The sequence below is a fragment of the Oncorhynchus masou genome, chromosome 22 (assembly GCF_036934945.1).
Source record: "Oncorhynchus masou masou isolate Uvic2021 chromosome 22, UVic_Omas_1.1, whole genome shotgun sequence".
Lineage (NCBI taxonomy): Eukaryota > Metazoa > Chordata > Actinopteri > Salmoniformes > Salmonidae > Oncorhynchus > Oncorhynchus masou.
In genome coordinates, this window is record NC_088233.1 from 32216492 (window position 1) to 32793207 (window position 576716).

At 42.2% G+C, this 576716-nt stretch overlaps 3 protein-coding genes across 4 annotated transcripts; 2 read left to right on the forward strand and 1 right to left on the reverse strand.

Moving 5' to 3' along the window:
• Positions 1-6219: 6219 nt before the first annotated feature.
• On the forward strand, positions 6220-8050 carry c2cd4a (C2 calcium dependent domain containing 4A). Its single transcript, XM_064929947.1, has 2 exons — positions 6220-6381; positions 6573-8050. The coding sequence occupies exon 2, from the start codon at positions 6597-6599 to the stop codon at positions 7947-7949; it is 1353 nt and encodes a 450-aa protein (XP_064786019.1). The 5' UTR covers positions 6220-6381; positions 6573-6596; the 3' UTR covers positions 7950-8050.
• A 156668-nt stretch (positions 8051-164718) lies between these two features.
• Positions 164719-457613, forward strand: roraa (RAR-related orphan receptor A, paralog a). 2 transcript variants are annotated; one of them, XM_064929949.1, is made up of 12 exons: positions 164719-164996; positions 276864-276884; positions 350048-350077; positions 443947-444032; positions 445456-445597; positions 446638-447033; positions 447638-447759; positions 447924-448056; positions 449311-449418; positions 450419-450529; positions 450800-450912; positions 451297-457613. In XM_064929949.1, the coding sequence occupies exons 1-12, from the start codon at positions 164843-164845 to the stop codon at positions 451459-451461; spliced, it is 1581 nt and encodes a 526-aa protein (XP_064786021.1). In that variant the 5' UTR covers positions 164719-164842; the 3' UTR covers positions 451462-457613. The 2 variants fall into 2 exon arrangements, with proteins under 2 accessions (XP_064786021.1, XP_064786022.1); XM_064929950.1 differs by lacking the exons at positions 164719-164996; positions 276864-276884; positions 350048-350077 and adding an exon at positions 380810-380922.
• Positions 457614-549209: 91596 nt separating this feature from the next.
• Positions 549210-553443, reverse strand: LOC135508704 (gonadotropin-releasing hormone II receptor-like). Its single transcript, XM_064928936.1, has 3 exons — positions 552842-553443; positions 549910-550114; positions 549210-549730 (listed from the first exon to the last, which is right to left on the reverse strand). Exons 1-3 carry the CDS (start codon positions 553391-553393, stop codon positions 549210-549212), a joined length of 1278 nt encoding a protein of 425 aa, XP_064785008.1. The 5' UTR covers positions 553394-553443.
• Between the last annotated feature and the right edge of the window lie 23273 nt (positions 553444-576716).

Consider the following 576716-nt stretch of genomic DNA (forward strand, 5'->3'; position numbering starts at 1 on the left):
GGAGAGAACTACCATCTAAAGCGAACAAGGCCCTGGGCTCCCTAACTGTCTGAGAGGAATGTCATGTTCCCGAGCCCAGGTCTCGTCCATAAAACAGCCCTCCGCCCCAGAGTCTATCAAGGCACTGCAGGAAGCAGATGAACCGGGCCAGCGGAGATGGACCGGAAAGGTAGTGCGTGATCCAGAAGGAGAGGCCTGAGTAGTTGCGCTCACCAGTAGCCCTCCTCTTACTGATGAGCTCTGGCCTCTTACTGGACATGAGGTGACAAAATGACCAGCGGAGCCGCAGTAGAGACAGAGGCGATTGGTGATTCTCCGTTCCCTCTCCTTGGCCGAGATGCGAATACCCCCCAGCTGCACAGGCTCAGCATCCGAGCCGGCGGGGGAGGGTGGCAGTGATGCGGCAGGTGGCAGTGATGTGGAGAGGGGAGCAACGGAGAACGTGAGCTCCTTTCCACGAGCTCGGCGACGAAGATCAAACCGTCGCTCTATGCGAATAGCGAGAGCTATTAAGGAGTCCAGACTGGAAGGAACCTCCCGGGAGAGGATCTCATCCTTAACCTCGACGTGGAGACCCTCCAGAAAACGAGCGAGCAAAGCCGGCTCGTTCCAGTCACTAGAGGCAGCGAGAGTGCGAAACTCAATAGAATAATCCGTTATGGATCTATTCCCCTGACATAGGGAAGACAGGGCCCTGGAAGCCTCCTCGCCAAAAACAGAACGGTCAAAAACCCGTATCATCTCCTCCTTAAAGTCCTGATACTGGTTAATACACTCAGCCCTCGCCTCCCAGACTGCCGTGCCCCACTCACGCGCCCGTCCGGTAAGGAGAGAAAATGACGTAGGCGATGCGGGCTGCGCTCCTGGAGTAAGTGTTGGGCTGGAGAGAGAACACCACATCACACTGAGTGAGGAATGAGCGGCACTCAGTGGGCTCCCCAGAGTAACACGGCGGGTTGTTGATCCTGGGCTCCGGAGACTCGGAAACCCTGGAAGTGGGCGGTGGATCGAGGTGGAGTTGGTGAACCCGTCTTGTGAGGTCGGAGACTTGGACGGCCAGGGTCTCAACGGCATGTTGAGCAGCAGACAATTCCTCCTCGTGTCTGCCTAGCATCGCTCCCTGGATCTCGACGGCGGAGTGAAAAGGGTCCGGAGCCGCTGGGTCCATTCGTGGTCTGATTCTTCTGTTATGAACTTGAGTGAAGACCCAAACGCGGTTTTAACAGAAAACAGAGTTCTTTAATAAAAAACAGGAATGGCATAAATCCTCTTCCAACGTAGTCAATGGAACAAAAGAACGTAGTATAATGCAGGTTGCACCTGCCATGCATGCAGACTCCGACAGGACAGGACAAGGTGGAAGCAAACGAGACGACAGCTTGCTTCTGGCATCAAAAAACACAAACAAGAATCAGACACTGAAAGTAGCAGGAACAGAGAAAGAAATAGAGACCTAATCACAGGGGGAAGAGAGAACAGGTGGGGAAAGAGAGAATGAGCTAGTTAGGGCAGATGTAGAACAGCTGAGGAATGAGAGACAGAGAAGGTAACCTAAAAAGACCAGCAGAGAGAGAGAATGAAGAGAAAGGACAGGAACAGACATAACAAGACATGACATGAGGTTGCTGGATGGGCTATTTACAGGGGGCTATGTACAGGTGCAATGATCTGTAAGCTGCTCTGATAGCTGATACTTAAAGATAGTGAGGGAGATATGGGTCTCCAGCTTCAGTGATTTTTGCAATTTGTTCCAGTCATTGGCAGCAGAGAACTGGAAGGAAAGGCGGCCAAAGGAGGAATTGGCTTTGGGGGTAACCATTGAAATATACCTGCTGGAGCGTGTGCTACGGGTGGGTGCTGCTATGGTGACCAGTGAGCTGAGATAAGGCGGGACTTTACCTAGCAAGGACTTATAGATGACCTGGAGCCAGTGGGTTTGGCGACGAATATGAAGCAAGGGCCAGCCAACGAGAGCAAACAGGTCGTAGTGGTGGGTAGTATATGGGGCTTTGGTGACAAAATGGATGGCACTGTGATAGACAGCATCCAATTTGCTGAGTAGAGTGTGGGAGGCTACTTTGTCAATGTTACGAGGGTATATTTGGCAGCATGAGTGAAGGATGCTTTGTCGTGAAACAGGACGCCGATTCTAGATTCAATTTTGGATTGGAGATGCTTAATATGAGTCTGGAAGGAGAGTTTCCAGTCTAACCAGACACCTAGATATTTGTAGTTGTCCACATATTCTAAGTGAGAACCGTTCAGAGTAGTGATGCTAGGCGGGTTGGCAGGTGCGACCAGCGATCGGTTGAAGAGCATGTATTTAGTTTTACTTGCATTTGAGAGCAGTAGGAGGCCACGGAAGGAGAGTTGTATGGCATTGAAGCTTGTCTGGAGGTTAGTTAACACAGTGTCCAAAGAAGGGCCAGAAGTATACATAATGGTGTCATCTGCGTAGAGGTGGATCAGAGAAAAAATCTGGTAAACAATATATTCCTGTGGATATTTTGTCTCAAGGACAAACCGCACAGACAACCGGTAGAATAAGTTCAAATTAAATGTTATTCAACATTCTGGCTTATAAGGAACATTTACAAGATTTTGCAGTCATTAGTTTCAGGGTGTATATACCAATTAATTGTTCACAGTGATGGGGGCACACATTTTCATGAAGAGAGAACTTTAGAAAATATGCACATTTTCTCTAAAACTAAATATACAAATAAATAATAATAATAAATAAACAAATAATAATAAACAAATCACTTCAAAAAGAATCCGTACTTCCAAAATAATTCCAGCATCCGAACAGTGCACTGTGCACCTTCCAACGTTCCTCACTGGAGAGAGTATCCGAGTGAGCGAAACAACGCCCCCCACGCTTACTATATGTAGCCCGTGTATCTGATGCTCTCTGGCCAAAAAGAGTCATATGCCATACTCTTTTTTTGCTAGACAGCATCAGATACACGGGCTACACATACTGTACAGCTCCTCTGCCACTGCCACGACGACAATGACCAAAGAAATGCTTACTTTATCCCCATAGAGCAGTGGTATTCAAAGTCTTTCAGCGTGGGCCCCATTTTTTTCACCAGAATTTCTGGGAACCCCATTTTTTACCTAAGAATTTCTCGCGACCCCACCCCAACCCAAATCTAATGACACAGCCTTCAAATCTGTACATTTAGATTTTTAAATCAACAACTAACCTTTCATTACATTTTAATCTCTTATCAAAATTTTTAAAAAACAAAGACATCTAGTCAATAAAATTAAAATTTTCTCATTATCTTTCTCAAAACGTGTATTGTCCCAAACAATAGTACTCTTAATTTTGGCGATCCCACTGCAATTCCCTCACGATTCCAGCAGGGTTCTCGACCCCAACTTTGAATACCACTGCCCTAGAGTTTAAGAGCCCGGGGCTAGGTTTCTACTAAACTAACATATGGAATTGTTTTAGGATGGTCATACCAAGGATCATTTAGCTATTCGATTTGGAATTTTAGGTAATTTAATTTTTTTTATGTAGCCTTACTGCTATATTAGCCTATTGAAATGCATTGAATAACAGATTCATGGAAAAACAAAGTCAAAAATGTAATCAAAAGGAAGTAGATTTTGAATTGTCTGTCCTATATCTGAGAGATATATAAGACAGCTCAGGAGAATAAATATGTAATTTTTTACAGTGGAATTACCCATATACCTTTACGTGAAAGTGCCTATTTACTTCCATAACATCTTTGGCCCAGTATTTGGTTACATTCAGTCCAGTCCTGTGACACTTGTGGGAGAGACTCATCTTTCCAAACCGTATACACGCAACGGGCGTCTTCGTGAGAAGATCGATTTTTTTGAGATGTCTCCTGGTTTGACAAACACTGTTGTAGCTTAGACACCTTCCACAGTAGATGCGGAAGGCCGACAGAAATCTCTAGCTTAAACAGACGGATGTTGATGGGGATTTTTTATTATTATTTATTTATTATGCCTCATGCGGAGCATGGGGGGGCCTCAAGTGGTTAAACTATTATTATTTTTTATTCTATTATTTTTATTATGTTCAGCTCACGAGGCCCCTTGATGATGTGAGCCCTGAGGTAATTGCCTTTTCTGCCTAATGGTAAGTCCATCAGTGACCACATGACTTCAGATCTACAGTCCTTATGTTAGGTTTACTAGTGTATTGGAAGTTTGGAATTACAACCGGCTTGGAGTCCATTTGAAACTGGCTAATAGAAGGCATAACAGCCAGGTTCTCAATTTGGTCAGTCAAATCCAAGGCAAATGTATGATTTCTACATACCTATATGCTGCCCTCTGTTGACTGCAGTGAATTAACACATGCACCACCTGGTGACTGACAGCCTGCTACACACTCTGGGATGATATCAATTGCATCCTCCTCATGTCCTCTCTCCTCTACTCGCCTCCATCTCAAAACCAATTGGAGGAGAGAGGATGCAAGGATTTGATGCAAGGATTGTGCAATTGAGATCTTTTTTTTTATCTACCCAGTGAAGGGGGAATACATCATCCTACTGAAATGTGACCTCCTGTTTGAAGTGGATGGCATATGTTTTGAGTTGAACCTTAAACACATGTACCTCATTACATGGCAGCACTGGATGATTATTGATGCCACGTCCAGCTCATTAGGGCAAGGGTCACATACATTTGGTTAAGCTAATAAGACAACTGGTCACGCACTTCAGTTTCTGTGTCAAAAACCCTCCTTAACCTCAGTTCAGCGGAAGAAAATCAAATAGGACGAGACTTTGAAAATTGAAGGCTTATAAACTCAGAAGCAAATCTGAACAGATCATATGGGATGTTGACTTCATTTGATCAACTCTCTCTTTTTTTTCACCACTATCTGAAATCTGTGTCAAATGTGCTGGTGACATAACCATTAGTTTGATCCATTAAAAACAACATTTCTGAGAACTTCCACTCTTTCAATGTGTTCTCTTAAGATAACATTATGTATGATATCACCATCTGTCCAATTGTGTGGTTGCACAGGGTTACTAAGATGTTCAACTTGAACTTTGGCCATTATTGAGCGTTTTTCTAAATGAAACCCAAAGGAATGTCAAACAGAACATCCAAGTGGTACTGTAGCTCTATACTGTACATCAACCTACACCATGTCAATTTACCATATGACCCATGAACTGAACACCATGACTTTTACTATGAGGTGTGACATGATTGTTGTTTGGATTGAGTTGTTGAAAGAAATGATATTGATGTGACAATGAACTCCAGATATTTCCTGATTCATCCGTGATCTATGGGTAAAGTATTAGAGGTATCCATGCCTCTGTTCCACTGGCACTCCTCTTTTTTCACTGTCCAAAATAGAATCGTTTTTTAAAATAGAAAAGCTGATCCTTCTCCCACCACAAGAGGGTATCGTTGGCATGGATTAAGACAGGTTGTTTTGTGTGGAGTGTAGACCTATTATACTTGTGTTTTCATTTCAAGGTGTCTAAAATAATGTGAGAACGTGCTCCGTTTTGTCTTCAAAGCAGCATTGTGTTTTAAAGTTGCTCGACTAGTCTGGTTGTACTCCTCTTGTCAATATCAGTCATTATACATAGGCAACAGTAGAGTGGGTACCAGCATAGAACATACGTATAGACAGCTATTAAGTATTCAAGTGATGTGAATTTATACTACTATTCAAGTGCATTGCATTCAAAATCCCTAAAAGACAATGGAAAATATTGCGATTTCAGTGTGTCTTTGCAACATCCTTACACTTAAGCTATTTTTAACAGTTGGTCACAGTTCATTGGTTGATTTAGAGAGGCTTGATCCACATTCTATTCATCAGAAGCCAATGTTGTCGCAGCATTTCAAGTACTGCAAACCTAGGGTCACCAACAGGCCTCAGCCATAATCTTATCATTTCACTGTATTTGAGTAAACAACCCAAGGTTACGTCCCCCTCTCATCTGCATAAATGGAAAATCAAACAAACCAATGAACATGTTTTCCTTTGGTCAGATACATATGTTCATTTTCAAAGTAGTTCAGTTGGCTTATCTGGCTGACCTTTCCCCCTGCAGTGGGCACGGAGCGTTGTGTTGTGGCTTGGGTGTCTCCATGGGAACGGGTGGCCAAGGGGAGGTTCCTGTCAGAGCACTGAAGGGTGTGTGGAAGTCGTCCTGGTCTCCTCCCCACCACCAGGTCATATTTAAACAGCCTGGCAGCTCTTTCAGTCAGTCGCTTACAGAGGAGCTGGTCTTAACAAGAGAGATTCTGAGCCTGCTACATAGAGACTTTTACTACTACCATCGTTATCTATCTCACAAGCCGGTCTGTAAGGACACCGTGTTGGATTTACTGACATCTCATTTACACCAGGTAAGCATCACATCATAATCATGACTTGAAAATAATTTACCTTTTCTCAATGTTTTCAATACAAAGTGGAATTATTTTTTAATTTGTGAAGAAAAACTAGTATTTAACTAGTTTTTGAAAACAGGCTTTTGATTGGCTGTGATTTGTTTCCATTTGTGTTGTCTAATGAGGATTTCCTTTTGCTGTTCCAGTTACCAAGCCCTAACAGAGAACTCATGTGGGTGGTGGAGAAGATCCGTGTGTCCGTGGAGAGAACCAACCTGCCTCTCCCCTCAACGGAATACAGCTTCAGGATCGGAGATATGTTTGGAGAGAAAGCTGAGAAACACAAGAGACTTTCCCTGTGTCCTAATATTATCACCCCAGACACTATCCCAGAGTTTTGCATCCCTCCTAAGATCCCATCCTTCCAGGAGCCGAAAGGTACAGAGCAGAGCCGCCAGGCCCCCATCATCAGAGTGTCTCTGTGTGAATCTGAGAGGGGGAGCCCTAAGCGGGAGGCCCCAACACGAAAGCTTATCAGCCCACACATCATCCAAGTAGAGAATGTGGACGAGAGCCCTTATGACTGTAGTGATGAGGAGACCACCAACGCAGACCCTCAAAGCCAGGCAGCACTCTCCTTGCCCCACATGGCCAAAGCCCAGACTTGCTATGGTTTCTGTACCCTGCTGGAGAGCCCCCACACCAGGAGGAAGGAGTCCCTGTTCCACAATGACCCTGGCTCCTGTGGCATACCGCTGCTGCTCCCCAGGAGCAGGTCCAACACTTGCCCCAGAGTCTCCCCCTCTACCTCCCCATCCTCCTCCCCTTCCTCCTTCAGTCTTCACACCCTGACCTCCAGACTCTCGCCCAGAGGTTACACACTCAACAGACAGGGCACACTGGACAGTGACACAACCTCCTCAGCTGAGTCCTCCCCTTTCAGCTCCCCAATGCTGAGCAGGTCCCCACCGAAGTCTTCCCTCTTCAAAACACTGAGTCATGAAAGGCTTCTTTCCAGAAACATCAGGAAGACTGTGGTGTCCAGAAACAACTCCCTGTCAACAGACGAGGGCAGCTCCACAGACAATAGTCCCAATTTCATGAGGAGGGCATCAGATGGGCTGGTAGAAGGCCTTCCACCAAGCTTCGGTCTGGCTCCTCCTACCATCTTCCCCATAGACTTGGTTCTGCACAGGGAAAGGGTGATGAGGGAGAGCATGGTTCCTATAGGGAAGGACGGCACCCTGCGCCTCTCTGCAGAGTACTGTCCTGATAACCAGAGGCTGCGGGTGCGGCTCATCAGTGCTGAGGGACTATACACTCACTCGGTGGACCCCAAGAGTATCAACTGCAGTGTCAGCCTTTCCCTGGTGCCTGGAAAGGTCCAGAAGCAGCGTAGCACAGTCATCAGGAAGAGTCGTAACCCTATCTTCAATGAGGACTTCTTCTTTGATGCCATCTCAGAGGAGGACCTCGGCCAACGCTCCCTGAGATTTAAAATTGTTAATAAAATGTCCACTATGAAAAGAGACTACATTCTGGGCGACGTTGAACTTCCGCTCACAAGCATTATCACTTTATAACTTAAATCATTTGTCTTATTTATTTAAATTGTATTTATTATCGCTTTTATACTGTGAGCAGAGATTTTATACTGTATCTAATAAATCCTTTATTAAAAAAATCTGTTTCCTTATCTTTTCTATCTAAAGGGGCAGCCATGGAGTACATCTGTTGCAAGCATTAATGTTTTAATATGGTGACAGAAGACTGAAAGGTCTTCCTTATACGAGATATCACATTGTACACAACCAACATGTTGTAGGCCTATATGTTTTTTGCATACTTCATTCAGAAAAATTACATCTCTGGATGACTATCTATTTTTGTCTAGACTTAGGCCACCCTCCCAATGTACCTCTTTCTCAGCAGGGGAAGTTGTAAAACATGCCCGTCTCATGTGCCGATGTGAGAGTCTTGCCTTCTCTTATTTCCTTTATGCCTCTCATTTCCTAATGACCTTTGCAGGAATCAGTATATCAGTGGTGACCAGAAACTGGCTGAATTTCAGACGGTGCTAATGACCAGTTCTCAATGACCTTCTAAAAACCCAATTCATCAGAAAGCTATGAGTTAATCATTTACATTTTAGACATTTAGCAGACACTTTTATTCAGAGCGACTTACAGTTTGTGTATTCATCTTAAGATATCTAGGTGGGACAACCACATATCACAGTCAAATACATTTTTCCTCAGTAAAGTAGATTTCAGCAAAGTCAGAGCTAGTAAGAAAAAAAAGTAAAGTGAGAGTGTTAGTTTGTGAAAGGAGTTTGAAAATGAAAAACTGAAAATACCACCCATCTTTTAGTTGAGATGCTGCCCCCTTTTTTGGTACAAATTGTATATTCTGGGATAACACAACTTGGTAGATACAGTATGTAAATGTACAGGGCACAAAGACTTTGATCTCAAGTTGCACTGTACTAAAGCTCATGCCATTACCATGTGCCCCTTAATTAGTACCACTACAACAGGCCTCTACCATCTGGGTATTCATACAGTGGGAACATCTGGAATGACGCTTAGTGTTTACTACCCCATGCTCTCTTTCTGCTTCCCAAGGTCATTTCACTCATTATCATGGGTTCGATCCTCTCTGGGGCCACCCATATGGAAATGTAAACCCATTTTACTGAAACCCTTTGGTTAAAAGTGTCTGGTAAATGGCATATATTATACCTCAGCATAGGGACAGTAGCTGGTATCCAGCTCTCAATCTCGCAGGCCAGATTGCTTGTACTGTATACTGTGATTTTCCTGGATAAAGTATACAACATACTGTCGTCTTTCTACATAAAATAAACATACTGTTATTTTCCTGCATACCATAACAGTATACAACGTACTGTGATTTTATTGCATACAGTAGCAGTATACAACATACTGGACTTTCCTGCATACAGTAACAGTATACAACATACTGTGGTTTTCTTGCATGCAGTATACAACATACTATGGTTTTCCTACTTACAGTAACAGTATAAAACATACTGTGATTTTTCTGCATACAGTATAAGTCGATGTGTACCCTCCTGAAGAGTGCTCGGAATCACTGAATAAAGTAAACCTCAGGGAGGGAGGCTGTTTTCAGCAGTTAAGTCCCAGTCTTAAAACCATCCTCCGTCACTAGATATAACTTCTGGGCTTTTCTCAGAGCCTGGGAACTCTGTGATAATATGTGATAATATGCGATTAGCAATAGGTGATAGAATAATTGTAGAATAATTAAGCAAAATTTACATCTAAAAATGACATTTAAGCAACCGAAAATATTATAGTGATGCCCTGCTCCAGGTGTATAACAGGACTAAAGGCAGATTCACAAATGTTTTCATTGACAAAGGATGAATAATCAACCTAATGTGAAGGCTTCAATAGTGCTTTCAGTGCCCACAGAAAAAAATAATGAATCACCATAATTTACATTGCAGATTGAAGCTTGCCACAAAGACCTGCAATCCCTGTCCTTGTAATTGTTCAGATAGCACTGCGTGATTGTGTCCTTGTAGCCTTTTAGTACATGGGCTTTTTCATAAGGACGCCTCAATTTCTGACGCATACACTCACCCAATCCCACATCCAACCTACATTTTAACAATACTCGTGGGGGCTGGCTTTGTCTCTAGACCCTGTGTAGGGACAGATAATGATGGATAGCTTTGTATCGACTGTTGACTCAGCTGGCCATCCAATGATAGGTTTATATTTTTTAAACTCTTGAAAGTTGTAATAGTAGAATGCTCAAGGTGCAATTTCAAAAGTAGGTAGTGCATCATCACTTAAGTCATTGAGAGCAATTTATAACTTGTCAGAAACATCCGGATCAACTTGTCATTTTTTTGTCACTCAAATATCACATGAATGCACATTAGACATGGCAAAATGTATAGAATTACAAGAAAACGTGCTTTAAAACTGCAATATTTTCTTTGCACCGAATGACAAAATGTATAGAATTGCAAGAAAACTTGCTTTAGAACTGCAATATTTTCTTTGCACCCCATTGCAAAATGTGTAGAATTGCAGGAAATAAGCTTCAAATCTGCAAAATTCTCTCCACCAACAAGAGGGGTGTGAACAGTTTGTGTCATAATATTGCGATATGCAACTGTATCGAATTTTTTCCACCCATCACTACTGAATGATTGGTCTGGGTTTGGGAGTACCAAAGCTGCTTAGCAACCCCTCTGTTGTAATTACACTGTCTATAATCCATTGTCACAAAAAACATTGTGTATCTCGATCAATAGACACAGCAAACAAACCTAGATTCTACCATGACACTAACAGATTAGTAGATGGACAGAACAATGTGAGTATAAGAATACACATCAATATGTTTGAAAGAATAAAGGGTAATGGTTTACTGTTTGCTTTAGGTCAGAGCTGATTAGATGTTCCAAAAATATCACTGCATATGCCATTAAGAAAAGGTAGATTTTCTAAAGCTGGCATATGTGATTGTTGTTTATGGATATTCCACGTCAATGTATTCCTTTTTAACCTGAACACAGATGAGGGTGAGGAAGTGGGACTCAATACCACCATGTGATAATGTCTCCACGGGATATTCCTACATCTATATTTAGTTATAGGACATCATGTTTGACCTGCTTCACTCAAATGGGACAGACTCAGGTATCACGAGGTACAGTGTATTCGGAAAGTATTCAGACCCATTTACTTTTTCCATTTTTGTTTTGTTTACAGCCTTATTCTAAAATGGATATATACATTTTTTCTCTCATCCATCTAAACACAATATCCAATAGTGACTAAGCAAAACAGGTTTTAAGAAATGATAGCAAATGTACAAAAAAAACGAATGGAAATATCACATTTGCCCCGAAGCCACTCCTGTGTGGTCTTGGCTGTGTGCTTAGGGTCGTTGTTCTCTTGGAAGGTGAACCGTCACCGCAGTCTGAGGTCCTGAGCGCGTTGTAGCAGTTTTTCATCAAGGATCTCTCTGTACTTTTCTCCGTTAATCTTTCCCTCGATCCTGACTAGTCCCTGCCGCTGAAAAACATCCCCACAGCATGATGCTGCCACCACCATAATTCACCATAGGGATGGTGCCAGGTTTCCTCCAGACGTGACGCTTGGCATTCAGTCCAAAGAGTTCAATCTTGGTTTCATCAGACCAGAGAATCTTGATTCTAATTGTCTGAGAGTCCTTTAGGTGTGTTTTGGCAAATTCCAAGCGGCTTGTAATGTGCCTTTTCCTGAGGAGTGGCTTCCATCTGGCCACTCTACGATAAAGGCCTAATTGGTGGAGTGCTGTAGAGATGGTTGTCCTTCTGGAAGATTCTCCCATCTCCACAGAGGAACTCTAGCACTCCGTCAGAGTGACCAACGTGTTCTTGGTCACCTCCCTGACCAAGGCCCATCTCCCCCATTGCTCAGTTTGGCCGGGCGGCCAGCACTAGGAAGAGTCTTGGTGGTTTCAAACCTCTTCCATTTAAGAATGATGGAGGCCACTGTGTTCTTGGGGAACTTCAATGCTGCAGACATGTTTTGCTACCCTTCCCCAGATCTGTGCCTCGACACAATCCTGTCTTGGAGCTCTACAGACAATTCCTTTGACCTCATGGCTTGGTTTTTGCACTAACATGCACTGTCAACTGTATATAGACAGGTTTGTGCCGGTCTACTGTTTTATTGAATACATTTTTGAACAAGGCTGTAATGTAACAAAATGTGGAAAAGTAAATGGGTCTGAATATTTTCCTGAAGGCACTGTAGACAGGCGTGTGCCTTTTCAAATCATGTCCAATCAATTGAATTTACCACAGGTAGACTCCAATCAAATTGTAGAAACATCTCAAGGGTGATCAATGGAAACAGGATGGACCTGAGCTCAGTTTCGAGTCTCAAAGCAAAGGATCTGAATACTTATGTAAATAAGATATTTATGTTTTTATTTTTTCATAATTTTGCAAAAATGTCTAAAAATCTGTCTTTTCTTTGTCATTATGGTGTATTGTGTGTAGATTGATGAGGGAAAACAATTATTTAATCTTTATTTAATCTTAGAATAAGGCTGTAACGTAATAAGATGTGGAAAATGTCGGGGGGTCTGAATACTTTCCGAATGCACTCTACATAATTCATATGTAACTATCCTCAGAAGTAGGCCTACTTTTTACAAACACTGTTATTGTATGTACTGTAGTAAGTTAAGTAGTAAGGATATTCTTATCTTTTCATCAAGAACTTGGTGTTCTTTCACTGGACCTTTACAGTACATTTCCTGGGCAAGTGTAGGACCAACTCTATTTATGGTTACTTATTTTTAGTGATATGGAAGATTGTTTTCATGCCAGAAATCACACGCTAGTTCCTTCCTATTCCTTATCTCACATGTCTATTTTAGAGCCTCACCTCTTGTTGTAAGACTTTGAAGACAAAGAGCCATACTGTGTTACTTTCTTATCGTAAATGCTGTTTGATCAGACTTTGTTAATCTTGCCAAAATATATTCCACTTAAATGATAATGCCAGAGAAGTCAGTGTTTGGAGGATATATTAGCACGGGTGTTGTTAGAGATGAGATCTGAGATGTCCTTCAAACAACAGATTTGAGGGCATTATCACTTTTATACAGCGGGTTACCAACATATTAAAATAATAATTGACATATTTGCATTAAAAACATTATCTTGATTAATTTATTCATACTTATTAATCCTTCCACAAGATAATAGTCCCAACACAAATCTAGGGATGCTACCCAAGCCGGCTGGTCATTCATTCTATCAGTTAGTTTGCCAGAGACGCGACACAGTCGTTCAGTCTTTTTGTTCTGTATCAGTCGTTTCTTCTAAATGTTTCATTGCCATATTTATTTGGACACATCCATAAAAGGAGCTAATGAGGCATGATTTTGTCTGACATAGAAAATTTGCTCACTCGTCCGGACACTGTTCTTTAGAGGATCTAGTCAGCTAACACAATCACTTCAAACTGAGGTTGGAAAGACCGCAAACTAGCTGCATTTCATTTCATTTGACCTTTTTTCAATTTACATTTCTTTGTATATATCCATAAAAAATTATGTAGGCTGATTCATGATTTTGACTGGTTGAGAAACGTTACCTGCCTGCATGTCTCGTCCCGACTCCCAACATGTTCCTTACTATGGGACAGTTGGAGATAGAATTTGAATATTGGAACAATGTTGAAAATGTCGGATAGTCAATGTTTATATAAATCTCCGCTGTTGAAAACTAAATGTTAGTCTCAAAGTAATGTGAGATAATATCTAGATGCTTTTTATAGTGGAGATCAATTTTATAAAATGCCTGGCTGGGCTGATGAGACAGTGTATTGCGCATTCAGATGGAACAGAGTAAATAGGCATTTTAACGTCACAGATCTAGCCAGTGGTACTTTCTGAATAGACACCAATCAACCAATCAGCATTCAGGATTACACCCACCCGTTGTATAATAAATAATATTTCCTTGGAAATATACTGTACTTTGGAATTGGACATTGCAAGCAGACTGCAGTGACGTAATGTGTTTTGGTTCCAAGTTTTATTTTCAAAGAATTTGTAATCTCACTAGGGAAGGGTAACATTAGGCTTTATTGGAATTCTGATAAATTACATTAGATTAATACATTCAAAGTGCTACATCAGATGACCTTGCCTTCACAATCACCAGACCTCAACCCAATTGAGATGGTTTGGGATGAGTCGGACCGCAGAGTGAAGTAAAAGCAGCCAAGTGCTCAGTATACGTGTATGTGGGAACTCCTTCAATACTGTTGAAAAAGCATTCCAGCTGATTTGATTTTGATTGGTTTAACACTTTTTTGGTTACTTCCTGATTCAATATGTGTTATTTCATAGTTTTGATGTTTTCATGTAGAAAATAGTAAATATACAGAAACATCTGTGAATGAGTAGGTGTGTCCAAACTTTTGACTGGTACTGTACATCCAAGTCAAATAAAAATGGTGGTTTAAATTTAGCGGTGAGATGAGAGATGATAATAATGACATCATTTTATTAACATGTATTTATTTTTGTTATTTATTAACATAGGATTGCCATGGGAATACATGTAGAAGTTTATTTTTCACCAGAAATGATTGCTTATGGGTACCTTCATGCATTTCTTAATTAAAAAAGCTATATATCCATTGTGTAGCTGGAATGTAACGTTCGTACCCTTTATTTGATATGTGGTTGTCTCACCTAGTTATCTTAAGATGAATGCATTCACTGTAAATTGCTTTGAGCATCTGCTAAATGACAAAAATATAAAATGCAAATGTTTTATATACAGATCTCATATCACTGCATTGAATCATTTTGTAAAAATGTCACAAATGTATCATATTTATTACATTTAACTGTATAAAACATAGCAGTACAGTTTATTTATCTGAGAGTGAGAAGGATTAGATTATTTTTACCTTTGTCACGCCCTGGTCAAAGTATTTTGTGTTTGTCTTCATTTATTTGGTCAGGCCAGGGTGTGGCATGGGTTTTTTGTATGTGGTGTGTTTGTATTGGGATTGTAGCTTAGTGGGGTGTTCTAGTTAATCTAGTCTATGGCTGTCTGAAGTGGTTCTCAATCAGAGGCAGGTGTTTATCGTTGTCTCTGATTGGGAACCATATTTAGGCAGCCATATTCTTTGAGTGTTTCGTGGGTGATTGTCCTTAGTGTCCTGATGTCTTTGTTCTGTGTTTATTTACACCAGTATAGGCTGTTTCGGTTTTCGTTACGTTTATTGTTTTGTAGTGTTTGTAATTGATTCGTGTTTTACGTTTGTTTATTAAACATGGATCGCAATCTACACGCCGCATTTTGGTCCGACTCTCCTTCCCACCTAGAAAGCCGTAACAACCTTGAGTACAGTGATAATGGTACATCCAATGTCAGTTTTTCTACATTTAACAAAATGTGACCCACAACAATCGTTTTGATTATCTCTGTGACTCCCTAACCTTCCCTGTCACAGGGTGCTGAAGCTGCTGCTCCATCTACATTTATATGTTTTGGCTGAATTTATTTTTCATATTGATGGAATATGGTCCACTCTTGGTCTAGGAGGTACTAAACTGACTTTCACAGCATCATGTAACGACAACTTAATCTCTCTTGCTGGACTTTGTTCTCCCATGCCCATGAGTAGTACAGTGGTAACAGAAGCAGATTTAACCCAAAACTGATCCAAATTCAAATCTATTAAATCGTGAATAAAAACAAAATCACTATTTTTAGCTAGTGACAAAAAAAGGATTAGAGGTGATCATTTAATCGCACTGATATAACTGTTATCACGAGTTAGAGGTAGGCCCTCTGTTTATGATACAATGAGGCTAAATCAAGGTTGCCAACGTCCATCCATGGGCCCAGACTCAGGCTAAGTCATTGGAAGTAATTACTGGGGTATAAATATTAGAGGAGCGTCAGGGTCCTGCGTCACGTCATGTGAGCTGAAACACGATCAGTCATGCAGAGTGGCCATCGGAGCCTGTACCACGTCACCTCACACTAATGCCTGCCTGAGGACCTACAGCGTGCCAGCCCGCAGTGATGCTAATTTGGGGGGGCACTCCAATAATTAATTTGCATCTGGAGAGACAGGAGATAGCATGCGTGTTCTGAATGAGGATTTAGCTAACCAAAATGTGTATGGTATGAGCTGTGTCGAGTTAGTGTTGAGGGGATTGACGATTCATTCTTTTAGGTTTATGACATGATTACATAGACAGAGTAGATGCACTAAATTTAACTCTTGTTTATTGATTGTTCCAGTGTCACAGAACTGATGGAAGCCTTACAAAACATGAAACATTTTATTTTTTATTTTATAGTAAAAAATGATTCTTCAGGAGACCTCAAATGATCCAATTCCTATGATGAACCTTGGACTATAGCAAACCTCAGGTTTTATGTGGCATTCAGCTATACAGATACAGTATGTCAGTCATACAGTTGAAGTCGGAGGTTTACATACACTTAGGTTGGAGTCATTATAACTTGTTTTCAACCACTCCACAAATTTCTTGTTAACAAAACTACAGTTTTGGCAAGTCGGTTAGGACATCTACTTTGTGCATGACACAAGGAATTTTTCCAACAATTGTTTACAGACAGATTATTTCATATATAATTAAATGTATCACAATTGCAGTGGGTCAGAAGTTTACATACACTAAGTTGACTGTGCTTTTAACGGCTTGGAAAATTTCAGAAAATTATGTCATGGCTTTATAAGCTTCTGATAGGCGAATTGACATCATTTGAGCCAATTGGAGGTGTACCTATTTATGTATTTCAAGGCCTACCTTCAAACTCAGTGCCTCTTTGCTTGACATCATGGGAAAATCTAAAGAAATCAGCCAAGACCTCAGAAAAAACATTGTAGACTTCCAGAAGTCTGGTTCATCCTTGGGAGCAATTTCCAAATGCCTGAAGGTACCACATTCATCTGTACAAACAACAGTACGCAAGTATAAACACCATGGGACCATGCAGCCGTCATACCTCTCAGGAAGGAGACGCGTTCTGTCTCCTAGAGATGAACATACTTTGGTGCAAAAAGTGCAAATCAATCCCAGAACAACAGCAAAGGACCGTTTGAGGATACTGGAGGAAACAGGTACAAAAGTATCTATTTACACAGTAAAACAAGTCCTATAATCGACATAACCTGAAAGACCGCTCAGCAAGAAAGAAGCCACTGCTCCAAAACCGCCATAAAAAAGCAAGACTATGGTTTGCAACTGCACATGGGGACAAAGATCTTACTTTTTGGAAAAATTTCCTCTGGTCTGATGAAACAAAGAGAACTGTTTGGCCATAATGACCATCGTTATGTTTGGAGGAAAATGGGCAAGCTTGCAAGCCGAAGAACACCACACCAACCATGAAGAATGGGGGTGGGACTGGTGCACTTCACAAAATAGATGGCACCATGAGGATGGACAATTATGTGGATATATTGAAGCAACATCACATCAGTCAGGAAGTTAATACTTGCTGGCAAATGGGTCTTCCAAATGGACAATGACCCCAAGCATACTTCCAAAGTTGTGGCAAAATGGCTTAAGGAAAACAAAGTCAATGCATTGAAGTGGCCATCACAAAGCCCTGACCTCAATCACCTAGAAAATTTGTGGGCAGAACTGAAAAACATGTGCAAGCAAGGAGGCCTACAAAACTGACTCAGTTACACCAGCTCTGTCAGGAGGAATGGGCCAAAATTCACCCAATTTATTGTGGGAAGCTTGTGGAAGGCTACCCAAAAACGTTTGACCCAAGAAAAACAATTTAAAGGCAATGCTACCAAATACTAATTGAGTGTATGTAAACTTCTGAACCACTGGGAATGTGATTAAAGAAATAACAGCTGAATTAAATAATTCTCTCTACTATTATTCTGACATTTCACATTCTTAAAATAAAGTGGTGATCCTAACTGACCTAAGACAGGGAATTTTTACTAGGATTAAATTATAGGAATTGTGAAAAACTGAGTTTAAATGTATTTGGCTAAAGTGTATGTAAACTTCCGACTTCAACTGTATGTAGTTCCATTCACTACGATACATATGGGGGAGAATGAAATGCCATATACACAATAAGTAAAAGCGGTCTCATTCAGCTAAGGCAGTGCAGACAATCTCATTATTCTTCACCTACTAGTGACAGATACTGTATACAGTCAGATATATTTTAGAAAAGGAAGAAATACCCTTTGATACAATACAACGTGGTGACCTCTGACCTAGCTCGTTATGTGGTCAGCAGAAGGAAACAGTAGGGTCAAGGAAGCTGCTTGAAGCATGTTGGACTGGCATGTACTGGCTGTGTCTGGAAGCTTCTGCACCTGCCCTGCTGCATTATATAGGGGCAATTCCACCATAACACAGTGATGCTGAGACTTAGGTTTTTCACTTTAAAATGTATGTCACACAAAAACCAATGATTGCAAAGTTAATCAAACCATTTAACACTATTCACAAGGACTACTTTTAACAATGTCCACTGAACATTTGACAAAAACACTTTTATCTGAAGAACAGTGCAGATGCAAAGTTTGGTAACAGACTAATGGCACAAATACTGTCGCACAAACCGTCATTCTGTTCCAAAACTTTGCATCTGCACTGTTCTTCAAGCAAATGTGTTTTTGTAACAATTTCTGTGGACATTGTTAAATCTTAGTCTCAGCATCACTCTGTTACCATGAAATCTCAATCAGGCCCCATATGGAACTGACATAACAACCACAGACAAAGCTAGCTTGGACTTCTCAGATGGATCTAACTTATATAAACAGGAACACCCTACTTTGCCACACAGCTCTTTCCAAATACATTGGCTGTTCACAGTATACATGCTAATAGGAAGTCATTCATAATATGCAAATTTGTCCACAAACAGTATTTACAGTCAACCTAATAGGACCTGATTCCTTCAGTATGTTTGAGGGTTCATTCTACTTATGCTATAGAGCAAGGTGTCTGCTGCCTTCCTGCTAGGTTGATTGTATTTCATGGGCTTACGCAATATTATCTTAATATCCATTAAGTAGAGAGCAAACAGTGACTCGCTGTGTGACAACAGAGCTCTGACGTGTAAGTGGATCATGTGAGCTGGTTGGGTGATCTGGTGTTCTCTGGTGGAGGGAACTGTGGTGGTGATCACTTTTCCTAAATCGGTAGATTTGGTTTACAGCAACTTATCTACTTTTTTCCTCCATTTCTCATGACTTCATTCTCATGCCTATAAGTGAAACAATATTCATGTATTTTCATGCATAATATATTCAAATGCATATTACAATTTCAGGCGTAATTTATTTTCAATTGCTAAATTCACAAACAATGACCAGCAGCTAAAAGATCAAGGATAATGTAAGAAATGGCAATAAAGTAATTAATTTTGGACTGGGGGACAAGCACATTGTCTTTCTGTGTTTTTCCCTCTTGCAAAGGCTCCTCTTGCTCCCATGGCAACGAAGCCTAGCTCCAAGGGGAAACCATGGAGATCCTGCCTTTCATGTGCAATATCCTTTTATTTAGACACGTACACAGATAATGCCTGTTCCTGCCTGCTTTTAATCTGGTGCACCAAAACTCCCCATCATACTGTATCTCCCCAACCTAAGAGGGCATGAGGTTCCTTCTCCAAATATGAATCAGAATTGTATCAAATTAGTTTAGAGATAGTTGTCGTCTCTTGATTGAAATGTTAACATGTTGGAGAATGACTGCTCTCATTCATTCTTTTTTAAATCTATGATTCCACTTTAAAAACACACACACACATTCCTCCCAGCAAGGCTATGGACCACTGTGGGATTCATTCACATTTTTGTGACATAGCATTGTTAATGTTCAACTGACTGACTAATTCATAAATAAAGTACACTTTTTTGGGGTTCAAACTGAAGTACAGCCGTATCAATTAGTAATATGTTCTGCCTACAGGTAATCTATTGGTGAGGCAGCAGCTTTTGATCCAGTCCCCTGAGAGGCAGAAGCAGCAGAATAAGTGAGACACATCTAGGTCTCTGTCTGTGTCATCTTAACTGTCCCACTTACTGGAATCCACTTCTCGACCTCCAAACCACAGAGGACTATTCTGTGAGACGCTGTGTTAGTTCAGGAAAAATGTTACAAGTTTTTGTCCTTGACATGAACTTGTCTTTTTACAATTATCCAAGTTTCTTACCAGAGATTATGTTTTTGAAGGTTGTTATCAAAACATTGTCTTAACAGTTGTATAAGATCTGATACCTAGCTTAAAAGTATCCCATTCATAAGAATTGGATGATGTGATTTAATGTGCACTGCCCAACTTTCATTTACAGACTGTTCTTTTCCTTATACATATGTCAGGTTGGATGGGGATCATTACTGCACAGCTATATTCAGGTCACTCCAAAGATTTTGGATCGGGTTCAAGTCCAGGCTCTGGCTGGGCCACTCACATGGCCCATTCCTGCGTTGTTTTGGCTGTGTGCTTAGGGTCAGTGTCCTGTTGGAAGGTGAACCTTTGCCCCAGTCTGAGGTCCTATGCGCGTCCTATGCGCATCAAGGATCTCTCTGTACTTTGCTCTGTTAGTCTTGCCCTCGATCCTGACTCGTCCCCCAGTCCCTGCTGCTGAAAAACATCCCCACAGCATGATGCTGCCACCACCATGCTTCACTGTAGGCATGGTACCAGGTTTCCTCCAGACATGGCACTTAGCATTCACTTGGTGACACTTGGCAAAACTGGGTTACATCAGTCTAGAGAATCTTGTTTCTCATGGTTTGAGAGTCCTTTAGGTGCCTTTTGGCAAACTCCAAGCTGGCTGTCATGTGCCTTGTACTGAGGAGTGGCTTCCATTTGGCCACTCTACCATAATGGCCTGATTGGTGGAGTGCTGCAGAGATGGTTATCCTTCTGGAAGGTTCTCCCATCTACACAAAGGAACTCTGGAGCTCTGTCAGAGTAACCTTCGGGTTCTTGGTTACCGAGTCTGAATATTTCCGAATGCACTGTAGGTAAAAATGAATTGCAGTGTCATGTTTTACAATTGTTCTACTGCCCTTAGCTTTGAAGGCTTTGCTTGAACTCTTATGGATGTGTTATCCATAAAGCCCTCCCTGCATAGAGAGAATCCTGTCTTTACACTCCTCCTTACTCTTCGATAATTCATGGCATGGATAATTCATACTTACTGTATGTCATTTAGTCATGTAAGGTTGTTAGGTATGCCTTAAAATTACTTGCAAGCAGTTGGATAACACTACTCACAAAGCCTTGGTACTTTTCTCAATAGCTTGGAAATCAAGTGTTTCATGCCAGCTGTTCTACCTGTTGGGCCAATACTAAAAAAAAATATTCCATTGGTTCTATTTTGATGATGAAAACCCAGCACAGATAGCTGGGCTTTGGATTGTGCATCAGTCTTTCATCACTCAGGCAGTATGGTTTATATTTGCATGCTGGCTGGAGAGCAGAGATTCAGATCAGAGCTCAGCGCTGCCAGCCATCACTGCTGTAGTGAGTTCAAACTGTGTTTAGTGCAATGATCCATGCAACGATTTTATGGCTATGTTTATTTCGTATGTGGTCATGAGAGTGCAGCTTGTTCTTTTTCATAACTCACTGAGAACTTACATGTTTACAGAAATCCTAACCTGTCAAACATGTCAAAAATAGGCAAAACCTATCCTTTTGTCACTACCAGAGTTTGTTTCAAACACATGAGCGAAGCCTTATTATTTTTCTGTTGGGCTGTGTGCACCCACGCAGTCTTGTATTACAGAGAGGGCTCCTCTGAGTGGTTACGCCATGCTAATGAGACTCAGAGGTAACGTTAGTCAAAACATAGGCCAGCGGTGGATGAATACTAAGGCCAAGGAGAGAGTGCATTCCCCATCCATTTACTAAGGACTTTTTTAATTACTATATTCTTTGGTCAAACAGCTGTGGGATCCATGACATAGTGTACTTGCAATACAATAACATCACAATTCTGGTCTTAGGGTCAGTCAGCTATGTTATTGTTCAATAATACACTTCATTTGCTCTACTTTTCATACACAGAACATGACAGGTTTTTACACAGCATTGTATTTTATATATATATATTTTAGGGGTTAGATCAGCTTTAATATTGCAGATAGATTGTGGCTTCTACATCAATGTAATTGTCTGTATTATTTCCAATCCCTAATATATTTTTTGATATATATATACATACACACAGTGGCGAGGGCAGGTGTTTACAGCATGTTGTTTTTGGAATGAATCAGTTTGCAAACAATGTAAAGTTAAAAAATCCGCATATAAACAAAACATTTTTTGCTTTCATGAGTAAGAAACCTGAGAAATGCAGGTGTTTCAGCCTAAAAATTTAAGCCCCTTGGGTGCTGCCATAGAGTTACATTAGATTTGCCCGTCCAAGAAGGCTCAAGGTCATTGGCCACAGATAAAATAACGTCAAATCATGTTATATCTACAGTAGCTTTGATTGGACTGACATCAACATCATACTTTCGAAATGTTAGCAAGCAGTCATCATCATGAATCAAGTGGACAATCTATTGGCAAATCCTTTTCAATCCTTGTGATACGAAGAGAAATTATGAAGAGGAATTATAAAGAAAACGTATCGGTGTTCATCGGCCATTGGACATGAACATTACACAACAGTTGGAAATCGCAAATTCAACAATGAGTGGTTTAGAAGGAATCAGTGGCTGACTGCACGCTTTGCAAAGCAATCACTAGCCTGCTATTCAGTGGAGAGAGTGTGTGGTCAAAGTCTGTGTTTAAGGGTCTCTTTTCCAAGCTTAAAAGGATAAACATTAAACATCATGGGCCAGAAAAGGTTGAATACATTGGCCATGCTGTCAATCCAGCATGACTTCTGCCACTTTCACAACTAGAAAATCTCTAACTTTTAGTGAGTTCAAGACAACTGGGAACTCTGAAATAATGAGCTCCGACTGGGAAAATACGTTTTGAACGGTTATCCAACTTGGAATTCCAAGCCCGGAACTCCGGCCTCTTTCAAGAGCTCTGACCTGAAGAACACTGATTTCATGATTCAACCTTGTTTTTTTCTGAGTTCCCAGTTGTCTTGAAAGCACTATAAATCCGGAGAATGCCAGACTTTGATGACAAAGTTTGCCCACAAGGACCGCACCACCACCTTACTGTTCAGGTGAGCACAGCTCAACAAGGTGAGTCCAAGCATGTATTGTATGCTGCTGCATAAATTAGGTAATATGCCAAGGACATATGTATACTGTAGCTAAGAAAGTAATACTAAGCGTACTGTATGTTGTGCCTCACCCTAATAATTTGGTCCCTTTCCCCCCTCTCACTTAGCGTACTGTTCTGACTTGGTGGTGCACATGTAGCCTATAGCCTGTTTTAGAAAATCATTATGTCAGAGCCTTCATAGTTTGCTTATATGCCCCCTTTATTTATCCTACGGTTCTCACTAGGTGTACAGGGAGAATACTGTAAGAATGGCACATGTTCTGAATTCTGTCGCTGTATATTTCAAAAGTGCTAAACAAATAGTTATATTGACTCCGTCCGTTCTAGCTCGCTCATTAATGTCTTAATCGAAATTACGGATTACCTCTTATCCGCTCGTCGTCCCCATATGCCATAATTTGTACACCTCAATTGAAGTAGAAACCACATTTGTTTATGCAAGCCAGCCATGTCAGTTACGCTTTTTTAAAGGCAGTAAATAAGGCTGAATGAACGGTTTGCTGCCAGACAAGGCTCCGCTGATAGCCAGGTGTAGCAGTGGTAAGGATTCACTCCATGGAGCTGAAAAGATAGCTTTATGGAGGTCCTAACAATTTGTGGGCACCGTTTGTCACCATTATAGTGCAATTAATGTATAGTTTAGTGTTGTGTTGTGTAGTGGCTTTGCCTGCATGCATCTCCCCAAAAAATATTTTTTGCCCCACCAAAATGTACATACTAAAATCGCCACAGAGACACACATTGTCTTCTGTTGGGTTTCTGTGTTTGATATCATGTTGATGCCAGATTCAAAGGCCAAAAAGTTGAGCTCTTATGGAGGTGCATTTGTTTTTTCATTGTCTGTGAGGGTGCATATGGACATACATGTGAGTGGTCACTGGTGTGTGTCTTTTTATACCTGACAGTATGCATGTGCCTGTATTAGTGTGAAAGTGCGATTCCTTCACCCAATACTGAATAAATGTGTTTGTGTATTGGATTTCAGGGTCAGGGCTTCTATTTAAAAGCATGGTACGGAAGGTGCTTTACAAAGCCTTTGCTGTACGGGGGTGTTTGTACACGTCGCTTTTGATTTAATCAGAGCTGACATTCTGTCTATCTTGAGGGTGGAAAACCATGGAGCTGGTCACATGGAAGCAGGAATCTCACAGCATTGGGAAGCTGCTGGCATCTCAACAGGCATTTCTGACTTAATTACAGCATGCCTGTGTGGCAGTTTGTCTGTAATTGCCACACATGCTGTCTAAACCTAAGCTAATTAGGGAAAAACATGCTCCCTGGCAGTGGAAACACACCCACAGAGTGCTTTGTCACTACCAAGCCACAGCTCAATGGAATGAGGTCCACACTGCCATTATAGTGTAAAGCAGCGATGTATTTGGGTGATAACCCTTGATCCCTAGCTCTTCCTCTTTCCTCATTGCAATTACATTGTGCCTGTATAAGGAAACTATCACATAGCCTCAGCATTTCAGGTTTGGTTGATGTAGTCAATGAACTTGACGTGACAAGCCATGCCCCACAACTAAAGTACATTACAGCTGAATCATTACAGTTACAGCAGTTGTTTTACTGACTCAGTTTGGCTATCAAAAGAAATTGGGTCAAATGGTTCTGTTGGCAAAAAATAATGATACACAGGTACATTAGTGAGATACAAAAGATATGACAGATCATCAAACAACTCATTGTTTGTTGTATAGATTGGCCCATATACTGTACGTTGACACTACTGTGCCACTGATTGTATGACATCATGTCATTAGGTTCACAGCTTATGAATTAGTGCCCTTGTTGAGGTATGCTGACAGTGCATGCATGAAGCCATTGCCTCACTGCTTATCGCAGTGCATCATTCTGAGGAGCATCCCGGTGGCCGGTACAAAGTCACTGTTACTACCTGGACCTCATGGCTGATCTCCCAACCCGACATATCTTCCTGCTGTTCACTCACTGCAACAAGACTGCTGCAGTTTCCATGCAGTTTATTACGGATACGTGTGTGGTTCAAAGTATGGCTTCAGGCATGCAGGTTCTTTTGTCTGCTGGTCGGAAATGACCTGTAGAGACCTTGGAGTGATCTGTTGCACCATTAGTGTGAGAATGAATACGAGCATGGTAATTGAAATGTTATTTTAGGCTAATGGAATTAGGAAGAGATACAATCTTACATTTAAGTGGCTTCAAAAACCATTTGAGTTTTGATGCCAATGCTTTTGGTTTTGGTGACCATATTAGCATAATGTGTACACTTTGTTTAAACATTGATTTGCATTAAGCTATTCTGTTTTCCAAATCAATGGTATTTCTACAAGTTTATTTTTACTGAATGCATCATTCATGTATGGTCCATGTGTGGTCAGCAAGTTGCCTGCAGTAGCAGCAGCTTGGTGTATGCTGCCCTCTCCTGGTTAGTATTCCATATTTCTATGGACAGAAATATTTAGCAAGATATCCTATAGTCCAGAGATCACAGACTAGATTCAGCTGTGGGCAGGTTTTTTTTCTTGAGCAGAAGGTCAGGGGTTCGGAACATAATTACAAATGATTAATTTGTGATTTCAAATTGATCCCAAGAAGCCGAAACAGATATAATATTTGACTAAAACAATAATTTCAAACCTTGCTTACGTTTGTATATGATCACATATATCTCTCTATTATGCGTGGGAATACTTATATTTTCCAAATTAAAATCACTTGGTGCTAGTCTTTTATGTCTAACAATCAAAGAAAAAATACAGGAAAAAAAATATATACCATACAATAAACATTTTGCTCCGAAGCCATATAAAATAACCCTTCGGCCAAATTCGGCCCGCAGGCCACCATTTGGGGAACCCTGCTATTGTCCATGAGCCAGGGGGGTTGGTCAGGCTCACCTGGGCAGACGATGTTTCATAGTGATTTTCTTGAAGGTCTGTGTCCCTAGAGTTGGAAGATATGTGATAGCAGTACAACAATGACAGCTTTCTGTGTTATCACTCTTTTTTCATCACACCTTCCCATTCATTTTTCCCATAGGGATTTTACCCTATGACAAAAATGTTAGGAAACAACAAGTTATTGCTAACACATACAGTGTATTCGTAAAGTATTCATACCCCTTCACTTTTTACACATTTTGTTATGATACAGTCTTATTCTAAAATGGATTAAATAAATAAAAAATGTCATAAATCTATACACAATACCCCATAATGACAAAGTGAAAACAGTTTTTTTTAAACTTTTGTAAATATATTACAAATAAAAAACATAAATATGTAATTTGTGTAAGTATTCAGACCCTTTGGTATGAGGCTCAAAATTGAGCTCAGATGCATCCTGTTTCCATTGATCCTTGAGATGTTTCTACAAGATGATTGGACTCCAGCTGTGGTAAATTCAATTGATTGGAGATGATTTGGAAAGGAACACACCTGTCTATTTATTTTATTTTATTTCACCTTTATTTAACCAGGAAGGCAAGTTGAGAACAAGTTCTCATTTACAATTGCGACCTGGCCAAGATAAAGCAAAGCAGTTTGACACATACAACAACACAGAGAAACACATGGAGTAAAACAAACATACAGTCAATAATACAATAGAAAATAAGTCCATATACAATGTGAGCAATTGAGGTGGGATAAGGGAGGTAAAAGGTTAAAAAAAAGGCTGTGGTGGCGAAGTAAATACAATATAGCAAGTAATACACTGGAATGGTAGATTTGCAGTAGAAAAATGTACAAATTAGAAATAGAAATAATGGGGTGCAAAATAAATAAATACAGTAGGGGAAGTGGTAGTTGTTTGGGCTAACCAGCGAGCTGAGATAAGGGGGGACTTAACCTAGCAGGGTTTTGTAGATGACCTGGAGCCAGTGGGTTTGGCGACAAGTAAGAAGTGATGGCCAACCAACGAGAGAGTACAGGTCACAATGGCGGGTAGTATATGGGGCTTTGGTGACAGACGGATGGCAGTGTGATAGACTGCATCCAATTTATTGAGTAGCGTATTGGAGGCTATTTTGTAAATGACATCGCCGAAGTAGAGGATCGGTAGGATGGTCAGTTTTACGAGGGTATGTTTGGCAGCATGAGTGAAGGATGCCTTGTTTTTGCAAAATAGGAAGCCAATTCTAGATTTAACTTTGGATTGGAAATGTTTGATGCGAATCTGGAAGGAGAGTTTACAGTCTAACCAGACACCTAGGTATTTGTAGTTGTCCACATAGTCTAAGTCAGAACCGTCCAGAGTAGTGATGTTGGACGGGCGGGCAGGTGCAGGCAGCGATCGGTTGAAAAGCATCAAATCAAATTTTTATTTGTCACATACACATGGTTAGCAGATGTTAATGCGAAATATAGCGAGTATAGCGAAACTAAGCATGCATTTAGTTTTACTTTTATTTAAGAGCAGTTGGAGGCCACGGAAGGAGAGTTGTATGGCATTGAAGCTAGTCTGGAGGGTTGTTAACACAGTTTCCAAAGAAGGGCCAGAAGTATACAGAATGGTGTCGTCTGCGTAGAGGTGGATCAGAGACTCACCAGCAGCAAGAGCGACATCATTGATGTATACAGAGAAGAGATCCGGCCCAAGAATCGAACCCTGTAGAGACTGCCAGAGGCCCGGACAACAGGCCCTCCTATATAAGGTCCCACATTTGACAGTGTGTCACGGAATTCTATAGGTGAAAGAGAGTCAGACCAAAATGCGGCATGTCTATTGCGATCCATGTTTAATGAAAATGAAGTAAACATGAATCAAATACAAAAAACAATAAACGATACACGAAAACTGAAACAGCCTAATACTGGTGCAAACTAACACACGACAGAAATAAGGACAGGAACAGGAACAATCACCCACAAAACCCAACACCAAACAGGCTACCTAAATATGGTTCCCAATCAGAGACAATGACTAACACCTGCCTCTGATTGAGAACCATATCAGGCCAAACACAGAAACAGACAAACTAGACACACAACATAGAATGCCCACTCAGATCACACCCTGACCAAACAAAACATATAAACATACAAAGCAAACTATGGTCAGGGTGTGACAGTACCCCCCCCCCAAGGTGCGGACTCTGGCCGCAAAACCTGAACCTTTTGGGGAGGGTCTGGGTGGGCATCTGTCCGCGGTGGCGGCTCTGGTGCTGGACGTGGCCCCCACTTCACCATAGTCTTAGTCCACCACCTTGTCCACTTCCTTGGCCTCCTAACTACGGCGACCCTAGTACATAACCCCACTGGACTGAGGGGCAGCTAGGGACAGAGGGGCAGCTCGGGGCGGAGGGGCAGCTCGGGACAGAGGGGCTCTTCAGACTCCGGCAGCGCCGGACAGGCGGGAGACTCCGGCAGAAGCGCCGGACAGGTGGAAGACTCCGGCAGCAGCGCCGGACAGGCGGGAGACTCCGGCAGCACAGGAGAGGAGGAAGGCTCTGGCAGATCCTGGCTGACTGGTGGATTTGGAAAAGTCTGGCTGACTGGCGGATCTGGAAGAGTCTGGCGGATCTGGAAGATTCTGGCTGACTGGCGGTTCTGGCTGCTCCATGCTGACTGGCGGCTCTGGCTGCTCCATGCTGACTGGCGGCTCTGGCTGCTCCATGCTGACTGGCGGCTCTGGCTGCTCCATGCTGACTGGCGGCTCTGGCTGCTCCATGCTGACTGGCGGCTCTGGCTGCTCCATGCTGACTGGCGGCTCTGGCTGCTCCATGCTGACTGGCGGCTCTGGCTGCTCCATGCTTACTGACGGCTCTTGCTGCTCCATGCTGACTGACGGCTCTGGCTGCTCCATGCAGACTGGCAGCTCTGGTGGCTTCTTGCAGACTGGCAGCTCCTTGCAGACTGGCAGCTCTGGCGGCTTTTTGCAGACTGGCAGCTCTGGCTGCTCCATGCAGACTGGCAGCTCTGGCAGCTCCTTGCAGACTGGCAGCTCCTTGCAGACTGGCAGCTCCTTGCAGACTGACAGCTCCTTGCAGACTGACAGCTCCGTCTGCTCCATGCAGACTGGCAGCTCTGGCTGCTCCATGCAGACTGGCAGCTCTGGCTGCTCCATGCAGACTGGCAGCTCTGGCTGCTCCATGCAGACTGGCAGCTCTGGCTGCTCCATGCAGACAGGCAGCTCTGGCCAGGTGGGAGACTCCTGCAGCACTGAGGAAGGCTCTGGCAGCGATAAACAGGCGGGAGACTCCGGCAGCGCAGGAAAGGAGGAAGGCTCTGGCAGCGCTGGAGAGGCGAGGCGCACTGTAGGCCTGATGCGTGGTGCTGGCACTGGTGGTACTGGGCCGAGGACACGCACAGGAAGCCTGGTGCGGGGAGCTGCCACCGGAGGGCTGGTGCGTGGCGGTGGTACTGGGTAGACCGGACCGTGCAGGCGCACTGGAGCTCTTGAGCACCGAGCCTGCCCAACCTTACCTGGTTGAATACTCCCGGTCGCTCTGCCAGTGCGGCGAGGTGGAATAGCCCGCACTGGGCTATGCAGGCGAACCGGGGACACCGTGCGCAAGGCTGGTGCCATGTAAGTCGGCCCAAGGAGACGCACTGGAGACCAGATGCGTAGAGCCGGCTTCATGGCATTTGGCTCGATGCTCACTCTAGCCCGGCCGATACGCGGAGCTGGAATGTACCGCACCGGGCTATGCACCCGCACTGGGGACACCGTGCGCACCACAGCATAACACGGTGCCTGCCCGGTCTCTTTAGCCCCCCGGTAACCACAGGAAGTTGACGCAGGTATCCTACCTGGCTTCGCCATACTTCCTGTGGGCTCCCCCCCAATAAATTTTTGGGGCTGACTCTTGGGCTTCCATCCGCATCGCCGTGCTGCCTCCTCATACCAGCGCCTCTCCGCTTTCATCGCCTCCAGTTCTTCTTTGTGGCGGCGATATTCTCCAGGCTGTACCCAGGGTCCTTTTCCGTCGAGGATTTCCTCCCAAGTCCAGAAATCCTTATTACGCTGCTCCTGCTGCTGCCCGTTTCCACTCCGCTTGGTCCTGTTGTGGTGGGTGATTCTGTCATGGTTTTCTATAGGTGAAAGAGAGTCAGACCAAAATGCGGCGTGGCTATTGCAATCCATGTTTAATGAAATGAAATAAACATGAATCAAATACAAAAAACAATAAACAATACACGAAAACCGAAACAGCCTAATACTGGTGCAAACTAACACACGACAGAAATAAGGACAGGAACAATCACCCACAAAACCCAACACCAAACAGGCTACCTAAATATGGTTCCCAATCAGAGACAATGACTAACACCTGCCTCTGATTGAGAACCATATCAGGCCAAACACAGAAACAGACAAACTAGACACACAACATAGAATGCCCACTCAGATCACACCCTGACCAAACAAAACATATAAACATACAAAGCAAACTATGGTCAGGGTGTGACACAGTGCATTTCAGAGCAAAAGCCAAGCCATGAGGTCGAAGGAATTGTCCGTAGAGCTCAGAGACAGGATTGTGTCGATGCACAGATCTGGGGAAGGATACCAAAAACTTTCTGCAGCATTGAAGGTCTCCAAGAAAACAGTGGCCTATATCATTCTTAAATGGAAGAAGTTTGGAAACACCATGCCTCTTCCTAGAGCTGGCAGATGGACAACTAGCTCTGCAGCACTCCACCAATCCGGTCATTATGGTAGAGTGGCCAGATGGAAGCCATTCCTCAGTAAAAAGCACGTGATAGCCCACTTGGAGTTTGCCAAAAGGCACCTAAAGGACTCTCAGACCATGAGAAACAAGATGCCAAGATGCCTGAATGCCAAGTGTCACGTCTGGAGGAAACCTGGCACCATCCCTATGGTAAAGTATGGTGGTGGTAGCATCGTTCTGTGGGGATGTTTTTCAGTGGCAAGAACTGGGAGACGAGTCAGGATCGAGGAAAAGACGAACGGAGTGAAGTACAGAGAGATCCTTGATGAAAACCTGCTCCAGAGAGCTCAGGACCTCAGACTGGGGCGAGGGTTCACCTTCCAACAGGACAACAACCCTAAGCACACAGCCGAGACAACGCAGGAGTGGCTTCGCGACATGGCTTTGAATGTCCTTGAGTGGCACAGCCAGAGCCCAAACTTGAACCCAATCTTGCATCTCTGGAGAGACCTGAAAATAGCTGTGCAGCGACTCTCCCCATCCAACCTGACAACCTGACAGAGCTTGAGAGGATCTGCAGAGAAGAATGTGAGAAACTCACCAAATACCGGTGTATTCGCTGCCAAAAGTTCTTCAACAAAGTACTGAGTAAAGGGTCTGAATAGTTATGTAATTGTGTTATTTTTAATACATTTACAAAAATGTCTAAAACCCTGTTATTGCTTTGTCATTATGGGGTTTTGTGTGTAGGCTGATGAGAAGAAAAAAACTATTCAACCCGTTTTAGAAAAAGGCTGTAATGTAACAAAATGTGAAATAAGTCAATGGGTCTGAATACTTTCCAAATGCACTGTACCCTGTAGTCATATGTTATTTGAAAGCTTATATTCACAGCTATTAGACTAATTTTCAGATTGTTCAGGTCAACATAATTTTGACCTTCGACCTATATCAGAATTACCTGTTGAAGTTGCTTTAAAAAGGAAACCCTGTCAAGTGGTTCTGAAAGGTCCTCAAATGACCTTGAAAATTATATATTTTTGTTGTTGTTGGAAAGGACGAGGACCCCTATGGAACAATCCTTGGATAGCTTTTCAGAATTCACAGATAAATTGGTCCACATGGAAACCTGAAGGCATACAAACTGTAAATTACGTGGTAATTGGAAATACAATTATTTCAATGACAATAAAACACAATGTTAGACTGACCAATGTAGACATTTTTAAATACAGTGGGGCAAAAAAGTATTTAGTCAAAATCAAATCAAATGTATTTGTCACATACACATGGTTAGCAGATGTTAATGCGAGTGTAGAGAAATGCTTGTGCTTCTAGTTCCGACAATGCAGTAATAACCAACGAGTAATCTAACTAACAATTCCAAAACTACTACCTTATACACACAAGTGTAAAGGGATAAAGAATATGTACATAAAGATATATGAATGAGTGATGGTACAGAGCGGCATAGGCCAGATGCAGTAGATGGTATCGAGTACAGTATATACATATGAGATGAGTAATGTAGGGTATGTAAACAAAGTGGCATAGTTTAAAGTGGCTAGTGATACATGTATTACATGAAGATGCATTAGATGATATAGAGTACACTATATATGTATACATATGAGATGAATAATGTAGGGTATGTAAACATTATATTAAGTAGCATTGTTTAAAGTGGCTAGTGATATATTTTACATCAATTCCCATCAATTCCCATTACTAAAGTGGCTGGAGTTGAGTCAGTGTGTTGGCAGCAGCCACTCAATGTTAGTGGTGGCTGTTTAACAGTCTGATGGCCTTGAGATAGAAGCTGTTTTTCAGTCTCTCGGTCTCAGCTTTGATGCACCTGTATGGACCTCGCCTTCTGGATGATAGCGGGGTGAACAGGCAGTGGCTCGGGTGGTTGTTGTCCTTGATGATCTTTATGGCCTTCCTGTGACATCGGGTGGTGTGTTTTGCAAGTTCTCCCACTTAAATGAGAGAGGCCTGTAATTTTCATCATAAGGTACACTTCAACTATGACAGACAAAATGAGGAAAAAAATCAATTTTTATGAATTTCTTTGCAAATTATGGTGGGAAATACTTAAAGTTACAAGAGAGTATACATTTGTCAACAGTTGAGTTGAATACTTTATGAAATTCCAGTCTGATGCACTGGCATTGGTGAATTCAACTTCAATTGCGCTGCTTTCGTATGTCCTGTTTACAGTATACCGTTGGAGAGAATGTGTAGGCCTACAGACATGCCACTGTCCTAGCAAGGCTACTAAGATTTTGCACTAAGATTTTGCAGTCTGACCTTGGTTTAAGCTTGACAATGAATAACCAGAAAACTAAACCTGCAACAAAACACCATGCAAAGGAGAAACATGTCGACCTATTACAGCTACAAATGAGCAGTAGCCTAGGTTGGCAACTCAACCACAAGGCATTTTGAGTGCACCATACAGCAATGCTGCATTCAACCGCACTGGTGACCCACGCAGTGCAAAACAAAGAAAAACAAGTTTTAAGTTTAAATGTTACAACAACCTATAGCTAAGTTTTTGTCATTTCTAGTTGTTCTATACATTTTGATTAGGGTCGCAGCATATTATGCACATCAGCAACCATAGCAGCAAAAGCATCCTATGTACATAAGTGGACACTATAAAGGGCCACATTTTTTCAAATAAAACAATGGCAGTTTGGGTCGCAGTTGCACTTTTTTTGTAAAAGCAAATAGGCTATGTCAGGCCCGCGAACTCGTTGTGTTTTTTTCAATATGGCCCGTGCGCTGATTGAATTTAACAACCCTGGCCTAGCAAATCTAATTATGCAGCTATTTAATGTTACTTAGCAAGCTAAAAACATTGAGCCTAATGTTAGCTAGGTACTGGGAGGATATTTTTTTCCTTTTTCTTTATTTAACGAGGCAAGTCAGTTAAGAACAAATTCTTATTTTCAATGACTGCCTAGGAACAGTGGGTTAACTGCCTTGTTCAGGGGCAGAATGACAGATTTGTACCTTGTCAGCTCGGGGATTCGAAATTGCAACCTTTCGGTTACTAGCCCAACGCTCAATGCATTTCATTGGAGGAATGGGTGAGTGATGTCTTTTTCCCCTTATATCGTTTTTCGGGGGCTATAACTAGAGATGCAGGTGTCATTTGAATTTTCTGCCTCTAATCCTATTACGGGCTGAGTCACTGGCTTACCCGGTGCTCTTCCATGCCGTCCCTAGGAGGGGTGCGTCACTTGAGTGGGTTGAGTCACTGACGTGTTCTTCCTGTCCTGGTTGGCGCCTCCCTCGGGTTCGTGCCGTGGGGGAGATCTTTGTGGGTTATACTCTGCCTTGTCTCAGAGTAGTAAGTTGGTGGCTTGAAGATATCTCTCTAGTGGTGTGGGAGCTGTGCTTTGGCAAAGTGGGTGGGGTTATATCCTGCCTGGTTGGCCCTGTCCGGGGGTATCGTCGGACAAGGCCACAGTGTCTCCCGACCCCTCCTGTCTCAGCCTCCAGTATTTATGCTGCAATAGGTTATGTGTCGGTGGTCTAGGATCAGTCTGTTATATGTGAATTTAAGTATGCTCCCTCTAACTCTCTCTTTCTCTCTGAGGACCTGAGCCCTAGGACCATGCTTCAGGACTACCTGGCCTGATGACTCCTTGCTGCCCCCAGTCCACCCCAGTCCACCTGATGCTGCTCCAGTTTCAACTGTTCTGCCTGTGGCTATGGAACCCTGACTTGTTCACCGGACGTGCTACCTTGTTCCGGACCTGCTGTTTTCGACTCTCTCTCTCTACCATACCTGCTGTCTCTAATGATCGGCTATGAAAGCCAACTGACATTTACTCCTGAGGTGCTGACTTGTTGCACCCTCTACAACCACTGTGATTATTATTATTTGACCCTGCTGGTCATCCACGAAAGTTTGAACATCTTGGCCATGTACTGTTATAATCTCCACCATGCACAGCCAGAAGAGAACTGGCCACCACTCAGAGCCTGGTTCCTCACTAGGTTTCTTCCTAGGTTCCTGTCTTTCTAGGGAGTTTTTCCTACTAACCGTGCTTCTACATCTGCATTCCTTGCAGTTTGGGGTTTTAGGCTGGGTTTCTGTAAGGCACTTTATGACATCGGCTGATGTACGAAGGGCTTTAAAAATAAATTTGATTGATTGATTTGGTTAGCTACCAGGAAATGTGAATCGCTTTGCTAGCTAGGTATGCTGAACTTGATCAACTTTTATCCACAGTTAGCATATCTCTTAGTTGTCTGTCAAATGTATTTGGCATTGACCAAATGGGCGGGCAGGCAGGGAAATTCCCATTCTGTTGTCAAAATGTGGGTCAGGACAATTATGCATTGCCAGGCAAGCAGCAGAAGGACGAGCAGGCTACTATTCCCCATCAGTTATCAGTGCAATTTTGACGGCCAACTAGCTGAAAAAGTTTGAGAGGATATATCTAGTGTGTTCCCTCGTTATATTTTAGTTCATCTTGCTCTGGCTAGCATTAGTAGTTTATCTTATTGTTGTTGATGTGCATAGGAAACTGAGGGAGAAAGAGACTTTTTCATGTTTTTTTTAATCAATAGGACTGGGAAGTTCCCAGATTTAAGAGGACTCCCGTGGTATTTACATTTTTCCGAAATCCATTCAGGTGCATTTTTTGGCAAATGCGTTCTAATATTCTAAAGTCGCACTGTTGCTACTGCCTGTAAACACACAGTCCAGTTCAAAGTGAATGATGACAGGCCCATGAGGCAAATGGCTTATTTGCATATAGGCCTACTGTCGCTCTGATTGGCTATGGCACACTGCCTAGACTGGTCCTGGACAAGACAGATGTTTTTTTAGGTTTTATTTACTGTGGTGTCTATTAACTGGCCTAAAGCACAGCTGCTTTCCCATTCTATATTGTTAGATTATTTTAACAAATGCCTTACTATACATCATTCCTTAATATTCTAAGAATTTATGAAAATGTGAAAATTACCATATCTAAGTGCTTGCTTGTCAGAAAATGTAAAAACAGATGTTATATTCTTCCTGGGGTGTATATGAACATGTTTTATATTTCATGTTGCTAAAATGCTATAAGTTCCACTTTAAGTGTAAAACAAAAAAAAACAATGATTCAATAATTCATGCTTTCTGCGAGTGCTATAAAGTCAAAAAGTTATGGGCAAAGTTTGAAAGCTGGCTGACAAAAAGTTTTAAAATGTCAGTTGACTTTTAATCTGTCTATCTGCATATTTCAAGACATGTGTCACGTTCTGACCATCGTTCGTGTGTGTTTTCCTTGTTTTAGTGTTGGTCAGGAGGTGAGCTGGGTGGGCATTCTATTTTGTGTGTCTGGTTTGTCTATTTCTATGTTTGGCCTGATATGGTTCTCAATCAGAGGCAGTTGTTAGTCATTGTCTCTGATTGGGAACCATATTTAGGTAGCCTGTTTTGTGTTGGGTTTTGTGGGTGATTGTTCCTGTCTTTGTGGCACCAGATAGGACTGGTTTGGTTTTTCATGGTTTGTAAATTGTTGCACTTTCATCTTTATTAAAGATGCACAAAACTAACCACGCTGCATTTTGGTCCGCCTCTCTTTCCCCAGAAGAAAACCATTACAGCATGGCATATGGGGGAGCGGTGAGATACCAAATTGATTGGACAATATTCTTTACGTCACTTATATTGAAGAAGCTATTACTTAAATACTGGAAGTCAAATCATACTCCAACGTTAAGAGAATGGAAGAATGTTTTTATTTTAAAAAATGATTATAAAAAAAAGGATAGGAGTCAGTTGAGATTCAATATTTAAATGACATTAAATCAAATTTTATTGGTCGCATACAGATATTTAGCAGATGTTATTGCAGGTGTAACGAAGTGCTTGTGTACCTAGCTCCAGCAATACACACAGATCTATAAGTAAAAGAATGGAATTAAGACATATATAAATATTAGGACGATTAATGTTGGTGTCCGGTATGTATGTATGTATGTATGTATGTATGTATGTATGTATGTATGTATGTATGTATGTATATATTGCTCAAAAAATAAAGGGAACACTAAAATAACACATCCTAGATCTGAATGAATGAAATATTCTTATTAAATACTTTTTTCATTAAATAGTTGAATGTGCTGACAACAAAATCACACATTATCAAATGTATCAACCCATGGAGGTCTGGATTTGGAGTCACACTCAAAATTAAAGTGGAAAACCACACTACAGGCTGATCCAACTTTAATGTAATGTCCTTAAAACAAGTCAAAATGAGGCTCAGTAGTGTGTGTGGCCTCGTGCCTTTATGACCTCCCTAAAACGCCTGGGCATGCTCCTGATGAGGTGGCGGATGGTCTCCTGAGGGATCTCCTCCCAGACCTGGACTAAAGCATCCGCCAACTTCTGGACAGTCTGTGGTGCAACGTGGTGTTGGTGGATGGAGCGAGACATGATGTCCCAGATGTGCTCAATTGGATTCAGGTCTGGGGAACGGGCGGGCCAGTCCATAGCATCAATGCCTTCCTCTTGCAGGAACTGCTGACACACTCCAGCCACATGAGGTCGAGCATTGTCTTACATTAGGAGGAACCCGGGGCCAACCGCACCAGCATATGGTCTCACAAGGGGTCTGAGGATCTCATCTCGGTACCTAATGGCAGTCAGGCTGCCTCTGGCGAGCACATGGAGGACTGTGCGTCCCCCCCAAAGAAATTCCACCCCACACCATGACTGACCCACCGCCAAACTGGTCATGCTAGAGGATGTTGCAGGCAGCAGAACGTTCTCCACAGCGTCTTCAGACTCTGTCACGTCTGTCACGTGCTCAGTGTGAACCTGCTTTCATCTGTGAAGAGCACAGGGTGCCAGTGGTGAATTTGCCAATCTTGGTGTTCTCTGGCAAATGCCAACCGTCCTGCACAGTGTTGGGCTGTTAGCACAACCCCCACCTGTGGACGTCGGGCCCTCATACCACCCTCATGGAATCTGTGTCTGACCATTTGAGCAGACACATGTACATTTGTGGCCTGCTGGAGGTCATTTTGCAGGCCCTTGGCAGTGCTCCTCCTGCTCCTCCTTTCACAAATGCGGAGGTAGCGGTCCTGCTGCTGGGTTGTTGCCCTCCTATGGCCTCCTCCAGATCTCCTGATGTACTGGCCTGTCTCCTGGTAGCGCCTCCATGCTCTGGACACTACGCTGACAGACACAGAAAACCTTCTTGCCACAGCTCGCATTGATGTTCCATCTTGGATGAGCTGCACTACCTGAGCCACTTGTGGGTTGTAGACTCCGTCTCATGCTACCACTAGAGTGAAAGCACCGCCAACATTCAAAAGTGACCTAAACATCAGCCAGGAAGCATAGGAACTGAGAAGTGGTCTGTGGTCACCACCTGCAGAACCACTCCTTTATTGGGGGTGTCTTGCTAATTGCCTATAATTTCCATCTGTTGTCTATTCCATTTGCACAACAGCATGTGAAATTTATTGTCAATCAGTGTTGCTTCCTAAGTGGACAGTTTGATTTCACAGAAGTGTGATTGACTTGGAGTTACTTTGTGTTGTTTAAGTGTTCCCTTTATTTTTTTGAGAGTGTATATAAATTTAGATAAGCCCCCAAAACAAAAAGCACTAACTTTTACAGATGAAAAATTGAGAGCATCTTGTTGGGCTGTATAACCGCCTGGTATGGCAACTGCATCATCGTAACCGCAGGGATCTCCAACTTAGTGCTTTTTGTTTTGGGATCTTATCTAAACTTATGAAGGGGAAGCTCCAGATAGCCCAGAATAAGTTGATCAGGGTAGTATTCAAGGTGAATCCATGTACTCACATAGGCAGGAGCTGCTTTCAGGAACTTAACTGGCTGCCTGTTGAGGCTATGGTGTCCCAGATTAGACTAGGTTTGGTTTACAGGAGTATTTATGGTCCTGTGCCCAGATATCTAAGTGTTGACTTTCCTCATGTTAGGGATGCACACAATCCCAGCACCAGATCAGGTGTTGCTGATGTGTACTTGTACAGGTTTAGGAGGAATGCTGAGAAAGGTACGTTCTTGTATACTGGAGCCTCAGAATGGATTGAGTTGCCTCTGCCCATAAAACTAAATCCTCTCTGGGCAGCTTTAAAATAGATGTTAGATGTTCTTCTTCTCTGTTTTAGTTTTATTATTTCACTGCCATACTGTGTTCGATCTTGTCTAGCCATCTTGTCTCAAGAGAACCACAATGGAAATAAGTCACAGACTTTATTGTCTGTTATCCTCGATTTTATTAATGTGCATGTATGGCTTTTTCAAGTTGTATGTGTGCTTGTTTTTTAAAATGGTCAAATTAATAAACTAAACTAAAGAGGGTGGTGCGGTCTGCGCAACACATCACTGGGGGCAAACTACCTGCCCTCCAGGACACATACAGCACCCGATGTCACAGGAAGGCCAAAAATATAATCAAGGACAACAACCACCCAAGCCACTGCCTGTTCACCCCACTATCATCCAGAAGGTAAGGTCAGTACAGGTGCATAAAAGCAGGGACCGTGCAACAGCTTCTATCTCAAGGCAATCAGACTGTTAAATAGCCATCACTAGCACATTAGAGGCTGCTGCCCTAAATGCATAGACTTGAAATAACTGGCCACTTTAATAATGGAACACTAGTCACTTTTTATTATATATATATATTTATTTAATTTGGCAAGTCAGTTTAAGAACAAATTCTAATTTTCAATGATGGCCTAGGAACAGTGGGACAACTGCCTTGCCCAGGGGCAGAACGACAGATTTTTACCTTGCCAGCTCGGGAATTCGATCTTGCAACCTTTCGGTTACTAGTCCAACTCTCTAACCACTAGGCGGTAGCGACCCACTTTAATAATGTTTACACATTTTGCATTACTCATCTCATATGTACTGTATTCTATCCTTTCCCACTGTATCTTAGTCTATGCTGCGCTGACACTGCTCGCCCAAATATCTAGATATTCTTAATTCCATTCCTTTACTTTAGATTTGTGTATACTATGTGTATTGTTGTGAAATTGTTAGATATTACTTGTTAGACATTGCTGCACTGTTGGAGCAAGAAACACAAGAATTTGGCTACACCCACAATAACATCTGCTAAACACATGTATGTGACAAATACAATTTGATTCCATTATTAAAGTAATTAAAGTGCATTATTCAGAAAGTATTCAGACCCCTGTTTTTGTTTTGACATTAAGGGGTATTGTGTGTAGATTGTAACAAAATGCTGTAACAAAATGTGGAAAAAGTCAATGGGTCTGAATACTTTCTGAATGCAGAGTTGGGCAGCAGTCTAATGTGGGTGGAGGCCGGCTAATTGTTTCCACGGAATTCTACACACGTCTTCCAGCATTTTAAGATAATGGTACAACATTAGTGGTGGTGCTCATATGGTAGATGTGGATGATGAACAGGGATATTAATTAAAAGCATAATCAATTATATATAATTTAAAGGTAATGTCATGACCTGACCTAAGTTGTTTTCTGAAGGCAGATTAAAGAGATAAAAATGATAATACAGATTCAATAGGTCAAGGACTTGTTTATCTAATTACCTCACAAATGAACAGCTTTCCAGAGATATATGATGAACATTAAGATTTATATTTTAATAATTTTCTTCATCAATATAGCAGTGTTATCTGGAAGGGCATTGAACAAGAACTGTCAACTTCAATATGCTAACTTTAGCATTTAAAATTGACAATTGTTCAGAAATATAATATTGAAAACGTATTTGAGGGTGATTTCGTCATTTGACTTCAGGAAAGGGCTACAAACACACATATATAAAAAAATCCTTCCACTGTAGCCTACCTTGAGACTCTAGCCTTTTTAAGATGAGAAAAAATTAAGGGGTTTAACATTTGAACAAATCTGTAGACTGCAGTTACAGGACTAGCCCACTGGGCACACACTGCTGGAATCAACATTGTTTCCAAATCATTTCAACGAAATTACATTGAATCAACGTGGAATAGATTTTGAATTGACTACTCTATGAAATAATAAAAAATAAAAAAAAGTTGTCATTACATATTTGACAACAAAAAGAGAAGAAACAGAATAGTCATGAAAAGAATAATCATGAAAAAAGTGTATTCTCATCAAGCACATTAATTGACCGTTCCACATTTCTTCCAACATGGACATTTTTGGGCACCTATGTCTGAAATGCTGTCACCATGAACATGTTTTAAATGAACTTGTCTCTGCCGTGTATACTGTATATTTGATACAGAGGGGTGCAACATCCAATCTGTTAATTATTAAATCATATATAAATGGATATATCTATTTTGATACACACTAGCTCAAATCATAACTAATAGTTGAAAATGACAAATTACCCAATAGATCATGATAATATTAAAGTGAAAAAATGTGAAAAAACATACGTTTTGCACCCCTATTTTGAAAGTGGGGATGCAGCTGCTCCATTTGCTCCATCACTCAGACACACACACACACACACACACACACACACACACACACACACACACACACACACACACACACACACACACACACACACACACACACACATATATGTGAATACACTGTGTGAGACCTTCTCTCCCTATGCTATTTTAGGAGACACAATTGCCTTACGGCAAATATCACATGAATATGGATATTGTGCTCTGCTGTTCAGACTACTTGCAGAAATGGTGTGTGTCTGCCTGCCTGCGTGCCTGTGCGGGTCTTTGCGTGTATGTGTGAGTGTCTTAACCAGAGCTATTGGGATTTTTTGAAACCACTATAATGATGTAAAGACATATGTCATATATACAGTTGAAGTCGGAGGTTTACATACACTTAGGTTGGAGTCATTAAAACTGGTTTTTCAACCATTCCACAAATTTATTGTTAACAAAACTAGTTTTGGCAAGTCGGTTAGGACATCTACTTCGTGCATGACAAAAGGAATTTTTCCAGCAATTGTTTACAGACAGATTATTTCACTTATAATTAATTGTATCATTATTCCAGTGGGTCAGTAGTTTACATACACTAAGTTGACAGTGCCTTAAAAGAGCTTAGAAAATGTCATGGCTTTAGAAGCTTCTGATAGGTTATTTGACATCATTTGAGTCAATTGGAGCTGGACCTGTGAATATATTTCAAGGCCTACCTTCAAACTCAGTGCCTCTTTGCTTAACATGGGAAAAGCCAAGACCTCAGAAAAAAATGTAAACCTCCACAAGTTGTGTTCATCCTTGGGAGCTATTTCCAAACGCCTGAAGGTACCACGTTCATCTTTACAAACAATAGTACGCAAGCATACTGTAAATACCATGGGACCACGCAGCCGTCACATCGCTCAGGAAGGAGACGCTTTCTGTCTCCTAGAGATGAACGTACTTTGCTGCGAAAAGTGCAAATCAATCCCAGAACAACAGTAAAGGACCTTGTGAAGATGCTAGAGGAAACAGGTACAAAAGTATCTATATCCACAGTAAAACAAATCCTATGTCTACATAACATGAAAGGACATTCAGCAAGGAAGAAGGCACTGCTCAAAAACCACCATAAAAAAAGCCAGACTACGGTTTGCAACTGCACATGGGGACAAAGATCATACTTTTTGGAGAATTGTCCTCTGGCCTGATTAAACAAAAATAGAACTGTTTGGCTCTAATGACAATCGTTATGTTTGGAGGAAAAACGGGGAGGCTTGCAAGCCAAAGAATTACCATCCCAACCGTGAAGCACGGGGGTGGCAGCATCATGTTGTGGGGGTGCTTTGCTGCAGGAGGGACTGGTGCACTTCACAAAATAGATGTATCATGAGGATGGAAAATTATGTGGATATATTGACGCAACATCTGAAGACAACAGTCAGGAAGTTAAAGCTTGGTCGCAAATGGGTCTTCCAAATGGACTATGACCCCAAGCATGCTTGCAAACTAGTGGCAAAATAGCTTAAGATAACAAAGTCAATGTATTGGAGTAGCCATCACAAAGCCCTGACCTCAATCCCATAGAAAATGTGTGGGCAGAACTGAAGAAGCCTGTGCGAGCAAGGAGGCCTACAAACCTGATTCAGTTACACCAGCTCTGTCTGGAGGAATGGGCCAAAAATCATCCAACTTATTGTGGGAAGCTTGTGGAAGGCTACCCGAAATGTTTGACCCAAGTTAAACAATTTAAAGAAAATGCTACCAAATACTAATTGAGTGTATGTAAACTTCTGACCCACTGGGAATCAAATCAAATCAAATTTATTTATATAGCCCTTCGTACATCAGCTGATATCTCAAAGTGCTGTACAGAAACCCAGCCTAAAACCCCAAACAGCAAGCAATGCAGGTGTAGAAGCACGGTGGTTAGGAAAAACTCCCTAGAAAGGCCAAAACCTATGAAGAAACCTAGAGAGGAACCAGGCTATGTGGGGTGGCCAGTCCTCTTCTGGCTGTGCCGGGTGGAGATTATAACAGAACATGGCCAAGATGTTCAAATGTTCATAAATGACCAGCATGGTCGAATAATAATAAGGCAGAACAGTTGAAACTGGAGCAGCAGCACGGCCAGGTGGACTGGGGACAGCAAGGAGTCATCATGTCAGATAGTCCTGGGGCATGGTCCTAGGGCTCAGGTCCTCCGAGAGAGAGAAGGAGAGAATTAGAGAACGCACACTTAGATTCACACAGGACACCGAATTGGACAGGAGAAGTACTCCAGATATAACAAACTGACCCCAGCCCCGACACATAAACTACTGCAGCATAAATACTGGAGGCTGAGACAGGAGGGTCAGGAGACACTGTGGCCCCATCCGAGGACACCCCCGGACAGGGCCAAACAGGAAGGATATAACCCCACCCACTTTGCCAAAGCACAGCCCCCACACCACTAGAGGGATATCTTCAACCACCAACTTACCATCCTGAGACAAATCTGAGTATAGCCCGCAAAGATCTCCGCCATGGCACAACCCAAGTGGGGGCGCCAACCCAGACAGGATGACCACATCAGTGAATCAACCCACTCAGGTGACGCACCCCTTCCAGGGACGGCATGAGAGAGCCCCAGTAAGCCAGTGACTCAGCCCCTGTAATAGGGTTAGAGGCAGAGAATCCCAGTGGAAAGAGGGGAACCGGCCAGGCAGAGACAGCAAGGGTGGAATGTGCAAGGGTGGAATGTGATGGAAGAAATAAAAACTGAATTAAATCATTCTCTCTAATATTATTCTGACATGTCAAATTCTTAAAATAAAGTGGTGATCCTAACTGACCTAACAGGCTGACCACACCACTCGCTTCACGTGCGCGAGCATTGCAAAATACATTTAGAAATCTGTTATTCAATTATTGCACCCACACGAGCATCTGCGTTGCCTAGGGCTAAAATAGAGTCAGTTCTATTTCTGACACAGATCGCGCTGCAAGTCCTGCCTCCTCCATCTCCTCATTGTTTTGTAGAAGCAGGTACCCACGTGCCATCTCCTCATTGGTTATACCCACTTGGGTGACTGAAAAACAAACGAGGTCAGTGGCGGTAAAGCACCTAATTTATGAAAGTTGCCAATCGCAATATAAAGTCAAGAGAAGAAAAAGCCTGGAAGGAAGAGAGATGACTAGAAACAATTCGGTTGACCGTTTTATGTGTGGATTAATTTGCGGAGTAGAGGACCTTGTGCATTTCAGGTAAAATAACAACTCAATGTTTATATCCCAGGACAAATTAGCTAGCAACAGTAAGCTAGGTAAATAGGACAAATTAGCTAGCAAGTGCAAGCTAACTAGCTAAATTGCCATAAATGTTTAATGCTTTTCGACCTGTTCCTGTCACGGCTGTTGACGGATGAGGACCAAGGTGCAGCGTGGTGATCGTACATTTTACTTTATTTAAGAATGACGCCAACAAAAAAAACAATAAACCATACAAAACAAACCGTGAAGCTACAGGCTATGTGCCATAAACAAAAGTCAACTTCCCACAAACAAAGGTGGGAAAAAGGGTACCTAAGTATGGTTCCCAATCAGAGACAACGATAGACAGCTGTCCCTGATTGAGAATCATACCCGGCCAAAACATAGAAATAGAAAATCATAGAAACACAAAACATAGAATTCCCACCCCAACTCACGCCCTGACCAAAACAAAATAGAGACATAAAAAGGATCTGTAAGGTCAGGGCGTGACAGTTCCCAAATTAATATAATTGGTTCAGAGTTTGTTTTGATATTTTAACATGCGTGTCGTGATCGCGTTTGGTGTGGGGGGACCAAACAAATGTATGCACAATTGCGTAAGATGGAGCACGCACGCATGCGATTTGGGTTCCGTTTTAGAGAGGGAATTTTTACTCTGATTAAATGTCAGGAATTTTGAAAAACTGAGTTGAATGTATTTGGCTAAAGTGTATGTAAACGTCTGACTTTAACTGTATATATATATCTATATATATATATATATACAGTGCCTTGCGAAAGTATTCACCCCCCTTGAACTTTGCGACCTTTTGCCACATTTCAGGCTTCAAACATAAAGATATAAAACTGTATTTTTTTGTGAAGAATCAACAACAAGTGGGACACAATCATGAAGTGGAACGACATTTATTGGATATTTCAAACTTTTTTAACAAATCAAAAACTGAAAAATTGGGCGTGCAAAATTATTCAGCCCCCTTAAGTTAATACTTTGTAGCGCCACCTTTTGCTGCGATTACAGCTGTAAGTCGCTTGGGGTATGTCTCTATCAGTTTTGCACATCGAGAGACTGACATTTTTTCCCATTCCTCCTTGCAAAAGAGCTCGAGCTCAGTGAGGTTGGATGGAGAGCATTTGTGAACAGCAGTTTTCAGTTCTTTCCACAGATTCTCGATTGGATTCAGGTCTGGACTTTGACTTGGCCATTCTAACACCTGGATATGTTTATTTTTGAACCATTCCATTGTAGATTTTGCTTTATGTTTTGGATCATTGTCTTGTTGGAAGACAAATCTCCGTCCCAGTCTCAGGTCTTTTGCAGACTCCATCAGGTTTTCTTCCAGAATGGTCCTGTATTTGGCTCCATCCATCTTCCCATCAATTTTAACCATCTTCCCTGTCCCTGCTGAAGAAAAGCAGGCCCAAACCATGATGCTGCCACCACCATGTTTGACAGTGGGTATGGTGTGTTCAGGGTGATGAGCTGTGTTGCTTTTACGCCAAACAACGTTTTGCATTGTTGCCAAAAAGTTCAATTTTGGTTTCATCTGACCAGAACACCTTCTCTCACATGTTTGGTGTGTCTCCCAGGTGGCTTGTGGCAAACTTTAAACAACACTTTTTATGGATATCTTTAAGAAATTGCTTTCTTCTTTCCACTCTTCCATAAAGGCCAGATTTGTGCAATATACGACTGATTGTTGTCCTATGGACAGTCTCCCACCTCAGCTGTAGATCTCTGCAGTTCATCCAGAGTGATCATGGGCCTCTTGGCTGCATCTCTGATCAGTCTTCTCCTTGTATGAGCTGAAAGTTTAGAGGGACGGCCAGGTCTTGGTAGATTTGCAGTGGTCTGATACTCCTTCCATTTCAATATTATCGCTTGCACAGTGCTCCTTGGGATGTTTAAAGCTTGGGAAATCCTTTTGTATCCAAATCCGGCTTTAAACTTCTTCACAACAGTATCAACAACAGTTTTATATATTTATGTTTGAAGCCTGAAATGTGGCAAAAGGTTGCAAAGTTCAAGTGGGCCGAATACTTTCGCAAGGCACTGTATATACAGTACCAGTCAAATTTTTATTTCATAGTTTTGATGTCTTCACTATTATTCTACAATGTAGAACATAGTACAAATAACAGATTTTTTTTTTTGAAAAAGCAGGTGTGTCCAAACTTTTGACTGGTCCTGTATATTATTTCCGTACCGTATGAAATGTGAATTTGAGGCATTTTCACTGATTATACATATGGTACTGTAGAGGCTTGAATTTTGTGATTCTTATGCTAGAAAATGCCTGAATATTATTCAGTCAGCAGAGACACAGCTGCATGTTAGCTCTCACATTTTTCAACATGCTTTTAAAAAAAATAAAAGGATAGATTTGTGGTTAGATGAACTTGGATTTTTCAGCAAGGACATATGCAGGATGATACCTTCCACAGCAAAGCCTTCGCACCAGATCAAAACTCAATCAATTTTGACCAAAATTAGCTGGAAAGATTACTGCTACAAGGGTTTCCTTTTTCCAAGCTTTAAGGAGGGTGCTCTAGCAAGCAAACAGCAGAGACCTTATGACACCATCCAACCTGGAGCTGAGCTGCCAGGCTTGCAAGGACAGACCAGAGACATCTTCAATTAGCACTGAGGTGTGAAGTAAAAGGTGTCGAGGCCTTTGGGCCCAACAAGTGGCAGGAGTCTTTGAAGTCCCCTCCTGCTGTTCAAAGACTGGCATTGTCTACAAGAAATCTGCCTCCAGAAATAAAAGCTTCTCCCAAGTTGGTGTGACACCTACTCCCGTTGCCTGCTGCAGTGCTGCTTGGATTCCACCTGGCGATCTGTTCACCGTCTGCTTTGGCCTGTCTCACCCTGTCTGGTACAGGTACTCCCACCACACTCACCCCTCTCTCCCGAGCTTTCGCTCACCTCCAGCACACACGCACTGCTAGGGCGTGTGACTCTGAACTTACAACGGCTAGCCCCAAGTCGTTATATATTTGATTTTTTTCTTGTGCATTTTGCTATTTGCCTCATGACTGCTGCATGCTTTGTTGATTACAACCTTTCTTCATCCAACGTGGGACAGACTATGTTTGTTCCCACACTCGGGACTGTGACTCCCTATTGGTTACACAGACTTTTGGCCTTGCATTCTATTCTAACCACCTCTCGCTGGCTTTGTATTCATGTTACCTGATGAAATTTCTGTACAATATGATCTTGTTACCATCTGATACCATCTGATACCATCTGTTACCATCTGATTCAGATGTCATAGATCAGCACTGCAGAGCTCTCCCTGTCCTATGCGGTGCCTTGATTGTATTACTGTTGATGATATCTGGAAATGTGCATGTACACCCTGGCCCATCTACTGTTGCTAGCTTCAATTCTGACTTGTGCTCTCATATCTGCTTCATTGACTTCTGCTCTCGTAAAAACCGGGGTTTTCTGCACGTTAACACTAGAAGCTTGTTACCTAAAATGGATCAATTGGAAGTCTGGGTTCACAGCTCCAATCCAGATGTGTTGGTCATCAGATGTGGTTAAGGAAGAGGGTTTTGAATACTGACGTTAACCTTTCCAGTTGTAACCTTTTTCGGCAAGACAGATCTTGGGGAAGTGGCAATCTTTACCAAGGTTCACCTTCAGTGCTTGGTTGTCTCCACCAAATATGTCCTCAAACAATTAGATTTGCTGTTTTTTAGCATTAAACTTTCAAATAGCTCTTTGTTGACTGTTGCTGGGTGCGATTGTCCACTCTCCCGATGTCAGCAACTACAGACCAGTATCCCTCTCCACAAGGTATGCATCAGCACCGGCCTGTACCCTACCTGCCAAAACTAAAAGGATTGGAAAGGAGCCTTAGCTCTCATCCAACACTCTCTCACCCTCCTGGGCCCCTTGGTCGTATAGCACCTAGAAGTCTGAACCTCACACTCTTGTCTTGCTAGGTGACCTAAACTGGGACATGCATTCTCCACCTGACCAAGTCCTAAAGCAATGGGACTCCCTAAATGTTTCTCTGATTATTACCAATCCCACAAGGTATGACTCCAAACACCCAGAAAAGGCTGCTCTCCTCGATGTTATCCTCACAAATAATCCTGATAGGTATCAGTCTGGTGTTTTCTGTAATGACCCTAGTGCAGTGGTTCTTATTCCTGGTTCTCCATTTCAGGGGACCACCCTGTCTTCATCAACTCATCCCTGACCGCTGGCTAAAATTTCTTCAAAGAGCAAGAGTTTTTGCCCTAGCATCCCTCCATGTCAACAACTTCAGACTGATTTAAATCGTTGGCTCATCCAAAGTCATTTTGATCACCCCTAAAGCTAACTCTCTCCTCTTTCTCATTGATATTTGGAATTGGTCCAAAACAATAGGTGTGCACCCCTTTGTCTCTGGCCCTCCCTATTCTCGCTCTAGGACCAGGATTGAGAACCAGTGCCTTAGTGATCAATGTTTTACAGCCTGTGTTCGTAATGACTGCTCAGTAAAACGACCTTCTCTCCTCTGCTCTCATTAACGATCGCAAGCCTTCCTTCATGAACTGATCCTCTGTAAAATCTCCCGGCGCGGCCATCCTGGTTTGTCATAGATGCTTGCTAAAAACTTTAACGAGCAAGCCTTCCTTCATGAACTGGCCTCTGTAAAATGGTATAGAATCAGCTTGATCCACTCTGTCGAAGATGCTTGGACCTTCTTTTTTAATATTTTCAGTGTTATTGTTAACAAACACGCCCCTATAAAGAAAATGAGAATTACAAACAGCTTTCAGCCCCTGGTTCGACCGAGTTACTTCACCTCAAGAATTGCATTTGGCAAAAGGCTTGGCACACGCATACTCAGGCTGACTGGCTCTCATTCAGGCAAATGAGAAATAAGTGCACTCAGGCAATCAGGGAGGCCAAAGTTAGTTACTTTAAGGAGCAGTTCTATCTCATTGTGTCTAAACACCAAGAAGTTTTGGAAAACGGTTAAATACCTGGAGAATAAACCCTCCTCCTCACAGCTGCCCATGTCCCTTAATGTTGACGATGTGGTTGTTACTGACAAGAAGCACATTGCTGAACTCTTTAATTACCACTACATTAAGTCAGGATTCCTATTTGACTCAGCCATACCTCTTTGCCCATCCAACATTTCCTCATCTCCCACCCCTTCTAATGTGACTATCCCTAAAGTCAGAAAATCTGTTGTCTCAGCCACTGCCTGTCACCAAGGGAGTACCCCAAGGCTCGATACTAGGCCCCACGCTCTTCTCAATTTACATCAACATCATAGCTCAGGCAGTAGGAAGCTCTCTTATCCATTTATATGCAGATGATACAGACTTATACTCAGCTGGCACCTGCCCGAATTTTGTGTTAAATTCTCTCCAACAAAGCTTTCTTAGTGTCCAACAAGCTTTCTCTACCCTTAGCCTTGTTCTGAACACCTACAAAATAAAGGTTCTGTGGTTTGGTAAGAAGAATGCCCCTCTCCCCACAGATGTGAGTACTACCTTTGAGGGTTTAGCGCTTGAGGTAGTCACCTCATACACGTTCTTGGGAGTATGGCTAGACGGTACAGTGTCCTTTTATCAAAGCTCTTCTTTCACCCACCCCAGCTGGCATACTAACCCTGATTCAGATGACAATCCTACCCATGCTAGATTGCGGACACGTAATTTATAGATCGACAGGTAAGGGTGCTCTCGAATGGATAGATGTTCTTTACCATTTGGCCATCAGATTTGCCACCAATGCTCCTTATAGGACACCACTGCACTCTATACACATCTGTAAACTGGTCATCTCTGTTTACCCGTCGCAAGACCAACTGGTTGATGTTTATTTATAAAACCCTCTTAGGCCTCACTCCCCCCTATCTGAGACATCTACTGCAGCCCTCATTCTCAACAAACAACCCCTGTTCTGCCAGTCACATTCTGTTAAATATCCCCAAAGCACACACATCCCTGGGTCGCTCCTCTTTTCAGTTCGCTGCAGCTAGCGACTGGAACGAGCTGCAACAAACACTCAAACTGGACAGTTTTATCTCAATCTCTTCATTCAGGACACTCTTACTGACAGTTGTGGCTGCTTTGTGTGATGTATTGTTGTCTCTACCTTCTTGCCCTTTGTGCTGTTGTCTGTGCCCAATAATGTTTGCACCATGTTTTTTGCTGCTACCATGTTGTGTTGCTACCATGTTGTTGTTATGTTGTGTTGCTACCATGCTGTATTGTCATATGTTGCTGCCTTGCTATGTTGTTGTCTTTGGTCTCTCTTTATGTAGTGTTGTCTTTCTTGTCGTGATGTGTGTTTTGTCCGATATTTATGTTTTTTTTTCTTTTTCCCAGCCCTTGTCCCTGCAGGAAGCCTTTTGCGTTTTGGTAGACCTTCACTGTAAATATGAATTTGTTCTTAACTGACTTGCCTAGTTAAATAAATGTTAAATCAATCAATCAAAAAAATATAGTATGTACTAGAGGCACTGCAGCATCAATTTGAGTGTCAATGAATTAGTAATTACCACCATTACAACAATAGAGGAGTGCATTTTTAAAGAAGGAATAATATTTTAGGTAAAGCCACGCTTCCTGAGGACATCTTAAATTGCCAATGAATTAGGTTTTTGCATCTAAGTCTCTTATCTTCCACTCTGAAGGATATTGTTTGTCGTCTTAAGGGCTTGCATTTAAATAGATCACAACCATTTAGCTGGTATAATTGATTAATGACGCAAATAGGCATTTATTATAGATGATATGATATGAATATGTATTTGTTTAAAAAATATCCGTATTTGTTTTTACTAATTGCTATAATTCTATCATATTTGCATCTGCAAATACATTGTTATTCTAGATTTCAACGCATAAATGTGTTGACAGAGAGATTTGATTGTCTACCATTTGCAATTTTCACAGTTTGTTTTGAAGTAGGCTATCCCACATTCAGGCAGTTAGGCAGTTATGCACTTACAATAATTGGTCATTAACATATTATGGTTTTGTAGAATGTATATGTTAGAGTTATGTAGGCCTATGTGCTGTACAGATACGTCACATTTAATTATACATACATTACATGACCAAAAGTATGTGGACACCTGCTCGTCAAACATCTCATTCCAAAATCATTGGCATTAATATGAAGTCCTACGTTGAACCAACATAGACTGGCTAGCTTCCTGTTCTTAGCATACTTTGCAAGTCAATATTATTCAAGGATGTCTATGTACAGAATATGGCTTTAAATAGGCCAATTTTGGCTTGGAGTGCATGCATCTTGGAAGACAGGTTTATTTAGGTGAAACTCAATTTTTCAAGTCTCCTTGAGCATCAGTGTATATCCTTGAGAAAGAGGCCAGAGGCAAAGGTACTTTCTAAACAAAGCTCTAAGCTCTTTCTATACTAGTCTGGTGAATACAGCCTACAGTGGAGTAGATGCAGGATGCCCTCCGTAAATTCCAGGTCCTCCAGGTTCAGCTGTGTCCACTAGGGGGTGTACTGGTACCCTGTTGGATATCGGATTCCTCTTGTCATACTGGCCTGAGGATTGCCAGGCAGTTACTGAGGGTAGTAAATGGTTGTCATGGATGGAATTGGGGATAAGAGTTGAACTATCCTCCCCTCGGGTATTTTCTATTTAATTTTGTAACCTCTAAAAGAGTGTGATGTTCTGATAGTTTCTCTAAGTACCTGTACTAGAAAATGCTTGTATTTGACTCTTCCTTGCAAAACAGATTTCCATTGGAAAATCTAAGTGACTCAGTGTTGTGTACATGCCACACAAATAGGCACCTCCCAGTCCTACGGCAAATCACTGGATTTTAGAGAGCCTGGCATTTCACTAACCAATGTACCTAAAGTGGCTTTGTGTTTTAAATTATTACCTCTCTCATCCCTTCAACACAAGGTTGTAGACTGGGCTCTGACGGCCGGCCGGTTGTTGTACTGTAGCCTCTCTTTGTGTCTTTGGAGCGGTCTTGTTCTTCTCCACTAGATGATGTGAGTTGGAGGGCTAAAGCTGATACAAATTGACGTGTCTCCCCATCACAGGAGCAGAGCTGCGGCTGAGCCTCGCTCGCTTCCCCCGCACTGGGCTGTTTTTGTTCGCCAGAGCTCATGCGGATAATTTGCGTGGATGTAGTAGAGGGCTGTCACAAGGATTTGGCTCAAGGGGTGTGGGAATATAACAGAAGCGTCTTCCATGCTCAAACCCAGCCTTAATGATTAGCATTAAATATGAATGTCTTCTTTTTGTAAGCAATGCATTAAGCTTACTACTCGGCCCTCTCTCATCTGCCTTCCACTCTCGTTCATTCTTTCATTCTCCTCTCTCTCTCCCTCTCTCTCTCTCTCTTTCTCTGTATCACTGTTTTCTGTCTCATTTGGAAATTGGTTGAATAATCCAGATGACAAGGAACCTTTAGGTTATGGCTTTTTTGTTTAGAAATATTCTTAATTCTCTGAGCTGGAAGAGCGTAAACACAGTCTATGCTACTGAGCTCAGGTTTCTTTACAAATGTAGCAGAAACAGCTACAGAGACAATAATTTCAATGTTATTATTCCAAGTTCTCAAACAGAGTCAAACGGTTTCCTTCAAGGATGACCTCTTCACCACCTGGCTGGTCTGAGGCCAGTCCAAGCTCAGGTGAACAAGTTATGTGTTTGATCATTAATACCAGAGTTGGAGATGAAGTGATTTCATTGTGAAGTATAGGTACAAACCCCACCGCCCCCCAAAATAGACCTCCCCGGGCGTTGGAGCTAAGGACAAAGTGACATTGTGAATGCTAACATCTGTGCAGAACCTTGCAGTACCAAATGCTCCAGTCCAAGTCTGAGCAGACTCTGCCGTCATCCTCCAAGGAGCAGCCATTTTGGATGGCTCTCCCGGCACAGATGTTGCATATTAAAAAGTAGGACTGTTTTGGAGAGAGAGCTGCAGCAGAGAGAGAGGGACTGTATCTCTGAGGGGTTCACCTGCGCTGTCATCCGAAAAGCCAATCCAAGAGAGGGGCTTGACTAACCGACCAAAAAGAAAGTGACATTCATGATAAAGTCATCCCACTTCCTCTTTGACCCTGAGAAGGTGTGGATATGGACAAATGACTTCACACTTGAAAGGCTCTTGTTTACCACATACTTTTCCATCACAATTTCAATGTTATTAGAGCCCAATTATTTTAATGTTATTATTATTTCTAGGTTCATTCCTTGACCTATTCTATGGTCACATCTGCTTATGTATCTTCTTATAGGATTCATAGAATAGAGCATAATGAATTACATTATATGCATAATTTGATAATAGAATGCTTTGCAGTGCTTTGACCCCAGCTGACCCTGTGTCCATCTACACGATTAGCAAAGACAGTACAGTATGAAGATAGGCTAAAACTTCTTCTCCAATAGAAATCCCTGATCACACTTGTAGGCAATGTCATGGTGACGCTGGCTAGCTAAGCTTATGCATAGGAACACGTCATCGGGTCTAACTGGCGTCTTGCGCCGAACTGCGGCCGTCAAATCAAAGGCACTTCTTCGATAGAAAATTGTTTTTGATGAAAATTAAAATGTGGCAGTTTGTCACTTTCACAAGGTTGGAGTAATACCATGTTCAGCTACTTAAGACATTGGCTCAAGTCTAGGTTGTGCCTTTAGATAATGAGAAAATGAACAACTAACGAAGAATTTTTCACTTCTCTCATTGACTTCTCAAACCCCAAACCCTGGCCTGTTTGACCTGACGGAAGTCTTGCGATGTTGAGCCTCTGGGTTTAGAAACTCTGTGTGATTATTATTGTCTCCACAGCTGAGCACCCTGAACTATGAAACATGCCATGTGTCCACAAGATGGAGATATTGACCAAACTTAAGCTGTCTGTCTATACCTGGCTGCACATGAAACACAAATAAGTGACAAGTTGAAATAACTGTTTGAAATAACATAAAAATAGATGTTTTCTGTATTTGAATGGCTCTGCATTTGTGAATTCATGTGTGTGTGTGTGTGTGTGTGTGTGTGTGTGTGTGTGTGTGTGTGTGTGTGTGTGTGTGTGTGTGTGTGTGTGTGTGTGTGTGTGTGTGTGTGTGTGTGTTGTGTGTGTTTGCATGTGTATGTGTGCATAAGAGAGCAGCTGTGTACATGTTATATTTTTGACTATGTGTATGTGTAGGCCCTATGTTTTTGTTTGTTTGTATACCTCTCTCTATCACTCCGGGGTGTAGAGAAGGATGTGTTCCTGTTAGCAGAGTGCCTGGGAGTGGTCCCTGAGATGATTGGATAGTGTCTCATAGACTATGTGTTGGTAGAGTTCAAAGGGGGTCGGCTGTGCTGTGTTGGGCTGTGCCCCACTACCCGCGGAGCAGGCGAGGGTTCAGGTGGGTGCCGACCTCCTGCTCCAGCGGGCTGTAAGTAAAGAGACTTGGGACCGTTGCTCTTATCCAGGGCCATGGCTGCTGCTCTGGTGTAGGGATGCCTTGGCCCTGACCATGAAAGCCTCTTCTTCCCCCATCTACCTTTAGAGCCAATGGGGGTTTCAGCCACAGTTACAGTAGAAACATAATAATCAAATCACACAAACATTTCTTCAGTAAAAGTGTTGTAAAATTCAGCCTTAAAGACATAACATTCAATAGTAGGTGTTACAAATGTAGGTCCTTAATTTGATCACCCTGTTCCAGGAGAACTTTCCTGTAGTGCAGGACATTTCAAATGTGTGTATTTGAGGTTTAAAAATGCTTCTGAAGTTTGTAATTTCCATTTATGAAAAATGTGTCCACCTCTACAAAAATGTCCATGAATTATAATCCACATAATAATTCACATTTCCTGTTGCTGCAGGAATGATTTCCTGCTGTAGCAAATTGGCTCAAATTAAGATATTACATCTATAGAAATAATTGTTGTGTAACATTCGGAATACTATGGTTGCAGACATCCAGATAAAATTCTGTATATTAGGCCACTGTATTAACCTGTAAACATGTTTTTGTTTGCAGTAGAGCAGAGAAGGATTTATACTGTGATGATGCTGATTTTGGTTCTGTAGTAAACTAGGGAAATACATGAAAGGCAGTTACATGAAAAGGCGAAATACTCCTACATTATATTAACATTGAAAGATGTGCTGAACAACAATATGTTTGCTCTATTCAGGACTGCACTGAGAGCAGTTCTCCCAAGTACAAGTACAATAAATAATGAGCGTAACGAGGATAAAGAAACATCAAATTCATCTCTTGCTGCTCAGCTCCAAAACATCATTATAGAAACAACCAAGTCCATCCGAGGACATATCAATAGAATGCACTCTTTCCTCTTGTTTCTTTACGTGGATGCTGTCTTATTTCCCCTCTATCTCTGTCATAGGGCGTTTCAGAACATGAATCAGTCAAGGGCACCAGGTTCCTCTAGACCAGGGGTGTCAAATTCATTTTGCCCCGCGGGCCACACTCTGTCTTCCAACGAGGTCCAGAGGGCCACACTTAAAATTGGTTATAGTTCCTCGCCGTCAAAATTAGCAAAAATCCCTCCATCGTTTTGGGAATTTTCCATGCTCCCTGACTGTCTAGCTTTCATTTAGGTGATTATTAAGCTGGACACAGTCAAGAAACTGTATGCTGTAGGTCTATTATCATTACTTCATAGTTTTGATTTGGTTTTAGGCATTTTAAAGTATATTGAGTTTTTAAAAATGTTGATATTTAATTGTACATTTTTAAATGAAACCACCTGTGGGCTGGATTGGACCCGAGCCATATGTTTGACACCACTGCTCTAGACTAACAGCTGTCCTGACAGCTCACATGAGCAGATCTCATGTCCATGGGGAGATTATTAGGAGTATGGCGCCTTACAACCACCAGCCATAGATCTATTAGTGTGCGCAGTCACCCTCAATAGTGTATGGTGGCCACATTGTATTACTGCGGACAGTGGCACCTGGTCCTCTATTGGCATTGTTTGGCTACCTTTTGTGCCCATGCAGTGTGCCACATTGCCCTCAAGCATTGGCCATCTGACCAGGGACAGAGCTTTAAACGCCATGCTAATAATAGGAGAACATGGCGAGGTAGGGGCTTTTAGCAATTATATCCCACTGTGTGACATGATGGGTGAAAGAGGCCAGTGATAGGGGAATGGAGAGCACACGGTAGTGAGGAGAAAATCACATCTCTGGGGTTCAGATCATCAGGTGAGGTGTTACTCCATAACCCAAGCAACTGCTGTTCTGATGCTAGTGGAGGAATGGCAGAATCATTAGCAGTGAGGGGAACCTTCAGAGGTTGAGGTACCAAGGACAGTCCAAGTGCCGGAACTGAGGCAACAGCACTACCTGAACAGGGCACAGGGTTAGGCAATCCAGGCATGAAAACGTCCTCAGCTGTTTCCGCTGTCTGATTCCAAGGTCTTGGTGTCTCCCTGGGTTACAGAGACCTGCCCTTGAACTCAGCTCCTGGGGAATCAGCTCAATCTCTCTTGAAAAGTAGAGAAAATATACTATTATCCAACAGAGTGAATCTCCTGTGAAATACATTCTGAGATGATAACACTGACAGGAGAATGAGGTTTAAGCAGGATTTCAGACCAACGTTTGTTTCCACAGTGACATTCATATTTGCATGTTTATTGTGTGTGTTTCTGTGTGTGCTCCAAAAACAGTATGTGCCCCTCACTGTGGACAAAGGCATGGTGCAATTTACATTATGCACACATATACAGAGTAGAGCAGCAACAAATAAAAACCAGCACCTAAAAATAAAACAACTTGATAATTAATTAGAGTGGGAATCTGCAGCAACAAACAGATGTGTCCTATTTAGGCTAATATCAACTTTAGCTAAAAAGTGGAGGGAACTTGTGATTGATGGTGTCTGCCACAGATAACAGCTCCAACATGCATTAATACTCCTCTCCAGTCATTGCACAGCACTGAGATGCACAATGCCTGATCTTTTATCCCTTTTTTAAAATCCCATCGATTGAATGGAGTGATCAGAGGCGTTGCCCTTTCTAGAAGAGCTTAATCTCTCGCTGACACATGGAAGGCTTGCTGGACTTTGATGATGCAGCCGGCATATCCTTTTGGGCTTTCAAACAACTCTGTGTGCGCCTGCCTGCCGTACCTCAGTCAGCTGTCTGGAGAACAATCATTCAGTACAAAGCATTGTCAAGGCTTCAACAAGCACAATCCTTACCCCGCCCGGCTGCCTGACGTTAATTCACCACCCTCTGTCTCCCAGCCCGGCTGCTTGGAATGTACTGTGGAATAGAAGAGCAAAATCACAGATGCAATTAATGACGCTTTCAGAGGCCATGGTTCAAGCAATGTGCTGAAATCCTCCGATGTGACCAGTGTTCTGGTTGCAAGCTATAAACTGTAGCATAGTCAGACTAGAACAACCGTAACCTCTGAAGATGAACTTTCAAGCAGTAGCGACCCGTCATTCAGGTCATGTGGAGAAAACCCCCACCTGTTTTGATCCCCACCTGTTTAGAAGATATATTTATTTTTTTATTAATTAAATAACCTGTTTTGCACGTTTTTTTGGCATTAATACGTGTCACATATCAGCTTGCAAACAATGTACAAATATAAAATAAAACATTGAGTTAATAAAGCCACATACTGTACAAACATGGTCTCTTTTTTGCTTTCTTGAATAAGGCAGCTCGAAAATGCAGGTGTTTCAGCCTAGCTCAGTGCTTTCTGTCGTGGTAGTGCAGCCAGCGGAAAATACGAAGCATAAGGGTTGGTATAGTCTCTAGTTACGGTGTGATTGGCTCAGTGTTCTGTCACTCATGGGGACACTAAGTCACCGTGAAAGTCTACAGGTAGAGCTCGAAAATTCAAGCCCCTTGGGTGCTACCATAGAGTTACATTAAAAGTGCCAATCCAAGAAGGCTCAAGGTCATTGGCGACAAATACAATTACGTCAAATCATGTTACGTCTACCGTAGCTTTGATTTGACTGATCATGTCAACATCATACTTTCAAAATCTTAGCTAGCAAGCTAGCAGTCATCATCATGAATCAAGTCGACAATCCACTGTCAAATCCTTTTCAAGCCTTGTCATATGAAGAGAAATTCTGAAAAGAAATTAAAGATAAAAGCCTCAGACATTGGACATAAACATTACACAACAAGCTGGAAATCGCAAATTCAATAATTAGTGGTTTGGAAGGAATCAGTGGCTAACTGCAAGTATTGCAAAGCAATCACTAGCCTGCTATTCAGTGGAGTGGGTGTGAGGTCCAAGTCTGTGTTTAAAACCTCTACGGGATCGGTGTCCCCCTCGCGGGAAGGTTGAGCTAACGTGTGCTAATGTGATTAGCATGATGTTGTTAGCAACAAGAACATTTCCCAGGACATAGACATGTCTTATATGGGCAGAAAGCTTAACTTATTGTTAATCTAACTGCACTGTCCAATTTACATTCAGTAATTTTGTCATCATGAGGGTCCCAGAGATAAAATGTTTGATAAAATACATTTTTATATTCAAATTTTGGAACTGGGTTCTACAGTTTGAACTCGTGTTAAGTCCTCCCCCATCCAGATGTGTGAAGGTTAGTGTCTTTTCTGTAGGGAAACTAATTATCCTTAATTTATGACATTCCTGGGGGTGTGTAAACTTACATTTTTTATTACCATATCATTGTCATATGTTCTCTATAGTCATGTTCTTGAAAATGTATCAACTGACCAATTCAGTACATTTGGGAAGACTTTACAACATTTTGAACAGTAGTGCAATGGTTCATTGGATCAGTATAAAATGTTGCACATCAAATCTAATTTATTTATATAGCCCTTCGTACATCAGCTGATATCTCAAAGTGCTGTACAGAAACCCAGCCTAAAACCCCAAACCGCAAGCAATGCAGGTGTAGAAGCACGGTGGCTAGGAAAAACTCCCTAGAAAGGCCAAAACCTATGAAGAAACCTAGAGAGGAACCAGGCTATGTGGGGTGGCCAGTCCTCTTCTGGCTGTGCCAGGTGGAGATTATAACAGAACATGGCCAAGATGTTCAAATGTTCATAAATGACCAGCATGGTGAAATAATATCACAGGCAGAACAGTTGAAACTGGAGCAGCAGCACGACCAGGTGGACTGGGGACAGAATGGAGTCATCATGCCAGGAGAAGTACTCCAGATATAACAAACTGACCCTAGCCCCCACATAAACTACTGCAGCATAAATCCTCAGCCATACCTCCTTGCACATACACCACTGCCATATAGTGGCCAAAATCTAAATTGTACCTAGACTCCTAAGTGATATAGTGGCCATTCTACTGCATTTCAAAGAGGATGGAACAAAAAAATCAATTGAAAACGCATGTTTTTTTATTTGTATTATCTTTTACCAGATCTAAGGTGTTATATTCTCTTACACTATGACATCCAAGTGGCAATATTTACCAAGGTCTACCTTCAGTGCTTGGTTGTCTCCACCAAGTCTGTCCCCAAATGATTTGATTTGCTGGTAAGCATTAAACTGTCAAATAGCTCTTTGTTGACTGTTGCTGAGTGCTAATGTCCTCCATCAGCACCGGCCTGTACCCTACCTGCCCGAAGCTCTCTTCTGGCACTTCACACTAAGTCTGAACTTGTCCTGTTAGGTGACCAAATCTGGGACATGTTTAAACCACCTGACCAAGTCCTAAAGTAATTGGACCCCCTAAATCTTTCTCAGATTATTACCAATTCCACAAGGTATGACTCCAAACACCCAGAAAATGCCACTCTCCTCGATGTTATCCTCACAAATAATCCTGATAGGTATCAGTCTGGTGTTTTCTGTAATGACCCTAGTGATCACTGTTTTACAGACTGTGTTCGTAATGGCTGCTCAGTGAAATGACCTGTCCTGATTTGTCATAGATGCTTACTAAAAAACGTTAATGAGCAAGCCTTCCTTCATGAACTGGCTCTGTAAAATGGTATAGAATCAGCTTGATCCCCTCTGTCGAAGACGCTTGGACCATCTTTTTTAATATTTTCAGTGTTATTGTTAACAAACACTCCCCCATAAAGAAAATGAGTTACTCCACCTCAAGAATTGCAAGAATTGCATTTGGAGAAAGGCTCGGCACACGCATACTCAGGCAGACTGGCTATCGTTGAGGCAAATGAGAATAAGAAATAAGTGCACTCCTTAAAGTAACTAACTTTGGCCTCCCAGATAGCCTGATCTGGGAGGCCAAAGTTAGTTACTTTAAGGGGCAGTTCTCTCTCATTGGGTCGAACACCAAGAAGTTCTGGAAAACGGTTAAATACCAAGAGAATAAACCCTCCTCCTCACAGCTGCCCATGTCCCTTTAATGTTGACGATGTGGTTGGTACTGACAAGAAGCACATGGCTGAGCTATTTAATTACCACTACATTAAGTCAAGATTCCTATTTGACTCAGCCATACCTCCTTGCTCGTCCAACATATCCTGATCTCCCACACCTTCTAATGCGACTTTCTCTGATTATTCTCCCTCTTTTCCCCCTGCCCCGCTACAACGTTTCTCCCTGCAGGCAGTCACTAAGTCCGAGGTACTAAAGGAGCATCTTAAACTTGACCACAAAAAACATCTGGGTCAGATGGTTTAGACCCTTTCTTCTTTAAGGTTTCTGCCCCTATCAACGCCAAGCCTATCTCCATTTTTAACCTCTCCTTTCTGGGGAGGTTCCCATTACTTGGAAGGCAGCTACGGTTTGTCCTTTATTTAAAGTGGAAGAGCAAGCTGATCCTAACTGTTATAGGCCTATTGATATTTTGCCCTGTTAATCAAAAGTGTTGGAAATAATCAACTGACTGACTTTCTTGATGGCTATAGTATTCTCCCCAGGATGCAATCAGGTTTCCGCTCAGGTTATGGATGTGTCACTGCAACCTTAAAGGTCCTCAATGGCCAAAGCTTTTGATATGGTAGACCATTCCATTCTTGTGGGCCGGCTAAGGAGTATTGGTGTCTCTGAGGAATGTTTGGCCTGGTTTGCTAACTACCTCTCTCAAAGAGTGCAGTGTATAAAGTCAGAAAATCTGCTTCTCAGCCACTGCCTGTCACCAATGGAGTACTCCAGGGCTCGATCCCAGGCCCCATGCTCTTCTCAATTTACATCAACAACATAGCTCAGGCAGTAGGAAGCTCTCTCATCCATTTATATGCAGGTGATACAGTCTTATACTCAGCTGGCCCCTTCCCAGATTTTGTGTTAAATGCTCTCCAACAAAGCTTTCTTAGTTTCCAACAAGTTTCTTTACCCGTAACCTTGTTCTGAACACCTCCAAAACAAAGGTAATGTGGTTTGGTAAGAATAATGCCCCTCTCCCCACAGGTGTTTTTACTACCTCTGAGGGCTTAGAGCTTGAGGTAGTTGCCTCCTACAAGTACTTGGGACTATAGCTAGATGGTGCACTGTCCATCTCTCAGCACATATCAAATCACTCCTCTTTCACCCCAGCTGCTAAACTAACCCTGATTCAGATGACCATTTTACCCATGCTAGATTACTGAGACGTAATTTATAGATCGGCAGGCAAGGGTGCTCTCGTTCGCCTAGATGTTCTTTACCATTCAGCCATCAATTTGCCACCAATGGTCCTTATAGGACACATCACTGCACTCTATACTCCTCTGTAAACTGGTCATCTCTGTATACCCATCACAAGACCCACTGGTTGATGGTTATTTATAAAACCCTCTTAGGCCTCACTCCCCCCCTATCTGAGATATCTACTGCAGCCCTCATTCCACACATCCTACAACACCCGTTCTTCCAGTTACATTCTGTTAAATGTCCCCAAAGCACACACATCCCTGGGTTGCTCCACTTTTCAGTTTGCTGCAGCTAGCGACTGGAATGAGCTGCAACAAACACTCAAACTGGACAGTTTTATCTCAATCTCTTCATTCGGGACACTCTTACTGACAGTTGTGGTTGCTTTGTGTGATGTATTGTCATCTCTACCTTCTTGCCCTTTGTGCTGTTGTCTGTGCCCAATAATGTTTGTACTGTGTTTTGTGCTGCTACCATGTTGTGTTGCTACCATGTTGTTGTTATGTTGTGTTGCTACCATGCTGTGTTGTCGTGTGTTGCTGCCTTGCTATGTTGTTGTCTTAGGTCTCCATTTATGTAGTGTCCACGCATGAAGAATTTTGCCTTTTGGTAGACCGACATTGTAAATAAGAATTTGTTCTTACTGACTTGCCCAGTTAAATAAAAAATAAATACAAATAAAATAAAAAATGAATTTCACATTTCTACAAACTTTAAAGTGCTTCCTTTCAAATGGTATCAAGACTATGCATATCCTTGCTTCAGGTCCTGAGCTACAGGCAGTTAGATTTGGGTATGTCATTTTAGGCAAAAATTGAAAAAAAGTGTCCGATCCTTAAGAGATAACGTTGTAACATCATTGTCATAGCAGCTTTACGCCAATATTTCCGTGGTCGTTTAATTATTACTGTAATTCATTCGCACCTACAATATCTATGTTTTGATTTCTGTTTTAAATAGATGGAAGCACAGATAATAAAATCTCAAGGGGGCTTCCCGAGTGGCACAGCGGTCTAAGGCACTGCATCACAGTGCTTGAGGTGTCACAACAGACCTGGGATCGATCCCAGGCTGTGTCACAGCCGGCCGTGACCGGGAGACCCATGAGGCGGCACACAATTGCCCCAGCCTTTTTGGGGTTAGGGAAGGATTTGGCCGGCCGGGATTTTCTTGCCCCATCGCGCTCTAGCGTCTCCTTGTGGCGGGCCGGGCGCCTGCAAGCTGACCTCGGTTGCCAGTTGGACGTTGTTTCCTCCGACACATTGGTGCAGCTGGCTTCCGGATTAAGCGAGCAGTGTGTCAAGAAGCAGTGGGCTTGGCAGGTTCATGTTTCGGAGGACGCATGGCACTCGACCCTCCCCTCTCCCGAGTCCGTAGGGGAGTTGCAGCGAGGAGACAAGACTGTAACTTCCAATCGCAATTGAGGAAGAAAAAAAGGGGTCAAGAAATGTTATAAAAAATACTATTGCAATGATACAGTATGTTCTTTCAACAAATAAATCCCAGGTTTGAATATATCTCTCCATTAAAGGGAATGGTTTGACTTGAAGAACACCCACACGGCAAAGGATGTCAGTGTAGAGAAATGAGCCTATGTAGTCACACCAGGGGAAGGAATGTCATCTGTGTATCAAATGTGATCATCGTTAGGGCCTTGTGGTTTTCTGGTAACATCCTCTGACAGCCACACAGAGACCATCCCTCCATCTGGGTCCGCCTTACCTGGGAAATGACCATTCCCATCAGACTCGGTTTGTCATCCACTGCACATGTCAACATAAGGATTCCTTATGTGCTCTGATGGGCTATGGGTACACACACACACACACACACACACACACACACACACACACACACACACACACACACACACACACACACACACACACACAGGATAATAATAATCACAGCTGAGGAGTGCACAGATTGTAGGTGTGCATTCATGTCTGAAGTAATATCCATAGGGGTGGACTTAATGTATAAAGTCAACAGAAGCTGTGACGGCCTTGTGTTAAGATAAATAGAAGCGATAACAGCAATGCTGATGATGTGGTAAATACAGTGTGTTTTACAAACAGTACAGCACTACAATGGCATTTTATTTATTTAACCTTTATTTAACCAGGCAAGTCAATTAACAAATTCTTGTTTACAATTACAGCTTGGCAAGAGGCAAAAGGCCTCCTGTGGGGAGGGGGGCTTGGATATAAAACAATCACACAAAAACAATATAAGACAAAACTGACAACGCAGACAGAAAACACTGGCAACAGCACAAATACAACATTAAACAAACACTGGATGTGTGTGTGTGTGTGTGTGTGTGTGTGTGCACGCATGCGTGTGTGTGTGTGTATGTGCAGGTGTGTGTGTGCAGGCGTGTGTGTGCAGGCGTGTGTGTGTGTTTGTGTGTGTGTGTGTATGTGCAGGCGTGTGTGTGTGTTTGTGTGTGTGTATGTGTGCAGGCATGTGTGTGGTGTGTGTGAAGTAAAACAACACACACATTCCTTACATAAGGAAAAGCAAACTAGGGACATCGAGTGACAACGAGAAACAAATACGTCTCAACAACCTGTTCATCTATTTGTCCTTTGAACTCCTCCAGTGGACACCAGGTCCTGGGGTTTTACTTTGGCTTGGAGGGAATTCAAAGACCATGGGGCTGAGGAATGAAAGGACACTTTTCAATGTTTTGTTCAAATTTTCGGGACTGTCAGGATGAAACAAGATTGAGATCAGAGCTTGTATGAGTTTTCATTTCGAGCAAGAAGAGAGGATAGAGAAAATGTCTGTTTTCCTAAACTGGCCTTATAAATAAGAATGTACCCGTGTTTGAGCCTGCGTGTTGCTAGTGATGTCCACCCAACAGCACTGTAGAGATCACAGTGGTGAGTTAGACGCTTCTAATTGGTGACAAAATGAACGCTGCATGATACACAGAGTCAAGAGCCTTCAGTGTAGAGCTTGAGGCTTGCACATAAAGACAAGACAAAGGAGATGATTGTGGACTACAGGAAAAAGAGGACCGAGCACGCCCCCATTCTCCTCGACGGGGCTGTAGTGAAGCAGGTTGAGAGATTCAAGTTTCTTGGTGTCCACATCACCAACAAACTAACATGGTCCAAGCACACCAAGACAGTTGTGAAGAGGGCACAACAAAACCTATTCCCCCTCAGGAGACTGTAAAGATTTGGCAGGGTTCCTCAGATCCTCAAAATGTTCTACAGCTGCACCATTGAGAGATTCCTGGTTGCATCACTGCCTGGTATGACAACTGCTCGGCTACTACAGAGGGTAGTGCATACGCACTAGTACATCACTGGGGCAAGCTTCATGCCATCCAGGACCTCTACACCAGGCGATGTCAGAGGAAGGCCCTAAAAATTGTCAAAGACTCCAGCCACCCTAGTCAAAGACTGTTCTCTCTGCTACCGTATGGCAAGCGGTACCGGAGCGCCAAGTCTAGGTCCAAGAGGCTTCTAAACAGCTTCTACTCTCAAGCCATAAGACTACTGAACATCTAATCAAATGGCTACCACCCACTCCCCTCTTTTACACCGCTGCTACTCTCTGTTGTTATCATCTATGCATAGTCGCTTTAATAACTCTACCTACATGTACATATTACCTTAACTAACTGGTGCACCCACACATTAACTCTGTTCCTGTACCCCCATGTACATAGTCTCGTTATTCTTATTTTATTGCTGCTCTTTAATCACTTGTTACTTTTATTTCTTATTCTTACTCTTATTTTTTTTAAACAGCGTTGTTGTTTAGTAGGCTCGTAAGTAAGCATTTCACTGTAAGGTCTACACCTGTTGTATTTGGTGCATATGACTACTACAATTTGATTAGACTTTAAATGGTATCACCATAGTTCAACACAGAGAGACAAGTACAACTAAGCAACTATTTTCTGGCGGCAAAGGAAAAACAAGCTTTGTGCCTGTAATAAAACCCAATACGCAGCTTGAGTTTCCTTACAAGGTTCTCTACAGGTTCTCAAGGTGATGCGTAACTTCTTATCCACCCAAACTCCCAGATATTTGTACATTTTGACATGCTCTATAGAATGTCCTTCCAAGGTAGAAATTGCATGGTTTTCAGAGTGTTTATTATTCAAAAATACCATGCATTTAGCTTTAGAGGAATTCAGAAAAGCTGTTTGAGGTTTTTTAATAGCCAAAGTCACACTGCTGGCACTTGAATAGAGAACAGTGTCATCTAGTGATAGGAAATTCTTTTTGAACAGCTCTTTTTGGTGAACTTCGTGAAACTACCACTTTTTGAGAATCGCTTTATGAGTTTTTCTGCAGATAAGTTCCAAAAAAAGATTTTTTCAGGGCATAAAATAAATACTTCTTTTTTTTGCAGGCTATTTAATAATTTGGCCAGGTACAGTTTTTTAGGGGAGGTGACCAAGAACCCGATGACAGAGCTCCAGAGTTTTTCTGTGGAGATGTGAAAAACTCCAGAAGGACAATCATCTCTGCAGCACTCCACCAATCAGGCCTTTAGGGTAGAGTGACCAGACAGAAGCCACTCCTCTGTAAAAAGCACATGACAGCACACTTGGAGTTTGCCAAAAGACACCTAAAGTACTCATGAAAAATAAGATTCTCTGGTCTGATGAAACCAAGATTGAACTCTTTGCCCTGAATGTCAAGCATCACGTCTGGAGGAAACCTGACACCATCCCTACAGTGAAGCATGGTGGTGGCAGCATCATGAGTGGGGATGTTTTCAGAGTCAGGGACTGGGCGACTAGTCAGTATCGAGAAGATTTGTGGCTGTAATCGCTGCCGAAGGTGCTTCAACAAAGTACTTAATTAAGCGTCTGAATACTTATATGATAGTGATGATATATATATATATAGAGATATAGATATAGATATGATATATGATAGTTCAGATTTTTCTATTTGATAAATTTGCACAAATTTTTTAATAAATCAGTTTTTGCTTTGTCATTATGGGTATTGACTGTAGATTGATGAACATTTAATTTTAGAATAAGGCTGTAACGTAACAAAATGTAGAAAAAGTCAAGGGGTCTGAATACTTTCAAAATGCACGGTATATCACGGTGTCAAGGCATATGAACTAAAAAATTATAAACCAAACAACACAATTATCACAACACAGGTTGTAATATGGCTTCCCTGGTGATTCTACCCACGCATTGCTACTGACTATGTTCGATTGGCTACTGTGTGCCCAGATAACTTGCTCACAACTTGTTTGTTACTGTTAACAACATGTTACAACATAAACTTTGCAGAACTTAAACAAAGAACAAGAACCTTTCTGTATTGTAATTCTATTTGCAGAATACTGTACCTTATTGAACATTTTTACGCTGTTTCTATTATCTGTTTATTATCTATGCATAGTCAGTAACCTCTACCTACATGTACATATTACCTCAATTACCTCGACTAACCTATGCCCATGCATATTGACTCTGTACCGGTACCCCCTGTATATAGCCTCGCTACTGTTATTTTATTGTTGCTCTTTATTTAATATTTTTTTACTTTTTTCCCCCCTGTTTATTTTAATGAATACTTTCTTAACACTTATTTTTCTTAAAACTGCATTGTTGGTTAAGGGCTCGTAAGTAAGCATTTCACTGTAAGGTCTACACCAGTTGTATTCGGTGCATGTGACAAATACAATTTGATTTGACATGACTAGTTGCTGGTAACAAATTGGCACTGTAAACTTAACTGAACACAGTTCAGCGACAATGAATGTCTGCCCTCCTCTTTGTCATTGGTACAATTAGAAATATTAGTAGTATTATTTGGGGCAAAGTGATATTCCTCCTTGGCTTCTCTTAGTTATGGAGACAAGCAGTTCTGGACATCATCCAGAACGGCCTGTGAAAAAGTAGCACAAACTATGAAGAAAGGTTAACATGGGTGGAAACTCAACACAGATTATAAATGTACAACTAATGATAAGTGGACAAGTCACAATTAAATTGCTGTTTTTTTTATTGTTCACGATAACTGTATACTCCGGTTTAGTGCATGCTGTCACAACCGACCATTAATTCACTCAATTTACCCAAGTATGGTCTTATTGTATTTAATTTAGGTGTCATATACCACAGGTAGGGATGACAATTTACACCCTGCTACCCTTCAGGGCCAAGAATGAGGAACATTGAACTTGTCACATCTAGTCAAGGTGGGTGGAATCAGGCGCAGAGAGCAGATAGCGATATAAAGTTTATTCTCCGGTGAACAAAATAAACAACGGTCAACCCAAATACACAAAGGGTGACAATTATCCAACATAGGATAAAGACTAACCGGAGAAATAGGAAACACAAAACACCGACAGACAAAATGAATGACAACATAAACAATCCCGCACAAAACAAGGGCGGGACAACCTACATTAAATACAGACACTAATTAACTAAACACACAGGTGAAACCAATTAGACAAATCCAACAGATACACGAAAAAGGGATCGGTAGTGGCTAATAGGACGGTGACGACGACCGCAGAGCACCGCCTGAACGGGCAGGAGAGCCAACTTCGGCGGAAGTCGTGACAGAACTAGTGCACACTTTGAGAGGTAGGGTGAATAATCAGGACATAACCAACCCTCTACCCCTAAGCCTAAGTATGCTTTCATACAACCCCCTCATTGGCTTAAAAGGAATGCACTGGTGGTGTAAGGAATATGGCGGAACTCTCCCCAATCATGGTTGCAGCAATCCATTGCCTTAGTAAATGTAATAATAATGTAATGTAACCAAAAATAGAGAAGATCACAGTCAAAGAAGGAAGCATTTCATTAAAATCACGTTATCATGGAAAATGTTTCAGAGAATTCTTTACAATTAATTTGATCTTAACTTTCAAAATGATTTCCTTGCAATATTATTTATTTTTCTATCAATACGTTTGGTTTAATGCTTTGCTTTCAATATTTTTTATTTTTGTTAGCAATAATAACAATTTTGCTCTCTTATTGAAAAGGTTTGCTTTGTTTTAAAGGCACAAAAGTAACTCCCCCAATTTGTCTCCCAATGTTGTTGACATAGATAATAAACAACAGGGGACCTCAAATTTATCCTTGAGGTACACCTAAGCACAACTCTATGATCTGACTTACAACTATCTGTCTTAACAGTGGGATAGATTTGACAGGTAGTTCACAAACCACTTCACAGCATGACCAGTAATCTAATAAAAAATCAAATAAAATGTTATTTGTCACATGGGCCAAATACAACAGCTGTAGAACTTACTGGGAAATGCTTACTTACAAGCCCTTAAATCAACAATGCAGTTTTAAGAAAAATAAGTGGTAAGAAAGTATTTATTAAAATAAACTGATAAAAAACAAACTAATAATTTAAGAGCAGCAGTAAAATAACAGTAGTGAGGCTACAGAATATACAGGGGGTAGCGGTACAGAGTCAATGTGCGGGGACACAGGTTTGTCGAGGTAATTTAGGTAATATGTACATGTAGGTAGAGTTAAAGTGACTATGCAAAGATAATAAACAGAGAGTAGCAGCAGCGTAAAAGAGGAGAGGGGGGGAAATGCAAATAGTCTGGGTAGCCATTTGATTAGCTGTTCAGGAGGCTTATGGCTTGGGGGTAGAAACTGTTTAGAAGCCTTTTGGACCTAGACTTGGCGCTCCGGTAACGCCGGTAACACTTGTCATGCGGTAGCAGAGTGAACAGTCTATCACTATCACAACGTCAACAAAACAAAGGAGACGATTGTGGACTTCAGGAAACCGCAGAGGGAGCACCCACTTATCCACATCGACGGGACAGTAGTGGAGAGGGTAGTAAGTTATAAGTTCCTCGGCGTACACATCACGGACAAACTGAATTGGTCCACCCACACAGACAGCATTGTGAAGAAGGCACAGCAGCGCCTCTTCAACCTCAGGAGGCTGAAGAAATTTGGCTTGTCACCAAAAGCACTCACAAACTTCTACAGATGCACAATCGAGAGCATTCTGTCGGGCTGTATCACCGCCTGGTACGGCAACTGCTCCGCCCACAACCGTAAGGCTCTCTAAAGGGTAGTGAGGTCTGCACACCGCATCACCGGGGGCAAACTACCTGCCCTCCAGGACACCTACACCACCCAATGTCACAGGAAGGCCATAAAGATCATCAAGGACAACAACCATCCGAGCCACTGCCTGTTCACCCCGCTATCATCCAGAAGGCGAGGTCAGTACAGGTGCATCAAAGCATGGACCGAGAGACTGAAAAGCAGCTTCTATCTCAAGGCCATCAGACTGTTAAACAGCCATCAATAAACATTGAGTGGCTGCTGCCAACACACTGACTCAACTCCAACCACTTTAATAATGGGAATTGATGGAAATTGGATGTAAAAAATGTATCGCTAGTCACTTTAAACAATGCCACTTAATATAATGTTTACATACCCTACATTACTCATCTCATATGTATATGTATATACTGTACTCTATATCATCTACTGCATCTTTATGTAATACATGTATCACTAGCCACTTTAAACTATGCCACTTTGTTTACATACCCTACATTACCCATCTCATATCTATATACTGTACTCTGTACCATCACTCATTCATATATCTTTATGTACATATCCTTTATCCCTTTACACTTGTGTGTAGAAGGTAGTAGTTGTAGAATTGTTAGGTTAGATTACTCGTTGGTTATTACGGCATTGTCGGAACTAAAAGCACAAGCATTTCGCTACACTTGCATTAACATCTGCTAACCATGTGTATGTGACAAATAAAATTTGATTTGATTTGATTGTATTTGATTTGATTTGATCACTAGGGTGGTTGGAGTCTTTGTCTATTTTTAGGGCCTTCCTCTGACACAGCCTGGTATAGAGTTCCTGGCTAGCAGGAAGCTTGGCCTCAGTGATGTACTGGGCCGTACTCATTACCCACTACTACGCACTACTTTTTGAGGATCTGAGGACCAATGCCAAATCTTTTCAGTCTCCTGAGGGGGAATAGGCTTTGGCCTCTTCACGACTGTCTTGGTGTGTTTGGACCATGATAGTTTGTTAATCCACTACAGCCCCGTCAATGAGAATGGGGGCATGCTCGGTCCTCCTTTTCCTGTAGTCCACAATCATCTCATTTGTCTTGATCACATTGAGGAAGAGGTTGTTATCCTGGCACCACACGAACAGGTCTCTGACCTCCTCCCTATAAGCTGTCTCATCGTTGTTGGTGATCAGTCCTACCACTGTAGTGTCATCTGCAAACTTAATAATGGTGTTGGAGTCGTGCCTGGCCGTGCAGTCATGAGTGAACAGTGAGTACAGGAGGGGACTAAGCACGCTGAGGGGCCCTTGTGTTGAGGATCAACGTGGCAGATGAGTTTTATTTTTTAATTTTTTAATGAAATTTTACCTCCTTTTCTCCCCAATTTCATGGTATCCAATTGTTAGTCATTACTATCTTGTCTCATCGCTACAACTCCCATACGGGCTCGGGAGAGACGAAGATCGAAAGCCATGCATCCTCCGAAACACAACCCAACCAAGCCTCACTGCTTCTTAACACAGCGTTCCTCCAACCCGGAAGCCAGCCGCAACAATGTGTCGGAGAAAACACCGTGCACCTGGCTACCTTGGTTAGTGCGCACTGCGCCCGGCCCGCTACAGGAGTCACTGGTGCGCAATGAGACAAGGATATCCCTACCGGCCAAACCCTCCCTAACCCGGACGACACTAGGCCAATTGTGCGTTGCCCCACGGATGATGGATGATGCGGATGATGCGTCGCCCCACGGCAGATGGCAGATGAGTTGTTACCTACTCTTACCACCTGGGGGCGGCCCCACAGGAAGTCCAGGATCCAGTTGCAGAGGGAGGTGTTTAGTTCCAGGTTCCTTAGCTTAGTGATGAGCATTGTGGGCACTATGGTGTTGAACACTGTGCTGGAGTCAATGAATAGCATTCTCACATAGGTGTTCCTTTTGTCTAGGTGAGAAAGGGCAGTGTGGAGTGCAATGGAGACTGCATCATCTCTGGATCTGTTGGTGTGGTATGCAAATTCGAGTCGGTCTAGGGTTTCTGGGATAATGGTGTTGATGTGAGCCATGACCAGCCTTTCAAAAAACTTCATGGCTACAGACGTGAGTGCTACGGGTTGGTAGTCATTTAGGCAGGTTACCTTAGTGTTCTTGGGCATAGGGACTATGTTGGTCTGCTTGAAACATGTTGGTATTACAGACTCAGTCAGGGACAGGTTGAAAATGTCAGTGAAGACACTTGCCAGTTGGTCAGCACATTCTCGGAGTACACATCCTGGTAATCCGTCTGGCCCTGCGGCCTTGTGAATGTTGACCTGTTTAAAGGTCTTACATCGGATGCAGAGAGAGTGATCCCACAGTTGTCCGGAACAGCTGATGCTCTCATGCATGCTTCAGTGTTGCTTGCCTCGAAGCAAGCATAGAAGTCATTTAGCTTGTCTGGTAGGCTTGTATCACTGGGCAGCTTGCGGCTGTGCTTCCCTTTGTAGTCAGTAATTGTTTGCAAGCCCTGCCCCATCCGACGAGCATCGAAGTCGGTGTAGTACGATTCAATCTTAATCCTGTATTGATGCTTTGCCTGTTTGATGGTTCGTTGGAGGGCATAGCGGGATTTCTTATAATCTTTTAGAGTCCCGCTCCTTGAAAGCGGCAGCTCTACCCTATAGCTCATTGCGGATGTTGCCTGTAATCCATGGCTTCTGGTTGGGGTATGTACATACAGTCACTGTGGGGACGATGTCATCAATGCACTTATTTATGAAGCCAGTGATTGATGTGGTGTACTCCTCAATGTCATCAGAAGAATCCCGGAACATATTCCAGCAAAACAGTCCTGTAGCTTAGCATCTGTGTAATCTGACCACTTCTTTATTGACCGAGTCACTGGTGCTTCCTGCTTTAGTTTTTGCTTTTTAGCAGGAATTGTACGTGTTTCTGTGTGTGGAGTAAAGGTGGTCTAGAGACTTTTTCCTCTGGTTGCACATTTAACATACTGGTAGAAATTATGTAAAACAGATTTAAGTTTCCCTGCATTAAAGTCCCTGGCCTCAAGGAGCCCCGCCGCTGGATGAGCGGTTTCCTGTTTGCTTATGGCTGTATACAGCTCATTGAGTGCGGTCTTCATGTCAGCATCGGTTTGTGGTGGTAAATAGACAGCTACCTTAAAAATAGATGAAAACTCTCTTGGTAAATAGTGTGGTCTACAGCTTATCATGACATACTCTAACTCAGGCAAGCAAAACATAGAGTCTTCCTTACTATTAGACTTTGTGCACCAGCTGTTGTTTATAAAATGTACACAGACCACCACCCATTGTCTTTCCGGAGGCGGCTGTTCTATCTTGCCGATGCAGCGTAAACTCTGCCAGCTGTTTACAGTTTTTAATGTCCCGTTGGTAGGATATTCGTGATCGTAGCTCATCTATTGTATTATCCAATGACTGTACGTTGGCTAATAGAACTGATGGTAGAAGCAGATTACCCACTCACTGTCGGATCCTTACAAGGCACACCAACCTACATCCCCGGTATCTCTGTCTCTTTCTCATGTGAATCACAGGGATTTGGGCCTTGTCGGATGTCTGAAGTAAATCCTTCACTTTCATCTCGTTAAAGAAAAAATCTTTGTCCAGTACGATGTGAGTAATCGCTTTCTTGATATCTAGAAGCTCTTTTTGGTCATAAGAGACATTGGCAGTAACATTGTGTACAAAATAAGTTACAAATAACGCAAACAAACACACACAATAACACAATTGGTTAGGAGACCGTAAAACGGCAATGCTCACCTCCGGCTCCATTATCTATGGTATCAAATACACTACAATCTCTGCACCAAGATGGTATTGTCCACAGTGTCAAACACCTTGACAAGTCTATGAATACCGATACACAATGCAGCTTCTTATTCAGGAAATAGTGGATATCATGCAAAACCTTCAAAGTTGCTTTGACAGTGCTGTGGCTAGACCTGAAACCTGATTGCATACCACCCAAAGTATTGCTTTCCTGGAGGTAGGCCTTAAGCTTCTTATTGACTAGGGATTCAATACCTTTGCCAGAACAAACAATACAGATATGGGCCGATAGTTATTCAGTAGAGTGGGATCACCTCCTTTCAAAAGAGGTAGGACAAATGTTGATTTCCACAACTGTAGGATTTCATTACATTCTAGGGCAAGGTTAAAGATGCATGTTAAAAGGGGAGCAATGATGTCTTTAAATAATTTTGATAGGTAGATAATCAGGGTAAGGGGATTTCTTTGACATCAATTGCTTTCAGGTCTCTACGCACCTTTGAGACAGAGAAGGGCGAGAAGGAGAAGCTGGAGGACAAGTGCTCGGGAGTTTCAGGTCATTTTACAGGGGGCTCATGTTGACCTTTAACCCGATCATGGGTCGGCAGGTAGCCTAGTGGTTAGAGCGTTGGACTTGTAACCGAATGCAAGATCGAATCCCAGAGCTGACAAGGTACAAATCTGTCGTTCTGCCCCTGAACAAGGCAGTTAACCCACTGTTCCTAGGCCGTAATTGAAAATAAGAATTTGTTCTTAACTGACTTGCCAAATTAAATAAAGAATAAATAAAAAATAAAATAATCTGCCTGTGTCAAGAAAATGATGATTAACAGAGTTCAAACTAGAGGTTCTCTCAGTCCTTAACTGTAAATCAACCATTTGCATATTTTTTGCAATCTAAACCTTTCACTACTTGACAAAATTTGGAAGGATTATTAAGATTATCAACAGTAGATTTGTGGTAGTAGTCACAGCCACAGCCTGATTGATAAAGCATTTAAAAGCCTTCTAATCATCAGCTGAATCAGATCTTCTTCGTTTAGCCCACAAAGCATTCAATTTCCTTATGATTTCAGCTAGTTCATCTGTGATCCAAGGGTTGTCTCGGCCCTTAATTATGTATTGTTTGAAAGGGGCATGCTTGTTGCATACATCCTGAAATGCTTTATGGAAGTAAGGAAAGGCTAATTCAGCATCAGCAATGAATTCAACTCTATTCCAGGCAATGTTAAAGAGCCACTGAACACCCCAATCTAGAAAAACTAGATTTCAGTCTTGGAGGTGTGTTTCCTGACCAGTTCTGCATTTGGTTAGTTTGCCCCCATGAGGCACAGTAGATGTGGAAGCCTATTTCACTTCCTAAAAATAACCAGAATGAATCTAAGAATCTAAGATGAATCTAAGACAACAAAAAAATTGAATTAATTTTGACGTTTTTGCCGAGGATGTTTCAGTTGTGCAAATATATTTCTAACTAAGGTGTTTGGTGCAGTATTTCTCAAGTAAAAAAAAACATGTTGTCTTATGTAAACAAAGTCAGAGCTGCTGGGCAGGTCTGTCTCACTGTCTATGTTATTGGATAGAGAGCAATCACCACAGCTGTTCACCCCATGATAGTGGGCAAATGGACATTGTCAAATCAAAACCTAACATTAATTTACCCGTGATGCATGTTCCAATCTCCGTTTTAGACGAGACTGACTTTATGACTAAAATTCTCCTATTTACGCTTTGTAGTCAATTTTGACACTAGAATAACTTTTTCTGACTCAAATCATGCTACATAGGCCGTTCTCAAAGGGATTTGTTGCTTATCAAAGGCAGTCGCTCATTAAAAACATCATGTAAAAAACCCAGGGTATCAAACTGCTTCCAGTTTCCTTTCATGATGATTCACGGATGTAATTTTAGAATTTTACCATCCCTTACACAGGCAAGAGCACAGTGATCACAGGGTAGGCCTGGGTAGTCAGGAGCAGACCGAAACATGTGGGCCAAGCAGTGCAGCACGCCACAGGAGTAGCCTAGGTATCACACACGATTGAGAGAGGCTTGTGTCAGGAGGCTGAGTAGGAGAGGAGGCTTTCAATCAGACAGGTGCATGGTTGAGGAGCGAGTGATATCTGTTTGCTTTCTCTGATAGATGTTAGATGTGTTGGTTAGATGTTAGATACTGACAGCACTGTTGAGAGGCAAAGGGTTGTTAAGGTGGGAAAGTCTAATGATTTCTCCTGACATGAACTACATGCTATAAGGTAAGAGCACTAACAAAGTTATGTGAGATGTCAGAGTAGGGTCTTTAAACACATCTACAAAGTTAGAAACAACAAGACCTTTCAAAAGGCTTTTACACCAGAAAACACTCAACGTAGTGTCAAACACTGGTGAGGATGGCTCATGGTAATGACTGAAACGGAATGAATGGAATGGTATCCGTGTTGAATAGAATTCTATTTAGCCTATTCCAACCGTTATTAATGGCTGTCCTCCTCTCACCAGCCTCCTGTGGTGTCAAAGGATGGCAGTCCAACCTATCTCCAAAGAAAGGAGGTTTTACATATCTGCAATCTTTTCCCTCATTTTGAATGAGTGGATGTGATTTATATTCCTCATTTTCTTTTCGGTTGCAACAAACATAATGAATAAAACAAATTATTTGACAAAGTAGCTATTTATCTAACTGAGGAAAATTGTTGTTGTGGAGATGTTGTGTAGCTCTGCAAGTAGACATAATTCTGAGAATTCTAGCCAGCTTTTGTCATATTCCTTATCAAGAGGTACTTTCTGACAGGACTCCTTTGAATTATTACTCATGTGCCCAGTAAAAAATGTAATGTTTTACTTACAAATCAGCTATTAGGGCCTCCTGAGTGGCGCAGTGGTCTAAGGCTGTGCCACTAGAGATTCTGGGTTCGGGTCTAGGGTCTATTGCAGCCGGTCACGACCCAGAGACCCATGGGGCAGCGACAATTGGCCCAGCGCTGTCTGGGTGGGGGGGGGTTGGCCAGCAGGGATGTCCTTGTCCCATCGTGCACTGGTGATTCCTGTGGCGGGCCGGTGCAGTGCATGCTGACACAGTTGCCAGGTGCGCAGTATTTCCTCTGACACAATAGTGCCGCTGGCTTCCGGGTTAAGTGGGCATTGTGTCAAGAAGCAGTGTGGCTTGGTTGGGTTGTGTTTCGGAGGACTCACGGATCTCAACCTTCGCCTCTCCCGAGTCTGTACGGGAGTTGCAGCGATGAGACAAGACTGTAACTACCAATTGGATGCCATGAAAACTGGGTAAAGAATACAAAAAAAATAACATCAGCTATTAACAATAAAAAGAAATACAGTATATTCCCTGCCTCTTCAAGCTTCCTTACCCCCTTAAAATGTCAAGAAATTGCCAGCACAGAACTAATGTTTATCTTTCTGTTTGCATTCTGCAATGCTGATCATATTCAAACAGAGCTTTGAACAATGTGCACTTTTCCTGTCACAGAACTTTCATGTATTGTGTTGGATCAGGAAAAACTAAGCTTCTTGCCTGTGATTGTGTGGTGTCTATCTGGTGCAAAGTTTTACAAAACAAGCCTGCACCCCTTGGCTGAGGAGACAGATACTCTGCTGACTTGCACACTTTTCCAGAGAATTGTACATTTGTAAGGCTGAATCGATACAATTAAAATTTGCCTTTGCTTTTAGAAGTTCCCCTTTCATTTCAAAGTCGGAACCTCAGCAAAGTTGTTGTTTTCTTATTCTCCACCATTTGCATCAATACTATCATCACTGACAGCCTGCCTGCGAACTTAAAGAGCCACTGTGCATAAAACAAATAATTTCAAGATGTCAGCAATAAGGTGTCGTGGTGGTGATGTTAATCTGTTTACGGGTTATTCATGATACATTATAGGTTTCTTTGTGTTAAGTGCTTTGATAGCATGTCAGAGAGCAATGATTTGTGTGTGGTGGGTGTGGGTGTGGGTTTGCATGTGCGTGTGCGCACGCACATGTGTAGACACACTATGCAACATTGTTTTTTTACAGATTCCCATTAGCTTTTGCCCGAAGCACCAGCTATTCTTCCTCGGCTCCACACAAAACCAAAAACATATCATATAACAAAACACTGATATTCTGATAAACAAGAATAGTCACAAATCAAATCAAATCAAATTTATTTATATAGCCCTTTGTACATCAGCTGATATCTCAAAGTGCTGTACAGAAACCCAGCCTAAAACCCCAAACAGCAAGCAATGCAGGTGTAGAAGCACACAAATGTAAAATACAGCGATATACAAACAATACAACTAAAGGATAATGTGTGTGTGGATTGTGTGTGTTAGAGTGTGACAGAGTGTATCTGTGTGTGCATGTGTCTGTGTGTGTGTGTGTTATTTCACAGTCCCTATTGTGCCATGATATGTTTTCTACATTTTTTGAAGGTATATTGCTGTTTGCTTGAGTAATTGGAGATGGAAGGTAATTCCATCCAATCAAGGCTCTGTATAATACTGTGCAATGCCATGAATTGGTTCTGGACTTGGAAGCTGTCAAGAGACCACTGGTGCCATGTGTTGTGTGGTGTGTATGGGTGTCTGAGCTGTATGTTATTTCATTATGCAGACAATATGGAATTTTCATCACAGTAATATTCTCATAAAAACTAGAAGATAACCATGACCCTCAACTAGGAAAGACTGGCATGCATGTTGTTGATGTTAGTTCTGTATGTGCAGTAAAGGGCAATGCTCTGTTTTGAGCAAGCTGCCACTTTTGTAAGTCTTTCTTTGCTTCACTTGACCCTATTACCAGACAGCGATCAAGATCAAGACAACTAGTACCGTTGATTTTTGTGTAAAAAAACGCAGAACATCTTTTAATAACAGACATACCCCCCCATCTTCACAACAACTTTGTCAATTTGAATTGACCATGATAATTGACCATCCAATGTTAATCCTAGGAGTTCAGCTTCCTCAACTTGCTCAATGGTCACACCCTTTATGCACAACTCCAGTTGAGGTTTAGGTCTTAGAGAACGTTTTGAACCAAATACAATGCTTTTCTTTTTAGATGTATTCAAGACCAGTTTATTAATAATCACCCATTCTGATATTGACTGTAACGCCTTATTTTTAATTTCAGTGTGCTCACTGGCTTTGTGTGCTGACATGTAGAGTGTGGAATCATCCGTATAGATAGTCGTTCTAGCTTTGTGTAAGACCAGTTTCAAATCATTTGTGAAAATAGAGAAGAGTAACGGCCCAGGGCAACTGCCCTGATTGACACCGCACTGTACATATCTGATGTTAGAGAAGCTTCCATTGAAGAACACTCTCTAGGTTCTATTGGATAAATATCTCCCCAACCATCTGTTGGCAGGTGATGTAAAGCCAGAGCAAGTGAGTTTTTCAATAACAGTTTATGATCAATAACATCAAAGGCTGCACTGGAATCTAACAAAACAGCTCCAACTATCATCTTATTATTCATTAATTTTAAACCATTATCAGTCATCTAAGTCAGTGCAGTACAGTGATAAAAGTAAGCAGTTAACTTGTTCTCTGAAAAAAAGCATTGTATTTGGACAAACAGAATTCTCCCAATAATTTTATTAAGAACAGACAGAAAACTAATTGGGCAGCTGTTAGAGCCAGTAATAGATGCTTGACTATTTTTAGGCAGTAAAATTACTTTAGCCTCCTTCCACGCCTGTGGACACACACATTCCTTTAGGCTTTGGTTAAAGATATATAAAATAGTGGTAGCAATACAGTCTGCTACCATTCTCAATAGCTTCCCATCAAGGTTGTTTATACCTGGTGGCTTATCACTATTGATGGATATCAATAGTTTTTCCACCTCTCCCATACTAACTAGACCAAATTTAAAAGAGAAATCCTTCCTTTCCATTATTAGATATTTTATACAAATATGAGCATTCACTGTTTATTGATGTCATTTCACTTCTGAGTTTTTACACTTTTTACACTGTTGAAAAAGTCATTGAAATAATCAGCAAAATCAAAAGGCTATCAACTTCAATGAACAATGGAGGTGAATTGGATTTTCTGTCCATGATATAATTTAAGGTAAGGTACTCCAAATTATTTCTCCATTGTGTTTTTGTAATTTATCTTGGTTTGGTAATTTATTATTATTTTTGTTCAGTTTAGTCACAAAGTTTCAGCTGAGCAGCCTGACTTGTTTGCCACCTTTTTTGCATAATTTCTAATTCCTTTAGGCCCAAACTTTGGCACTTTGGCTTTCTTTGTTACTGCCATAATGTTATGGTCACTACAGCCAATGGGAACTGAGCAAAGTTCTGCTGCATTAGAGGAGTTATGATCAATACAAGTGAATGTCATAGATCCAACACTATTGGTATGCAGTTGGTTGTGTGATGGGTCATATTACAGGCATTAGTTACAGTTATAAACCTTCCTTCCTTCCTTCCTGTTCTTTCTGTAGATGTTATATCCTATTATTGCTACTGATGTATCATCAAAGGAATGATCTAAGTGAGTTCCAGAGATGGCCAGTATATGAATGTTATCCGATGTTAACAAGTTATTGATTTCACAAGCCTTATTTATAATGCTACATATATTAATATGGCCGATTCTTACCCTTCCAAATCAACTGAGGAAAATATGTGTGGAACATGTGGAACTCATCTGAAGTATGTCTTTATGGCAGCACAAACAGGCAGCACATTTTTGTTGCATTATAGTGTGTGGAAATTGACTGATTCTCTATGCTGTGGGTGTGATGTATTAATGGCGTATGTTCCTTGAACTATATGTCCAATTTTACCCTGACACCCATCAGCAGTGGCATTCTCTAGTTGTTAGAATGATCACGAGATAGTCTCTTCGCAGCATGGGGTTTCTAAAAAGAGGATCTCTCGAGCCATTCTGTAGAGTTGTAGTTGTAATGAACAGGCAAACCAGGCTGTCAATATGGTCTGTTAAGTGAGTTCAAAGGGAAAAAAGAAAGTTGGAGTCGGAGTTCAGTGAGTGTGTGATGGCTCTGGCCGGTGCTATTCATCTTCAAGAGCCCCAGCCTTCCTTCATGTTTGATAGGCCCTTTGTTTTCATCGCGTATTATTCTAATGAGGCTTTTCACACTCCTTACCCTCCTCATCGCTCAATTATCACACAATATTGATTTGTTCCTGAAGACACCATTAAGAATATGCAGGCAGGAAATCATCATATGCAGACTGATATGATAAATGTGTATGAATCCTGTGTTACATTAACATGTCATATTGTAGTGCTATTCAGCATGAAATATATTTTTTAATTGAGCTATTTTGGCTGCTGAAGAGATGGGCTCCCAAACATGTTTTGGTCATTTTGTTCAGAGCTGATGGACACTGTGTACATATCTAATCGATCTGTTTCTTTGAATGAATCTTAATTCAGTAACTTATCACCTCTACTTACAGATAACAGTAGTTGTAATGATACACACACCCACTTGAAATCACTCATTGTTCTCCAAAAGGCTCCATAACATTGTTTTATTAGTTCAGATAGGCCTACTTCTTTACATGGACATGGACTGCAGTGTATTATTTCATTATATGGCAGAGAGTCAGTGATTCTACATATTGTAGCAGTGGCACAGTGAGCGGAGAGGGAGATAGAGGGAGTGCGCATGCAGCTAAAGAACAGGAGCATGTGGCAGTGTCAGCAGCCTAGCGCGGCGCCGGCCAGGCTTCCTGGGGTTGGGGCTGTGCTGTGCTCCATACGGAGGGCCTGTGTCGGGAGCCCTGGGGCCATACAGTCCCAGGTCAGCAGATGGGCCTGTGATTATTATTTCCAGGCCTGTCTTACCTGACCACTTCTTCCCCCCGTGAACAGCTGTTTCACTCGCTTCACTGAGACGCTACATGAACAGCCATTTTTCTTCTGCTCTTTACTTTGTACCTAGTATAAATCTTTACTGTGACCCTGCTCCAGGCTCCATCCACCTGTGTCTTACCTTGGGCAAAAGCCCCCTTTGAGGATTCTTTTTCTTTTTTTCTCAGATAGACAATGAACTGAATTGTGTTTTCTCAGACACAGGACAACAGTACTGTAAGGTTTCTGTAATATTGAATTTATTTCTATGCCTCTTTTGTTCAATATAATTTTTGTGTGATTATAAAGATATCCAAACACTGCACAGTTGAAGGTCTAGCCAAGTGGAGTAGCATTTTAAGGAGTGCACGAGCTTCTCATCTTTGCTGTCAATGCTGTATTGCGCTTGGATGTAAATATCTTTTTCTCCCTGAAATTGTATTTTTGCAAATGAAAATATAACAAAGAGGATTAATAATAACGATATATTATATTGCATATTTAAAAGGAATTCCTAATTAGTTATTCAAATGAGAAATGCCTCAAATTGATGGCACTGCAAATGTAAAATTTAACAGCATGAAATGAACTGTACACATTGACTCAACTTTTAGAAAATCAAAAGACAGCATAATACTGGTAAAGCTTTTACAATACAATACTGTGCATAATATGAAGTACAAGTGAAAGATACCCTTTTAAAAGTAAATAAACACCTTGTGATAAACTTTTAGAACAAGACAGAAAAAAACATGAAGACTGATAAAGAATATGTATCTATGAAACCTTGTCAGGTCTAGGCGTCACATAATGCATGCTGTATCATTTTTGGGATGAATACCCTCTTTAGTAGACCAATTCATCAAACTGCAGGGAATAATGTTCTACATCTTTAGGAGCACCTGGTGTCCGCACTATTTATGTATTCTAAACACTAAGAGTACAAACCCTGTACTCCAGCCTAGATTGTATCCTGAAACACAAATTACTGTTCATTATTCCTGGAGCTTTTTTCCTAGATTATGAATTTTCAGGATGATATTTTCTGTCCATATGTAAAGGAGAACAGCTTAAGAGAAATAATTTGTATTTGAAAATGAGCAAAGCTGCAAGATCATATACCATGGCGTGAGAGAAATTAGAATTGAGTTGAATTTCCATTGTAACCAACTAAGCAGAGAATTTGCTTTATTGGATGTGTGAGATAGTATATGATACCAACAGCCTTTGGTCTGAGAAAACAACAACACATCAAAAGTAACATCTACTCCACAATCCAAGTGAGACCTATTTGGTAGAAAGCAAAATACTTTTGACTGAGTAGTTGAGAGGAAAAACAAAAACCAACTGGAGGGAATCATTTAACCAGGAACAAAAAGAGAATGGCTGCAGTACCTTCGGGCGTCCTAAGTCATTCAACATACACTGAGTGTACGAAACTTTAAGGACACCTGCTCTTTCCGTGACATAGGCTGACCATGTGAATCCAGGTGAAAGCTATGATCCCTTTTTGATGTCACTTGTTAAATCTACTTCAATCAGTGTAGATGAAGGGGAGGATACATGTTAAAGAAGGATTTTTAATCCTTGAGACTTCTGAGATATGGATTGTGTATGTGTCATTCAGAGGGTGAATGGGAAAGGCAAAATAATTCAGTGCCTTTGCAACACAATATTAGGAAGGTGTCCTTATTGTTCTGTACACTAAATGTAGATTCAAGCACTATTAATGAAAATTACATGACTGGGAGAGAGGATTTCTTTGAAATGCACAACATGCAATAATGACTGATATTATTGCATTGAAGCACAGAGGAAAATGGAATGCTGGTGCTAGACGTGGTTGGTGCCAGACAAGGCTAACGAGGCAGTGAACATTTTGACAAAAATACATTCAGTGTTTATCATTGGACATTCGACAAATAATCCTGATAGGCTCCTAATGAACGTTATTGTTTGCTGATTAATTCTCACTATTAGGTTTCTACTACTTGCCGTTGTTGATTAGAATTTCCCCTTTCGAGCGAGTACATTTACATCCTCAGCCCCTCACTTAAACCCTGCAGTGTGCTCTCAAGCAAATGAGTGGATATGAATTATGGACATTTATGATGGGAAACTTAGTGCATTAGCGTTTCATTTAGCTTAGACTTATCCTGAAGCTCTGCTCCAACCTGCGAGGGACAATGCTGGACATATAACTCTCAGCAGAAGGAATGCCCAAAGGGACGCCTCTCTCAATCAGGGCATGGGCTGGCCAATTTATCTGGCAGTGGCCTGGGTCTGTCTGATACAAGCTTTCACACAGGTGGATTTATCACCCCCTGCCCGGGCCTGCAGCTCCGGCCCTACCAACTCTATACACAGCTCAATTTGTTATACTTGCTCAGAAACCACAACCACCTCTGTTCAGTCTCCTCAACCTCTGGAGCCTGGCTGGTTGTACTTATTTGTGTCAACGCTCCAATTTGAAGGTAATTGCAAACTACAAAGAAAGAGATATGATATTGATGGTATTTATTTATTCTCTTTTATTTTCCCTTACGCTGAAATAATGCTTTAAGCAGATATAAAATACCTGACAGGTATTCGCCACCCTGTGTCTTCTGTGAAACGGATGGCACTGCAATTGCTACTCCATCTTCCTCCTTCAAGGAACTCCGAACCAGAAACACCTTTATTCGCCAAGCACATTTGCATCTATAGGAATTTGCCTCGATGAAAGGGTGCTGCCACAATAAACAGAATATACAGACCGGTCAAAAAAAACTACAGACTACACAATAATCATCAGCCTAAAAACTACAGGCTACACCATAATTATTCCTTAAGATTCTATTGACACTCGTGCCTCAATCTAAGTAAGGTAATGAACAAATCCCCATCAAAATACAGCAGTTTAACCTAGAGATATCTAGCATGAGCTGTGTCTCAATCAAACACTATGTCGGTCTGCCACATCTGCAGTGGAAGGCGGCTGAGCTACAGTGAGGTCTGTTCCAATAGTCTGTCTTCTCATGAAAACATCTGTAGCGTCCAAACGGTTTGGCCTGCAAACTAATATGACTCTATGGAAAGATGAGACTCTCATGAACATGATGGTGCTCTCCGATTTGCTCTATGACCCCCCCACAAGTATCATGGGACTTGTCTGAAGGTAACCCGGTACTGCTAAAAAAAATATGGGAAGTATGGAGGTAGTTTTGTGCCAACAAAAGAATACAGTGCATTCGGGAAAGTATTCAGACCCCTTGACTTTTTCCACATTTTATTATATTACAGCCTTATTCTTAAATGGATTAAGGCATACTAATCCACAGCAATGTACACACAATACACCATAATGACAAAGTAAAACTGGGTTTTAGAAATGCATTAAAAATACAAAACTGAAATTTCACATTTACATAAGTATTCAGAAACTTTACTCAGTACTCAGTACTGTTGAAGCACCTTTGGCAGCAATTACAGCCTTGAGTCTGCTTGGGTATGATGCTACAAGCTTGGCACACCTTTATTTGAGGAGCTTTCCCCATTCTTCTCTGAAAATCCTCTCAAGCTCTGTCAGGTTGGATGGGGAGCATCACTGAACAGCTATTTTCAGGTCTCTCCAGAGAAATCACATTTTATTTGTCAGATGTGCCGAATACAACAGATAAAAGCTTACTTACAGGCCAATAACCAACAATGCTTTAAGAAGTTTTGAGAAAAAAATGTATTAGTAAAAATGTAAAATGAAAGTAGCAAATAATTCAACAGTAGCAGTAAAATAACAATATTGAGGCTATATACCAAGATTGAACTCTTTGGCCTGAATACGTTCAATCTGGTTCACGTCCAGGCTTTGGCTGGGCCACTCAAGGACATTCAGAGACTTGTCCCGAAGACACTCCTGCATTGTCTTGGCTGTGTACTTAGGGTCGTTGTCTTGTTGGAAGATTAACCTTCTGGAGCAGGTTTTCATCAATTATCCTTCTGTACTTTGCTCCGTTCATCTTTCCCTGGATCCTGACTAGTCTCCCAGTCCCTTCCACAGAAAAATCCCCACAGCATGATGCTGTCACCACCATGTTTCACCGTAGGGATGGTTCCAGGTTTCCTCCAGATGTGATGCTTGGCATTCAGGCCAAAGAGTTCAATCGTGGTTTCATCAGACCAGAGAATCTTGTTTCTCATGGTCTGAGAAGCTTTAGGTGCCTTGTGGCAAACTCCTGTCATGTGCCTTTTACTGAGGAGTGGCTTCCGTCTGACCAATCTACCATAAAGGTCTGATTGGTGGAGTGCTGCAGAGATGGTTGTCATTCTGGAAGGTTCTTCCATCTCCACAGAGGAACTCTAGAGCTCTGTCAGAGTGACCATTTGGTTCTTGCTCCCCTCCCTGACAAAGTCCTAAAGCTCCCCTGATTGCTCAGTTTGGCCAGGTGGCCAGCTCCAGGAAGAGTCTTGGTGTTTCCAAAGTTATTGATTTAAGAATGATGGAGGCCACTGTGTTATTGGGGAACTTCCATGCTGCAGACACAATCCTGTCTCGGAGCTCTACGGTCAATTTCTTCGACCTCATGGCTTGGTTTTTGCTCTGCCATGTACTGTCAACTGTGGGACCTTATACTCTATATACATGCGTGTTCCTTTCCAGATCATGTCCAATCAATTGAATTTACAACAGGTGGACTCCAATCAAGTTGTAGAAACATCTCAAGGATGATCAATGGAAACAGGATGCACCTGTTCTCAATTTATTTTCTCAATGCAGGATGCACCTGCATCTCAATTTAGCAAAGGGTCTAAATACTTATGTAAATAAGGTATTTCTGATCCGAGGCTTGTATCTGCTGGGAATCTGACCTGCTTCTTGAGGTCTGTCAGCATTTCCCAGTCGCCTGCTGTGGCAAGGATCCCTTTGCTCCAATTCCCTTTTTCTATGCTGTCTCCTGACCTGGGGAAGTGGATGAAACAGGGGCCCTGAGTGAGTTTTTTCGTCTTTCTCCTTGCCTGCTCCAGTCCCGCAGTCAATTGAGTCAGTATTTGGTCATGACGCTACCTGGATTTTCCATTTGTTAGACCTAGGAGGAGAACATGTGCTCCAGGTTGGCTGGTCTTCCGCATTGGCTCTCTGCCAACCCCAAGTTGTGAAGATTTGTTGGTGTGGGCAAAACATTGTACACAGAGCAAATCAGAAAATAATCCACTTCCCTTCCATGTTCCAGATGTCTTGCCAGGTGAGTGCCCTCTTTCGCACACTCTGTCATCATATCCAGTTGCCCTGTTTTTTTCATGGCTACTGCTCTGACATGCCTGCTTTCTTCCTCAGCCTTTCGGACCTCCCTCTGCACCATGCCACCGCACTTTCTTCCAGCTTGACCTTGTTGTGCCTCCCAGACCCAGCCTGCCTTGGTTGACTGACTCAACAATGCCAGTGTGTTGCAGCCATTCCTCCACTCTGCTGGCTTACCCCTTGATCTCTGCCTGGCAAACTCGGTCATCCTTGCTGTTCCACAGCGTCATAGCCTGACTTGCTTTTGTTGCCTTATACTCCTCTACCACATACTGTGTGTAATTGGCAGCTGCAGCTTGCTGCATGTGCTGTACAGGCTGATGGATCAAAAGCTTATTGGGATCACCAGCCAAGTTGTTAGTTTTCATCTCAAGCGCCTCTACTGATAAAAGAGGTACTTCAAAGACAAGCAGTGGCCAGAGGAGTCTGGGAAGTACCCTGTGTTGGTAGCCCCATGCCTTAAACTTGCTGGTAGGCATCTCTTCTCCAGAGTTGTCCTCCACATGTTGGCTTGTAAAAGCATCTCCTTCACACTGTCTTTGTCATTGAGCTTGGCCCTGTACCACATCGCCAGGCTCTTCACATGCTTCTCTCTGAAGGTTGTGATGGTCTCCTCTTCGATCTTGAATCGTTAGCGTCCCTTTTTCAGAACTAGGCTTCTTGACTTTACAGGCTTTAACTCTTTTCTGGTCCATTTGGTAAACTCTTCCATATCTTCCAAAATCCATCTGCCTTACGGAACTGACTTAGCTGTGACTATCACATTGTCCATGAATGCTCTGACTGGAGCCTGCTGGATGCCGCTGCCAGTACTGAACTGCGTCTGAGCTTTTCTGTTGATTTCACAAGAAGATTCATCTATGCAGAACACAGAATTACTGAGATAGTGCACCAGGTCACGATATTTTCGATATATGGTGGTAAAGTCTTCACTTGTGAAGAGCATCCTGATGTTGTCAAAGTAGCAATAGAGGAGCTTCTGGAATCTTGCAGGAACATGGTATGTCTTGAGTGTGGGTTTACTACTTTTGTTAGGTCTATCCACAAGACTGCCAGGTCTCCATGATTCTGGTTTGCGTCCTCAATGATCTTTGAGATAATGCTTGTGTGTTCAAGGCCGCCAGACACTTCTTGAACTCCACCCTTTTGTACGGATGTGTCAATGTAGTTGTTGTCCAACATGAATGTTGTCAACCTCTTCACCAGGATTCCAAAGAAGATTACCCTGATGGTTCGGAATTTCTTCATGTTTGTGTAGTTTCTTCTTTGGAATGAAACTCCCCTCAGCATCTAGCCAGCTTTCTGCTAGATAGTTTTTCCTCCATGACACTTTCAGCAGCCTCCAGAGTCTCCTCCTGAGCCTCTTGCAGTATTTGTACACCTTGCATGGAATACCATTAAGCCCTGGTGCTGATCTTCCCCTGGCTTTCTTAAGAAAGTCATTCAACTCTCACCAGCTTGGTTCCATCACCTCAAAGGGGATGGTGGGTTCATTTGTTTTGATGAGTTTTGCAATCTCCTCCAGCTCCTCTTCACGCCTGGGGTGGCACGAAGGTGCCCTTCCACCTCTTCATCCATTGCTTTGAGCTCTCCCGCACTTTAGTCTCCTTTTTAAAGCCTGTCCTCTCCTTCATCTCCCTCCTGCTATCCCTTCAATGGAATTCAGCTTGGCACAAGGTCTTAATGCGATCTCTCGGATTTTCACAGATGTCCTTCAATGCTGGTTTCTCTTCTTCCCTTGCTTGGTGAAAATCCTTGTTCAGCCTCCGCAGGGTTGTCCTCTCATTCAGACATTGGTTTTCTCTTGACTTTGTTTTTTTCTTTCTTTCCATAGTGGTCAGCCCCTATGCTACAGATGATAGTTGACTTGGCTCGGATTTTCTTCCCTACACCTCCTGCGAGGGTTGCTTCCAGCGCTTGATCCACGTTTCGGTCAGACATCTCCCATTCATTCTTTACTGATGCACCAGCCCATTTCACAGGTTCCTTCCTGGTCTCTCCTGTGTTGATGTTCTGCACAGATAGTCTTGTCTGTTGAGTGCCATCCCTCTCCTGTTGGTCCTCTGTCTTCCATTGTGCATCAGTGATGTTGCAGTCAACACCCCTTTTCAAATCAAATCAAATCAAATTTTATTTGTCACATACACATGGTTAGCAGATGTTAATGCGAGTGTAGCGAAATGCTTGTGCTTCTAGTTCCGACAATGCAGTAATAACCAACAAGTAATCTAACTAACAATTCCTAAACTACTGTCTTATACACAGTGTAAGGGGATAAAGAATATGTACATACGGATATATGAATGAGTGATGGTACAGAGCAGCATAGGCAAGATACAGTATATGGTATCGAGTACAGTATATACATATGAGATGAGTATGTAAACAAAGTGGCATAGTTAAAGTGGCTAGTGATACATGTATTACATAAGGATGCAGTCGATGATATAGAGTACAGTATATACGTATGCATATGAGATTAATAATGTAGGGTAAGTAACATTATATAAGGTAGCATTGTTTAAAGTGGCTAGTGATATATTTACATCATTTCCCATCAATTCCCATTATTAAAGTGGCTGGAGTTGAGTCAGTGTCAGTGTGTTGGCAGCAGCCACTCAATGTTAGTGGTGGCTGTTTAACAGTCTGATGGCCTTGAGATAGAAGCTGTTTTTCAGTCTCTTGGTCCCAGCTATGATGCACCTGTACTGACCTCGCCTTCTGGATGATAGCCGGGTGAACAGGCAGTGGCTCGGGTGGTTGATGTCCTTGATGATCTTTATGGCCTTCCTGTAACATCGGGTGGTGTAGGTGTCTGGAGAGCCTTACGGTTGAGGGCGGAGCAGTTGCCGTACCAGGCGGTGATACAGCCCGCCAGGATGCTCTCGATTGTGCATCTGTAGAAGTTTGTGAGTGCTTTTGGTGACAAGCCGAATTTCTTCAGCCTCCTGAGGTTGAAGAGGCGCTGCTGCGCCTTCTTCACGATGCTGTCTGTGAGTGGACCAATTCAGTTTGTCTGTGATGTGTATGCCGAGGAACTTAAAACTTGCTACTCTCTCCACTACTGTTCCATCGATGTGGATAGGGGGGTGTTCCCTCTGCTGTTTCCTGAAGTCCACAATCATCTCCTTAGTTTTGTTGACGTTGAGTGTGAGGTTATTTTCCTGACACCACACTCCGAGGGCCCTCACCTCCTCCCTGTAGGCCGTCTCGTCGTTGTTGGTAATCAAGCCTACCACTGTTGTGTCGTCCGCAAACTTGATGATTGAGTTGGAGGCGTGCGTGGCCACGCAGTCGTGGGTGAACAGGGAGTACAGGAGAGGGCTCAGAACGCACCCTTGTGGGGCCCCAGTGTTGAGGATCAGCGGGGAGGAGATGGTGTTACCTACCCTCACCACCTGGGGGCGGCCCGTCAGGAAGTCCAGTACCCAGTTGCACAGGGCGGGGTCGAGACACAGGGTCTCGAGCTTGATGACGAGCTTGGAGGGTACTATGGTGTTGAATGCCGAGCTGTAGTCGATGAACAGCATTCTCACATAGGTATTCCTCTTGTCCAGATGGGTTAGGGCAGTGTGCAGTGTGGTTGAGATTGCATCGTCTGTGGACCTATTTGGGCGGTAAGCAAATTGGAGTGGGTCTAGGGTGTCAGGTAGGGTGGAGGTGATATGGTCCTTGACTAGTCTCTCAAAGCACTTCATGATGACGGAAGTGAGTGCTACGGGGCGGTAGTCGTTTAGCTCAGTTACCTTAGCTTTCTTGGGAACAGGAACAATGGTGGCCCTCTTGAAGCATGTGGGAACAGCAGACTGGTATAGGGATTGATTGAATATGTCCGTAAACACACCAGCCAGCTGGTCTGCGCATGCTCTGAGGGCGCGGCTGGGGATGCCGTCTGGGCCTGCAGCCTTGTGAGGGTTAACACGTTTAAATGTTTTACTCACCTCGGCTGCAGTGAAGGAGAGACCGCATTTTTCCGTTGCAGGCAGTGTCAGTGACAGTGTCAGTGACACTGTATTGTCCTCAAAGCGGGCAAAAAAGTTATTTAGTCTGCCTGGGAGCAAGACATCCTGGTCCGTGACTGGGCTGGATTTCTTCCTGTAGTCCGTGATTGACTGTAGACCCTGCCACATGCCTCTTGTGTCTGAGCCGTTGAATTGGGATTCTACTTGAAAGCAGTGGTTCGCGCTTTCAGTTTCACGCGAATGCTGCCATCAATCCAAGGTTTCTGGTTAGGGAATGTTTTAATAGTTGCTATGGGAACGACATCTTCAAAGCACGTTCTAATGAACTCACACACCGAATCAGCGTATTCGTCAATGTTGTTATTTGACGCAATACGAAACATGTCCCAGTCCACGTGATGGAAGCAGTCTTGGAGTGTGGAGGCAGCTTGGTCGGACCAGCGTTGGACAGACCTCAGCGTGGGAGCTTTTTTTTTTAGCTTTTGTCTGTAGGCAGGTATCAGCAAAATGGAGTCGTGGTCAGCTTTTCCGAAAGGGGGCGGGGTAGGGCCTTATATGCGTCGCGGAAGTTAGAGTAATAGTGATCCAAGGTTTTTCCGCCCCTGGTTGCGCAATCGATATGCTGATAAAATTTAGGGAGTCTTGTTTTCAGATTAGCCTTGTTAAAATCCCCAACAAAGATGAATGCAGCCTCCGGATAAATGGTTTCCAGTTTGCAAAGAGTTAAATAAAGTTCGTTCAGAGCCATCGATGTGTCTGCTTGGGGGGATATATACGGCTGTGATTATAATCGAAGAGAATTCTCTTGGTAGATAATGCGGTCTACATTTGATTGTGAGGAATTCTAAATCAGGTGAACAGAAGGATTTGAGTTCCTGTATGTTTCTTTCATCGCACCATGCCTTGTTAGCCATAAGGCATACACCCCCACCCCTCTTCTTACCAGAAAGGTGTTTGTTTCTGTCGGCGCGATGTGTGGAGAAACCCGCTGGCTGCACCACATCCGAGAGCGTCTCTCCAGTGAGCCATGTTTCCGTGAAGCACAGAACGTTACAGTCTCTGATGTCCCTCTGGAATGCTACCCTTGCTCGGATTTCATCAACCTTGTTGTCAAGAGACTGGACATTGGCAAGAAGAATGCTAGGAAGTGGGGCACGATGTGCCCGTCTCCGTAGTCTGACCAGAAGACCGCCACGTTTCCCTCTTTTTCGGAGTCGTTTTTTTGGGTCGCTGCATGCGATCCATTTCGTTGTCTTGTTTGTAAGGCAGAACACAGGATCCGCGTCGCGAAAAACATATTCTTGGTCGTACTGATGGTGAGTTGACGCTGATCTTATATACAGTAGTTCTTCTCGGCTGTATGTAATGAAACCTAAGATGACCTGGGGTACTAATGTAAGAAATAACACGTAAAAAAAACAAAAAACTGCATAGTTTCCTAGGAACGCGAAGCGAGGCGGCCATCTCTGTCGGCGCCGGAAGTTTGAAGGTAGGCCTTGAAATACATCCACAGGTACACCTCCAATTGACTTAAATATGTCAATTAGCCAATCAGAAGCTTTTAAAGCTTTTAAAGCCATGACATCAGTCTCATCATTCTCTGGAATTTACCAAGCTGTATAAAAGCGCTGTCAACTTAGTGTATGTAAACTTCTGACCCACTGGAATTGTGATACAGTGAATAAGTGAAATAATTTGTCTGTTAACAATTATTCGGAAAATTCCCTGTGTCATGCACAAAGTAGATGTCCTAACCGACTTGCCAAAACTATAGTTGATTAACAAGACATTTGTGGAGTGGTTGAAAAACAAGTTTTAATGACTCCAACCAAAGTGTATGTAAACTTCCGACTTCACCTGTATATGTACTGTACATATCTACCTCAATTACCTCGTACCCATGCACATCAACTCTGTACTGGTATCCCGTGTATATAGCCAGTCTTTATTTATTCCTTGTGTTAACATCTTTCTATTATTTTTTATATTTTTCTCTCTGCATTGTTGGAAAAGGGCCCGTAAGTAAGCAATTCATTGTTAGTCTACACCTGTTTTTATGTAGCATGTGACAAATAACATTTGATTTGATAAATCGCCTAGCTGTTCTGTTGTCTGTTGTCGTCATTGTCACGCCCTGACCTTAGAGAGCCTTTTTATGTCTCTATTTGGTTTGGTAAGGGTGTGATTTGGTGTGGGCATTCTGTCTTGTTTTCTATGATTTTGTGTTTCTATGTTTTGGCCTGGTATGGTTCTCAATCAGGGACAGCTGTCTATCGTTGTCTCTGATTGCGAACCATACATAGGTAGCCCTTTTCCCTCCTTTCTGTGTGGGAAGTTAACTTTGTTTATGGCACTTAGCCCTGTTGAGCTTCATGGTTGTTTTCTTGGAGACATTTATCTTAAATAAAGTAAAATGTACACTCACCACGCTGCACCTTGGTCATCTACTTCAGACACCCGTGACAGTCATGGGTGGTCATAAGAGTGGTCTGTCCTGTAGGTCAATCATCATTAGGACGGACATGACTGAGCCATGCCAGTGGGGCATAGTATAATCTATTTTTCATTTGAAGTCGCCTGTAAGTGTAAACACAGTGAAAACAACCCTTTGTTCCATGCAAAATGGCTTCTTGGTGTGGTTTTCATCCCCAGGGTTATTTCTGATATGTTCCATGATTACCTTAGACCAGACAATCAGTTGATAAAAAGAGACCATTTTTAGCTGCTTATTACAGAGAGAAATGTGCCTTACATCAGACAGTCAGTGGTTCAGCCTTGTGACCCTGTGCTTCTAGTGGTGGCTTTGAGGCGCAGTGCTCCTGAAGGGCCACTCTAACCAGGCCCAGGCTCTAAGAGAAAGGCAGCAGGAGAGGGCACAACTGTAAGTGAAGAAAGGCAGCTGTCAGCAAGCATTAGCTCATAAAACCCAGGGGCCATTGTAGTGCTTATGTAACTGGGAGAGCTCAAAAGAAAGAATGTATTTGTCACAGGTGTCTGGGCAGTTGGTGAATGCTAGGCTATGTATTAGAGATGTGGGGTAGATGGGCCTCAGCCCATGACACACTCTGCAGTGACACCCCTGTGGATTTGCCAATGGAACGTTCCATCAACACTGTGCTTTAAGGCCACTCTTAAAAGTGATGCATAAAAGAAAACAACTGTCTCAGCAAATGTCACTTTAAATCATGTCAACATACAATGCATTCGGAAAGTAAACAGACCCCTTCACTTTTTCCACACTTTGTTATATTATAGCCTTACTCTAAAATTGATTAAAAAAATATTTGATCTCATCAATCTGCACACAATACCCCATAATGACAAAGCAAAATCAGGTTTTATATTTTTTTGCAAATGTATAAAAAAACAAAAAACAGAAATACCTTATTTACATAAGTATTCAGACCCTTTGCTATGTAACTCGAAATTGAGATCAGGTGTATCCTGTTTCCATTGATCATCTTTGAGGTGTTTCTACAACTTGATTGGAGTCCACCTGTGGTAAGTTCAATTGATTTGACATGATTTGTAAAGGCACACACCTGGGGCTGCAGGTAGCCTAATGGTTAGAATGCTGGGCCAGTAACCAAGTTGCTGGATCGAATCTACGAGCTGACAAGGTAAAAATATATTGTTCTGCCCCTGAGAAACGCAGATAACCCACTATTCCCCGGGTGCCGAAGACATGGATGTTGATTAAGGCAGCCCCCCTAACCTCTCTGATTCAGAGGGGTTGGGTTATATGCGAACGACACATTTCAGTTGATGGCATTCAGTTGTACAACTGTCTGTTTCTCTGTCTCTAATTCTCTGTCAATGCCCAACTTGTTGTTGTCATTGACTTGAATGGTAGATGTCACACCCCTCTCTGACCTCTATATAAGGTCCCACAGTTGTCAGAGCAAAAATCAATTCATGAGGTCAAATGAATTGTTCTTCGAGCTCTGAGACAGGATTGTGTTGAGGGACTGGGGAAGGGTACCAAAAACTTTCTGCAGCATTGAAGGTCCCCAAGAAAACAGTGGCCTCCATCATTCTTAAATCGAAGAAGTTTGGAACCTCCAAGAGCTGACCGCCTGGCCAAAATGAGCAATCAGGGGAGAAGGGCCTTGGTCAGGGAGGTGACCAAGAACCCAATGGTCACTCTGACAGAGCTCTAAAGTTCCTCTGTGGAGATGGGAGAACCTTACAGAAGGTAACATCTCTGCAGCACTCCACCAATCAGGCGTTTATGGTAGAGGGACCAGACGGAAGCCACTCCTCAGTAAAAGGCAAATGACAGCCCGCTTGGAGTTTGGCAAAAGGCACCACAGACCATGAGAAGGTCTCAGACCATGAGAAACAAGATTCTCTGGTCTGATGAAACCAAGATTGAACTCTTTGGCCTGAATGCCAAGTGTTACGTCTGGAGGAAATCTGGCACCATCCCTATATTGAAGCATGGTGGTGGCAGCATCATGCTGTGGGGATGCTTTTCAGCGGCAGGGTCTGGGAGACTAGTCAGGATCAAGGGAAAGATTAACAGAGCAAAGTACAGAAAGATCCTTGATGAAAACCTGCTCCAGAGCGCTCAGGACCTCAGACTGGGGCGACGTTTCACCTTCCAACAGGACAACGACCCTGAGCACACAGCTAAGACAACACACGAGTGGCTTCAGGACAAGTCTCTGAATGTCCTTGAGTGGCCCAGCGAAAGCCCGAACTTGAACCTGATCAAACATCTCTGCAGAGACTTGAAAATAGCTGTGCAGTGTCGCTCCCCATCCAACTTGACAGAGTTTGAGAGGATCTGCAGAGATAAATGGGACAGAAACTCCCCAAATACAGGTGTGTCAAGCTTGTAGCGTCATACCCAAGAAGACTCAAGGCTGTAATCGCTGCCAATGGTGCTTCAACAAAGTACTGAGTAAAGGGTCTGAATACTTATGTAATTGTGATATCAGTTTTGTATTTTTTTATACGTTTTTCTTTTTCATTATGTGCTATTGTGTGTAGATAAAAAAATAGAATAAGGCTGTAACATGATAAAATGTGGAAAAGTCAAAGGGGTCTGAATACTTTCCGAATGCGCTGTATGCCCCTGTAAATACTGTCCACGGCAAGGTGGACTACCTTTTTGACCCATGGGCCATTACGCCATGTACACTACTTCTTTGGTGGAATCAGGTCATTAATTTATTTGTTTTTAATCAATCACTGCATGGGGTTTGTATTCAAGTCATGTCGAAAAGAAGTTAGCTGGAAAAATAGTAATGACTTTAATATCAACAGAAATGGTTTACAGACATATTAAAAATAACCTGTGTGGCTAGAGTAAAAGGTCCAATGTCAAAGGTCAAATTCCATTGGTGTAGCATTACATCGGGCAGTAAATACAACTCATAGCTCTTTATGATTAACTATAATTTTCTTGTACGAATAGTAAAAGCAGTGAATTTATGCCCTTGAGCTTACCTTATTCTTGGATATTAAAAGGCATTAAAAGGCATTCAAGGCCATAAACGTACCGTAAGTTATCTGGCAACTTTTTAAGTTGTGTTGAGCACTGCTACAGAGTGCTATAAATGCATACTCAGCCCAATTGTGATAACAAATATCAGCTTTCAGAAACACTGTAGCAGCCAACTGGTCAACTCACGGGAGGCAAGCCCTTCGGCTAGTAGCAAGCTGGTCCCAGCCCACTGGCAGAGGCTATGGTGTGCCCGCCTCCAGCCTGAGCCGCGCCTCCTCTCACAGTCCGTCACACCAGCCTGCGGCGCATGCCTGGAAAACGCCGCTGCGCCTTGCCAAGGAAGATTTATACCTGGTGCTTGACCTAGTTGAGTTTGCTTTGCATCTATATTAGTGGAGAAGAGGGCTTGGTTGAGGGGAAGAGAAAGGTCACAAAGAGCTCAGGTCCTCTACTGAGGCATCAGGATGATGGAGCTGGCTAATTTAGTGAGCAACAGTTGTCCCTTTGGCTGCCACAGATGGTGAGCTGAAGCTCAAGGCAGTGTGTAAACCACCAAGCCCTGAGAGCAAATACTGTATAACCCAACAAAGGCATGGTCATAAACCACACAGGTAACTCAATTTACAGCCCCTTTGTTGAGTATAGAAAATGTATTCACTGTGTTGAAGGAAAATACACTCTTACCTCAATAGTGTCTTTCAAAAGGACTTACAGCACTGAGAAACCAGCAACTACAAAAAAAACCCAGCACAGCAAGTTTAAGAAAGGCTATTCCTTATATTTCTTTGAAATTCCAAATGTTATAGATATTTCTGTCTTTTAAATCAGTGTGAATGACCTTTACAGAAACAGGAAGCCAATTTTTTAGCAGTTATTGTACAGTAAGCATCTCTTTGCTGTAATCTTATTTGTGGAATAATGACATACATATTTAAGGCCGAGTTGTATCATGACAAAGTAATACATCAGTAGTATTTGGAATATACTATTTTTCTTGACCAACACTAATATATTGAATTTATGCCACAAACAGTTCTCATACTATTGTATTCAACACAAGAGCATTGTTTTCATTCAATTTGGCAACGTTGAATCACTATAAGCCACCTGGCATGACCAAAAATAATTTGATGTCTATGGAATAAAAACCTGAGAAATACAGTATGTTGGCGCACAGAAGTAATTTACATGATAGAATAACCTTCCTTGGGTGAGCAAAAAAAAAGTAAAGATAATGTATTCAGTGTATTTGTGGTCGTGCTCTTCAGTTCTTTATTGCCAAGAGAATAGCATTAAATCACCTCACAGGGGGAACGAGTCTCAGGAAAGGAGAGAAGGAAGGAGCCTCTGGATAGAATTAATTCCCCGGGGAATAAACACCTCAGAATAAAGCCTAAATAACAAATTAAGTGGTTGTTGCCATCTTACCTTTGTAGAACATACCCACAGATACGGCCCTGTGAATGTGTTCAAATAATTTTAATCAGCTCCGGCAACAGCAAGAAAAGATAAGAGGTAAGCTATCCAGTCCTCAGACAGTCTGTGTTAAAGATATGGCACAGCTCATTTCCAAAGTAATCCCCTGTTTCCTTTGCTTTGAGTTAGACTGGAGCACAGGGGGCAGAAAATAATGATGGTAAAAGTTGTTCCTGTCTTTGGAAGGTCATGCCACCTTCCGCCGCATGATCTGGCACCTTGGCAAATGACTGGACACATAGGTACAGAAGTCATAGAGTGATCTTTCTGACCAATATTGAAACATGCTCTTCTTGCACTAGAACAAGGAAGGCAACCACTGGAACAAAGACATGGGCAAGTTCTTCTTCATTGAATGAGCCCACTGAGCCTTCTTTGAAGGAGTTCTTCTTAGAGCAGGAAGGTGGATAGGGCAGATTTTAATCAATACAGGAAAACAAGGAACTCTGGGGACGTGAGTAGCCTACAACTCAGGATGAAGATTAAACACCTCTGTCTAAAACATGCTCTCCTCGTGTCAGGAAGCCTGGTCTACTTCAAATCCATCTATCTCATGGTATCAAACTGTGTTTTTCTAACAAAGCAGTGTTGTCTGACATGTATTCTTCCCTGCAGCTGTTAGTGAGCTACTATTTCTTAAATCATATCAGAGAAAGCTCAGCTTGACCCCTAAACGGTTGTATATCAGGTTATTCTGATTCAGGAGCAGAAAGGGAAGTCACTTGGCCTCAATCGCTAGCCTGGCTTCATTTGAGCTTGAACAATAGTCGACTAACTCCCAAGGGTTGATTCTTAATAACAAGCGATCTTCACTTTCGTCCCATGTGTCATGCTAAACTTTCAAAGAGACGTGAACAATCTCTACATCCTCAGAACTCACTGTTCTTCACCTAAAGCAAGAGCTACTGTACATAAATAACATCTTATCTTTGAACATCAAATGATAACCTTGTACAGACCTGGAAACCTCATTCTCTTGTTTAAGTCCTCTGTCTCACACAAGTGTGATGTATGAAACCAATGTCTACAAAATAACCTTTAATGTCCTCATGGATTTATAACTAACAACTTAGGCCTAGGGCTCCCGAGTGACGCAGCGGTCTAAGGCACTGCATCTCAGTGCTAGAGGTGTCACTACAGACACCCTGGTTTGATTCCAGGCTGTGCCACAACCGGTGGTGATCGGGAGGGCGGCGTGCGATTGGCGCAACGTCATCCGGGTTAGGGTTTGGCTGAAGTAGGCCGTCATTGTTCTTAACTGACTTGCTTAGTTACATTTAAAAAATGTGCAGTAGCCTATGCATTTTAATGGTTGCATTAGGGATTTTCTGAGGTTAGAATTTAGTCACATTTTTTCAACTACCTTAGTGTGTGAATCTTGGGCTACCTATATGCTCTCCAGACAGAGCACACACTGAAGATCCCCTATTGTAAAAAAAAATAAAAAAATAAAGGCTTCTGTGGAAACCCAACTTTTTCGTTTGTGTTAATTAGCCCACTCACAGCCAGGGATCAGAGTGGCTACACTGGGGTTTCATCTGGAATAATGCCTTTGATTAAATGAGCCCAGCACTCATGAGTAGGTCCATGTGATGAAACCCGACTGAGACAGGGGGACCCCCCAGCACTTGGAGAGAGAATCCCCCCCTCCCCATTATCTGCCTCCTCTCCTCAGACGAGAGAGGGGAGAAGAGGGAAGAATAACAACAGAGCTGCCCTGGAGTGCCCATACTGCTCCGTCATTTTACATGCATTTTTTCACCATGCTGCTCCACCATTCCGTCTCATTTACCAGATGAAAGACAGTTACAGCAACATTTTAACCAATATCCATGGCAACTGAACACAAAAGGGTGTCTTTTTCAAGAGTTCAAGTGTGTTTTATATGATATAAGAACACGCTGGATGGAGCATGAAATGGCATAGAATGAGAGGAGCAAAGGCTGCCGTGGTCACGTCTGGCTGGGAAGACTTGGGGCTATGTCTTCTCAGAACCCAGGTCACAGTCAGAGGCTCTGGCTGAATAATTGATCAATGAGTGAGCAGTGAAAACTGAAACACAGCTTAGCACTATGTTTCCCCTCTCCCCCTGTAATGTGTATGGAATACCATAGATCCATCAGCCACATGCAAAGCTGCATTGAGCTAAAAGGCCTCCAAGTTCAGTTAAATTATTCAGCATTCCTCCAAGATGATGAATTATTGAGATAAAAGTAAGTTCCTATATACGGCCATGTAGTCTGCTGTAGATATCACCCACTCTGTGGACACGTAAGGGAGCTAGCTGTATTTGTGTGAAGAAGCAGTGAGACCGAAACTTTCAAGTCATGAACATCCATAACCATGGTTGATAAAGGTAGCAGTGACAAACCATATTTGATGAGCTGAATTAATGACAGGTCAAATCAAAAGAAATACTTGTTATGTCAGCTATTAAATTGAATATTCTGCTTGAGGCTGTATTCAGTGTTTCCTCTATATTCATATATTCTAAATTGTTGCTGCCTTTTAAAAATATACATATATTTCTGTGGAGACTTGCTTTTAAAGGGACAGTGCAAGATTTTGGAAATTCATTTTTTTAGTTAATCTTTCTAGATTTCTTTTAATTTGAAATGTATATGGTTACATCTTCCCATTATAAATTAAATTATATTGTAGCTTAATGATTTAAATAATTTTTACCATGATTTATATTTAGTATTTTATTAGGTTCTCAATTAGCTGTTGCCAAGGCAGCAGTGACTCTTCCTAGGGTCCAAACAGAATAAACCATTACATAATACACAACATTGTGCATCATACAAATGTACTTTGCGCCATTATTACATTATAATTGTACGTACAAATATGCATTTATCCATTATTACATTACAATTTTACATACAAATATGCATTTATCCATTATTACATTACAATTTTACAATACTACATTACATTACTTAGAATAATGTGTGGTGTGTGTAGTGTGTGTGTGTGTGTGTGTGTGTGTGTGTGTGTGTGTGTGTGTGTGTGTGTGTGTGTGTGTGTGTGTGTGTGTGTGTGTGTGTGTGTGTGTGTGTGTGTGTGTGTGTGTGTGATAGAGTACATGTGTGTGTGTCTATTCACAGTCCGTGTTGTGCATGTGAGGTGATTTTATCAGGTTTCTTTATCCGATTCTATTGCTAGCTTGAGATACCGGAGGTGGGAGAGAGTTCCATATAGTCATGGATATATATAGTACTGTGCATATCTTAGCCTCTGTTCTGGACTTGGGGACTGTGAAGAGACCACTGGTAGAATGTCTTCTGGGATATGTATGGTTGACTGAGCTGTGTGTTAACTGATTGAACAGACAGTTTGGTACTTTCAACACGTCAATACAGTACCTCTCACAAAGTAGTGAGGCAGTCAATCTCTCCTCTACTTTGAGCCAGGAGAGATTCACGTGCATGTTGTTGATGTTAGCCCTTCGTGCACTTTTAAGGGCCATACGTGCTCCTCTGTTCTGGGCCAACTGGAATTTGCCTATTACCTTTTTTTTGCAGCACTTGACCATATAACTGGGCAGTAGTAGAGGTGGGATGTCAAGAAATCAGAATAGTGCTTTGTCACGGACAGACCTCTCTCCATCTTAGCAACTGTTAAATCCATATGTTTTGACCATGTCAGTTTTCAATCTAGGGTTACACCAAGCAGTTTAGTCTGCAGTTTAGTCTGCTACACTTGATTTTATTTAGTAAATATTTTATTAACTATTTCTTGAACTGCATTGTTGGTAAAGGGCTTGTAAGTAAGCATTTCACGGTAAGGTCTACGGCCTGTTGTATTTGGCACATGTGGCAAATTTGATTTGATTTGATTTATATAGCTTCAAAACATGGTTAAAGCTATAATTGGTATCATGGATGGTCAGTCCTTGCATCCATAGCTCTGTCTATGAATTTGAATTACATTTCTCCAGTCCCATCCCTCAGCTTTTAACCAAACTAGGGGTGGGGTGCCCGCTTTGTTATTGTTTCTATTGATTAAACAGCATGATCATTACACAGGTGTAACTTGTGCTGGAGACAATAAAAGGCCACTCTAAAATGGATCGATCTGTACGACAGCGTGTTCCAGTTCCCGCCAATATCCAGCAACTTTGCATAGCCATTGAAGAGGAGTGGGACAACATTCCACAGGCCACAATCAACAACCTGATCAACTCTAGACCTTACTGTGAAATGCTTACTTACAGGTTGCGAGTTCAAACCCCCGAGCTGACAAGGTCAAATCTGTCGTTCTGCCCCTGAACAGGCAGTTAACTCACTGTTCCTAGGCCGTCATTGAAAATAAGAATTTGTTCTTAACTGACTTGCCTGGTTAAATAAAGGTAAAAAAAAAATTATAAATAAAAAACTCTATACGAAGGAGATGTGTCCCACTGCATAAGGCAAATGGCGTTCAAACCAGATGCTGACTGGTTTTCTGATCCATGCTTCTCAACAGATGCATATCTGTATTCCCAGTCATGAAATCCATAGAATCGGGCCTAATTAATTTATTTAAATTGATTGATTTCCTTATATGAACTGTAACTCAGTAAAATCTTTGAAATTGTTGCATGTTGCATTTATATATTTTTCCAGTGTAGCTAGATATCTCTAAATCCCCAAAACATGTCACTACACCTTTACACATCACCAGGAGGACAAGCCAATTTGCTACCCCTCAGTAGTTTCTACAATGCATACAAATAGATGATTTTCAGTGTAAAGGACTTCTACATGTTTTCTTAAAAAATTACAGTTTAATAAAATTGAAAATGTATTATTTGTCATGTTTTGCCATTTTAAAGTGTTTTTACATGGTGCCAAAGTCAAGGGACAGCATTTACCACCTGAATCAAAGAATGACCCATATTTATATTTGTGGCATATTTGTAAGCAGTGGCACAAATGAGAGCTAGAAGCACACAGCCACCACTTGCTCCTCATCATCTCCCTACAGTGCAGTGGCATGCAGCAGTTATATTTCAGATGGTGTCAACATAATTTTATTTTCATGCATTTTGGAGTAGAATGTATTTTTAGAAAGTCACCAGAAGTAGCCTTCTCGCAGTCATTCTACAAAAAAATCACCTATGGGCATGAACCCAGACCCCTGCAGCAAAGGACAACCACACCCCTCCCCCCACTACCTTTGCCACCACTGTTGAAAAAACTCATAGGGGAAACACTGGTATCTTAACCTCAAGTTTCTATACTGTATGTTCAAATCAGTGAAATCCACAGAAGTACAATGCCTTCAGAAAGTATTCATACTCCTTGACTTATTCCACATGTTGTTGTGTTACAGCCTGGATTCTTAATGGATAAAAATAAACTTCTCACACATCTACACACAATATCTGATCATGACAAAGTGAAAACATGTTTTTAGAAATGTTCGCAAATAAAAATAAATAAAATACAGAAATATCTCATTGACATAAGTATGCACACCCCTGAGTCAATACATGTTAGAATCACCTCTGGCAGCGATTACAGCTGTGAGTCTTTCTGGGTAAGTCTCTAAGAGCTTTGCACACCTGGATTGTACAATACTTGCCAATTATTATTTAAAAAAATGTTCAAGCTCTGTCAAATTGGTTGTTGATCATTTCTAGACAGCTACTTTCAGTTCTTGCCATAGATTTTCAAGCCGATTTAAGTCAAAACTGTAACTAGGCCACTCAGGAACATTCAATGTTGTTTTGGTAAGGAACTCCAGTGTTTATTTGGCCTTGTATTTTAGGTTATGTTCCGTCTGAAAGGTGAAATTGTCTCCCATTGTCTGTTGGAAACGAGACTGAACCAGGTCTTCCTCTAGGATTTTGCCTGTGCTTAGCTTTATTCCATTTATTTATATCCTAAAAAACTCCCTAGTCATTGCCGATGACAAGCATACACATAACATGATGCAGCCACCCTCCATGCTTAAAAATATAAAGAGTCGTACTCAGTAATTGTCACGCCCTGGTCTATATTTATTATGTTTATCTTCATTTATTGGGTCAGGCCAGGGTGTGACATGGGTTTATTTGTGGTGTGTTTCGTCTTGGGGTTGTGTGGGGTGTATAGCATAGTCTATGGCTGCCTGAGGCGGTTCTCAATCAGAGTCAGGTGATTATCGTTGTCTCTGATTGGGAACCATATTTAGGTAGCCATATTTTTTGAGTGTTTTCGTGGGTGATTGTTCCTGTCTCTGTGTCTTCACCAGATAGAACTGTTTAGGTTTTCACGTTTCCGTTTTGTTGTTTTTGTATTGTTCGTGTTTTTTCGTTCTTCAATAAATATGTCTCAAAAGTACCACGCTGCATTTTGGTCCGCTCCTCCTTCAACAGAAGAAAGCCGTTACAGAATCACCCACCACAACAGGACCAAGCGACGTGGTAACAAGCAGGTGCAGCGAAAGGAGGAATGGACATGGGAGGAAGAATTGTTCGGAGAAGGACCCTGGGATCAGCCTGGAGAATATCGCCGCCCCAATGAAGAATTGGAGGCGGTGAGAGCTGAGAGGCGCTGGTATGAGGAGGCAGCGCGGCAACGCGGATGGAAGCCCGAGAGTCAGCCCCAAAATTTAATGGGGGGGGGGGGGGCTCATGGGAGAGTGTGGCAGAGTCAGGAGTCAGACCTGAGCCCACTCTCCCTGTTTATCGTGAGGAGCCAAGGAGGAGACAAGAACCAGAACCAGTGTTGGAGGTGAGCGAAGCAGAGACTGTGAAGGAGTTAATGGGGAAATTGAAGGAGAGAGAAATGAGGGAGTTGCTGTGTTGGTGCTTTTTGCATGGAATTCGCCCGACGGAACGTGTCAGGGATTTGATGACACCTGGGTCAGCGCTCCATACTCGTCCTGAGGTGCGTGTTAGTCGGCTGGTGAAGTTGGTGCCAGCCTCACGCACCAGGCCTCCTGTGCACATCCCTAGCCTTGCACATCCTGTGCCAACACTGCTCTCAAGATCTCCAGTACGCCTTCACGGTCTAGCCCATCCTGTGCCACCTCCACACACCAGCCCTCCGGTGGCAGCTCCCCGCACCAGGCTTCCTGTGCATGTCCTTGGCCCAGTACCACCAGTGCCAGCACCACGCATCAGGCCTACAGCGCGCCTCGCCTCTCCAGCGCTACCGGAGCCTTTCTGCTCTCCTACGCTGTCGGTCTCTCGCCTGTTTAGCGCAGCCAGAGCCTTCCTCCTCTCCTGCGCTGCCGGAGTCTCCCGACTGTTTAGCACAGCCAGAGCCTTCCTCCTCTACAGCGCTGCTAGAGTCTCCCGCCTGTTTGGCGCAGCCAGAGCTGTCAGTCTACATGGACCAGCCAGAGCTGTCAGTCTTCATGGAACAGCCAGAGCTGTCGGTCTGCATGGAGCAGCCGGAGCTGCCAGTCTGCATGGAGCTGCCAGTCTGCATGGAGCAGCCAGAGCTGTCAGTCTGCATGGAGCAGCCAGAGCTGTCAGTCTATATGGAGCAGCCAGAGCTGTCAGTCTACATGGAGCAGCCAGAGCTGTCAGTCTACATGAGGCAGCCAGAGCTGTCAGTCTACATGGAGCAGCCAGAGCTGTCAGTCTGCATGGAGCAGCCGGAGGCGCCAGTCTGCATGGAGCTGCCAGTCTGCAAGGAGCTGCCAGTCTACAGGGAGCTGTCAGTCTGCAAGGAGCTGTCAGTCTGCAAGGAGCTGTCAGTCTGCAAGGAGCTGCCAGTCTGCATGGAGCTGCCAGTCTGCATGGAGAAGCCAGAGCTGTCAGTCTGCAAGAAGCCGCCAGAGCTGTCAGTCTACATGGAGCAGCCAGAGCCGACAGTCAGCATGGAGCAGCCAGATCCGTCAGTCAGCCAGACTCTTCCAGATCTGCCAGTCAGCCAGACTCTTCCAGATCCGCCAGTCAGCCAGACTCTTCCAGATCCGCCAGTCAGCCAGACTCTTCCAGATCCGCCAGTCAGCCAGACTCTTCCAGATCCGCCAGTCAGCCAGACTCTTCCAGATCTGCCAGTCAGCCAGACTCTTCCAGATCTGCCAGTCAACCAGATTCTTCCAGATCTGCCAGTCAACCAGACTCTTCCAGATCTGCCATTCAGCCAGGATCTGCCAGAACCGTCAACCAGCCAGGATCTGCCGGATCCTAATACCTGGCTGAGCTTCCTCTCAGTGCTGGGCTTCCTCTCAGTGCTGGGCTTCCTCTCAGTGCTGGGCTTCCTCTCAGTATCGAGCTTCCTCTCAGTGCTGAGCTTCCCCTCAGTCCCGAGCTTCCCCTCAGTCCCGAGCTGCCCCTCAGTTCCGAGCTGCCCCTCAGTCCAGTGGGGTTCTGGGTGAGGACTACTAGGCCATGGTCGGCGGTGAAGGTGGACTATCCTAGGACGCGAGGAGGGGGGACAAAGACATTTATAGAGTGGGTTCCACGTCCCACGCCGGAGCCGCCACCATGGACAGACGCCCACCCGGACCCTCCCTATTGTTTTGATGTGCGTCCGGGAGTCCGCACCTTAGGGGGGTTCTGTCACGCCCTGGACTATATTTATTAGGTTTATCTTAATTTATCTTCATTTATTGGGTCAGGCCAGGGTGTGACATGGGTTTATTTGTGGTGTGTTTCGTCTTGGGGTTGTGTGGGGTGTATAGCATAGTCACTCTGTAACTGTTTTAATAATGCCATCATTTCCCTCACGTTGAAATCCCTGAGCAGTTTCTTTCCTCTTCGGCAAATGAGTTAGGAAAGACGCCTGTATCTTTGTAGTGCCTGGGTGTATTAATACAACAAGTGTAATTAATAACTTCACCATGCTCAAATGGATAATCAATGTCTGCTTTTTCTTTTTCTTTTCATCTACCAATAGGTGCCCTTCTTTGAGGGGCATTGGGAAACTTGTGGTTGAATCTGTGTTTGAAAATCATTGTAAGGGTGTGCGTAACTGGTGGCAGCGAAGTCAGACGCAGGGGAGCAGAACTGGGTAATAACCGGGGCAGTTTAATCTATATATATATATATAACCACCAGCATCCAGAATAACAAAGAATGGGTACAAAACCCGTCGCGCACCAGACAACAATGTGCACAAGCACTTATAACAAACAATACCACACAAAGACATGGGGGGAAGAGAGGGTTAACTTCTTGGATATAGGGGGCGCTATTTAAATTTTTGGATGAAAAACTTTCCTGTTTTAAACAAGATGTTTTGTCACGTAAAGATGCTCAACTATGCATATAATTGACAGCTTTGGAAAGAAAACACTCTGACGTTTCCAAAACTGCAAAGATATTGTCTGTGAGTGCCACAGAACTGATGTTACAGGCAAAACCCAGATAACATTCCAATCAGGAAGTGCCGCATTTTTTGAAACCGCCTCATGCCAATGACTCCTTATATGGCTGTAAATGGGCCACAAATGAGCTTAGGCTTTCTGTCGCTTCCCCAAGGTGTCGACAGCATTGTGACGTATTTGTAGGCATATCATTGGAAGATTGACCATAAGAGAATACATCTACCAGGTGGTCGCTTGGTGTCCTCCGTTGCAATCATCTCCAGCTGCAGTATTTTTCCGTTTGCTTCTGATGAGAAACCAACTGTCACGACTCATATATTATCGAATAGATATGTGAAAAACACCTTGAGGATTGATTCTAAACAACGTTTGCCATGTTTCTGTCGATATTATGGAGCTAATTTGGAAAAAGGTTCGGCGTTGAAGTGACTGCATTTTCCGGTCTTTTTCTTAGCCAAATGTGATGAACAAAACGGAGCTATTTCGCCAACACAAATAATCTTTTTGGAAAAAATTAACATTTGCTATCTAACTGAGAGTCTCGTCATTGAAATCATCCAAAGTTCTTCGAAGGTAAATGACTTTATTTGAATGCTTTTCTTGCTTTTGTGAAAATGTTGCCTGCTGAATGCGAGGCTTAATAATGCTATGCTAGGCTATCAATACTCTTACACAAATGCTTGTGTAGCTTTGGTTGAAAAGCATATTTTGAACATCTGAGATGACAGTGTTGTTAACAAAAGGCTAAGCTTGTGTTTCAATATATTTATTTCATTTCATTTGCAATTTTCAGGAATAGAAAAAGTTGCGTTATGCTAATGCATTATAGTTGAAGTATTTTCCTGTCGATTTCTCAGCCAAGCAGGATGAACAAACGTGATGTTTTTCGCCTACAAAAATTTTATTTTTGGAAAAAAGGAACATTTGCTATCTTACTCGGTGTCTCCTGAGTGAAAGCATCTGAAGTTCTTCAAAGGTAATTGATTTAATTTGGTTGCTTTTTTTATTTTTGTGAAAATATTGCCGGCTGCCAGCACAGCCTAGCATAGCGTTATGCCATGCTAAACTTTCACAAATGCTTGTCTAGCGTTGGTTGTAACGCATATTTAGAAAATCTGAGATGACAGTGTTGTTAACAAAAGGCTAAGCTTGTGTTTGAATATATTTATTTAATTTCATTTGCAATTTTCATGAATAGGAAATGTTGCGTTATGGTAATGCACTTGAGGCTATGATTACGCTCCCGGATACGGGATTGCTCGTCGCTAGAGGTTAAATACACAACACATAATGAGGGAATGGTGTGTGGGAAAACAAGACTAAACAAATTGAAATTGAAATATGGATCGGCGATGGCTAGAAGACCGGTGACGTCGACCGCCGAACACCGCCTGAACAAGGAGAGAAAACGACTACGGCAGAAGTCATGACAGTACCACCACCTTGACGAGCGACTCCAGCAGTGCGCCGACACCGGCCTCGGGGACGACCCAGAGGGTGAGGTGCAGGGCGATCCAGGACGGAGACGGTGGAACTCCCGCAGCATTGAAGGGTCCAACACGTCCTCCACCGGAACCCAACATCTCTCCTCCGGACCGTACCCCTCCCAGTCCACGAGGTACTGAAGGCCCCTCGCCCGATGCCTCGAATCCAGTATGGAACGAACGGAGTAAGCGGGGGCCCCCTCGATGTCCAGAGGGGGCGGAGGAACCTCTCGCACTTCAGACTCCTGGAGCAGGCCAGTCACCACCGGCCTGAGGAGAGACACATGGAACGAGGGTTTTTTATTTAATTTTATTTAAACTTTATTTAACCAGGAATGGCTCATTGAGATTTAAAATCTCTTTTTCAAGAGCGTCCTGGCCAAGATAGGCAGCACCAAGTCATTACAAAAATTACATACAAACAACATGAAAAACTACAAGTAATCTAGTAAAAACCATAGAATTCACAAGAGTATAACAAAATCAAAAACAGAAAATTAAAAACATTGACAAGTCAGGGAATCAGTCTCAAGATCATTCATCAGTGATTTAAAAATACCAATCGGGACAAGTTCTTCCAGTTTAAAAGTATTTTGTAAGGTGTTCCAAGATGATGGCGCAGAGTACATAAAAGCCCTTTTACCAAATTCAGTTCAGACATTTGGAACAGTTAGCAGGTTAAAGTCCAGCGAATGAAGAGAGTACCCACCACATTTCTGAACAATAAAAATGCCCACATAAATAGGTATTAATCCCAACATGGCTTTGTAAATAAGAGTATACCAGTGCCTGAGCGGCTAGAGAAGTGGCTAGAGAAGGCCAGCCAATCCTGGTATACAAAGTGCAGTGGTGCATAAGGGTTTTGCAGTTTAAAATAAATCTCAAAGTGCCATGGTAAAGGGTGTCAATTGATCTCAAACACTGAGCGGAAGCATTCATATATAAAATATCCCCATAGTCTAGTAAAGGCTTAAATGTAGCTGATACTAGCCTCCTTCTGGCTTCAAAGGAAAAACAGGCCTTATTCCTAAAATAAAATCCCAATTTCAGCTTCAGCTTTTGTTGAATATGCAATTTAAAAGAGAGGCCGTCATCAATTAAAATTCCAAGATATTTATATGAGGTTACAACCTCAATCTCCTGACTGGTAGTAATAGGTGAAAGGTTCAGTGGTCTATTTCTTGCTTTAGAAAACACAATTAGTTTAGTTTTGTCAGTATTGAGGCTAAGCTTCAATTGACACAAGGTATGTTGAACAGTATGAAAAGCAGTTTGCAAGCTCTGGAAAGCTTTTGTAAGAGACGAGGCACAACAGTAAATAACAGTATCATCAGCATAAAAATGGAGTTGTGCATTTTGGACATTTTTTGTCTAAATTATTTATATAAATAGTGAATAAGAGAGGACCGAGTACAAAGCCTTGGAACACACCATTAAAGACAGACAATTTAACAGACATAAGCCCATCAAATTGAGTGCACTGAGTTCTATCAGTCAGATAGTTAGCAAACCATGCAACTGCATGCTCTGAAAGACCTACACTCGACAATCTCTGCCTTAGTATTGCATGATCAACTGTATCAAATGCCTTAGAGAGATCAATAAAAAGTGAGACACAGTGTTGTTTTTTGTCAAGGGCTTCAGTGATATCATTTAAAACCTTCATGGCTGCTGTAATTTTGCTATGCTTCTTCCTGAATCCCGATTGGTACATTGATAAAATAGAGTTAGTAAATAAAAACTATTTTAGCTGTTCACTCACAAGGGTTTCAAGTATTTTCACCAGGGATGACAGCTTTGAGATTGACCTATAATTATTTAAAAGAGTTGGATCTCCCCCTTTTAAAAGTGGTAGGACAAATGCTGATTTCCAGATTTTCAGAATTTCATTACATTCCAGGGTTAGATTGAACAGATATGTAAGTGGTTCAGCTATGAAATCAGCTGCCAGATTTAAAAAGCAGGGATCCAAAAGATCAGGACCTGCAGAAATTCTCTGATCTAAGGATTTCGGGGCTTTATGTACCACCTGCACTGAGAATGGCAAAAAGCTAAAAGTTTGACCAGCTCTCACTGGTTCATCCACACAGAGTTGTACAGAGACAGAGGACATTAAATCAAACAGCCTACCAGATGATACAAAGTGCTCATTGAAACAATTCAGCATTTCAGTTTTGTCATATACAGCAACAGAGTCCTTCAAAACACATGACGGTAATTCATTAACATTACTGTTACCAGACATATACTTAACAGCCTTCCAAAACCTTTGAGGGTCATTCAGGTTATCAGTGGTAACAGACATACAATATTCAGACTTGGCCTTCCTGAGAAGAAAAGAACACTTGTTTCGTAACTGCATAACAATAAGCCAATCAGCATCAGAACATGATTTCCTTGCTTTAGCCCAGGCTAGATGATGGTCGTGAATAATACAAGACAGCTCAGACGAAAACCATGGATTATCTGCACCTGACAGGACTGTTTCGGTTTCGTTTTGCACTTTGTTATTTTTGTTTCAGTGTTCAGTTAAATAACGTCATGAACACTTACCGCGCTGCGCTTTGGTCCGATTCTTCCTCATCAGACGACGATGACAGTTACACCCTGAACCTGCGGAATTGGGCATGTTTGTTTACTATTTGGAGAAAAAAGATGAAAACAATTTCCGGGCAGTTTCCACATCAGGGATAAGCTCAATCTTGCTCCAGTCAAAATAAAACAAATCATGAAAGAAAGCCTGCTCAATAAAACACTTCAAATGTATCTTATGAATAGAACATGCGTTTGTCTTAGGAACCTTAGTATTTCTAACAGCACATTGGTCACTTAAATCATTACAAAAAAAACACCAACTGCAGAATATTTATGTGGAACATTTGTCAATAGCAAATCAATCAGGGTAGATGAATACGGTAATCGGGGGGAAGCTGTAAACTGTAACTAACCTCGTTCAGTCTCCTCAGGACTTTTTAAATGGCCCCACAAACCGCGGACCCAGCTTCTGGCAGAGCAGGTGTAGGGGCGAGTGGAGGGTCGCGAGCCAGGCCCGGTCTCCCGGTGTGAACACCGGTGCCTCACTGCAAGGTACGCTGAAGGTGAACATGAGCGCACCGGAACCAGTCGTCCACCGCAGGAGCCTCGGTCTGACTCTGATGCCAAAGAGCTAGAACCGGCTGATACCTCAGTACGCAGTGGAAGGGGGAGAGGTTAGTGGAGGAGTGGCGGAGCGAGTTCTGGGCCATCTCTGCCCAGGGCACAAACACGGCCCACTTCCCCGGCCGGTCTTGGCAATAAGACCTTAGAAACTTACCCACATCCCGGTTAACTCTCTCCACCTGCCCATTACTCTCGGGGTGAAAACCCGAGGTAAGGCTGATCGAGACCCCCAGACGTTCCATGAACACCCTTCAGACCCTCGAAGTGAACTGGGGACCCCGATCAGACACTATGACTTCAGGCACCCCGTAGGGCTGGAAGACATGTGTAAACAAGGCCTCTGCAGTCTGTAGGGACGTAGGGACGTAGGGAGACCGGACTTAGAAAAATGGTCCACAACGACCAGGATCATGGTGTTACCCTGTGAGGTGAGGTAGTTCGGTAAGGAAATCCACCGACAGGTGCGACCACGGCCGTTGTGGAATGGGTAAGGGGTTTAACTTACCTCTGGGCAGGTGCCTAGGAAACTTACACTGGGCGCACACCGAGCAGGAGGAAACATAAACCCTCACGTCCTTAGCCAAAGTGGGCCACCAGTACTTCCCACTCAGACAGCGCACCGTCCGACCGATGACTGGGTGACCAGAGGAGGGTGATGTATGGGCTCAATAGATCAGCCGGCCACGGACAGCTGACAGAACGTACAGGGATTGGGCTCTGCATGTAGCGCCTCCTCAATGTCTGCGTCCAGCTCCCACACCACCGGTGCCACCAGGCAGGAGGCCGGGAGTATGGGGGTGAGATCCATGGGCCGCTCCTCTGTGTCATACAGCCGGGACAGTGCGTCTGCCTTCACGTTCTGGGAACCTGGTCTGTAAGTTAGGGTGAAAACAAAACGAGTGAAAAACATGGCCCACCTTGCCTGGCGAGGGTTCCTCGCCAGGCCAGATATGCTCCAGATTGCGGTGGTCAGTCCAGATGAGAAAATGGTGTTTAGCCCCCTCAAGCCAATGTCTCCACGCCCTCAAAGCCTTGACGACAGCCAACAGCTCCCGGTCCCCCATGTCATAGTTAGAAACCCTAGAAACCGCTGCACCTCCTTTACCGTGGTGGGAGTCGGCCAATTACGCATGACTGAGATCCGGTCACTCTCCATCTCAGCTCTTGAGGTGGAAATGTGGTACCCTAGGAAGGAGACGGAATGTTGAAATAACAGGCATTTCTCGGCCTTGGCATACAGGTCATGCTCCAACAGTTGACAAAGCACCTTGCGCACCAGGGACACATGCTCGGCGCGTGTAGCGGAGTATATCAGAATGTCATCAACATATACCACTATGCCCTGCTCGTGCAGGTCCCTGAAAATCTTGTCTACAAAGGCTTCGAAGACTGATGGAGCATTCATCAACCCATATGGCATGACGAGGTACTCATAATGCCCTGAGGTCGTACTGAACGCCGTCTTACAATCTTCTCCCTCCCGGATACGCACCAGGTTGTAAGCACTCCTGAGATCAAGTTTGGTGACGAAGCATGCCCCGTGCATTGACTCAATCGAGGTGGCGATAAGAGGTATAGCGGATAACTGTACCTCACAGTTATCTGACCAAATGTCATGTTCCCCTGAGGCAGAGATTCGGAGACAAATGTTTCCATAGCCACCGTCTCCGCCTGTGACAGGGGATACACGTGACTCCTGAGAAGTGCGGCGTCTACCAGGAGATTTGTCGCACAATCCCCCCGTCGATGGGGTGGTAATTGAGTTGCCTTCCTTTTGGAGAAGGCGAGAAATCAAATCGGCTTATTCGGGGGGATGCGCACTGTGGAGACCTGGTCTGGACTTTCCACGGTAGTAGCACCTACGGAAAACACCTCCCCTAGCACTCTCGTGACCAACCCGTGAGTGCACTTCATTGCCATGTAACAGTGGGGTCATGACAAGCTAACCAGGGTAGGCCTATCACCACGGGAAACGCAGGAGAGTCAATGAGAAAGAGATTCTCTCCATGTGACCCCCCTGCATCACCATGCCCAGAGGAGCGGTGGACTCCCTAATCAACCCTGACCCTAATGGTTGACTATCTAAGGCGTGAACTGGGAAGGGCATCGCCACAGGAATGATGGGGATCCCTAAACAATGGGCAAATGATCTGTCAATGAAATTCCCAGCCGCGGGGAAAACTCAGGAAAAGTAATTAACAAAAACATGTGTGCAACAGAGGGCTCTGGGTGAGAATGATACCTTCTCACCTGGGGTGCCGCCAGAGTGCCCTGCCTGCTGCCTCGACCTCCAGAGGAACCAACCCGGCACCGACCGGCAGTGTGACCTCTGAGGCCACAGATGGTGCACAAGACGGAACCTCCTCCGGATTCCCTGAGCGCAGCACCTCCCAGCTCCATGGGCATTGGAGCCATGGTGCTGGGGGATGGAACCGACAGACCCCGATCTGGACGTCCACGGGTAGCAAGCAGGTTATCCAGCCGAATGGACAGGTCCACCAGCTGGTCGAAGGTGAGTGTGGTGTCCCTACAGGCCAACTCTCGATGGACGTCCTTGCACAAACTGCAGCGATAGTGGTCAATCAGGGCCCTTTCGTTCCATCCTGCTCCGGCAGCCAGTCCAAAGTGATGGAAAAGACGTTCACCCACCGCTCTACCCTCGGGCGGGTGGTCAAAGACCACCCTCGGGTGGGTGAACTCCTCAAAGTGGTCCAGCACCGCATCTCCTTCCACCCACATGGCATTGGCCCACTCCAGGGCTCTCCCAGAGAGGCATGAGATGAGGGTGGACACCCTTTCACGGCCGAAGGAGCTGGGTGGACGGTTGCCAGGTGTAACTCCAACTGCAGCAGAAAACCCTGGCAGTGGGCATCCATCCCATCGTATTCCCCGGGGAGGGCGAGGCGAATCCCACTGGAACTGGGTGCAATGGGAGCGAGTAGTGGAGACCCCTGTTGCGCTGGGGGAGGTGATGGAGGAGCTCTCTGTCTCTCCCAGCGGTCCATAGCTTGGACGACGCGGTCCATGGCGACGCCGAGATGGTGGGGCATCGCTGTGTGTTCCTGGACTCGCTCCTCGACCCCCATACCAGGGGCACCTGCTCCTGCTGACTCCATATTCGGGTGTGGTATTCTGTAAGGGGGTGCGTAACTGGTGGCAGCGAAGTCAGACGCAGGAGAGCAGAACTGGGTAATAACCAGAGCAGTTTAATCTATATCTATGTATATACAGTGCCTTGCGAAAGTATTCGGCCCCTTTGAACTTTGCGACCCTTTGCCACATTTCAGGCTTCAAACATAAAGATATAAAACTGTATTTTTTTGTGAAGAATCAACAACAAGTGGGACACAATCATGAAGTGGAACGACATTTATTGGATTATTCAAATAAAAACAAATAAAAAACTGAAAAATTGGGCGTGCAAAATTATTCAGCCCCTTTACTTTCAGTGCAGCAAACTCTCTCCAGAAGTTCAGTGAGGATCTCTGAATGATCCAATGTTGACCTAAATGACTAATGATGATCAATACAATCCACCTGTGTGTAATCAAGTCTCCGTATAAATGCACCTGCACTGTGATAGTCTCAGAGGTCCGTTAAAAGCGCAGAGAGCATCATGAAGAACAAGGAACACACCAGGCAGGTCCGAGATATGGTTGTGGAGAAGTTTAAAGCCAGATTTGGATGCAAAAAGATTTCCCAAGCTTTAAACATCCCAAGGAGCACTGTGCAAGCGATAATATTGAAATGGAAGGAGTATCAGACCACTGCAAATCTACCAAGACCTGGCTGTCCCTCTAAACTTTCAGCTCATACAAGGAGAAGACTGATCAGAGATGCAGCCAAGTGGCCCATGATCACTCTGGATGAACTGCAGAGATCTACAGCTGAGTTGGGAGACTCTGTCCATAGGACAACAATCAGTCGTATATTGCACAAATCTGGCCTTTATGGAAGAGTGGCAAGAAGAAAGCCATTTCTTAAAGATATCCATAAAAAGTGTTGTTTAAAGTTTGCCACAAGCCACCTGGGAGACACACCAAACATGTGGAAGAAGGTGCTCTGGTCAGATGAAACCAAAATTGAACTTTTTGGCAACAATGCAAAACGTTATGTTTGGCGTAAAAGCAACACAGCTCATCACCCTGAACACACCATACCCACTGTCAAACATGGTGGTGGCAGCATCATGGTTTGGGCATGCTTTTCTTCAGCAGGGACAGGGAAGATGGTTAAAATTGATGGGAAGATGGATGGAGCCAAATACAGGACCATTCTGGAAGAAAACCTGATGCAGTCTGCAAAAGACCTGAGACTGGGATGGAGAATTGTCTTCCAACAAAACAATGATCCAAAACATAAAGCAAAATCAACAATGGAATGGTTCAAAAATAAACATACCCAGGTGTTAGAATGGCCAAGTCAAAGTCCAGACCTGAATCCAATCGAGATTCTGTGGGAAGAACTGAAAACTGCTGTTCACAAATGCTCTCCATCCAACCTCACTGAGCTAGAGCTGTTTTGCAAGGAGGAATGGGAAAAAATGTCAGTCTCTCAATGTGCAAAACTGATAGAGACATACCCCAAGCGACTTACAGCTGTAATCGCAGCAAAAGGTGATGCTACAAAGTATTAACTTAAGGGGGCTGAATAATTTTGCACGCCCAATTTTTCAGTTTTTGATTTGTTAAAAAAGTTTGAAATATCCAATAAATGTCGTTCCACTTCATGATTGTGTCCCACTTGTTGTTGATTCTTCACAAGAAAATACAGTTTTATATCTTTATGTTTGAAGCCTGAAATGTGGCAAAAGGTCGCAAAGTTCAAGGGGGCCGAATACTTTCGCAAGGCACTGTATATAACCACCGGCATCCAGAATAATAAAGAATGAGTACAAAACCCACACCAGACAACAATGTGCACAAGCACTTACAACAAACAATACCACACAAAGACATGGGGGAACAGAGGGTTTAAATACACAACATGTAATGATGGAATGAAAAGCAGGTGTGTGGGAAAACAAGACAAAACAAATGGAAAATGAAATATGGATCGGCGATGGCTAGAAAACCGGTGACATCGACCGCCGGACGCTGCCCGAACAAGGAGAGGAACCGACTTCGGCAGAAGTCGTGACAATCATTGCTCGACTGAGACCTTACAAATAATTGTATATGTGGGGTACAGAGTTGAGGTAGTCAGTCAAAAATCATGTTAAACAGTATTCTTGCACACATGGAGTGAGTCCATACAACTTATTATTTGACTTGATAAGCCAAGATTTACTCCTGAACTTATTTAGGCTTGCCATAAAATAAGGTTTGAATACTTATTGACTCAAGACATTTCATCTTTTCATTTTTAGTTAATTACAAAAAGAAAATCTAAAAACATAATTCCACTTTGACATTATGGGGTATTGTGTACAGGCCAGTGACACAAAAGCTCAATTTAATCAATTTTAAGTTCAGTCTGCAACACAACAAAATAAAAAATAGAAAAGTAAAGGGGTCTGAATATTTTCTGAAGGCACTGCTGTCACCATAACTTGCTTATATTCTTGTGTCATAAGAGTGAGTTTTCTCCCTGGGATTGAGATTGAAAGTGTTGAAGTTATAACTGCCATCTGTTGACATGCACATCCAGCCAGCTCAAGTCCAATCACCCTCTATGATGGTGTGAATTGTACCCAGGCTTCTGAAGAGCAGTTTGGGTTCACTTTTCTTGGCTTGAATGGGAGAGGAAACAGATGATACAATTAATTATCAATAGCAGCCTCAGTAAATCAAAGGCACTTTGGCAGCCCATGACAAAACCCAAATGAAATTGCCTGAGTGTCTTAGCCATCTCCTCATCTTCTATTCTCAACAACTGCTCTCTGCCGCCTGCCTACACTCCATCCACAAGGTGTTTGAATAGACTGTTCAAATATTTTCACTGTTGATTTCATCCTCTCTCTTTTAGTGTGAAGGAAACCTCTCTCTGGAAGAGAGCAAATCTTCCTGACTGACTGCATTAGACTCTCCTCCCCATCACCTCAGCTATAATGAGAGCTGGCTCGGTCCGAGACAGGGAGGCCAGGGTAATAGTACCTCATTATCTCTCTGCCCATGCCGATGCTGGCCTCTGTATTCATCTTTATTTCTTATGGTAGGGTAAACATTTACCCAACAGAGAGGGGCTAGGCCTTTAGGCACTGGGGAGCTATGGTAATGGAAAGAGGGCCCACTGGAGCTAGGTCCCCCTCCCTCTTTAACAGAATAACTCAGTCACGCTCACTTTGGTGGGAATCTTTTATTGGAATTTACAACTGTCTTGGGACTACTCCTCTGCAGAGGTTGAACCTTGACTGTGGCCTCACAAAGCAAAGGACATTAGGAAAGGTTTTTACAAGCTTAAGAAGGCTAGACAGGCCCCGTGGACAAGCACTCAATATTAAAAACTGTCCCCCATTCAAAAAAAATCTGTTTTGTTAAACAAATTGTGACTATCCATCACAACCTGACCAGGTGGTCATTATAGTGAATGATGTAAGGGTATTCGTATTGTGAAATCTGTTAGTTACCCAGCAGAGGCAAATACACTTCACATATGATCTGACATACAAATGACATACAGCAAATTATGCTGTACATGGTTCATTGCAAGTTATGTGTATGATAACTACATATAACTTGATTATTGCCACTGACTGTGTATGGCATGAACAAGTGAACATGTCACAGATAGGTTATGTTAGTATCAGCTCCCTGCTGTGTGTTGGAGAGGCCAGGCATGTGATAGGCATGGAGTTGAGTGTATAGAGCCCTTCCCCCTACAGTGTGGGGTGAGAGGAGTGAACTCTCTGGGGTAACACAGGCTCATTAGGCAGCCAGCTCTTTCACATAACCCAGCTGGATCTAAGTGCCAAATGACTGGGCAGCCATTTCAATCTCCCAAACTCTGTTTCTTTCCATCTCTATCTTCCCATCTCCATCTCTCCATATCCACCTCCATCTCTCTATCACTCGGTGCCTTTTTTCGTAAATACTCTTACACTGCGATGCAGAAGCTGTAATGCAAATCTCCAAAGAAAAATGCAGACTGTTCCCCTCTCTTCATAGAATTCCTGCCTTATGAAGATAATCATATTGCGAAAAGAAGTACTTGTTCTCGCATTATTCTTACATTTTTATACTAAAGGAATCAGCTATATTGTTATATCTCCTACATTATATATTAATAGCAATTTTGTGGAACTTCAAAGATGAGATAAAGGTAGTGGTAATGAGTGCAGACATCATGCAGTATACCCCTGTCTACCTTGACTGAAATCGCAGGATTAATCCATACTGCCTCTCCACTGTTTTAGAATGTTTCTCATAATTCTGTAATTGTTAGGTATTTTACTTTCACATGAATTTAATTCAACCTCCCACGGAGCAGCCCACCATTTTCCGAGCCTGTAATATCAAGTGTTTGATAATGATTGTTCAAAAGGCCTTTTCAAGGACCAACTGGTCACATACTTGTCCGTGGCCTGATAAGTCAATTTGCCTCCCCACAAGCTCTGCTAATTATGAACTCAATGAGGGGCCCTCTCTGTGCCTGCTGCCTGAAAGCTCATGTTGTATTATTGATATTGCAAGAGTAGGATTTTTGTGTTTAAATTCATTCTTGAAAAAATACATTGTTGGCTATGATACACTATTTTAGTTGTATTTGACCATAAGAAGTGTGCACTTTGTGTATTTAATTATGTATTGTAAGAACTGTGTTACCAAAAACTGTGTTACCCCAAAGGAGAATTGTGATACTATCACAGCTCATTGCTGTTGTTATGAAAGTAATTGGTGCCTCACTACTCATAATCATCAGTAAAACCTAACTAAATAGATGACCAAACAATGGGAATACAGGCAAAACAGAGGGCTTTTTTTGCATGACACAAAGGGAATAGCATGCCAAGCGTTTCTACTAAAACTTCACTAGGAATTCGGTGCTCTGTATTTACTGAGTATAAAGGCAATGCAAAGCAGCCTGTGCAAATGAACTGCCATTGACATTCCCAGGCTGAGGACAGCCTGCCTTCAAATTAAGGCTGCTAAGCGAGATAGTCAAACTGGAATTCAGATTATACTTAGAAGCCATATGCCCAGCAGCAAATAACTAAAAACGGGCCTCGTGCAATGGGAAAGGAGACCATTACAGGGGAAACATATTGAAGTCCTGTTGATCGATTTTCCGAAGATAAACTTAGCGAGTGCTGCCTGGCTGGCCAGGGTCGCACCAACAAATATGTATTATTGGGTGGTTGATTAAAAGACGAGTCAGGAGAATGGAATGGAATCTTTACTTACTGGGAACAGTTTTGGTTGGCCTCTCAAACACCTTTATTTAACCAGGTAAGCCAGTTGAGAACAAGTTCTCATTTACAACTGCGACCTGGCCAAGATAAAGCAAAGCAGTGTGACACAAACAACAACACATTGGATAAACGAACGTACAGTCAATAACACTATTGGAAAGTCTATATACAGTGTGGGGAAATGTAGTACGATTAGGGTGGTAAAGGCAATAAATAGGCCATAGTGGCGAAATAATTACAATTTAGCAATAAACACTGGAGTGATAGATGTGCAGAAGATGAATGTGCAAGTAGAGACTCTGGGGTGCAAATGAGCAAAAAATAAATAACAACATGGGGATGAGGTAGTTGGGTGGGCTATTTAGAGAAAGGCTGTGTACAGGTGCAGTGGTCGGTAAGCTGCTCTGACAGCTGATGCTTAAAGTTAGTGAAGTCACTTAGCTAACCATTTCATAAAACAATACATTTTCATCCCCAGTAATTTAATATTTTATATTACTTGTAATGTATACTGAGTATACCAAACGTTAGGAACACCTTCCTAATATTGTCCTCAGAACAGCCTCAATTAGTCGGGGCACAGACTCTACAGTACGAGGTGTCGAAAGCATTCCACAGGGATGCTGGCCCATGTTGACTACCATAACCTGTTCAAAGGCACTTAAATCTTTAAATCATTAACACTCTGAACGTCACACATACACAATCCATATCTCAATTGTCTCAAGGTTTAAAAATGATTCTTTAACCTGTTTCCTCCCCTTCAGCTACACTGATTGAAGTGGATTTAACAAGTGAACTCTATAAAGGATCACAGCTTTCACCTGGATTCATCTGGTTAGTCTATGTCATGGAAAGAGCAGGTGTCCTTAATGTTTTGTTTACCTTCCGTGTATATCTAGTTAACTGTTGTTGGTGGTTTGCTGCATAAATGTGACAACTCTATGTGTTCTGAAACAGCTGAACTTCCGACCCTGTATGGATGAGTATCCAGTGTTGGGCTTTATGGTTTTGGGTTCAGGCATAATGCAGGATGGATAGAGAAAACACACAGAACCAGAACCACCATATTAGTACCTGTGAAGAGACATTTGAAGACCAAGACATCTAATGTTCCATCATATGCAGTGCTTGTCTGTCGATTTCTCATTTGATGCTGTTTGACTCCTGACATTTCATCAGGGTCTCATCTCCAGACTAGGGATGAGCCATCATCAGGCCACATCAGGCATGGAGAAACAATCATAGTGGGGCCTTTCTTTAGTCATGGTGTGTTTCCCCAGTGACAATAGTGACACTGGCTGTGTGTGCATGGGGGCAGGGTGTTTATCCCCCTCCCCAGGACCTGGCTCTGACTCTGGGCTGGAGCTGCCCTGGAGTGTGGAGATAGAGACAGACAAGGAGAAAGGGAGCCAGAGAGTAAGCCACAGCAGGGTCTTCTGTATCAGAGATACGTGGTTGTCACCAAGACATGGCTCAGAGTTAGGTTCCACACAGACCGCTCATTTGGAGTATGACCCATCATTGCCTTGTCGATGTGATGTATTATTCTCATGGCTAGTGCTTATCATAATACAGGCCTGTTCAATCCTGTTTCTAGACACAGAGCTTGAAGGGATGGGAAGTCACATGGGTTGTATATTCATGGTGGTGATGTAGGGGGAGGAGAGTGATTTGTGGCACACTGATACTGACTGCCATTTCCAAGCTACCATATGTATTTACCCTTATGTGCCCCTCAAACACCTTAATCATCTGTTTTCAATCAAATTATGAAATTATAGTATTTTACTATCATCATAATGTCAAACATTTTAAAGAGATGTTACCCAATGTCCACATGATAATTTTGCATGTTCATCAATATTGGATTTGCATCGTCTAATGCGGTCTGGTAAAGGTTTGTTTACTTTTTCACTATCCGTGCCAATGGTCACGTTCTGACCTTTATTTCCTTTGTTTTTGTCTTTATTTAGTATTGTCAGGGTGTGAGTTGGGGTGGGCAGTCTATGTTTGTGTTTCTATGATTTTTCTATTTCTGTGTTTGGCCTGATATGGTTCTCAATCAGAGACAGCTGTTTATCGTTGTCCCTGATTGAGAATCATATTTAGGTAGCCTGAGTTTTACTGTTGGTTTGTGGATGTTTGTTTCCGTGTGAGTGTTTGTTGGTACTGTTTCGGTTTGGTTATTTCACATATTCGTTTATTGTTTTTGTATTTCATAGTGTTCAGTGCTTTTCTTATTAAAATCGTCATGAACACTTACCACACCGCATCTTGGTCCGATCCTTACTCCTCTTCCGACGAAGAGGAGGAAATCTGCCATTACAGGTAAGGTGCTTACCGACGTTGGATGATTATTCAAAACATGTTTCAGCTCGTCAAACAATTATTCCATTATTTTTAATGAAGTTCTGTTGTATCCCTGTAAATGAAGACAGGCAAAGAGATTAAGTTTCTTGGAGACAAAACAACACAATTCTCTAGCAGAGTGAGAGAGAGAGTTCCGAACAGAGTTCCACTTTTAAGAAGCCACCCATTACTTGTGGAGTGACTGCTCTGTGTAGTTACCTGAGCTCCAGGTTTATTTTTACCCTCCCTATGTCCCTCATTCTTTAGCGGCTTCAGGAGATGGCGTTAGTTTGGCTTCATCTCTGACAAAAGATAAATGAGCTCTGGGTCTGTGGTGATCTACTATGGCTGCCAGGGGGTTCCAAAATAGCAAACTATTTTTTCATATGGGGCGAAGTGATATGGAGTGTGATGCAGTAGGCACTAACATTTACCATCTCGTAGTATGCAGGAATACATTTCATTATTTTTTTTATTACTTCAAAACTTAAAGCTGTCTGTGTGCATGGGGTAAGACAGTACGTTCCATATACTTACAAAAGCCTGACAGCAACCTCAACTCAAGAAATATCAGAGTGTATATTTTAGTGATGTTAAAATATGTACATGTATGCCAAATACATTGTATGTAAAAGGCTACTGGCTAAATTCAGGGATAATTACACGTCTGATGTAAGGAGAGCATGTTAAGTTCCTTTATTTCTTGTCAATTCTGTATATTCAGGCTTTCCTAACATGTATGTGATGCGTTTATTATTTCCCCATCTACAGTAGGCTCTGTCATTATATGTAGCAATGTGTAAAAATTAGGATGGATTTTCAGAGCGCCACAAATCGTTTGATAGCCTTTGGATCTAAGATGTTGTCATTAATCACCTTCATTAACGCAAACACAGAGGAGAGGAAACAGTGATGTGTTTTCATGGGGAAAATGTCCTGTGTCAACAGGAGCTCCACCAACTCTACCAGCTGAAACAAACGTTCTATTTAAATGAGGCGCTACTGAGCTGTGGAGGGGCTTTGAAGAAATGTGCTCGGCACAAACAAGTGTGAGCGGCTGCCTCTCCTGTGTTTTTAACAACCGAAACATGGCTGACACCTGATGGGTGATCAAACACAGATCCTCTCTCCCTGAATCCTCATGGGTGCTCATCTTTGTACTCTTCTCTCCACAGATGAATGTGCAGACCATGTTACTGGAACACCCCTCCACTCAATATTTACAAAAGCCACCAGACTGTCTCCCATGTTCTCTGTAAAGGGAAAATTGTTCATAGCTTTTTCAGACTTTTGCCTCTGTTGACTATAAACCTGTCTTGGCTTTAGCTGTAATGCCACCCAGCTTGTTTTGAGTCCTTCAATAAATTCTGATTTTGATGTCCTGAAGTGAGAGGTAGTCTGCTAAATCACCTCTGAGTATGAACCGCCTAAGTCAAGGTGCCTTATGGGAAATGGAAAGAGCTTGTGGAGAACTCACAGCAGCGTCTCACAGTAAGAAAGGTCAGGATGTTATTCAGGCCATAGGAGCACTGTCACGCCCTGGTCTAAGTATTTTGTGTTTTTCTTCATTTATTTGGTCAGGCCAGGGTGTGGCATGGGTTTTTGTATGTGGTGTGTTTGTATTGGGATTGTAGCTTAGTGGGGTGTTCTAGTTAAGTCTATGGCTGTCTGAAGTGGTTCTCAATCAGAGGCAGGTGTTTATCGTTGTCTCTGATTGGGAACCATATTTAGGCAGCCATATTCTTTGAGTGTTTTGTGGGTGATTGTCCTTAGTGTCCTAATGTCCTTGTTCTGTGTTAGTTTACACAAGTATAGGCTGTTTCGGTTTTCGTTACGTTCATTACGTTTATTGTTTTGTAGTGTTTGTGTTTAGTGTGTTTGTCATTAAACATGAATCGTAATCTACACGCCGCATTTTGGTCCGACTCTCCTTCCCACAACGAAAGCCGTTACAGAATCACCCACCACAACAGGACCAAGCGGCGTGTCAACAGGCAGCAGCAGCAGGAGCAACAAAATAGGGATTTCTGGACTTGGGAGGAGATCCTAGACGGAGAAGGTCCCTGGGCACAGCCTGGAGAATATCGCCGCCCCAAGGAAGAACTGTAGGCGACGAAAGCGGAGAGGCGCTGGTATGAGGAGGCAGCACGGTGACGCGGATGAAAGCCCGAGAGTCAGCCCCAAAAATTTCTTGGGGGGAGGCTCACAGGGAGTATGGTAGGAGACCTACACCAACTTCCTGTGCTTACCGGGGGGCTAGAGAGACCGGGCAGACACCGTGTTATGCTGTGGTGCGCACGGTGTCCCCAGTGCGGGTGCATAGCCCGGTGCGGTATATTCCAGCTCCGCGTATCGGCCGGGCTAGATTGAGCGTCGAGCCAAATGCCATGAAGCAGGCTCTACGCATCTGGTCCCCTGTGCGTCTCCTTGGGCCGGCTTACATGGCACCAGCCTTGCGCACGGTGTCCCCGGTTCGCCTGCATAGTCCAGTGCGGGCTATTCCACCTCGCCGCACTGGCAGAGCGACCGGGAGTATTCAACCAGGTAAGGTTGGGCAGGCTCGGTGCTCAAGAGCTCCAATGCGCCTGCACGGTCCGGTCTACCCAGTACCACCTCCACGCACCAGCCCTCCGGTGGCTGCTCCCCACACCAGGCTTCCTGTGCGTGTCCTCGGCCCAGTACCACCAGTGCCAGCACAACGCATCAGGCCTACAGTGCGCCTCGCCTCTCCAGCGCTGCCAGAGCCTTTCTCCTCTCCTGCGCTGTCGGAGTCTCCCGCCTGTTCAGTGCTGCTAGAGCCTTCCTCCTCTCCTGCGCTGTCGGAGTCTCCCGCCTGTTTAGCGCTGCCAGAGCCTTCCACCTCTACAGCGCTGCCGGAGTCTCCTGCCTGTTCAGTGCAGCCAGAGCTGCCAGTCTGCATGGAGCAGCCAGAGCTGCCAGTCTGCATGGAGCAGCCAGAGCTGTCGGTCTGCATGGAGCAGCCAGAGCTGCCAGTAAGCATGGAGCAGTGAGAGCTGCCAGTCTGCAAAGAGCTGCCAGTCTGCAAGGAGCTGCCAGTCTGCTAGCACCTTATCCATTTCTCACTCACTCTAGTCTAGCTCCATAATGATGCATCCTTGGTGGGCTGCATGAGTACTCGTTAGAGCAGGGCTGGGCAAACTTTTTGGCTTGAGGGCTACAGTGGGATTTTGAAATTCAACATTTTTTGGGGACCGATTTGTTTGTCAAAACCAATTTGCAGGCCAGATAAAGGGCAGTTGTTTTTTTTAAATATATAGGTCCATTATAATTTCACAGTTTCTATGATATAAGCATGTGCATTACGATGGGAAGGAATCAGGAACACAGGCTGGTCGACACCCACACAGGAGATGTGCACTGCGAGGGACACTCCCTGTCACTGAGGTGAGGTGATTTGTTATTTATTTTCCAATAACTCCCACCTTGCACTGGGCCCTCCTGTCAACAAACTGTGGGCACCACAAGACCCAGCTTTCTCTCTCTCACACACATTTAACAGCTTCTTTTCTCCTTTCAGCATTGAGCCAATAGGAGTGGGAGCCTGCAGGTAACACTAATACAGCTTATTTGTACACATTTATGTTGGGTAAGTGGAACAAGGCAAAGAATGGTGGCTAGATTAAAAAGCCCTGAATGACAGAACTCCGGTCGTGTTGGATTGAGCGGGTGTCTGGCAGGCTCTGAACGCCTGGGCCTCCAGGCAGATGGTGAAGGCTGGGATTACATAACACCAGGTACAGCCATATGTCTCCAACACACACAAACTACTTCAGGAAACCATAGGTTCCACTCCCACTGCAGCCCAACTGAGACCAAAGGCCAAGTTTGATGCACCCTGATCCCAGACCAGGTGTTCAGCAAGTTGTTTCCTCATGCTGTCATAGTGAAGGCTGGCAGGAAAACAGACAATGCTCCAGTGTATGGAGAAGTCAATGACCATGACCACAAAGCATTACATCCAGGCGGATATTGTACAGGTGCTGTTTTGTACTGTGTTGATGAAGCCTGGTGTACTGTATAAACGAGTGAAGGAATTTCTATATTGTTTCGTACCTATAAAAGGAGATACTTTTTCTATGACAGACAATGAATTCCAAGATACATGAATTGGCCGTGAGATTTGAAGAAAAGATGACCCATGTCAAATAAGTGATGCCAGCTTCTTGAACTGGTTATTGATAGCGCCAGGATTTAGTAAAGAAAGCTTAGGCAATCTCTGAGCTTCTAAGATCGTAATGTTTTGACTTAATTTCATGGTAGATTTCCCTATTATGATACAACTGGTTTGAGCAGAGAAGGCTTAAAATACACAAACGCATGCGCACACACGCACACACCCACACACACAGAGCAAGAGATCGAGGGAGGGACTATCCATTTTAATGGGAATACTGTATTATCGGAGATCAACCATCCATGGGAAATTAGTGAAGAAGAGCAGAAATAATAGCCAATAGAGGGAATATAGGTAAACAAGCTCCTTCATCGTGCTAATCACTATAGACCCTGTATGCGTTCCTTCCCCAAACATGCTAATGGCACTGCCAACCACAACAAAGAGCGGTTTGGAAATGATTGATTGCCAGAATTATATCAAGGTGACTTTCACTCAGTTCCATCAGGTTGTTCAGTTTGATCGATAATAAGGAACACACTTAACAGTGAGAGTTCTGCTGTAAGAACTCATTCATCAGTTATACCTGCAGTCATTATATTTTCCTTGGCTCTTTGAGTAACGTTTTACAGAATAGCAAAGAGTAGTACAGATACTGTATGGTAGCGTACCTGAGCAAAAGGTATTTTATGGTGACTAGTTACCAGAAGTTATTTTGCGTTCATACTCTGACGTGAACTTGTGCCATGCATGGAAGGAAATATTCAAAACCCAGTGTGGATTGCAGTTTCTTTCTAAATCTGATAAAACTGCAGCACACAGAACAGCTTTGCCTTATTGCATATTGAGTCGTTTCCCCCTCCCATCCCCCCGCCTTTCTGCCTCCCATCTTCCCATTCTCCCAGACCCTGTGTCTAAACAGCTGTGTTGGCCCTGGTCACACACTCCCCCTGTATGACTGTATGAGAGGGTCAAGCCAGCTTTAGAGATGAGAGCTCTGTATCTCTCTGTCCGCTTGGCCCAGTGCCCCTGTCTGGCCTGCACACAGAGCCCACTGTGCCTACGGGCTACAACAACACACACAAAGAGCGCCCCATGTGTGAGACCACAAATGAAAGATCAAACATCAATGTTCAACTTAGAGTCTCTGAGCAAGCTGTTTATCACAGTGAACTTAATGTGTTCCAGTTGAGAGAAGAGGATCCCCAGTGTATGCCAGTCAAGTGTTGTTTTTTTTTATTGAAGTTTTTTTTAAAGATCCACACAAAAGGGGATGTTTTGGATTGAAAAAGAAAAGACAGCAGTGGTCTCATTCAGAAAGGTGGAACATATTTTGGGTGGCGCAGAATGGATGGTGTATGAATCTTTCATTTTCCCAAAGTAAGCGTGATAAATCCGTGTCATGTATGGATTCATTGTCACCAATGTCCATATAAATGTTCCATGACAATTAAACATTCAAGTAGACTATGTCCCTGAAAGTTTCTAAGTGTGTGGTCTGACTTGACCACCTAGTGCCTTTCTGTCAGAACCATGGATAAAATCTAAGCCCTGACCAAGACACCCACACCAGACTAAGGAGTGGAGTGTTCACATATCAAATATGAGAAGACAGGGCAAATCCCAGGACGTGGCAGCAAATAGCCCACTAGCCCCACCTCACCTCTCTGAGAGGCTTATGCAAACCCTGGGGGAGGGTGATGGATTTTCCCCCTTACCCACAGTGAGAGGAGCAGATGCTGGAGAAAGATTTTGATACGTCACTAGAAGTAAAATATGAGTGTGTGTGTGATACACTAGTTCAGAGTGTTGAAGTTTCAATAACTTTTAATAAACTTGGAGGGCTGAGAGAAGAGATTGCTGTGTGGAGTGTCTCCCCAAGAAGGCTCAGATTTTACAAGTTAGATTTTTGTTTATAAGTCAGATTTTACAAGTTAGAGCTGTTGACTTTGGGAAAGTTAGATTTGTTGACATCGGAAGGTTAGATTTAATGACATTGTTACGGTCATCGATGGAAGGATCGAACCAAGGTGTAGCGTGGTAGACGTACATTTTAATTTATTAAATGAACACTGAAAAACAAACAAATACAAAACGAAACGTAACGTCTAGTAGGGCTAAACAGCACAGTACCAAAAATAAGATCCCACCAACTACAGGAAAAAGGCTGCCTAAGTATGGTCCCCAATCAGAGACAAGGATAGACAGCTGCCTCTGATTGGGAACCATACCCGGCCAACAAAGAAATAGAAAACACAGATTGCCCACCCTAGTCACACCCTGACCTAACCAAATAGACTGCCAGGGCGTGACAGTACCCCCTCCCACCCCCAAAGTTGCGGACTCTGGGACTCCGCAAACCTGAACCTATAGGGGAGGGTCCGGGTGGGCATCTACCCTCGGTGGTGGCTCCGGTGTGGGACGCAGGCTCCACTCATGGCTCCGCCAACTTCGGTGGCGCCTCTGGTGCGGGGACTGTCGCCGGAAGCTCCGGGCCTTGAATCATCGCCGGAGGAATTGAACCGTAGATTGTCGCCGGGGACTCCGGACAGTAGATCATTGCCGGGGACTCCGGACCGTAGACCGTCGCTGGAGGCTCCGGACTGGGAACCGTCGCTGGAGGCTCCGGACTGGGAACCGTCGCTGGAGGCTCCGGACCTTGGATCGTCTCCGGAGGCTCCGGACCTTGGATCGTCTCCGGAGGCTCCGGGCCATGGGATCGTCTCCGGAGGCTCCGGGCCATGGGATCGTCACCGGTGGCTCCGGGCCATGGGATCGTCACCGGAGGCTCCGGGCCATGGGATCGTCACCGGAGGCTCCGGGCCATGGGATCGTCACCGGAGGCTCCGGGCCATGGGATCGTCACCGGAGGCTCCGGGCCATGGGATCGTCACCGGAGGCTCCGGGCCATGGGATCGTCACCGGAGGCTCCGGGCCATGGGATCGTCACCGGAGGCTCCGGGCCATGGGATCGTCACCGGAGGCTCCGGGCCATGGGATTGTCACTGGAGGCTCCGGACCATGGATCGTCACTGGAGGCTCCGGGCCATAGGATCATCACTGGATGCTCCGGGCCATGGATCATCACTGGAGACTTCATGCCAAAAGTTTTTGGGGCTGCCTCTCAGGCTTCCGTCGTGGTCGTGAACCCCAGTGTTGTCGTTGTTGCTCCTTCGCTGCTTCCGTCTGCTTCCACGACAGGCCTTCGCATCTCTCCAGGACTTCCTCCTAAGTCCTGGATATTCTCTCCTCACCTCCTCCAAAGACCAGGATGCCATCTCCTCCCGGGCATGCTGCTTGGTCCAGTTGTGGTGGGATCTTCTGTTATGTTTGTCGATGGAAGGATCGAACCAAGGTGCAGCGTGGTAGGCATATATTTTAATTTAAGGCTGTGTTTACACAGGCAGCACAATTCTGATATTAGTTTCACTAACTGGGCTCCCGAGTGGCGCAGTGGTCTAAGAAACTGCATCTCAGTGCAAGAGGTGTCAGTCAGGGTCAGGTTGTGACTAAGGTGGGCAATCTATGTTTTCTATTTCTTTGTTGGCCGTGTATGGTTCCCAATCAGAGACAGCTGTCTATCGTTGTCTCTGATTGGGGATCATACTTAGGCAGCCTTTTTTTTTGGTGGGATCTTGTTTTGAATCCAGGCTGCATCACATCCAGTCATGGTTGGGAGTCCCATAGGGCGGTGCACAATTGGCCCAGCGTCGTTCAGGTTTCGCCGGGGTAGGTCGTCATTGTAAATAAGAATTTGTTCTTAATTAACTTGCCTAGTTAAATAAACATAAACAAAAAAAGATATTTTAACCGATCAGCTCTGAAAAATATCTGATGTGAAAAGATCTGATAGGTTTGGAATTCCAAACTTTATATGTCATTAATCATTAGTTGTAATAGAGACCTGAGGGGTGCCATAGCCGAGGGGCTACACCAGAGGTTAATGGTTATCTGTAGGAAGAAGGTATATGGTGGATGCAATTAAGCTTGGAATGTACTGAGTGTAGGGAAAGTGATCACATGTGGCAGGCATTGATAAGGGGAGAGAGCCATGGATTAGTGATGAAGGGGGTCGAGGACAGGTCAGGTCATGCTAAGGGAAAATAAAAGTTATTGCCCGTATCACTTAGTTTCCTGCCTAGCAATGAAGATACAATGTTTAGCGAAAAGGAGGAGACTCCACCTGAAGTGGGCTACATATACCACAACTATTGTAAACATGTCTTTGTCTAATGCAGCCATATTGACCCTCTGTGAAGAATAAACTTGGTTTGAGCTTTCATAGCTTTCGTTGAGTTTTTACTCTGAGAATTAGAACCGAACAGATGTGATTGTAATTCAGATGTAATGCAGAGCCATGATAAAACCATGCATTCACTGCAATCCCATTGTTAAACAATCATACACTAGAGTCTGGACCAAAATAAATATTGATGCACAAAGATCAGAGAGCCAACTTGATAAATCCCATCTGTCCTGCTTACATTCCATTTGTCCAATAAGAATTGTCCTATTCATATCTATACTAATTTCTTGACTCCATTAGTGAATGCATTGTTTATTTGGAAAAGGGCATTAGACTAGAGAAGCGGAGGGAGCTGTTTAAAAATGATTGGATTTAACCAGTGGAGGTAGAGGTAGCTCTGCCGCGGTGAGTTATGTATGGCCAGCAGAGAGCCTCTTCATTAGGGGAGTGATTAAAATTGATGGGAGCCCATGAAGCTTAGGTTCCCCTGAACTCCCTGGAGCATAGCTCACATTCTCCGCTTATTTATTTGGGACTTTGTGTTGATCAATAAAAGGTGGCTGCTGCTCACCATGGGGTCTGACTAGGGGAGACAAAACGGAGGAAAGAAAAGTGACTTGTTTTGTTGTCGAAGACAAACATTACTGTGAACAGTTCAGGCTTTAGAGAACCTTGGGGAAAACTGGCTTTAGCTTTTGTTTTCCTGTACTTGTCTTTACAGGGTCTCTCTTTTGGTCTATGTGAAACCGAGGCACTTTCTTTCAAGGCTCCCAAACACTTTCAAAAAAAGATTTTCTATAAGAAATGTTTCTGTTTAGTGTGTCATTTGATAACAATTGGCTTGGTAGAGAGAAAGTACAAGTTCTTCCATGTATGCAATACAATTTAACATTTTCATTTTTTAAATCAGGCGTTTATTAGGTTTATCAGGTAAAGTTATCTTTAATAATGTTGTGTCTCTGCTCTATCAGCTATTGCAACATATTACAGTTCATCATAATTTACTAGTTTAATTAGGTATTCTACGTATCCGGTTGGAAATATAAGAACTATTACAAATGTCTTCCAGTATTGATCAGACTTATTGCATTAATTCAAATGTACATTGTGGACTCCATGTGGACAGAAGGAACACACTTATGTCATTACTGAAGGGAACAGGAATACATGCATGTGTGCTGGACATGGGCCCGATATTAGGCTGAGATATTGAACTGGGTCCAGGTCCTCTTTGTCTAAGACTGTAAATGTCCAGCTCAGACCATTGGTGTAACAGAGCTGTACTGTATGGCTCAGGGCCCACTGCTCTGCTCCCCACTGTCTGCAACTCCAGGCCTGGGTTGGGCTAAACTAACTGAGATCAGAAGCTCTTTCCGAGGAAACACATGGGGATCGACTTTCAACAAAGTACAGGTGTCTATTTTATTTCTGGGTTCTAAATGTGAGCTTCATGAATTTTATTTGCAAAATAGCCAGGATTAAGTTGCAATGGACATATAAAATGACTATGAAATTAAGTACAAATGCACTATTTACTATGTATCATGAACGGAGACTGTTTTATCTGAATGTGGACATTTCAACCTGCCTCTGTAGCCCAGAGGATCCTCAGTGAGGAATTCTGTGTGAGAAGCAGTTTTGTGTTTAGACCTTTGAATCTCTACACTCTTAGAAAAACAGGTTCCATAATGGTTCTGTGGCTGTCCTCATAGGATAACTCTTTTTGGATCCATGTAGAACCCTTTCCACAGAGGGTGGGTGGGTTCAAAATGGGTTCTTCAAAGGGTTCTACTATACAGTAGATGCAGTAAAGAGGTCAATCGAACTTGACCAAAACAATGGAATTGCAATGGAAACATGTGGGGGAAAGATCCTGAATCTCCTCATTGTCCCCCAGCAAAATTAGTCTACATTTAGGCTATTGTTTATATGTGTATTTAACACTATGTTGAGGTGAAAATCAGAGTATAATGCTTGTATGGATGTTAACCCCAACCCATGTTCATGTCATCTTAACCCATCAACTGCATTACAGTTAAAAACTACCTTGACTAGCACCACCAATTTCTGTATGCTTGCTATGCTAACCAGCTTGTATGAACGGTATTACGCATTTAGAAGTCACTTCTTCTAATCCTGAAAAGGGACAACTGGTGAAGTTTAGAGTATGTGAGAGCAGGCAAAGGGGAAGTGTTGAAATCACAACTCTGATGCGATGCTACTCCCTTCTCAGACACTGGAGAACTTTTTGATTCTTTGCACATTTTCCTTAAACTCATACAAATATATCCAGTAGCTATCAATGGATTCCATATGAGCTGGTTCGATAAATAACAGTTGTAGTGACAGGAAGCAGTGTCAATCAGATGTCAGGGGTGGAAGCAGAAGTAAAATAAACATGAAACACTGAGACTAAAAAGAGAGTTATATAAAGCTCTCCTTGAAGTTCAGCATCACACCTCTTTACCCCCAGTGTGTCTGTTCTATAATGGCACAAAGTAGGGATGGGTTGATGCTGCCTTTTTCATCTCTAAGCCTTTTGTTAACATGGAGAGAGAGTGAGGGGAAGACTGAGAGAGTCAGAGAGAGAGACAGCGAGAGAGAGGAAAAGGAAGAAAAAGGTGCTGGGGATTGGACCCAGTCCCTGCACACCCAATTAAAGGAATATTCTGCTCAAAGACACAGTCTGGCAACATGGGTTCTGACATTTGTCTTCCTGAGTGTTGTGATTTACGGTACCATGGAGCTAAAGGCTAAATTAGCAAGCCCCCAAACATCAGAGACCGCACAGTACTGTCTGATGGGCTGGATTTGTCAGATAGCATTGGGCAGACAGTTTGCTGCTGTTAGTATAGGCAGCTGAGCATTGTGCTTTCTCCTTTGTGAATATAGAAAGGAGCTGCTACAGCATACCAGTGGCTTTTGCATTAGGACTCTTTTAAAAGACAATGAAATGGGGCCTCCCGAGTAGTGCAGCGGTCTAAGGCTGAGGCCCCACTACAACCTGGGGTTCTATCCCAGGCTAGGTCACAGCCGGCCGTGACCGGGAAAACCATGGTTTTCTTGTGGAGGGCCGGGGGCCTGCAGGCTGACTTCGGTTGTCAGTTGGAAGGTTTTCTTATCCGATACATTGTTGCGGCTGGCATCCAGGTTAAGTGAGCAGTGTGTCAAGAAGCAGTGCGGCTTGGCAGGGTCGTGATTCGGAGGACGCATGGCTCTCCACCTTCGCCTCTCCTGAGTCCGTAGGGGAGTTGCAGTGATGAGACAAGATCGTAACTACAAAATTGGATATCACGAAAAAGGGTGTAAAAGTTAACAAAAATAAAAAGACCATGAAATAATATGTATGATATGTAATGCTCAATCCTACCATCTCTACTAGTGGATCCTGCTGAGGGGAGGATGGCTCATAATAATGGCTGGAACAGAGTGAATGGAATGGCATCAAACAAATTCAAACCATGTGTTTGATGGATTTGCTACCATTCCATCCATTCCGCTCCAGCCATTACCACGATCCAGTGCCACCAACCTCCTGTGGCCTCTACATGTGGATGTGGCAACTGCACATAGTCCTATGGTATATACGCCACTATAAATCTAAGGCTTTTTCCTTTTCATCTTTCTTGCATGAATGTAAAATTTAATGAAATTACATTTTGTGCTCTCTCATTCCAGTGTCCTATCATATCACTTATCATGGAAACCAAAATGGAGATGAAATGTTCTTCCAGTTCTTCAAATGATGAAAATATTCATGGTGAAGTGGATTCTCTGTGTCATTAGTGTAATGAGGAGAAACTACTACAGTATGAAGCAGAACAGTAGGATGCCGATCTCTCAACTAATGCATACATCCCCAACAAACATATCTCAGAACATGGTATTTTGATGGGAATGTCAACATTTCAACATATTTAAAATGAAATGTGAACTTAAAAGGGCTTTGGATAACATGAATAAAGGCAGATCACCTGGTTGTGATGGTATTCCTCCTGGGGTCTATTTAACATTTTGAATCCAATTACAGTAGCTCAAATATTACTTGAAATGATTAACACAGCACTAGTTTCACTTTTATTTATTTTTAAAGTGAGGATGCCACCCAGTGCTTTCATTATCACCCTCTATCTTTGATAATCACAGATATTAAACTATTTTCAAAAATTCTGTCATCCTGTTTCAAAAGGTACTTACCCAAATTGATACATCCAGACCAAAGCAGGTTTGTTAAAAAAACAATTATCCTCAGATAACCTCCATCTATTACATGTCTTACATGCTTCATCAGAACCAAAGCTCCTTGGGCAGTTCTCTCTCGAAGCAGAAAAAGCTTATTGATAGACTAGAATGGTCATATCTTTTGTTGGTGTTGGAACATGTGCGAATTGGCTCCAATTTTATGAATATGATTAAAGTACTATATGCCAATCCCTCAGCTCCAGGAATAACATAATAAGTAGAAGTAGCAGGCAAGGTGACGCCATCTCACCTCTGCTATTTTTATTGTCTATGGAGCCCCTGGCCCAAGCAGTTCAACCATCGAATCAAATTACACCGATATCTCTCAATTCTATAGATCATGTCATCTCACTATACAGTGCCTTCAGAAATTATTTATACCCCTTGACTTATTCCACATTTTGTTGTGTTACAGCCTGAATTCAAAATGGATTAAATATGATTATTTTTCAATCATCTACACACAACAGCCAATAATAACAAATTGATAACATGTGTTTTAAATGTTTGCAAATGTATTGAAAATGAAATATCAGAAATATCTCATTTACATAAGTATTCACACACACAGTCAATACATGTTAAAATCACCTTTGGCAATGATTACAGCTGTGAGTCTTTTTAAAATGATTATTTTTAAAATGTTTCATGCTTTGTCAAGTTGGTTGTTGATCATTGCTAGACAGCCATTTTCAAGTCTTTCCATAGATGTTCAAACCGATTTAAGTCAACTGTAACTAGGCCCACAGGAACATTCAATGTCATCTTGGTAAGCAACTCCAATGTATATTTGGCCTTGTGTTTCAGGCTATTGTCCTTCTGAAAGGTGATTTTCTTTGTTGGAAAGCAGACTGAATCAGGTTTTGCTTTAGGACATTGCCTATGCTTAGCTCTATTCAGATTCTTTATATCCTAAAAAAACTCCCGAGTCTTTACGGATGACAAGCATACCCATAACATGATGCAGCCACCACCATGCTTGAAAATATGAATAGTGTTACTCAGTGATGTGTTGTGTTGGATTTGGCCTAGACATATGACTTTGTATTCAGGACAGAGTTAATTTCTCATTGGCAAACAGGATGCATGCTTTGGAATATTTTTAATATGTACAGGCTTCCTTTTTTTACTCTGTCATTTAGGTTAGGATTGTAACTACAATGTTGTTGATCCAGCCTCAATTTTCTCCTATCACAGCCATTAAACTCTGTAACTGTTTTAATAAAGTCACCATTGACCTCATGTTGAAATCCCTGAGCAGTTTCTTTCCTCTCCGCAACTGAGTTAGGAAGGACACCTATATCTTTGTAGTGACTGGGTGTATAGATACACCATCCAAAGTGTAATGAATACCTTCACCGTGCTTAAATGGATATTCAACGACTGTTGTCTTTTTTTTACCCATCTACCAGTAGGTGCACTTCTTTGAGAGGCACTGGAAAACCTCCCTGGTCTTTGTGGTTGAATCTGCGTTTGAAATTCACTGCTCGCCTGAGGGACCTTGCAGATAATTGTATGTGTGGGGAACAGAGATGAGGTAGTCATTCAAAAATCACGTTATTATTGCACACAAGCAACCTATTATGTGACTTATTGAGCATAGTTTTACTCCTCTGCTAATTTAGTCTTGCAATAAAAAAGGGGTTGAATACTTACTGACTCAAGACGTTGCAGCTTTTAATTTTTAATTCATTTGCAAAAATTTAAAGAAACATAATTTCACATTTACATTATGGGATATTGTGTGTGGGCCAGTGACACAAAATGTAATACATTTAATACATTTTAAATTCAGCCTGTAACGCAACAAAATGTGGGAAAAGTCAAGGGGTGTGAATCCAGTGTAGCCCAATATCTCCCAAATGCTTTGAAGATCATAGACAAATTCAGCTCAATCTCAAGTTAAAAAATAAATCTAACCAGACCTACCCTACTACCTCTTAAGAAACTGACATAGGACCCCATCACTACTTAAGGAATGACAATTGTTTCTCATTTAAAATATTCAGGAATATACAGTGCCTTGCGAAAGTATTCGGCCCCCTTGAACTTTGCGACCTTTTGCCATATTTCAGGCTTCAAACATAAAGATATAAAACTGTATTTTGAATCAACAACAAGTGGGACACAATCATGAAGTGGAACGACATTTATTGGATATTTCAAACTTTTTTAACAAATCAAAAACTGAAAAATTGGGCGTGCAAAATTATTCAGCCCCTTTACTTTCAGTGCAGCAAACTCTCTCCAGAAGTTCAGGGAGGATCTCTGAATGATCCAATGTTGACCTAAATGACTAATGGTGATAAATACAATCCACCTGTGTGTAATCAAGTCTCCGTATAAATGCACCTGCACTGTGATAGTCTCAGAGGTCCGTTAAAAGCGCAGAGAGCATCATGAAGAACAAGGAACACACCAGGCAGGTCCGAGATACGGTTGTGAAGAAGTTTAAAGCCGGATTTGGATACAAAAAGATTTCCCAAGCTTTAAACATCCCAAGGAGCACTGTGCAAGCGATAATATTGAAATGGAAGGAGTATCATACCACTGCAAATCTACCAAGACCTGGCCGCCCCTCTAAACTTTCAGCTCATACAAGGAGAAGACTGATCAGAGATGCAGCCAAGAGGCCCATGATCACTCTGGATGAACTGCAGAGATCTACAGCTGAGGTGGGAGACTCTGTCCATAGGACAACAATCAGACGTATATTGCACAAATCTGGCCTTTATGGAAGAGTGGCAAGAAGAAAGCCATTTCTTAAAGATATCCATAAAAAGTGTCGTTTAAAGTTTGCCACAAGCCACCTGGGAGACACACCAAACATGTGGAAGAAGGTGCTCTGGTCAGATGAAAAATTGAACTTTTTGGCAACAATGCAAAACGTTATGTTTGGCGTAAAAGCAACACAGCTTATCACCCTGAACACACCATCCCCACTGTCAAACATGGTGGTGGCAGTATCATGGTTTGGGCCTGCTTTTCTTCAGCAGGGACAGGGAAGATGGTTAAAATTGATGGGAAGATGGATGGAGCCAAATACAGGACCATTCTGGAAGAAAACCTGATGGAGTCTGCAAAAGACCTGAGACTGGGACGGAGATTTGTCTTCCAACAAGACAATGATCCAAAACATAAAGCAACATCGACAATGGAATGGTTCAAAAATAAACATATCCAGGTGTTAGAATGGCCAAGTCAAAGTCCAGACCTGAATCCAATCGAGAATCTGTGGAAAGAACTGAAAACTGCTGTTCACAAATGCTCTCCATCCAACCTCACTGAGCTCGAGCTGTTTTGCAAGGAGGAATGGGAAAAAAATTCAGTCTCTCGATGTGCAAAACTGATAGAGACATACCCCAAGCGACTTACAGCTGTAATCGCAGCAAAAGGTGGCGCTACAAAGTATTAACTTAAGGGGGCTGAATAATTTTGCATGCCCAATTTTTCAGTTTTTGATTTGTTAAAAAAGTTTGAAATATTCAATAAATGTTGTTCCACTTCATGATTGTGTCCCACTTGTTGTTGATTCTTATATCTTTATGTTTGAAGCCTGAAATGTGGCAAAAGGTCGCAAAGTTCAAGGGGGGCGAATAGTTTCGCAAGGCACTGTATATACTCACATGCCAGTTTATTAGGTACACCACCCATTCACAAAAATGGATCGCTCCTACAGACAGTGAGTTACGTGGCTTTCTATATAAAGCATGCTGACAGGCATCGAGACATTCAGTTACTGTGCGATTTAACGTTAGAATGGGCAAAACAAGTGACCTTAGCGGCGTTGAGCGTGGTATGATTGTTGGTGCCAGTGTTTAGGGTTTACAGAGAAAGGTGGGGAAAACAATAGACATCCAGTCAGTGACATTCCTGTCGGTAAAAACAGCTTGTTGATGAGGGAGGTCGAAGGAGAACGTCAAGAATCATGCAAGCTAACAGGTGGGCCACAAACAGTCAAATAACAGCGTAATACAACAGTGGTGTGCAAAACGACATCTCAGAATGCACAACTCGCCGATCCTTGTCTTGGATGGCCTATTGCAGCAGATGACCACCCTGGATTCCACATTTCAGCTAAAAACAAGTTCAAGTGGCTCCAGAGGGCATGCAATCACCAACACTGGGCAATTGAGGAGTGGAAAAACATTGCCTGACACAGGACAGCGAGTTCAGTTTACTTGAGTGGCCTGGTCAGTCCCCAGACCTCAACCCAATAGAGCATCGTTAGGATAAGATGGAACGGGCTGCTCGCAGCAGGAATTTACCGGTGTCTAATCTGCAGCATCTACGTGATTCAATCGCATCAGCATGGACCAACATCCCTGTGGAATGTTTCCTAATAACTGTCCCGTGAGTGTATATTTCCTTCTTTTGTTAAAACCGTTGCCAAAAGCTTCAACATAACACACAAATCAATTAAATCGAACAGCAGTATATGTAAAGGATCTAATGGCAAGCTGGGAAACATCGATTTCAGGTGGGAGAGAGGTCATGGGTGGGTGGATGATATGACGTTGGGAACTGGGGGGGAATGGGTTGGAGAGGAATACTTTTTTTTGTTAGTTTTTGCCCTGCAGAAAAAGCATTTTTTTAAATGTTGATATTGTTCTTTATCTTTGTATACATTTCTCAGATGTTTTTTTGTGGCGTCCCACAGGTCAAAGAAAATATAAAATGTGAAATGAAAATATAACTTAATACATGAATATACCTGTAACCCCCCCTTCTGAAAGAAGGATTAACTAAATAAAAAGTTGGTCACAAAAAATGATGTGACGTTGATAGTAAACTTTTTTTAATCTCAATTTTATTTCAGTTATTGCAGTAAAAAAAAGCACAAGGTTGAAGACTATTTACCCAACTAACCAGATATATCCAGATATTAAGCTTTCATCTCCTGCCAATGCCATGTCTCTATGCCTCTGCCTCTGATTCGAAATATGTAGGCACAGACAAATGTACACACACACACACACACAACTTTCACTGTCATTGGCACACCCCCCCCCATACAAACACATATAAAGCAACAACCCATAAGGACAGCAACAACCCACAAGGACAACTAGCTAAACTCCAGAGCCAGAGTAGTGTAAAGTTAGAGGTAGAGTAGTCCATCCCAGCAGCCAGTGGGAAAGCGTGCTCTCACAAGGTGAGCTGATGCTGAAGGAGAGGAGAAGGCAGCCTTACGGTCAGCAGGGAGTGAGTGGGCCTCAGGGAGAAGCTCTTAACTTCTGTCAGGTACAAATAACCACACCATTTTTCACATCCTGATTTTTAACTGAGAAAATCACTCCGGTCCCTAGTCATATGAACTCTACACACATGCCATGAGTCAATTCTAACTCTGACAGAAAAGAGTTGGCCATAACCTGACAATTCTATCTTTTTTTCACACAAAGAGGATTTATGACCAGAGAATTTGTTTTCCTTTTGTAGTTTTTCATGTCTTTAGGATACACATTGACTATGTAATGTTAAGCCATTTACTTTGCATGTCTGTGTTTGTATGGACAGTAATTATGGGTTGTATGGATGGGAAATAATAATTACCAACAGCAGCTACAGTAGTCCTTTAATGTAGAATGTTTATCACGTTTTACTGTCATCATGACATCATATAAAAACAAACAGATTTTTGTTCAATTACATACATAGTGTATATATAACCACATATTATGAATTCACTTGTTTTGTTGGTTGTTTCTGAGTTTGCCTATGGCACTCATGAAATTAAGTCTGACTATCAGGAATGTAAAGCTAGCTGCCTGTACAGAAGCACTTATAAAATCAAATCTAAACATTTTTTTATAGTAAATTCAATGATTTGCTATTGTCAAGTTGCTGCTAGGTGGTGCTGTTCAGTAGCATTGTTTCATTCAAAGGAGGGAGACACAAAGTTCCATATACAGATAACTATGATAGTCTATACATCATCCTTGACATATCTCCGTTATTCTGAAACAGTATATACTATACAGTACATGCTGTGTTGGTTGTGTATCATATTTTCATGTTAAAATTCACAAACCTTTGACTGCATAGTTGTCTCTGTGAGATTGGAGTTGGCAGAACTCTCTGATGTCTTGTGCACCCAGGAGGCCCAGCACATTCATCCTGTACTGTACTGAATGTCTGAGTGTACGTGCCCCGTGCCAGAGTACTCCACCATATATCACATCATTTAACACTTTGAACTGCCACAAACGTGTCACTCTGCCTCTCTCCTGATACCACGATTTGTCAGATTGAAATCATAAATACAATCATTCCCCCAACGCTGGGTCTTTATTCTGTCAACTGTTTCAATCCGCTGCCGTGCCTTCATTTCCTACACATGAATAAGTGAAACATCATTAATATGTCTCTTTCATTAAGGCCTGGCACTTCACATTGCACTAAATCATCAAGAGGAAAATTATTTGTCGTGTATCTATGTTTGGAGGGGAACCATTCTGATGTCCGATTTTGTAAAGAATTCCACTACTGACATATTACACATTGCAGAGGATATTTTCTCTACACTTGTTTTTGATTTGGGTTTGGATTTAATCTCTTGAACCATTGGTTGAATCTTTACACCTTCACTTGATCAATATGTTTTAATAACGGAACAAGGAAATAACCCACATTTTCCATGGCACAGAACGATCAGTTACTCCTGGAATGTGATGAAAACTGCCCAAAGTCAAGTTTACTGGAGAGGCGTTATTGATGGGCCGATGGGACTAAGTAAATAAGTAATTTTTGAAACAAAAACAGGCACTCCCAAGACATTCTGAAAAAGAGAGTTCTTCAGTCTCAGAGGCTATTCTATTGTCTGATAAACTTTATATCTGAAGGGTGTCCTGTCTGGTGTCTCCAGTGTCTTCCTCCGGTGTTCTCCTGATTTGAAATATTGCCTCACATAATGAGGGAGAAAAATAGAGCAGTGGTGCACCCCTGAGCTGGTGTCAGCTTAATCAATCATTTTTAAACACAGGGAGAGAGGCAGCCATGTAGCACTGCCCGCCTCACATCCGCCACATCCTTCCCCTGCTCCAGTCGATGACAGCGGCATAATTCATTACAACTCAAAAATTAAACCAGCAGCATCAAACTCGTCCTTGCATCTTTTGTTTAAACAGGGGGTGGGGAGGATGTGCATGTGTCCATCTGTGCTTGCGTGCATACTCGTGGGGGGAGCCTCAGATTACCCTCATGTACATACAGCACCTTCAAATTCAAGTTTTCTTGGTTTGCCTATTGAACTTGGGAAGGAGAGAGATGTTGGAGTAAGGTTCACGGGGTTATATTGCAGTGGGTCATGAGGTTATGAATTTTGGAGGACACCAGGCTGAGCAGAAGGAGAGTGGTTTGGCCTAATCTCAGCAGTGAGAGATTCTTTCTTCCTTTCCCTGAAAATATCTTCTTTCCACAATGTCCTTGTGGTTAGATCATGCAGAGCTTTGAGCTTCAAATCGTTAGCTTTTTAATACTAACAAATTAATCACTTACATGACCAAAGTAACAATGTTTTTCTATTTCACTTTTGGATAATCTGCAATTATCCTGATATGAGGGAGTATATGCAGTTTGTTTCAACTGCTTTGTTGTAGATAATTTGATTTCCAGCTGTCCATATATTCTATGATATTTGCTCTGAAATGACAGATTAATCAAATGTGGTTTGTTAACTATTATTTTGTTAGTAGCATCGATTCTCTATTGTTGTGGTTAGAGAGACCTCTAAATACACCCGTTCATGTTGAAGTGACACCAAAGGCTATATGACTTGCCAGTGAATTTCAATTAAACCTAATCTGTAACGAGTTCTGACTGAATTCCCCCATCCCATTTGGCATAGCAAAACCAAAACTAGGTGTTGCATAATGCCTAATATAGACAACGTCACTTTTCACAGTGGTTTGATTGAGTGACATTAAACAATGAAAATAAAGTATATGAGTGATGGAAGTGTTTGGCCTTTGGCATGCATTGTAGCCTTAGGTTGACAGGAGTTCAACTGGAAAGATACACAGGCATTGCCAATGATGTTGTTACGTTATCACACATTTTTTCAAACTTGAGACTCGGGGCTGAGCCATGCAAATTACCATAAATTGCCAATAAAGTAGAATGACTCACATACGGTATGATTTGGTGTGAGGTCAGTCTCTGTCGAGAGACAATCTAAACAAATTAGGGAGCATTATTGTGAAATTCTTATTTGACACAAATTGAGATAAGACCATTTTTGTTGTTGTTTATTTTTTTCTCCGTTGGCTACATACTTTTAGTCAAACCTATATAAGATCACAGTTCCAGTGTTTCAGTGTTGGGGAAACACTGGAACTGTGATCTAGCAGATATCTTGAATAAAACAATATTTTTGAAAGATACATTTTATTGTATACAAAAGGCAATGGTAATAGCTGATGATTGTGATGAATAATAACATGAGGGGTTATTATTATTATTATTTTTATTTTTTTCTCACCTTTATTTAACCAGGTAGGCAAGTTGAGAACAAGTTCTCATTTACAATTGCGACCTGGCCAAGATAAAGCAAAGTAGTTTGACACATACAACAACAGAGTTACACATGGAGTAAAACAAACATACAGTCAACAATACAGTAGAAAAATAAGTCTACATACAATGTGAGCAAATGAGGTGAGAGAAGGGAGGTAAAGGCAAAAAAAAGGCTAAGGTGGTGAAGTAAATACAATATAGCAAGTAAAACACTGGAATGGTAGATTTGCAGTGGAAGAATGTGCAAAGTAGAGATAGAAATAATGGGGTGCAAAGGAGCAAAATAAATAAATAAATACAGTAGAGGGAGAGGAAGTTGTTTGGGCTAAATTATAGATGGGCTATGTACAGGTGCAGTAATCTGTGAGCTGCTCTGACAGCTGGTGCTTAAAGCTAGTGAGGGAGATAAGTGCTTCCAGTTTCAGAGATTTTTGTAGTTCGTTCCAGTCATTGGCAGCAGAGAACTGGAAGGAGAAGTGGCCAAAGGAAGAATTGGTTTTGGGGGTGACCAGAGAGATACAGTGGGGAGAACAAGTATTTGATACACTGATGATTTTGCAGGTTTTACTACTTACAAAGCATGTAGTGTAACGGCGTTCTTTGTTTGTTGAATGAGAGTCGGACCGAAATGCAGCGTGTTGGTTACTCATGTTTTTTAATGAAACAAATGAATCGCGGTACATGAAATAACTGATATAAATAAATAACAACAAAACGGAACGTGAAACCTAATTACAGCCTATCTGGTGAAACTACACAGAGACAGGAACAATCACCCACGAAATACAAAGTGAAACCCAGGCTACCTAAATACGGTTCCCAATCAGAGACAACGAGAATCACCTGACTCTGATTGAGAACCGCCTCAGGCAGCCAAACCTATACTAAACACACCCCTAATCAACCACAATCCCAATGCCTACAAAAACCCCAATACAACAACACAATAACATAAACCCATGTCACACCCTGGCCTGACCAACTAATTATCTAAAACACAAAATACTAAGACCAAGGCGTGACATGTAGAGTTCTGTCATTTTTATCATAGGTACACTTCAACTGTGAGAGACGAATCTAAAACAAAATCCAGAAAATCACATTGTATGATTTTTAAGTAATTAATTTGCATTTTATTTATTTGATCAAATACTTCTCCCCACTCTAAATACTTCTCCCCAAATACTTCTACCTGCTGGAGCACGTGCTACAAGTGGGTGCTGCTATGGTGACCAGTGAGCTGAGATAATGGGGGACTTTACCTAGCAGGGTCTTGTAGATGACCTGGAGCCAGTGGGTTTGGAGACGAGTATGAAACAAGGGCCAGCCAACGAGAGCGTACAGGTTGCAGTGGTGGGTAGTATATGGGGCTTTGGTGACAAGACAAATGGCACTGTTATAGACTGCATCCAGTTTATTGAGTAGGGTATTGTAGGTTATTTTGTAAATGACATCGCCAAAGTCGAGGATCGGTAGGTTGGTCAGTTTTACAAGGGTATGTTTGGCAGCATGAGTGAAGGATGCTTTGTTTGCAAAATAGGAAGCCAATTCTAGATTTAACTTTGCATTGGAGATGTTTGATGTGAGTCTGGAAGGAAAGTTTACAGTCTAACCAGACACCTAGGTATTTGTAATTGTCAACATAATCTAAGTCAGAACCGTCCAGAATAGTGATGTTGGACGGGCGGGCAGGTGCAGGCAGCGATCGGTTGAAGAGCATGCATTTAGTTTTACTTGTATTTAAGAGCAATTGGAGGCCACGGAAGGAGAGCTGTATGGCATTGAAGCTCGTCTGGAGGGTTGTTAACACAGTGTCCAAAGAAGGGCCAGAAGTATACAGAATGGTGTCATCTGCGTAGAGGTGGATCAGAGACTCACCAGCAGCAAGAGCGACATCATTGATGTGTATCCGGCGCCGACAGAGATGGCCGCCTCGCTTCGCGTTCCTAGGAAACTATGCAGTTTTTTGTTTTTTTTACGTGTTATTTCTTACATTAGTACCCCAGGTCATCTTAGGTTTCATTACATACAGTCGAGAAGAACTACTGTATATAAGATCAGCGTCAACTCACCATCAGTACGACCAAGAATATGTTTTTCGCGACGCGGATCCTGTGTTCTGCCTTACAAACAGGACAACGGAATGGATCGCATGCAGCGACCCAAAAAAACGACTCCGAAAAAGAGGGGAACGTGGCGGTATTCTGGTCAGACTACGGAGACGGGCACATCGTGCCCCACTTCCTAGCATTCTTCTTGCCAATGTCCAGTCTCTTGACAACAAGGTTGATGAAATCCGAGCAAGGGTAGCATTCCAGAGGGACATCAGAGACTGTAACGTTCTGTGCTTCACGGAAACATGGCTCACTGGAGAGACGCTATCCGAAGTGGTGCAGTCAACGGGTTTCTCCACGCATCGCGCCGACAGAAAAAAACACCTTTCTGGTAAGAAGTGGGGTGGGGGTGTATGCCTTATGGCTAACGAGGCATGGTGCGATGAAAGAAACATACAGGAACTCAAATCCTTCTGTTCACCTGATTTAGAATTCCTCACAGTCAAATATAGACCGCATTATCTACCAAGTAAATTCTCTTCGATTATAATCACAGCCGTATATATCCCCCCCCAAGCAGACGCATCGATGGCTCTGAACGAACTTTATTTAACTCTTTGCAAACTGGAAACCATTTATCCGGGGGCTGCACTCATTGTTGTCGGGGATTTTAACAAGGCTAATCTGAAAACAAGACTCCCTAAATTTTATCAGCATATCGATTGCACAACCAGGGGCGGAAAAACCTTGAATCACTGTTACTCTAACTTCCGCGACGCATATAAGGCCCTGCCCTGCCCACCTTTCGGAAAAGCTGACCACGACTCCATTTTGCTGATACCTGCCTACAGACAAAAGTTTAAAAAAGAAGCTCCCACGCTGAGGTCTGTCCAACGCTGGTCCGACCAATCTGACTCCACACTCCAAGACTGCTTCCACCACGTGGACTGGGACATGTTTCATATTGCGTCAAATAACAACATTGACGAATACGCTGATTCGGTGTGTGAGTTCATTAGAACTTGCGTTGAAGATGTCGTTCCCATAGCAACGATTAAAACATTCCCTAACCAGAAACCTTGGATTGATGGCAGCATTCGCGTGAAACTGAAAGCGCGAACCACTGCTTTCAATCAGGGCAAGGTGTCTGGTAACATGACTGCATACAAACAATGCAGCTATTCCCTCCGTAAGGCTATCAAACAAGCTAAGCGTCAGTACAGAGACAAAGTAGAATCCCAATTCAACGGCTCAGACACAAGAGGCATGTGGCAGGGTCTACAGTCAATCACGGACTACAGGAAGAAATCCAGCCCAGTCACGGACCAGGATGTCTTACTCCCAGGCAGACTAAATAACTTTTTTGCCCGCTTTGAGGACAATACAGTGCCACTGACACTGCCTACAACAGAAAAATGCGGTCTCTCCTTCACTGCAGCCGAGGTGAGTAAAACATTTAAACGTGTTAACCCTCGCAAGGCTGCAGGCCCAGACGGCATCCCCAGCCGCGCCCTCAGAGCATGCGCAGACCAGCTGGCTGGTGTGTTTACGGACATATTCAATCAATCCCTATACCAGTCTGCTGTTCCCACATGCTTCAAGAGGGCCACCATTGTTCCTGTTCCCAAGAAAGCTAAGGTAACTGAGCTAAACGACTACCGCCCCGTAGCACTCACTTCCGTCATCATGAAGTGCTTTGAGAGACTAGTCAAGGACCATATCACCTCCACCCTACCTGACACCCTAGACCCACTCCAATTTGCTTACCGCTCAAATAGGTCCACAGACGATGCAATCTCAACCACACTGCACACTGCCCTAACCCATCTGGACAAGAAGAATACCTATGTGAGAATGCTGTTCATCGACTACAGCTCGGCATTAAACACCATAGTACCCTCCAAGCTCGTCATCAAGCTCGAGACCCTGGGTCTCGACCCCGCCCTGTGCAACTGGGTACTGGACTTCCTGACATGCCGCCCCCAGGTGGTGAGGGTAGGTAACAACATCTCCTCCCCGCTGATCCTCAACACTGGGGCCCCACAAGGGTGCGTTCTGAGCCCTCTCCTGTACTCCCTGTTCACCCACGACTGCGTGGCCACGCACGCCTCCAACTCAATCATCAAGTTTGCGGACGACACAACAGTGGTAGGCTTGATTACCAACAACGACGAGACGGCCTACAGGGAGGAGGTGAGGGCCCTCGGAGTGTGGTGTCAGGAAAATAACCTCACACTCAACGTCAACAAAACTAAGGAGATGATTGTGGACTTCAGGAAACAGCAGAGGGAACACCCCCTATCCACATCGATGGAACAGTAGTGGAGAGAGTAGCAAGTTTTAAGTTCCTCGGCATACACATCACAGACAAACTGAATTGGTCCACTCACACAGACAGCATCGTGAAGAAGGCGCAGCAGCGCCTCTTCAACCTCAGGAGGCTGAAGAAATTCGGCTTGTCACCAAAAGCACTCACAAACTTCTACAGATGCACAATCGAGAGCATCCTGGCGGGCTGTATCACCGCCTGGTACGGCAACTGCTCCGCCCTCAACCGTAAGGCTCTCCAGAGGGTAGTGGGGTCTGCACAACGCATCACCGGAGGCAAACTACCTGCCCTCCAGGACACCTACACCACCCGATGTTACAGGAAGGCCATAAAGATCATCAAGGACATCAACCACCCGAGCCACTGCCTGTTCACCCCGCTATCATCCAGAAGGCGAGGTCAGTACAGGTGCATCAAAGCTGGGACCGAGAGACTGAAAAACAGCTTCTATCTCAAGGCCATCAGACTGTTAAACAGCCACCACTAACATTGAGTGGCTGCTGCCAACACACTGACACTGACTCAACTCCAGCCACTTTAATAATGGGAATTGATGGGAAATGATGTAAATATATCACTAGCCACTTTAAACAATGCTACCTTATATAATGTTACTTACACTACATTATGAATCTCATATGCATACGTATATACTGTACTCTATATCATCGACTGCATCCTTATGTAATACATGTATCACTAGCCACTTTAACTATGCCACTTTGTTTACATACTCATCTCATATGTATATACTGTACTCGATACCATCTACTGTATCTTGCCTATTCTGCTCTGTACCATCACTCATTCATATATCCTTATGTACATATTCTTTATCCCCTTACACTGTGTATAAGACAGTAGTTTAGGAATTGTTAGTTAGATTACTTGTTGGTTATTACTGCATTGTCGGAACTAGAAGCACAAGCATTTCGCTACACTCGCATTAACATCTGCTAACCATGTGTATGTGACAAATACAATTTGATTTGATTTGATTTGATACAGAGAAGAGAGTCGGTCCAAGAATTTAACCCTGAGGCATCCCCATAGAGACTGCCAGAGGCCCGGACAACATGCCCTCCGATTTGACACACTGAACTCTATCAGAGAAGTAGTTGGTGAACCAGGCGATGCAATCATTTGAGAAACCAAGGCTATCGAGTCTGCCGATGAGGATGTGGTGAATGACAGAGTCGAAAGCCTTGGCCAGATCAATGAATACGGCTGCACAGTATTGTTTCTTATTGATGGCGGTTAAGATATCTTTTAGGACCTTGAGCGTGGCTGAGGTGCACCCATGACCAGCTCTGAAACCAGATTGCATAGCGGAGAAGATATGGTGGGTTTCGAAATGGTCGGTAATCTGTTTGTTGACTTGGCTTTAGAAGACCTTAGAAAGGCAGGTAGGATAGATATAGGTCTGTAGCAGTTTGGGTCAAGAGTGTCCCCCCCTTTGAAGAGGGGGATGACCGCAGGTGCTTTCCAATCTTTGGGAATCCCAGACGCCACGAAGAGAGGATGAACAGGCTAGTAATTGGGGTTGCAACAATTTCGGCAGATCATTTTAGATAGAAAGGCTAAATGGAAATGGTGATTATTACATTTCTACTATTGACTGTTACCATTGTATTGTTATTATTTTTGTATTTAATTTTGTATTATTATTTACTTCCATTTTATATTTTATATTGTCTATCATTTATAATTTTGTTACAATGTATATTGTATACGTTGTTGCTTTGGCAATATTGACACAATGTTTTTCATGCCAATAAAGCAGCTTGAATTTGAATTTGAAAATTTGAAAATTTGATTATAGGTCCCTCCGATTAAAGAGAGGAAATTGGTTAAGTAATAGCAAGCCAATCAGAGGCAGACTCTTTTTATTTGTTTGTATCCAGTTGATGTAACTCCGTAGTTCATCAAACATGTTGCCCCGCCCTCAATATGCAGTCCCGGGTGGAATTTCTAAAATTACATGACACAGTATTCAAAAACAAATTCTGTAAAGATAATCTATACTTCCAAAGCTGTATCCATCTAAACAATGCAACAAGCACCAGTGTATACAAGCAGCAGTACCCACTCCATCAAACTACACACATACTGGTACAGAAGCATATACAGGCCGTTTTGAATATAATGACAATTAAAAGAATGTTGCTAACAATTATCGATTGGAGAATGAATGATGCACTCTTACTCCACTGAGCAAATTGAAAGTGATTTGCTGATTAAATATATAGGGTTTGTAGTTACATTAGGCAACACAAAACTTACATTCAGACCCACCACAGCAGTTGATATTGCAAATAGCAGTGCTGTCACACCCTGGTCTATATTTATTATGTTTATCTTCATTTATTGGGTCAGGCCAGGGTGTGACATGGGTTTATTTGTGGTGTGTTTCGTCTTGGGGTTGTGTGGGGTGTATAGCATAGTCTATGGCTGCCTGAGGCGGTTCTCAATCAGAGTCAGGTGATTATCGTTGTCTCTGATTGGGAACCATATTTAGGTAGCCATATTCTTTGTGTGTTTCGTGGGTGATTGTCCTTAGTGTCCTTGTTCCTGTCGCTGTGTTAGTTTACATAAGTATAGGCTGTTTCGGTTTTCGTTGCGTTCATTACGTTCTTGTTTTTGTAGTATTTGTATTTAGATTTGTGTTACGTTTTTTGATTAAACATGGATCGCAATCTACGCGCTGCATTTTGGTCCAACTCTCCTTCGCCTACAGAAAACCATTACAGAATCACCCACCACAAACGGACCAAGCAGCGTGTTAACAGGCAGGTGCAGCGAAAGGAGGAATGGACATGGGAAGACGTTTTGGATGGAAAAGGTTGTTACACTTGGGAGGAGATACTGGCTGGAAGAGATCGCCTCCCATGGGAACAGGTGGAGGCACTTAGGAGAGCAGAGGCAGCCGGAGAGAGGAGCCGGCAATACGAGGGAACACGGTTGGCAAGGAAGCCCGAGAGTCAGCCCCAAAAATTTCTTGGGGGAGCTCAGGGAGAGTGTGGCAGAGTCAGGAGTCAGACCTGAGCCAACTCTCCCTGTTTATCGTGAGGAGCCAAGGAGGAGACCAGAACCAGAGCCGGTGTTGGAGGTGAGCGAAGCAGAGACTGTGAAGGAGTTAATGGGGAAATTGGAGGAGAGAGAAATGAGGGAGTTGCTGTGTTGGTGCTTTTTGCATGGAATTCGCCAGACGGAACGTGTCAGGGATTTGATGGCACCTGGGTCAGCGCTCCATACTCGTCCTGAGGTGCGTGTTAGTCGGCTGGTGAAGATGGTGCCAGCCTCACGCACCAGGCATCCTGTACACATCCCTAGCCTTGCACGTCCTGTGCCAACACTGCTCTCAAGATCTCCAGTACGCCTTCACGGTCTAGCCCATCCTGTGCCACCTCCACACACCAGCCCTCCGGTGGCAGCTCCCCGCACCAGGCTTCCTGTGCGTGTCCTCGGCCCAGTACCACCAGTGCCAGCACCACGCATCAGGCCTACAGTGCGCCTCGCCTCTCCAGCGCTGCCGGAGCCTCCCGCCTGTTCAGTGCGACCGGAGCCTTTCTCCTCTCCAGCACTGCCGGAGTCTCCCGCCTGTTTAGCGCAGCCAGAGCCTTCCTCCTCTCCTGCGCTGCCGGAGCCTCCCGCCTGTTCAGTGCTGTCGGAGCCTTTCTCCTATCCTGCGCTGCTGGAGTCTCCCGCCTGTTTAGCGCAGCCAGAGCCTTCCTCCTCTCCTGCGCTGCTGGAGTCTCCCGCCTGTTTAGCGCAGCCAGAGCCTTCCTCTTCTACAACGCTGCTGGAGAGTCCCGCCTGTTTAGCGCAGCCCGAGCTGTCAGTCTGCATGGAGCAGCCAGAGCTGTCAGTCTGCATGGAGCAGCCAGAGCCGTCAGTCTGCATGGAGCAGCCAGAGCCGTCAGTCTGCATGGAGCAGCCAGAGCTGTCAGTCTACATGGAGCAGCCAGAGCAGTCAGTCTACATGGAGCAGCCAGAGCTGTCAGTCTACATGGAGCAGCCAGAGCTGTCAGTCTTCATGGAACAGCCGGAGCTGCCAGTCTGCATGGAGCTGTCAGTCTGCATGGAGCAGCCGGAACTGCCAGTCTGCATGGAACTGTCAGTCTGCAAGGAGCTGCCAGTCTACAAGGAGCTGTCAGTCTGCAAGGAGCTGTCAGTCTGCAAGGAGCTGTCAGTCTGCATGGAGCTGCCAGTCTGCATGGAGCAGCCAGAGCTGTCAGTCTGCAAGAAGCCGCCAGAGCTGTCAGTCTGCATGCAGCAGCCAGATCCGTCAGTCAGCCAGACTCTTCCAGATCTGTCAGTCAGCCAGACTCTTCCAGATCCGCCAGTCAGCCGGACTCTTCCAGATCTGCCAGTCAGCCAGACTCTTCCAGATCTGCCAGTGAGCCAGACTCTTCCAGATCTGCCAGTCAGCCAGACTCTTCCGGATCTGCCAGTCAGCCAGACTCTTCCGGATCTGCCAGTCAGCCAGACTCTTCCAGATCTGCCAGTCAACCAGATTCTTCCAGATCTGCCAGTCAACCAGACTCTTCCGGATCTGCCGGTCGGCCGGGGTCTGCCAGAACTGTCAACCAGCCAGGATCTGCCGGATCCAAATACCTGGCTGAGCTTCCTCTCAGTGCTGGGCTTCCTCTCAGTGCTGGGCTTCCTCTCGGTGCTGGGCATCCTCTCGGTCCCGGGCTTCCTCTCTGTGCTGAGCTTCCCCTCAGTCCCGAGCTGTCTCTGCCCCGAGCTGCCCCTCTGTCCCGAGCTGCCCCTCTGTCCCGAGCTGCCCCTCTGTCCCGAGCTGCCACTCTGTCCCGAGCTGCCCCTCAGTCCCGAGCTGCCCCTCAGTTCCGAGCTGCCCCTCAGTCCAGTGGGTGAGGACTACTAGGCCATGGTCGGCGACGAATGTGGACTATCCTAGGACGCGAGGAGGGGGGACAAAGACATTTATAGAGTGGGTCCCACGTCCCGCGCCGGAGCCGCCACCATGGACAGACGCCCACCCGGACCCTCCCTATTGTTTTGATGTGCGTCCGGGAGTCCGCACCTTAGGGGGGGGTTCTGTCACGCCCTGGTCTATATTTATTATGTTTATTTTCATTTATTGGGTCAGGCCAGGGTGTGACATGGGTTTATTTGTGGTGTGTTTCGTCTTGGGGTTGTGTGGGGTGTATAGCATAGTCTATGGCTGCCTGAAGCGGTTCTCAATCAGAGTCAGGTGATTATCGTTGTCTCTGATTGGGAACCATATTTAGGTAGCGATATTCTTTATGTGTTTCGTGGGTGATTGTCCTTAGTGTCCTTGTTCCTGTTGCTGTGTTAGTTTACATAAGTATAGGCTGTTTCGGTTTTCGTTGCGTTCATTACGTTCTTGTTTTTGTAGTATTTGTATTTAGATTCGTGTTACGTTTTTTGATTAAACATGGATCGCAATCTACAATCTGCATTTTGGTCCGACTCTCCTTCGCCTACAGAAAACCGTTACAAGTGCTTTGTCTTTGTTTATTACAATATGAAACAAAATCCACAGTACATCAGAGCAGACAAATATGAAACAAAAACATACTCTCTCTTTTCTAAATTAACAACACACAATGCTATCTCCTATCATAGACTTTGTTGAACACCACTGCACCACAATATAGTGTACGATGGTTGTTATAGAGTACCACAGTATGAGTCCTAACACCCATAAAACCTAGTGGTCAAACAGGGAAATGATTCTAATCTTTTTTCCACCATTCATTTTTCCCATGGGGGATTTTAGAAACACTTAAATACGGGCTGTGTTTCGTGTAGGCTTACTCTGGCGTGACATTTTGATAACAGTGTAAACCGCTCTAGGACAAGGTGGCTTTTATCAATATATTCGCCTGTTATTACCCCCCCCCAAAAATACATATTAATTAGTTGCTAATGTGGCTATCATTATCACAAATGCCATGATGATCTGGACGAGACTGTAGAATCGAGGCAAAGGTAAGAATCTCTCAATTAACTATCTAATGTTAGCTAAATGTAGTGCTTGGCTACATTTTTTTGAATTGACAATTCTGTGAACTGTCTTGTGCAAGTTTTAAACTGACACAATACCTGTTAGCAAAGATGTCAGTTAGAGATGACGTGCAGGAACTTGCAGGGATTTGCAGTTCTGCATGATGTCTTCTTTGAAGCTGATAAGTATTTTTGAATCTGAGAGTAAATCGAGCCGAATATATTGATACAAGTCACCTTGTCTGAGAGAGATTTACATGGTTATCATAAACGTCATGCCAGGGTAAGCCTACACGGAACACAGACCTTATTTTAAGAGTTTCTAAAATCCCCCCTGGGAAAAATTAATGGTGAAATAACAATTAGAACCATTTCTTTGTTTGACTGCTAGGTTTTATGGGTATTATGACACCTCTACTGTGGGGTACTATAGATTTGTTGCATGGTTGTTATGCCTATAGTGTGTTGGTTATGAGAAAGCCTAGAGATATCCCATCTTGATTTGCTGACTATTTGAGTGCAAATCTACAAACTGGAATAACAACCCTTGTCATCTCAATGCAATTCACAATGGGCAAATGTTTCCCCCCTGAAATAAACAATATCAAATACATGTTACTCTGCATGTCAAACTTGATTCCTTATTGTGAAAATGAGGTAGCAGCGTAAGAGGGTAAGAAAGAAATGCCTTGAAGTCTGGCTATGGTTTGAAGTTTGATCTCATATTTCATTTGGCTGTGGGCCATCATCAGGGTAAACACAGTCTGGAAGCCTTGTGAGAAGAGAGAACAGCTGAACAAGACAGATAGGTATAGGTAGATTTAAAAATCAATCAAATCATGGCACTGTGACACCAATCTAATTTCTAGTTTAATAGTCATCCCAAGAGCCTGTGATGTGACAGAAACGTAAGGACATATGATTTACCTGCATCGTAATGGCAAATTTGGATTTATACCTGAACTTGATCAAGTTATTTTTTATTTTTATTTAACTAGGCAAGTCAGTTAAGAACAAATACTTACTTACAATGACGGCCTACCCCGGCCAAACCCGGGCAATGCTGGTCCAATTGCACGCCGCCCTATGAGACTCACAATCACAGCCGGATGAGATACAGTCTGGATTCAAACCAGGGACTATAGTGACACCTCTTGCACTGAGATGCAGTGCCTTAGACCGCTGCGCCACTCGGGAGCCCATTATCATCATATCAACATCAAACTAGGAAATAACACATATGGAATCATGTAGTAGCCAAAAAAGTGTCAAACAAATCAGCCAACAAGTGCTCAGCATATGTGGAAAAGAATTCCAGGTTAAGCTGGTTGAGATAATGCCAATAATGTACAAAGCTGTCATCAAGGCAAAGGGTGGCTACATTGAAGAATCTCAAATATATTTTGATTAGTTTGACACTTCTTTGGTTACTACATGTTTTCATGTACGTTATTTCAACATTTTTATGTCTTCACTATTATTATACAAAGTAGAAAATAGTAAAAATAAAGAAAAACCCTGGAATGAGTACGTGTGTTTTTGACTGGTACTGCGAGCAGCAATGAACAGAGTTCACAGGATGACAGAAATGACACAAGATCAGGTGGATAACAAAGAAAGCAATCTATCATGTAGGAACTACTATATCTACCTTTATGTACAATCAGTGAAAGCATTACCATATTTATCTCTCAATACCACAAGGGGGACGCAAGTGAAGTTTAGTCTAGTGCTGCAGGTTGGTTATCTTTAAATGCAGCAGTTAATCATTCTTAAAGTCATTACTTAATGCATTGAGTTTATATACCAATTCTGTGGTCAATTTGACTAATGGTTTATGTTAAGATTTGTGAAATATTTTCAGTGTTAGTATATTGCAGTCATCTTTGAATTCTGGGTCTTTGTTTTGTCAATCTGTTTGTGTAAATTATTTAAATCTCAGTTGGTACACTCCACATTAGCATTCCAAAATATTTCAATACACTTTTACAGCTATAATATGCTGACTGTGCAAGCAGCAGTCCACCGGGCACAGACGTCAATTCAACGTCTATTCTACATTGGTTCAATGTAATTTCATTGAAATGACGTGGAAACAATGTTGATTCAACCAGTATGTGGTTTCACTATATTCAGACCACATAATATGACAACAATATGTGATTATACAGATATACAGTACTAATCGTGATATTTCACTTGTTCGTCTGCATAATTTAAATCAAATATTAATTTGCAATGAGACAAGTCTACTTGATCAATCTGGAGTCAATCTGATTTATTGCGGATGTATTACAATCTGCTTTCTAGGGTGGCATGTGGCCTAGCGATTAAGAGTGTTGGGCCAGTAATCGAAAGCTTGCTGGTTCAAATCCCTGAGCCAAGGTACTTAACCCTAATTGCTCCTATAAGTGTCACATCTTCTCCTGCTACGCCCTCTGGTACGCCCCCTGTACACACTCTCTCTCTCCCTCTCTGTGTGGTTGGCAACAGGTGTGCGGGAGTCAGAGCAGATCCCTACCAGCTGCAACTCATTCCATAATCAAGACCACTACAAATACTCTAGCCATTTATGATTATTCAAGATCCTGTTACTCTGCTGTGCCTGTTTCCCTGCCTGACACCATTTATCCTCTCATTGCAGTTACCGCTCTCTCTGGCTCCTGTCCGCTGTTCCACATCTTACCACCCAACTACCTTGCTCTGGATTTTACTCACCACCACTACCTTGGATTCCCCTCAGGACCTGTTTACCCTGTTCTACTCAGCTAACTCCAACCTCAGTCTCCACATCTGGTTTTTCTGCAACTCATCCGCGCTTCCCTAGATCTGCACTCCATATCTCTGTACAATAAATATTTTGATTCATTCATCCCTGTTTCCTCATCTGAGTCTGCTCTTGGGTTCCCCTGTGTCGCTCCGCTTAACAAGAAGTCACTCTGGATACGAGCATCTGCTAATTTACAAGAAAAAGACACGTTTCAAGTTGATAGGTGACTGTGAAGTGGATTTACAACGGTTTAAATTGACATTCAGCCATTTTAGAAGATTTTTTTTAGCAAATCTTAGCAAATTAGCTTATGTGCATCTACTGGTGGCCATCTTTGAATGCATCAATCTTATTTTCTCAAACTCTCGAGGGACTATTGTGATGAGTCCAAAGACCCAATTTGCAGTGAATTTGACTTTTGGTCCATGAAAATATTTTTTATTAGGGTTACATAGTCAAAGTTTATTGTTAATAGTTTCCTTATTTCATTTAGATATAAATGCCAAACTTGATATGGTTCATCATGGTAATGTCTGTGACGACCCTAAAAAGTTTACATACAAAGTATACATACTGTACATACAAAGTTTCAAGTCCCTAGGGCAAACAGGACAGTGGACATGGGGGCTTATTAATTGAGACTGCTTATAACAGTGCAACATATAGGTCAATCGGTGCCATTCTTTGTTAACCAAGTTACTTCCTCTTAAGGATCAGACCCTTTTTTTCAATTTACGCTTAAAATGACATACCCATATCTAACTGCCTGTAGCTGAGGACTTGAAGCAAGGACATGCATATTCTTGATAGCATTTGAAAAGAAACACTTAGAAGTTTGTGGAAATGTTACATGAATGTAGGAGAATATAACACATTAGATCTCTTGCCTCTTTGAAATGCAAGAGAAAGGTCACAATGCATTACTCCAGATTAGGCACAATTTTGGCCACTGGATGGCAGCAGTGTATGTGCAATGTTTTAGACGATCCAATGAACCATTGCATTTCTGTTCAAAATGTTGTTTCAAGTCTGCCCAAATGTGCCTAATTGGTTTATTGATACATTTTCAAGTTCATAACTGTGGACTCTCCTCAAACAATAGCATGGTATTCTTTCACTGTAATAGCTACTGCAGTTAGAATAACAAAAATGTAAGCATTCTACCCATATCAGATATGTCTATGTCCTGGGAAATGTTCCTGTTACTTACAACCTCATGCTAATCACATTAGCCTACGTTAGCTCAACCGTCCCGCAGGGGGGAAGGGGAATTGATCCTGTAGAGGTTATGGTCTCTAGTTTCGGGAAAAGTCTAAATGGAATCCTTGGGATGTCCCAACTATGACATCACCCAATTGAAGTTGAAATTTAAAATGTTTAAGGTTTGAGTTAGGTAAGGGTTATGGTTATGGTAAGGGTATGGGTTATAGTCAGGGTTTAGGGTAGGGATGTCACAAGTTTCCTGGATAGCACTAATAAGGTGGTGGCTCTCCCATATTGGCCATTTAAACAATACAAATGGCACTCGTCTACCACAATAGCCTCACCCTCATGGATGCTAACAAGCTAGCAACCAAGCTAGGTAGTGCTAAATACAGTGGCTTGCGAAAGTATTCACCTCCCTCCCATTTTTCCTATTTTGTTGCCTTACAACCTGGAATTAAAATTGATTTTTATTAAATTAATTTTTGTATCATTTGATTTAGACAACATGCCTACCATTTTGAAGATGCTAAATAGTTTTTATTGTGAAATAAACAAGAAATAAGACAAAAAATGGAAAACATGAGCGTGCATAACTATTCACCCCCCCAAAAATCAATACTTTGTAGAGCCACCTTTCTCAGCAATTACAGCTGCAAGTCTCTTGGGGTATGCCGGTATAAGCTTGTGTACAGCAATCTTTAAGTCATACCACAGATTCTCAATTGGATTGAGGTCTGGGCTTTGACTAGGCCATTCCAAGACATTTAAATGTTTCCCCTTAAACCACTCAAGTGTTGCTTTAGCAGTATGCTTAGGGTCATTGTCCTGCTGGAAGGTGAACCTCCACCCCAGTCTCAAATCTCTGGAAGACTGAAATAGTTTCCCTCAAGGATTTCCCTGTATTTAGCACCATCCATAATTTCAAAAATTTTGACCAGTTTCCCAGTCCCTGCCGATGAAAAACATCCCCACAGCATGATGGGGGTGATGAGAGGTGTTGGATTTGGGCCAGACATAGCATTTTCCTTGATTACCAAAAAGCTACATTTTTGTTTCATCTGACATCTTCAATATGTTTGGGGAGTCTCCCACATGCCTTTTGGCGAACACCAAACATGTTATTATTATTATTTTTTCTTTAAGCAATGGCTTTTTTCTGGACACTCTTCGGTAAAGCCCAGCTCTGTGGAGTGTACGCTTAAAGTGGTCCTACGGACAGATATACCAATCTCTGCTATGGAGCTTTGCAGCTGTTTTTCTGTACGAACAACAGGACAATTATCATTATTACTATTAATATTATTATTAGGTGTTGACAGCGAAGCTGTGAAACCTACTGTTATTCTTACATAAAAACTCAAACATTGGTAACTTTTTTTCTAATTTGGCACAGATAAACTAAAGGGTTAGATAATTTAGGGCTAGGCGTGCCGCTAGCAGTACAAATTCAGGTGAAACTGGAGGGCACGCAATTCAAATAAATAATCGTAAAAATTATGGATATTAAACAATTAGTGACATTTTGTTAGATAAATCCTTCTTTATATCCTAAAAAGTCTGTTTAGTTAGCACCATTGATTTGAGTAATCCACTCATTCAACATGCAGAGAAAAGAATCCGAAAATGTGTATCAACAAGTCAAAATACTTTTCTCTTTACTCCTCAGATACCCTAAAATGTAATCAAACTATAATATTTCTTACGGAAAGAAGTATGTTCAATAGAAAACCGATTTTAGCAGGTGTGTCCTGTCTTCATGGCGCGCAAACACAAATTTCTAAGACTGTGTCCCTGTACTAAACCTGATATTTCTTATTCGTTTTTGAAGTTACAAGCCTGAAACGTTGAACATAGACTGCTGATACCCCGTGGAAGCCATAGGAATTGTATCCAGGGAGCTATGTCCTTATACTTCCCATTGTAAGAGGAAGGTCTCTCTCAAACAAAACAAAAAAGTTTGGTTTTTCTTTGGATTTTCTCCTACCATATCTATTGTGTTATATTCTCCTACATTACTTTAACATTTCTACAAACTTTAAAGTGTTTCTCCTTACAATGGAACAAATTATATGCATATCCTGGCTTTAGGGCCTGAGCAACGGGCAGTTTACTTTGGGCACGTCATTCAGGCGGAAATTGAGAAAAAAGGCAGGAACTGACAAAAGAATTCCAATGGTAAATGGCCTGAGTGAACAATCTTCATTCATCCAGTATCTTTGGAGCAACTTATTGGGGCTATGAACCCAGCATGAGTTCGCCATTGGTTGATGCGTTGCCTAGCCTGATGGTGCTTTCAAGACAACTGGGTACAACAACAACAAAAAGGTGTAAATTCATGACGTCAGTGATCTTCAGTTTGGAAAATCTGAACTCTAGAAAGATGCCTGAGTTTCAGTAGCAGTGTGTGGGTAAAATCGCTGGGGAAGCCAAACCAGGAAAAAGAGCCATAATTGGATTGTTTGCCACTGTGATACACCACATGACGAAAAGTATGTGGACAAATGCTTGTCAAACATTTAATTTGAAAATCATGGGCATTAATATGGAGTTGGTCGCCCCCTTTGCTGCTATAACTGCCTCCATCCACTCTTCTGAGAAGGCTTTCCACTAAATGATGGAACATTGCTGCGGGGACATGCCTCCATTCAGCCACAAGAGTATTGGTGAGTTTGGGCGATTAGGCCTGGCTTGCAGTCGGCATTCCAATTCATCCCAAAGGTGTACGATGGGATTGAGGTCAGAGATCTGTTCAAGCCAGTCAAGTTCTTCCACATCAATCTCAACAAACCATTTCTGTATGGACCTCGCTTTATGCACAGGGGTATTGTCATTTTGAAACAGGAAAGGGCCTTCCACAAACTGTTGCCACAAAGTTGGAAACACAGAATCATCTAGAATGTTATTGTATGCTGTAGTGTTAAGCATTAGCTTCACTGGAACTAGGGTGCCTAGCCCAAACCATGAAAAACAGCCCCAGACCATTATTCCTTCTCCAAACTTTAGAGTTGGCACTATACATTGGGGCAGGTAGTGCTCTCCTGGCATGCACCAAACCCAGATTCTTCTGTCTTGGGCTTGTGTGCGGCTGCTCTGCCATTGAAACCCGTTTCATGAAGCTCCCGATGAACAGTTATTTTGTTGACGTTGCTTCCAGAGGCCGTTTGGAACTTGGTAGTGAGTGTTGCAACCAAGGACTGACGATTTTAACACTTTACGCTCTTCAGCACTCGGCGGTCCCTATCTGTGATCTTGCGTGGCCTAACACTTTGCGGCTGAGCCATTGTTGCTCCTAGATGTTTCCACTCCACAATAACAGCACCTGACCAGGGCAGCTCTAGCAGGGCAGAAATGTGATGAACTGACTTGTTGGAAAGGTGGCATCCTATGACGGTGCCCACATTAAAAGTCACTTAGCTCTTTAGTAAGGCCATTCTACGGCCAATGTTTGTCCATGGAGATTGCATGGCTGTGTGCTCGATTTTTACTCCTGTTAGCAATGGGTGTGGCTGAAATAGCCAAATCCACTAATTTGAAGTGGTGTTCACATACTTTGTATATGTAACAGTATAACTTTAGACCATCCCCTCGCCCATACCCGGGCGTGAAACAGGGACCCTCTGCACACATCAACAACAGTCACCCACGAAGCATCGTAACCCATTGCTCCACAAAAGCCGCTGCCCTTGCAGAACAAGGGGAACTAATACTTCAAGGTCTCAGAGCAAGTGACGTCAGCGATTGAAACGCTATTTAGCGCGCACCACCGCTAACTAAGCTAGCCGTTTCACATCCGTTACACTCACCCCCCTTTTGACCTCCTCCTTTTCCGCAGCAACCAGTGATCCGGGTCACGGCACCAATGTAATAGTATAACTTTGGACCGTCCCCTCGCCCATACCCGGGCGCGAACCAGGGACCCTCTGCATACATCAACAACAGTCACCCACGAAGCATCGTTACCCATCGCTCCACAAAAGCCGCTGCCCTTGCAGAGCAAGGGGAACTACTACTTCAAGGTCTCAGAGCAAGTGACGTCACCGATTGAAACGCTATTTAGCGCGCACCACCGCTAACTAAGCTAGCCATTTCACATCCGTTACATATATATAGTGTATATAGGTTGAGACTAAAAAGACATAGTGGCAGAATAAATTTAAATTTAACCACGCCTTTGTTTTATCACAAAACTAGAGTGCAACATCTGTCTGGTGGAGTCCACAAAGCATATTGCATGTAACAAACAGTCACATGACCCACAGCATGGTCAATCAAGTTAATGTTTCTGACATTTTCAAACTACTGAACGACTTTGATTTACAACAGCAGAGAGTGACCGCAAGTCACAAAGAAACAGGAGCTGCCTCCATTATTCCAGCACCATTTCAACTTCAACATTTCAACATTGTCCAATCTCCTATGCTTAGTCTAATACAGTGACAACTAAAACATTGAAAAAATGATTTAATCCAATTGACAGAAGCTAAATATAACGTGGCTGTCAATGGTACTGATTTCTCTCTGTGTGTGTGTGTGTGTGTGTGTGTGTGTGTGTGTGTGTGTGTGTGTGTGTGAGAGAGAGAGAGAAAGTGCGTGTGTGCATTAGTAGGAAAAACATGCTAACTCACCCTACTTGTAGAGAAATGCCAATGCCACCCTCCTCTCTTTCTTGTTGACGAAACGGTCTATGACTCTGTCATACAGTACACACTTTTAGTTTTTGTTGTCCTAGGCTAACTGGCTAAAATGTTTGCTCGCTATTCTAACTTCCTTTCATGGGCAAGGATTAGCCAGCTAGTTAACATTAGCCTTCTCCGTCTAGCTACATATTGAACTTCCATCCTCTCAGGCCTGAAGCACAATGTATGAATTAATGGTTGGATCAGAATCGCCATTATAATCATTGGCCAGTACGGAGAATTTAGTAAAACCACAAGTCCAAATCCCTATCTCCACCCATGGCTAATTTAGGAAAGGGACAATTTTAGCTAGCTAACCACCGGAGGACAACAACACAGCGAGATGCAACAATTCAAGTTTTTGTCTGTCAATTACAATTGTATTTTGATGTGATGTGAGTGGCAAGCTCATTGTTCTATCTGTGTGATTGGTGTGAAGCCAAATCCAAACTGGCTTCTATTTTAACTTTTTTTGGGGGTGTGCCAGGACCATTTACAGTTGAGCTCACTCAGTTTAGCTGAAGGTTGATTGCTATTATTGTATTTTTTTTTAATCAAGGAAGACCAAATGCTCTCTGGCTTCCCTTGCATTCAATGCGAAGGGAGGCAACAATATCATACTCTTTTTGACCAGACAGATGGGCTACACATACAGAGGGAAGCTGTTTCGCTAGCTTTTAAGCTTTCTCTGGTGAGATACATTCAGCTTCTTGTGAGTTGAAGGAAAATTATGAAACACAGAGAGAGGAAATATACTTTTTTGGTGGAAGCGTGGCTTCCCTTTGCATACATGAATACACTCCTATGCTGAGTTTCCGACTTTCAAAACGTTTTTTTCCCAGTCTGAGATCTTATTTTCAGCAGTTCCCAGTTGTCGTGAATACACTGAAGTCTGATATTTCCGCGTTCCCAGTTGTTCTGAACGCGGCAAGAGTAGGCTTACGAAATGGGTAGCGGAAAGTGCTCAAGTGTTTGTAATTACACCACAAGCAATGTCGGCACGCAAGCCCAAGCGGGAATGTAATGCGATGCCCGGTGTAGCCTACTACCACGTAAGCGCAGACATACCTGTTCTCAAATATACGCATGCATTTTCGTGTATTTTGCCTGCATATGATGCATATGATCTTTAGCGAGACAATTTGGAGAGAAATGAAAAAAAGAAAGCAAGACAGGCTCCAGCAGCTTTGATCAGCGGCTTGAGGGTCAGTTTCAGACAAGCTTAATATACTGAGAGAAATACAGCCATATGTTCTGAGCCCCAACATTTTTTATATATATTTTTTATTAATCAGCAGCAGCATTGTCATTAGCAGCATCCTCATCAGCATCTCCTCAATGTCATCATCCCCATCCTCCTCATGATCATCACATTGACATAGAGACTTATGTTCATATAATCACTTTTTGGTGGCCTATCTCAGCTCTATACATTTGGAGGAATTTCTTGAAAGCTGCATAAATAATTCTAGTGCTACCAATTATGCACGAGTCTCTGAGCTTTTACACTGTAAACCTTAAAATATAGATGATGATGATGGGGGTGCTGGTGGTGGTGATGATGAGAGCAAAAAAAAGAGCTGAATATCATCGACTGTGCAGGCATGGACGTGTTCTCTTCATTTTCTCTCTAGAGTTGATTGTCGTTGCATAAGCCTAGGCATATTAATTCTCAATATTTATTTTGTAAAATTGTCAGTAAATTAAAAATAGGCTATAATGTTATGGGATGTTGAAGTTGTAAGCATTCTTTTACACAGATTGACAGGCTTTTAAACACTGAACAGGAGACATATTTCTCGAAGTGGCTATTAATGATTTTGAACACACTGATGAGAGACTATAGCCTACAATCAGAGTTTATCATGTGAAATTAATATTGGGATGATAAACTCGATACAAGCCTTAGCTGGCTGCAACAAACTGCCATTCCCATGAAATAAACTCGCAGGCACTACTGCACATCTATTAATCGGCTATTGACAACCTTTCCCTTTTCAGTTGCATGACTGAAGCTCTCTCTAGCGCTGCCGATGGACAATCAAATCTTCACACCCACCTCTAGATACACTCGCATTTTTTCATTTCGTAGTTCTACTTCTACTCTAAAATAGATAGCTAGACGGACTCTCGCGGCTCACAAATCATAGAGACTTTTCGTGAAATACTAGCAATAGTTTAACAGTAAATCTGAAATTCAACATGGAGTCCCCTCCAGATCCAGCAAGCGACCCGGGCAACAGCGCCTCTGAGCCGGCTACACCGGCCAGGGAAACCCCGGTAAACCTAGAGACGCTCCGAAAAGCGGACCATCCAGCCCCTGTTCGAAGGCAGACCTGTTCAAGTACCAACAGAGGTAAGCGGCTGACATGTCTCATCACGAGAAATATTGACTGATTACCGAATTGATGCCTCAAACTTCAAAATGAATTCTTTGCATGGGGAACTTGAATTATAGAGGTCTCAAAAATGGTCTACAACGTTACCTGAATAGTGTGAAAACCACCTGGAACAGATTCATTCTTATTGCGCTGCATTTGTAAAGTAGCCAAATGTATTATGATGAGCGAGTTGCTTCTGTTTTGCCCTTGTGTTCAAGCACAACTGACAGAGATCCAACCATTGTCGTATGTGTTATTGTGAGACAAATTACTCTATAAATAGAACAATTATAGTTAGGATAGTCAATTACACAGGTCGATTAGGACCTAAAATTTCCTTAAAATACAAGAACACCAACTACGCAATATTATCTTTTTACACGTTTATTAGGCTATACTACACAATGGTAGGTTACTAAATATTATTGAACTTTGGGAAACTGTAAGCTATCGAACACCAGCCCCTTCAACTTTTAAAGGGACATGTATTTTAGGGTCGTATTTATTTCCAATTAATTTACAGAAAAGATAGCCTGTCATTTTGTGTGTTTGTGTGATTTTGACAAATCAGCAGCAGGAATTTGATTTTCCTTCCCTTGCGAGCGCGCGCTAGCTCTGATACATTGTAGTGGACATGAGGAGATGACAACTGCCTGATGATTGACATGATAGACGTTGTGGTCATTTATCAAATCAAGTCTATGATTGTGTTGGTCCCGTATACATTTCTTAAGAATATGTGAGATTGAGTACGGTGCGTGTTGTACAGTCTACAGACATTGTTTAGCCACACCCCCTCTAGACTGCTTCCATTCAACTCATCCAAGTTCAATGGAAATATTTCCAGACTATAATACTCCAAAGTACAGTTTGTTCATATACTACTATGACACTAAATGACATATTTTACATGTAAATGTATTCATCGCGCTGTGGTTTGCATTAGCACATTTCCTCGGCAGAAGCGATATATTTAGAGTCTAATATGGTGAATGTGGAATGTAAGCTGGTTATGTAACAGGTAGCAATAAACAGAGGCGCGCAAAGAGAGATAGCGAAAATCATTACATATATTTCACTTTGTAGATGCGTTATTGACTCCACAGTTCAAGACAAGTGTAATGTTTTTTTATCACTTAGTATTCCAGCTGCAGAAGAGTACGATGTTTTGTCATGAACACGAGATTGTTTACATTTAGTAGATCCCAGCCAGTGCTCAGTTATGTAATAATAACAGGCAAAGGCAGATAGTTAGGAAGGTATTTCAAAGGCAGGTAGTTAGGAAGGCATCTCAAAGGCAGGTAGTTAGGAAGGCATCTCAAAGGCAGGTAGTTAGGAAGGCATCTCAAAGGCAGGTAGTTAGGAAGGCATCTCAAAGGCAGGTAGTTAGGAAGGCATCTCAAAGGCAGGTAGTTAGGAAGGCATTTCAAAGGCAGGTAGTTAGGAAGGCATCTCAAAGGAAGGTATTTAGGAAGGCATCTCAAAGGCAGGTAGTTAGGAAGGCATCTCAAAGGCAGGTAGTTAGGAAGGCATCTCAAAGGCAGGTACATAGGAAGGCATCTCAAAGGCAGGTAGTTAGGAAGGCATCTCAAAGGCAGGTAGTTAGGAAGGCATCTCAAAGGCAGGTAGTTAGGAAGGCATCTCAAAGGCAGGTAGTTAGGAAGGCATCTCAAAGGCAGGTAGTTAGGAAGGCATCTCAAAGGCAGGTAGTTAGGAAGGCATCTCAAAGGCAGGTAGTTAGGAAGGCATTTCGGTCCGAGCCTTGTTAGGTTCATCTGACGGCTGTTTTATGAAGTCAGGCTCCTAGACACTTTTAACCTGCTGACCCATATTCACCCCCACCAATATATGCATAGGATTAAAGTGTCTGCTTTGTTATGGAATTTTGAATGGGTGGGGGGAAAAGTTTTAATGTTCAGTGGGACAAACCTCTTCCAGAAGGCATTTAGTTCATTTGAATATGTATAGCATGCTGGCAAAAGTTCTCCTATAGCACTTTTTCAAGTTTTTAATAACAGGCCTACTTGTAACCTACAATTAATGATGTTACTATGTTCTTCTTCTCCAGCTGTTTATTTTGAGATAATTGTAACAAATATGATGAAATCATTAAGTAATATATGTTTGTTATCAAAACTTGTGCAATTTCTTTGATTATCAGCTTTCCAGGGAGGCTGAACTTTTTGATTTGGCCTCGTTTTTTTGGCTTGGTCATTAAGAAATGTAGCGACTATATCTGAAGCCAAACGAGAGTTGTCTTGGGGGGTGGTTTAATATGGGTGTCTATTGTGTGTGTGTTCGCACGTGGCAAGTGTTTGTACATGCAATCTGCCAAAACGGTACACAGTTACAGTCACTCACCCTTCTAGATAACTTAAAACAGTCTAACAAGTTATTGTGTCTTGAAGTCGCCTAGGCTAGCTTTCGCCAATTAGCTTCAGCCGGCTGGTGATATTGTCCCTTGTACATTGTGTAATTCACTGACGGTCCCTAGTGTCGACCCCCATAGGGATATCGAATGTCAAACCAAATTGACCATGAGCATTACGATCGGGTCATGTGCAGCTGCGCTCCGAATTGATGATTACTTGGGTGCAGCTAGCTGTGGGCATGTGGGTAGGATTTAAATAAACCCAACCCAAGTAAAACTGTTACGGTACCCTTCATTCCATGACATACCCTTTTTTCCCATCGTCTCGCAAAGATCAGTTTTGGACGAGATTGACTTGATGAACAAAACTATCCTATTTACACTTTGTAGTCAATTTTGACTAGAATACATGTATTTGACTCATATTTATGCCACATAAGTAATTTAAAAAAATGAGAAGTTGCTTTTTAGGGTCAGTCGCTCTTTAAGCGCTTGAACACACCAGTAGAGTTTGCCTGCCGAGAGTACTTGCAAACCATGTGCAAACAGATTTTATGAACGGGAGATCCACATTCAGTGCGATGTGTGCAACCCTTTAAACTTTGCTTTTGTAGAAACTGAAACAGATTTTTTTTATTGAACCTTGATACAGTATGATAAATGTATTTTCCCCACAGTGCATGAAATTATTCAAAATATTTATAATTGCTATGTGTTGGTGGCACAATCCAGTATGAGATTACTCAACAATGTGAAACAATAAAAATGTAAAGCTTTTCCAGGATTACAGTGCTGTGTTTAGACACTGCATTTTAGGATATACTCAAAAAACAACATCTGAAATACTGCAGATGCTTACTGAGGAACACTTACCGATTTCACACCCAGTGTATTGGAATTTCTGAGAATGCACATACTGTTTTAACCCTGAGCACTAATACCCTTTAAGTAGAAAAGGCTTACTTCAGCAGAAGCTGTGCTGGAAGACTTGAGTGGGTCAGAGAACGGGCCTTGGAGGTCTGTGGATATCATTAGTGGAAAGAAGAAAGGGTGTTATTTTCATATTGCAGGATCCCTCAGTTTGTGGGGAGCAAATTTGGAAACAATCAATATTAATGGCTTGTTATGTAAGTTGACGGCCTCTGTGTAGGTTGGGATGAAGCCTCAGAATTACACAGGAAAGCTGAAGCTCTGAAGGGCCTCAATCCTGCCCTTTTTAACCCTAAACGAGCCTCAACTATGCTGTTGTGTATCTGTTTGTATATGCTGTACATAATCACACTATGGAGACTGCCTTGAATGAACAGTTAAGAGTAGAGTAGTGCGTTATTGACACTGGGATTACTGTAGTGCAGGCTTGTATCTGAGGCTTGATTTTAATATTCAGAGTGTGCTGTGCTGTTTTAACATCATTTTCCCACCATGGAAAGATAGTGGTAAGACTGCTGACCTGCCATCAGTGCAGGACTTCCCATATAATTTATCAGTTGGCATGGCAGATTAATTACTTTTCCTTCATGTTTTTACCTTACTGCAACATTATGAAAGCTGTCATTTGGTGAAGGGCAAACAGGCTCACTCTAGCAGGTGTATTGTTCAGTAGGACAGTGATACTCTATGTTTGTTTATGTGTAACTCTGTGTTGTTGTTTTTTTGCACTGCTTGGCGTTTATCTTGGCCAGGTCGCAGTTGTAGATGAGAACTTGTTCTCAACAGGCCTACCTGGTTAAATAAAGGTGAAATTAAAAAATACTCATACGTATTGCACAGACCTCAACATACCATATCACACAAGAGAGTAGGCGATTGTGCAGGTTGCCTTACCACTTATCTCAAACTTTGTTAGCTGTTCCCTGTCTGTCATGCAGGCTGAAGTTATATACAGCACTTTTAACATAGGTGCCATTAATTGTGTAGTTTTCTTTGGCCGGATATTGCTAGTCCAAACTAAACTCTCCATGGTGTGGCCTGTCCTTTCTAGACACTTAAGAGGACTTCACCAACACAGCCTGCCGATTGGTTCTATTTGTGCAGACGGAGGCAGCGCTGTGGGCTGGAGTGGTTGGCATGTGTTTACTCTGTGCTGACAGAAGACGGATGAGGCAAAGGGAAGCGGAGGCCTCTAAACAAGGTTCTTCACAAATCCTGTGAGCCTGGAGCTGGCACGGTCCTCACACTACTCCATTGGACAGCAGCGTTCGTGACGCTATGACATTCTCAAATAGCAGGGATTACAGTTCTCTGCCCGCTGAGGAGGGCCAAGCAGCAGGTAGCCGCCATGCAGACAGTCAATGCACATCCTGGAGAGCAACTCGTGTGTGTCTTTCTTTTTGGCAGACAGCCCTTGACGTAATAATGGGCTCTGTCTCTCCCTGTTGTTAATACTTCGAGGAGTGTGAGGTGTCCCAAGCTGTCTTGTTGTTGGCTACATGTCATGTTTTGTATCAGCTGGAGGGCTACATTGTGTTGTTAAACAGGGTAAGGGTCAGGATTAGCCTATACAAAGTTCACAGTTCAAGACATGTCCATTTAACCAATGTACTGAGGTAAATGCTGACACCCAAAGTTGTTTAAATATGGAAAGTGTTAGTCAGACTTTAAAGACATAAGTGAAAACAAAAATTCTAAATGTATGGATGACGCACATTTGAATGTGAAGTGTCTCTATATGCACAGTATTTCCCCAAAAAATAGAATCATATTTCATTTGTCACATGCTTCGTAAACAACAGGTGTAGACTAATAGTGAAAAGCTTACTTACGGGTCCTCTTTCAACAATTCAGACACATTTATACAAAAATATGAATAGTACACATGGCATAAATACACAGTGAATAACAAATAAAATGATGAGTAAAAATAACATGGCTATATACAGGGTGTCTAGAGGCAAAATAAACACACACCTGTTTAGGAGAGGTGCTGGCTAGCGGAATAGAACCACACACTAGGAGCTCAGATTCAATAATTGAATAACCTAATATCCAACGTTTAGACAGACAAGCTGTCTTCATCAGGGTATAATGACAAACACTGCAGGGTGACTAGTTTATGTAGTGTCAAAGCAACATGTTTTTTTGTATGTTATTTTTTATATCTGAGAATTAACCAATGATATGAGGCCACACCCAGCCATGATTACAGACACCTGTGTGTGTCCTTTGAATCTATATAAACTAGTCACCCCCCAGTGTTTGTCATTATACCCTTATGGAGACAGCTTGTCTGTCGAAACGATGGATATTATGTTATTATAATGCTATTAATTATTGCATCTGATTTCCTAGAGTGTGCGGCTCTCCTTTAATTTTGCATATATACAGGGAGTACCAGTACCGAGTCAATGTGCAGAGGTACGATGTAATTGAGGTAGCATATACAGTAGGTAGGGTTAAAGTGACTAAGCAACAAGATAGATAATAGACAGTAGCAGCAGTGGGTAGCCATTTGATTATCTTTTTAGCAGTCTTGTTTAGCAGTCTTATGGCTTGGGGGTAGAAGCTTTTCAGGTTCCTGTTAGTTCTGGATGCTCTGCTTACTTTGGCCCTGATCCCCGGGACTCGAAAGAGGAAGTGACGACGTAAAAGAGGCAGACGAGCTGGCATCCTGACTAGGCTACGTTAGCATGCAATAAAGCTCCTCTACCCTCCATTCTGTTGGCGAACGTACAGTCACGAGAGAACAAACTGGACGTGCTCTGTTGGAGTCATGGCTGAACAAGGACATGGATAATATACATCTCCCTGGCTTTTCCATGCATTGTGAAAACCGGTCGGCAGAAAACCGGTCGGTAAGATGAGGGGGGAGGGTGTGTCTCTTTGTTAAGGAAGTCTCAAGTTTTTGCTCGCCTGAATACCTCATGATAAGCTACATACCATACTATTTACGACCTATTTTTCATAGCTGTCTATTTACCACCACAAACCGATGCTGGCACTAAGACTGAACTTGAGCTGTATAGGGCAAACAAGAACATTTACACCCAGAGGCGGCACTTCTCATGGCCGTTTATTTTAATGCAGGGAAACTGAGATCCGTTTGACCTCATTTTAACCATCATGTCACCTGTCCAACTAGAGGCGACAAAATTCTATGTTACCTTTACTCCACACACAGAAACTCATACAAAGCTATCCCTTACCCTCCCTTTGGCAAATCTGACCAAAAGGGCTGTTCAGCTAGCACAGACTGGAATATTTTCATCCGATAACATTGAGGAGTTTACCACATCAGTCACCGGCTTCATTAATAAGTGCACTGATGATGTCGTCCCACCAAGGTTATTATAGTAAACAAAATCTGAAAATAAAATAAAAATGGCAAAACTATTTAGTAAATGTTTTTCAAACAAAAAACATTTGAACAAATATAATAACATAGCAAAACATGATAAATTATATTTAGTTGTCTTCTAATCTTTGGGAAAATATCAACTGGGGTTTTCAAGCTTTAAAAAAAGAACCACCAGTCAGTAGGATGCAGACAGCTCAAGAGGTATGCAGAAAAATATACAGTTGAATTCGGAAGTTTACATACACATTAGCCAAATACATTTAAACTCAGTTTTTAGTAGAGATAATTATTTATTTCAGCTTTTATTTCTTTCATCACGTTCCCAGTGAGTGGGTCAGAAGTTTACATACACTTAATTAGTATTTGGTAGCATTGCCTTTAAATTGTTGAACTTGGGTCAAACGTTTCAGGTAGTCTTCCACAAGCTTCCCACAATAAGTTGGGTGAATTTTGGCCCATTCCTCCTGACAGAGCTGGTGTAACAGAGCCAGGTTTGTAGGCCTCCTTGCTCGCACACACTTTTCAGTTCTGCCCAGAAATTTTCTGTAGAATTGAGGTCAGGGCTTTGTGATGGCCACTCCAATACCTTGACCTTTGTTGTCCTTAAGCCATTTTGCAACAACATTGAAAGTATGCTTGGGGTCATTGTCCATTTGGGATACCCATTTGCGACCAAGCTTTAACTTCCTGACTGATGTCTTGTGACGTTGCTTAAATATATCCACATAATTTTCCTCCCTCATGATGCCATCTATTTTGTGAAGTGAACCAGTCCCTCCTGCAGCAAAGCACCCCCACAACATGATGCTAATACCCCTATGCTTCACGTTTGGGATGGTGATCTTCGGCTTGTAAGCCTCGCCCTTTTTCCTCCAAACATAACGATGGTCATTATGGCCAAACAGTTCTATTTTTGTTTCATCAGACCAGAGGACATTTCTCCAAAAAGTGTGATCTTTGTCCCCATGTTCAGTTGCAAACCGTAGTCTGGCTTTTTTTATGGCGGTTTTGGAGCAGTGGCTTCTTCCTTGCTGAGCGCCTTTCAGGTTATGTCCACATTGGACTCATTTTACTGTGGATATCGATACTTTTGTACTTGTGTCCTCCAGCATCTTCACAGGGTCCTTTGCTGTTTTTCTGGGATTGATTTGAACTTTTTGCATCAAAGTACGTTCATCTCTAGGAGACAGAACACGTCTCCTTCCTGAGCGGTATGACGGCTACATGGTCCCATGGTGTTTATACTTGCATACTATTGTTTGTACAGATGAACGTGGTACCTTCAGGTGTTTGGAAAGTTGTGGAGGTCTACAATATTTTTTCTGAAGTCTTGGCTGATTTCTTTTGATTTTCCCATGATGTCAAGCAAAGAGGCACTGAGTTTGAAGGTAGGCGTTGAAATACATCCACAGGTACACCTCCAATTGACTCAAATGATGTCAATTAGCCTATCAGAAGCTTCTAAAGCCATGGCATAATTTTCCATACTGTTTTAAGGCACAGTCAACTTAGTGTATGTTGCACACATTTGTAAACAATTATTTGAACAATTACTGTCATGAACAAAGTAGATGTCCTAACTGATTTGCCAAAACTATAGTTTGTTAAACAAGAAATTTGTGGAGTGGTTGAAAAACGAGTTTTAATGACTGCAACCTAAGTGTATGTAAACTTTAACTTCAACTGTAATTTTAACAATTGTAATCGTATTTACAGATGGCATACAAGTTTGTTATCAAGGCACATTAAAGTTCACATGTTCCAGAACTAATTTCTGACCCAAAAAACACAGTTTGATATTGTGATACAGTGAATTATAAGTGAAATAATCTGTCTGTAAACAATTGTTTGAAAAATTACTTGTGTCATGCACAAAGTAGATGTCCTAACTGATTTGCCCAAACTATAGTTTGTTAACAAGAAATTTGTGGAGTGGTTGAAAAACGAGTTTTAATGACTCCAACCTAAGTGTATGTAAACTTCCGACTTCAACTGTACATACTTTTGACATTGAATTAAACATAATGATTATGGCTCTAGATTGCAGGAAAAGGCAGTGTCAAGTGTCTGAAAAATACAAAATTCTCCAACTTCAGGATGGGGGCCTAGCCTTGCTCTGGACCACCCCTCAACCATCCTCATGTAGTATGTGCCCCCTCACATTTTTGGGGTGCATGAACTTGTCTAAAGTGCTTCAGAAATGTAGCTTCCTCGCAATGAAGATTGTACTTGAGGTCACTGTCAACCTGGCAGGGCATTTAAGTACCCCCATGTGAGCTATGGAAACACCTGTAAGAGGTAAAGGGGGGCATGTTTACAGAGTCACCTCTCTATTTATGGCAGGCAAGGATGGCTGTTTATCCAAAGCTGTGTCCTGTGGCACTGGATCTGGTTTCTGCCCCTGCATCCCAACCGTTCGTGGAGGGAATATTCTGTCTGTGCACAACTATCATCAGGCTTGAGAAACCAAATGTCCACGTATCTGGAATGCAGAGTCTTCTTGAAGATAAACCAGAAAATCTTGTTTGGTTGAACAGAAACACACACACACCTTTTATCCCCAGAGTCAGATGAACTCATGGATACCATTTTTATGTCTCAATGTTAGCTAGCAAGCCAGCCAGCTATCTTTTGAAGAACATTCTATTGTCGTCCGACATCAAACTTGTCGTTGTCGTTTGTACAAACACAAAAATGACAGGCTGCATGACATCAGCAGCCTGGTGGTCCAAAATAGCATAACTGGTGTATTTTAATACCAATAAACCCATCTGTTTAAAAATGAATTTAGTATATGTCAATCTAGCAAACCAGGCAACTAAAATAAACTTTCTAAACAATGTTTTCTAGCTAGCTAACGTTAACTTAGCTGGCTAGCCAGTTCAAATAATGACCATAATCATATAGCTGACAACATCTTAACTTTAGTTAATTTGTATTCATTATTACAGGAAAATTAGCTCACAACAATATCATTATTTACAAGTTAATGACGAGCTCATTACAGAAAAACGTAAACACAGACTATATCAAATAAAATGTAATTTTATTTGTCACATGCACAGGATACAGAAGGTGTAAACATTACAGTAAAATGGTTAATTGCATAGTGGAGTCTTTTGTTTAGACATGTAGCTAGCTAGCTAAACAATTAAGCATAGCTCATAATGTTACAACCCTGCATGAATCTACACATAGCTAAAGCTAAGCAACTATGTTCAATGTTAGCTAGCTAAGTAACATTAGACTATAACTAGCAATGCAAATGGCTCTGAGATACAAATAATATTACTACACAGATCATACATGTAACGTTAGCTCGAGAGCAAACCAGCCTGTTAACATTAGCTAGCTAGATAACAGTACTCTTTAAATGGCATTGAAAACTACTTTCTGACAAAATTAGAAACAAATAATATCTGAAAATGTAGCTAGCTAAACTCTCTTATCCTTATATATGAATTAACACTTTTCCCTCTTTGTCATGGATACCACGGATGCCCTTAGTTTGAAGATGTCATCCGGAGACAGGTGTTTTATGCAACAGCCTCCTGTATGATTCCCTCCGCATATTTGCAATCGAAAGCCCAACATTTCTCCATCTCCTTAGCTATCATACTATGCTTCCACCGGGCATTCCACTGACTTCAAAAGCAGTTCTTTGTGTAATCGTTCAAGAACTCTGCATTAGAAAGGATTACCTACATATACTGACCAGATCATGTTATAGAAAGAAGCGTGCTACATGGCAGAACAATCTGCACTCATCTCTCAGCAAGTCTAGCCCATCCATTATCTCAGCCAATCATAGCTAGTGGGAAGGTTCCTGCCTTTTTCCGTGTTTGAACCAAATGGGCTCTTACAGTTGAAGTCGGAAGTTTACATTTACTTTAGCCAAATACATTTAAACTCTGTTTTTCACAATTCCTGACATTTAATGTCAGTAATAATGTCAGTAATGTAGTAATATTTATTTTAAGAATGTGAAATGTCAGAATAATAGTGGAGAGAATGATTTATTTCAGCTTTTATTTCTTTCATCACATTCCCAGTGGGTCAGACGTTTACATACACTCAATTAGTATTTGGTAGCATTGCTTTTAAATTGTTTAACTTGGGTCAAATATTTTGGGTAGCCTTCCACAAGCTATCCAAAATAAGTTGGGTGAATTTTGGCCCATTCCTCCTGACAGAGCTGATGTAACTGAGTCATGTTTGTAGGCCTCCTTGCTCGCACATGATTTTTCAGTTATGCCCACAATTCTTCTATGGGATTGAGGTCAGGGCTTTGTGATGGCCACATAATTTTCCAGCCTCATGATGCCATCTATTTTGTGAAGCAAAGCACCCCAAAAACAAGATGCTGCCACCTCCGTGCTTCAAGCTTGGGATGGTGTTCTTCAGCTTGCAAGCCTCCCCCTTTCCCCCCAAACATAACAATGGTCATTATGGCCAAACAGTTCTATTTTTGTTTCACCAGACCAGAGGACATTTCTCCAACAAGTATGATCTTTGTCCCCATGTGCAGTTGCAAACCGTAGTCTGGCTTTTTTATGGCGGTTTTGGAGCAGTGGCTACTTTCTTGCTGAGCGGCCTTTCAGGTTATGTCGATTATAGGACTTGTTTTACTGTAGATATAAATACTTTTGAACCTTTTTCCTCCAGCATATTCACAGGGTCCTGTGTAAACAATTGTTGGAAAAATTACTTGTGTCATGCACAAAGTAGATGTCCTAACCGACTTGCCAAAACTATAGTTTGTTAACAAGAAATTTGTGGAGTGGTTGAAAAACTAGTTTTAATGACTCCAACCTAATTGTATATAAACTTCTGACTTCAATTGTAATTTTAACAATTGTGTTCGTATTTACAGATGGCATACACGTTTGTTATCAAGGCACATGAAAGTTCAAATGTTCGAGAAGTCATTTCTGCCCCAAAAAACACAGTTTGATAAAAGTAATCTAAGTAAAAGAGTGGCACAGTGGTCTAAGGCACAGCATCTCAGTTCAAGATGACTCATATTTAAAAAAACATTTTTTTTATTAGTGTCAAAGGTCAAATTCCATGTGATCTAGGCCCGGGAATTGCCAATACGATATATATTGCGATTCGATACTGCGATTAACATTTCCCAAACATATTGCCACTGCATGTCTGCTGCAGAAAGAAAACTGAGCGATGACAAAATGTGATTTGATCAGTCAGGGAAATATACGGAACAACAATATAAACACATCATGCAACACTTTCAAATATTTTATTGAGTTACAGTTCATATAAAGAAAATCAGTCAATTGAAATAAATAATTAGGCCCAAATCTATGGATTTCACATGACTGTGCAGTGGTGCAGCCATGGGTGGGCTTTGGAGGGCATCAGCCCACCCACTTGGCAGCAAGGCCCACCTACTGGGGAGCCTGGCACAGCCAATCAGAATTTGTTTTCCCCCAAAAAATGGAGGTCCTGGTCTGGCGTGGTTACACGTGGTCTGCGGTTGTGAGGCTGGTTGGACGTACTGCAAAATTCTCTAAAATGACGTTGGAGGCAGCTTATGGTAGAGAAATGTACATTAAATTCCCTGGCAACAACTCTGGTGGACATTCATGCAGTCAAAATACGAATTGCACACTCCCTGAAAACATGAGATATCTGTGGCATTGTGTTGTGTGACAAAACTGCACATTTTAAATTGGCCTTTTATTGTCCCCAGTACAAAGTGTACCATTGTAATGATCATGCTGTTTAATAATCAACTTCTTGATATGCCACACTAATCAGGTGGATGGTTTATCTTGGCAAAGGAAAAATGCTCACTAACAGGGATGTAAACCAATGTGTGCAAAAATATAAGCAAATGTTAAAGATATAAGCATTTTGTGCGTATGGAACATTTCTGGGATGTTTTATTTCAGCTCATGAAACAAACACTTTACATTGCGTTGCGTTTATATTTTTGTTCAGTGTAAAAGTGCTGAAAACATTCTGGTTCACTATTTAAAAAGAAGATGTAGACCACGCTATAGGATGGAAAATATTGGCGTTTTTGCACATGTACAGCCGTCTAGTGCTAGTGCAAAAAATAAATATTATATTCCACATTGAGATTCCACACATAGACGCAAGTGTCTTGTATTTTTGCTCATATGGAGATCTTACAAAGATTTTATCATTATGGCATTGTATACTAGTCATGTCCACTACTGTTCTTTGTATTGTGGTCTGTCTGTGTTGAAGACAGTAGCAAGAACCATTTAAAAGGCTGTCGTTGGTAGAAGTAGTAGACCAAAAGCAGCGTGGTAAGTGTTCATGTGGTAAATTTAATAAACTGAACACCGAATACAAACGAACGAAAGAATAAAGGAAAACCGAAACAGTTCCGTATGGTGACAACACTGTAACGGAAAATAGTCACCCACAACTCAAAATGGGAAAACAGGCTACCTAAGTATGGCTCTCAATCAGAGACAACGATAGACAGCTGCTTCTGATTGAGAACCATACCAGGCCAAACACATAGAAAAGGAAACCTAGACCTACAACATAGAATACCCACCCACATCACACCCTGACCAAACTAAAAATAGAAACATACACCGCAAACTACGGTCAGGGCGTGACAGTACCCCCCACCAAATGTGCAGACTCCGGATGTAAAACCTAAACCCATAGGGGAGGGTCTGGGTGGGCATCTGTGCACGGTGGCGGGTCTGGCGCGGGAGTTGGACCCCACTCCACCATAGTCTTGGCCCACTTAAGTGGCGCCTTTGGAGCGCTGCCGACCTCGGACTGGGGACCCTTTCAGCGGGCCCCGAATAGACGGGAGACTCCAGCATCGCCGGACAGGCGGGAGAGTCCGGCAGCGCCGAAGTGAAGGGCGACTCTGGCAGTGCCGGAGTGACGGGCGACTCTGGCAGTGCCAGAGTGAAGGGCGGCTCTGGCAGCTCCTGATTGACGGGTGGCTCTGGCAGCTCCTGATTGACGGGCGGCTCTGGCAGCTCAGGATACCCTGGGCCGAAACGGCGTACCGGAGACCAAACACGCTGGGCCGGCACAATACGCCCTGGCTGGATGCCCACTTTCGCATGGCACTTGCGGGGGCTGGCCTATAGCGCATACTGGTGACCCCGTGCGCTTGACCGCATAACACAGTGCCTGACCAGTACGATGCCTGCCACGGTAAGCACGGGGAGTTGGCTCAGGTCTCTAACCTGACTCTGCCACACTCCCCGTGTGCCACCCCCCCAAATGTTATGGGGCTGCCTCTCGTCCCTGTTGCGCTGCCTGGCCTCAAATCGCCAACGCTCAGCTTTCACTGCCTCCTGTTCTTCTTTGGGGAGGCGATATTCCCCAACCTGTGCCCAGGGTCCCTTACCGTCCAAAATCTCCTCCCGAGTCCAGGAGTCCAGAACCCTCTGCTCCTGGTTACCATGCTGCCTTGTCCGGTTGTGGTGGGTGATTCTGTAACGGCTGTCGTTGGTGGAAGAAGGAGTAGACCAAAACGCAGTGTGGTAAGTGATCGTGTTGTAAATTTAATAGACTGAACACCGAATACAAACGTACAAAAGAATAAAGGAAAACCGAAACAGTCCCATATGGTGAAAACACTGTAACGGAAAATAATCACCCACAACTCAAAATGGGAAAACAGGCTACCTAAGTATGGCTCTCAATCAGAGACAACAATAGACAGCTGCCTCTGATTGGGAACCATACCAGGCCAAACACATAGAAAAGGAAACCTAGGCCTACAACATAGAATACCCACCCACATCACACCCTGACCAAACTAAAAATAGAAACATACACAGCAATCTACGGTCAGGGCGTGACAAACCATGTGAAAGAAGTTCTGCAGGTAATAATCCCTGGCGTGAAGCTACAGTAGTTTGCACTGTTGGTCTCCCCCTGCCAGTCATGCCAGACATACAGTATCATGGATACGATGCACACCATGCTATTACCTTCACTCAGGAATGCTCTTAAAATTTGACCTCATAATTATCATTGAGCCTTAACATCTGGAGTTATAGCTCCAAAGTTCACACGTATTTGAAAGCTGTTAGTGTTTGATATCTAAAGGATTTAACCTGTTGGCCTACTTGGTGCAAACAGAATATGTTATTTGAGGGGTAAAAGCTAGGTCAGAACATGTCAATCTATGAAGTTTGATAATTTGTGTCAATTCTAAAATGTATTAAGATAAAGTTAATCCACCACTTGCCCCAATTTACTTTATCAACAAAACATAGTTTATTGACATTCAAACTTTACTGAAAGTTTTGTCCTTGTGGGACAGTTTATTTTGGAGTGCGCATCACCAGTGGCTCAACTAGGGCTGGCAAGGAAGTCTCGGCTGGTGACTAGAAGCAGATTTGATGTGAAATCTCCGGCGGTGAGCGACAGCTCAGATCTGTGGCCCATTTACTGAAGTTAATATCTGAGATAGTACGTTTTTGAATAGTAATGAACTGAAATACTCCAGATGCATTATTGGAGGGTGTTAAAGGAGTCTATATTTAATGCTGCACACTGTGACCTACGCAGTGCTGCTGTATAGGATGGCCCTTCAGGGCGGTGTTATGAAGTGGGCCTCTCTGAGGAGGCCTCATGGTAGAGGGAGGTGATGAGTAGGGAGTAAGGGATAACTCAGTAGAATTCTTATGTCACATCCAGCGCCAAACCCTAAGCAGCTCCACTAGTCTGGAGGGTGTACAGAGGTTGAGCAGGTAGGTGAGCTTTCGTTCAGTGAGTTTTTTTTAAGTGCCTATGATCACTGAACAAGCCAACATTGATCAACACTCACATTCCTCTCACCTGAAAGTAATTAAGTCTTTGTGCAGTTTGTGAAACTGTACCATTGTACAATTGCACCATAATCACACTTATCCTGTCATCAGTTCTACATCAATTGAATGTACATGCACTAAACATGTTCAAACAAAGTCCCATAAATTATTCCTAATGCAGGGAGTGGAGCATCAACATGTGTTGAACACTTGAGAGCAGGGCAGAGAGCCATAGAGCCTTTCCCAGCAAGAGGTAACAGTGTAAAACCGGTGCTATTTGCGCAGAACACCCCCAGAGTGCCTTAACTATTTTTTCTTCTTCTTGCTTACTGTTGGTGAAAATGCTCTCGTGGCAGCCGTGTTGTAAGGACTACAGTACCAGTCAAAAGTTTGGATACACCTACTCATTCCAGGATTTTTCTTTATTTTTACTATAATAGTGGAGACATCACAACTATGAAATAACACATATGGAATCATGTGCTAACCAAAAAAGTGTCAAACAAATCAAAATGTATTTTATATTTGAGATTCTTCAAAGTAGCCATCTTTTTCCTTGGTGACAGCTTTGCCCACTCTTGGTATTCTCTCAACCAGCTTCATGAGGTAGTCACCTGGAATTAATTTCAATTAACAGGTGTGCCTTGTTAAAAGTGAAATGTATTTCCTCCTTAATGCATTTGAGCCAATCAGTTCTCATCCTCATATGTCCCATTATGAAATGGTTGTTAAAGCAAGTATGGAAAGTCAAAAGGGGCATCAAAAAGTAGGCAATTTGTGGACTTGACGTAACATTTTATTTGTCCTAATAGACCAGTTTAGTTGCTTCTTTGCATATTGTGTTCTGTGTGTTTGTAGGTTTGTGTATTTGCTGCAGTTTATTTGTGCAGGTTTAGGATAATGCGAACTCCCAAGATCCTTGAAACCAAACTAAAAACATGTTTCTTCTTTAGTATGTCGCTATGTTGTATGTATTGTGTTTGTGCACTGTAGACAGTATGTAAAATAAGTATTACTTGTAGAGAAAGAGCAAAAAAAAGATTAGGATAATATTTTAAATGTAGTGATGCAAAATATATTTAACATCAGAAAAATAGTTTAACTTTTTTATCCAACAAGTTCATTTTACAATCAGAAGGGATTAGGTGACAAGGGCCAAATCATGTGTCTAATTTCCTCTAATTAAATTGTTTCAGCCTTTAATTAATTAATGTGACTAACTCCGATGTGCCTTTGGTTCACTTTTGTCAAGTAGACACTTGAGTATTACACATTTAAACAAAGTTTATTTATAATAAACAAAACACTTTTTGAGACAAAAAGATAACCCAACTTGAAAATCAGTATCATTTCCATTGGCTTGAGTATTTATATTGGAGTAACAAGCGAAACCTAATCTCGTAGCTAAATAAAAAGAGAGAGATATAGATCCATTCCCTCCAGGTAATGCTGCCACATAATCGAATTAGCGCCACTCTCAGGCTTGACACATTCTTCACACACCCCTGGTGACTTCTGAGTGCCGATTACAATCAGCTACTATTTTCAGTGTTTGATTAAAATCTGGCAAGGTTGGACAGAATTTTTTAGAGTGCAGAACCAACTAATTATTAATATTGTAACCCATCTCTCCAGCTTTTTCACCAATTACAGAAGGCCAATGGACTTCAGTGGTTAAACAATACCCATAAGTACTCATCATATTGAATCACATTGTATGTGAAACTATTAGCTTATTCTTATTTAAATATCACACAGTAGTTGGGGGCATATTGACCAAGGACATGTTGTGTCCTTATTGACCTTCAGGCTTCCTCCATAAGGACTACGTCCTAATTGTGAGAGTGGACATTAATGTGCACTTGTTTTTTCCAAGGCAATCTGCAAGTTTCTAGACCTTTTACATACATTTCATAGACAAACACTGCTTTTGATATAAGCCACTGTAAACATACAACCAGGCTTCAGTTTCTTATGCTCTCCATCCATTTATTGCAAGACCATGACATTGAACAGAACTGATTCTAATGCTCCACTTATGTTGACAATAATTATTCTCCAAATTGTTACATTTTCATAATCCCAAAAAGTATAATCTTTCTCAGAAAGAATAAAGAGGAAATTTGTCCCTTTGTTATTTTAAAACACAGATTTTGAATATGAATAAGCCACTAATTCATATTTGATTATTGCCTGTGTGGATTGATTGCTGTGGGAGTTGCATTAAGATAGAGTGGGTGCTGCTACAGCATGAGGCTCCATCAAAGCTGCTGTGCAGATCTGTAGTAGACAGTGATTGAAAGTTGGACTCACTCTTCGCCATGTTTGCAACACCAATCATGTTCACATCCTCTGACAAAAGTTGATCTGTCTTATCGATCAATATTTGCTACTTTATTTTCCTAATGTAGTAAAATAGATTAGCAATAATGAACAGCATGTCGGGTTATTAAAAGGCTATTTTTAAGTGACGGACTGAAATAGATATGCAGAAGTAGGAAGATGGAAGTCCTGGGTCAATGTTCCTCTGTTGAGAGTGAGATATTACAACGGAGTGCCCTCAGAGTCCTATGGTTATCGCAACAGGGATTTTAGATTCAGCTTTATATAAATAATGATTTGAATGGAAAAACTCAACACATCCTAAACCTCTGTTCTGTACTGAAGGTCATTTGAGGCCTGACCTTTATCACACATGCAGTAGGTGGTAGATTAGCAGGAAACCCTTATCTTTAAGAACCCCTCAGAGAAAGTGTTGAGTATCTGTGTGGATTTTCATTGCATTGATCCGGACACAATGTCACACGACTTGAATGAGTTTATGTAATCTCCTTGGAACACAGATGACATGTTTATTTGTCTTTCAAATAATCTCGTAAAACCGATAGTGATCTCTTTTACAGACATTTAATACTCACCTTTTTATCACATACATGTTGTTCTACAGTGCCTTGCGAAAGTATTCGGCCCCCTTGAACTTTGTGACCTTTTGCCACATTTCAGGCTTCAAACATAAAGATATAAAACTGTATTTTTTTGTGACGAATCAACAACAAGTGGGACACAATCATGAAGTGGAACGACATTTATTGGATATTTCAAACTTTTTTAACAAATCAAAAACTGAAAAATTGGGCGTGCAAAATTATTCAGCCCCCTTAAGTTAATACTTTGTAGCGCCAGCTTTTGCTGCGATTACAGCTGTAAGTTGCTTGGGGTATGTCTCTATCAGTTTTGCACATCGAGAGACTGAAATTTTTTCCCATTCCTCCTTGCAAAACAGCTCGAGCTCAGTGAGGTTGGATGGAGAGCATTTGTGAACAGCAGTTTTCAGTTCTTTCCACAGATTCTCGATCGGATTCAGGCCTGGACTCGATTGGACTTTCAGGTCTAACACCTGGATATGTTTATTTTTGAACCATTCCATTGTAGATTTTGTTTTATATTTTGGATCATTGTCTTGTTGGAAGACAAATCTCCGTCCCAGTCTCAGGTCTTTTGCAGACTCCATCAGGTTTTCTTCCAGAATGGTCCTGTATTTGGCTCCATCCATCTTCCCATCAATTTTAACCATCTTCCCTGTCCCTGCTGAAGAAAAGCATGCCCAAACCATGATGCTGCCACCACCATGTTTGACAGTGGGTATGGTGTTGTCAGGGTGATGAGCTGTGTTGCTTTTATGCCAAACATAATGTTTTGCATTGTTGCCAAAAAGTTCAATTTTGGTTTCATCTGACCAGAGCACCTTCTTCCACATGTTTGGTGTGTCTCCCAGGTGGCTTGTGGCAAACTTTAAACGACACTTTTTATGGATATCTTTAAGAAATGGCTTTCTTCTTGCCACTCTTCCATAAAGGCCAGATTTGTGCAATATACGATTGATTTTTGACCTCAGCTGTAGATCTCTGCAGTTCATCCAGAGTGATCATGGGTCTCTTGGCTGCATCTCTGATCAGTCTTCTCCTTGTATGAGCTGAAAGTTTAGAGGGACGGCCAGGTCTTGGTAGATTTGCAGTGGTCTGATACTCCTTCCATTTCAATATTATCGCTTGCACAGTGCTCCTTGGGATGTTTAAAGCTTGGGAAATCTTTTTGTATCCAAATCCGGCTTTACACTTCTTCACAACAGTATCTCGGACCTGCCTGGTGTGTTCCTTGTTCTTCATGATGCTCTCTGCGCTTTTAACGGACCTCTGAGACTATCTCAGTGCAGGTGCATTTATACGGAGACTTGATTACACACAGGTGGATTGTATTTATCATCATTAGTCATTTAGGTCAACATTGGATCATTCAGAGATCCTCACTGAACTTCTGGAGAGAGTTTGCTGCACTGAAAGTAAAGGGGCTGAATAATTTTGCACGCCCAATTTTTCAGTTTTTGATTTGTTAAAAAAGTTTGAAATATCCAATAAATGTCGTTCCACTTCATGACTGTGTCCCACTTGTTGTTGATTCTTCACAAAAAAATACAGTTTTATATCTTTATGTTTGAAGCCTGAAATGTGGCAAAAGTTCGCAAAGTTCAAGGGGGCCGAATACTTTCGCAAGGCACTGTATTTAGCTAATATATTGTAAGCAGGAGAGGAAGAACAGTCATAGCTAGTTCCACTTGATGAGTTTCAGATTTCACTACTGTACATCCAAACAACTTCACAGTCATTTCCATCAGGTTATTCCGTAAACTTTTCTTTCTTTCTGACCAACTAATCCGGTCCGTCGGATATAGTTTGTTCAGGCCTTGTGCGTTGATAAATAAAATAGGCTAATGTCAAAATCTGTTTTTAATTGTGAGGGAATATTCATTATGTGTCATTTTGCATTAAACAAGGGTGGCTTGCCATGCTCATTAATTGCAACTTGCTCCACAAGCAGTTTGTTGGGCTCTCTTACCTGGCACTGTGCCACAGTGTCTTCTCAAAGAGCCACTTCATCTCTGTCAGGGACAGGTGGAAATTTGCTGCACATTTCTAATTGGACAAAGTGCCTTTCAAACTCCCAGCCATCACTCACACATCAGATTATCATCAGGCAGACCAAGTGTCAACATCAGTGGAGGCTGCTCAGGGGAGGATAGCTCATAGTAATGGATGGAGCGGAATAAATGGAATGGTATCAAACACGTGGTTTCCATGTGCTTGATAGCATTCCATGCACTCCATTCCGCCATTATTATGACACGTCCTCCCCTCAGCAGCCTCCACTGGTCAACATAGGGTTCTCCTCTCTCTCTCTCTCTCTCTCTCTCTCTCTCTCTCTCTTTCTCTCTCTCTTTCTCTCTCTCTCTTGCTCTGTCCCTCTCCAATTCTCTGACTCTTTCCCTGCCTCCTAGTGGCTCAGGACACAATATACAGCATTGATTTCCAGATTACTAAAAAGACAGAAGTTTAAAACAGGGACAAATATACAATAAGCATCTGGCTGACCTATTCCTTTCATCGGCACAGATGTATATCCTGCTTTGAATCCAGGCAGGAGTATGGACAGGAGAGATTGATGGCGGTCTCCCCAGTCAGACAGATAACACCTGATTCTGCCTGCAGGGAGTTAGCTTAGCATGTAGCTCCACTGGCCCTCAGACACACAGCAGACTAGACTTAGGTGAACCATTCCTCCACTTAATGCAAGTGCAGGAACAAATTCAGAAATGATCCCAGGACGCTTATGCCAACATAGCCCTGAGCACTTCGCACCTCATGATCCCTGCATCAGCTGCACCTGGGACAAAACCCACACAGGCAAGAGAGTCATTCCTATAACAGAAGTGCATCATGCACCAGCACACACAGACAAAAAGCTACCACATGCCAGTCTCTTTCAGCTATCGTAGCGTTACTGTAACTGAGCTCTGTATGCAGTAGTTTAGTGGTAGTATCTGCTGTATGAAACCTCTGAGAGGCCCTTATTGACTATGGGAATGTGGAAGCTGTCGGTCGGTCGGTGCTGAGGCCTTTGTGTGTACAGTACAGTACACCTGAGGCACCGCTGTGATTATCCCATTGCACTGTTATCTTCACAGTTTGATGCTGCACAATTCAGTCCTGCCCTGCCTGCCCAAAGGATCTATGGCATCTTGTTTTGACCCTGACAGGATTCTTGGAATGCCTCCCTTGAAAACTACAACACTGCTATTTCACCTGAAAAGCAGAAAATATCTCCTGAATTCTTTATTAGTGATAGACCAAGCAGGTTGCAGAGAGGCATCACTTCAGCCCACCTCTCAAATTGATATATAGGTATGAGTGGGGTCCTATTGGGGGTGATGTGTTTGTGTAGTTTATTGAGTAACGCAAGCCTGGGGTATATGGTGTCGATAGGATATACAATTGGATGTATGACCTTGCTTACCTCTGTCTATGTAAATACAGGCACATAGAAGTGGACTATTATTATGGGTGCTTTTGAGATGATCTCAATGGAAATTTGATCTTTAACTGTGGTTGGTCATGTGTTTTTATTATACCACAACCCAGTCAAACATTGCCTGCTATTACTGAGCTCTATGTCATGTTTTATATTGTTCTGTACACAGAAAAAGATAAGTCCTTTTATGGAATAACAAGCGGTGTAGCATGAGATCTCAGTGTGTGAAGCAGATGGTGAAAGGCTGCCATATAATAGATCTCAATATTAACTGTAGAGCATGCTGGGAGTGTTGGTGGACGGCATACGACAGAGTAAAAAAGAAGCAGTGACCTTCTGTCCTGTCATTTACCCCCTCGTGGCCCCACGTACCCCCCACACTGCGCTCAAATTACTTTGTTTTACCCAATTAAAGCAGCCGGCTGGGCATCAACCAGGCTGCTATTTTTCGCTTACCTGGACTCATGTGACATTATCGCTCTGTCATCAGGAGAGATGTGCATCAGTGGGAGTCTCCAGGCTGCATGCAACACGGCAGAGTGCTGCCTCAGTCCCCTCAGTGTTCAGTGAGATTAATGTAGTGATCCTCCGCCTCAAGTCTCATTCAGCTCACTCACCTTCTCACAACACACCACCGCTACACTACGCACATCGTCCTCGGCACCTCCTCAGCAGCCAGCGGCATACTTTGCAGAGTTTCAGGTAGTCATCTCACTCCTCTACATAGATACTGATAGACTGTTTATGAATAAGTGACATCTCCAAAAATTATCAGTACATTTTGGCATGTATAGTATTACTCAATATTTATTATATCACTTCAGAAATGGAGTTCTCTCGATTTAAGATATAACATGGTCTCCCTCTATCCTTGTTTGGCTTGATGATAAGAGAGGACAACAATGCTATGGCAGGGGATATGTTCAGGGCTGGGGGGTATAGTGGTTAACAGCCATACGAGCACAGATTATGTGCTTGAAGGGCCTGAGCCCTGTGCCAGCAGTGACAGTTGGGCTGGGAATTGAGCAAGCCTGGGCCGTGCGGCTTGACTCTGCTCTGAGACACCACTGGGTACAGGCAGGACTCATCTCTGTAGTCCTCCCCCTCCTCCTCCTCCTCCCAGAGACGCATTGTGGCCAGCCGCTCTCCTTGGCCCTGTGGGGGAACGGGCCCCTGGTCCCGCTTGATGAGGACTTACTAATGGCGGTTTCTTTGAAAACCGACAGGGTTGTTTGAGGAGGAGTGTCTTTTACCTCCCTCCAGCTTGGCTTGGCTGAGAATTCGTCAGGCTGCCTGTCTTTGCTGCTCTGCCCACTCGACGGTCCGCCAAGAGGCCCACATGCCGTTTGTTTCACTTTCAAATAAAAGTTGATGATTTACCAATGAAGAGTAAAAATGTTTTTTGATGATGGCTGTAGGCATATGGAAAAGTATTTTTCACAATATTATTACTTCCTACGGCAAATTAGGCAGGACAAAATAACTGATTGTGAGTTAGGAAGCATATTTGTTGTCTCTATTAAGTGTTCATTTATCCCCGTAATTCAGTTGCCCAATAATAAAAAAATATCCCAATGCAGAAAACAATCTCTGTATCTCCTCATGCACAATTTATCTAGGAATGAACAGTTGTTTGGCAACAGTAGAGGTCTGTCTGATTACATTTGCTTCAGCGAATGAGTGTGTGTAGCTGTTTTGTCAGAGGCAGAAGTCGTTTAGTCGGAAAATAAGTAGCTGCCTTTTGTGAACTGAGCCCTCTTGACAGTATATTTCTCAATTGCTATAAATCTTTCATAGGTCAGAGATGTACACCAGTCTAAAATGACAAAATTTACATCTCAGTGGACATTAAACTACCCAGTTTATTTTGCCAAACATTGTTGACATTTTTGAATGCTAGTATGAACCGCTATGAATCCTTTTTTCATTTTTGAATCAACCAAGTAAGCCTTGAAGTTACTTCATATTAGCTTCATTTTCGATATGTAGAACATGTAGATGGTCTATTTATCCAGCCTGTGGAATAATATAAAGAAAGCCTGTACTCTCTGTACTGTATAGCTAAGAGTGGTGCGAGGCCTCTCCCTCCAGAGAGATAAGCTGTTCTTCCTTCCCTCCTCGTTACTATCACCAGCTCTGCTTCCTTCCTTCTGGAGACTCCATTAGGAAATTGGATGCGTCCTTGGAAGTCTCCTTTCTCTAAATTATCTTGTCTTCACCCCCTCTCTTTCTTTCACTCTCACTCTTTTTTCCTTCTTGAAACTAGGACGGAGGTCGTAATGGCGAATTTGATATAACAGCCGATCTGTTTCCGTGTAGCACCTTGTCAGCTCCAAACAATAGGCATACGTTTGCTGCTGGAAATATTATGCGGCATAAAGAACATTGGCCAATTCCCTGAGAAATGTCCTCCTCTGGTCATTCCCCGAAGACATGAGAACGTTTGTCTGCATACATTTGACCAGTTCCGGCCCAAAAGAAAATGGATGTTGAAACCAAATGAATTCATATTCATGGGTGAAGTTATTTCACCTGGGGAGAGAAAAAGTCCTTGTGTTCCATTATTTGGTTATTAATGGCTGGCTAGATTCCTATACAGTACTGCCTGTCTGTCTCAGCCTGTCTTGGCTGGTCCTTGCTGTGTGTTGCTCAGCTTAGGTTTGATGCTGATTTAAGCTCTTGCTCTAACCTATTGCATAACATTGCAGCTCTTAGGCCGAACATGAAGCCTGGGAAGAAGTAACAGATGTTAGCAGTTGCATAATAACAAGAAAAAAGAGGCCGGCTGTGATGTTGAACAGTGGTGTGATCAAAAGGTTTTAATTTAAGCTGACCCTCTGTCTCAGTGGTATCCCAAGGCTGCCTCTCGGCTGGAGCTGACAAAACACAGGCCTGTACAGGTCTGCTAGATGAAGGAATGAAAGAGCAAATTGGCCCTGAATATACTAGTCCCATAAGAACATAGTGCCTTCAGAAAGTATTCACACCCTTGACTTTTTCCACATTTTGCTGTGCTATAGCCTGAATTTAAAATGGATTAAATTGATAACCCACAAAGTCAAAGTGTAATTTAGTTTTTAGACATCTTTTTTTTAATTTGACAAATTAATTGAAAAATGAAAAGCTGAAATGTCTTGATTCAATAAGTATTCATCCCCTTTGTTATGGCAAGCCTAAAATACATTCAGGAGTAAAAATGTGCTTAAAAAGTCACATAATAAGTTGCATGGACTCACTCTCTGTGCAATAATAGTGGTTAACATGATTTTTGAATGATTACCCCATATCTGTACCACACACATGCAATTATCTGTAAGGTCGAGAAGTGAATTTCAAGCACATTCAACCACAAAGACCTGGGAGGTTTTCCAATCCCTCGATAAGAAGGGCACCTATTGGTAGATGGATAGAAAAAAGCAGGCACTGAATATCCCTTTGAGCATGGTGTAGTTATAGTCACTACAAAGATACAGGTGTCTTTCCTAATTCAGTTGCCAGAGAGGAAGGAAACCGCTCGGGGATTTCAGCATGAAGCCAATGGTGATTTTACAATAGTTACATAGTTTAATGTCTGTGATAGGAGAAAACTGAGGATGGATCAACAACGTTGTAGTTACTCCACAATACTAACCTAATGGACAGAGTGAAAAGAAGAAACTTTACAGAATTTAAAATCCTAAACATGCATCCTGTTTGCAATAAGGCACATAAGTAATACTGCAAAAAATGTGGCAGGGAAATGTACTTTTTGTCCTGAATACAAAGTGTTATGTTTGGATCAAATCCAACACAACACATCACTGAGTACCACTCTCCATATTTTCAAGCATGGTGGTGGCTGCACCAGGTTATGGATATGCTTGTCGGGCCCTTCCCAACAATGCAGAGAGAAAAAAATGTATATATTAGCAAAATAATAACACAAGGAATAAATACACAAAGAGTAACGCTAACTTGGCTATATACACCAGGTACCAGTACTGAGGTAATTGAGGTAGATATGTGTATGCTGTATATACAGTACCAGTCAAAAGTTTGGAAAAGCCTACTCATTGAAGGGTTTTTGTTTATTTTGACTATTTTCTACATTGTAGAATAATATTGAAGACATCAAAACTATGAAATACGATGGTAAACAGTGTTTTAACATATCATCAAGTATATCATATTTTGTTTAAAATCAAATGTGCAAAAACTGTCAATTGTGCACTCTAGTGTATTGTGAATGCACAATTAGCCTTGTCTTCTTGCCCCTTGGCAGTTTGTATTTCAGATTGAACAATGGCCATTTTCAATTCTGAGGATGATCTTCGGTACATAGAAAGATGAAAAGCTATTAGTTGGATACAATTATAGAACTGCATTTTTTGCTTTTGTTTTGTTCAACGTCTCTCACCAGCCAACCACGCCAGGCAGATTTTAATCTAATGAAATTAATTTGGATATGACGCTTTAATTGGAATGCTATTCCCATGAAATGGACAAATTATAGGGATCCTGTTGGGGGAAAGTTATTCTCTCAGAGAAGTGATTTAAAATTCACTGTTTCGATTTAGATTTCACAATCTCTGCTTTTTTTCAATTGTGTAGCAGCCAGTAAGAGGCTGTGTGAAGGCTGTGCTAGTGCTCTGGGTCTCTCTGGCACTCAAGGCTTACATTGTCTTCATTATAAGCGATTAAGGAATAGGTCAATTTAGTGTGCTTGGCTGGTCTGAGCAGTCTACGTCGTCCTATGAAATGGCTTAATCTTCATCTGCTCAGAGTTTATGGGTCTGGATGATCACTCAGGCAGCAAATATGAGCAGTCACTTTTTTATGCATGTTTGCATGTCTGATTACATGTAGGAGTGAGTCAGGGCAGTATTTTTTTAAGGGTTTCTTTGTTTGTGCTCTTGCTGTGTGTGTGTGTGTGCGTGTGTCTGTGTGTGTGGGTGTGGGTGTGGGTGTGTGTTTACGCTCTGTGTGCTCTGTTTCAGTACGTTTGTCGTCTTTGCTGATGAGTTGCTATCTGACAACAAAATGCAGTGTTCCGCCTGCAGTGTCTACTACTGTAAGCAATTAACCATGATAACAAATCTAGAGATTAGTATTTTATGATCTCAGAAACACATGGAGACAGAACTGTTGAAATGTAAACCATGTCCAGTAACATAACATTGTAACATGACATTTTTGTAGAATGACTTGTTGATAACACAGGAATGTTGGTAATGGTAGGTACAAGAGATTGAATGTTTGTGTAATATTGTGTACTGTACTAGTTTGAATTGCAGTTTCCTTCTACTGAGTGTGTTAGACAGGTATAATTTGTTCACATAGACTAAATGCATAATTTTATCTAATTTCTCGTTAATTGGTTTACCAGAAACACCATGTGGGATGCAGAACCTTAGTAAATGCTGCCCGGAGAGAGAATTGACACTCACTAAGCATAAAATGTGAATTCGATATTCCAGGGTGGATGGGCCACCTGTATGTCAGTATATGTAGACAGGCCATTTGGCCATTTGGTATGGAGAGAAAAAAAGGTGCCGGGGGGGACGGGGGGGGGACGGGACAGGTGTAGATAAATGATGCCCCATATGTCATCTGAATAAGAAGGAAATTGTATATTCATCCAGTACAGGCTGGACAAATCTTTCCATTGAATCAATTTCATTGTTAGAGCAATGTTCTTTCTGTTGATATATCCTGCTTTCCGCAGTATCACATATACAGTATATACATAGAAACATGGGATTCCAGTGCTGTGCTGTGCTGTATTTGTATAAGATTTACTTTAAAAGGAAAATATAGTAATTCATATCCAATTCAGCTTATTGAAATCATGTGGTCTCTCTGCTACCAGATCGTTGTGTGTCAACATAAACCATGAACACTTGTGAGAGAGAACACAAAGATCCGTTTGAATTCTGAAAAAAAGACACTCAATTGAGTAAGTTCTGACTGAGCTCAATTGTGTAATTTGATCAAGTATTAAAATATTGTTTTCTTAAATAAATACATGTCTCAATGCTATGTCGATTGAGTTCTCAATAAGAATTTCTTCATTTAACTGTTGCTCAAGTAGAGAGTGAAGATGGCCATGGTGGCATTGCAAGAAGAGAAACCAGGGGGAGTCTTTCTTTTAGGGTGTGTCTTTCTTTTAGGGTGTCTTCCTTCTCTAGTGAGATTGCTGAGCGAAGGCCTGATTGGAGTGCAGTATAAAGGAACGAGGTGGGAGGGGAGGGGGGGGGGGGCAGCAGAGGGAAAAAGTTCCCCATGCATGTCAGAGTTTGAGTGAGTTGGAAAATGTATGGGGCCCACAGGCAGCACTGCTAATTTTAGTTGAAATCACCTAAGTGGTTTGGCTAATTTATCCATCCTCCTCAGCCTCACCTCCTGGAACCCCACTCTCTCCCTCTCCCCCTCCCCGTCCCTCCCAGATCTGTCCACATAGCGTGAAGGTACCATGAGGTGACAGTGGGAACAGAAGGGTATTTTTTGCCCAGCTGACTCTGAGAGTGCATTTGGATACATTTGGATTCAGTTTGAACCTTGATGACACTCCAGTTTCAATAATGTGTTCTTTTTTGTATGATTTATGTCTAGGGAGTTTTTCCTAGCCACCGTGCTTCTACACCTGCATTGCTTGCTGTTTGGGGTTTTAGGCTGGGTTTCTGTACAGCACTTTGAGATATCAGCTGATGTACTAAGGGCTATATAAATACATTTGATTTGATTTGATTTGAGTAAAAGCAGGAGAGGCGAGTAAAAGCATCACCTGAAAAGTCTAAATATGGCGTTTCGTCTAAATTATAGTGTCAATATCTAGACAGGGAGCCTGAGCTAAGGCTACCAAGTTGGCTTAGAAATGTTGATGCTGAAAGTCAGGAAAGAACTGAAGAGGTGACACTCTGGCAATAAGATGCAAGGAAGGTTCTGACAGGAGAGTCTGGACCAGAAACTCTATGAGCGAAGGAGGAGTTCATCCACACTGCCATGAGGTCCATCCCCTGGACCTGTAGAAATAAGGCTGTTTGGTGTGCATTGCTACTTCTCCTTAAACACGATCCATTAATTGCTCTCATATCTCACCTTGTTTTTATTAATTGTGTTTATTTGAACATTAACCCAATAGAAGCTTAAGAAAAAGGTACTTTAAATTGCTGTGAAAGTCTGAGGCCAGTATAGATTAGCTGAATATTTTAAATATATATTAAAATCCACAGCTCTTTGTAGCTGCTTGTAGTCCTGACAGAAAGAACGTCCTTGGAATTCAAATGGAAGATAAGACAAGGACCAACATCCTTAAGGGGTTGTCAGGGTTAGGACTAATTACATAGTCCCTATTTATTTAATTTTTTTAGCTTTTAAAGGCATTGTGAATATGTAACACAGTCGGGGTGGCAGGGTAGCCTAGTGGTTAGAGCGTTGGACTAGTTTCTGGAAGGTTGTGTGTTCAAACCCCCAAGCTGACAAGGTACAAATCTGTTGTTCTGCCCCAGAACAGGCAGTTAACCCACTGTTCCCAGGCTGTCATTGAAAATAAGAATGTGTTCTTAACTGACTTGCCTGGTAAAATGAACAGAACATGTGTGTAACTTTAGATTGCTTTGTAACAATTTGAATAGTACTTTTTCAGTCAACTAAGAGCAAACATGGAAATCAAATCACCAGCATAATTGTCAGCCCCAGAAACGTAATCATATGACTAGGTCATTCTAATTGTTTGTCTGCAATCTCATTACTTAAGAAGGGGATAAAGCAAGGGAGAAATCTGCAGCCGGTCTGCTTGTCAGAACGTTTTAATTCGGCTCTTGTAGTGCTAATAAGAAAGAGATGTGCAGCAGCGGAGCTGAGTTCTAAAGTAAACTGCTGTGTGTTTTCTAGGATTTGTATTATTATCTTGTTTTCTACCACCTAATTGAATTTCTAAGCCCTTATCTATTGTGCTGGAACGAGTTTAGTGAAAGAAAAACTGAGCAAAACGGTGTGATCATGTTGTTTAGATTGTGTAAGCCACATGAAAAGAAATAGTGCATTACACCCCAGGTCTGTGCATCAATCCGTTCATGAATCAATCATTTTGAAAGGGAAGCAAAGATCAAAGAGGAGTGTTTGTTTAAAGTTCCCTATGAAAGAGAAACAGCAAGTTCATCTCTTGAAAACTTTCAGTATAATTATGAAAAGGCCTCATCTTTCCTCAATATTGGATTTTGCAGACAAATTAAATATTAAGTGACTGCTATCTCGCATTCCACGATGAACAGGTTAGCCATGAAGTTCACTACTAAATCATGGACGCTATGAAATAAAACAAACTATGAAGACTACACTATAAGGAGCTGTCGGCTGGATTGTGCTTACTTAGGTACCTAGGTGCTGTGGCATGTGTGATACATTTGACTTATCTATGCTGGAAGAATGAAGATTGTAACTGCCATATAACATAGAAAAAGTGGTAGGAGTGAGAATAACAACATTTTCTACAGCAGTTCCGATTTTTTTCTTAATTAATGTATGCCTAATTCAAACAATATTCTGCTTCATCCTATGTTTTGATGAAACATACTGGTATTCTTGGGTTGCTTTTTGCCCATCTAGACTAAGTCCTCTACTCTATAAATCTTTTCACAGCACAGAGAGAAAGGATATATTTGCGGTGTTGTATGCGAGCCAGCAGTTCTTGGCAGAGCCAGTGTGGGTTGTATGTGCCAAGCACCTGGTCAAACTGAAGACAATGAGTGGCTTATGTATTCTCTTTATCCCAGGATGACTTATATGATATCTAGAATGTTAGAAGTCTTAGGGGCCCATTTAAGAAAAGGCCAGGCAAAATAAAGCTCCGATTTCTTTGACACGGTGAATGGATTTAGTCTGTTTTATTTTAACAACAGTATGGACTTAATCAGTTCTATGCAAATCAAACAATCAATACTAATATTTCTTCTTTAATTTCCAACCTAGTGGTTAACCTATTTTTGCCTATATTCTAGCCTTTGGACAGAGGACATCTGCCATTGAGATTGAGCTACTCTAGATGAAGTTATGACATTCATTATGTCACTAAGGTATGATGATAGCGTAGGAAGGATAGGCTGAATGTGAGTGAATTGTGCAGAGAAAGAGTTGCAGAGAGTTGAGGGTCCTGCTTGAGTCATTTAGTGATGATCTAATAATGACTTCCACAGATGGGTTTGTTGGCTGGGGCGCTCTACTGAGTCCACTGTGTAGGCATGCGGTAGAGAGTGTCAAAACGTCTCCCGTGCGGGATCAACTCCAGGCTCTGGGAATGGATGCCGTCTGGCAGGCACGCTGGCAGCCGCCCTGTCAGCCGCCCACCCGGCCCCTATACTCTAGCCTGCCTAGTGCCTCCACTACCTGGCCTGGAGCCTGGCCAGGGTTAATTATAGTGGAGCTCAGGAGTCTTGTGTCACTGAGGATGGCAGTCAGAATATTGTCATAATGCCATGTCCTATACAGCAAAGACAAGAGGAAAGGCACACTCTTCTACTCCTCCTGAGTTTGAACAGACTCACTCTATTACTATCACCCCTATATCCCCTAACATAGAGTAGTACACGGTTTCATCCCAGGGCTCCAAGTTGTCCAATGTGATGTAATATCATAGCTTTAATGAGGCAGAGAGAGGTGACATTTCTTTTGACATTTTCAAGGTCTTTTTCAAAGTTGCCCAAAAGATTATGAATGTCAAAGCTGAAATCTAAATCAAGTTGTGCATCTCACTATCAACTCTCATCTCACTGTTCTTAGAAGTAAAGTGAAGACAAGTGTCTAGTCAGCCTGGTGTACACTGCCCTAGAAACAAAGTACAGTTTGTGTTGCGAAAGTTTTCTCCCCATCTAGTTATTTTTACAATGCCCTATTTCCACCATTGTTGTGGCATTGTTTTAACCTTACATGGAACAATTTTTCCCAAGTCAAATTAGCTTTCATTCAAAGAAATGTTGTAATATAATGGTTTGATGGTTTTGCCTTTGAAATTGGAAGAAATGGAAGTCTATGCCACTGGGGTTAATAATATTCCTCCTCTTCAACAAGTACCTTGGGATCTTCAGTGTCCTTGAAGCAGACGGCATCTTACTGACTCCCCGGCCGGCACCTCCAAGCGCTGCTCTACAGCACTGATCGGTAAAGGCAGTCCACATTCTCAGAACACTAACCATATTCTCTCACCTATTCACTTTCTCACATCCGTTGAGAGCTTAATCGATAGTTTTCTATATTTACAAGGTATATGGCCAATCCTTATACAATACCATCATTTTACTAAATCCATTAATAATTAAGGAGATTTTTCAAATGAACTCTGAACTTTTTTTAATGGAATTAATTTACTTTGTCGATTAGAAACACAAGCGTTACCAATAACAAATCAATAGCAGCACATCAGTGTTAGTGCATTAGTAGTGTGAGAAGTAAACTCAGCCTTCATGCCAGTCAATATGGACTTGGACCGTTGGTCCCAGCCGTTAAGCGCACATGGAGAGGGACTAGTGAAGCGCTGTGGCAAGGTCTCACAACCTGCTTTGATAGGACGGAGTCAGGGAGGCTCGACGCGGTGCGTAGCGCAAGACAACCTGGCCCGTCGAGGTTTACGCCACCTGTTTGTTTTCCCTTCCCTCAGCAGCGGAGATCTTAAATGCCTCATTGTCCCAGCCCATAGGGAATAGGGGTGTTAGATACAACAATAAAGGTGACTGAGGAGTTCTGGGTTGGATGATTATGATTTATTAATCTGCACTCCTTTAAATTCTAACATAACCATCTGGGGTTACAGCCCTCACTCTGGGGAGTAATCTCAATGCACAGAACAATTCAGATGCCCTGCCTTTTTTGTCTTCTGTGTAACTGCTAGAAAGTGAAGACAATATAACAGCTCAGTGCAGCTGGGGGACACAGGGGGAACAGAAGTGTGGAGGCCAACGGTTCAAGATGAGAGGGTCACCGGTATGAAGCACAGGAACGTTTACCCTCCCTTGAGGATGAGGTCTTTACTTTTGTCCCCAACAACAAACTGTTGGTTTACTCTCTAACATTGCTCTAAAAAATGCAATCCAACATAAAGAAGTTGTGCACTTTTGTTTAGTGTTCTCAACTCTTTTCTTTTAATTGACCACACACCAAATGCACTGTAGTGCCAACATTCCTAAATATTTCCTCAATTACACTGCAATGTCTGCTCCAAAGTATTGTTAATAAGAAATAATTACTTTTAACAGTAGTGACATGAATGCTGACTTTGATTAGGCACATGGCACAACATAAAATAGTACACTCTCAAAGTATCAGTCTAATATGTTAATAGATGCCCTAATGATATAGTGATGGCAGATTACACTGAAGTCAGTCCCACCTTTTGAGAGTACTGTAGAACCACTGAAAAGACACATTCAACAGTTCTGGTACAGTAATGCCCTGAGGTGGACCTCCCCACAGTACAGATCATCTAGCAGGAGAGAAACAATTATTTGCAAATCTTTCGCTGCTTGACTTGACTCCAGACCCAGCGCCAGAACGAATCAGTTGGATATGCCCGTTTCTTCATGGTACCTCCTATGTGTGTACGTGCTTGCTCACATCTTTTTAATGGGTGTAATAGTAAAGCCATAGGCAGCTTGTCAGTTTCAAGTTTGGGGAAGCTTACAATTTATCCTACCATTTCTACCGTTCTGCATGCCAGTTAGGATTCTCAAAATCATTGTCAAGTGGTTAATCGTAAATGTTCAAAATCTATAAGTAAAAATTAAACTATGGCGAGAGCACTAGCCTCTGCCATATGGACACATTGATACGCTGTGATCTATTGCCGGCTAAAGAGGTTCGATAATATAACGTAGAAATAGCCTATTGCTAGTGAAGTTTAAATTTGTATCAAATCATCACAGGGTCGGTCCCGCAACATTGTATCAACTAATCAATCTCAGGCCCTCAAAGATTCCTACACCAGTGAGCTCTGGACAGAAAGCTGTTCTTTATGACGTTTCCACTGGATATATGGGATCTTCAGATCACGAGATGTTGCTCTTTCACACCAAGGCTTGGTGATTATCGAGCCGGGAGTGTTGTAAATATTTAAAAAATACTCATTCGCAATATATGTAAAAACAATTATCTGGATTTGTGAGGTGAAGAAAAAACATGTGTTTTATGTGGTGAATTAAGACAATCCCCTTCTTGATTAAGCATTTTTTTTATACTCAATACACATTATCTTCACATATTTTAGATGCTTTTCATTGACAGCTGCAACTCAATCAGCTAGACCTATTGCCACTACCCAAATTGCGGGCTTCCCAAACACATGTGATTTGAAACAATCCACAGCTATTATTTTTAAGAAGCTAATGATCCTCTGTGGCTAATTCATGCTCCCTGGTGAAGTATTTTGAATGATTTTATTTAGAAAGGAATAATTGTATAATTTTAGCGAAACATCAATTTAGGGCAATCCAGCATCCTAACAGTGCACTGCGCACCTGCCGACTTTCCTTTCCAATGCGCAAGAGGATGAAACAGAGATCTGTATATAATGACGAGATGCTCATGTCTCCTCCCTAACAATTTGAGACTTTGTCCCAAATCTGGGAAGGCAGGCGACAAGCATAGGTCTGCCTTCCCACTGGACAGATTTTGGCGAGAGTGAGCCTTCCTCTCTGCTGAACTATATCACCGTAGAAAGCATCCGGGCTAGCGAAACAGCACCCCTCTTTGCAGTTGTCACGCCCTGACCTTAGAGATCCTTTTTATGTCTCTATTTTTGTTTGGTCAGGGCGTGAGTTGGGGTGGGCATTCTATGTTTTGTGTTTCTATGATTTTCTATTTCTATGTTTTGGCCGTTTATGGTTCTCAGTCAGGGAAAGCTGTCTATCGTTGTCTCTGATTGGGAAGCATACTTAGGTACCCTTTTCCCCACCTGTGTTTGTGGGAGGTTAACTTTGTTTGATGGCACATAGCCTTAAGCTTCACGGTTTGGTTTGTTTTGTTTTGTATTGTTTATTGTTTTGTCAGCGTCATTTCGAATAAAATAGAAAATGTACGCTCACCACGCTGCACCTTGGTCCTCATCCATCAACAGCCGTGACAGCAGTATGTATCCAATCTGTCTGATGCTGTCTGGACAGAAATAGTATGACATGCCATAATCTTTTGGTCCAGACAGCATCAGACATAGTTTATGTATACTGAGACAGAGGGGCGCTGTTTCACTCGTTCGGATGCTGTAACTGAGATTGATGCGTCGTTCTGTCAGCGCGCGTCTGTCAAATAAATTATCAATATTTCAATATTTTATTTGGACGGGCAAGGAAGGTACAGTAGGGCGGCCCAGGCAATAATGTTGATGCACACCCTTCAGAAGCTGTCAGCTCATCACAGCTTTTTGCTCTCTTTATAAATTCACAGGAAGCAGTTTTCTATCCTAGCGTATAAATGCAATAAATGCACAGACTATCTTTAAAAAGAACTTAATTAATTCCTAACGCTGGATGTACAAACATAAACCTTTGTCACCAGGAGAATCGAAAAGCAATTGTTCCACAAAATACGTATGTAATGTAAAGCAATAGACAACACATGAAATATCTGCTACTGTGTAGCATGTTGCAGACCAGAAGTTTGATATTTTCTGTGGTTTTGATCCTATAGAGGCACATTCTTTATATCTGATGTAAAATACACAGCCTGTGAAGAGCTGTCAGCTGCACGCCAGATCTCAGCAAGGCTACTACATATGCAGTCAATTATGATCCACCATTTCCCCTTGATAATACATAGATGTCACTTAGACTGTATTTATTTTGGGGTTGCATAGATATCTTTAACATGAAAGCCATCCATCATTATAGAATGTTGTGGTCTCAGCCTGGGCTGTCAAGCTGCTACACTAGGTCTAGTAATAAAAGTGTGATGCATTTTTAAACAAATCCACAGCCATAATGGAGCAGTGTGTGTTTTTACTGCTGACTGCCATAGTGTGTATACAGTACATTCAAAAATGCCTTAGAATTTTTTAATAAAGAGAAATACAAGTCCTCAAATCAGGCAATGTAGGCATTGTAGGTCCACATATATTTTAATTTGAGCTCAAACATCTTAATGAAAATATGTCTTTGCAATAACAGCGTAACAATGCTTAGATTACAATTTATAATAAATTATCTTCTGCAGTCATACTGTGCTCTCCAACAGGCAAGTCGTGATAGAGATATTGGAGATGCAAGAGTGTTTGGGCTATTAAGTTTATTACATAATTTATATATTTCAGCCTGCAGCACATTACAATGTGATCTGTACGATTGAGTGTTTCTCTTTTACTAGCTGCCAGGGATTTCCTCTAAATTGCAGTGAGAGAGTGCTCAAGAACAAAGCTGCCCCTCTGTCCATTAGACTGAGCAAAGCAGCCATCCTTTAGACCTGGCAAAGTTTTGGGAAGGACACGATGATGCCTCTAGTCTACTTCATAGAGTGCAGCCGAGCCTCGCCATGGGAACCAAAGTTCGCAATTGAAGAGTGGATGGGAGGGAGGGAGGTTGGGGGTGTAAATGGGACAGGGGTGTGGGGTGGTGGGGGTCCGTGAGGCGAGCGGACACGGACACAGTGATGAGGATGTGAATAGATGGTCTAAAATAAGAAGTAGCCCCTTGGTCAGATTGGTGGCAGATGGAGGTTCAAAGAATGAAATGATGCCAGCATTCTTTGTGCAGTCCAGTGCCAGCGCTGCACTCTGCTGTGGACCACTAGAGACCAGGACAGGAGCGATGTGAGAAGACAGCTGCTAAACTCTATAGCCTCACCAACACACTGCAAGGTCACTTTAGGGGACACCAGGAGACTGGACCATCAAACTGATGGGAGAAGGTATACCTGTATCATAGAACTAAGGAGGCAATAATGACTTACAAAAATGATTGAGATTATGCTGAGGTATCATTATGTAGAACAATAATTTTTCAGGGTGGCATTAGTTACGTTTTACGTTATTACCATGAAAAGTGATCTGCCATTTGGTGGAGAATTGCACAAGTTCATATTTGTGTCTGAATACTGAAAAGTCACAAAATGTCCCTTGGAAAAGTTTCAGACAATATCAATATGTTCTGAACAATGTTTTAAATGAGTACACGGTGCAAAAAGTTTTAGATGTTGTGTTGAAAGTTTGTCTAGAAAGTTTGGAGGTGCTACTAATGACTTTGCGTGTCCCTGTGGAAAGTCTCCTTATGTACCAGACATTCTAAGTGTGTGTTGGGGAAGGGAAGTGAGAGCAGAGCGGTGTGATCCACTAGTTAATAAATCATGGCAGATGAGTTTATCATGGAGATACAGTACAGAAGCTCCTCCGGGTCCCTGGCTAACACTCGCTACAGTATCCTGGAGCTGGTACAACACATGATAAAATGCCTCTGTCACATACATCACTTTTGTAGCCTCTAACTTTTTAACTTCATTGCCTTCAATGAACTAACCCACTGTAGAGTCAAGTAAGGAGAAGATGGCTTAAGTGTCAGACTAGGCATATAGTATTAGTTAATACATTCAGTGGTGCTGTATACCTCAGTATCAGGGGGCACTGAGTGCCTTTATCGGCTTAATCCAGTTTGATTATCCGCTGGAAACAAATGTGAATTATTCTTGTTTACTGTAATTGAGTTGTTTGGTGAGTATTTGTTAATAGAAGTTGAGATCATCAGTTGTTGTCACAGGGGCAATGATAGTATCAGAATCTCCCGGCGTGTACTGAAGATTTTGTTATCTACTCGAAGCTGATGCAGCTCGTCACCTCAGCAGAGAAAGTTTCTTTGGATGGTGTTTATTATAGTGTAACTGATAGAAACCAATAGCAGTATTATTTACAAGGGTATTTTAGCATTTCATTGAAAAGGGAATTTGTTACCTGATTTGTGTAAAAGTATTGTATGTAATGGAAAGTAGGAAACTACTTGGTGTTTTCCCTTGAATTGTGCTGTTTTGATACAAAAACCAAACTCTTTAGAATGACTTTGAAGTCAAGAACAACTGGTGCACCATTCCTCCACTACTCCTCTCAGGGAATACAAGTCAGTAACGGGTATCTCAGCTAATGACTTGGGAGAACAAACCCTGGTCTCTTAACATCTAAGGCTTATTATTTTTAGCTCCGGCCAATGCTAAGCTTATCCGTTTTACAGGGTCCACTTTTTGTGACATCAGATGTGGAAATGGAAGCTAAATGACTTTAGGGGAAGATTGCCCACACTGCAAGTAGGCTACCCTGACCTTCAGTAAAGCTAAGCTTGACTTGCCTACATTTCGCCCTTTTTGCTCAAGTATTTTCAAATCAATTGGGTCGTAACATGATGGTTCGGTATTAACTGCTGTCCTCTGTGATCAGTTTCTTAGACCATTCAGGAGTCAATTTCTACTGACATCCCGGGGTTTTGATGTGAAGTACCTTAGTGGTCAGTAAGTTAAAGAGCACTACCACACATATTAGATAAACTGGTCAACTCAATTATAAGTGTAAATAAGCTTCCAATGCAACACATATTTTGGATGAAATCCTTAAATATTTTTTCACAGAGGGATTTTGTTTTGGGATTAGCATATATATTTTTTTACCACTCGTCTCGCTCCCTAAATGAGCCCAAGTGCAACCCAGGTCTGAGAGGGATTGTGTCTTTGTTACCAAGGTTTGCAGTTTCCCATCAGGCGTGCATCATGATGCAGTTTGGTTATTTGTTCAACTTGACTGTTGGACAGGACATTAAAGTGTTGATGTCAGTTTGACCACACATTGAGTGCATTTCTAAACATACTGGGAGTGTTTTGTGAGTGATAGGAGGTGCTGCTCTATGGCTGTCATCACTGTTAACAGCTGGACTATTCCTCCTAAATGGTCCAGCATGCCACAGACAACCTGAAGTATTCTGTAGAGAAGTATACTATTTCACAGGACAGATAAAGCAACAAACCTGTATACTGTAGCCTATATATTTTTTCTGTTTATGCGTCATTTATTCACACCACCTGTAGTGTACATACTGTGTACATACCTCTATGTCTTTGTAATGCCCCAGTAAACAGACTCTTTTGAGGACTGATATTACTGATACCAACTATCACCTTTTTGACACATGGTTCAGTACACTCAGTGCTTCAAATGTGTTTTTTCAACTCCTTCTAGTAATGAGACGAAGTACAGTACACAAGGAGAAATACCAAGACGCTTTTCCAGGATTTTTGGAATATATTTGGTAAAATGTTTATGATGCCAAAGACCAGGGCTGGATTCTCATTAGCTGATAAACCCATTGCAATAGTTTATAGCCTGCATTAGTCTTTTGGGTTAGTCTTCAAAAGCTCTCATATTTATACCCATCAAATAGCAGTGACTGCCTGCGACACCCTTGTGTGCATTCGGGGGAACTTGCTTAGTTAAATGCTGCAGAATAAATTCAAAAATGTGAGATAAACTTGACAAGATCAAACACAGTGTTGAATGTACAGACGCTGGCCAGTGTTCTGAGTATACTGCATTATTCATGTTCTTCAGCATGGGGAGCCTAATGAGAGTCTGGTGGCTGTTTTTGGATGTAGAGTTGTGGAAATCTCAGTGTGACCCACACCAGAGCATTAGATATATCCTGGATTCATATCTGACTGCTGTAGACATGCAGCAACTTAAGTCCCACGAAATTCATTAGCACTCTGATTTTCAAGAATTCAGATTTCTCCCCACCTGAATCGTTCTAATATACACTACTGTTCAAAAGTTTGGGGTCACTTACAAATTTCCTTGTTTTTGAAAGAAAACCTTTTTTTTCCATTAAAATAACATCAAATTGATCAGAAATACAAAATAGACATTGCTAATGTTGTAAATGACAATTGTAGCTTGAAACGGCAGATTTTAAATGGAATATCTACATAGGCGTACAGAGGCACATTATCAGTAACCATCACTCCTGTGATTCAATTGTACGTTGTGTAAGCAAATCCAAGTTTATCATTTTAAAAGGCTAATTGATCATTAGAAAACCCTTTTGCAATTATATTAGCACAGCTGAAAACTGTTGTCCTGATTAAAGAAGCAATACAACTGTCCTTCTTTAGACTAGTTGAGTATCTGGAGCATCAGCATTTGTGGGTTCGATTACAGGCTCAAAATGGCAGAAACGAAGAACTTTCTTCTGAAACTCGTCAGTCTTTTCTTGTTCTGAAAAATGAAGGCTATTCCATGCGAGAAATTGCCAAGAAACTGAAGATTTCATACAACGCTGTATACTACTCCCTTTACAGAGTGCAAACTGGCTTTAACCAGAATAGAAAGTGGGAGGCCCCAGTGCACAACTGAGCAAGAGGACAAGTACATTAGTGTCTAGTTTGAGAAAGAGACACCTCACAAGTCCTCAACTGGCAGCTTCATTAAATAGTACCCGCAAAACATCAGGCTCAACATCAACAATGCATAGGCTTCTCCGGGATGCTGGCCTTCTCGGCAGAGTTCCTCTGTCCAGTGTCTGTGTTCTTTTGCCCATCTTAATCTTTTCTTTTTATTGGCCTGTCTGAGATATGGCTTTTTCTTTGCAACTCTGCCTAGAATGCCAGTATCCCGGAGTCGAAGCTTCACTGTTGATGTTGAGACTGGTGTTTTGCGGGTACTATTTCATGAAGTTGAGGAATTGTGAGGCATCTGTTTCTTGAATTAGACACTCTAATTGTACTTGTCCTATTGCTCAGTTGTGCACCGGTTCCTCCTCTTTCTATTCTGGTTACAGCCAGTTTGCGCTGTTCTGTGAAGAGAGTAGTACACAGCGTTGTACGAGATCTTCAGTTTCTTGGAAGTTTCTCTCATGGAATAGCCTTCATTTCTCAGAACAAGAATAGAGTAATGAGTTTCGGAGGAAAGTACTTGTTTCTGGCCATTTTGAGCCTGTAACCGAACCCACAAATGCTGATGCTCCAGATACACAACTAGTCTAAAGAAGGCCAGTTTAATTTCTTCTTTAATCAGCACAACAGTTTTCAGCTGTGCTAACATAATTGAAAAAGGGTTTTCTAATGACCAATTAGCCTTTTAAAATGATAAACTTGGATTAGCTAACACAACGTGCCATTGGAACCCAGGAGTGATGGTTGCTGATAATGGGCCTCTGTACGCCTATGTAGATATTCCATAAAACTTCAGCCGTTTCCATCTACAATAGTCATTTACAACATTAACAATGTCTCCACTGTATTTCCGATCATTTTAATGGACAAAAGAATGTGCATTTCTTTCAAAAACAAGGACATTTGTAAGTGACCCCAAACTCTTGAACGGTAGTGTATGTCTCCTGGTCAAACTTCTATATCATCTTTTCTGATTTCAGTCATGTAGTGGCTCTCTCACATCAACCAAGACTAGGCTAGTATAGCTACCACATAAAGGAGCCAGCAATCTAGCTAGAACACCACAGACGGTGTTTTACCTTCCAAAATAATGTACAGATGAAGAGGGTTGAGTTCCTTTCAAAACTGTAAAATGACATTCACTGAAGTAAATATTAGTTTACAAAAAAGTTGTATTTACTTTAGTGTGCATACTAAATGCATACTGCACATTATTATTTAGTTTAGTTTACATTCTTGTCAGTGTGTACTTTTCATCTTAACTCAATTGTGATAATTCTCAACACATGATAGGCAGGTTCCAGATATACTGCAGTCTTGACACAAAACTCCAGACGGTTTTTCTCCCATCAAGCAGGGCCTGTGGTTAAATGCAAAGTTTGCAACTATCATTGTAGTAAGCCACTGCAACAAAATAAGGATTATCACTCCAGGAGGTACTGGTTCAGGAAGAGGACTCTCTTCCAACCAAAGCCTGAGAATCAAGCCTGCTATTAACACCACACATCCCTTGAAGAGGAAGCCACGATGCTGCACTTCTTCTGAACATGCTGTCTTCATTTCTGAATCCAAAGTGGCAATAACATATTCAGACTGAAGGGCCACAATTAGAGGCTTTAAAACTCTGGGTAATTGGTGTCTTAGATTGCCTCTAGAAGTGTAGTGCTCACATTAACAGGGCCTTGCTCTGGCTGTGCATTACTGGGATCTTCAATGAGAGCAATGGTTCAAAGGAATTGGAGAGGCTGTGGTCATGTATCACCTCACCCTCCCTTTCCTGGCCTGCCTCACTCCTCTTTTCTGAGGCGCTGCATTAGCCTCTGAGTCAGTCAGTTGGTCAGTCAGTCTGTTTAGATGTGTAAGCATTGTGCAGACATTTAGTTACAGAGGAATAGAAGCCACATACTCTCACAAAAGAAGGTAAATACAAATGCAAAGCAATGTGCCTGTCAAACATTATTGAGTTAGGCATATTGTAGATATAATATGAATGTGTATCTACCTACATTTGACCTCCAGTAGAACTATTACACTGGTGTTGTCCCTCTCTTTTAGATGTCTTCATGGCTGAGTTCAGACTTGTCTTCACTGTGAGGAGGACTGCTTTTTTGTCTGTTTCCGGCGTAGCCCTTTCATGCAGTGAAATTATCTAGAGGCCTCATGTGTGGAATGTTATTCATATTTTTCATAATTAATCAACATTATTTTAAAAAACAAGCTGAAATTCAGTTTTTCTATGTCAAACGGATTTGTTATATTTCAGTCTCTGTGATGTATATAAAGTGTAATATTGGGATACAAACTCAAAAATGTAATACATTTCCACTATCTGACATGGTACAGGTGTCTTCTTTTTTAAGCCCATAACCATGTGTATGAGGTGTATAGTTTTTTTAAAAGTAGATTTGTTCAAGACTATCAAGAAACACTGTTTGGCTGATTTAACCCAGTAAAAGGTTAATAGGATGATGATGGAATTGCATCAGAAAGGAAAGGAGACCCAGCAGAGATATTGTATGGTACAGTAGACACTAGAGGTCGACCAATTATGATTTTTTAACGCCGATACCGATTATTGGAGGACCAAAAAAGCCGATACCGATTAATCGCCCAATTATTTACTTTTTAAAAATTGTAATAATGACAATTACAACAATAGTGAATGAACACTTATTTTAATTTCATATAAAACATCAATAAAATCAATTTAGCCTCAAATAAATAATGAAACATGTTCAATTTGGTTCAAATAATGCAAAAACAAAGTGTTGGAGAAGAAAGTAATATGTGCCATGTAAAAATGTGTGCCATGTAAAATATGTCCCATGTAAAAAAGCTAACGTTTAAGTTCCTTGCTCAGAACATGAGAACATATGAAAGTTGGTGGTTCCTTTTAACATGAGACTTCAATATTCCAAGGTAAGACGTTTTAGGTTGTAGTTAATATAGTATTTATAGGACTATTTCTCTCTATACCATTTGTATTTCATATATCTTTGACTATTGGATGTTCTTATAGGCACTATAGCATTGCCAGTGTAACAGTATAGCTTCCGTCCCCCTCCTCGCGCCTTCTTGGGCTCGAACTAGGAACACTTCGACAACAGCCACACTCAAAGCATCGTTACCCATCGCTCCACAAAAGCCGCGGCCCTTGCAGCACAAGTGGAATAACTACTCCAAATCTAAAAGCGAGTGACGTTTGAAACAGTATTAGCGCACACCCAGCTAACTAGCTAGCCATTTCACATTGGTTACACCAGCCATTAGACTGATAGGCTTGAAGTCATAAACAGCGCTGTGCTTGCGAAGAGCTGCTGGCAAAATGCACGAAAGTGCTGTTTGAATTAATGATTACGGGCCTGCTGCTGCTCAGTCAGACTGCTATATCAAATCAGACTTAATTATAACATATTAACACACAGAAACACGAGCCTTTGGTCATTAATATGGTCAAATCCGGAAACTATCATTTAGAAAACAAAACGTTTATTATTTCAGTGAAATACGGAACCGTTCAGGGTGGCATCCCTAAGTCTAAATATTCTTGTTACATTGCACAACCTTCAATGTATGTCATAATTACGTAAAATTCTGGCAAATTAGTTCGCAATGAGCCAGGCAGCCCAAACTGTTGCATATACCCTGACTCTGCGTGCAATGAACGCAAGAGAAATGACACAATTTCACCTGGTTAATATTGCCTGCTAAACTGGATTAGTAGTTATAACTAGTGATTATGATTGATTGTTTTTTATAAGATAAGTTTAATGCTAGCTAGCAATTTACCTTGGCTTCTACTGCATTCGCGTAACAGGCAGGCTACTCGTGGAGTGCAATGGTTAGAGCGTTGGACTAGTTAACTGTGCGGTTGCAAGATTGAAACCCCTGAGCTGACAAGGTGAAAATCTGTCGTTCTGCCCCTGAACACGGCAGTTAACCCACAGTTCCTAGGCAGTCATTGAAAATAAGAATGTGTTCTTAACTGACATGCCTAGTTAAATAAAAGGTATAAAATAAATAATAATAATAAAATAAATAAATAATCGGAAATCGGCGCCCAAAAATACAGATTTCCGATTGTTCTGAAAACTTGAAATCGGCCCTAATTAATCGGCCATTCCGATTAATCGGTCAACCTCTAGTAGGCACACAGTGAACGCTGCTTTGAAGGGGGAGGGGATGTCAGCAGTTTTCTCTAGTCTGAGTCATGCCATAATAGCATACGTCTGGCATGTCTATTCACATGTGCAGGTAAATCATGCTAATTAGAATCAATGACAACCCAGATGGTATTAGGTGTGAAATGAAAAGCTTCCTAGAATCACACTGCCTACTCAGCAAACATGGTTCGTCCTGAGGACATTCGGTGATGTTCCCATGTCGCGTGATGGTCTCAAGGGAATGTTATCTGGGGGACCTTTGTGTAGTTCCCTGTAAGTTCCCAGGATGTCACTGAGGACCATGTCAGGACCTTTTTAGGACGTACTCTGGACTTTCATTTTACTAGTCCTTAGGATGTTGCATAATGGTCCCAAGGGAACAATTTCTGGGGGACCGTTTTATAGGTCCCGGTTTTGTGTCTCGTTCCCGGTTGGTCCCGGGGACGTCCCAGAGGAAATTTCTAGGACGTTCTTGGAACGTTGTGTCATGGGCCCCTGGAGGTTTTGTCTAGTTCCCAGTTGGTGCCGGGAGCGTCCCCGAGGACATTTTTAGGATGTTCTTGGGACGTTGTGTCATGGTCCCCTGGAGGTCTTCTGAACGTTCTTGGGACTTTTTGTCATGGTTTTTGTCATGTGATGGTCGCAGGTCTCATTCATTATCTATAATACATCTCTTTATTTATGAATTGTTTATACATTTCTTTTTTTACCCCTTTTTTCTCCCCATGATATCCAATTGGTAGTTACAGTCTTGTCTCATCGCTGCAACTCCCGTACAGACTCAGGAGAGGCAAAGGTTCGAGAGCCATGCGTCCTCCGAAACACGACCCGTCAAGCTGCACTTCTTCTTGATACACTACTCGCTTAACTCTGAAGCTAGCCACATGTGTCGGAGGAAATCCCATACAGCTGGCGACCTGAAGTCAGTGTGCATGCGACCAGTTGTCACAAGCAGTCGCTAGAGCAAGATGGAACAAGGACATCCCAGCAGGCCAGACTCTCCCCTAACCCGGAAGACGCTAGGCCAATTGTGCGCTGCCTCATGGGTCTCCCGGGCACAGCCGGCTGCGACACAGCCCGGGATCGAACCCAGATCTCTATTGATGCCTCTAGCACGGCGCTGCAGTTACGTAGACTGCTGCGCCATTCCGTAGGCCCCTATAATACATCTCTGTGCTCGCGTTGCACGGTATACCGAAACTTCAGTACTTTTTCGATACCAGAACCTGAAAACGGTTTGGGACTAGAATTTGTGTTACTTTCTGTACTTCTGTGAAATGTGTCTCACATCACATACGGATTGAGAGGATCGAGTCTGTCCAGTAATTTGTCTGAATCTTCTCAAGGGGTCAGTAGTATGCTAGCCAGGCTAGTGGCTACTTGTGCTTGCGCATGAGAAGAAAGTAAGAGAAGAGAGAAAATGTAGACAGCATGGCTTCTTCTGACAAAAACATCATACCTCCACACCTGCAGATTGTGGACAAAACTGTATCCAGAAGCTAACTATGGGAATACGTTGCTCACAGAGCAAGTGATGAGGGCCAGTCCACCAAACAACTATGCAAAAGGTGCGACATAGCAGTACAGTCCAAGGGAGGTTTAGTTGCAAAACGATATAAACAACTATTTTACACAGGATATTTCCATTGTAACGTTTTTCTTCTAGCAACTATATTTAAATTATTTTGAGTGACAATGACAAAACAAATCAAATCAAATCAAATTTTATTTGTCACATACACATGGTTAGCAGATGTTAATGTGAGTGTAGCGAAATGAAGATATAATCAGCATGAAATTCAAGTGAACATTACAACCCAAAAGTAATGTGAAATGCACTCATAACTTCCCTTATGACAGCAATATATTTAGATCTCTTTGCGTTTGTCTGGCCATGAGCCAACCAGCAGCCCTGGGTGGAGCAATGCCCCCTTGGAGTTGAAATGCACTCTGGGAATCGTAGTATGTGTCAAATCCATTGTAGTTCTATGGTGTGTAGACTACTGCAGTATAGAAACTTCAGAAATGAACTTCAAAATGTTTTTTTAATGCTGTTTTGGAACTAAACTATTTATTTAATACATAGAATTATTTAGGTCTAATGAATGTAATTTGACCCCATATTATGGCCATAGATTGTAACGTCTGCTTCCAACTCTCACTCTCAAACACATAGATCCTCTGAACGTAGCTTACTTTCCAGATCCCAATCACCTGAATTCTGATCACCTGTTCACACACCTGTATGTCATTTACACACACTATTTAGTTCAGCTCTTTGTACCCCATCATTGTGAGGTATTGTTTGTTTTGATGCAGTCTATTTGGAGCCCTGTTTATGGCCATATTAGTCCTCCTGTGTATTGTCGTTTGGGCCATCCTCACTAACAATGTACACTACTTTGCCTAACAGATTTCCTGTCATCAACCTCTTGCCTGATTTCCCGGACTACATTATTAGCCTTTTTCCCTGCATGTAGTGTTACCTTTTTGGATTTCTTGTGTATGACCTTCCGCCTGTCCCTGGACCCTGTTACCTGCCTCCTCCTGTGGTCCTTTACTAAATAAACACCTGCAGTGCCCTGCACTTGAAACCAGCACTCTGTCTACCATCATACCCATTACATAGATAGCAAATTAACTGTGTGAAATTGTATAAAATTACATTTTTTAAACAATTTAGATGTAATTGTAAAATTATTTTCAGATATGTTTTTTTGCATGAGAAAATAAGATATTCTTATCTTATTTAATATAGTTTTATTTGTCAAAGAAATTAAATATACACTGATCAAAAATATAATCGCAACATGTGAAGTGTTGGTCCCATGTTTCATAGGCTGAAAAAAAAGATCCCAGAAATATTCCATACACACAAAAATCTTATTTCTCTGAATATCTGTGCACAGATTTGTTTACATCCCTGTTAGTGAGCATTTCTCATTTTTTTCCAATATAAACCATCCAACTGACAGGTGTGGCATATCAAGAAACTGATTAAACAGTATGATCATTACACAGGTGCTGGGGACAATAAAAGGACACTCTAAAATGTGCAGTTTTGTCACACAACACAATGCCACAGATATCTCAAGTTTTGAGGGAGCGTGCAATTGGCATGTTGACTGCAGGAATGTCCACCAGAGCTCTTGCCAGAGAACTGAATGTTAGTTTCTCTACCTTAAGCTGCCTGCAACGTCGTTTTAGAGAATTTGTCAGTACATCCAACCAGCCTCACTACCGCAGACCACGTGTATTGCATCATGTTTTATTTATTTAACCTTTTTTAACTAACTTTTAAACTACAAGTCCGTTGAGAACAAATTCTTAGTTACAATGAAGGCCTACCCTGGCCAAACCCGGACAACACTGGGCCAATTGTGAGCCGCTCTATGGGACTCCCAATCAAGGCCAGTCCCTGAACCAGTCCCTGAACCAGGCACTGAGATGCTGCGCCTAGACCGCTGCACCACTCGGGTTTGCAAGCAGTTTGCCGATGTCAATGTTGTGAACAGAATGCCCAATGGTGGCGGCGAGGTTATGATATGGGCAGGCATAAGCTCCGGACCATGAACACAATTGCATTTTATTGATGGCATTTTATATGCACAGAGATATTGTGACGAGATCCTGAGGCCCATTGTCGTGCCATTCATCTGCCGCCATCACCTCATGTTTTAGCATGATAATGCACGCCTCCATGTTGCAAGGATCGGTACACAATTCCTGGAAGCTGAAAATGGCCCTGTTCTTCCATGGTCTACATACTCACCCGACATGTCACCCATTGAGCATGTTTGGGATGCTGTGGATCAACGTGTACAACATTGTGTTCAAGTTCTCGCCAATATCCAGCAACTTTGCACAGCCATTGAAGTGGAGCGGGACAACATTCCACAGGCCACAATCAACAGTCTGATCAGCTCTATGTGAAGGAGATGTGATGTGCTACATGAGGCAAATGGTGGTCACACCAGATACTGACAGGTTTTCTGATCCACACCCCTACCTTTTTAAAAGGTATCTGTGACCAACAGATGCATATCTTTATTCCCAGTCATGTGAAATCCAGAGAATAGGCCCTAATGAAGTCAGAAAAATCTTAGAAATTGTTTCATGTTGCGTTCATATTTTTGTGTATTATTCAATAAAATATATTCTATTTGTTATTTTAGTTGATATGCCAGTTCAATATTTTTTTAAAGAAAGCCCAGTGGTTATTCTGTGACTTTAGGTAATAATACGCTTTTTAAATTATTTTTATCCAGTATTGTTTTGTTATTGAGTGTTGTTTCGGTATCGAGTATTGTGATACTAAACCTGCTATCAGTATCGAAGTCAAAATGCTGGTATTGTGACAACACCACTCTGCACTAAGCAAAATAGTGCCATCTACACTTCTATTTTAGGAATCAGTTAATCTGACTCTTCTCCCATTAATTTAATTAACTTTTTCAGCAATTTGAGTTTGGGTTTTCAATAGAGTTGTCTAATGTTGTTGGGCCATATTATTCTGTTTTAACCTTTTGACATGTACGGTCACATATTTGTGATCATTGTTGAGTGGTCCCTGCAGCATACCATCGCAAATATGTGATTGGAACAGTAGCAACAGAACGTATGATGCAACAATCGTGTTTAAACAGCATTGTTGTTTTTAAAGCATCTAAACAAGGTTTTGTACTGATGGACACCTTTTATTGTAAAAGATAAATGTGAACTTCATCATCCAAGCATCACACGGAACACATCCACAGCTAAACACTTTTCATAAACCAACCAGTCTACACATAACATAACATTAATGCAAGTTAGTGCTAGTTTGACCACCAGAGGGCATCTTTGAGAAGCATTTGATAGTAACATAGTACATGGGATTGATTTTAAGAAATTTGGCTTAATTAATTTGATTAATATTATGGTGTTTCTTTTCAGAGAAAAACGAAACCCTTAGCGTTTCCGATGGATGGAAAATATTGAGCTGTACAACGTGACGGTCGGGAATAAGCTACAGCATAAGAGGATTGGAGGATTCTAAATTAATATCTAAGGGGCATAACATTTCCACACCCTAATTGTAGTGTAACCAATATTGTAGTGTAACCACTACAAAAATATTATTTTCAATGACCTGACTCTTTGCCAATAATTCGATTAGAGGATTAGAGGATTCTATATTAATATCTATTGGATATTTTCCATTAGGATCTGTGAGAATATCTAAGGGGCTTTTATATAATTCAAAATTAATTAATAATAATAATAATCACTTTAAGATGGTGCCGGAGCAGAAGAAAGATGTTTTACGTGCCCCCAATTGATTGTGTTTTTTGTTTGTTTATCTGCATTGTTTGTAATATATTTTCTTACTCTTTTTGTACATAATGTTGCCGCTACCGTCTCTTATTACCGAAAATAACTTCTAGACATCAGGACAACGATTACTCACCACAGACTAGCAAAATATTTTTTCTTCTTTCACGACTGTGACGAGCCCGAGGCGCAGGATATACGGCTCCCTCGTGAACAGACCCGGACCCCAGTGATCTGTGTGAAGAGGAGGCGGTCGAATAAACCCCCACTCCCCTAAATTTTCCTAGCAAACATTCAATCTTTGGACAATAAAATGGACATGTTATTGGGAAGATTAAACTACCAACAGGACATTAAAAACTGTAACATCTTATGCTTCACCGAGTCATGGCTGAACGACGACAATATCAACATACATCTGGCTGGTTGCACGATGTACCGGCAGGTTTGAACAGCGGCATCTGGTAAGACAGGGGGCGACGGTCTATGTATTTTTGTGAACAACAGCTGGTGCACGAGCTGTATTCCGCCATAAGCAAACAAGAAAATGCTCACCCAGAGTCAGCACTCCTAGTAGCCGGGGACTTTAATGCACAGAAACTTAAATCAGTTTTACCGAATTTCTATCAGCATTTTAAACGTGTAACCAGAGGGAAAATAACTCTGGACCACCTATACTCCACACACAGAGATGTATACAAAGCTCTGCCTCAGTCTCCATTTGGCAAGTCTGACCATAATTTCATCCTCCTGATTCCTGCAAACTAGCAAACATTAAAGCAGGAGGCACCAGTAAGAAGATCAATAAAAAAGTGGTCAGATGAAAAAGATGCTAAGCGACAGGACTGTTTTGAAAGCACAGACTGGAATATGTTCCGGGATTCCTCCAATGGCATTGAAGAGTACACCACATCGGTCATTGGCTTCATCAATAAGTGCATCGATGACGTTGTCCCCACAGTGACCGTACGTACATACCCCAACCAGAAGCCATGGATTACATGCAGCATCTGCACTGAGCTGAAGGCTAGAGCTGCCGCTTTCAAGGAGTGGGACTCGAACCCGGATGCTTATAAGAAATCCCACTATGCCCGCCGACGAACCATAAAACAGGAAATGTATCAATACAGGACTAAGATTGAGTCGTACTACACCGGCTCTGACTCTCATTGCAAACCTTTACAGACTACAAAGGGAAGCTCAGCTGAGAGCCGCCCAGTGACATGAGCCTACCAGACAAGCTAATCTACTTCTATGCTCGCTTCGAGGCAAATGACACTTAAACATGCATGAGAGCACTAGTTGTACCGGAAGACTGTGTGATCATGCTCTCCGCAGCCGATGTGAGTAAGACCTTTAGACAGGTCAACATTCATAAGGTCGCAGGGCCATACGGATTACCAGGACGTGTACTGCAAGCATGCGCTGACCAACTAACAAGTGTCTTCACTGACATTTTCAACCTCTCCCTGTCCGAGTCTGTAATACCAACATGTTTGAAGCAGACCACCATAGTGCCTGTGCCCAAGAACAGTAAGTTAACCTGCCTAAATGACTACCGACTCGGAGCACTCACGTCTGTAGCCATTAAGTGCTTTGAAAGGCTGGTCATGGCTCACATCAACACCATCATCCCAGAAACCCTAGACCTACTTCAATTTGCATACCGCCCCAACAGATCCACAGATGATGCAGTCTCTATTCCAGTCCACACTGCCCTTTCCCACCTGGACAGCGCAGCGTTCAACACCATAGTGCCCTCAAAGCTCATCAATAAGCTAAGGACCCTGGGACTAAAGACTTCCCTCTGCAACTAGATCCTGGACTTTCTGACGGGCCACCCCCAAGTGGTAAAGGTAGGTAACAACACATCTGCCACGCTGCTCAGCCCCCTCCTGTACTCGCTGTTCACTCATGACTGCACGGCCAGGCACGACTCCAACACCATCATTACATCTGCCGATGACACAACAGTGGTAGGCCTGATCACCGACAACAACGTGACAGCCTATAGGGATGAGGTCAAAGACTTGGCCATATTGTGCCAGGACAACAACCTCTTCCTCAATGTGATCAAGATAAAGGAGACGATTGTGGACTACAGGAAAAAAAGGACTGAGCACGCCCCCATTCTCATTGACTGGGCTGCAGTGTAGCAGGTTGAGAGCTTCAAGTTCCTTGGTGTCCACATCACCCACAAACTAACATGGTCCAAGCACACCATGACAGTCGTGAAGCGGGCACGGCAAAACCTATTCCCCCTCAGGAGACTGAAAAGATTTGGCATGGGTCCTCAGATCCTCAAAAGGTTCTACAGCTGCAACATCGAGAGCATCCTGACTGATTGCATCCCTGTCTAGTATGGCAACTGCTCGTCCTCTGACCCCAAGGCACTACAGAGGGTAGTGGGAACGGCCCAGTATATCACTGGGGCCAAGCTTCTTGCCATCCAGGACCTCTATACCAGGCGGTGCCAGAGGAAGGCTCTAAAAATATCAAAGACTCCAGCCACCCTAGTCATAGATTCTCTCTGCTACCACATTGGCAAGCGGTACCGGAGCGCCAAGTCTAGGTCCAAGCGGCTTCTTATCAGCTTCTACCCCCAAGCCATAAGACTACTGAACATCTAATCAAATGGCTACCCAGACTATTTGCATTGTCCCCGCCCCCTCCACACCACTGCCACTCTTTCTCATCATCTCTGCATAGTCACTTTAATTAACTCAACCTACATGTACATACTACCTCAAATAACCAGTCCCCCTGCACATTGACTTTGTACCTGCAACCCCCTATATATATATATATATATATATATTTTTTACTGCTGCTCTTTAATTACTTGTTACTTTACTCTTATTCTTCTCCGTATTTTTTAAAAACTTCACTGAGGTGCTCGTACGTAAGCATTTCACTGTAAGGTCTACACCTGTTGTATTCGGCGCATATAACTAATACAATTTGATTTGTTTTTTTTAAAGTAATGATATTTTGGAGATTTCATTTTCATTTAACCTCGAGTGAGCTGGAAAAAGGCCATTCTTGAACACGGAGTGAGACATTCTCACTAATTTGTAAATAAAGGTAGTTTGTTATTTAGAATGATTTATTTCTGGAGAAATGTAACTTGATTATTTAGCAGACATCAGTGGCTTATATTCAGTCAACACATACTGTATGTCTTAAGAATTTAATGGAATATAATTTAACATTTTAGTTTCTCTATGCTAGTCTCAGAGCAGCACGAAACGATGCTGAATAACAATATTTTGGAGAATATTTTGTTTTAAAAAAACCGACAGTAAGCGATTGTAATCTGAATAAAAGCCAAAATAATATTTATAAGGGCCAAAATGCTAATAGCCATGATGACGCTATACAACATGACCATGTGTGTTTGAAAGAGTATTTTCCAGTAAGCAACAATTTGTTTGTCTTCATTCGACAACTTTGTTCCATTTTTTCTGTAATTCAGTGATATTTATACCCATAGTAATGGATCCATAACTAAATCAACATCTGCATTCATACATCTGAGTGTTTTTAGCATTATTTTATTAACGAAAGCATAAAAATGCTGATGATGAAATACAGTACTGTACAGTATATGCTTTTACGTTTGGATAGTAAAGCATTTAAAGCATTTTGAAGATGCAAGTCACCAGCATTTGTTTATCAGGCAACTGTGCAGTCTGACAAGTACACATAGCCTACAATACATACTGTAGTAAACATGGGAAAGTGCCTAATTCCTTACATAAGGCCATGTCCAGATTTTCACGTGACCTCAAGTACCTTCAATAATGGCTGTACTAGAAAATGCGTGTCACGACTTCTGCCGAAGTTGGTCCCTCTCCTTGTTCGGGCGGCGTTCGGCGGTTGAAGTCACCGACCTTCTAGCCATCGCTGATCCACTTTTCATTTTCCATTGTTTTTTTCTAGTCTTCCATCACACCTGTTTCCAATTCCATCAATTACATGTTGTGTATTTAACCCTCTGTTCCCCCCCATGTCCTTGTCGGTAATTGTTTTTGTAGTGCTTATAGCCTACCAATGCATTTTCAAGCCAATTCAAGCAAAGCCAATATGCGGTGATTATTGGGCATATAGCTTACTGCTCAAACCTAATTTCTACAGTACTGTTTTAAATTTTTGCATATGTTTCTCTTTACTGTGGCAATTGTGATCGAATCAATGCAATATTAGACACCTTCAATGCAACATACCGAAACAAAATTAACTATGCAAGTCATTTTGTTGTAGGTAGAATGCATCAGAGTAGGATTCTGTTGCATTGACATGCACTACTTAGCCCTTACACAACACAGACTGGTGTTGCATAAACAATCAGAGCTTCAGTAGGCCTGAATGCAACAAGACCACATGCAGATCAGTGACATTCACTTTGTACAGGACTGTGTACAGCATGAGCGGTCGTGAGTAGATGCAATTGTTTTGAGATCAAAGCGAGAGCTGCATGTAGCCACGAGTGCACGTTTTGTTCAGTGGGTTAGTGAGTTATTAGCCCAGTTATAGATCATTTGTAGTCAGTAATAGGAGAATGATTGCTTCCTACAAGAGCACAAAATGTATACATTTGTAGACAGCGAGCTTTTTTTATTTTCTTAAAGGGGCAGTGTTGTATTTTGAAACAGGCTTGAGTAATCTGATGTTACAAACCGGCTTATAATCCGTAACAAAGAGGGAGCCAACACGGAAATAGACAACATTATGATCAAATTATGACCACAATGCCTACATGGCCACTGTTAAAACTGTAACTTAAAGTGGGTACAGCGTCGCTGTTCATAGTAAATGTGCGCTGGAAGTTGCACAGAATTTTCACAATGTTCAAGTTTGAGCTCAGCAGACCTGCTCATTAACGAAAGCATTTTGAGGGAACATTGGATGACGCGAAAGCATAAACTTAGACAATCCTGTCTAGCTCAATAGTTTACAATAACATGTTACATCTAGAACCTAGCCTCACTCATGCCACAGTCTCTCCACACAATATAGCTGATTACACGCACACACCATTCATTCTGATCATCCACACAAACTACCTCATTTTGTTGCTCACTCTCCTCTGCCTCGATCAGGCTTAAACCTATCCAAGCCATAATACTCACCAAATTTGATGATTGCGAAATATCTTCCTCACTTGGCGACAAAGCAGGCATCTGTAAGCTACATGTCCAGTGTTGATAATAGGTTGACATGATGATAACATGTACACACCGCTGTAGCCTAGTTTTTCCAGGGGAGAATAAATTAAATACATTTAAAAAATGAACAAAAAGTATTTAGGATGCTAGCTTTTGCTGACCCATGGTCGGCATATGTAATATATGCCAAATGCCACTCTCACTTTGTTTGTTCGCCAATATTGTATCACAAACACTGGATTTAGTACCTCCAGATTCCCTCGCCACTCTCACTTTGTTTGTTCGCCAATATTGTATCACAAACACTGGATTTAGTACCTCCAGTTTCCCTCGCCACTCTCACTTTGTTTGTTCGCCAATATTGTATCACAAACACTGGATTTAGTACCTCCAGTTTCCCTCCCTGTCTCACAAGCACAGCCCCTTAGACAGGCCAATAGCAAAGCCTCTCAGACAATAATACATGTAGTATATACAGTATGATCATTGATATTTGCCCTAGAAGTCTACAGGATACAGTGTATTCGGAAAGTATTCAGACACCTTGACCTTATTCACAATTTCTTACATTACAGCCTTATTCTAAAAAGTATATAAAAAATCCTCATAAATCTTCACACAATACCCCATAATGACAAAGCAATAACCTGGTTTTAGAATTTTTGCCAATTGATATTTTTTTAAATTATTCAGACTCTTTACTCGTACTTTGTTGAATCAAACCTTTGGCAGCGATTACGGCCTCAAGTCTTCTTGGGTAGGACGCTACAAGCTTTGCACACCTGTATTTGGGGAGTTTCTCCAATTCTTCTCTGCATATCCTATCAAGCTCTGTCAGGTTGGATGGGGAGCGTCGCAGCTCCGCTATTTTCAGGTGTCTCCAAAGATGTTAGATCGGGTTCAAGTCCGATCGAACACTCAAAGACATTCAGAGACTCCCCAAGCCATTTCTGTTTTGTCTAGGCTGTGTGCTTAGGGTCGTTGTCCTGTTGGAAGGTGAACATTCGCCCCAGTCTGAGGTCCTGAGCACTCTGGAGCATGTTTTCATCAAGGATCTCTCTGTTCTTTGCACTATTCATCTTTCCCTCAATCCTGAATAGTCTCCCTGCCTCTGAAAAACATCACCACAGCATGATACTGCCACCACCATGCTTCACCGTAGGGATGGGTGCCAGGTTTCCTTCAGACGTGACACTTGGCATTCAGGCCAAAAATTTCAATCTTAGTTCTTATGGTCTGAGAGTCTTTAGGTGCCTTTTGGCAAACACCAAGCGGGCTGTCATCTGCCTTTTACTGAGGAGTGGCTTCCATCTGGCCACTGATTGGTGGAGTGCTGCAAAGATGGTTTTCCTTCTGGAAGGTTCTCCCATCTTCACAGAGGAACTCTGGAGCTCTGTCAGAGTGACCATCAGGTTCTTGTTCACCTCCCTGACCAAGGCCCTTCTCCCCCGATTGCTCAGTTTGGTGGTTCCAAATATTCCATTTAAGAATGATGGAGGCCTTTGTGTTCTTTGGGACCTTCAATGCTGCAGAATTGTTTTGCTACCCTTCCCCAGATCTGTTTGTTGGCACAATCCTGTCTCGGAGCTCTACGGACAATTCCTTCGACCTCATGGCTTGATTTTTGCTCTGACATGTACTGTCAACTGCGGGAACTTATATAGATAGGTCTGTGCCTTTCCAAATCGTGTAGAATCAATTGAATTTACCACAGGTGGACTCCAATCAGGTTGTAGAAACATCTCAAGGATGATCAATTTAAATAGGATGCACCTGAGCTCAATTTCGAGTCTCATAACGAAGGGTCTGAATTCTTATGCAATTAAGTTATTTCTGTTTTATATTTTTATAGATTTGCAAAAATTTCTAAAAACCTGTTTCTGCTTTGTCATTAAGAAGTATTTTGTGTAGGTTGATGAGAAAAAAATATTGAAAACATTTTAGAATAAGGCTGCAACTTAAACAAAATGTGGAATAAGTCAAGGGGTCTGAATACTTCCTGGACTTACTGTATATTGGCATGGGTATTGTTAGCGTCGAGGGACGACAAACTGTGCCAATATATCCTCCATACACTGGCTTCGAGGAGATTATAACTTTTATACAACAGGCTACCAAAAATATTAAAATCAAGATTGAAGTATTTTCATTAAAAACTTTATTTAGATGAATTTATTCATACTATTTCATCCTTCCACAAGATATAGTCCCGACACAAATCTAGGGTAGCTACCCAAGTCGGCTGGTTGTTCGTTCTATCGGTTAGGTTGCCAAGAATCGACCCAGTCGTTCATTTTTAAAAATCTGTTCTATATCTATTGATGCAACCCAGTCGTTCCATTGCCATAGTGGATGGAAACTTTCTTATCCCTTGCTTGCTTGCTAGCTAGCCAACTATGGCTAACTTACAGGCACATCACAATCACTTCAAACTGAAGCTGAAAAGAATGCAAACTAGCTGCACTAGCTGTTTTAACTGTCTATTGATGTCTTTGTATACAGTATATCAATAAAAAAATGATGCTTATTCAGGATTTTGACTGGCTGAGAAAAAGCTGCCTACCTGTCTGTCTCATCCCGACTCCCGACTGAAAATGTTGGAGACAGACATTAAGATGTATGCAAATCTCTGCTGATGAAAACTAAATGTTAGTCTAAAAGAAATGTGAGATAATGTCAAGATGCTTTTTATACTGGAGATCTGTCTGGCTGGGCTGATGAGACAGTGGATTGCGCAGTCAGATGGAACAGAGTAAATGGGCATTTCAGCGTCATAGCTTTAGCGGATGCTAACTTGTGGAATACGGTTTTAACCAATCAGCATTCAGGATTAGTTCCACATGTTGTATAATAGTAATTATATTGTCATCAATAATACTATAGATACTTGCTGCTACTAAATAAAGGTTAAATAAAAATAATTAATAAATAACAACAGTACTATAGGAAGAAAGGATAATAGATTGAGTGGTAAAAAAATACAGTTTTATAAAACTTAATATGAAGCAGAAAATACAGTCTTGATGCAGAGAATAGCGTCAAAATGCAACAATCACATTGTAGAACAGCAGCATAGAATTCTGGTACCGCGTGCAAAAAGATCTCACTACCATACCCATTCAAAGGTACTTACATTCTTTGTCTTGCCATTCACCCTCTGAATGGCACACATAGGAAACAACATCTCCAATTCGTAGTAAACAACATCCCGACTTCGCTGATCCTCAACACTGGGGCCCCACAAGGGTGCGTGCTCAGCCCCCTCCTGTACTCACTGTTCACCCATGACTGCGTGGCCATGCACACCTCCATCTCAATCATAAAGTTTGCGGGCGACATAACAGTAGTAGGCTTCATTACTAACAGCAACAAGACAGCCTACAGGGAGGAGGTGAGGGCTCTCGGAGTGTGGTGTTAGGAAAATAACCTCTCACTCAACGTCAACAAAACAAAGGAGATTATTGTGGACTTCAGGAAACAGCAGAGGGGGCACCACCCCCTATCCATATCGGCGGCACAGCAGTGGGGAAGGTGGAAGGTTTTAAGTTCCTAGTTGTACACATCACTGACAAACTGAAATGATCCACCCACACAGACAGTGTGGTGAAAAAGGCGCAACAGCACCTCTTCAACCATCAGGAGGCTAAAGAAATGTGGCTTGTCACCTAAAACCCTCACAAACTTTTACAGATGGCTACTAATGTGGCCAGTATCCATGCCTTTTGAAAGTTTCAGTGAAGCCTGCATGGAGAGCCTGGTTTAATCCTGCTCTCCCCTGGCCCCAGCCCTGGCACACTGCTGCCAGCATGGCTGCCACGTAGGCTCCACTGCTCCTGTAGGGGGGCCGAGATGTGGTCAAACAGATGCAGATATTCAACTTCCTTAGGGCCAGCCTATCTCTGCTCTCCCCCAGTGCATGAGATAGGCAGGTGGGATTAGAGCACTGAAGCATCCGGCTCTCCCTCTCTGACTCTTAACAACCCCCATATCGAAATCCTGTCAGCGAGCTGCTTTGTCTCTGCCATTAGCATTTTGTAGTGGCTTGCATATTAAAGAGCTTGGAATCCTTCTCTGATTCCTCACTCTGGCAGGCCTTCTTAGGAACTATAGCAGTCAATACTAATGAGAATGCCTTTATCCATGATCAATTGTAATAATCTTGTCAGGTGATATACCTCTAAGTATAATTTTAAACCTTCTTCCACACATTAAATTGTGTTATGAACAAGGCAGCTAAATAACTTCAACAAAATCATACATTGCTCCTATACACAGATACTTTTTTTGTGTGTTGAGTTACTGGAATCTCTGAAAGTAATTTACAAACCAGCCACTTCACCCAAGGATTGATACTATCCATAGGGTAGAGTTGGACCTGTTTAGTGACATTTAAATGTAATCATGAGTATAGTCGACAGGGGCCTCTCATTTCCTCCTTGTGGTGATTGACATTATGCTTGAATGTTTCTTGTTTCCAAAAATTAAAGGTGCAGGGTGTGTGTCTGGGATGGTTAGTTTATGGTGTGTGGTAGTAGACCGTTTGCGTGTCTGGGATGGTTAGTTAGTTTATGGTGTGTGGTAGACAGTGTGTGTCTAGGATGGTAGTTTATGGTGTGTGGTAGACAGTGTGTGTGTCTAGGATGGTTAGTTTATGGTGTGTGGTAGTAGACAGTGTGTGTGTGTCTAGGATGGTTAGTTTATGGTGTGTGGTAGACAGTGTGTATGTCTAGGATGGTTAGTTTATGGTGTGTGGTAGACAGTGTGTGTGTCTAGGATGGTTAGTTTATGGTGTGTGGTAGTAGACAGTGTGTGTGTGTCTAGGATGGTTAGTTTATGGTGTGTGGTAGACAGTGTGTATGTCTAGGATGGTTAGTTTATGGTGTGTGGTAGACAGTGTGTGTGTCTAGGATGGTTAGTTTATGGTGTGTGGTAGTAGACAGTGTGTGTGCCTAGGATGGTTCGTTTATGGTGTGTGGTAGTAGACAGTGTGTGTGCGGCAGTAGACCTAGCTGCCCCGTAGGACCCCCTTGCTGCTGCTGCCCACTCGCTGACTCAGTAAAGGCCACATTTGCATAATTATCAGTTTAATTGGAGGGATGCAGCCAGAACATGGCCCTTTTATTGTGAGCTAGGGAGTCCACACTGCATTTGTTACACAGATATACTGTAGGGGGCTGAGAGATTACGAAGCAACAAAATTGCCAGCTCGTGTTTTTTCTCTCTCTGGTTAACCTGATAATCGTCCGTGGTAACAAACTGTCTCACCCACATACATTTTGTCAGATAATTTTCTAGATAATAAAAAAAATGCTCATTTAGGAATATTTGGATATTCTTCTTTGCCACTGGATATAAAACATGGTGGAATCACTTTATAATTATTAATTAGTATGGAAACACCATCAAACCAAACTGATCATTGAAATATGAATTTCCTTGGAGAAAGCATCCTGTTTGCCACAAAGAGAAGAAATGATAAAAGGTGCTCATATGCTGTAAGAAAACAAAGCAACGTGTAAGCTTGCTGGGGGAGGATGATACAGTAGGAGGTGGACAGAGGGGAAGGTGGTATGCCTCAGTGCAGCGCAGATCAGGCAACGCATGGGGGTCCCATCTGGGCTTTACAGTCCAGTGACAGTAGAACTGTATTAGACCCCCTACCCCAACCCCCCGTCACACGCCCATCCTGTGTTCATCTCCCAGGCTTCAGCTGGGCCCCTGACTGTTAAATCCTCCACTGCTGAACAATTAACTGGGCAACTGTGAACTATAAATAATGTAATTAATATTTTGTGTGGAAGAAGGAGAAAAAACACAACGCTAGTTTTAATTTAATGAAACTTTGGGCACAGGTCAGAGCTAGCTGGATTTGAACTCTGCTCTCTGATTCCCAGTGCACAACGCAGCCACACAGGTGTGCATGAGGCGTCTGCTGTAAATGCACTCATAACATGTCGTGCACATGTTTCCTCTATAATTTGACTCCACTCTTGCAGAACCATTGTCTGATTGATGGTCTACTGGACATATTTCCACACACCGGCATGCCATTGAGGGACACACAGTATTTAGGATGCTATGGAGACTGTGGAATCAGGAGCTGTATTCCATTGTGAGAGTTGCCCTATCTCTGCAGGGGGCTGTTCTTCAGCATACAGTCTCAGTTTCCCTCTGTCATAGAGCGTGTGCTCTCAGTGTGCAGGCTAACAGTGGTGGGTAGACAGGGCCTTTGAAAGGGGCTGTAGTAGGAGTGTTTGTGCCTGTGTCTGCTGCAGTAGCAGCGCTGGGCAGCCTCTGATCAGCCTGAGCCTTGCCTGCAGAGAGCTGGCGCTCCCTCCAATCCCATTCCACGTTCAAAGGTAGAGCAAGCCCCTTGTCTTTTATGTGCTCTCTGACACTAGAGTCACAGCGCTGCCACTGCATGCCTCCTGGCAGTAGACAAGAGCCTGCCAAAAACGAGGAGAAAAAAGCCCAAACTTAATTGGCTAGTCACAATGTATTTCTTCAGACACAGCTCATATTTCAATCGTAGACCTACTTTCTCTGCCCGTTGATGATATTTGGTTGAAAAAAAGTAAACAAAGGAACGAGCTGGAGAGAATAGGTTTTCTTGGTGCATTGAAACCTACTGTGTGCTCGTTGGTTACAGAGCTGAGCCTGGATTAGTGGGAGAACAATGGCTCTCTCAAAATGGATCCTCCATACATCACTCAGTCTGTCTCAGATGCAAAGCTCACCTAACCACACACACTATACAGAATTAACTTGGTTTGTTTATCAATCTCAGGATTAAAGGTGCATAATTAAATAAATGATGCGCTATTTTGCCATCAGATATCAGTGTTTACCGACTACGCCACATCTTAGATATGTATCCGTGTTTACCGACTACGCCACATCTTACATATGTATCCGTGTTTACCGACTACGCCACATCTTAGATATGTATCAGTGTTTACTGACTATGCCACATCTTAGATATGTATCCGTGTTTACCGACTACGCCAAATCTTAGATATGTATCAGTGTTTACCGACTACGCCACATCTTAGATATGTATCCGTGTTTACCGATTACGCCACATCTTACATATGTATCCGTGTTTACCGACTACGCCACATCTTAGATATGTATCAGTGTTTACTGACTATGCCACATCTTAGATATGTATCAGTGTTTACCGACTACGCCACATCTTAGATATGTATCCGTGTTTACCGACTACGCCACATCTTAGATATGTATCAGTGTTTACCGACTACGCCACATCTTAGATATGTATCCGTGTTTACCGACTACGCCACATCTTAGACATGTATCAGTGTTTACCGACTACGCCACATCTTAGATATGTATCCGTGTTTAGCAACTACGCCACATCTTAGATATGTATCAGTGTTTACCGACTACGCCACATCTTAGATATGGTGTCTGATCCGTCTGAGAACAATGCAATTCATCATAAGGGGTTACATTCAAGCATTACCCAGCTTGTTATGCATGTTGATAAAGATGGAGCAGAGAGCAAGTGAAATCAAATGCATTTTGGCGCAAGATGTGTAGCACCTTGTGAGCATCTCAGAGGAGCATCTGTCTTAATGATTTATGCCAGCAGATAGACCTTGGAGAATTAGGAACTCAGGGTGATATTTACGCTCACCGCTCAGTATATGCTAATGGTCGACCCATGGTCGCATTTCCAGGAACGAGGAATTCTGAGAAAACTGGCGAGGAGAAATTATAATAATTTAGAGAAAATCGTTTCTTCAGTTATTCCAGGCATAAGACTTTGTTGGAGAAATGGTTGTTAACGTTTTCTGACTGACAATGGACTCACTCTGTTGAAAGAGTCTGACTAACTCCTTGCTCAGCTTGCCGAGATGATACATTAAGGCACCTTTATAGTGGAGTAGCTCCACATCTCCAGTCTACGCACAGTATGAGTGACTCAATGTTCAAGTGGTTTATTTATGAATGGTTGTCAGGAAAACACAGTCAGTTGCTATTGAATTGGACGTCTTTTTGCCGGGGTACACACCCATGTTACCTTCGAGACTTGGCAGACTTGTACAGTATTGTTCAATGATGACAAACTCACTGCCTCAGATGAATTCGTTTTTTTTTTAAATCACAGTTTTGATTAAACACATTCTGGCGGATTTCCACTCTTGATTACATAGTAAATGTGTTTGGGATGTAAGGCAGATGATGCATGTTCTTTCAACATAAGGCCGGGACAGGTGGTATGGAGTGCGGACATAAACATAGCCAGTCAGTGTTACAGTAATCCGACCTGTGCTGATGGTAACCACTCAGTCATGTCACGGTGCAACGACAAGCGAGGTTTAGGGAGAGAGAGAGATTTGTAAGGTTCCACACCCTGCTCTTTGGTGCTGTGCCAAAAACATCTTTAAAGCCAGGCAGTAATCCTAGGTGATAAGCTCTTTGTCAGCAGTACATGTTACAAGAACAGCCAGGAGAATCCTATGCCTACACATTGGAAGGATTACAGCAGGTTTTGTTTGCATGTTTGGACCTGCGCATGGAAGCTACAGTATCTTGTAGGAGCCCGTTTTTTGTAACTTAATTTTGTGTGTATGTATTCATGTTTGCTGAGAATTATTATTAATAAATACAAATAATTGGATTGCAAAATGTTTTTATATACTGTACATTTATATGGATTGTTTTCTCTGTACTAATATCTTTATTTTATCCATATCCTATTGCCTCTACATCAATCACACTATTTTCAAAGCTGGTGACAAAATGTAGAGTCAATAGTGTAGTTATGGCCAGCAATCATAAGTAGCAAATATTGTGAAGCGTTATCCCTCCACCACATCTCTTCCATCCATTGTATTACCTTATAATCTCGCGACCAGCTCTTTTAAACCCTTTGGAACCAATTGTAGGAGAGAGCCTGTCTTGAGATGCCCCCAGTGGAGAGAGGCTCATTAGTTAAATCCCCACTGTGGGCTAATGCATCCCTCTAGGTCCAGGAGCACCACAGAGAGAGGGGGGAGAGTAAGACACTTCTTTGACTCCTTCCTAGGGGTTTCTTTCACATATTTTCTTGCATATATCAGCAGCTGAGAGGGCGATGCATGTCGGCAGTTTTGAAGCCGCCCTCGGCTTTCTGTGCAAACCTTTGGTGGGATTTTCTAGAAAGCTGCATGCTCTGTTGGAGTGCCAGTGGTCAACAGGGCACTGGATCTAATATACTATGGTAGAGTATGTTACACACAGGTTTTTGATATTCATTTTGATGTCAGAATGGATGGATACATGGACATCTACAAACAAGAGTATTATTTTTTTCATCTTGATGCCTTTACCCTCTTCTGAACCTGGCTGAGGTTCACTGATGGGACACTGTCCACGCATGTTGGAGCATTCTGTCTATAGCCCTGCATATTTGCATGTAATCTGACCTTTTCCTATTTGTAAATGGGATAAAAACTCTTGTTTTGTTAGTAATGATTGGGGAACAGGAGGCCACAAAGCAGGCAGGTCCCCACTTAACCAGAATTTATATTTTGGGCACTTAGAGGGGTTTTGAGGGCTGTTATATATGGCCTCCCCCTTGAACAAGTAAACAGACCATTTATTATTAACTCAGGTTTAAGGTAGAGCATTAATCCTCAATGACAGTTTGCCTACTTGTTAAGGCAGCCAGTTCTTCTGCTGGCTGGAGCAGATGGGTTTCAGCTGCTGCTACTCTAATGTACCAACTCACTAGATAAGCCTTTCTGGCTGAGACCAGTATCATCTATGAAATATGGTGAGTTAATGCTGGGTAGTTAAATATATCACTGTTAACTGTCCATTAAATGGCAACATACTGTACATGAGATTTTATACCTGTGAAGGCAATTTATTAAACAGCCTCCTTCCTGGTTCTTTCCCGTATGCTTTTTATGCTTTCTCAAGGGATTAGTATTGTGGACGTTAAAGAACCTTACTCTCTCACATTTTCATCGACGGCGGTAGCACCTGCTCTTTGGCCCTGTGAGAAGTTCTATTAAGTCTGGTCCATGGTGAACTGAACTTCAGCCGTGTATTTGCCTGAGGTGCCTCCTCATTGGACAGGAGCTTGGCCCTTCTTTCTCTTTTCCCTGCTGTTGTGCAACAGCTCCTGTAGAGCCAGCTGCTGGAGAGCATGTCCTGACTTGAACCCAAGCTGACAAACTGAGTCACCCTCTCAGAGCAAGGCAGACCTCAGCCTGGCGCACGGCCCCTTCCTCCACCCAAACAGATCCTACCTCTTCCAGATCATGGGGGGCGGAGATCCAACCACCTCACAATGAAGATCGAGATTCATAAGCCCCCGCCCTCTTCTCTCTTGCAATTATGGATATTTTTCTTGAGCTGTCTGACTACGCTGGAGGTGTTATGGTGTGGTCTGAGCCCACATAGTCTCAGACCCAAGGGCCACTGATGCGCCTCTGCTGAACACCCTGCTCTCTCTGTCATCTCTTTCACACTTAGAGTGGTAGAGTGAATATAAAATGTATGATTATCTGTCGCAAGGACACAGGCTAATATGAAGGATACCATCTCATTGAGTGTTGTCATTGACTATGCACAAGAGTTCCAACACCAGGAAACTCCATCAGGAGGCGGCATAGGTTGAAAAGGCAGCAAAGACTTTGGTGCAGTGAAATGAGGTTTGCGTGAACACCACCGACACATTTTAGCACAGAAATCTTCAGCAGCCTGTGGGAATCACATATAAGACTTGGAGAGAATGAAGAGTGGGAGAAAGGAGGTAGTTTCAGACTTGAAGGCCCTGTCTCTTTTTGAGGAGTAGTAGCACTCCCTCGGTGACAGCGCCAGCCCTCTATGAGGAGAAGAAAGGTCCCCGTTATTGCCTGTAGTGCTGCCGTCAGTGCTGACAAAAGCTACTGTACATTACAGTCCAGGGTCTGAAAACACTCTCTCCTGTTATTCCACAACATACACACAGTTCCAGCTTTTATTGGTCAGTTACATAAAACATATTGGCTGTTAAAGCTAGAATTCTTAATTGCTACATCCATTTTTGGACTTCTACATTAATGATATGTACCCATTGATTCTATGAAGAATATAACTTAGAAATGCCTCATGAGCTTAGTTCAACTGTCGTACCCCATCAGAACCCAACATATACGCTTGTTTTACTCCAGTGTTTGTAAACAATGTAAATATAAACAAAAACTATATACTGTAGCCCCAAAACATGGTTAAAACTATAATTGTGTTATCATGGCTGGTCAGTCCTTGCATCCATAGCTTTGTCTATCAATTTGAAAGTGGTTACATTTCTCCAGGCCCATCCTTCATCTTTTTACCCAAAACATTTACCAGAAAACAGAGGAAGGGTAACCACTTTGTTATTTTTTCAATTAAGGACTCTAGCTTTACATTTGATGACGATCATATGTAAAAAATTATAAAAATAAAAAATAATACAAAAATGACTGTAATGTACATTTGCTTTACATGACTAGAGTGAATATTGCAAGGTAAAACAAATACATAGCAATAATAAGCTCAAACATGTACATGTACACAAAACATTATGTACACCTGCTCTTTCCATAACATGGACTGACCAGGTGAACGCTATGATCCCTTATTGATGTCACTTGTTAAATCCACTTCAATCAGTATAGATGAAGGGGAGAAGGCAGGTTAAAGAAGGATTGTTAAGCCTTGAGACAATTGAGACATGGATTGTGTATGTGTGCCGTTCAGAGGGTGTAAGATAAAATATTTAAGTGCCTTTGATACGGGGTATAAAATCAAATCAAATTTGACTTGTTACATGTGCTGAATATAGCCCTTAACAACAAATGCAGTTTTAAGAGTGTTAAGAAAGTATTTAACTGGTGGGTTTTCACGCTCAACGGTTTCCTGTGTGTATCAAGAATGGTCCACCACACAAAGGACATCAAGCCAACTTGACACACAACTGTTGGAAGCATTGGAGTCAACATGGGCCAGCATCCCTGTGGAACGCTTTTGACACCTTGTAGAGTCCATTCCCCAACGAATTGAGGCTGTTCTGAGGGCAAAGGGGTTGGGGGTGCAACTCAATATTAGGAAGGTGTTCGTAATGTTTTGTACACAGTGTACATGAGACATCCTAAATGCATTTCCGCTGTAGAGTACAGAGAAAAGGACTACAGCAGATATTTTAATGAAGACAGCTCTAATTCCTCCGTCACATGATTATGGTGATGGAAATGTATCCAACTACTGCTGAGATGATAAAGCTTCAGACATGAAGAGAGCTGTATGAATTATGGCATGAAGATAATTCTATCATTCTTCTGATATTACACAGTCATTTCTGCTCTGTTGGCTTTGAGCAAGAATGCTGCCATTAGTTACACAATAGAGCATCTGGTTTAATTAACCATGTTTTTCCTACTCAAGTGTACTTTTCTCTAAGCCACTAAACCACTTCAATACCACATTCAAAATCATCACTTGTGCATCGGCCAATATGATATTGTCTTGTGCAAACAGCTTCACCAAAAAATGTGGGTATTTTTCGAAGCCATTCAGATGTCTTGGTATTTCAAGCACACTCAAAAGAAGAGGAAAGATTTGGTGGACTCACCAGCCATTCAAATGAAATGGAATATCGTATTTTGTGGGCATGCTTAATTTGGATTAGCCATATGAAGGCAATTAAACAGAGGCTGCCATTTACGGGTTGGCGGGAATGCAAATGTCAATTTGTCTGTTACCATTGGAAAGTATGAAATAAGTACCAAATTCTTGTAACCAGCTTTCAGCCCTCTCTAATGATATGGGCCTGTCAGGAGGAGGGAGAGCAAGAGGGAGCTGTTTGGCCCTGCACAGACACTGCACAAACACAGCCACGGCACATAGCTACAACCCCAACCACGGCACTGCTCTGCTCTACTGGTGTCTCAGGCAAGGTCAGATAGAAGGCACTACAAGGACCTCATGCTCCCATTCAGCTGCTACTGCCTGCTCCGCACCTCACTGTCAAAGCCAGACCCATGCTCTGCAGTGTGTATGGGAGAGGGAGAGTGTGCGTGTGTGTTTGTGTGTGTGCACGCCTGCTCTACACTGCGCTGGGGGCCAAAACACTAGAGATTGCTTTGATCTGGATTCTGAGTGTCTCGTCCAATCACAATCATGTCACCGGCTCCCCACGGCAGGACAGACTCATTCATGGTGCAGAGAGTAGATCTTGCATGTTATTACTTTATATACTGTACACTTCATTTTACTAAAGCTGTGCACACAAAATGACTCCATGCATATGGGTCTGAGAATAGCAGTATGCTATCCAGTGGAGGGCAAGCATTTATTTACTTTATGATCTGGCTACACTGGAAATGGAACCAGTGTGGTGATACAGTGCAGTATTTTAAGAATTGTCAAGCCCAGAATTGTCAAACCCAGAATTGTCAAGCCCAGAATTGTCTATCCCAGAATTGTCAAGCCCAGAATTGTCAAGCCCAGAATTGTCTAGCCCACAGGCAGCAAGGAGCCTAGTGGTTAAGAGCGTTGGGCCAATAACCGAAAGGTTGCCTGTTCCAATCCCTGAGCTGACTTTCAATATGTCATTGAACAAGGAATTTAACCCTAATTGCTCCTGTAAGTCACTCTGGATAAGAGTGTCTGTTAAAATGTAAATGTTTTTATTTTTGCTATGCAGGGAACTCGTTTTGTTAAAAGAACTGACTAAAAACTTTGGCAGTACAATTTACTAAACGAGACACGTACCTTCAACAGCAACAAAGCATCTAGTCAGTATTATGTCCCAGTCATAGACATTGAGCCAAACTGTTTGTTCCTACTGCAATTAACAGATGTCACGCTGCTTGCTTAAAAAGTACCTCTTCCTTCTGGTGCCACTTGTCGTAGATTGAAATGAGTCTCGAACCCAGGACCTCAGCCTTGTTATCTCTCCTTGACAACATACCAACCAATTGAGTTATACAAAAGGATCCAATTGGTTAGCTGGGGAGTGAGCTTACGGTACGTCGATACCCAATAGATATGATCTACATTGTGTAGTCCAACCTTGTGTGATGTTCTGGTCATCTGTTAGGCATATTGTAGTCATGACACGACACATGCTGAAAACTTCCTTGGGCTTATAAAAATGCAGAGAAATCTAATTGTTTGTTTTGTTGATTTGTAGCGGCAGAGTAATAAGCAGGGAGTCCAGGGTGTGACTATCTGACAGTAAGAGAGATATGTTGATAACTGCCGCTGACAGACAGTGAGTGATAGAATGCTAAATGTCTGCTCCCATTACCTTTTGAAATTGGAATACAGGTTGTGTCATATTGTTTGTATCCATGGCAACTCCAGCCCAACTCGCCATCGGGTGGACAGAAAACAAAGGAACAACACTCTCCTCGTAGCTGGGAAGTGTTTTTCCGTCCAGGAGTAAGTTCTGGAGAACTGCCACGTAAGTAGTAAAGTCCCTGTAGACACGCAGGTTGACGTTTATTGTCATGAGTCATTTCCTGAAGGCAGAACTTGGCGATTTTCCAAGCTGCTAAATTTAAATTGGCTATATTGTGAAAATTAATTTCAAAAATAACTTTATGGTCTGAATTTATGTTTAGAGTTGGACATTAGGAGTGATTAGCAGTGTGGTTAAGGTTAGGGTTATGTTTAAAATCTGATTTTATTGAGCAAACATATTGAGCGAACATTCATGATATCAAATGCTAATCAACTGATTCCCAAATCACACATTTTAGGATACATTTTCAATAAACATTTCCCTTTTTATTGGACACCTACTATGTGACCACAGGAGACTTATATAGCCAGGAGAAAACCTAATTAGCTCCCAGCTGATGTGATTTTGGTAACAGAATGAATCCTTCTCTCTGGTCAGCATTCACACCTTGTTACCAAAGACAGCAACAAGTCAGCAAACATGGACTGTATGTAAACCCAGTACAAACACCTGTTTGACAGGAACATCGTGCCCAGTTGTGTTTAACATAGGAGGAGAGAGAGAGAGAGCCTGGGAAAAAACACACAGAATGCCTTTCTTCCTTGCTCGGCAAAACAGAGAGGCCTTGCATCTGTAGGAGGAGTGCGATGTCTAACAAGAACTAATGCTGTTTATGAAAGTGGAGCTTTTGCATCTAATCAAAATGTCTATTTCCATGAGCTTGGTAGTTACTCATGCTTCCCTTCCAACTGGTAGAGCACCTCTCTTCCAGGAGTGCCAGTATTTTTAGGATGTTGTGAAGTTTCCTCGGCTGCATACGGAATGAGATGCTCGCCTTTAGGGGGATGTTGAGTTTGAAGATGATGTCCTTTGGATTTGATTAATTCAGTAACAGGGAAAGGAGCTGTCCCTGACTGAAAATAGACTGCCTGTAAATGACTATATCTCTGTTGTTTTCTTACTTTCTTCCTTTTGCTCTTGTTCACAGTTATCAGTGTTTTTATGACAGGAAGAAAATAAATAAATAAGGAAAAAGATGAGGGTCTAACTGTGGAGCTGATGGCGTGCGCGTGTGTGTGTGTGTGTGTGTGTGTGTGTGTGTGTGTGTGTGTGTGTGTGTGTGTGTGTGTGTGTGTGTGTGTGTGTGTGTGTGTGTGTGTGTGTGTGTGTGTGTGTGTGTGTGTGTGTATTCATGTTTGAGTGTGTATTCATGTTTGCATGAGCATGAAATAATAGACTGAGCTCAGAGCAGCCTGTCTCCTTCCCTATAGAACGCTCCTCTTCTTCCTCTTTTCTACTTCACTGCTCTTGTCTTTTGTCATGCCATACCTGTCACAGACTAGTGCTCGGGAAGTTTGCCATCAAGGCCTGCTTTTCCTCAAACATCATTTGTCTCTAGTTTTTGCAATGTCATTTTTGCTGAATATTGGTAATGTTAAAGAACACATCCGCTGTTTGTTACAGGTTGTATGGAAAAGCCAATAACAAAGCCTTCCAAGGAAAACGGTTTCTATTCTATTCTTCTATTCCAGACATGAACGAAAGCACCCACTTGTAATGGAAGTTTGTTTGTGTTTTTTCCCCAAATTGGTTGTCTGAATCGACTGTCCGTAAATAAAAGAGGCATATTTTCACAACTACAAAATCACTCAGTCCTTGTTGAGTGTACTGTGTTGTAGTAAACAACATAGTACACTCAACAAGGACTGAGTGGTTTAATTATGGACCAATTCATAGACGTTTCTAACATATTTTCCCCACTTCTCAGTTTATTTGTCAGGCGTTGGACAGTGTTGCCATTTACTATAAACAACAGCAGTGGTTGGCCCGTTTTAACAGCAACAATTCCCCTTTGATGTCCTACATTTCACAATCCCCCCCAAAGACAGCCAAAAACCTCCACCATGCACATTCAGCATCTTGTAAGGCTATGTCAGTCAAGTGCTTAACATTCTGGTTAATTTAATGTCTTCAAGTAAGTTTAATGACTTGAACAATTCTTACAGCAAACCCTCCAAAGATTAATGAAATATTAAACAAAAGCACATTTGATACAACTTTGATATACTGCTTTGATACAATGCTAATTAGATCACATGCAGTCTTCTCCTGAAATCTATTCACGTCCTCTATACTAATTACACCACTCTGATATGGCACAATAGGAGGATAGTTAACTAGCTACGCTATGAAGCCCTGTGCAGTGCAGTGCTGTGACACAGAAGACTGATGGCCTGTGAGCGTGAAACTGACACCATGATAGCATGGCCTGGACATCAGTCTGTACTGCTCGTCACGTAGAGCTAGACTGATCTGATGACAATGATGCCCTGCAGGCGGTGGCATCGTTGTGGTGGACAGTTTGGAATGGATCATTCTGTGTCTCGAAGGCTACGTTTACACAGGCAGCCCAATTCGGATCTTTTTTTACCAGTATTTGGTCTTTTGACGAAACACATTAGAGATTTTCACACCAGAGCAAAGAGTAAAAGAAAGATCAGAATTGGGCTGCTGTGGAAACAGCCTTTGACCAGTGTGCAGTCCTCCTCATATAACTAATGAAGAATCATCAGCTTTTGAACATGCCGTTCACCTCCTTCACCACTAATTAATGGCTCATTGGAAGAGGTCCTTTTTCACCAAAGCCTTTTTCACCTATTATCCACTAGTTTAATAAAGGCCTCCTCTGCATACTGAGTGCTTATTAAGCCAGCTTGGTCCATGTAAACTCTCCAATGAAAGTTATCCTGCAGTGTGTTTTCCGAATGTATTAAAGATGGCTCCCCTCTCCTTCCCTGCCTGGTAAACACGGCCGCCTGCCGCATCATTTACATGCTGATTTTTACAAATGAGTGCCATGCTTAATAATGCAGACTTAATGCCTGGTTAAAAGTCAAAGTCATTCAAAACAGTGTATGTGGAAGCACAAGTAGACGTAGACTCTGTATATCAAAAAGCAGGTCTTAATCACTGTCATATTTTGTACTTGTGTTTTGTCTTATCTACAACAGAAATGACCATAGATCCTGTTTTGCATTTTCAGGAGATTTTCTTTGCTGTTCTTCTGAATGCTACCCAGGGTGTACTGTATATTAGTGTATATTAGTGTATATTAGTGTCTGGGTTTCTGTGAATAGGTAACACTGACTTTCCAGTATACAGCGTTGATACCGGCTACTGTGAGCTGAGAGAAGCAAATCTCAGCTGAGACTGGGAGAGGAGTTCCTGATCTGACAAAAACAGGTGCTGATGTGAAAATGGCTCAATTACGATGGTCATAAACTGGTTAGGGCCCACGTGGAGCCAGCTGGGGGCATGGATCTTTTATTTCTCTAGCTCAGCCAATATTGCTTCAGCACATTAAAATGTGTGGCTGATGGTGCTCAGGAGACCTGGGTGTGTCAGAGATGGCTCTCCTGTTGGACTCTTACATATGTAGGATTTTAATTTGCACCAGTTTGCTACAGCAGGAAAATAATCCTGTATCAACAGGAAATGTGAATTATTACGTGGATTATAATTACTTTTTGACGGGGTTGATACATTTTCTCTTAGGGTATTCAAGTCTGAAATGGAAGTGGAAATTTCTACCTTTCGAAGCCATTTTAAAACCCAAATACACTACAAGTTTGCATTTCAAACTTTGCAGGAAAATTCTAAGCAGCAAAGAGTGATCAAATTAAGATCCTACATCTGTAAACAAAGAAGGAGCTTAGGAAACACTGCTCCCTCAGCAGAGCCACAATTATCCATGCTGTTTTCCTGGGGAGAGAACAAAACACTGCCCAGCACCAGCCAGGCAGGGAGGCCTCTCTCTGTCCTACAGGCTAATAGCAAGGTTTCAGTCCTTCAGCTTTATGGCTGGAAACATGATGTCAGCATCAAAACACCACATCTATCCAGTAGCCACAGATCAAAGCAATAGTCTTCAAACCTGGGTTTTTGTCTCTGACAGGTATTAACGATAAGGGTCCTTTTCTCTGGCTTCTGTCTGCGAGAGAACTGAAGTGAACACACCTTATTTTCTTGTGAAAAGCCGAGATGCACACAGACAGATGATCACAGTGGCTGTTGGGCAGCCGATAGCGCTATCCGCGTGCTGACGGTGTGTCTCTGACAATTAGACTGGTGCCTGACAGGGAGCATGGTTCAGACGTTGTATTAAGAGGCTTTGTCATATTCACAGCCCATCAGAATGCAGGTCGGCCCCAGCTGAAGTCAGTCATCCCCTATTACTGGTGGCCCTATTAGCCCGTCTGTGACCTGTGTGGTGGAAAATGAAAGCGTGGAGGTGCAGTCATTTATATAACCAATGTCAGGGTGCTTTGGACATGGATGCCCCTCCTCTGCAGAGTGCCTCATCAGCCTCTCTGATCAGATGGAGATTCATAATACATCATACACCAGTAAGTGGAGGAAAGACATTCATCACTGTCCACCTTTCAAATTCGATCCCACTGACATGGCAATCAGTCAGACACATCAGTATTCATCCATTGGTGAGGGCTGGCTCTCATACACAGGGAGGGAGACTGGCTGGGCTGGGCTGTGTGGGGATCCCCTCTCTATTATGTTTCAACAAACCGTACAATAACTGACTTACAGTACACCCTCAGTGAATACACTGGACTTCACGCAGTAGTATTACCTTGTCTTATGTGGTGGTGTGCAGTGTTCATTACGTGCCCAGCCAGTGTTTGGGCCATGGTTGTGAGAGGAAGGAAGAAGGCACTGCCAACAGTGTTTTTAATGTCCCTCACTGTTTTCCATTCCGTTTGCTTTTATCTTTGCAATGGCAGTAGTAATCCACAAAATGTGGACTTCTGCATTATATTTAAATGCAGAGGTTTTAAGGAAGGTAGGCAATGTGTTGGGATAGCAACCATTTAAGTGTAAAGGTGTTATAGATTGTTGCATTTTGAGATTGAACTCGCCTCTGTAGATTATAGTGAAATATCACACCTTGGCCTGGTTCTTCCCCCCCTATCATTAGTCTCCAATTAGGAACGTGATGTAGACCACTCAGGTGTACAGACCACACCGCTTGGAATCTCCTCTATCTTCAGTAACATCTGTGGCTAGTCAGGAATGATTTTCAGAATAATATTGACATTTCAAAACTGTGAAGTTGTACCTCCATATATGATTTTACTCTGAACCAACGTCTAATCATAACTTTTCCCCTTCTCATTTCCCTTTGTTTTTGTCCTGCTGCTGGTGGCCTCTCCCTTGTGACTCCAGGTAAGAAACATATTTTAGGGCACATAGACTACAGTGTGAATGGTGTAATGTGAAGCAGCTACAACATTCAGATTATAAATCATTGTCCCTTTGGTGTACATAGAAAAAATACAACAGCACACTTAACAGATGCAGTGTTATTTGTGAGCAGACAAAATGAGGTAAGGCCTAAACTACCAGAGATCTTCTCCAGGCCCTAAAGAGAGCATGTGGGCCATATTTCAATTACTGTACAACAAGCATCTAAAAGTTTCCCAAGACATTTCATGATGCTAACTCATTTGGACTCAACTCAATTACTTCAGTTTAATGCCACTGGAAATTGCATAGGCAGGGTAGCCTATTGGTTAGAGCTTCGGACTAGTAACCGGAAGGTTGCGAGCTCAAATCCCCAAGCTGACAAGGTACAAATCTGTCATTCTGCCCCTGAACAGGCAGTTAACCCACTGTTCCTAGGCCGTCATTGAAAATAAGAATTTGTTCTTAATTGACTTGCCTAGTTAAATAAAGATAAAATCTGAATCTGCATGCTCTATTACAGAGTAAAAACATAGAAATTCCTTCAGCCTCCTCTGTTAATTATATTTGAGTCAAGCCAAACTGAACACTTGTTTCTAATCTAAGCAGTTATTTCTCTACCTCTTGGTCCTTCTCAGCAATTACACACTGTGAAAGAGGACTTATTTCGCAGTCCAGTTAGTTCAAATCACAGCTCGATCTGGTCAAGCAAATCCTTGCTATTAAGCTCCTGTTGTTATGACAGAGATGGACCAGGATGGTAACTGAATCTAAATGACAGAAATGGACCAGGATGGTAACTGAATCTAAATAACAGAGATGGACCAGGATGGTAACTGAATCTAAATGACAGAGATGGACCAGGATGGTAACTGAATCTAAATGACAGAGGTGGTCCAGGATGGTAACTGAATCTAAATGACAGAGATGGACCAGGATGGTAACTGAATCTAAATAACAGAGATGGACCAGGATTGTAACTGAATCTAAATGACATAGATGGACCATGATGGTAACTGAATCTAAATGACAGAGATGGTCCAGGATGGTAACTGAATCTAAATGACAGAGATGGTCCAGGATGGTATCTGAATCTAAATAACAGAGATGGACCAGGATGGTAACTTAATCTAAATAACAGAGATGGACCAGGATGTTAACTGAATCTAAATGACAGAGATGGTCCAGGATGGTAACTGAATCTAAATGACAGAGATGTTCCAGGATGGTATCTGAATCTAAATAACAGAGATGGACCAGGATGGTAACTGAATCTAAATAACAGAGATGGACCAGGATGGTAACTGAATCTAAATGACAGAGATGGTCCAGGATGGTAACTGAATCTAAATGACAGAGATGGACCAGGATGGTAACTGAATCTAAATGACAGAGATGGACCAGGATGGTAACTGAATCTAAATAACAGAGATGGACCAGGATGGTAACTGAATCTAAATGACAGAGATGGTCCAGGATGGTAACTGAATCTAAATGACAGAGATGGACCAGGATGGTAACTGAATCTAAATGACAGAGATGGACCAGGATGGTAACTGAATCTAAATAACAGAGATGGACCAGGATGGTAACTGAATCTAAATGACAGAGATGGTCCAGGATGGTAACTGAATCTAAATGACAGAGATGGACCAGGATGGTAACTGAATCTAAATAACAGACAGTGGAACACAGACAGACATTCTAGTATAATATTCCAGACGAAGACTCCAGGTCTCATGGAGGATGTTTGGTCCTGTGGTGTCCAACTGTCAGAGTTTCCTCAGGACATCTAATTGGCTTTGAAATATTAGTCTAGCAGCTTATATAGCCTACGTCTTGGACATAAAACTTGTCATGCGATCCAAAGTGGATTTTATGTAAGTGTGCTGACAGGCTGTAGATTTGTTTTTATGGACCTCTACTATTTTCACTATGTGTTCAATGCCCCTCTAATGTTGTATTACTGAAATCAAGGAAGACAGAGGTCTTATTGAGGAATCCACTGTCTATGGCAAAAGTCTGTGTAATTGTAGGCATACTATAGTAGAATAGATATAAAGGTAAGGGTTGAATAGTAAACGTATGTGTTGATTTAGTTAACTGATATAATCAGGCCAAGGGTTCGGTTGTAGAAGCCTGTCCCCTGTGCTGTGAGTTACAACAAGTAGAGAACTTTGGAGCTGTGCTCAGAGTGGGTTGGAAGGACTCCTCTGTTACTTCAGATGTCTGCTTTTAATTTGTCTCAGTGTGCCTGAGGAAAGGTCATGATCCAGATGTTTTCATCCTGTGCTAGCACTGCTGCTCCTCAACTTTCCACGGGAGAGAGAGAGAGAGAGAGAGAGAGAGAGAGAGAGAGAGAGAGAGAGAGAGAGAGAGAGAGAGAGATAAAGAAAAAAGAATAAATCCTTGTATTTTTTAACGTGTGGTGCGATTCCTTCATTTCCCCTATGAAGAACCATCCTCATTTATTATGTGCAGGCCTGTCCAACAGAGAACCGCGCTGGCTTATTTGTACGATGGGGAGGGACTGGTTGGGATGGCAGGGGAGGCCTAGCTATCCATGTCTGACAGCATCTACACTCGTATTGTAGCATTGAGGTGACTGAGCTGGTTCCAGAGGATCCCTCTCTCCCCACTGTGACAGGTGGATCCCACCCCTACCCCTATCTCTACCCCCTCACTTTAAGTACCCCACCCCTACCGCTACCTCCCTCTCTCTCAGAGCAGCATCCCTCTATGCACCATGCAGGGAGAGACTGCTTTGCCTAACAGAAGGTGTAAAAATACCCCCAACTATGAACAAATGTATAAAGAGAAAAGGGAAAGTGGAAAATGTTCTGGTCATTCTGGATAGTAATTTATGCAAGATCGGCTCTGTTTCAACTTTTATGTTAATCCCTATCTTTGGCAAGACTCACTGTCTCTGGTATTCTTGATTCTTTAGTTTAGATAAAAGGTTTGAGAATATTCAACATTCTAAAAGCTATCATATATTTGTATTTAGATGAAGGGGCCCCACCAATGGGGACACTTGTACTGCTCTACAACACATGTTTAATTGAACATACTGTACTTTAGTACATTCTGCACCAATTCACTCTGTATCATACATTCATGCATACATACATAGGAGCATAGGATTGCTGCTGCGAGGGAGAATATTAGTTTCGAGAAGGAAAGAACTATGAATATAAATACAATATTACTAATTCCTTGGATGTTTTGCAGCGTGTTTTACCACACCAAATGAGATCACGTACAGGGCAACAGATAATCAATGGTAACGGGGGAAAACACATTTAATAGGTTCTGACCTTTAGGCAATAATAGATCAAATTCACTCCATCACGATTCATTTATTTCTCAAAGAAGTAGAAATGCAATTCTACATTTTTATGCAGGGGTTATTAGTATTGCTGCAAGTAGACACAATTACAAATGAGCTTTGCATGTAACAAACAAAACTAGAAAAAGGCTAATGTAGACAGCTATGCATATATAAATCACACGTCATCATGATTTATGAAGTTGAAAGGATGTAGTTGCTTGGACAGTGACTCTGACGTGTTGAAAAAGGCATTGAAAACTCAGTTATTCTAACCAGGAGCCATAGTAGATTAACCTAAACTCGTTAGGCCATAAACAGTCATATACAGTATGCCGTCATTTTTTACAGCTTGTTCATATTAGCCCTTATGGAAGTTCATCGAGGGCATCTGAACCCGGTCGAAGTCGCTTTCCTAGCTATTTCCTATATCTTGTGTAGTTTAAATGTTGCCTTTACAACATGGGTTCTCCAACCAACAGTAAAATACAGAGGAAAACACGTGGGATCAAGCATGTCTGTGTTTGTTTGTTTGGTCTGCTTCAGAGGTCTCTTGCAGAACTTACAGAACCAGAGTGGCATTGACAATATTGTGATCCTACAAGGACACAGTGGGTATACAGAAGAAAGCTGCCTTACTTTAGCTAACACGCACGTACGCACGCACACACACACACACACGCACACACACACACACACACACACACACACACACACACACACACACACACACACACGCATACTTTTTATAGCATAAACAAGGGGAGTGTCAGAGGAGTCCAAATGCCAGAGTAAGTGTTTGACTCAGCTCAACCCTTCATAGACACTTTAAATGTAGTGTGCTCTCCACCCTTCACCAAGAATGAGACCAGATGGAGTTTAGTGTGAGCCACCCCTCTCTCTCTTTTCTGCCCCTCCCCTCTCCCTCTCTGAAAAGTAGTATAAAGGGGAAGTTAATGATATAAGAACCACCACACTGTCTCTTTAAGTGGGGATTACAAAAAGAGAAATTGAGACCAAGGGGAAAGGGGGGGGTTGTGCGGGGTCGTAAGTGTAAAAGCAAGGCGGCCAGCAGCAGCGGAGCTGCAAGGTCACCTTTGCTGTAGTGTCGGGCCAGGGCTGTCGGATCGAAGGCATGGCGAAGGGGCTGCTATGGTACGGACCGGTCTCCCAGGAATGCTTCAGGAAGATCTGCTGCCATACCTGAGGCAGCCGCTCATTTATCTGGAATGCGGCGCTCCGACTGCTAACGACCAGCTCAAATTGGACTATTTTTTCCCATTTGTCAGCCAGCCAGCTGCACTGGCTCAGCTGCGCATCTGTGCGGAGGGAAGGTGTAGGACAATGAAAGTTTCACACTCATTTTTCTCACTCTGTTGGTTTTTGGGAGAGTTTTCACTGTTGTTTCTGTCTGTCTGTCAGTCGGACTAAGTCTGCCCTGGCACTGCCTCGCAGGAAATGAGCATCTTTGGCATCAGGCAGAGTTGTTTCCTGTGACATATTTTAGATATCTGCACACCAGGAGGTCCTTAGTATGACTGCTAATGTGGTTGTACTTGAGGATATTTAACTTTGTGTGTTGTTTTCTCCAGTGGCAGGATTTGATGTCTTACTCATAGCAATCTTGGCATTGCTTAAATGTAAGCTATACTGTACCTCCAAATCACAATGACAAAGAATGACAAATGATCCGCATCCTACACAGTTAATTTGAGTTAATCAAGTAAATCAATTGCAAGTAAATGCAGTATTTAAGTCAATTTAATAGACTGTTACAGTAACAAAAGCACATTCCTATAATTATTTCTTCCTCTTATATTTCCATCCATTACTTTATACATTCCTTGTAGGACCTATTTTTTTTTTTAAGTTGGCAAACATTTCTAACCAACAACAGTATTTGCAAACCATAATAAAGAACATTTTAGAAACTCACCTCAGTTCTTCCTCTCCACACCCAAACTAAAGTTAGAAAAACAGAATGTATCTTGTTCTGTCCTGAGGTGAGGGGAACCAACAGAACTATTTGCAGACATGTTCTGCTTCATTTTACCTGTGCTACCCAAATTCCTACCAAAAACATTTCACTTTTTTCCTTCAAAATGCAAATTCTATTACAGAAATATTTTCCAAGCAACTGTATTTTACTCCAGCAATTTCACTGTATGTACTGTACGTAAATGGACTGATTGACGTTTGGAAGTCACAAAAACATAAATCAAGTAGTCTACAAATGAGTCTGTGCTCATCCGTGTGTGTATGTGTATGTTCTTAAACATGGTCTCAAAGATCATACCACTTATAGGATCATGCCATGCACTGTAGTACATCCCAGCTGTAGCCAGCTGGAGACTGGATCTGGTGTGGTACTGAATAGGTGCTTCGTGTCAGATGAAGCATTGTCTAGATCTATTATTCCATTGGGGGAAAAGTCTCTTAGTATAAACAGCATATCTCACTTTGAATGATGCAACCTTTTGCAATAGGCTTGCAGTTGTAATCTTCTTTTCATGTGATCACTGTTACTGTAGCTTTGTTCAAATTCATTTCAAAACTTGTTCACCTTGGTTGAGTTAGTGCTGCATAATTTCTTATGTGTGTCAATGCATCATTGAATGTAACTTTGTATGACTCAAGAAAATAATACACCAAACAGTGTGCATAATATATTTTCACTTATATTAAAAACCTTTCTTGTAGTCCATTGTCCTGTCTTTGGTAGAGTGAACATTTCATGTTTGTGCATAGTGCTGTCTCCATCTTGCTTCCTCTCTTTTGTTTGTGTATGTTGTGGTCCTCCGGAGTCCTCAGTGACAGGACAGTTGGAATATTTCTGCTTGTCACTCTGGGTGCAGTGTAGCAGGAAGTGACACATTGTGTAGGACAGCGTAACACACAACACACACATTCATTCTGATGTGTGATGACAGGAGGAAGCCAGTGGACACACCTGTGATTGGGTCTGGGTTGAAACGCCACATTCAGACTCGTCTTGTATTATGTGACATTGTCTCCTTTGTTGGTTTCTAAGGGTCCACCATACTGTAGTGTGTGGGATAATAAAGGAGAGAAGTGGCAGGATTTTAATACTGGGGATCAGGGTTAATGAAGTCAACATGCAATTAACCCATGGTGATACAATGTACTATATGTATTACCCTCTTTAATAACCACACCAGACTCATCATGTCTCAACACTGGCGGGTTGCACTGTTCATTTGTCATCTATCACAGTGTTTTGTCATTTAAATACAATGGGGATGCACAGCTTTTTCTTTAAGTGGGATTTCATTTGCTTTGATGCCAGTAACACACAACAGTACAGGACCCTCAAATATGAATTCATAATGTAAATCAACACCAGGCAACTTTTCAATGGGAAGAAGGTGGTATGTTTTGTAAGTTCAGGGAAAAGGCCAAGTTTGATACATTCTGTAGGTGTTTACTAAATAATCCTGTACAACAAGTGAAGCAGAAACTTAATTGTAACTAATTAGCTCCCTCGAGGTTTAAATGGATCTGCATTCTATATTCCCCAGTTTACCTGCAATATGTAAATCCTGCCTCTGTGTTGTGGGAGAAAAACAGATTCAGTAGGGTGGAGGGATGGCGGTAATTAATAAAGTTGAAATCCGTCTGTAACAAGCTTAATTCTTCTGTCGTGTTTGAGTGTCTTCACCCTGGAACGCCCCCTTAAGCCATTTTCTACCCTGTCTAATTGATTGTGCAATCTGTGATGTTACAGAGTAACTCTCTGTTAGGAGAGGTCAGGTAGTATGAAGTCTTTGTTCTATGGTGAGATGTGAAGGTATCGCTGAATAAAAAATGACAATGGATATTGTCTATGTAATGAACCTCACCGCATCGCACTCACCTAAAGGAATTTGCTAATCTGTTTGGATTGTGTTTGAAATTGGGTAAGATCCAGCATTCCTTTGAGGGAAGTGGGATTTATAAAAAGGACAGTTGTTTTGTTTGCATGATTTCACCTGAGAAATGAAGATGCTAATACACCCCCAGCACCATCTGTCCACCTTGACTTTGGAGTACACTTATCTGGGGTAGACCCTCAGTAGCTCAGCTCACATTCCCTTTTCATCCATGCTGTCCTGGTTTGGTAGTTGGCCGCCGGGATATCGTTCATTTTCTCCTTGACAAATTACATGGGGGGTTAAAGGTTAAATAAACTATGTTGCAGCCAAAACAGGATATTGGGTCTCAGTGAGTTAGTGAAGTTTAAAACCCCGACTACAAAATTACAATGGAAGTATATTCATTCCAGACCCAGACCCTTGACTACCGACAATACCGTTGTCCATCCTGTTTTGTTTCTATGCAACTCCAACTTTCTTGGACTGTACTTGTCTAGCCTGAATAAACAGTAAGTAGGTAAATTAGTAGAAAGCCGATGTCTGATCACCATTTGTCGGTTCCACTGGCTGACTGAAAGTTTTCTTTGAAACACAGCTCTTTTCCTTTCATAAGACTGCGATCACAGTTCCCCTCCAAGCTGGTTTGGGTTTCACCATGGGAAGTGACCTCATCAACAAGGCTTTTCATTTGAAACGAGCATTGCATAGATATGTGAGTCTTGGAAAATACCTATTTTTAGAAACACAACACTTTAACCAAAGTCATCTGCGACACTCTGCTTCGTCAGTATCTGTAATCACAACGATGAGATGTGGAGGAAAAGGAGAAACTGATGAAATCATCGGGAAACCGTTACGACTGGAACTGGGTGGGGAATGTTGAGACGTCACAAGACTTTTCCATTTGATCACTGAGACTTGGAGGGATGAAACTAAATTGGTTGTCGTGTTTGCACGCAGACTGGTGGTGCTTTTGGTTTGGTGTTATTTAACAAAGCTTTTTGTATAGGTATTTCCAGTTGCAATTTTAGCATGTAAATCTTGGTGGGGCAAAAAGTTTAAAAAAGTGGGATGCATGCCAGCAAAGCCACTACACAAGACAACACTAAACAATACACTAAGTGCACAGTGACAAACGGTGCCAGCAAACGGTTCGGGCCTACATAAAGCTGTCCCAACAGCAGTCCCAACATCTTACCACTGCTAGACGTGGCTGTCAGCAGAGCCTTGTCTGGCAGCGAAACAGTTCATTCAGCCTCATTTACTGCCTTTTAAAAAACTTAGCTGATATGGCTGACTTGCTTAAACAAACATGGTTTCTAATGACAATTGAGATGTACAAACTATGGCATAATGGAACAACAATCAGATAAGAGGCTATCCATAATTTAAATTAAGACATTCATTAGAAAGCTAGGATGGACATAGTCAATATAACTATTTGTTTAGCACTTTTAAAATGTACAGCGAAATAATTCAGAACATGGGCCGTTCTTAGTGTTCTCCCTGTACACCAAGTCAGAACCATAGGATAATAAATGGGGCAAATAAGCAGACAATGAAAGCTCTTACAAAATTGTATGATTACATTTCTCAAAACAGGTTATAGGCTACATGTGCACCGCCAAGTCAGAACAGTAGGCGAAGTGAAGAGTGGTAAATATACCAAATTATTAGGGTGAGGCACTTGGGCTACTAACAGCTTACTACTCAACATACACTTAGTATTACTGTCTTAGCTACAGTATACATATCTCCCTGGCATATTACATAATTTATGCTGTAGCATACAATACATTTTTGGACTCACCTTGTTGTGCTGTGCTCACTTGAACAGGAAGGTGGCACGGCGGTCATTCATGGGCAAATTTTGTCATCAAAGTCTGGCATTCTCTGGATTTATGGTGCTTTCAAGACAACTGGAAACTGAAAAAAAATCAAGGTTGAATCATGATGAGGTCATTGATTTTCAAGTCATAGCTCTAGAAAGATGCCCGAGCTCCTGACTCACAATTCCGAGTTGGATGACCTTATAAAAACATATTTCCCAGTCGGACCTTGTTTTTTCTGGAATCCCCAGTTATCTTAAACTCACTGTAGTAAAGTTTTGGCAGTTCTGAGTTAACAGTTGTTTTGAGCACAGCACAAATCATGCTTTATTGATAACATTACCAATGTTGGATGTTTATCATTTTAAACTTGGAAAAGAGCCCCTTAATCCCAGATGTGGGACCACATAGCCACTGTGATGGATTCCTTCCAAACCACTTTTTGTTGAATTTGCAATTTCCATCCTTGTGTAATGTTTATATCCAATGGCCGATGAGCACCAATACGTTTTATCTATAATTTTTCTTCATATGACGAGGATTAAAAATAATTTGCCAGTAGAAAGCTACTGTAAATCAAAGCTACTGTCATTTTATCTGTGGCCAATGACCTTGTGCCTTCTTGGATGGGCACTTCTAATGTAACTCTATGGCAGCACCAAAGGGACTAGAATTTTCGAATTCTACCCTTAGACTTGGCTGTGACGTACTGTCCCCATGAGTGACAGAACACTGAGCCAATCTCGGCGCAACACTCCATATTTTCTGCTGGCTTGCCCCATACCACAGAAAGCACTGAGCTAGGCTGAAACACCTGCATTTTGGAGCTGCATTACTCAAGATAACAAAAAGAGACCATGTTTATATGCGGCTTTATTAATTAACTCAATTACATTTATTTTTTTACATTGTTTGCAAACTGATATGTGACATGTATTAATGCCAAAATAACATGCAAAACAGGCAAGCCCCCCCCCCCCAACAAATGTTGGGCTAAAAATGTGGGGCTCAAAACAGGTGGGGCTCTGTTTTGATGGGTCAGCACTGAGTATTTGTCACGTTCGGACCTTAGTTCCTTTGTTTTGTCTTTGTTTTAGTATGGTCAAGGCGTGAGTTGGGGTGGGCAGTCTTTGTTTGTTTTTCTATGTTGGTTTTTGAGTTTGGCCTAGTATGGTTCTCAATCAGAGGCAGGTGTCGTTAGTTGTCTCTGATTGAGAATCATACTTCGGTAGTTTTTTCCACCTGTGTTTCGTGGGCGTTTATTTTCTCTTTTGTGTGTCATCACTAGACAGGACTGTTTCGTTTGTTTGTTCTTCCTAGTTGTTATTTTGTTTAGTGTTCAGTTTTGATTATATTAAAAATCATGAACACTTACCATGCTGCACCTTGGTCCTCACCTTCTTCCACCGACGACGTCCGTTACAGTATTTCCCTATGCTGGTGTATTTATTCCAATGAATATGGTACTGGAATGCTAATTGTTCTTTTGGCATAAGGTTGAGAGCAATTTACCAGGCTACACTGTGGCTCAAAACATGGAGCCTCACTAGATATACCAGACCTGTAAAAACACAGAAGTGCATTTTTTTCAACTTCATTTTCACTTTTATTGAAATATTAAAGTTGTGTTTTTCTGTATATAATTAATTCACTGTTTATTCATAGTTAACAACTGTTATGCTGAAGCTGAGGTGTGAGCTAACTTTTAATTGAGAGAGTCAGTGGATGAATGACAGTGCTTTACCATGCTGGAAAATGTTCATCATCAGCTCTAGCTAAGCATGCCAGGCATGCAGGTGGATGTCTGGGAGTAGATTAGCCTGTCCTGCAGGACCGTGATAAGAACCCACAGTTCATTCACGTCAGTCAGGGAGAGCAGGACTAGATTACCTGAGTACTTAACAAATTCTTCTTTAAGAAAATACCATGATATAGAACAGAAAAATTTAAATTAAAGAATGATTGATAATGTCATGAATTCCCTTGCTTCTTAATTTTTTCCCTTTACAAATGGTGATATATCAATGGTTTTGCATGATTAACAAGCTATTCAGTTAGTGATTATAAATATTATACAGACATAGAATACATTAATTTATTTTCTGTAATATAAAGATCATTCTCAGCTCATTATTTGGTCATGTAGGCCCTCTGTAAACGCCTCGCTGACAGTAAACAACGTACTGTCTTTTTAGGCCCAGCCAGTAGTGGTGAACCACAGGGTTGATGCTTTATGCAGCTGCTGTAAAGATAGTGTTTCTGGAGTGCACCATGTACCCTTTTGACTAAAGTGAAATATATCCTGAATTTGACATTTTCTAATATCTTACACCAAACTTTTTGTTTAAGAAGATAGGGACGGTAATTGGTACACCAGAAGAAAGACTGCCGATCCTTCTGGGTATTGTGGGTGACTGTAGGGACAAGGCGAGATTGGGACACGGTAATTGCAAAGACAAGGGCTGAGAATAAATGGGAAAATAGTTCTTTACTGTCAGATAGAGGAAGGTCAAAAGTACAAGTATATAACATCCATACATGTTACAGCATATTATTCACAATGTACACAGGGGAACTCTATCTTTTCTTAGATATCCAATTCATCGCCTTGGTTTCTGACAAAGAGAGGAGCTGATCTCTGCTCAAGTTTCCCTAACTGCACAGCAGCAACAAGATGTGATACAAGATGCATCATGTCAACAGCACTAGGTCACAGTGAATATCAGAGTGGGTTCCGCTTCTTTTCTTCTCCCCCAAATCATTATTTTATTATTTGATTAATGCTTCCATGGTGTTGTCACAGTGCTTATACATTTCCTCTAAGATGAAAGACAAACAGCTGCAATTTATTTCCCCAGATGAGATATTGATCACTAGTAGTAGACTGGGCGTCAGATGTCTTCCCTGAAAAATGAATGTCAAATGGTACGTATCACATGGAAAGTTTTGGAGGAGACCGTCCTCACACTCAGTAAAGCTGAGGGCAGTCCATAGTAAAACAAGGAAATTGGCAATGACTGTCAATACGCCTTCAGTATTTACACCCCTTGACTTTTTCCACATTTTGTTATGTTAGAAAGTGGGATTAAAGTGAATTTGTCATTTTGTGACAATGATGTTCACAAAATAGTGTAATGTCAAAGTGGAAGAAAGAATATAATATTTGGATATATATATTTTTATCCATCTTGATTAAATAAGCATTCAACCCCCTGAGGTTATTTCCCTACCAAAAAGGTGAACTCATATCCTAGTGTCTGGTGTATCAGGTTTTCCTGTTATTCCTCCATTCCATTTATTTTTAGCCTGAAAAACTCCCCAACTCCTTAACAATTACAAACATACCAACAACATGAGGCAACCACCACTATGCTTGAAAATATGGAGAGTGGTACTCAGTAATGTGTTCTATTGGATTTGTTCCAAACATAACACTTTGTATTCAGGACAAAACGTACATTTCTTTTTCACATTTTTTTCCACAGTATTACTTTAGTGCCTTGTTGCAAACAGGATGCATGTTTTGTAATATTTTTATTCTGTACAGGCTTCCTTATTTTCACTCTGTAAATTAGGTTAGTAGTGTTGAGTAACTACAATGTTGATCCATCCTCAGTTTTCTCCTATCACAGCCATTAAACTCTGTAACTGTTTTAAAGTCACCATTGGCCTCATGGTGAAATCCCTGAGAGGTTTCCTTCCTCTACGGCAGCTGAGTTGTACAGTAGTTGCTCAACTAAAAGAGATTATGCTGCGGGACTTAGAGGTAATTAGTGGTTTAGTACGGTACCCTGCGTCACTGCTTCATTGCTCCAGAGCAGCGCAAGGAGGAGTTAGAGCACTGATTATGCTTTTGGGTCCCAAGGCACTAATCTGTCTCTAACTGATAATGAATGGGTAACATAAACCAAATAGAAACTGATAATTGTGCATAGACTTCAACATTGAATTTCAATGATCTGAATGATGAGGATGAAGAAGGTGATTGCATTTAGAACAATAGTGGAAGAATTGCTATTCCTCTGTCCTGCATGGGCACACCCTGAACAATATTGGTACAACTCACTATAACTGTTGTTACACTACGGTTTTTATTTTAAGAGAAACTAAAATGTTCAATTATATTACATGATATTCTTAAGATACAGTTGAAATCGGAAGTTTACATACACCTTAGCCAACTACATGTAAACTCAGTTTTTCACAATTCCTGACATTTAATCCAAGTAAAAATTCCCTGTCTTAGGTCAGTTAGGATCACCACTTTATTTTAAGAATGTGAAATGTCAGAATAATAGTAGAGAGAATGATTTATTTCAGCTTTTCCAGTGGGTCAGAAGTTTACATACACTCAATTAGTATTTTGTAGCATTGCCTTTATAATTGTTTACCTTGTGTCAAACGTTTCAGGTAGTCTTCCACAAGCTTCCCACAATAAGTTGGGTGGATTTTGGCCCATTCCTCCTGACAGAGCTGGTTTGTAGGCCTCCTTGCTCGCACACGCTTTTTAAGTTCTGCCCACAAATGTTCTATAGGATTGAGGTCAGGGCTTTGTGATGGCCATTCCAATACCTTGACTTTGTTGTCCTTTAGCCATTTTGCCACAACTTTGGAAGTATGGTTGGGGTCCCATTTTTCACTAAGCCTTAACTTTCTGACTGATCTCTTGAGATGTTGCTTCAATATATCCACATAATTGTCCATCCTCATGATGCCATCTATTTTGTGAAGTGCACCAGTCCCTCCTGCAGCAAAGCACCCCCACAACATGATGATGTCACCCCCGTGCTACACGGTCGGGATGGTTGTTCTTCGCCTTGCAAGCCTCCCCCTTTTCCTCAAAACATAAAGATGGTCATTGTGGCCAAACAGTTCTATTTTTGTTTCATCAGACCAGAGGACATTTCTCCAAGAAGTACGATCTTTGTCCCCATGTGCAGTTGCAAACCGTAGTCTGGCGGTTTTATGGCGGTTTTGGAGCATCTTCCTTGCTGAACGGCCTTTCAGGTTATGTTGATATAGGACTCGTTTTACTGTGGATATAGATACTTTTGTACCTGTTTCCTCCAGCATCTTCACAAGGTCCTTTGCTGTTGTTCTGGGATTGATTTGCACTTTTCGCACCAAAGTACATTCATCTCTAGGAGACAGAATGCATCTCCTTCCTGAACGGTATGACAGCTGCATGGTCCCATGGTGTTTATACTTGCATACTATTGTTTGTACAGATGAATGTGGTACCTTCAGGCATTTGGAAATTGCTCCCAAGGATGAACCAGACTTGTGGAGGTCTACCATTTTTTTCTGAGGTCTTAGCTGATTTCTTTTGATTTTCCCATGATGTCAAGTAAAGAGACACTGAGTTTGAAGGTAGGCCTTGAAATACATCCACAGGTACAACTCCAATTGACTCAAATGATGTCAATTAGCCTATCAGAAGCTTCTAAAGCCATGACATCATTTTCTGGAATTCTCCAAGATGTTTAAAGGCACAGTCAACTTTGTGTATGTAGACTTCTGACCCACTGGAATTGTGATACAGTGAATTCTAAGTGAAATAATCTCTGTCAACAGTTGTTGGAAAAATGACTTGTGTCATGCACGAAGTAGATGTCCTAACCGACTTTCCAAAGCTATAGTTTGTTAACAACAAATGTGTGGAGTGGTTTCAATGACTCCAACCTAAGGGTATGTAAACTTATGACTTCAATGTATGCTCAGAAGCATGTGAAAGGCTCCTCTGTTTTGTCTATTCACATGTGGAGGATTGCAGAGGATGACTTCATTGTAGAGAATGGAATGAGGCCCACCACGGTAAAGGAAAGCATAATGGAGGAGAGAAGAGCCTATAGCTATAGTTACTGAATAAAACAACAAGTTATCATGTCTAATTAAATCTGCAGCTTACTTATGTGCTGAACATATTTTACCATTCCTGAGATATTACATTATATTATTACATTACATAGCTTTCACATTGTGTTAACTAGACGTCAGCAAGTTTCACACACAACCCAACTTGAATCATGGAAACATTGTCATGGTTCACTGCGATTTGTACATTATAAGAAAAGCAGGGTAATGACAAGGGCACAGTCACGAAGTGGTTGGAAAAACAAGCTCAGAGAACGGGACTGCCGAGTGCTGAAGTGTGTATCGCATAAAACTTGTCTGTCCTCGGTTGCAACACTCACTACCGAGTTCCAAACTGCCTCTGGAAGCAACATCAGCACAATAACTGTTCATCGGGAGCTTCATGAAAGTGATTTCCATGGCTGAGCTGCAACACACGAGCCTAAGATCACCATGCGCAATGCCAGGCGTCGGCAGGAGTCCATTCGACTCTGGAGCCGTGGAAATGCGTTCTCTGAATCACAGTTCACCATCTGGCAGTCCGACGGACAAACCTGGGTTTGGCGAATGCCGGGAGAACACTACCTGCCTGAATGCCGAGTGCCAACTGTAAAGTTTGGTGGAGGAGGAATAATGGTCTGGGGCTGTTTTAGTGAAGGGGAAATCTTAACCCTACAGCATACAATGACATCCTAGACAATTCTGTGCGTCCAACTTTTTATTTATTTTTATTCGTGTAACCTTTTTATTAGCTAGGCAAGACAGTTAAGAACAATTTCTTATTTACAAAGACAGCCTACCGGGGAACAGTGGGTTAACTGCTGTGTTCAGGGGCAAAACAACAGTTTTTTACCTTGTCAGCTCAGGGATTGTTCTTAACTGACTTGCCTAGTAAAATAAAGGTAAAAAATAAATAAAAAATTACAAATTCAATCCAACAACCTTTTGGTTACTGGCCAAACACTCTAACCGCAAGGCTACCTGCCGCCCCCAACTTTGTGGCAACAGTTTGGGGAAGGCCCTTTCCTGTTTCAACATGACAATGCCCCCGTGCACAAAGCAAGTTCCATACAGAAATGGTGTGTTGAGATCGGCATGGAAGAACTTGACTGGCCTGCACAGAGCCCTGACCTCAACCCCATCGAACAACTTTGGGATGAATTGGAACGTCGGCAGCGAGCCAGGCCTAATCGCTCAACATCAGTGATCGACCTCACTAATGCTGTTGTTGCTGAATGGAAGCAAGTCCCCGCAGCTTTGTTCCAACATCTAGTAGAAAGCGTTCTCAGACGATTTTCAGATGTTCGACGAGCAGGTGTGCACATACTTTTGGCCATCATGTTTAGATACAGTACATACAAAACATACAAGGAGACAAGTTATGACACAACTTTGTGTCAAAATTTAGGATGGGATTCATGAGGAAGTTATTGTACCTGGATCAGCAGTAGCAACCACAACATAACTCAGAAATCTGCAGAGAATAGGGCTTACTCAGTCAATATTGCTGAGCTATTAGAGATTTTTGAGGTCGGTTCGGTTTCGATTCAATTATATAAACATTATCACGGATTTTGATTTTGATTTTGGTTTTAATATTTTTTGGGATATTTAATGCACTATACATAATGTGGGCTGAATGCTATAACAACCCAGAATAAAATACTTAATACACGTTTAAAAAAAAGGTGTAGTGACTGCCCATTACTGCCCATTACTGCTTATTACTTATTAACCATCATTTATTCACATTGCTTATTAACTTAATAAAAAAATTGTTTTATTTGATGACTTTATTATGACTTTATTATTTATTTCCAAGTCTCATCTCTATAGAGTTGCTGATTGTGCGTGCACAATGGATTATGGTCATTGTAGTTAATTACCACGTTTTCTACACTAAACTATGTAGAATGGCCTGTTTGAAACTACAACTTCATCTCTATAGAAACTATGAATTGAGTTCACAGAAAACCAAAAATAATACATGGGGAACCAACCTCAGTCAATTTAGTTGTTTAAAAACCGAAAAATAACTGACATTTTGTTTGAACGCTCAGCACTATGGGACAAACACACAATTATGTGATCTGTATGTTTTACTACAGTGGCTAACTGTATTATCCATGGATTTAAAAAAAAATGTATCCATTGGAATTTCCACCTTTTCATGGGAAATCATGAAAAGCTAGTCTCTGCCAGGAGGTGAGCTGACAGTGTTTATCTCTATGTCTGTAGAGGTCTCTGTCTCACTTTCAGCACGTGAACCTTCTGGATCACTGACATACTGGAATTAGCTAGAGTAAATACATAAATAAATCGCCACTTGAAATTAGAGCTTTTCTTTGTTTTATTGCCTTGTTTAATAGTATCTTACCAGTTTCACAATGGGGTGGTAGTTAAATATTTGAATACATTATACAAACATCAAAAGCAAGGACTTGTGAAAATATTACTATGTCCATCAAATAAAATCCTAGTATTATAATTCAAATTGTACCCAGGTTTCCATTTGATCTGTGCAGTTAGGGCAAGCGCTGCGGAGGTGTTTTGTGTTCCGTGCCAGTGTGGCAGTCAAGCATGAATTACCTCACTGTTTCTGTCAGGCGAAAACAAAGAGACGGAAGAGGGAGGCATCAATTAGCTACTCCTGGGGAAAATAAAAGCATTGGAAACTAATGAGTGTATTGAGTTTACCCGCTGTTATATAATTTATGTCTTGTTAAGCCATCCATCACCTCCCTGCATAGCTACAAGTGTGAGACTGTGTTGCAACAGTGATTTAATCGCTAGTGAAAAATGCATCTTATATACAATTGTGAGTCTCTTATAATCCCATAGATTTGTCCGCCGTAAATCATGTTATTCATCATACACAATATTGATCATGGGCACTGAGAGTATAAACATCCATTAATTTTGATGATTGTTAATTGCATGCATATTTTTACCCAATGTATCAGAAATCATGTGTTTGACGTGGGAAAGGATCTCCCTCAGTAGAAAGACATGTCTAAAGCTCTTCTCTATGAGCTCTGCTGTGACTCAGAGAGGCTTAGGAGGATGTGGTCCTCTGACTCAAACATGATCTGCCAATGCGTCTGTACACACCCACTTATTGCCTCACCCCCACAGCACGTCCGCCAAGAGCCCCAGATACAATCCCTGTCTTTTTTTCTCCCCGGAAAACATCACCCCACACTCCAACTTGTTGATTGATTCAACAGTTCAGTCAACTGCATGAAGAAGGGAAAGGTATTTTCCTTTCATACGACAACAACTGAATGCATGCCGTTCTGGACAGGAAAAAACGTTTTAATTTAACCTTAACTCGGCAAGTCAGTTAAGAACAAATTCTTATTTACAGTGACGGCCTACACCGGCCAAACCCGGACAAAGCTGGGCAAATTGTGCGCCGCACTATGGGACTCCCAATCATGGCTGGTTGTGATACAGCCTGGAATCGAATCAGGGTGTCTGTAGTGACACCTAAAGCACTGCGGTGCAGTGCCTTAGACCCCTGACCCACTCGAGAGCAGTTGTTAATCTTTTGACACATACAATCACATATTTGTGATCATTTTTGAGTGTTCTCTGCAGGGAACCATCGTAATTATGTGATTGTAACAGTAGAAACAGAACGTCAACAGAACGTACGGTATGCTGCAGCTAGGGATGCACAATATTTCGGTGAACATATCGGAATCGGACGATATTAGCTAAAAATGACAACATCGGTATCGGCCCGATGTCTAGTTTAACGCTGATGTGCAAAACTGATGTCAAAGCTGAACGTGCATACCTATATAACATAGGCATATGACGTAATGACGCCACGTGAAATGTTACGCTACACGTGCAGCACAGCATTCCTAAACTAGCCCACAATGTCTGCTGTGTGGATCGAGCTGTCAACAAGTTGAGCAGTCAATTGAAAGAGTAAGAACATTTCAGGGAGACAATACAAAGGCGAAATCCATTAACACAAGATAATCTAATTCATTGCCCTTGACAATCAACCGTTCTCTGTCGTGGGTGATGTTGGCTTTTGCCGACTGGTCGGGCACCGGTACACACTACCAAGTGTGCTATTTTTCAGATGTTGCCCTACCGGAGTTACACAGTAATGGCGTCACTGCTATTAGCTTCATGACTGACATTTGGACCTGCAATATCAGCCCCATGAGCATGCTGAGTCTGACAGCACAGTGGGTCATCGAGGATTTCTTACTGAGAAAAGTCATAATGCATGCTCATGAATGTGCTGCCATTTCAATTGCATTTGAGAACTTGTTTGAAGATTGGAAATACCTGCTAACTCCATTCGCACAATTGACTCGAGAAATAAACTCATCAACTGCACCTGCAGCAGACGTAATACCCTCTGTCATGGCATTGAAATGGCTGTTCAACAAAACTGCAGAGGCTGAACAAGCGATTCGGTAGCATTCTCTCTTTACTGTGTCGCCACTATGCTCGATGCTATGTACAAGGACCGCTACTTCGATGCAGACAAGAAACCGGGTTTACGTGAAATGTTACATATACAGCTGGACAAGATGGAAAAGGACACAGAGACAGTGCGCACCGAGGAAGAGAGGCCACGGACAGACGGAGCTGAAACTTCACTGCTTGACAGGTATGATGAAATTCTGGTTGAGAATTAAACGACTGAACAAATGGACAACAAAACAGCACAGCAAGTAAGTGGAAGAAATAGGTTTTGATTATGTTCTACTGGTAATGGGGACATATGTAAACTCCAATAAAATAACTTTTTGGTGTGTGTGTGTGTGTGTGTGTGTGTGTGTGTGTGTGTGTGTGTGTGTGTGTGTGTGTGTGTGTGTGTAACATTTATTTAACTGGCAAGTCATAACTGGCAAGCCTATGGGACTCCCAATCACGACCGGATGTGATACAGCCTGGATTCAAACCAGGGACTTTAGTGACGCCTCTTGCACTGAGATGCAGTGCTTTAGACCACTGTGTCCATGTGTGTTTGTTAACTATTTAACTGTACTAGAATGCTTAAAAGGCTGCTAATTTTTTTAATCTGTTATCGGTATCGATATCGTTTTACTTTGGCAAGGAAAATATTGGATATCGGTAACGGACAAAAATGTCATATTGGATCACTAGCTGCAACAAATGCATCTAAACAACATTGTTGCCTGAAAAGCATTAAGAAAATGTGTACTGTATTGTGAAAGATAAATGCGAACTTCCACATCCACAGCCAAACTCATTCCATAAACACGTTGCGCTGACAAAACAAAATTTTAAGTTAGCCACCTAACAGCTAGACTTTTTTACTGTGTACCATGTGTCTGGTGAGCAGAAGGGAGAAATGTAACATTGTTTAGAAAATAGATGCGTGTCAGCTAAGCTAACAGCTTAATTCTTTATGATGGCAGCCATGTTTGTTTGTTTGACAAGCGAAACTCCCTAATCCCAGAATGCCATTCACTATAAAACACAAATAAACAAAGTAAAATGACTGAGAGTAGCAGCCAAGCACACCAAGACAGTTGTGAAGAGGGCACGACAAAACCTATTCCCCCATAGGAGACTGAAAAGATTTGGCATGGGTCCTCAGATCCTCAAAAGGTTTTACAGCTGCACCATCGAGAGTATCCTGACGGGTTGCATCACTGCCTGTTATGGCAACTGCTCGCCTCCGACTGCAAGGCACTACAGAGGGTAGTGCGTACGGCCCAGTACATCACTGGGGTCAAGCTTCCTGCCATCCAGGACGTCTATACCAGGCGGTGTCAGGGGAAGGCCCAAAGACTCCAGCCACCCTAGTCATGGACTCTTCTCTCTGCTACTGCATGGCGAGCAGTACCGGAGTGCCAAGTCTAGGTCCAAGAGGCTTCTAAACAGCTTCTACCCCCAAGCGATATGACACCTGAACATCTAATCAAATGGCTACCCAGACTATTTGCATTGCCCCCCACCCCTATGCTGCTGCCACTTTAATAACTCTACCTACATGTACATAATTACCTCAATTACCTCGACATCGGTTTCCCCACACATTGACGTATTGACTCTGTACCGGTACCCCCTGTATATAGCCCCGCTATTGTTATTTACTGCTGCTCTTTAATTATTTGTTATTCTTATTTCTTACTTAATTTTTTTTTTAATGTAATACTGTATTGTTGGTTAAGGGCTCGTAAGTAAGCATTTCACCTGTTGTATTTGGCACATGTGACAAATAACATTTAATTTGATTTAAACGTCAATGATGGCTGTGCCCATTTCCCAAAAAATATTAACTTAGTTTGGCCATTTTTCAGCATATTACAAATCTTCAATCTACTTGTTACAGTGTATACAAGAACCGGAGATCATGACTTGACAAGTCGTTTACAGTTTTTGACAAATCACAAATAAATTAAAATGTTATCACCTCATAGATCATCACCCCAAATACAAGTCTACTGCCTAGCCTAACCGTAGCACGAAAGCTAAACAGGGTTGCCAGATTTGGGTGAAACCATTTTAGGGGGGTTTGTGGGGGGTTAATTTCATTTGTAGGGGATTTCAAGTCCATGGGGGGTAGAAATAGGGGAAAGTATTGTGGGGGAATATGATGCATGAAGTATTACTATGTTGGGGATTTGTTAATACATGTGGGGCAAACACAGGAGAAGTGTATAAGCTAATTAAACATAAAATACCTGGACAGGGGGGTCTGAGCTGGAAACCCTGAGTAACGATAGTTAGAATCTAAGTCAGTCGAGTGAACCATCCCTCCACCTCGTTTGGTTATAACATCTTTGGTCTGACAGACGTTTACGTGACAACCAGGATGTATTGGTTGATGTCATCAAAAATGGCACCACACATAGCTGTATTTAGCTTAGCATTAGATCATCATAATCAGTACACCCTTCCAAAAAGTATTTTACACACGTGTGTCCATTACAATCTATCCAAGAATCAGAATGCATGATTGTCACAGGTACTTGAAAATGTGAATAAAACAGTAAATACATTATGCTCCATACATATATACGGTGTGCTAAAGCAGGGTGCCTTGGTTTGGGGGCAGCGCGGGTTAACCATCCTGTTGCATAACAATCACATTTTGGAACAGTGGGTGCAATCTGATATCACACGTGTAAATAAATCTCACGCTGGGGCGACCATTAGAGATATTTGGAACTCACTCTTTAACATGTTAATGAAACTGAGCCAGCTGCTTGAACAGAGTTCTGAGTGGTGATAACCATGAGAACAGACCCTCTGGATGGCTGCTCTAAGAATGGACGGGAACACATCTTCAGAAAGTATTCACACCCATTGACTTTATTCACATTTTGTTGTGTTACAAATTGGGGAAAAATTTGATTTAATTGTTATTTTTAGTCAATGAAAAAGGTAGATAAGAATGCATACTTTTGACTTAAAGCTGCTTCAGGATCTATGGCAAGACCTGAAAATTGTTGCCTAGCAATGATCAACAACCAAGAGCTTGAAGAATTTTGAAAAGAATATTGAAAAATATAACACTAATATAACTTGATTAGATAAGTATTCAACCACCTGAGTCAATACATGTTAGAATCACATTTGGCAGCATTTACAGCTGTGAGTCTTTCTGGCTAAATCTCTGAGCTTTCCACAGCTGGATTGTGCAACATTTGCCCATTATTCTTTTAATTTTTTTTCAAGCTCTGTCAAATTGGTTGATGATAATTGCTAGGCAACCATTTTCAGGTCTCGCTTTAGATTTTGAAGCAGATTTAAGTTGAAAGTATGCATTCTTTCTACCTTTTAATTTAATCCTTACATTTTTAGTGCTTGGATTTGGATTGGCCTACTCTCTTCGCTAATTTGTATGAATCGATAAAGAGGTTTTCATCTGAATTTTATCATGTCTTCTAACAAACACATCTCAATGAACTTCGGTCAATCGATGAGTAGATCAACTTATATCGCTGTGAGAAAATGATTTCGGTAGATGGCCAATAATAATTTCAGTGAATCTAATTAATTTCGTGACAGGGGTTTGCTTTCATTTGAATGATTTCTTAACCCACAAATCCATTAATTCATGTGAGGCCAGAGACGTTTATGAGAAGAGTGCCAGAATTTTTTCCAGCCTCCATGGTTTGAAAATGACAGTCCACTACGGACTGGCACTTATGACATAAACACGGGTACTAAACCAAAGATATTGATCTGTTTTAAGCAATTGAGTTAAACACATCTCTAGTCAGAGGTCTAATGTTATGTGGTGAAAGTGCAAGCTTGTGCAATGTAGTAACATGTGTTGTCCACCATAGGGTAATAAGGGTAATATAACATACAGTAATTAAATATGTTAAAGTTATTCAATATTTTAATATATGATGATAGTACATGTAGCACACTCACACATTTTTACAATAATGACATCTATTTATTTCTACTTCAGTTTAAAAATGCTCCTAAGCACAATTAACCAGGTGCTCTAGACTAGAGAGTCCATAGTGTCTGTGCAGTATATGCTGAACATTTGACATCCCTACTTCTGGTATTGAAACTCTGTAGTCAGCTCCTCAAGATTGTCATCAGTCTATGCTCTGACACATACTGTAAACAGCCCTCTGTCCATCTGTCTGTCTAATCAGTTTTTTTAGCCCATGGTCTAAAAATGTGCTCCCTCACCCAAAACCCACTCAAAATGTCCATCTTTTAGCCTCTCTATTATTTCCTTATTTATGTACCTCACATTTTTGTTCGGAATCACTATTTAATGAAGAGTTCATTATCAACCTTAATTATTCATTTTCGTTTCTGCATTTGCTTCCGAGGGAGACTGGCTGGCTGGCTGGAGCAGTAGTCGTGTGGGAGGGGATGGAGATAGTAGTGGTGGGTGCTCTGCCATAAACCCAAAACCCATCCCCATAACATCTCCTTCAGCACCAGCCACAGACCAGGGTCCAGTCCTAACGCACGCCACAGCTCCAGAGATGCTGAGTGCCCTTGTGATAAGGTGTGAGGCCTGTCTGCCACTGACTGACAAGCCTGCTCTTGCCATGCCAGTGCCTGGCGCTCGATAAGAGAAAATGTAAGCATGATTTTGGGAAATGATATTTATCTCGGTTCTCTAGTCGTGCCAGTAACCCATCATCATTATGATGTGGCCAGTGACACTTTGCTTCTTGAAAGTCCAAAAGTGCTGCTTGGTGACCTAAACTGGGACATTCTTAACACCCTGGCCATCCTACAATCTAAGCTTGATGCCCTTAATCTCACACAAATTATCAATGAACCTACCAGGTCCAACCCCAAAGCTGTAAACACAGGCACCCTCATAGATATCATCCTAACCAACTTGCCCTCCAAATACACCTTTGCTGTTTTCAACCAAGATCTCAGCGATCACTGCCTCATTGCCTGCATCTGTAATAGGTCTGCGGTCAAACGACCACCCCTCATCACTGTCAAATGCTCCCTAAAACACTTCAGCGAGCAGGCCTTTCTAATCGACCTGTCCCGGGTATCCTGGAAGGATATTGACCTCATCCCGTCATTAGAGGATGCTTGGTTATTCTTCGAAAGTGCCTTCCTCACCATCTTCAATAAGCATGCCCCATTCAAAAAATGTAGAACCAGGAACAGATATAGCCCTTGGTTCTATCCAGCCCTTGACCAGCACAAAAACACCCTGTGGCGTTCTGCATTAGCATCGAATAGCCCAACTTTTCAGGGAAGTTAGAAACCAATATACACAGGCAGTTAGGAAAGCCAAGGCTAGCTTTTCCAAGCAGAAATTTGCATCTTGTAGCACAAACTTAAAAAAGTTCTGGGACACTGTAAAGTCCATGGAGAATAAGTGCACCTCCTCCCAGCTGCCCACTGCACTGTGGCTAGGAAACACTATCACCACCGATAAATCCACTATAATTGAGAATTTCAAAAAGCATTTTTTCTACGGCTGGCCATGCTTTCCACCTGGCTACCCCGGTCAACAGCCCTCCACCCCCCACAGCAACTTGCCCAAGCCTCCCCCATTTCGCCTTCACCCAAATCCAGATAGCTGATGTTCTGAAAGAGCTGCAAAATCTGGACCCCTACAAATCAGCTGGGCTAGACAATCTGGACCCTCACTTTCTAAAATGATCTGCTACAATCTGCTACAGACCTATATCAATCCTACCCTGCCTTTCTAAGGTCTTCGAAGGCCAAGTTAACAAACAGACTACCGGACATTTCGAATCCCACCGTACCTTCTCCGATATGCAATCTGGTTTCAGAGCTGGTCATGGGTGCACTTCAGCCACGCTCAAGGTCCTAAACAATATCATAACCGCCATCAATAAGAGACAATACTGTGCTGCCGTATTCATCGACCTGGCCAAGGCTTTCGACTCTGTCAATCACCACATTATTATCTGCAGACTCAACAGCCTTGGTTTCTCAAATGATTGCCTCGCCTGGTTCACCAACTACCTCTCTGATAGAGTTCAGTGTGTCAAATTGGAGGGCCTGTTGTCCGGACCTCTGTCAGTCTCTATGGGGGTGCCACAGGTTTAAATTATCAGGCCGACTCTCTTCTCTGTATACATCAATGATGTCGCTCTTGCTGCTGGTGATTCTCTGATCCACCTCTACGCAGACGACACCATCCTGTATACTTCTGGCCCTTCTTTGGACACTGTGTTAACTGACCTCCAGACGAGCTTCAATGCCATTACAACTCCCCTTCCGTGGCCTCCAACTGCTCTTAAATGCAAGTAAAACTAAATGCATGCTCTTCAACCGATCGCTTCCCGCACCTGCCCGCCACTGTTCTGACTTAGAATATGTGGACAACTACAAATACCTCGGTGTCTGGTTAGACTATAACCTCTCCTTCCAGACTCACATTAAGCATCTCTAATCCAAAATGACATCTAGAATTGGCTTCCTATTTCACAACAAAGCATCCTTCACTCATGCTGCCAAACATACCCTCGTAACACTGTTCATCCTACCAATCATCGACTTCGGCGATGTCATTGACAAAATAGCCTCCAACACTCAACAAATTGGATGCAGTCTATCACAGTGCCATCTGTTTTGTCACCAAAGCCCCATATGCTACCCACCACTGCGACCTGTACGCTCTCGTTGTCTGGCCCTCGCTTCATACTCGTTTTTTAATTTTATTTCACCTTTATTTAACCAGGTAGGCTAGTTGAGATCAAGTTCTCATTGACAACTGTGACCTGGCCAAGATAAAGCATAGCAGTGTGAAAAGACAACAACACAGTTACATGGAGTAAACAATAAACAAGTCAATAACACAGTAGAAAAAAAAAAATTATAATAATAATAATAATAATAATTTAAGAGTCTATATACATTGAATGCAGAAGGCATGAGGAGGTATGCGAATAATTACAATTTAGCAGATTAACACTGGAGTGATAAATGATCAGATGGTCATGTGCAGGTAGAAATACTGGTGTGCAAAAGAGCAGAAAAATAAATAAATAAAAACTTCAGCGATTTTTGCAATTCTTTCCAGTCACAGAGACCAGTGAACTGGAAGGAAAGGCAGCCAAATGAGGTGTTGGCTTTAGGTATGATCAGTGATATACACCTGCTGGAGTGCATGCTACGGGTGGGTGTTGCCATCGTGACCAGTGAACTGAGATAAGGCAGAGCTTTACCTAGCATGGACTTGTAGATGACCTGGAGCCAGTGGGTCTGGCGACGAATATGTAGCGAGGGCTAGCCGACTAGAGCATACAGGTTGCTGTGGTGGGTGGTATAAGGGGCTTTAGTAACAAAACGGATGGCACTGTGATAAACTGCATCCAGTTTGCTGAGTAGAGTATTGGAAGCTATTTTGTAAATGACATCGCAGAAGTCGAGGATCGGTAGGATAGTCAGTTTAGTCAGCCTAGTGTAAGTTTGGTGGCTTCAGTGAAGGAGGCTTTGTTGTGAAATAGGAATCCGACTCTAGATTTGATTTTAGATTGGTGATGTTTGATATGAGTCTGGAAGGAGAGTTTACTGTCTTGCCAGACAACTAGGTACTTATAGATGTCCACATATTCTAGATTGGGACCCATCCAGGGTGGTGATGCTAGTCGGGAGTACGGGAGCAGGCAGCGAACGGTTGAAAAGCATGCATTTGGTTTTACTAGCGTTTAAGAGCAGTTGGAGACCACCGAAGGAGTGTTGTATGGCATTGAAGCTTGTTTGTAGGTTAGATAGCACAGTGTCCAAGGAAGGGCCTGAAGTATACAGAATGGTGTCGTCTGCGTAGAGGTGGATCAGGGAATTACCTGCAGCAAGAGCGATATCATTGATATATACAGATAATAGAGTCGGCCTGAGAATTGAACCCTGTGGCACCCCCATAGAGACTGCCAGAGGACCGGATAACATGCCCTCCGATTTGACACACTGAACTGCAAAGTAGTTGGTGAACCAGGCAAGGCAGTCATTAGAAAAACCGAGGCTAATGAGTTTGCCGATAAGAATATGGTGATTGACAGAGTCGAAAGCCTTTTATCGATGGCGGTTATGATATAATTTAGTACCTTGAGAGTGGCTGAGGTGCACCCGTGACTGGCTCGGAAACCAGATTGCACAGCGGAGAAGGTACGGTGGGATTCGAGATGGTCATTGATCTGTTTGTTGACTTGGCTTTCGAAGACCTTAGATAGGCAGGGCAGGATGGATATAGGTCTGTAACAGTTTGGGTCCAGGGTGTCTCCCTCTTTGAAGAGGGGGATGACCGCGGCAGCTTTCCAATCCTTGGGGATCTCAGACGATATGAAAGAGAGGCTTGTAGGTGTTGCGACAATGGCGGGGGTTGCGACAATTTGCGACAACATTTAGGGGTTGCGTCAATGGCAGCGGATAGTTTCAGAAATAGAGGGTCCAGATTGTCAAGCCCAGCTGATTTGTACGGGTCCAGGTTTTGCAGCTCTTTCAGAACATCTGCTATCTGGATTTGGGTAAAGGATAAGCTGGGGAGGCTTGGGCAAGTAGCTGCGGGGGGGGCTGTTGGCCGAGGTTGGAGTAGCCAGGAGGAGGGCATGGCCAGCCGTTGAGGAATGCTTGTTGAAGTTTTCGATTATCATGGATTTATTGGTGGTGACCGTGTTACCTAGCCTCAGTGCAGTGGGCAGCTGGGAGGAGGTGCTCTTGTTCTCCAAGAACTTTACAGTGTCCCAGTACTTTTTGGAGTTATAGCTAAAGGATGCAAATTTCTGCTTGAAAAAGCTGGCCTTTGCTTTCCTGACTGACTGTGTGTATTGGTTCCTGACTTCCCTGAACAGTTGCATATCGCGGGGACTATTCGTTGCTATTGCAGTCCGCCACAGGATATTTTTGTGCTGGTCGAGGGCAGTCAGGTCTGGAGTGAACCAAGGCTATATCTGTTCTTAGTTCTGTATTTTTTGAACGGGGCATGCTTATCTAAGATGGTGAGGAAGTTACTTTTAACCTCTTGAAACTCCCCATCCCGGATCCGGGATTGTGACTAAGCCTCAGGCTCATTAGCATAACGCAACGTTAACGATTTCTGAAAATCGCAAATAAAATTAAAATAATGCGTTTGCTCTCAAGCTTAGCCTTTTCTTAACAACACTGTCATCTCAGATTTTCAAAATATGCTTTTGAACCATAGAAATTGACTAATTTGTGTAAGAGTATGCAAAGCTAGCATAGCATTTTGTGTAGCATGTAGCACGCAACATTTTCACAAAAGCCAGATAACCAAATAAATAAAATCATTTACCTTTGAAGAGCTTCTGATGTTTTCAATGAGGAGACTCCCAGCCACATACCAAATGCGCAGTGTTTCCTGAAAGCGTCTGTGTGTAGGAGAAATCGTTCCGTTTTCTACATTGCGCCTGGCTACCGAAACGAACCGAAAATGCAGTCACCTACAACGTGAAACTTTTTCCGGATTAACTACATAATATCGACCGAAACATGGCAAACGTTGTTTGGAATCAATCCTCAAGGTGTTTTTTCACATATCTCTTCATTGACATGCAGTTCGTGGAAGCTTGCTTCTCTCTCTGTGCCCCATGGAAAAATACTGGCAGGTGACTTTTGCGCACCAATTTCGGCGCAGGACACCGGGCGGACACGTGGTAAATGTGGTCTCTTATGGTCAATCTTCCAACGATCTGCCTACAAATACGTCACAATGCTGCAGACACCTTGGGGAAACGACAGAAAGGGCAGACTCATTCCTCTTGCGTTCACAGCCATATAAGGAGATCATGAAAGACAGAGCCTCAAAAATCCTTGTCATTTCCTGGATGCCAAGTCATCTTGGTTTTGCCTGAAGCTCACGTTAAAGGGCACGCACAGAGAAGATATTTGTATTTCTGGACACGTCAGAGTGTTTTCTTTCGAACAGTAGCAATTATATGCATAGTCGAGCATCTTTTTGCGACAAAATATCTTGTTTAAAACGGGAACGTTTTTCTTCCAAAAATGAAATAGCGCCACCATAAGTGTAAGAGGTTAAAGAATGACCATGCATCCTCAACTGACGGGATGAGGTCAATATCCTTCCAGGATTCCCGGGCCAGGTCGATTAGAAAGGCCTGCTCTTAGAAGTGTGGTGAAGTGAAGAGGGGTGGTCGTTTCACCGCTGACCTGTAGCGGATACAGGCAATGAGGCAGTGATCGCTGAGATCCTGAATGAAGACAGTGGAGGTGTATTTGGAGGGCCGGTTGGTCAGGATAACGTCTATGAGGGTGCCCTTGTTTACAGATTTAGGGTTTTACCTGGTGGGTTTCTTGATGATTTGTGTGAGATTGAGGGCATCTAGCTTAGATTGTAGGACTGCCGGGGTGTTAAGCATATCCCAGTTTAGATCACCTAACAGAACAAACTCTGAAGCTAGATGGGGGGCGATCAATTCATAAATGGTGTCCAGGGCACAGCTGGGAACTGAGGGGGGTCGGTAGCAGGCGGCAACAGTGAGAGACTTATTTCTGGAGAGATACATTTGATTAATGGACAGTCCAGCAGGCATCAGCTACAGTATGTAGCCAAGTGATCATAGTGTCCAGGGGGCAGCAGTAGATGGAACAGGGAAGCCGCCACTACGCTAGCACGCGGCGTTTAAAGTTAGTAGCCTGGGGCTAGTAGGAGCGTCTGCTCAGACGGAGGCCGGTTGAAGGCACAGCGGATAGAGTATTCGTCGGCAGACCAGTCGTGGTGGTGCGGCGGGGTGCCGTGTCCACATAGAATCAAAGCCAGATGGCGAAAGAGGTATTGTAGAATTTAGTTTGCTTGCCGGGAGATGCGCCTGGCTCACGGCTAACTGGTGCTAGCTTCGTGGCAGTGGTGTTAACCACTATAGCCAATCAGTAGCAGCGGTGATCCGGTGCCAAGGTCTAGAGTTTACAGCAAGGATCCTGTGGAGTATTGGGCTCTAGCCGTGTATGAGTGGGGTTCGGGTGAACAGCTGAGTAGGCCGGGAGGTGGGCCTCAGGGATAGCTTCAGTACTGGGTGCCACGGTGAGTGCAAGCTGTGAGCTAGCTAGCTGCAAGCTGTGAGCTAGCTAGCTGCAAGCTAGCTGTGAAGATCAGAAGTAGTGGTCCAGAGATCACGGCAGGAATCCGGCGTTGTTGTGGAGAGACAGTCCGATACTGGTAGTCTAGCGAGTATTATCCAGTCTAAAAACAGGGCTGGTATCTGTGCAGAGGGTAAAAGCCGCTAGCAGTGGCAAACAATGATTAAATAGCTTGTAGCTAATTAGCTGGTTAGCTTCTGGAGGTTCTTGAATGTGTTCTAAAATTGAAAATCATAGTGATTCCGTATCACATTGGGTTAGGCAGGTTACCGGAAGGTATAATCAAATAAAAAATTGAGAAGAGATTGAAAATAAATTGAAATATATATATACAAAAAAATATGAAAAATACAAAAGTACACGAGAGGACAAACAAACACGTCTTCACTGCTATGCCAGATCTACAAGTCTTTGCTAGGTAAAGCCCCACCATGACTCAGCTCACTGGTCACCATAGCAGCACCCACCCGTAGCACGCGCTCCAGCAGGTATATCTCACTGGTCACCCCCAGTGCCAATTCCTCCTTTGGCCGCCTTTCATTCCAGTTCTCTGCTGCCAATGACTGGAACGACCTGCAAAAATCGCTGAAGCTGGAGACACATCTCCCTCACTAGCTTTAAGCACCAGCTGTCAGAGCAGCTCACAGATCACTGCACCTGTAATTAGCCCACCTGTAAATATCCCATCCAACTACCTCATCCCCATACTGTATTTATTTATTTATCTTGCTCCTTTGCACCCCAGTATCTCTATTAACACATTCATCTTCTGCACATCTGTCACTCCAGTGTTTAATTGGTATATTGTAATTACTTCGCCACCATGGCCTATTTATTGCCTTACCTCCTTCATCTTACCTCATTTGCACACACTGTATATAGACTTTTTCTACTCTATTATTGACTGTATGTTTGTTTATTCCATGTGTAACTCTGTGTTGTTGTATGTATGTCGCACTGCTTTGCTTTATCTTGGCCAAGTCGCAGTTGTAAATGAGAACTTGTTCTCAACTAGTCTAGCTGGTTAAATAAAGGTGAAATAAAAAAAATAAAACATCCTGGAAAACTTGACTGCTGATATACAAAACATTTTGGGACTGTATCAACAATGGACCAATGAAAAAAATACAAACAATTTTTTGTGTGGATTTTCCCTTTAATATCCCTTTGGCATAGTTAGTTAATAATGTAATTGTTAGTTTACCTATATTATTTTACATGTTTCTTATGCTTCAACATCTGAGTTGTTTAACCATTGTATATTCTGCTGAATTTATAAAGTATGTACGGTGCATTCAGACCCCTTAGCTTTTTCCACATTTTGTTACGTTATAGCCTTGTTCTAAAAATGGATTAAATATTTTTTTCCATCATCAATCTGCATACTATAATCCATAATGACATTGCGAAAACAGGTTTTCAAACGTATTAAAAATAAAAAACATAAATACTTTTTTACATAAGTTTTCAGACCCTTTGCTATGAGACTCGAAATTGAGCTCAGGTGCATCATGTTTCCATTGATCATCCTTGAGATGTTTTTACAACTTGATTGGAGTCTACCTGTCATATATTCAATTAATTGAACATGATTTGGAAAGGCACACACCTGTCTATATAAGGTCCCACAGTTGACAAAGCAAAAACCAAACCATGTGGTCGAAGGAATTGTCCGTAGAGCTCTGAGACAGGATTGTGTCGAGGCACAGATCTGGGAAAGGGTACCAAAACATTTCTGCAGAATTGAACGTCCCCAAGAACACAGCAAACTCCATCATTCTTAAATGGAAGAAGTTTGGAAACACCAAGACTCTTCCTAGAACTGGCTACCCGGCCAACCTGAGCGATCGGGCGAAAAGGGCATTGGTTAGGGAGGTGACCAAGTACCTGATGGTCACTCTGACAGGGCGCCATAGGTCCTTTGTGGAGGTGGGAGAACCTTCCAGAAGGTCAACCATCTCTGCAGCACTCGACCAATCAGGTCTTTATGGTAGAGTGGCCAGACGGAAGCCACTCCTCAGTAAAAGGCATTTGACAGCCCAACTCTCAGACCATGAGAAACATGATTCTCTGGTCTGATGAAACCAAGATTGAATTATCTGGCCTGAATGCCAAATGTCACCTCTGGAGGAAACCTGGCACCATCCCTATGGTGAAGCATGGTGGTGGCAGCATCATGCTGTGGGGATATTTTTCAGAGGCAGGGACTGGGAGACTAATCAGGATAAAGGGAAAGATTAACAAAGAAAAGTACAGAGAGATCCTTGATGAAATCCTGCTCCAGAGCGCTCAGGACCTCATCCTCGGGCACACGTTCACCTTCCAACATGACAACGACCCTAAGCACAAAGCCAAGACAACGCAGGAATGGCTTCCTGACAAGTCTCTGAATGTCCTCGAGTGGCCCAGCCAGAGCCTGGGCTTGAACCCAATCTAACATCTCTGGAGAAACCTGAAAATAGATGTGCAGCACTGCTCCCCAACTAAACTGACAGAGCTTGAATGGATCTGCAGAGAAGAATGGGAGTAACCCCCCAAATACAGTGGTGCCAAGCTTGTAGCGTCACAACCAAGAAGATTCAAGGATGTAATCACTGCCAAAGGTGCTTGAACAACATACTGTGTAAAGTTTCTACATACTTACGTAAATATGATATTTCATTTTTTTTTTAAATATAAACCGTGTTTTTGCTTTGTCAATAAGGGGTATTGTGTGTAGATTGATGAGGGGGAAAAACAATTTAATCAATTTTGGAATAAGGCTGTAACAACAAAATGTGGAATAAGTCAAGGTGTCTGAATACTTACTCATTTTAAACATTTATTGTAGGATTTTTATTTTTGTATTGCTTGTAACTGCTTCGGGTAATGCAAGTTCTTATGCTGTTAGGGAAATAACCTGTGTGTAAATGTAACAATCTGCTGCTGTATTTTTGTTGTTGTAGAGTATGTGTGATTGTTTTGTTTGTCTTGTGTAGTTTCTTAATCATTGTACCTAAACTGTAAACATGCATACGCAGGGCCCAGCTGTAAAAGAGACCTTGGTCTCAAGTCTGTGTTCCTGGTTGAAATAAAGGTAGAATAATACATTCCGAATGCACTGTATCACAAACCATCAAAGTGTCTGGTGTATGGAGGCGTTCAGATTAAGGGATTCAATCGATACCGAGACAAAGGCTTTCCGTATTGGGGATGTTACGCAAGATCTGTGAGTTGAAGAGTGTGCTTGAGATGTGTAAGAAAAAGCCCCCAGATTCAAGTGAAAATCTGCAATTCTTTGTCAGAGTGTGTGTGGGCTGTTTGCTTGAGAGGGGACGTGTTCCTGTGTTATTTAGAAAGACAATCCTCTCCAAAGATGAGTGGGTTAACAGGAACCATTAATTGGTTTAGCAGGATTCATATGCACTCAAGTTCCGGCTTAGCTTCAAGGCTGAAAATGCTTGTATTCACATGTATTCAGCAGCCACTGCTTATTTTTTCCCTGCAAATGATCTCACTGTGAAGATAGGCTGTTTAACATTGCTTTTAAGCCTAAGGTTTTGATTTGGGGTTCTAAGATGAAGCATAGCTGCGTTTGTACTCATGTCATCACTTTTAATGTTGTATTCAAAAAACCCAGCTGTCATATATTATTCAATAAGTTTTCCTCTTTTCTCAGAAGCACTACACCATACTACCTCTGGTTGCAGCTTGCTTCTAGCTGCCCTTAAATTCACAGGCTACTGTATATTATTCAGTACTGTATATTTTTCCTCCATATAGTTTACTCAAGGTGACATTTGTGGGACACACTGATAAAGTAATTCTTCCCGCAGCTTATACCAGCTCTATAGGACTAAACAGAAATTCCCCATTATTTTAGTTTTTTTTTGTTTTTGAGGGAGACAACTGCCCTTGTGATCTACAGTGCGGAGTAGCAGAGTAGTCCCCGACAGAAAGAAGTGCCTTTAACACCGGCTCCTTGGCAGCCTCACAGGAGCCTAGTGAGTATATTGTCGCTCGCTCTTAACCAAATGTATTTCCAGTCTGTCTGTGATACCCTAACAATAGGAGCAGGCCCACGATTCCCAACATATTTGTCAAATCACCGCACCTGTGAAGATCCCTCTGCTCAAGATAAATTTGAGGTTGGAGTGTTCGGCTACTGAATAAATCTTTTTATTACGTTGTTGTCTCTATTTGGCTGAGCGGATGAGGATTCTCCTCACATGAAGTGCAGTGGTGAAAGCCATGATAAATTGCACTCTTTGTTGACACCTTCATTGGGTTATTTATGGCTCATTAATTGAACTGAAAGGGAGAGTTGTAGGCGCAGCGGGGGGAGTCACTGCGCTAGGCCTTCATGGCACTGCCTCGCAGCAGCCCACAGGGCTGGGAGGAGATAGGAGACGAGAGGAGGCGTCCTATTCTCACATCTGTCTGACTGTTTCCTGTTTACTGGGGAGAAAAGTGAGAGAACACTCTCGTCAGGGGCGGGCAGAGAAACGGGGAAGACAACCATGAGACGACGGCCCCCACCCATCCCATCCCAGCCCCTCTCTCACATAAGCTCCCTCCTTCAAAACCTGAAAGGGTTTTTATTTTAATCTTCTCCTGTGTATTCTTTTAGTCCAAGGAGATGTGCTTTAATCATCTTGAGGTTTGTATTGTAAAGGACTGAATGCACTGTTCATTCAGTTCTTTACGGAATCAAGAAGAACATAGCTGCAAGATCTGTTTGCAATTACATGAATGCTTTCTTTAATATTAATTCAGTAGGCCTATTCATTCCATGATGTGAAATTGCATTATGAGCTTGTGTACACAAATGTAGGATTTGCTACAAGCAGTATTATGTTGCTCTGACTGAATAGTCTATAAGATAAAATATCCCCTCTCTTTTGATCTACAATCTCCTTTCAAAGCTTTGGATTTCCCAAGGAGGAAAGGGGCACTTCAGAGATGAGCTCGGGAACACACTTGATTAACAAGTGGATTAACGATGCTCGTTTCATGGAAGGGTGTACCCCAAAGAACTTCAAAGGCCAACTGGAGTGAGTGCCCACGAGGTACAGTAATGAGGCCTTCCTTCCTGAGAGTACTGACAGACTTCATTCCTTCACTTCAACCTGATAATTTTTTCCCCTTTCTGGTGCTTTATCTATTTTTCTCTATCTCTATTTGTCTCTTTCTCTCATCATCTCCCACTCTATTTCTGTTGATTGGTTTTAGAATTCCTTTCTCCACCAAGGGTTTGTTACAGCAGGTCAATGTTACACTTGCCCCTGCACATTGACTGTACCGGTACCCCCTGTATATGTGTAACCTTTAGTTAAATAGGCAGTTAAGAACAAATTCTTATTTACAATGACAGCCTACCCCTGCCAAACCCGGACTACAATGGGCCAATTGTGTGCCACCCTCCCAATCACAGCCGGATGTGATGCAGCCTGGATTTGAACTAGGTACCGCAGTGACGTCTCTTGCACTAAGATGCAGTGTCTTAGACCACTGCACCACTCGGGTGCCTCACTACTGTTATTTTACTGCTGCTCTTTAAGTTTTTTATATATATTTATATATTTAATATATCTTTTATTTTTACTTAGCTATTTTTTACTTGACTCTTATTTTTCTTTAAACTGCATTGTTGGTTAAGGGCTTGTAAGTAAGCACACCTGTTGTATTCAACGCATGTGACAAATAACATTTGATTTGATTTGTATGTCCTGTATTGTATGTCAACTATCTCTGCATAATTGCGTATTTCTAGTGTAATTCCAGACATATCCCATCCTGGGTATCCACAGGAGCAGAGCAGGATCATGTTTGTTTGTATAGTTTGCCAGGCTCTAAGTCTCTTCATGTGTCTATGTCCTTGAACTGTAAGTGCTTAGGCTCATCCAGCCAGGGTCCCCTACTACCCTACTGCTGACATGTCACTCCCGTCACAGCTGCCAGTCAGCTCTCAGTGACGCTGGCCCACATCCTCCAACACTTTATGTCTCTCAACACCAAGTCCTCAGTGTCTCTGTGAGAGAGGGACATGTCTGGACCTGTCTGTCACAGACGACTCACCCCCCAGCTGGACTGCAGTGGGGGCCATTCTCTTTCTAAGCACCAGGGTGTCTTCCAGAGACAGGCAGATTGTGTCAGTCTGGACAGCTACTGTGCTGTACCACAGTGAACCAACATTCCTATCTTCTCCCTCCATGCTTTTGTATTATTTTGAGCTGGCAAGCACACAAGTGATAGTAATCTACACTTCAATTAGATCGCACTACTCATCAGATGCTATCTTGTGTGCTGGAGCTAGAGAGTGTGAGAGAGTGAGTGTGCTTTGAGGCAGGCAAAGTGTCACTGTGAAGTAGCACCTTGGTATTACTGTGAAGGTTACCCGTTGAGCATGTGTCTGAGTTTTAGTAAAGGCTTATACTGTAGGTAAAGAACCTGCAAAACAAATGATGCTGTGCTTTTTAAGTGATGTACTTTTTTTCACCACAACCTGCAACCAGCAAAGGGCTGACTCTACTCCCCAAACAGATCCACTATTAAAACGTAGTCTATTGTCATTCAACCAGTCATAAATTACAGTACACCAGGGACCACTGAAATAGAGAGAGTTACAAAAGCAATGTAAAATAATATTTTGCTTGAATTGTCAATGTTGGTGATATTGTATGTCCACATTATTAATGTGTTTCTCCTTTCTCTGTTTTTGTTTGGTGATGATGTGTGCTGTGCCTTGCTGCTTCATCAACCTGATCATGTACAAAAGGTAAGTGTCATAATGCCTGTCTCATAATCTAGAACACTCATTGAGTTATTTAAAAATAGATGGAGTCGCTCACTTTCTAAACGGACACTCATATCATTGACCAAATATGTACTTCTGTGTAGGTGGACTCACGAACAAGCAAGGTACGTGAACTACATATTATAACTGTATGTCAGTCAACATCAACAGATTATTGTATTTGTGTCTTAACAAAATAACATATTTGTGTCTAACAAAATTACCATATTGATGTTAAAGAAAATTAGTAAAAAGGCCTCACAATCCTGCATTTGGTATTTGTTTCCTTCCGATGTGTTAGCTAGGCAGTCTCTTCCTCTGCACCCGTTGCAAGGCAGTCACACAGAGCAGAGCTACAGTTCCAGTGTTCTTCCACCGAGTGGCAGGTATTCTGGTCTAATACTGTCCCACCCGCTAACACAGGAAAATCAAGATGGATGGGTAGATTCCATCGGTTTTTATCATCCCTTAATGTGCAGTTATACAGTGACAGAGAACTCTCCTAGAAGAGGACAGGCCAATGTTGAAAATTTTGCAGGCGGGACATAGCACTCTCCAGGCACAGCCATTAAGTTCCATCAGGGAGGCAGTCTCAGGTAGGCAGTAGACACAATACCCTGGCCTCCCCTGCTGCCAAAGCTGGGGACGCCTCTCTATATTTCTTTCTCTCTCTCTCTTTCTCTCTCTTTCTCTCTCTCTCTCTCTCTCTCTCTCCTCTGTAGAGGAGAGCCAATCCACATGGAACTATAGTGCTCCTCTCATCACTACGAGGTGCTTTGTTGTCCTTTTAAATGCAAGTGTCAGGTCTCAAGTAGTTGCTCTTCTCCCTCCTTTTGTGCATGGACATAAATATATTGTGCTATCTTCACATTTGTTCAATGATATTCTCCTGTAGTGATACTGAATGGTAGCCATGGTCTGATTTTCTAGGGAAACAGGATATTAAAAACATATATATATATATATAAAAACATATGTCAGAAAGGTTTCTTACAACTCAACACTGAGCACAATCCGACCCTCTCCACAATGTGAAAATGTAAACAGATATTCCTGTATATTTTTATCAAAGAGAATGTGACTTGTACTCTATTACACAGTCCATATGGGGGGGATGTGTTCTCTGTCTTTGTTAGTATGTCACCCGTTGATAAAAGTGCCTTGATGTTGGAATAACTAACAAAATGTGGAAAATCTGAATATATTTAGCGGCACTTTTCAAACCAGGTTGTATGCAATGAAGGTCTCAGTTGCACATTGCTGTCTAAAAGACTGCTTATTGACAGACCTTCAGCGTCATGGGTTTCGCGTGTTCTTTGAATCTGTGGTACTCCAGCAAATGTGATCCTCTCTGATGCTTCTATTTGAACTTATTTTGATATCCCTGAGCATTAAGAGAAGTGACAGCTTACAAATAAATCCATAATTATCACATCTGAAAGCCGCCATCCCAAACTTTATTTGCATATGGAACACTTTGAGGGATGGGGCTGATATACCCTAAGGGTCTGGCAGACTCTGGCAAAGTGGCTGCTGTCATCTCTCTTCTCAGAAACCCACTGAAAAATAGAGGCAGAGACCATGTAGCGAGACAATAATGCTCTGTTAAGGTCCAATGCCAATATCAAATCATTTCTGGGTAATGATTAAGTACCTTGATGTGATTGTTTTCAATTAAAATGTTCAAAAAGAAACAAAAATAGCTTCTTAGCAAAGAGCAGTTTCTCAAGTGAGAATTTTGCTAGGACTGTCTGGGAGTGGTCTGTGGGATTGGTCTGTGGTAGATTTATGTAGCGATAACATGCAGTTTACACTACCGCAGGCTGCCATATGCTACTAAATTATCCTTAGAACTTTTTCTGTGTCCAATTTTGTAATAATCTGGTGCAATAGAAGCATACATCTGGTACAGTAGAAGCAATTATTGGTACCATGATTGTCTTCGAAAAGTGTATTTATTTACACAAAGATTGAACCCGTTTTTCCCCTTTACTACTATATAATAGGGAATCCTTTTTTTCTGCAAACAATGCCTGCAGTACAGCGGTCGACTTGAACTCCATCCCACCAAAACAGGCAGAAATGTGTTTTCAAACAGCTCTTACAATAAAAGGGCATTATCATAGTTTTCACAATATTACAGTATTTCAACCTATAGTGTGGAAATGTATAAAAAAACAGAGGAAAATCATATGTTTGACAACAGTGGGCCTTTAAAAAAGTCTAAGTAGGCAGGACTGACTAAGGTATAGTGGAGTGTAAAAAAAAACAGAGGACAAAATTGTTCCCATTGTATTTCCCCAGTGTATTTCCCAACAGAGCAAGGCCTGCCAAGGCCCCGCAGGCTTCATTTCACCCCTTCAAAACCTAACATATTTTTGGAGTGTTCTGAAGTTAGGAACACAATGACTGCCTGTAGAATTTCATCTTAATTCTACCTGGGAACACAAAAGACAAATCATGGCCATCACAAAAGCCTTGTTCCTGTCGCACAGTGTGTGATAGGACAGGCTCAGGCAGCATAAATGCCTGTCCCTTCAGAGAGCAGAGAGAGAAAGATAGACAGAGAGGAGAATGGTCCCAGGCCAGACATAAGATTACTTCTCTCTTGTGCCGGGTGAGCCTATAGGACTACCCTCCTGTCCTGTCAGTAGAGTACAGGTTTAGCACACACAGCAGACAGGTATTATATAGGACAATCTAAATGTATCAATCAGGTTGTTGATGAGAACATCACCCAGACGTTGGCTATGTGTATTGTATTTGTAATGCATGTCCCAATCTTTAGTTTGATATAGGCTAATAGTTTCACGCTGAAGCAACAGTGTAGAAGAAGGCTATAGGAGATACTATATTGCTACTGAATTACTCCTGAATAGATTGGGTTTTCCTCTCTCCTCTACTGCTCCACATCCTCAGTGAGTCAATGCCACATGGCACTATGGAAAGGGGTCATGTTTATCCAGCAACGTCTAGAAAGAAAAACCCATAGAACCGTTAACTGCTATCCCTTTCACCGTTGGGCATCAGAGATGTGTTTTTTCGGTGGCTCCTCTCCTCTGCTCCACCTTCTGAACAGATATCGATATTCCCCTATGAGGTTCTGCCACGGTACCTCCCCCTAAAGTTGCAGCTAAAGCTCATCTAATTGGTTGCTGGGCTTTAATTAGCTCAGTGCGTTTGCATGTCTGCCATTAGGAATTCAAATGGGGTGGTAGCTGACATTATCCCTTCTCTCCTTCTCCTCTTGCCAGAATCCGTCCCTGTCTAATTCTTCATTTCCCCAGATCCTGTTTTTAAAATTTTATTTAGGCTGTCATTTATTTAACAAGGGATTATTTATTTAGTGTGTCAAATAATTCCTGAATGAATATTTATATATTTGTGGGAGCTTTAAATATTTACATGTCTCCACTTCTGGTTTTCAAGCCACTGTAATGAGTGTTGTTGTTGGAGGTTCAGGGGAATAACAAGACTGGTTTCAAAGTGAAAATTCCTTAGAATATATTCAAACTTAATTTCTTAGAATTTATTATCAGAGTTGATGCCCTAATGATAGTGTAATTGGAGGTATATTATGGATACGCTGGATGCAGTGATGGTAATTTATTTGGCTGTTGATATTCATTTGAACGAAAATGAATGATTCATATTAGGGGGTACTGTGTGTAAACATGAACTCCTGTACTGATGCTGTCTGAGATTCCTACTTGACCAAATTCTCTTAATCCTTAGTCATTTTAACCTATTGCCCCCTTTTCTCTGCATCTTGTTTTACACATACTTTATTGTGTAATAATGGATTATTAAAGAGGATAATCATCTTGAACCAGTCATGCCCTCACGGTTGACAGTGCTGTGATTCCCACTGGTCTAGCTGGGCATGATGAGCCACACCACTGTGTTTCCATACACCCAGCCTTATGAAGAGACGTTGCAGGCGATACGATACTGTAGCAGGAGAACTAAGCAGAGCGGGCAGGTAGCAGGCAGTTAGACAGGCAGCGTGGCTGGTTAGCTGTTGAACCAGTGATTGCCTCTTTCCACTAGAACTAGAAACCCCAGCCTAGATCCTAATGACTAACTACAATAAAGAGGGGAGGGGAGGAAGAGGCTGATTTGTTCTGCATGCTAAATATGGCCTGTAATCTTTATTCCTCAGAGTACCTTATTAAAAGTGAAAGGAAGATGAAATCCCACCACCCGGGCCATCCGTTCTGCTGTTTATTAGAGAGGCTTTTCTCGGCTAATATTGAGGTTATGGTAACCTTAGCGGTGATAGATGCATGTTGTGACTTCAGGTAATAATAGCAATGATTGATTCCCACCTGAACCCTGGAGGTGTAATCTAGCGAGATGGAAAAGATAAAGTGTCAGGGAGCTTTTGAAAGATACACACAGGTACAGGCAGATCAGATCCAGGAGTGCTGTTTTTCATCGGCTAGACAACCCCTTGTTTTCTGAATTTATGATGCTTCACCTCATCTCTAATTCATCATTAATTAACTACTGTTTTCTTTACTAAAATCCATCACTATTTGTCATTTTTATTTGTGCACTTTCTTTGAAAATATAGATTTTTTTTGCTGAAGGGGAATAAGTTGTATACAAGCCCTGAAGCCCAAGGCAAATCTTTTTTTATAAATTACTCTTGGAATTATCTCGTCTGAACAACTTACTATCTCAACGACTTAGCATTTTATTTGAATGATTTTGTATCTTGTTTAAATGACTTAGTTAAAAAATAAACAAAGCCGTTCAAACGAGATGCAAAGGGCGCAATTTTCAGCATGTGGTAAGGCAGCGCTAGTGTCAAACGCACGTTAGTTTGCAATTCACCATGTAAAAACTGCCGCTCTGGCATTTTCCAGCCCTAATACCAGGTTTGGCAATTTACCTGTCTAATTCAGCTCGCAGCACTGATATGGATATTTAAAACCAACCAAAAGCTGGTTTTAGTGATAACACAGTTGGTTATGCCATGAATTTTGACAGCGGATACACAGCCTGTCCAGCCATGACGCACACTGCCCATATGCACATGGAACAAGAGTAGCCTAATGTGCTTTTGGTGCCTGTATACTTATTTTTCTTCCCATTTCATTTGATTTGATTAAAAAACAAGAATAACCCCCGCCTCCTCTCAACGAAGGCTTTTATTCGCCTGCCGAATGGAATCGCAAATTAGTCAAGACTGTCGATAAAGGGTTTGGCTCCTGAAACCGCTTGGAAGTTAATCTTAATCTTAATCTTAATCACCAAGGCTTTAATAAAATATAAAGTTTGAGAGGAACAAAACAGTGAGCTGACATTCCTTTTTTATCTATGCACTGTAGACAGGTCCACATTACTTTAGCATTGCAGGTCCCTTTTTGGACGTGCCTAAAACCCCCTCCATGATGTAGGCTACATGCCCATGCCCATCATGAACCGAGAGATGAGAACCTTGGTGAATAGCGGTGAACCTCGTATTTAGAAGTTATCTGTAACCTGTAAACGTATTAGAATGATTCATCTTCCTGGTTTTATGGTGACATAGTCCGTGGAGCGCTTGAATTTCTGGAGATTTGTGAATGTGATCTGATCTGTAAGATGATTCCAATTACGTTCATTAACCATAGGCCTATTTGGGAGCAGTATAAAGGTTAGTAGACATTCTCCCTTTCTCTTTATATTGGATCTTTGTCCAGATACTGTGAAAAGTTTGGATGTGTGTAAAACCCTCCATAAACGGCGTTGTTTTAGTATTATATGTCCATGGGGAGAAATTATGTTTAGAATTATGTTTTGTTTAGAATTTGATTACAATTATACATTTTCTTTTCATGCCTTATCAATAATAAATGGATTCTTGCTTTTTGACAATGTTTGGTATGTCCATGCTCAGCCATAATGCAATTTACAGTAGGCCTAGCCCCTATGTCCGTGTGAATGCTATTGAAGCCATACAAATACTTAGAACAATGTGGGGCCAAGCCTAGACAAACCCACAACTTTATATTCTTCAAAACTCAGACCTTAGGGAAAATGGCAAAAATATTTCTGACACACCCCTGAACCTATAGCACTACCGCCTGCGTTAAGATTTACCATTGCGTTAGATTGTTAAAATAGAGCCCTAAGTTGTTTAAACGAGATACTAAGTCGTGTTATTTTGTCTTATTGTGCCAAATTTGTTATGCAGCACCAGTTGTGCTTGTCAGAACATTGATGCAGCCATTCATTCACTGATTCCATCCATTGATATGATTATTAATTGACAGTTCTTTTATAGGGCTGCTTATGAATGGCAGAGCATGTACTGTAAGTGGGCCAACAAGATCTCACGGTTTTACCAATTTGACTTCAGACCGTTATTGTATGATCAAATTAATATTGGTGAGTATCATCTACACCTAATTGACTTCTTTGTGATTGCCTTTGCTTATTTACATAATACATTATGTGTCACTGCATGTGCAAAAAAGGGTATGGATAACTACAGTGTAAACAATGAGAAAGTGATCAGCATATTTTAATTGTATGTGTGCATTCTGGAGCATTCTGTTAATGAAGCTTGGAGTGCTCAAGAGACAATAGTCCCAGATGGGTTTTTTCCTGCCTCACACCTTTACTGTTGTTGAGCTGCATAAGATGGCAGCACTATTATTCTATTAGTAGCTTATTAATGAAGCTAATTTGTGTAACTGTTATTAAATCCTTTGAAAGATTGTTTGTGTTCAGAGGAAATTAAACGCATCCCAGAAGCCATCCATTGTGGCGGATAGATTACAAGAGAAATAAGGTTCTTTGAAAAATGATATTTTATGGGCGGAAATGTTTCACCGTACCTCAGGGGCAGTGATGACAGGGAAACACTGCAGTCCTCCTTCATGTTGAGATGTTTTTTTTAGTCAAAGTACCAGGGGAGAACACTAAGTGTGATTTATTCATCCCTTGACCAGTAAAAGGTGTCAGCCAGGTGAAAATGGATGCTGGGAGTATTGACAGGAGAAAAGGGCCGTGCAGTTGTCCTGCTCTGTCACACCAGATTGAGCGAGGGGGGATTGTGTCCTCTGCTATACCTCACTGTGTGTGCTTTGTAGGAGGCCGTTCTGATAATACACACACCGTGACTAGTAATACCTTTTTGCATTTATTTTACTTGGTTGCTACAGTATATGGTGTTCCCACTCTCTCTGTTGGAGAGTTCTGATTTATCTAATGGACAATTTACATGTTTCTATTCCTTATATAAGCCCTCCCTCTCTGCATTTCTATGTGATAATTTTCCTTTATTTGTGGCCGTTGCTTAACAGTATCCTGGAGCGCATTGGATACATCTCAGACGGGGATCTGATTTCCCACATGAACAGATCAAATCGCCTCTTTTGTTCACTGGTTCTATCTGGCAGTGTGGAGAGCTGGAACATTTTCGCAGGGCTTTCCCTTATAGAGGAGAAGGAATATGAAGAAATCAAAAGCACTGTAGCTTGAGAACAATTTTTCCACAACTCCAACTGCGAAAGGGTAGAGCATCTCCCTGGGATTTTATATTTAGCATTTGCTATGCTACTTATGAAATATTTCATAAATGTGAATATATTAGACAGGGAGAACAGTGTGGCAAGTCATTCCGTATGCACTGCCATAGCAACAAGACGTTCCACCTTATCTGTTTAGAGCCCATGATTCTTAAACTGTTGGTTGCCCACGTTTCCATTTTTAATCAGGGAGTGTTTGGTATACCCTGCAGCAAGGATCTAGATAAAAGGATTATCTCAGCCTCTACTAGTTAACCACGTTTCTACCCAGCCAGCCAGCCCCCAAAATTAAAAAGTATGGATTTGTAATATTTATTTCAATGTATTTTCATCATTTCTCATGACATTGGTTTAAATATTGTTTTTGTAATTTAGCGAACGCGCATATCGAGAGTAATTAGGGTTAAGACACATCAACAGATTTTTCACCTAGTTGGCTTAGGGATTCAAACCAGTGACCTTTCTGTTACTGGCCTAAAGATCTTAAGCGTTAGACTATCTGCCACCCTAATGATGGATACAGTTACGGATATGAAACAGAATATTGAAGTCTCTCCCTGCATTAGTACAGTATTTGATATTGATCTTTCAATAATTATGATGTATCAAAAGTGTTATTTTGCATGACTATCCATAACTTACAATATAGCTTTACTTCAGTGAACAATAATATTGCCCCTTGCCAGTGTATAATTCCTCCATTATTTTGAGCTCTGAAACTCTAAACTGATATGACACTAGTTATGTGCCTATTTTTGCAAATATGTACTGCTACATTGAAGCATATTTTTTTGCAATTTGTTACAACATTTAGTTCCTACACTTGCACACATTTGCGTTCAGCTTTCAAATGTTTTTCATTTGAGAATTATAAACTGTAAAATATGATACTATAATATGATATTATTCTTTCCACCAAAATGTCTCAATATTGAAAATGCTATTAGGTAGAAGATATTGTAAATTACAGTGATATCGCTCCTTTCCAAAATCTCCATCCCCAAATTCTACATTTTAAAACACAAACTGCCAGGGATCTGCCAGGCTCCTGAAATTCAGAATAACATTAATTCCATGACTAAAATACTGTAACTATAGTAACAATTTTATCATTAACAACACACACTCAAAAACCAGGACTAGAAATATGAAAGGACAAATGGAAAGAAAAAATATTCTATACCGTTTCAATACACTAATAGTTCATGAATCCGTTCAATACCCTGGTTAAAATTACAACCTTGTGAAGTGAATCTTTGACCAAAGCCTTGACTAAAGTGTTGGCTAGGAGAAGATAGAGTTGTGTCTTGTGGAGGCCATCCAGATGTCTTCATTAATGAGTGGTTCCAGAAGGCCCAGCTCTGCTCTGTTAGGCTGCAGGCAGTTCATTATGCTGGCCACATAGAGGACCCCTGGTTGGATAGCACAGACTAGCAGAGTAGAACTTGCTCCTTTGTCACTGCTGTTACCATTAGCTAGAGATTTGCATATTTCTCTGGGAAGCATTAAAGGAATACAAAAAAGACTAATTCACTATTGAAAGTCTCCCTTTCAAGATTAAAAGAGTTCCATTAGAAATGTATGACTGCTCATGTAGTTTTTATTTCATTTCTCTGTCACTGTCCCCCCGACTTTTGTTGAAGGCTTTGATTATCCTCCAGGTTGGAAAAATAACTGAAATAGAAAAAAAATTACAGCTGCCACTGGTGCTAATGCTGCTTGGTGTAAATGGCATTTGCCTTTCATGGCAGAATTCCTTTGTTCTTTGATTAACTTTGTCTAAAACTCTCATGGTGTATTTAGGCCTTAAGGAAACAATGAATCCTACAAACTCAGATGGAACTCGGATACTTCAGTTGGCTCCTCGTACCAGAAAATTGCAGTCATATTTAGTGGATCTAGGGTACAGGTAAAAATCTCATCTCATATTGAAAATGTTCCTCTAAATTATAAGTGATTAGAAAATACATCAAGACAACATCTTCAATCATCAGATTATTTTCTCAAGGAAAATGTCGAAAATGTAACCACGCAGTAGTGTTTTACACTGTTTAGGTGTATGAGTTAAGACAATGTGTTAGGTGGCTTAACCAGCTTTGAAATGCCTGATATATGGTATGCTTTATGTAAATACAAAGCAAAGGTGACATTTTTTACAATTTCAATTTGATCATTGTAATTACAACATATAGTTCAATCATAATGGTTTGTGTAATTTATTAATATTTTATTAGTAAATTTGTACTAACAATTAGCCCACCTTTATGATTAAGTTTGCTTATTATTTAGGCCTTGTTTTCAAGTTGTCTTATTCACCTTCTTGCCACTGAGTTTGTGCTCTCGCAGAGAGACTCTCAGTAAAGTGCATGTGGCTAGGGTGATTCTACCTCAGCGGTGCCACACACACCTGGATGAGGGCATGTGAGAAGCACACCTAGAGGAGGTGCCCACAATGCTTATCACTCTGACCTCAATTCAGGGAAGAGGGACAATTTCCCAAACAGCTGGGGATCAATCAAAGCCCACTTGAAATATGCCACCTACCACTTTTACATTAGGAAACACGCTGTTCCAAATGGGGCATTTTGACTCTATTTTTGATTATTTAACAGGCAAAGCTGTCTCCTCATGGGGCCACAAGTGCCAAATTAAACCCCCCCCATGCCACCTCCTCTTTCCTGGGCTATGTAAGCTACAATAGGGAGGTAGAAGGGATAGGGGAGGAAAGTTTGGACTTAAAGGGATAGTTCACTCAGAATTACAGAATGACACATTGGTTTCCTTACCATGTAAGCAGTCTATGGACAAGATGTTACAGCAATCAATGCTTTTGTTTAGTTTCCCTGGCACTGTTTCCCGATGCTAACGTTTTAGCATTTGTGGCACAAATCTCATTCAAGTTATGGGACCAATTTTTGTATTGTTTTGTGCATCATGTTTAAATAATCCGAAATTATCTAAAAATGATTGTGAAGCCCAAAAAGTGTTTTGAACATGATGCGCAAAAAATGCTAATATCGGTCCCATGAATGGGATTTGTGACACAAATGCTATTACATTAACATGTGAAAACAGTCGCAGAGAAACTAAACCAAAGCATGGATTGATGTCATATGTTGTCCATAGAATACTTACAGGGCAAGTAAACTGATATGTCAATTTGAAATTTGGGCAAACTATCCCTTTAAGTCTAGTGATCTAGTCACACAGTGAGGACAAGATGCAGGATTTATGTTTGAACCAATATTATGCATCCACCATCCTCCCTTTGCGTACTATATTTTGTACATGTTAAGTATGTGAACTAGGGTTGCAAAGCTATCGGTAATTTACCAAAGTTACCGGAATGTTCAGGAATTTTGGTAATTAATTAAAAATGGACCCATGTGGCTCAGTTCGTAAAGCATGGCGCTTGCAACGCCAGGGTCGTGGGTTTAATTCCCACAGGGGACCAGAATGAAAAAAATAAAAATATTATGAAAATAAAAAAATATTATGAAAATGGATGCACTACTGTAAGTTGCTCTGGATAAGAGCGTCTACTAAAATGTCAAATCTATGGCAGTCTAGCCTAACTTTGGTAGTTTATACTTTAATAACTTTAAACAATGATTCATATATATTATTAATTTATTATATCTGTGTCCATATTGTCCATGAGTTTCCAGTAGATATGGTTCAAGAAAAAATTGCCTAATTAATGAAAAAAAGGATCAAATCAACAATGGTATTATTTTCTATTAACTCTGAAACTCTTCCAACTATTGACTGTGTTCACAACTGCCACCAGTTTTGCATCAAAACATTGACAACAAATGCATAGTGACATAGTCAAATTAAAATTATAAAGGATATTTTATGCTGAAACCCTATTAAACACCAATTGTATTCACTAATCCGATGTTTTATATTTAGGATAATGTTTTACAGCTTTGTCATTCTATTATTTTCAAATCATCTTATTTATTATTTCATATATTTTACATGTGATAATGCCACATAGAAGGCCAGAGATGATTAGACGCCTGTGATAATCTGAATTACCCAAAAGGGCCACTAGATGTCTTGTGATAGATTACGTAAAATCCTTGAAAGATACCAACATTTTGGTAGTTTACTGGTAAACGTCAAACATTTCCAGTAATGTACCCTCTCTTTGCAACCTTAATGTGAACACCTGTTCTCATTTGCTTGACAGTGTCCAGTCACACATATCTGGTTTACCTGCAACGAATGTCCCAATGCCAGTTTGTCTGTAGACTTTCAAAGTACAGAGAAAGTGTAGGGTGAAAAAAGCAAACAGGCATTCAACAGGTGCAATTGAAAGCAGGTGCAGCAATTGCTGAGTGGTTACCTTTGTCATGCAACTGTACATTTATATTCAAACGTTGAGAAGGACAAAGGCAAGATTGAACGCAAACCCAATGCAAAATCTACCACACAGGCTCCTCCACAGCATGATGTTGTGACCATATACAATCTTCAGCCATTCTGTTATCATATTGAACATTTTACATTTACCAGTTTCTGGTCAAATAAACTATTTATTGTAAAAGTTTGATGATGACAATATACAACTTAAGGATTTCATGCGTTTACTCAATGTATTATAATTGTCTAGATTATATGTCAACAAAATCATTTCTAGAATATATTGGATGGTGATTTAACTGCACTCAGAAATGCACTTTGAGTCAAGTTTCTGCAGTAAACTGGGCTGAAAAAGTACAAGTACATACTGTACATTCCAGAAACCACACTGAAGAAAACTAACCTCAGAAATGCACCATAGTGCTTGTTACATGTCTGTGGTTGAACATAAGTTCTCATTACACTTTGCAACAAAAAAGACAAACATTTCCTTTGGACCGCATGTCACGTCTTAGCCTCGTAAAACCAAACAAGATTTTGCTCCCAGAAATCTAAATTAAACAATGTGTTGGAAGTGATGTACAGTATATTTTTCCTGTGTTGTTTTACTCCCCTGAACCCAGTGCTTGGACTTCGTCTGGCCCATCTGTTGTGCGGAGTCTCAGTCCTCCAGAGTAATGTTAGACACAAGGTCAGCAGAAGACCACAAACTTGCCACATATGCTCCACAAACTGTTGATGTTGGTCAGGAGAGGAGGAACATATATAATAATCCAGATTAACCACGATAATGAGGTTGTTGTAAGCCATAAATTCTGGCAGGTGAGGGGGCAGCGGGGGGAATAAATAATGTGGCTGTGTCTTGTGACACGGCCGTAAAGAATGGGCATCTTTCCAACAGCTCATTTCAACTCTTCTAATTGGCCTCATTGTAGATGAAAAATGTAATTGCTGGCCTGGCTATTAATGCTGACATTTATGGATTGGATGCTTTTGTACTTAATATACGGCCTCAGTTGTCCCTTTTATTCCTGGGCAGTGTTCTGTCCGCCCATGATGTATTGCACCAGGAGGAAACTCACTGGAACACAATGGGGTTTCAGCCCATGTGAAGCTCTCTGGCACAGGTCCAGAGTGGGCAGGAGAGGAGAGCGGTCTTCACTGCTGTGTCTGAGGATTTCTGGTGGTGGTGGAACATGCAGCTCTAGACTGTAGATTGAAGGTTTTTTACTGTAAGGGTCCATGGCCATAACGAGTGTTACAGTGCTCAGAACAATATGACCTTGTATAGCACTCCATAAAATTATCTGGGTTTCTCATGTGTCAGGAAATACATACAATGGAAAGAGAGACATAAAGCCCGGTAAAAGAATAAGACCCTATGGAACTGCCGGTAAACAGCCTTCGCACCAAAGAGAACATCCCTGTGAGCTTTATCTATGGAGGGGAAGGAGGTGGCAGTTTTTTGTCCCCTGGGAAGCTGTTGGCCAGGGACCATAAAGCCTGCAGCCGCCAGCGCAGGCCCTCTGAAATATTCATCACATAACTTTTCTCTTTGGCTCGCTTTTCTCTATATGTTTTTAGCAGATGGTAACATTTTTGAGTGGGGAACAAAGTTGTAAGGGGAATATGATTTCACTCGTTGCTATGGGAACAGAGAGAGATAAAGATGTTTCATGGTTCACTGGTTGCCTAGACTTACTGTGTGTGTGTCTGTCTGTCTGTCTGTCTGTCTGTCTGTCTGTCTGTCTGTCTGTCTGTCTGTCTGTCTGTCTGTCTGTCTGTCTATGACTGTGAGTGAGTGTTTGTGTGACTATTGTATTTGTGAATGTGCATGATTCTGCAGTCACTGTGTTTCGCTAAAGGACGTACAGATGTAGGATCTTATTTTGAACCAGTTTGCTACAGCAGGAAAATAATCCTGCAGCAACAGGAAATATTAATTATTATGTGGATTATAATTAATGGACATTTTTTTGTAGGGGTTGATACGTTTTTCGTTAGATCAAATCAAGTCTGACATTTTTTAAGGGAAGATTACAGTCTTTAGAAGCATTTTTAAACCTTGAATACAATACACATTTACATTTTCTGCTGTGCAAGAAAATTCTCACCAACAAAAGAGTGATCAAATTAAGATCCTACATCTGTAAAAGGTTATGGAGTATCATGAGTTCGCAGTACTATAGAAATGATACAAGGTCCTGTCAAAAGTTGTATGCAAAGTATACTGATTTATTTTTCCCTGTGATGGTGTTAAATATGGTGCTCATTTCACAGTGTATAAACTTTCTGTCTTAGTAGCAATGAGTTGGTCGCATGGTCGCTCATATTCACATGACACTTAAAAGGGAGGATCTGTCGATAAATGTAGCAATAACAGAAGCAACTTATCTCCTGCCGTTTATAGCAGCACTTCAAAACCACTCTTCTACCATTTGAGAGCAGCTAATTAGATTGTGAGGGTTGCGTGATATGGGGTCCTACACATGAAAGCTTCTCACTGGAGATGAGTCGGGGTTGTCTGCACCCCAAACAGTCCTGATAGCACAGTGACTCCTCTAATTCCACCCACAAAAATCACATTCTAATTGGATGTCTGATTTTAGAAACTTCTTCAGCAATTTGAGGAAATTGCTTTTTGAAATGCAATAATGTCAATGATCTTAAATGACAAATTTCTCACTGGCTGGCTGCAGTCAACTGAGGAGTGTCTCTTTTCAGCCCTCATCAGGCAGTAATTAAAAGGTCCTCCTTCTGCTTGTAAACCATTGACCCCTCAGAATTTATCACAGGGCTCATTTGTAAGCACGAGGAGCTGCAGCTCTAGGCCAATAGGAGACAAGGAGGAATCCCTGTAAGAATCAGGCACAAAATGACAGTTTTGTCGGCTGGTAATTGTTTAAGCAGCTTTAGCTTCTTGTTAAATGTCAAATGTGGTGTCCTCTACACTAGACTGTCCTTGTAGGGCAATTCAGAGTCAACACATACATGCTTGGATGCACACACACACACTTAAAAACGCAGAGGCATGTTTTAATTTGTCTTGGCAGTGTTGTACACAAACAGAACCGTTGAAAATGTGGTTATTAAAGTAGGCACCTGCAGACTGGGCTCCAAGCCTTTCACTGTTCTCCCCAGACATAGAAGAAGACAAAATATTTAACCAGACGGGAATGAGTGGTGAAGTGTAGTTTAATGTGCTGATTATATTCATCAGACAAGGCCTGTGCTCTCGTGGTCCACAGCAGAGCTGCCTTAAGGGACAGTGAGTGATTCCGACCACTCAGTCTCATTATGGAATCATATTAATATTTAAGGGGCTGGAATTGACGAATAAAGAGGTAATTGATAGTATCAAAATGGAAGTGTTTGAACTCCAACTATTGTAGTATTTAAATATATGTAATTATGTGGCAATTAGGTGGTAGGAATGCATCCAAACCGCCTTTTTTTAAATAAAATATTTTATTCCAAATTAAATCAAAGCTGTGTCTGCTGCGCTCTGTTTGAAAAGGGTTCACTCAGATATAATTACAGTTATAGATGACAGTTGTAAATGACTTTTAGTTGGATCTGTCCCAAAGAGTACATTGTTCTAGTAACTCATCTACTCGGGTTAAAGCTGTTGTCTTGATAAGGGTGTGTGAACAGATGCATGCTGTAGTGGTAGTAGAGGAACAGTGGATCCCATGGAGCTGGGGCTCAGATCAATCAATGGGCGGGGAGCTGCAGTGAAAAGGTGTGTGCAGCCATGCAGAGGAGAGGCGAGGGCTGTGAGTCACAGGACAAGTGGGGTTTTTCCCTCTCACTCCAGGGGCCTCCCCAGGGCTCACAGCATGACACAGCACTCACTGAAAACCATCTAGTCTAGTCCACCAGACCTCACGACTGTTTAGTCCTAATCCTATTTATTCCTTAAAATTCCTATTTATTCCCGTGGACAAGTGTGGCAGTTTAGGAACAGAATATATTTTCTCAGAATGTTCATGTCACCTTCCAGAATGTGTACGTACTGTATATGACATTCAGTCAACTGGGTTGGAGGGAGAAAGAAAGGTACTGTAATATGTATGGTAGGCCTGCTATATGCTCGTTGAGTCTGCAGCAAGTCTATAATTCAGACTACTGTGTATGATAATGATGATCAGGAGTTCTGCTTTGAATAACATGAGGGAGGAGCACTGTGCATCTGCTTAGATTATTATTTTGCATATAGTCAGGAGAGTGCGCTATGGAGTTTCTCTAATGCGGTATTACCACATTTAGCCCATGGCGATGTAAAACCACCATTCACCTCTCCACTCCCTAGTCATGATCTATGACCTCCACTCCAGTCTTGCTCACTCTAGCCTGAAAATTGAAAAAAACAGTGATGGAATCTGGAGGAAATCTAACTAATAGCTGTTATGAGATCGGCATATGGAGACACAGCCGTGCAGGTGCATCCAGCCTGTTATTTGATTGTTGTCTAGAGATTGATAATCAGTAGAAGAACAAGGGAATGAGGATAATGTTCAGCCTTGCTAATGCACAAGGCACCAATAAATGCTTTTTAGACAGAGCATGAAAAAGAACAGCTCACGGACAGATTGCAAACAGATGCCTGCACACCTGTAGTACTTTACAGTTTTTGGGGTGTAAAGTATCTGAAAGACAGGAGGAATAACATTGAAATGGTGCCTCTGTATTACGCCCAGCCAAAGAACAACACTCATAGCAGTAACAATAAAATATGACCAAGTTGTAGCTGTAGAAATGTAAAGTTAAATCGAGGTAAAAGCAAGAGTTTGCACAAACATTTTTAGGACGTTGTGCCATCGTCCCCTGGAGGTTTTGTCTAGTTCCCAGTTTGTCCCAGGCATGTGTTGAGGATGTTGTTAGGAATTTCTTGGGATGTTGTGTCATGGTTCCCTGAAAGTCCCCTGATTTTCTTAGGATGTTGTGTCATGGTCCCATGGACCATTTTACCCAGGGCACGCACACCCTAGTTTCATTACACATGTCATGACTCTCCTGGTCAAGGATCCAAGGCCTCAGATCAGCTTGGCAAATGACTGATAGATAGCCAGACCCCCCTCTCTCCCACAGCAGAGGACAGGGGGGGCTAGGCCGGTTTTATGACACCTCACTCCAATCGTAAATCTTATTCAGCAGAGAACCCTCTCCTGCTCTTAGGTATCAACCAAAGGAATGCCTTTGTACACCAGGAAACTTTTGCCGCCAAAACTATAACGTCCAAAAGAAGTGAATATTGGAACAATAATTCTAAGATAGGAATGTTAAGAATGGTAAGTGGGGATCTAAAGAGTAATCATGTCAAATTGCTTTTCATTTTGTGATGTTATTAAAAACTGTATGAACCAAATACTGTAACTTAGTTAGGAAACACATTCTAGCTGTCAAGGTTCCATCCAATATGATGTTAATACAATATGAAGAATGATGCAACTATTTTTGTTAAGATAGTAATATGATTTTGGTTTTCCAATGAGATAATGGTTTTTCATGTCCTTTGCATATTAACTAAGCTACGCTCCAAATGAGGTCAGAAGAGCGTGTCAGTATTATGGAACCGCACTTTTCGATAAGAGTGCTTAAAAGGACTCGTTAACAATTAACATACCAGACCAGCAGATGTAAAACGTGAGCTAAACGTTAAACTCTAAGACCAGACAACGTGTAGCTGTGGCTTCCAATGCTGAAAATGGTTAGAACTTTGAATCTCCACATGAGGTGAAGAAGTTAGACTAGACCATGACATTGCCAGTATGCAGCTGAGCATGAAAAAGTGGTCCTAGAACCTTGACTAAAGACACGAGGTGGGAAGGAAGGAAATCCCATCTCAGACAACCATTTGTGCATCTGGAGATCTGTTCTATTTGAACACTACAAAGCTGGACAACTAAGAAGAAGGATATTGTGACCTCTGGTGGACAACCAGAGCCTTACACCCATCGAGCCATTCCCCATAGAAGAATCGATTGGTTTCAACAGAGAGACGACGAACAAAGACATCTACACGTAAATACATTGCATTTCTTACTAAATTGGCAGCGACTCATTTGTCAGGTATATGGTTAATGTGAGCGTAGTTTTCAAATGTATGATAAATGTCCCTTTTCCCCTATCTCTCTATCTCTGTGTAATAAGCCGTCATATCTTGTCTGTCCACTAGGGACTTTTGTGTCATGTAAGTATGTATGTGTATTCTGTGTTATTATTTAGTTAGTTAGTAAATAAATAATTCAATCAATTTGTGTAGAACTGAATAATCAGAAAAGGCTGGGGTTCTTGCGGATTCAAGAAGTCTGCGACGTTCAGAATGAGACTGATATGAGGTAATGATTAATAAATAACTGTTAACAATATATCTTATACATATCATCTTGAGTTTAATTCAGGAGATGGTAACTCATTAAACGACTTCTTCTGTGGTGCCCCAAATTCCTAATGAGTTTATTGTTACATGCTTAATTATATCGGGTAACAATTAAACGTAGTTAGTTGTTTCAATAAATTACAGTCATCAGATTAATTAATGCCAAGCCCATCAAGACGCTGATTGGTAATCCAGTCACAGCGCTTTGCCTTTTGGCAATGATAGGGATAACCACACACAAACAGTGCTTATCACATACAGTGTTTTCAACTTTCATATTTGACACACTGACACCTACAGTAATTATGATTTAACATGTCCTCACCTGTGATTTGCACCCACAACCTCTTAGTTCACTGCATTCTGATCTTACTGCTATGCCACCATGTTTGTATCAATGGATGATTTCACCTGTAGGCAGGTTCCCACGCTTTGCACTTCAAACTAAATCTCAGCTCTGGTAAAAAATACATTGAAGAAAATCAATAGTATTTATCATAGTGATTCAAGAGTAATATTAAAACATAATAATATGCGCCACGAACATTAGACAGATTAACTGATTAATAAAATGCAGATGGCACTCTTTTGTTAAGTGCACATATGTATTACAGGTAATGAATATGTAGGGAACTTCTGAAATTGTACAGACTTTGTGGGGCAGCAGAAAGATTAGCATACCACAAATCCAGAGGTTGTGGTTTCAAATCTCAGGTAGGGTCATGTCAAATAGAAAAAGGTCCCCTAAAGAAAGTTTCATTGGGACCATTATGCTACGTCCTAAGAATTAGCCCTGAGAAGGTCCTGACATGGTCCTCAGTGATATCCTCGGAACTTACAAGAACTAGAAAAAGTTCTCCCAGAAAACATTCCTTTGGGACCATCAAGCGACGTCATAAGGGCTAGTAAAATGAATGTCCTGAGAATGTCCTAAAAGGTCCTGACATGGTCCTCTGTAGCGTCCTCGGAAGTTACTTGGAATTACAAAAGTCCCCTAGAGAATGTTCCCTTGGGACCATTACGCTACGTTCTTAGAACATTCTCAGAACGTCAGAGGGATAATGTTGTGCCGAAACCCTTAAGGGACCTAATGGGAACATCGCAGAATGTTCTCAGGATGTCCCCTGTTTGCTGGGACATTGCTAGCTAAGCTAGTTATCCATTTGGGGCGGCAGGGTAGCCTAGTGGTTAGAGCGTTGGACTAGCAACCGGAAGGTTGCGAGTTCAAACCCCTGAGCTGACAAGGTACAAATCTGTCGTTCTGCCCCTGTACAGGCAGTTAACCCACTGTTCCCAGGCCGTCATTGAAAATAAGAATTTGTTCTTAACTGACTTGCCTGGATAGATAAAGGTAAAATTAAAAATGTATGGCCATCTGGCTAGTATAAATAAGGACTTACTACAAATTTGAAGTAGTTAGCAACACCCTTAGTGCAACTTGCTAGTTAGCTAACATTAGCTATCTACAAACTTAGAAACAGGCACAAGCCAAACTTAAGAAAGCATCACTACTACCTGGTCAGGAGTATTTTAATGAGGCTGACAGCAGATGATCTGTGCAATGTGAACAACAAAAAATGTACTGCCAACATTGGCATATTGTACTGTCGGCACCACGGCCATGCTAGGACTATGGCTGAATCAGGATCGTTGATTTGTGATTAAGGAGTGGAATCGCAGAAGGCTGTAACTTTTACCAGATAGAAACACTAATGGACTGGATCCAAAGAGAGACAGTGTTGTTATAAATAGATGGACAATTTATAAAATCGTCTGCCTGAACATAAGCATCTTGGGACACTTTAATTGGTCAATTTCCCGCCTGTATTGAGTGCCTAGATTGATTTATTGCCTTTTTTAAGCTGCCATGGGGACCCAGGAAACAGCTGTGCCAGGCGTCCACGCCGGTACTGTTGTAAAAACAAGTAGCTGAGCACAGTGCGTCCGACAGCAGTCAATGCGGCGTGGCAGACAGCTGGCAAGGACAGCGTCTGGTATCTGGCACTGCTGGAGATGCAGGATTTATTTCAGCAAACACTGCTGGAGTGGAGGACGCCTGCCCCGGTAGAGCTGACACACGCACACACACACAAAAGCACAAGCCCTGGCTTGATTGCTATATTGCCATGATCATATGAGGGCCCCTGTGATTGCAGCCAGAGAATAGGGCCTATTTCATGTGATGATTTCCCCCCATCCACTTGACATAGACGGGCCTGAGTGGTCTGTCTCTCTGGGTTTGACTGATGGCTCCCAAATCTGAGTGTGTCTCGGTTGGATTTGTCTGTATGTGAATGACAATAGTTATACACTCTCCTGCCTTGGCTGTGAGGGAAAACATTCCATCACACTGAAGATATGGAATAATATGTCTATGTACTTGTGCACGTGCCCTTCCTGTGGCTTGTAACATTTTTTGAATAGTAGTGTGAGGACAATAGTGGTATGTAGTGTGACTGTCTCAGTGAAGGTTCCTAGCTCCCAAGCCGTGATATATGACCTGGGCTTGTATTGACACATATATTCAGTGCATGTTTATGACGAGGTACGACATCTGGATTCTTCTGCAAGACATGAGAGAAATACCTTCATAAACACAAACACATGCTTGCATTTCCGGTCCCTGACAACTTATTTTTCCTCATCAGGTTTCTGTGGCATTGTGTTTCTTTTTGATTACTCACACAATAATTGCTCCCTGTGGGACCCTGGTAGCAGCAACATAATTCATACAGTATTTGACCTCAACTTTAGTCTCTTGCTTCCAACAAAGTGATTTATTTGTTTTGTTTCTCATACAATGATGGATCTACAATATCCAAATCAACCCTTGCCCCTCATCGTCAGACACAGACACAAATATATAACCATTTGCTGGAGCAGTTCACACAATCCAGTGTACTGTATGTTGAAGCACCCACTGTAGGCAGCCGTGTCCAACCCTAGTCTTTGGAGCCCCTGTCTAGGGACATCTTGTGGAAATGTGAGAGCAGACAGCTGAGTGTTTCTGTTTGAACTGTGATTCTTAGAAATTCCTGCATTTAGCGCTGGGGATTGGGGGCTTGAGGCTTCCACAGGCATTTTAATGCAGATCTCGTGAGCCCCTCTAAAGGCGGTAGAAACAGGGCGCTGCGAGAGCGAGAGAGAGCTAGCTACAGTCTTCTTCCAGTTCCTAACTCAGGAGATGAAAAGATGAAAGGGACTTAAATCCCCTCCCTCCTTCCCTCTCTCCCTGTCCTGTGGGATTGATGTGCATTATGTAATTCCCAGTAACTCGCCACACCCTGCAGTAACGGTTTAATTAAAGAAGGGTAAGTATGCATCATGTCATTCCACCTGCCATGCCATCACTTCTACAAAGATTGAGAGGTGTCTTTGGTTCAGAAATCAATCTACCACTTCCCCCTTTTTTGATAAACACAAGCAGCCACCCTGGGGCGGCAGGGTAGCCTAGTGGTTAGAGCGTTGGACAAGTAACCTGAAGGTTGTGAGTTCAAACCCCCGAGCTGACAAGGTACAAATCTGTTCCTAGGCCATCATTGAAAATAAGAATTTGTTCTTAACTGACTTGCCTGGTTAAATAATGGTAAATAATAAACACCTCCACACTTATTGAAGCTGTTACATCATATTGAAATGGGTAGCAGGTAACCTGGCAGTTAGGAGAGTTGGGCCAGTAACTGAAAGGTTGATAGTTTGAATCCCTGAACTGACTAGGTGAAAGATCTGTCAATATTCCCTTGAGAAAGGCACTTAACCCAAACCTGGTGGTTAAGATAGTTGGGCCAGTAACCAAAAGGTTGTTGGTTTGAATCCCCAAACTGACGAGGTGACAAATCTGTCAATGTGCCCTTTAGCAAGGCACTTAACACTAATTTCTCTAGTAAGTCACTCTGGATAAGAGTGTTTACTAAAATGTAAATGTAATGATTCACACTGGGTGCATTAGAGGCAGCCTATTCATTGTCCCACACACTGCCTGTGGCCCTGTGGCCAAGCCTCCTCCTCTTCCAACAGCCTCCCTCTCCCACCCCACCCAGTCCCGAGCCAGCATAGGCGTGTTCAGTCTGTCAGCTCCACAACAGGCCTCTGAAAGTCTGAATGGAAATAGGCAGGAGCCTGTGCCAGTGCAGACCCAGAACAACTGGGGTAATGTCAAAATGTGTTTTAGGAACACTTCACGTGATCACGTTTTCATGTGTAGTTTCATGTTATCACATGTTATTTTACATGTTATCACATTTACTTCACATAAGATCACCAGTGGTGATTTTAGCACGTAAATCTGGTGGATCAAACTCAACCACTTTTTTTAGATACATGCCAGCAAAGTCCTACACTGCATTCGGGAAAGTATTCAGACCCCTTTTCCCACAGTTTGTTACCTTACAGCCTTATTCTAAAATAGATGTAAAAAAATATATCCTTGTCAATCTACACACAATACCCCGTAATGACAAAGCAAAAACAGGTTTTTATAAATTTTTGCTAAATTATTACAAATTACGCAGTACTTTGTTGAAGCACATTTGGCAGCGATTACATCATCGAGTCTTTTTGGGTATGACGCTACAAGCTTGGCACACCTGTATTTGGGGGGTTTCTCCTATTCTTCTCTGCAGATCCTCTCAAGCTCTGTCAGATTGGATGGGGAGCGTCACTGCACAACTATTTTCAGGTCTCTCCCGAGATGTTCGATCGGGTTCAAGTCCGGGCTCTTTCTGGGCCACTCAAGGATATTCAGAGACTTGTACCGAAGCCCCTCCTGTGTTGTCTTGGCTTTGTGTTTAGGATCGTTGTCCTGTTGGAAGGTGAATGTTTCCTCCCCAGTCTGAGGTCCTGAGGGCTCTGGAAAAGGTTTTCATCAAGAATCTCAGTGGCGGTAATGCACCTAATTTATGAAAGTTGCCAATCGCAATTATAAAGTCAAGAGAAGAAAAGCCTGGGAGGAGGAGAGATGACCAGAAATAATTCAGTTGACCGTTTTATGTGTGGATTAATTGTTGGAGTAGAGAACCTTGTGCATTTCAGGTAAAATAACAACTCAATGTTTATATCCCAGGACAAATTAGCTAGCAACAGCAAGATAGCTAAATAGGACAAATTAGCTAGCAAGTGCAAGCTAGCTTGCTAAATTGCTATAAATGTTTAATGCTTTTCGACCTGTCCCCAAATTAATGTAATTGGTTCAGAGTTTGTTTTGATATTTTAACCTGCATGTCATGATCGCGTTTGGTGTGGGGGGAAAAAATACATTTATGCATGACGGCGTATGATGGCGCACGCACGCAGCTGGTTTGGGTTCCGTGTGAGAGTCTTTAGGTGCCTTTTGACAGACTCCAAGCGGGCTGTCATGTGTCTTTTACTGAGGAGTGGCTTCCGTCTGGCCACTCTACCATAAAGGCCTGATTGGTGAAGTGATGCATAGATTGTTGTCCTTCTTTAAGGTTCTCCCATCTCCACAGAGGAACTCCAGAGCTCTGTCAAAGTGACCATCGGGTTCTTGTAGATCACACATCATACACTTAGTATTACTTTATTAGCTGCAATATGCATACAGTTGAAGTCAGAAGTTTACATACACTTAGGTTGAAGTCAATTAAACTTGTTTTTCAACCATTCCACAAATTTCTTGTTAACAAACTATAGTTTTGTCAAGTCGGTTAGGACATCTACTTTGTGCATGACACAAGTAATTTTTCCAACAATTGCTTACAGACAGATTATTTATAATTCACTTATAATTCACTTTATCACAATTCCAGTGGGTCAGAAGTTTACATACACTAAGTTGACTGTGCCTTTAAATAGCTTGGACAATTCCAGAAAATTATGTCTTGGCTTTAGAAGCTTTTGATAGGCTAATTGACATCATTTGAGTCAATTGAAGGTGTACCTGTGGATGTATTTCAAGGCCTACCTGCCTCTATGCTTGACATCATGGGAAAATCAAAAGAAATCCAAAAGACCTCTGAAAAGAAGTTGTAGACCTCAACAAGCCTGGTTCATCTTTGGGAGCAAATTCCAAATGCCTGAAAGTACCATGTTCATCTGTACAAACAATAGCACGTAAGTATAAACACCATGGGACCACGCAGCTGTTATTACCGCTCTGGAAAGAGACACGTGTCTCCTAGAGATGAACGTACTTTGGTGCGAAAAGTGCAAATCAATCCCAGAATAACAGCAAAGGACCTTGTGAAGATGCTGGAGGAAACAGGTACAAAAGTATCGATATCCACAGTACAACATCTCATCAGTCAGGAAGATAAAGCGTGATCGTAAATGGGTCTTCCAAATGGACAATGACCCCAAGCATACATCCAAAGTTGTGGCAAAATAGCTTAAGGACAACAAAGTCAAGGTATTGGAGTGTCCACCACAAAACCCTGACCTCATTCCTACAGAAAATTTGTGGGCAGAACTGAAAAAGCATGTGCGAGCAATGAGGCCTTCAAACCTGACTCGGTTACACCAGCTCGGTCAGGAGGAATGGGCCAAAATTCACCCAACTTATTGTGGGAAGCTTATGGAAGGCTACCTGAAATGTTTGACCCAAGTTAAACAATTTTAAGGCAATGCTACCAAATACTAATAAATAAAAGCTGAAATAAATATTATTCTATTATTCTGACATTTAATTTTTTTTTAATAAAGTGTTGACCCCAACTGACCTAAGACAGGGAATTTTTACTAAAATTAAATGTCAGGAATTGTGGAAACTGAGTTTAAATGTATTTGGCTAAGGTGTATGTTTATTTAATTTTTTAGTTCACCTTTATCTAACCAGGTAGGCTAGTTGAGAACAAGTTCTCATTTGCAACTGCGACCTGGCCAAGATAAAGCAAAGCAGTGTGACACAGACAACAACACAGCGAAGTCGAGGATCGGTATGATAGTCAGTTTTACCTGGGTAAGTTTGGAACCATCCAGGGTGGTGATGCTAGTCGGGCAGGCGGGTGCGGGCAGCAAACGGTTGAAAAGCATGCATTTGGTTTTACTAGCGTTTAAGAGCAGTTGGAGGCCACGGAAGGAGTGTTGTATAGCATTGAATCTCGTTTGGAGGTTAGATAACACAGTGTCCAAGGAAGGGCCAGAAGTATACAGAATGGTGTCATCTGCGTAGAGGTGGATCATGGAATCACCTGCAGCAAGAGCGACATCATTGATATATACGGAGAAAAGAGTCGGCCCGAGAATTGAACCCTGTGGTACCCCCATAGAGATTGCCAGAGGTCCGGACAACATGCTCTCCAATTTGACACACTAAACTCTGTCTGCAAAGTAGTTGGTGAACCAGGCGAGGCAGTCGTCAGAAAAACCAAGGCTATTGAGTCTGCCCATAAGAATACGGTGATTGACAGTGGAAAGCCTTGGCCAGGTTGATGAAGACGGCTGCACAGTACTGTCTTTTATCAATGGCAGTTATGATGTCGTTTAGTATCTTGAGTGTGACTGAGGTGCACCCGTGAACGGCTCGGGGGGCTTAGCTGTTGGCCGGGGTTGGAGTAGCCAGGAGGAAGGCATGGCAGCCGTATTTATTTCACCTTTATTTAACCAGGTAGGCAAGTTGAGAACAAGTTCTCATTTACAATTGCTACCTGGCCAAGATAAAGCAAATCAGTTCGACACATACAACAACACAGAGCTACACATGGAGTAAAACAAACATCTAGTCAATGATACAGTAGAAAAATAAGTCTATATACAATGTGAGCAAGTGAGGTGAGATAAGGGAGGTAAAGGCAAAAAAGGCCATGGTGGCGAAGTAAATACAATATATCAAGTAAAACACGGGAATGGTTGATTTGCAGTGTAAGAATGTGCAAAGCAGAGATAGAAATAATGGGGTGCAAAGGAGCAAAATAAATAAATAAATACAGTAGGGAAAGAGGTAGTTGTTTGGGCTAAATTATAGATGGGCTATGTACAGGGGCAGTAATCTGTGAGCTGCTCTGATAGCTGGTGCTTAAAGCTAGTGAGGGGGCTAAGTGTTTCCAGTTTCAGAGATTTTTGTAGTTCGTTCCAGTCATTGGCAGCAGAGAACTTGAAGGAGAGGTGGCAAAAGGAAGAATTGGTTTTGGGGGTGACCAGAGAGATATACCTGCTGGAGCACGTGCTACAGGTGGGTGCTGCTATGGTGACCAGCGAACTGAGATAAGGGGGGACTTGGAGCCAGTGGGGTTGGTGACGAGTATGAAGCGAGGGCCAGCCAACAAGAGCGTACAGGTCGCAGTGGTGGGTAGTATATGGGGCTTTGGTGACAAAAAGGATGGCAGTGTGATAGAATGCATCCAATTTATTGAGTAGGGTATTGGGGGCTATTCTGTAAATGACATCGCCGACGTCAAGGACGGGTAGGATGGTCAGTTTTACAAGGGTATGTTTGGCAGCATGAGTGAAGGATGCTTTGTTGCGAAATAGGAAGCCAATTCTAGATTTAATTTAGGATTGGAGTTGTTTGATGTGAGTCTGGAAGGAGAGTTTACAGTCTAACCAGACACCTAGGTTTTTGTAGTTGTCCACATATTCTAAGTCAGAGTCATCCAGAGTAGTGATGTTGGACAGGTGGGCAGGTGCAGGCAGCAATCGGTTGAAGAGCATGCATTTAGTTTTACTTGTATTTAAGAGCAATTGGAGGCCACGGAAGGAGAGTTGTATGGCATTGAAGCTCGCCTGGAGGGTTGTTAACACAGTGTCCAAAGAAGGGCCAAAAGTATACAGAATGGTGTCGTCTGCGTCGAGGTGGATCAGAGACAAAGTAATGTCTTATATGGGCAGAAAGCTTAAAATCTAACTGCACTTTCCAATTTATAGTAGCTAATACATTGAAAAAATACCATGCTGTTGTTTGAGGAGAGTGCACAACAACAAAAACGTTTATCACGGCAACTGGTTTGATACATTCACCTCTGAAGGTAAATATTGCACTTACATTAATCTTGCTCTGATTTGTCATCCGGAGGGTCCCAGGGATAAAATGTAGTATAGTTTTGTTGGATAAAGTACTTTTTTTGTTTCAAATGTAGGAGCTGGGTTCTACAGTTTTAACCCCTGCTCTCTCTGGCTCCACACCCACCCAGCCCGGCCATTACATTTACATTTACATTTAAGTCATTTGGCAGACGCTCTTATCCAGAGCGACTTACAAATTGGTGAATTCACCTTATGACATCCAGTGGAACAGCCACTTTACAATAGTGCATCTAAATCATTTAAGGGGGGGGGTGAGAAGGATTACTTTATCCTATCCTAGGTATTCCTTAAAGAGGTGGGGTTTCAGGTGTCTCCGGAAGGTGGTGATTGACTCCGCTGTCCTGGCGTCGTGAGGGAGTTTGTTCCACCATTGGGGGGCCAGAGCAGCGAACAGTTTTGACTGGGCTGAGCGGGAACTGTACTTCCTCAGTGGTAGGGAGGCGAGCAGGCCAGAGGTGGATGAACGCAGTGCCCTTGTTTGGGTGTAGGGCCTGATCAGAGCCTGGAGGTACTGCGGTGCCGTTCCCCTCACAGCTCCGTAGGCAAGCACCATGGTCTTGTAGCGGATGCGAGCTTCAACTGGAAGCCAGTGGAGAGAGCGGAGGAGCGGGGTGACGTGAGAGAACTTGGGAAGGTTGAACACCAGACGGGCTGCGGCGTTCTGGATGAGTTGTAGGGTTTAATGGCACAGGCAGGGAGCCCAGCCAACAGCGAGTTGCAGTAATCCAGACGGGAGATGACAAGTGCCTGGATTAGGACCTGCGCCGCTTCCTGTGTGAGGCAGGGTCGTACTCTGCGGATGTTGTAGAGCATGAACCTACAGGAACGGGCCACCGCCTTGATGTTAGTTGAGAACGACAGGGTGTTGTCCAGGATCACGCCAAGGTTCTTAGCGCTCTGGGAGGAGGACACAATGGAGTTGTCAACCGTGATGGCGAGATCATGGAACGGGCAGTCCTTCCCCGGGAGGAAGAGCAGCTCCGTCTTGCCGAGGTTCAGCTTGAGGTGGTGATCCGTCATCCACACTGATATGTCTGCCAGACATGCAGAGATGCGATTCGCCACCTGATCATCAGAAGGGGGAAAGGAGAAGATTAATTGTGTGTCGTCTGCATAGCAATGACAGGAGAGACCATGTGAGGTTATGACAGAGCCAAGTGACTTGGTGTATAGCGAGAATAGGAGAGGGCCTAGAACAGAGCCCTGGGGTACACCAGTGGTGAGAGCGCGTGGTGAGGAGACAGATTCTCGCCACGCCACCTGGTAGGAGCGACCTGTCAAGTAGGACGCAATCCAAGCGTGGGCCGCGCCGGAGATGCCCAACTCGGAGAGTGTGGAGAGGAGGATCTGATGGTTCACAGTATCGAAGGCAGCCGATAGGTCTAGAAGGATGAGAGCAGAGGAGAGAGAGTTAGCTTTAGCAGTGCGGAGCGCCTCCGTGATACAGAGAAGAGCAGTCTCAGTTGAATGACTAGTCTTGAAACCTGACTGATTTGGATCAAGAAGGTCATTCTGAGAGAGATAGCGGGAGAGCTGGCCAAGAACGGCACGTTCAAGAGTTTTGGAGAGAAAAGAAAGAAGGGATACTGGTCTGTAGTTGTTGACATCGGAGGGATCGAGTGTAGGTTTTTTCAGAAGGGGTGCAACTCTCGCTCTCTTGAAGACGGAAGGGACGTAGCCAGCGGTCAGGGATGAGTTGATGAGCGAGGTGAGGTAAGGGAGAAGGTCTCCGGAAATGGTCTGGAGAAGAGAGGAGGGGATAGGGTCAAGCGGGCAGGTTGTTGGGCGGCCGGCCGTCACAAGAAGCGAGATTTCATCTGGAGAGAGAGGGGAGAAAGAGGTCAGAGCACAGGGTAGGGCAGTGTGAGCAGAACCAGCGGTGTCGTTTGACTTAGCAAACGAGGATCGGATGTCGTCGACCTTCTTTTCAAAATGGTTGACGAAGTCATCTGCAGAGAGGGAGGAGGGGGGGGAGGGGGAGGAGGATTCAGGAGGGAGGAGAAGGTGGCAAAGAGCTTCCTAGGGTTAGAGGCAGATGCTTGGAATTTAGAGTGGTAGAAAGTGGCTTTAGCAGCAGAGACAGAGGAGAAAAATGTAGAGAGGAGGGAGTGAAAGGATGCCAGGTCCGCAGGGAGGCGAGTTTTCCTCCATTTCTGCTTGGCTGCCCGGAGCCCTGTTCTGTGAGCTCGCAATGAGTCGTCGAGCCACGGAGCGGGAGGGGAGGACCGAGCCGGCCTGGAGGATAGGGGACATAGAGAGTCAAAGGATGCAGAAAGGGAAGAGAGGAAGGTTGAGGAGGCAGAATCAGGAGATAGGTTGGAGAAGGTTTGAGCAGAGGGAAGAGATGATAGGATGGAAGAGGAGAGAGTAGCGGGGGAGAGAGAGCGAAGGTTGGGATGGCGCGATACCATCCGAGTAGGGGCGGTGTGGGAAGTGTTGGATGAGAGCGAGTGGGAAAAGGATACAAGGTAGTGGTCGGAGACTTGGAGGGGAGTTGCAATGAGGTTAGTGGAAGAACAGCATCTAGTAAAGATGAGGTCGAGCGTATTGCCTGCCTTGTGAGTAGGGGGGGAAGGTGAGAGGGTGAGGTCAAAAGAGGAGAGGAGTGGAAAGAAGGAGGCAGAGAGGAATGAGTCAAAGGTAGACGTGGGGAGGTTAAAGTCGCCCAGGACTGTGAGAGGTGAGCCGTCCTCAGGAAAGGAGCTTATCAAGGCATCAAGCTCATTGATGAACTCTCCGAGGGAACCTGGATGGCGATAAATGATAAGGATGTTAAGCTTGAAAGGGCTGGTAACTGTGACAGTATGGAATTCAAAGGAGGCGATAGACAGATGGGTAAGGGGAGAAAGAGAGAATGACCACTTGGGAGAGATGAGGATCCCGGTGCCACCACCCCGCTGACCAGAAGCTCTCGGGGTGTGCGAGAACACGTGGGCGGACGAAGAGAGAGCAGTAGGAGTAGCAGTGTTATCTGTGGTGATCCATGTTTCCGTCAGTGCCAAGAAGTCGAGGGACTGGAGGGAGGCATAGGCTGAGATGAACTCTGCCTTGTTGGCCGCAGATCGGCAGTTCCAGAGGCTACCGGAGACCTGGAACTCCACGTGGTCGTGCGCGCTGGGACCACCAGATTAGGGTGGCCGCGGCCACGCGGTGTGGAGCGTTTGTATGGTCTGTGCAGAGAGGAGAGAACAGGGATAGATAGACACATAGTTGACAGGCTACAGAAGAGGCTACGCTAATGCAAAGGAGATTGGAATGACAAGTGGACTACACGTCTCGAATGTTCAGAAAGTTAAGCTTACGTAGCAAGAATCTTATTGACTAAAATGATTGAAATGATACAGTACTGCTGGAGTAGGCTAGCTGGCAGTGGCTGCGTTGTTGACTTTGTAGGCTAGCTGGCAGTGGCTGCGTTGTTGACACTACACTAATCAAGTCGTTCCGTCGAGTGTAATAGTTTCTACAGTGCTGCTATTCGGGGGCTAGCTGGCTAGCTAGCAGTGTTGATTACGTTATGTTACGTTAAAAGAACGACAATAGCTGGCTAGCTAACCTAGAAAATCGCTCTAGACTACACAATTGTCTTAGATACAAAGACGGCTATGTAGCTAGCTAGCTACGATCAAACAAATCAAACCGTTGTACTGTAATGAAGTGAAATGAAAATGTGATACTACCTGTGGAGCGAAGGGGAATGTTGACCGGGTTGTTGAAGTTCTATTCGGTAGACGTTGGCTAGCTGTTGGCTAGCTAGCTAGCAGTATCTCCTACGTTAAGGACGACAAATAGCTGGCTAGCTAACCTCGGTAAATTAAGATAATCACTCTAAGTCTACACACTCTAAACTACACAATTATCTTGGATACGAAGACAGCAAAGACAACTATGTAGCTAGCTAACACTACACTAATCAAGTCGTTCGGTTGAGTGTAATAGTTTCTACAGTGCTGGTATTCGGTAGACGGTGGACGTTAGCTAGCTGCTGGGCAGATAGCAGTGTAGACTATGTTAGGACGACGAAATACGATAATTACGCAATTATCTTTGATACAAAGACGGCTATGTAGCTAGCTAAGAAGAAATTGCTAAGATTAGACAAATCAAACCGTTGTACTATAATGAAATGTAATGAAAAGTTATACTACCTGCGGACCGAAGTGTAGATGCGACCGCTCGCTCCAACCCGGAACATCTAGATGTGTGAAAGTTAGTATATAAGCTAATGATCCATCATGTATGACATTCATGGGAGTGTGTAAACTAACATTTTGTGTTACCATATCATTTTTGTATGTTCTCAATCTCTATAGTTATGCACTTGAATATGTATCAATTGACCAATTTGGCACATTTGGGCAGACTTAATATTGTCCAGTACTGCATTGCTTGTAACGTGTGTGCTAGGAGTCGAGAAGCAAGTTCAGAGAGTGAATACATTTAATGAATGAACGAACAAAACATAATACATAACAAGAAACACAAACAATGAAGCCTGAGGAAGGAACCAAAGGGAGTGACTTATAAAGGGCAGGTGATCAAGGAGGTGATGGAGTCCAGGCGCGTTCAGCTCCAGCCGCAGGATGCCAACCAAATGGAAGATCCCTGGGATCCGCTGAGGCGCAGAAACTTGACCGGCTTAGGCCTCCCAGGTAGTTACGGTTCAGACACCTGGATTCGACATCACCTCCAACACAAAAAAACTAAAAACATCCCCTGATGCTTCCCTTTGGTGATGCGTCATTCTGTAATGTGTGCGCTGAGAGTCGGGAAGCAAGTTCAGGGAGTGAATACATTGAATAAATGAACGAAACATAATACAAAATAAGAAACATGAACAACGCACAGACATGAACTGAAACAGAAACAATGACTCCTGGGGAAGGAACCAAAGGGAGTGACATATAAAGGGCCGGTAATCAAGGAGGTGATGGAGTCCAGGTGAGTCTGATGCCATGTAGCGGTGTAGCTAACTACTGGAACTACACACTACTTAAAAAAATGTTATACAAATTGGGGTGAAGTAGGCAATCATTTCCTTTTTGTTTTTGCATCAGACTCACCTAATTCTCACCTGAAACATGTTTTGTGTTTAATAGGCTAAATTACACAATAGGTTTTTGCAATTTGTAGTCTGTGACATTTCAGATGTACATAGGACTTTTCAAGAAGTAGTTTGGATGTAGTGAACTACTTTTTTTGAAGTGTAGCTTAACTTCTTCCAGTGTGAGGTCATTTGTAGCTTGTTACACTAAATTTGCAGAGTGTCTTCCCTTAAAACGGGTCATTCATTTAGTGTTCCATAGAAAAGCCCTGTGTTGGAGACATTCCCCAGAATGGTAAAACTCTGCCGTTGTCCTGCCTTTTAACACACTACATGCTTAACAATAGTTCCATAAAACATTCCCTTTCTTTCTACCTTTGGTTCCTGTTTTCTGTGATAGTCTTGACACAATACACATGGGGGGATGACAAACTGCTGGGTTGAACTTCAAAGAGGTGGCTCTATCCTAAGTGCCTGCATGTGGTCCTCATTGGAGACACAGTCCCAGCCTTTTACTTCTTTCATCCAATGTGATGTTGGAGGAATCTGCCACTCAAAGAGGTGTGACATGAATAAAACCCACATCCTAAGTTTATCATCACAGTGTTGATGAAAGGTGTGTGACATCACTTGTTTATATTGCTGCTGCGGCTGCACACTGCACACTCTTGAGTGCCCTCCAGTGCGCTTCACATGAAGAGCTTATCACAAAGTGGAGGGTCCAGCCCCTCTCCTCTCTTTTCTCCAGGGCTGAAATCTGCCTCTTTCAGGAAGATTCACACTGCTCCTGGCACACAGACATTATGCATGGAGTTAACTGTACTGTAGCCTACAGTGCTCTTGCTATGCTAGAGGGTAGAATAGAATTAAGCAGAATTTGATAATTACTTATTAAAAAACTATGGCTGAATAAATGAAGTGTGTTGTGTAGCTATTAGAGGACGGAAGCTATTATGTTAAACGTTTTGATTCGTGAAGTGGGATGTGGATTTGCTAATCCATAGACAGTTGGTGGTGCTGGAGGGAGGGAGGCGGAGGGTGCATTAAGCCATGCATGCAATATGAGAACATTAGGTTGACGTACTTGGACGGGTTCTATTAAGCAAGAAAAATATTGGATGGTCAATGAAACCCTGAAGGCAAAAATGATGATATAAGAATATATATTATTTTATCTCCACATGAGGTCAATGTGAAATGATATCATGCAAATATGCATGTTGTTACCAACATTAATAATGTAAGAACCGAAATATTTACAAATTAGATAGAGGTTAAAAGATTCTGTAATTGACTACACAGACTGAGAGGCTAGTGTGAGCAGCAGCAGACCTAGAGTGGCCTGCCGTACGTCTCATGTGCTCAGCTCTAGCCCCAGCCTCAGTCCCCTCCCCTGCTCTCCTCTCCAGTTCTCTGCCCTGCTCTCCTCTCCAGTTCTCTCCCCTGCTCTCCTCTCTAGTTCTCTCCCCTGCTCTCCTCTCCAGTTGTCTCCATTATTCTCCTCTTCAGTCATCTCTCCCCTGCTCTCCTCTCCAGTTCTCTCCCTTCATCTCCTCTTCAGTTATCTCCCCTGCTTTCCTCTCCAGTCATCTCCCCTGCTTTCCTCTCCAGTCTTTGCCCTGCTCTCCTCTCCAGTTCTCTCCCCTGATCTCCTTCTCAGTCATCTCCCCTGCTCTCCTCTCCAGTCATCTCCCCTGCTCTCCTCTCCAGTCATCTCCCCTGCTCTCCTCTCCAGCCCTCTCCCCTGCTCTCCTCTATAGCCCTCTCCCCTGCTCTCCTCTCCCCTGCTCTCTTCTCCAGTCATGTCCCCTGCTCTCCTCTCTAGTCATCTCCCCTGCTCTCCTCTCTAGTCCTCTCCCCTGCTCTCCTCTCCAGTCCTCTCCCCTGCTCTCCTCTCCAGTCCTCTCCCCTGCTCTCCTATCCAGTCCTCTCCCCTGCTCTCCTATCCAGTCCTCTCCCCTGCTCTCCTCTCCAGTCCTCTCCCTGCTGTCCTCTCCAGTCCTCTCCCCTGCTCTCCTATCCAGTCTTCTCCCAGGCTCTCCTCTCCCCTGCTCTCCTCTCCAGTCATGCCCCCTGCTCTCCTCTCCAGTCATCTCCCCTGCTCTCCTCTCTAGTTCTCTCCCTGCTCTCCTATCCAGTCTTCTCCCAGGCTCTCCTCTCCAGTCCGCTCCCCTGCTCTCCTATCCAGTCCTTCTTTACCCTGCTCTCCTCTCTAGTCATCTCCCCTGCTCTCCTCTCCAGTCTTCTGCCCTGCTCTCCTCTCCAGTCATCTCCCCTGCTCTCCTCTCTAGTTATCTCCCCTGCTCTCCTATCCAGTCTTCTCCCAGGCTCTCCTCTCCCCTGCTCTCCTCTCCCATCATGTCCCCTACTCTCCTCTCCAGTCATCTCCCCTGCTCTCCTATCCAGTCTTCTCCCAGGCTCTCCTCTCCCCTGCTCTCCTCTCCCATCATGTCCCCTGCTCTCCTCTCCAGTCATCTCCCCTGCTCTCCTCTCCAGTCCTCTCCCCTGCTCTCCTCTCCAGTCCTCTCCCCTGCTCTCTTCTCCAGTCCTCTCCCCTGCTCTCCTATCCAGTCTTCTCCCAGGCTCTCCTCTCTAGACCTGGCTGCCATGGCCGTCTGAGGCTGATAAATCACCATGCCCCTCTGCCGCTTCTCTGTTTTCTTTTCAAATGTTGAATCAATGGATTTTTCCTTCATTTCATTGACCTGTGCATAATGGCGTTCTCACTCCTCCTCTGTTGTGAAGGAGCCCAGCGCTGTAGACACGATTTCCCAGAAAACGACAGCCAGCCTGGGCTTTGTGTTGCTTATTGTTCAGCCCGGAGAAATTAATGTGCTGTGAAATTAGCATTTTATCTGACTGCAGATACAGTAATGGAGGCAATTAGAGTGTAGAGAAGAAGCGGTGCTCTGCGGTGTTCTGCTCGGGGTAGTGACTGTACTGCTGACTGGCTGCCGTGCCGAGGTAAGGGAAAGACCCAGAGCTATAGAGTTGCAAGAACCAACCCAGTGGACAGGGTGCTACACAGCCGGCCACAGAGATAACACAGTCAATCACCTCAGTCTGGCAAACAGGCTAGCTCTGGCAGCGCTGCCTCCCTGCTATTTCTGTTTGTTAAAGAACACATTTGTTTTATAAAATGACACTGCCTCATTTAGATTAACTAATTGAGAATTGGGAATTGGAACTGCCCTCAAACAGGTTTTATTAATATATTGTTATAAAGGGTTGTAAGTGTGTATTAATAAATAGTTGGAGCATATATCTAAACCAGGGGTGAAAGTAAGGTGGTAAGGTCTAGTATAGTGTCTCTGCAAAATAAATAGTGGGGGTACACCACCCCGGTAAAATATGAGCCTATCACAATAATTAAAACAAAATGGCCACAAAACTGTAGACTATTACACCACTATTTGTCATTACCATATGTCAGAGACATTACACATCAGCAAATGGACTTGAAAATGGGTGGTATAGCAAACGCTCTTAAATGCGATGTGGTTCGACGAGAACACAGACATTTTGCCAAGCCAGAGATGTGTGTCCGACACCAAGCGTGGACAGCAGAGGACACAAACATTCTGGCTTAATGACAATTGCCAAATTGGTGTTTTGTGTAACAGATGTCTCTTTCCATTCACCACTGTTTGGATCCTGGAAATATGTTGCGAGTGGATGAATGTGCACAGGTAGCCTAGTAAAGGAGCGCTTTGAAGTGACTGTTTGACAATCAGATGAAAACATCATGACTGGTTTGGTATATGCCAGAATAAAAGGCAATACATTTAAAAATGTAAGTGACAAATTTTTATGACTAGACCCACCGAGATCATATTGAATTAATAGAGATTCTACATGTAATTCCATGATTAGGCCCATACTGTACATGTTTTGGTGCATGCTCAAGCACTTCTCGTACCAGGAAGAAATTAAATCTACTTTCACCCCTGATCGAAACTGAATATAGACACAGTAGATATTACATGAAGTGTTGACATTACTGTGCCAAAAGACTGAGAGTAAGGACTGCATTAATACAGTCTGTGTACATTTCAAGCTTAAATAATTTCTCCCCAGTTAATTTCAGAGATGACATGGTGTATTTACTGCACATTGTTGGCTCTTTATCACCTCTCCAGATTGAAATGGATCCCCAAATTGCGAGCCACTGGCCAAAAGATAGACCTCATCAGATCTTTGGGACTGATAGACCTCATCAGATCTTTTGGGACTGATAGAATCTGTTGTTGTCACTTGAGATAGACCTCATCAGATCTATGGGGGCTGATAGAATCTGTTGTTGTCACCTGAGATAGACCTCATCAGATCTTTGGAGGCTGATAGAATCTGTTGTTGTCACCTGAGATAGACCTCATCAGATCTTTGGAGGCTGATAGACCTCATCCGATCTTTGGGGGCTGATATAATCTGTTGTTGTCACCTGAGATAGACCTCATCAGATCTTTGGGGGCTGAAAAAATCTGTTGTTGTCACCTGAGATAGACCTCATCAGATCTTTGGGGGCTGATAGAATCTGTTGTTGTCACCTGGGATAGACCTCATCAGATCTATGGGGGCTGATAGAATCTGTTGTTGTCACCTGAGATAGACTTCATCAGATCTTTGGAGGCTGATAGACCTCATCAGATCTTTGGGGGCTGATAGAATCTGTTGTTGTCACCTGAGATAGACCTCATCAGATCTTTGGGGGCTGATAGAATCTGTTGTCACCTGAGATAGACCTCATCAGATCTTTGGGGGCTGATAGAATCTGTTGTTGTCACCTGAGATAGACCTCATCAGATCTTTGGGGGCTGATAGAATCTGTTGTTGTCACCTGAGATAGACCTCATCAGATCTATGGGGGCTGATAGAATCTGTTGTTGTCACCTGAGATAGACCTCATCAGATCTTTGGGGGCTGATATAGTCTGTTGTTGTCGCCTGAAGCTTTCATAGACCATTCATTTCTTCTTCAAAATATTCTTAGATTTGATGGTGTGGGGTGATGCCGGTGTAATGAGAAGTTTAATGTCTTAAAGCAAGATACAGTACATTCCTGGTACTGCCTGTGTAGTTATTTTTTTGACTGCTGAAGTTGTGTACATAGTACATACCGTATGCTCATACAGTGGACACTCACTCTATTATAGTTTTTTGTTATGTTATAATGCTGTTATGGCACTGTTTATCCCTCTGGGTTATATTATATACCAGATTTCAAGATCTCTTTTTGGTTCATGTGACGTCTGTCTGTCTGTCTGTCTGTCTGTCTGTCTGGACCACTGTGGAACAGGTGCATACTGTAGAGCAGGCTCAGTGTTAGACTCATGTAGCCACATTTTCAATGTCTTTATTGAAATCCTTCCCCTATAAAATATTTCAGTCTAACTAGTAATTCAGTTAGTTTACACTTAATACAGTGTCCTATGAACTTCCATTTGAATTATACATTGCTTTGTTGTGTTGATTCTTTGAGCAGATTGAATGCTTTTTCCGAAACCCTTTGCTATATTTTCCATTTTTTAGTCTGAGGGAGAAAAAACAAACCCGACACCTCCACCCCTCTGCTTTTCTGAGCAAAGACAGCATGAATTCTGCAGCCGGTGGATCACGTCCAATAAGAACATTATCCCAGAGAGTGCGCTGGCAAGATCCATAGATAATACACCACCTCTTAAACCCACCCCTCAGGCACACAAAGCAGGGTGATAGAGGAGAGACCTCACAAAAAAGTTTACCTAAGAAATCCCTCTCTGCACCTTATAAAGTACGTAGGAAGGGCACCACACAACTAGCTACGCTATTTATTCACTTATACAGTACATGTGGGCGTAGTTTATGTGTCACTCAGTGTCAGCACACCTATGCCTAAATAGGCTTGGCTGTCTCCCCCTTTTTAGCTGCAGCGTAAGTCTGGCTGTGAAAGGAGGTGTATAGACAACAGTAGTTGGCCCGTTGGGTATTATCCATTTTAATAGGGGGTTGGTTCAGTTGCCTCTAAGGAGAAGGAGATAGATGACTACATGCCATGTGTTGAAGTATCTGTGATTTCAGGAGCTGCTGGTCTATGCAGCTTTGATACCTGTCGCCAGGCACAATGTTTACTCTTATAAATGATGCCAATCCTGTGGATGAGAGCCAGAATACCAGCTGAATGAGAGAGGTCTCAAACAACCACTTACTAACTTTAGTAGAGGATTAACAGAATTCCATAGTGATCTGCTTAGAAACGACAACTCTATCTCAAATGGGAAAAACACAAATTGGATTCCTACAGTCGTCTTTTTCTCTCTCGTTTCACCCCCTCGTCATTGTGAGTAGAATTGAAAGGCTCACTCCTCATTAAGAGGAGTCTTGAAGTGGGCAGCAGCGTTATGCAACCTTAGCTCTCGAGTGCACACTCCATGCTGCCAAGTGATCCCAGCCTTTGTTTGCTCTGGGTCCCAGAGCTGGTCTGAGACCAGGCATTCTAGGTACAGCTGACATGATCCAGGAGAACAATCTCTCCTGAGTCCAGCCCAGCTCAGCCCAGCCAGAGGGCCAACTCTGCCCAGAGGCTCACATATCGTTTAAGTTAACAACGTGCTACAAACGGCCTGTTTACATTCTACACAGCAGGGAAAGAAATCCTTACCAAATCTGTCGGTATGACTGCTGGTCAGATGTGAAGCAGATGTGCTGGAATTAAGGAAATTATGTTGATTTCCCCCCTCTTGTATGTGATCATGATTACTAAAGAGCCATATTGAGGGGGGTAGATTACACTGAGAGAGACTCATGGTGACAAACTGTACAGTAGAGTCACCCTCTCTGTCTTTCACACTAGGAGGCATGTACTGTATGTTGCAGGGACACAGTTCTCTGGTTATGCTGTGCAATGCCCTCTACAGGTGCATAGTAGTGACGGTTTTCTTCAGTATGTCTTACCTACACTGCCTAGTGAAAGTCTACACACCCCTTGATACTGTAAATCTTCACATTTTGCTGCCTGAAAATTTGATTTGATTATTTTCCCACTGATATTCACAACCTACTCCTCATTTTCAAAGTGAAAAAAAGAACATTTTACAAATGAATAACAAATAAAAAATGAAGATGTATTGTTTGCGTATGTCTTCACCACCCAGAGTTAATACTTGGTGGCAGCCACAACAGCTGTGTGTCATGTTGAATAACATTCTATCAACTTCTAACTCTTAGGGCAACATATAACTTTTTTTTTTGTCAAAATTGCTCAAGCTCAGTACATTTGGTTGGGATTCATTGATGGACAGAAATATTCAAATCATCTCATATTTTCATTCTGGTGCTGTTTAGCATTACAATTTGTATAAATGTCCTGCTGAAAACTATCCCAGGGTTTTCCTCCATTTAAATCCAATTTAATCCATTTTAGATGTAATTTTAAAACAGCAACATGTAAATACTGTGCAAGGGGAGTGTAGAATAGGCACTGTAAACGAGGATTGACACCATGTAACTAAACAGGGCCAGTGAAGGTACACTACAATGTTTCAGGTAACATATTTATTCTCCAATATTTTCCCCAGTACTAGGAGAGTCACATGCTGAACCCTTAGCCCTTAAAATAGTTTTTGAACTTGTAAACTGCTGAAAAATACCCTCCAGTCAGCAACTATCAGTTAACAAAATAAGGATAAAGACTTATCTGTAAACATGTTATCTTCTGACAGTGAACAGTAAATGCACGGCCAGTCATTCATTATTAGGTTATGACATCCACTGTGCTCTTGATGAGAAGTTACATTGTGTGTCTGTTTTTATTGATTTGTCAAAGGCTTTTGACACCGTGTACCATGCTGTGTTAGTGCTAAGGTTAAAATGTTGTGGAATTACTGGTCATGCTCTAGATTGGTTTATAAATAACCTATCAAATCATACACAATGTGTAATGGTGGATGGTTGTAAATCTGAGTCCATAGTCAGGTGAGTCAGGTGTTCCGCAAGGTTCTATTTTGGGCCCACTGTTGTTCATTTTCTATATCAACAACATTGGGGATCTTATTGAAACAGTGGATGTTCATTTTTATGCAGATGATACTGTTCTTTATTCAAGTGGTAGAAGTTTATCTTTAGCTTTTGAAAATGCCCAAAGAGCATTTAACATCATACAACAGAATATGTATGATTTAAAGCTGATTCTAAATTTGGGTAAAACAAAATGCTTGGTATTTTCAAATGTCATTGCTACATTGGCTGGACATACTATAGAGCAAGTTAAAGTGTACAAATATTTGGGTGTGTGGTTTGATGATAAGCTGAGCTTCACTGTGCATGTAGGGAACTTGATAAGAAAGCTCAAGCTGAAAATAGGATTTTATTACCGGTATAAGGCTTGTTTTTCTTTTGAGGCCAGGAAGGAGCTGGTACGATGTACATTACTGTCGGTTTTAGATTTTAGTGATGTTATATATATATATGCAGGCCTCAGCCACTAACCTGAGAGATTCAGTGTATCATGCAGCCCTCAGGTTCATTACAAAAGAAACGTCTAACACATCATTGTGATCTCTACAGCGCTGTTGGCTGGTCGTCATTGACCTTGCGTGGTCTTAAACACTGGTATACACTGATTTACAAGGCCATATTGGGTAAAATGCCATTTTATCTCTGTTCATTTTTAGTCAGGTAAGTAAATAAATATCAATAACGACCCATTCTGATTTGCTTCTAACAGTACCAAAAATTAGAACAGGTCATGGTAGAAATAGTTTTAGTTATTTAGCACCGTGGTCCTGGAATTCTCTCCTGAACATTTTAAAATGTGATGATCTAGTTTCGTTGGTGGAGTTTAAACACTTGATCGATGTATATGACATAGAAGAGTGTAATTGGCTTTAGGACAACTGTTTTTAGTCAAGATGTTTGTGTTTTTAATGTAATATGTAATTGTTGTAATGTATGTGTGTTTATATTTTTGTTTAGTGTATGTAAGTTGTTTTTGTCTGAAACGTTGTTCCCCCTGCTGCTATTGGACCAGGTCTCTCTTGGAAAAGTGATATTATCTCAATGAGAAAAACCTGTATAAATAAAGGTAAAATGTACACTGTTGGAAGGTAAAACAATGGTGTGCTTGCTTTAGCCTAAATATTTCTACACCTTCATGGCTCTTGACAGCATCAATAGAGAGGTTGAAAGGGGAGAGAGATGGAGTTGGCCTGATCTGCACCTGTGCATTGACTAAAGTGTGAGGTTGGGTGTATAGGGAGGCTCTCTGCACACCATGCTAGCTGGACCTGGTCACACTAGTCCTTCACACTGGCTACCATGATGAGCTGCTGCGTCTTACTGAGGGTTAGCCATGGCATTTCACTGCACTCTGAGTTGCACTTACTGCAGGTGGCCTGGGCCACCTATCCAGGGACCTATTGTGCGAGGTCATCCAGAAGCCTCTATTATCAACAGCCAGAATATCACTCGAAGGCCCTATTGTTTTCACTGGGTTAATATTCCAAGAATGACACCATCCTCAGGCTTGTACACTTATTCTCCTGATTAGAATTACAATTTGTTTATATGTTTAATCTGTGACAAGTGCGGTGTAGAACATTGCTTTAATTCATTTGTGTTTTGTTATTGTAATGAGTTATTGGTTCTTCAATCATGCGTCTCATGCATGATACGGTTCTCACTGGATGAACGTGTTTCATTTAGAGCTGTAATTCCCCTCATCAAGCACAGGGAAAGTAGATTAGAGGTACTGGGGGAGGGAGAGCAGAGGGTTCATTAGGAATACTAGGTGTATTGCTCTGTGTATAGGTTGGTCTCTGGTGGGCATACATTTTCATTCACAGCCATGGTTAGGAAGACACATTTATGAAATACTGAGCCATGGAATGGAGAGTAATTTGTGGTGTTGTCCGATTGTCTCCAACATGCCAACACATTGTCCCACTCCTCCCCTACACCTCCTCCCTTCTCCCCAGCACTTTACTGACACATTGATATATGTTTAACTTACAATAACAAATATTTTATTCCTTCTTTTGGATATTCTTAAATCTCTTATCTTATTAATCTTTTTTTTAAGGTCTTTTGCCGCAGGCGGCAAAATTGGAATTTGTGTTTAGTGGATTCCTGTTCCCTAATGGGGAGAGCTAAATGAGTTTGGAGTCTTTCTGAATGCTCTATAATTGTGATGAGGCTCAGCTCCTCTGAACAATTAAAGATGCAGGAGCCCTGTCTCTTCTGAGATCCATCCCTGATCACCGACATGCAATGCTTTCCCAGCATAACCCTAGACGGTGCAGTTTAGCGATGCGATAACCACTTTCGCTCCTCTTCCTCCAGCGCTCCGCTGCCCAGCAGGCAGGCACTTAAGCTGGAAATCTCAAGGTCGGCAACACACCCCAATGCTATGATCAATGTATTACTCCCTGTCAAAGCATTTGAGGGAAGGCGCAGAAGACCTGCCAGTTTCTCCAGTGAGCCCACACTACCCCCATACTCCGCTCACGAGTCTTACATAGCAGGCATTTATATGTGTCCCCTCAGAACAAAGCTGAGAACAAAGTGGTGCTGGAATAGTCTCAGTCTGGCCCGTGGAGCTATGCGTGGCTCTGCTAATGTCTCTGGGCTGGGAGGAATTTTATTGAATGGCTGAGTGGCGGAGGTAAATAAGCGTGTCTGGATGTGAGGTGGGGGCCTTTGGGTGAGAGAGATGAAGTAATAGTCTATTCCAGGGGTCAGCCCATGTGAATGTAAATATTTATATAAGTGATTAAAATACCCTCCCGCCTCCTGTCTACTTCATTCAAATAAGGAACCGAATGCAAACCGATTCATTTACTAAAGGCTCGGCTGAAAGAGGAAGCAGGATGGAGGGTTTGTGGGAGAGAAAAAAAGGAAAGGCCAAACAAATAATGACGTAAATCTGACGAACCTGTCTTTTGCCTTCACAATGCATGGATTACTCTTACATGCCTTTAAATGGAAACAGTTGTAATACGCTTTTACGATGTTAATTTATTCTCAAAAGGTATTTATGTTTTTTTAAGACAATTGTTCAAAGGATGAATGAAAGAATCCATCTAAATGCTTGAGCCTAAAACCAGCTTGTATTTTGAGGAACAAGGCAGAGTTACACAGAGTGTACCAAACATAAGGAACACCTTCCTAATATTGAGTTACACCCCCTTTTGCCCTCAGAACAGCCTCAATTCGGTGTACAAGGTGTCGAAAGCGTTCCACAGGGATGTAGGCCCATGTTGACTCCAATGCTTCTCACAGGTGTGTCCTTTGGTTGGTGGATCATTCTTGATAGATTCTTGATACACACGGGAAACTGTTGGCTGTGAAAAACCCAGCAGTGCTGCAGTTCTTGACTCAAACCGGTGAGCCTGGCAACTACTGCCATACCCTGTTCAAAGGCACTTAAATATTTTGTCTCACACATTCACCCTCTCAATGGCACACATACGCAATCCATCTCTCAATTGTCTCAAGGCTTAACAATCTTTTTTAAACCTGTCTCCTCCCCTTCATCTACACTGGTTGAAGTGGATTTAACAGGTGACATCAACATAGGTCATAGGTTTCTCCTGGATTCACCTGGTCAGTCGATGTCATGGAAAGAGCAGGTGTTATTAATGTTTGGTATACTCAGTGTATATTAGGACTATATGTCTGTGTCATGCTTACCAGGCCTTTTACCTTATTATATATTATAATATAAACAGGCCCGGCAGACCTATCTGTGTTCTCCATAGATATTGACTTAGTTGTCTTTGACAGCTTTAATCTAAGAGATCTGCCTCACAACATGTCATTTCTCCTGTGGCGTGATAGGCAAGACGAATGGGCTCCCTGGCTGGTTTAAACCATGAACTCCTCCATTTGGTCTCGCAACTGATCATGTTTGTTCCACTTGCCTTCTTATCTGGTAACAGTTGGAATTCCTGATGTGTAAACTGTTACACAGCACATAGAGGCATCTCGATTGCTGCCCAGGTATACTTGAAACGATTGCTACGATATGTTATGATCATATAGGCTCATTACAGAGGCAGTAATAAGAGATGGGTTCAAGCTAAAACCACTGCCTTGGCATTGCCTTAATAGTGTTGACATCCCCTACCTGTCTTCATCAGTAGTCAATGTTTCAGGATCAACAGCTTTTGATTTCAACCACCAGACCAGTCAGCCGTCGTCTGTCAGTCTTTTTCTCTCCCATCTGAAGCTGATTATATCATCATCTGGCAATCATTCTAACATTGTTATAATACTAATAATGCTATATAATACTGCATACCCTTGCGCTAGAGAGAAGCCATTTACTTTCATTTAGTTAATAACGTATGCAGACAACTTGTGTTGAGAGATGTTCAATAGAATAAACTGGAGTTGATTAGAAGAGCACAGCTATAGAGCACAGCTATAGATCACATCTATAGAGCACAGCTATAGAGCACATCTATAGAGCACATCTATAGAGCACAGCTATAGAGCACATCTATAGAGCACATCTATAGAGCACATCTATAGATCACAGCTATAGATCACAGCTATAGAGCACAGCTATAGAGCACAGCTATAGAGCACAGCTATAGATCATAGATATAGATCACAGCTATAGAGCACAGCTATAGAGCACATCTATAGAGCACAGCTATAGAGCACATCTATAGATCACAGCTATAGATCACAGCTATAGAGTACAGCTATAGAGCACAGCTATAGATCACAGCTATAGAGCACAGCTATAGAGCACAGCTATAGAGCACAGCTATAGAGCACAGCTATAGATCACAGCTATAGAGCACATCTATAGAGCACAGCTATAGAGAACATCTATAGAGCACAGCTATAGAGCACATCTATAGATCACAGCTATAGATCACAGCTATAGAGCACAGCTATAGAGCACAGCTATAGAGCACATCTATAGATCACAGCTATAGATCACATCTATAGAGCACAGCTATAGAGCACATCTATAGAGCACATCTATAGAGCACAGCTATAGAGCACATCTATAGATCACAGCTATAGATCACAGCTATAGAGCACAGCTATAGAGCACATCTATAGAGCACATCTATAGATCACAGCTATAGATCACATCTATAGATCACAGCTATAGATCACATCTATAGAGCACAGCTATAGAGCACATCTATAGAGCACAGCTATAGATCACAGGTCTTACTGTTCATGGATGTGTGTCCTTTATGATTCACGTTTGTCAGAATTGGGCTTCATCCATCTGCAAGAGAAAATATTCTATAGAAAACAGACCTATCCTCTTTGTGACCACGGCCTTTCTATGGGCTTTAGTTGAATCCCAGATAAATGTTTATTGGGCACCTCGCTCTGAATAGAATAATGGAATAAACACACTCACTGAGCCGTCTTCAACTATTCCAATATGGAATTATAAGCGTGGATGAGCGAACCATAACTTACCAAAGCACTGTTGTTTACTTCATTAAAGTGAAAACGAGAGTCTGCTCATTCTTTGCAGCAGAATGCATTGATTTATATGCTTTGTTTCATGCTTCATCAAGACTGATACTACAATATTTGTATTAGTTGTCCCACAATGGTTATTGGACAAAATAAGAAAAATCATCAATAAGATCTTTTCAGTGATAATGGAAAGACAAGAAAAACAAATAAGGTTCAAGGAAATAACCCAACAGAGGCGTGTGCTACACTGCCATGGTAAACATACACCTCAGTATGCATATGAAATCAGCCTTTTCTTTCCGATGTGAGAGAGTGAGAAAGACTTATGAATTATGAGCTCAAGATGGGGAAGTCTTTGGACTGTATTATGTCAAAAGGAATTATTTCATGACCTGCTCTAAGGCCCTTTTGTCATCAGGGAGAATTAGACATGGTGCTGCAAATCCTTCTGACTGTGGTTGGGCTGCATCTTGGCTCTCCTGACCTGACCACGCCTTACATCAGCTTGTCTAAATCTCAGGCTGAGCACTAGGTAAGGAACACACCAACATACTGTACTTTACAGTACAATAGTATAGAGCCCTTTCTGTCTCCAGATCACCACGTCTCTCTGTGTCTGTCTGGCTGGCTGGCTGTCCGTCCGGGGAAAGCCCTCCCTGCTCAGCTCCCTGCAAAATCTCCATCACACAGCATGGAGGCCACTTCTGAAACTGCCTTACAACAAGACTACACTGTCTCTGCGGTCTCTACCTGCACAGCCTCTGTCTGCTGTTGGCACCGGAGCCATGGGCCTCTCATGGCCACGAGCACCGCTCTAATCCTGCATTTGAAGAGGATCTATGGGGGTGAGTGAGTTGAGAGGAGCTGCTCTATAGAGGTCATCCAACTCTGCCACCATCAGTACCCAGCGCCCCAGGCTCCCCCCAGGGGGCCTTCCTGTGAGCTGCACTGCAGCAGCAGCAGGGTGGGGAGGGCCGGAGAGTAGAGGAGGCCTGGGCCTGGACCAGGGAGAGTGAGATCATTCTGCTGCTCCACCCTCAGCTCTCCCATGATTCTCTCCTGGTCCGGGTCTGGGTCCTCCCCTCTGTCAGTGTACAATGTTGCCACGGTGACATCTGACAAGGGTTGTTTCATTTTTCCCCCAGAAATGCTCCACTGACCTAGTTCACCTTAATCCTTTGATGTGACTTTATTTGAGAAGGGGGGGGGGTGTCTGTGTGCACTGGGAGTTGAGGGTTTTGGGTGCAGGGAGGGAGTGGGGGAGGGAGAGGGCGCACAGGAGCAACCAAGAGAGAAAGAGAGATTTGAGAGCCTCAGTGATTTCCTGCTGCCACTGTGCTGTGTTCAGGCCGTAAATGTATTTGATGCTGTTATGTAACTGTAATCATCATCCTCTCTAATCACATCAGCAGCTTTGTGAAGCACCCAAAATAGAGGGATTGTGGGCTGGGCAGGGGGCGGGGCCAGTAGCAGGGTCTGGTAGCTCAGGGTCAGCGAGAGGGAATGGACTGAGGTCAACCAATAGCAAGCCCCATAAAAAGACAGCAGAGGCAGGAGATGAAAAGTGCTAAGAAAAGGGCTGCAAGACACTTGAAATGTGATTTAATCTCAGGGCCTTTTGCCCTTGTTAAACAGATATCATCACATTGTAACTAAAGGAAAAACAAGTCCCTTTTTCTCTATTCATCAAGGCCTCCAAGCCTCCTGCTGTGTCCTTTCTTTTCATTTCACCACACAAGTTGGGGGATAATAAAGCAGAAATGAATCCGCCTCCGTTCTAGCAAATCCCCTCAATTCAAGTATACCTGTAAAGTCTATTTCTGTTGTGAGTCTCAATTAACAAGGCAATGGGACACGTTGATTGCTAGTAGTCAGTAAACTAATCCTGATGTGTTTTCAGAAGACCTTTAGATCCAATGCCAGTAACATGGTATTTCCCTGATTGTTTGTTATGTCATGTTTTCTCCTCTGATTCAGTCAGCTCTGTTGGCACACAGCCTGTTGGAATACCTCTTATGTTAACACTGTGGGGGAGAAACTAGATGCAAGGACCTCTTTCATTCTTTATTCTGCTGCTGATCTCCATGTTTCTGGTGGAGGAATAGGAAAACACGGAAGTTTCCACGAATGTGTCATCTCTGACCTGTAACCTCTAAGGTCACTGCTTTCAGTGTTACCCATTTTTTTTAGAGGTGTTTGTTTAAAACCTTCCACTAGTTGCCGTGCCTCTGTCTTTCTGCCAATTACATTCATTACAGTGGATTAGTAAGGGGGGAGGTAATGTCTGTCACTTCTCCAATTTATCCAACAAATGTTATACCTCTTACTGTTCTGGACAGTCTACACCCATTACTGTTCTGTACAGTGTTACACCCCTCACTGTCCAGTGTGTTCAAATATGAGAGAAGGCCTTTCCATGTTCCAGACATGATGCTGCTGCCATAATGGAAAAACAGACAGGTTGCAAACCAGACTTTGCAGGAGAGAACAGAAAGCAGCGAGGCATGACTTTGTATTATCAAACACATATTTTCTGGCCGCATATCTAGATGGGTTTATGACAGACTACTGCTCCTTCTCTTCCGAGCGGACGCCATCTGGCGTTCCCCGAACTGACGACAGAGACGAGTGGAGGATCCAGATTGGCTGTCAGCCGGCTGACCGTGACACTGGGGACCAAAGTCGTTCCAGGGGGGTCGGGGGCTAACCGATGTGGTGTGGCTGTCCTTGGGGGTCTGATTGGGTGGCTGAAGGCCACCTGAATGTCCTCTGGAAAGTGCAGTCCTGTGTCACACACTGACACACTCATGTTACCCTGAGTACCGCTGAGTCCTCTCCTGACAAAACAAATGCTTCTGTCTCGGAAAAACACTTTCCATGTCTGCCTCTTTATTCCCAGCCCGACCTGGGTGGTGAAGGGACATGGGGAGGCAGTTTGAACAGTGGGGCGTCTTTCTTACCATTTCATGTTGACTGTGTCTGCCGTTGTGTCTCCTCCGTAGTCCATGACAGGTTTCACCCGGGCATGGGATACAGTCAGACCACTGTGCTTTGTACCTTGTTAATAATCAACAATGTGACAAATGCACATGATCCTGGTATTCGCTTTGCATCGGTGATGCCTCACAGTGTGTCATGTGTTTGTTGTTGTGGAAGGGCAGGAGGTTTGTGGTGTGCCTTTTCCCCTCCAGCTGAAACCTGTCGGTTGCCCAAGGGAGTAGAGCCCAGGTTTAGGGGACAGCTGAGGTTGAGGCAGCCCTCACTGACAGCCCCGCTCATCTCATCTGGAGCAGTGCATTCTGGTCCGAACAGCACTCTCAGCCTGGACAGGATGTGTTCCCTTCCTGCCACTTTACATCCACCATCTCTACATTTAATTAGAATCACTTGTCATGTCTCGTATATCACCTGGGCCTCTTGGTGTCAGCTGTCAGCCAAAGAAATGTGATAGTTATTCATTGTTCTGTACAAGTGTAACAGCAAGGTCACAGAACAGAATGCACCTTGAGCTAACTGTGCTTAAAGTGTGAGTGGGTGGGTGTGTGGGTTTGTGTGTGAGCAGCGCGTATGTGTGGAGATGGAGAGATATTATGAGATATTACAAAGCAGACTCTGTTGTTGTCATTATAAAGTTAAATGAAATAATGAGTATAAAATATATTTTTACAATGACAGTATTATGACATAGACGGGTTATTTTTTTATTTCACCAGGCAAGTCAGTTAGGAACAAATTCCTATTTACAATGACAGCCTAGGAACAGTGGGTTAACTGCCTTGTTTAGGGGCAGAATGACAGATTTTTTACAGTCAGCTCGGGGATTCAATCTAGCAACCTTTCGGTTACTGGCTCAACACTCTAACCACTAGGCTACCTGCCGCCCAATAACTCATTGCTGTTCTAAGATAGTGGGCTCTATGGCGTTGAGCAGACTTTTAATGGCTGTTAGTGGACTCAGTGGGTATTGGCTAGCTGTGAGGCTTGGTTGATCTGAAACATCATTCTGCCTGCTTGGACAGCACCCAAGAGCTTTGCTGCTCAGAGGTACACAGGCAGCCATGTGACTTCAGGAGCATACAAGCATTGCTTACATTGGACAAAGTGCCAAGATAATGCATACATGATGGATGCACTGAACTGGATGCACCCCATCATGCATATTGAACTATTCACATGAGATCTCCTTCCAGTCGCCTAGTCCATACACCTCTCCCTGTTGCCCTTCTGGGGCAAGGCTCTCTTTGATTTTATTGTCAATGCTGTCCCTGTTGCTTTTGTTGTCCTCTTTTTTCCGATCTGTCTAGTCCAGTCATCTCTCCCCCTCTGTTTTTCTTCCTATTATCTCTCTATCCTCTGTTGTTCTTCCTTCCTTCCTTCCTTCTCTCTCTCTCTCTCTCTCTCTCTCTCACTCGCTCTCACTCTCGCTCACTCTCTTGCTCTCCCTGTCTCTCTGTCTACAGTATGTTTCCCTCTCCCTCTCTCTCCCTCTCTCGCTGTCTCTGTGTGTGTGCAGATTGATTTAACATTGTCGTTATATAACTCCACTTCTCCCCCTGACATCCTGGAGCGCTGCTGGCAGTCAGCTGCCATCGCCCAAATGTCTGCTGGTAAACACTCTCGTCTTTCTCCTCTTTCTCTCTCTCTTTTCTCTCTTCTCTCCTACTCATGTCCTCCTTCCCACCTACCCCCTTCTCCTCCGCGATTAGGGATTGATTATTTCCTCTGTCCCTCTGCCTCCTCTTCTATTGGTTGGGCTCCATAACCCAGGGCCAGTCTCCACATATTAGCACCCGGGGCCAGGGGAAGCAGGCAGATACACATTGCCTGCCGTGGCCTATGGATCCTGCAAGCCAGTGAAAAATGAGCTTTGAAGAGGCAATATATTGCATCCAATTTAGAGATGAAGGCAGAAATGCGTTTCTCTTTTCCGAAGACTGAAGGAAGGAAAAAATCTCCCAGATAATTTGTATTCCGTCTTTTTATGTGAATTTTCCTTCTTTGTGTTTTTCATTTGAATTCATGAAATAATTATAGTTCCATGTTTCAGATTGTTTCGGCAGGTTATGAAAATAATCACTTGTGTTGTGTCTTGGCTGACATTTTTGCATCTCAACTCGAAAATGCCTTTTTAGTTGAAGGCAGCAGTTAGGATAGCTACATTTATCAGACATGATTTGGCATATGCACAGGAATTCCTCCTCTTTCTCATCATGGCGTTATCCTAAATGAACTGTCCAAGTGGCTTAGGCTCTCTCAGCTCAGTGCTGGAGAAGACATTGAAACAGAGCGTATGTGCGAGGTTGTCTCTGGAATGATGAAAGAAACTGCCTGGTAATGACCACATCGACATTCCACCTCCCTGCTCACTGCCGGTTTCCTAAATGCTTCCAGAAGTTTTGACTGCCTTTCCGTGGCACTTCCCTAAATTATTTCTGAAGTAATGAAACAAATCACCAAAACACTTCAGACTATAAAGCCTGCATCAACAAAATAAGCAAATGGAAAGTCTAACCTCCATCTCACTGATGTGAAATCCTAGCCATTTGTTTCCTAAGCCCAAACTCCAGGCTAAGATGTGTTCCAAAGCTCTGCTGCCTTTGTGCTCAGGTACAGAAAGGGTTACTGTATGTGCCAGCTATTTCCTGTGTATTACCCGGCCTGCCAAAAACACACTGGAGAAGACAAGAGGAGGATTCACTGGGGAGAATTGCAGCCCATTGGAGATGTGTTTCTTCTCTGTTAAAAGGACGTGTTTCTATACACCATTTCAATGTGCTGACACCCCAACTGTGAGGTGTTCAAATTGGCACACACAAAATAAAAATATATTGTCAGTGCACAGTATTGGGGTGCCATTGAACTCAAAAAGTAAAACATCAAAGGCATGTTATGTTGGAGTGTATTTACTCACAACAATACAATGCTGTGAGGAGATATGTGTGAATGTTCTTTGTATTATATACTATGCCAATTATTATATTCTACAGATACAATGTAATGATGCTACATTTTGCTGCCAAGTGTGTACCGTTGGATTTACAGTTGGCTGTATTACAACAGACAGTCTGCTAACTGTATTTTTATATTGAACTTGTTTCAGGTTTTAGAATATTGTGATCTTTGGGGAAATAGAAACATCAAGGACTCAGATTTTTGCTATTACTGTATGAAATTGAATTTGAAGACAATTTGAGGAACAAAAAGCTACTATATTACAAAAAGCTACTAGGCTATATTATATTAAGCCCTGTATTACGTCAAAAAAAATGTAGCTGTCTTGGGACTGGGGCTGAAGCTACAACCATGGGTAAAATGCAAGTGGGTTTAGCAGCTCATCTAAGCAGGCAGTTAGCTAAGCTCAGCTAATTAATAAATAACCATGCCATGGTCTTGGATCAGTGCACATCTAATGTACTGGCACTCCATGCCTCGTCTCTGCTGCATCTACATTCAGCCTGGCTCTGTAAATAGTGGGGGACTAGCTATCGCTCTCCTCGTCTATCAGTGCGTCGAAGAGGCGTCTCAACGCGTAGCCATCACAAATGGCTGCGGCTGGAGCTCCTCGCTCCTCTCATACTGCCGTTTTTGTCTCTCCACATGGCCAAATGCGATTGGACGTGAGCTCCCTGTGGCTCTGCCCCCTGCCGTTCTCGCCTCCCCTCGCTAGTTGTGTAGATGATGTAAGTGCAGCGCAGAGGAGGCAGCAGTGATGAGGCATACAGTAGCAGCACTCCACTCACCAGGTCTCCACTGAGCCTAACCCTCCATCTCCCCTCCACCAAATGCATTTTTAACCCTGGTTTTCCGTGCAGTCTGGCTAGACATGGAGATGGCATGCATTGGAGAGTTAGTAGGTTCACCACTGCAGCCGTTATCTAGTTAAGACCTGTTTCTAAATGCAATGTCTGTGTACTGTGTAGCCATGCAGGGAATTGTCTCTCTCAGCTTAGACAGGGCTCTGGCTCTGTTCAGCTCCACTCATAAAATAACAATATGCCCATAGCACAGCACAACTCTAGAACGTCAGTGCTCTGAGAGGATTATCAGACAGCTCTATAACATCCAGACAACCACAATCACAAAGCCTCAGTAGTCAACACACTCATGTTTATTCTAAACATTTAGACATATTTACATTTCTTATTTGCGTGTCGGTTGAGGTAGAAAAATAATATCCCATCATCATTACTACAGTCAGTGAATTAAATCCACCAAGCAAAGCAAGTTGGATTGGTTTTTCTTTCAGTTCGATTGTGGCTTTGTGCTGTTTTTGGTTTTATATCGTGTTTTGATTCTGAAAGTTGTTTTTGTGGGCAGGAAATACATTGAAATAGCTAATTTTACAGTGTGAAGAACATGCCTGACCACTTAAGCCCCAGTCTGCCACAACAACTAGCACTGACACGGAACTTCACACTGCAGAGATCAATCACAAGCCAGTCTGTAACTGTACCCAGGCCTCTCTTCCTCTCTCTTCCTCTCTACACAGGTAGGCTATAGACTTCCCATGGGAGGGACTTCTTAGAGTCTGGTGGTTTGTCATAACATATGCCACTCATGAGTGTGACAAAAATCAGTCACATGACCCTCCCACTCCCTAACACCCGCCCCCACATCTTCATGGTGTGAGTGGCATATCGCTGATGCAGAGTTCATCTCTTTTACCAAAGGAGCTGTAGTGTCTCTCTCACATTGATACCTGATAGAAGATAAGCACCATCTCTGTCTTCCCCTTCAGCCACCTGCTCACTGAGTTGCCATGAAGTAAGTGTGTCCTGGCTGTCTGCACAGACAAAATCAATAAGCACTCTTCACGCAGTGCTGCGCTGAGTTAGTCTGGATCCTGAGAAATAATTAAAGACCTAGCAGCAGCTCTGTGAGGTACACACGCACACAGACACACACACACACAGCCATGATGACTAATGCTGTTTAAAATGCTTCCCTTACTCAAATCAATAGTTCTTATTTATTTCTCCCTCTTTCATGCAGACTAAGCTAGGTTCTCCTTGGTGGTTGTAGGTCAGTGTGTCACTGTGCCAGGGCCTGATGCTGAGCCATCTTGACAGCCTCCCAGCACAAAAAATATATAACTGCCCTTCCCCCAAAAACATGTCAAGAGATGGCACAGTTTCTCCAGAGGGGTGAGAGGCGGGCATACACACAGACAGCCAAAAAACACATACTCACACACATCATCATGCCACTACTCCTCCAGAGGACAGGCCTCTGTTTATGTGTCTATTTCACAGATTTGACTAACTATGGCAACCAGCAATGCAGAGGTAAGTCGCTCTGGATAAGAGCGTCTGCTAAATTACTTAAATGTAAATGTATTGGGTATATGTGAAGTAATGCATAGTAATGAGTGAGTTATATAAAACATTTCCACTGTATTGGGTTCTAATAATTGAATAAAGCATAAAGTGCTCTGAATAACCCTGTGAAGTGAAATGTTAGTCGCTAAATAGTAGAAGCCAACTTAATACAGAATAGAGAATGAATAAATGATGAGGAGTAAACAAACTCCAGTGTATGGAAACTACTCCAAAACATCACTCACAAAATGTACTGCAGCATGTAAATGAGTAGTAGTCATTGCATGGGGAGAATATGGGGTTCAATTGGTAGCCATAGACATCGTGAATCTCTGTTAGTTGGTTCATTTCTTTGGTCAGTATATTGATGTGAAATCTGGTAAATGGAGAGTACTGTTTCTATGGCACAGCAACTTAGCTGCATGGGAAAACAGCTGATGGCCTCACTTCAAAGTGATGGGTCAGCCCTACTTTATGTCACAAACAGCTGATATTGTCTTAAACTCCCCCCCCCCCTCCCCACATTAGAGTTTCCATTCTAATCCAGCCTTTTTCCCGGTAAGAGGACTTTTTTTCCCCATCCCACCACGCACACGCACACGCACACACACACCACTGTAGCTATTTTCCCCAGACAGTCACTGCAGATATCCTCAGGAGGACATTTACATGATTTGTACAAAAGCAGCTGTTGTTTTGAGGATCTAAAATCATTGTTTTTAGTCTGGAAATCGGACTAATTTTCTTTATTTATTAGGCATGTTACCCACTGGCACACTTAACACAAAATAAATGGCTCAGATTTTCAGCGACCAATGTTTTACTGAGAATGTGAATCTGTGACTAGCTTAATAGGAGATTAAGAGAACAGGACATTTTAAGTGGAAAAAAACAACAACAGACAAATGAGACTTTCGCCAAAATGTTAAAGGCCCAGTGCATTCAAAAACTAGATTTTTCTGTGTTTTAGATTAATTCCACACTATGAGGTTGGAATAATACTCTGATAGTGTAAGAGCTGTTTAAAAAGACCAGGCAGTTAGTTAGTTAGTTAATTGACCAATAAGAAAGAGAGTTCCAAACCTCTCTTCCAATAAGAGATACTTTTCAGTTTTCTCTTCCCCATTCAGACCACTCCCAGACAGTTTTAGCAAAATTCTTGCTTGAGAAATGGCTCTTTGCTAATAAGCTATTTTAATTGAAAACAATCACTGTAAGGTACTTAATTGTTTCCCAGAAATGATTTGATATGCAGATAAAAACGGTTGCATTGTACCTTTAATAAATGCCTCCATACAGTGGACACTGACACAGTGACAGTATGAACCTCATAATCTTGCTATAGATTGTAGCTCTTGTTTTTCTCCCAACACACTGAGACCCTTAATGTGAAACAAGACACAGAACTGATATTCCTGTTCCCCAGGCTTGAAATCATATGGATCTGAAGAAGGAGAGGGAGGGAAAGAGAGAGAGGTGGGAGAGGGATAGGGGAGGGGGAGAGGGAGGGAAAGAGTGAGAGGGGGAGGGATAGGGGAGGGGGAGAGGGGGGAAAGAGTGAGAGGGAGGGGAGAGGGATAGGGAGGGGAGAGGGAGGGAGGGAAAGAGGGAGGGGGAGAGGGATAGGGGAGGGGGAGAGGGATAGGGAGGGGGGAGAGAGGGAGGGGAGGGAGTGAGAGGGGGGGAGAGGGGAGAGGGAGGGAAAGAGAGAGGGGGGATAGGGGAGGGAAAGAGTGGGGGGGATAGGGGACAGGGAGAGGGAAGGGGGGATAGGGGAGGGGGAGAGGGAGAAGATTAAGCAGGAAAATGCAAACATGGGAAAACAGCAGCAGTCAGTGAACAACAGTAAGAAAGGGAAGAGGGATCCTGGTGGACAGCAGACACAGAAACAGAGGAATAAAGAACCCTTGTGTAGAGCCCGAGTAGCACAGTGAACCCACAACCTCCTGTCACTGTATGAAAAGAATAGTGGGACGACCCCAAGGTACTGGGCTGCTAGGTGCATCTCCTAACAAGCTGACTGTTCAAAGGCTTTTTCGTGCTCTAGAGAACATGAAAGGCACGTTTAAAAATGTAAAAGCCCGATCTGTTCCAGTGCTATGGAGCGGCAGCAGGAAGCAGATTTCTACGTTGCCATAATTCCCTAGTTGCCTGCTTTGTAAATTAATTAAGATGTTTATGACAGCTGCTTGCACCTAATGGAATGCTTATAGACTTTGTCATGAATTATTACTGATCGCCATGGCTACTACTCTTATATATTGCTGAGATGGTATGGCCATAGCTGCTATAATGTAGACATGTCCCAGGTTTCACTCCGGTCCCCTTATGCTTTCTGCATTCACTTAAGTGCTTTGTGTATGTAGGCTGTCTGCATGTGATGGGTGATGTCTGTATGCATGCATTCATGAGCCCATGCTTGTGCACATGCGTCCATATTTATTTTTTACACTCATGCATATGCTTGTGCGGCACATCTCTGTCAGTGTGTCTATTGAGCACATTCAATTCATGCTGTTTCTGCTACAAGAATGAGAAAATATTGTCCAGTGTGACTGAAATGCTGTCATGGGCCAGCAATCTAGGAAGTGTTTGAAACACCATTGGGAGGTTAAAAGGTTGACCTGCTGTCAAGTCTGTCTGACTAGCATCATCATCATTGATGTGTATTGGTCCAATCTGATGTTTAATAGGTGGGGGGCAGTGTGATGACGGTCCCATATATTGGGTGCTAATGCTCAATCTGGCTACTGTTCTCTCAGTAACCTGCCCTGTAACTGTCCCTGGCCTTTGACATATTATGTTACTGGCCTTCCGGCCACTCTGTTTTCATTGCTTACAGAGGAAGCCAGTGCATGGATATTAGGATTGTCATTCTACTCAATAAACCAGCAGCCCTTCCTGTTACCTTCTACAGTTGTTAGTGTGGGACAATGGTGTGAACTGTGGTTGACCTGGCCAGCCCAAAGGAAGGTAGCTGGCTGTGTTCTACGGTTAATTGGGCTCCACACTGGGGCTGGTTCATTTAGAAGGCATAAACAACTAAATTACCAACGTACAGTACAAGTCAAAGGTTTGGGCACACTTACTCATTCCAGGGTTTTTCTTTATTTTTTTTTTTACTATTTTCTAAATTGTAGAACAATAGTGAAGACATCAAAACTATGAAATAACACATATTGCGCACCTCTCTGATTCAGAGGGGTTGGGTTAAATGCGGTAGACACATTTCAGTTGAAGGCATTCAGTGATGCTGACTAGGTATCTCCCTTTCCCGTTGTTGAATCATGTGTTAAATAAATATATTTTATATTTGAGATTCTTCAAAGTAGCCTCCCTTTGTTTTGATGACAGCTTTGAACACTCTTGGCATTCTCTCAACCTGCTTCATGAGGTAGTCACCTGGAATGCATTTCGATTAACAGGAGTGCCTTGTCAAAAGATAATTTGTGTAATTTCTTGCCGCCTTAATGCGTTTGAGCCAATCAGTTGTGTTGTGACAAGGTAGGGGTGATATACAGAATATAGCCCTATTTAGTACAAGACCAAGTCCATATTATAGCAAGAACAGCTCAAATAAGCAAAGAGAAACAACAGTCCATCATTACTTTAAAACATGAAGGTCAGTCAATATGGAAAATGTCAAGAATTTTGACGAAACTGGCTCTCATGAGGACCGCCACAGGAAAGGAAGACCCAGAGTTACCTCTGCTGCAGAGGATAAGGTCATTAGAGTTACCAGCCTCAGAAATCGCAGCCCAAATAAAGTATTCACATAGTTAAATACATAACAACGTTACCTTTATTTAACTAGGCAAGTTTTTTAAGAACAAATTAATACTTACAATGACGTCCTACCCCGGCCAAAGCCAGACGACACCGGGCCAATTGTGCACCGCCCTATGGGACTCCCAATCACGGCTGGATGTGATACAGCCTGAATCAGGCCTTCATGGTCAAATTGCTACAAAGAAACCACTACTAATGGACACCAATAACAAGAAGAGACTTGCTTGGGCCAAGAAACACGAGCGATGGACATTAGACCGGTGGAATTCTGAACTTTGGTCTGATGAGTCCAAATTTGTGATTTTTGGTTCCGACCACCCTGTCTCTGTGAGATGCAGAGTAGGTGAACGGATGATCTCGGCAAAAGCATTCCTCATGGTTGAGAGAATGCCAAGAGCGTGCAAAGCTATCATCAAGCAGATGATTTGTTTAACACATTTTTGGTTACTACATGATTCCATTGTTTTGATGTCTTCACTGTTGTTTTACAATGTAGAAAATAGTAAAAAATAAATTGAATGAGTAAGTGTGTCCAAACATTTGACTGATATTGTAGGAATGAAGGAACTGTAGAACCTTATATTGGCATTGTTCTCCCGTAGTCAAGTGACCCGTAGTTTGTTTGTTGTTCATGGCATATTTTTGCAGTTTGCACTGTGATATATTTGCATGGATAGGATGAAATATTTGTAAATGATGACAGTGATACTGAAATCACTGCTAGTTAGTATTATAATATGGTAACTATTATAGAACTAACACCAATCTGAGCAGGCTTCATTTTGCAGGAGAGGGGATTGTGTTCCTGTGTTAGTCAGCTGATTCTCTGTGGTGGAAAGAGTGTCACAGGCAGACGGAAAGCCCTGTGGGCTTGTGTTACTTAGGAGTCAATGGGACAAATAAATAAGCACAGCCCATTCCGTTGATTACACAATTGGAAACAGGCTAACTTCCCCTCTCCTCACAGTAAGGAAGCGCTGTGTTTCGTCTCTGCTGTGTGTGACTTTCTACAGTCCCGTCCTCTCATTAGATTTACATGATAAAGACGCAGCACACTGAAGCAGCATTCATCTACACCACCGCTACTGTAGCAGTGTGAAATATGTATTCAGTCTTTCATCCGGCTCTGGATGGTTTATAAAGTAGTCGTGTGTGTAAAGTCCTATGTTGTGGTAGCTTTGAAAAACAGAGAGGGAACTGTGATCTGTGTTGTATTAATCATAGTCCAGCTCCATAGCTTTCCCCTTATCACATGTGTGTAATTACAGGATATTTGTGCTTTAAGCACGGCTCTGTTGCCTGGAAATGGAAGAGTGGCTCCTGTGACGAACTCCCTGTTACCTTTGATCTGGATGGAACATGGAGAGCTTGTAGAACGCGCAGGTTTTAATTATGAAATACATGAAAAATAGATGGCGCACTAAATGCCAGCCATGACTGCAGTGATTTGCTGTAGCAGCAAGTGTAGTGAGCTTACATCTGCTGTTGTTTTAATTCTCTCTCTCTCTCTCTCGCTCTATTTTTCTCTTTCTCTTGCTCTCTTTCTCTCTCTCTCTCTCTCTCTCTCTCGCCCTGTCTCTCTGTCTTTCTCTCTCTCTCTTCTCCAGTGCTGCTCACAAACCTTCAGACAACTCTCACGCTGCTGCCTCTCCCTGTTTGAAGCAGCAGAGAGTGTTCAATAAGAGCAGGATATTAATTAGAGTATTGACGGCCATGTAATTCATCTCCCAGGATGTGTTATTACATGGGAGGCTTCAGAAGGCCAGTTTGCATTATTGGCCAGCTCTCTCCCTTCTGAACAATTACACACATGTCCTTATCAGCACACACTTCCATCCACTCTTCTGAGACCTGGGAGGACACATAAGTAACAAGAAGCTTCTCAATGGACTCAGTAGACACATGCCTATTTGCTCAGCATTTATACTTATGGACCCGAGTTCCTCCACATGACCTACACAGTACTACAGTCGTGGCCAAAAGTTTTGATAATGACACAAATATTAATTCTCACAAAGTTTGCTGCTTCAGTGTCTTGAGATATTTTTGTCAGATGTTACTATGGAATACTGAACTATAATTACAAGCATTTCATAAGTGTCAAAGACTTATTGACAGTTACATGAAGTTGATGCAAAGAGTCAATATTTGCAGTGTTGAGAATTCTTTCTCAAGACCTCTGCCATCCACCCTGGCATGCTGTCAATTAACTTCTGGGCCACATCCTGACTGATGGCAGCCCATTCTTGCATAATCAAACCTTGTAGTTGGTCAGAATTTGTGGGGTTTTGTTTGTCCACCCGCCTCTTGAGGGTTGACCACAAGTTCTCAATGGGATTAAGGTCTGGGGAGTTTCCTGGCCATGGACCCAAAATATCGATGTTTTGTTCCCGAAAGTTATCACTTTTGCCTTATGTCAAGTTGCTCCATCATGCTGGAAAAGGCATTGTTCGTCACCAAACTTTTCCTGGATGGTTGGGAGGTGTTGCTCTCGGAGTATGTGTTGTGTTCTTAGGCAAAATTGTGAGTGAGCCCACTCCTTGGCTGAGAAGCAACCCCACACATGAATGGTCTCAGGATGCTTTACTGTTGACATGACACAGGACTGATGGATGTGCTCACCTTGTCTTCTCCGGACAAGCTTTTTACAGATGCCCCAAACAATCAGAAAGGGTATTCGTCAGAGAAAATGACTTTACCCCAGTCCTCAGCAGTCTAATCCTTGTACCTTTTGCAGAATATCAGTCTGTCCCTGATGTTTTTCCTGGAGAGAAGTAGCTTCTTTGCTGCCCTTCTTGACACCAGGCCATCCTCCAAAAGTCTTCACCTCACTGTGCGTGCAGATGCACTCACACCTGCCTGCTGCCATTCCTGAGCAAGCTCTGTACTGGTGCCCCGATCCCGCAGCTAAATCAACTATAGGAGTTGGTCCTGGCACTTGCTGGACTTTCTTGGGCGCCCTGAAGCCTTCTTCACAACAATTGAACTGCTCTTCTTGAAGTTCTTGATGATCTGATAAATGGTTGATTTAGGTGCAATCTTACTGGCAGCAATATCCTTGCCTGTGAAGCCCTTTTTTGCAAAGCAATGATGACGGCACGTGTTTCCTTGGAGGTGACCATGGTTGACAGAGGAAGAACAGTGATTCCAAGCACCACCCTCCTTTTGAAGCTTCCAGTCTGTTATTCAAACTCAATCAGCATGACAGAGTGATCTCCAGCCTTGTCTTCGTCAACACTCACACCTGTGTTAACCTCTAGCGGCGAGCAATCCCGTATCCCGGGAGCTTAATCATAGCCTCAAGCTCATTAGCATAACTCAACGTTAACTATTCATGAAAATCGCAAATTAAATGAAATAAATATATTGGCTCACAAGCTTAGCCTTTTGTTAACAACACTGTCATCTCAGATTTTCAAAATATGCTTTTCAACCATAGCTACACAAGCATTTGTGTAAGAGTATTGATAGCTAGCATAGCATTAAGCCTAGCATTCAGCAGGCAACATTTTCACAAAAACAAGAAAAGCATTCAAATAAAATAATTTACCTTTGAAGAACTTCGGATGTTTTCAATGAGGAGACTCAGTTAGATAGCAAATGTTCAGTTTTTCCAAAAATATTATTTGTGTAGGAGAAATCGCTCCGTTTTGTTCATCACGTTTGGCTAAGAAAAAAAAATTACAACGCCAAACTTTTTTTCCAAATTAACTCCATAATATCGACAGAAACATGGCAAACGTTGTTTAGAATCAATCCAATAATAATTTCAATAATTTCAACGGAGGACACCAAGCAGACACCTGGTAAATATAGTCTCTTATGGTCAATCTTCCAATGATATGCCTACAAATACGTCACAATGCTGCAGACACCTTGGGGAAACGACAGAAAGTGTAGGCGCATTCACAGCCATATAAGGAGACATTGGAACACAGCGCATTCAAAGTCTGGGGCATTTCCTGTATGAAATTTCATCTTGGTTTCGCCTGTAGCATTAGTTCTGTGGCACTCACAGACAATATCTTTTCAGTTTTGGAAACGTCAGAGTGTTTTCTTTCCAAAGCTGTCAATTATATGCATTGTCGAGCATCTTTTCGTGACAAAATATCTTGTTTATAACGGGAACGTTTTTTTATCCAAAAATTAAAAGAGCGCCCCCTATATCGAAGAAGTTAACGAGAGAATCACTGGCATGATGTCAGCTGGTCCTTTTGTGGCAGGGCTGAAATGCAATGGAAATGTTTTGGGGGATGTTTTGGAATATTACCGAAGGTGGCTCCCCTTCTTGTTCGGGTGGCGCTCGGCGGTTGTCGTCGCCGGTCTACTAGCTGCCACCGATCCTTTGTTCTGTGTTTGTTTGGTTTTGTCTAATTGGTTTCACCTGTTCCTTGTTTGGTTGTTAGGGTGGGGTTATTTAAGTTTGTTTAGCCCGCTTATGTTTGTGCGGGCTTGTTCATCTGTATTTGGGAGAGTGGTTAGTGTTTTGTTGGGTTTTCTCGCTGTCCTAGTATTTTCACACTAGGGTACTATTTTGTTTTATAGTTACACCTGTGTTGGGTATACTATTTTGTTCCTGTCTCTGTGTTTGTTTGCACCAGATAGGGCTGTTTCTGTTTTTCACGTTACGTTTAGTGTTTTGGTCGGTATTATCTTCATTAACATTCAGTTAATTTGCATGATCTGATCACCCTTCATAACATTCTGGAGTATATGCAGATTGCCATCATACAAACTCCGGCTGCAGACTTTGTGAAAATGAATATTTGTGTCATTCTCAAAACTTTTGACCACGAATGTAGATAAGAGTGATGGTAAGACATGTATGTCGTTTTGAAAAATCTTCAGTGGCTTTCTTTGCCTCATTAATGTGTCATTTTAGTTACCTGCTGGACAGCTCTGTTAACTACTTGTCATGGGACAGACTATCAGTGCACACATCCGTTCCTTTGTGTACAACATGTTATAACTATAGTCCTGTAGGCCTATCTTGACTTGTACAATTTGGATGGAGAGAGTTTTGCAGGGGTAGAATTGAAGATAAAACATGTTGGACATGACAGGTGAGAAGTCCAGAGACTAGATTCTCATCAGGATTGTGACAGGTCAGTCTGATGAGCACCTCACTAGCAGCATGATATCTGTGATAGTGATATAGACCTCTGGGAAACGCAGTCTTGCAGCATGATATCTGTGATAGTGATTTAGACCTCTGGGAAACGCAGTCTTGCAGCATGATATCTGTGATAGTGATTTAGACCTCTGGGAAACACAGTCTAATAGCATGTGAACTGCTTTTGTGGTTTCCTGTAGAGATGTCTGTGTGGCGAGACATCCTTAGTGCTGCACATGTACAACAACAGCAGACCACACAGAGAAGAACCCAAAGCTTTGAAAAGGGTGATCAGAGAGCTTTATCTCCTTTGTTAGTTATTTTTCTAGGCCTACTGAATAGGTTAGCCCAAGGGAGCACATTGCAAAAAATGATCTAGTATTGCAAGTTTGACATTTAATGACTGCGATATGATTAACTCCAGTATGAATAAAATATATGCATTACATTGCTACATGTGTAGGATTCAGTTAATTCTGAACTTCTGAATTAATAAGGTCTTATCCTCAGGGAACTGTTGGGTTTTCTGGGTCTCAGCTTGAACCTGGGAGAACTTCCTTCTGTAACCTTTCTGAGGTGATGCAGGAATGTGTAAGCATGTTGACTTTCCTTTCCGGTTAGAATGGGAGGAGATTGGCTATAGCGAGAAGTGTATGAGCCCTTTGCTCGCTTAACTTTTCTGGCCCCCGTTCAGTTCCATTCTCTCGACGATCTCAAGGTCTTCCTATTCTAGGTATTCCTGTTAAAAGGCTGAAGAAATGATTGTACTGTGTGTGTTTCACAGAAAGAAAGTACATTCTAGCAGGAATTCATTTTATGAACCTAGGTCAGACGTCACAGCCTCTAACCCTCAGACTGACGGACATTCTGTTTCCTATGTCCAGTTCTGCTCTAGACTCTCCCGAGTCATGTATAATTCATGATCCACCGGATGTTGCGGCAACACTCTATCGTAACTCCTCCTCGACATTTACTGGATTGGTTGAGCAGTGCACAAGATAACCTCCCCAATATTTATTTTCTTCTCATCAAGACCAGTATGTAGTTTCAATATCTGCTACGTTAGGTTAGTTCTGCTCTGGCTTTTGTGGGTGACCCTTGGCGAGCACTTGAGATACCCCATATCATTTGATAAATAAAAGCATACATTTACTACTGTAATGTTTGTTTGTCATAGATATTATTTTTATCCTTGCGAGGAAGTATGTACTCCAGAATCCATGGAGTCCAACTGTGTTGTTTTGTGTGAGCCTATTAACGCACCCAGTAGTGGTCAGTGCAGGCTGGTGTACAGTACAGTGCATCAGGGTGGTCTGGAAGGGCTATATTTATGGTTCAGGCTGAGATGGTATTGGGTTTCATATGTGGTTCAGGCTGGATCCCAGGGAGATTACTGAGAGCTGGGAACTGCCTGCTCAGATAGTCCAAACACAGAGAAGCCTGCCTGTGTTGTGCCCCTGGCCTCACTTTGACCAGCGCTGAGGGGCTTCCTGTATCCGCTGCCCTCCAGGGACCAGCTCTCAGAGGGGAGTTACATTACAGGCAGGATCAAAGAAAAGCATTTCAAAGCAGGAGAAACACTGTCGTTTGGCTTTTCCCCTGCACCACTCAACAGAGCATCACACAGAAACATTGAACAAAATGCCAGACTTTTTTTTTAAATAAAAAGGAAGTTGTTCATTTTTAAAAGCATTTCGCTACACCCGCAATAACATCTACTAGATATGTGTATGCGACCGAATAACATTTGATTTGATTGGATTATTTTAAAAAATCTTCAAGTATCCTTTTCTTGAAACTGCTCACCTTTATTGTTCCTCTGAGAGTGTTAGGAAACATTACCTGGCAGCCAGCTACGGTCTTAAAGATTCACAACTTATTTACTATCATTGTAAATATTAATATTGCGTTGATGTTCTGAACCTTCCTCCACACGATGGCCTCCAACAAAATTGCCACGCAATCCCTCGTTAAGTCCGGGAACGTTGCGGCAGCGTTACGGGACTGTTTGGCGACGCTCACCATTTGTTTAAGCACTCAGCTGAGGGAACCTGGGCTGCGGCTTCTCACCAATAACAATAGCGCTTATCGCTCCACTCCCTGCGGTACAATTAAAATTCTGTCAGAGTGTTCAATCTGCCTCCCAGCCATGCCTGCTGTTCCCGTGGCCCTCCTGGGCCACGTCTATTCCTCTGCCACTATGTATAATTCACGAGCCACCACACAGCTCCAAACACACAGCACTGAGGGTTCACCTGGAGACTCACAGGACCAATAAAGCAGAACTACCCTGGGGGAGAACCGTACAGGAGTCTGGCAAAAATACTGTAGAGAGAGAAGAGTGCAAGGGCTCTATCTGGTGATCAGTGGGTCACTGATCATTTCAGGCGTAGAGAAATATATTAAAGAGAAATATATGGAGAAATATAGGCTTGTTTTTTTCTCCCTCTTTTTCCTTTCTTCTCTTGAAAGACAATTGTGGTGTCCTCTAAAACTAATTTGGATGTAAATCTTCTATTTGCAGATAATTCCATAGCGATGCATTGGAGTAACCTGTTGAGTTCTCTGAGTGGTTGCTTTTAGTTAAAACCAATTAGAAATGACCAGAAATAACAGCGCCTTGAGACAGAGAAGTCATTTTTCTCTTACGCCTCCCCAGATAGTTGGCCTCTCCATGGATTAAGTGTTTTAGTATATTAGGGGGCAGCTGATTAGAATCATTATGCTTTTTTAATCATTACATTTTTGCATTTATAGTTTATACCAGTATAATAAGGCTAAGTGTGTCACTGCAGAAGGGACGCTTATTGGAATTACTTTGTGTATGAAACTTAGCCTTCCTAAAGACTGCCAAAGTTAGAACACTGCACCGATCTCCCTAATTGAGCTCTTACAGCGTATTGTGTATGGTATGTAATTATTCATTGTATTGGGATCTCAAATCAGTATATTGTACTCTTTTCTCTGTATGGAAGTAAACTACTTTGAAAGTGAATGGTATCTACAGTTTCGATGTGTATTAGATAAGAAGGCCCTAGTAATGGACTCTGATGGGCTTTGAGTACCTGTATCCAATAGCCCATGATTCCAGGAGAATACAGCTACTCCCTACCTGACACCAGTGTGTGGGACCTCCTGTATCTGGGACTGCTGTGCTGGTTTGGCCTGGTCTGATCCGTGCTGGCCGTGTCCTTGTGCGTGTTGGGCGTGGAGCGTAGGCGTGCTGAGCAGAGCGGAGCGGGAAGCGGACTGGAGGAAGAGTGTCTCCATGTCTCCCCAGACTGAGCAGTGAATGATGATAAGTGAGGAGCTCCAGTCAATGAATCAAGCAGCAGGAAGGCAGGGAGCAGCCAGGGGGAGAGTGTGACGTCCCCACGGGAGGGGCCTCGCATTAGGAACTTCCTCGTCTGTGTGTTTCTGGCACAGGTTAAATGAATCGCTCCCATTAGCGCGCTGAGAGGACAGCTCCATTATATGAAGGAGACTGTAACTTTGAATGTCACGGTGCAACAACCCCTGAGCGCACCGGCGTCTCCCAGGGAGGGAGGGTGACAATAACCATCCATGATAATCATTCCCTGTCAAGCTTTAAGGAACCTGAAATGATGACGTACGGCCTGTCGCGTGCCTCAGACTTCATTACAGTGCTGTCACTTTGAGCTGCAGTGCTGGAGAAGCACCACTCCGATGCCTGGCCCCAGCCCGCTCCCCTGCCCGCTTCACTCCTGTTTCAGTGGCATGTTTACAGGATGTGTGCCCCCCTGCAGATAGATGTGGTGGAGGTTAACCTCCAGCCGTCTGCTGACAGTCTCCTTTCAGATTTGATGAGGGGACGATTCTCATGAGAAGAGACTGGAGAGAACATGTTGAGGAGCAGAATGTGTGCTGTGAATGTTTACCACTCTGAGGTGGAATCAGAATGATCAAAGACTTCCAGGTGACAGCTGTCCCCTCCTTCCATTGTGACAAATTGTAATCTCTACTAGAAAATTCAGTAGTCAAATGAGGGAAGTTTCATTTAACAAAAGTAAATGCTAATAAAATGTATTGGCTAAAGGGAACATCAATGTAATGGCCATTGATTTGTATACACCCTACTTTGGTCTTTTAACGGCAAGCTTGTTGTGTTAGATTGTCTGTCTGCCAAGGAGAGACTCACCTACAAAGTAACCTCTGAACCTGCCATCCAGTAGAGTAGACATACACTGGCAGGTATCACCAATGTCAGTGCCCAGAGCCTAGCCCCACCCTCCCCTCCCACAGGCTGATTCACTCATTGGCTCTGTTGCCCCTTCCCCCGTGCCACCTCCAATCAGAGTGCTCTGAATGACACATAAAGGAAGTGGGCAAGCTTTCCACCCCTTCCTCCTCTCCCCTCCCCTGCCTAACAACAGGCCATTTTTCTAAGCGAGCCTGTAACTCTTTTGACAGTAATGATTTCCTCCTCTATGTCCAAGTAAATCTTTGGTGTAACGATTTTCATATCTCTTAGTGACATTGACATAATGGCTGTTTGTGATTTGAGGAGGATGCAAGACTGATAGCTGATAGGACTGAGCCGGCAGGATTCTGATGGGGCTGACATACATTGTAGTGTAGTGCAGTGCATAGTAGTGCAGTGCATTGTGGGGTAGTGTAGTGTAGTGTAGGCTAGTGTAATGTAGTGTAGTAAAATTAAGTGTACGGTAGTTTAGTGTAAGGTAGTGAGGTATAATTTGGGTAGTGTAGTGTAGTGTAATATAATGTAATATCATAGTGTAGTATAATGTAGGGTAGTGTAATGTAATGTAGTGCAGTATAATGTAGTGTAGTATAATATAATGTAGTTTAGTGTAGTAGGGTAGTGTAGTATAGTATAATGTAGTGTAATGTAATGTAATTTAATGTAGTGTAATATAATGTAGTTTAGTGTAGGTTAGTGTAGTATTAATGTTGTGTAGGGTAGTATAATGTACGGTAGTGTACTGCCATGTAATGTATTGTAGTATAATGTAATGTATGGTAGTGTAGTGTAATATAATATAGTGCATATAATATAGTGCAGTGTAATATAATATAAAGGAGTTTAGTGTACTTTCGTGTAGTATAGGGTAGTGTAGTATAATGTTGTGTAGGGAAGTATAATGTTGTGTAGTGTACTGTAGTGTAGTATAATGTAATCTAGTGTAGTGTAGTGTAATATAAAGCATCCTTCACTCATGCTGCCAAAAATACCTTTGTAAAACTGACTATCCTACTGATCCCTGACTTCGGCGATTTACAAAATAGCCTCCAACACTCTACTCAGCAAATTGGATGTAGTCTATCACAGTGCCATCCGTTTTGTCACCAAAGCCCCAAATACTACTCACCACTAGAACCTGTATGCTCTCGTTGGCTGGCCCTCGCTTCATATTCGTCTCCAAACCCACTGGCTCCAGGTCATCTATAAGTCTTTGCTGGGTAAAGCCCCACCTTATCTCAGTTCACTGGTCACCATAGCAGCACCCATCCGTAGCACGCGCTCCAGCAGATATATTTCACTGGTCACCATAGCAGCACCCATCCGTAGCACGCGCTCCAGCAGATATATTTCACATCCCCAAAGCCAACTCCTACTTTTGCCATCTTTCCTTCCAGTTCTCTGCTGTCAATGACTGGAACCGATTGCAAAAATCACTGAAGCTTGAGTCTTATATCTCCCTCACTAACTTTAAACATCAGCTGTCAGAGCAGCTTACCGATCATTGCACCTGTACACAGCCCATCTGTAAATAGCCCATCCAACTACCTCATCCCCATACTGTTATTTCTTTTTTTGCTCCTTTGCACCCCAGTATCTCTACTTGCACATTCATCTTCTGCACCTCTATCACTCCAGTGTTGAATTGCTAAATTGTAATTGTTTTACCACTATGGCCTATTTGTTGCCTTACCTCCCTAATCTTACTACATTTGCACACACTGTATATAGATCTTTCTATTGTGTTATTGACTGTATGTTTGTTTATCCCATGTATAACTCTGTGTTGTTTGTTTCACACTGCTTTGCTTCATCTTGGCCAGGTTGTAAATGAGGTTGTAAATGAGAACTTGTTCTCAACTGGCCTACCTGGTTAAATAAAGGTGAAATAACTTTTTTTTTTTAATTATGTAGTATAGGGTAGTGTAGTATAATGTAATGTTGTTTAGTGTAATGTAATATAATGTGATGTAGTATAATGTAGTGTAGTATAGGGTAATATAATGTAGTGTAGTATAATGCAGTGTAGTGTAGTATCATGTAGTGCATTGTAAATTAATGTAGTGTAGTATAATGTTCTGTATTATAATGTAGTGCAGTGTAATATAATTTAGTGTAGTATAATGTAGTGTTTCTAGTGTTGTGTAATGTTGTGTAGTTTAATGTGGTGTAGTATAGTGTGGTGTAGTATAGTGTGGTGTAGTATAGTGTAGTGTAATGTAGTGTAGTATAATGTAGTGTACAAGTAATATAATGTTGTGTAGTGTAATGTAATGTATTTTAGTGCAGTATAATGTAGTGTAGAGTAATATAATGTAGTGCAGTATAATGTAGTGTAGAGTAATATAATGTAGTGTAGTATAATGTAGTGTAGTGTAATATATGAAGTGTAATGTAGTGTAGTATAATGTAGTGCCATATAATTTAGTGTAGTGTAGCAAAGTGTAATATAATGTAGTGTAGTTTAATGTAATGTAGTATGATGTTGTGTAGTATAATTTTGTGTAATATAATGTAGTGTAATGTAGTGTAGAGGACTGTAGGGTAGTGTAATGTAGAGTAATATAGTGTAATGTTGTATAATGTAGCATATTGTAGTCTAGTATAATGTAGTATTGTATAATGTAGTTTAGTATAATGTAATGTACTCTAATGTAGTATAATGTAGTGTAGTATAATTAAGCAATAAGACATGAGGGGGTGTGGTTTATGGCCAATATACCACAGCTAAGGGCTGTTCTTATGCACGACTTAAAGCGGAGTGCCTGGATATAGCCTATAAACCACAAACACCTGAGGTGTCGTATTGCTATTATAAACTGGTTGCCAACATAATTAGAGCAGTTAAAATACATGTTTGGTCATACCCGTGATATGCATTCTGGGGCGGCAGGGTAGCCTAGAGGTTAGAGCGTTGGACTAGCAACCAGAAGTTGCGAGTTCAAACCCCCGAGCTGACAAGGTACAAATTTGTCGTTCTGCCCCTGAACAGGCACTTAACCCACTGTTCCCAGGCCATCATTGAAAATAAGAATTTGTTCTTAACTGACTTGCCTGGTTAAATAAAGGTAAAATTAAAAAAATTTTTTTTTTTTAAATATACCACTGCTGTCAGCCAATCAGCATTCAGGGCTCAACCCACCCAGTTTATATTGTGGAGTAGTGTAGGGTAGTATAATGTAGTGTAGTATAGGATAGTGTAATGTAGGTGTGAAATGTATGATGTAGTGTAGGGTAGTACTGTATAATGTAGGGTAGAATAATGTAGTGTAGTGTGGTATGTTTTAGTGCAATTGTTTCAAACTTTTTGACCCGCGACCCCTAAAAAGGAGTGTCAAAGCTCCCAACTCCTGTGCTCACAAATGTTACGCAAATGTAGCCTGTCAATACAGCCATAAACGGTGATGCATTTGCTGAATGCAATATACAGAAATTACCTCTGTTTTACACCTGCATTTTGAGCTGAAAGTCATTTATGTTAGCAACCAATATCAACTACGGATATGTCATTTCTCTAAAGTCCAGATCAAGCAGGATCATATAGCCTACCTGTATACAGCAGAGGTTGGAAAGCATGGTCTATCTGTAGCCTTTTTCTACCTCACAAATATCGTAACAAATTAATCAGAATATGTTACATCTTCATCCCGTAAGTACTGAAGGTATTTCGATGTTACAGCCATCTTCAGACATATATCCAGTAGCGACCCAGGCTAAGTATATCTGAAATGTGAAAAGTATCAATTCAATTGCCAGTTTCTGGCAAAGATGCATCTGTAGCAGATTGCTAAACTGTATTTTATTTGGATAATATAAACATACTGTTCTTGGCAGGCAGAACTGGATAAAATGAAACCAGTGCTTTTTGGTCACTAACCTGGATATGGGCTCACCTGCCTTTGCAAACCAATGCTGATGAACAGTCAAGACACACAACTTTTTGGCTCTGAAGCACAGATGAGATGTTTATTGAGAGAATAATTTTGTGCAATAATGTAGGTCTATGTTAATAACCAGATAGATTAGGCAAAGGTATACATATAAAATACAAATTGTATATGTAGCCTAATAAAATATGTATTTTCGTCATTCAGTTTCAAACTCGCAACCCCCCAAAATCTTATTGCGAGCCCCCAGTTTGAGAACCACTTGTGCAGTGTAAGGAGAAACAGGGAGAGCAGGGATTAAGTCACACAGACCACTACTAGTTGCTGGACCTCAGCCATATTCAGAGAATTAGGAACTGAAAGAGAACAAAATCTGCTCTTACTGTACTTCTTAGTTTGGCCACATCCACTATTACAAGCAATGCTCTGGAGAGTGACAATCCCCTTATCTAAGGGTTCACAATGTTCATTCTTTAGTTGTATCTGGTCTATTGCTTTTTCTGGGGGAAGCAAAATGTTGAGATACATTTCAGACTTTTACGGAACAGCGAGCTGATTTAATATTGTGATCTAATGGAAAGAATGTGACTCAGCCATGCTTTTTCCACCAATTTCCTTACATTCGAAGTGTGAAATTGTGTTGTGCATTTTCATTGAAATAGCTGGAGTACAACTCATGCTTTAGTATCGTTTGTCTAACAATAACCAGAGCCCGATTTACAAAGTCTCAAAATGTCTGTTTTATGTGTCTATAATAGCGTTTGTAAGATCTGAAGAGAAGCCAGGAAAAAGCCCCTGATACTGTATATCCCCAACCTGAAACCAGAGAGGTTCCTTACATGGTGTTAGAGGTCTAAGTCTGGCTGCTCTTACAACACCTTGACGCTACTACTCCCTCATGGCCTCTGAGGCTAACACTGAATACCCTTAGTTGATTGAGACCTGGAATTAAAGGAGGATTACCAATTGTTTATTATTCTTGTGTAATGACTCAGTTGGACAATTATTTTGGCCGTGAGCACTGGAACAATGCTGTAGCCTGATCACAGAGACATGGCCTCTAGGTTGCTGTTTCCCCTCTCTCTTTCTGCTCAATGGACCTGATATCCAATGTGTGTCTGTGTACAGAGAGTTGACAAGCTTACAGTATTTGTTTTCCCCCTCGTTGCTCTTTGACTCGTTTCCCCTCAAACATGTCTGAAACATTGTTATCTCCGGCCAGTTGCCGGAGAATTATTGAATCATGTCAGCCCGCCATCCCCTGAGTTTCAGATGCAAGCTGTAGAAAAATTAGCCATTGCTTCCGCATGACAAGTGGGATCTATTAGTGTTCTTTCGCCCTGCAAAGCATGAGCATCGGAGCCCGCTGGGGTCCATGGTTGGCTGTGCGCTGCCCTAGTCGGACTCTCAGGGCATTAGGCCCACGCTGCAGACGAGAGGGGCTGCAGCCGGAGACAAAGCTGGAGCCAGGGAGGCTCATCCGATGAGTTGACACCCGAAGGGGGGAAGGCTGAGGACTGCCAGTACCGCTCCCTCTCTGCCTCACCCTCAGAAACACAGGTCTGACTCAGAGTGAAGTCACAGCGCTGCCGTCCTGTCTTCTGCTCTGGGGAACAGACTTACTCATGTACAGACAATAGGCCCTGTGAGGTCACACATGGGGGCATTACAGTGTTTGTGCAGATTTATATTCTAGAAAAAAATACAAAATACATCATGATCTGGATGCTGTCCGTGGGGTTTGAGCAACCTTGCCAGGGTTGTTGCTATGGGTTTTTCAGTAGGAGGGCTGTAGGTGGGCCAGTCACACCACTGCCCTGAGCCTGCATGGGACCTCTATAATCTCTGTGACCTAGCCAAGAGACAGGATAACCACAGGGCCACAGCAGCACAGTCACATAGCAACACAGCCATGTGGCGTTAGGTGTTATTAGGTGTAACGGAGTTAAGAACGTAACATAAGCTCACTCCACAGCTAGCTTGAAATGTTGCGGATGGAGCGATCCAAGAGGTACATTTTGGGTGGCTTTAACCATTAGAACGTTGTTAAGAAGGGCGGTCACATGTGTGGCGAAGCAGAGGATCACTGGTTCGAGCCCAGTATTGGGCAGTGGAGGAAGCTGAGCTTTTAGCAGCACACGGACCCCCGTTATATAGGCACAGTGATATTGTATGACTGTCCTCAATGTTCAGATTTAATGTGGTTCTAACAAGTCTGTTTCCCTTTATTTTTCAGGTATTTCAGTAACAAAGAAGACACATACCTGTGAGTACAAACCATCTGATAGCATGAATTCCACTTGTTGTTTGAAATTAATACCAAAATGATTGAAATATGGACATTAGCCCACATTATTGCAAAACTATGGAAGACAACAACATAACATATTAGCTACTGGCCTGCTTTTATAAAACCACCTATTTTCAAATCAGACACAGCAGTATACCTTATACTTAGGATGAAAAGAGATTCAATGATTGTGCTTTTTTTATTACTACTGTATGTACTGTAATATTCTCATCACACATTGACCTCCAACAGCAACATGACCTCGTACTTTGACATTTTCCCAAGTCAACTTTTCTTTATTATTGCAATTCTTCATTATTTCCTATCTGTGTGCAGAACTGGAGAGAATATTTTAATAACGGCAGAGAGGATATTGAAATGATATGTAGTCATATGACTGTCTGAAATCATGCTCTGATATCCCAGCCAGACAGTTTGCTGAAGCTCCTCTTTGTTCTCTGCAAGGCTTGCAACTTAAAAAAAATACAAGGATGTGGTTTGTTTGAAACCTTTAGAGGCTGGGTTAACTACAAGTGCTGTGCATTTCTGAAAGAGAGATGCTATCAGAGAAATACAGAGATACAGGAATGGTTTGTGACACAGCATGGTGCTATGAATGCTATGTAAATGCCAACAGTAGGCAATCTCAGAGATTCTATGCCTCTTACCTGAAGCCACACAATATTTATGTTGAAAAATGATGGTTTCCTAGAGAACTGTTCAGTTGAAGACTGTAGATATGACATAAATGTATACAAAAACATAAATGCATCTAAAAACTGTAGTTTGTGTGTGTGTGTGTGTGTGTGTGTGTGTGTGTGTGTGTGTGTGTGTGTGTGTGTGTGTGTGTGTGTGTGTGTGCGCGCACATGTCTCCATCTGTGTGTGTATATGTGGGAGAGTCGCGCTCTGAAGGTTATACTCTCACTCTGTTCATCACGATGAAACTTGTGGAGAGGGAAGACCGTAGGGATACTCTGTAAAAGTGGACTGACTGTCTCAGGGTTAGATCACTCCCTGTAAAACACAAAAAAGTGGTCTTTGGCCTGCACTAGCTGGCCCTCTAGCCAGCCCTACCTGAGTGAAGCAGTCACATAAACTCTGTCTCTGAAAATAACGTTAAGGTCAGGTAGATGTTTATGTTAAGCTATTTGCCTGGCCAGAGGGATGAATGGAGTGTTTGTTTGAAGTGTGTGTGTTTGATATTCAACCTCTTCTCCTCTGTAAGTTAAAACAGAGTCCTTTGACCATTTATCCGATAACCCACTGCTGTCTTAATTAGACCAGAGCTAAGCACCTCTACACCGGAAGGGGCCTCAAATCAAAGAGCATGATTTAGGAGTCTGGGTTCAAAGCCCTGGGCAGAGACTGGACTGCACACTTTCATTTCAATTAGAAATATTCAAATCTGATCCGTGTCAAGAAATCAAAGTAAAGCGCTTTAACAAGTCGCTGATTGATATGCAGTGCAGTCAGGAAGAGGCAATAGTCCTGAGTCAAAAGATGTGTATGCACAGGGAATGATTCAAAGGACAGTTAATGGTCACGGACACTGTGATGGAAGATCTGGTGGATTAGGAGAGGAGCTCTAGTACTTCTGGCTGGAGTAGTCATAATGAGGTGGATATACAGTAGCTCCACCCAACATGGTGGTTTAAGGCTGGCTATACTAGGGCACTATTTATGTCTCTCCAGCTACAACTACACCCTGACTACCATCACTTCAGTCAGACTAGGCTCTCCTATTGCGTCTCGTGCAGGGCCAGACTGGCCAGTGTTGAGTGTCTCTGTGGTCTCAGCTGAGCAGACTCAGGGAGAAACCTCCCTCCCCATCCATTCAGCCCAGAGAGCCCAAAGACAGAGCCCATCCCTCTATCTTATCTCTCTCCTCTTTTCCTGCCTGAGTGATCAAACCCCTGGAAGCTCCCTGCCAGACCGCCACGCCAGCCAGTCCCATCATCAATATAAATTACAGGGGCAGCTGTTCCCTGGCAGACGTTCCTCTCCTCCACTTTCCTCCTCCATTTACATTTAGATTTTACATTTTAGTCATTTAGCAGATGCTCTTATCCAAAACGAATTCTCCTCTCTCCTATACGTCTGGGCACTCCACCCTATGAAGTGAAGTATTTTGGATGGTAATGGACATTTCATGTGCTGCTGACCATCATAGTCTCTCAGCATTCAGACTGTGAAAGAATGAGAGTAAATGTACAGGCCTGGGCTGGAGCCTCTACCTCCATTCACCATTTGGGGTGTTCCAACTCCAGCAGGCCATATAATTTAACCATAAAGCTATAATTCTCAGTAAGGAATCAAGTATGGTTTTCCGTACATTTTCGCTGACAGCTTTATAAAGAATGTGTTTATTTGGTCCTACTGTAAGGCAGAGTGGGCTGTAGAAGGGCCCAAAAATTGTGAAGTTTGGCAGCTGTATTTATACTCATGATAAACAATAACAGTGCCTTCAGAAATCCAACACAACACATCACTGAGTACCACTCTTCATATTTTCAAGCATGGTGGTGGCTGCATCATGTTATGGGTATGCGCGTCATCGGCAAGGACAAGGGAGTATTTTAGAATAAAAATAATTTGAATAAAGCTAAGCACATGTAAAATCCTAGAGAAGAACCTGGTTCAGTCTGCTTTCCAACAGACACTGGGAGACAAATTCAACTTTCAGCAGGACAATAAGGAGTTGCTTACCAAGATGATATGGAATGTTCTTGAGTGGCATAGTTACAGTTTTGACTTACATCGGTTTGAAAATCAATGGCAAACTTGAAAATGTCTGTCTATCTTTGTTTCAACAACCAACTGGACAGAGCTTGAAGTTTTTTTTTAAAGAATAGTGTGCAAATATTGTACAATCCAGGTGTGCAAAGTTCTTAGACTTACCCAGAAATATATATATATAATAATAATATATATATATATATATATAGCTGCAATGGCTGTCAAATGTGGTTCTAACATGTACTGACTCAGGGGATTTTTCTATGGCTTCCCGAAGGTGTCAACAGTCTTTAGACATAGTTTCATGCTTTTATTTTGAAATAATTAGCGTGAAGGATCACATTGCATAAGTGGATAGGTGGGGGCTCTCAGAGTGAGTTTTGCGCAAAAGAGTAAAGTCGCCATTGTTCCTCCCGCTGTTATTGAAAAACCTACACACTCGGTTGATATATTATCAAATATATATTTTAAAACTAACCTGAAGATTGATTATAAAAAACGTTTGGCATGTTTCTGTGGATATGGATATGGATATTATTTGGAATATAGGGCTGCGTTGTCATGACCGCTCTTTCCTGTGGATTTCTGAACATAACGCGGCAAACAAACGTCAGTATGTTGGGTATAAAAATAATCTTTATGGCACAAAAGGAACATTTGTTGTGTAACTGGGAGTCTCGTGAGTGAAAACATCCGAAGATCATCAAAGGTAAACAATTTTTTTGATTGCTTTTCTGATTTTTGTGACCTAGCTACTTAATGCTTAGTGTACATAATGTTATGTTATGCTATCGATAAACTTACACAAACGCTTGGATGGCTTTCACTGTAAAGCAGAATATAAAACTCTGACACGACTGGTGGATTAACAAAAGGCTAAACCTAAATTGCACTTGTGATTTCATGAATATGAATATTTTTTAGTAATATTATTTGACTGTGGAGCTATGCTATTCAGCGGTTGCTGATGACAATTATCCCGCTACCAGGATGAGTAGCGTCAACAAGTTTTAAACAATTTAAAAGCAATGCTACCAAATACTAATTGACTGTATGTAAGCTTCTAACCCACTGGGAATGTGCGGGAAGAAATAAAAGCTGAAATAAATCATTCTCTCTGCTATTATTCTGACATTTCACATTCTTAAAATAAAGTGGGGTCCTAACTGACCTAAGACAATGGCTTTTTGCAAGGATTGAATATCAGGAATTGTGAAAAACGAGTTCAAATGTATTTGGCTAAGTTGTATGTAAACTTCCGACTTCAACTGTATGTAATCAAGATATATTAGTGTTTATTTAGGTTTTTTTACACGTTAGAATTTTTCTTCCACTTTGACATTACATAGTATTTTGTTTAGATCGTGTACAAAAAATTACTTAAATTCTTGCGTCGAGCAATCCCGGATCCGGGATCCTATTTATAGCCTCAAGCTCATTAGCATAACGCAACGTTAACTATTCATGAAAATCGCAAATGAAATGAAATAAATATATTTGCTCTCAAGCTTAGACTTTTGTTAACAACACTGTCATCTCAGATTTTCAAAATATGCTTTTCAACCATAGCTAAACAAGCATTTGTGTAAGAGTATTGATAGCTAGCATAGCTATAAGCCTAGAATTCAGCCAGCAACATTTTCACAAAAACAAGAAAATCATTCAAATAAAATCATTTACCTTTGAAGAACTTCAGATGTTTTCAATGAGGAGACTCTCAGTTAGATAGCAAATGTTCAGTTTTTCAAAAAAATATTATTTGTGTAGGACAAATCTCTCCGTTTTGTTCACGTTTGGCTATGAAAAAAACCTGTATCCAGTTATAGCCTCAAGCTCATTAGCATAACGTAACGTTAACTATTTATGAAAATCACAAATGAAATTAAATGAATGTGCTAGCTCTCAAGCTTAGCCTTTTCTTAACAACACTGTCATCTCAGATTTTCAAAATATGCTTTTGAACCTTAGCAAAACAAGCATTTGTGTAAGAGTATTGATAGCTAGCGTAGCATTTAGCGTAGCATTTAGCGGGCAACATTTGCACAAAAACCAGAAAAGGATTCAAATAAAATCATTTACCTTTGAAGAACTTTGGATGTTTTCAATGAGGAGACTCTCAGTTACATAGCAAATGTTTAGTTTTTCCTGAAAGATTCTTTGTGTAGGAGAAATCGCTCCGTTTTGTACATCACGTTTGGGTACCAAAAAAAATATGAAAATTCATTCATCAAAACGGTGAACTGTTTTCCAAATTAACTCCATAATATCGACTGAAACACAGCAAACGTTGTTTAGAATCAATCCTCAAGGTGTTTTTCACATATCTCTTCATTGATATATCGTTCGTGAATGTCTACTTTCTCCTGTGAATCGCTTGGAAAAAGACGTGCAGTTGAAGATGACACACCAATTTCGACGGAGGACACCGGGCGGACACCTGGCAAATGTAGTCTCTTATGGTCAATCTTCCAATGATATGCCTACAAATACGTCACAATGCTGCAGACACCTTGGGGAAACGATAGATCGGGCAGGCTCATTCCTTGCGCATTCACAGCCATATAAGGAGACAATGAAAAACAGAGCCTCAAAAATCCTGCTCATTTCCTGTTTGAAGTTTCATCTTGGTTTCGCCTGTAGCATCAGTTCTGGGGCACTCACAGACAATATCTTTGCAGTTTTGGAAACGTCAGAGTGTTCTCTTTCCAAAGCTGTCAATTGTATGCATTGTCGAGCATCTTTTTGTGACAAAATATCTTGCTTAAAACGGGCACGTTTTTTTATCCAATAATGAAATAGCGCCCCCATAGATGTAACAGGTTAAATCCATTTTTTATCCCACCTTGTAACTCAACAAAATGTGGGAAAAGGAACTGTAAATGTTGAGATATTCAAAAGCAAAAGTGGTTTACAGAAGTGGTTTAAAAATAAGTAGTGAAAGTCAATGTATATTATTTGCAGTTAATTTTGTGGCCAATTAAGCATGTATTTACTGTAGCCTATAATATTGTCATTAAAATGAAACCTGAGGAGGACCTGAGGAGCACCACCAGCTACCATATTTTCTCACAACCTCCAGAAGAGAGTCCTGTTGTCTACCTATGAGTTGAGTTAGTTTGTGTTAAAATGTTTTGAGGGAGAGGGTGTAGACCTGAGGATCAGGTGGACCAGCTGATTACACAGACAGATAAGCTTTCTCACCTCTAATCTCTCATAAGAAGACTGAAGCAGACCTGGAAATCTGTAATCAGATCTACACTGAACAAAAATATAAACGCATTGTAAAGTGTTGGTGCCATGTGAAGTGAGCAGAAATGTTCCATACGCACAAAAAAATGTATTCCTCTCAGATGTTGTACACCAAGTTGTTTACATCCCTGTTAGTGAGTATTTCTTCTTTGCCAAGATAATCCATCAACCTGACATCTATCAAGAAGCTGATTAAACAGCATGCCGTTTTGTCACAGATGTCTCAAGTTTTGCAATTGGCAAGCTGACTGCAGGAATGTCCACCAGAGCTGTTTCCAAAGAATTGAATGTTCATTTCTCTACCATAAGCCGCAGACCACGTGTATGGCGAAGACCAAGTGTGTGGCGTCATGTAGGCGAGCGGTTTGCTGATGTCAACATTGTGAACAGAGTGCCCCATGTTGGCGGTGGGGTTATGGTATGGGCAGGCATAAGCTGCGGACAATGAACACATATGCATTTTATGGCAATTTGAATCCACAGAGATACCGTGATGAGATCCTGAGGCACATTGTCGTACCATTCATCTGCCGTCATCACCTTTCAGCGTGATACTGTAGCAAGGATCTGTACACAGTTCCCGGAAGCTGAAAATATCCCAGTTCTTCCATGGCCTGCATACTCACCAGACATGTCACAAATTGGGCATGTTTGGGATGCTTTGGATCGACGTGTACGATAGACTGTTCCGGTTCCCGCCAATATCCAGAAACTTTGCACAACCATTGAAGAGGACTGGGACAACATTCCACAGTCCACAATCAACATCCTGATCAACACTATGCGAAGGAGATGTGTCACGCTGCATGAGGCAAATGGTGGTCACAGCAGATACTGACTAGTTTTCTAAACCACACCCCTACCTTTTTTTAAAGGTATCTGGGACCGACAGGCACAATATCTTCCAATAAGGCACCTGCAAGATCCCAAACTTTTCTTGGTGGAATGACCCTAGCCCTCACCCTCCGATCCAACAGGTCCCAGTGTAACGTTCATTTCTTTGTCGATAAACGCGAATCCTACCATCACCCCTGGTCAGACAAAACCGCGACTCGCCAGTGAAGAGCACTTTTTGCCAGTCCTGTCTGGTCCAGTGATGGTGGGTTTGGTGCCCATAGGTGACGTTTTTGCCGGTGATGTCTGGTAAGGACCTGCCTTACAACAGGCCTAAGTCCAGCCTCTCTCATTCTGTTGCGGACAGTCTGAGCACTGGTGGAGGGATTGTGCTTTCCAGGTGTAACTCTGGCAGTTGTTGTTGCCATCCTGTACCTGTCCCGCAGGTGTGATGTTCAGATGTACCGATCCTGTGCAGGTGTTGTTACACGTGGTCTGCCACTGTGAGGATGATCAGCTGTCCATCCTGTCTCCTTGTAGCACTGTCTTTGGTGTGTCACAGTACAGACATCGCAATTTATTGCCCTGGACACATCTGCAGTCCTCATGCCTCCTTGCAGCATGCCTAAGGCACGTTCACGCAGATGAGCAGGAACCCTGGGCATCTTTCATTTTGGTATTTTTCAGAGTCAGTAGAAAGGCCTCTTTAGTGTCCTAAGTTTTCATAACTTTGATCTTAATTGTTGCTGTTAGTGTCTTAACGACTGTTCCACAGATGCATGTTCATGAATTGTTTATGGTTCATTGAACAAGCATGGGAAACAGTGTTTAAACCCTTTACAATAAAGATCTGTGAAGTTATTTGTATTTTTTATCTTCGAAAGACAGGTTCCTGAAAAGGGACGTTACTTTTTTTGTGAGTTTATGATTTGTAACTCAGCAAAATCTTTGAAATTGTTGCATGTTGCGTTTATATTTTTGTTCAGTATATACACTGCTCAAAAAATAAAGGGAACCCTAAAATAACACATCCTAGATCTGAATGAATTAAATATTCTTATTAAATACTTTTTTCTTTCATAGTTGAATGTGCTGACAACAAAATCACACAAAAATTATCAATGGAAATCAAATTTATCAACCCATGGAGGTCTGGATTTGGAGTCACACTCAAAATTAAAGTGGAAAACCACACTACAGGCTGATCGAACTTTGATGTAATATCCTTTAAACCAGTCAAAATGAGGTTCAGTGGTGTGTGTGGCCTCCACGTGCCTGTATGACCTCCCTACAACACCTGGGAATGCTCTTGATGAGGTGGCGGATGGTCTCCTGAGGGATCTCCTCCCAGACCTGGACTAAAGCAGACCTGGACTAAAGCTGGACAGTCTGTTGTGCAATGTGGCGTTGGTGGATGGAGCGAGACATGATGTCCCAGATGTGCTCAATTGGATTCAGGTCTGGGGAACGGGTGGGCCAGTCCATAGCATCAATGCCTTCCTCTTGCAGGAACTGCTGACACACTCCAGCCACATGAGGTCTAGCATTGTCTTGCATTAGGAGGAACCCAGGGCCAACCGTACCAGCATATGGTCTCACAAGGGGTCTGAGGATCTCATCTTGGTACCTAATGGCAGTCAGGCTACCTCTGGCGAGCACATGGAGGGCTGTGCGGCTCCCCAAAGAAATGCCACCCCACACCATGACTGACCCACCCCCAAACTGGTCATACTGAAGGATGTTGCAGGCAGCAGAACGTTCTCCACGGCGTCTCCAGACTGTCATGTCTGTCACATGTGCTCAGTGTGAACCTGCTTTCATCTGTGAAGAGCACAGGGCGCCAGTGGCAAATTTGCCAATCTTGGTGTTCTCGCAAATGCCAAACGTCCTGCACGGTGTTGGGCTGTAAGCACACACATTTTGCAGGGCTCTGGCAGTGCTCCTCCTGCTCCTCCTTGCACAAAGGCGGAGGTAGCGGTCCTGCTGCTGGGTTTGTCCTCCTCCACATCTCCTGATGTACTGGCCTGTCTCCTGGTAGCGCCTCCATGCTCTGGACACTACGCTGACAGACACAGCAAGCCACTTGTGTGGGTTGTAGACTCCGTCTCATGCTACCACTAGAGTGAAAGCACCACCAGCATACAAAAGTGACCAAAACATCAGCCAGGAAGCATAGGAACGGAGGAGTGGTCTGTGGTTATCACCTGCAGAACCACTCCTTTATTGGGGGTGTCTTGCTAATTGCCTATAATTTCCAACTGTTGTCTATTCCATTTCCAACAGCATGGGAAATTTATTGTCAATCAGTGTTGCTTCCTAAGTGGACAGTTTGATTTCACAGAAGTGTGATTGACTTGGAGTTACATTGTGTTGTTTAAGTGTTCCCTTTATTTTTTTAAACAGTGTATTTTCTCACAGCTCTGATAGGCCAGAGAGCACACATAGCTTCTCTAGCAATGTTTCTATTCCTCTCCTCAGAGAGATTTCCTTATTAATTATGGTTAATCAAATCAAATCAAATATTATTTTTCACATGCTTCGTAACCAACAGGTGTTGACTAACAGTGAAATCCTTACTTAATAAACCCTTTCCAACAATGTAGAGGAAAGTAAATAGAGAATTAATAGAAAAGTAAAACACTTAATAATAAAAGTAATAATAAATATACAATGAGTAACGCTAATCCCAGAATAATCTCCAGAAAATGTACATCTAGCTAAAGGCTACTGTTTGTAGGTAATATGAAATGTTAAAACATTGTTAAGGTGTAAGCAAATGCATGTCTTGTATTGTAATATGTAGTGTGATTAGTACACTATGTATGTTGTTTTAGCAGGTAGTAGGCAAGACAGATGCAAAATGTCTGACTCCATTGATTTCTCAAAATGAATTGTGTGTGGATATTTTGTCAAACTTTCTTTGGATAACTCTGTTTTACTGTAAGTACAGTACGCTTGGATAACACTGTTGACAGTAATTTCATATTTTCAGCAGGTTAAAGTATGGACATGTCCAAAATCTGTCTTGCCTACTACTTGTTAAAACTACATTGTGTATTAATCGCACTACATACTATTTAGAATGTTCTGTTTTGTGAAAACGAATTCAGTAAGCAGAAAATAAACATACTAGGCTCACCCACACTGTAAAGGGGTTGCTGTGAATTTGACAGCAATTAACAGGTAGCTCATTGGCAAGTATGTTTCTGTATTTCATATTGCAGTATACCTACTGTAATCTTAATACGGTAGCAATGCAAGTACTGTGTAATGACACACAGTACAATACCATAAAATGTACTGGATTATACTGTAAAAAGGTTAATCGTAATGAAGGAACAAATGAATGAACTCAATTCATTGAAGGGAGAAGAGGTTTGTATTTTTCCCAGTATTTCCATGTAATTACTGGGCATTGGTGCACGAAGTTTGGCTTCTAGTTAATGTGTTTGCACATTACAGCATATCAAATAATATTTGGCTATTGGATATTTTTATATCCCTTACACTTCTAGAGGCCAAAGGATTCCAAACTGGCAGCGGCAAAAGTCCAAAAAAAGACTCAACCATTATCGTTTAAGACTTGCTGTCACTCCAATCTGTCCCCTGTACATTTTAAATTGAGAAGGCACCATAAACACATATGAGTTAAACTGGTTAAACTTCTCACTAATGGCTGCAACAAATATAGCTACTTACAAGGCCCACCTCAAAATATGTTAAAGAAAATCTTCACCGAAATACACTATTTAGGGTCTTTTTCCAGTTTCCCTACATAATTCTGAGTGACGAGAAGTGTTCCATACATAAATTATACAATATAGCAGTATTGAGCATGCAGTCTGATCTAAAAATGAGTAATGTTTTGTAGCAATTATTGTGGCCTTTGTGTTTCGCTGATTGCGTGATCACACTAGCACCTAGTAGATATGGTTGTCCTTGTTCAACAGAGCCATTGAACTTGTCTCAATAATGTTTCTATCTGTTAGGACATTGTAGGAAGTCTAGGTTGACAAATTGTCCCTGTCTTTGTAAAGACTACAGCCTACAGCCTTGTTCTACACCATGCTGCAGTAGGAATACAGACAGTACACAATGATTGCCCATAAATGTCTAATTGTGTTTTTTTTTTGTCTTTCTTTCACAAACAATACAGATTGGATACAAAGAAGTTGATTACTCTCAAAATTAAATGTGAAAGGTCTCATAAGAACAATCTCTCCTTGTATCAAAGGTACCGCGAACGCTTTACTGCACCACCCAAACACACCATGGTAGTGGTGCACAACTCCAGGATTTTTGGAGTCGACTCCGAATCCTGTGGTTAGAGTAGCCAAGAAAATGCCTAATTTATTTGAATATAGAAGGTGATGTGTAGGAACTAGAATATAGGCTGTGTGCAGCCTTGACGGATCCCATGGGATGATTGGGCGCCACTTACGATGTTAAGCCTATGCTTTGCCATGTTATAGCCCTATTCGGGCGGGTATTACTAGAGACATTGTTTTTGTAATTGTTATCCAAGCATGTGCGGTATTCCAGAGGACGATTCACACAGGAATAATTTTCACAAACCCTGTTATTCATATATTTTTTAATTGAATTGACTCTTATGGCGGAAGCATCTAGGCTTTTATTGTAGTCGTGAAGATATGTCAACATCCTTCCTAGACAATAATAGGCTACTGCTACACTGATAACTCATGCTTGCTTGGCTGCCAAAAGTATAGGTGTCCCCATAATGTTTAAATGTATGAAGTGTGATCACAGTCATTACTTTAGCAATCCATGGTAGACGACGTTCTTCCTAATAACAATGCCCCCCATCCTGCTGATTTGAGTCGCTGAACCGTATTTGCACTTGAGATGTGTTTATTGATGAGAAAGTGAACTTTAGCTGGGTTGCCCTGCTTTGCGATCTATTGCCAAGGACGGTTCTCCAACCCTGTTCATGGAGAGATACCATCCAGTAGGCTTTCACTCCAACCCTAATCTAGCACATCTGAGTCAATAATTAGCTGGTTGATAAGCAGAATCAGGCTATTTACAACTGGGGTTGGAGCGAAAACCTACAGGAAGGTAGCTCTTCAAGAATAGGGTTGGAGAGGACATCAACAGCCAGCCAGGGTTTCATTAAATAAGCTTTAGGCATAATTAAATTGATGCATTTGGCGATGTTCAACTTCAATTCACTGGCACTATGAAGAGACCATACTAATTGATAGCCTAATGTTGGTCAATTTACGAGGCATTGCTAGACAAGACATTGCGAGATACAGATACCAAAATATAGGCTATGTGCACAGTTTTGACTGTCTGTCTGCCTGCCCCGATCCTCTCTCTCCTTCGCTGGCTCGCCTGCTCTTTCTCTGCACTATGAAAAACGCTAGTGTGTGTTTGGTCTCCAGTCTGTTTCATGTAGAATAGCTCAGCATGCTCATTGATAGCCCCTACTTCACCTCCAATGTCCACCAGATCCATATGAATTTTCTTCGCCAGATGTTTAGCCTGCATTTTTTGCACATACTTGATGCTCATGTACTTTGCTTTTCAGCTAGCTAAAAGCTAGCTAGTTGGAGTATGTATGTGTACTTCTGTTTGTACCAGAGCACGGTAAAGCAACTCACAAGTTGAAAATATTGAACACATGCAGTACACAATACACCGCAGCCTAGTGTGGCATCCCCAACATAGCGTTGCGGACTGCTCCATTGACAATGAATGAATTACACCGGAACGCGGAGTTTGATGCATCTGGTGGTCATGAGTGAACTTTTGTTTACCGATGCATGGTTTAGACTGTCTTCCCAGATGTCCGACATGCCTACCTTTGCCTGGCTCACCCTCCCATCTCTCTCTGTTCCTCGCTAGTTCGCTCCTTTTTCTCTGCTGTGAAAGATGTGAGAGCTTGTGTTCTTGAAGTAGACTACGGCAACTTCTTCCGTTGCAAAAATACTGAATCTTAGGAGATTGACACCCAGATATGGGAGTTGACATCGGGAGTTGACAGGCAAGGAGTCGACTGCCCACCAATACCATATGCAAGTATTTCATTTGTAGAACCGTAGTATTTATTATAGGCGTTAGTAGGATATATTTTTTTGTATGTACATCGCCATAACTGTTCCTGCATACTGCTCTGTAAACTCACCTCGGTCTCCAGAGCAAATAAACTTTGTCTTGAATTTTGTGTTCTGAAGAGGGTATTGTGCTTTTAGGCTGTCCTGGCTTGTTTCAGAGTCAGATGATGTTGTACTTGAACTCGTTTCTGACTGAAAGCTTTCATCCAATGGGCCTATAGTTTCTGTATTACTAAAGCTGGTGTCCAGGTCATCAGCAGCAGGATCGATAGAACACACAGTAGTCAGTGATTAGTCAACATTTTACTACTTTTTCCCCATCAATACACATTCAAACAAGGAACTATACTGTATCTACCCACCCCCCTCATGTCCATAGATCAGGCATACTAACCTTCACAAACATTGCCCACCACCAACAGACACCAGTCAGTCACACACCTAATGCCTCCTTTTCTTCAATTTAGACTTCAAGCTTTGCGTGAACAATCAACTAAGCCTCCATAATACAGAGAAGACAACAGTAGAAGTTGTAGCTTACTTTTAAACACAACAGCTATGACAACAAGACACGGACCATGTTCATGCCTAGCTCCAGTAGGTTTATTTTCCTCATCTTGGAGTCATGGAAAGTTTTAGCAAAGGTGACTTACACTAGTTCCTGGTGCTGAGCCTTATGTTGATGGGATAGGACTCAAAATAGAACAGCCTCTGCAGTAGTTGTTTAGCTAGCTGGCCAACTGTTAGATATGGTCCAGTAGACTGATGTTGGCTGATCGAATGCCTTCCTCGGCCTTCCTCATTGAAGTGAAAGGGAAAATCTGTGGAATAGCATCACTTTTCAACGTTCGCCCACCTGGCAACCCCATCAGTTTCGAAATCCTCTGGCTGAAAGTGCTGGCTACAAACACAGACATTTTGATATTTTTTCCAAATGAACTGGATCCACCGGAGCAGTACTACGTCCTGATATCGCTATGAATTCTGGATAATGTGGTTTGCTTACATCCAGGAAATGTATGTATGGCCTGTTTCTACTGGTGAGATGCATTAATGCCTGTATTTGCATGTAGGGATGATTTTATGACACATATGATATGTTAATACCATATTAACCTCTTGAAACTCCCCATCCCGGATCCGGGATTGTGACTAAGCCTCAGGCTCATTAGCATAACGCAACGTTAACGATTTCTGAAAATCGCAAATAAAATTAAAATAATGCGTTTGCTCTCAAGCTTAGCCTTTTCTTAACAACACTGTCATCTCAGATTTTCAAAATATGCTTTTGAACCATAGAAATTGACTAATTTGTGTAAGAGTATGCAAAGCTAGCATAGCATTTTGTGTAGCATGTAGCACGCAACATTTTCACAAAAGCCAGATAACCAAATAAATAAAATCATTTACCTTTGAAGAGCTTCTGATGTTTTCAATGAGGAGACTCCCAGCCACATACCAAATGCGCAGTGTTTCCTGAAAGCGTCTGTGTGTAGGAGAAATCGTTCCGTTTTCTACATTGCGCCTGGCTACCGAAACGAACCGAAAATGCAGTCACCTACAACGTGAAACTTTTTCCGGATTAACTACATAATATCGACCGAAACATGGCAAACGTTGTTTGGAATCAATCCTCAAGGTGTTTTTTCACATATCTCTTCATTGACATGCAGTTCGTGGAAGCTTGCTTCTCTCTCTGTGCCCCATGGAAAAATACTGGCACATTTCGGCGCAGGACACCGGGCGGACACGTGGTAAATGTGGTCTCTTATGGTCAATCTTCCAACGATCTGCCTACAAATACGTCACAATGCTGCAGACACCTTGGGGAAACGACAGAAAGGGCAGACTCATTCCTCTTGCGTTCACAGCCATATAAGGAGATCATGAAAGACAGAGCCTCAAAAATCCTTGTCATTTCCTGGATGCCAAGTCATCTTGGTTTTGCCTGAAGCTCACGTTAAAGGGCACGCACAGAGAAGATATTTGTATTTCTGGACACGTCAGAGTGTTTTCTTTCGAACAGTAGCAATTATATGCATAGTCGAGCATCTTTTTGTGACAAAATATCTTGTTTAAAACGGGAACGTTTTTCTTCCAAAAATGAAATAGCGCCACCATAAGTGTAAGAGGTTAATGGACATATAAAGTGAAAAAGAGGAGCGGTGAAGTTTCCCTTTAATGAGCCACAAACAACAATACCATGAAGCCGGTACAGGGTTGATTTCAATACGTATTGAAGGCAGTCAATTTAGGAAGTGATTTAAATTTAAAATTCAGAAATTCTAAAACTTTTGAAATAAATAGCTTCTACTTTTCAGTATATTGAGAAGTCATTGAAAATAAATGTCCTTTTTTAATTATTGGATTGTAAGTTTAGTTTACTTCTTGCCTTCAATTCGAATTGAGCCCAACCCTGACCCGCTAGTGGTCAAAATGTTTTGGGGCTCCAAAAATACTGTACGGTTCTGTGTTGTTTAATTTTGGTACCATTCCATGTACAGCAATTCTTTCCCCATCCACATCATTTTCCCACAATGCCCGATAAATTACAGTATGCTGCAGTAAAACATTACACAGTATTTTACTGTTGATAATGCCCCAAATTACTGTATAAATTACAGTTTTCCAATACAGTGCATACTGAGAATGCATAATCTAATGCGCAATTGCGTTGTTTCCCGCCATTCGTCCATTTTGGTAGCGCACCCCCTTATTAAACTATCAGCTGATTATCAACTGTTGTCAAACACACGTGGGTCTGAAAATAAATTTCTCATCCTCAACAGCATGCAGCAAATTGTACTAGATGAAAAAACAAAATGAGTATGACATCCAGACATTTAAAACATTCTATTTGTGCATACCCAAAATGCCTACTATTTTTAACGAAAGTACTGGTATTGAGATACGCCCTAAGTATTTTTTTGTATCGAATGGCCAGAGGGAGGCAGTATCACAGATGTAGAAAGGAGATGGAGGAGAGGGGACATATAAGAGACGCATAGGAGAGGAGAAGTCGCTCTGGATAAGGGTGTCTGCTAAATGACTAAAATGTCAAATGTAAGAGAAGAAAGGAGAGTAGAGGAGAAGACTACATACTATATAGCTCAGACTCATAAATACACTGAGTGTGCTCTAGGGTGTATTTATCTCCATTGGTACGACAGGCAGCCCCCACTTATTGAGAAACATGGCCTCGTCCCTTCATCTTCATTTATTTACCTGCTCTGTTCAACTCAACCACATGATTTAGACATCACAGCACACACAATAGATCTGAAAACTGTCTGGAAAATAGAGTGTTATCATTAAATCGATCATAATATGGAGCTTTTACGATTTAAAAATGATATCCATATGCTATTATAGTTTTATATTTTTGTTCATGTAGCTAATACCTTTGAAATGCTTGGTCTGTTGTATTCAAATTGTGTGTTTTAACAGTAAGCAGATGTACTACTGGGGCAGCAGGTAGCCTAGTGGTTAGAGCCAGTAACTAAAAGGTTGCTGGATTGAATCCATGAGCTGACAAGGTAATAAACTGTTGTTCTGCCCCTGAACAAGGCAGTTAACCCACTGTTCCTCGGTAGGCCGCCATTGAAAATAAGAATTTGTTCTCAACTGACTTGTCTAGTTAAATAAAGTTGAAATAAAAATAAACTACTAGCACCTATTTACACACCACTCCTGGTGTGTTTGACATGATTAGGTGATGGATACCTCCCCATGTTAAACATCTGCTGTACTTGTTATTATGACATGTCAGATCCAATTATTCTTTGCTGAGAGGGGTTATTTATTGCTACCCTGAGCATAAATATTTGTGGTTAATCGAACATGAGCTGTATGGTCCTTAATCATGCTGTACGCTGCCAATTTGGAAGAATAATATGTCCCAGTTGCTATCTAATTTTGCTTGGCAACAGACATACTCCTGTGGAATAGCCTGAGGCAGAGTGAGTCTTCTCTGCATAGCTCAATGTTCCCCGCTCAGTGTTTGTTTGAAGGTATTTCATCATATTGTTGCCTTGATTCAGCTCTGAAGGGATTTGTTAGTTGCACTCATGTGGGAGTGCATCCAGTACACACGTACATTGTTTAGCTGGGGCTGATAATGAAGATCAGGCAGGCAGAGTCCCACAGCTACACAGTGAGATACTACTAGTCACTAGTGACAGACACAACCCTCATACACTGCTACATCACATACAGCAGTACTCAGACTCAGAGAGGAAAACACAAACAAAAAATGATGACATGACTTCATACATTTATATTGTACTTTGTTTTGAAGTAAACAATGAATCGCAAATGCAAATATTCTTACAATTCTTAAAATATTTGTTTGTTTGCATATAATATGCAAGTATTTACTGAATACTTTTTATGTTATAAAATAGATTTGAGAATTTAATATTATGTTATTATTGATTTAAATTGGTACCAATACTGCTGGGTGTCGGTCGAGTACCCGAACCAAGAGAAGCCTGTTCTGCTGCTGAACACTTATTCAAACCTCAAACTTGCAGTTTTTCTCTCTTCAAATTGACACTCACCATCTTTTCTTCTTCTTTACAATATATTATATTTCATTTTAGTCTATTTCTTTGTTCCGTGAAAACAATATTTTATTTTTGGACATTTTGGTTTAATCCACAATAGACAGATATTTTTTGGTGAAATAGGTCAGTATAATCACCACAGTGAGGGATGGACAGCCGCTCAAAAAAGGAAATCAATAGAGCTATCTATTTGTCGTTAACCAGGCCAGCATTATTTTTCTCAATTTTTCCTCTCCACTGTATTTTTTTTCTCCCACACAATATGACAGGTCCTCATTTTTCAGTAAAAGCATTATGTCTGCTATTTTGTAAAATTGCAAATGGCCTTTGGAAAATGCACTTTCTTTGCATAAGTTTTTCAGAATGGATTGGGTTCTTTATCACCTTCTGGGTCCACTGTGTGTGTGAAAGGAAGAGAGACATGGGGAGCTGTGGGGGACTGGTAGGGGGTTCCGACAGCGTTTTCTGGGGCTGGAGGACTGTCTTTGTACTGCTGGGGGGCTGTCTTTGTGGGGCTTTAATCTGGTTTCCTCTCCAGTGCTGTGTCTTTGTGAGTGCCTGAGCCGGAGCGAGGAGAGGAGAGGAGAAGAGAGGCTTCGTCAGCTCTTCCTCACCCTGTCTCTTTGAGTCTCACCCCAACCTGAAAGGCCCTGTCTTGAAGTCGTGTCAGACCAGAAAACAAGAGTAAGTGACATGTGACAAGGACACAATGCTCGGACGAGCCAGCTAAAATAACTTTCCCCATCTGCTGTGGGCGATTTCTCTTCGGCAGGCTGCCTGCCATCGCAGGTGAGGGGCTGAGGGGTTGCTGAGATGGCATGGCGAGGTGGAGTGGGGTAGGCAGGCTGGCATGGCTGGCAGGGCAGGGCAGGGTAGGGCAGACTGTCACGCAATGACCATGCCACAGAGGCCGGCCTTGCATGAGAGCAGGTTATCTGCCTCATCACTTTCCCAGGGTGCACGTCGTCCAGCCAATACAGGACAAGAGTGTCAGCATGTAATGAAAGCTTTGATTCATGGAGGGTGACAGAAGAGGAGGTCATAGAGCTCCTCCGGATATGATCCTGAGTGATGCTGACGGGGAAGCTTTAAGATGGGTGCCATAATTAAATGTCCTTGTGCCATCATTAACTTCGGGAGAAGAGATAGAGAAGAGGTAGGCTCCTACACCTCTCCCACTTACAGACCACACACAGGCTAACATTAATAAGGTATTTCCTGCCTCCATTCTCTATGGAACACCTGGAAAAATATGAAAGTAATTGTAGTACTAAATTGACAATATCCATTTATTTATTGATCAGAAGTAATCTATTGTGAGATTTGCAATTATATATAATGACTATGAAAATGCAGATGCAATGATATCAGGTTTGAATAATGTGGCCCAGAATTAACATATATAATTTAATTCCTGAATTATTCAGATGTAATATTGTTGAATACACTATGCTGACTAAGATGTTCATTGTCATAGTTGTGATTGTTTATTTAGCAGAAGAAGAACAAAAAAATAACACTGCATAGAAGTAATGGGGATTTGAAGAGGCAATATTATCTGTTTTTATTTTAGAGATCAAGCTGCTGCTATTTAAAAGGAAATACACTATAGCATAATGCAATAGGAAGCTGAAATATAGAGCAGACTTTTATTCAGTTAAGACACGGCGATACAGAAAGGCAACACATCTATTGACAAGAAAAACACTCTTTGTGATCTATACATTCTAGTTTGTGTTGATCACATGTGAACATTGTATTGGATTACTTTCATTGGAAATCTGGTGCTATTCTGGTGCTATTAATGTGTTTGGGTGCTTTTATGCAGTGTTGTTAGCCGTGATCATTAAGATTCCACAGATAACTAGCATGTGGATTTCAATGCCTCAGCATTATGGGATCCCAGACATCAAAGGAAGGTTCTTATTCTACTGTGTCTGCGGCAGAGGGGTGAAAAAATGAAAACTGTGCGAGAGAGGGAGTCAGTAAAATAAGTGTGGCTGAGAGATATGTGCTGTATAACCCACCTGTTCATATGTGATGTTATGATGCGTTGTAATGGGTCGAGGGCACCTCCTGCATAGTTAGCTTCCTGCTAAATTTGTGTCCTCTCTCTGATTAAGTGGCAGTCTACTTAATGATGCCGTGGCTGACTGCAGGTTTGTTCACTTTAAAGATCAACTTCATTTCTCACCCCGCGGTCATTAAAGTCAGAGTCTGCGTAATTCAAATCAATTCACTAGTGATTATTCGCCCAGAGACAGACTAAAGACAACGCTGCCTGTCTTTGTGTGAGGTTCCTACTTTCACTTTGTTTTCTTTTCTCTTTACAGCTAAGGTAACACCTTCAAATATTGATGAACATTAAAAGAATAATAAAAACAAAAAACAAAATGATATGTACTTGAATTCCAAATTTATACCATAAACATATTTTATCTATTATCATATTTTATCCGTCTTTCCTTCCAGTTCTCTGCTGCCAATGACTGGAACGAACTGCAAAAATCACTGAAGCTGAAGACACATATCTCCCTCACTAGCTTTAAGCACCAGCTGTCAGAGCAGCTCACAGATCACTGCACCTGTACATAGCCCATCTGTAAATAGCCCATCCAACTACCTCATCCCCATACTGTATTTATTTATTTATCTTGCTCCTTTGCACCCTAGTATCTCTACTTGCACATTCATCTTCTTCACATCTACCATTCCAGTGTTTAATTGCTATATAGTATTAGTTCGCCACCATGGCCTATTTATTGCCTTACCTGCCTTATCATTTGCACATGATGTATATGGACTTTTTCTACTGTATTATTGGCAGAATGTTTGTTTATTCCATGTGTAACACTGTGTTGCTGTATGTGTCGAACTGCTTTGCTTTATCTTGGCCAGGTCGCAGTTGTAAATGAGAACTTGTTCTCAACTAGCCTACCCGGTTAAATAAAGGTGAAATAAAAATAAATTAAAAGAAAATATGGTCAAAATAGTTTTCTCCCTCAGCCAGAATTGTACCATCAAGTGTTTGCCATTAAGTCTAAGTGAGCAGCTGTACAGAAAGTGTATTGACTATAAGAGTGAGAGAAACATGCTGTTACAGTATAGTGCTTGATTACAGAATCAAGGTCGACTCAGAAGACACATAGCAGCATTATCCTTTAATCCTGTGTTTTGGTTTCAAATAGCTTTTTTCACCTAATCTTCACTAGTAAAATGACAAACATGAATACAGAAGTAGGTGTTTAACTTGCATTACCTGCAGTATTCAGGTCAAAAGCTTATACTGACTTAAAGTGGCTCTATATTATATGAAAGAAGAACAGATGATCATGTGCTTGGTGCTCATAACATTTTGTTACGCTGACATTACAGAAGACTACCCAGCCTTCTGATGAAATTCCCTCAGGCCTGTGTTGGTTTGGAGAGCACAATATCTCACTTACAAGTATGTCTTCTTTGAGGCACACTCATTCCTTTGTTGTTATGTTGCTGGACCGACTTTCAATTATTATATGATACAAATGAAGATAGAAGTTAAATCACACATTTAACTCAGAAATAACTCAGAAATAACCTATTGCTCATATCAAGCCTGATGTCTGTGGATTGTCCTGTATGTACAGCCCAGGCCCAGCTCAGCATGTCTGTCTCTCCGTGCTCTGGGCTGGCGGAGCCCGTGGAAACTTAAAGGTGCTGTGAAAGACTAAAAGTGGGCCAGTGCGCTGACGCCTCCTGTTGACCTACCTTGTTCGTGGGGTCCAGGTACAGAGTAGTGACAGGCCTCCTCCTCTGCGGACCACATTACTAATGTGCAAGAGTGCCGGAGGAGCACACCCTGTGATGAATCAATCCACCGCACCCATGGCATCCTCATAAGTCAAGAGTACAAGTGTTCAGAGCGCACCGACGTAAAGTGCTACTGCTAGACCCGCCGTGCTCCATGGAGAAACTCCAGCAAGGCCCAACAGAAAGGGGAAGACTAAGTGCTGTGTTCATCCATAGCCTGAAGATCTCCCTCCTTCTTAAAAGTTTGTCCCTCTGGTGGGTCGCTGGTTTTATAGAGTGCTGTGAACTTTGGAGAAGTTACTTTCATGCTTGGGCAGAGTTCTTTTTAATAAACACAGAACATTGTTATTTTAAGGCTAAAACAGTTTTCGTCAGAGGTGTTCTGTACAGAGCAGTCACAGGAGCAGGCTTCCCTCATTATTCATCGTTGTGTATCCAGAGAGAAGGGCTTGGTGAATTAAGACAGAAAACCATTAGTGCACTTTCTAATTTACAAGCAGGGATACACATTTTGTTTCACTAAGGAGCTCATTGAATTTCTGTTTGAAACAGAAATATATAGAAACCATTTCTGTGAACATCCTCGTTTGTTGCACTTTTTTTGTTCTTCCCTTCAAGTCAGAAGGTTAACTATTTTAGTTTACATGCCTACCTCCCCCAGAGTTGATGTTGCTCTATATTGGAGATGTTGGGGGAGTGTGTCAGTTTGACACTAGGTAATGCATCACACACTCCAGGGGGTCTCTATGGTATGTGCCTCAATAATGAAGTTAATTCGTTAACTTCCCCCGCAAAGGCCAAGTTCCCCTGCTGGCCTTTACAACAGCCACCGCTGCTCTTACAAGAGTCACCCCTCAACAACAACAAAATAAACATAATCATGCTTTTCCCCACGACAGCCTTAGCCGGCACCTCTGCAGCACATGAAGAATAAGCAGGTCCATTACCAATCCCTCATGACTGGTTATGGACATAATTATCACAGGGAAAATGACCTGCTCTATTTGGTTTGTTGTGGAAGAGTTACAGAGGGGTGCAGAGTGCCTAATCACCTTCCACTCTGTCCTGCTGGAGATGGAAAGGCTGGTTTTGGGGAGTCTTGCCAGTTCATTTGAATTCACAGGGTTCCGCCTCCCGCCTAGGCAGGCTAAGCCTCTTGCATGGCTGCAATGCCTCCTATAATCTCTCCTTCTCCCTCTTCTCATGCTGCCTCTCTGTCAAGCCTAATATGGCTTCCCCCTCTATCCCCACAGGCAGCTCTGTGCAAAAGGGACTCGGGACACATGATTGTACAATTTGATGTGTATTCATATTTGTTGGACGTGTTGTCAGTGCTATCGAATATGCTTCTACAGCTCAAAGGCAGCTTTCTTTCCTTTTTGTTATGATCTTCATGAATTTACTGTGCATCTGAAGTGGGCACAATTCTGTTTAATTGATTTACTGATACATTTACTTTTTCTATTCTAATAGCAACCTCCTTGTAATCCATAATCAAATACCTTTCACAGAGATTAGTTATTGTTTTGACCCATCGTGATCAAATGAGGAGCCGATCCTATTCTGCATCTGGTAAACACATTTTGTCTCCTTCTCACATTACTCATATTACAAAATAAGAAATGCCCAAAGACAAAGAGATCATCCTGGCATCCCAGTTCTATTAAACTGAACAGAGCGATGACAACAACAACAACGTCAAACCACTACAAACTAGCTGCTGGGGGGCATCGGATGTTTTCAATTAGAGGAGTTTACTGCTTATCAAATTGTTTACTGCCGAATGTCTCCGTATTCTTTAATACCTGGAAGGGTCCTCATTTAATTTAGAGCAGACATGTACATCCCTGCACAACATTTAAAAAAAATCTTGGTCTTTTGACGTTTCCATAGTTTATTTCCATCATGACGCACATCTTTTCAAGTCCACTGAACCCTCTTCTGTGGTAGATGTCGTAACTCTTCTCTTATCATCCTTATATAACACATAAGAGCTTTGTGTTGTAAAATCTAAATCAAATTCATGTAATTGACTTAAATATATGGAATGTATGATTGTTCTCAGAGATTGGATGAGCATGGAGACCAAATAGCATTTTGTAGCTATACTTTATAAATGATGGTGATAGTACATTTTACATTTGAGTCATTTACATTTGAGTCCTTTAGCAGACATTCTTGGTAGACCGAGTACCAGAGTTTGTAGCTGTTTTATTCGCCCACATTATAGTAAATAGACTGTAGTGACTATGGGTATACAGTTATACTGTCAGTTATGGCGTAACCTAATGCACCTCCCCTACAGTTGTAGTAATGGTGGACCAGCTCTTACATGTCATTTTACTGAGGCTTTTGTCTTTCGTCTGTGTGGCCTTACTGCTCTATAAATATGGGGTGGGTTTGTGAGCTGGGCTGTGGCTGTGGCTGATACTGGCTTGGCCTGGTGCCCCTCATATGGAGAGCATTGTACAGTCACTAATGGAGAGTCCACTGATCTCACTGTCACTGTGAGTCAGTCAGTCAGTTAGCAGCCCACCACCACCACTCTCCTCTACAGCCACCTGACTCAGTCCACACCGCACAGCCCACCATGCTCAATGGAAAGTCCATTACCAATAATGTTTCCACAGCATTTTCTCTAGGTATACATTATACTGTGACACTCCTCCACAGGCATGGCGGCATAGATGTATGTTTCTAAACTCTCCAAACCCCTCTTTAAATGCTCTGCTCCCACCCCACTGAAATAACCCCAATAGTCTCCTATTTTCCCTGAAATAGATATTCCCTTTGTTGTCTGTGTGATTTATTGAAGTCTTCCCCACAAGTGGAAGCCGCAGGAAATTGCCTGAAATGGCTCTAAATTGGTTTATGATTGTCTCGTATGGGTCGGTGCTGTTATGGTTTGATATTATGCCCTCCACTGCTTGGAATTTATATTAAATTGATCTGTATTGTTTTCATTGGGTGTTTGTAGGATCTTGTTAATTCTAATTCAGCTGGGGGCTGGCAATACACACATACACATTCCTCTCCACATCGTCCATGTCGCTGTATGGATTATTCACCATTCGTCGTTGTATCTGTATCTCTGATATGTGTTGTAATCAAGGGAGACAGAGGATGATGAGCACTTAGTCCCTATGCTCTCTATGCTCTCTATGCTCTGTGGTGTGGAGTGTTAGGGCAGTAGCGTGGTACTGTTGTAGTTAACATGGGTCAGCTGCGTCCCAAGTCAGCCAGCCCAGCCAGGCAGTGAGGGAAGGCGTGGGATGTGGGATGGCTACTGACAGACTGCTAATGAGGCCATTATCGGCTCTTGTCCTCTCCTCCAGGGCACCAGTGGAGGCTCCGAGTCTCCTCTCAATTGAATTCCATCCCACAGGGCTTGTTTACAATAAATACATTTGCTAGAATTAATCACAGAGGAGCGCAAGACACTTGACTGGGCCGGTGTTTATGCAGAGAGGCAGTGAGTGTGGACCCACTGCAGTCCGGCTCAGCCCAGGTCAGCTCTTGACTGCATCTAGAGCTGGTTATCTGTGGAAAAATGGACACTGGCTCTGCACACACATCAAGGAGTCATTGCTAATTTTTACCCCTCTGATTTGGGATAGGTTCAGTAAACACATATGCAAGAAATGATGGGTACTAGTCCATCTCCAGATGGAACTGAATAGAGATCAAAGAGTCACATCACCTGGGATATTTATTGACTCTAACCGTGGAGGATATTCAATGTCATAACGTGAAGAGGTGGTATAACACACAAAAGACAAGGTAAACCAATGACATCAGTGTACCATTGCATAGTTCATGGATTACAGACATATCATTGGTCTTACATTACATCACCACATTCATATAAAGACATTAACTGTCAGTTGTTTTGTGATTTAAGCAATGTGGTAATGAGTTCAGCAACACCTCAGTATTGGCATACTGTCATTGTGAATGGGCTGTAGTCAGGGGAGCGTTCCATCATTGTGCATACAGAGGAAGTGGCATTTCTGGCAGCAGCTGTCCTCAGAAACACCAGGTATTTCCTGACTTGTAGCTGTAAGTCAGCTGGTCCAGTATGTCTGCTCTTCTCACTGTGCCTAGGATGCAGAAGCTTTATCCAGAAGAAAACCTGCATTGAGACAGATTATTACAGTATAGTGTGACACTCTCAGGATGCATTGTGGCTTGTATGCTTTGACAGTCAAATCAAATAGAATAGTATGTGTTACATGCTTTGTAAACAGCAGGTGTAGACTAACAGTGAAATTCTGATTACGGGCCTTTACCAACAATGCAGAGAGAAGGAAAATAGAAAAGTAGTAGAAAAGTAGATAACTAGCTATATTCACTAACTAACTATATTCACAGGCTACCAGTACAGAGTTGATGTGCAGGAGTACAAGATCATTTAGGTAGATATGCACACATAACTGGGAATAAAGTAACTAGGCAACAGTATGGATAGTAAACAGTAGCAGCAGTGTACATGATGAGTAAAAAAGGTTTGTGCAAAAAGGGTCAATGCAGATAGTTAAATAGTTAACCACATAGCTACCCAGACTAACTACAGTGCCCTCCGTAATTATTGGGACAGTGAAACATGGTGTCTTCTTTTGGCTCTATACTTCAACAGTTTGAATTTGAAATCAAACATTGACAATGAGGGTATTTGTATCCATATTGGGTGGACCGTTTAGAAATTACAACACTTTTGTACGTAGTCCCCGCAAAAGTTTTGGTACAAATTCACTTATACGTATGTGTATTAAAGCAATAAAAAGTTAAGTATTTGATCTCAAATTCACAGCACACAATGACTACATCAAGCTTATGACTCTAAAAATGTATTGGATGCATTTTCTGTTTGTTTTGGTTGTGTTTCAGAATTTTGTACCCAATAGAAATGAATGGTAAATAATGTATTGCGTCATTTTGGAGAACACTTTTATTGTAAATAAGAATAGAATATGTTTCTTAACCCTTCTACATGAATGTAGATGCTACCATGATTACAGATAATCCTGAATGAATCGTTAATAAGGATGAGTGAGAAAGTTAAACGCAAAAATATCATACCTCAGCTCCAAATGTTAACCTCCCCTGTTATTGTAATGGTAAGAGGTTAGCATGTCTTGGGATTATGATATTTGTGCGTCTAACTTTCTCACTCATCGTTATTTGCGATTCATTCAGGATTACCCGTAATTATGGTAGAATCCACATTAATGTACAGTAGATCACACAGCTTAGTAGCTAATGAGGCAATGCAGGCAGGACACATCCCCATGTGTTACATTCATCTCTCAAATTTACTCAACAGCGACACCGGCATTGAGCTGAGCACAACTGTAGATCTGAGTCACTTGGCACCACTGTAAAGGATGTCGCTCTGCTTGCTTAGCGAATACCACTTTCTCACGATTCAGCCCATACCTGGCGCAATCTTGGGACCTCTGTCTCGCAAACACATGTGACCGCCCTCCTCAAGTGTCTTAGCCGATCGTGCCACCTCAATAGGTAGCTAATGAGGCGACACAAGTGGGACACTTAAGGCTGAGAGAAAGTTTCACACATCCCCATGTGCTACATACAGAGTATAGAGCCAAAATAATACAAAAATGCTTCACAGTTTTATGGCTTGGGGGTAGAATCTAGTCAGGGTCCTGTTGGTTCCATACTTGGTGCATCAGTGTCACTTGCTGTGAGGTAGCAGAGAGAACAGTCTAAGACTTGGGTGGTTGGAGTCTGACAATTTTTAGGGCCTTCCCCTGACACTGCCTGGTGTAGAGGTCCTGGATGGTAGGGAGCTGAACTCCAGTGATGTACTTGGCTGTACACACTACACTCTGCAGTGCCTTGCGGTCAGATGCCAAGCAGTTGCCATACAAGGCAGTAATGCAGCCAGTCAAGGTGCTCTTAATGGTACAACTGTATAACATTTTGAGGATCCGAGGGCCAATGACAAATCTTTTCTGCCTCCTGAGAAGGAAGAGGCGTTGTCCTGCCCTCTTCAAGACTGTGTTGGTGTGTGTGGACCATGATAGATCCTTAGTGATGTGGACACCGAGGAACTTGAAGCTCTCGACCTGCACCGCTACGCTAGCGTCCCACCTCGACAACAGCCAGTGAAATTGCAGGGCGCCAAATTCAAAGCAACAGAAATCCCATAATTAAAATTCCTCAAACATACAAGTATTATCCACCATTTTAAAGGTAAACTTATTGTAAATCCAACCACAGTGTCCGATTTCAAAAAGGCTTTACTGCGAAAGCACACCATGCGATTATGTTAGGTCAGCACCCATGCCACCACCATTCCAGCCAAGGAGAGGGCTCAAAAGTCAGACATAGCGATTAAATTAATCACTAAACTTTTAGGACTTCATGTTACACAATACATGTATGTTTTGTTCGATAACGTTCATATTTATATCCAAAAATCAGATGCCATTAGCGCGTTAAGTTCAGAAATGCATTGTCTCAAACAAACATCAGGTGAAAGTGCAGAGAGCCACATCAAATTACAGAAATACTCATCATAAACGTTGATAAACAATACAAGTGTTAAACATACGAATAAAGATAAACTTCTCCTTAATGCAACCACTGTGTCAGATTTCAAAATTGCTTTACGGAGAAAGCACACTTTGCGATTATGTTAGGTCAGCACCTAGCCACAGAAACCCATACAGACATTTACCAGCCAAGGAGAGTGTCACGAAAGTCAGAAATAGCATTAACAATTTACCTTTGATGATCTTCATCTAGTGGCACCCTCACAAATCTGGAATTACAGTACACGATCAATTGATATCTACGGCTCCTGAAAGCATGCAGTTATTTGCTGTATAACTCTGATGATAGAGCTAAATGCAATACCTTGTCAGTTGTGAATCTTCCACATTTAACCCAACCCCTCTGAATAAGAGAGGTGCAGGGTGCTGCCATAATTGACATCCACAGCGCCAGGGAGGTGTGAGTTAGCTGCCTTGCTCAGAATTACAGATTTTTACCTTGTCAGCTCAGGGATTTGATCCAGCAACCTTTCAGTTACTGGCCCAGTGCTCTAACCACTAGGCTACCTGCTGCAAATGTGCTCAATTATTTTGCATGGAATAATCAGACATTTGTAGTTGTGAGTATGCTCTTCGAAAGGTGATAATATTACAGCCAAATAGGGTCTCGGCAGGTTACATTGGCATTCTTGTGCACAGGGACTATGTTGGTCTGCTTGAAATATGTAGATATTACAAGCTTGGTCAGGGAGAGGTTGAACATGTCTGTGAACACATTTGCCAAGTTGGTAATCAGTCTGGCCCTAAGGCCTTGTGAATGTTAACCTTTAAAGGTCTTTCTTTAAAGGTCTTACTCACATCGGGTATGGAGAGAGTGATCACACAGTCATCTGAAACAGCTCGTGCTCTCATGCATGGTTCGGTGTTGCTTGCCTTGAAGAGAGCATAGAAGGCATTTAGTTTGTCTGATCCTTATTGTGTCAATGATGCCCGGTGGGTGCTTTCACACATTGTCCTCAACCAAGGTTTTACAAAAGTCAAGATTCACGTACAGTAAACATACAGACACAATGCACACAAACAAACTCGTCTCTATCCTTCCCACTCTCTCTTTCACACACAGACAGTGTAGTGTAGTGTAGATGTTCCTTTCCTCAGAGATAAGCAGCCTTTAGACTAAACTGTTATTATCTGCAGTCATCTGAAAGTCTGGGAAGAAAGTGCAGAGCAGAGTGCAGCCAGGAGAGAGTGTATGTGAGGTTACAGTGGGGCCTGGCCACCCAGGGGCCATGCTGTTTTATAAACAAGGACCTCACAACAACAGCAGTGAGATGGCTCCTGATTTTAGACTTACTGATACTGTAGCAACTAGTAGCACACAGCCAAGGCAACCACACCACAGTGTTTTCTGTGCTGAAAGTGACAGTTTAACCTGGCTCTGCGTGGGCCAGCAGACTGACTTATATCGAGAGCAACACACGGTATTGTGGTTATCCAACCTGAGAGACACTAGGTTTCTGTGTGACCGGGGAATTAAATGTGTTTACCACCTCATCACGTTCACTCGTTTGTAACCATGACACGCTTCATTTGATGATATCTACAGCTGAATTCTATTTTGTTCATTAGATTGTGTGCAGTGACAGACCCGTGTTGACATAACAGGAGCTAATGTGTTTATAGTTTCTCTAATGGATCATGTAGAGGTCGTAATGAAATACGTTCATTTGCTAGATTTATGTTATCATGGGCAGGAGGTTCATTTCCATACTTGATGTATCATAGGTCGTGATCCCTACTGTATACACGGTATACCCTTCCTGCAGCTGTACCAATAGGACAAGTTGGCTGTAGACATATACACATGGAACATTAGAGGGATGTTTGCCAAATAATAACTGGGCATGTCAAAAATTGCGAATTAATTTGGTAAAACTGCCAGTCCAAACTATTAGCATGAAAGATGTCTAAATAATGCATTGAAGTATTTTGAATATTTCTTGAGAAGGGATGATATGGAAATTCAAAATGAACCCGGTTATTGTAGTGCCGGATGGCACTATGAACAGAATATTGTGTCAGATAGTGCCAGCTGGTAAGGGGTCTGAACAGATTATCAGAGGAGCGAGAGAGAGAGAGGGCAGGAGAGGGTGAGAGAAAACAATAGAGAGAAACTCATCCGCTAGTCACTGTGGGGTGGAGGGGATCAGCCAAACCCTTTCGTCACTATCTCCCCTTTCTCACCTGCCAAAGCTTGCGTGAGTGAGCCGTGGGAGAGAGGGAGAGGAGGTGAGAGGTGTGTGAGTCCTGTGGAGAGGTCAGGGGATGGGCTGAACCTCCACTCATCCGTCCTCCACTCGTCCGTCTGGGCTCTGTAAGGCCCCCCCTCTGCTCTGCAGGTAGACATCTGGAGGCAGAATGAGCAGTACCATCTAGAGAAGATGAAGAGAGGACTTCTGTTATCACTGAGCCACAGGGAATTAGACAGCCTCTCTAGATTATCTCCCTTTTGCTCTCTGTTTTCTATATTATCTCCTTCCCTCATTCTCATTGAATGTATTCGTCTACTTATTTTATCTTCCCTTTTTTCTCTATTCGAGTCTCTCTTTAACTTTTTTCTTCTCTTTCCTTAGTTTTCCTATTTTCCTTACATTATGAAAGCAAAAAAGGGAATGGAATTTTTGTTTCTGGCAGAGATCTTGTTATTACTTTATCCTGGCACTAAACGATAAGCAAGACAAGATAGTGAAAGTGTGCTGTGTCTAGCGAGCCCTCAGACAAGCCTTAGCAATGCAAACAGCGCCTGAGCTTTCAGCGCCCCCACTGGCTTTCTGCTTTGCCAATCAAAGGCAGGGGGTGGGAACAGGCGGACATGAGTGCTGATGTCACAGTCACATGGATTCTCGTGTGTTCATGCTCGGAGGCTGAGAGACAGAGCTGTGCTGGCCAGCTGCTGCTGAGACAGCAGTGGAGGGCTTTGCGCTGGTGATAGTGCTCTCTTATGGACTCGGAGCTTAATGATGTATTTTGTGATTTCAGCTATGAAAGGTAAGAGCAGAATGCATGCATGCTGTTTCCACGGTGCAATAGGCAGCTAGAGTAACAAGTAGGGAAGTGAAGCTTCTCTCTATTCACTGCCTGCCAACTCTCCATTTCAGTTTCCTGCAAAGAGAGAGAGAGAGAGAGAGACTGCCTCAGAATGTGTTTATTACCGGGGAATTAAGCTGTGGGAAAAAAATCTATTCTGGGAGGAAACCAAGTTAGAAATTCAAAACAGATGATAAGACGTGTGTGTTGGGATGTTTCTCTTAAGTGGATAGGACTATTACTCTCATGGTATCTGTTATGTGTGCTTTCTCTGTGCTGGTGTGTGTTTAATAAATTAGAGTCAGTGTGGTCATACTATAGCACTGATCTCTTTCTGATGAGAAATACAGCCCTCCAGCTCTTGCGACAATTCCAAGTTTTGAAGGGTAGATATAGGGGGGTGGACGAGGGGAGGGGATGGACGGGACGGGGGTTTCAGGGGGGTTCAGGGGTCCCTTTAGCAGTTCTTTATCCTTGGGTATTAATTCTGTTCCATTCCAGAGGACGTGTTTGTCTGTTCGGAGGGGAGAGTTGCATGGCAGACTGGTAGTGTTGAACGTGGCTTGCAGACGGGGCGACAAGGCACTGGCTGGCGCAACTGGCAGACTAGGATTCTTTGAGTTGATACTGCTGTGTTTCTTGTGTTCCACTGACCTATTTTTTGGGAGTTGGGTATACAAGCATGGCCATGGGAGCAAGGCTGGGTCCTCCTCCCAGTCTCAGTGTCGTGATCCTGCATGCTTAATCCCAGTTCTCTCACCCCCACCATCATACAGTCACACACACAAACTCATGTATGCATGCACAAATACACATGCAGGCACACACACCATCACCTTGTGGGTCACGAACAATGCATTCACATTCATTCTCACACACACACACACACACACACACACACACACACACACACACACACACACACACACACACACACACACACACACACACACACACACACACACACACATACACATACACATACACATACTCACATACACACACCACACACACATTCTTGCATATACACATTTGCATACCTGAGCATTACGTGCTCTTACACATACACACAAACACACAAACACACAGAAAATAGTCACTGTGAAGCTCAGGCAGCTGTCATTGTGTGTTAGATGCTACAGTACATCCTCACCAATCACTGCATTTCTAATACATATATTGTGTGGAAACATTTTTGCATTTTCCACTACATTCTTTTTTTTTTGATTACACTGAGACTTGACAATTCTGAGAATATGATCTTGACCTCTCTTTCCCGAGAGGGACAGTTGTGTGAAGTTTTGACCGCGCACTTGATCACAATGTGTGAAATTCCTGTGATAGAGTGAGATTACGTAGTTGACAGAGATGTGTGAAATTGTGGGAGAATGACATTTTGTGACACTGAGGCAGATTTGAAAGATCAGCCCTCTAACCCAATACCCTTTTATATAGACTTATTTTGAATATGGAAAATGTAGAAATATATTTCTTTATTGGTGTAGCTATGCAAAATCAAATACATGTTTTACCCTTTCCAGTTTTTATTCCAGATGCAATTTCCGTTCTTTTTCAAGATGTGTTTATTACTGTTTAAGGGTAGGTCTGCATTCAATCAAGATCTATTTATTACTGTTTAAGGGTAGGTCTGTATTCAATCAAGATTTATTTATTACTGTTTAAGGGTAGGTCTGCATTCAATCAAGATGTATTTATTACTGTTTAAGGGTAGGTCTGCATTCAATCAAAATATCTATTTATTACTGTTTAAGGGTAGGTCCGCATTCAATCAAGATCTATTTATTACTGTTTAAGGGTAGGTCTGTATTCAATCAAGATGTATTTATTACTGTTTAAGGGTTGGTCTGCATTCAATCAAGATCTATTTATTACTGTGTAAGGGTAGGTCTGCATTCAATCAAGATGTATTTATTACTGTTTAAGGGTTGGTCTGCATTCAATCAAGATCTATTTATTACTGTGTAAGGGTAGGTCTGCATTCAATCAAGATGTATTTATTTCTGTACAAGGGTAGGTCTGCCTTGAATCAAGATGTATTCATTACAGTGTAAGGGTGGGTCTGCATTGAATCAAGATGTATTAATTACTGTGTAAGGGCAGGTTTGCATTGAATCCTTTAACCAATAGTGTCACTATTCAGTTAAATCCCTTCACATTACATCAATGAGCTGGAATAAGTTTTTGAGGATTTGAAGCCTTTCCAAATAGATACTTTATTTGATTGTTACATCATGATGAAAGTGGTCATGTTAGGCCCTTTTTAGACCTATACATGCCTCCTGTAAGACCCTATGATCTGTGAACAATATGGTACAGACAACATCTTGGTGTCATTATACGCTTTCTATTTTGGAGTGTCTATATTCTGAAATACATTTGAAATAATAAAAAATATGATTTCATATCCTTCATTGTCACGGCTTCTAGGAGTAGTGGGTGGAGAAGTCAGGCGCAGAGAGCAGAGGTAGTTCAATCGGGATCTTTTAATCGGTGGCAGCTAGTAGACCGGCAACGATGACCGCCGAGCGCCGTCCGAACAGGAAGAGGAACCACCTTCGGCAGGATTCGTGACAGTACCCCCCTCCTGACGCGCGCCAACCCTGGCCTCGAGGGCGACCCGGAGGGTGAGGCACAGGGTGATCCGGATGGAGGCGATGGAAATCCCTTAGTAGTGATGGATCCAGAATGTCCCCCACCAGTACCCAGTACCTCTCCTCCGGACCGCACCCCTCCCAGTCCATGAGGTACTGCAGGCCCCTCACCCGGCGTCTCGAGTCCAGAAAAGCTCGTACCGTGTACGCCGGGGACCCCTCGATGTCCAGAGGGGGCGGAGGGACCTCCGGCACCTCACCTTCTTGTAGGGGACCAGCTACCACCGGCCTGAGGAGAGACACATGAAACGAGGGGTTAATGCGATAGTAAGAAGGGAGTTGTAATCTATAACACACCTCGTTTATCCTCAGGACTTTAAATGGCCCCACACACTGCGGCCCCAGCTTCCGGCAGGGCAGGCGGAGGGGCAGGTTTCGGGTCGAGAGCCAGACCCTTTCCCCTGGTGCGAACACAGGGGCCTCACTGCAGTGGTGGTCAGCGCTCTTCTTCTGCCATCCACCAGCTTGCTTGAGAGATTCCTGGACTGCCATCCAGGTCTCCCTAGAGCGCTGCACCCACTCCTCCACCGCAGGAACTTCGGTCTGACTCTGATGCCACGGAGCCAGGACCGGCTGGTAGCCCAGCATGCATTGGAATGGTGACATGTTCGTGGAGGAGTGGCGGAGTGAGTTCTGTGCCACCTCCGCCCTTGGGACGTACCCCGTCCATTCTCCTGGCCGGTCCTGGCAATACGACCCACCTCCTGGTTAACTCTCTCCACCTGCCCATTACTCTCGGGGTGGTAACCAAAGGTCAGGCTGACCGAGACCCTCCAAACTCGGGACGTGAACTGGGGACCTCAATCAGAAACGATGTCCTCCGGCACCCTGTAGTGCCGGAAGATGTGGGTAAATAGGGCCTCCACAGTCTGTAGGGCCATAGGGAGCCCAGGCAATGGGAGGAGACGGCAGGACTTAGAAAACCGGTCTTCAACAACCAGGATCGTAGTGTTCCCCTGAGACGGGGGAAAGATCGGTAAGGAAGTCCACCGACAGATGAGACCAGGGCCGTTGTGGAACAGGGAGGGGCTGTAGCTTCCCTCTAGGCAGGTGCCTAAGAGCATTACTCTGAGCGCACACCGAACAGGAGGATACATAGAGCCTCATGTCCTTAGCTAAGGTAGGCCACCAGTACTTCCCCCTAAGACGCCGCACTGTCCTCGCAATACCTGGATGACCTGAAGAGGGTAGTGTGTGGGCCCACCGAATCAATTGATCACGGACACCAAGAGGCACATACCTAAGACTGGTAGGACACTGTGAAAGCGCAGGTACCAAGCGTAACGCCTGCTCGATGTCCTGCGTCCACCTCCCATACCACCGGTGCCACCAGCCTAGAGGCTGGAAGGATGGGAGTAGGATCGATGGACCGGTCCTCAGTGTCATAGAGACGGGACAGCGTGTCGGCCTTAGTGTTGAAGGATCCTTGTCTATAAGAGATCGTGAATCTGAATCTGGTAAAGGAAATGGCCCACCTAGCCTGACGAGGATTCAGTCTCCTCGCCACCCGGATATACTCCAGATTGCGGTGGTCAGTCCAGATGAGGAAAGGGTGCTTAGCCCCCTCAAGCCAGTGTCTCCACACCTTCAGGGCTTTCACCACAGCCAACAACTCCCGGTCCCCCACATCATAGTTTCACTCAGGGGCGGAGCTTCGGTGGCGTGTCCGAGCGCTGTGATAGCACGGCTCCAACCCCAGCCTCGGACGCGTCCACCTCCACTATGAACGCCAAAGAGGGGTCCGGATCAGTAAACAGCGCCTTCAACCGGTTGAAATCTCCGTCAACCTCGGCAGACCACCGTAAACGCACCGGCCCCCCCTTCAGCAGTGAGGTAATAGGAGCTGCCACCTGGCCAAAACCCCGGATAAACCTCCGGTAGTAATTGGCAAACCCTAAAAACCGCTGCACCTCCTTTACTGTGATCGGAGTCGGCCAATTACGCACGCCGTTAACGCGGTAACACTCCATCACCACCCCCGAGGTGGAAATGCAATAACCCAGGAAGGAAACGGCTCGTTTGGAGAACACACATTTCTCAGCCTTGATGTATAGGTCATGCTCCAGCAGTCACCCAAGTACCTTGCACACCAGGGAGACATGCGCAGCGCGTGCGGCGGAATATATCAGGATGTTATCAATATACACAACCACACCCTGCCCGTGCAGGTCCCTGAGAATCTCATCTACAAAGGATTGAAAGATGAGTGGAGCATTCTTTAACCCATACGGTATGACGGGGTACTCATAGTGGCCAGATGTGGTACTAAACGCTGTTTTCCACTCATCTCCCTCCCGAATACGCACCAGATTATACAAGCTCCTGAGGTCCAGTTTTGTGAAATAACACGCTCCGTTGAATGATTCCACCGCTGTAGCGATGAGAGGTAGCGGATAACTAAACCCCACTGTGATAGAATTGAGACCTCGATAATCAATGCACAGACGCAGACCTCCCTACTTTTTTTCACAAAAAAGAAACTCGAGGAGATGGTTGACATGGAGGACTGAATGTACCCCTGTCTCTGAGATTCTGTGACATATGTCTCCATAGCCAACGTCTCCTCCTGTGACAATGGGTACACGTGACTCCTAGGAAGTGCAGCGTTCTCCTGGAGGTTTATCACGCAATCCCCCCGTCGATGGGGTGGTAATTTGGTCGCCCTTCTCTTACAAAAAGCGATAGCCAAATTGGCATATTCTGAGGGAATGCGCACAGTGGAAACCTGGTCTGGACTCTCCACCGACGTGGCACCGATGGAAACTCCTATACACCTACCTGAACACTCCTCTGACCACCCCTGGAGAGCCCCCTATTTCCAGGAAATTCGGGGATTGTGACTGGCCAGCCAGGGAACTCCCAGCACCACTGGAAACGCAGGTGAATCGATAAGGAAGAAACTGATCTGCTCCCTATGATCCCCCTGCGTTACCATGTCCAGTGGAACCGTGGCCTTCCCGACCAGCCCTGACCCTAACGGTCGGATATCTAAGGAGTGCACAGGGAAGGGCGGATCTATCGGCACCAACGGAATTCCCAACCAACGGGCGAGTCCGCGATCCTCAAGACTCCCAGCTGCCCCTGAATCGACTAGCGCCTTGTGCTGGAGAGAGGGAGAAAACACAGGGAAAGAAATTAATAAAAATATGTCACCAACACGGAGCTCTGGGTGAGTTTGGTGTTGACTCACCTGGGGTGACCGAGAAGTGTTCTGCCTGCCATCTCGACTCCCAGACGAGCTCCTCCAGTACCAGTCGGAAGTGTGTCCTCTCCGACCACAGTGGGTGCAGGAGGAGCCTCCTCCTCCGGTCCCCCTTGATGGAGCACCCCCTAACTCCATCGGAGTTTGAGCAGGAGGGCTGGGAGGTGGAACTGACAGGACCCCTTCTGAACGCCCGCGGGCAGCTAGCAGGTTGTCCAGCCGAATCGACAAGTCTATAAGTTCATCGAGGGAGAGTGTGGTGTCCCGAAAAGCTAGCTCCCTGTGGACGTCCTCCCGGAGGCTGCACCGGTAGAGGTCCATCAAGGCCCTGTCATTCCACCCCGCACCAACGACCAAGGTCCGGAACTCCAAAGTGAAGTCCTTTGCGCTCCTCGTCTCCTGTCTGAGGTGAAACAGTCATTCACCCGCCGCTCGGCACTCTGGAGGGTGGTCGAACATGGCCCGAAAACGGCGGGTGAACTCCGGGTAGTGGTCCCGAGCCGAGTCTGGGCCATTCCAGACTGTGTTGGCCCATTCCAGGGCTCTACCCATCAGGAGACGAGGAGGCTCACACTCTCATCACCCGAGGGAGTTGGACGAACGGTAGCCAGGTATAGCTTGAGCTGGAGCAAAAACCCCTGGCACCCAGCCGCCGCTCCATCGTACTCCCTCGGGGGCGCGAGACGCAACGCGCTGGGACCGGATGCCGCCAGAGGAGAAGTGGGTTGCGTCGTCAGTGGAGGAGCTGGGGGTGAAGTCGGGAGATCACTCCTCTCCCATCGCTCTATTCTCTCCATCATTTGGTCCATCGCCGAACCGATCCGATGGAGGATGGCCGTATGATGGAGGACGCGCTACTCCATTGATGGAAGAGGGGTGGTTGCTGCTCCTGCTGACTCCATAGGAATGGTGCGGGCTTCTGTCACGGCTTCTAGGAGTAGTGGGTGGAGAAGTCAGGCGCAGAAAGCAGAAGTAGTTAAATTGTGATCTTTTAATCCAGAACAACAAGTAACGGTAACGCCAAACACTAAGGCGCATCACTTAAACCAGCCCAAAAGCAGGACCAAACAGTCCGGAGAAAATAGTCCACGAGAATACACACCACACGAACAGAAAAACAAGCCCGCACAAAAGCAGGCGGGCATACCTGGTTTAAATAGCCCAAATCAAAACCCAAACAAGAAACAGGTGTAACACATCAGACAAAACTAACTGAAACAGAAAAGGGGACCGGTGGCAGCTAGTAGACCGGCGACGACACCCGCCGAGTGCCGCCCGATGAGGAGGGGGAACCAACTTTGGCGGGATTTGTGACATTCATACCCTTTTTGATTTTCCATTTGGCATGATGTTTGGAACAGTATACTCTTCAAACACATCACATTTCCGGAGTAGGCTCTCTGCTACGTTTGAAGAAATTATCAATTTTATACATAGATCATTAACCAATCACAGCCCTCCTGTATGATTGCACATTCAGCAAATCAGCAGCAGAGGGAGTTCCCTTTGAATCAATTTTCCTATGAACTGATTTATTTATTTTTTATTTATTTCACCTTTATTTAACCAGGTAGGCTCGTTGAGAACAAGTTCTCATTTGCAACTGCGACCTGGCCACATACAACAACACAGAGTTACACATGGAATAAAAAACTGTGTTGGTGGTGCTCATAAAACTGATCATAACTTTAAAAGATGCAGAGAGCCTACTCTGAAAATGTGATGTACTTATAGAGTATATTGTTTAAAACAATATGTCTAAAAATTAACAAAATAGAAAAGGGTACTTTTGATATATTCATATTAATATTTTTAATGTGGAATACATTCATGTGTAAATGTTATTTCACAATGTAGCGATATTCCATATTTTAGAGAACACTATTAGTTTAATGACACCAAGATGTTGTCTGTATCATGTACGGTTCACATATCATAGGGTCTTACAGGAGACATGTATAGGACACTTTCATAGAGATTTTAAAAAAAATGGTTTGTGTTGCAAATGTAAAAAGCACATCAAACATCCTTCCTCCTAATGAGGTTTCTATGTGACAATTGCCAGAACAATCAGAGATAGAGAAAATATTTCCAGGACATGCTGGCATGTACTCACCCAGAGGAGTTGTGTATTGTATTTTTACAAGAGATTGTGTCTTATATGTCGCTACTTTTCAACAGAGCTATGGTCTCTCTCTCTCTCTCTCTCTCTCTCTCTTTCCAGTCGCACAGCCACACCACTGCCTCACAAGTACCTAATTACCTGTAATGGAAACATCCCTCTCATTACCCCATGCAAATTAGCCAGCCTACTCAGCACAATTAAGATGAAAATTCAAAATATTAATTACATAATTAAAGAAAGACGTTTGATGTACCAAAAGACAGAAAAAAATAAAGTGTGTTTCATCTACATTATAATTAACCTGTCATCAAGATATGAATATGAAGCTTCTGTTTTGCATACAGACAGTGCATAACTATGTGATTTACCACGAGTGTCTACTAGACTGTAAACATTGTTCAGGGGATGGAGAAAGCGTACAGATAAATTCCATATTAATAAGGCAGTAAATATTTGCTGTAGCTTTGGTGCTCTTTGTCTCTTCCTATCAGCAAGCGGGTGAAGTGCTCTGGACTACCGCTGTGTGCTGCAGGGTTCCAGCATCACAGCAGAGGTTAACAAGATTGGCTATTATCCAGTTAGGGTCTGAGAACATGGAAAGCCAGTCTAAAATCAAAACAGATCAACGTGAAGGCAAATGTTTGCCCAAAAGTGAGGGTTGAAAATAAGAGTGACCAGGTAAGAATGATGTTTCTTACAAAGTCCCATTTTTCATTCATATCAGGTCAACAAAGATTTACATAATATTGTCTGAATAGTCTCACCACGACAAGAGAGACTGATCATCATTTTTTTAACCTAATCCTAAAAATTTGTTATAATCCAAATAAAAAAAATTCTCAAAACATAATCTCCTTTTATAGTATAATGTCTTTTTATAGTATAATTTACCTCATTGGTTTTAATGGTATTATATTAAATCACCTATGTGTTTATGAAAAATATCTTGAGTTCGATTTCGTATTCTCAGAGCCCATCCAGCCATCCATTATTACTAATGGCAATGTAAGAGTAGTTAGTAAGCTAACAGCCGTCTCTTAGAGAGAAATTTGGTGTGTTTAGGAGCCATGTATGCTCAGATCTCTTCCTGCACAATGCCTTGGATGAGGGCGCGGAGTCGCATTTCCACAGGTTATTAAAGAGTGTGAGGTGTGCCGCTGTCTGGAACGTGCTGTGAGACCGACCAACAGACCGACGCACATCCTGGCTGCCTGGCCGCATGTGGACGGACTGGTTAATGAGATATTGATTGCCCATTGAGAGCATGGATTTTTTATTTAGCTCCATAGAGACTCTGAGGACAGGGACGTGCAGTTTGGAGTGATAGAGGAGACTGCAGGAAGGAGATTGAGCCTAACACAGGGCAGAACCCAGCACTGATACTCCTACCCTGTACCCTGCCGTATGCTATGGCTGTGGCTATGGCTACACTGTGCCATGATATGCCCTCCACTCTAGCACTTGAGGATGCCTGACAGATTGGTAATGCTAGTCACACCTCACACTCCTGACTGATTAACTCACTCACTAACTTGAGGTTATATCAAGGTGTGGTCTCATACAAACACAGTGGCTCATGAAGTCGATAGCTCAGGATATACTGTAGTATTACAATATTATCCCATTTCTGATTTTACAGTTCCCTGCTGAGCAGACAGCTCTAATGTAAGAGGTCTGCTTTAACTCTCACTCTGTATTTAAGTGCACACACATATGGATTATTTTGAAGTGTCTTCCCGTCCTATAGCATTTAGGAGTCACTACCCTACAAAGGTGCTATAATACTCCCTCCCTCCGCACACCTCATAACACACTCACTACAGGTCCACCTGGTCCTGCACCACTCAATCATTCCACCTCCACATTCACATACAGAAATAGATCATTTTACACATACATTTAGAGGAACGTTTGTTTTTCAGCTTAGAGAGAGAGCAAGAGAGAGAGAGAGAGAGAGAGAGAGATATTAGAGGAGTGTATTGAGAGTAGCCAGTGGATTGTGCACTAAGAGCAGAAAGGGGATTATCTGTTGCTGTCAGTCTTCAAAGGGCCTTTAGATAGAGACAGCTCTGTATGCAGTATCAGTATTTATCTGTAGTCTCAGTATCCATTGACCTGTTGTCTGGATGTGAATCACACCATGTCCATGATATGCATACATTTTCACAGTGGATATAATTTCAACACAGTCATTTTATGATCTATACTGTATGTTATTGATCTGATATTACATCCATGGTGTGTTTCTCTGACTTCTTTGCTGGCACTCTCATGCACCTGCAGTGTCCTCCCAAGCTCCTCCTGCCGGGGCAAAGAAGTTAAGAGCGATTTAACAGATTGAAGAGGGGAATGGTTTTCTGAGTACTTTTATTCTGTGCGTGTCTTGTAGCATTGCCTTTTTTCTCCACAGATCTCTAGAGGGCTGTCCACTGGCCTTTTGAAGTTGCATCAAAGAGGAAATGGGGAAGAAAAAGCATTATTGATTTTGCGTTTTGTCTGACTCAAATGCTGAGGAATAAAGACACATAAGGAGAGAGGTGTTGGCACCAGGGTTGCTTTGAGAGAGAAGGGGGAGGGAGATGGAGAGATGGGGGTATAGAGATGTGTAGGTGAGGAACTCCAGAGATAGAGTTAATACATCCCTCCCCAGAGCCTCCTGCACTGTTCAGCTGTTTCCCCTGCTAGCTACCTTTGTGCTCCTCTCCAATGCTGCAGTAAATAAACCCATTAAAAAAGGCCAGAGACAAACCTCTCTCGTCTCTCTTCCTCCATGTCAGATACAGTGCCACATAATTTATTCTACATGTTGTTGTTTTACAGACTGAATTCAATCTGGATTAAATACATTTGTTTCTCACCCATCTACACACAATACCCCATAATTACAAAGTGAAAATTTGTTTTTAGAATTTTTTGCAAATGTAGTCAATATGAAATACAGAAATATCAAATTTACATAAGTATTCACACCCCAGAGTCAATACTTAGTAGAAGCACCTTTGGCGGCAACTACATCTTTGAGTCCTCTTGGGTATGTCTGTATCAGCTTTGCACATCAGGATTTAGGGATTTTCTCCCATTCTTCCTTGAGTATTTTGGTGAACAGATTTTCCATGGGATTAAAGTTTGGGCCACTCAAGGACTGTCACATTCTTGTTCTGAAGCCATTCCAGGGTTGCATTGGCTATGTGCTTGGGGTCATTGTCCTGTTAGACTAGGACACATATTTACTTTCTAAGGTTGTTTGCACTCTGAAGCAGGTTCTCATCAAGGATTTGCCTTTATTTGGCTCCATTCATTGATCCCTCCAGCCTCCCAGTCCCTGAAAAGCATCCCCATAGCATGATGCTGCTACCATGCTTCAAGTTTTACATTTTAGGCATCTAGCAGACACTCTTATCCAGAGCGACTTAGTGAGAGTAGTGAGTGAATACATTTTCATACTTGTCCCCCATGAGAATCAAGCCCACAACCCTGGCGTTGCATGTGCCATGCTCTACCAAGTGAGCCACACAGGACCGGGGATGTTGTTAGACGGGTGATCAGCTGTCCCTTGTTTTCTCCAGACATAGCGCTTTGAATTCAGGCCAGAGTTACATTTTTCTCTCATCAGACCACATACTCTTTTGCCTATTGATCTTATAGTCTTTCACATGCCTTTTTGTGAATTCCCGGTGTGCTGTCCTGCCTTTTTCTCAGGTGTGGCTTCCTGTCTGGCCACTCTCCCATAATGCCCAAATTGGTGAAGCGCTGTAGAGACCATTCTCCCATCTCAGCCAAGGAACTCTGAAGTTCTGTCAGAGTGGTCATTGGCTTCTTTGTCACCTCCCTGACCAAGGTTCATCTTGCATCTTGTGTGGCCCCTTACTCAGTTTGGTCGGACGGCCAGCTCTAGGCAGAGTCTGGGTAGTTCCATATTTTTCCAATTCCGAATGATGGAGACCACTGTGCTCTTGGAAACGTTAAACACTCTAGAAATTATTTTATACCCTTCCCCAGAAATGTGCGTGTAGATGGGTGAAATTAAAAATATATATTTTATACATTTTGAATTTGCTGTAACACAACAAAATATGGAATAAGTCAAGGGGTATGAATACTTTCTGAAGGCACTGTATCTTATCCCCAGCTCCATCAGGTCCCCTCACCTCACCCCACTGTTGAACTGCTTTTCTCTGACAAACCAAGCTGCTCAGTTCTCAGCTGTAATCAAATACAGTATGTGCGCTAGGTAAGTGTGAAGTGGCAGGCTAGAAGAGAAACTGTTGTTTGTGGGCTGTTTCACCCTTATCTGTCAAGGGTTGGCTGATGGAAGCAGAGGGGTTCTCTGCTGTAATTGACCTAAGAGTGACATCAAATCAAATCCTGTTGGTCCCATACACATATTTAGCAGATGTTATTGTGGGTGTAGCGAAATGCTTGTCTTCATAGCCCCAACAGTGCAGTAATATCTAACAATTCACAACAATACACACAAATCTAAAGTAAAAGAATTAAGTTAAGAAGTACATAAATATTAGGACGAGCAATGTCGGAGTGGTATTGACTAAAATACTGTACATACATATGAAATGAGTAAAGCAGTATGTAAACATTATTAAAGTGATTAGTCTCCATTATTAAAGTGACCAGTGATTCCATGTCTAGGTATATAGGGCATTAGCCTCTAAGGTGCAGGGTTGAGTAACTGGGTGGTAGCCGATTAGAGATGGCTATTTAACAGTCTGATGGCCTTGAGATAGAAGCTGTTTTTCAGTCTCTCGACCCCAGCTTTGGTGCACCTGTACTGAACTCGCCTTATGGATGGTAGCGGGGTGAACAGGCTGTGGCTCGGGTGGTTGTTGTCCTTGATGAGTGTGGCCCCGGTGATCAAATCAAATCAAATTATTGGTCAGAGCGCACCACCCTCTGGAGAACCCTGCGGTTGAGGGCTGTGCAGTTGGCGTACCAGGCGGTGATACAGCCTGACTGGATGCTCTCAATTGTGCACCTGTAAAAGTTTTTGAGGGTCTTAGGGCTCAAGCCGAAGTTCTTCAGCCTCCTGAGATTGAAGAGGCACTGTTGCGCCTTCTTCGCCACACTGTCTGTGTAGTTGGACCATTTCAGATCGTCGGTGATGTGCACGCCGAGGAACTTGAAGTTTTTCATCTTCTCCACTGCGGCCCCGTCGATGTGGATAGGGGTGTGCTCTCTCTGCTGTTTCCACAATCATGCCCTTCGTTTTGTTGATGTTGAAGGAGAGGTTATTTTCCTGGCACTACTCCGTCAGGGCCCTCACATCTTCCCTGTAGGCTGTCTCATCATTGTTGGTAATTTATCCTACAACTGTTGTGTTTTGTATGCAAACTTGATGATTGAGTTGGAGGCATATGTAGCCAAGCAGTCATGGGTGAGCAGGAAGTACAGGAGGGGGCTGAGTATGCACCCTTGTGGGGCCCCTGGGTTGAGGATCAGTGAAGCTGAGTTGTTGTTTTCTACGTTCACCACCTGGGGGCGGCCCGTCAGGAAGTCCAGGACCCAGTTGCCCAGGGCGGGGTTCAGAACCAGGGCCCCAAGCCCTGATGAGCTTGGAGGGTACTATGGTATTGAAGGTTGAGCTGTAATCAATTAACAGCAAGTGGGATAGGGCAGTGTGCAGTGTGATGGCGATAGCATCGTCTGTGGATCTATTAGGGCGGTATGCAAAATAAAGTGGGTCTAGGGTGTCAGGTAAGGTAGAGGTGATATGATCCTTAACTAGACTCTCAAAGCACTTCATGATAACAGAAGTGAGTCCTACGAGGTGATGATCATTTAGTTCAGTTACCTTTGCTTTCTTGGGTACAGGAACAGCAGACAGGGATAAGGAGAGATTGAATATGTCCATAAAAACTCCAGCCAGCTGGCCTGCGCATGCTCTGAGGACGCAGCGAGGGATTCCGTCTGGGCCGGAAGCCTTGCGAGGGTTAACACGTTTAAATGTCTTACTCATGTCGACTGCAGAGAACAAGAGCCCACAGTCCTTGGGAGTGGGCTGCATTGGTGGCACTGTGTTAACCTCAAAGCGGGTGAAGAAGGTGTTTAGCTTCTCTGGGAACAAGACGTCGGTGTCCGTCACATGGCTGGTTTCCCTTTGTTATCCATGATTGTCTGTAGACCCTGCCACATACGTCTCGCATCTGAGTCATTGAATTGCGACTCCACTTTGTCTCTTGCCTGTTTGATTGCCTTACGGAGGGCATAACTACACTGTTTGTATTTGACCATATTTCCAGTCACCTTTCCATGGTTAAATGCTGCGGTTTGCGCATTCAGTTTTGCACGTATGCTGCCATCTATCCACGGTTTCTGATTTGGTTAGGTTCTAATAGTCACAGTGGGAATAACACTTTCTGATGAACTCAATCACCATGTCAGTGTACAGTGCCTTGCGAAAGTATTCGGCCCCCTTGAATTTTGCGACCTTTTGCCACATTTCAGGCTTCAAACATAAAGATATAAAACTGTATTTTTTTGTGAAGAATCAACAACAAGTGGGACACAATCATGAAGTGGAACGACATTTATTGGATATTTCAAACTTTTTTAACAAATCAAAAACTGAAAAATTGGGCGTGCAAAATTATTCACCCCCCTTACGTTAATACTTTGTAGCGCCACCTTTTGCTGCGATTACAGCTGTAAGTCGCTCGGGGTATGTCTCTATCAGTTTTGCACATTGAGAGACTGAAATTTTTTCCATTCCTCCTTGCAAAACAGCTCGAGCTCAGTGAGGTTGGAGGGAGAGCATTTGTGAACAGCAGTTTTCAGTTCTTTCCACAGATTCTCGATTGGATTCAGGTCTGGACTTTGACTTGGCCATTCTAACACCTGGATATGTTTATTTTTGAACCATTCCATTGTAGATTTTGCTTTATGTTTTGGATCATTGTCTTGTTGGAAGACAAATCTCCGTCCCAGTCTAATGTCTTTTGCAGACTCCATCAGGTTTTCTTCCAGAATGGTCCTGTATTTGGCTCCATCCATCTTCCCATCAATTTTAACCATCTTCACTGTCCCTGATGAAGAGAAGCAGGCCCAAACCATGATGCTGCCACCACCATGTTTGACAGTGGGGATGGTGTGGTCAGGGTGATGAGCTGTGTTGCTTTTACGCCAAACATAACATTTTGCATTGTTGCCAAAAAGTTCAATTTTGGTTTCATCTGACCAGAGCACCTTCTTCCACATGTTTGGTGTGTCTCCCAGGTGGCTTGTGGCAAACTTTAAACAACACTTTTTATGGATATCTTTAAGAAATGGCTTTCTTCTTGCCACTCTTCTATAAAGGCCAGATTTGTGCAATATACGACTGATTGTTGTCCTATGGACAGACTCTCCCACCTCAGTTGTAGATCTCTGCAGTTCATCCAGAGTGATCATGGGCCTCTTGGCTGCATCTCTGATCAGTCTTTTCCTTGTATGAGCTGAAAGTTTAGAGGAACGGCCAGGTCTTGGTAGATTTGCAGTGGTCTGATACTCCTTCCATTTCAATATTATCGCTTGCACAGTGCTCCTTGGGATGTTTAAAGCTTGGGAAATCTTTTTGTATCCAAATCCGGCTTTAAACTTCTTCACAACAGTATCTCGGACCTGCCTGGTGTGTTCCTTGTTCTTCATGATGCTCTCTGCACTTTTAACGGAACTCTGAGACTATCACAGTGCAGGTGCATTTATACAGAGACTTGATTACACACAGGTGGATTGTATTTATCATCATTAGTCATTTAGGTCAACATTGGATCATTCAGAGATCCTCACTGAACTTCTGGAGAGAGTTTGCTGCACTGAAAGTAAAGGGGCTGAATAATTTTGCACGCCCAATTTTTCAGTTTTTGATTTGTTAAAAAAGTTTGAAATATCCAATAAATGTCGTTCCACTTCATGATTGTGTCCCACTTGTTGTTGCACAAAGTCCAGTGTAGTTCCTTGAGTGCCGCTGTGTAATGAGGGGGAATATACACGGCTGTGACTATAACTGAAGAGAATTCTCTTGGGAGTTAATACGGTCTGAATTTGATTGTAAGGTATTCAAGGTCGGGTGAACAAAAGGACCTGAGTTTCTGTACGTTATCACAATCACACCATGAGTAGTTAATCATGAAACATACACCCCTGTCTTTCTTCTTCCCGGAGAGTTCTTTATTCCTATCTGTGCGATGTACTGAGAAGCCAGCTGGCTTTGTGGATGGGGACAGTATATCTGGAGAGAGCAATGATTCTGTGAAAGAGTATGATACAGTCCCTGATGTCTCTCTGGAAGGAGATCCTTGCCCTGAGCTCATCTACTTCATTGTCCAGAGACTGAACATTAGCGAGTAATATACTTGGAAGCAGTGGATGGTGTGCACACCTCCTGAGTTGGACTAGAAGTCCACTCCCAATACTTCTTCTCCGCTGATGGCGTCTCGGAGCAGCCTCTGGGATAAATCCAATTTCCCTGGGGGGTACGAACAAAGGATCCAATTCGGGAAAGTCGTATTCCTGGTCGTAATGCTGGTGAGTGACAGCCACTCTTATATCCAAAAGTTATTTCCGGCTGTATGGAACAACACAAAAATGTTCTGGGTTTAATAATGTAAGAAATAACACACACATAACATAAGCAAGGCCCTCTGACTGGAGCACCACCCTGTTCTACTCAGCACTGTTATGTTGTGTTATGTGCATGTTACAGCTAGCTACACTAGATTACCCCGATAAGGGGGGCAGGGGTACCTCATGCCAGAGGTTAGAGGTGGGACATGCTGGGGCATGCATCTCCTCTCCATGGAGAACTGCTATAGCTCATACATGGATCCAGGGAGGGAATGAGAGATGATAAATGAGTAGTGACTGGAATGTTGATGAAATCAGGGAACAGGCATAAAAAACAATTGAACAAAGATCGTCGCAACAGGCATACCATGACACAACGTGATTACAAAGGAGAGGGAACTGAGTGAGCAGTTTGATTAGATGTCCCTGCAGAGGCCTTCAGGGGGGCTACTTGTGGAATGGCATCATTGAGCTCTGATCAGGCACCTGCATGTCCTTCAGCGTGTAGAGAAACACAACCACTCAGGTGGAGTAGTACTCCGCAGCACTAGGGGGTGCTGTCCCAGCGGGGTACTTCACATCACATGCAGGTAATGGAAAGAAACAGGATGAAACTGTGACATGTGGGCCCTCCCCATTTGAGAGCCTATGTTCTGACTCTGGTCATGTGTTGCCACAACACAGCAGAATGGATCAGATAATGGAGGAATGCCTGATAGAGGCCCATGCAGGCCTTAGAGTGAAAGTATCTCTCAAGGTTATGGGCTTTAGGAACGACTTCTCCAACCTAAGCTGTGTGAAATGCATCTTATTATGATCATCATAAATAACATTGGAAAACAGCCTTGTTGCAACAGACCACTTATATTTGATTTTTATGCACATATATTTGTTGGAATTAAAGTAAATGCTACTTGCTTCAGTACTAATTACTAGATGAAAGGATTTAAAATATGCTGTAGTTTGAAAACACAGGACATATTCAGGAGCAGAATGTTATTGAAAAAATACCTCTTCATCCAAGCCAATAATTTATTGCCTCCTTTTTTTCTATTTGTAAATTAGCACATTGTATTCAAACCAGTGTGATGTAAAATGCATAGATCTTTTGACCTCACAGATTTGTTTGGTTCACTTATAATGGCATCAAATAAACATTCCAGTGTTTTTGCCTCACCTCCTCTACTATACAGTGAGTGGAGCAGTGTGGTCAACACATGAGGAATCACACAGAGACAGTGGTCGTGTCCAAATACCCATACTACTATTCTAAATAGTTGGCCGTTTTATAGTATGTGCCATTTTCAAAAATGTAGTATGCTTTAAATCCCCAGATGTCATACACATTTCGGCTTCTCATGTAGTATGTATGAATTGTAAACTTTTGGGGAATTTTATACCCGCAATGCATTAAAATCGGATTAAAGGAGTGCTTCGAGATTTGATAGTTCTCTCAAAGTAAACAAAAAACAAATGTATGATGGCAAAGAAGATATATAGTCTCCTGCAGTGATCAAATATAAGACGTTTTTTTGTTGTCCTTAAAATTGTCATGACTATTTAATCGTACATGTTTAAAAACAGACTGTTTTTTGCAGCCTGTCGTGCCTTTACTTTAGCTAAAAGGCTAACTTTCACTAAACATTATGTTATAAATAGTATGCGACGATGAGTACATACTTGCAATTTAAGTATGTAGTACGCTAGTATGGCTATTCGGACAGGGCCAATGTGGGGGAGGGAGGGAGGGAGAGAGAGAGGGTGGATGGTGGTAGGCTGGCAGTGGAGAGGCCCTTGACCTTTCTGAGTTGAGCCCCCCACCCCATCCCACCCCCACCGGCTACATAGAATATCTGATTGCTGATTATGAGTTCATTCGCGTCGTGCTGAGCAGTTTGCATGTCACCATCCATCCCTCTCCAGCTGAACTGATTAATGTAAGGAGCTGGAGATGATACATCTCAGAGAGATTGCAAAAAGGCTCTCTCAGAACCTGGTAAACTGGAGTGCAGCTGGCAATCACCCAGCGCTGGCTCAAGAGGCTTTTTGGGTTGTTGTTTTGTTGTTGTTGTTTTGAAATCGTTTTTTGGGGGGGTGTAGTTGTATTTGTTCCCCTGGGCTCTCCTTGTTCCTGGATGAGAGCGCTCCATGTGCTGAGCGCAGGTCCTTGTCTGCCTGGCTCCCCGGCTGCTGCATCCCTGCTCACCCCCTTGAACAACAGCAGCGTCAGCACAGTCCCTCCCTCAAAGTCCCAGGATGTGCTTATGATCACCCTCTTATAGGAGGAGACCAATTTGGGCAGAGCTCCCAGACACCAATACAGGGAATAGAAGCATCAGATACATTGAAATAAATTGCTTAAGATAACGTGTTTTGGGGGACTTTATTTTAACTCTATATTAGGCTAAATTTTCCAGCTGTTTAATTGACCTTGGCAGCAGTGAAACTAATGGATTTTTGTTCTTTCAGAAAAACTGGCATGACTGCTTTATTTGCTTGAAGGGGTTTGTCGCCAAGTTACAAATCAGCAGCTGTCTTCTTCAAGTTTTGTTTTTGTCAATAGATGGAGGGGAGTGGAGCGATGCATGGTTTGGTCCTGTTTCCCCTGCGCTGATGGTTGTATTAGTCAATGCCTTTCATGTGTGACTTTAGGGGGACTGAGGAGGAATCTGCCCAAACAGTGTTCTCAATTATTATCAAAGCTGTGCAGCCCACTGCTGCACTCTAATGACTTCCCACTGTTAAGCACTTTACCCACAATTTTACTACGTCATCTTTCATCCACTAGACTTACAATAGAATATATGTATTGTGTGTATACTACAGTATGGATCAGCAGAGCAATATATTGTATGATCACTAGGAAACACACACACTAGAGAACCTTCCTGCGTTCATGTATTCATACATCCCTTCACACTTGAAAGCTAATTTAGAGCTTATGTTGCGATGACTATATTTGTGCTCCAAACTAAGGTTAACAGAGGAGCAGATGAGACACCAACAGTGCTCACGGAACAAATGGCTATCGTCTGTGCTCGGCTTCCTTTGGTAAATGAAATGTTTCAGCAGATCCACTGCTGTGATGAGAGAGACACAACATGTTCCGTGTGTGAGCCCTAACCACAGACAGCCTCCAAGACACAAACATGGGGGGTGTGGGAGGGCCTGTGTGTTTTTTTTCACTGAGTGCGTGAGAGACATCGAGAGAGGGATGTGTTCACTTGGCTTCTGCTGCTCGTGTGGTAGGGGACATGTGGTTTTATGGAGTCTGTGTCTGAGAGAAAGACATTTATTTATTTGTGAGCTGTGTTTGCATGTGTGAGATTATTTTCTTTCTTGCTTAACTGCCTGTTGAATTTTTTTTTTCACTATCAAATTACATGAAATTCCTCTGCATATTTTGGAAACCTTACTGGCCTCTTAATTGCTACCATTACTTACCATTAAAGCAACATGCATTGTTTTAGCAGTTAACCTGTGCTATCACATAGACCAGGGGTGCTCACATTTTTGGGTTTGCTTGTTCAAAATATAATCTGAGTGGTGGGTCGCGTGCTGACAAATAGATATTTATTTAAGCAATAGGGCACGAAGGGTGTGGTATGGCCAATATACCATGGCTAAGTGCTGTTCTTAGGCACGACACAATGCAGATTGCCTGGATACAGCCCTTAGCCATGGTACATTGGCCATATACCACAAACTACAGAGTTGCCTTTTTGCTATTATAAACTGGTTACCAATGTAATTAGAACAGTAAAAAAATGTTTTTATTGTAAATACACCACAGCTTTCAGCCAATCAGCATTCAGGGGTCAAACCACCCGGTTTATAATTAGATTTATAAACCGGGTGGTTCGAGCCCTGAAAAAAGCACCTTGGTAGTTTGTGTTATATGGCCAATGTAGGACAGATTTCTACCAGTCTAATGTCCATTGCTTGTGTTTCTTGGTCCAAGCAAGTCTCTTCTTCTTAATGGTGTCCTTTAGTATTGGTTTCTTTGCAGAAATTTGACCATGAAGTCTCCTCTGAACAGTTGATGTTGAGATGTGTCTGTTATTATTTGGTCTGCAATCTAAAGTGCAGTTAACTCTAATGAACTTATCCTCTGCAGCAGAGGTAACACTGGGTCTTCCTTTCCTGTTGCAGTCCTCATGAAAGACAATTTCATCATAGCGCTTGATGGTTTTTGCGACTACACTTCAAGAAACTTTCAAAGTTCTTTACATTTTCCAGATTTATTGACCTTCATGTCTTAAAGTCATGATGGACTGTTGTTTCTCGTTGCTTATTTGAGCTGTTCTTGCCATAATATGGACTTGGTCTTTTTCCCCCAAATAGGGCTATATTCTGTATACCACAACTACCTTATCACAACACGGTGGCTCAAACACATTAAGAAGGAAAGAAATTCCACAAATTAACTTTTAACAAGGCACACCTGTTAATTGAAATGCATTCCAGGTGACTACCTCATGAAGCTGGTTGAGATACTGCCAAGAGTGTGCAAAGCTGTCATCAAGGCAAAGGGTAGCTATTTTGAAGAATCTCAAATATAAATATATTTTGATTTGTTCTACTCTTTTTTGGTCACTACATGATTCCATATGTGTTATTTCTAAGTGTTGATGTCTTCACTATTATTATATAATGTAGAAAATAGTAAAAATAAAGAAAAACCCTGGAATGAGTAGGTGTGTCCAAACTTTTGACTGGTACTGTAGATGATTACACGCACACACCATTCAATCTGATCATCCACACAAACTACCTCATTTTGTTGCTCACTCTCCTCTGCCTCCACCAGGCTTAAACCTATCCAAGCCATAATACTCACCAAATTTGATGATTGCGAAATATCTCCCTCACTTGGCGATGAGGCAGGCATCTGTAAGCTACATGTCCAGTGTTGATATAAGGTTGACTTGATGTTAAAATGAGCGCACTGCTGTAGCCTAGTTTTTTTTCCCGGGGATGAATAAATTAAATTAATTTAAAAAACGAACATAAAGTATTTAGGATGCCAGCTTTTCCCATGGTCAGCATATGTAATATATGCTATTCCCCACTATTGTATCAATCACAGCGGTTTCAGCTCCTGCAGTTTCCCGCCCTTTCTCACGGGCTTATACCAAAGCCTCTTTCAGATAATAATACATGTAATATAGATGATAATGATAATTAAATAATTATCAATAATACTATAGATACTCACTGCTACTACTATAGGCAGGAAGAATAAGAGATTGAGTGGTTAAAAAAATACAGATTTGTAACGCTTAATATGAAGCATAAAATGCGTTCTTGATGCAGTGAGCGGTGCAGAGAATAGCGGCAAAATTCAACAACCAAGTTCTAGAACAGCAGCATTGAATTATGGTACTGCATGCAAAAATAACTCGCTTTGTCAGGGCCGTTATTAATATTCATAAACTCGGTGGTTCGAGCCCTGAATGCTGATTGTCTGATAGCCGTGATATATCAGACTGTATACCACGGGTATGACAAAACATGTATTTGTACTGCTCTAATTACATTGGTAACCAGTTGATAATATCTTTATGCGTCAAAAGGTTAAGTGGATATCGGAGGTTACTCATGTAACCGATTCACTTGACTTCAATCGTTTTCCTTCTTTTTTTTCTGGAACCTTCTGGCGGGACAAAACAAACTGTCCCCATGATACCAGCTCAATGGACAATGCAAGGATGAGAACTCTGTTTTGATCTTTGACACATTTAATAAGCATTGATTAGATGGTGCTTTACTTTGATCTAAAGGTGGAAAAAGTTGTTTCTTGATTCTCTGGTTCTGGGATTATTGTAATTTATACATGAGGGATTTGTTTTTCCCAAGCTTGAGCAATCTTAAGTAAACACACTGGGCTATTGTCTCTGTTCATATTATTGATCTCATTAGCGTCTCCTATGGTAATTAAACAGGGTATATACAGTGTGTCTATGGATGGAAAGAAATCATACAAATAATTTATTCACTTATTCTCTTGAAGAGTGTGAGTCTGTGAGAAGATATGTTTGATAATTTTCTCCCTCAGATGGAGCTCTGTAAAGACATGCTGGATTTGATCAAAGCTTAACTACCGCTATTACGTTCTCAAGCCTACAGTAGGGCTGCAGAAGTTTTATAGTAAAATATTTCTGGACAAATGAAATTGATTCGCCAAAAAAACACAAGCTGCACTTTCATCCAAACCATCTGATATATATCTAAGAACTGAACAAATGTTGCACTCATTGCATATTGCACTCATATAAAGGCAAACATTCACTTATACAGTTACAGCATTTATGTTACAATTACCTGGTATTATTGCTGTTCAGTGCGGTATCATACTTGCACAAAATTGTTTAGGATGATTACATTCAAAACATAGACCTCCTGCGACACATCGATTTGTAGGTTATGGAGTAAAATACCGTTTTTTATTATCTATTCACTCTCTCTTGGAGAAACTCCGAAAATACATTATGTCTATTTTAATACTTCAGTATCACTTCAAGGCAATCCAGGGAGAGTTAGGTTTTATTGTACACTGAATGTTATCCATTGCAACAGATATGTTATGGATGTTATAGATGTGTACTCATAAGATAGTTTTCATGTCACAAAAGCATATCCCTTGAGCGACTACAAAGATATACAAGCCTCAAATGATGAGACCTTTATTTATTTTTAACTACAGGAAAGGCTTTCTGCAGATTAATTTCAGTGTATTGCTCCCTTTGTGGAGGAAACAAATTGGGTTTTAAGGAATTAGTGTGTTTGCTGCATGAATCTCAAATCTATTCCTGGAACATATGATTGTGTTTAATGTGATTGGATATCTGCAGCGCCTTTGAGCGAAATGGAAGAGCGCAATGCCAGCTGAGTATTACAGTAATGACAGCTGAGTGTTTCTCCATTGACCCATGTTTGTTGTCTCACTACAATATGGATGTGGAGGACTCACTGTGTACTCCTGTGATAGGAGAATATTTCCTGAAGGTCATTTGGGATCATATTATGCCATTTATAATTCCAGCAAGCATCCAACATATCCATCTGTTTTGCTGCATACATCCAACGCTCTATTCCCTTTCAAAGACAAATGCAGCATCTTCAGGTTGGAGTCAAATCAGGCCTGGAGGCTTAAAATATTGGAGGTGGTATTTTCAGTTGGGCAAAACATCATGAAACACATTTAGTTGTGGTCACACATACTGCTCACACATTAGCCTGTTAAATTGTTCGCTTATGCTTGGAACTCACACACGCACACACACACACACACACACACACACACACACACACACACACACACACACACACACACACACACACACACACACACACACACACACACACACACACACACACACACACACACACACACACACACAGAGAGAGACACTGACATTCTTGTCATGAACACACACACACACGCACACTACATTCTTGTGTATACCCACCCTGGGTATTGTGAGTGTTCTGGAGAAAGGAAAGCAGTGGACCTATGCTGTGTGGAAAATCCCTACTGCTCTGCATATCCTCCCAGTTAACCAGCCATTCTACAGGGATGCAATTACCACCCTCTCCCTCAAGCCTAGCTGCGTGCCATGACAAGGTGTTACTAGAGAAATCATCAAAGCCTGATTTTAAATGAAGCATTTAATTATGTGAAAAGTGAACGTTGTGCGTGTGTGTGTTGGTACTCAGTAGCATGTGCTTGCAGTACACTATGTGAGAGAAGCCACTAGGTTTTGTGTCTCTTTTGAACAGGCCTCAGTGCCAAGCAGCCCTATGGGGAGCAGATAGATGTGTTGTCTGTGGCGTGCACTGGCCGGGCACGGCGGGCGTGCGAGTGTGAGGCTGGGTGAAAGATGGCGGTGTGCAAGGAGAGTGTCTGTGCACTGCTGAGGCTGTGGCAGGAAACAGTGAGTGCTCCACCCCGTCACTCCATCCCTCCCGTCCAATGATAGATCTCCAATCTGATTGTTTTAATAGCAGGAGGCCAGCTCTCATGATGGACCTGTAACAGAACCCACTACTCACATTCAGCTTCTCCTCATCATAAATACTGTAGCATGACTGGAAACACACTGCTGTTAATGACACCTTGACATCTAGAATATTAGGACTATTTCTATATATTTGTAGAACGTCTTTTAATTTTTTTGGGACCAATCACAAGTGGGGCGGCGCCCCTAATGCCCTAATGTGGGAGGGGGGGGCACACTGCTGCTGTGGATTGTTTTACTATCTGCTGAGAGGACACCTGTGTCTGTGTATATACATGTATCCATGACTAGCCCTATACTGTCGGACTGAACAGTCAGTCCAGTCAAATCACTATCAAAGCTAAACTGCTTACCCTGGCCAATTTCACATCTCTGCTGAGTCATTGCCCTGTCAAGCGCTTTATTCCTTAGCATGTCTGACGATGTGTCCACAATCCTTTATCTCCAGCTGGAGCTAATTATTTAGAAGAGGAGCTGTACTGTAAAAGTATGTTGCACAGAATTAAGATTTCACCACTTTAGTTTTCAAAGTAATTGTATTGTTAATCTATTTTCTCTGAAGCCATTCTGTTATATTGGTTCCTTTTGCATTACAGATAAAGGGAATGGTTTACTGACAATGTGTGGCAGTCAGGTTGTGATTCTGATTGGCGGGTATCGTAGGTCATAATAAAGGCAGGTAAGAGGTAGCTAGGCTATTACACAGGCTGCAGCGGACGGATAGACGGACAGAGACAGGCTCAGATTAACATGATCCAAAAATTGCTGATTGAAATGCGCACATCCACAGGCAGCTGGGCTTTGGGGGTTCAAGGTTATCTTGACAAATCAGACTCCTTTTTCCATTAATTCCCTCACAGACCAAGCAGCTCTGCTTCTTGGGCTAATCAGCAAATTTAGCAATTCTGATGTCTGCAAGCAAATCTGGCAAGGGAATGCATGTGAATCCTAATGACATGTTTAACATTTCATATTCGTCAGGGGGAAGTGCTGCATATACAAAATAAGAAATCTCTTTACATTTTTCAGCGCTTAAGTACTGCTGTAGAGACGGGCGACCATAGAGACCTCTCTGTGGGGTTAAGTGGACCGGGCCGGCAGACGGACAGACTGTCTCTCCAAAACATTCACAGACATGTTAACAGTAACTTCTCAATGCTATTACTCAAACTGAACATTGTGAGTGGTAAGTGGACGACAAGACAATGAATTTGACTGAGCAATGGTATTCACTTCCATAAGATCCATTAAAATGTTTAGCTAATTTAGTTTGATAACCACCTCTCTGTTCAATAGTCAATGGAGGAATTTACTTTCATCAGATTTACATTACTGAATATAAATAATAATTATGTATTTAACTTGTTTAGCTACTTTTATATTGATTATTGATACTGTCGGTACATTTTTCCGCCTTTTACTCCTCACAGCCAATGTTAACCCATCTCAATTTGTCCAGCACAGGAGGTTGGTGGCACCTAAATTGAGGAGAACGGGCTCATGGCAAGGGCTGGAGCGGAGTTAATAGAATGGTATTAAATACATCATACGTTTAATGCCATTCCATTCACTCCACTTCAGCCATTCCTATGAGCTGTCCTCCCCTCAGCAGCCTCCACTGTGTCCAGCCAATGCTGAGTGTGTGAATGCATATAAAGGGATATAAAGTATAAGGACAGTGAGCTGCAGTCTAAACAGACAGAAAGGCAGGCTGGGTCTGACCACCGCATTATGTAACACGGTCTTATCAGGATCTACCTCCTGTCTGGACACAGTGAGGCTCCCCCTCCTCCCTTCTGCCTGGGTGCTCCCTAAACATGGTCCTTCATTAGCAGGGCTAAATATCCCCGCTCGCTGCAATCTCTATCATTTCTCGCCTTCAGGCCATTTGATAATTACCTGTTCTCATTTCCCCTCCTTCTGGCCAGTAGGGAAGTGTCCTGAGTTGCATTACTGTGCACGGAATATTATTATCAGAATATTGCACATTTTCCCTTCCTGCAGGTTCTGACTCTGTCAGAGTAGCAGTCACTGACAGTTGTCTGTAATGTTCCCTTGGAGTCTAGCTACTTTGTTCCTGCGTTAAAGGAAGCATTTTGATGGGAAGTGGAATGAGAGCTTAGTATAGCTAAGTCTTTGCTTTCACCTCATTCCTGGCAGGATCTCTGAACAGCATTATGCATTGCATTACACTTTGTTGCTTGTGTGTAGGTGTAGAAAAACTGTGAGGTTTTGTGAATGCAACCTCACCAATGGGACTCCCTGGGAGAGCTATCCATGCTCTTGGTAGGTTGGCAAAATATACTATATGCGTGGGAGAGATGCTGAGGTGTTGTATGGGAATGCTCCATACAGTACAGTCTATGTGGAAGGGTCATCCCTTTTGTGTGAAAATGGTGGCTATTGTGGTCAATGGTCCACCAGTTCCAACAACCTATTATGCAGCTGTTGATTCCAACCCATCACAAGCCATTTAATTGGCACTCTCAATCAGAGGATAGATCTGAGGCCTGGCCACAAGGAGAGAGTGGTTCCACTGGTCTGAAACTCAGTGGATGAGAGCAGACACAACGTGTGATAGCAGAGATAAGGTCTGGAGATGTATCTGATCTTGATTTGGAGCAGCACAGCCTCATTTCCTGGCAGCGACATGAACTCCTGTCGGTAAACGCCTGCAGCTGCCGGAGTGAAAATACTTTCTTTATTTGAAAAATGCAGCTCCTAGAAGGTAATGTCACGCATGGTATATATTTAACAAAACTCACCACCCTGACTAAACCTGGCTGGAGCACATGAACATGAGGTGGATAGTGATTTGGGAGAGGAGAGAGCTTTTAGCTCAGGCTCAGATTACGGCTGTTCTCTGTCAGACTGGAGCCGGTGAGATGCACTCCTCAGTTGTTCCACTACGTTGAGAGAAGCGCCTGCAACTTGACTCTGTAATTGGGTTCACTGAGTCATTGTAGGCCACTTGTAGGTGAGATTTAAAAAATATATTTGATCAATTTTGAATTTGCTTTAACACAACAAAATGTGGAATAAGTCAAGGGGTATGAATACTTTCTGACGCCACTGTATCTTATCCCCAGCTCCATCAGGTCACCTCACCTCCCCCCACTGTTGAACTGCCAGCCAAACTGCTCAGTTCTCAGCTGTAATCAAATACAGTATGTGCGCTAGGTAAGTGTGAAGTGGCAGGCTAGAAGATAAACTGTTGTTTGTAGGCTGTTTCACCCTTACTGGTCAAGGATTGGATGATGAAAGCAGAGTGGCTCACTGCTGTAATTGACCTAACAGTGACATTAAATCAAATTTTATTGGTCACATACACATGGTTAGCTGTTGTTAATGCGAGTGTAGCGAAATGCTTGTGATTCTAGTTCCGACAGTGCAGTTATATCTAACAAGTAATCTCACAATTCCACAACAACGACCTAATACAAACATGTCTAAAGGGATGGAATAAGAATATGTACATATAAATATATGGATGTGCGATGGCCGAGCGGCATAGGCAAGATGCTATAGATGGTATGAGATACAGTATGAGATGAGTAATGTAAGATATGTAAACATTATTAAAGTGGATCAAGAAAGCCGATCGAAGCCTAGAGGTACATTTCTTTCAATGTCTACTTTCAAATGAATATTGAAAGGACCTGTTTGTTAAGCAGAGAGCCTGGTTAATGTGAGCCTGTGATGGAAGTATTGGTGAAGTCAAAAGTTTACATACACTTAGGTTGGAGTCATTAAAACTTGTTTTTCAACCACTCCACAAATGTCTTGTTAACAAACTATAGTTTTGTCAAGTCGGTTAGGACATCTACTTTGTACATGACACAAGTAATTTTTCAAACAATTGTTTACAGATAGATTATTTCACTTATAATTCACTGTATCACAATTCCAGTGGGTCAGAAGTTTACATACACTAAGTTGACTGTGCCTTTAAACAACTATGTTATGGCTTTAGAAGCTTCTGATAGGCTAATTGACATCATTTGAGTCAATTGGAGGTGTACCTGTGGATGTATGTCAAGGCCTACCTTCAAACTCAGTGCCTCTTTACTTGACATCATGGGAAAATCTAAAGAAATCTGTGAAGACCTCAGAAAAAAAACATTGTAGACCTCCACAATCTGGTTCATGCTTGGGAGCAATTTCCAAACACCTGAAGGTGCCAAGTTTCTCTGTACAAACAATAGTACGCAATTATAAACTCCATGGGACCACGCAGCCGTCATACCGCTCAGGAAGGAGACGCGTTCTGTCTCCTAGAGATGAACGTAATTTGGTGTGAAAAGTGCAAAACAATCCTAGAGCAACAGCAAAGTACCTTGTGAAGATGCTGGAGGAAACTCTGGTCTGATGAAACAAAGATTGGACTGTTTGGCCATAATGACCAATGCATGGCAAAATGGCTTAAGGACAACAAAGTCAAGATATTGGAGTGGCCATCACAAAGCCCTGACCTCAATCCTATAGAAAATGTGTGGGCAGAACTGAAAAAGTGTTTGCCAGCAAGGAGGCCTACAAACCTAACTCAGTTACACCAGCTCTGTCAGGAGGAATGTGCCAAAATTCACCCAACTTATTGTGGGAAGTTTGTGGAAGTCTACCTGAAACGTTTGACCCAAGTTAACCTGTTGAAACTCTAGGGGTGCAATTTCATTTTTGGATGAAAAACGTTCCCGTTTTAAACAAGATATTTTGTCACAAAAAGATGCTCGACTATGCATATAATTGATAGCTTTCGAATGAAACCACTCTGACGTGTCCAGAACTGCAAAGATATTTTCTGTGCGTGCCCTAGAACGTGAGCTTCAGGCAAAACCAAGATGAGACGGCATCCAGGAAATGAGCAGGATTTTTGAGGCTCTGTTTTCCATTGTCTCCTTATATGGCTGTGAATGCGAGAGGAGTAAGTCTGCCCTTTCTGTCGTTTCCCCAAGGTGTCTGCAGCATTGTGACGTATTTGTAGGCATATCATTGGAAGATTGACCATAAGAGACCACATTTACCAGGTGTCCGCCCGGTGTCCTGCGCCAAAATTGGTGCGCAAAAGTCAGCTGCATGTATTTTTCCACGGAATTTAGAGAAGAATGCAAGCTTCCACGAACGATATATCAATTAAGAGATATGTGAAAAAAACACCTTGAGGATTGATTCCAAACAACGTTTGCCATGTTTCGGTCAATATTATGGAGTTAATTCGGAAAAAGTTTGACGTTGTAGGTGACTGAATTTTCGGTTCGTTTCGGTAGCCAAATGTGATGTACAAAACCGAGCGATTTCTCCTACACACAGACGCTTTCAGGAAAAACTGCGCATTTGGTATGTAACTGAGAGTCTCCTCATTGAAAACATCCGAAGCTCTTCAAAGGTAAATGATTTTATTTATTTGGTTATCTGGTTTTTGTGAAAATGTTGCGTGCTAAATGCTACTCAAAATGCTACGCTAGCTTAGCACACTCTTACACAAATTAGTCAATTGCTATGGTTCAAAAGCATATTTTGAAAATCTGAGATGACAGTGTTGTTAAGAAAAGGCTAAGCTTGAGAGCAGGCACATTATTTTCATTTTATTTGCGATTTTCAGAAATCGTTAACGTTACGTTATGCTAATGAGCCTGAGGCTTTAGTCACGATCCCGGATCCGGGATGGGGAGATTCAAGAGGTTAAACAATTTAAAGGCAATGCTACCAAATACTAATTGAGTGTATGTAAACGTCTGACCCACTGGGAATGTGATGAAAGAAATAAAATTTGAAATAAATCTCTACTATCATTCTGACATTTCACATTCTTAAAATAAAGTGGTGATCCTAACTGACCTAAGACAGGGAATGTTTACCAGAATTAAATGTCAGGAATTGTGATAAACTGAGCATAAATGTATTTGGCTAAGGAGTATGTAAACTTCTGACTTCAACTGTATATGCCTAAGCCCTACCAGTGTCTCCCCCATGTCGTTCTGTTGGGAGCAGTAATGATTGAGGGGAGCGTCCCAGGGCCCGTTCAGCACTCTGATGGCTCTGCAGCCATAAACATGGCCGTCAGGGGAATTCAGGCTCTAAAGAAAATGGTAGAGGAAAACCCCAGAGACACAGACATGCTGTCATTATGTTCTCATTCAGACACATCTTCAATGGACACATCGAGTGATGGGGAAAAAATCATTACAGTTACTTATCACAATATTATTTCAGACGATATTATATCAATGCTTTGACTCAAGTATATAAAAAAATTGCTAGGTAACATTAGCTAGTGCTCGTTGGCTATACCTGCCAAACGCTAGTATTTTTCTTCCAATAGCTTGTTTTCTATCTTCTTTTTAAAATAGAGAGCCAACATGTTTTAAGTACTTTTATATCCATGACTGATCAAAACTAATTGTCTTTCTGCAGCAGACATACAGTGGGGCAAAAAAGTATTTAGTCAGCCACCAATTGTGCAAGTTCTCCCACTTAAAAAGATGAGAGGCCTGTAATTGTCATCATAGGTACACTTCAACTATGACAGACAAAATGAGAAAAAAAATTACATTACAGGCCTCATCTTTTTAAGTGGGAGAACTTGCACAATTGGTGGCTGACTAAATACTTTTTTGCCCCACTGTAGATATTATTTATGAATAAGACTTGCTAAAGTTCAGCATTTTGAGAAAATCACATTGTAGGATTTTTAATGAATTTATTTGCAAATTATGGTGGAAAATAAGTATTTGGTCACTTACAAACAAGCAAGATTTCTGGCTCTCACAGAGAGCTTCTTTAAGAGGCTCCTCTGTCCTCCACTGTGCCAGGCTGGGAAGACTGAATCTGCAATAGGTAAGCAGCTTGGTCTGAAGAAATCAACTGTGGGAGCAATTATTAGGAAATGGAAGACATACAAGACCACTGATAATCTCCCTCGATCTGGGGCTCCACGCAAGATCTCACCCCATGGGGTCAAAATGATCACAAGAACGGTGAGCAAAAATCCCAGAACCACACGGGGGGACCTATTGAATGACCTGCAAAGAGCTGGGACCAAAGTAACAAAGCCTACCATCAGTAGCGCACTACGCCGCCAGGGACTCAAATCCTGCAGTGCCAGACGTGTCCCCCTGCTTAAGCCAGTACATGTCCAGGCCCGTCTGAAGTTTACTACAGAGCATTTGGATGATCCAGAAGAAGATTGGGAGAATGTCATATGGTCAGATGAAACCAGAATATAACTTTTTGGTAAAAACTCAACTCGTCGTGTTTGGAGGACAAAGAATATTGAGTTGCATCCAAAGAACACCATACCTACTGTGAAGCATGGGGGTGGAAACATCATGCTTTGGGGCTGTTTTTCTGCAAAGGGACCAGGACGACTGATCCGTGTAAAGGAAAGAATGAATGGGGCCATGTATCGTGAGATTTTGAGTGAAAACCTCCTTCCATCAGCAAGGGCATTGAAGATGAAACGTGGCTGGGTCTTTCAGCATGACAATGATCCCAAACACACCGCCTGGGCAACGAATGAGTGCCTTCGTTAGAAGCATTTCAAGGTCCTGGAGTGGCCTAGCCAGTCTCCAGATCTCAACCCCATAGAAAATGTTTGGAGGGAGTTGAAAGTCTGTCTTGCCCAGCAACAGCCCCAAAACATCACTGCTCTAGAGGAGATCTGCATGGAGGAATGGGCCAAAATACCAGCAACAGTGTGTGAAAACCTTATGAAGACTTACAGAAAACGTTTGACCTCTGTCATGGCCAACAAAGGGTATATAACAAAGTATTGAGCTAAACTTTTGTTATTGACCAAATACTTATTTTTCACCATAATTTGCAAATAAATTCATAAAAAATCCTACAGTGTGATTTTCTGGATTTTTTTCTTCTCATTTTGTCTGTCATAGTTGAAGTGTACCTATGATGAAAATTACAGGCCTCTCTCATCTTTTTAAGTGGGAAAACTTGCACAATTGGTGGCTGACTAAATACTTTTTTGCCCCACTGTATAGTGAGTAATATGTTTGGAAAACAAATCGCAATAAATATAAAGTTGTGAGAATCGCAATACATATCGTATCTGCACCTAAGTATCGTTACAATATCGTATCGCAGTTCCCACCCCTAGGAAAATCTCAGTTTTCGTCTCCGTTTTGAAGAGGAATATAGTCCAGTACTATTCTTCTAGTGGTCTAAACCTGACCTTATGATCAGGGACTGGCCAACATTAGTCTGGCTTAATGCTCATTCTCTATCTGTCAGTTGGTCATGTTCCAGTGAAAGAAAGCCTTATTTCCTGTAGGTTATATTACACAATCTGGTACTGTACACTGGAGATCCCAAGATCAATCTGTTGGTTGAAGCCTCAAGCCTCATAGAGGGAGACAAAGTAAAGGCTTCCTTAAATGATGGAAGTCATTTTTCATTATTCAAACCATTTGTGAGAGAAAGCTTTGCTGTTCTGTCAGGAGCTCAGAAGAGCTCTCTATATACCCAGCAGCCTATGGATACCTGTTTATGTCTAAGTAGTGCTGTGATGGCTAAACTGGTTTGAGATGCTCATACCTGGGCCTCAGTGTGTGGATATTGAACAATTCAACAAAATAACGTTTGCCTTGCTACTTGAACTATATTCTGACATATCCTGTACTCACACTGCTCATGCTGCGTGTGCGACAGCTGCTAAGTAATTATAATAATCTTCTCCCTGCTAGTGATTTAGCTTTCATGAATGCAGCTTACCTCAAATTGAAAATAAATGTATAGATAAATGCCTTTGCTACACCAACAAATTATACAGCTGTAACTCAAAAGAGCCATCCTGTTTATTTTGGGAGTAAAAGAGCAATTGGAGAAAAAAAACATCGTTATGAGTGTTGACAGATTAATAAGCATGCTAAGCTACCCAGCAGTGAAGATACAAGTGATTAGCTTTCAGAATGGCCCACCTCATCATGATAATTATACTTACTAAATAATTATCATATATATTATTCACCACAGATTATGGAGAAAATTGAAGCTCGTTCTTGGTTTGCAAAGTTCTCCGTGCTGAAAATGTTGTCTAAATTGCTGCAAAGTAAAGGATAAGATGAACACATATGTTGTTATCCACTTAATATACAGTTGAAGTCAGAAGTTTACATACATCTTAGCCAAATACACTTAAACTCAGTTTTTCACTGACATTTAGTCCTAGTAGAAATGAACTGTCTTAGGTCAGTTAAGATCACCACTTTATTTTAAGAATATGAAATGTCAGAATAATAGTAGAGAGAATGATTTATTTCATCGCATTCCCGTTGGGTCAGAAGTTTACATTCACTCAATTAGTATTTGGAAGCATCGCCTTTAAATTGTTTATCTTGGGTCAAGCATTTTGTGTAGCCTTCCACAAGCTTCCCACAATAAGTTGGGTGAATATTGGCCCATTCCTCCTGACAGAGATGGTGTAACTGAGTCAGGTTTGTAGGCCTCCTTGCTCGCACATGCTTTTTCAGTTCTGCCCACAAATTCTATGCAATTGAGGTCAGGGCTTTGTGATGGCCACTTCAATATCTTGACTTTGTTGTCCTTAAGCCATTTAGCCACAACTTTGGATGTATGCTTGGGGTCATTGTCCATTTGGAAGACCCATTGGAGACCAAGCTTTAACTTCCTGACTGATGTTGCTTTAATATATCCACATAAATTTCCTCCCTCATGAAGCCATCTATTTTGGATGATGCCATCAGTCCCTCCTGCTGCAAAGCACCCCCACAACATGGTGATGCCACCCCCGTGCTTCACGGTTGGGATGGTATTCTTCGGCTTGCAAGCCTCCCCCTTTTTCCTTCAAACATAACGATGGTCATATGGCCAAACAGTTCCATTTTTTTCTAGTCTGGCTTTTTTTATGGAGCAGTGGCTTCTTCCTTGCTGAGCAGCCTTTCAGGTTATGTCGATATTGGACTCATTTTACTGTGGATATAGATACTTTTGTACCTGTTTCCTGCTGTTCTGGGATTGATTTGCACTTTTCGCACCAAAGAGTTTATACTTGCGTAATATTGTTTGTACAGATGAACGTGGTACATTCAAGCATTTGGAAATTACTCCCAAGGATGAACCAGACTTGTGGAGGTCTACCATTTATTTTTAGCTCTTGGCAGATTTCTTTAGATTTTCCCATGATGTCAAGCAAAAAGGCACTTAGTTTGAAGGTAGGCCTTGAAATACATGCACAGGTACACCTCCAATTGACTCAAATGATGTCAATTAGCCTATCAAAAGCTTCTAAAGCCATGACATCATTTTCTGGAATTTTCCAAGCTGTTTAAACTTCTGACCCACTGGAATTGTGAAACAGTGAATTATACCTGAAATAATCTGTCTGTAAACAATTGTTGGAAAAATTCCTTGTGTCATGCATAAAGTAGATGTCCTAAACGACTTGCCAAAACTGTAGTTTGTTGACAAGAAATTTCTGGATTGGTTGAATAAAGAGTTTTAATGACTCCAACCTAAGTGTATGTAAACTTCTGACTTCAACTTTAACTACAAAGGTTTTTAGAGGGAATGTCTTTAAAACTCCCCCTCTCTGTATTTTATTCTCTCATTCACACAAGAGTAGCCTCTGTACACAGACACACACCAATTTGGATGTTGACAGTGGTAAGATGGGGCTATGTATGCACTACATCGTTTTTTTTCTCACTGCTTCTGTTCTCATGTATCTGGGCAAATCCCACGGTGACGAGGCGTAGAATCTGTCATGGAGAAGGCATAAGCCTTTCATATGCATAGCAGAGATAAGAGGCAGCCATTTTATCAGGCGAGCTGTCTTTCCAACATGCTCGTATATATGTCCCCGGGAGCGCCTCCAGAAACGCGTCCCTTTAATGACACTGCTCCTCGCTCGCCAAGAGGACGCCCCGTTTGTTCCCGGCTCTAACCTGACAATTATGCCAATTACACAAGGCAGCCATGTTGACAAACACGGCAGGAGAATTGTTGCCGTTGACTTGGAGCAGTGCAGGAGTCCCCCGCCACGACCTCCTCTGTAATTTAACTAGCAAGGAGAAGGATTGCAACGGCTTTTTAGAAAACTCCGCGAGCCATGTGTTATTTTACAATGGGATGCCAGTCATTCCACCAGTACAGCCTCTGACTGTAAATGATATGATGTGTTCTTCAGAGAGAGAGAGAGAGAGAGAGAAAGATACATTAACTTTCTTCCTCTTCGTGTTTGTGGTTTGCTTAGAATTATGAAGGGTCAGGTGTTACATGTTGAGCAGCACTAAGCCAGAAGCCTGGTCTCACTGAGGGTGCATGTAGGGAGGTTGTAGAGATGGATTGGGTTTCCCCTGAGCATTGGATCCCAAATATGGCCCCACCACCATTAGTCCGTACTCATGTAAACCTTAAAGAGTAATAAGCCGTTGGCACCTGAGTATGTTGACTTGCTGCCATATGAGGTGAGAAAATAGATCCTGCCAATACGCAGGCTTATTGACAATACAGGACAGAGCTGGCCAATTGGCAATGTGCCGTAATGTGTGGAAATCTTAACAAACAGGTAGAGAAATAAACGTCCTCTCACTGTCAACTGCATTTATTTTCAGCAAATGTAACGTGTAAATATTTGTGTGAACATAACAAGATTCAACAACTGAGACATGTGACTAACAGAAATGGAATAATGTGTCCCAGAACAAAGGGGGGTGAAAATCAAAGTAACATTCAGTATCTGGTGTGGCCACCAGCTGCATTAAGTACTGCAGTGCATTTCCTCCTCTTGGACTGAACCAGATATGCCAGTTCTTGCTGTGAGATGTTACCCCACTCTTCCACCAAGACACCTGCAAGTTCCCAGACATTTCTGGGGGGAATGGCCCTAGCCCTCACCCTCCGATCCAACAGGTCCCAGATGTGCTCAATGGTATTGAGATTCGGGCTATTCACTGGCCATGACAGAACACTGACATTCCTGTCTTGCAGGAAATCACACACAGAACGAGCAGTATGGCTGGTGGCATTGTCATGCTGGAGAGTCATGTCAGGATGAGCCTGCAATAAGGGTACCACATGAGGGAGGAGGATGTCTTCCCTGTAATGCACAGCGTTGAGATTGCCTGCAATGACAACAATCTCAGTCCGATGATGCTATGACAAACCGCCTCAGACCATGATGGACCCTCCACCTCCAAATCGATCCCACTTCAGAGTACAGGCCTCGGTGAAACGCACATTCCTTCGACGATAAACGCGAATCCGACCATCACCCCTGGTGAGACAAAACCGCAATTTTTGCCAGTCCTGTCTGGTCCAGCGAAGGTAGGTTTGTGCCCATAGGCGACATTGTTGCTGGTGATGTCTGGTGAGGACCTGCTTTACAACAGGCTAATAAACTCTTAGTCCAGCCTCTCTCAGCCTATTGCGGACAGTCTTAGCACTGACAGTCTTGTGCATTCCTGGTGTAACTAAGGCAGTTGTTGTTGCCATCCTGTACCTGTCCCGCATGTGTGATGTTCGGATGTACCGATCCTGTGCATGTGTTGTTGCACGTGGTCTACCACTGCTAGGACGATCAGCTGTCTGTTCTGTCACCCTGTAGCACTGTCTTAGGCGTCTCACAGTACGGACATGGCAATTTATTGCCCTGGCCACATCTGCAGTCCTCATGCCTCCTTGCAACATGCCAAATGGACGTTCACGCAGATGAGCAGGGACCATGGACATCTTTCTTTTGGTGTTTTTCAGAGTCAGTAGAAAAGCCTCTTTAGTGTCCTAAGTTTCCATAACTGTGACCTTAATTGCCTACCGCCTGTAAGCTGTTAGTGTTTTAACAACCGTTCCACAGGTGCAGGTTCATTGAACAATCATGGGAAACAGTGCTTAAACCCTTTACAATGAAGATATGTGAAGTTCTTTGGATTTTACGAATTATCTTTGAAAAACAGAGTCTTGAAATAGGGACATTTCTTTTTTTGCTGAGTTTACAATGCCATTGTCTCAGTAAATACTGTACAGTGATATCTTGGCTAGAGAAAAAAGTAAGGCTATTTAATTGAGTTTTCAAGTAAGACTATTTCATACATTTTCTAAGAAAGTATAATGTTTTAGGGAAGACTCAGATGCAGACAGTGTCGAAGTAACAAAAGTGTATTACTAGAACAGGGGGCAGAGGTCGGTAATCCAGATCAGAGTCCAAAAGGTACAGAACGTATCCACACCAGGTGGTAGGCATTCCGTAGGTCCAGCTTAGAGAACATGGTGGCCCCTGAAGCGGCTCGAAGGCCAAGGAGATGAGTGGTAGTGGGTAGCGGGTCTTCACCGTGATGTCGTTGAGGCCCCGGTAGTCGATGCACGGGCCTCCCCCGCCGGCGCAGAGGTCTTCTTTGTGGAGAAGGACAAAACCCTGCCCCGGCGGGGAAGGCAGAAAGACGGATGAACGCTGCAGCTAGGGAGTCCTCAATGTAGGTCTCCATAGCCTTGGTCTCCTCACCCGACAGAGAGTACAGTTGTCCCCGGGGCAGAAGTCAATCCCGCAGTCATAGAGTCGGTGTGGTGGAAGCGAAGTGGCCGGGCCTTATTGAACACCTCCTGGAGGTCCTGGTACTCCGCAAGAAAGGTCCGAGGCGACTTCCGAGCCCCAGGAAGACGTCCCGTGGCAGGCTGCGATGACTTCAGGCAATGAGCGTGGCAGAACGGGCTCCAGCCCATGAAGGCATCAGCAGACCAGTCAATAAGGGGATTGTGTCGCAATACCACGGGAACTTGAGGAGAAACCTGTTGGGGCTAGGGGGGCAGAAGGAGTTCCCTAAAGGGAACACCCCCCCCCCCCATTCATCTGAAAAAAATATTCTTTAGAAATATTTAACTTTCACACATTAACAAGTCCAATACAGCAAATGAAGGATAAAAATCTTGTTAATCTGCCCATCATGTCCATTTTTTAAAATGTTTTACAGCGAAAACACAACATATGATGACCAACCAAATTCAAAAATACACAGAGCGATATTTCACAGTCACAAAAGCATAAATATAGATAAAATGAATCACTAACCTTTGATTATCTCCATCAGATGACACTCATAGGACATCATGTTGTACATGTATTGTGTGTTTTGTTCGATAATGTGCATATATATATATATATATATATATAAATATATATATATAAAATCTCAGTTTACATTGGCGCGTTACGTGCAGTAATGTTTTGATTCCAAAACATCCGGTGATTTTGCAGAAATACTCAATATCAATAAACATTGATAAAAGATGCAAGTGTTATTCACAGAATTAAAGATACATGTATCCTCTATGCAACCGCTGTGTCACATTTAAAAAAAACTTTACGGAAAAAGAATAATCTAAGAACGGCGCTCAGAACCCAAAGAAATAGCTGCCATTTTGGCGTCAACAGAAGCTACAAAAAACACTATAAATATTCACTTACCTTTGAAGCTGTCATCAGCCCCTAGAGTCGATGAGTACCTGGAGAGATTTCGACTTGTTCCCCCACAACAAAATGGAATGAAAAGGGGTGCAAGTAAGGAAGGGTAAAAGTTCTCTGTATGGCCCACCAGAGTACTAGCTCCTACCGGTGAGCCTGGTCTTTTAGTGGACTGGTAGAGACGACATGACCAGTAATCTGGCTATACAGGCATAGCCGTTTGGCTGGAGACAGATTAGCTCTGACTAGTTGCATTGGCTCGGGAAGAGGTGAATCGGCAGACTTCGGAGATTCTCTGGGGAACTTGGGTAGCCTCGGGTCCTCTCGGCAACGGAGTCGTTGGGGACTTCCGGGATGCCTCGGAGGCGAGGTGGAATCCTTGGGCGGGCGAGTGAAATCGAATCTTCTCTACTTCCTTCGTCCCCATAGTCGTACAATGGGGCATCAAAAACTTGTTTTACCTCCGCCATGAACTCCTCCAGACTGAAGCATACGGCCAACTGTTGTTCCCATACTGCCGTAGCCCAGGTGAGAGGCCCTCCCTGACATTAGCGTGATCAGGTACGCTATCTTAGAGCAGTTCGCAGGGAAGGAGGAAGGCAAACCTCGATGATGTGGGAACACTGAGTGAGAAACGCTCGTCAGGTGCCCGACTCTCCATCGAAGCATCCGGGGGAGGTAAGCGGGGTTCCCAGGAAACTGGGGTGGATGGGGATGCAGCGCTGCTAATAGCTGGGTTACAGAGGGACTGGGAGGTTACCGTTGTGGTAGGCTGCCTAACAGACAACCCGCGGTATCGCACCAGCAATGTGTTCAACGCACGGTCATGGCATTCGGCTAAGGTCTGGAACCCTTCCATAAGACCACGAAGCAACTCCTCGTGCCATCCAATGGTGGCTCCTTGGGAGGAGATGGCGTTGCGGAGCTGGTACGAGTCTGCTGGGTCAGTCATGGCCAGTTTGTACTATCACGTTTTAGGGAAGACCCAGATGCAGACAGTGTCGAAGTAACAGAAGTTTATTACTAGAACAGGGGGCAGGAAAAACGACAGGTCTAGGGCAGGCTGAGGTCGGTAATCAAGATCAGATTTCAAAAGGTACAGAACGGCAGGCAGTCTCAGGGTTAGAGCAGGCAGAGGTCAATAATCCAGTGTGGTGTGACAAGGTACAGAACGGCAGGCAGGCTCAGGGTCGGGGCAGGCAGAATGGTCAAAACCGGGAAACTAGAAAACAGGAACTAGAAACAGACAGGAGCAAGGGGAAAAACACTTGACCAACAAAACGAACTGGCAACAGACAAACAGGGAACACAGGTATAAATACACTGCGGATAATGGGGAAGATGGGCAACACCTGGAGGGGGGTGGAGACAAGCACAAAGACAGGTGAAGCAGATCAGGGTGTGACAGAAAGGCTGTTCCAGCTAGTTGGCTGCAGCAAACATCCAAATATGATTTAACAAGAATAATTTGTTATGAAATCGTCTTGGCACACTTATGTCTTGCATTTACATGATCGATGCCTCATGAACACAAACACATGATTCTTATTCTCTCCCAGAATTAAAAAGTACAAAATGATTGGCATAAGTATGCTTTTAATGTGAGGTCATAGGATCTGAATCCAATCAATGAAGTACTGCACACACAGTATATGACTTGACTTTGGCCCAGCTGCAGCAAGACGAGACTTGCATTATATGTAGTGTATACGATACGAGTAAGGTTTGCCATATGATGCTACAATATTTTTTAGTCGTGTTGTCATGGTGAACTATAGCTCCAGAAATTCTCCTTCCTGGCCTGCTTTAGCCTCTGATGGAACACCCACTGAAAGTAATCTGTTTGCTAACCACTGTAGTTCACTGTTAGACATACAGGTTAGGACATCATTGTACAGAGGTGAACCCGAGCCCAGGTATGTTCACCTTAGCTGAGGGGTGGAAATCCCGGTGTCGTGGCTGAGTTTGGTATTTATCTTGTTTTACCCGAATGGCCAGTTTAGGCCTAATCCCTGTCATGGTGTGTCAGGGCCTCGAAAATGCTTGGCTTAATTTTCAGAGACCAGGATGCCCAGGCAGGCAGGCGACTATTCCAGGCCTGGCCTAGTGATCAGACCCAGTTCCCTTATGTGCCTGTTGCTCGCTGCATTTACATAACCTGCTGCAGTTCTCTTTAGTGGGCAAACAATAGAGGTCAGGTCACGTGGTTATTAGGACAGTGGGAAATTCTTTCATGGGAGCTCCGTGTTTAGCGGTTTGATGTGCTGTGTTGCAAGTAGGCTAGACCCCCCTCCCACCCTCTCTTGTTATGTTATCTTGATATGGTTGTAAGGACATAATAAGCCAATGTCTTACCACGACCTAATCAATTCCGGGCCATGTAAATGTAGCTGTCAGTTGGGCACTGCCTGTGAATGTAGCCTTACCTCCACACCTACTCAGAGGCCTGTGATTTACACTGTTATCTGATGAGCTGAGGCTACAGGATCCATTAGTGCCCATCTAGATTACATCAATTAGACCCCTGGCCCTAGCTGCCACAACTTCACAATGCCATTGGATGGAGTGATTAATGACAGTTTGACTGGATGTTATATAACTGACCTTTTGAAAGAGTCAACCTTTTATAGCCTCTGTTGCTATTTAAAATACTTGCAGGGCCATAAGGGACATATTTGTGTTGTCCTGTTGTCTTTGCCTAACATATCTATTAGGGCTGTTCTCAACTAAAAAAAATATTGGTAGACCGAAAGTCGTCTGTTCTTTCGACCAATCGATTGGTCAAAATGTTTAAAAGTGTATTTTTCCATATATTTTTTTTACCTTTATTTTACTAGGCAAGTAAGTTAAGAACAAGTTCTTATTTTCAATGACAGCCTAGGAACAGTGGGTTAACTGCCTGTTCAGGGGCAGAATGACAGATTTGTACCTTGTCAGCTTGGGGATCTGAACTTGCAACCTTTCTGTTTCTAGTCCAACACTCTAACCACTAGGCTACCCTGCCACCCCCATATATAGACACCCCCCTGTGTTTTAATAAAATCAACTATGTGCTTGTCTGATGCTGTTTGATGGAATATGACACAAATGACTCAAGAGGGAGCCATGGATCAAGATAACCAAAAGAGAGAAACCTTAACCTGACCATTCTCCTCCAGCTCCTGCTTGCTTTCCCAGATTCTCCTGAAGTTGCCGGTAATAGGCTACAGGAGGAGACAGCAATGTGAAATGCCAGTTATGGTTTTCATATGCACATTTTTGTGGAACAATTTAATTTATAATAACGTCTTTGTATATCAAAATCATTGTCACGTGGTTAATACATTTTTTTATCCAACTCTAAATGAAAATGATACAAATCTAAAAAGTTAATTATATTTCCAACTATGTAAAAATAGCCTACATTAATACAACAAATAAAAACATTGCAGCCTGCAGATAGAAAATATCCTGATGGAAATAAATATTCTATAAATCACATTGGCTATGCATGGCCTGTCTGCAACGAACTTGAAACATTATTAACTATCAATTTAGGTCCAGCCTAAAGCTAGCACTAGCTAACTTGCAACATTGTATGAAATATTCTGGGCCCTCAGTTTCCCACACCAGTGAGCTGGGACATACACAGCTGTAGGCTATTTTGCACAAGGGATTAGTGCTCATCAGGTAGACATATTTTATGACGTTTCCACTGGATCAGAGCATGACATTTTCCCCTTTCATGAGTGGTTATGGAAAGGGAGAAATGGGCTTCTTTATATGCCTATATTTGTGCGCATGCCAGGTAGCCTATAGGCCGACTTCTATGTGTAATCAGGTGTGCGTCCTTACTCAGCATTGACAGTAACACTCCAAACTAAAGACAATTACTAAATTGACAAAACTCGTAAATGGAATGAAATAAACCAAGACTTGTTTCTCACAAGTGTAGCATAGTTGAGTGCTCTGCAAACACAGTGTATGTACCCTTTGACAATGAGAAGGGTAAACGATTGGAATAATAATATATTGAATACTTTAACATAAATTACCATTGACAAACAAACATGGTAGATTGGAAATGATAGGAATTAACGGTAAATGTAAGCTACTACTGGTGATATATGTAATGGGGAATTGATAGACACTAACAATCAAGGCAAACAATTCACACAATTAACTTATGAGCAATGAATGTGCACAAATTGTCAGGAGAGCAACTTGCATTGTGTATTTTAGCCACACTCCTCTTCTTCTTGGACTGTGCCATCTACACAGCCTCCACAATGGATTAGTCTCAGCCTCTGCAATGGATCAGTTCAGTAAGATGGGCGTGAATCAGACAGGTGTCTCATATGCCATAACATTTTTTATATATATTGGCTACAACAAAAAGCAGCCAAACGAGCAAACAATCGACCAGTCGACAAATTGGGGTCAGCCCTATTAGCTATTACAATCAAGATTTCTAATTTGTATGTTCAAATCTGTCAGGTCTTCACATTGGTCAAGAAGGTCAATGTAAGAGCAACTGTAGAGGACCTACCATTAAATCCTGTGAACAGCACAATACATTGAATAGTAAGGACCCAAGGCCTTCGTAGCATTAGAATGCTTGATTATTCAGAACTAGTCTGGAAAATACATTATTCTATCCAATTAATAAGCAAAGAAACAGCATGTTCTTCCAAGTGATTTCTGAGAAATATTCAAGGCGTTGTAATTATTGGCAAAAGGCATGTCAAAGCCAAATTCAGATAGCTGTTTGGAAGTCTCCATTTCCATCTAGTCAACTCTCTTTTTAATCTCCCTTTGGTTTTGATAAGGGAAAAGGAACGTCAATCAGCCAAACTAATGGAATGTGCGTATTGTAATTCGCTCAAAGGGAACGGTAAATTGAAAAGAGTTTGCAACCTTTTAACATACACACCAGCGCTGACAGTCAAGCTCCATTATCTGACAGCTGGAGAAGTTAAAAATAACTGTGCTCGCAGCAAATTAGACGTATCATTTGGCTTCTAAAGTGAGAGATGAATCTGTGTGTGAATGCTCCTGCCATACCGTGACACAAGGGCAATATATCAGCCTCTGTTTGTCTGTCTTTTTCATAAACTCCAGATGGAATAGTAAACAGATGAAGCAATTTAGTTCCGAGAGTCTTTTCTCTGAGTCTCCTCCATCAATCTTACAGTCAGGTAGCAGCCGCCCAGTCACCATACCCATTTACATTACTGTGCTCTGCCCAAGCCAAGGTGCATAAATCATTGTTTCGCTACATGCAAGGTTATTGCTATCGCTCAAAGCCAGTACTCAGAGTGTTTCATATGTAACCTTTTTATCTGACTATAAATCTGATATCATTGCACATATACAACGAGTCAAAAGTTTGGACACATCTACTCATTCCAGGGTTTTTCTTTATTTTTACTATTTTCTACAATGTAGAATAATAGTGGAGACATCAAAACTATGAAATAACACATATGGAATCATGTAGTAACCAAAAAAGTGTGAAACAAATCCAAATATATTTTATATTTGAGATTCTTCAAAGTAGCCACCCTTTGACAGCTTTGCACACTCTTGGCATTCTCTCAACCAGCTTCATGAGGTAGTCATCTGGAATGTATTTCAATTAACAGATGTGCTTTGTTAACCTTTTCACACGTAAGCTCCAAATATCTCTAACGGTCGCCCCCGCGTGAGGTGTTTTATGCAGGTGATGTCAGAATGCACTCACTGTTCCAAAATGTGATTATTACGCAACAGGACTGTCACGTTCTGACCATAATTCCTTTGTTTTGTGTTTTGTTTTAGTATGGTCAGGGCGTGAGTTGGGTGGGTTGTCTATGTTAGTTTGTCTATGATTTTCTATTTCTGTGTTTGGCCTGGTATGGTTCTCAATCAGAGGCAGCTGTCAATCGTTGTCCCTGATTGAGAACCATATTTAGGTAGCCTGTTTTCCATTGTCTTTTGTGGGTGGTTATTTTCTGTTTAGTGTTGGTTTGCACGTTACAGGACTGTTCGTTGGTTGTTTATTGTTTTGTTTTCAGTGTTCATTAGAATATGTCAAATATGAAAACTCACCACGCTGCACCTTGGTCCTCACCTCCTTCCCCGGACGACAAGCGTTACAAGGACAGTTAACATGCGCTGCCTGCTAATTATCTATAGGCTATGTTTCAACTTATCAATGGATTTACTAACAACAGTTTGAATTGAGGTGTGTTCCGCCTCCTCATTAATTCACATAGAAGTAGTCCATTTCAGCGTTGCGGACAATTTATGTTTGGGCTTTACTGACCCGGATAAACTTCTCTCTTGATTGCGCATATCAAGTATGCATATATTTGCGCAGTCTTGCAAGAATTGGAACATTTTCTTGCTGGCGCTCACTTTGCCTTCCTTGTTGTTTTCCTCACACATAATAACTTTGTGTGCGTTCCTATCAAAGTAAGCTCCTTATTTTCTGTATATCATGTTGTCATTTCTACTGTAGGCAATTATAGTATGTATGTATGTATGTATGTATGTATGTATGTATGTATGTATGTATGTATGTATGTATGTATGTATGTATGTATGTATGTATGTATGTATGTATGTATGTATGTATGGAGCATCATGTATTTACACTTTTATTCACGTTTGCAATTACTGGTGACAAATCATGCATTCCGATTATTGCATAGATTGTAATGGACACCTATGATGTGTGTAAAATACTTTTGAAGGTTGTACTGATTATAATGAGCTAAGCTATTTGCCAGTTATGTATGTTTGTTGACATTATACAATGCATTCTGGGTGTCACGTAATCTGCCAGACCAAAGAAGTTATAATGAGGTGAAGGAATGGTTCACTCATCTTTTGGGTAAACTTCCAGAAGTGAATTAAGGGAAGTGGATGATCGTAGACGACACACCCCCTTCAACATGCATACTATAAATAGACCAAACTAATTTTGTCTCCTCTTATTATCTTTGGTTGATGAGAAAAAAAACAAGCATGGCGGTGGCACAAGCTACCCATCTTTGAATTACTTTCCATTTGTTTTACTCAATTATTTTGGTCAATGGGAGCTCACCTGTGATGTGATTAATTATAAATAGTAATTGCTATTAGCTAATTCATATTGTAGTTTATGTCAGCCGAGAGTTATACAAATATGACCACTTGTGTTACATCAATCTTTCCTCAGTTAGCGCTCGGACAAATGTAGCCTAATATTTTCCGGTTTGGATTATTATGTTATGCTGCAGCTACTTCTGTGAATGTCTGAACATTGCATCCAAAAATAAACTGCTCACATTTTGGACATAACCTTGTAAGGAAGGTGTTTGTGCAAAATTTTCTGAAAAACTGTGTGGCCAGCACAAATGCTGATTGTTGAGTCATTCGAAACTAGACGTTCTAAATACGCGTTGTAATCACACCGGTTTGATCATACGCTACAGGGGCCACTGTAGAATGATCACACCCGTGTATTGGTAAGTGTGAATAGGTTAAAATAATTTATTTCCTTAATGGGTTTGAGCCAATCAGTTGTGTTGTGACAAGGTAGGGTTGATATACAGAAGATATCCCTATTTGGTAAAATACCAAGTCCATATTATGGCAAGAATAGCTCAAATAAGCAAAGAGAAACGACAGTCCATCATTACTTTACGACAAGAACTTTGAAAGTGCAGTCTCAAAAACCATCAAGCGCTGTGATGAAACTGGCTCTCATGAGGACTGCCACAGGAAAATAAGACCCAAAGTTACCTCTGCTGCAGAAGATGAGTTCATTAGAGCTAGCTGCACCTCAGATTGCAGCCCAAATAAATTCTTCACGGAGTTCAAGTAACTGACACATCTCAACATCAACTGTTCAGAGGAGACTGCGTGAATCAAACCTTCGTGGTCGAATTGCTGAAAAGAAACCCCAACTAGAGGACACCAATAATAAGAAGAGACTTGCTTGTGCCAAGAAACACAAGCAATAGACATTAGACCAGTGGAAATCTGTCTTTTGGTCTGATGAGTACAAATTTGAGATTTTGATTACAAATTTGAGATTTTTGGTTACAAATCTGATGATCTCCGCATGTGTGGTTCCACTGTGAAGCATGGAGGTGTGATGGTGTGGGGGTGCTTTGCTGGTGACACTGTCTGTGATTTATTTAGAATTCAAGGCACACTTAACCAGCATGGCTACCAAAAGCATTCTGCAGCGATATGCCATCCCATCTGTTTTGCACTTAGTGGGACTATCATTTGTTTTCAACAGGACAATTACCCAAAACACACCTCCAGACTGTGAAAGGGCTATTTTACCACGGAGATTGATGTCGTGCTGCATCAGATGACCTGGCCTCCACAATCACCCGACCTCATACAAATTGAGATGGTTTGGCATAAGCCAACAAGTGCATCCCAAACTTGCTCTATGGAAAACATATTTGGTGAATATGCAGGCCATGGAAGAACTGAGACATTTTCAGCTTCCAGGAATTGTGTACAGATCCTTGTGACATGGATTATCATGCTGAAACACGAGGTGATGGTGGCGGATGAATGGCAGGACAATGGGCCTAAGGATCACGTCACGGTATCTCTGTGCATTCAAATTGTCATCAATAAAATGCAAATGTGTTTGTCGTCTGTAGCCTATGCCTGCCCATATGCCTGCCCATATCATAACCCCACTGCCACCATGGGGCACTCTGTGCACAACGTTGACATCAGCAAACCACTCTGCCACACGACACCATACAGGCTATCTGCCGTCTGCACAGTACAGTTGAAACCAGGATTCATCCATGAAGTGCATGTTTCTCCAGTCCCAGTGGCCATGAAAGTTGAGCCTTTGCCCACTGAAGTCGGTTACAACGCTGAACTGCAGTCTGCTCAAAACCTTGGTGAGGAGAACGAGCACGCAGATGAGCTTCTCTGAGACAGTTTTTGACAGTTTGTGCAGAAAGAAGCCAGATGTGGTGGTCCTGGGCTGGTGTGGTTACACGTGGTCTGCGGTTGTGAGGCCGGTTGGACGTACTGCCAAGTCTCCGAAACAACGTTGGAGGCGGCTTATGGTAGAGAAATTAACATTAGATTCTCTGGCAATAACTCTGGTGGACATTCCTGTAGTCAGCATGCCAATTGCACACTCTGTGGCATTGCGTTGTTTGATAAAACTGCACATTTTAGAGTGGCCTTTTATTGTCCCCAGCACAAGATGCACCTGTGTAATGATCATGCTGTTTAATCAGCTTCTTGATATGCCACACCTGTCAGGTGGATGGATTATCTTTGCAAACTATAAATGCTCACAAAAAGGATGTAAAACAAATGTGTGCATAAATTTTTTTAAATTTCAGTTCATGAACTTGGGACCAACACTTTACATGTTAAGTTTATAATTTGGTTCAGTATATTTCCATTATTCTGATTCCTGTTTCACCTTGGTGATGCATATCCTTGTTTTGATCGCGCACGTAAATACCTTAAAGACATGCTTCAGAACTTTGGCAACTCTAAGTATTTTTTAAACCTCCTGCTTTGGGCTGGATGTGTCAATGTGTAGTTCATACATGCATAATCTATGAGCAGAATTATGGTTCTATGGTTCTCTCAATTAGCCACGAAATCCATAGTTTGAAAGACACAGTTTTCTGGAAGCTGTGCTGTGCCATTTTCCTTACATTTTCCCCCATGTGGTCCAGTCCCTAGCAATTCGAGTTCAACCAATGAGATTCAGCTCCTCACCATTTCAGTGACAGCTAGCAAGAGGCACATGATGCACACACAGCAGAGTGCGAGAGAGAGCAATGACGTGTAGCACATATCTGCATATTCAGTATGTGATGTCGTGTAGTACGCAATTTTGAGGGACCATTTTTGTCTTGTGAGTGCTACTTTCAGAACTACTGGCTAAAAAGTATACAAAAGTATCTGAGAATCTCTTTAAGCCCCAGTGGATGTCAGAAAATGTTATAATGTAAAGGATAAACATGTCTGGATTTCACTGTATACTCAAATACATTTGACTGAGTATGGCCCTTATCCAATCCACTTTTTTGATGTAGTCTATGACACCTATCCACAACAACATACGACATGATGTGATAGAAGGAGAAATGTGTTAGATCAACAGAATGAAAGCCCACCTCTCTCTTTTGGTGCACATCTTTGACACATGTGTTACTCATGTCTCTCATTAGGGAAGATTTACGCTGGAGGCACCTTCTCTGTAAATTTTCAAAGATGCCTTCTCCCGCTTCCTGTGTGTGAGTGTGTGAGTGTGTGTGGGGGTGGGGGGGTGGGGGGGGCTCTCTCAGATGTTTTCCCTCTTTGTATAATCTCCACCTTCCCAACTCAATGGATTTAGCCTGACCTTGAATGAGACAGGGCTCAAATTGCAGCAGCATCTAAACATCAGAGCGAGCACACCATTAACATAGCCCTGGACAAGCCAGTACATTAGACATAGGGGCAGACATTGATTGTTTAATTAACTTTCAATGAATGCCTGGGAATAGGACAGCTGACAATTGGCAATGCTTTTATCCCCATAGCAATTGCCTGCTTTTTATGGGATGCATCTAAGCCACCAAAGAAATCAAATCTTTACGATGCAAAAGAGGAAGCTTTTTCTACTTTACGTGCACATATGAATTTTGGAATCCAGTGTTAACTCTATATTTGGATTCCACTGGAGTGGATTAAGGTTGTTTTTTTTTACTGCAAACCCACGGGATTCTGGGAGACATAAAAGAGGAGGCTGTTTGCATCCATGCTATACAAATAATTGCAGGTTTGAAATCGACTGTAATTTCAAGCACCAGCTATATGGGAGAGTCTTGCTTTGATGTACAAATCCAGAATTCACGGGGGATTAGCATCCCAAAGGTTAGCAGTTGCTAATTATGGGAGATTGGTTCTACATATCTAACAAGGCAAGGAGACAGTCTTAATAAATAAGATGATTCATAAGGAACAGGGATAAGCGATAAGAAGGATGTATTTTATGTCACATGGAGTGATACCCTGTAATGCCCCTCTTCTCCTTATGTGTTGGAGTGTTAATGGACTGAAGCTGTGCCTTCTCTATTTTGTTCACAAAGCATTGGGATTTTACAGATTTTATATGATATCTTAGAATGTTATACCTTGATTGTATTTGAGAGTTCCTGTAGTGTAACAAAATGCTTGTTACTATTCTACCAGCAGACCTTGAAGCTGCATTATCATAATCCCTAGTTCCATTCCACTAACCACTACTAGCTAAATGAATCTATTATTTTTGCCTTGAGCATGAGAGGCGATAACAGAAACATGCAACAAAATGCAATGAATTAAACTGAATTTAAAAACACCCTCTTAGTTGAGGTTACCTCATACAGCCCTACAGTGGATTATTTTATTTCATATTGTTTTATGTACTTGACTTCCTGTTTCATTTAGTTATCTGACCATTATAGGCTTGGCATGCTGTTAACCCTTACAACCTCGTTCCGCTTTTAATTATCAGTAGGAGAATGTATTAAGGAGCAAGGGTTCCTATACTTTTTTGCTTCGTGACCCACCAATTGAGGTGTTTGGTCACAACCCACCATAAGAGTTGAGCGTAAAAAAAGTAAAAAATATAATCTTTGCAGTGGAGAGAAAATGTTTCAGTTTTAAAGCAAATGTTCTGCAATTCTAAATATTTTGCCATGGAGCTGAAATTAAATGTTGCACTTTTAAAGCACATTTTTCTGCATTTCTGTACATTTTTCCATGGAGCTGAGAAAAATGATAGTTTTTTAGCTTTGACAGCTTTGCACACTCTTGGCATTCTCTCAAGCAGCTTCACCGGGAATGCTTTTCCAACAGTCTTGAATGAGTTCCCACATATGCTGAACGCTTGTTGGCTGCTTTTCCTTCAATCTGCGGTCAAATTCATCCCAAACCATCTCAATTGGGTTGAGGTCGGGTGATTGTGGAGGCCAGGTCATCTGATGCAGCACTCCGTCATTCTCCTTCTTGGTCAAAAAACCATTACACAGACTGTTGAAAAACAAATTATTGTCTCACTAAGCACACACCAGATGGGATGGTGTATCGCTGCAGAATGCTGTGGTAGCTATGCTGGTTAAGTGTGCCTTAAATTCTAAATAAATTACATACAGTGTCACCAGCAAACCACCCCCACACCATCACACCTCCTCCTCCATACTTCACGGTGGGAACCACACATGCGGAGATCATCTGTTCACCTACTCTGAAGCTCACAAAGACACGGCGGTTGGAACCAAAAGGACAGATTTCCACCGGTTTAATGTCCATTGCTTGTGTTTCTTAGCCCAATTCTTCTTGTTGGTGTCCTTTAGTAGTGGTTTCTTTGCAGCAATTCGACCATGAAGGCCTGATTCACGCAACCTCTGAACAGTTGATGTTGAGATGTGTCGGTTACTTGAACTCTGTGAAGAATGTATTTGGGCTGCAATCTGAGGTGCAGTTAACTCTAATGAACAGCAACTTTGGGTCTTTTTTTCCGGTTGCGGTCCTCATGAGAGCCAGTTTCATCATAGCGCTTGATGGTTTTTGCTACTGCACTTGAAGAAACTTTAAAAGTTCTTGAAAGTTCTGAATTAACTGACCTTCATGTCTTAAAGTAATGATGGACTTTTGTTTTTCTTTGCTTGTTTGAGCTGTTCTTGCCATAATATGGACATGGTATTTTACCAAATAGGGCTATCTTTTGTATGCCAACCATGTCTGTCACTGTGAATAATTTATTTGGGCTGCAATTTCTGAGGCTGGTAACTCTAATGAACTTATCCTCTGCAGCAGAAGTAACTTTGGGTCTTCCTTTCCTGTGGCGGTCCTCATGAGAGCCAGTTTCATCATATCCGTCCAAATTGTATATTTTTGGTTCCAATCGCTGTGTCTTTGTGAGATGCAAAGTAGGTTAACAGATGATCTCTGCATGTGTGGTCGCCACTGTGAAGCATGGAGGAGGAGGTGTGATGGTGCTTTGCTGGTGACACTGTCAGTGATTTATTTAGAATTCAAGGCACACTTAATCAGCATGGCTTCCACAGTATTCTGCAGCGATACGCCATCCTATCTGGTTTGCGCTTAGTGGGACTATCATTTGTTTTTCAACAGGACAATGACCCAACACACCTCCAGGCTGTGTAAGTGCTATTTGACCAAGGGGAGTGATGAAATGCTGCATTAGGTGACCGGACCTCCACAATCCCCCGACCTCAACCCAATTGAGATGGTTTGAGATCAGTTGGACCACAGAATGAAGAAAAAAGCAGCCAACTAGTGCTCAGCATATGTGGGAACTCATTCAAGACTGTTGGAAAACCATTCCTCATTAATATGGCTGAGAGAATGCCAAAAGCTGTCATCAAGGCCAAGGGTGGCTACTTTAAAGAATCTCAAATATAAAATATATTTTGATTTGTTTAACACTTTTTTGGCTATTACATGATTCCACATGTGTTATTTCATAGTTTTGATGTCTTCACTATTATTCTACAATGTAGAAAATGGTAAAAATAAAGGAAAACCCTGGAATGAGTAGGTGTTCAAACTTTTGACTGGTACTGTATATATATATATATGTGTGTGTGTGCACAGAAAATGTCATCCCGCGACCCACAAGTGGGTCCCGGCCCACAGTTTGGGAACCACTGCAGTAAAGTACTCTCTCCTCCTCAGGCTCAGCAGCCCCTCCCCTGGCCTTGTAGATCGGACATGGCCATTCTGGCCTCTCTTCACATGGCCCTAAATTAAACATGTCCAGGACGAAGCGGGTGCCTGCTCTGCCTCGGGAAATGCTTTTTCATGTCCTAATGAATGTGCCTGGGGGCGTCCCACAGGGGGCTCCACTTCAACCCTCATTAGGCAGGGGGGGTTGTTTCTGTGCTCATGCTGGCGAGCAGCCTCCTGGAGAGGGAGCCCTCCCACCCTAGCTCCATGTCCCACGCTCTCCCACCCTGGCCTGGACCCCGACTTCTTATCCTCCCCTCTCTCTCCACTCCCCTCTCTGCCTGTATCAGACCTGACTCCGCACTTCCCTGATTCCCTTTATACTGTAAGAGGCCTAATCAGAGACGGGGTTGTCTTGGGGGAACCAACTGGTAAGCTGCACATTCCATAGAGATGACAGGGACACGCGGACCTTGGGACAGGAGCATGCTCCTGATGATGTTTTAATGGCCTTGTTTGGTTTGGACCTGTGATTTATTGCTGTATATACCAGCGCAAAGATTTTTTTCTCTTTCCTGATGTCAACTAAACTGTTTTTGCATGGGTCTTGCATGGGTCGGTTTTTGCACGGGTCTTCCTGTCTTCTGAGAACTTGTAATGAAAAAAAGGTTGACAGACTCATCAGGATTGTGTTAGAAAAGAAGCTTCATGACAAACCGTCCTGTCTTCATTAGTGGGTGTGACAGGCGAGCGCTGTGGGCCTTGCTCTGAGGGCCAGCTGTGGCCTTGGCAGGCTCTGGTAGGAGGGGGAGGAGAGGAGAGCCACTGTATTATTGTGGAAGTCCCTGTCTGTCTCCAGCTCTGGCTCAGTAGTTCTCTCCCAGTCTACCCTGTACGGTGTATCATGCTTCTCCAGTGGAAAGTATTGACTGCTTCCTGGTGTTGATGAAGCAACAAAGCATGGTGGCTTCTTGGTTGTGGTGATGCGAGGTGGTGGGGTGGGGAGGGAGGGATTTATTGACTGTCAGCTCCCACTCGACACACACTGGTTCAATCAACATTGCTTCCACATCATTTCAATGAAATTACCAATGTGGAATAGTCGTTGATTTGACGTCTGTGCCCAGTGTGCTGACTTTGCATCGGAACAGAATGGGCTGAAGAGCTGATTATTATTCCAGGGCTTTTGGGATGTGTTAATGCCATCATTAATCTTAGCACTTCTTTATTTGCCTGGGATTAAGCTCCATGGTACATTCCTTGACAGTCACCGAAGCAGGTTCACCTTCAGGTAGCAGGCAGTTAGGCAGTGAATGCTCTGCTCTGCCCCCCTTCTACAAACAAAGTGTGCAAGGTGAGAAGGATGCTTTTTGCATGGCTGCTTAATCCTGCCATGTTAAACAAAACCAGACCGGTGTTTATAGGGCTATGAAAACAGTGGTGCCTCACACGCTTTCAGCAGTCTGACCTTTGTGTGGCAGCAGACGAGTTGTCATACTCCTCGGTTATCTAGGAATGTGTTTCTTACAGCATGGCTCAACTGGGAAAGAGCATAGAACTACTGTTGTGGTGCAGGTCCTCTGCAGGAAATGGGGGGAAATAAATAGTACTTCTGCATACCCAGGAATGTGTATTTTTTTTAAAAAGTAACATTGTTTAATGTTAATGAATCCAATAGGATACAGTATCTCCCTGATAATAAATTGTAGTTTTACAGCATTATAAAAGTATTTTCTACAATGATAAGGACTACATTCACATTCATATTAATTAATTTGGTTTTAATCAGACAGATTAATACTACCAGCAGGAAAATTGAATAAATAAATAGATTTTAGTGTGCCTTGCAAATTTGATCAGAAATAAATATTTAACATTATGGCAATCAAGTGTTTGGAGTCAAATCATTTTGCACATTTAGTGTCATTAAAGATAAATGATGTGTGATGGAAGTGTTCACAGTGTAAGACGGAACAGTAATGTCTCTCGCTCTCACACACTTTCCATTTCACTCTCTGCACCTGCAGGAGAGAACCAAGTCAAGTTATCTGAATAGGGCTTTTGCTGCCACGTGAAAATGTAGTGGGACAGTGACTGGTTCCAGTGTTTGAAAAAGCTCTCTTTCTGAGGCTCCATGACACCGCTGATCCCTGGAAAGGTTGGGTGCCTCTAGTTTCAGCTCTATCTCCCTTGGATCTGTGGGGAACAGGACTTAGTATCCCCGCTAATGTATCAAGCCCATTTGTCTCAATCACACGTCCCTGGAAGTATCGCCTGGCCGTTGATGTACTTCATCTTGCCTTCTCTTTCCGTGCTGATGAGAACACAGGACCTTCAAACAGAGTGGCGGAGGTGGTGTAATGTCACTAGTCAGTCTACTACAATTATTAACTGTTGTGTAATGGAGGCTCGGACATAAATATAATGACATCCATTGTGAAAGCACTCTGACAACATTCTCTAAAAGGAAGTCATTCAAAGCAACCACTTATTCGGCTGCACATCTATTGTATCTGTATCATTCCCAATTTAATTTCAACAGTGTTTTCTGTCACAATGTATGAATTCTATTATCTTTAAAACTTCTTATAATTCAGTATGTTCTGCTGCATCCATAAACATCCCTCGAGCAACAGAATGATAGCTAGCCATGAGGTACATCACACTGTGCTGCACAGTACAATCCACAGGACATGTTGTGTAAGCTGATATTATAGTTAGGAAGGACTGTGACATACTCAGTGGTTGCTGTTTGATTCATGTCTTGACACACAAGGCCACCATGATGTTTAGCTGAGGGTCAGAGGGAAAGGCATCCCTGTTCATATGATTGGGAATTACTATTATATTGTGTGTAGATGATATGGACCAAGTGTTTAGCTACGTTAGCCTTATACCCCTGCCTACAATACAGTATCCTTTCCATTACTTCTGGCTCATGTGGAGCTTCCCTCGAGCTGATGATTGCTATCTGGAGCCAATCTGTGGAAGTTAGTCCGTGTGTGGAAACAGGTTTTCCTAAGGAGCGCACAGAGGGATGATTACTGTCAGCTGAAGTAATCTCCCTGCCTGCTCTCCGTGTGTGTTCTGGCTCTGTGCCCTTCACCCACTGACCCTGGGCATCAGCTTGAGCCGGGACCTCCAGCCTCCCCCTCCCCCCCCACGTAGGGACAGTAGCCTCTCACACACCGTCTGCCATGGGCATGTCCCAGCAGACAGGATTTATACACATGTTCCCTCCACGTGCACACACACACACACACACACACACACACACACACACACACACACACACACACACACACACACACACACACACACACACACACACACACACACACACACACACACACACACACACACCCACAGGGCGTTGTCTGGATGTCAGTCTGCTGTATGTTGTCATACATAACTTTACATCTGTCTGTGAAGAATAGAGTTTATAGTAAGGATCATATTCAATGAAGCCCAGCAGCAGTCAAGCTTCTTACAGAAATGCATATTAATGCAGCAATTGCAGGAGAAAGGAAGTGGTACGGCGTGACAATGGTGAATTCCCCTGTGCAATGGAACAAGTTTCTTTGTTGTTATGTAAAATTCTCACTGTATAATTGCACTGGATGTTTTGATGCTTTCATTCCTTATATGTCTCTGTGTATTCTGATGCCAGTATGTTGGCCTGGCCTCCAGGGATATGGAGGTAGAGAGGTTCTTAAGGAAGAGCATTGTGCTGATGACAAGCCTCAATCAAGCCTTTAACCACAGCCTGCTCAGCTCAAGTGGCCAACAAAACTTTGTAAGCCGGAGCAGGAGAGAAGACGCATAGCTCCCATAGCTCTGAATTTAAACAGCTTTCGAACGGATGGCTCCTGAAGCAGTCTATCTCCTGGTCCTCTGGGATTTTGAGTTCCACTCCAGTCCAGTGCCATGTTTCAGTATGTATCTGCCAACAAAATAAACAACAACACTCTACATTCAGTGTTGTATGAGAGATGACTAAGTACACACCGTGTGTTCTAAAAGCGTGTAAACATTTGCTTTTTTAAATGAAGATTCATTTCATTCCATTTAACTGTTGCAAATTGTTTGCCTCCCATCTCTCACGGCTCACTATGACTAACTGGGATCAGGGGCAGAGTAGGCAGAATCAGAATTAATACATAAGTGCATGCAGCAGTCTCCAGATTGACTGTGTTGTGGCATCAGAGCAGAGCATGCAGTGTGGCTCTCTCTCCCTCCTATTCCTGTCCTCCTCTGGGACTGGGACCCAGATACACAGTGAAAGAGGGAGAGGGGGCATGCCCTGTGGCACTGGAGTCCCCTGTACCAGGGCCCAGCTTCACCTGTCACTGATCAGAGGAAGGGGGAGGCGAGGGGGAGAGAGAGAAAGAGAGAGGGAGCTCAGGTGGAGGAGGGCGGGCCGTGCCGGGGACGGGAGGAGAGCGCCACCACACATTCTCCACTTCACGGCACTCGTCTGCTCTGTAAACCAAGGCTTTTGTTGTTTCCCCCAGAGTGCAACACACAGACTCCCAGTCAGGAAGCTCGTCAATCTTTGCCATAACAACACATAAATTAAACCCCAAATTACTGTTCCTCTGGCGGAGTAAAAGACATGGAGAGAGATGTCTCGTGCTGTGGTTTGGGAATACTCTTTCCCTCTTCTGCTCCCCCGCATTGAGGGTGTCAGAATGCATTTCAATAAGGCAGTCAGGTAAAAACAGAGGCAGAGAGGTGCTGCTGTGTTGTACAGGCATCTCAAGTTGGGCGGTGTTGAAATATTAATGGCCTCACACACAAACAAACACAGAGACACACGCATGAGTTCATCCCAAAAGCAGCCCTGGGCTATCGTCCAGACCTGGGTTTTAGCAAAGTCATTTCAGTTTGCAGTGCTATACAGGCATAATAGGGAAGCTCAGAGCGATTCCACTGAAAGTAGAATATCTTGAGTGATGGGGATCATAGCTTCGACTATGTTGATAGAGAGGAATTAGCATGAGGCAGCATAGAGACATTAATAATGCCTCAATTCTGCTTTTCTCTGTTCGAGTCCTCATGGTCTAAATATTGTTGGCTGGTTTGTGTGTTGAACGGACAGAGGCGCTTTAAAATGATGATACCGGCTTTTCCTCTGCAGGTGAATATCTGAATCTGATATCTTTGAGCTGCACTGAAGTAGAAATGTCACGAGGACAGACTCATGGTAATAAGCCAACAGGCTCCAGTCCCCAAACAAATAACACATTTATACTATTCTGTCTGTGCTCTGTACCACTGCTGTCCTTTGCCACTGACATTCAAATAACCTTTCTTCTGCTGTGCAATTGGGAATAAAAAAGTGCTCGTTCTGTTCCGTTAGACACCAACATGACAGCAGCGCCTTGGCAGATGAAAAGAGACAGGATCTGATTCTAGCTCTTGTTTGGCTGTCTGTCTGACTATCATGGGTTTCAATTTAGCATAGACTATCTTTATCAAACTACAGCTGATCTCCATTGCCAAAGGGGGAAATGAATCTTCCAGTCAAAATGTGGGGAAACTATGATATAAAACTGTGTAAACTGTATCTAGATAGAGATTCTACTAACATATTTCTGCATTGGAGCCCTGTGTGTAGTCAAGTGTTATTTTCCAACATTTGCCTAGTTGTTGTTGTGTTATTTGTCCCTGTTTGTTGGATTGGAGAGCCATTGCTAATCTGCCCATAATGCTGACCTGTACAGGCGCAGCATTGCTGTCCAATCACTTACATAATCTCCAACATGAGCACACTGGTTTGCATCATTTGGGCACTGACAGCTGTCAACACACAGGCAACCCCCCCCCCCCAGAACCACATCCATACCCTTAAAACATGCCCACCACTACAACTGCAGTCTTACATTTTCTGCCTCTTACCACAAATATGCACTGAAAAAAAAGAATGATCCATCTAATAGTGTTAGAAGGCACACCACAGATGTTGAGTCCAATGAAGAGGCAGATGGAGACATTACACCTCACTCTATGAGGTCTTCCATCACTCAGAGATATGTTGTATAATGTATTACTCTGTATGTAACACCCTTGTAGTAGACGCAGTCGTCCGTGAGAAATGATCTAGAAGCTGTGCCACAGCCCAGTAATGGGTTAAGCTTTCATCCTCAGTTTGTGTCTGTAATGTAAGGCAGCATCCTAATCCTCTAAACGTCATGTCAGTAGTCCAGTTGTCCAGGAAAATCTGAGTGTGCAGTAGGAATAACTTGGAGAGCCTCTGTAGGGGTTTGTTTATGTCAGTATTTGCACTGCCCTGCACATATTCCTGTGCTATTTCAATTGTATAGCACAAATTCAAAAAACCTTACTTGAGTAAGATCTGGGATCATATGGGGGTGAAGAATGCCATTCTGAAAAGGCTTTACCATTAGAAAATGAAAAGCTGCTTATGGTTGTTTTTTTGTGCCTCAGATGATGTGGAGCACGTTCACTACTAAACTGTAGATAACAATCTGTCTTCAATGAGTAGCGGTGTAGCATGACACATGACTAATACACATCAGCTTTTCACCATTAAAGGATCAACCTTTTTACATAATTGATATACCTTCAATATATTTAGTCAACACCACGCTTTTCCTCCCTCCTAAACTACGCTCTCCAGGTACAAATGAAACTATAGCATATTTGTGAGGCGCAGGGAAAATGCTCACTCTGACAACAACTGTCTTTGTGGTGCTTATGTCAGGTCTAAAGCGCTAGCTACAGAACGCAGTACGCTATGACAGGGTCCCGGGGAGCAGTTACCATGTGGAAGGCAAAACCTTTGTTTCATTTTGGAAACGGTTTTCTGTTCATTTCCTGGGATTAATAAGTTCAGTGTTATCTTCGTGTGGGGTTTGATCTCAGGGTGGTTTGGTACACAGTGAAGGGCAGAGATGGACACAGAGAGGGCTTGACATCCTCAGTCTCCAAAGGGCATTTATGTGATGTGAATCAGTGTCCTTGAACTGCACAGCGATGGACACAGACAGCATCTCTAACAAGTTATGGCGTATGACAAACCTAGGCTTCACTACTACATGAGGCTGACTACTACACAGTCCTCTCACCATGCGCTAGCCATTGTGAAAGTCGAAAGCCACCCACACCAGAGGTTGATCCTCCACCGAGGATCTTCGTCATTACCTTTTTCATTCTTTCTGTAGATGGGTATTTTGTGAATGCTGCCATATGATTCACAGTACATTATCTGTGTGCGTCAGCAGGTCCCCTCTCTCTTTGATGTGGCCTGTGTGTGGAGGCAATCTCACAGCGCTATGAGGAATGGGAGGCTGCTGAGTTGGGCTTTAGCATGGCTGACCGTCTCACTGTGCCTGGCTTTGATGTCCTAAACAGAGCAGGCAGGGCTGGCAGGCAGGCGGGAAGGCAGGGAGGCAGGCAGGGAGGCAGGCAGGGAGGGAGGGAGCACGGCAGGCAGAGAGGCATGGAGACAGGCAGGCGCTGTGAATGTGATCATCAGCAGTGAGCAGCGCTGGTCAAGCCCAGACACAGAGCCAGCAGCGAGCTTCACAATGGCAGTTAACACCATGGCTTCTGTCAATAGCTATTGACTTCCAGATCTGAAGTACTTAGGCACAAGGCCTTTCTGTTTGACCATCGCCCCCTGTGTGAATTAATTTTAAACCACTCACACTATCTGAATTGTAGTCTGACTGGGAGCCCCAGGACCAGTCATTCAAGATGGCAGCTTGCTACAAATATTGACTTGAACCCATGGCTTAGGTGACTTAATGGCTTATTTGATCTTCATGCTGTTATTATTCTCATGAATCTATACCAGAAAGCAGCTTATTTCACTGTGATTCTTCTTTTACATAGCAAACCACAAAGCCTACCACAGTTAGACTGGAGACAAACCCTTTTTTACTGTTGAGTGCACCGAGCATTCAGAGGCTTGTGTAGTAGTGTTGTCTGGTGAGGCTGTGTGCATTCAGGGCCTCACTGCTGCAGATAGGGCTTTGTGAGCCATCCTCATCAGTGTGTGCCCAGCACTGCCGTTTCCACTCCCTCTGCATTCACCTGATGTGGCACAGCCTCTGTCAGGCCTGAGCAAGCATCCAGCCAGCCCTGCCTCTTCAGGGGAGATGAAGGCATCTCGCAGCTACCCTCGGCAGCAATCTAAGCCTGGAGCTCAGAGCCTGGAGCCCGTGGGAAAGCGAGAGGGCTGGAAGTTGGGAGCTGGAAGCTGGGCTCAGAGGAGAGGATGCAGCTCCAGACACAGTCGGAGTGACAGCCCTGCACTGCCACCCAGTGGCCAGCGCCCACCAATACAGTCTTGTTTCTCCACCACAACCCCAGCCAGCCTTAATTACAGCACGCTTCACTTGTTGTGAGTGCATGTCAGAACAAATTATGTTTGTAATGAGGCTGAAAATGTTAAAGGAGTCGCAACACACTGCACCGCTAATGCTCATGCAGGGAGAGCACAAAAACAAACAATGGAGTGCACTGCCCATAATGCCAGTGTTCAAACAGAGATAACCAAAATGACAACCGTCTCGACACAATGCAGAAATTAATAATGATCATTTATAAAGTAACCCTCTCAGCAAGCGTGTCAAAACCTGGCTCTTGGTTTGTTTTCTCTGTAGTCTAGGCAGACTATGGGCAGTATGGGTCCTGTGTGGCTCAGTCGGTAGAGCATGGCGCTTGCAACGCCAAGCGTCGTGGGTTCGTTTCCCGGTAGGGCCACCCATATGTAAAAGTAGTGGCCCCAGCCGACTTGTAAGTCGCTTTGGACAAAAGCGTCTGCTAAATGGGATATATTATTATTATATTAACAGCAGGATACCAAGTCATCCGAGGTGTTTTCCATATGATAACTGACTGGTGTGTGTGCCACTGCTGTCTTTGTTCATTTGACTGAAATGTAGGCTAATTCTGCATCTAGGGGTGAGGTCTTGTTGACTTCTGCAGTGCTAACAGAGCCAGCTAACAGAGATTCTTGAATGGAGGGACAGTGTGTATAGTGGTAAAGGGTTGGTGGAACAGCGGCCCTCCCTTGGGCACGCTTCAGGGACACCGACATTATCCACATGACACAACAGACGCTCCCAGGCAGCTGATTAAATGGGCTCTGAGTCCTCTGGATGGAAGACCCATTTGATATGATCAAAATAATTTGAAGGGATTGGATGTGAAGGTGTACTAAAGTAGTACAGAGCTTCTATCTACTCTGGCCTATATGACAGACTCTAGGCCTGGTGTATAAAGCTTCGGGAGAGACTGATGTAATACCTTGCCATACTATAATGGCTGTAGTACATGTAGCTGGTTTTAGATGTTTAGAATGGGTCATGAGTAAAATTATACATTTTCAGCACTAGTAAGAGTAGGCTGTTTGATAGTACTCTTTGCTCTGATTGGCTATACTGTATGTGCATTTGGGTAAGGAGCCACTATAGAGCAGGGAAAGAACCCACTGTAATCTTTTCTCAGTGTAGATCAGATAGTATGGTTCGTCTGGCGCTACGGCGTGCTGTAACAATGGCAGTCTGAGATGCTAGCACTGTGGAGGAGAGCTGGGTTATAGATAGAGATCTAGTGTGGAGGCAGAGAGAGACGTTGTGTCAGAGGCTGCAGTGATAAACCATGAGAGCTGTAGGACAGGCTGGGGGTTCTGTGTCTGAGATGCCTCTCTGTGTTCCGCTGCCCTGTCGCCTGCTGCTCTGCTGCTCTGCTCCTGTGCAGGGAGCCGGGATGGATGAGATCTGTCCCCCCCATGACTGTGTCCTCTATGCCCACTAAATCACCCACAGGCCTGTCAGCAGCGGAACACTATCGACCTAACTGAACTCTACTGCACTTTACTACTGTCTGAAGTGACAGCCTTCATCCACTCCCACCTCACTGGGCCTCATATAGCTACTCACCATCCCAATAGGAAGGTTATCATTCTTTGTGGCCATACTGGGTTTTCTGCTGGGTATGGAGGGTTTTGAAGTTAAAGAGATAACATTAAGTAATTTTCTACACTGGGGAATAAGTTCAGTTATGTGGGTGAGTGGTAGTCTGCGTCATTTGTGCCTGCAATGTAAATCGACACTGTGTTTACAGTGGTTGGCTGGTGACTCAGTGAAGATTCAAAATGGCCTCCTTCATGCACGACTCAGTAAATATTCATTTAATGTTGTGTGGAAGTGAGGATTCAAAGCCACTGGATGAGATGCTTTTGAAGCGCAGTGCTCTTTCATATACCAACATGCTAAACATACTGAAGGCGTTTTACTGTGACAGCAAAATGTTGATTTGTTTTATTTTCTTCTCTCCAGCTCAAATCGAAATAATTCCCTGCAAGATCTGTGGAGACAAATCATCAGGCATCCATTACGGTGTGATAACATGTGAGGGCTGTAAGGTAAGCACCTAGAGAACTAACATGTGGGTGTTGGGGTGGGGTGGGGGGACAGGAAGCAGAAAAAGTTGCAAGAAAATACATTTGAACATGTTGTCTAACTTTTGAAACGATCTTTCGAGAGACGATAAAGTGTAAACTCACAGAGAGCATCATCATTAAAGTGGTCAAGCCTTACAGAGGACATCACAGAGCTCCACTTTTAGCAGGACAAAGTGACTCCTCTGCTTTGTACAGACTCTCCCTCTCAGGGACGTGCTGCTTCAGTGTTTCTGCTTCTGCTGCAGCTTGCTTTTCCTTCAAATAAAATCAGCAAAAGAAGTGCTTAGAATTTTTGAGGATTTTGGGCTGTTTGCTACAGTATGCTGCTTTTATCGAAGCACGATTTTTGTGCTGTTTCAAATATACCAGCCATTCACAGTGAGGTGGATTTATTTTGTGCTTCTAGTATATTCTTGTTCCTGTGCTTGTCACTAGGCAAGTCATTAATATTCTTCCAGCAGGCACCTTTATTACAGAGAGACAGAAGCTCTTTCAGCTGCTCCTCAGAGTCTCTCTCTCTCTCTCTCTCTCTCTCTCTCTCTCTCTCTCTCTCTCTCTCTCTCTCTCTCTCTCTCTCTCTCTCTCTCTCTCTCTCTCTCTCTCTCTCTCTCTCTCTCTCTCTCTCTCTCTCGCTCCCTCCTGCCTTGGAGAAACAAAACGCTAAAGAATAAACTGCTGAAATGTATCTTTAATGATTGCTAATTACTCCAGGCAGAGAGGCATTTAATGATATGTGCGAGTACAAGAGTTTGGACCATAAATCACAGCATTATTAAAGAGTGCTGCTTGTCACCAGCAGTTCGAGCCTGGCTCCTGTAATGGCTGCCATTATGAAGAAACTCGGCAGCTGTCAGCTGTTTTCTTGTAATTAAACAGCCAATGAGCAGATAATTAAGACATATGTGTATGGAGAAGTGGAGTGGGGCATGTTAATGATGTGCTGGAATCAATTCATTAAGTCAAAGGATGAGGATTCCAATCGGTGTGTGTATGACATCTTTTAGCACTGCACGTGTTGGAGCCCTGTTATTAATCAACACTAATTACACAAACTATAGAAAATACTGTCTACAATTATGATCATACCCAAACACACTACCCCCTGCAGTAAACTTTGTTAAAACACACCACCCCTTCAATAAAACGACATAGCTCTCTATACAACTGACACTAGAACACAATAGCCTTCAACACAATGGCAGTTCAGTATTCTATATTATTTCAGCAACAATCCCCTCAATAGTGATGAATACTGTCAATAAGAACCCAGTTAAACGCAACATTTAGAGAAATAAAAGCCTATCAGTCATTGGATACAGCAGTACCACTGTGGTTCATATTGTAAGCATGGTTGTCTCCACTCCCTCTCGCTCTCCTGTCTTAGGGCTTCTTCAGGAGGAGTCAGCAGAGCAATGCGGCTTACTCATGCCCCCGTCAGAAGAACTGCCTGATCGACCGCACCAGCCGCAACCGCTGCCAGCACTGCCGGCTGCAGAAATGTCTGGCAGTGGGCATGTCAAGGGACGGTACGTACAGCGTCAACAAGAGGGGAGGGGACAGACACACTTGCAAGACAGGACAACACATGCAAGTGAATAGGGCATTATGGGTAGATGATCCCATTGTTCTATGATATTTTTTTTTTGAAAGATAGATGTGACAGATTGTTATATCATAAACGCCAGAGTGGCTAGAGTAGGGAAGTGTGGACTAGACAGACGCCACTGTCTGTGTAATTTCCACCAGTAACTGGCGTGGCTGTGCAGTAAGTTGGCAGGTGTGACAGAAAGTAGAGTTGATGAACAGAGGGTCGTTAGGAGGTGTCATTAGTGCTGGACTGGTGCAGCTGAGGAGCAGTAATGGAAGCACACAGGTGAGTGTCTATGGGGGAGGAGGGACCTCCTGCTGGGCTGAATTGGGTTGGGCTGGGCTGGAGGGATCAGAGGAGCCTGTAATCAGGCCAGGCCTTTAGAGCCTTTCCGCTGCTCACACACATGGACACACACACACATGCACACACGCGCAAGCACACACGCAAACACACACACACAGACCACGCACACACAATCAGGACAGGCCAAGGTGACTCCTGCATTTACTCAGCACACCAGAGTCCATCTGCCCGCGCTCCCCTCTGCTCCGCTTACTTCCACTCTGTCCACACACGGGCCATCTGACACTCTGCCAGACCCCAGAACTCTGAGCTGAGGAGGCTCACTCTCAGGACCAGCTCTGTTTAGTGTGCAGGGCTCTATTAAACAAACTGTCTCGTGTCTGAGTGGCCTGTAAGCTGTGTAGGTTAGTTAGTTTGCTCTCCCGGGGTAGTTCTCATGCAAGTAGGATGTTAGTGTTGAAGGTTTCGTAATGCTGATTGCTCCACTAATACTTCCTGAAATCACAAATCTTACCTGTTATAGAAAGGCTAAACTGGAGTCACAGGTGAGTGTTATGTCAATGTGTCAGTAGTAAAGGAGAGTCCCTCCCTCCCTCCCTCCCTCCCTCCCTCCCTCCCTCCCTCCCTCCCTCCCTCCCTCCCTCCCTCCCTCCCTCCCTCTCTCACCTACAGCGGTGAAGTTTGGGCGCATGTCGAAGAAGCAGCGGGACAGCCTGTATGCGGAGGTGCAGAAACACCGGCTGCAGCAGGCGCAACGTGACCACCAGCAGCAGCCCGGCGAGGCAGAGCCACTCACACCCACCTACGGCCTCTCGGCCAATGGCCTCACAGAGCTCCACGACGACCTCAGTGGCTACATGGATGGCCACACCCCCGACGGCAGCAAGCCCGACTCAGCAGTCAGCAGCTTCTACCTGGACATCCAGCCCTCCCCTGACCAGTCTGGCCTGGACATCAACGGCATCAAGCCCGAGCCCATCTGCGACTTCGCCCCCGGCTCAGGCTTCTTCCCCTACTGCTCCTTTACCAACGGAGAGACATCCCCCACTGTGTCCATGGCTGAGCTAGGTGAGGAGCAAGGGGGAGATGGGAGAGGAGAAGGGGGAGGAGGAGGGAGAACAACTCAACCGTGGGGCAAATGACACAAAGGTTGCTTAAAATAGCAGGCGGTTGGAGACTCATCTCCAACACTCATTAAAAGAGCCTCTTTTTTGTAATTAGTTTCCATTAATTAGGGCCAATCAGGATCCAGCAGGGCACGCGTCTGGGGAAATCATTTTTTCCCTGCTCCCCTGTGCCTTGGAACTCCTTTTAACAGATGTGTTTTCAAAACCATTTAAATTCTTATACTCAATATTTCTCTCTGAGCAAATGTGACCTTTGTTTCAATGAGTAATATTGTGCAGCCGACCGCCCCTCCTCCCCGTGCATAACTAGATTGGGTTTGGCAGAACCTTCAGCTGGGAGCTTCCTGGAGGCAGTAAAAGGAAATGTCAACAAGCGTCTTCCCAGTCAAATAAAGCCCAAGCTCTCCACCTCCTTGAAGCTTTGTAAATAAATCATATTTTCATGTGGCATAGTTCATCTGTGAGCTCCTCCCATTCCCCTTGAGCAGCGTTCAGGTCTGACACTGTTGTGATGTGCTGTGCTGCGCTGTTTGGTTGTGTTGCAGAGCACCTGGCCCAGAACATCTCCAAGTCTCACATGGAGACGTGTCAGTACCTGAGAGAGGAGCTGCAGCAGATGACCTGGCAGGCCTTCCTGCAGGAGGAGATGGAGAGCTACCAGACCAAGGTACTGGACAGTACACTACACGTCCACCAGCATCACCACTATCACTACCACAAAGCAGTACTCACACGAGAACTGCTTTACCTGCCTCACTGTTCTACAAACACAACAGAGCTAATCCCATCTGTTCTACAGCAGATAACCCTTTTCTCTTTCCGTCCCTCTAGCCCCGAGAGGTCATGTGGCAGCTGTGTGCTATCAAAATCACAGAGGCCATCCAGTACGTGGTGGAGTTTGCCAAGCGGATCGACGGCTTCATGGAGCTGTGTCAGAACGATCAGATAGTGCTGCTGAAAGCAGGTATGACAGCCTGTCAACACGGCTCACCACCGTCTCTCCCCCACCACCCCTCAAACTCCCGTCTCCCCCTCAGGCGTTGTCACAAGGGCGTAGCTGACCTGACTTCACAAAGCCTCCTTCACAGACTGACTGTGTTTCACAAAGCCAGGAGACTCCACCCTGCCTGCCTCCTCCCTCTGTCCCTCTGTTCCTGTCCCTCCGCTGTATAACAGGACACAGACTTATCGGCATTAGAGCAGGGAACATCAACAAGTTTTTATTGAACGGATGGTCAGGGGGCTGGAACATAATTACAAATAATTTGTAAACTGTAAATTGATCGCAAGAAGCCCAAACAGATATAATATTTGACTAAAACATAATCATTTCATTTCATGCTTACATTTGTATGCGATCACATACAGTTTATCTCTCTATTATGCGTGGGAATACCTTGGAACAGATTTCCAGAATTAAAATCACTTGGAGATGATTTGCTGGTTTTTATGTGCAACAAGAAAATAATGATACAAAAATAAATACACTTGTAACGTTATTTTTATATCTTTTTGTTCAGAAAACTTGGGGGAACAAATCAAATCTCCCACGGACTGCCAGTTGGGGAACCCTGCATTAGAGGGACTACAGTTTTACCTGAGCTGAGACACTAGCTCGATGCCATGTTGACCACACACACATACACACACACACACACACACACACACACACACACACACACACACACACACACACACACACACACACACACACACACACACACACACACACACACACACACACACACACACACACACACACACACACACACACACCAGCCTCCTGTGGGTATTACCCTGGGATTTTATTTGCATTAGCACTGCCAATAGTAATAATGAAATGGTGACAGAGATCCCTTGTCTACCGTGACATTTTAAACCAGTGCCGCCTCATAAAGCGCAGTAACAGCTTCTATTACATCTCTTTTTATCCTCTGATCCAGTCCCACACAGCGCAGCAGTATACAGCATCATGTTTCAACATCCTTTCTTATAGGGGGAGAGAAAGATGTGTATAAATGGAATGATATTACTTGTTCCATGTCATGGTTTTCTGTTTAAAAGGAATAGGGGGTATAAAATGTAAATGACAGAGGAGAAAACACAAAATAGTGTGTATGATGTTTTGGGCCTATAGTGATGCCTGACTGGCAACTCTAACTGGATCTGTAGAAGAGAAGAACCCAGGTTTAGCATGATGTTATTTCTGTCTCTGCAGGCTCTTTGGAGGTTGTGTTTGTGAGAATGTGCCGTGCCTTCGACTCTCAAAACAACACAGTCTATTTCGATGGAAAGTATGCTGGGCCTGATGTGTTTAAGTCATTAGGTAAGTGCTCCAAATGTTCAACCCTGTGCACGTGTGTGCGGTGCAGTGGGGCGTGCACGTGTGTGTGTTTGTGTCAGCATGCATTGCTTTATATAACAGTCAAAGTTGGCGTATCTCTTTATGTCCCTCCACAAAGTTCTGAGGTCCAGGAAGCTAACACTGAGAACTCATCCTTGCCTCACCTGGATCTCTCCTCTCCCCAGTGGATACATATGGCAGAATAGAGTTGTTACTGAGCCACTGCTGCTACATATGGCTCCTGTTAAGATGGAATAAAGAAATCCAGTTTGCTTTTTGGGAGAGTTATATCAAAACCATCATTGAAAGCGCCATAGAATATGGCAGGTGTAAGCAAATAGCATTTGCTTTTGAATGCCATTGGCATTACTAAGACACTCCACAGTGTATTTTCCCTTGCATCCAAATGCCTTTGGAGGAAATGAATGTGTCCTTGCGGCAGTGTGAAAGTGTAGTATGAAAGCCTAAACAGATCTGTGTGTGTGTGTTGTGTATGCACAATCGTGCGTGTGTGCAGGACAGAAGAGTAACAATGCTGTGCTATTCAGTGTCATGAGTGTGACCTCCCTTACAAGCCTCCCAGTGTCAGTCAGTCAGACAGTCAGTCAGTAAGACAGTCAGTCAGACACTGCTCCAGATAGAGAAGAGGCTCGGGCCTGGGGAGACAGAGCGATGGGGTTCCAGAGCTGCACTGGCATCAGCCTGTCTCCCACAATCCTCAATAATTGATCTAACTAAAAGACTCATTAGTGACCTCATTCTGAGTTGCGTAATGCCACCAAACTGCCAGAATGTGACTAGTCTGGGAGGGAAAAGTCAGTAAAAGCATTGCCAGTTCCGCCTCAGACGCTCCCCTGTGCTGTCAGTGCGCTGCACCTCCTCTCTCTGCCTGTGTGCCTTTCTCCCAATAAAGATCAAGAGTGAGACTGCCTCATCCTCATCCCCACCCATCTCTCTGTGTCTGTATCCTTTGCTGTGGCAGGCTGTGACGACTTGATCAGCTCCGTCTTCGAGTTTGGGAAGAACTTGTGTTCTATGCACCTGTCTGAGGATGAGATTGCCCTGTTCTCCGCGTTCGTGTTGATGTCTGCAGGTAGGTGTCACTGGCAGTACAAACACAAGCGGGGCGGGGGGGGCAGACATGCATATACACACTGCAGGGTCTCTTATTTACCTTCTTACCCTGAAACTACTCTAAACAAACTTCCATTGAAAACCATCCATCCAGCATGTTCCTCAATTAGACACAGAGGTCAGTCATCAGTATTACTGATTGCTGTCTTACTGAGTATTACACCTTTATCCACAGTAGATTCAGAAAACCTTGTAGTGATGATAATGGGTGTGTTTCTTCTCTGCGTAGACCGGTCCTGGCTCCAGGAGAAGGTGAAGGTGGAGAAACTCCAGCAGAAGATCCAGCTGGCACTGCAGCATGTCCTGCAGAAGAACCACAGAGAGGACGGCATACTCACCAAGGTACACCCACTGTCTGTCTACACACCCACTCTCATCCACTGCATCTTTCTGTCATCTCACAGAAGGACAGTATATAGAACGGAACTCTACTGAAGCATCAAAGATTGTGTACAGTAATGCAGTTATTCACTATTGAACGAACATTATTTTAAATCAAGTAGTACATTTCAGAGTTGGCATCAGATTTTTGGAGCAGAGATACGCAGATACTGTATGTAAGAAAGGTGTACAAGCACCATAAGGTGAGGTGTCAAGATTTCCCCCTTTATCAGTATTTACCGGTCAGTTTGTGACAGTGAATGAAGAGATTTTCATGAGATCTCCATGTCCTTGCCTTACTGTGAATCTAAATAACAGCCTGTCTCTTTTCTTTTCCCAACGCAGTTGATATGCAAGGTGTCAACACTGCGAGCGCTGTGCAGCAGGCATACAGAGAAGCTGACGGCTTTCAAAGCAATATACCCAGACATTGTGCGTGCCCACTTCCCCCCCTTATATAAGGAGCTCTTTGGATCGGACTTTGAGCAGTCCATGCCCGTTGACGGGTAGCCAGCAGCCTTGCCAGGTGCCAGCGTGGCCACCGTGGGGAATGTCATGGGGAGCATGAATCTGAGACACTTTAACGGTGCCCTGCACATACCAGGACGGCCGGCACGCTTTTTGTTTCTTGAGGGGAGGGTTGTGGGTGTTTGATTCTCTCCATTTATTTCATTGGGATTAGTTGTCTCTGTTTGGAACCCAGGTGGGACTCTAAGCCCCAGGGACATGAAGAGAAGTTGGAGACAATGCTTTCTCTCTGGATGAACTTGACTCTCTCATGCACATCATTCCAGCATGTTCCCAGGATGTCTCACACTGATTAGCACTCATTGTTTTGACTTGTTTCTACAAAATAGAATTGACTGTATAGAGAAAATGATATTGAATTTGGCTATGCACATGCCTAACCTGAAAATCCCCTCAGCACCAATGATCTGGCTCTCCACCTTCCCTCTGGAGCTCCAATGTCCAATGTCTTATTGCATTGGAAAACAGATCCATGTCAATATTTATTTGTTATTAAATCTATACTGTATCATATACCCTAATGAAGATAGCTGTCTGGGCATGTGTACCCTCCATTAATCCTCGGTAAAGATCACGTTAGAATCTCCTAATGGAAATCTATTGCTGCTAATGTGCATGTCCTGGTCAAGTTCAGCCCCTGTTCTCCTGTGTCCAGTTGTATGTTTGGAATGCAGTGCTTAGAATGAAAACTCGCAGTGACTTTGAGAGAGGCTCCGTTTGCGTGGCAATGTAAATGGCACCTCTCTATGGACAATCGTCTAAAAAGAAAAGTAGAATTCTGGTAATTCTAGTCAAAACGCAATGATTTTAGCTGTCAAAGACTCCATCCATCATGGTTGCTTAGTGAAATCATGCAAGGCCATCTGCTATTGAACCTTGTGTGGACAGATGCCCTGGAGAAACATTGGGCACCGCCACAACGAAAAGGGTCCATCCCACCTGTTTTATAATATACTACAGGGTATACGGTCATAAGTACTTACTATACAGAAAAAAGTCATGTTTATAGATTCTATTTTAAATAACTTGTATGAAATTAGTAGTCTGACTTCTTAATTGTTGAATTGATAAGGCACTTTTATTTGCACCTTTCTTTAATTTAAGACGTGTATATTACCTAGTGATGTGTTGCATGTGCACAAGAAATACCAGTTGAACCATGGTCACGGAGGCTTGTCCTTAGAGCTGCAGACACTGCTGGTCTGGGTGGGGGTTGGTTTGTTTAGGTTGGGTTAGTTTGGGTTTGCCTGTGAGATGGCTAGCATGGTATGGTCTGGATAGGCAGGCAGGTCACATTCACCCCATCACCTATTAGCATAACACCCCCGACACACATGCATACAATCTCAAACAAAAGCACACATGAACTTGGTACTCAAGCTGTTTGCTTGTTTGTGCTCAGTCCAACGTCTCCATCTAGTGGAGAGTAGCGACACAGCAGGCCAAGTGATGGAGGTCTTCAGAAATATAATGCCTATGAGAGAGCGGTCCACACACAGACCTCTCTGACCAGCTGTTGATCCATCTTGTTCGCCTCACACGTACGCATGTTTGTGGAGGAGTGATTGTGACTGTCTCTTCCCTAAGGCCTCAGCCCAGCTATGACATTTGTTATGGGACAGAAAAGGAAAGGGGAAGAAGGAATTGTAATATTCAAAGCCTTGTCTGGTAGTAAAAGCTTCTATTTTTGTAACATGTATAGTGAATTAAACTCATGAAAGAGAGGGGGAGAGAAAGAGATGTCAGGTAGCACTTACTATATTCCCGCAATAATTAGAGAAGCTGTTGTTTGTAGTGTATGACTAGGAAAGAAACATGACAATGGTAGAACAAGTGCTATCGTCAATGCTTCGTTGTCGTGGTTCAGTTTTTTTTTAGTGTGTCTTTCTTGTCAGTGTGGTAGAGAAGCGGTAGTAAAAAACCTGGATGTGCCATACAGTAGTTTCTGCTCCTGCGTTGCCGTCTACCTGTCCATAATATAGAATGGATTGATCTGACATTCCAAAAACTCAGTGGTGGCTTGTATAGAATTCCCATTATAATCCTGATATCCCTTTAGATTACCCAACACAGCATGGTTACAGTTTTGACACAACCCTTACCATAGTGGTTTGGTTTGTTTTTCTGTTTGCACACCATGATTCCTCTGCTGTGCAATTTGTACAAGACAGATAGTCTTGTGCTGTCACCCCTCAGGGAAGAGTTATTTCACGCTTTCTGTTTGAAATCGTTCCTGTTGTGTTGTTGGTCCTCATTAGATAGAGTTCATGTGTTGTTCAGGGATGTTCGATAATAAGTGGTTAAGAAGAACATGTAGAATTCATTGCTGAGTCATATTTCCCATTGCTGATGGACAGTACTTAAGGAGCTGTTGGCTAAGCACCAGAAATTCTAACTATGCCCTAGAAGTCAAGCTCATAGTAAACACAAACTTTATTTTCCCATTTTTACAGTCAGTTTTCCCATTGGCCATACAGAATATGTTTTATTTGATATGCAGTTTATTTATATTGCATACAATTCCAATAATAACATACTACATTTGGACTAAAATGGTGTCACCAGGGTCAATGTCACCAATTTATGATTACCCTCTTTGTTAGATAAACCAAATATACTTACGCAATATTAAATATTTCTTCTTTAGGCTGTATTAATGCTGTACCTAAGTAATAATCTCTGTAATGGTCCAAAGTTATTTGGATATGTATTGGTCTAGGTGAAAACCAGTAGCCTCAGACTACTAACCAGTGAAACCCAGTCTGTCTCAACCAGTGATTGACAATCCAGGTGACAGTGGGCCTGGCCTGTGGCCCAGTGGGAGAGATATGGGTGCTCAGGGAGTTAACAGACAGACACAAAAAGACAGACAGACAGGGGAAGCAGCATATTCTCAGCCAAGAACTATGTGGTAGCTTTGTGCAACTATTACGGGTTTCTGCCGGGAAGCCACTAGAGTGGAATCCTATTTCCTGAAACACAGATGTCATTCTCTGTCTCTATATCGATCAAACTGGTCCTAAATTAAAGGTCTCTTTGTCAAGCAATTGCAGCATCAACCCAGAACAAAAAGCAGTCATTTCTTACCACTTTCTGTTCACTGTGTTGTTATGTCCTTCTTGTCTATGTTCCGTGTACAGTTTGTTAGCAGTATTGATTAGACAATGGGGATAAATCAGAGGAATTGGATCCTTTGTGTCTGTGACTCTTTCAACAAACATCTCTGCACCCACATGGTGTGGGAGGATAAGTCATCATGCATGCTGTCATTTGAGACATGTTTAGCAAAGGATCACTGAGTCTGCTAGTCTATCAATGTAAATAACACCTTATGCTCCTTCTGTCTCTGCTCTCTGTGGCACTCGTGTAAACAAGCAATAGTGTGTGTGTGTGTGTGTGTAAGTGTGTTTGTTTACTCACTGTGTGCATAAGACAAACCCCAGACAAGGCTTTTTAATAAACTAAGAGGAACAGGGTGGATGAGGAGTCTTAAGGCTTAGTGTTCCCTGGATTTGAAAGGTTTCGGTAACACTGAGATTGATCCATCCTGTGTAGCGCTCAAGTGTTATAAGCATGACATAATGCCTCTATACAATTTATAGTCCTTCAAAGCGCACTGGGGCAAATGACTAACCACTCAGTTGTATGTGTTCAGTGCAGAATAATTGTTATGAAAAGAGACAGCAAACAACTCACCATTCTGCTTGTCATACGTGTTATGTTGATGCTTTGACTGCCTGAGGCATGGGACTCCTATTTATTTGCCATAGAATATAGATTGTAATGATAGGTGTAATGTCATGTTTACAACTGTGCCGTCTTTTGGAGTTTTAAAGTGTTACCCAGATCTATCAGTCAATTTCATAGCATTTTAACAATACCCTCATCTTCCAAAGCACATCTGATACAGTTTTAAGATAACAATACATTTTAGAATATAGTCAAAAAAACTAACAAAAATGTTTTTGAAAAAAAAAAAAAACTTCTAGCCATAAACGAATGTCAAGCAATAATATATGTGGTGTATTATTTGTTATTTTGTGCTTAGGCTTTGGACATCTGCATGTAAATACACCTTTAATTTATCATTTTTGGTTTTAATTTGTGTTATTTTGTTCTGGTTGTTTTTGTTTCGTCTGTATATTTGACTGGTTCTGTTCCCAGGTGGAGGGTAACAACCACATATGGCCTGGCCTGTATATATTCATTTCTCTCTCTTTCTCTCTCCCTCATCATCTGCTTTTAATCCACAATATTTAATGTTAATTATTGATCACATGTATAAAGGTAACTTTGTAACTTCATTCTGTATAGGTAAGAAGAAAATACTGCTACTAAGGCCTACTCAGTGCAAATATGTATCAGTTTATCAAATACACCATGCTGTACAATATCTCTGTTTTTAGTATGCTTCTCTCCTTTAGAATTCGTTTGATAGCGGTAGGGTGTGCCAACATTTATTTTGTGTTATTCTGATGTGTGGTGCTTGTGGACAATGTCCTGATTCCTAGACTAGGCAACCCTATTAGTTCATTCATTTCATTGAGTATTGGTGCATTATTTGATATTAGGACTCAATAAATAATCATAATAATGATTATGATAGTGGTAAATTTACTTCAATACCCAGCCAGTACCTGTATCAGTGTGCTAGTCCTGGGATAAGGCTCTTATTTCCTTCTCACTTTAAAATGATTAGTGAATCCAGTATCTGCTAATTAACAGGTTATTTAAGGTTGCTTTTCTGATTTCTGAAAAAAAATCATCTGCAGGCTGAAACAGCAGTATTGTGTTTTTATTTGTTCTGATTGTAAAAACCACTTGCTGAAGCTGTAGCTGGTCATACTGGCAAATGCTGAGTATTTACCTTTTAGCTGTGTAGTACTTTACTTAAAAGTACTGTGCCATTTAACATGGTCATTTTATAGCTTCTTGATTTCAAAGTTAGACTGCCCTGAAACATTAGTTTCTTGAGACCAGCTTAGAACTTTGGCACCACAGTTGTGCTGTTATTAAAAATATACATGAAAAATATCTCCATTAGAGGCTGCAAGTTTATTCAACCTTTTTCTTTTCACTCTGTAGCAAATATCAGCCAGTATATGCTTGCAATAATACACAATGCACTACACTGAGTGCCTCTCAGTGTTACATGATGCATAAATGGTACAATTTGTTTTGTTTTCCAAACATGTACTCAACTGACAATGTATTTGCACAAGTAGGTGAACTCTGTCACTCATGTGTTTCAAGGTTTTTCATATTCTGTCATTATAAGTAATATATCATTTCCTTGTTTATTTAAGGCACCATGATAGATATTAGAGTTAATAGAAATAAGTTTCTCCCTCTTATCTGAGTAGTGTAACTGGGAAGGGTGTAATGCAAAATGGTCAAATCGATGATTTACATTCTGGCTGACAATATTGCATAAAAGATGACCTGCTGAACCAGGTTCTGGATTTTACAAAAGAATGGACAATCCACATAGATGTTTATCACTTTGTTTTATGATCATAACATTTTGATTTCTTTATTGAGAACAGAAAATTGACTAATGCATTGTATTTCAACTATTCATATGTGTATGCAAAATATGCATACAACACATCTGAATTTCTTTAATGTTCTGTGTTTAATGTGAGCTCAAGGGGTTGGGGTAACTTAATATGAGGGTGGTATGTGGGTGGGATATTGCTTCATGCGAAAGAAGTATGAACTGTGGGAAAAAAAGACGAAACCAGTGTGTGGTTGTCACAAATTTTTAAGTCACATGTTTGCTACTGATCTTACGATGGGAACAGATGATCATGTACCTTTTTATCCAGCTCTTCTGAACTCTTTAGCAGGTAGTCTATTCACAAAAGTAGTCTTGCTCCTTCTTGTCTGATTCTTAAATATGGAAATAAGTATTTTGATTCATTTTGTAAATACAGCTGTAAAGAAAAATAAGAAATGTAATGTTGTCTTTTAAATACTTTCCATTCTAATATGAATGTTGTTATATTGTACTTAGAAACTGTACCTTTAATATTACCTTTATTAAAAGTGCATTGGACACATCGATTTTAGATGTGCTTTATGTGCTGTTATCCCATAATAAAATTTACCGCTTGTAATGGGCTGTTAATTTCTGTCTGCCTCTGTATTGTCTGTCTCTTTTTATACACTACACAGGTTCCCTAGGTCTACCTGATACAGGCCTGGGTTAAGATCAGCAGTAAATTGCGTTAGCCAACAAGCTTTTCATTGCTTTTGTTTAGAAGGTGTGTTAGAGCTGTCAAATCTGTGACCGGCTGCTCTTGCATTCATGGTCGTGAAACCACACCCGTTATTATATCCCAGCCGCACTAGAAGTTCAGATCGAGAAAGTGTAGCCTTTAAAAAAAAATATTACACTCAAATAAAAAATAATGCATGTAAATAATAGGGATTTATATCAGCCTGATTATTTTACATTTACATTCTAGTCATTTAGCAGACACTCTTATGTTGAGGGACTTAAAGTAGTGAATACATTTCATCCTTTTTTTGTTTCGTACTCGTGCTGTAGATTACATCACACATGCCACTGTTCGAATTTGTAACAGATGAATGGGATTTCTACTAAGGCGACTCGGTGCATCAAATGGCAATATCCGCAAAGGATATCGCTAGGGGCAGATTGTGGATTTGACAGCTCTAATGCAATTACACCTCCAACACCCCTAAACAAAAGCAATTAAAAGCTATGCGTTTGTCGACTAACAAGGGTTAGCACTCAATCTGATTGAATCCAGGCCTAAATCCTATTTATGTTTCCTATCTTATACATTCAATTAATTCCCACACTTGGCGTAAGTGGAAATAAGAGGCGAACCATGCCAACAGAATAGACTGTTCACCTGCCTTATTGGAGTTGTAATGAAGCCAGCGTCCAGCAGATGGAGACATCTCTGTCTGTAATTAATGTACACTGACCCTAACCAATGAGCTACATAATACATAATTGACCCTAACCCTACAATTAATGTACACTACTCATGGGGTATTGATAAGTCAATTAGAAAGGCATGCATGCAGACAGGTAGTGAAACCGGCCTTTACCATCAGGATCTTACTGAGGATCTTGACTGAATTGGTGTGTGTTGGAGTACTGTGTGTACTTTGGTAGTTAATATTTACATGCAGAATTTTTTTTAATTATGAAAGGTGAGTAAATAAGCATACAGTAGAGGGCATCCCAACCATAGAGATGCCATTCTGTGACAGCATGGGCGGCACCATCAACTGCTGTGCCAACTACATGGCATTGCTAGCTTAAAGCCATTTACAACACATAGGCAACCCAATTTGACAATAATCACTCTCAAGTCCTAACCCATAGAAATCCCCACCCAGTTGACTACTTTTAAATGGTGGAAGCCCTCAACAGCAATGTCCATGCTAAAACAGGTAATATTCATCTAGATATGGATATTTATATCTATGAAATAAGCCTAAATCTTTTGAGAGTCATTTATAGTATAACAATTCCAGGAATATACAGTGAGTATACAGAACATGAAGAACTGCCCTTTCCATGGCATAAACTGACCAGGTGAAAGCTATGATCCCTTATTGATGTCACTTGTTAAATCCACTTCAATCAATGTACAGTGCCTTGCGAAAGTATTCGGCCCCCTTGAACTTTGCGACCTTTTGCCACATTTCAGGCTTCAAACATAAAGATATAAAACTGTATTTTTTTGTGAAGAATCAACAACAAGTGGGACACAATCATGAAGTGGAAAGACATTTATTGGATATTTCAAACTTTTTTAACTAATCAAAAACTGAAAAATTGGGCGTGCAAAATTATTCAGCCCCCTTAAGTTAATACTTTGTAGCGCCACCTTTTGCTGCGATTACAGCTGTACGTGGCTTGGGGTATGTCTCTATCAGTTTTGCATATTGAGAGACTGACATTTTTTCCCATTCCTCCTTGTAAAACAGCTCGAGCTCAGTGAGGTTGGATGGAGAGCATTTGTGAACAGCAGTTTTCAGTTCTTTCCACAGATTCTCGATTGGATTCAGGTCTGGACTTTGACTTGGCCATTCTAACACCTGGATATGTTTATTTTTGAACCATTCCATAGATTTTGCTTTATGTTTTGGATCATTGTCTTGTTGGAAGACAAATCTCCATCCCAGTCTCAGGTCTTTTGCAGACTCCATCAGGTTCTCTTCCAGAATGGTCCTGTATTTGGCTCCATCCATCTTCCCATCAATTTTAACCATCTTCCCTGTCCCTGCTGAAGAAAAGCAGGCCCAAACCATGATGCTGCCACCACCATGTTTGACAGTGGGGATGGTGTGGTCAGGGTGATGAGCTGTGTTGCTTTTACGCCAAACATAACGTTTTGCATTGTTGCCAAAAAGTTCAATTTTGGTTTCATCTGACCAGAGCACCTTCTTCCACATGTTTGGTGTGTCTCCCAGGTGGCTTGTGGCAAACTTTAAACAACACTTTTTATGGATATCTTAAAGAAATGGCTTTCTTCTTGCCACTCTTCCATAAAGGCCAGATTTGTGCAATATACTGCCTGGTGTGTTTCTTGTTCTTCATGATGCTCTGCGCTTTTAACGGACCTCTGAGACTATCACAGTGCCGGTGCATTCATATGGAGACTTGATTACACACAGGTGGATTGTATTTATCATCATTAGTCATTTAGGTCAACATTGGATCATTCAGAGATCCTCACTGAACTTCTGGAGAGAGTTTGCTGCACTGAAAGTAAAGGGGCTGAATAATTTTGCACGCCCAATTTTTCAGTTTTTGATTTGTTAAAAAAGTTTGAAATATCCAATAAATGTCGTTACACTTCATGATTGTATCCCACTTGTTGTTCATTCTTCACAAAAAAATACAGTTTTATATCTTTATGTTTGAAGCCTGAAATGTGGCAAAAGGTCGCAAAGTTCAAGGGGGCCGAATACTTTCGCAAGGCACTGTAGATCAGGCCTGGGCAATTATTTTCCATGGAGGGCCACATTAGAATATATTTTTGCAGGCCAGAATCATATTACAGGATTACACATCATGTGTATGACTGTGTTGACAGATATACCTACTGTAAATCACATCCAGATATGCTACTTATTTTACTTTTTAACAGAAATACAGAAATAAATCACATCCATATTCTCCTTTTGGTAGGTATTTTCATTATTAAATATGCAATGAACTACATGGAGGGAAAGTACACAGTGCATTCAGTACCATGGACAGAACTCTTGTTAATGGGTATGCACAAAAACACAAGAAAGAGAGAGAGCTCACATTACATTAAACTACTCAATCAGTGTGAGGAGTGAAGTCTGACGGGCATTGATTGGAGTTGTGAAGTCAGGTATAGTTTCTGACATTGCTATGCACAGGATTACTGTAAGAGTAAGAGATGACCTGTGCCTTGACTTTTTATATTTCATCACTGAAAATGTCTGTTCACATACATAGGTTGACCCAAACATTACAAACATCTTCTGAGCATGACTCCTAATCTTTGGACAGTTTTGTTCATTGAGAGATGCATAGAACCTCGTCAGTGACATTGTTTTGAATAGTTCTCCAATCACTGCATCAGACTCAAGATTGATAAGCTCAAGTTGCAGGTCAGTGAGAGAGTTATCCACATTGAAGGTGAAAGGAGAGTAAACCAACAGCATGTCATTTTCCAACACTTTGAAATCCTCGAAACGACGAGAAAACTCACTGCTCAAAGCACGCAGCAGCGATGTATACTTCTCCCGCTGGTCATCTGATAAGGAACAGACGTAGTGTCGGAAGGTGGGTGAGATTGTTGGCTTCTACTTGGCAGGTAGGTCAGGAGGAGTAATTTTTTGTGCAAAAAGGCCCTTCCTTTGTAGTTTGGAATTCAGTTCATTCATGAGGGCCATGATGTCCACGGTGAAGGCAAAATCAGCCAACCATTCATATTATGTTGCAGTTGAGGGAATCCACATATTTTCCTTTCATTTGCAAAAACTCAGCAATCTCTGACTTCAGGTCCCACACCCTTTTAAGCCACTTCCCCAAATTCAGCCATCTCACATTTGTGTGCGTGACCCAACTCTGTCTCTTCCAACAGTGAGACAAACTGCCTGTGTTTTAAAGATTTTGCTCTTGTGAAGTTTACCACTTTAGTGACTATCAACAACATGGCTCATTTTCAGAACACATTTACAGAGCACCTCCTGATGAATAATGCAATGCAGGAAAATATTTGTCTGATCTGGGTTGAGCTCAGCTACTTGATCTTGTATCATTTTCAACAGGTCAAACATTTTTCGTGTCAAGTTTGGGCACCCATCAGTGGTCACACTGGATACATTTTTAAAACTCAGTCCCAGCTTTGTCTCACACTTATTAACCTCCTCCAATAAATATTTCCCTGTGGTTGTGCTCTTCATTGACTGCATTGAAGCAAGCTCCTCTGTAATTTCAAAGTCTGGGGTTATGCCTCGTAAGAATATCAACAACTGTGCCGTGTCACTTGCATCACTGCTCTCATCCAGGGCCAAGGAGAAATAGGAGAAATCCTTTACCTTGTCTTTCAACTGTTATAGCTTGTTATGTTTAGCTGTAGTAGCTTGTTATGTTTAGCAATTTTGTGGGACAGTACATAGCTAGCTCTCGTAATTCCGTTGTTTGCTGTATGCAGTTTTGTGAAAAGTCTGAGAACTGAGAAAGAAACTATTTTGATGAACTTGTCCTCTGCTCAGAAGACACATTTCTATATTTCTCTGCATGCTTCGTCTGGATGTGCCGGGACAAGTTGTTGTCTGTCAAGACAACAATGCTCTCTTTGAACCCAAAGCACACAGCTTTCCTTGATACCTCAATAAAGACATATTTCGATGTCCATCATGGTGGACACCCTACATTCATTGTCTACTTTTCTCTTCTTTGAAAAACACATTTTTGCACAATTTCTAGCTAGCTACTACTTATAACTGTGATGTGTGTGTCAGCCTGTCAGTCACTCTCTGTCCTTGTGCAGTTGATATTTATACGTGCCTTCAAAATAAATGTCCCACAAGCGGTGGGAGTTTAATCATTACACAAAGGCGAATATTCATTGGGCGAAAGAGGTACTGGGTTAAATGTAGGTATAACTGTCCCGGTAAGGGAAAGGATAATGACCAGCAGGAGACAGGAATACAATCCGTGTTGCCAATTTTGTCCCTATATTTATGCAGCTACTTTTCCTTTGCAGCGTTTTGCCACCAAGAGTTTCTATGGTTCTTATGGCATTTATAACTTTCCCCACTCAATTATGCCGCAAACAAGAGTGGAAGCTGTCAGTGCAACAGAAGTCACAGAAACGGCACACAGGCAGCTTCTACCCTCAAGCCATAAGACTGCTAAATAGCTAATCAAATGGCCACTCGGACTACCTGCATTGACTCTATGCACACACACTGGACTCTACCCACACATTCATACATAGTTCTGACAACCCAACACACACACACTGACGCCACACCTTTACTGTAGCTTAAAGTCCACATCCGGTTTCAACCCTAACCCTAGCCTCAAACCCAACCCTAACCCTAATCCTACCCCTAGTTTAATAATTTAGTGCTTCAGTAAAGAATATTTATGATGTGATGCAGTTAGCCACGTCTCTAGTGCTCACTGACTTATCTAGAGCGTGTAAATCATAAACCATATATCGGATTCCCATTCCCCTCAATATTAATTGCTCAACAGTTTTTTTTGTATTTTGGTTTGCTGTCTATTGATATCTCAAAAACCTGCCTAAGAGAATTTGGAGGTCATTCAACATTGAATTATAAAACAGATGGGTGGTTATTCCATCCATAAAGCAATAAACATTTATTTTTGTATTTTTATTGAACAATATAAAATCAACAGGGGGCAATAGTTGTCTACTCCATACGAAGATCGTGACCAAAGCGGAGCGTGGTGTAAATCCATCCTTTATTGAATGACCAAAAAAATGAAGAACAAACAAACAAACAAACAAGACTGCTAATGAAACAATGTGCTAACGTATAACATAGACAATAACCCACGAAATACCAAAAGAAGATGGCTGCCTAAATATGGTTCCCAATCAATGACAAAGATAAACACCTGCCTCTAATTGAGAACCAATCGAGGCAACCATAGACCTACATAAACACCGAGATAGTAAACAACCCCATAAATCTACAAAACCCCTAGACAGTACAAAAACCCTAGATGAGACAAAAACACACATACCACCCTCGTCACACCCTGACCTAACCAAAATATATAAAGAAAACAAAGAATACTCAGGTCAGGGCGTGACAATAGTGTAACTATTTTCTTACCAAATCCGTCACTTTAACTAGGCAAGTCAGTTAAAGAACAAATTCTTATTAACAATGACGGCCTACCAAAAGGCAAAAGGCCTCCTGCGGGGACGGGGGCTGGGATTTTTTTTAATGAAAAAAATAAACTATTAATATTCAGCTTGGTATGTACTATTTCAGACAACACTTTTCAGTGAACAGTTAGTTATTCAGAGTGCTTAGAAAGTGCATTAGTGCATGTAATTACAATATAAAATCAACAGGGGGCAATAGTGTAACTATTTTCTTACCAATGCCATCACTAAAATTTCAGTACAGGTCAGACAGCTCTTCAAATGTTGAACAAACTTTCATATAAAGGGCACTCATAACTCGTAATGACCGGGAGTTTGTGCAGAGAGGAGATGTTCCTCTTGTCCCATGTTGAACAATTATTATTATTGTTTGCCTGTGTCTTCAACTGATGTAGGCTACAGACAGGGTTTAACTGAAGAACACTCAATGATAAAATCACATTAGAAAGCCAGTCTGTTGCTCTTAAAGTGCCATTGCACCAATTTTCAACCTAATATTCATTATTTCCAGCACCAAACCAGTGTCTACTGTCTACATATGTGAAAATAGCACTTTTCTGTGATATGTGGTTAAAAAGATCAGAAGAAAAGTTACAAAAACCTGGAGCCTCGAACCACGACGTACCAACCACAGATCACAGAAAAGCGGTTGTCACATATGTAGACAGTAGACACTGCCTCTGACCCTATTACAGGGGCTGAGTCACTGGCTTACTAGTGCTCTTCCATGCCGTCCCTAGGAGGGGTGCGTCACTTGAGTGGGTTGAGTCACTGATGTGATCTTCTTGTCCGGTTTTGTACCCCCTTGGGATTGTGCGGTGGAGGAGATCTTCGTGGGCTATACTCAGCCTTGTCTAAAGGTAGTAAGTTGGTGGTCTGTTGATATCCCTCTATTGGTGTGGGTGCTGTGCTTTGGCAAAGTTGGAGGGGTAATATCCTGCCTGGTTGGCCCTGTCCGCGGTTATTGTCGGACGGGGCCACAGTGTCCCCGATCCCCCCTTGTCTCAGCCTCCAGTAACTATGATGTAATAGTCTGTGCCGAGGGGCTAGGGTCAGTCAGTTATATCTGGTGTAATTCTCCTCTCTTATCAGGTGTCTTGTGTGAATTTAAGTATGCTCCCTCTAATTCTCCCTCTCTCCCTTCCGTCCCGGAGGACCTGAGCCATAGGACCATGCGTCGGGACAGCCAGGAATCATCAAGCCAAGTTGTCCTCAGTCCACCTAGTTGTGCTTTCAAATGTTCTGCCTGCGGCTATGGAACCCTGACCTGTTTATTGGATGTGCTGCCTTGTCCCGAACCTGTTGTTTTTGACTCTCCATATCTCTCTCTCCCTCTACCGCACTTGCCATCTCAACCTCTGAATGCTCGGCTATGAAAAGCCAACTGACCCTGTGCTTACCTGTTTCACCCTCAATAACCACTGTGATTATTATTTGACCCTGCTAGTCATCTATGAACATTTGAACATCTTGAAGAACAATTTAGCCTAAATGGCCATGTACTCTTATAATCTCCACCCGGCACAACCAGAAGAGGACTGGCCACCCCTCAGAGCCTTGTTCCTCCTTTAGGCTTCTTCTCAGGTTCCTGCCTTTCCAGGGAGTTTTTCCTAGCCACTGTTTTCCTAGCCACTGGGCTGTGTGGCTCCCCAAAGAAATGCCACCTCACACCATGACTGACCCACCGCCAAACCGGTCATGCTGGAGGATGTTTCAGGCCCCAGAACGTTCTCCACGGCGTCTCCAGACTGTGTCACATGTTCTCAGTGTGAATCTGCTTTCATCTGTGAAGAGCACAGGGCGCCAGTGGCGAATTTGCCAATCTTGGTGTTCTCTGGCAAATGCCAAACATCCTGCACTGTGTTTGGCTGTAAGCACAACCCCCACCTGTGGACGTCGGGCCCTCATACCACCCTCATGGAGTCTGTTTCTGACAGTTTGAGCAGACACATGCACATGTGGCCTGCTGGAGGTCATTTTGCAGGGCTCTGGCAGTGCTCCTCCTTCTCCTCCTTGCACAAAGGCGGAGGTAGCGGTCCTGCTGCTGGGTTGTTGCCCTCCTACGGCCTCCTCCACGTCTCCTGATGTACTGGCCTGTCTCCTGGTAGCGCCTCCATGCTCTGGACACTACACTGACAGACACAGCAAACCTTGCCACAGCTCGCATTGATGTGCCATCCTGGATGAGCTGCACTACCTGAGCCATTTGTGTGGGTTGTAGACTCCGTCTCATGCTACCACTAGAGTGAAAGCACCGCCAGCATTCAAAAGTGACCAAAACATCAGCCAGGAAGCATAGGAACTGAGAAGTGGTCTGTGGTCCCCACCTGCAGAACCACTCCTTTATTGTGGGTGTCTTGCTAATTGCCTATAATTTCCACCTGTTCTCTATTCCATTTGCACAACAGCATGTGAAATGTATTGTCAATCAGTGTTGCTTCCTAAGTGGACAGTTTGATTTCACAGAAGTGTGATTGACTTGGAGTTACATTGTGTTGTTTAAGTGTTCCCTTTATTTTTTTTGAGCAGTGTATAATTGTGATGATGAGAACATGTTTTTTTTTTGTCTGAATACAGCTGTGTCGACCCTTTGGGAAGAATTAAACTTGGTTAAACTTCTCTAGTGTCTGTGAGTTATTGTCTCTGAAATTAGAACCTAACAGTTGTGGCTGCGAGCAGGGTTCACCACGATTTGTAGTCAAATAAGAGAGTCCAGAGCAGTGGAGCAGAGCTGGCAACAAACAAGGTAGGCTAGTTCCTATATCGGTTTCCACTCATTTTGACATCTTGGGGAGATGAGAATCGTAGGCTGAACAAATTATGGGATACAGGCCTGGAGAGCCTGAGTTTAATTCGATAGGCTCATTGTAAAACGACTGGTCGTAGCTTTACGGGAAATGGTAAGTCCCGGAAGGTAAACTCGTACAGGCTGGTACCTGTAGGGCAAGTCCTAGGGGGTAAATCCCTAGTAGGTTGGTTCCTGCTAGTACTATAAGTATAGAGTAAGTCCCGGAAGATAAACTCGAGCAGGAACCAACCTACTAGGAATTCACCATTTACTTTATAGTATGGTTGGGATAGTTCATGCGACTACTATAAGAATAGGGTGAGTCCCGGAAGATAAACGCGAGCAGGCTGGAACCTGCAAAGAGTAAGTTCTAGGGGGTAAATTCTGGCTGGGATTGGTTCCCTGCTAAACCTTTAACGAGAGGACAAAGGGTCCAGTTGCAGCAGCTGTAAAAGCGCAGGGTGTAAGTGTGTGTGTGTGAATGAGAGGGTAGTTTTGTGCCCTGTTGGGGTGGTGAACCATGGCAGATTATGTGGAAATAGGAAGACAAGTGTGAATAATTTTGGTGATGTGTGTTATCAATAACAGGGATATTGGTGGAAATGAGTCATCCGTATTCTCCAGTAATAAATGTGCAGACACTATGGTATCAGTTCTAAATACAAGGTATTAAGTTCCGTGACCAATTAATTATTATCCGGGGAAGTATGTAGTGCCATTTTAGAAAATAGTTCATAGAAGATGTGTATTATAGACGGGAGTGAAGAAATCTAAGATACCCTAGAAAGATGTGTCGGCATCGAGTAATTGTCTCTGGCACCCTCCCAGTTAGGGGGAGTGATGAGCTCTACAGCAGAGTCTCACAACTCAATCGCTGGTTGAAAAATGTTTTCTGCCCATCCCAAAAGATAGAATTTATAGATAATTGGCCCTCTTTCTGGGACTCACCCACAAACAGGACCAAGCCTGGCCTGCTGGAGTGGTGCTCTCATCTTATCTACCAACATAGAGAGGGATCTCAATCCTCAAGCTCCACAATGAAATAGGGTGCAGGCCAGCCAGCAGGCTGTTAGCCAGCCTGCCAGCTTAGTGGAATCTGACACTAGCACAGTCAATGTAGTCAGCACAGCTATCCCCATTGAGACCGTGTCTGTGCCTCGATCTAGGTTGGGCAAAACCAAACATGACGGTGTTCGCCTTAGCAATCTCACAAGGATAAAGACCTCCTCCATTCCTGCCATTATTGAAAGAGATCATGATACCTCACATCTCAAAATAGGGCTACTTAATGTTAGATCCCTCACTTCAAAGGCAGTTATAGTCAATTAACTAATCACTGATCATAATCTTGATGTGATTGGCCTGACTGAAACATGGCTTAAGCCTGATGTATTTACTGTGTTAATTGAGGCCTCATCTCCTGGTTACACTAGTGACCATAACTCCCATGCATCCCGCAAAGGTGGAGGTGTTGCTAACATTTACGATAGCAAATTTCAATTTACAAAAAAAAGACGTTTTCGTCTTTTGAGCTTCTAGTCATGAAATATATGCAGCCTACTCAATCACTTTTTATAGCTACTGTTTACAGGCCTCCTGGGCCATATACAGTGTTATTTGCTGAGTTCCTATCGGACCTTGTAGTCATAACAGATAATATTCTAATGTTTGGTGATTTTTTTTTTTAATATTCACCTGGAAAAGTCCACAGACCCACTCCAAACGGCTTTCGGAGCCATCATCGACTCAGTGGGTTTTGTCCAACATGTCTCTGGACCTACTCACTGTCACGGTCATACTCTGGATCTAGTTTTGTCCCATGGAATAAATGTTGTGGATCTTAATGTTTTTCCTCATAATCCTGGACTATCGGACCACCATTTTATTATGTTTGCAATCACAACAAATAATCTGCTCAGATCAACCAAGGAGCATCAAAAGTCGTGCTATAAATTCTCAGCCAACCCAAAGATTCCTTCCAGACTCCCTCTGCATACCCAAGGACGTCAGAGAACAAAAATCAGTTCACCACCTAACTGAGGAATTCAATTTAACCTTGCACAAACCCTAGATGCAGTTGCACACCAAACTGGAAGTCTTCCGACTAGCTTGGAAAGACAGTACCGAAGAGCCCTCACTGCTGCTCGATCATCCTATTTTTCCAACACTGAGGAAAATAAGAACAATCCAACATTTATTTTTGATACTGTCGCAAAGCTAACTAAAAAGCAACATTCCCCAAGAGAGGATGGCTTTCACTTCAGCAGTAATGAATTCATGAACTTCTTTGTGGAAAAGATCATGATCATTAGAAAGCAAATTACAGACTCCTCTTTAAATCTGTGTATTCCTCCAAAGCTCAGTTGTCCTGAGTCTGCACAACTCTGCCAGGACCTAGGATCAAGAGAGACACAAGTGTTTTAGTACTCGTTCTCTTGGCACAATGATGAACATAATCATGGCCTCTAAACCTTCAAGCTGCATACTGGACCCTATACCAACTAAACTACTGAAAGAGCTGCTTCCTGTGCTTGGTGCTCCTATGTTGAACATAATAAACGGCTCTCTATCCACCGGATGTGTACCAAACTTACTAAAAGTGGCAGTAATAAAGCCTCTCTTGAAAAAGCCAAACCTTGACCCAGAAAATATAAAAAACTATCTGCCTATAATTTTTCTTCCATTCCTCTCAACATTTTTAGAAAAAGCTGTTGCACAGTAACTCACCGCCTTCCTGAAGACAAACAATGTATACAAAATGCTTGTCTGGTTTTAGACCCCATCATAGCACTGAGAGTTCACTTGTGAAGGTGGTAAATTACCTTTTAATGGTGTCAGACCGAGGCTCTGCATCTGTCCTTGTGCTCCTAGACCTTAGTGCTGCTTTTGATACCTTCGATCACCACATTCTTTTGGAGAGATTGGACACCCAAATTGGTCTACACGGACAAGTTCTGGTCTGGTTTAGATCTTATCTGTCGGAAAGATATCAGTTTGTCTCTGTGAATGGTTTGTCCTCTGACAAATCAACTGTACATTTCGGTGTTCCTCAAGGTTCCGTTTTAGGACCACTATGGTTTTCACTATATATTTTACCTCTTGGGGATGTCATTCGAAAACATAATGTTAACTTTCACTGCTATGCGGATGCCACACAGCTGTACATTTCAATGAAACATGGTGAAGCCCCAAAATTGCCCTCGCTAGAAGCCTGAGTTTTAGACATAAGGAAGTGAATGGCTTTCTACTTTTAAAATCGGACAAAACAGAGATGCTTGTTCCAGGTCCCAAGAAACAAAGAGATCTTCTGTTGAATCTGACAACTAATCTTGACGGTTGTACAGTCGTCTCAAATAAAACTGTGAAGGACCTCTGCGTTACTGTGGACCCTGATCTCTCTTTTGACGAACATATCAAGACTGTTTCAAGGACAGCTTTTTTCCATCTATGCAACATTGCAAAAATCAGAAACTTTCTGTCCAAATGATGCAGAAAAAATAATCCATTGCTTTTGTTACCTCCAGGTTAGACTACTGCAATGCTCTACTTTCCGGCTACCTTGATAAAGCACTAAATAAACTTCAGTTAGTGCTAAATACAGCTGCTAGAATCCTGACTAGAACCCCAAAATTTCATCATATCACTCCAGTGCTAGCCTCCCTACACTGGCTTCCTGTTAAGGCAAGGGCTGATTTCAAGGATTTACTGATAACCTACAAAGCATTTCATTGGCTTGCTCCTACCTATCTTTCCAATTTGGTCCTGCCGTACATACCTACACGTACGCTACGGTCACAAGACGCAGGCCTCCTAATTGTCCCTAGAATTTCTAAGCAAACAGCTGGAGGCAGGGATTTCTCCTATAGAGCTCCATTTTTATGGAATGGTCTGACTACCCATGTGAAAGACGTAGACTCGGTCTCAACCTTTAACTCTTAACTGAAGACTCATCTCTTCAGTGGGTCATATGATTGAGTGTAGTCTGGCCCAGGAGTGTGAAGGTGAAAGGAAAGGCTTTGGAGCAACGAACCGCCCTTGCTCTCTCTGCCTGCCTGGTTCCCCTCTCTCCACTGGGATTCTCTGCAAATAACCCTACTACAGTCACTGGCTTACTGGTGCTCTTCCATGCCGTCCCTAGGCGGGGTGCGTCACTTGAGTGGGTTGAGTCACTGATGTGATCTTCCTATCTGGGTTGGCGCCCCCTCTTGGGTTGTGCCGTGGGGGAGATCTTTGTGGACTATACTTGGCCTTGTATCAGGATGGTAAATTGGTGGTTGAAGATATCCCTCTAGTGGTGTGGGAGCTGTGCTTTGGCAAAGTGGGTGGGGTTATATCCTGCCTGTTTGGCCCTGTCCGGGGGTATCATCGGATGGGGCCACAGTGTCTCCTGACCCCTCCTGTCTCAGCCTCCAGTATTTATGCTGCAGTAGCTTATGCGTTGGGGGGCTAGGGTCAGTCTGTTATATCTGGAGTACTTCTCCTGTATTCTCCGGTGTCCTGTGTGAATTTAAGTTTGCTCTCTCTAATTCTCTCTTTCTCTATTTCTTTCTCTCTCTCGGAGGACCTGAGCCCTAGGACCATGCCTCAGGACTACCTGACATGATGACTCTTTGCTGTCCCCAGTCTACCTATAGTTTCACCTACTACCTATAGTTTCAATGGCCAAGATAAGACAAAGTAACATAGCGTAAAACCAACAAAGCGTAAGGAGATAGCTCCCTGTTTTAGATTTGGGACAATTGGGCATTGAAAGAATGAGTGTAAGGTGATACTGGAACCTACTGCATTCGAAGGAAATGCCGCTATACTTTCACCCTGGTGGTGTATAGTCTCTGTTCAATCGATAAGTGGTTCATAGAGATTATAGCTTCTATGTGAAGGAAGACTTATGAGATCACATTTTACCTAACCTAGGCCAGGGATGAAATATTGCAGATTCCTTGCAATGAGAAATTGTTTTCGACTCTCCATATCTCTGTCTCTTCCTCTACCGCACTTGATGTCTCAACCTTTGAATGCCCTGTGCTGACCTGTTGGACCCTCAATAACCACTGTGATTATTACTTGACCCTGCTAGTCATCTATTAACATTTGAACATCTTGAAGAACAATTTAGCCTAAATGGCCATGTACTCTTATAATCTCCACCCGGCACAACCAGAAGAGGACTGGCCACCCCTCACAGCCTTGTTCCTCTGTAGGCTTCTTCCCAGGTTCCTGCCTTTCCAGGGAGTTTTTCCTAGCCACTGTGCTCCTACATCTGCATTGCCTTGCTGTTTGGGGTTTTAGGCTATAGGGGATAGATTGCAGTGGAATTGCAACCCGAAAGTGATTACCCAAAACTTTTCATCTACATTTTGTTTTTTCACCATGACCTCATGAAAGTAAAAAGTGCATAAAATGAAGAAAAAACATATTTACATACATTCTATTTCATTATACATTCCAAGACCATGAGAGTCAATTTAAATCTGGGGATTCTATCAATGAAATATACAGTAATAAGTCTGTAGAGGTATCTGTCCAGAATAATTTAACCCTTTAACTGGCACACCAATAAATAAATACCCCCCCCCCAAAAAAAAAATCTAAACAATGTGTATTTTAGTCTTAATATAAACCATATATGAATATCCATGATATCCACTTGAAATTGTTTAATTTTAAGGCAGTTCATTTTAGCCATAATGTGTTCTTCTTTAACTGACCATCTGTACATGTTTCTGTGTGTATGTGTAATAATTATATATTAATCAGTCTGAATGAAGATATTCATCATGGTCAGGGAAAGCCATAGGGGCTCTCTCTCACTTCAAGAACAGGCAGTTGGCCATAGTTTCATTGCCAAGAATCAAAGTCATATTTAATCTATTTTTTAATGATTTTGTTTCCAGAGAGATGAGGATAAGATTCTGGTGATGCTACACTTTTTCTGATGAGGAAGAACATGTCGGTATTGTCACGGATCCCCCAGTACTGCTGCTCATTCCATTCACCAGCTCCGGAGGTCTACGTAACCGGCTTTCGAGGAGTCACTGAACTGGATTCATTACCACCAACCCCGGACTGTCTTGTCTCATTACTCACACCTGGTTCCCATTCCCCCTGATTAGCATGTTATATATGTGCCCTCTGTTCCCCCATTGTCCTTGTCGGTTATTGTTCCCATGTCTGTTATACTTGCGAGTACCCGTGCTTTGTTGTTTCAGCTAACGCGCTACGTGTAGTGCACTTGTTATTACGGGTCTCATCCCGTATAATTGTTAAACCACGCTCGTGTCTTTGGGTCTTTGGGTTGCATCCCTGTGTATTACACCCCCCCTTCTCTATTACGTAGTCCTGCGCCTGTCTCCGATCATTATACAACGTGACAGGTATGTTAGTTTAAAAAAGCTTATGAGTCACAACAGTTTCATCTTGCTGTACAAGTCAGGGTTGAGGTCAATGCCATTTAAATTCCAGTCTATTCAGGAAGTACACTGAAATTACAATTATTTTTAATGCTTTTAACCCTCATGTTTCTTTAACAAATATAAATGAAACTTATTACTATTGATGTTTATTGCTTTGAACTGAAATTGGAAGGATGAATTTTACATACAGTATTTTATGGAAGGAATATGAGCCCCATTAAAACACAAATTATGGCTGGTATACACATACCACATGAGGGACAGTTTTACTGTGTGAGTGTTGCAAATGTATGTCTTGCACTTCATGCATGTATACTGTGTCTTCCTGTCCTTGTGTCCACACACATCGCAGTGCTTCTTATTGCTATGGCTGCAATCTAGAATGATAAAAACACTTGGTTCAGGAATCTTACCATATGTGGTGTTTTCATAGTGTTAATGTCTTCACTATTAATCTACAATGTAGAAAATTGTAAAAAATAAAATAAAAAAAACCTGAATGAATAGGTGTCAACTTTTGACTGGTATTGTACATAGTTACAGCAGGCCAAGGTAGGAGAGTCAGACATACACATGCAACATCACGCACACATACTTCCGGTATTGGAGTTGTTGGTTCTGTGGGTCGGGGGGGATGGGGCACCAGCATCCTCCTCACGATGGCTGCAGAAGCTGGGGTCCTTGTAATATGTTGCCTCCTCTGACTTGAGGTCTTATCAATGCCTTGCCCAGCTCCCCGAGAAAGAGCCGTCTCTTCTGGAGCTTCCCTCTGGTCCAATCTGGGCTCAACGCCGTCCAGATGACAAACGCGTATGTAGTGTTGTCCAAGTTTTTGAAAAATATCACAAGTGGCCAGCTTATGGTTCTTCTTTTGCAGCTGTAGCAAGTCTCCAGCTTGTCTAAGTGGTCCACCCCTCCTTTTGTGGCATTGTAATCCATTGTGACTTCTGTTTTTGATGTTCCTGACCACAGATTCTCCCATCCCTATGCAGCTTACTCATGAGTACCACATTTTTGCCTTTGGCACTTATTGACCCTAGGGACATGTTGGCCATGAACACAAACTTAGAGGAATTGTTTAGTGTATTCAACAGCTGAGGTGGGAGCTCTGGCTTGTTTTTCGCACTGTTCCTACCATCGTCAGCTTCCTCTTGAGGAGCTCCTTTGCAAAGTAAAAAAGTTATCACGTGATGTGGCAACGGAGTCCCTGTGTCACATCCAGGACAACCTGCATCCCTTGGTTCTTCTCAAAGGCTCCTCCATCTGGCTTCCCCGTATACACTTGCTAGTTACACACATATGATGAAGCAGCATCACAGGCAGCCCAGATCTTGATTCCATATTTGCGAGTTTAGATGGTATGTATTGCCTGAAGGGGCAGCGGCCACTAAATTGGGTTGGGCCCAAGGTTGTCAAACAGGGGAAGGCGGTCTACACGTCTGTCCCACACTGACCTGATTGCCGCTAGCTTGTCTCTTTGCCGCCGAGCAGGTCTGGTGTCTCGGTTGTCGAAGACGATAATCCTGGAAGTAATGTGGAAGTTTTCCAGAGACATTTTTGAATGTGCCAGTTGCTGCATTCCACAGAGATTCTGTGGGTTCCCCATTGGATCTGAAAGAACCAGCAAGGATAAGAACCCCAATGTATGCATGTAAATCAGTTTGGTCCATCTCTCTCCAAAAACATGCCTTCCCTCCAAATTAGTGCAGTCCAGAATGATTTTCTGGATGGTGTCTGGGATGGAACATTCAAAAAAAGACTCATGTACAAGAGTAATTTAAGGCCCTCTGAGCAGAGATTATTTTTTTCCATACTGATTGATTATGGAAAGATGCCACACATGCAAAGCTATTTATTTGTTGTGTCCCTCCCCCAATTTGCACTTGTAGAACCTGTAGAACCTTTGGCATGGGTGCCCATGCCAAATCTTTTCAGTCTCCTGAGGGGGAAAAGGTTTTGTCGTGCCCTCTTCATGACTGTCTTGGTATGTTTGGACCATGGTAGTTCGTTGGCGATGTGGATACCAAGGAACTTGAAACTCTCGACTCGCTCCATTACAGCCCCGTCCATGTTAATGGGGACCTTCCGGCCCGCCTTTTCCACGATCAGCTCCTTCGTCTTGCTCACATTGAGGGAGAGGCTGTTGTCCTGGCACCACACTGCCAGTTCTCTGACCTTTTTCCTATAAGCCCTCTCATAGTTCTGTGATCAGGCCTACCACTGTTGCGTCGTCAGCAAATGTAATGATAGTGCGGGTGAACGGGGAATACAGGAAGGGACTAAGTACACACCCGAGGGGCCCCAGTGATACGGCTCAGCATGGCGGATGTGTTGTTGCCTATTCTTTCCACCTGGGGGGGCCAGTCAGGAAGTCAAGGATCCAGTTGCAGAGGGAGGTGTTTAGTAGAGTCCTTAGCTTAGTGATGAGCTTCGTGGGGACTATGGTGTTAAATTAGAGGCTGCTGCCTACTGTGAGACTCAATCACTGGAAGCTTTAAATGGACCACTAGTCACTTTAAACAATGCCTCTGTAAATAATGCCAGTTTAATAATGTCTACATATCTTACATTACTCATATCACATGTATGTACTGTATTGTACACCTCTACAGCACATTGCCTATACCGCTCGGCCATCGCTCGTTATTCTCATACTCTCATTCACCCCTTTAGATTTGTGTGTATTAGATAGTTGTTGGGGAATTGCTAGATTACTTGTTAGATATTACTGCACTCTGAGCTAGAAGCACAAGCATTTCGCTACACTTGCATTAACCTCTTGAAGCTAGGGGGCACTATTTTTATGTTTGGAAAAATAACGTTCCCAAAGTAAATGGCCTATTTCTCAGGACCAGATGCTAGAATATGCATATAATTGACAGATTAGGATAGAAAACACTAAAGTTTCCAAAACTGTAAAAATATTGTCTGTGTATAACAGAACTGATATTGCAGGCGAAAGCCTGAGGAAAATCCAATCAGGAAGTGCCTCTTATTTTGAAACTTCTGTTCCTATGCATGCCTATCCCCCATTTAAAGGGATATCAACCATATTGTCTTTAGACCGTTTCAGGCTTTTATTTTGAAAAATGAGCGTGAAGGATCACATTGCGTAAGTGGAGAGGTGGGGGCTCTGAGTGAGTTTGTGCACAATTGAGTAAAGCCGCCATTGTTCCTCCCGCTGTTATGGAAAAAGCTACACACTCGGTTGATATATTATCGAATATATTTTAAATACTACCTGAGGAATGATTATAAAAAAAGTTTGACATGTTTCTGTGGACATTATGAAGACTTATGAAGACTCTTTCGGGTGGATTTCTGAATGACGTTTGTTTTTCGCGTTGGTATTTTGGGTATAAAAATAATCTTTATGGAACAAAAGGAACATTTGCTGAGACTGGGAGTCTCGTCAGTGAAAACATCTGAAGATCAAAGGTAAACTGTTAATTTGATTGCTTTTCTGATTTTCGTGACCAAGCTTCCTCATGCTAAGTGTACATAATGCTATGCTAGGCTATCAATAAACTTACAAATGCTTTAATTGCTTTCGCTGTAAAGCATAAATTCAAAATCTGAGATGACAGGGTGATAAACAAAAGGCTAAGTTGTGTTTTGCTATATTCAAACAGGTGCCATTAATACAGGTAACGAGTGGAGGACAGAGGAGCCTCTTAAAGAAGAAGTTACAGGTCTGTGAGAGCAGGTCTGTGAGAGCTTGTTTGTAGGTGACCAAATACTTATTTTCCATCCTATTTTGCAAATAAATTCATTAAATCCTACAATGTGATTTTCTGGATTTTTTTTCGTTTTGTCTGTCATAGTTGAAGTGTACCTATGATGGCAATTACAGGCCTCATCTTTTTAAGTGGGAGAACTTGCACAATTGGTGGTTGACTAAATACTTTTTTGCCCCACTGTACGATGTGAGCAAATGAGGTGAGATAAGGGAGGTAATTGCAAAAAAAGGGCCATGGTGGCAAAGTAAATACAATATAGCAAGTAAAACACTGGAATGGTAGATTTGCAGTGGAAGAATGTGCAAAGTAGAAATGAAAATAATGGGGAAAAAATGAACTTTGGCTATCTACCTGGGAGTCTCGTGAATGAAAACAACCGAAGTTCAAAGGTAAACGATTTAATTTGACTGCTTTTCTGATTTGTGACAAGGTTGCCTGCTGCTAGCAAGGCATAATGCTATGCTAGTCTATGATAAACTTACACAAATGCTTGTACTTTTGAAGACCTTCCTCTGTTTGAAATCCCAAGGGTCCCAGCTACAACATGAATGGTATTTTTCTTAGATAAAATCCTTCTTTATATCCCAAAGTCTTAGTTGGCACCATCGATTTCAGTAATCCACTCATTCAACATGCAGACAAAGGAGTACAAAAAGCTACTGCTAAACTTTGTCCAAACAAGTCAAACACATTTTTACTTAATCCTCAGGTACTCTAAAATGTAAATACACTAATATTTCATATGAAAAAAAGAATTTATGTTCAATAGAAATGTAAAATTACTAAGTGCACGCCCTCCTCCTCGTGTGACAAAAGACTGATATTGTACCGATGGTCTCTTCACCAAAACGTCAAATACTTGTTAGTTTTTCAAACAACAAGCCTGAAACCTTGAATAAAGACTGTTGACATTAGTGGAGCCATAGGAATTGCTATCTGGAAGACGGATTTACATAGAAATAATAGGAACCCATTACAAGAGCCTGGGAGCTCAATTTTTTTTCTGGTCAGATTTTCACCTGCCATATCAATTCTTTTATAGCCTCAGACATTATTTTAACAGTTTTAGAAACATCAAAGTGTTTCTAATCCAATGCAACCAATTATTTGCATATACTGGCTTCTTGGCCTAATTAACAAGCAATTTACTTTGGGCATGTCAGTCAGGTGGAAATTCAGAAAAAAAGGACCTTTTCTGAAGAAGTTGTTTAAACTGTACAAGGTTGTCTGGCATTCACTGAACTGTGGTTTATATTCCTGAGACCTTCTACCCAGTCCTCATCTGAGATTTTTGAACCAAGTTCTTGTTCACAAGCCCTTTTAATACTGTCTGTGGATACCTCTATGTGGGCCTGTAGCACATCATGCAGTCTATAGACCGACCCTTTTGAATGGGGTTTGACAAGGACCAGGCTATCTATTGTAGGATTATTTGGCTTAATGCCATACTGTGGGATGTGTCCTTAAGAAATTCCTGATTTGGAGGTATCTGAAAAAATGTGTTGGCATGTTAAACTTACCCTGTAATTGTTGAAATGAAGCTAACTGACCATCAATGTATAAGTTACAAATTGTTGTGAGCCCCTTTTCCCTCCACTGTGAAAACACCATATGCCACCAATGCAGGACGGAAAGCATGATTCAGGCAAATCTGGCTGTCAATGTATACAGTGGGTATGTTAAGAAAATACCTAATCTGTTTCCAGATCCTAAGAGTATGACAAATGACTGGATGAGAGTCACACATGTCTTTTTTCACATATGCTGGACCAGGCAAACTTTCTTCTGGTTTATTTTTCAAATTTTGAATGTGCAAACGTACAATGTCAGTTATTATATAGTGAATAAAAAGGTTGACAATGTTTAATTAGTTTTTTGGGGGGGCGATTTTGCAGATGCGAGAGGTCACCGGAAGTGATGTCACACTGGCCCAGGGACACTAAGAAATTAGATGGGTTTCTCAATTGCCAATACATTTTTAACGCCCGCCCTGCAGACTGTCGACCAATCACGTTCCGTCACTGCGTCACTCAGTTGCTAAGCAAATCGTCCCGCAATCCATTCTAAAAGTCAGGGAATGAGTCGAAACATGCCCATTTTCCTCAAAAGTACTTAATGTCATGATTTTAAAGCTATAAAACATTACAGAGAATTGAATTTGAACGGTTTAAATATGAATCTTCGTCAAATCCATTAAAGAAAAGTCCAACTGAAAAAGTTAAGATTATATCCTAAATGTATAGCATACCTTGCAATACAAACTTTTCTAAAAAACAGCTGGGTGAAACTTTTACAAAGTACTCTGCAATAAGATGATCAGAGTTTGATTTCAAACCAAATGAGTTCTGTGCGTTATTTTAACTTATTTTGTACATAATGTTTCTGCCACTGTCTCTTATGACGGAAAGAGCTTATGGTTATCAGGACAGCGATTACTCACTTCGTACTGGACACAGAGGTTTTTCTTTAACGAGTTGGACGTGAAGGATTTACTTCAGACACCTGACAAGGCACAAATCCCAGTCATTCGCATGAGAAAAAGACAGGGATATCGGGGCCGTAGGTAGGGGTGCCTTGTGAGGATCCAAAGGCAAGTGGGTAATCTGCCTCCACCATCTGTCCTAGTAGCCAACGTACAATCATTGGATAACAAAATAGATGAGCTACGATCACGAATATCCTACCAAAGGGACATTAAAAACTGTAATATGTTTCACCGAGTCATGGCTAAATGACGACATGGACAACATGCAGCTGTCGGGGTTTACGCTGCATCGGCAAGATAGAAAAGCTGCCTCTGGTAAGACAAGGTGTGTATATTTGTAAACAACAGCTGGTGCCTAAAATCTAATATTAAGTAAGTCTCAACGTTTTGCTCGCCTGAGGTAAAGTATCTCATGATAAGCTGTAGACCACACTATTTACCAAGAGATTTTATCTATATTTTTTTGTAGCTGTCTATTTACCACCACAAACCGATGCTGGCACTAAGGTGATCTGAATAAGGCCATAAGCAAACAGGAAAACCCTCATCGTGAGGCGGCACTCCTCATAGCCAGGGACTTTAATGTAGGGAAACTTAAATACATTTTTACCTAGCTTCTACCAGCATGTTAAATGTACAACCAGAGGGGGAAAAAAACTCAAGACCACCTTTACTCCACACACAGAGACGCGTACAAAGCTCTCCCTCACCCTCAATTTGGCAGATCTGACCATAATTCTATCCTCCTGATCCCTGCTTATGAGCAAAAGCTAAAGCAGGAAGCACCAGTGACTCAGCCAATAAAGAAGTGGTCAGAGGACATAGATGCTAAGTTACAGGACTATTTTGCTTGCACAGACAGAGTACACCAGTCACTGGCTGGCCCACAATGACTGCATGTACATACCCCAACCAGAAGCCATGGATAACAGGCAACATCCGCACTAGGCTAAAGGGTAGAGCTGCCGCTTTCAAGGAGGAGGACTGTAACCCGGACAATTATAAGAAATGCCCTCAGACCTGTATTGACAGGTTGCCTGTTTGATGGTTCGTCGAAGATTGAATCATACTATACCTGTTCTGATGCTCATCAGATGTGGCAGGGATTGCAAACTATTACAGACGACAAAGGGAAGCAGAGCCGCGAGCTTCCCAGTGACACGAGGCTACCAAACAGGCTAAATTACGTCTATGCTTACTTTGAGGCAAGCAACACTGAAGCATGCATATGAGAGCATCAGCTGTTCCGGACGACTGTGTAATAACGCTCTCTGCCGATGTAAGACCTTTAAACAGGTCAACATTATTCACAAGGCCGAAGTGCCAGACGGATTATCAGGATGTGTTCTCTGAGCACGCTCTGACCAACTGGGAAGTGTCTTCACTGACATTTTCAACCTGTCCCTGACTGAGTCTGTAATACCAATATGTTTCAAGCAGATGATTGGGTCATGATAGGGGCTGCACCAAATGTTCGATGTATTATAATAATTGATTATGCTTATGTTGTATTAATAGAAGGGGAGGGGCTATGGGACCCATCCTCTACATTTATAGGGTCCTAGATGACAGATTAACTATATATATTCATTATAAAGGTTTTAGAATTGTTCCACAGTCTTTAAGTCTCTGCCTCTTATAAAGAAATGATCTGAGAAATGTGTGAATTATTGCATGGGGTCTGTGAGAAAGCACTTCAAAGATAAACAGAGCCCTGCAGGGGAGTAGAAGAGATAAGAGCCGAGTCAGACATGCCTCTAGAAATCAACTTGGGGAGTGGATATTTACTGCTGAGGCCTTAGAAAACACTGGAACTATTATATCTCTTGCAAGTTAGTATAGCTGTGTATGCATGGGCTTGGTCTGAGGAGTAGCAGGTAATGACGTATGCAGTGACATCACAGGGGGTTGACTTCAAACGTGATAAAATCAACTTGGACTTTTCCCATGGGGCAGAACTCATGTTTGATATGACTTCTGTCTACAGCTGTATTTTGATTAAAATTATGATTTATAAGTGCACATTGAGTGTTCCTTATTTGTTAAGTAAATAAAACGTAGTACAGAAACAGAACCAACACAAACCACCATTGTCCCTGTGCCCAAGAACACTAAGGTAACATGCCTAAATGACTACCGACCGGTAGCACTCACATCGGTAGCCATGAAGTGCTTTGAAAGGCTGGTCGTGGCTCACACCATTATCCCAGAAACCCTAGGCCCAATCCAATTTGTATACCGACTCAATAGATCCACAGATGATGCAATCTCTCCACACTGCCCTTTCCAAATCAAATCAAATTTTATTTGTCACATATACATAGTTAGCAGATGTTAATGCGAGTGTTCCGAAATGCTTGTGCTTCTAGTTCCGACAATGCAGTAATAACCAACAAGTAATCTAACTAACAATTCCTAAACTACTGTCTTATACACAGTGTAAGGGGATAAAGAATATGTACATAAGGATATATGAATGAGTGATGGTACAGAGCAGCATAGGCAAGATACAGTAGATGGTATCGAGTACAGTATATACATATGAGATGAGTGTAAACAAAGTGGCATAGTTAAAGTGGCTAGTGATACATGTATTACATAAGGATGCAGTCGATGATATAGAGTACAGTATATGCGTATGCATATGAGATGAATAATGTAGGGTAAGTAACATTATATAAGGTAGCATTGTTTAAAGCGGCTAGTGATATATTTACATTTCCCATCAATTCCCATTATTAAAGTGGCTGGAGTTGAGTCAGTGTGTTGGCAGCAGCCACTCAATGTTAGTGGTGGCTGTTTAACAGTCTGATGGCCTTGAGATAGAAGCTGTTTTTCAGTCTCTCGGTCCCAGCTTTGAAGCACCTGTACTGACCTCGCCTTCTGGATGATAGCGGGGTGAACAGGCAGTGGCTCGGGTGGTTGATGTCCTTGATGATCTTTATGGCCTTCCTGTAACATCGGGTGGTGTAGGTGTCCCTGGAGGGCAGGGAGTTTGCCCCCGGTGATGCGTTGTGCAGACCTCACTACCCTCTGGAGAGCCTTACGGTTGAGGGCGGAGCAGTTGCCGTAACAGGCAGTGATACAGCCCGCCAGGTTGCTCTCGATTGTGCATCTGTAGAAGTTTGAGTGTTTTTGGTGACAAGCCGAATTTCTTCAGCCTCCTGAGGTTGAAGAGGCGCTGCTGCGCCTTCTTCACGATGTTGTCTGTGTGAGTGGACCAATTCAGTTTGTCTGTGATGTGTATGCCGAGGAATTTAAAACTTGCTACTCTCTCCACATCGATGTGGATAGGGGGGTGTTTCCTCTGCTGTTTCCTGAAGTCCACAATCATCTCCTTAGTTTTGTTGACGTTGAGTGTGAGGTTATTTTCCTGACACCACACTCCGAGGGCCCTCACCTCCTCCCTGCAGGCCGTCTCGTCGTTGTTGGTAATCAAGCCTACCACTGTTGTGTCGTCCGCAAACTTGACGATTGAGTTGGAGGCGTGCGTGGCCACGCAGTCGTGGGTGAACAGGGAGTACAGGAGAGGGCTCAGAACGCACCCAGTGTTGAGGATCAGCGGGGAGGAGATGTTGTTACCTACCCTCACCACCTGGGGGTGGCCCGTCAGGAAGTCCAGTACCCAGTTGCACAGGGCGGGGTTGAGACCCAGGGTCTCGAGCTTGATGACGAGCTTGGAGGGTACTATGGTGTTGAATGCCGAGCTGTAGTCGATGAACAGCATTCTCACATAGGTATTCCTCTTGTCCAGATGGGTTAGGGCAGTGTGCAGTGTGGTTGAGATTGCATCTGTGGACCTATTTGGGCGGTAAGCAAATTGGAGTGGGTCTAGGGTGTCAGGAATTGACTGTAGACCCTGCCACATACCTCGTGTCTGAGCCGTTGAATTGAGATTCTACTTTGTCTCTGTACTGACGCTTAGCTTGTTTGATAGCCTTACGGAGGGAATAGCTGCACTGTTTGTATTCAGTCATGTTACCAGACACCTTGCCCTGATTGAAAGCAGTGGTTCGCACTTTCAGTTTCACGCGAATGCTGCCATCAATCCATGGTTTCTGGTTAGGGAATGTTTTAATCGTTGCTATGGGAACGACATCTTCAACGCACGTTCTAATGAACTCGCACACCGAATCAGCGTATTCGTCAATGTTGTTATCTGACGCAATACGAAACATGTCCCAGTCCACGTGATGGAAGCAGTCTTGAAGTGTGGAGTCAGCTTGGTCGGACCAGCGTTGGACAGACCTCAGCGTGGGAGCTTCTTTTTTTAGTTTTTGTCTGTAGGCAGGTATCAGCAAAATGGAGTCGTGGTCAGCTTTTCCGAAAGGGGGGCGGGGCAGGGCCTTATATGCGTCGCGGAAGTTATAGTAACAGTGATCCAAGGTTTTTCCACCCCTGGTTGCGCAATCGATATGCTGATAAAATTTAGGGAGTCTTGTTTTCAGATTAGCCTTGTTAAAATCCCCAGCAACAATGAATGCAGCCTCCGGATAAATGGTTTCCAGTTTGCAAAGAGTTAAATAAAGTTCGTTCAGAGCCATCAATGAGTCTGCTTGGGGGGGGATATATACGGCTGTGATTATAATCGAAGAGAATTCTCTTGGTAGATAATGCGGTCTACATTTGATTGTGAGGAATTCTAAATCAGGTGAACAGAAGGATTTGAGTTCCTGTATGTTTCTTTCATCGCACCATGCCTCGTTAGCCATAAGGCATACACCCCCACCGCTCTTCTTACCAGAAAGGTGTTTGTTTCTGTCAGCGCGATGCGTGGAGAAACCCGTTGGCTGCATTGCTTCGGATAGCGTCTCTCCAGTGAGCCATGTTTCCGTGAAGCACAGAACGTTACAGTCTGATGTCCCTCTGGAATGCTACCCTTGCTCGGAATTCATCAACCTTGTTGTCAAGAGACTGGACATTGGCAAGAAGAATGCTAGGAAGTGGGGCACGATGTGCCCGTCTCCGTAGTCTGACCAGAAGACCACCTCGTTTCTCTCTTTTTCGGAGTCGTTTTTTTGGGTCGCTGCTTGCGATGCATTCCGTTGTCCTGTTTGTAAGGCAGAACACAGGATCTGCGTCGCGAAAAACATATTCTTGGTCGTACTGATAGTGAGTTGACGCTGATCTTATATACAGTAGTTCTTCTCGACTGTATGTAATGAAACCTAAGATGACCTGGGGTACTAATGTAAGAAATAACACGTAAAAAAACAAAAAACTGCATAGTTTCTTAGGAACGCAAAGCGAGGCGCCGGAAGCTATTAGGGCTGCATTGATGTATATATTCCCACCTGAACAAAAGGAACACCTATTTGAGAATGCTGTTCATCGACTACAGCTCAGCGTTCAACACCATAGTGCCCTCAAAGCTCATCACTAAGCTAAGGACCCTGTGACTAAACACCTCCCTCTGCAACTGGATCCTGGATTTCCTGGTGGGCTGCCCCCAGGTGGTAACAACACGTATGCCACACTGATCCTCAACACAGGCTCCCCTCAGGGGTGCATGTTCAGTACCCTCCTGTACTCCCTGTTCACCAGGCACGACTCCAACACCATCATTAAGTTTGCAGACGACAACAGTGGTAGGCCTGATTACCGACAATGATGAGAGCCTATGAGCCTATAGGAAGGAGGTAACAGAGATGCTGGTTAACGTGCTCAACATCTGCTCTGACGACGAGCTCATGTCTTAAGGAGACGACACCTGCGAGGGTAAAAAAAAAAAAATCACGCCCTGATAAGGACTCTTTATTTTATATTTATTTATATATTCATTTTCAATGATTGGCCGTGTGGTGCCAGGATAACAACCTCTCCCTCAACATGATCAAGAAAAAGGAGATGATTATGGACTACAGTAAAAGGAGGACCGAGCATCCCCCATTCTCATCGACAGCGCTGTAGTAGAGCAGGTTGAGAGCTTTAAGTTTTAACATGGTCCAAACACACCAAGACATTCGTGAAGAGGGCACTACAAAGCCTATTCCCCATCAGGAGACTGAAAAGATTTGGCATGGGTCCTCAGATACTACATTTTTAGAGCTGCACCACCGAGAGCATCCTGACCGATTGCGTCACTGCCTGGTATGGCAACTGCTCGCCCTCCAGAGGGTAGTGCGTACGGCCCAGTACATCACTGGGGCCAATCTTCCTGCCATCCAACACCTCTATACCAGGCGGTGTCAGAGAAAGGCCCTAAAAATTGTCAGACTTCCATCCTTCCTTCTTGATCTGAGGGCAGACACCCATTTTGAAGTTCACAGGAAGTGCTACCTCATGTGACCATGAGCAACCAAGCCCAAGTCATGTCCGGTAGGATGCCACCTTGCCAATAAGTCAGTTCATCAAATTTCTGCCCTGCAGAGCTGCCCCGATCAACTCTATGTGTTATTATGAAGTGGAAATGTCTAGGAGCAACAATGGCTCAGCCACAAAGTGGTAGGCTCACAGAACGGGACCACTGAGTAATGAAGCGCATAGCGTGTAAATTCCTAAAATCACCATGCGCAATGCCAAGCATAAGCTGGAGTGGTGGACTCTGGAGCAGTGGAAATACGTTCTCTGGAGTGATTAATCACGGTTCACCATTGTGGAGGAAAGTAATTACGTACTATGCTGTTTTATTAGACATACTTTGGAGTTTTCTTAAAATAATTGTCCATTGCTATATGCTAGTATTCTTTACTGATACAAACTTGTATTGTGTGACGTAGTCCTAAATCTGAGAGCGTACAGATTTAAGAGCCGTTTGGGTGCGACCGCAGTGTGTGACCTCATGAGTTTTCAGATCGGCAGAGAGCCAACTCTGTTCGTTGGGCTTTGAACTCTGAACCATTTTGAGTGATTGTTTTTTGCTCCATTTTTGCAAATTTCATAATAAAGTTTTTGTTAGAAGAATGTACAGACTCTTTAGAATTTCCCCCACACCATCTGGGAGTCCGACGGTTTGGCGGATGCCATGAGAACTCTACTTGCCCCAATGCATAGTGCCAACTGTAAAGTTTGGTGGAGGAGTAATAATGGTCTGAAGCTGTTCCAACTTTGTGACAACAGCTTGGGGAAGGCCATTTCCAGTTTCAGGATGACAATGCCCCCATGCACAGAGGTCCATATAGAATTTTTTTTTGAGATCGGTGTGGAAGGACTTGACTGGCCTGCACAGAGCCCTGACCTTAACTACATCAAACTCATTTGAAATGAATTGGAACGCCAACTGTGAACCAGGCCTAAATCGCCAAACATCATTGCCTGACCTCTCTAATGCTCTTGTGGCTGCATGGATGCAAGTCCCCGCAGCAATGTTCAAACATCTATTGGAAAGCCTTCCCAGAAGAGTGGGCTGTTATAGCAGTGAGGGGGGGGACCAACTCCATATAAATGCCCATGATTTTGCAATGAGATGTTCGACGAGCAGGTTCTCACATACTTTGTCTATGGAGATTGCATAGCTGTATGCTCGATTTTATACACCGTCAGCAACGGGTGTTGCTAAATTAGCCGATTCCACAAATTTGAAGGGGTGTCCACATACTTTTGCATATAGTGTATTTTGATCCCTTTTCATGTCATTTTGGCCACTAGGTCTACCCACTGATCAATCAAAATCAGAAGAAAAGCGTGAACCTCTGAACATTGACTCCGGCGTACGGCTACTTGTAGACAAAATGAAAAGCCGACCCACTTGTATTCAACTACATTATTGATTGTAAATTACAACTCTATACTAACTAGCAACTCAATTATTCTGCCTAAAACAGTCTGATTTCATTGATCTGTATTATGTTATCCTGAATGGTCAGCTGTCACTTAGGTCAGGGAAGTTTGAGCTAGCGTTTTTACATTGGGCATTCTAGCTAACATTGAAAAATGATCTTGGAAAATAAACTATTTTACTTGAAGTAATCATACAATGTTTATAGTATCCAAAACATCCCAAATATAAATTTCTACAAAATGTGTAGAATTGCAGCAACTTGCTTTAAAGCTGCACCATTTTCTCTATGGCCCCTGGCAAAATGTGTTGAATTGCAAGAAATTAACTCAAATGTTTCTCTCCACTCTCAGGGCCGCTAAAATGTTTTGCTCACAAGGTGTGATGGGGGTGGGGGTGGGGGGGGGGGGGCAAAAGGCTGGGGCTGCATGTTTGGGCACGTGAGTATGCTGATCCGCGAGCCACTGCAGCTCCTCATGATGAGTTCAGTTTTTTTTGTGGCCCCCTTCCCTTTCAATGTTGCCCATCCATGGACTAGAGAGTTGTGTACGCCTGGTTCTAAAAGTATCGTAAGCTGCCAGAGAGAGCACATACCAAATAATATCTTCACAAAATAAAAGCTGGTGATAATAATTAAGCTGCTCCTTTGGGAACATCTCTTAAAGTAAATTGTCTTTATCACAAACAGGATGGTACACGTTTTATGACATGTCTGGAAAGAATTCAAATTAACATTTTTGGGCTAACACATATTCAAATATCTTGAAATGTGAAAGAATAATGAGAATGAGAGGGGGTAGAAGGAACACAGTAATGATTATCTTGAACAACTGCCAAAGGTCTTATTTCATGACTGTGTTATCTGCTTGTATGAGTAGGATCCAAAAGGCATTTGCAGACATTTCCGTATGCATGTATGTATGTATGTATGTATGTATGTATGTATGTATGTATGTATGTATGTATGTATGTATGTATGTATGTATGTATGTATGTATGTATGTATGTATGTATGTATGTATGTATGTATGTATGTATGTGAAAGTGGGATTGTTCAAATCAAAGTTTGTCATGTGCGCAAAATACAACAGTGAAATGCTTACTTACAGGTTCTAACCAATGGTGCAGGGAAAAAAATGTGTTGGTGTGTGTAGGTAAGTAAAGAAATAAAACAGTAGAAAGACATTTGAAAAAAAAAGAGTAGCAAGGCTTTATACAGACACCTGTTAGTCAGGGTTATTCAGGTAGTATGTACATGTAGGTATGCAGATAGCCTGGTTAGCCAATGTGAGGGAGCACTGGTTGGTCGGGCCAATTTAGGTAGTATGTATATGAATGTATAGTTAGTGACTATGCATATAAGATAAACAGAGAGTAGCAGCAGGGTAAAAAGAGGGATGGGGGGGCATACCATGCAAATTAGTACGGGTGACCATTTGGTTACCTGTTCAGGAGTCTTATGGCTTGGGGGTAAAAACTGTTGAGAAGCCTTTTTGTCCTAGACTTGGCTCTCCGGTACCGCTAGCCATGTGGTAGTAGAGAGAACAGTCTGACTGGGGCGGCTGGGGTCTGACAATTTTTAGGGCCTTCCTCTGACACCGCCTGGTGTAGAGGTCCTGCATGGCAGGCAGCTTTGCCCCAGTGATGTACCCACTACCATCTGAAGTGCCTTGCTTTCGGAGGCCGAGCAATTTCCGGAGCAGGCAGTGATGCAACCTGTCAGGATGCTCTCGATGTTGCAGCTGTAGAACCTTTTGAGGATCTCAGGACCCATGCCAAATCTTTGTTTCCTGAGGGGGAATAGGCTTTGTCGTGCCCTCTTCACGACTGTCTTGGTGTGTTTGGACCAATCTAGTTTGTTGTTGACGTGGACACCAAGGACTTTGAAGCTCTCAACCTAATCCAGTACAGCCCCGTCGATGAGAATGGGGACATGCTCGGTGCTCCTTTTCCTGTAGTCCACAATCACCTCCTTAGTCTTGGTTACATTGAGGAATAGGTTGTTATTCTGGCACCACCCGGCTAGGTCTCTGACCTCCTCCCTATAGGCTGTCTCGTCGTTGTCGGTGATCAGGCCTACCACTGTTGTGTCGTCAGCAAACAATGGTGTTGGAGTCGTGCCTGGCCATGCAGTCGTGGGTGAACAGGGAGTACAGGAGGGTACTGAGCATGCACCCCTGGGGAGCTCCAGTGTTGAGGATCAGCGTAGCAGATGTGTTGCTACCTACCCTCACCACCTATGGGCCTGTCAGGAAGTCCAGGATCCAGTTACAGAGGGAGGTGTTTAGTCCCAAGTTCCTTAGTTTGGTGATTATCTTTGAGGGTACTATGGTGTTGAACGCTGAGCTGTAGTCAATGAACAGCATTCTCACATAGGTGTTCCTTTTGTCCAGGTGGGAAAGGGCAGTTTGGAGTGCAATAGAGATTGCATCATGCGTCATTTAGGCAGGCCTTTGTGTTCTTGAGCACAGGGACTATGTAGTCTGCTTGAAGCATGTTGGTATTACAGACTCAATTAGGGACATGTTGAAAATGTCAATGAAGACACCTGCCAGTTGGTCAGCACATGACCGGAGCACACATCCTAGTAATCCGTCTGGCCACGCAGCCTTGTGAGTAAGACCTTTAAACAGGTCAACATACACGTCAGCTATAGAGAGTGTGATCACACAGTCATCCGGAACAGCTGATGCTCTCATGCATGCCTCAGTGTTGCTTGCCTCAAAGCGAGCATAGAAGTGATTTAGCAAGTCTGGTAGGCTCGTGTCACTGGGCAGCTCGCGGTTGTGCTTCCATTTGTAGTCTGTAAGTTTGCAAGCCCAGCCACATCCGACGAGCGTCGGAGCCGCTTCAATCTTAGCCCTGTATTGACGCTTTGCCTGTTTAATGGTTTGTCGCAGGGCATAGCGGGATTTCTTGTAAGCTTCCGGGTTAGAGTCCCACACCTTGAAAGCGGCAGCTCAACCCTTTAGCTCTGTGCGAATGTTGCCTGTAATCCATAGCTTCTGGTTGGGGTATGTACATACAGTCACTGTGGGGACGACATCCTCAATACACTTATTGATAAAGCCAGTGACTAATGTGGTGTATTCCACAATGTCATCGGAAGAATCCCAGAACATGTTCCAGTCTGTAATAGCAAAGCAGTCCTGTAGTTTAGCATCTGCTGTAATTTTTGCTTGTAAGCAGGTATCAGGAGGATAGAGTTGTGGACGGATTTACCAAATGGAGGGCAAGGGAGAGCTTTGTACGCGTCGCTGTGTGTGGAGTACAGGTAATCTAGAATTTTTTTCCCTCTGGTTGCACATTTAACATGTTGATAGAGATTTGGTAGAACTGATTTAAGTTTCCCTGCATTAAAGCCTCCCTGCATTAAAGTCTCCGGCAACTAGGAGCGCCGTCTCTGGTTGAGAGGTTTCCTTTTTGCTTTTTTCCTTATACAGCTGACTGCGTGCGGTCTTAGTGCCAGCATCTGATTGTGGTGGTAAACAAAAAGCCATGAAAAGTATAGCTGAGAACCCCCCCCCTCCCCTCGTCTTACAGTGTGCTGTTCTATCCTGCTTGTGCAGCGTGTACATTTACATTTAAGTCATTTGGCAGACGCTCTTATCCAGAGCGACTTACAAATTGGTATCCCGCTAGCGAAATACCCATGTCGTCATTCAGCCACGATTCCATGAGGCATAGGATATTAGTTTTTGATGTCCAGTTGGTAGTATATTTGTGATCGTACCTCGTCTAGTTAATTGTACGTTGGCGAGTAATATTGACTAACGACAGCTTTCCTAGTTTCCTTCTGCGGGTCCGGACGAGGCATCCGGCTCGTCGTCCTCTGCATTACTTCCTTTTGAGAATAATTGGGATGTCTTCCCTGTGGGGTGTTTGGAGAATATCGTGCGACTCCTGCTTGTTGTTGTTGATGAAGAAATCTTTGTCTAATCCAAGGTGAGTGATCGCTGTCCTGAGATCCAGAAGCTCTTTTCTTCTGTGAGATACGGTTGCAGAAACATTATGTTCAAAATAATTTATAAATATCACGAAATAATTGGTTAGGGGACCGTAAAACGGCGGTCATCTCCGGCATCATTTTTCTCTGGGATTGTTTGGATGCTGACAGGGTTGAGTTAATTGAACTGACCCCATTTCTCTTTCAATTAGGCTCCACATCTAAGAATGCACTCAGAGAATAGAGGGGCTGTTACAGATGGATTAAACAAAGAATAATGTAGATCTATAGTCAGGTCCATAATTATTGACACCCTTGATAAAGATGCGCAAAATAGACTGTATAAACGAAATACAAATACTGAGTTACACCTGCTCTTTCCATGACAGACTGTCCAGGTGAATGCAGGTGAAAGCTATGATCCGTTATTGGATGTCACTTGTTAAATCAGTGTAGATGAAGGGGAGGAGACAGGTTACCTAGAGTTGATGTACGCTCCCCTGTGGAAATCCAAAAAAAAATCCCCATTAAAATCTGTGAGTTTAAGCTAAAGATATCTGCTTTGGATGCGTCTCAATCCACCTCATCTGTCAATGTTGCACTTCTGAAAGGTGACAGTGCTAGAGCGATGTTTGTCAGACCATGAGGCATCCCGAAAATGAATTCTCACACAAAATGGTCTATCGTTTGAATGGTTTGGCCTGCAAACTTTGACCTCTCTATGGAAAGATGACTAACAAACACGATGGGGTTCTCAGTTTTCCTCTACGATGCCTATAATTGGGACTCATGATGGCGGTACAGCCGATCTACCAACTTCTGTCTGTATCGTCCGAACAGCTGGGGCTACACACGAATATGACCCCTCTGTGGAAAGTTGAGACTCCCACGAACATGACGGTTGTTTTGCATACAGGCCTCACAAGACTTGTCAGAAAAGGTCCCCCTGTACCAGTTATTTGTTTTTATGGAAGTACAGTATATATGCAGACAGTTTAGTGCCAAAAATAAGGTATTAAATACATGTACAAAACAATTTCCTGATCTTTCTTATAACTCTTAGATATAGGACAGACACTTCAGAACAAACTTCCTTTAGATTTTGTTGGGGAACTGTTGTTCAATGTAGTGAATCTGTTATTCAATGCGATTTTATGGGCTAATAGCAGTAAGGCCAAATTACTTTCAGCAAATCATTTTTTTATATTTTTTGGATACCTCAAGGGGTCTTAATATTCTAAATCAAATAGCAAAATGATCTTTGTTCTGACCTTCCATATAGTTTAGTAGAACCCCCCCCCTCCTCCCCGTCTTAGACATGGCTAAGACTGTAATGGGTTAAAAAAAATATTCAGATTGTGTATGTGTGCCATTCAGTGGGTGAATGGGCAAAACAAAAGAATGGACAAGACAACAGATTTAAGTGAACAGGGTATGGCAGTAGGTGCCAGGCGAATCGGTTTGAGTGTGTCAAGAACTGCAACAGTGCTGGGTTTTCCCACACTCAACAGTTTCCTGTGTGTAATAAGAATGGTACATGACCCAAAGGACATCCAGTCAACTTGACACTGTGGGAAGCATTGGAGTCAACATGGGCCAGCATCCCTGAGGAATGATTTTGACACCGTGTAGAGTACAAGTCCCAACTAATTGAGGCTGTTCTAAGGCTAAAAGAGGGGTGCAATATTAGGAAGGTGTTCCTAATGTTTTTTTTAAATTATTATATTATACTATTGCTCAAATAAATAGATTAAGTTACACTTTTTTAAAACTATTGCTATTGACACTGAACATTCGTGTAAAATGGATTATGAGATTGGGGAACACTGAGGGATCTTAGACCATTCCTCCATACAGAATCTTTCCAGATCCTTGATATCCTTTGTATGTGCTTAGGGACAGCCCTGTTTAATTCAAACCACAGGTTTTCAATGGGGTTCAAATATGGAGGCTGAGATGGCCATTGCAAAATGTTGATTTTGTGGCCATTTAAACATTTCTTCGTGAAGCAGTACATAGGCACTGACAGGTGAAACAGATCAGGGCATGACAGTCATAGTCAACATAGCTAATAGAACTAACTTGTTAGTAAACCAGCTACAATCATGCTGTACAGTGTACAGCCAGTGAGCAGTTTAGTAGTTATACCAGCGGGCCCTGGTGGCAGTAAATTAGTAAGACCAAAAGCTTACCTTGGAAGTGTTGGATAATCATAGCCAGCTAGCTACCATGGCATCCCTCTGTTTGAGCCGGGTGTTTTGAGTAGACTAAACTAGCTACATTTGCTAGCTAAGTAAATGAAAGGGGGGAAAAAAAAGACTCAATCGCCGTTTTTCCTCGCTTGCTCCTCCATTTTTGAAGAAATTCAATTGTTCAAAACTGTTAAACTATTGTCCTGGTCTCTCTCAGTCAACTACTTACCTATCTTTATGCACTGCGGTGCTAGATCGCTGTAGCTCATGCTTGCAGTACTAGATTCATTCTCTGATCCTTTAATTGGGTGGACAACATGTCAGTTCATCCTGCAATAGTTCTGATAGGTTGGAGGATGTCCTCCGGGAGTTGTCATACATTCTGTGTAAGTCTGTGGAAAGGGATGAGAACCATGACCTTCCTAGGTTGTGTATTGAAGTCAAATCAAATCAAATTTTATTTGTCACATACACATGGTTAGCAGATGTTAATGCGAGTGTAGCGAAATGCTTGTGCTTCTAGTTCCGACAATGCAGTAATAACCAACAAGTAATCTAACTAACAATTCCAAAACTACTGTCTTATAAACAGTGTAAGGGGATAAAGAATATGCACATAAAGATATATGAATGAGTGATGGTACAGAGCAGCATAGGCAAGATACAGTAGATGGTATCGAGTACACTATATACAGTGCCTTGCGAAAGTATTCGGCCCCCTTGAACTTTGCGACCTTTTGCCACATTTCAGGCTTCAAACAAAGATATAAAACTGTATTTTTTTGTGACGAATCAACAACAAGTGGGACACAATCATGAAGTGGAACAACATTTCTTGGATATTTCAAACTTTTTTAACAAATCAAAAATTGGGCGTGCAAAATTATTCAGCCCCTTTACTTTCAGTGCAGCAAACTCTCCAGAAGTTCAGTGAGGATCTCTGAATGATCCAATGTTGACCTAAATGACTAATGATGATAAATACAATCCACCTGTGTGTAATCAAGTCTCTGTATAAATGCACCTGCACTGTGATAGTCTCAGAGGTCCGTTAAAAGTGCAGAGAGCATCATGAAGAACAAGGATTACACCAGGCAGGTCCGAGATACTGTTGTGAAGAAGTTTAAAGCCGGATTTGGATACAAAAAGATTTCCCAAGCTTTAAACATCCCAAGGAGCACTGTGCAAGCGATAATATTGAAATGGAAGGAGTATCAGACCACTGCAAATCTACCAAGACCTGGCCGTCCCTCTAAACTTTCAGCTCATACTAGGAGAAGACACATCAGAGATGCAGCCAAGAGGCCCATGATCACTCTGGATGAACTGCAGAGATCTACAGCTGAGGTGGGAGACACTGTCCATAGGACAACAATCAGTCTTATATTGCACAAATCTGGCCTTTATGGAAGAGTGGCAAGAAGAAAGCCATTTCTTAAAGATATCCATAAAAAGTGTCGTTTAAAGTTTGCCACAAGCCACCTGGGAGACACACCAAACATGTGGAAGAAGGTGCTCTGGTCAGATGAAACCAAAATTGAACTTTTTGGCAACAATGCAAAACGTTATGTTTGGCGTAAAAGCAACACAGCTCATCACCCTGACCACACCATCCCCACTGTCAAACATGGTGGTGGCAGCATCATGGTTTGGGCCTGCTTTTCTTCAGCAGGGACAGGGAAGATGGTTAAAATCGATGGGAAGATGGATGGAGCCAAATACAGGACCATTCTGGAAGAAAACCTGATGGAGTCTGCAAAAGACCTGAGACTGGGACGCAGATTTGTCTTCCAACAAGACAATGATCCAAAACATAAAGCAAAATCTACAATGGAATGGTTCAAAAATAAACATATCCAGGTGTTAGAATGGCCAAGTCAAAGTACAGACCTGAATCCAATTGAGAATCTGTGGAAAGAACTGAAAACTGCTGTTCACAAATGCTCTCCATCCAACCTCACTGAGCTCGAGCTGTTTTGCAAGCAGGAATGGGAAAAAATTCAGTCTCTCGATGTGCAAAACTGATAGAGACATACCCCAAGCGACTTACAGCTGTAATCGCAGCAAAAGGTGGCACTACAAAGTATTAACTTAAGGGGGCTGAATAATTTTGCACGCCCAATTTTTCAGTTTTTGATTTGTTAAAAAAGTTTGAAGTTTCCAATAAATGTCGTTCCACTTCATGATTGTGTCCCACTTGTTGTTGATTCTTCACAAAAAAATACAGTTTTATATCTTTATGTTTGAAGCCTGAAATGTGGCAAAAGGTCGCAAAGTTCAAGGGGGCCGAATACTTTCGCAAGGCACTGTACATATGAGATGAGTATGTAACAAAGTGGCATAGTTAGTGATACATGTATTACATAAGGATGTAGTAGATGATAGAGTATAGTATATACATATACATATGAGATGTATAATGTAGGGTATGCAAACATAGGTAGCATTGTTTAAAGTGGCTAGTGATATATTTTACATAATTTCCCATCAATTCCCATTATTAAAGTGGCTGGAGTTGAGTCAGTGTGTTGGCAGCAGCCACTCAATGTTAGTGGTGGCTGTTTAACAGTCTGATGGCCTTGAGATAACTGTTTTTCAGTCTCTCGGTCCCAGCTTTGATGTACCTGTACTGACCTCACCTTCTGGATGATAGCGGGGTGAACAGGCAGTGGCTCAGGTGGTTGTATTCCTTGATGATCTTTATGGCCTTCCTGTAACATCGGGTGGTGTAGGTGTCCTGGAGGGCAGGTAGTTTGCCCCCGGTGATGCGTTGTGCAGACCTCACTACCCTCTGGAGAGCCTTACGGTTGTGGGCGGAGCAGTTGCCGTACCAGGCGGTGATACAGCCCGCCAGGATGCTCTCGATGCATCTGTAGAAGTTTGAGTGCTTTTGGTGACAAGCCGAATTTCTTCAGCCTCCTGAGGTTGAAGAGGTGCTGCTGCGCCTTCTTCACGATGCTGTCTGTGTGAGTGGACCAATTCAGTTTGTCTGTGATGTGTATGCCGAGGAACTTAAAACTTGCTACTCTCTCCACTACTGTTCCATCGATGTGGATAGGGGGGTGTTCCCTCTGCTGTTTCCTGAAGTCCACAATCATCTCCTTAGTTTTGTTGACGTTGAGTGTGAGGTTATTTTCCTGACACCACACTCCGAGGGCCCTCACCTCCTCCCTGTAGGCCGTCTCGTCGTTGTTGGTAATCAAGCCTACCACTGTTGTGTCGTCCGCAAACTTGATGATTGAGTTGGAGACGTGCGTGGCCAAGCAGTCGTGGGTGAACAGGGAGTACAGGAGAGGGCTCAGAACGCACCCTTGTGGGGCCCCAGTGTTGAGGATCAGCGGGGTGGAGATGTTGTTGCCTACCCTCACCACCTGGGGGCGGCCCGTCAGGAAGTCCAGTACCCAGTTGCACAGGGCGGGGTCAAGACCCAGGGTCTCGAGCTTGATGGCGAGCTTGGAGGGTACTATGGTGTTAAATGCCGAGCTGTAGTCGATGAACAGCATTCTCACATAGGTATTCCTCTTGTCCAGATGGGTTAGAGCAGTGTGCAGTGTGGTTGAGATTGCATCGTCTGTGGACCTATTTGGGCGGTAAGCAAATTGGAGTGGGTCTAGGGTGTCAGGTAGGGTGGAGGTGATATGGTCCTTGACTAGTCTCTCAAAGCACTTCATGATGACGGAAGTGAGTGCTACGGGGCGGTAGTCGTTTAGCTCAGTTACCTTAGCTTTCTTGGGAACAGGAACAATGGTGGCCCTCTTGAAGCATGTGGGAACAGCAGACTGGTATAGGGATTGATTGAATATGTCCGTAAACACACCAGCCAGCTGGTCTGCGCATGCTCTGAGGGCGCGGCTGGGGATGCCGTCTGGGCCTGCAGCCTTGCGAGGGTTAACACGTCTAAATGTTTTACTCACCTCGGCTGCAGTGAAGGAGAGTCCGCTTGTTTTCGTTGCAGGCCGCGTTATTTAGTCTGCCTGGGAGCAAGACATCCTGGTCCGTGACTGGGCTGGTTTTCTTTTTGTAGTCCGTGATTGACTGTAGACCCTGCCACATACCTTGTGTCTGAGCTGTTGAATTGAGATTCTACTTTGTCTCGATACTGATGCTTAGCTTGTTTGATAGCCTTGCCGAGGGAATAGCTGAACTGTTTGTATTCGGTCATGTTACCAGTCACCTTGCCCTGATTAAAAGCAGTGGTTCGCGCTTTCAGTTTCACGTGAATGCTGCCATCAATCCACGGTTTCTGGTTAGGGAATGTTTTAATCGTTGCTATGGGAACGACATCTTCAACGCACGTTCTAATGAACTCGCACACCGAATCAGCGTATTCGTCAATGTTGTCTGACGCAATACAAAACATGTCCCAGTCCACGTGATGAAGCAGTCTTGGAGTGGAATCGGCTTGGTTGGACCAGCGTTGGACAGACCTCAGCGTGGGAACTTCTTATTTTAGTTTCTGTCTGTAGGCAGGGATCAGCAAAATGGAGTCGTGGTCAGCTTTTCCGAAAGGAGGGCAGGGCAGGGCCTTATATGCGTCGCGGAAGTTAGAATAACAATGATCCAAGGTTTCCAGCCCTGGTTGCGCAATCGATATGCTGATACAATTTAGGGAGTCTTGTTTTCAGATTAGCCTTGTTAAAATCCCCAGCTACAATGAATGCAGCCTCAGGATGTATGGATTCCAGTTTGCAAAGAGTCAAATAAAGTTCGTTCAGAGCCATCGATGTGTCTGCTTGGGGGGGAGGATTACCCAGAGGTGGACGGACTAGCACACCATGGTGCTACCCTATAGAGTGCTGTTGAGGCTACTGTGGACCTTCGTTGCAAAACAGTGTTTTAATCAGTTAGTGAAGTGAATATATTTTGTACACTTATCTAAAAATTACAACTTTTTAAATGTGTCACAATTTTTTTGAATGAAATTCAATGAGGAGGATGATCCTCCCCTTCCTCCTCTGAGGAGCTTCCACTGCTTCATGTGCGTAATTAGGCATGGAGAGCAAGGTCATGAATTAAAAGATTCTTTAAAGGGTATTTTTAATAGTTGAATCAAACATCCTTTTAGTGATAACATTTCAGTTATTAAACCTTCATGCATTGCATTCATTGAATTCCACACTCTTTGCAACTAAATTAATTCCTTTCCCATAAATGAATATACAGTATATACAGAACAAATACTGCCTACAGTCATTCAATTCAACTGGATAAATTCTGTTGCGGGGTTTGATGTCAGGAGATCTGTGAGATCTTGATCAGGCTTACTGTAATATACACAGTAACAACTTATTATTATTATTATTTGACCATGCTGGTAATTTATGAACATTTGAACATCTTGGCCATGTTCTGTTATAATCTCCACCCGGCACAGCCAGAAGAGGACTGGCCACCCCACATATCCTGGTTCCTCTCTAGGTTTCGGCCTTTCTTGGGAGTTTTTCCTAGCCACCGTGCTTCTACACCTGCATTGCTTGCTGTTTGGGGTTTTAGGCTGGGTTTCTGTACAGCACTTTGAGATATCAGCTGATGTACGAAGGGCTATATAAATACATTTGATTTGATTTAAACATTTTGAAAAACATAATTCCACTTTCACATTATGGGGTATTGTGTGTAGGTTAGTCAACAACAAAAAATGTAGGCAGTAACACAACAACAAGTAGAAAAAGTCAAGGGGTGTGGATAACTTATGAAGGCACTGTAGAAATGTTTGTACTTCTACTAACAGACCAAGGCTGCAAGGCTACCAATTTAAATATACTGTAAGCTTACTAAGCAAAAATGGTAATTTACAGGTGAATGAACATGACTTTAAATGTTGGATTTGGGAAGACTAGAGTTGACATGTTGACACTTAAGGGTTTAGAGCACTCTTAATTTATGAGAAATTGCTGTTGAGATTTTACCTTCTCAAATGTCTATTCTTTAATCACCTCTTGTTGTTGAAGATATCATACTTCATGGCTTGATATAGAACAAGTGGATCATCAGGTTTGTTGAGAAGTGCCAATAAATATATTTTTTTAAACCTACGCCACATTTTGAAAGTGAAAGAAAAAAAAAATCCTAAATCATTTTATATAAAAAACAAAGATGTCTTGATTAATAGGTCTTCACACCAGAGTTAATACATGGGCAAATTTGTCAGTCATTACAGCTGTGCATCATATTGAATAATATTCTACAAACTTTGCATAACTCTTAGGGCAACAATTATCCATGGGTTTTGTCAAATCTCAAGCTCAGTAAATGGTTGGAAATAATTAATGGACAGCAATATGTAAACCTTGTCACTGATTCTCAAGCTAATTTTTGTTGGGATGTCTGCCCTGTGGGGTGTTGTTCATCCTGACCAACTCCCCAGTCCCTGCTGGTGACAAGCATACCCATAACATGTTGCCACCACAATACTTGAAAATACAGATGGTTTCATTCTGTTGTGTTATAGTGGATTTGACCCAAGCCCATAGTTTTTAATTTAGCCAAAAAAATGTTATTTGCAGTGTTGTCTTGGAGTGGATTTTCTTAAGCAGGCTTTGTCACTGTCATACAGGCTAGTAATGTGGAGTGATTGCAATTTTGTTGATCCTCTGTATTTTCAGGTGTTGTTGTGGCAGCATACATTTGATTTAATGACTTCAAGCTGAGCGTAAAAGTTCAGCCCTAAAGCCCATTTGAAATTTAAAAGCAATGTTCCTGTGTTTGCAGAGACTGCGTTCATGGTAAACGTTGCAAATGTCGGCTCAATCGGAAATTACCTTTACATTTATAATGCACAATCTGTAACGCTTCAACGATACATATTGAACAGAGACCTTAATTATAAGGCAGCAAAATGTGAAGACTAAGGGGTGTGGAGACTTTCACTAGGCACTCTATATCTAATGTATTCTGAACATGTGGAATCAATATTCCCTCTGAAGTTTTGATATAGGACATTTGATCTGTTGGTGTTCAGGACCACTTCATGTGGAATTGCAATTAACAAGATATCGTACTTGTCATGCCAAATACATATTGACGAGCTTTAAATTGTACATATTTTCTTACGTACAGTACTTCTTGTGGATTTGTAGTTGTTTATGTATAGCTCAGATTATTATCATTCCACCCATCTCACGGTTGTGGAATAAATGCATGAGATATCAGCAATTTGGAGTAGATCTAACAGATTGGTCCTTGACCATACTTTCTAAGGTTTGTGTGCAATGAGCACATGATTGACAGAACTTCAAAATTTCGAAGAAGCCAAGGACAGGAACTATGCCACAGAAGATGATGCCTTGTAGCAAGTGGACAGATATTGCAGATGCTTTTTCCATTTCGTGACCTTGGACATCCAAGCTACCCGTTGCAGCAGATTGCACCAGGTGCATCACCAGCCAGTATCCAAAAAGCAGCAGGAAGTTCTGCAGGGCCTGCGGTACATTACATGGCCTGACACGGTGCCACACTAAAATTAACCCTGATAATAAACCTACAGCCACAAAAAAAAATAGACTGCTCCTGCCAATCTTAAACCTGAACGTGCAATAATGACCCGAATGGATGCAGAACACAGCAGTGATCCAGGAAACTATCAGTCTGTGGAATGCTACATTTATCATATGCCAGGAGATTGTCATGCCCTGTTTAAGATAGCTTCTGTATGATATTTGTTTTGATGTGAAAGCATTCAGAATATGAGAGGGCCAATGTATAGAGACTTAACGTAGCCTACAGTATGTTTGAGGTAAGGTATGGGAGTGAATGGAGGAGATTATTAAGACAACCAAAGTATATACAGTACCTTCAGAAGATATTCATACCGCTTGTCTTATTCCTAATTTTGTTGTTACAGCCTGAATTAAAAATGTAATCACCCAGCTACACACCATACCCCATTATGACAAAGTGAAAGCATGTTTCCTGAATTTGAAAATGTTTAACCGAAAATGAAATCCAGAAATCTCTCATTTACATAAGTATTCACACCCTTGAGTAAATACATGTTAGAATCACATTTAAAAGTGATTACAGCTGTGAGTCCTTTGCACACGTGGATTGTACAATTTACATTACATTACATTTAAGTCATTTAGCAGACGCTCTTATCCAGAGCGACTTACAAATTGGTGAATTCACCTTCTGACATCCAGTGGAACAGCCACTTTACAATAGTGCATCTAAATCATTAAGGGGGGGGGTGGTGAGAAGGATTACTTATCCTATCCTAGGTATTCCTTGAAGAGGTGGGGTTTCAGGTGTCTCCAGAAGGTGGTGATTGACTCCGCTGTCCTGGCGTCGTGAGGGAGTTTGTTCCACCATTGGGGGGCCAGAGCAGCGAACAGTTTTGACTGGGCTGAGCGGGAACTGTACTTCCTCAATGGTAGGGAGGCGAGCAGGCCAGAGGTGGATGAACGATATTTGCACATTATTAGGTGTGCTTGCAAAGCAAAGCACAACTCTAGATTTCCTGCATAGTCTTATTATTCTTCTCTAGAGCTTAAATGATTAGGAACATATTTTAGATAGCATTTATACTTTTTGAAATATTGATATTTAAATGAGCTCCCAATGCATTTCAAATGGCAACCCCCCCTTCTCTTATTTAAGCTAACAGCTAACAAAACGAAACCAACGTTGAGATGCTCAGACTGGTCCAACTTATATGGCTTGTCAAATTATATTTAATACTATGTATACTTGGAACTATGTAAATGTGCATATATTAACATGGGTTTGAATGAAAATAGGAATACAGTGGTAGCTTTTCAAACTGGTCCTTTTCCTTGGTAATTAAGTTGCAAGACAAACTTTAGAACATCTTACATCCACAGATACAATCGCCATCGCACTGCACACTACCCTATCCCGTCTGGACAAGAGGAATACCTATGTAAGAAAGCTGTTCATTGACTACACTTTCAACACCATTGATAAAGAAATGTATATGTTTAAAGTAATGACTAAAGAATTCCACCCCAAAACGTATTTAATGGTGTGAAATGTATTAAAATTCTAAGACTATAATCCAATAATGTACAGTGGGGCAAAAAAGTATTTAGTCAACCACCAATTGTTCCAAGTTCTCCCACTTAAAAAAATGAGGCCTGTAATTTTCATCATAGGTACACTTCAACTATGACAGACAAAATTAGAAGAAAAAAAATCCAGAAAAATCACATTGTAGGATTTAAGAAATTTGCAATTTATGGTGGAAAATAACTATTTGGTCAATAACAAAAGTTTCACAATACTTTGTTATATACCCTTTGTTGGCAATGACAGGTCAAACGTTTTCTGTAAGTCTTCAAGGTTTTCACACACTGTTGCTGGTATTTTGGCCCATTGCTCCATGCAGATCTCCTCTAGAGCGGTGATGTTTTGGGGCTGTTGCTGGGCAACACGGACTTTCAACTCCCTCCAAAGATTTTCTATGGGGCTGAGATCTGGAGACTGGCTAGGCCACTCCAGGACCTTGAAATGCTTCTTACGAAGCCACTCCATTTCCTGGGCGGTGTGTTTGGGATCATTGTCATGCTGAAAGCCCCAGCCACGTTTCATCTTCAATGCCCTTGCTGATGGTAGGCTTTGTTAATTTAGTCCCAGCTCTCTGCAGGTCATTCACTAGGTCCCCTCGTGTGGTTCTCGGATTTTTGCTCACCGTTCTTGTGATCATTTTGACCCCACGGGGTGAGAACTTGCGTGGAGCCCCAGATCGAGGGAGATTATCAGTGGTCTTGTATGTCTTCCATTTCCTAATAATTGCCCCCACAGTTGATTTCTTCAAACCAAGCTGCTTACCTATTGCAGATTCAGTCTTCCCAGCCTGGTGCAGGTCTACAATTTTGTTTCTGGTGTCCTTTGACAGCTCTTTGGTCTTGGCCATAGTGGAGTTTGGAGTGTGACTGTTTTAGGTTGTTTTAGGTTTGTAGGTGACCAAATACTTATTTTCCACCATAATTTGCAAATAAATTCATAAAAAATCCTACAATGTGATTTTCTGGATTTTTTTTTCTCATTTTGTCTGTCATAGTTGAAGTGTACCTATGATAAATTACAGGCCTCATCTTTTTAAGTGGGAGAACTTGCACAATTGGTGGCTGACTAAACACTTTTTTGACCCACTGCAAGTGTGGTTTGGGACAGGTTACGAGGAAGAAATGTATGGTTGAGAAAACAGAGGCTGGTAGACTACACATGACCTGGTTATGGCTCTGAAAAAGCTGAAAAACAGGAAAGAGGGCCCTTCCAAGGCCTCTAATCTAGGGAGGAGCAGAACGGTGTGAAACTGCCAAGGCTGGTAGAAAATAAGCGGGGGGGGTAAGAGTATATGTGGGGGTTATAAAATTACTGTTTGCAATTTTTGACTTCCGAACATTCTCTGAATAAAGAACCAATCTTTTGCAGATATCTGGGACTTTGCCTAATTCTTATTAACCCTAGCTTTACAACCTAGGGGCTATTGGTCAAAGCTAGTGATTGTTATCATTGGGATGGAACATTTGTGACAACCATATTACCCTTCAAGCTCGGAGCCCAGGGTCTGAGCCCCGCCCTGTGCAACTGGGTCCTGGACTTCCTGAAGGCCCACCCACAAATGGTGAAGGTAGGCAACACCTCCACTATGCTGAACCTCAACACAGGGGCCTCCTGTACTCCTTGTTCACCCATGACTGCGTGGCCACACACACCTCCAACGCAATCATCAAGTTTGCAGTCAACACAACAGTGGTAGGCCTGATAATCAACAATGAGACAGCCTCCAAGGAGGTGGTGAGGGCCCTGGCGGAGTGGAGCCACACAGACAGGTGCATCAAAATGTGGAAAATGTCAAGGGGTCCGAATACTTTCCAAAGGCACTGTACTCCTCCTGTACTCCCTGTTCACCCATGACCGTAGTACCCTTGGAAAGTATTCAGACCGCTTGACTTTTTCCACATTTTAATGCACGTGTGGGTGGATTATTTCAGATTGTCAGTGATGTGTACACCAAAGAAGCTTTTCACCTTCATGAGACAGCGTCAACAAGGCCGCAGTGGTGAAGTCCACGATCAGCTCCTTCATTTTGTTGACGTTGAGAGAGGTCATTGTCGGCAAATAACTTTTTTTTGCCTAAATTAAAAACTACAGGCTACAACTTTCTCATGTTCAGGCTATCCCATCTTGAAATTCTTTAAATAAAATCTAGACTATAGCTGTAAACATTAGCATAAAATAACTATTGAACCGCTCAAGCTAGAGACATCAAACCCATTGTTATGTTCAGGCTAACCTTACTTCACATTCTTTAAAACCTATATAAAATATACAATTAGCATAACTTCATTGATTTAATTCCAGAAATAACAGTGATATAATTGTTAAATGCTACCGCTCTATAACCATTTCAGCTACAAACACTAAAACATTACAATTTTCAGATCTTGTCAAAACCATACATTTTAAAACCAGCTAGCAAGCACTCATTATATTTTTTAATTCTTCAAGCTCTGACTAGTTGGTTGTTAATCGTTGCTCGATAGGCATCATCAAGTCGTCATAGATTGTCAAGTCGATAAGTCATAACTGTAACGAGGCCACTCAGGAACATTCAATGTCATCTTGGTAGGCAACTTCAGTGTGTTTGGCCTTGTGTTTTAGGTTATTGTTCTGCTGAAAGGTAACACGAGGGTAATCCTGGGCCCGGAGACTCGTAAACCCTGGAACGGCCGGACGAGGTGGAGGAACGGGAACGGAGACAGGAAGGCCAGGGTCTCAATGTCTCCCAGTGTCTCTTGGAAAGCAGACTGAACCAAGTTTTCCCTGTGCTTCTCTATTCCATTTATTTTTATGCAAAAAAAAAATAATTTAAAAACGACAAACATACCAATAACATGATGCAGACACCACCATGCTTCAAAATATCAAGTTTGACATTTGATTAGGCATTATTTTGGATTTGCCCCAAACATACTGTAAGACTTTTTATCCAGGACAGAAAGGTAATTTGCCACATTTTTTGCAATATTACTTTAGCGCCTTGTTTCAAACAGGGTGCGTGTTTTGGACATTAACTTTTTATTTTGAATTAATTTGTGAAATTTCTCAGAAAATAAATTCCACTTTGACATTATGGCCAGTGACAAAAAGTACAACCCTCAAATGAGTATCTTAGTATCTCAACACTATTTCCACACAGCAGCTATACAGACAACTGAACATGAGACATAATGGCTTGAGCTCTGACAGTGCATATACAGTACCCAATCAAATGTCATTCCATATACTGTAATCAGTATCGGTTGGCTTTTAAGGCTTTACTTTTTGTTGAAGAAAATATAAAAAAGGTTTTGTAGGGGAACATTTTCATTCAGAGATGAGTCAGCCCCCTTGCCTTGTGGGTTCTGTGGCGGGGGGTACATCAGCGAGTTAAGGTATTACCTAACACCAGCCCCCCTGCCTTGTGGGTTCTGTGGCGGGGGGTACATCAGCGAGTTAAGGTATTACCTAACACCAGTTCTTACCTAAGTTCCTCTTCTACCTGCATAGTAATGCTGTAGTCACTCAAGCTAAACAGTCTAACATGTCATAACCAAGTAAATCAGTATTTGCGTTGTATTAGCATAGTCAGAGTAGACTTATTGGAGTAAAATAACTGTTGGCGCTTGTGTGATACTTTTAGAACTAGATTACTTCAGATCCACACTAGTCAACATCCGCATAGCGGCTGAACTACATTAGACCTGTCAAATTCACAAGAAGCCCCCCCGGCATTAGGCTATACCTAAGCGGACACCTAAGGCTATACCTAAGCGGACACCTAAGGCTATACCTAAGCGGACACCTAAGGCTATACCTAAGCGGACACCTAAGGCTATACCTAAGCGGACACCTAAGGCTATACCTAAGCGGACACCTAAGGCTATACCTAAGCGGACATTGCCGTTGACCGAACGGAGTCTAATAAAAAAAAATGCAGCCTTGTTTACAAGTCTGAACACTGAAATGTGAAATCGAAATGTGTAATCGATTAGGCTGATTGAAAATCATTCAACATAATAAGGATTTTCTATTTCAGCATCATTATTTCTATATAAAAGCTAGTCTACACTTTCTCTTTCTGAACTTGTAACGCAAGTGGGACGGGTATGGCTTTGTGACAATGACCACGAGAGCAGCTGCTCACCAATTTGACAGCTCCAACAGTTACACCCCTGACAAAACATCAGCTGTGCGGATGTCACCTATCGCCGGTTAGCTCGTTCTGATTGAATCTAGGACTTAGTGTGCAACATCTCACTACATTTCCCTGCATATAAGTTCAGGTCTAGGTTTTTGGTATGGGTGCCGTGAACTGAGCTGTCCCTGTGTTCAGAAGTGGGGCATTGTTTACAACCACCTCATAATTTAGTTGTGCTGCATGTGCTATGATCAGACAGACTAAGTAATCCCTCTGTCATGGAGAGACCTAAAGACCTGCAGGTTGGCATTTATTGGGATGCCTCGTGTACTGGAGGCAGCTTTGCAGGGTACTCACAAGCTGGCACAGCTACAAAGTCATAAAATATTATTTTAAATGTAACCCAAACCACATTGCTCACCTTATGCCTAACTCTAACCTTCAAATAAGACCAAAAATCAAATTTGTTTTAAATTTTGACTTTGCAGCTGGCCCATCGAGTGGAAATTGCTCGGCTCTGCCTCCAGGACAAGACTAATGCCAATAAATGTCAACCTGTGTGGGTTGACGTTTATTGGCACAAGGTCCCCATCATGGGCCTCTGATAAGTATTGGCTTATCTCTGGATATTTTTACATCTTATTGTTGTTGTACATGTAGAGGACTTTTTTCTGGGCAGAGTAAGCTGGCAGAAACATGAAGAATTGTGAAAACAATGTGCCAGTACATAAATCCAAGGGACAATTGCAACATGGAGAGTTGTTTTTCATTCTAAGAATCTCTACAATGGGATGGAAAGAGGGAAATCCCAAAGCCTGTAGCACTATCTAGAAGTATCAGAACAGTACATTATATTAAAAACACATTTTCAGCATTCTATATTTGGGCTCCCGAGTGGTATAGCGGTCTAAGGCACTGCATTTCAGTGCTTGAGGTGTCACTACAGACCCTGGTTTGATCCTGGGCTGTGTTTCAACCAGCCATGATCAAGAGTTCAATAGGGCGGCGCAAAATTGGCCCACCGTTGTCCGGGATAGGGGAGAGTTTAGCCGGGGTAGGCAGTAATTGTAAAATAAGAATTTTTTCTTACTTGCCAAGTTAAATAAAAAGGTTAAATAAAAATGAGGTATGCTTTGAAAAGGTCCTCTGTAGCTCAGTTGGTAGAGCATGGCTTTGGCGCTTGCCATGTCAGGATAGTGGGTTTGATTACCGGGACTACACATAAATAAAATGTATGCACACTACGTCGCTTTGGTTAAAAGCATCTGCTAAATGACAGAGTTCCATTTGGTATGTATGAGTATTGAATAGGCTCTTGTTCTTCCTCTCTCTCTGTGAAGGACATACAGTTGAAGTCGGAAGTTAACATACACTTAGGATGGAGTCATTAAAACTTGGTTTTTCAACCACTCCACAAATTTCTTGTTAACCAACTATAGTTTTGGCAAGTCGGTTGACATCTACTTTGTGCAAGTCATTTTTCCAACAATTGTTTACAGACAGATTTCACAATTCATGTGGGTCTGAAGTATACAAACACTAAGTTGACTGTGCCTTTAAACAGCTTGGAAAATAACAGAAAATCATGTCATGGCTTTAGAAGCATCTGATAGGCTAATGGACATCATTTGAGGTGTACCTGTGGATATAGTTCAAGGCCTACCTTCAAACTCAGTACCTGACATCATGAGAAAATCAAAAGAAATCAGCCAAGACCTCAAAACAAATTGTAGACCTCCACCTGTCTGGTTCATCCTTGGGAGCAATTTTCAAACACCTGAAGGTACCATTCATCTGTAGAAACAATAGTACGCAAGTATAAACACCATAGGACCACGCAGCCATCATACCACTCAGGAAGGAGACACATTGTGTCTCCTAGAGATGAACGTACTTTTAAGCGAAAAGTGCAAATCAATCCCAGAACAGCAAAGGACCTTGTGAAGATGCTGGAGGAAACAGCTACAAAAGTATATATCCACAGTGCAACAATTCCTTATAATCGACATAGCCTGAAAGGCTGCTCAGCAAGGAAGAAGCCACTGCTCCAAAACTGCCATAAAAATGTCAGACTATGGTTTGCAACTGCACATGGGGACAAAGATCGTACTTTTTGGAGAAATGTCCTTTGTTCTGATGAAACAAAAATAGAACTGTTTGGACATAAATGACCAAATGGCCATCACAAAGCCCTGACCTCAATCCTATAGAAGATTTGTGGGCAGAACTGTAAAATTGTGTGCGAGCAAGGAGGCCTACAAACCTCACATAGTTACACCAGCTCTGTCAGGAGGAAAGGGACACAAATTCACCCAACTTATTGTGGGAAGCTTGTGGAAGGCTCGAAATGTTTGACCAAAGTTACACAATTTAAAAGGCAATGCTACCAAATACTAATTGAGTGCATGTAAACTTCTGACCCACTGGGAATGTGATGAAATAAATTAAACCTGAAATAAATCACTTCACTATTATTCTGAAATTTCACATTCTTAAAATAAAGTGGTGATCCGAACTGACCTAAGACAGGGAATGTTTACTAGGATTAAATGTCAGGAAATGTGAAACACTTTAGCCAAATACATTCAACTCCAGTTTGTGTGAACATCTGACTTCAACTGTAGATATTATTCCTGACACCAGCTGGAGGGCAGATTTGTCTCAGTGGGACATTGGTGTGAAGACAGCAATACAATGATGGTTAAATACTTTATATGACATTCACCACCTCAGACTCCCACATGCTGCATCAATTATGTAACCCGAGTGTATAACCCCTCAAAGATCATTTGAAATACAGACAGTATAGCATTCAATACAACTGTTCTTGGCTGGGATTATTTCTCTTACTGATCTTTTTTTGGGTCCTGTGTGGCTCAGTCGGTAGAGCATGGCGCTTGCAACGCCAAGCGTCGTGGGTTCGATTCCCGGTAGGGCCACCCATATGTAAAAGTAGTGGCCCCAGCCGGCTTGTAAGTCGCTTTGGACAAAAGCGTCTGCTAAATGGGATATATTATTATTATATTATTATTATTTTCCGTACTGAATCAAGAACAGATAGAAAAATACATCAAAACAAGGATATTGAAAAGTATGGCATCAGGCATGCCAACACTAGACAAATCTTCACAAAACACTCACCATGGAACAAATTGAAAACAGTTTTTAAGAGTGAAAAATAAAACGTGAGCTGACAAGGCTGATTCATGGCATGGTATTAGGTTGGCTTTACCAACCAGATCCCCTTAGGTCTGTATCTTATCATAAATTCATCTCTATACAGATGTAGGATTTTCCTTTGATCACCCTGTTGTTGCTAACTTGTGGTGTATTCAAGGTTTAGAAAGGCTTCAAAAGTTTGTCATTTCAACTTGAGAATTTCAGACTCGAAGGTGAGCTTTTACCCACTGAAGTCAGTTACGACGCCGAACTGCAGTCAGGTCAAGACCCTGCTGAGGATGACGAGCATGCAGATGATCTTCCCGGAGATGGTTTCCGACAGTTTCTGCAGAAATTCTTCAGTTGTGCACACCCACGGTTTCATCAGCTGTCTTGGTGGCTGGTCTCAGACGATCCCGCAGGTGAAGAAGCCAGATTTGGATGTTCTGGGCTGGAGTGGTTACACCTGGTCTGCGTTTTTAGGCCAGTTGGACGTACTTCCAAATTCTCTAAAAAGACGAAGGCAGCTTATGGTGGAGAACTGAACATTACATTCTCTGGCAACAGCTCTGGTGGACATTCCTGCAGTCAGCATGCCAATTGCATGCTCCCTCAACACTTGAGACATCTGTGGCATTGTGTTGAGTGACAAAACTGCACATTTGCCTTTTATTGTGTAACGATCATGCTGTTTAATCAGCTTCTTGAAATGCCACACCTGTCAGGTGGATGGATTATCTTGGCAAAGGGAAAATTCTCACTAACAAGGAAGTAAACACTTGTGCACAAAATCTGAGAGAAATATGTTTGTTTGTGATTATGGAACATTTCTGGGATCTTATATTTCAGCTCATGAAACATGGGTCCAATACTTTACATGTTACACTTATATTTTTGTTCATTATAGTTCACACAGTAAGACAAATTTACCAAGGGTGGGAACAGAGTTATTAGCTTGGAAGTAGTTGAAATTTGATTATATGACATCCTGAAGACTGATCATGTTTAAATTTTACATTTCTAAGATTACTTGATTTATTTTGGTTTAGTACCAAGAGCATGCACCCTTCACATGGATGCCATATACTTTTTATATTGTCACATGGTGGACTTTTGAGTTTGTTTTACATTACTGTAGAGATACACACTGCAGCCGGAATAGGAAATTCAATTATTGATTATGGTGCAGTAGTGTAACTATTCATTCATATAGTGTTGTTTCCTTTGAACACATTGTCTGTACATTCCTTGTGATTCTCTTATCAGTGTCAAAGCAGGAGATTGCAAAAACAGCTAAACAGGCCTTGGGTAGAAAGACATTTCTTTTGAGTCAACAGCCACTTAAAATCAGGGATAGGCAACTCTAGTCCCCGGCACCCGGAGGGTGTCTCACTTTTCCCCCATCCCTAACAAACACAGCTGATTAAACTAATTGCATTGTAAACTGAAGATCATGATTAGTTGATCATTAGTCAGCTGTGTTAGCTGGGGCAAAAGTGTGACACCATTCAGGCCCCCCGAGGACTAGAGTTGCCCATCCGTGACTTAAGTCAACAAGCTGAGGGCAACATCATTTGATCTTCGTTGCATACATAGACTGAAGCACCAACATTTAAATATAGCTGCTGCAGATGCCTTAAAGCAAGAATGTTTGGACAACTATGACCAACATGTTGGCTCAAGCACAGGTGGGTACTGTGTGTTCCTGTCATCTTCCGAATGCATTGGGCAGAATAACCTGTTGTGGAAATTCAGTACTGGGAGAGACTTGGTTTCTTCAAACAATCATCTTTATGTAATCAATGAATTATTGCAATAATGAAACCAGTCAACTCAACAGTCTTGACTGTTGGGCTGAACAGCCTAACCTTTACAGACAACGCAGTTGTTATATAGCTGATACCAAGAATGCGTCGTTCCACCCCTCCCATATAGATTAGGGGCACCATAAGCCACTTTGGGTTCATCCTGTGGTCATCTGCCTCTGGTGTAGTTTCCCAGATGCCAGGATAAATTAGGAATACTGAGGCCTTTGTGCTGTCCTCCAGGCTCTCTCTCGGTGACACCCACCACATCTTATCTATGGAATGCCAGCTGTAGGTTTTTTGGCTCCTCTCAGTTCACGCAGACATTTAATAGAAACCGAAGTGTATTACTGTTAAGTATATAATCATTAACTATTAATATAAATATTACATAATTATCTGAGTTGTTTGATATCACACCCATCACATACCCTTCCATTTCAAATGACCTATGTAGCCAACATTGGTAAGTGAAGTTTACACAATGTAATCTATTTCTTTAGACAGCGCAACATAACTTCATCACCACAGAGAGGAAAGTCACTTTTGATAAGGTGAACTTTTGAGATTGGAGCATAGATGGATCTTGTGTAACAGACCATTTCGCTAGCCCTCGTTGTTGCATAAGTGACGCTCCCAGCCCTCTTGACTCGAGGCCCTGCTGACAGAAGATACTATAGTCCAATTTCATGTCAAGATGTGCCTGTGAGATGACAGCTGTCCACCATTGGTCTCCAATCAGCTAGGCAATGTTGTTATCTTATACTCTGCTTCCAAGGGACTTAAACATGCCAGGTGCATGAAAGATCATCAGTTTCTCCCCGTATTGAAGTCCCCCTGGCAGCATAATATACAAGTCAGATAACTACTGTATCTTGGGCTACTGAAGCAAATGTTTTGGCACTTTAGAAAGGAAAATTACTAAATGATACACAGCAATTCAAGACCATGCCCAACCACTGGCTTTTAAGCTTGGATTTGACTGTGCTTTGCTTTACTCTTCAATTGAAGACTCTGGTTCTGTCTGTTCCATTAGTCAGATGTATAGGGTTTATTTCATGCTATATGGGCTCATCACATATTTATTCCACAGGGAAAAGCTAGACTAAGCTATACCTCAGTTAAATGTCCAATGCAGCTGTTTTTATCTCAATCTCAAATCATTTCTAGGTAACAATTAATTACCTTACTGTCATTGTTTTCAACTAAAAATGGCCAAAAAGAAAAATATAGCAAAATGCAATTTCTCAAGTTAATGAGCTATAATTTAGCTAGGACTGTCAGTGAGTGGTCAGAGAGGAGCCTAATTGGAGGAGCCTAATGGGAGAGTTATGTAACTTGAAAACGAGCTGTTCTTGGAAGAAAGGAGGGCAAACTCTTTGCTATCAACTTATACTGCCTGCTGATATCAGAACATCTTTTTTTTAAGAACACATCCAAACAAGCTGAAATTTCAAGTGGTCTTTTCAAACAGATCTTACACCAAAAGTACACTAAAGATTTCAGTGTTAGTTCAACCACATATTGTGGAAATATAAAACCGGAAAAATCATGTTTTTGATTGCACTGCCTCATTAAGTTGCACAATGTGGCTTCAAAGCGACAGATTTCATTAAACTACCTGCTTTCTCATGTGCCACCTTGAGCTGGATTACTTTGTTAATAATGTGGACATATGCCAATCAGAGCCAGCTCAGTGACTTACATGTAACTAAATTGGTTGAAGATCCATGCACACTTTGACAACACCAGAGCCAGCGTATTCCTCAGTTGTATCAGCATAGCTTGCCTCATGGAACACATTTCTCACACTATCTTAAGGTTGTAATCCACTAGAAAAAAATGTGCAATCATTTCACAATCCAATATACGGTCTCCATTTAGACCAAAAAGTAGAAAAATGTCTGTCATAAAGCTTGGTAAGAGATCATTATTAAATATGATTATTAAAGACAGAACTAGATCAAAAAGGTAAGTCAATAAATGTATTGCACCTTTCACCAATATCCTAACGAATGAACTACTAAAACTTTTGATTGTCTTTATTTACAAAAACAGGGAGAAGGGAGAATCTGTACACATGCTGAACATACTCTTATCCAGAATTCAGCCAGCCTTCACCAGACCACAACACATGCAAATATGTCCCCTTGTGTTTTACACCTCAAGTAGAGGAATGACATTTCTGAGTGCATGTCATTCAGCTTCACTGGCACAGAACATCATTTATGGATGGTCTTAAACTGCAGTCATTTATGATAAACATGACTGGGCAGTCAAATATCTGTATCCATTCATCATCAATAGCTTCTACCAGGTCTTCCTCACATTTTTGTTTCACATGTTTTGTGTCATCGGGAAAAGCTGCTATTAACCCTTGATACAGTTTGGAAGTTAACTTGAGGTTTGTCAGACTGCCTTAAAATATGATCTGGCTTCTTCAGTGTTAGCCGCAGAGAGAATAAAGTGTGTATTTGCAATAATTCACCTCTGTTCCGTCACAGACTGGTCTTCCCAGGCTGCCTGACCTTATTCACCATTTGATCCTATTTCGATGAATCATGAAAAATAATTACCTTGGTGTACATTTATACATTGTATTATACAAGAATATAAATCAATGGTTCAATAATTGAAGTGACCATTATTCCCAGATCTCAGACTGTAGCTTTAAGCTGCTGTCCTGTAACAACTGTATGTCTACCCATGTCCTCAAGATGGAACTTTGTATCATCCACTGATATTGTTAATATACTGCAAAATTCACCTGAGCTTTGTAGACTGGTCTTTCCTGGCTGTCTGATCCCGCTGGGACCCCTGTCAACATTGATCCTGCTAAGACATGATGAACATAGTGTTGCGTACTGACTGTGCACTAGAGGGCTGCATTCCCGTGGGATGCCTGCAGGTCCGACAGATCATTGCAGAGTGGTCAGAATTTCTCATGCTGCGGGCGGTCAGAAAAACAACTTTTGGATGAAAATATTTGTTGTCCCACAGATAATTTGGAAACAATCCTCTTTCTGTTTTGTATGCGTTAGCCTACCTATTATAATAAAAGCACACAATTTAGCATCATTTCCACACTTTAACTTCAGTAGACTACCTCTCCTAGTTGGGTGTGAATTCAAGTACGCCTAGAATGTGTGGTCTCAATTAAATACTGTGGGCTGCCGACATGGGTGGAGAATCATGTGGCAATTAACGTAAATATTAAATTAACGTAAATACACTGCTCAAAAAACACTTAAACAACACAATGTAACTTCAAGTCAATCACACTTCTGTGAAATCAAACTGTCCACTTAGGAAGCAACACTGATTGACAATATATTTCACATGCTGTTGTGCAAATGGAATAGACAACAGGTGGAAATTATAGGCAATTAGCAAGACACCCCAACAAAGGAGTGGTTCTGCAGGTGGTGAACACAGACCACTTCTCAGTTCCTATGCTTCCTGGCTGATGTTTTGGTCACTTTTGAATGCTGGCGGTGCTTTCACTCTAGTGGTAGCATGAGACGGAGTCTACAACCCACACAAGTGGCTCAGGTAGTGCAGCTCATCCAGGATGGCACATCAATGCGAGCTGTGGCAAGGTTTGCAAATGTGCATGTGTCTGCTCAAACGGTCAGAAACAGACTTCATGAGGGTGGTATGAGGGCCCGACGTCCACAGGTGCGGGTTGTGCTTACAGCCCAACACAGTGCAGGACGTTTGGCATTTGCCAGAGAACACCAGGATTGGCAAATTCGCCACTGGCGCCCTGTGCTCTTCACAAATAAAAGCAGGTTCACACTGAGCACATGTGACAGACATGACAGAGTCTGGAGACGCCGTGGAGAATGTTCTGCTGCCTGCAGCATCCTCCAGCATGACTGGTTTGGCGGTGGGTCAGTCATGGTTTGGGGTGGCATTTCTTTTGGGGGGGCCGCACACCTCCATGTGCTCACCAGAGATAGCCTGACTGCCATTAGGTACCGAGATGAGATCCTCAGACCCCTTGTGAGACCATATACTGGTGTGGTTGGCCCTGGGTTCCTCCTAATGCAAGACAATGCTAGATCTCATGTCTCAGCAGTTCCTGCAAGAGGAAGGCATTGATGTTATGGACTGCCCCCCCCGTTCCCCCGACCTGAATCCAATTGAGCACATCTGGGACATCATGTCTCGCTCCATCCACCAATGCCACATTGCACCACAGACTGTCCAAGAGTTGGCAGATGCTTTAGTCCAGGTCTGGGAGGACATCCTCAGGAGACCATCCGCAACCTCATCAGGAGCATGCCCAGGCATTGTAGGGAGGTCATACAGGCATGTGGAGGCCACTCACACTACTGAGCCTGACTTGTTGACTTGTTTTTAAGGACATTACATCAAAGTTGGATCAGCCTGTAGTGTGGTTTTCCACTTTAATTTTGAGTGTGACTCCAAATCCAGACCTCCAAAGGTTGATACATTTGATTTCCATTGATAATTGTGTGTGATTGTCAGCACATTCAACTATGTAAAGTAAAAAGTATTTAATAAGAATATTTCATTCATTTAGATCTAGGATGTGTTCCCTTTATTTTTGAGCAGTGTATGATTAGACTAGTTTACTACAGTGTGTAAATAAATATTCATAATTGAAAGAAGTGGAGGGCGCTCAACCAACTTGCAATCAAAGTGAAATCAAAAAACATAATTGAAAAGTTAAAGGCACCTTTAAAATTTACTCATTTGTCTCAGACTGCAAATCCTCCCCCTAAAAAAAGGTAGGCTATACCCTCTAGGCCTATGTAAAACATTAAAAAAGTGTTGCTGTCATCATTCTTGCTGCTTCAAGTTCAGTAGCCAAAGCTGCAAGATCAGGTGCACATGTGGTCTCAATTAAATAGGAGTAGGCTATTGCCTATGTTTGGGTGCAGAAGAACAGGGCAGTTCTCTTTCAAAGGAAATGTACTTCCTAAATAGTTACTACATTGCCAAGAAATAGGCCTAAATATTGAGCACCCATATTTCTCCATCTTAAAATCTTTCCACTCCTAAAAGGTAGAGTATAAAAATACCTCAAGTCTCTCCTACTCTGCTCTCTTCAAAATACATCTAGCATGTCGGCTGATATAGCCCAGTAATACAGATAGCTTAATATAAGGGCCATGTGAGAATCTCTGGTAATTTTAACTATTGAACTTATTTTTGCACATTTGATATTGCCTAATAGGGAGCTAAATTGCTGGAACCATGGCTGGCAAGTGAGCTGCATCACATATGCCTAAAATAACAATAAAAATAGCAAAAATGCAATTTCAGAATGTAGTGGCAGGGGGACCTGATCCACCATCCCCAGTGAATGTTGCGCCTTATGTATTTACTCATACTGAATTGGCAAATTATTGTTTCGTAGAATGTATAATGATAAGATTATATAATGCCTGCTGTCAAATAGAGTACCTTCAGAAGGTATTCATACCTGTTGACTTCACATTTTGCTGTGTTAAAGCCTGAATTTAAAATTGATTAAATTCACATTTTTTCCCTCACCCACCTACACACCATAATGACAAAGTGAAAACCTGTTTTTAGAAATGTTTGCAAATGTATTAAAACTAGAATATCAAATTTACAGTACATACAGTTAGTATTCACACACGAGTCAATACTTTGTAGAAGCACCTTTGGCAGAGATTATAGCTGTGTGTCTTTTTGGGTAAGTCTAAGAGCTTTCCACACCTGGATTGTGCAACATTTACCCATTATTATTTTCAAAATAGTTCAAGCTCTGTCAAATTGGTTGTTGATCAATGGTAGACAAACCATTTCCAGGTCTTGCTATAGATGTTCAAGTAGATTTAAGTCAAAACTATCTTGGCCACTCAGGAACATTCACTGTTTTCTTGGTAACTAGTGTAGATTCGGGCATGTGTTTTAAGTTGTCCTGCTGAAAGGTGAATTAATCTCCCCATTGTCTTGTGGAAAGCAGACAGTCAGGTTTTCCTCTAGGATTTTGGCTGTGCAAAGCTCCATTACTTGTATTAAAAAAAACTCCCCAGTCCTCGACTATTACAAGTATACACTTTAACATGATCCAAATACCAATATGCTTGAAAATATGGAGAGTGGTACTCAAATGTGTTGTATTGGATTTGCCCCAAACATAACACTTCGTATTCAGGACAAAAAGTGAATTGCTTTGCCACATTTTCTGCAGTATTAATTTAGTGCCTTGTTGGAAACAAAATGTTTTAGAATATTTTGAATTCTGTACCTTTTGTAGTGACTGGGTGTATTGGTACGCCATCCAAAGTGGAATTAATAACAACCATGCTCAAAGGGATATTCAATGGCTGCTTTAATACGAATATGTGGCCTTCTTTGCCAATCACTGGAAATCCTCTCTGTTCTTCGTAGTTGAATCTGTGTTTGAAATTCACTGCTCGACTGAGGGATCTTACAGATAATTGTATGTGTGGGATACAGAGATGGAGGTAGTCATTCAACAATCTTGTTAAACACTATTATTGCACACAGTGAGTCCATGTAAATTGTGACTTAAGCATATTTTTACTTCTGAACTTATTTAGGTTTGAATACTTGACACAATACCTTTCATATTTTCATTCATTTGTAAAGATATCTTTGACACCTTTAAATGGGCTATTGTGTATAGGCAGGCCAGTGACCAATTTAAACTATTTTAAATTCAAGCTGTACACTTAAAATGAAGTGCTCTATATCACCAAAATGAGTGGCAACTGAGCTGCCACCAACTTAAAGGAGACGAATTCTTAACTTTTCTGGAGTATTGAAACGCGTCATCCTGAGATTTTTTGAAACATCACTTAATCAAGTGTTGTGCAACAACTTTCCAGGGGCTATGAGCACAAACAGAAAATATTGCAAGCACTATTTGTGTATCGAGCACCTCTTATGGATCATACCCTTTTTTTAAATGTTCAACTATAATGACATACCCAAATCGAACTGCCCGTAGCTCAGGACCTGAAGCAAGGATATGCATATTATTGACACCATTTGAAAGAAAACACTGAAGTTTGTGGAAATCTGAAGTTAATGTTGGAGTGTAACACATTAGATCTGGTAAAAGATAATACAAAACAAAAAAATATGCATATTTTTTTCCCCTTCATCTTTGAAATGCAAGAGTAAGGTCATACTTTCAGATAGGAGTCTAGGTGTAATTTAGATTTTGGCCACCAGATGGCAGCAGTATGTGCAATGTTTCAGACTGATCCAGTTAAGAATTACATTATTGCACAATATTTTGTATCAAGTCTGCCAGGAGTTTGCCGAAATGTGCCAAATTGGTCAATTGATACATTTACAAGTACATAACCACAGAGAACAAACAAAAATGCTATGGTAATATTTTTTTTAGTTTACACACTCCCATAAATATCATACACGATGGATCATTAGCTGATACACTAACTTTCACACATCTTGATGGCCGGGCAGGGTGGGTTTGGAGCCAGAGACAGCAGCGGGGTCAAACTGTAGACCCCAGTTCCTACGTTTGAAAAAATAAATAAAAAAATAGTTTGATAAAATATGATACTTTTTATATCTGGGACCCTCAGGGTGACAAAATCAGAGAAAGATTACTGAATGTGAGTACAGTATTTACCTTCGGAGGTGAATGTATCAACCCAGTTGTGCTGATATGTTTTTTGTTCCTCAAACAATAGCATGGTAGTTCACTGTACATTGGACACTACAGTTAGATCAACAAGAATGTAAGCTTTCTGCCCATATAAGACATGTCTGTGTCCCGGAAAGTTAGCTGTTGTATACAATGTCATTCTAGTCACATTAGCAACAACCGTCCCGGTTAATGCAGAATTAGATAACGGCACCAAAAGAGAAACTTCCTCTCTAAATCTTCTAAACACCATTATGTTTTGAATCCTGTCTAGTGTCTTAATGTTTAAAATAGTTATGTATTTTATAATTTTGGCAGGTATTGTCAAGCTCAGTGTTCAAACCACCAACACTAACTGGAGGTTATAGAATTGTAGATTCTGCACATGCCTCTTCCATTGACAGTCATGAATGTGTGAATAGGCTCTGTCCTCATTGAATGTCAATTTGCCTGACGGTTTTGATATCCATTACACCTCATGGCACAAAAGGCTTAATACTAATATTAAAATTGAAACATTTAGTTTTATTCCAATATTTTTTGTGGAAAAGAACAAATCATTGAAAGGACTTGCATACTTTCAAAAATATATATAGTTGGGGAGTATTTTGACACTTTATTGAGACAGTTATGAAAGGGGATATAGAGGGGGTATAGATTGAAGGGTTGGAAAGGGGATGTAGAGGGGGTGGGAGAAACAGATTGAAGGGTTGGAGTGGGGAATTTAACCCTGGTGTTCGGGGGGGAGAGGGGTGACATGTCTTAGCAGGGTGTGTTACCACTAGACCACAGGCTCTGCACAACATGCATTTATTTTTATTAAGTATTTATTGGTTGGTTTTTGGAGTAAATTTCAATTCACCCAGCAATATTGTTTTTTTTACAGTGTGGCTGAGTGGGTAAAATTGCAATGAAATGTACTATCTTACCACCTACTGTTAATAAGCTGTCTAAATAAAGCATTGAAAATATATAAAAAGGTGGAAGATTAGTGGAATCTGTGTGGGTAGCTGGACAGGTAGGATGACTGACAGTGAAGGTGAACAGGTGGTCACGTCAGGTGACAGAGGAATGGATGAGACTGAGGCAGGAATTCCTTTAACCATAAAGTGGTATATTTACTGAGTAGTGTGGATTCATGGATGCACAGAACTTCTGGATCAGATGGAGTTAAGGAAGAGAAAGCAGCGAGATCAGGCGATGGCAATTTCCTCCTTTTATGGAGTTGAGATCTGTCGGACATTTCCACCTGACCTAATTAAAGCGCCCCTGGCCCAGCTGAGTAAATGGCAATGAATTAAAGGATTATTCCACCAACTCCATGGGCCTTTTCTACAAAACCATTGTGAGAAACAGTTTTGTCCTATGCTGCCTTTTACATGCACTGAAACCCTCAGTGTTTTCACGACACTTAATAAAAACACCAATATTCAGTTTGAAGCCCCATATTTGGGTGTTTCAAGGTACTTAATGTATGTTTTAAATCACATTCTGTGAATTAAAACACTGACATTGGGTTTACATTAAAGCATCCTCCAAAGACAATCTCTCAGTTTAGGTGCACTACTTTCCATTGTTGCAGCACACAATGGTGGTGTTTAGAGATTTTGTATTTTTACAGTGTAACACAACAAAATTTGGAAAAAGTCAAGGTGTGTGAATACTTTCTGAAGGCACTGTAGGATTGAATTATGGTAATCTACAACAATTATATATTTTCAAACATTGTGCTCAAAGCGCTCACTGTGCCAACCGAATATCTCAACACTATTTCCGCACAGCAGCTATACAGACAACTGAACATGACAGACATCATGGCTTTGGAGCTTCGACAGTGCACATACCAAATCAAATGAAGCTTCCCGCTATATACTGTAATGACTACCAGCTTGTTTATGGCTTTATGTTTTGTTGAAGAACATATGAAAGAACAGCATTGTAGGGGAAAATTGTTATTCAGAGATGTGCCATGGGACCAATATGGTCACAGGCCTTGTTTGAATACAGTCACCATACACTTATTGTCTCTAAAATATATAGCAAATTGAAATTTCAACTGTGCTGTTTCACATAAGTTCTGAATCTATATACATTTGTTATCTTGTTATTAGTCCCACCCTTCAGCTCCTCCCATCTAAATATTAACACCATATTGGATTTCTATTTGCCATATATTTTTCAAATGTGCTGCAATGCTTCAAAAGTTCTGAACCTTTCTATTCTCAGTTTCTACATATAAGTGAAAGAAACATTTTTGCTAAAACTATTATATAATTGATCGATTTGACTTTTCAAATCACCCAGTATTACTATTTGCAGCACTGACATGTGCTGGTGGACTGACATGTTGTTTTGTCTCTTGGGTGCTGGGCATTCTTATATTTTAGGTGCTGTTAGAGATTCTCCTGCACTTTTGGATAATTTATAGCCAATAGTTCTAAAAGTAGCATTCACGAGCTGAAAATTGCATACTAAGTCACGTGTAGTAGTGTAAAGTACTTTAAAAATACTTTAAAGTACTACTTAAGTCATTTTTTGGAGGTATCTGTTCTTTACAACTTCTACTTTAACTTCACTATATTCCTAAAGAAAATAATGTACTTTCTGCTCCATACATTTTCCCTGACAGCCAAAAGTACTCATTACATTTTGAATGCTTAGCAGGACAGGAAAATTCTCAAATTTACACACTTAGCAAGACAAAATCCCTGGTCATCCCTACAGTCTCTGATTTGGCGGACCTACTAAACACACATGCTACATTTGTAAATGATGTTGCAGTGTAACCCTGGCTATCCGTAAATAAATGTTTTAAAAAAAATACAAGAGGGGCTCCCAAGTGGCGCAGTGGTCACTACAGACCCTGGTTCGTTCCCAGGCTGTTTCACATTGTGATGAGGTTAGGCATTTCAAGGATTTTCAATATTCTTTCATCAACTTTCACATATCTTGGCCCACTTTACTGTTTGCATGGTGTCAAGTTTGTATTGATAGTGCCAAGTGTTTTGGGAAAATGCTGTCAATGGTAGGAACAGCTATTCACACTCGCCAATATAACAATACAACCTTACTCCCAGTGCTAAGCATACTGCTAATGCTGCATGTCAATGTACAGTTTAGGGTTGATGCAGTCTTCCTGTCCACATAATATACAATATCCCTGAGGAACATGTGCGCTGCGGGGAGGTTTACTGCCCTCAGACTCTGGGGGAATTAAAACATGTACATTAAGTGGTCAAAGTCTCCATCAAAAGCCAAGTAGAAACTAAGGACACAGAAATACATAAATGTTCAACACTACCATGATCTAGACCCCTCTTTTAAGAGGTAATTAAAAGATATTAAATATATTATTGATTATTGAAACATTGAGAAGAATTGTTGAATAGGACCAGCATATAGTGATGTAAAATGTTAAAGATTGTGTGGAGGAAGGGGAGGAGGAAGACTAAAAAAGCAAGAAATAAAGGATGAGGCAGATCATCCCCAGGCTACACTGAAACAATCTGCCTATGAGGCAAGTAAATCAGATTGTGCTCCTTTGTTGGATCATGCAATTGTATAGATGCCGCCTTCACACAGATTAAATAACCAATGATATGACCCAATTCAAACTACTCTGCCATCCAGCAATTTCTTTCAGGATACTTTGATTCACTTTAATTAATTTAAATGTTATAGAATTGTACATATCCCAATGTAGAACCACTCGTGCGTATATCTAAAGAGAGAATCCATGTTCTCGCTCTGAAAACTGATAATGTCTACTAGGATAAGATCACTCTGTTCCAACCACTACTGCCCTGATAGTCCATGAACCAGGCGGCCAAATTTCACATATTTGTCCACTTTGGAGTGGCAAAGTAAATTATAATTTTCATTAAGGTCCATGTCTGGGTTATATTTTGGTATGATAGCCATGTATCGGAAGTAGCTAAATGTGTCTATCGCTGCATTATGTGTTATGACCTGAGTACGGAAACGTTATTTGGTATTATATTTATCAAGGAACAATCTTAAATGAAGGGAATTTGATATGTTCATATTCATCTATTATTTGATGTCTCTATGGGCCCACCCGTGGGGGTCAAAGGTCATACATGTACACATTGAGGTATATTGAGCCAGACTGGACAGTATTCGAATGTGCTCTATTATCACATGGTAATCTCTTTTCCCCAAAAAGCCTTCATAATGAGTACACCAAACTTTGCATAAAGATAGGTAAAGTCTACACAATAATGCCTAGCTATTGCTGATTTAGCCATAGGGTACACATTTTCCAATATGGCTGCCAACCAGCTCTATTGCTTTTAATTGGATTGGTTGGCCTCAACTCTTATTTTCATTATGCCTAAACCTAGCTCTTACAAAGATGGTTAGTAGGAATCAGTACACACTAACAATCTGAGTATCAGCAGGATTTAAAAAAACATTTGGCACAAAACTTAGTCAATGATTATGGATTTAAGGAGGGGTGGTTCTCTTTTCCATGAGATGACAGAATAGGTCACTGGTAACTGAGTGTGTGGCCAAGCATTGCAGTCAAGGCCATGCAGCAGACCATAGACATGTTTCAGGAACTGTAAAGACAGCAATGAATCATGATAAACCATCACCTGAGGTCTTCACTAAATTAGACTTGCCTAGCAAGTACAGCTGCTTGCGAAAGTATTCACCTCCCTTGGCATTTTGTTGTTCTCTTTGTTGCCTCTGATTAAATGCCCTCCTTGCCTGGTCTGTGAGTTTTGGTGGGCGGCCCTCTCTTGGCAGGTTTGTTGTCATATTCTTTCCATTTTTTAATAATGGATTTAATGGTGCTCTGTGGGATGTTCAAATTTAAGGATATTTTTTTTATAACTCAACCCTCATCTGTACTTCTCCACAACTTTGTACCTGACCTGTTTGACAAGCTCCTTGGTCTTCATAGTACCACTTGCTTAGTGGTGTTGCAGACTCTGGGCCCTTTCAGAACAGGTGTATATATAGAGATCATGTGACAGATCATGTGACACTTAAATAACGTCCACATGTGTGCAATCTAACTAATTATGTGACTTCTGAAGGTAATTGGTTGCACCAGATCTTATTTAGGGACTCCAGAGCAAAGGGGGTGAAAGAAACTCACGCACCACTTTTCCGAAGTTATTTTCTTCATTTCACTTCACCAATTTGGACTATTTTGTGTATGTCCATTACATGAAGTCCAAATAAAAATAAATTTAAATTACAGGTTGAAATGCAACAAAATAGGAAAAACTCAAAGGGGGTAAATACTTTTGCTAGGCTCTGTACATCGACTATGTTGCCCCTCAGCAATCTGGCATTCAGGCAGGCAGACGGAGAGAGATAGACAGCAAAGCATATGCTATTTAAATGCCTTAGTCAGCAGACTGGATAACTACTGTACTCCTCCCCTTTGTTCCCTCATCCATCCATGCTAGAAGATTCCTGCAGAAAAAGAGAATCAAGAATTGAAAAAGGCAGTTGAGAGGTGTAATGTTAGAATGAGTGTTGAGAGGCAGCAGGGATAGGTCAAATGTATCCTATTGTCAAATACAACATTTGGGGGTATATGTTTCAAGAATTAGGCTAGCTTACTTTCTCACACACACACACACACACACACACACACACACACACACACACACACACACACACACACACACACACACACACACACACACACACACACACACACAGAGTTGCCCTCAGAACAGTCTCAATTCATTGGGGCATGGACTCTACATGGTGTCGAAAGCATTCCACGGGGATGCTGGCCCATGTTGACTCCAATGCTTTCCACAGTTGTGTCAAGTTGTCTGGATGTACTTTGGTTGATGGATCATTGTTGATATACACAGGAAACTGTTGAGTGTAAAAAAAACATCAGCATTGCAGTTCTTGACACAATCTGGTGCGCCCAGCACCTACTACCATATCCTGTACTCATTATATATGTGTATTCATGTACCATCTCTTTAATGACTATAACAAGGGAGTGAAAAAGCAGGGAGGTGGGATTTCTTCTTTCCTTCTTTCTTTCCTTATTTTCCCTCTTTCTTTCTCTCACACACACACACACACACACACACACACACACACACACACACACACACACACACACAATCTAGCATGACACAATGTTGACATGATGAAAACCTTTTCTATAAGTTGTTTCACTCGCTCTGATGCTTTCTCTGGTGAGATACATTCAGCCTCAAATTGAAGGAACATTTTGAAACAACTTTTTTTCTTGGTAAATTTTATTGGAATGTCTGGCTTCTCATGGCCATGAATACACGCCACTGGGCACATATCAATATATAGTCTAGTAAAGAACTAATTCTAAAACACAGAGAAATATAGAAATAGATGCAAACAATAGAATTGCCATGGAGACGCGAGACTCCTCTTTGCCACCCAGTAAAATGTGCCGACATTTAGGCTTTTGTTATACGTGTTTTTCACACTACAGTATGTCAAAGGAAAAAACTGAGTATAATGCCTGTATGGATGTCGTCCCAAACACATGTTCATGTCATCATTACCAATCAACTGCATTAGTTAAAAACGACTTTGACTACCACCACCGATTTCTGTTTGCTAGCTATGCTAACCAACCAGACGAACGGGAGTTAGCATATACAGTTGAAGTCGGAGGTTTACATACACCTTAGATAAATACACTGAAACTGTTTTTCACAATTCCCTGTCATAGGTCAGGTAGGATCACCACTTTATTTTAAGAATGTGAAATGTCAGAATAACAGTAGACAGAAGGATTTATTTCAGCTTTTATTTCTTTCATCACATTCCCAGTGGGTCAGAAGTTGATATACAGTCAATTAGTATTTGGTAGCATTGTCTTTAAATTGTTTAACTTGGGTCAAATGTTTCAGGTAGCCTTCCACAAGCTTCCCACAATTAGTTTGGTGAATTTTGGCCCATTCCTCCTGAAAGAGCTGGTGTAACTGAATCAGGTTTGTAGGCCTCCTTGGTCGCTCACGCCTTTTCAGTTCTGCCCACAAAGTTTCTATAAGTTTGAGGTCAGGGCTTTGTGATGGTCACTCCAACTCCATTGACTTTGTTGTACTTAAGCCATTTTGCCACCACTTTGGAAGTATGCTTGGGGTCATTGTCCATTTGGAAGACCCATTTGCGACCAAGCTTTAACTTCCTGACTGATGTATATCATAATATATCATAATTTTCCATCCTCATGACGCCATCTATTTTGTGAAGTGCACCAGTCCCTGCTGCAGCAAAGCACCCGCACAACATGATGCTGCCACCCCCGTGCTTCATGGTTGGGATGGTGTTCAACGGCTTGCAAGCCTCCCCCTTTTCCTCCAAACAAAATTATGTTGAAGAATGAGCGTAATGGACTACATTGTGTAAGTGGCCAGCTGAGGGCTCTCAGAGTGATTCTTGCGTAAAAGACAGAGGCAGTAATTTTGCCTCTCGCTCCTACTGAAAATCCAATTGTCCCGGTTGATATATTATGAATAGTTATTTGAAAAACACCTTGAGGATTGATTATAAAAAACGTCTGCCATGTTTCTGTCGATATTATGTTGTCGTGATCGCTATTTCCGGTGGATTTCTGAACATAACGTGACCAACAAACGGAGGTATTTTGGGTATAAAAATCATCTTTATGGAACAAAAGCAACATTTGCTGTCTAACTGGGAGTCTCGTGAGTGAAAACATCCGAAGCTCATCAAAGGTAAGCGGTTAATTTGATTGCTTTTCTGATTTTTGTGACCAAGCTTCCTGCTGCTAGCTGGACATAATGCTATGCTTGGCTATTGATAAACTTACACAAACGCTTGGATTGCTTTCGCTGTAAAGCATAATTTCAAAATCTGAGATGACAGTGTGATTAACAAAAGGCTAAGCTGTGTTTCACTATACTTCACTTGTGATTTCATGAATATGAATATTTTCTAGTAATATTTTTTGACCGTTGCGCTATGCTAATTAGTGTAGTTGATGACAATTCTCCCGGATTTGGGATGGGTAGTTCCAAGATTAACAAGACATTTGGGGAGTGGTTGAAAAACTAGTTTTAATTGCTCCAACCTAAGTGTACGTAAACTTACGACTTCAACTGTAGCAGTCACTTCTTCCTAACCCGAATAGGGACAACTTCTAAATGTTATGCAGTGAAAACTACAAAACATATCCAGATCGGACTTAAGTGACCACATTGTGGGCTTGTTACAATATATAAATTTTGAAGGATTTGACAAATATTCACTTTGTTAGATCAGATTTGTTAAATGTTAGCCAATCTGGTCAATGGAACATCTCCTTTATCTCAATTTGTCTCAGCAGTTGGGAGCATTGTGGCAGTAACCGAAAGGTAGCTGGTTCGAATCCCCAAGCCAACTAGGTGAACAATGTGTTCATGTGCCCTTGAGCAAGGCACTCACTCTGGATAAGAGCGTCTTCTAAAATAATGTAAACATTCCTATATCAGCCTGGGAACACAGTATTACATAGACTCCCATACAAAAATATAAAGTTTTAATAACAAAACAAAGCTAGTATTTTGAATATCATATATCAATTTGTTCAGGGGCTTCTGGGGAACAATTTAATACCAACCTTTGGCCAGCCCATAGCGAACACATTTTCTACTGGCCCATGGACTATGAGTCACCATCTGAAGCTTACTTTACCCTGGTTGTGCAGCACCATATAAGTCAAGAAGACCTATTTTAGTTCAACACAGCTTTGATGTTATTACTTGGTGCATAAGTTCAGTAGTTCAATTCAGTTTGTGGATAACACAGTAAATAACAAATTATGACCTTTGTCCATGATTACATCTGGATCTAAATATGGTAATCAGTGTTATTTGCAAGACTAATTACATAGTTCTTCATAGAGATCTGAAAATGTTTGTTGGTGGATAAAAGGCCATTTAGAGCTATTACCAATCTTCAGAATTATCTGAAGGGGCACTCTGTTTCCCAGAGCAATTATTTCTGGTTGTTTTTCATTTGATAATCTGTTCAGTATTTTATGGTGCAGGACAGCTATACCCAAAGATGAATCACTTCAGATACCTTAGAAACTTTATCCTTGTGCTACAATAATTCAGGGGTTCTTTCACTTAATAAAATAATAGTGAATAGAAACTAAACCAAACTGCAAATAATATCATGCTTTGAGGCTTTCTCGCGGCACAAGAGGAGTGTTTGAATGGGAGAGCATTACCAATAGGAAAAATATATGTATGTATGTATGCATGTATGCATGTATGCATGTATGTATGTATGCATGTATGTACAGTGGGGCAAAAAAGTATTTAGTCAGCCACCAATTGTGCAAGTTCTCCCACTTAAAAATATGAGAGGCCTGTAATTTTCATCATAGGTACACTTCAACTATGACAGAGAAAATGAGAGAAAAAAAATCCAGAAATTCACATTCTAGGATTTTTAATGTATTTATTTGCAAATTATGGTGGAAAATAAGTATTTGGTCACCTACAAACAAGCAAGATTTCTGGCTCTCACAGACTTGTAACTTCTTCTTTAAGAGGCTCCTCTGTCCTCCACTCGTTACCTGTATTAATGCCACCTGTTTTCACTTGTTATCAATATAAAAGACACCTGTCCACAACCTCAAACAGTCACACTCCAAACTAGTAAAACTGACTATCCTACCGATCCTTGACTTCGCGCGACGTCATCTACAAAATAGCTCCAACACTCTACTCAGCAAACTGGATGCAGTTTATCACAGTGCCATCCGTTTTGTCACTAAAGCATCTTATACCACCCACCACTGCGACTTCTATGCTCTAGTCGGCTGGCCCTCGCTACATATTCGTCGCCAGACCCACTGGTTCCAGGTCATCTACAAGTCCATGCTAGGTAAAGCTCCGCCTTATCTCAGTTCACTGGTCACGATGGCAACACCTGTCACGCCTTGGTCTTAGTATTTTGTCATTTGTTCCATTAAAGAACATGAGTAACCAACACGCTGCATTTCAGTCCGACTTTCTTTCGACAAACGAAGAACGCCGTTACAGAATCACCCACCACACACGGACCGAGCAGCGTGTTAACAGGCAGCTGGAGCAGCGAAGGGAGGACGTTATGGACAGCAGAGTATTGGAGTATACGACGTGGGAAGAAATAGACAGGTGGGCGGCCGACCCAGAGAGAGTGCCGGAGCCCGCCTGGGATTCGCTGGAGCAGTGCGAAGAGGGCTATAGGAGAATGGAGTCGAAAAGAAAGACACGGCGGCGCAGAGCGAAACCCGAAGATCAGCCCCAAAAATTTCTTGGGGGGGGGCTCAGAGGGAGAGTGGCTGAGTCAGGAGACAGACCAGAGCCAACTCTCCCTGTTTATCGTGAGGAGCCAAGGAGGAGACCAGAACCGGTGTTGGAGGTGAGCGAAGCAGAGACTGTGAAGGAGTTAATGGGGAAATTGGAGGAGAGAGTAATGAGGGAGTTGCTAGTTTGGTGCTTTAGGTATAAGATTCGTCCGACGGAGCGTGTCGGGGATTTAATGGCACCTGGGTCAGCGCTCCATACTAGTCCTGAGGTGCGTGTTAGTCGGCTGGTGAAAAATGTGCCAGCCTCACGCACTAGGCGTCCTGTGTACCTACCTAGCCTTGCACGTCCTGTGCCAGTCCTGCTCTCAGGCTCTCCAGTACACCTTCACGGTCCAGTCCATCCTGTGCCACCTTCACACACCAGTCCTCCGATGGTAGCTCCCTGCACCAGGCTTCCTGTGCGTGTCCTCGATCCAGTACCACCAGTTCCAGCACCACGCATCAGGCCTACAGTGCGCCTCACCTCTCCTGCCCTGTCGGAGCCTTTCTCCTCTCCAGCGCTGCCGGAGCCTCCTGCCTGTTCGGAGCAGCCTGAGCTGCTAGTCTGCATGGAGCAGCTAGAGCTGCCAGTCTGCAAGGAGCTGCCAGTCTGCATGGAGCAGCCAGAGCTGCCAGTCTGCATGGAGCAGCTAGAGCTTCCAGTCTGCAAGGAGCTGCCAGTCTGCATGGAGCAGCTAGAGCTGCCAGTCTGCAAGGAGCTGCCAGTCTGCAAGCTGTCAGTCTGCAGGAGCTGCCCAGTCTGCAAGGAGCTGCCAGTCTGCATGGAGCAGCTAGAGCTGCCAGTCTGCAAGGAGCTGCCAGTCTGCAAGGAGCTGCCAGTCTGCAAGGAGCTGCCAGTCTGCAAGAGCAGTCTGCATGGAGCAGTCTGCAAGGAGCTGCCAGTCTGCATGGTGCAGCTAGAGATGTCAGTCTGCAAGGAGCTGCCAGTCTGCAAGGAGCTGCCAGTCTGTATGGAGTTGCCAGTCTGCATGGAGTTGCCAGTCTGCATGGAACAGTCAGAGCTGTCAGTCTGCAAGAAGCCGCCAGAGCTGTCAATCTGCATGGAGCAGCCAGATCCGTCAGTCAGCATGAAGCAGCCAGAACCGTCAGTCTGCCAGGATCTGCCAGTCAGCCAGACTCTTCCAGATCTGCCAGTCAGCCAGACTCTTCCAGATCTGCCAGTCAGCCAGACTCTTCCAGATCTGCCAGACAGCCAGACTCTTCCAGATCTGCCAGACAGCCAGACTCTTCCAGATCTGCCAGACAGCCAGACTCTTCCAGATCTGCCAGTCCAGATCTTCCAGATCTGCCAGTCAGCCAGACTCTTCCAGATCTGCCAGATCTGCCAGACAGCCAGACTCTTCCAGATCTGCCAGACCAGACTCTTCCAGACTCTTCCAGATCTGCCAGTCAGCCAGACTCTTCCAGATCTGCCAGTCAGCCAGACTCTTCCAGATCTGCCAGTCAGCCAGACTCTTTCCAGATCTGCCAGTCAGCCAGACTCTTCCAGATCTGCCAGATCAGCCAGACTCTTCCAGATCTGCCAGACACTCCAGATCCCAGACTCTTCCAGATCTGCCAGTCAGATCTGCCAGTCACCAGACTCTTCCAGATCTGCCAGTCAGCCAGTCAGCCATCTGCCGGATTCAACTGCCTGGCTGGGCTTCATCTCAGTACTGGGCTTCTTCTCAGTACTGGGCTTCCTCTCAGTACTGGGCTGCCCCTCAGTCCCGAGCTGACCCTCAGCCACGAGCTACTCCTCAGTTCAGTGGGGTTCTGGGTGAGGACTATTCGGCCATGGTCGGCGGCAAGGGTGGATCATCACAGGACGCGAAGGGGAGGAACTATGACTTTTATGGAGTGGGGTCCACGTCCCGAGCCGGAACCTCCACCATGGACAGACGCCCACCCGGACCCTCCCTATGGTTTTGTGGTGCGTTCGGGAGTCCGCACCTTAGTGGGGGGGTTCTGTCACGCCTTGGTCTTAGTATTTTGTGTTTTAGTTAATTAGTTGGTCAGGCCAGGGTGTGACATGGGTTTATGTTTGTTGTATTTCTTAGTGGGGGTTTTTAGTTATTGGGATTGTGGCTGATTAGGGGTGTGTGTTGCATAGGTTTGGCTGCCTGAGGCGGTTCTCAATCAGAGTCAGGTGATTCTCGTTGTCTCTGATTGGGAACCATATTTAGGTAGCCTGGGTTTCACTTTGTACTTCGTGGGTGATTGTTCCTGTCTCTGTGTAGTGTTCACCAGATAGGCTGTAATAGGTTTCACGTTCCGTTTTGTTGTTTTTGTATTTATAAGTTATTTCGTGTATCGTCATTTGTTCCATTAAAGAACATGAGTAACCAACACGCTGCATTTCGGTCCGACTTTCTTTCGACAAACGAAGAAGCCGTTACAACACCCACCCGTAGCACGCGCTCCAGCAGGTGTATCTCACTGATCATCCCTAAAGCCAATACCTCATTTGGCCGCCTTGCGTTCCAGTTCTCTGCTGCCTGTGACTGGAACGAATTGCAAAAATCGCTGAAGTTGGAGACTTTTATCTCCCTCACCAACTTCAAACATCTTCTATCTGAGCAGCTAACCGATCGCTGCAGCTGTACATAGTGTTACGAATCCCTTTTGGCCCGACAGTCTAGGGGGGGATGGTAATGAGACCCGTAACATAACTCATGCAAATTATTATTGTGACAAAGGAAAAGTGTGAACGAAATAACCACGACAACAGAAATCTACCGTCAAACTCTAGGTTTATTTATAAACACACGGTAATGGGGGGAGCAGGAAAAGGGGCTGAGCTGGACCCAAGGAAAGAAACAATAAGTATTCAAAAACACCCCTAAGCTAGACTAGCCTACTTTAACAACAGCTAACTAACTAACCAAAAATACAGTGGGTGGTCCGCCCAGTTCTAACTAGTGTATTTAACAAAGTTCACCTACGGGTACTGTATGCCCATGGGCGACTTGTCTTGGTTTCCCCCTTTTCCCACCAGCAATCAAACACAAACACCATAACCAAAAACAATACTCACAGGTGATGACAAAGTGCTATGAGGTGCTTAAACAAAAGAGAGGTTAAGACACAAAGCGAGAGTGAACCACAGAGACCTACAGACATGACATTTACAGAGAGATTGAGCTGAGCTCTAGAACAAACAAATGATGGGGTTTTTAAACCATGGGGAAGGAACTGTGATAGGTCAGGAAATAGGAGGAGGTGTGTCTTCTGATTGATGATTGATTGTTGACTGATTGGGGAGTGATGATTTTCACCTGAGAGGGGAGGAGAGAAAAGAAACACACACACAGGATACACACACTCACAGGATAACTGTATCCGTAACAATAGTCTTATCGGTAAATAGCCCACCCAATTTTACCTACCTCATCTCCATACTGTTTTTATTTATTTACTTTTCTGCTCTTTTGCACATCAATATCTCTACCTGTACATGACCATCTGATCATTTATCACTCCAGTGTTAATCTGCAAAATCGTAATTATTTGCCTACCTCCTCATGCCTTTTGCACACAATGTATATAGACTCTTTTTTTCTGCTGTGTTATTGACTTGTTTATTGTTTACTCCATGTGTAACTCTGTGTTGTCTGTTCACACTGCTATGCTTTATCTTGGCCAGGTCGCAGTTGCAAATGAGAACTTGTTCTCAACTAGCCTACCTGGTTAAATAAAGGTGAAATAAAAAATAAAAAAAATTAAATGTATAAAAGACACCTGTCCACACACTCAATCAAACAGACTCCAACCTCTCCACAATGGCCAAGACCGGAGAGCTGTGTAAGGACATCAGGGTTAAAACTTCAAGGTCTCAGAGCAAGTGACGTCACCGATTGAAACGCTATTTAGCGCGCACCACCGCTAACTAGCTAGCCGTTTCACATCCATTACGCTCAATCTACTTTTGACCTCCTCCTTTTCCGCAGCAACCAGTGATCCGGGTCAACAGCATCAATGTAACAGTATAGCTTTAGACCGTCCCATCGCCCATACCCGGGTGCAAACCAGGGACCCTCTGCACACATCAACAACAGTTACCCATGAAGCATCGTTACCCATCGCTCCACAAAAGCCACGGCCCTTGCGGAGCAAGGGGAACCACTACTTCAAGATCTCAGAGCAAGTGACGTCACCGATTGAAACGCTAATTAGCGCGCACCACCGCTAACTAAGCTTGCCGTTTCACATCCGTTACATGTGCAAACCTGGTCAAGAACTACAGGAAATGTATGATCTCTGTAATTGCAAACAAAGGTTTCTGTACCAAATATTAAGTTCTGCTTTTCGAATGTATCAAATACTTATGTCATGCAATACAATGCAAATTAATTACTTAAAAATCATACAATGTGATTTTCTGGATTTTTGTTTTAGATTCCGTCTCTCACAGTTGAAGTGTACCTATGATAAAAATGACAGACATGCTTTGTAAGTAAGTAGGAAAACCTGCAAAATCGGCAGTGTATCAAATACTTGTTCTCCCCACTGTATGTATGTGTGCCTTTGAGTTTAGGCACCACAAGAGTGTCTCAAGTTGATAGTAATTTCATCCTTATGTATTATTTACAGGTTTACAAATATTCTGAATATCCTAAACTCCTCTTATCAAAATAACAGGAGATATCACACCAGTCAAGAACAATACATAGAGGGAAACAATATTATTTTGCCCCCTTGCCATTTATCACATGTTGAGCATCTCAAACAGACTCCCCTATAGCCCCTTCAGCTCTCTGCTGAACCTTTAGATTTCCATATGAGGTCTCAAGTGATTGCTCTTCCCACAGTGCCATGTTTTAGACACTCAGGGAATAGAGAAGGTCAACATACACAGACAAATGGATTGTTCATCATCTTCTTGCATGTGCTCTCTTTCATAAAATATTATTGTCTACAGATTGCATATGAAGCAAACAGGTGGAAGAGACAGTGAGTGGTTGGAAAGACAGTGTTCATTATGTGAGTCACCGTTCCCTTGGTATGACTACATAGAAGCCCCATTTTTCCTGATCTTGTCCACATTCTGATTGTGCCCACATTTTTGTAGACGATTGAAAGACACATTGTGAACTAATTTTAATCAGATCTTTTAAGTGTAAACGGGCAAAATCAGGACAAGATCAGGACGAAAGACACATGTTAGGGGAATGTATAAACGGGGCTAGAGTACTGTAGATGTCCTGTCACTCACTTCTCATTCATTGAGAGCTCTGTCATATTGTGTGAGAAGAGACTGATCCTTTTCTTTGTAATTCATCCCTGTGTGGATCCAGTTTATCCCACCTCCCATACTGTACTTCCACTGAAGAACAGTAGTACTAGAACAGGGCAATACACATATAGCACAAAACATTCAACAAGGCAACATGATGGAATAGCAACTATACCATTAAACAAAAATGATGAAGGAAAAAAACTACAGAAAAGAGAACAATTAGAATCTGATTCACTCAGACTCTAATCTTACATCACCAACAGCTCAAAACTGACAAGCTAATTTCAAGACAACCTTCACTGCCCCACAAAGAGATGTAATTTTAATTTCCCCAGGGCAGTTGTATCGATTGATTCTGTATTAGTGACAGGCTTGCCCAGAACATTATTATATTCATATTAATATATATCGATCAAGCTGAACTATTAATTAACTATCATTCCAGTCCAGACGGCTTTCTGTGAAAGCAGATAATAAAATGGAATTTAAATTGTCACAGCTGGATTCAATCATAACAGACATTGGTTTTGATAATCATGTCCTTTTGCACATTTTTGTGTTCTCAGGCGAAAATGGATTCAAAGAATCCTTTTGATATTGTTGACATACTATATGACTAATTGTCGTCACACCCTGATCTGTTTCACCTGTCTTTATTCTTGTCCCCATCATCCCCAGTGTATTTATACCTATGTTCTCTATTCTCTTTTGCCAGTTTGTTTTGTTCGTCAAGCCTACCAGTGATTGTCCCCTTGCTTCTGTCTTTTTCTAGTTTTCCTGATTTTGACCATACTGCCTGCCCTAAGCCTGCCTGCTATTCTGTATCTTGTCACACCCCCTGGATTATTGACCTAGCCTGCCCTGACCCAGAGACTCTGCCGTTCTGTATCTTATGGACTCTGATCTGGATTACTGACCTCTGGCTGCGCTTGACCTGTCGTTTTGCCTGTCCCCTGTTCTTGTAATAAACTTTTGTTACTTCAACACTGTCTGCAACAGGCTTCTCCTGAAACGTGATACTAATTGATACTAATTGAGGTTACAAGATGTTACCTATCTATGCAGAGGTCTTATGACAGTAAACTCAATGTATTGTGACGTGGAATCTACGTGGAAAATACATAGGATATGAGAAAAGTATTCAACGTACACTGTTTTGAGGGTGACATTTCAACCACAGGATTATGTCATCACGGTAACCAAATTTCAACATAGACCAACTTGTATACGATATGTTGAATTTGTACCTTTTGAAACACCAGATCTTCAACTTTGTATTAAAAATATGAAAAAAATAGGCTAGGCAGCACCTCCTAGAGAGTTCATCCATCTACAGCTATACATTTGGTCTCCCATCTAGGGTTTTAACCAAGCCCAGTTTAGCTTCAATATTTGTCACTGACTACTACCAATATGCTATCATGAGAACGATTATTGAGAGATCTCTTACTAACTAAATAGATTAACTTTTGCTATCGAAGTCATTCCGAAGGTTAGGTTTAACAGAGCAAATGAAAAATGCAACCATCTGGGTTTGGCGGATGCCAGGAGAATGCTACCAGCCCTAATGCATAGTTCCAACTGTAAAGTTTGGTGGATGAGGAATAATGGTCTGGGGCTATTTTTCATGGTTCGGCTAGGCTCCTTCGTTCCAGTGTAGGGAAAACTTAACGCTACAGGATAGATTGACATTCTAGACGATGCTGTGCTTCCAACTTTGTGGCAACAGTTTGAAGAAGGCTCTTTCCTGTTTCAGCATGACAATGCCCCGTGCACAAAGCGAGGTCCATACAGAAATAGTTTGTTGAGATTGGTGTGGAAGAACTTGACTGGCCTGCACAGAGTTCTGACCTTAACTCCATAGAACACCTTTGGGATGAATTGGAACGCTGACTGCAAACCAGGCCTAATCACCTAATATCAGTGCCTGACCTCACTAATGCTCTTATGGTTGAATGGAAGCAAGCCCCCGCAACAATGTTCCAACATCTAGTGGAAAGCCTCCCAGAAGAGTGGAACCTGTTATCGCAGCAAAGGGATGACCAATTCCATATTAACTTAGATATTTGGTTGAGATGGAGATGTGAATCCAACCTATCAATTATTAATTTATAGAGAAACTAGAATTAAAGACAGATTAAGTCAGTGGCACAGATGGAACTATCCAGGCAGAAGACACTTTTGGTGATGTAATGTATGTGGACACCTGCTTGTTGAACATCTTATTCAGGACAGGTTAAAGAACAGGACTAAATACTTTAAATGCACTTCAAATAAAAGTTTGATTTGATTTAGTCCTATTGAGATGGAGATGTGAATCCAACATATAAATGATTAGTTTGGAGACAAAATGGAATTAAAGCCAGACTTTAATTGTAGCACAAAATACACATCTCCTTCAAATGTTGCTATTTGGTTGCGCTGAAAACTAAACACAATTCAACATCACTTTTACAATACAGTAAATAGCCCACTAACTTGTCTAGAAATGATGCAATTATATGTTGGATTCATGTCTCCAACTAAACCAAAAATATCATTTTAAGAATCGGATTAAGCCAGTGGCTCAGATGAAACTATACATCGCTTTTAAATGTTGATATTGGGTTGCGTTGTCAATCAATTTTTTTTAACCTTTATTTAACTATGCAAGTCAGTGAAGAATAAATTCTTATTTAAACACAATTCAATATTACTTTTATAATAACAGTAAATTGCCAAAAGTCAAGGCTCTCTTACAAACTAATGAAACAATATTTATTCAACCATAAAGGAATAGTTCACCCAAATGACATATTGGTTTCCTTACCCTGTAAGCAGTCTTTTGAACAAGGTATGACAACAATCCATGCTTTGGTTTAGTTTCCCTGGCAGTTTCCAGATGCTAATGTTTTAGCAACCGTGGTACAAATCCCATTCAAGTCATGGGACCGATATTAGCATATTTCACGCATCATGTTCAAAACATCCATAAGAGACTTTGTTGAGCTTCACAGTCATTTTTTAGATACTTTTGGATGATTTGGACATGCTGTGATGAAAAATGCTGATATCGGTCTCATGACTTGAATGGGATTTGTGCCACAAATGCTAAAACGGTAGAGTGTTGGAAACAGTGCCAGGGAAACCCAAGCATGGATTGTTGTCATACTTGTTTAATGCAAATCTATAAAATAAAATCTAAATGCTATTAGGAGAACTTCAAAAACAAGAAAAAAAATTACCCTGTCCATTATACCTTGGCTGCTGTAGGTTTATTCACCTCAGTCAATATACAAACACATAGCCTATTACAATTATAATGTTGTACCCCTGAAAGGGAGGAAATATGAGAAAGGATTCACACTGACACGTAGCATCAGCGATGAAATGAAAACGTATGACATAGAACTGTATTGTTTGCATTTTGATTGCTTTTTCATATAGACCTATGGGGAAGATGGAGACTTTAGTATTTCAGTATTAAAACATACACTCTTCTTTTTTTAAGTTCCTAACTTGTTTGATAAGATTAGTACAGAGTTTCTTAGAGGACCAACCCCAAGTTTGGGAACCACTGTACTACTCTCTCTATGCTTGCTTCCCCTCTCTCTCCTCTGCTGCTTCCTGCATGCATTGCGCTCATTGTTCACTCATTGTCCGAAAGTCGTTTTTTGTTTGTTTGGGGGATGTCTGCAGAAACGGCAGGTGTAGCGGGACGGTTTTAAAATTACATTTTGCCCAGCATCTCGCAAACACATTGTCTGCTGCGTCTCGCAGACACTGTGACCCGACTGTTTCGCGTCTCAGACCTGTGCTGCGAGAGGGCGGAGTTAACCGTTTGAGAGAGTGGTGAATGTGCTGCTAAAAAGACAAATCAGGGAGGCAAATCAAGAGAACGCAGGCAAACATACCATTGTTCATGATTCCAGTCGTTAGCAAAGTGGCAGGTGCGGTAGGTGCGGTTAGAACGCAAGAAAATAAGCGTTCTGAGCTTTGATCAACACTGGGAGCAAAATTTTAATGTTGGCCCATAATTGATATTCTTTATGTATAATATATATACAGTTGAAGTCGGAAGTTTACATACACCTTAGCCAAGTATATTTAAACTCAATTCCGGACATTTATTCAGAGTAAAAATTCCCTGTCTTCGGTCAGTTAGGATCAACTTTATTTTAAGAATGTGAAATGTCAGTATAATAGCAGAGAACATGATTTATTTAAGCTTTAATTTTTACATCACATTGGGTCAGAAGTTTACATACACTCAATTAGTATTTGGTAGCATTGCCTTTAAATGTTTTAACTTGGATCTAACGTTTTGGGAAGCCTTCCACAAGCTTCCCACAATAAGTTGGGTGAATTTTGGCCCATTCTTCCTGACAGCGCTGGTGTAACGGAGTCAGGTCTGTATGTAGGTCTCCTTGCTTGCACACATTTTTCAGTTCTGCCCACAAAATTTCTATAAGATTGAGGTCAGGGCTTTGTGATGACTACTCCAATACATTGACTTTGTTGTCCTTGAGCCATTTTGCCACAACTTTGGGCATATGCTTGGGGTCATTGTCCATTTGGAAGTACCATTTGCGACCAAGCTTTAACTTCCTGACTGATGCCTTGAGATGTTGCTTCAATATATCCACATAATTTTCCAGCCCTCATGATGCCATCTATATTTGAAGTGCACCAGTCCCTCCTGCAGCAAAGCAACCCCACAACATGATGCTGCCATCCCCGTGCTTCACGGTTGGGATGGTGTTCAACGGCTTGCAAGCCCACCCCCTTTTTCCTTCAAACATAATGATTGTCATTATGGCCAAACAGTTCTATTTTTTGTTTCATCAGAACAGAGGACATTTCTCCAAAAAGTACGATCTTTGTCGCCATGTGCAGTTACAAACTGTAGTCTGGCTTTTTTAATGGCGGTTTGGGAGCAGTAGCTTCTTCCTTGCTGAGCGGCCTTTCAGGTTATGACGATATAGGACTTGTTTTACTGTGGATATAGATACTTTGTACCGGTTTCCTCCAGCATCTTCACAAGGTCCTTTGCTGTTGTTCTGGGATTAATTTGCACTTTTCGCACCAAAGTACATTCATCTCTAGGAGACAGAATGTGTCTCCTTCCTGAGCGGTATGATGGGTGTGTGGTCTCATGGTGTTTATACTTGCATACTATTGTTTGTATAGATGAACATGGTACCTTCAGGCGTTTGGAAATTGCTCCCAATGATGAACCATATTTGTGGAGGTCTCCATTTTTTCCTGAGGTCTTGGCTGATTTATTTTGATTTTCCCATGATGTCAAGCAAAGAGGCCCTGAGTTTGAAGTTAGGCCTTGAAATACATCCACAGGTACACCTCCAATTGACTATACTGATGTCAGAAGCTTCTAAAGCCATGACATAATTTTCTGGAATTTTCTAAGCTGTTTAAAGGCACAGTCAACTTAGTGTATGTAAACTTCTGGCCCACTGGAATTGTGATACAGTGAATTATAAGTGAAATAATCTGTCTGTAAACAATTGTTGGAAAAATGACTTGTGTCATCTCATCTGCAAAGTAGATGTCCTAACCGACTTGCCAAAACTAAAGTTTGTTAACTTGAAATTTGTGGAGTGGTTGAAAAATGAGTTTTAATGACTCCAACCTAAGTGTATGTAAACCTCCAACTTCAAACTGTATATATATATATATATATATATATATATATATATACTATTTTCCTATTAGAAAAAAGCTGTGTCCTCAAATGTAGGCCATGCCGGCTGTCACCTAGGTCAGTGACTTGTGTCACTCAACAGTGATGCAGACTGGGAAGCAGATGCAGCCATATTAATGAGGTTGTCGTTTGATGCAAATGTAAGAACATATACCTGCTGACGGTCACTGATGGGCAATATCGTATGGGCCTGTCATTCCTGCTTATTGTTGTGGTTCAGAATGGCATTTGCAGAATGAGAGGCAAAAGAAAAGAGTTAATGAATGTGTTTGGTTTTCTATTAACACAGAGAATTATACTTGCTGTTATCATTCAAAACAACCTCTGTCTTACTCGAACAGCCTTTATAAATGAATACATAGTGGTCTATAGAAAATGTAACCAAACAATGTTTTTCCATATAGTTACCTTTGTCAGAATGTGATTCCTCTTCTGGGAAATAAACAATTGGTGAGCAGTAGCGTAGCAGGAGATTTGCCATTTAGCCAGACATTTTGTGAGTAATGCACCGGAAATGGAGAAGAGATTCATCAGATAGTACTCCATCATGCATGCATCTAGTGTGTTTGTTCAGAAGATAATCTGCACGGCCCCATAAATCATTTAGGAGATGCTTAGTATGGATTAATACAATTAACACAACTTTATTGAAATAATGTACAAGTCACAAGCATACACATCTTGCTTTTAACTTAACAAATATTGCAATCATGCACACACATTGCTTTCCCCTTAACTTATTTTATCTTTGAACACAAGCAAACACTTAAGAGAAAAAGCATACAACTGAATGGTAGTAAGCAAATTGTCTTCTGGGGTTTTCTGCAACATTTTCTGGTACCAGTAAATCCAATATTAAAGTATCGGTTTGTCTTCTACTGTAACATCTACTGAATGTGGCCATCAATGTATTACACAACAACAACATAATATACTATTTTTTTGGATTCCAAAACAAATAAACCAACCAACCAATCACATTTTACAGTTTGGTCATCTTCAAACACACTATGCAGTGGTTTCCCTGTGGCACTGGACATAACTTCCACAAATAACACATACCCAAAGAACCAACCAAGGCTATACATATTGTAAGGTACAATCACACTTCACTATGCCCAACCACTTCAATTATAAAGGCTATTAGGGTGGAATACAATATATACTGGACCACAACATTCATCTGATCATAGAGGAAAATGGCAATATTTTTGAATTCACATAAAACTGCTCTTCACATTGCACAATGAAAACTATAATGAAGCCACCCATGGAGTCCACACATTGAGCATCTCGATGTCCTCGAGCTGAATTTGCATCCATTTACATTTATGATGTTCCATGTCCATATGTAATGTCTGCCTGCAAGATTAACTTAACTTGAACCAAGAGGAATTCATTTATAGGCTTCCTCCTCGGCACATCTTAACGAAATGGATATATCCATGGAAAATAGTTTTTCCTGGTATGCTTGGTTATTATGCCTCTATTAAAAAAAAACCATGTTTCCTGGACAAGTCAAAACACAACTCCACGGGAGTACTATTGTTTGAAGTAATATGCAGATAAGCGTCTTATGATTTAAACCAGGGTTCACCAATTACATTCAGCCGTGTGTCGATTTTTCCTTGAGCGGGTTGGGGGACCGGCACATAGTTCTAAACAATTTGTACACTGCAAATTGACCGCAATAATCACAAACATATATAGTATTTGACAAAAACAGAACTTTTTCAAACCTTAAATACATTGGTTACTTGATTTCAGTGGGATATGATCACATATGCCTCTCTACTACTTGGGAACAGGTTTCCTACATTAAAATCAGTCAATTATGTCCAACAAAGAAAATTATTAAAAGAGGGGAGGGGGCTCATTAATATATACATTCCAAACAATGATCCATGCTTCTTTGAAAACACAGTTGAAGTCGGAAGTTTACATACAACTTAGCCAAGTACATTTAAACTCAGTTTTTCACAATTCCTGACATTTAATCCTAGTAAAAACTCCCTGTCTTAGGTCAGTTAGGATCACAACTTTATTTTAAGAATGTGAAATGTCAGAGTAATACTAGAGAGAATGATTTATTTCAGCTTTTATTTCTTTCATCACATTCCCAGTGGGTCAGAAGTCTACATACACTCAATTAGTAATTGGTAGCATTGCTTTTAAATTGTTTAACTTGGGTCAAACGTTTTGGGTAGCCTTCCACAATAAGTTGGGATCATTTTGGCCCATTCCTCCTGACAGAGCTAGTGTAACTGAGTCAGGTTTGTAGGTTTGTAGGTCTCGCACACGCTTTTTCAGTTCTGCCCACAAATTCTCTATGTGATTGAGGTCAGGGCTTTGTGGTGGCCACTTCAATACCTTGACTTAGTTGTCCTTTAGCCATTTTGACACAACTTTGGAAGTATGCTTTGTACATTTGGAAGGTCCATTTCAATATATCCACATAATTTTCCAGCCCCATGATGCCATCTATTTTGTGAAGTGCACCAGTCCCTCCTGCAGCAAAGCACCAACACAACATGATGCTGCCATCCCCATTCTTCACTGTTGGGATGGTGTTCTTCGGCTTGCTAGTCTCCCCCTTTTTCCTCAAATCATGATTATGGTCATTATGACCAAACAGTTCTATTTTTGTTTCATCAGACCAGAGGACATTTTTCCAAAAAGTATGATCTTTGTCTCCATGTGCAGTTGCAAACCGTAGTCTGGCATTTTTATGGCAGTTTTGGAGCAGTGTCTTCTTCCTTGCTGAGCAGACTTTCAGGTTATGTTGATAGAGGACTCATTTTACTGTGGATACAGATACTTTTGTACCTGTTTCTTCCAGCATCTTCACAAGGTCCTTTGCTGTTGTTCTGGGATTGATTTGCAATTTTCGCATCTCTAGGAGACAGAATGCGTCTCCTTCCTGAGCGGTATGACGGCTGCGTGGTCCCATGGTGTTTATACTTGCATACTATTGTACAGATGAACGCGGTACCTTCAGGCATTTGGAAATTGCTCCCAAGGATGAACCAGACTCATGGAGGTCTACTATTTGTTTTCTGAGGTCTTGTTTTCTTTTGATTTTCCCATGATAACAAGCAAAGAGGCACTGAGTTTGAAGGTCGGCCTTGAAATACATCCACAGATACACATTGGAATTGTGATACAGTTAATTATAAGTCTGTAAACAATTGTTGGAAAAATTACCTGTGTCATGCACAAAGTAGATGTCCTAACTGACTTGCCAAAACTATAGTTTAACAAGACATTTGTGGAGTGGGTTGAAAAACTAGTTTTAATGACTCCGACTTCAACTGTATATATATATAATAATTTATCAAACCTACAAGCAATACAATACTCTATTATTATGGTGGGAGATTATAATATGGTTGTAAATACCTCAATGGACCGTAAAGGAAATCACAATACAAACGATCACCCTCATACGCTTAAGGAAATCACAAATGTCTTGGATATATTGGAACTAGTAGATATGAATGCTTAAATATCCTGACCTAGTGAGATATACATGGCGGAGGCTCAATTAAGCTTGTCGTCTTGACTACTTTCTTATGTCATTCTCGTTGGCATCAAAAGAAATAAAAACAAGTTAGAGGAAAAACAAAAAGAAATGGGAGGAACTTATTCAAGAAAGATCAAGTGTAATATATTATTAAAAAAATAAAGCGAACTGTGTGGATTATGTCACATATGATTCACCAAACAATATTTTGAAAGTGGAAGCAAAGTACCATAAGCATATGTTTTCGTTTCAGTCTCCATCTCCACTAACCGAAGATAATTGTATGGATTTTTTTCTATGAATAATGTAAAATTAACAACTGTACAGAAAGACTCATGTTAAAGCCTTTAAGTCCAGGACACCTCTAGGGTTGGATGGCATACCAGTGGAGGTATACCAAAACTTGCTAGATTATCAGATACTCAACAAGAAGGTCTGATTGCATTTTTACTGAAACTGATCCAAGTGGTAAATATAAAGATCTGGTCCATTAAAAAAATTGGAGGCCTCTTAAACTTCAGTGTTGTGGTGAAAAATTCTCGAAAATTCATTGCACATAGAATTAAAAAGGTATTGTTGTATATTATTCAGACGACACATTGGAGATAATATAAGACAAGTACTGGAAGCAATAGAATACTATGAAAAATCTGGAAAACCAGGTCTGGTATTCATAGCTGACTTTGAAAAGGCTTTAGATAAAGTATGACAGGAATTTAAATATTAATGCCTGGAATATATCAATTTTGTAGAATCTCTTATACAACGGGTTAAAGTTATGTATGGTAACCCTCGGTGTAAAATAATAAATAATGGCTACTTCTCAGAAAGTATTCAACTGTTAAGAGAAGTAAAATAAGGTGGCCCACTATTGGCATATCTATTTATTATGGCCATCAGAATGTTAGCTATTAAAACCAGATCCAACAATAATATCAAGGGGTTAGAAATCAAGGGCATAAACATAAAGGTGTCATTGTATGCTGATGATTCATGTTTTCTTTTAAATCCACAATTTGGATCCCTTCACAGCCTCAGAGGATCTTGAAACTTTTTCTAACCTCTCTAGATTACAACCAAATCATGATAAATGTAATGTATTATGTATTGGATGACAAAAAATACAACTTTTACATTACCATATAGTTTAGCAATAAAATGTTCTGACGGCGATGTGGATATTCTCGGTATACATATCCAGAAATAAATACATTATTTTACTACAATAGAGTTTAATAAAGTTAGCAAAAGTAGATTTTTCTACCATGGAAACAACAATTCCTGTCTATTTGTGGAAAAATCACCCTGATTAACTCTTTAGTCATATCCCAGTTTACCTATTTGCTTATGGTCTTGCCTACACCTAGCGACCTGTTTTTTTTAAATTATATGAGCAAAATAAAATTCTATTTTATTTGTAACGGGATGCCAGATAAAATTAAATGGGCCTATGTATATAATTAATATAAATTCAGAGGGCAGAAATTATTATATATTAAAGCATTAGCCCTCTCACTAAATGCGTCAGTCATACAAAAGTTCAATTTAAATCCAAACTGGTTCTCTAGCAGATTAGTAAGAATGTCTCACCCCATGTTCAGGAATGGCCTTTTTTACTTTATTCAGAATTCAACCTCTCACTTTCAGTTATTTGAAAATGAAAAAAGCTCTAAAATATAGCTAGTTTTAAAACAAGCCATAGAAAGTTGGTTGCAATTTCAGTTTAATCCACCAGAAAAGACAGAATAAATAATACAACAAATATTGTGGTTAAACTCAAATATAATAATTACAAAAATATATATATTTTGGGGAAAAAAAGTATAATCTTTGTAAATTATATCATAAATAGGACTGGTGGAGTTGTCACACATGCAGCTAACAAAAGTATATGGAAATGTCTGCTCTACCCAAAATTACATCCAACTAATTGCAGCATTACTGCAAAAAATGAGAGGCAAGTGGAAGGGGGAAAATTAAGGAACTTGTTTGTTGGCCATGTATTAAAGACCAAAATTAGGTTAAGGTCATAGTTATGAAAACATAGGACACTAAAGAGGCCTTTCTACAGACTCTGAAAAACACCAAAAGAAAGATGCCCAGGGTCCCAGCTCTGTGGAACTTATTTTATGTATCAGTTGTTGAATCTTATTATGGTCATACAAATATTTACACATATTAAGTTTGCTGAAAATATACACAGCTGACAGGGAGAGGACAATTATTTTTTTGCTGAGTTTATATATGGGGGATACAAACATCCCAGCTCTGCAGACTTTGCTGCGAAGAGACAGAATCCTAAGATAATTTGTTTTAGTACTGTCCATACGGAGCTTGTTTTTGGTCGCAGGTCCAGGAATGGTTGAAGAAGTGCAACATTTGCAGAATAGCACTACTTGTTGATTTGAAAAGTCATAGTTGATCAATAATATAATAATACTCTTTGCAAAAATATTTATCTTGAATTTACAATCTTTAGAAACTATAAGAATAGAAAGGTTCAACACGTTTGTGAAACATCACAGTAAATGTGTATGTAGTATGTATAAACTGGAAGTAGAAGACTAAGTGTTGTTGTCCAACAGTTTACTCCAATTAGGGGAGGGGTGATAAGGTTATGGGAAAATATATTTAAAACAAAGTGTTTATATACAATACCAGTCAAATATTTGCACACCTACTCATTCAAGTTTTTTTTCTTCTTTAAAAAAAACTATTTTCTATATTGAAGAATAATAGTGAAGACATCAAAACTATGAAATAACACATATGGAAAAATGTAGTTACAACTCAAAATATACCATTTGCCTTGATGACAGCTTTTCACACTCTTGGCATTCTCTCAACCAGCTTCACCTGGAATGCCTTTTCAACCGTCTTGAAGGAGTTCCCACATATGCTGAGCGCTTGGCTGCTTTTCCTTAACTCTGCAGTCCAAGTCATCCCAAACCTTCTCAATTGGGTTGAGGTCGGGTGATTGTGGAGGCCAGGTCATCTAATGCAGCACTCCATCACTCTCCTTGGTCAAATAGCCCTTACACAGCCTGCATGTGTGTTTTGGGTCATTGTCCTGTTGAAAAACAAATGATAGTCCCACTAAGCGGAAACCAGATGGGATGGCGTATTGCTGCAGAATACTGTGGTAGCCATGCTGATTAAGTGTGCCTTGAATTCTAAATAAATCACAGACAGCAAACCCCACCATCACACCTCCACCTCCACCTCCATGCTTTACGGTGGGAACCACGCATACAAAGATGATCTGTTCACCTACTTTGCATCTCACAAGGACACAGCGGTTGGAACCAAAAATGTTTGGACTCATCAGACCAAAGGACAGATTTTGACTAATGTCCATTGCTCATGTTTCTTGGCCCAAGCAAGTCTCTTCTTATTATTGGTATCATTTGGTAGAAGTTTCTTTCCACAAATTAACTTTTAAAAAGGCACACCTGTTAATTGAAAAGCATTCCAGGTGACTACCTCATGAAGCTGGTTGAGAGAATGCCAAGAGTGTACAAAGCTGTTATCAAGGCAAAGGATGACTACTTTGAAGAATCTAAAATCTAAATATTTTGATTTGTTTAACACATGTTTGGTTACCACATGATTCCGTATATTTTATTTGATAATTTTGATGTTTTCACTACAATGTAGAAAATTGTAAAAAATTAAGAAAGACCCTTGAATGAGTAGGTGTCCTAACTTTTGACTGGTACTGTAATATATACAGACCATTCAGAAAGTATTCAGACCCCTTGACTTTTTCTACATTTTGTTATGTTACAGCCTTATTCTAACATGTATTATATTGTTATTTTCCCTCATCAATCTACACACAACACCTTATAATGACAAAGCAAAAAAGGTTTTTAGAAATGTTGGCAAACGTATAATATATTTACATAAGCATTCAGACCCATTATTCAGTACTTTAAAACACATTTGGCAGCAATTACAGCCTCAAGTCTTCTTGGGTATGACGCTACAATCTTGGCACACCTGTATTTGAGGAGTTTCCCCCATTTTTCTCTGCATGTCCTTCTCAAAAGCTCTGCCAGGTTGGATGGGGAGCATTGCTGCACAGCTATTTTCAGGTCTCTCCAGAGATGTTCGATTGAGTTTAAGTCCAGGCTCTGGCTGTGCCACTCAAGGACATTCCGAGACTTGTCCCGAAGCCACTTTTGTGTTGTCTTGGCTGCGTACTTAGGTTTGTTGTCCTGTTGGAGGATGAACCTTTGCCTCAGTCTGAGGTTCTGAGCGCTCTAGAGCAGGTTTTCATCAAGGGTCTCTCTGTACTTTAATCCTTTCATCTTTCCCTCAATCCTGACTAGTCTCCCAGTCCCTGAAAAACATCCCCACAGCATGATGCTTCCATCCCCATGCTTTACCGTAGGGATGGTGTCAGGTTTCCTCCAGACCTGACACTTGGAATTCAGGCCAAAGTATTCAATCTTGGTTTCATCAGACCAGATGAATCTTGTTTCTCATGGTCTGAGAGTCTTTAGGTGCCTGAGAGTCTTTAGCGGGCTGTCATGTCCGTCTGGCCACGCTACCATAAAGGCATGATTGGTGGAGTGCTGCAGAGATCCTTGTCCATCTGGAAGGTTCTTCCATCGCAACAGAGGAACTCTGGAGCTCTGTCAGAGTGACCATTAGGTTCTTGGTCACCTCCCTGTCCAAGGCCCTTCTCCCCCGATTGCTCAGTTTGGCCGGGCAGCCAGCTCTAGAAAGAGTCTTGGTGGATTCAAACTTCCATTTAAGAATGATGGAGGCCAATGTGTTCTTGGGGACCTTCAACGCTGCAGAAATTTTCCGGCACCCTTCCCCAGAACTGGGCCTCAACAAAATCCTGTCTCGGGGCTCTACTGACAATTCCTTCGACCTTATGGCTTGGTTTCTGCTCTGACATGCACTGTCAACTGTGGAACTTTATATAGACAGGTGTGTGCCTTTCTAAATCATGTTGAATTTACCACAGGTGGTCTCCAATCAAGTTGTAGAGACATCTCAAGGATGATCAATGGAAACAGGATGCACCTGAGCTCAATTTCGAGTCTCATAGCAAAAGGTCTGAATACTTATGTAAATAAAGTATTTCTGTTTTAGGTTTTTTTATAAATTTGCAGAGAAATGTCTAACCTGTTTTCGCTTTGTTATTATGGGGTATTGTGTGTAGATTAATGAGGAAAATGTTTAATTTAATAAATGTTAGAATACGGCCGTAGCGTAACATAATGTGTAAACAGTCAAGTGGTCTGAATACTTTGTAATTGCACTGTGTATATACATCAACTGCCAGCAAAATACGCACACCTATCGGAGAAACCATGATTTACACTGTAAGCCCCATCTGGCTGAATGTGAAAATTAATCCAATCTGATTTCATGCAGCACAACAATGAGTTTTTCAAAGTATTAATTGTGAGCCAGCAGATGAAGGTATGAAGATTAAGGTAAGCAATGTTCTTTAGTAGGACGCATTCTAATCCCTCATATAGTGCTTTCAGGACTGGCCGGACCTGGGTCACCTTCTCCACTGCTGTGAACTGTGAGGTAGTTGCTATAGTGGCAGGTTTTCTTGACCTGTTCCTCCTCTGCCATCTGGCCAGTGATGGACGTCTGGCCTTGCTGGGTAAGCCGTGTCAGGCGGAAGGGAGTGCGCCTGAAAGAGCCGGTCAGAGTAGTGTTGTTCTCTGACTCACGGCTGAACGTGGCTGTGCTCCGACAGTAGCGCTTCAGGCCATGGCGGAAATGGATGGTGAACAGGCCGTAAGTTATTGGGTCCAAACAGGCATTGAAGAGGCCAAAAATAAAGAGCATATGAGTCAAAGAATGAGAGACCGTCTCATCCATATCGTCAGGGAAGAACCAGTACCACAGTCCCAACAGGTAGTAAGGGGTCCAGCAGACGATGAAGGAAGTCACGATAACAATGCTCATCTTCAAAGTCCTCATCCGTGCTTTTGGAATGTTGTTGTGGGAGCGTCGGAGATGTATCTCCTTAGAAGACACTGAAACAAGGCAATAAACACTTGCTCATAATCTTAGCATCTAACACCTAATTTGACAATAAGTCTCAATTACCTTTATCTTCAAAATCTCAGTGCTCTTTGTAACCCCCTCATGAACAACTGTATACAATGCCACTAGTGGTACTACAATTTATGGTAAAATATGTAATTTGACCTACTGTTTCCGTGGGTCATGCGACTGGATATCTCTACCAGGATACGTGTGTAACAGAAGATCATGATGATCAGCGGCAGCAGGAAAAGACAAGCAAAGGTGAACATGTTGTACAGGGTTTCCTGCCAGTGTTGGACAAAGCTCCCACGAGTAGTGCACTGGGTAAACTTCTCTGGAACCGTGATGGTCACACTGTGGAATATCAGCATCTGCATGACAACACAAAGGAAGACTTTAACCATAACAACATGTCTTTAACACTAATTATATGGCCTGGCTTCAGTGTTGTACTACATAAAATAGTAGTGTTTCATGCAGCAGAAGCTCAATCCTGCCTAGTCTGCAGTCAATGTGAGTAATACACTGCAGATATCATTCAATTTGCAATGAAATTAGGTGAAAAGAGCCAAGTGTTGAATGCTTGAAATAAATTATGAAAAAGTAATAATTGCATGCAAGGTCTTCTTTTAGTGCTACAATTTTTTTGAAAACTATGTAGTTGGATGACTTTTATTCGCAGCAATGTATAATTGCTATCATAATCATGAGTCAGTCAATTATGTAGGGCAGGCTCTCCTCACCAGTTATCAATCACATTTAAAAAGGTTACTCTTAAACCATGGACAATAGTGAATGCAATGCCTGTACTGTAATTCCCTTCAGGAAAGTGTTTCTGAGGTTTGTTCTAAATTATTGCTACAATCATTAGGTTTATAATTGCTGTAAAAATCAAGTCATTCATGTCCATTTGCTATACATTTATTTGAATAAGTTCAATACAGGATCCTCTTCAAATTGCTCATGCTCACCTACAAAGCACTCAATAGACTGGTGCCCACATTCTGTACCTTACTGACCTACTGTATCCCTACACTCCCACCTGTTCACTGCGCTCCTCACCATTCCTCTCACCAGGCTCTGCTCTATCGGAAACAGGCTTTTAGCAGCGCAGCTCCCCAACTCTGGAACTCAATCCCTCTCCATGTCAGAACCTCACAATCCATACACATATTCTAGTCCACACTAAAGACACACCTCTTCACACAGGCTTAGCTTTTATCTAGTTCACTTCCCTGGTTAGTGTGTCATCATGTTTAGTGTTCTCCATGGTTAGTCTGTCATCATGTTCTCCATGGTTAGTCTGTCATCATGTTTAGTGTTCTCCACGGTTAGTCTGTCATCATGTTTAGTGTTTTCCACGGTTAGTCTGTCATCATGTTTAGTGTTTTCCATGGTTATTCTGTCATATTTGGTGTACTTTATATTAAGTGCATTAGACCCCTAGACTTCATCCACATTTTGCTACGTTACAGCCTTGTTCTAAAATGGATTATGTTCCTCATCAATCTACACAACAATACCCCATAATGACAACGTGAAAATAGGTTTTTAGAAATGTTTGCCAATTTAAAATTAAAATAAAAACTTGATTGGTGTCCACCTGTGGTAAATTCAATTGATTGAACATGATTTGGAACGGCACACACATCTGTCTATATAAAGGTCCCACAGTTGACAGTGCATGTCAGAGCAAAAACCAAGCCATGAGGTTGAAGGAATTGTCAGTAGAGCTCCGAGAAAGGATTGTGTCGAGGCACAGATTTGGGGAAGGGTAGCAAAACATGTCTGCAGCATTGAAGGTCCCCAAGAATATAGTGGCCTCCATCATTCTTAAATGGAAGAAGTTTGGAACCAAAGACTCTTCATAGAGCTGGCCGTCCGGCCAAACTGAGCAATAGGGGGAGAAGGGCCTTGGTCGGGCAGGTGACCAAGAACCCGATGGTCACTCTGACGGAGCTCCAGAGTTCCTCTGTGGAGATGAGAGAACCTTACAGAAGGACAACCATCTCTGCAGCCCTCCACCGATCAGGCCTTTATGGTAGAGTGGCCAGACAGAAGCCACTCCTTGGTAAAAGGCACATGACAGCCCGCTTGGAGTTTGCCAAAAGGCACCTACAGACTCTCAGACCTTGAGAAACAAGATTAGCTGGTCTGATAAAACCAAGAAACGCTTTTGCCTGAATGCCAAGTGTCACGTCTGGAAGAAACTTGCCACCATCCCTACAGTGAAGCATGGTGATGGCAGCATCATGCTGTGGGGATGTTTTTCAGTGGCAGGAACTGGGAGACTAGTCAGCATCAAGGGAAAGATGAACGGAGCAAAGTACAGAGAGATCCTTGATGAAAACCTGCTCCAGAGCGCTCAGGACCTCAGACTGGGGCGAAGTTTCACCTTCCAACAGGACAATGACCCTACGTACACAGGTCTCAATGTCCTTGAGTGGCCTAGCCAGAGCTCAGACATGAACCTGGTCGAACATCTCTGAAGAGTCCTGAAAATAGCTGTGCAGCGACGCTCCCCATCCAACCTGACAGAGCTTAAGAGGATCTGCAGAGAAGAATGGGAGAAACTCCCCAAATACAGGTGTGCCAAGCTTGTAGCGTCAAACCCAAGACTAAAGGCTGTACTCGCTGCCAAAAGTTGCTTCAACAAAGTACTGAGTAAATGGTCTGAATACTTATGTAAGTTAGATTTCAAAAAAATATATATTTTGCAAACATTTCTAAAAACCTGTTTATGAATAGTCATTATGGGGAATTGTGTGTACATTGATGAGGGAAAACGTGATTTAATCCGTTTCAGAATAAGGCTGTCACGTAACAAAATGTGGAAAAAGTCAAGGGGTCTGAATACTTTCCAAATGCACTGTACTTACTTATTTTACTGGGATTTTATTCATGTTTATCCAGCTGATTTTCTTGTATATAAAATGTGTCATTAAAACAGATTAAAATAAAATGTATTATTATTATTATTATAATAAAGCTGTTACAGGGTTGTTATGTCCTCCGATTTATATTTTGATAATTTTTGTGGTGTCCTGAGTCCAGGTTGAGGAGAGAAAACATGAAACCTCTCTTAACCAGAGCCTCACCTGAGGAACAGACAGAAGCACACTCATCGCCCACGCCACAGACAACATGATCTTGCTTCTCTTCTTGGCCTCATTGATGGCCAGTGGGTTGAGGATAGCAGACTGGCGGTCCAAGCTAATGACCACTGTGACAAAAGCACAGGAGTACATGGCAACAAGTTTCATGAACATCAGCAGCCTACAGGCAACGTCTCCTGCCTGCCACTGAACTGTGATATTCCAGACAGCATCAACAGGCATGACTATGAAAGTCACCAGCAGGTCTGCCACAGTCAGGTTAATTATTAATATCCTAACGTGGGACTTGCGCTTTCCGTTGGTATTGGCGGCCCACAGCACTGCGAGGTTACAGACAGCTGACATGGCACACAGAGTGAAAGTAATGATTACTCTGACTTTGGCTGCTGTGGAGAAGGTGGGCAGCTGTAGTGAGTCTCCATTTGCACTCGTATTGCAGATGGGGGTGGGTGCTTCACAGCTGATGTTCTGGGCTTGTTCCATCATTTGGTAAAACATCATGATCTCATGTGACATTCTCAAGCTGTCATTCATATCCCAAAGGAACACCAGAGACAATATCTTCTCTGGTTCTCCAGCAATGTGTTCATATGAACAGGTCACCCTATAAGAATAAATGGTTGGAAAATAGGGATGTTTAGTATTCAGTTTCCGCACTTGTTGTTACATGCTGATTATACATAGTCAGCTTACTAGCAATTATGCTCTGCACAGACACAATAATACCCTACAGTTATGGTGGATGACTATATGAAAAAGCAGTACATACTCTACACTGAATTGCATTAAAATAAAACATTTAAAACATGTGGTTAGTGATCTAACACTAATCATCTATGCAGAACACAATGATAATAATTAATACACACACACTATATACACTCCCCATCAGAACAGCCTCAATTCATCGAAAGCATTCCACAGGGATGCTGGCCCATGTTGACTCCAATGTTTCTCACAGTTGTGTCAAGTTGGCTGGATGTCTTTAGGGTGGTGGACCATTCCAGGCTGTATAACAACTAGCAGTGATGGTGAGTCCCATAGAGCGTTGTACAATTGGCCCAGCATTGTCTGGGTTTGGCCGGTGTAGGCCATCATTGTAAATAAGAATTTGTTCTTAACTGACTTGCCTCGTTAAATAAAGGTTAAATAAAAAAATAAAAACACATTTTGATACACAAGGGAAACTGTTGAGTAAAAAAAAACAGCAGCATTGCAGTTCTTGACACAATCCAGTGTGCCTGGCACCTACTACCATACCCCTTTCAAATGCACTTAAATATTTTTGTCTAGCCCATCAACCCTCTCAATGGCACACATACACAATCCAATTGTATCAAGGCATAAAAACCCTTCTTTAACCTGACTTCTCTCCTTCATCTACACTGATTGAAGTGGGTTTAACAAGTGACATCAATAAGGGATCATAGCTTTAACCTGGATAGTCCAAGTCATGGAAAGAGCAGGTGTTGTGTTGTTTAACAGGGTCAGGCATAGTATTACGGCTCACGGGGAGCAAATTTGGTTTAAGTGCCTTGCTCAAGGACTCATCGACAGATTGTATTCGAAACAGCGACCTTCCGGTTACTGGCCCAATGCGCTAACCGCTAGGCTACCTGCCGCCCACTGTGTGTGTGTGTGTGTGTGTGTGTGTGTGTGTGTGTGTGTGTGTGTGTGTGTGTGTGTGTGTGTGTGTGTGTGTGTGTGTGTGTGTGTGTGTGTGTGTGTGTGTGTGTGTGTGTGTGTAACATTCTTATGATGTAGAATCAATTACATTCTATAAAACTGAATAGGTTATGTATGTCAGCATCCATAGGGGTATCTTACGTTCATTAACTGCAATAAGCATTACTTTCGCCTGAGCAGAAAGCATAGCTATCTTACCTGGTGGGCAGAAATATACATTTCGAACCAATGCGCAATAGAACAAACTGTTAGCCTATGTGATATTCCGATTGACCTTGAATTATATACAATGAGCTCTTGGAATCACAGAGGAGTTAGTTGATTGTGTTCTATTTTTCACCCATTTGAAGACTCCCATAATACCAACTTGACTGAAAGAAACTACTAACCTGTTAAAGTGGCGGCAAATTCCCCATCAAAAGCACCTGTTCGTTCCTCGTGAATCGCGCTGCTGCAATATTTAGTTTTGCCTTATCCCAGTGAAAGGAAAAAAACTTTGTGACAAGATTACGCTTTCAGTTCTTTCCCCCCTGAAGTTGTTCAGATGGTTTAAAAGCGTTTCTTAATTGTTTTCTATAATGCTTTCATAATAGGAGATAATGGTATAGCTGTCGAACGCCTGCTTAATATAGTATCGGAGATAACTATTGCGATTATCAGACTTCAAGTACAATACTGCAAATTTAAGGTTTGTTCTCCGCACCCTTCCTCAGCATCTTTATCGTTGCATATTGACCTGTGTGAAGCTAGCCACAATAAGGATTAGCCACAATAGTGGAATCAAAATAAAAGTCCCCGGTCGAAAGTGATTCAAACGGATACAAAAAGTGGAATCATGCCATATTTGGAATAGATAATGCAAAACAATGTCGGAATGTTTTTATATAAATTCAACAAAATAATAATGACCTAATTTGACTATTGTGCATATTGAGTGTGAATCTGTCATAAACACATAAAACCTACTGGTCAAACACAGATGGTTCCAATAGCTTTTCACCATTCATTTGATCCATGGTGGATTTTTAGAAACACTTCAAATAAGGTCTGTGTTTCATGTAAGCTTACCCTGGCGTGACGTTTTGATAACCATGTAAATCTCTGTCGGACAAGGTGACTTTTATCTATTTACTCTCAGATTTGAAAATGCTATTCATACAAGACTACAAATTCCTTCAAGCTCCTGCAGGTCATCTCGAGCTGACACCTTTGCTGTCAGCTAGCTAGCTACCTTGATCTGAAACAAAAGATAAATAGAAAATTGTAATTTACTGTTGCATATTTTATTTAACTAATATTTGTCTTATTTGGTCTTGTATATTGTACAGAATACTATGCTAGTAGCAGTCAGATATTTATAATGTTCCATGAATAATAGGCTAGCTTTTTTTTGCAAAGAAGTTATATAGCTAGCTATCTACCTACCTAGATGATTTTACCAGATCCTCTTCTCCTTCAGCCAATGGGGGTCTTTATTTAATTCCCTATAATTTATGAACAAGTTGAAATATATACTGAACAAAAATCTAAACTCAACAAGGTCAAAGATTTTTCTGAGTTACAAATCCGTCATTTGAAATAAATTCATTAGGCCCTAATCTATGGATTTCACATGACTGGGCAGGGGCACAGCCATGGGTGGGCCTGAGAGGGCATAGGCTCACCCACTTGGAAGCCAGGCCCACCAATCAGAATGAGAAAGTGCTTTATTACAGACAGAAATAGTCCTCAGCAAAAATATAAACGCAACAGTAAAGTGTTGGTCCCGTATTTCATGAGCTGAAATACAATTTTCCATTTCCCTGATTTTGTGCACAAATTCGTTTATATCTCTGTTACTGAGCATTTCTCATTTGCCAAGATAATCCATCCACCTGACAGGTGTGGCATATCAAGAAGCTGATTAAATAACATGATCATAACACAGGTGCACCGTGTGCTGGGGACAATAAAAGGCCACTCTAAAATGTGCAGTTGTGTCACACATCACAATGCTACAGATATCTCAAGTTTTGAGGGAGCGTGCAATTGGTATGCTGACTGCAGGAATGTCCACCAGAACTGTTACTTTCTCTACCATAAGCAGCCTCCAATGTTGTTTTAGAGAATTTGGCAGTACGTCCAACTGGCCTCACAACTGCAGACCACATGTAACCATGTCAGCCCAAAACCTCCAGATCCGGCTTCTTCACCTGCAGGATCGTCTGAGACCAGCCACCTGATGAAACTGTGGGTTTGCACAACTGTAGAAGTTCTGCACAAACTGTCAGAAAACCATCTGATGGATGCTCATCTGCATGCTCGTCATCCTCACCAGGTTGTTAACCTGACTGCAGTTTGGTGTCGCATCCGACTTCAGTGGGAAAATGCTCCCCTTCGATGGCCACTGGCACTCTGGAGAAGTGTGCTCTTCACGGATGAATCCTGGATTCAACTGTACCGGGCAGAACCACTGATTTCCTTATATGAACTGTAACTCAGTAACATCTTTGAAATTGTTGCATGTTGCGTATAAAACAGCATATTGTGATTTTTGGTGGGGGGGTTTATTTGTGGAAAAACCATATGTGCAAGGTAGGTTTTATATAAAATATTGTTGACCATATAAAATACATGGTCAGCTCCAGGAGAATGAGAAACACAAACAGAATCAAAGCAATGAAGCCATACTTAAACACAGCTATATCACACTCTTCTTGTGAATTTGACTGGTCCATGTTGCTGCTGTCAATTTTGAGCAGCACACTTACCACTGCATTAAGTCTGAATCCCAGAATTAGCAGGACAGCATTACATAGATGGGGGAAAAATGGCAGCAAAAATACTACAGTTGCTATCTTGAACCTTAAAGGGTTCTTCAGCTGTCCCCATAGGAAAACTATTTGAATCACCTTTTTTGTTGCAGGGAGAACCCTTTTGTTTCCAGGTAGAACCCTTTTCGGGACCATGTAGAACCCTTTCTACAGAGTTTTCTACATGAAATCCTATGTGGACAGCTAAAGAACCCGTTTGGAACCCTTTTTTTCCAAGAGAGATTAGACAATACAACTTAAGCATTAAGGACAGCATTTTGTTGACAACATGGTGGTTTACACTATGTCTTCTGTGTGTGAAAGATGTTAGAATCTTGCCACAGCTGTAGGTCCATTTGAGTGTGTGTGGTCACTTACTGTAGGCCTGCACATCAACCAGACCATTGGAGACCTGGGATGCTTGCTCTCAAAGTACTGCTTGATCTGGTCTGCATCTATAAAGGGCATGTGCAAAATAGAGCAAGTTAACAATCTGTGGCTTAGATTGAATTTCAAAAGTTGACAGATGATAAACTAAGCAAACATTGCAATACACTACTACACATATGAAAGACTGTACAACGCAGGCCTGTACAATAGCTAAGACATGGAGCAGAATTAAAAGGCACATACAGTACCAACCAATACTACTCAGTGACAGACAGGGCAGGTGTGGACCAGTGATGCCTTGGCTGTAGTCTTCTGGTTCTCAGCTGCTCCCTTAGCAGCTGCCGCCATGATATCAGTCAACAAGTTCAACTTGAGAGTGGAGCATGTGTTATATACTGTATCAATAACCCCGCCCCACCCCACCCCTCCAATTTTACCCATAATACAGAATAATGACTTAAACAGGTGGACAGCTCCATATCTGGAGTGTGAAAAAGCTTTTGTTCCAGCCCAACCCATTCCTGATTACAAATCATAGCCTATCACTGTGATTCGGTATGTTGATTATTTAAGTCAGGTATTAGAGCTGGGCTGGGACAAAACTCTTCACGCACTCCTGCTCTTCAGGACTTCCTGCAATGACTGAAACAGACCAAAGCAGGACAATAGTGTTCCAGGTTGAAACACCTTACCTAGTTGAGAGAGGAAGACTCAGGCACACCCATTGGTTCTGGAATAGAGAAGGTGCCAATAAGGTGACACTAATTCTACCTCAAAAACAAATGTGTGAATACCAATTCATTTAAAATCCCCCATAGAAGGTCGGACTAAATAAGGTTACATCACCTTGCCTACTAGCTATACTAATGATCTGCTGTCTAGAGTGTAACATCAAACATATCAAAGTTTCCCCGCAATAAAGTAAGCACACTGTTGACTCGAGAGGATGCTAATCAGTCCATCTCTGAAACTTCTCAAAAAGATAGACTAAAATAATCCCATTAGGTAAGGTACCTACCCCTAGCCCTAGCTTCACCATCTAAGATAGTTAACTAATAAGCTAGAATGTTGGTTTATAAAAGCCAAAGAAAGCTAAACTCATTTTTATGAATTTATCATGCATTTAAATGGCTAGACAAATAGACTGCAAATGTTGCCTTAACTAGCTAACCATGAGCTAGATAGTTAAGCGATAATGCCCAAGAAGCCAGTGTTTGGAGGATATACTGGCACGGGTGTTGGTAGTCAAACTGTGCCAATATATCCTCCAAACACTGGCTTCTCTGGCATATCACTTAACTATCTAGCTTGTATAGCAAGACTGTTGAATTTCCCTGTTTGACCACTAGGTTTTATGGGTATTATGGCACCTCCATTGTGGGTCTCTATAGAACATTCATATTGCAATGTACAACCTTACCTATGGATCTTGATATCTTAAAATGGAGTGTTGGCCTTCTCAGTGACACCTGCAGAACACAACTGTGATAAGTTTTCACAAATATTAGCGGCATACTGTAGGTCTTATTGTTGGACTCTTAAACCAGTGTGAAATGAGACACATTAAGCTCACCAGTCAACCTACTATGCGTTGAAAATTCATATTGCAATTTACATGCTTACCTCATATCCCAGTGATAATGCCTTGCGAAAAAAACACAAGATGGTGTCAACATACCGCCCTGTTTCTAGTTCCTAGCTAATTTTGCATAATATTTTTCTTGTTTGTTATTTGCTCAGAAAGTTTCTTGTATTATTACCTACAGCCGGGAAATAACTGGCTAAGCACCTTCTTTGCCCGCTTCGAGGAAATCAATATCGAGCCACAAACACGGGCCCCAGACACTCACGAGGACTGTGTGCTCTCGTTCTCTGTGGCTGACGTAAATCATTTAAGCGTGTTAACCCTCGCAAAGCTGCCGGTCCAGACGGCATCCCAAGCCGCATCCTCAGAGTATGTGCAAACCAGCTGGCTGGAGTGTTTATGGACCTATTCAATCTCTCCATATTCCAGTCTGTTGTCCCCAGTTGCTTCAAGATGTACGCCACTTTTCCTGTACCCAAGAATGCGAAAGTAACTGAACTAAATTACTATTGCCCCATAGCACCCACTTCTGTCATCATTAAGTGCTCCACCGTACCAGACACCCTAGACCCACTACAATTTGCACATCACACCAACAGATCCACAGACGACGCAATTGCCATTGCACTGCACACTGCCCTATCCAACCTGGACAAGCAAAATACCTATGTAAGAATGCTGCTCATCAACTACAGCTCAGCTTGTCCCAAGGGCAAACATTTTGAATACATCCACACAGCTACAAGGAATCACTTTTATGCTAGGGTTAGGACCTTATTTTGAAGCTTATAGAGAACCCAACTGATGTATAGAACAATCTGAAAATTGTTACAAAGTTGTTGTTAAAAATGTACTTTGGTTTAGATACAAGCATATACAACCTCTAACACGAAAAGGGAAAGGGGGAATCCTACTCAGTTGCACAACTGAATGCATTCAACCAAGATGTGTCTTCTGCATTTAACCCAACCCCTCTGTTCATTTGACTTGCTAAAAATCCTGCTTTTTTTTACCTAACTTGCTTACCACTTTTTCCATGTGGTTTCTTCCTTCACAGACTCCATGAAAGGATGACTTCTTCCTAAAGATTTGGTCAAGTTATTAATTTTGTGTATGATTTCCAAGAAACAAGGGTGGCTCAACCTACCCCTTTAGCTCAATTTACTCCACTCTCCCCTTCTAAAGTTTTGTTGAGAAGCCAGCTAATTCAAAGACACAATGTAAACAATGGACTGTCTTTAGCTGTTACCGAACTAGATTATCCTAATGGTGATAAGCCTAATGGTGATAAGCCTTTACACCATGTAGGCTGATACCTATGGATCTTGGTTCTGTGAATTAAGGCTGTACAGTGCATATAAGTATGCCCCCAATGCAATTCTAAAGTCTAATACATCCACAGTGCAATTTCAACAGATTTTTACTTGTTTGGGGGTGAAATTAACTATAATTTTTTTTCTTTAAACTTACATAACATTCCGACCTTGTTTAGCATTGTCTAGCCCAAATATGGTATGATTGCACTATTTGTCCGTTTGAATATCTTTCAATGGGGGACTTGAATTTTGAAGGCAAACCACAAATTCCATCATCGTGGCTAATCTTTATTATGGCTAGCTTCACACAGGTCACATAACCTATTGGATCCTGTAATGCAGGCAGTGTCACAACTGTTGCAGGTGGGAGAAGAGAGGAGAGAGGGGTTTCTGAGATCTGCCCACAGCACACTCCCTAATCACCTGAACGTCACAGCAGTTTGCCACATGCAGCTATAACTCTGAAGTCAGAATGCCTATGCTTCATGGATATAATGATTGATTGGCATTGGCATCCATCCGCATAAACAATCAGCTACGTATCATAACTTACACAGATTGCCTATTGATAACCATATTGTTTGTGAAAATAATTTTAGCTTTGATAGGAACTGTGGAACATTTTTTACAAACTACACATTCTCTGACCAAGTTTTTTCATCTCTGACAAATTGGTCAGCATGTCATCATCATTCCTTTCTCTTCATTAACTGCTCCCCATAACTTTTTTTTCTGTCATTATTTGCCTCAAAGATTGTGGTATTTCACACCCCATCTCTTCACTTCAAAAATGTAATCATTAATCCTTTCCATGTGAACCTAGGTTGTACCAATGCTTGACATAACAGTACTCACAGTGTATTATAGCACCACCCCAGAGTGTAGCTTACTCTAGTAACCCTATTGGGGTAAACAGTTTATACTATAACCTGCTGCTATCCCGGTGGAGGTATAGTACATCAATGAGTGTCGTGCCAGTGTTGCAGTTGTAGCATTGATAAGTTGATTATCGGCCTTTGCCTCTTAAAAGCTGGTCTTGTTAATTCTGCAGATCCTTGCAATGAGAAGGCTGGTGTGTTCGATATGATTGGAGCAGTGAAGGTGGTTCCAGAACCAAATTGTGAGTTTACTGTGGATTGTATTGTATGAAAAGTAGTGATGAGCATGCACTCCCATCTGCATTCCCATCTACACATCATTCGTTTGACAAATTGTCTCCTTACTGTTCTGTCTGCTCTCATTATACCCTGTGCAATCATCCCAAAACCCTCACACTTTGTTCAAGCATTTTGTCAGCCTGAATTGGATAATTTGACGCATTTAAATGGAGAGGATTGAGCTGTGTTATAGCAGAGTGAGCAAAGAACGGTTATGTTAGTGGGCAGACAAGGAAGCAATCTTGATGTGTTTGAATCCTCACCACAGTTTCAGACTTTGGTTTCAAGGTGCTACATGTCATAGGAGAATAGGGTGCTTATACTATATTTGTGTGGTACTGATAAGATGTGAAATGCCCTTCAGACAGAGTTTGTTGCTAATGTTGTTGCTCTGTAATTGTTAGAGTAAATAACAAAAAAAAAAAGGGTAAAGCAGGGCTCCACTCTCCCAAAATCCACAGAGGCCTCCTCTCATTCTCCTTCTTAAAATAGGTCAGGAATCATAGCTACTCTCGTCTGGAAAAAAGCTGTGCCTTCAGAGGCCAATCAATATAATAGGGCCTTTCTGTGAGATATAGGAAAAAGTTGAGTAGCAACAGTAACAGCTAATGAAAAGTTGAAAAGAGAGTAACTTGGATGGTGACACATTCACCCAGAATCCCATAATGCCCACTCTTGCTGCCATTATAAATATGTGACTTTTTGTGTCAATCGTTGTCATTTATGTGTCCCTAAAGACAGGCTATAATAACAGCCACCATAACCTTGAATGCTGTGAATATTCAGTTTCATTGAATTCTCAGTAAGTTTACTTTCTTGTTTTGTTGGAGGAATGCTGTTTCTCCTGGGATTTGTTTGGATATAGCTCCTGGGAAGATGTACACACGCAAAACTGTATCCATGATTTTATTCCTTTCATATTTCCAAATCTCATTGAACGAATTCACTTCACACCAGCTGACCAACATAAAAAAAAATCACTGCAGTGTTTGTAGACTTTACGATATTATTCACTGTGGTGTTTTTGCGGACAATACTGTAGTATTTACTGTAATGTATACTGTAGTATTTAAAGTTAACTATTGTATAAATACTGTAGTAAAATAAAATTGTAGTATCTACTACAGCAATTAATGTAGTGTTTTGAGGATTGTAGTATATTGTAGTATTTAATGTTGTGGTTTTGCAGACTGTACTATACTCCCTTCCAAAAAAACATTGCCGTTTTGAAACTGCAGTAAAAGTGCAGTAACTTAAGTCGACTGTGGTATTTTGGTCGCAGTAATTGCAGAATAACTGTAGTGTACTGAACTGCAGTTATACTGCAAAATTACTGCAGTAAAAAAAGTGTTATTTTGACTGCAATCTTTTTCGTAATGGCTGTAGTATTTACTATAGTGTTTTTGTTTTAACACTCTTTGACCTAGAAGTGGAGGCTTACTTCTACAACCTGTAGGGAACACAATGGGCTCCCGAGTGGGAAAGGGGTCTAAGGCACTGCAAATCAGTGCCAGAGGCATCCCTACAGACCCTGGTTTGATTCCAGGCTGTTACTCAACCCGGCCGTGATTGGGAGTCCCATAGGGCTGTGCACAATTGGCCCATTGTTGTCTGGGTTTGGCTGGGGTAGGCCGTCATCGTAAATAAGAATTTGTTCTCAACTGACTTGCCTAGTTAAATAAAGGCAAAAGAAAATATGTGTTTTGCAGTTGTGAAATTACTTTGATGTGATATGAAAGTAGAGAGACTTTATGTTTCTAGAATTGTACCGCAATTGAGAATCCATTCACGCTTATATGGACTAATTGGCTGTTTTGGCTTCCAGAGCGAATTTGCCCTTAAAACAGAATATGTAAGGTCCTTGGACTAAAGAGTAACATTAGGCTGCTTTACTCCAATATTGTCCCGGCCTTGTCTCAGGTTAGTAAATTGGTGGTTGAAGATATCCCTCTAGTGGTTTGGGGCCTGTGCCTTGGCAAAGTGGGTGGTGTTATATCCTGCCTGTTTGGCCCTTTTTGGATGTATCGTCGGACAGGGCCTCAGTGTCACCCGACCCCTCCTGTCTCAGCCTCCAGTATTTATGCTGCAATAGTTTATGTGTCGGGGGGCTAGTGTCAGTCTGTTATATCTGGAGTATTTATCCTGTCTTATCTTGTGTATTGTGGGAATTTAAGTATTTTCTCTCTCTCTCTCTAACCCCCCCCCCCCCGGGTTCTGGTATCCTAGGGAGTTTTTCCTAGCCAATGTGCTTCTACACCTGCATTGCTTGCTGTTTGGGGTTTTAGGCTGGGTTTCTGTACACCACTTTGTGACATCAGCTGATTGATTGATATCCAACAGCTCGTTGGAGTTCAGCACTCCTTCAGGGCTTGCTGATAGCCATGGCTCTCAACACTAACAGTGCCTCTGTGACCCGCAGAGTATGGGAGGCCATCAGCTCATTATCTTTCCCATAGCGTGTGGCTGTATTCCCTCGGAACCTGGGATACAGATGCTTCTGGAGAAACTTACCAGTGTTGAGGGATTCCCTGACAGGGACCTTCTTGACTGAGCTTGCAGTAACTCAAAGCTTCCTGGAGTCATACCAAAAGTGTGAGGCACTTTGCTTCTTTGTGATCTGTTCCAGTAGTCAACTGGGTTGGGTCAATTTTCACAAATTCATTGTAGAAGGGCAGGCAATTCTGGCAGTTATAATTGCCAGTCTCTCCATGTGGCTGGGGAAGAGTAAAGAATCTATATTAAGTTATTATATGGAGTTAGAAAGCATTGAACAGAAGAGACACATATCAGTTCAAATACATTAAAATGGTACAGCCACAAATAAATATTGCTTTCAGTCCATACCTGGGATGCCACTGCTGTAATATTATTGTTGGTTCAGCATTAACAGGGTGACAGGTCGCTTAGTGGTTAGAGCGTTGGACTAGTGACCAAAAGGTTGCAAGATTGAATCCCTGAGCTGACAAGGTGAAAATCTGTCGTTCTGACCCTGAACAAGACAGTTAACCCACTGTCCTTAGCCGTCATTGAAAATAAGAATTTGTTCTTAACTGACTAGTTAAATAAAGGTAAAATGAATAAGGGTATAACATATATTTAAACATGTCAGCATATTTTTTTAGTGTTATTGTTTTCCTGAGTGAATAAGGTTAGCAAAATATGCTTGGGGTTGGGGGTAATGCCTTGAGTATGGTAAGTATAAGTGATCTCCTCTCATTGGGAACAATAGCAAGGTAATTCTATGGTGAATCTTGCATGTGTTTTGATTAAGTTGGTCACATAGTCCTCAGTGACACAATTGTTAACTATCAGATGTTCTTTGAATGTCTTTTTTTGTAGCAAACATTATATCACAGGTGAAGAATGCAGTGTCCATTGGACTAACTGGTTATAGCCTACACAGACGAGCAGTGACAACAGAATGCAGGGACTCAGAGGAACCTTGTGCCAAAGCGGATAAACAGCATTGACTTCACACACTATAAGGCCAGTGACCAATATGCGGAAAAGAGTCCAGAATGTCCACCCTTGCATTCCACTCACAGGAGGATTTGAATAGGAGCCTGAGACACCTGCATCTGCCTGTGGGGAGTCTGTTCTATAAGTGTGTTTTTTTACCTTTATTTAACTAGGCAAGTCAGTTAAGAACAAATTCTTATTTTCAATGACGGCCTAGGAACAGTGTGTTAACTGCCTTGTTCAGGGGCAGACTCACCTGGACTCCATAAACCTACCTTGCTTCACCAACATGAGATTTGACAGGATACTTACAGATTCTCCACGTTAATACAGCAGTTCTGTTGATCCACAAATACATGTTAACATAACCAATAGATCATGACATTCTCAATTCAGCTTTCATCCAACAAACGTTTGGTCTAACTGCTATGTTACGCCTGACTATTTTATCATTCTGTGTCTAGATAAGGCACTATTGTGCACTTTCATCCATAAAAGGAACATAGAAAATAGGCTATAAACATCAATTACAAGACCAAGTAATGAGACGATTGATCATAGATATCATCTGAGAATTATTTCATATAACATTAGCCTGTGGATTATAGCAACTGTCACCACAGCACATGTAGGCTGCTTGTATGCTGTAATTGCTTATGTTAAGTAATATTAGTCATAGAAATGCAAGTGACTTTGCTTATTAACCTAACTTCCACAAAATTGAGGCTGCAATGGCTGCATGACTTTCCAAGGCCAGCGATACAAGCGCATCCAGCCATCTCTACTGATCCGTTGTTGGATACAAGTACTGAAGCAGAAAGGTAAGAGCTGCTTGAGTGGCTGGGCTGAACATCGGCCTTCAAAAATACCAATCCTTTTCCCTCCTCCTGGTGAAGAAGAACTCAGCCCACCTCACCACTGTGGAGGTACTGATAGGCCTCTGTACTCTTGTCATTTTTCATAGTAGAACCATCCACTCCCATGGAGAGCAGGAAGTAATTAAAAATGTCCCATATGTAATTTCAGGCCATTTTATCATGTCATCCAACCAATTATTAATCATGGACAGATGGGGTATGGTGATACCATCCGACCTCAGATGAGCCATTTGTGTGTGTTCACAAATGTGAGCCATGTTTTGTTTTTGTTTATTTGTTAAGTGTTAATGATGTATGTTTTTTAATTATTAGCTGGCCACCGCTCTGAGGTAATTTGCTAGCGTTGATGGAAGTTGTGAAATGGAAACACAAACACAATCGCATTCAAATGGAACTGGATCAAGTGGTCGGGGCTACATAAGGCGAATAGCAAGCTACTGTATGAGGACTGATGGTTTGGTTACCTAAGCTAGCAGGTCTGTTTGTTTGGTTACCAAGGTAACTACTGTAGCTATCTAGTACACTTCCTAGCTAGCACTAGGAGCACCGGAATTCCATAGCTACTAGATTGGCCATGATTGGTCATTCTGACGTTGATATTTCAATTGTGTAAATATTCCATAATAAATAATACATTGCTAAATTAATCATTAATGATGTTAAAATCATTCGTAAGAAACTTTAGGACACCAAATGTCAGAAAATGTAATGATTGATTCAGAAGCACATAGACTGTAGCTAAAAACTAAAATTAGACGATAGTGTATTTTCAGACTATAAGACAGCAGTTGCCTACTCAGCTGGTCCATCATAACTACAGCTAAAACTATATTGATACTAATTTCACACATATAATAATAATATTAGATGTTGCCTAAAGCAATGTTTCCCAGCCCTGGTCCTTGAAGCATGTTTTTCCAGGGCTACAACAAAAATGTGCATTGTTGGGGGTACTGGAGGATCAGGGTTGGATAACACTGGCTTAAAGACAATATTAAATTGATAGTCTGATGGGTGAAAATTGTCAAATAGAGAATGAAGAGACTGATGACCAGCACAGCGTGCATTGACAAAGAAGGGAACGGAGCTTACCAAAAAGCACTTCTTCCATATCATCCTACACAGGTCCATGCAGGCCAAATGTTTTAATTGCTATACCCTTCCAGAAAGATCAGATTCCAAGGTTTCTAATTAATCTATTTTTGCCAAACAACTATACAAATTGCTCAGGTGGTCTGTGTAATATTCATGTGTAAACTTACTGAATTGTAATTGGATGCATTTTACCGCCATACCATACGGTGCTATGATTGGTTAAGACCACCCAAATGGTTAGGTCAAGGGCAGTTTGATCCTAGTTGGCGATACGTGAACATGCCAGTTATAGCTAGCTAATAAAGAGCTACGTTAAGAAGTATCATGTAGTACTGCATTTTATTATTTTGTACAAAGTGTGCAAAACAAGACATGGTGTCAGAGTAAAAGGTCTTAAAATATGGATTTGTCTGGAGTTCCTTCACCTCGAATGGACTGGGAGTCTACAAACCTACCCGATGCATGGTGTAAGTACAAACAGCATGTGGAGCTAATGTTCACGGGTCCTCTGAAGGACAGAGGAGAAGAAGAAAAATGCAGCTACCTGCTCCTCTGGATCGATGAAAAAGGAGAGATATTTACAACACATGGACACTTACCGAGGCTGAATCAAAGGTACTGAAAACATACTACGATCGTTTCGAAGCATATGTTGCGCCAAAGACCAATACGATTTTCGCTAGGTACAAATTCCATGAGAAAGTACAGGGAGCTAGCGAGTCTTTTGAACAGTTTGTGACAGAGCTGCGTCTGCTTATGAAAGACTGTGATTATGCAAACAAGAATGAGATGGTCAGGGACCATATTGTATTTGGAATACACTCACCATGAGTGAGAGAGAAACTTTTGAATGTTGGGTAACGCTGGACAAAGCTATCGACCTAGCCAGATCTCACGAGCTAGCACAGGCTCAGATGAAAACCATTTCGCGCTGCAGTGTAACCGATGTGAAATGGCTAGCTAGTTAGCGGTGGTGCGCGCTGATAGCATTTCAATCGGTGACGTCACTCGCTTTGAGACCTTGAAGTAGTGGTTCCCCTTGCTCTGTAAGGGCCCCGGCTTTTGTGGAGCGATGGGTAACGATGCTTCGTGGGTGTCAGTTGTTGATGTGTGCTGAGGGTTCCTGGTTCGAGCCCAGGTTGGGGAGAGGAGAGGGATTGAAGCTATACTGTTACAGCAGCACGAGCGCATCACGTGAACAAGCAGTGCACGCAGTCAGGCAGAGATCAAAGCACACCTCTGGTGCACAGAGAGCACGTTTTAGAACTGAGAGAGACTCCAAAACAGAGCGACACAGACTCAAAACACCCCAAAACATGTGGATATTGTGGATACAAAGTGCATGGCGAATGTGGAAATTGCCCAGCTAACGGCAAACAGTGTACTAAATGTGGTAAATGGGATCACTTTGCAAAAGTGTGCAGAGCTTACCGTGGAAAAACAGTACACACAGTGAGTGAAGATGAAATGTCAAATCAAAGAGTCAAACGCTGATGAACTGTTTATTTGATTCAGTGACACAGAAAAGTCAAATATCAGAGACAGAGCAAGCCTTTGCTGACATTGAGATAGGAACACAAGGCACAGAGCTAAAGTTCAAACTAGACACTGGTGCACAAGTAAACATTATTCCTCTGTATAAGTACCACAGCTTGACATCTGAGTGTGAGCTACAGCCCACCACGCGCAGACTGACTAGTTATGGTGGTGAACACCTCCCTGTAAAAGGCACATGCACTTTCAAATGCAAATACAAGGAAAGTGACATGATGTTGGACTTTTATGTTGTTGACACTAGAGCACCTGCAGTGCTAGGTCTTAAAGCATGTTTAGACATGGACCTCATCAAGCTAGTTTTATCAGTGACAGCACCAGTAGAGACAGACAATGTACTGGAGGAGTTTGCTGATGTTTGTACAGGAATAGGATTATTCCCAGGAGAATGTACCATTCACATTGACCCAGACGCATCCCCTGTGGTCTACCCATTGAGAAAGATTCCCCTTGCTCTCAGTGCCCGTCTGAAGAAAGAGTTGGAGAGCATGGAATTGTGGACGACATACTTGTCTATGGTCGAACCAAAGAGGAGCACGACCGAAACCTCCGCACGATGCTGCAAAGGTCCCACGAGAGAGGAGTCCGGCTCAACCCTGAGAAGAGCACAGTCAGCGCTACAGAGGTCAGCTACTTCGGTCATCTTCTCACAGTGACTGGAATCATGCCAGATCCACAGAAGATCTTATCCATAAAGGAAATGGAGCCACCAAAGAACCGTGCAGAGCTGGAAACAGTGCTTGGCATGGTCAACTACTTAGCCAAGTTCGCACCCAGCCTCTCCAATGCTAATGCACCCCTGCGTCAACTGCTAAAGCAGTCCAGTGAGTTTCTCTGGGACAAGCAACACGACATTGCTTTCCAGAATGTGAAAGACTTGATCACGAGAGAACTAGGACCAATCCTCACTCTCCAGGAAGTTTCTTACCGATAAGGACAGCAGCCTCAGTGAAGGCATGGACATGCAAGTACACACTGTGTACAGAAACTTACCAGTTAGTGACACAAAACTGAAGGAGATCCAAGCAGAAACAGAAACAGACTCGAAATTCACACAGCTGAGGAAAGTCATACAGGATGGATGGCCTGAGGAGAGGAGAAAATGCCCTCAGAGCGTCTCAGAATTCTGGAACCATCGTGATGAACTATCACAGATCAAAGGAATAATTTTCAAAGGAGAGAAAATCATTATTCCTACCAGTCTCAGAGAAGAGATTTTGACAAAGATCCATGCTGGACACATGGGCATGGAAAAGTGCAAACAGAGAGCACGGGACATTTTGTTTTGGCCCGGAATGTGCAAACAAATAAGAGGACATTGTTGGTAAATGCGCCATATGTCTTGAACAACGCCCCTCAAACACCAAAGAGCCAATGTTACCTCACTGTATCCCAGACCGACCCTGGCAGGTCGTGGCAACCGATCTGTTCACTTGGAACAACAAGGACTACATCATAACAGTGGACTACTACAGCAGATACTTCAAACTCGACAAGCTTCACAGCACCACATCTGCAGCTGTGATACACAAGCTGAAAGCAGCCTTTGCCAGGCATGGCACTGTAGAGACTTCAATATCTGACAATGGGCCCTGTTACAAATCAAATGAGTTTGAATCCTTCACAAAAGCATGGGAGTTTACACATGTCACCACATGCCCAAATTACCCTCAAAGTAATGGCCTTGCTGAAAAATCTGTGCAGATTGCTAAATCACTCATGGATAAAGCAAAAACAGACAAGAGAGACCCCTACCTCAGTCTCCTTGAATACCGCAACACTCCAGTTGACAACTTCAAATCACCAGCCCAGCTATTGATGAGCCGCAGACTTCACTCAATCCTTCCCAGCACCAACCAGCAGCTGCAACCTGAGGTCGTCAGCTACAAGGAAATGCATGAAAAACGTGCACAGAGACAACAACAAAAGCGATACTATGACAGGTCAGCTAGACCACTGCCACCACTGATCGACGGAGAGTCAGTTAGAATCCAGGAGCATGGCCTCTGGAAGCCAGCAGTCGTCATCCAGCCAGCTGACACTGAAAGTTCATATCACGTCCTCACTGCAGAAGGAGCGGGGTACCGCCGCAATTGTCGTCACCTACTGAACACAAAAGAACAACACACTGATGAGATTAACTGTTCCCCTGAAAGAGAACGTGATGGCCTAAACACACACTGCACAACATACACCATACTTACCTGCAACACCACAAGAACTGTTGACTGACACAGAAGCATGCTCAGCATCATATCGCACAAGGTCAGGAAGAGAGGTCAAGCCCAGAGCTGTCCTAGACCTGTGAAATGTCAAAGGGTGTAGGCGGATCACTGCCCTAAAAGAGTTCCAGACTGTAAACTTGTTATTGAAAGTTCACCTGAAATGCTTTGGTATTGTATTTGTTTGAAATGTTAAGATGTACACTACAGTGAAAGCTGAGTTGCTGAGAATCCCATGTCTGAAAAGTAGCAGTATGTTGGATCATTGTTTCAGAGTCTATGTTGATTCAGTTGGTGTAGTATGCAATATAAATGGGTACCTACCTTGAGTTCAAACTACAGAGCGTGTATTCAAAAGAAACCCTTAGAATATGTAAACATTTTTATTTTGTTTTAAAAGAAGGGAGCTGTAATATTCATATGTGTAAACATACTGAATTGTAATTGGATGCATTTTACCGCCATATCATACTGTGCTACGATTGGTTAAGAGCACCCAAATGGTTAGGTCATGAGCAGTTTGATCCTGGTTGGTGATGCGTGAACATGCCAGTTATAGCCAGCTAATAAAGAGCTACATTAAGAAATATCCTGTAGTACTGCTTTTTATTATTTTGTACAAAGTGTGCAAAACAAGACAGAGCTGGAGTTATAACCAGTTTCATGTGGGCATGTCATTTTTTTAATGTCTTTCCCAGTTGCCCCTCCTTCTCCTAACAGTAGGGACTGCTCCGCTCCTTCTCCCGATAGTTGAAGGTGCCATGCCCAGTTGGTAATCACCCCGATAATTGCCTCAAAACTGAACCTAAACTATAACGAACCTAATTTCACACATACAGTATAACAACAAATTAAATAAATTACGTATAGTATGATGGGGGAGAAGGGGGGGAAATGGGTGAGTTGATGAGCAAGGGGAAGCGAACATGCATAATTATGTAATCACCAGTTGTGAATGAAGACCAGGGGGGGACATTCTATTGTATTCACCTATTCTATTTGTGATCTTAAAATGGTGTACCCTATATCAGTACAAGCAGTTTTATTAGTCTACTCTAGGCCCATTTGGAGTAGGCTACACAGTGAGAGCATGCATAATTTACAATTGCAAGACCAAGATGAATGGATGCACACACTGCATTAGCGTTGCTGCAAGATCTGAATGAAAACGACTCAGATTGCGAGGAAGAAATGGATCATGACATCTCTGATGATTATTCTGATTCATGCAGAACGGCTATCCATATCTGGGAAAGTATCCATATCGGCCAGCAGGAGAGCGAGTGTCAGATCATGTTTCGGATCAGATGGCATGGCTGTACTAGGTGAAAAGAGGAACTCGCCTGCTGGCCTGTTGCTCTGTTTGTTCTACAACATGCTTGACTTGCTGATATCAACGCACACGTGTTGTTCAAGCAGTGCATGACCAACCAACAAGCTCTCACAGTCACTGGATTAGATCCAGAGGCAGATGCTTAAGCCCATCCACCATGATGGTGGGTGATAAGGGCCATAATTAATCCCCGTGAAGCTACTGATACCTCTCACGTAGTCACCTAATGCCTTCCTAGCACCATAAAATACTGTGATGAATTAACATGGACTATCAATGGAGACAAGTTTTTTTCTAAGGCTTCAATCTGCCGACGCGTTCACGTCACATGACACGTAAACATCATGTAGACGTACGTAGAGGTTACGTGTTCACACCGTGTAACGTGGCACTGACACTTCATGTGTCAGTTTATTACGAATGACCATCAACGCCTTAAAAAAGTCTACATGTGTTACGCGTCACGTGTTAGTTTAAGTATCTGTTTAGTTTATTATTAAAAGATCTCACCATGAACGCCTTACAAACGTCTACATGTACATGATTTTGTAAAAAAATCTGTCATTACCAGAGTAATCTAATCAATTTAATTTGTCGATTTAGCTAAAATAGGCCCATCACCTCAAATTATTAGCCAGCCAGCCACCATTGCTGTGTAGATATGCATATTTCTCACATCATTACAGACACAATGGCTTCTTTGTTGGAGATCCATATTCAGAAATAAGAGGTAGCCTAGGTCTCTAGTTGCACATTCAAAACAACTCAGAAATTGGCAATCTCTGACTTCCGACTTCAGTGCGTACAAGACAACTGGGTACTCAGACTGGGATTTTGTTTTGTTTTGAGCAGTTTCCAACTTGAAATTCCAATTCAGAAACTCTGGAATCTTTCTCTGGCCTGCGAATCACTGATGTCATGATTTGACCTCATTTTCCCCCCACTTCCTAGTTTATCGGATTAACAGACACAATCACCATGCAATCCTTAGGCTATACATTTCTGTGGAGATGTCTTATGGTTAAAAGCAGGGCTTGAATTGAGGTTGTGTGTGAGGATATAGACCTAACCCTTGTCATAGAGATGGGCAAAAAGCATATGCTATCACTTGTTTGCTTAGCTTTAGGAAAAACAACAGTCCAGATTATACAAAGGGCTCTAGGTTATAACAATGATTAACGCCACAATTATTTCCGCATAGTCTACTAGCCTATCAACGGTCTTGCTCAGCCTCAACATCACAGGAAAATGTGGTTGGTTTATTAAATGCTCTGCAATTTAGAGCTATGCCTACTGCAAAATACCAAGTTAGAATCGGTATGGGTCTATGCATAGACCAAACAGCTGAACAGAAAAAACATGTATTAAGGAGAATCCCATTGAATCAGGCTATTGATTTCAGTGCAGTTGCATTCTTACGCATAATTTCAGACTAAACGGAACCTAAAACACCCCAGCCTGTTTTGATCACAGATAATGATGAAGCCTAAACATTTCAGCTGTTTGTCATTGATTTAGCACAAACTCAGATTTGATACACAGACTTATATATAATCTGGATTTGACAAACAAAAGCCTGACTTTTTCCCCTGACTTTCTCCCACTTCACATTTGTTACCAATTAGGCTAAATGTATTCATATTAATTTGCATAGACTAACCATTGTGATTAATGTTATTTGCCATCTTCTGCTTTTTATGAATAAACAGCCATCAGGGTAAAATATTATATTATTTCAATGTCCCCCCCCTGACATTAATGTTTCATACCTTACAGATCACAAAGACAGCTAATTTCCACTCCATTCATATGCAAATACATTTTATTCATACAATGGCTTGTCTGGCTGGCATGTTTTCATTTTAATAAACAGGCCTTCCCTTATCTAATATTAATAATATTATTTCAGTAGTCCTCAATTATGATTAAAAAAAATAAAGCTCATTAGTACACCCTTGCGGTTGAAAATATATATTGTATGTCTTATTATACAATAATTCATCATGTTGAACTAAGAGATACCATCAAGGGATACGTTATAATCTATAATCATGTGCACCTTATGAAACAGCTGTGAAAACCAATCAGGCAATATTTTAGATTTAAATACATAAACGTTTACATTTTTTTGGTACATGTGTGTTAATTTACTTTCAGATTTTTTGTACACTGAAATACGGAATTCTGGTGTGTGGAATAGAGGTGGTGGGTGCTGTGTGGATTCAACAGGTAGTCAGACTTGGAAGGTGGACTCGAAGAGGTAAACTGCAAAGTCCAGGCACTGCTGCCCTCTTAGTTCTGAGTGTTTGCAGTGCTAGTGTTTTTAACTAATCTGTGCATCTCACATTATGTGCACAGTTTGATAGTTTTTTGCTCTTACTTAGCAGATAATGACAACATGACAATAACAACAGATGTAATGAAAAGTTGGAGGGTGGTTAGTAATGGAGGACATCAGGTGGATCTATGTCTGGGTGTTAGGCAGAACCCCTAGGTCCTGGAGAATAGGAGCAGAGTAAAGGGAACAGGGTAGGAGACAGACGTAAACAAGCAAACACAGGTTAAAGGATTATCAGGTATGTAAAAGTACAGTTATTAAATTATTTAATTTAAATGTTTGATTAGGGATGCAATAATGTTAATGTCAGGCAGAAAAGAAAGGATACCTGTCAAATTGTTTATGTCAGTGGGGCTGATAAGAGAGGCAAGGGATGGTCCTTGGAAAAGATAGAGAGATTAGTTTTGAGAGAAACTCCTGTGTGGTGTCATGACCACTGGAGTCATACACCTTAACAGTACCTACCTGGAAGTGGCGGTTAATTAACATGACCCCGTGGTTTGCCTTGAGATTGACCATTTGGAGAAACCCCTGGGCCAGTGTTGGTACTGCTGACAGCATAGCGATGCCGCCCACCACGAGGCGGAAAATGCAAATAGTTATCATCTGAGATTTTTATATTCACCTTAATGGATGGTGACCCCAGCTAGGAGCGAAAGAGCACCAAGCTTTCCCAGGTCTCACCTTCCTTTTGTTTTTCTTCTAAGCAAAGTCATTCGCCCGGATGTCAAAGCACTTAGTCTCCTTGATTCTCCTCCGGCGGCTCTCCTTCTGTTTCTCCTGCGCCTTGTCCATGTTCAGTCACCTTGAGTGATGATATAAATAAATGCAATTCTATTTAATATTATTACAAATACAGCTCTTATATATATATATCTTGGAAGGCCAGAAAATACATTTAATAGCGGACAATTTTTACCTTGTCAAAAACTCAGTCCGTTCTCAGTCCGTGCCTGAAGGTGGTCCTCGAAGGCGTTCTGATCTGGTTCGACAACTTCCACCACATCAGGTGGAGTATCAGTGATCTCAAAGTATGTTACACAAAAATAGCAATAGAAAAACAATAAGTCAATCACAATTTTTTTATACTACAGTCTATGCAATAATTGTATATACAATTGCATTGTTTACCTCAGTAAACAGCTGCAGCTCCCATCCGTACAGCAGGCAATAGGGTGAGTACTCTGGAGGCCTGGATGCTGCGGCTCCCATCCGTACAGCAGGCAATAGGGTGAGTACTCTGGAGGCCTGAACGCTGCTGTTGTGTGCAAAGATATTTACCTTCAAATTGTCCTTCCACCATTCCTGGTATCCATCAAGGGACTTGCCCATGACAGTCACCATACATCTAACGTAAACTCACTCACTTTTGTACATCGCCTTGGTCTGTACAATTGACCTTATTTTAGTGCCCCAAAAACGTAATACTTCCAGATCAACTGTAATGTCAATACCATTGTAAAGCACAATTTCTCCCCTTTCCAACAGAATCAATTACATGACCCCCACGCTGCCCGTTTCTGCATGATTCAAGAAGGCATTGAGCCCCATCAGGTCTTTAAAAAAAATGGCGGGTGGGGAAGCGAACCTAATGTGTGAGAAAGAGAGATGTGTGGGAAAATTGCTTTTTTTTCACTCGATCTGTCCAACTTATCACTTTATCGCCTCTAAAATGTAAATAAAACCCTATAAAGAGTTTATATAATGTGTCATTACATACCTATTTGAAGGTTTGTGTCGAATTTGAATTGTGTTTTTAGGGCGGTGCTAAAGTGATCTTACAAGTAAACAGCGGCTTTGAGAATGATGATCGCATGCAATGACACAAGAAATGACTAGGTATCCCCCCTTACCCCGTCACTGTCCATTTCTTGTTTTTAAAGGATGAAAGAAGTGCTACACCTGGTGGAGAGAGATTGTAAGACAGAAATAGTTGCTTTATGCGTGCTGTACGTTACGGCATAACACATCACGATGTAACGGAGGGTCAGTTCTCAACTTTTGTCCAATAGTACAGAGCCATTACCATGTCGATCAACGCTTGAATAGAAA

Bases quoted from the DNA above. Each gene is read 5' to 3' on its own strand.
- LOC135508704 (XM_064928936.1), bottom strand. From the start codon at position 553,393: ATGAATGACAGCTTGAGAATGTCACATGAGATCATGATGTTTTACCAA. The intron at 550,115-552,841 runs GTGAGGCTCTGG...GTTGTCATGCAG, and splicing joins TGCTTCTGTCTGTTCCTCAG to ATGCTGATATTCCACAGTGT. The intron at 549,731-549,909 runs GTAGGTCAAATT...GCCTTGTTTCAG, and splicing joins TCGCATGACCCACGGAAACA to TGTCTTCTAAGGAGATACAT.
- c2cd4a (XM_064929947.1), top strand. From the start codon at position 6,597: ATGTGGGTGGTGGAGAAGATCCGTGTGTCCGTGGAGAGAACCAACCTG.
- roraa (XM_064929949.1), top strand. From the start codon at position 164,843: ATGGAGTCCCCTCCAGATCCAGCAAGCGACCCGGGCAACAGCGCCTCT. The intron at 445,598-446,637 runs GTACGTACAGCG...TCTCACCTACAG, and splicing joins AGTGGGCATGTCAAGGGACG to CGGTGAAGTTTGGGCGCATG. The intron at 450,913-451,296 runs GTACACCCACTG...TTCCCAACGCAG, and splicing joins AGGACGGCATACTCACCAAG to TTGATATGCAAGGTGTCAAC.